This window comes from Phaenicophaeus curvirostris, chromosome 9 (assembly GCF_032191515.1).
Source record: "Phaenicophaeus curvirostris isolate KB17595 chromosome 9, BPBGC_Pcur_1.0, whole genome shotgun sequence".
NCBI classification, from domain to species: domain Eukaryota; kingdom Metazoa; phylum Chordata; class Aves; order Cuculiformes; family Cuculidae; genus Phaenicophaeus; species Phaenicophaeus curvirostris.
Genome location: NC_091400.1, coordinates 1,164,083 through 1,740,798, shown reverse-complemented (window position 1 = coordinate 1,740,798; position 576,716 = coordinate 1,164,083). Strand labels below are relative to the sequence as shown.

The 576,716-nt window shown below is 40.6% G+C and overlaps 1 protein-coding gene across 1 annotated transcript; it reads right to left on the bottom strand.

The window, feature by feature from the left end:
• Positions 1–240,517: 240,517 nt before the first annotated feature.
• Positions 240,518–516,126, bottom strand: SORCS3 (sortilin related VPS10 domain containing receptor 3). The gene is made up of 27 exons (XM_069863574.1): positions 515,968–516,126; positions 432,752–432,819; positions 391,569–391,668; positions 370,493–370,651; positions 345,469–345,542; positions 326,474–326,538; positions 319,468–319,586; positions 307,331–307,420; positions 304,182–304,361; positions 302,245–302,391; positions 300,909–301,011; positions 298,402–298,478; positions 298,204–298,295; positions 294,005–294,112; positions 275,810–275,927; positions 274,195–274,328; positions 269,804–269,917; positions 268,102–268,273; positions 262,846–263,032; positions 259,520–259,653; positions 255,427–255,550; positions 252,743–252,855; positions 250,762–250,893; positions 248,604–248,703; positions 246,433–246,538; positions 242,188–242,348; positions 240,518–241,590 (listed from the first exon to the last, which is right to left on the bottom strand). Exons 1-27 carry the CDS (start codon positions 515,995–515,997, stop codon positions 241,526–241,528), a joined length of 3,072 nt encoding a protein of 1,023 aa, XP_069719675.1. The 5' UTR covers positions 515,998–516,126; the 3' UTR covers positions 240,518–241,525.
• Between the last annotated feature and the right edge of the window lie 60,590 nt (positions 516,127–576,716).

Here is a 576,716-nt window from a genome sequence, read left to right as displayed (position 1 = left end):
GTCCATATAATTAGATTTTCCATTTTCATGACTTCTTTACAGCCAGAATTTCATGTGGGAGGGAAGCATAATGAGTCAAGTGGCTGCAGTCTCTATCACACACATGCCACTTGGCAGTGCCAGATAGCTTATGACCAGGTTATTTGAAGGAACAGGAGGGAAGATTGACAAACACGAACCCACATCCTAATGTAATTGAGATAAGTAACACTATACAGACAGCAGGATAAACTACACTTGTGTGCTTAACAATAGTAGTCTAAGCATCCTCAACAAGCACTCAGTAAGGACAGGAATTCTCCGTACTGTGTAATCCTGAAGGAATATAAAATACTGCACCTGCCTCCCACATGGGTTTTAAGTCTTAATAAATATTTGCAACACAGCTGAAGACTCTGGCAGGAAAGGGCCTTCTACAAATTTGAAGTGCTATTATCAATCTAATATGCTAAAAATATTCATTTCTTTGCTTCTGATAAAGCATCTTGTTAATGAGCTATTTCACAAACATCTAAATTAATTCAGTGTAAAATGATCTATTGCTATACTTTCAATAAAAAAAAATGCACGTATTCCCAAAGAAACAAACTTTTATTAAGGGTGTTAATTTCTACTGTTATTTTAACAATCCTTTTTTTCTTCCACCAAAGAAACTTGTAAAAAAAAAAAAAAGGGTATGCCTGTATATTTTGGAAGTAATTTTTCTATGTATATTGACTGTTTGAGGTAAGGGATCTTCAATTGTCTGGCAGTATCAATGTAATTAAAATTAATATAAACATCAACATACAGGAACTTATCTTGAAAGCCTGGTATGCTGAGTTGACTACAAAAAGTATGGACTATTTTTGCCTTATTTTTTTCTGGGCTTGCATATTCAAACCTGGAACTAAACCCATTTAAATGGAAATGGGCATGTAAAAAAAGAACCTTAAAGGCCACATTGGTATGTCTGGAAAAACATTACAAGCATCCCATAGATCTAGCCTTCAGAAGGCCTTACATGGCTGTTTGATGAGCTAAAGCTCTCCATCTAAGTTATTCATGGTAATAGGAAAGAAACTCTTGAAAATAATTGATGCTGTAGATGGCTGCAGATGCCTTAGTCCAAATCTCAAACAAGTCAGTGCTGAGAGGGGCCTGGAAAACTGGTGCTGGGTTAGTCCATAAAAGATAAAAACATGTAGTTAATATAGATTCAACAAGCTAGTGGTGAAATTGTAGTGCTTTTGTTAATCATAGAATTTTGTCAGCTTATAAGTCACAGAGTCTATTCAGAATAGTAGCTTGTTTCTCCTCATGTGTATAACTTGGAGACTTTACATTTTCCACTACTTTTTTTCCTACAGATACAGAAAGTTACAAAAACAAGGACCCATAAAACTAAGAAAAGGCTGAGTTGGTAAGTAAAGTACAGAGAGTAAAATCTAGTTTCTTTAAATATTTTACATGAAGTTATTTAGAATAAATTTTGGCTCTCAAAGTATCAGAAAAATCATTAGATACAGCTTTTGAATGCTTTGAAAGGACTTTCATAGTAACAAAATTCTGTGTAATTGAGGATCCTAAGCATGTTTAAAAAACTTTAGCAGGATATTTTTCGTTTGTAACAAAGCAAGGGACCTGTAACACTCAAACTCCAATCACCTAGATTTGCAGCAGAATTCTAGCACACATGCAAATAGTTTCTTAGCGTTGCCTGCCACAGAGGTGCAAGGTTAATACTGAAGTATGGAATCTCTACAGAGCTTATAAGGAGGAAAAAGATGAAGATATAGTAATTGTAAAAAGTCCACAGCTCTACTCTGATAATCTAACATGAATGAGAAGTTCACCAATTTACAACATTAACTGGCTGGTATTTTTTACTAGTGTGATATGAGAGTAAATGTTGGCTCCCACATTCAGTATAGCTTCCAACAGTTTTCTTCAATATTAGTGTAAATTTCATTGTACATTTACCCTGAAAAATACATTGGAAGTATTTGCAGTGGTCTGAGTCTCAGCTGGTAAAAATGGGAGCAATTCCACATATGTTAATACAGACATGATGAGCAAAACTAGCTAGAGATGAAGTTTCTTAATGCTACATCCCACTGCACTCCTGCAGTTTGCCAAACCATGTTTAATGTCTTGCCACAACCTATTGCAATAACTGTGAACGTTAGCCAGTTTCAGAATACTGCAAATGTATTATTTATATCATCAAATGTCTTTTATAAAATACGAAGCAAATTTTACAGACAACTTCCATTATTTCCTTGTGGCTGGAAGGCAAATCTCTTGCTTTCTTTTAACAGAATATAACTTTCATTGATTTATAGCTTTGCAGATCATTCCTTGTATGGTTGTTGAATTCACCGTACAACAGGGACTAGAGAAGCTGTGTGTTTTGGCAAGTGCTATTCATCTTCCATGCTTCAGTCCCCCCGTTACGTTATTCTGATCTCTATGTACTACAGTAGCAATGATCACTGTAGCTGAACAGAAGGCTGAGATTAGCAGTCCTTTCTCACACATGGCAAAACACTGGGTTTCAGAGCCTCTGGGTATCTGTAAACTCCATGAACAAAATGCTCAACACTCCTGAATGAGATGTGAGATAACATCATTTCTACTAGGCTTTGGAGATGGACTTTCAGCTTAACTTTCCTGGCATTTCTACAACCAGATAGCAGCTTTTTCTTCTTGGAGGGATTCATCTCTGAACTAAGCTAGAGATATAAAATCTGACAACAGCAGTGGTGGACACCCAGCTTTTCAAGGCTATTTCAGTGAGCCTGAAGTACAATGAGTTGCACTCAGGCTTTCATATTTTGCAGATGGGAAACACCAGAGAAGCAGTTGACCCCTGTGGAGGTGGTAGCAGAAAGGGAAATGTGAAGATATGCCATCAGTAAACAAATACATGAGCATTAGGGGATGATATTCTCCTTGAATGCACACTGAAATAAGGTTTGATAAGTTTGGTGTAAATATTCAGGGGCATGTTCAAAGACCCTACAGACCTTGATGTATACTTCTAAAAATTCTTCTTGCATCTTTTTTACATCTGAAAAAATGCTGACAGCAACCCTTGGGGTGGGTAATCATTGCTTACAACACATGGCATAAATAAATATGAATGCAAATCAGGAGCTTGGGGGGGAAGCACAGCACAGAGGAAAATACCAAAATATTTTTAAATACATTTTTATCTTAGCTGGTTGTTCACTAAATGCTTTGGATGCTACATACGCTTTGACTGATAAAGTGATTCTTCAGAAAATACTTGCTCCAAATGGTTGCTTTTCTAACATAACCAAAGACAATATTGGAGTAGTTTAGATGCCAAAACATTTGAACTGAAACATGACTTGGAAAGTAAGGAAAGCAGGTTCTGAGACCCTGTATAAGAATGCAAGGAATAAAACAGTTTATTTTCACGCTGGCATAACTTTGCCACAAATAGGTGGTTGTTACTAATGTTTGAATAGCTTGTAAGTGTATGGTTCCCTGAAATTAAATAATAGCTTGTAAATATGCTTAATTCTGCATAGTTAGACAACCACCAATTCAGAAAAGAAATCTTTGTTAGTTGTATGGCAGAAAAATACTTGTATTTCACACTGGGAAAATCAGATGCTAATATCTTCCAAGGACTAGAATTATTTTAGAGAAAATGGTGGGAATAATGCTAGAATAGTAATATTTTAAAATTGAAATCCCGTTGTTTTACATTATGGTGTTATCATGAAATATGATGAGAACAGTTTAACTCATTTGTGAGGGTTGATGCATTTACTTGTACTTCTCAGCTGTGCCACATTCAACCAAGGACTTTGAACTTTGTAACTGGAAAAGAGTGGCACTAGAACTCATAGTTGGCTACCCATGTATGAAGAATTGCTTCTTTAATACAGTATGTTCGTTACCAGGTTTTCTGTTTTCAGTGGGAGACTGTCACTCCTGTTCCCTTCTTGTTTAATAAAAAGTTCATTTTAGATATTTTCAACAGTAAGGTTTGTGAACCTAAGCTGGCTTGCCTGGACATCATCACAGTACCTCCATTTGGCAAGTGAAATGTCAGTAAATCTGTTCAACATGCTTATTTTAGTTTGGGAAGAGATGATGCTTCTGTTTTGCTCAGGAACATCTTTATGAATGGTAAAAAGAAAGTGGATAAAGTACCCACTTGAAAGAGCTTTCCATCATGCCAGGGGGAGAATACACATTCCTGTAGGCATCACTTCATAGGAGACAAAAAGCTGTTCTTTTCTACATGCTGGATTACTAGGGACCTTGCAAACAAATGGAGGTTAGTCCAGAGGGGAACAGCAGAAAAATGATAAAAAGACTTGGAAAATGGAAATTGCAAGGGTAATAAAAAGGATTGACCATCCAGCACTTAAAGGAGAGGAGAAATAACCGTCTATACATACATAAAGGGATATCACAGAGAGAAGAGGGACCAATTATTCTCTCCAGTTATCAAGGGCAAAAAAAGACTAATGAGTTTAGGATGTTGCAGGAAAAATGACAGTTTGACATCAGGAAATACTTCATCTAGAAGAACAATCAGGACAATGTATGATGCTCTCAGGGGAAATTGGGTAGGATTTCCATCACTGAACTTGTTCTAGTGTAAGGCTAGACATCATTCTGAGGATCTTATTCAGCCTACTACAACTACAAGGTTGTGGGGTTTTTTATTCAAATATAGTGTATATGGCTTTTAAGCCAACCTCCAAAAATGCCTATCACAAGACTGTTTCCACAACAATAATTATGGGAAGAATTTCAGTAAGTAAGTAGAAAATTGTTTGTATGAAGTGCCATTGTAAAATCCATGCAATTGGTTGTTCTCTGCATTAGTATTTCAGGAGAATTTTTGGTCAAGGACAGCCATTCTGCTCTTATTGGTAATTGATCAGGCTCAACAGAAACTCCAAAAATACTAATGAGTTTAATGAATCAAAACTTTCATTGCCTGCCTGCCTGCTGCTGTTGTGTCAAACTCCAGGGAAATTAAGGTTCTGACAGTGTTTGATGAACAGGGTAAAATCACAATCCTCTCATGAAACTGAACTTAGATCTGCAAATGGATAGAATGACATAGTCTTCCTTGCTTAGGGGAAGAGTAGTGGCTAGTCAACATGTTGAAAATGCAGCATAAAAATTGCCAAAAAGAATCATCTTCAATGTACTATACAGTTCTACGAAATACATAGGGTTGTTACTCATAATTCTAACACAATTATGGCAGACCTGGAAATTTTCCATTCTCTTAATTGGCATTCTGATTTACCTTCTGAACTGTTTATGTTTTTTCTTAGGAAAAAGGAAAGCTCTCTATGTCTTTGAGCATACTTATGCTTCAGAATAATAACGTCGTTATTTTGAAATCAGATATTTATTCCTGGAAATTGTATAATTTCCTAAAGTGACATGGTCAGTTGGCTTTCTAGGTTTATTAGTTTGTGTTTTAATTTATATCTCATCCTTCTTGCTGCTTGGATCCAGGGTGCATTGCTAACCTTAAGTTAGGTATCTATGATCATGTTTACTACAACAACAACAAGAACATGCTTATGTGTTCTTCTCTGTGTTGTAGCAGAAGACAACTTCAAGCAGCAGTTTTACTAAAAATTCTCCTCTTCTTAGAACTCTAAGTAGCTTATTTGCTCTTCTGATCTAAACAGAGTAGCAGAGAATGCATGCTTCTGTGATAATGATGAAAGGGCTAATGAGATACCAGGGAAATCTTCTGATGATGTTATAAATAGATCAAAACATGCAAGTGTGAATATCCAAAGTCAGATCTTATTTCATGTATGGGCAGGTTGCCACTTTAAGGATATTTGCTTGGATTTCTAGCTGTGATGTGAGAGTCAGTATTGTTAATTTTCTTAAGAAAGTGCACTACAGTCTCTAGAGCTTCAAATATCAATGTCTACATTTCAACAAGGTATGTAAACATGAGTTTGTCTTTTCTTTTCAAGTTCTCTCTTTGTCAGACAGTAAAAGAATTTGCTGTCTTTGTTCCATTGTTTATTCTGCCAGTCTCTGATGTTTGTAAGCTACCTGCAGTACGTATATTCTCTTTTAACATGAATGCAACAACATGTAGAACAAAAGGGCAAAAAGTAATACCTACCTTCCTACCATGAGACAATAGGTTCAAATGTATTTTTTTTAGTTTATTTAACTTTCAGATGCAGTATTTTCTGGCATTCAGCCATGACATCTCATTTTGATGAAGAGTACATGAACAAAACCTACCTACAAAATCTACCATCCAAGCATTGCAGAGGACTGGGACCGTGAAATAATTTAGGAGACAAATGAGGCACATTAGTTTAGAATTGCCATAAAGCTTTCACAACAATACCAATACTAAATATGAAAAAATTACTTCTTTTCTCATGCTAATCACCTTACTGCTGTTTCTTAGGAAGTCCTCTAGTCAAACTTTCCCTCTACAACTAGGAAGACATTGCCACCCAGGGAATTTTCAATGGCTCTCAATCTATTTATTTCTGTATGTTGTTCCTGGATAATCATACTAGACATGGTTGTTCTCACGCTGTCATTTGCCATGGAAATAAATGAAGTGCAGGACGGCAAGTTTATAACTCAGACATGTAAATATTAATCTAAACAGCCTAGAGTCATGCTTTACCTACTTTCTTTGGCCAGACAGTTCAACTGAGCTTGTCTAACCTATGAAAAGAAGACACAAGGAACATTTTCAATGTAAGTGGAATTATTGTCAGGAGCAGCAATAGTCAGTCCCTACACCATGGTGGCCATACATCCTTCCAAAACAAGGCAATGAGAGTCAAGCTTAGGAACTTTAAGCTTAGGTGAAAGTAGTCCATGAGAGATATCTGCAACAAGAATTCAGAGGTATATGAGCAACTTCGGTATTATTTGAGTTTCTAAAAAATCCACTAGCCACCTTCAGGCATGTTTTCACACAAATATTTATTCTTTCTAGCTCTAAGAAGAAATTAAATGTGCTCATGGGTGTCTCAGAAAGTGTCCTGCTTCTGTCTGAAAAATCATTAGAAAGTTGAAAAATAACAGTTCCTATAAACATTATATTCTTCTTTTTTATCATCCATTCTTCAAAATAATTGTAGAATGAAGGCAAAGTTTGTCCTGATCTATATTTCTTTGGAGGTCACTAGGATATGGCATAGCATTATGGGCAAAGAGTGGAAGAAGGAACTTGTAATTCACCCAAGAGTTATACTGAAAGACATAGCATTCTGGGAACAATTTTGCTTCTGAAATAATTCTACCTGCCCTTATTAACAATTTTGAGAAAATTTAATAAAAACTAAGATGTCAGAAATAACGCAAAGATAGAGTTAAAGCTGTCCCAAGAGAAAAAAAAGAAATAAAATAATCATATCTAACCCTAGTTTGAAAGCAAAGCAGGGTGGTGAAGATTTGTGAGTGTAAATCACCAGAAAGCAAAGAATGTTTTCAAAGGTATTCCTAAGGAAAACCACAAAACCAGCTTTTCCTAAAAGCTTTATATCCAGTTACTTCAGAAGACGGTTTAAGCTTTGGGGCATAGATAAGAAACAGAACAATGCTCCGAAGACTTCTTACTGGTAAGTAAAACTGCAAGGGTAAACACAGTTATTTGCTGATTCCCTAAAATTCTTCTGCTTAACTTTGATGGAGGACTAATCATTTGCTGTGGATTAAGCATTGCTTTTTGAGGGTTTTTTTTGTTTATTACCTGTAGGATTTGGAAACGAGCTTGCTGACTTGTTCTAACTCTTAATTTGGATCTCAGATAGAAAAACAAATGAGAGCAACGTCTGAGACTCTCTTGGAAATGCATACAAAAAATACATATGTGGGTAAAGCTTTTTCTTAGCCTATCAAAACTTACACCACTGTGACTGAAGTAGCCCTTGAAAACTGAGTTCACTAGTATGTCTGAAATACGAACATTTTGGAATGCCAGCTCCTTGGTCTGACCTTTAAAGAGAGCTGTGGATTATTCAACCAGAAAACAAGTATTTTGAGAGGAACCTTGATTTTAAAAATAGGATGAAGGAAATATGTTCAAAGCAAAAAGAGGCAAACTGCTGCTCCCTTCACCTGCCATTCTCGCACAGGAAGAAATGTGTTGGTAACATTGCCAGATGTCCTTTCAGTCACTGAGTTTGTTCTACATAGACAGGAGCAGGAAACACTTGACTAACACTCAATACAAACCTGATTAATTAATTCCATGAATATTTTCTCTCTACAAAAAGACAGCACAATCTAATTCTTTTTCTGGCAGTTATTAATGACTATGTACATATACATGGATAAAGTATTGATGAGATATGCTAGTATCAATAGAGATAAGAAAGAATTTTCAGGCTGGACTCATTTATAAGTCTATCACCAGGACTCATTTGTCATTGATACATACCTAATAAATTATGTATGGAAGACAACTTGATAACTCACTTCCAATAAAGTTTTTGCTGTGCTGGCATAATGCTTTAACTCATTCTCATTGCACCTTTCATAATTTACAGCTGAGTGGATCTAACCTGGGAAAATCTCAGTATTCAAGTTAAGTAATAAATGGAAGCTGGCTTTTTCTTTGGTATAAATACAACAGTGTAGACGTCATAGCTATATTCTGCATAGACAGCAAGTTTACAAATCAATGTGTGCTGAGTATATACAAGTCTTGTACTATGTTGTATCCTGTACTACAATTTAAATAAAGCAATACCTAGAAAGCATGCTTCCCATAGGAGAGAAAACACAAGCATGGTTAAAGATCTGATAAAAATCTGAGCTAGTCATGTCGCCAATGTACTATCAAAATGTCAGCTCTTCAGACTGCAGGGTCCAGAGGAGGCATTTTCTACCTGTTCAAGAAATATTTCCCCAACTTCTAAAGTGAACTGTGTATGTGCCATTTTTGTTAAAATCCCATTATAGGATCCAGCTCCTGATAGTTGATTGTGTCTGACTAAGTCTGTACTTCTGCTTACCTTGTCTGAAGACACATGGATCATGACTCACTCATGGATTTAAGCTACTTTTGTCACAAGCTTTAGTTTATAATGATGAATTCTTGATCAGAAAAGCCAGGTCATGTTTAGAAAACAAGAAAATCTAATTTTTTTCACCTTAACAGGTTTTCTTATTTATTTTTGCAACCAATATTTTGTGGTTCACCAAAGGCCTGTCTTCTTCAAAACTGGCTACCCACAGACAAAACGGATGCATCAGTTTTCCTGTACACATGATTGGGAATGAAGATTATTTCAACTATAAAATAATCCACCACTCCTAATTTAACCTCCCAAAATGCCCAAGTTAACTCTGAATTAATCTAGACAGGCTCCCATGAACTTTATAGGTAGACTATCATGTCTAAGATGTGCTTAGAATAACTTCCAAACAACTTATCTGTTGTCTTCTATAGAAGACAATAGAGAAACTCCTCCTGGTACTATGAAACTTTGATCAGGTCCTTAGTCTTTAGATCTGACAAATAGTAATTTTTTCTTGCAAAGAGCCCCCGGAATAATTATTGAATGACCACCAGTCACTTTGAAAATGTATATGTAGTCCTTATTAGAAAATATATTTGGAAAAAAAAAGGTATTTCAAAGGGCACAGGAGTGTTTTTAGTCTGACAAACTAACAGAAGGACAAGTATTTCCCTTTCTCATTATTCTTAGCTTGTATGTGGCAAAAAAGTGGGAAAGGTTGAGTGTTTGGATGATCTTATACTCGTGCTTCTTCTCAAAGTGTTTTAGTGTACCACTTCCATCTCTGATCAAGGTGGATTACCAGGATTTCTTTCAGTTCTAAAACAATACTCACAAGTATGTGAACACAGTAGAAAATTCACCTTCAAAGCCCTAAATAAGATGCAAGGAAAGGTGCATTTATATTTTAAATCTTTCTTCTAAATCCTACTCAGGGTACCTGTAGGAACGAAGGCTATTTTAAAATTCATATGAAGTTTTGGATCTTGAAGCCAGGAATATTTCCTGTTGAGAGAGTGCATACATCACAAAATGCCATCATCACTTGCCACATTTATTATGCAGATTGTTCTCTTGAAATATGGCAATAGATGATTTCTGCCTCTTGGGATGTTCAGGACTTAGACCACATTGAATGATAATGGTTTGTGCAAAACCTTACAGTGCTACTCTTCATACAGCATTGATTTGTGGATAATGACAGGGATATTTTTTCCTTTAAAAGCTGACAATCAACACTTCCAGAGTACTTAATACAGAAAGAAAAAAAATGTTAGATGAGTTTACAGCACAGTTATACATCAAAGTTCTATCAATGCATTATGCATCTCTCTTCTCTTTTGAATCTTCCTTACTTGCTTTCCTGATACTCCTAAACAGAAATAGCTCATTTCAACATGCTATTGGCATAAATAGCAGCAGGACCAATTTGATGAAACTATTATATTAATTTCTGTATAAAGGCCATTTTACTTTGTGAAAAAGAAAAAGATCACTGCAAGAAGACTACTTTGAATTCTGGGTTCTTTACTGTAGGCCATTAATTTGTGGATCATATTTAATATAAGCATGAATCTACAGTATCATTAGCACTCTATGCGTAGCACATACTTCACCTTTCTCAGCAGTTGATTCACTTTTTTGAACAACTGATTTCATATCAGGTTTGTGCTGAGATTGCGAAACATTTCCAACAATAACTTACAACCAGATTTAATTATTAAATGTTAACCTGGAAGTAATGATTTAGATCTAAAAAATAATTAACAAATCATTGACTTTGCTTAGCTGTTATGCAGGGAAAGTTTTTAAACTAGTGTTTAAATTCTAGATAGGCATCTGGAGCATGCAATGACACACTGTGCTTTGAACTCTACTCTACTTGAAAGAGTCAGCATTTGATCCATTACTGTACTGTGTCCATACCTTCATTCCCAGAGTGTGAATAGTTGAGTAAATACCCAGAGGCATCTGAGTATCTGAGTATAAAAAACTTTCAGACAGACTCCACAGTCCTGCCCTTGACCTTCAGCAGCCCTCTAGCCTAGAAGTTCTTTGTAATATTTAAGCTGAACATCTCCCATTACATCAGCTGATAGCAAAAATTCCTGTAACTTGTCACCTTCTGACTCATAAGCAGGAAAACGTGAAGTGTGTTTTCATGTCTTCAGACAGGTACAGAGTATGTTTAAAGAGATTTAAGAAGTTGTATGATTGTTAGTTATGGTGTAAGAACAACATCTAAAAGAAACACCCAACAGTAAAATTCTGAATGTGGATTCCTCAGATGGGCTGTGGATTTCCTATGTTGCTTTGGGCAAGACTCATCACTTTTAAAGCAACTGACTTCCTATCAACAACAAAACAAAGGCTTTTCTGTTGCAGGCTCTGTTTTTGGTGAGGAAAGATCACAAAATATCCAAGCAAGTGGTGATACATACTTCTTCAAATCTCAGCATATCAGTTTCAGTAGCTCACCACTGCTAAGGGCTCAGCAGCTGTCCTTGAATCTTTCTTTGCCTTTCCCTTCCCACACTTTTTTTTTTTCCTCCTCCCACTATATGTATTTACATTGTAAATCAACAAGGGGATTGAAAGTAACAATCAGTTGAAGATGAAATCCCTGGCTGCAAGTACCTTGTTTTCAGAAGTTCTATATTAGCCTGAAATGTTACTTGAGGTTCAGTGTCTTTCAGATTAAATTGACATTTTAAAAAAGGAGAAATATTCATTCTCCTTAACCTTTGGAAATAACATTGGGTTAAGACAGTACTATCTGCCTCCATGCTACGTATTTCTTACCATAGCCCAGGCTATTATTTTCTTTAACCTCTCACGTGCTGATGAGCTGGTCTAGATGCCAAACACCAGAAGCACTTTGGTAAAAGAGCAGTAGCAACCCACAATGCATTTGATCTTGTTTCTTGGCATTTCTGTCATCATTATTTGACTGCATGAAAATGGTAAAATAACAAAGAACTCTCTGCTCCTGTGAGCATGAATCCTTTCAAACAGAAATAGCCTGTACAGTACTAGGAGAGAGCCTACAAAGGACATTCCTCCCAGGGTCCTGCATAAATGCCAACCAGTTAATTGCATGTTCCCTGCCTGGCTTCCCCGCAGTTTGGATTTTTTTTCCTCTTCAGGTTGTGGGGGGGTGAAGTTTTATTCTTTTTTCAGCTGTTCTTTTAGTTTGATTTTGATTCATTCAATTTCTTATCAGAAAAGCCTTTTACCAGTTCATAAAGGCTATTCACTATTGAGATTTTGTGCTGCTCCAGGAGCCTTGCTCTTCACTGAGGAGCAGCTTGACCCTCAATCTAAGCAAGATGAGTGTTTGAGGGAAATGTTCCACTCTTCACTGAGGATGTATAACACACTCTGTGCTGAAGATAGGGGGAAAGCTTCAAAACACGGCAGATCCTCTATTTATGGGTACCCTAAGTACCTTTGCTTCCCCACTACCTGGGAACTGTCTTGATACTTATCATCGAAGAGCTGAATTCAATTTCCTTCATAGTGAATGTCTTTCTCTGGAGTGAGTAATAAAGTGATCCATTGCATCTGAAAACGGCTATAAAGACAACGATGAGTTAAAAAATTAGATTCCTGATATCATTACAAACTTTTCTTATATCAGTGGAACTACAGAAAGATACCAAGTGCCATATGCAATCTCTTCCTCCCATTTTTTGATATCTAAGAGTGAGTGATCAATCTTCAAAGATTTTTATTTTTTTTTTATGAACAATTACAACCACTGCTATCTTGGAGACAAGGCAGTTTGGAAGTCCAATGATAAAGCTCACTAGGGATGTGGTCTTTCATGCAATTCAGAGGTCTCTTATTGCCAGCCCTGTACTAATACAGGTTGTATTTCTAAAGTATCCTATCTTAGTTCAAGTATTGGCCCTGTAAATGGAGAGGAGCTAAACTACCTTAAAAATACATTAGGACTCTACAATTGTCTTATAATCTCATTCTCTTCAAAACAATATCAGTGACAGGCTTAGTTTTAAAAGCATAGAAATGATTATAAGTACCTTAGAACAGTGAGTCCAAAAGCAGTAAGAGTTTCAACGGGTCAGATCCTCTGTTTACTTAAGGGTTACAATGCTATTGGCTAAACACCTGAGCTCTTGATAGCTGTTCCACCAAGCTGCTACTGTAAATTGTGAACTTAGTATGTTCTAGAAAATTATTTAGAAAGGGTATGATTTCTCCAATACCTGCATTTTGACCAGGTATTAGTATGCCTTTCAGCGTTAAACATAATTTTATTTGATGTTAGAGTTGCCACTGCCCTGTAGAACTACACAAATGTCAAACTGGAATGTGAGAACCAAAGGATAAAAAGAACGTGCCTGAGAAACATCTATCACAAGCAAAAACCTACCACGTTCCTGCTTAATGAAGCAGTAGGGAAGATATTCTCTGCACAAGGATGATAGTAGCCTAAGAAACTTTCATCATCTATCTTTCCATAATCTTGACACCTGGAAAGCATTTTGAAAATGAAGACATCCACCATTTGATACATTCTCACAGAAATCAGAAAATAAGTCCAGGTTACCACGTGGCTGAGGATGAAAGCACATTTTTCTTCTCCCTGGCATAAAATTTGTTGTCTTGTTGCTATGCAGTTGGAATAAAACATACAAATATGAGGGATAATTCCACTGATAGATAGATAGTCAGACAGACAGACAGGTGGATATGTGTGTTAGAGTGGTTGCCTTATAGTCTTGGCTGACTGCTAGAAGTGTTGAACCTGAGCTAGTGGGCCCTGTGAACATTGACAAATCTAGGAGATTGGTCAGTATAAAAAGGGAGAGGTTTTCACCAGCACTGTAATTGGATCTAAGAATATTTTATCACTTTTTTGGTGTTTAAGATCTTGACTTCCCCCAGGAAACTTTATGAGGCTAAATATTTACTTCCACAGACTCTTTTCTAATGAGCCATTTTCATTCTTTATGCCATTTTCTATGGAAATGATTAAATTCATTAATCAATGTTTGAATGCTTTTTTCAACACTCTTGCATTGCTAATAGAGACATAGATGTATCTAGTTAATGTCCTATTATTTTTAAAAATGATTGATCTATATGCAAAGAACTGTTTAATTCACCGAGAAGTTCTTCCTAAGAGAGGCTGAGGAGTTTCAGGAAAGAGCAAATTCAAACTAAAGCACCCCATTATGGAACATAAAGAAACCAAAATACTAATAATGTAGGAGCAAAGCAAAAGATGGTCAAGGGATGAAAAGCAATGTTACATCATCTAATGTCAGTTACTGAACTTCACATTGACTTTTACTCATTTATATTTATCTTCATCTTAGCTTGCATGGATACTCATGGAATGACACATGGCCTCAATTAGAGAGAATTTTAAGGGTCACCATCCATCACAATATCTCCATTTATGTCTTCTAAATGGTCCAAGTACACTAAGGCATGACTAATGCTGTAGACTAACCTGGAGGAGGACCTGCTGGTTATCTTTGGATATTATCACTAGAGCTTGAACACTCCACTCCAAATATTACTGTGTAACACGCAGGCAAATCACGAGGCCTCATAGTAGTTGCATGTATTTCTGGTGTTGCCTACACCAGGACCCCAGGCATTGTCAGTATATTTTACAAATATATCTATTTTAAATACAACCCAACCCTTGGGGGAGAAGGTTCTTCACATATTCAATATATTTAGAATCATAGAATCATAGAATAACCAGGTTGGAAGAGACCCACCGGATCATCAAGTCCAACCATTCCTATCAAACACTAAACCACTCCCCTTAGCACCTCATCCACTCGTGCCTTAAACACCTCCAGGGAAGGTGAATCAACCACCTCCCTGGGTAGCCTGTTCCAGTGCCCAATGACCCTTTCTGTGAAGAATTTTTTCCTAATTTATCCCAGTCTAAGCTCTTTTTCATGGCTTATGGTCGTTGCTGGGGCAGAGAGTTGAGGCTTCCTACTCCAGCCTCCACATCACCACAATGTTCTGCAAGACCTTCGCTCCTATGCCCTAATAATGTGGAAACATAGCAAGGCAGGCAGGTGTGCATTTCTCCATCCTATACAGAGCTTATAGAAAAGCACACTTTTCTTTCCACCAGTGCTCCAGTGCTCCCAGGGATGGTATTAATATGGTGGCAATCAAACCAACACTGAGTTGCTGTAGACCCTGCCTTAACATTTCAGCTGCTAGGTGGGCTTGTTGACTGCCTCAGAATGAGTCTACTCTAAGAACATGACAAAGTATCCAACTCTCAATGATGCCTCCCCCTCCTGATCATCCCCTGTCTATGCCATCTCTGCCACAATGTCATTTATACACCATCAAAAGCAAGGAGGAGATATAGAAAACACCAGCCTGGTTTTGACAAAGCAGCCTCTTGTGTCCATTTCTCTATTAAAATAAGGCCTTCAGACATCAGTGAAGAGTTTTCCCTGAAAGACATAATGCCATTAAGAACTGCAGGTGTTTGCTCAATATCCCACTTGTTCCAACAATTCTGAACTACTTTTGACAGATGGAAGAACAGCTATTACTTTTCTTGAGTTTTGTCCCATTGTAACGGGGGAACTTTTCCATGAACATTTCTTTATAATAACTCTTTTTTTCCTAAGTTTCTCCTCTTTGAAGTGTGAATAAATACTAAGATTCACTGCAGCGAGGCGAGGTGGGTTGTTTATGCCTTTGTTTAACACACAAGCAATATTGCAGAAGGAATTTTTCTCAGAAAGTGCAGGCTTTGCTCAGAGCATAAAAGATCTATGACCTTTGACATGAGGCTTGGAAGAGGCTTTGTTGTGGTATAGGTAACTACTGCTTCTACTGCAAAGAGAAGCCAAGAAAAAAAAAACCAGAGAAATAGGCAGCTAATGTTGACCAGGATAGATGGTAACACAACACATCATTCTATTTCCCTAAGGAACCTCATGTAACTTAAATGGAGCATCTTGCTCTAAAACAGAAATACATTTCAGTAGAAGTTTGAAAATCAAACTTTCTAAATACTGTCAAAAACTTTGTTAATCTATTAATTGGGCCCTGAATATAATCCCAAGAGGAAAAGTAGTTGGTGATTATTTTAATAGACGGCTATCTACTCCAGCTCCAAGCAGAGCACACAGAAGTGAATGGTATAAGATATTCTCAGTCTCACATTGTTCCCATAGTCATAATAAAATCACATTTCAGAGTGTATTAGGATGTGTTGCATTGCTTATGAATTAATAATTTCTTAGCAATAATTCTAACCATGTCCATGATTATCCAGAGGTGTTCTGACAACAATAAAATACTCATTTTATAAAGCAAACCAAGTCAGGAGCACTACCAACATTTTAAGGAACATATTCGCCTACTGCCGCTGAGTGAAGCAGTCATGCAGAAGGAAGGTAGCCAAGCAAATTAAGATATCCCTGCCTTTGGAATTTGCTAGGAGGGTGGTGAGATACAGTAATTACTATGGCAATATTATATTGTGCAAGAGATAGGAAAATGAGGGAAGTGTTAGAGGTGGTGTTTGTTTTTTGATCCTGTCATAAAACTAATTGACTTTAATTATCATAATAAATGTTCTGGCTGCTTCAGATAATTACATGTAGCACCTTCCATATAGTCTAAATCTATGAGGGTGTTGGGGTCATCACATCAGCATAGCTTGCAGCTATACATAAAAAGTGGATTCTGCTGAGAGTGCTCTCTTAGAGGTGTTGCTTTCTGAAAATATTCTCCCTTTTTAAGTGAAACATGCCTTGAATTTCTTGGTATTGCACCACAGGAAACCATGTTTCCCCTATATGTATATCATATGCATGGGTATGTGTTTTGCAGATCTAACTTAACTAGGCTCAGAGAACTCAATGAATGAGAACTTAGTGTTTTTCCTAGTTGCTCAAAAGGCTGGTATGAATTACACCAAAGCTTTTCTTTCACGTGCTTTATGGACAAGTAGCCAGATAAAAAAAAATCAAGTATTACAAAGATTCCTTTCTTTTAGGTTCAGCTTCAGGATGGGTATAAAAACAATTGTTTCCATGAAAAGGGGATGCAAACTCACACAGAGCTGTTTTCTTCTGCTGTGGAGGCACAGAATTTTTATTTGGGAAAGTTGGAGCTGGAAAAACATTGGAAGCATTTTAATACTAACCTCTGCAACTATTTGGTCTTGCATTTAACTTCACACAGTCCAATACTTTTTCTTCCATTGTACAGTCAATCTAGCAGTTCGATGGTAGCTTCTCTGGTATTCCCCACATCTCCCCAGCAGAGATTGCCCAGGACAGTTTGATTTCCTGCTGAATTCTTTCTCTGTCCCATACTCATGTGCAGCTGTCTGCTAGTTACACCTTCCAAGGGATCAGCTTTAATCCACCCAGATAAATAATTCCTTAAGCAAGCATGTTCTTTTATTTTTTTTTTCCCCCTTTTGCTAGAGGTGGGAATTATAACCTTTTAATTTTGCTCTGTTATGACAAAAAGCCCTGTTACCTGCAAAGTATGACAAATATTTAAAAAGATAGCTGAAGACATAGCAGAAAGATTGCTATAGGAAATGACAATCTCTCATATCTTTCCTTTTTATTTCAGCCAAACTTCCTATCATGAATTTCATAGAATCATTAAAGCTAGAGTAATATCACAGTAGGGTGCAAATGACTTAGGTTTTAACAAAAAATGTTATTTGCTTATGTGTAATAAACTCCAGTAACCACTTTCTTTTTTTCCATACAGTCCTCAATATGTTAGAAAAAAAAATGACTTTTGCAAATGGAGATTTTATTTAAGTACTCTGAGCCAGAAAGGAGAGAGAAATTGGATGTTCATTAAGCTGTCTCGTGATACAAGTAAGGTGTCTCATATTGCAATAATAGCAATTGATCTACTCTAAAAAAAATCCCAAACTAGCTAGGAATAAGTAGGAGATTTACATATTTCGTAAAACATTATAGAGGTGTCTCTAGCTCTCAGGATGTTAGATTACCTTCTAATCAGAAATATATGGCCAGACTTATTGAAGTACTGAACAATTTCATGAAATCATTGTGCATTTTCAGTACTGTAGATCAAATAACCTGATATCAGCCTTCAGGTCGTTACATCAGCATTAGCAGTCAGGAAAAAGTCCTGCCTAGGACCCTTTTTTGCTGTTTTCTAGCCTGGCGCATCCTACGTAACAGGGTAGGATGATCTTATTTGGCTGTGTCAAGTGGTTCAAACTCAGCAATTTAATATCAACTCACTTGAAAAGAGTTAAAAAATTTCATAATCCATTGAAAATAAGATCAAGTATGGGTTTATGGTTTACATCTTCTCCACAGACCCATACAATAGTGCACATCTTAAAATAACATATTTAGTTAATCTCTGAACCTAGGTTGCAGAAAATGTTCATCCATCATTATTTGTTTATTTTCAGAGCCATTTCAAGACAATCAAAACTACTTATTAATTTGTGCAGAATTTAGAACGATTTTAACCCATGTGAATGTATTTCTCATTCATATATTTTCATTTTTTTAAATAAAAATATAAATTACTTTGAAATAGTAGGAACAGCCTGATCATATGTCAAATCAGATTCTCATTCCCCCTTCAATATGAGGTGTGAAAGGCAGTACTTAACCCCTCCATGCTCACAGGTATTTCCCTCATTCCTTACCTGACAATAGACATGAGATACATGACCCTGCAGAAAAATCCACCTCCGTTATTAATAATAATCTTGGTTTGTGGTTTGAGTAAAAGCACCATACCTCAGGTGGCTCAGGCTGCATATTCATTCCATGGTCTGAATTACATTATTGCCTGAAAAATCACAAAAGAGGGAAAAATTTAATAAGACAGCTAGAAAATGACAAAAAAAAAAAAAAAGGAGGAGAAAGGGATTTCACAGCCTTTTTAAAGTTTAACAGAAGTTTGTCTCTGGCTGTCCTCTCCTCCATGAGATTTTTGCATAACAAGCTTTAGGAGCAGTCTCATTATCTCATGTGGCAGTCGGTACAAGCCATTTCTGCTGATACCTACCTGACCACTTGAATGAATCTGAATTAGTTAAGGTTTATCTCTGAGCAAGGTGATACCTTTATAATGACACCATGTGATTAGTGGCCTTCGCAAATGTAAGAAAACCAGGAATTTTCTTGGCACATCACTGACTGTATCTTTAGGATTACAGTCTCTCTTCCATTAAGACTGATAGGATGATTAGCATAATTAAGTCAGCTGGCCCTGGAGCTTTCCTTTGCAAAACACCTATTACTGATGTTTTTTTCGTCCTTTCTTATGTCTTCTCAGAGACATCTATTTTGTGTCAAGAAGAAAGGCGATATTTTACCCCAGAGCAATTTAGCTTTAGATCAAGCTTTGTCTCAGGACTCTGTATAGCACCACAGTAACTAGAAATATAAAAGAACAAACACATAACCTGCTCCCAAGGCACACCTAGAAACAATGCAGAAATGTTTTAGACAACAGACTTATTTATAGGTCTTATGAAGGTTAATTTTAATTGACCTTTTATTTAAAGAATCATACCACAGTCTTCTGACATGCTGAAAACTGATCTTGTACATTCTTTCTCTTTTTTTTATTGCTATATTTCTGTATTTCTTAAAAAAGGTAAAAAAAATATAATGCTGGTTTCAATATGGCATGCTGATTCTTACTGAAATAAGAGCAGTACAATTGTTCCCCAAAATGAATTTTTTTTTTTCTTTTTCCTGCTGTGCTCGCTTATAATCATTGTGCTGCATACAAGCATGATCCTTGCTTTGGCCTCACTTCAAAATCTTGGTGCAGGTTCACTTTGGAGAAATGATATCTTTGATATTACAGAACTATTGGACCACCCTTTGCCCCTTAGAGTATAACAACTGGAAAAGCAAAGTGTCTCAAAGTGCAAATAAGCCAGCAAAGTCTTTAGAGTACAGGACAAAGGAATTTCTTCAGCCTTCCTCTTACCTTGCTGTGTATTCCTGATAGAAAAAAAAAAACCCAGTAACATCATTGAAGCTAATGGAAAAGTGAAGCAGCAACGTGTAGTTTTCTATGTGTTATTTAATGCTGAATCCTTTTAATTCTACCCCATTTATAATACATACCGTTATGAGCACGTCAGAGATTCAATTAGTATTTGTTATTAATGTTTCCATGTCACGATTGCTTCATCTTATTACTGAAGTACAATCACTTACTAAAACTTTGCTCAGTCATTTGTCAGCTCTCAATGAACAATTTATAAATGGAACCTAACTGTAAACTGACTGGCTCTCACATCCAATAATGCTGCTTCTCTGATTTCTAGATGGAGATCGCTGTCTCACAGACTAACAGCCTATGGTTTGCTTACTAAAAGTAGCCCCACTCCCATATTTTCTTTCTGCAGGGGTAGCCCTATATAATCACGTTTCAGCAGTGGGCAGGGAAGAGAAGCCTACAGCTGTTCTGCAGGGCAAACAAGGCACAGCTGGGCTCTTTAAGCTTTCCTTATCAAAGCTTGTTCTGGAATTAATGGGGACCATGTTCACATGTTTACAGGTGCACGACTTGAAACTAATCCTGTCTGCATTTCTGTCTTCATTGCCATGAAATAAACATAAGATCATACTTTTTTAGGTCTTGGTGTATGTTTTCTGCCTTCTTAAAACTGTCTTCTTTACATTTGAGCCAAAAGGATCTGGGAATTGATGTACTCTTTCTATTTGAGATCTGAGAGACTGCCTGTGTCTGACTTTCCCCTCCTATGCATCCATTTTCAGCACAGTTCCCAACAGATAAAAACTCCATGTCTCTTTCTTACCTGAGCAGAGCTCATAGATTATTTTCCCCTCAGCCTGGGCAAGACCAGGGCTCCATCAACAGTCATGATAATAGGTATTGATAAAGGTTTTAAAGACTGAGAGCAAATATTGCTCTTCCTTTAGGATGTGGAAATGAAGGTCGTGATGAAGAGACAGATCCTGTGAATACTCATGCAACCATCACACAAGGCTATTACCTGCAGATCTTAGTTCTTACCACCCTTATATTGGTGCTGAGTGTAGACTGCAAGTGTTAACATACAAGGATAAAAACAGAATAAAATAAATTATAGGAACAGAAACAGTGTAACAAGAGGAAAGATTAAACTTGTCCATGAAGGGCATTGCTAAAACAATATGGAATGAATAAAAAGTAGAACTAAATTAAAGCAGAGAGTAAGGAAGATTGAAGACATAGAGCTGGGATGTCACAGAATCAGAGAGTGAAAAGTCTGTAGGGAGCTGGCAGTTATGGGACATACTCACTGGTGTTCTCAGGCGTTTATAAACCTCGTGTCCAGAAAGCCCAGGAAAGTGCAACCAACACAACAGAAGGTTCTTGTGTGTAAGGGATTTGCAGTGTGTGGGCCACAATGTTTGGGGCATACTCCTGTAGGTGCAGAACACATTTGGATCCGTGTTTCTCTCTAGTTTTATTCTCAGGGAAATTAGTTTGCATGCACAAGGCCAGCGTAAAGATGTGAGTCAACACAAAGTGCAGACCTTTGGATTTGTCTCGTATATGTAGGGATATATATCTCTCTCTCTACATATACAGTGTATATAGATAAACACAAACACAAATTTAAATCTAAATTTAAATCTAAATCCAAATATAAATCCAAATATGAATGTGAATATATAGATAAAAATATGTACAAAAATGTTTATTTTCCTAGCCAAATTTCTAATAAAAACATAGCTTCTGTGTTAAAGGTCTGGAATAATCTCCTTAATTATTTTGGATGTCAAGTACATTTAATTAAGCTCCTGTTTGGAGCCAGAAATGCACACGGACCAGAAAGGAGAGGGAGGGAATGGGAGAAGCTGTAAAATTACTTGGCTTCTCCAAGAAGCCATTACTCGGCTTAAGAGACCTGAGAGATGATAGGATTTAATCAAGTCCTAATTGTCTTGAATTTCAGGGTTATAAAGGGTGGTGAAGGCCTCTGTATAGATTGGAAAAGTGAAGTCAAATGGTTTATCCATCTGTCATTAAGAGAGAAAAGACTAGAGTTGATTGCTAGAAATTACAGAAGTGCTGGCAGTCAGTATTACTTTCATTCCAAACTTATATCGATGACTTGACTTCTGGGTTGTTGGGGTCATTGTAATTGGGTTTTTTGGCTACACGAAAGCAAAATCATATAACGATCAGAATATGAATGAAAAACAGAGCGAAAGATGACCACCGTGAGAAGGTAAAAAGGGAAAGAGAGTATGGGAGATGAAATCCAGTGAGATGGTGATACGAAATAATAGGAAGATGAAATGCATGCCCAGCGAGCTAAACTTCTTCTGAAATGCCAGCATCTTTGAGATTTCAGTGTACAAAAAACGAAGCTGAGTTCAGTCAGGGAGCTATCAGCACAGGTTCTTCTTAAGACATAAGACTTTTAATGTTAGAGTAAGAATCAGATTAACATTCTGCTTGTTTCTACATAGGAAATGTCAGCAGTTTCTATGGCAGAATATAGGACACAGGGGTGCTCCAAGATTTTTTACTATATTGAATGTATTTCTGACTGAGAAAAGCAGGTGTTCTGGGTTGCTCTAACCCTTCTTTATTTTGATAAATGTTTACTCATAAAATGTCTTCATCTAATATATAACATACTATCCATAATTCTCTCTTTCCAGCCCTCCTCTTTAAATAAAAATCAACATTAAAAGGAAGCATGATGTTCCCTGCCTTAACTGCACTCTGCACCTCCATGCACCCTCCTGGGAAGCAGAGGTCATGGCAAATCCTTGGAAGTGTCCACTGGACCAGTCCTTGAGTGGCTGGGGCTCTCAGACAGAGTCTGCCTGATTCTTCTCCTTAATTCTTATACTATCTGTAAGTGTGCTCTTCTACCTGGTTTAAAAAAAACCTCAGACATGTCTACCTAGTTTGTTAATACAAACTGTTTTACTTAAGAAGCAGTTTTCAAAATGAATTTTGCCCTCAATCCATGGGTTCTGCCAGGTCATTGACAGGAATGAAGGAGGATGAGCTTATTCCATCTCAATGTTTAGATTATGAAAGAGCTGAAACTGTCTCCAGCTGCCTTTTGTGGCATACTTCACTTGGAAATTCTCCATGATAACAGTTTGCATTGTATATAGGGCCTAGAACCAAGGATTCCTCTTGTTTTTTTAATAAGAATCCTCTGAAGGCTGATGTGATAAGAAATAAAGGGGAACAATGTTTTCTGCATCCCAAAAGTCAGCTGTGGTGGTTGCAAATGCCCAGACAATGTGGCCTTGTTAGCTGATAAAAATTGTTGAGGAAGATTTTATTCTTTTCTCCTCTTTAGATTAAAGCTGGCCATTTTTTAGAATTGCAGGAAATAAATTTAAATATGAAGATGTGGAGCCAGGTTGAGTATCTCAGCCAGACTTATCAGCCTGGGAGTCCTGAGCATCTGGACATGCAAAAGATGGAGCATCTGGAAAGGCAAAGTTAAAGCCTTTTAAAAATGAACCGTGATAACCCATTAAGAAATACAGGGAAAATTCTCTAGCCAACCTGGACTCCTACTTCATATAGCTGTATCCATACTGTTCCTGTGTAGGATAAATCTAATATTTGTCTAATAGTGCCTTGACACCTTTAAGTAAACATTTGAGATGATGAGACCTCAGAAAGATGAGAGGAGAGTTAGCTGAAGAATTAGACTTGGAACCTTTCATAGGAGAGTTTCAAATGTTTTTCACGTAGCACAGTGAAGTCCCCATAGAGGTCAACAGACTTTCTTAGGATATTTGTGCTAGGTTCAGCAATTAGAATACAGAGGGAGGTGCAGGGCGAGGGGAGACTTTTTCTTAATGAGTGTTAAATGACTGCCTTCCCCATCTTCCTCTCCAGAACACAGCCATTTGCCTTAATGCTTATTTAACTGATGCCATTACAGAATAGCAATCGCAGTCTCACCGAAGACCAACAAATCTCTAACCCATCTGTTTGCACAGAATAAATCCTATGCTCCAACCAACAGGACTGAGAGAGCAGTGCAGTGATGTCTGCAGCAGCATCACAAATGTGAAGCAGTAAATGAAGTCTCTAGCCCATAGCTGACCTAGAGCAGAGAGAACTGGAAATGCTACGATGGATCAGCAGATGGCTAGTTAGCAATTTTAAAGCAATTTATTTTTACATTTTCCCCTTTCCTAGTGAATATCCCCTTTCAGAAGTAGTTCTAACTCCTTTCTTTTTTAAGCTATGAGCTTGTGATTTTAGCCAAAGTGATAGGACTTGCTTTCTCTGTATTTAAACTATTAGAAGCAAAGGCAACTCTAGCTCAGTATCCTATTTCTGTCAGTGGTCAAAGTGGAATCTGAGGGAAGGTTTACTGTGATCAAGTTTAGTTTTTGTGACATAACATCTTAGTTTCATATTATCCTCAGCTGAGCACCACCAAATACTTGCACTTATATATAGTAAAGTTAAATTCATAAAAGTATAAGGAATGTCCATGAAACTACTGCATTTTATGAGACCCTAGAGATAAATTAAGGTATCTGCAGTCAGCTGATGGGTGGTAACTTGCTGTGCTGTCATAAAAGGAACATCAGGGCTGCAGCTAGATACCAACACTCAACATTGGAGCTGGAATACAATATTATGGAATAAAAATCATCCCCAATCTATTCACTTTTTATTACAGCAGCTGCAATAGCACAGGTGGGACCAGAATAGCATCCAGATGAAGATGAGAAATGTTTTACTGGAAGAGTCCCATTCCCTGCAGTTATAAGGAAGGGGTGACTGCACACATGGATCCTCTTCTACTAAAGAAAGTCTTTCTTAATCAACCACCCTAAGAAGTGACAAGCCATCTGAAATTCACATCCTATTTTAGGGGAGACTGTGAGTTCAGGATGGTTCAGATCCCAAATTTTGCTTTAATGCAAGGCAGATATACATTATTCAGAAGTAATTTTCATTTCAGGACCTGATCATGATGAAGTTTTGAAATTATTAGATATTTTGGCTTTGTTTTCTAGCCCCAGTTTTATTTATACTGCTAGTTACTGCATTGCTAGCTGTCCTTTTTAACTTCTGTGCAGAACAAAATCCTCACAGGCCAACAGAAACCCCCTTGCTCATGCCAAATATTCTTCTGCATGGTAGACTTTGGACAGAGATTTCAGTCGGGATGAAAACTTGTAAGGAGCTGATTGGAGATTTGTGTGCCAACATGTTTCTAGACTGGGGAGTCAAATACAGACCTCCCACTGCCTTTATTTCCACCCAGAGCCTTTCAGAATATGCTGCAGCGTCTTTAAATATGTTTGCCAACACACATTCATCTAGAAAACTTGGCTTGTTGAAGCAACTTGTAGAAATTCATAACAATTAAATGGCCGTAGGGTGAATGAGAAAGATCAAGCTGCCTTTAAACTACATTGACAGAGACGAGAAATTACATTATCAAGCAGGGATGTCCTTTCTTGTGTTCAGGAATTGTCTGCTACAGGGTTTGTTGCTGCAAACTGTTGGGTCAGATTCTGATTTGCCTTTGAACGTTGGTGTGAGAGAGATCAGAAGTTAGCAACGTGCACATTTTCTTTGGCAGTATTTATTCCTTTATTTCCTCCACTGTAGGTATCCTGCAACTTTTTTAACACGCTTGAGAAAACTGGACATTGAAACCCAATTGAACATCAAAGGACCTGGATTTCTAAATGCCTTGTAGTCTGTCTGGGCCAAAGATAGGAGAGTGGCTGCTTTGGATTAAGCAAGAGCAGCACACTAGTTGAGGTAGAAAAGAGTTCTACATAGGCCATCTCAGTGTTCAAATATGTAGGTTAAGGGCTGTCTAGGTATCCCGTGTGCTGAATCAGGGCCTGCAGTAAGATTCTTAAACATTTGTGTATTTTAAAGCAATACAGAACTAATATAACTAACTATGTAGAACAGCCATTTCAATTTTGTTTGGGAAACACTTTGCTGATTCTACTCCTTATGATTATACCATTTCTAGGCACTTAGTTTTAAAAGCACTGGAAAAGATGCTGTATTTCCTCTATCAATTGTTCTATTGATTAATCACCCTCACTGTAAAACTCAGTAATCTAGTCCCAGTCTAAAGTTCTGTTAGCTGGATGTACCAGCTGGATCTCATCGTACTTTTCTGCAATAGGTGATTCTGATCTAGCCCCTTCAGGTACTAGAAATTCTTCTCCACATGTGTGAATAAGTATATGGGGCATTCCACTCATTGTTGAGTTTTAACAGTTACACAAGGTATTCTGCTCCAACTTTGCAAAAAAAAAAAAAATTAAAAAAACGATACAGACTCTTCCCAGTTTCTGAAATTTTATTCAAGCAAATGTTTTCCATGTTTGGCTCAGACACCTCCTAGCTTTCACAAGAGCTTCACAGCTCCAGACAGGAGGCTGCTGTGTTGGCCTTTCCATGAATTTTCTGGCTAAATGCGTGGAGATGTGAGAGTCTCATTGGAATTGCCAGACAAGGCTTCAACCTAGAGAAGTTTTAAAGCATATTCTTAAACGTGAACCCAAGCTGATTTCAGTGAAATAATTGAGGCTTATTCAAATTAAGGATGAACATGTAAAACTGCAGTTTAGTGTTTAGGAAAGCAAAATTCACAGCTGTTACAGTTTTGAAGTTTTCATATACCTACATTTATTCTGAGCTTGAAATAAAGCTGGCCCTACACTGATGAATGGATCCATATGCCTAAAGAGCTCTGTAACAGTTCAGGTACTGACTCAAATTTTACGCATTTCCTCTACATTTAAAAGAAGATGCCAAAATTCAGATTCATCCTCCAAGTGAAATTCCTCCCTGAGCTGGTGAACTCAATGTGTAGATCTACACATGTACTTTGTGACCCCATCATCTGTATCTATTTCCTAATTTAAATCAAGAACTTTACCATGTGACAGTCTACATTGATAAAAAATGATGAGTTGGTTTGTAGTTAATTGCCTGTCAATTCTGTTAAAAGGGAAACAGAGGATGTTTAAAATGGGTTAAATGATTCATTCACGCCTGTTAATTGGGTGTCTCAACTAGAAAATCTTTCACCTTATGGTGCAGATTCCTTTTTAAGCCAAGCCACCTGCACCATTCGTTTTTTTGACAAGAGGAAAGGGCACATCTCTCATGATGACTCGCTGCTGTGGTAGCCAGTTTCAGGAGGACACTCCCATTTTTCTTGAGACACTTCTCTTCTATCGTTAGAAGCACAGCCAAGGTCCAGGACCATTTGCCTTGTGGAACTGCTTGCTTCCTTGGTAGGAGAACATCAATAATCCACTAATGCTGGGACTATTTATCTCCAAACTTGCTGAGCCCTTGGTTACTAAATGAAGAGTTATGAAAAATATCTACCTATTGACACCTTGTAATTCACCACGCTGTTCATGTCACTTTCCATAAAACAGAGGGAGAGGCCGCTTCTAGAATATGTACCAAAGCAATTAGGAAACGCTAGGATGTTGTGCAACATGTTGTAGTTACCAGAGCTGCTATAGCTATTCCTATTAGAATGTATTCTCTGCTGCAGAATGACACGAGTCTAAATAGGCAAAAACCCCATTGTATTGTAACAGTGGCAAAAGATAAATTATCACCGCTCCAACAGGGCACAGTGGTTCCTTGGAAAAAAGTGGTCCATCTGGCAGCAGCTCCTCTAGCAGCAATTCTTCGGGTCCAGCAGTTCTTCTTCAGGACAGTCAAGCAGCAGCACTTCTTTTGGGTGGACGAGGTGCTAAGGGACATGGTTTAGTGTTTGATAGGAATGGTTGGACTCGATGATCCGGTGGGTCTCTTCCAACCTGGTGATTCTATGATTCTTCAGGACAGTTCCATGAAGTAAATGGTGAGCCTTCCATGTTTTCTTGGCATGCGCTATTTGAAAAACAAGTCCATGCCCTTTTAGCATGTGAGAGGTGGTCTTGCTGTGAAAATTCTTGAACTGGGGCATGCACAAAAGCTCCTTCAGGAAGGTTAAAGAATTGAGGCCAGAGGCTCCAGGTTTACTGGCAGTTCAACAGACCCTTTGCCAGGATAACCTCTACAGGTGAGGTGGGGGAGCACTGCCTGTTCGTACGCTTCTCATTGCTAACCAGCAGCCACAGAGAAACCTCTCAGGCACAAGCAGCCCTGCACTCAGTTAATGTTTAAGACAACAAATACAAGTAAAAAAGATGGTCTTTATGATTAGCTTAGCCTAGGGCAGGTTCAGAGTATTAGTCTACCTGATGTCTGTGGGAATACTTTAATATTGCTCTGCCAAGGGAAGAATATTTAACTGTTGAAACAGATACTTAACTAGATGGGTAAACAAAATGCTGTGGGATCTGCATTGCAAAATGAGTTATCAAGACTTTTAGACAGACAAAGCTGATTGAGGAAATAAGGAAAACAGGAGGGAAGTGGTTTGAAAGGTCAGGGTAGATCTCTGCAAAAGATGGGGGAACAATGTTAGAAGCCTAGTCTCCCATCCAGCAGACTTTCTTACTGTTTCACTTCCCTAAATTCCTTCTATCACATGGATGTGTTCCATGCAGTGTCTATCTGACCTGGATAAGACAGTCAGGAAACCAGCAGCGTTGTTGCAAAGCAGATATTTCATTCCAGCCTTACTGCTGTGGCTACAGGCAATCAGCATTCAGAGGAGCCGTGTCCACTTCTGCCAGACCCAACACTGTTTAGTGCACACAGCTGTGAAGATCTGATGAGACATTTCAGAGAGTCAGTAATACTATGGGGTATTCATGTTGTCACAAGGCATTTTGGTTTGCTAACACGATATAGGAGTGCAGATTAACATCCTGCGCATCCAATTAACATCTGAATGGGATAAGAAAGCCAAGTTCAGGTGGCCACTAGGGTCCTCCTGTCCTGGCCCTGACTCTGCTGTCCTAGTTAATCACTACAGACAAGCTTGAAACCCAAGAGCACGTTTAAAATGCTCTAATAAACTGCTTTGTGTTTGGACCAATGGTTAAAAAGAAATCCAAGTTAAAAAAAAAAACAAAACCAAAAACCATAAAAAACAACAGCAAAGCAAAAAAACCCAAAACCAGACGCATTGGATAAATGTTGAATTCCAGACTGTAATGGTTTCTTTTCTCTATTAAGGACTTCCTGTCCATTGTTCTTCTGCTTTTTCCATTCACAGCTATTTTTCAACACATGTCCCATCCCATCCTATATCCCCTTATGCCAACTTTCTGAAACCAAGACTTCACATTTTCTTTTTTGAAAATGTCCATTACCTCTCTAACTAGCAGGACCCTTACTTTACCATTCTTCTGAGCAAGCAGTAAGACCTGTGGGGAACCACAGATTTTAGCACACATGAAGGATGCACACTGGTATTCTTTTTATCCTAGTGCTTCCTCTGCTCTGCCATGTCAAGATATTTCCTTGTCCAATGTCTGATGAGATAATTTAAATGGGAAAGTGAAAAGTTATAACCAAATTTCCTGTCATCTTAGTCATGCTCTGAACTTATTGTCACACTGCTGGCTTCTTCGAAGGGAGAGTGGTTTCGAAGTTAAGATTTAAGGAGATGCATTGTGCAATTTCTAGCTTAATTAGGCCATTAAGGTTTTTGGAGGGGTTTAAACACAAGTAATTTGAATGCATAATTCAGCATGTACACTGGCTCTCCTTGTGTTTCTCTTGTTCTGAGGTGAAACAGATTGTGAAGGGGGAGACAGCTGTGAGAACATCCTGTAGAGTCAAACGAAGCCAGTCTTTAATTTACATTGTGGTCTCACAGATGAATTAATTAGACTTGCCTAGCCCGAGGTTGGCAATAAGCTCCTAGATACACGCTGGGCATAAACACGCCCTGTTTAGCATGAAGCTGGCACTGTGGAGCAGGCGGTATGGATTTGACAGCTCAGAGAGATTATCTGTTGTCTCCTGAAAATGAAGGGATGTGGGGAAGTATTGGCTGTTATTAACTGCTCTGTTGGGATGTGATGAAGCGACGTTTGTGCCTTTGGAATTGTAGTATACCAGCTGCTTTCATAGCATTGGTAAAATAAGTGATGAAGTTGTGACTTTCTCCATCCTTGAAGTACAGGTCACAGTGGATAAAGTGCAAAACTGTGTGAGAGACAGAAGTTATATCCTTTTACTTGACTAAGGACAAAACAGGAAAAACCTTTGCATGTACCTGTGTGTGTTTATGGAAAGAAAGAACAGTACATAAGTGGGTGTAAATACCTGCTATGTTTTCTTTCCTACCAAAGCATAAAAGCTCACAATTATGCTTCATTTGGTATAAAGGTTTTTGATTTTCATGTTAATCAAAATTTCACTTCTGACAATGTGAAGATGAGCAAAATCTAGCTTTGCTTTAAGAAACTGTATGTGTTGTATAGAAGCTTAAGGAGTTTGTTTAACTGTTTGGTCTGGAAAGGTAACAAAAGATAAACAAAAACACTCACTTCACTTCATCAGTAGTAAGGAAAGCAAATCTATTATCTTCTGTTCAGAACTTAACACTTAGTCCTTATGAATTTTAGAAATTCCTTCCCTATTTTTTTCTCACCTTCTTTATGTGCCAGTCCAAAACCTAAATGGCACCTGCTGAAATATGATATAGATCCTGTGTTGAGTAGAATACAAAGAATGGAAAGTATATCTGTTAGGGTAAGGAAGACTATAGATGATACATTGGTGACATCTTAAATCATTAATGACTTCCACAAATATAGGTTATGCTATCTTCTGATTTTACTTTTTCTTTGCCCTCCTGATTTCTCTGTGGTGTTCTAGCCAAACAAGGGAACCAATACTTCAGTTCTGAACTAAAAAAATATGAGCTAAATACATTATTTGTTCGTTTTCAATTAATTTACATTTTTGGGTTTCAAATGAGTAGAAGCACTTAGGTTTCCAGTCCTCTTCCCACTACTAGGATCAGACAAGCTTGCAATGAAAATGCAGACTAGGCAGCAATTTATTTCAGCTAATGGTCACCATGCTAATGAACAATCTCTGATTTTATCCTGCCTATTCAAATTAAATCAACACTTCTCCTAGTAACCTTGGAAATGGAATTTTCTCCATGTTTCTCTTCTAAGGATAAATGCAGTCTGACAAAACTCGTGCTATGGCATATGCATGGTGCAACTGCATGACATCTCTGCAATCTTGGGAATTTCTGCTACATATGTATGGTTCCGTTCAAGTTTCCTTTTATTTTTAAACACAGTATAAGACTATTCGGCTTTCTTCAATGTATTTGTTCCCTGGCAACTGCTGAATTTTCATCAGCATTTTTAATGCAGAAGATTAGCTAAAACCAATGAGCTCAGTGATGGATAACAGAAGCAACTGGTTGTTCTTGGCAAGTCCAATCAAGCAGCTTTATTAGCAACTGTTGAGACTGCCAAATCCAATTTTTCTACAACAAAAAAATCTTTTGAATAGAGCTGGGTAGGTGGGTGGTGTTGTGACAGGAGAAGTATTAAAGGAGAAGGGATACTGGTATCAGGAGCACTGAGTGCTGGCTGCTGGACCTCCAAGACCTTTATGAATGCCAGCAACCAGTATAGGAGGATCACAGACAGTTGTGGCTAGCTCATGGGATTTTCTAGGTCTTTGGGGGATGACTGAGCTTTTCAAGCACTACATTATTGCTTGTCAGAGAGCAGCCAGTAAAGCAACATGAGATGAATATTTACTCCTGACACTTTTTTTGAAAAATTGTCAGTATTTATATACAATCAGTAGTCACAAGAGCTGACTTCTTGTTAGACTGATGGTTTGAGACATCTGAAACTTGGAAATAAGTGAATGAGTGATCCTTTTTGTTAAATTCTTTAAAGAGTTATGTTTAAATGTTAAACAATTTAGCTCTAATCACAGTTCTGTGAAGCTTTTGAGTCTAATTCTGCATCCGATATAACAATTTCCATCAAAATACATCACTTAAGTAGTATATGCAATAGGAAGAGAATGTTCTGCTTTTATAAACACAGAATGGTTTAGGTTGGAAAAGACCTTTAGGATCATTAAGTCCAACTGTAAACCTAACATTGCCACATTCACAGCTGAAACACATCCCTATGCACCACATCTACATGTATTTTATATACCACTAGGGATGGTGACTCAACCACTTCCCTGGGCAGCTTGTTCCAATACCTGAAAACCCTTTTGGTGAAGTCATATTTCCTAAAATCTGGTTTAAACCTCCCCTGGGCAGCTTGAGGCCATTTCCTCTTGTCCTAGCATTTGTTACTTGGGAGAAGAGGTCAGCACTTCCCTCACTCCAACCTCTTTTCAGGTAGCTGTAGAGGGCAATGAGGTCTCCCCTCAGCCTTCTTTTCTTCAGACTAAACAGCTCTAATTCACTCAGCCCTCTGTGCTCCAGACCTTTCACCAGATTTGTTGCCCTTCTTTTGACATGCTCCAGCAAGAGTGACAAGACAAGATGAGCATTCAGCAGACCTGGCTTCGTTTTCCACTATTTCTTGCACCAGCAAAATACATAAAATGTTTGTGCTCATCCCTTTTTTCCTGCATATTCAGACAGTAAACTTTTTGGGGAAGAGACTGACTAATTTTCTGCATGTTTCTAAACAAATATTTCTACGTTTTACTTTGGATGTAAGGATGATGCTACAGTACAAATTACTTTAAAAATTGTTCTGTGTTTCTTCTAATTCCAGCCAGTTAAAAGACAGTGTTCTTGGATGAAGATTTTGCCATCTGCATCACTAGATTAGACTGCTGCTGAACACCTACCTGGGAAGATAAGAGACTGCACACTCTGGAGTTTTCCTTTATGCAGTCCACGACAGCCTTTCTCATACACCAGACAAGGAAATGTGTATTGCATTGATAGTGCCAGGTTTTCACCCCTGCTGCTTAGCCTACTAAGCCAGTTACGCATAGAAGTCGCAATTACTTTTTAAGATAATATCTTTTTTCTTTAACAAGAAAGTTTTCCCATTGATGAAGTCTGAGTATGAAATACCACCTGTTAAACAGAACAGATTAGGCATGGAAAACCATTCATTATCGCCAAGGCTGCCAATGTTTGTTTATGCATAAAGAAACTCTAGCCTTTGTGGCTTTTATGTTTCTATGCCCATTAAATTTTATTTTTTTTAATAATCGAGTTACAGCTGTTCCAAACAACTTTCCCTTGTGGGTAGTCTGAGGCTGTTTGCCTGTATTCCCACTTACTGTACATAAAGACTTGCTCTGAATAATTTGTCATGAAAACATGATTCTTATTTTGAGCTACATGAATTGATGGGTTCCGTTATACACAAATGCGGCACTTTAATGATGCAGGGTTTTAAGGGAGAAGAGTGATGGAATCATGGACAGGACAAAGTGGACAACAGGCTGATTCAGGCTGCTGCAGTTAACTCACACTAATTTTTAAAAAAAAAAAGCTTTACAAAGCAAAGATATACACTCTGGGATATTGTACATTTGCCTTATTACATGCTTGCTTGGGCATATGCAAGGTGATGGTTTTACAAAACCAGAATAATATTAAAGACTAACGGTAGAATGTATTTAATTATGCAAAAGAGGAGGCGTTTTGCCTAACACTTGAAAAGGACGTTAGTCTCATTCTTTACTATGAACAAAAAACATTTTTATGAGTGTAAGGCACAAAGCTGTTGGTTTCACCATGTTGCTACACCACACATCTATCAACCTTCAGTTTCATTCAGTGTCCAATGAGAATTTTGGTACAAACGTGATACAAACTCTATGGAAGGTGTTGCTGGTAGACCTAGATCAGCATTATAGGTAATCCATCACCACCCAAATTCTAATTTTCAGCTTTACTAAATGGCTTTGAAACCATTTGGATTGAGGTTTACATCTGGAAAGTGAAAATTTCAAAGTTATCAAGGTTGTTTCCTGCTCAGATGTTCAACAAGGCTTCCAGAAGCATAAAGCTGACCAGCAGATTTTGGGCTAAGTGGTTAGGGATGATCTATTAGCTGAGTCAATCTTATGATCATGTAGAAGACTGTAGAATTTCCAGTTAAGCGAATACAGCAAATATTCTCTTCTTTGACTTGGACAGGCTTCTGCAATACACTGAAGTACATTTTTAATAACAGGATTGGACGAAGTTTGCCAAAATCTCGTAGCCTAATTATGCTGAAATTCAAATGAAAGAAGTCCAGCTGCTAAAAGGAAAACTGCAAAGCTGAAGAGCTAGTAACAATCACAGGTAAGTTAGAGATCCCTATACATACTGCTGAAAGCAAACCTGGCTGGCTGGCAAACTTTAAAGAGAATTGCTCAGTGGTTGCTTATCCCACTGGAAGATTTTACCCCAGGCTGTAGTGATGCAGCAACACAAGTGTCTGACTCATAAATAGAGAGGCCTGGGGCAAGTATGTCAAGCACTTGATAGGACAGAAAGTTTGAAGTTTACCCCAGACTTTTATTCTCTTTTGGCCAGCTTAATTTCATTTTTTTGCACATTTGCAAGTCTTCTTTCCATCTTGTGTTCTTCATTCTTACCCTACAAATAGATTGGGTGTTTATGCTCTAGCAAACTTGATCTGATTTAGAGCCACAGGAAAAAGTCTTCCCATTAGACATGAAATCTGCCTGCCTATTATCTATCTACTGTGTTTTATCTAGCTTCTCCAAATTTAATCTCCATATATACATACATATGTCTGTGTACATAAAACTATATACATACATATAAAGTTCACGTAATAAATAGCAACTACAATTTTTCTATTTTTACTAGTTAAAATTCACAACATTTTAATATACTCAAACATTTCACTTTCATATCTTGAGAAAGATGTGTAGCAAGATGCTGTTTACCTTGCATTAAGCCATTAATTGTTGGACATCTGTACTTCTTACTTTTTTTGCTAATCCTGGCATGCTCTCATATGGAGATTATTTATACTGACATTTACTTTAATCATCCACCTTTGGAGGAGTTAATATTGCCAAGACCAGCTTTCAACAGTTATGCTGTAGGTCCCTAAAATATAAATATCTAAAAAAGTTTTAGATAGATTTTGTGTTTCTTCATCTGACTATAGATTCTCAAAAGGTATTGTTATAGAAGGGGAATAATTGCAGGAACTCTAACCTGACTGTCAAAGTGTTTCTCTTCTGGTTAGGAGAAACTTTGCTGGAGACTTTCAACAGACACTATTGTACCCCTGTAAAGAAGTGATTTACTAGGCATGAGCCTCTTAGAAATAAAAGTAACCTCTTTCATGATGATTTAGGAGAAAAATATTGAGATTGGGAAAACTGTGAGAAAGTTTAGAAAGAGCACAAAGCAAGTAAATCTTTGGCAAAGTCTTCTATGTGTCCATTAATTTAGCAGTTTTATTATGTGGCTGATGGAAACCTTTCACTTCGTTAAATAGTAGTAGATAATGAACAGATTATTTAATTTTTGGTGTGGCTTCAACAAATCTTGTAGCCAAGGCCTGCAGAAATGCATCACAGATTTACCATTTCTGCCTAGAACTGCTTGCTAAAGAATTCTGTTCTTTGGGGTGGAGGGAGTTTTTTATTGCTTGGGTTTATTTCACCAGGAAATACTGTTAAAACCTGTCTTGCAGTTATGAATCCAGCAGGTTGATTCTCATCTTAGGAATTACAGGCATTGTGTCCTCAGGCAGTTGTGCCCCAGACCAAGCTGCACTGTCTGATTCTTCCCATCTTCACTCTCCTTGCCCTGAGAAATTCATAAGTTGGTTCATTAAAAAAAAAAAAAAAAGTATATGAGAGATGTAAATGTGAAGAGAATCAGGACTTGGTTTGTACCTGTGCAGATGAAGAGAAATGATTGATTGCTGGTAACAGAAACATCTTTCATGAACTGATTCATGTTACTGCTATAACTTGACTAAAACCAGAAGACTTGTCTATTGCTTTTACTATGAGCATCAGAAGGAAATTTTAGCTTTTCCATGTAACAGGCACCCTCCACAACTCCTATTATCATATCTTAGCTTTGACTTCTCAGTTCTTGACACAACTCAATGACAGTCAGATTAGCTTTCAAAGAGCACCCTTGTCTTCCCTTAGGAGCATTGGTGGCCACCACCTTTCTTAAAACTCTCTTTTCTGGCTTGCATTTTTATTGACTGGTTGTTCATTTCCTCCCTTTCCATCTTGCTTCTGGTCACAAAATATTGATTATGAAATTGGGGATTTTCAAGTGTATGTGAAATACATAAAGCTTTTTTTTTCTTTTGCCACTTACACCTTTTAAAACTTATTCCAGTGTGCAGTAAGCACCTGTTGTTTCTTTTTTTTTTTTCTTTCTGGAGGTAGAACTTTCACTGCTCTTGAAGTACTCTATCTCTCTGCTCTTGAGAGAGTATTTCTCTTGGGCTAGTGACCTCTCATCATGTTGGGTTGAGTTCTTGTCTGCGTGGGTAAGGAATTCTTTTTTGATTAGACTAAATCTACAAGCTGGCAAAAAGTGCCACTTCTCTCCCTAACTCACTCAGAATTGCTTCAGAATTTCATTTGCATCACTTGAACCTATTGGCAGGAGAAATACAGATCCCAGGCTAAGAATAACTCTGACTTTTGGTGAAAGCTTGATGTGGGATTCAAACTCTGCTTGCTGGGTAAAGGGCTTTGCTAAGTTTCTAAATTTATTAGGAAATACGATTTTTAGTAGTAAAACCCTTTTGGTAAGCAAAGAATAAATGACCTGTCCAGCCAGTGACTGCAAATGGAATGGAAGGATACACAATGCAAAGGGAACAGGAGAGAAAGATTCCCATTTAAAAAGTCTAAACACTAAATGCATTTGTTGGTACTGATGATCACAAGCATCTATATAGATTAGCTCTTTTAGCCTTTTGGCAGGACAGAATCCATTCACTTGTATTCCTAGTTTCACTCCTGAATTTCTCAGGAGTGAGAAACACTGCACTTTGTCGCATCATCATGCTACAAAATCATGAATGAATCAACCCTTTCATCAAGAAGCATGACACTGCTGCTATTGTATTCATCATACAGATAAAACAATGCTCTAAAGAGAATATTTCCCTAAAATTAAAATATCAAGTATTTTATTTTTTTCCGTTATAAAGTTTATCTGGCAACTATGTATAAATAACACCTGTTTCTGTGATGTTGGCACAGCATGGATTTTTGTAAAAGCTGATAGTGGTAAAGCAGGGATGTGGGTCATCATCCTATCTAACTTTCTGGTGTGAAGCTGATTGTGAAGTTGGAAAATCAATATACAATAAAGGTGGTGCATGTTGAAACTAAATTGAAATGATTGATTTTTTCCCAGGTTCATTAGATTCTCTCCCAAAATCTTTGTTTCTGGTAGTGGAGAAATATTTATTTTTCACTTTAAGTTCGTGGTGTAGTTCATTTGTTTGTGTGGAGTTTTTTAGAGAGAAAGGTATTACTTGTGCAGGAAACAAATGCTGGAAATCACTGTATTTTAGAAGCATTCCCAGAAGCCCCTGTAAACATAGAGTACTTAAAAGAATGAATATCTTCTTAATCCATGAACATCTTTAGGTGTTGTAAATCCCTCTTCCACCACCCAGAAGGTGAATAATGCAGTACGTTAGTGCAGTATCATTTGCCATCAGAAGACTTTGGGTATCATTCTGCCTTGAGGCAGCGTTGGCCTGAGGCTTATTATGAGCTTAATTGCAGGATGAAAAAAAGAACCATGTTCATATTATAGCACCGTGCCTCACTCTCATATTCCTCACCTGCTATGTGTATGCATGCTAAGAATAAGTTTCTGAATAAATCATGTTCTGTGTTCATACCCCAGGTTAGACTGCAGGAAAACCACCAGCTCTGCTACAGGAAAATTCAAAGAAGACTCTTGCTGATCTCCAGGAGACTAACAGAAGTTATCTCCCCGTGTTTCAGGAATCTAATGAGTGACAGTTGAAAACATCCTGCTATATGTACAAAGTAATAAAGTCATTCCTGTTGTCTTTGTTTTTAACCTATGTTTATGTATCAGCTGTACTGAATAAATGATTTTAATTGCCTACATGTTGCTGCTTAAAGATGAGAGGGCCTTCTATCTGTTGGTAGAAAGACTATTGATATCAACTCTGTTAGACTTTTACCTCCCAAAGAAAACTGGTTCTTCAGGAGTAACAGGATAAACCGTGGCTGGACAGGAACAATCCCTCAGCAAATATCTGCCACGCTTGGTTCAGTCCTATGTTCAGTGACCTTTGCTATAAGGCTCCTATTAATTCCCCATGTTCATGTTTCACTTTCTAATTAATTTCACCATCTGGAATCCTTTCCTTCTGCTTATTACATGTTGTCCTCTCTTAATGCTTTCCCATTTGTGATAATCGCATTTCTGAGGCTAACCAGCTCCAGCTTCCATTTTCTGAGAACCTCTGGAGTGTGATCACCAAGCAAAGCTATGACTGCACTCAGGAACTGAAGAGCATGCATCGTTTGATCTGTCTTCATACTGACTTCCCTTATGTTTTTCCCACTAGATTTCATAAACTCTTTTTTCTTTTTCATCTACTTAGTTTCTCATTCTTCCTCTCTTTATACAATTCCAGGCTGAAATATTCTTTCTTTCCCATTGACCTCACAGTGATTGTTTTCTTAATTTAATAACCTACAAACTGTCTTAACTCTGACCTCCACCTTCACTAAGACAGTAATAACCTTTTTACAGTTAAAATTTGGTAATAAATCTCTCTGCCTAATTATTCATGTGTAGATCACAGTACTATTATTACCTAAAAATCAAATAATTACCATTTCAATAGTCTTTCGCACTTCTAATTACAGCTATATATGACCTTTTTGTCTTACTAGTTTAAGATTTATGATTGACAAGAGTTTCCAATACATTATCTATTGAGTGTTTACCCTACAGCAATAGACATAAAAGTCTGAAATGTCAAGTTATGTAACACTCATTTAAAATTTTTAGTTTGGTCTTTCTCCCCACTCCAGAAACAGCCCTTTTGCCTAGACTGAAAACTTCCAAGGAACACTTCTTTCTCCCCCACCTCAAGGCTGTCTCTGAATATTCTCTTTCTCTTTTTCTCTGTTTTCAGTAGCAAGATGAAAGGAGACAGAAGTGGAAGAATCGTGGGAGAAAAATGCATGCCATATCTCTCTTCCTTCTCCTTACCACTATTAAATACATAAAAATTATACTTTTATAGAGAAGTCAAGAGAATATCTGAATGGATTAATGGCTATGACATTTCCCAGTTTCCATACTTGACATATTTTATCGAGAAAAGGTACTGTTTATTCAATCTACTCTGTTAGTAGTGCTTTGAGAAAACATAAATGCTTATGGATGAAAATATGGAGGTAACTAGAGTGACAAAGTTGTAACTTCTCACATCTTGCTGGCCATAGCAAAGATTTAAATGTTAAGATCTTTTCTACTTTCTTTTTTTATGGGTTTCCCTAACATCAAACAAGATGTCTTCATCTATTTTATCACAGAACGAATGGAAATGTGGTCAGGGGGAAATAATTGTAACAGCAGTGCTGTATTTCAGGTCAGTCCCCATTCAGCTCTCATGAATGGATGTGTTTGCAGCACAGGGCAGGTTCACCCCATGGGCTGCTCCAGCCCTAACAATCTCCTTGCAGTTCAAGGCTGTCAAGAGGAGTGTGAGAGCAGATGATTTTAAATCAAAAGTCAAATATTTCCCACTTCTAAACCAGGAAAAAAATAATTGTACCAACACCTGTAAGAGGAATATCCCATTACAAACACTTAAGAGTGCCTTGAGACTCAACTGGAGACAACTCATCACTAGGAAAACAGTGGTAGCTGTTACCCATGTGATCTAATGATAACTTTAGAGCTACCACTGTCAATCCTTACTTTCCTCTGCTGTGTACTTGCAAACAGTACATGCCTTTCCTTAGAGCTCTGCTGTGGCAAATAAAACGTTCCAGTCCTAGCTCTGCTGCCAGCTGTCTGTGTCACTGCAGGTAAAGGTGATAATTGTCCATTTGCCCCATGGCACAAAATCTATCTCTTTGGATTCAAAATGTATGTTTACAATAGTACAGCTTTCTGAATTATCAGATACCCACCAGAGGCTGTTAGCAGATTGAGGGTCCTTTTTCTTCCTGTCACAGATGCAGACTACATGGAATTGCCTCAGAGCTTTGTGCTGCTGTGCTTGTGGCACCTGGTTGAGCCGTGCTTCTCCGGTAATGCATCTAAGTCACATTGTGCAAATAGGGACTTGTTTTCTTGGTTAGTTCCTAACAGTTCTTACAGTGTATGCACTTCACTTTGAGATCAAACATCTCTAGAGACACCAGTTTATAGCTGAGCAGTCATCTTCTCAAGTTGTAGCATCCTGCAGTGGGGGCCATCTCTGCTTCTGCTCTCTTTATGACTAGTATTAAGTTTACAGGGGCACATGGTTCCTTTTACTGGGAGCTCAGAGTAAGGATGTTAATATCTGGCTGCTCCTTAGGAGAAGTGTGATCTGCAGCTAATTATAATTTGTAAAGCACTTTCCAGTTTCCAGAAGAAAAGGTCTTGGTGTTCTCCAGCAGAGATCTACACACCCATGCTGGGACAGAACTGGTGGGATGCCCTGCTCCATAGAGATTTCATCATGGTTATTTTAAAATAATTAGCTGATCCAATACCTAGTGTGCTTCGTAAATCTTATCTAACATGACCCGTCTACAAATGCACATACTTGTGTGCATGTTATCATAGAATCAGAGAAAAGTTTGGGTTAGAAGGGACCTTAAAGATCATCTAATTCCAACACCCCTGCCATGGTGAGGGACACCACCCACCAGATCAGGCTGCTGAAAGCCCCATCCAACCTGGCCTTGACCACCTCCAGGTATGGGGCATCCACAACTACCCTGGGCAACCTCACACCCTCATTATGAAGAATTTCTTCCTAATGTCTAATCTAAATCTTCTCCCTTCCAGTTTAAAGCCATTAAATCACAACCCAGAGAAGCTGCTACTCAATATTTTTCTCTAAAATATCATCTTGGATAGAGAAATGTATGTGAAGGTAACAGCCAAACTGCACAGAGAAGGCAGCCACATCTTCAGGACTGGCAACTCAGTGCTGTAGAGATGAAACACAATTCAGATCAAAATTAGAAGCAGCTGTTGCATCGGTGCTTGTTTAAAGCTATTTTCCTCCAGGAAGTCATTATTTGAAATAAATACTGTCCATTAAAGAGAACTCTTGAGCACTTATGCAATGCAGCATAGCATTTGTTAAACTAGGCAAGTATAGGATATTCAAAAGCCTAATCTGGATAGAAAAATAAATACGTGATTTAAGACAGAGCATCTATGTGTGTGAAAAATATCTCTTTTTCTAAATCCAGGGTCTGCTTTTTAACATGTTTTTTAATTTGCATTTTCAGAACCATCTGCCCTCTGCATGGGGATATGTATTTGAAAGTAGAGTTGCTTAAATTCAGAGACAATGCATGAACCAAAACCACTCTGAAAATAAAAGCCAGAAATCTATGGCATGTATTTGAGTAAAAGAGAAATGTCTAAATATTAACAGCATCTCCATACATAAAATAAAATAAAAACTTGAAAAACCCTAGTCTGAAGTACTACTACAAGTCCTTAGATGGAACAAACCCTCAGTAGTAGCAGACAATTGAAAAAAAGTGTGGTTTTTTAGCTTAGGTATTGGTATAGTCAAACATATCCATGACAAACTGATTGAGAGGCTAAAAGCAAATGAAACTAAGAAATTGTATTTATTAATATTGCTTTGGTTTTTAAGCTGTTATGGTTCACATCTTCTTGACACAAGGATTGAAACACTTATTTTTAATTAAAAACCGAGCCTCGTATTTGTGTACTTTCAGCAACACAGACTTTGTGATGCAAATACTTAGAGCAGTGGCATTTGATCCAGCCAGATACTGGGATTTGGATCACAAAGGCTGTTTTGCCTCCTTTGCACTGAAGCTGTTCTGCAGTTACTATTCCTGTTATATTAGGGTGAATTGGAGCATCTTACACCTTTTTCTTCTTACCACACTGGATGGTCAGGGCTACATCTTTACGTGGAATACAGCAAATATAAGTGACATGCCCAAGATCACAGCAGAAATCTGTTGCAGTGGAGAAATTCAATGCAGAAGGGCCAAATTCCCTTCTAAGTCTCCTCTTGGTTGGATTCCCCCCCCTGCCCTGAAATTACCTTCCATTAGTTGCCACAATATATTACATCTCATGCAATACACTGGTGATTGTGTACTCCAGCGAAGTGTGAACATTATCTGGCAGATAGCTTATGATCAGTGCACATAAGCAAAGCCCAGAAGGCTTGCTTCTATTTTCAGCGATACTACCTCTAATCCATGACAAGGTCACTTGAGTCAATGAAATCCCTGGCTGCTTGTCTCCAGTAATTAAGGAGTAAAGCTTTTAAATGTGCACCCCAAATTGAGAGGTCACTGTGTTGATTGTCTGTTTAAATACCTTCATAGGGAGAAAATACCAAGTCCTAAAGGGCTCTTTAATCTATCCAAAAAATATCTAATGAGAACTGAGTGATGACAGTTTAAAACTGGACATTTCTGAATGGGAAGCAAGAAAAAGATTTTGAGCATCAAAACTGAGTAGCTTTTTGTAAGAAATTATGAAAGTAAGTGATTGATTCTGCAGTCTGGAAGTCCTTTTTCTGAAGACCAAGGTACCTTTTCAGGTGAGATAACCTCAGCTGAGAGCTGGTTAGTGAGTTCAGTTCAGGAGCAACTGCACTAAATTGTCATGCTTAAGATATATCTGCAGTGGTCTAATTGCCCCTTCTACTTTAGCCACTTGAACTGCCAGTTGCATCATCTAGAAGAGTATAAAAGATATAATTTAATGAGTTTGTGAAATCTACTGAGTTAAAATAACATATTCTAATCATATATTGCTTTTTTTTAAAAAAAAACTTTACATATTAAAAATCTTACTCCTATGACAATTTTTTTTTTGGTTTCAGTACAATTGGTGATGACAGCTGATACAAGAAAGGAATAACAGTTTAAATCAAAGCTGTCCAATAATGGCAGTTTGTAAGCAAGGTTTTTCTGGAAGAGTAATTCTGGATGGTTTTCCAGGAACAAGTCTGTTGCCTGTAGACATATGGAGTAGAAAGCAGCCTCTTCCGAAAGAATTCCAGAGGGATGGAATTGGAAAAGTGCTCAGGTGATATTAGCCATGAAGTAGAGGCTAAGCCTCGGAAAATTACGAGGCGTATTCTTGAAGAAAGGCCTAAACTGGCCTTCTTTCAGGACTCATGAAAGGAGAATTTTAAAATGTTTCAAATCACGAAAGTGAATGTCTTGTAAAGGTTTGATCAGAGGCCTGCCTTATTTTTATAAAGAAACAGCACAAAATGACTCAGAAGAACTGGACTTCATTTGCAAAGTGCTAAATGGGTGAGAATCACTTAGAGAAAAAAATAGGCATGGACAAATAGTGTCTTCAAAAGCAGATTGAATTAAGAAAGATGGAATGTGTTCAGTGGAAAGTTTGGCAAACAATTATTTCTGTGACTACTTGATCTTTTCATTTAATAGTTTGGGGCCATTATCCCTCACTCTTAATGGTTTTTGTAATTCTTAGCTGTTTGCCGCTCAGAAATATGACACCTTTTATAAATATTCTGACATCCCATGAAATATTAGCTAAAGGAAAAATACGCATCTTTTAAGGGTTATGTGGGAATTCAACAGCTCCTGGAGAAGAACTAGCATAATTTATCACCTTTTAAGACAGCTGAAGAACTCAATCAGCCACCTGTTATTTTGGAAATCATCATTAAGCATTAACAAGGGCAATCTGCAGCTTTTAAAGTTCATTTTCAAGCTTTTACTCACAGTTAATATTAATTCACTCTCAGTAACTCATGAATATCAAGAAACTCTGGAAGGATCAGATCATAGGTCTCTTCAGTTTCTTCTTCCAAAGCTCAGAGGACACCCCCTTTGAGAATTGCTTAGTTGAATTAAAGATGGGGAAAGTTGCTTTAGCCAGCCTTTCATCCCATCTGTAAAAATATTTGACAAGGCAGCCTTCAGCTTCATTTGAACTTTGCAGACAAACCCATTACTTCACATAGAGTAGGAGAAGCAATATAGCTGAAGTGCAGCGTCTTCCCAGAACCCTCCAAATATTGGAGCTTAGTTAGGAAATGCTTAGTTTTCATGAAACCTAAGGAAAGACTGAGGGATTTCTTTATAACGTGGAAGCACTGTATTGGGACTCCTGTGGTTCAAGTCTTCTTTCACTCAAGACATCTTCTTGAGCCCAGCACAAGTTTAGGAAGATCAAGACTCATTTAGGAATCCAAGAAGTTACTAAATTATTACTAGGAGTATAACAACAGGAAAGAAATCACTACTGGACACCAGGAACAGATTCTAGCTTTGAAGGTGTTTGGTATAATTTACTGTGTATGTTTATATTTTTTAATGAGCAATGTGGCTTTATTTTATTTGATGAGTGAGAGAAGGAAGAGGTGAAGCATTCAGATCATATTTGAATTGCATATAAAATTCCAAGCACATACAAAATCTGTGTCTATTATTAAGGCTTCTTTGTAACTGGTCAGGCATGTAAATAAAAGTTCTGCTATAATTTCTTTCTGATGGTTCTTCCTGGGGGACAAAAGTGTAATAGGACAAAAAGCCACAGACACACACACACAAATACTTAAAAAAAAGAAGATGCACTATTTTCTTATGAAATAAGCGTCTGATTAAAAAAAACCAAACTAGCTAAACATTAGATTCCATGTTCCAAATTGTTTCTTTAATAGAAAATAAAATCTATATTAAGTAATTTTAAAATCAAAATGTTCCAATCCAGAAATATCTGAATGGAATTGTGTGAAATTATCTTGACTTTCAATTAGAGTTTATATCGATCAGATTGTGTTTGGATTGGCAAGTCTTTGTATGACGGTTTTAAAGGAATAACTTTTGTTTAAGGGCAATTAGAGGACTGAAAAATGGGGATTTTTAAAGGGGAATAGTCATTGCAGGAAATTCCTGGGCTGATATAATTAATAATCAGTCAGCACAGAAAGCAAATGAGAGAGAAGCAATAGTGGGGCAAGAATAAACATTGTAATACAAAGTGGATGGATTGAAGATGATATGTATTCTGTCATGAGTTATTCTACAGAAGTTAACAGAGCTATACAAGTAAGGGTTAAAGAATCCAGGTCTGGAGGATACAGGATGTATTTAAAAAAAAAACCCACAAAAAAACCCCCCCACAACATAAGAAATAATAGGTTTAATGGAAGAAAACAATGTAAACTCAGACTGGTTTTGTATAATGCAGCAAAATCACCATGACCTGACTTTTACTACACATGTAAATAAAACAATTTGGATCTCTTTGCAAAGAAGGAGTTCCCGGGGACAAGAAGAGGAGGGTCATACTATGTCATTTTGGAAGTATAAGAGTCTTGTTAATACAGAACACCACAGGCATTGAGACATTCTGTTAATTGGTAACACCAGAGGGACTGCTCCAGAGACAGCTATAGGCTCAACCAAAATAAGAAGTGGCCTGGAGTAACAGACATCTGAGACACCAAAATATCCATTCATCCAGCTGCTTACATTAAAATCCTAATGCCCAGATTAGAGGTGCCGAGGGAAGAATTGGGTTGTGCTGATAGCCTCCCCTCCTGAGAAAGAAGGGAAGTAAAAGGCAGGCAATCCTCCTTTGAAATCATAGAATAACCAGGTTGGAAGAGACCCACCGGATCATCGAGTCCAACCGTTCAAATATAACTGGGCATCCTCATCCCTGGGTGTAGCTGCAAGTCTCTCCGTTTCCTCACTCCCACCCTGTGGCAGAAGCGCTCCAGCCCTGATTCTTCATTCCCAGTAGTTCAGATTTTGCCTGTGTTACTGAGAAACACTGGGAGAGGTTCTCCTGTGTGTTTAATTTTCATAGCTACCTTTCTAGACATCTCTGCAGTTGTGGATATGTCACTAGAGAAAGATGCAATCTTGAATAAAGGCTTTGACTCAGACAATCCATCACAGCCTTTATTGTTTCATGTTCCACAATGCTGTAAAGTAGATTATTTGATTTAAACCCTGGCACAGGCATGGAAATCAAAAGTAGTCGGTGCACATGCTTGTGGCTACTTGTCATAATCCCACATCCCATTCCATGTTACAGACATCTTCTTCATGATACAGTATTGACAAAAAAAACCCTGGAAATGGAAGTGCTGATACTGCTAATGAAGTGTCACTGAGGTGAAAGCAGATAGTCTTTTTATTGCAACTTCAGTAGAGGCATCTGAAGTGACAGGCAATACCAATTGATGTTAGACAATACCAATTTACACCAAGTGTCAAATTGGCTTTTTCCTTTTTTCTGTTTGGCCACAGACTTCACCAGTCCCAGGAGGTACATGCCATGGCAAGCAGAAAATAGGACAAGAAAGGAATGATGACCTGGATAACTTGCTGCCTACCTTTCATACTCTTACAGATATGGAGCAAAAAAAAAAGTTAATTTTTTTCCTTTCGTTTCTCATATGTACCACTTACCTCTCAAAGCAAACCTCTCCTTCCTGACCTTTTTTACAAGTATTTCAGAGTCCTGTACTCTACCAGGTTTTCAAACCCTATTGCTTTTAATGGTTTATTGGGGAGGAGAGGAAGAAATGAAGAGGGTGAGCAAACTGCAGGTGAAATTTTGTAGACAGGAATATAGACATAAAATGTGAGCGTGTAGATTTTATCTTTCTTTATATTCTAGAAAATACTAAGTCAGGAATGGATATTGCTTTTACAAAAGAGAAATGTCAGTTTTCCCTTAATATTTATGTGGGCCTATTAGTATTTCCTTTTACATTACCTTTTATATCTGGAAGGCTCGTAAGGTGCTTTATGTTCTTAGTAAATGGCTGTATGAGGAATATTTCACTCATCACTGAGATGTAACTGCTTCTGGTGTGAGAGACATGGCTATTGTTTCACAGTTCACAGTGAAGAAATGATAAAGCTCAAGACAAGAGATGAAAGGGAGCAGTCCCAAGGTTACACCAGTATGTATTACTGTAGGGCTATTGATGATTTATGTTTGTTTATCCTGACCCGGTAGATATGGAAAGGTAATGTAAGTAGGCTGAAGTCAGAGGACAAACAATTTGATATGTTGGTTAGAAGGAGGAGGAGAATTGAGCCATGCGCTTACATTACAACTTAGAATCATAGAATAACCAGGTTGGAAGAGACCCACCGGATCATCGAGTCCAACCATTCCTATCAAACACTAACCCATGTCCCTCAGCACCTCGTCCACCTGTCCCTTAAACCCCTCCAGGGAAGGTGACTCAACCCCTCCCTGGGCAGCCTCCGCCAGTGCCCAATGACCCTTTCTGCAAAAAATTTTTTCCTAATGTTCAGCCTAAACCTCCCCTGGTGCAGCTTGAGGCCATTCCCTCTCATCCTGTCCCCTATCCCTTGGGAGAAGAGCCCAGCTCCCTCCTCTCCACAACCTCCTCTCAGGGAGTTGTAGAGAGCAATGAGGTCTCCCCTCAGCCTCCTCTTCTCCAGGCTAATCCACAGTTTCCATTACAGCCCTGTTTGGTCAGGAGAACTGTGGCACCCCTCTAGCACCAAGAAAGGTGATGGGATTTAATAGTAGTGCTGAGACAGACATTGTTGCTGTTCCCACAGCAAAGCACTTCTCTCACTTCCAGCCCACATGACTACTCCATACTTGTGTTGCAGAATTTCAGATAATCACAGAACTGGGGGGGTTTCTGAGCATCATCTTGCTAAAAGGAGGATCAACTCCAAAACTATTCCTGGAGGGTGTTAAACTAATCTTTTCCTAAAGATTCCTAAGCACTGGGGATTTCTCCCCTGCTTTATTTGGCATCAGTTCAATCATTACATAATATGGGGATCTGCAGGCAAATTAAATGGTCGGAATCAGCAAGGAAGAGGTTGTTTGACATCATCCTTCCAGTGCAGGAAAAAAGATTGACTTGTAAACAACAAAATTCATACACCCTTTTCTTCTGCTTTAACAATCCTGGCTTCCTCTTGTACTGACTTCCTCAGGTCACCAATACACTAAATCCTCCCCATCAAAATTCTAAGCATTCTCAGAAGCATGTGGTAACTTTTTATAATTCATAATGTGGATTTATTGCTACTCCCGTGTTTAATTTAACCTTTTGAAATAAACATAAAGGAAAACAATGATGTACCAGAAAGAGGACATTATTAAGAGATACTGTGTGTAATTGACTCAGCAGGATCTTTCAAGCACTTTGAAAGGCAAAAAAAAAAAAAAAGACATAGTGGGCACTAAATCTTTCAGGGATATTGTCTTCATGAGATAGCAATCCAGCCAAGCGCCTAAGATTAACACTAATAAGAGAGATTTTTAAATATATATGTGTGTTTTTCAGGATATTAATTGAATTTGAAACTTGCAACTGTTATGTGAGCATTGCTCATCTTCAGTTCTGAAGATGCAGTAGTCTCACCTGTGGCAATGTAAATCTGGAGCAACTCTGGAGGGGGTGCATAGTGGCAGAATAAGACTAAAAACAAGCCCTTCAGGGTTTCATTTTTTTAGCCCAATGACAAAATCCCCAGGTGGCATTAATGAAAGTATTTTCCTGTAATTTGAAGGCTATGATGGTCTGAGTTACATCAAACCCAATTCAACTAAGGGGACTCCTGCTTCACCAGGGTTCAGAAAAGCTGTGTCAATTTTAGACTTTCGGAAGGCAAAATTTTTCTCTGTTTACATTGAAGAAACTGCAAATAAATAGTGCCTGACAAAATAAATGAGCAATTATTTTAGTGGGGGATCAGAAGTTGCCCTTCGATGTAGGGGCAGAGTAAGCCTTAACCCCTTTAGACAGCTTCAAATAATAAATGAAGCAACCTTTCATCTAAAGCTGCACAGCAAATCCCCTTCTTTCATTTTTCATGCTCATCTTATATAGAGAAAAAGCAGGAGCATTAAGGAGCTATTCAAATATTCAAACCTTGCCAAGGAAGAAAGGATCCTTCAGTCATCATGAGCTCAACCTGATAAATCCTTTTTAATTAGTGTATATGCAAACATTTTATAATGCAGCCATGAACTGGAGACCCCACAATGCAAATGTAAGGAGGAAATACAGTATGAGCAAGAAGAACTGGAGCCTAAGATATGCCTACACTGGCTTTCAGAGAGCACAGAAAACATGCTTATTAATTGGTTAAATCTGTCATTAATAAGCTCTTGGATATGTTCAGTCTGTACTCCAGCACTTTACATGATGTCTGAGTAGTAATATGCTGATAGAAAGGGCATTTAGTGGTAGGTCATGATGGGGCAGCAAAATGAGAAAGCTGAAAGCAAGGAATGCAATAAATGCACTTACCTTCTTATTCTGGGTGGTGATTCTCAGCTACTCATTTAAGGATCTGGCTTTACCAGGGAGGTTTCTCTGCAGAGACCTTGTCTGCTCCCCTGTAAGGACACCTTAATAACTTTTGGACCAGCAAGCGCTGTGGCTGCCCTCAGAGTGGCTCATTGATGTCTCTGGATGAACCCAGGTTTTTTATGCCATCACTGAGTGTAGTGACACCTGAAATCTTTTGACTAATTGCCCTGTCTTTAATTCTGTTTCTCAACCAGCCCAGGAGAACTCATTGGAAATAGCAACACCAATCTGTGATTGAAAATCAAAAGGGTTCACAAATGAGCTTTAAATTGCTATTTCTTTATCTAAACTGTAAGAACTCTATGCTTTTAGGTGAAATTGACTGCTAATTTGAGGGGGGGGGTTCAATTAAACTTTACCTTGCATGGACAGTGTTAAGGTGAATCACTTGATAAAAAGGAACGTCTCATAAAATAAAGGAATTCAAACAATTAAATTCTGTTCAGAAGATAGTCACAAAACCAAGGTTCATAATAAAATGGAGCTGGCAATACTGTAAATCCTGTTTTACATTATTGTGAGGGACAACTTCGCAAAAGGGATAGAGTTTTGGTTGTTGTAAATCTACGTAGATCTGGTTTTTAGGGAAATACACAACTTAAACTATGCCTTTGGCTGATGTGTGAAACTCTGTGAGGATCATAAGGAGTGATGAGGACAGACCATGGTGACCAATAAGGTGGATTTCTTTAAAATAAAATCCCCTCTCAACCAGTGAGACTCAGTTGATCCAGTTTATATCTCACGGAAGTTGAAAATCATCATTACATCTGTTCTCTAACAATTAATATGCTTGGCAGCTCTTGCTTCTCTTTTTAAGAAATCCATTAGTATTGTGAAGTCTTATTATTTTAAATATAAACAGTACCTTCTATCACAGGTGAGCAAAACAGTTTGCAACACTGAATTTTCTGAGCCTAGGTAATGTTCTTGCTGAGCTCTCACAGGGTTATTTTGCTGTTAGGCATAGATGAATATATGAAATTAGATTTGTCATATTTGATATAGCGTCCTTAGGATATAATCAAATTCATTTGATGTCTTCCCCCCCCGCCATCTGTTACATCATCATACTACCATAACATGTTTAACAACCCCGAGTGTGAAAAGCCTGACTGACAAGGTCTGTGATCTTAAAGGCTGAAGCTGAGGAAAAAGGTCTTTATAATTCTTCACCACACATGTGTTAGGAGAGCCAGATAAGACTGATTATGTTTTTGTAGCTTTCTCTCATTTATTCATCACTCTTTTTCACCAGGGCTGTGACAAACTCAGTGCATGACAGATGCTAAACACACTTGGATTTTTCTGTATAAGATGAAACATTGTTTGAACACAGTAGAAAGCTGATATTTCCTAAACTTTAGAAGACAGCACACAGAAAATCAGTAGTATGGACTCTCCCGGAGTTAAAACCACACACATGCATCTGCATCCATCTTCTGGGGTCGTTTAGCCTGGAGGAGGCTGAGGGGAGACCTCATTGCTCTCTACATCTACCTGAAAGGAGGTTGTGGAGAGGAGGGTGCTGGGCTCTTCTCCCACATTTAAAAAGATAGAGCAAAGGAGGTAGAGATGTTTTTTTTCCTGGTATCTAAATTTTCTGGGATAATCTATGTTAGAAGGGTGTAGGATGGCTCATAAAGGGAAAGTATAATATATCTGGCTCAGTTACAGAACTACACAGTGCTCCCAGGTCATTGCTTGCAATATACAATATTCATAAAGAGGGTGATTAGGGGCATTGGACAGAAAACAGAGGACATAGTAGTCATTCAGCAACTACAGCAATGCGACATACCGCTTTGTATAGATGGATTTGCCATCCTTTATTTGGAGATTCTGGTAAACTCCAAACACCTTGAGAAAAATCAAATTGGTCCATGTTTGGAAAACTGGCTAAGAACTGTAGATCTGCTCTCATTTAGCAGCTCTTTTCCATGGTGGCCTTATAGTGGGCTATAAAGTGAGCATAAATGCAATTTATGTCCATTCCATGTAAAGCGGGATGAGTTCAAATGGTAATCCAGCCATGTATCATCACATTGCAGACTGGTAAATGGAATCCATTACGGGACCATGACTCTGTCCAAGATACTAAAGCATTACCATGTCTGAGAAATTGCTGGGAAGATTGTTTAATGTTTTTATTATTATTATTATTTCATACCTTCCCATTAGCTAAGACATCTTTTTTTTCTTTCTTTTTTTTTTTTTCCTCATTTGGTTGTGTTCTATTATATTCCTGCAGTAGCACTTTAGATTAACAGCCCTGTTAATTAATATGGAATCTAAGTGGAAAAGCTATAGAAGCACTTGTGACATTCACATTAATAATGGAGAGGTTCATCAAAATTAACGTTATTACAGTAAATACCAAGAAAATTAACTGTGATTAGCTCATTATTCTAAACTGTCCTCCTCTCTGCATTTGGCTCTTCTAGACAGTTGCATAGGATAGGTAAGCTGATGATTCAGGACTTGGAATCAAAAAGCAAACAGAAAGCATGATGAGCTGTGCTCAGTATTAGAGAAAGAATTCCACCATGGCTCAGGCTCATTTTACTACAATTATAAGGCTGTTGCATAAGACCTGGAAGCCTCCTTTCCTCATGTCTTTATCCAGTATATGTAGAAACTTTTGGTAATACCATAATAGAATTTTTGATGTATTAGTAAATGAGAAGAGACTCCAATGTAGGTAAAGTCTCTCTGTGTGTGGTGCCACAGTTGTATTAGGAAACTTCCTACATCAGTCAGCTTTGAGGCTAAATTCATCTGATGATGGTAGAAAATCATTTCAACATTTTTTACAGCTGGCCCTGGGCTCAAAACGCTTGTTTTAGGGAGGGGAACAGGGCAGTCAGCTCCTGTCTTGCTATTCCAGCTAAGAGCATGATCCATAACTGATGGAGGCCCCACCTGTGAAAATAGTGAAAGCACAATCTATGTACCTGGGATAACTGTGCCTCTATAAAAATATCCAAAGAGGTCAGAATGAGAATCCATGTTCTTTTCCTCCAGATGTACTATCACGTTTCATTTGAAGGAGAATTTACCTTTTCACAAATAAAGTCTCTATCACCCCTGCAATCCCAAACATCAGTAGCACAGCCATTTATGGTTTTCCTGAGCAGGATCACTTGTAATGGAAGCAAAATAATTACCTTTTTTTTTTTTTCCTCTTTTTTTCTCACTTCCAAAGAAATACATTAAGAAGAAAATCTTTCTTCCATCCTCTCCAGATCCAAAGATGACAGGGGTGAAGTATCAATTCATCAAAATACCTGAACTATTGTGTAATTAACTTGAACCAAACAAGAAAGAGATTTTTTCCTGTGGTTTTGTATTACAGTCAACGTAAGTATGAAAGGAAACAGTGTAAAGAGAATATGTGGTATGATGAAAGTTATTATTCTAGGAGATAATGAGATGTAAATTGCTACTTGGAACAATACATACAGGCCCAATTCCTTGATTTTTTTTTCCAAAGATAGAGGTATTTTTATGTATTAATGATAATTTTCAATTCTTGAACTCTTCGTGAATGAGATAAGTAAGAAAATGCCTTTTCTTTTCAGAGGAAGAAACTGAAGCAAAAAAAAAAAAATATCACATACAGAGCACCTTAGCAGACCAGATACTCATCACAATGTCACAGATTTCCTGATTTTCCATTGAAGTTCTGAAGTATGATGGCTTTTACATACTGTACCATTTGTCAGGCATTAAATACAGATATATAGTTGGGGCAATAGTCTGAATTCATTAATCAGCTTTCAGATCAAACTAAATAGTCAAGGAATTATCACTTTTGTCCTGTACATTAGCCTAGTGCTTAGGAAACCAGGCTGTAAATACCCAGATTCCTATTTGAAATGAGGAAGCGTGGCAAGAGATGTAGTTTAAGCAATTTCTGCATTTCAAAAGGGAGTTATACATCTGAGCTAGACATAGCCCTTCTTCTGACCTACAAGCACGATCTAGGGACTAAAACAATGGATTTTAACTCAGAAGACTTGCATACTTTTCCTGGCTCAGCCATGTGACAGCTGGAGACCTTGGACTTTATGGTGCTTTCCTAGGACAACTTTACCTCCTCCTCTTGCTTATCTCAAGCAGCTAATTCCACAGTCCTATGTTCCTCCTAGGTCTAGGTCTATCCCTATCCACATACCTCTGTCTTCTCTAACTGTCTGAAAGACCACATTTCTGTCAGAGACCTGAGATGCAGTCATTTTTATTTCAAACAGTTTTCAAGACTGACTGTTTATGCACAGCAAGACAGCTGCCTCTTCCTGAACACCCTTGATCCTGTGCAGGAAGAATTAAAATAGTGCAGCCAGGCATCCTGCAACAGCCATAAGCAAACGCGTTGCTTCTGCTTGGCCTTGGTGCAATTTGATGCCAATGTCACGGTTGGACTCAATGATCCAGTGGGTCTCTTCCAACCTGGTTATTCTATGATTCTATGATTCTATGATCGTTGGTCCTCTCTTCTTAATGGCTAAAAAAGATCTTCCCCAGTTATTCTGCTGGTGTCCTCTTATTCAGAAGCAGCAAGGCTAACTTCACTGGGAATTGCTCTAATGAGCTGTAGCACATAAGTTACCTGGGCTTGCTGGCTCCCTAATTTGTGCAGTAAGAAAGCTGGGATAAAATACTCCCCGCACTTGCATGTTTTGTGATGTAGTGTTTGCAAAGTGCTTTATGATCTGTGGTGCTGCACTGCCACTGTTCTTGGAAAGTGCTGCCACAAACAGAAAATGGCACTTTTCTCTTCCAGTCACTTGGGCACAAGATAATAGCTGCAACTGTGTCTTTGAGTGTGCAGAGCATAATTCCACAACCCTCCCATTTAGGTTAATAAGTGCCAGTTGTTGCTTGAAAAGAGCTTTGCCTTCACGTTTCTTTGGCTTCTCTTACCTGTCTGAAAATATTTCCTAGCTGCCAGTCTAAAATCCGGATCTCAGCAAAGTATATATAATAATCATTGATATCATGATGATCCAAACAGGACTTTCAGCTCAATATTGAACTGAAATTCCTTTTTCTGGCATCCATGCCGTGGATGAAAGGGTTCATTTCTGGAGGACTGAGAAATTTTCTAATCTTGCAAAGGAAGAGATGAACTTCTTACTTTAAAATAAATGCTCTACAGCATTGTCCTCTGGACATTTGCCATTCTCTCTGCTACATACCGATGGTTAACTACATGAAAGAATATACTCGTTTTCCTTGCTACTCCAGACACAGGGCTGGTAGGAAAACAAACATAGAATCATAGAATCATAGAATCATAGAATCAGCAGGTTGGAAGAGACCCACCGGATGGGTCATGATTATGCAGAAAATAAATAAAAAACCAAAACAAAAACCTAAAAGGTTACTCTGTCCTGAAGTCTGATTAAAACAGGAAGGAGAAAATCTGTCCCTGTAGCAGTTACACATTTCAGGTTCAAGCTCTGGTGAAATAAATAAGGTTTTTTTTTAAAAAAAAATCAATTCCGAGTGGATCTTAAATGTCTGAGTTTCCAAAACCAAATTGTAGAAAACGTCTTGGCACTTAAATCATGGCAGAGAATTCCAGAGGTAGGAGGCATTCCTTTTTGACATGGGTCAGTCTTTTCATTCAGACTCGGTTGAGGGTTTTTTTATAAATAAAAAAAAAAAAAATAAGAGAAACCAAAAGGAATGAAAGATCGAAACATTCTGCTTTAAATGCTTCAAATAGAATATTTTTACACCATTTTCACATTTCATTTCAATTTTTTTCAATCATTTATTTCAATCATTTATTGTCAAAATTTATTTCAATCAAATCTCTCTGGGTTCTGAAGTTAAAGGCAGCATGTTTCAGTGAAGTGGTTTGCATATAACAACATTCTCCAATGGAATAAAGTCCTTATCACTTATCTTTGAAGACAAATCATTACCATAAGATAACTGATGGCCAACACTGGGGACATGGGCAGATTTCTCCAGTTGAAGTCTTAAGTCCCTACAGTAAGAACCACAGTGTTGGGTGTTGTGAGCTCTGGCTGTGATCGCTCTCCTATATAACATTTTGGTTACATCAAGAACTGACCAGTGATTTAGCCACCCTGGAACAATGCAGTGGTGTTATTTCAAGCTGGTGAACAGAATGGGATTTTTTGATCATAAGAGTTGTTTGAGGGATCTTTATGGCTGAAATAAGGTTTGCTTCATCTCAGAGTAATTCAGGAAAAAACACCTTACCAGGATGCATAACAGTTCTCTTGCTCACTGACAAAGAGAAACACATCAAGATTTTTCCCCTTATTTCAGAGGATAAGAAATAGCAATGCCTTTACCAATAAAACAGAAACCACTAATTACTCAACTTGTGACAGCCAGTTGTTGATAGTAACTTCTAACCTTCTAACAATAGGTTAGGAGTAAAATTTGGTAGTCATGGTGATGATGTCCACGTAGATAAATGAATACCACGCTCTTGTTACTAATATAAATCCTTTAAAACAGTCTTTGCTTTGAACAAGGTGGAAGAAATAAACAGATCTGGCTGACAAAATCAGAAAATAAATCAATCAGCCACAATGGCTCTTCAGTGTCCTTTGCCAATGGTGCATAAAACAAAGTGTTGTCCTGAAGTTGTCCTGAAGGGAGCTGATCAAGGTTTTCTTGGCATCAGTTTGTCTTGCAGAACATTATTGTCCCACTGTAGATGAATGTTACTCCAGCAGTACAAACTATAACTTCAACCGCAAGCATGGACTGAGCTTTTAATTATCTTCCTGTAATTTTTCCTATTCATTTCCCTTTGCACGCATCATTTCATTAGGATTTATCCAGGAGATCAGAAGATTATGACAGAAGAAGAAACAGCTTTAGGATTGCTACCTCGAGATGTTCTACACCTGTGGCTCTGTGCTGCTCTGCCAGCTCTGCTAAAGGGGTAGTCAAAAAATTCTGGCAATGGAGAGAAGCAAAGATTAATCTGCAACTAAGTCTGGAGTTAGGATATGGGTCAGTTTATGGATTATATGTGGTTTTGTTTGCTAATGTGATCTGGTAAAGAATTTACAATCTTTTGCTCAAAGGATGAGTCTCTAGTGAGGAAAGTTTCTTGTGTTTTGTTCCTGGCCATGCCTTTCCATTTGGTAATATTCACAGTTTGTCCCCAGAATGGCCATCGGACTATCAGATGGCTTTGGAAGAGCTCATTTTTGCTGCTATATGAATTTTCTACTCCCAGTTATGCCCCATGATTCCTCCACTGCCTGTAACAGCCCAAGAGAATGCATGTTTATAAGATGGTTTCAGGACAGAGATACCAGAGCCGGCTCTGGTACGGTTTATTACATGCTTACCTCGTACAGCTCTGTAACTGTGTTGCTGTATGATATATACTATGCAACAGATAGAATGTAGTCTGGGAGAAAACATCATATTTCATAAATAACCTGCTCTGGATTTTACTGGCACCTCTTATATGTTTATACATACATATATATGTGTGTGTTTATTTAACAAACAAACTAATAGTTCTTCCTTCTGATTTAAGCACAGCTTTATTATTACACATGAATGACTAGAGTTGCCAGTAATTTTATGGAAGAAGATTCATCATCTTGACAGCTGTGGTACGAAGGGTTTTCCCACAGAAGTATGGAACAGGATAAAAAGTCCATGTTTTGTAACCTGTCCTGAAATTTTCTTTTTAACACCCAAATAGCAGCCACAAGCCACACAGCTGGAAAGGATTCATCACACATTCATCAGTCATCAGCTGCCAACAATGGGATTCCAACCTCCCAGGTGCTGTTACTCACAGGTGATGGGAACAACACCCTGAGGCAGCAGAGTTGCTGGCTCAGTGCTAGCAAGTGTTCATGGGTCAGCCCTAGGTTTAGACTTCCGAGCACTGGCTTGCCCTCTCAGCATTGCTGACATTTTGCATGTTATTGCCTTCACTCCCTGGCTGGAAGATGTTAATGATGATATTTCCTCCTGTCTGTTTTGACAGAGAGATGATGCAGAGGAGCTGCTACAGGGACTACCTGAGATTTTAAGGGCATGAAGTCAAGCTGAGCTGTGGCCTTGAGATGTAGTTGATCCCTTTTTCTTCTCCTCTGTCCTCTGTCAGCCTCTTGGGAGGGTAGGACATGGGGATGCTGACTAGAGAAACCGCAGGTCATCTCTAGGCAAAGCTTCTTATCTTTCAACTTTTTTTTTTTACTGAAAGTGTCTTCCAGGTATGTCTTTTGTGATTTTTTTTTGATGTATCTTTTGATAACACTTGTTTTCCTGTTGGTGTGAACAGTACTTTGACCTTAGCTGTGGTCTGCTGGCATCAGTCAGAAGCTGAGCCAGAGAGCAGACCCTTGCTCCCGTCAGTGCCTTATTCCTCTTGCTGTGCCTCTGTCTACATCGATTCACAATCTGCCCATCTCTGCTTCAGAACAGGCAGAGCTGCAGCAAATCTCTGGTTTTGCCTGTGGCTGTATTCCTGCAGGCTGTGATCATCTCAGATCACACACACGCAAAGGTCGGGCGGTGGGGCACCAAACCCTCCCAAAGCCCAGGGATGCTGCAAGTGTCCGCAGTGACAGATCAGCAGGACAGTCCCGTTGCCACAGCAGGACACACAGGGGACCTGTACTGCTGGATATTTTTCTGATGAGAGATAAAAGCCAACTCCTTGCTGCTACTGAACGTTGCAAATCCCACACGGTTTCTTTCATCAAAGAAGAGCTGTAGAAGAAATTCATACGTCCCAGTTGTATTTACCAGCTTTTCTTTGCTAGACGAGTTTATGAAAAGGCAAAGCCTTTATGTGGTGTGATTACAGTGCAGAGAGGGAGGCTGGAGTCCTCTCTTCTACCCTACATCTCAGCTTAGGCAATTAACTGCCCTGTTTAAAGCGTTAGCACATATAAATCCACTTTTTTTGCAGATTATTTCCAAAGTTGCAATGCCAAAACTCTGGATAGAAACGTTTTGGCAGCTGATTCAGAGGCTAAAAAGAGGCTCTTTGGAAGGTTTGCCCAAGGTGAAAATGGAGCTAGTGAAGTTACTCCCGGCGGTAAGCTCTGATATCAATTAATTAGCCATTGGAGGGAGACAAAGAGCTGCGTTTCTTGCATGTCATAGAATCATAGAATAACCAGATTGGAAGAGACCCACCGGATCATCGAGTCCAACCATTCCTATCAAACACTAAACCATCTCAGGATGGCTCTGAAGAGGCAGTTATACAATATTACCCAGTTGCTCAATCCAGGTGTCTTTTTATTTAGCAGGGGGCAAAGTGACTTCTGAGCGACTCCTGCCACCAGGGGGATGAGACACCTGCAGGGCTGCTCCCTGTTTTAGGGGATGCAGAAGAAACACCAACTAATACACACACCCTGCCCACAGAAATGTGAAATAAGGCCAGCTCTAGATGCACAGGGCTTGCTTTTGCTCTCTACATTGGTTTGGTTAACCATGGAACAAAACATTCCTAAAAGAGGAGGCAGGAGTTCCATAATCCATAGAGAAATTGAAACCTTATCTTACATCATTGGAAATCTTTGATTTTCTCAGACTATTAACAGTCAAGGGCACTCAGATATTAGCCTGTGCTGCTTAGCTGAGGTTGCCATCACATGAAGTTTGCCAAGGCAGGCAATATATTAAAAGGCAGGTGTATCAGGCACAAACAGAGCTAATGTGGTTATAAATCTCTTGAACAAAAGCGCATGCATTTAGCCCACAACATCAGTAGTGAGATTCACGTCTGTCTGCACACATACACAGGCATGTCTTTTAACCACTATTATCTCATCATTTTCTAAACTTATTTTCCCAAGGATTCATTTGACTACTGACGTGCGGTACAAGGCAAGGGACTCATATAGACTCATAATGTTTCTTTCTATCAAATCTGTGAAACCATCTGAGGAAGAAGTGTGGGGCAGGGGAGGATAAACAAATCTTGCCAAAATTTGAGACCAGATATGTAAGCATTAAACTCCAAATCTTTCTGCCATTGTATTTTAGTGATTTAATTCACCACAAGAAAGAAAAATGTTAAGAAGGAGGAGATATACGAAGCTGAGCACATTGGAAAGTAATATAGAAGGGATGGGGGCAATATAACTTTTCATATTCTTGACAAGGTAACTTGTAGAGTTTGCAAAATGCCCCTCTATTCCTGTCTGTGCCCTCCCTTTAATACTGAGAAAAGGGGCAGAGCACTCAAGCAGGTTCCACCTGAGGATTCATGGAAGTAGTCTCATTGCTGGAAGAGTAGCAAGCATTGCATTTAAAATTGCTCTCAGTAGCAAACCCCTGTATTAAAATAATCACACAGGACTTGAGCTAAATGAGCAAAATGAAGAGGAAAAGCAATAAATCTTCTTTATACAAAGACTTTACATAATGTTCAAACGATATTGTATGCAAAATTTTAATGAGAAAAATAATATTTCTGTTGTAAAACAGCAGCACAAATATTCGAGCAAGTAAGAAAAGGACTTTTCCAGGTCTAGGATTGGTTTCTGCTGAACAAATGTGTCTGAAAATATTTCAAGCACCTTTTTCCACTTGTGAAACACAGGCAAGGCATCTTGAAGCCAGGCTCTGAACTGGCAGAGGCCAGGACAGCTTTCTTGACTTTGGGGGAGAATTTGATTTCCACCACTTGAAACTGTTATTGGCAAAAAAATAGTTTGAACAGTGAATGCCAACAGGCAGCAAATAGTTGGGTGTACAGCTGTGAGGACGAGAATGACCAAAACTGAACTTTTGGAATGACTATGTACTGTAGTCACCATTCTGCATGCAGAGTATTTAGGCTGGGAAGACGGTGAAGTTGCAGGGATTGGAAAAAGAGGAGGCTGTTTAAAAAAAGGGTTCCCAAAAAGAAGTTGGTTTTCCCCAGAAGGGGGAAGTAGAGCCTGAAAGAAGAGGGGGAATATTCCGCTGAAGGAAATATGTGGAACGTGAAAAATATCATGGAGATCAGGAAGATGAATGCTGGGGGTCAGTCAGTGACCTTGGCTGGTAATGTCACCTCATTGTAGGGAAGATGAGACCTGGTGAATGCTGTATTGGGGTTGAGCAAGCATAGTAGTGTATGTGTGAGATAATCAAGTAAGGTAAAGCTGTTATCTCACTTGTTCTTAAGTAAATGCCAGTATCCAGGTTCACTGTGGATGTGGTTTACTCTGTCTCACCCATGTCAAAGACCCTATTCCAATCAGGCATCATGATTTCATTGTCCTTTTTATATCTTAGCAAAGTTGCTTTCCCTCCAGAAAAGGGATGAGCCTACATGATAAGCAATTCACAGCACAATTTTGAACTACACAGTCAATCAGAAACACACCAGTGAAGTCTTTTCCTTTCTTTATGTGTCCTCTTTGGGCAGTTTCACTCTGATGCAATTCAGTGAAAATCAAAGTAAGTACAACCCCACGCAGGGAAAATTGCATTTGAAGGTTTCCCAGAGACTCAGTGGTGACCAGCACTGAGAGATTACTTTATCAGCCTTGAAAGAAATATTCATCACCGGTTTGGCAGCGTTGTCATTCAAGTGGCAGGAAGAATTCTGTTTTCTATTCAGCAGGTGCTAATACAGTTATATCAAATCCTAAGCATGGGAGAAAATAACACACACGTACATATACATGCACAGTGCTCCTGTCCTTTCCCCACCACCTCTTCAAAGCTGAGTAGCTGAAGGCATCTGACCTGAAAAGTGACAGCCAAGCTGTTATTTCATGCCCTGTAAATATGTGCCAGATGATTGCATCTTCCCCTCAGGCAGAAGGATGGAGAATACCAGGTCCTTACTTGCTAACAAACCTTGGGACTCAGAGTGCTTCTCCTTTTAAACACCAAATATGCTGCTTTGTAACTGGGAGACTTTTTACGGCTTCTCTTTAGTCCTTCTAGTAATGTGACTTTAGACTCTGCACAGTGTCACTACTGGAAAGAGCTCGAGATGGATGCACAAAAGGAAATGCCACTTAAAGGGACATCTGCTCTTTTCAGATACCTAGCCCTTGATTTGTCAACAAAATGGGAGCTTGTTGGAGAAGAAAAAGTTTTTCTTGCAGACAAAGGGACGTTTTTGTGAATGAGATACCAACACAGTGGATATTGGGAGCCCAAGCTGTTTGGGGTTTTGACTCATGAATAGGATGATGGATGGAAAGTAACACTCAAGCTTAAACCCCACTGTTTCTCATGTCAAGTTTTGATGGACTGTACACAACTCCCCCATTACATTTTCTTGTTGCTGACTTATTTCTGAAGGAACTACTCCACACTCTGTGTATTCATACTGCTTTTCCTGTTGAAAATATCAGCATCATTGATATCTTGAGCAGGAAACCGAGTCCCATGAAAATTTTGAAAGCCTCTACCCCTGTGGGTGAAAAAGACTTAAGCAAGGCCAGAAATTAATATAATAGAGTTGAAGAAATTGCAAGTGGAGGATTCATACAGGACAAGCAGGAATGGCCTCAAGCTCCACCAGGGGAGATTTAGGCTGGACATTAGGAAAAAATTCTTCACAGAAAGGGTCATTGGGCACTGGCAGAGGCTGCCCAGGGAGGGGGTTGAGTCACCTTCACTGGAGGGGTTTAAGGGACGGATGGACGAGGTGCTAAGGGACATGGTTTAGTGTTTGATAGGAATGGTTGGACTCAATGATCCGGTGGGTCTCTTCCAACCTGGTTATTCTATGATTCTATGATTCTATGATATAATGGTTTTCTACTGGTGTATATCTCTGTCAGATGACCCCAATCCACTTATCTCCATATCTTCTTGGTAACGTTATCCAGAGTCAGGGAAAGCAGGTTAGTTTTCCTACCCTCTTTGTATTGTACTCATAGTTGATACTTTTGTCATTTGTGTCTGCTTGCAAAATTGTCCACGAATCTAATTTATAATGATTGACTTTATTTCATCAAAAATCAGAGTGTAAATTTATTCTATCAAAACTACCTGTCCTAGAGCAGAATGCTTGTGCATTTGACTGCAACATTCAAAGTTTTCATTCAATTGGTTATCTGTAGCAATCATTTGCTATTATTGCACATTGTTAAAATATAGAAATCTAAGATGAAGATTAAAGGAATAAATCTGAAAACACACACATTTTCTATATCAGTGTAATTTCACAAGAACTGGTTCTTAGAGTTTTTAATAAAATATTTTTAATAATTTTTACTATTAAAATGTTGAGGAGAGAGGGAAGCAAAAATCAAGAAAATGTCAGTTATATCTAAAATATACAAAGATGTATCACTTTTTTTGAAATTGCATTCCATCAAAGCATGCGTTTTAGGAACGATGACATCTTCTAGATGCATTAGTATGTCTCTGTTCTTCTGTATTGCTCTTTCACCTTTCTGAAAGAGAGATACTTTCTGCATTTCTGATTGCATTTTACCACTTCAGATGGGCATAATATGATTTGACAAGTTGTCCCTGAGCTGACTTCCATGCACGCTAAATGATCTTCGCAGGAGATGACATTCAACAACATAGATAACCTTAGCACAAATCAAGAGACGTGGCCAGATTCTCCAAAAATACAAATCAGTGTAGATGCATTGAAGAAAAAATATCTAAATCAATTTATAACAGCAATGAAGCTGCTTGGTACAGTGTCAAGTATGTTAAATTATAATTTCCTTGAATTATTTGCTGTAGCTTAAGAAAATTAATTTATTTGTGTTCACAGTGAGTATCTTTTCAGGAATGACTCTGTGCCTTAAATAAAATATTTATAAAATGTCTAGGAGAGTCTCATCATATTCTAGGTGTATAAAGTAGAGAGCGTTTAGACATTGTGAGCTAGCCAGTAATACTCCAACACAATCTGTGTTTGCCTCCTGAAGTGACTAATATCACTAGCTAAGCTTAAGTGTAGCGATGGAATTAGCTTTTTTTAAGCTGTGAACTGTGATGGGGCAGTAGAATGACCCTATTCTGTCACTTCTTCCATATTCTGTTTAGAATTGCACCTACCTAGGGACTCTGGGACATGAAGAGCATTATGGAGTTTACATGAAAATCAGTTTTCTTCAATGAAGAAAAGGAAAAATGTTCAAAAAAAATCTCTAAACTATCTGAGAAAAACAACTGCTGTAAAACTTTAGGGCAGGATCTAAGCTGTGGGCAGATGAATGATAAGATAGATAAGAAGTACGTGAAAAAAACAATTCCAGCCAGGGAATTCCCTTTAACTTGATATTGATAGTATTATTGTCAGGAAAATAACAAAAAGAAAAGTCATAAACACAGAGCTAAGAAGCATATCCCCCAGAGCTAGAAGGCTGCTTCCTTTCAGACTTCTCTAAATAGCCTCTGAGATCAGAATATGATTTGAATTCTAAACAACTTTTAGGTAGGTAGAGAAATTCAAACCACCTCTTGCTTCAAATGAGCAGAATGCTGTCAGAAGTGGAACGCCAGTTGGGGTCAGAAAGCAGATAAAATCATTAGGTTTAGCCCATAGAAGTCAAATCTCATGGTCAATTAAGTCCACTGGCTTTGCCTCTGCAAAGCATTTTCAGCTGATTACATCAGGCCAAGAAATGCCTAGTGGTGCAACTCGAGGTGCTCAGGGATACAATTTAGTAGTGGACAGGTAGAGTTGGACTTGTTGATCTCAAAGGTCTTTTCCAAACTAACAATTCTATGATTATATGACTCTATGATTATCTAGGTTTTCAAGCTGCAGATACCTTGAGAATAAAGGGATAAAATTTTAACTCTGTTTTCAGAAACAGGAACTGTGAAGAAAGGTAAATAATATGAAAAATAAAGTATTTGCAAGCCAGATGATTATACAAGAGGAAAAGTAGAGAGTGGAAAGCTGCTATTGTATTTTAACTGGAGCTGCACATACTGGCTTCATTCCAGGTGTAAAGAATACCTGAAAAATTGGAAATTTCCCAAGAAGAAGAGCTCTACCTAGTGACCAAGAATCTTAGAATCATTTAGTGTGGAAAAAGATCATGGAGTCCAACCTTAAAGCTGACACTGTCAACTTCACTGCTAAACCATGTCTCTAGGCACCACATCTGCAGGTCTTTCAAGCACCTCTAGGGATTGCAACTCAGCCACTTTCCTGGGCAGCCTGACCCCTACCTCACTACAACCTCCTTTCAGGTAGCTCTTAAGAGCAATAACATCTCCCTGGAGAAATGAAGAAGAAGGCTGGATTGTTTGGGGTCTTCAGAAATGTTTTACTCCAACAAAACAGAACTTTTTTTTCTGTTTCTGTTTGAGATATTATTTCTCTATAGGAAAAAAACCCAAACAGTAAGGTGAGGAAGTGATGACTTCAAAGTTAATAAATAAAGATTCACAAATTTTAAAAACAGACTGTGTCACATTCTTAGAAGCTAACTCTTTCTTCTTTAACTAGAAAACTGAACTGAGTCAAAGTACCTTAATTTCAGTAGAATCAAAAATATTCACATGGAATGACTGTGGTTCCATCACATTTTCTATGACTAGCTTTACTAGTAATACACATTAGATCCAGAAGTTGTCATATATATTGACAGCTTTCAGAAGTGTTGTCTTTAAAGGAGATAAAGGATATTTAGCTATTTTTGAAAGGTACTGGATACAGCTGTTTTTCTGTAGCTAAGTTAATACCCTTTGCATCGCGTGTCACTGATGCGTGTACTTGGGTATCAGTGTTACATGCATAATGAGACATATGCAAAAATATTGCAAAATATTAATAAAGCCTCTGAATTTTGCATTGTGAGTGGAATATTCCAGCATTCGTGGTATAAACCCAGCATACAGCAGTGACTTATTCCCAGGCAGAACTACTTTGGCAGTCTTATCCTTTATGTTTTTATCTTTCATTGAGATTGCGTATTGCATTCTCATTCTGCACTGACTATTTTTTAACTTGTAATTCAAACTGAAATAAAGAGTCTTTAATTCAGTGGCATGGCCAAATTTTGTAAGTGCCACACGTATTTGAGAGGAAGACTCACTGAAAAAGCCACTAGTTCAGAATGAAAAAGAATTTTCCACTTTTTAAAGTGCTCCTTGCTATCCTTCAGGCCCAGTTCAAGTCTTTACTTCATACTAGCTCTTAGAAGTCATTAAAAACAGCTTTATGAAACAATTTGGTCACATTCATTTCAGCGAGTCATAAAACCCAGACATTTCATTCTAGTGGAATTTAGAAGTCCATTGCTTTTCTGGAAAACTACCTTCTGCATAGATATTTGGAGGCCAACTGAGTTTTATTTCATCCTTATGTACTACATAGCAAAAGAAGCCAAATGTAGACCATGAGCTAAAACAATAAGAAAAAACTGTATTTTGAGACCAGCAGAATGAAATTCCTAGGAAAATGCAGTTTATATGGTGTTACAATTTGGGAGAACAGCCTAAAGTAAGGGCAGAAATAAGATGAATTTACATTCCCTTTAGGTCAAATCCATGTCAACGTGCACTGAGCAGCAAAAAGGCCCTGAGCTATAAATTAGAGCAACAGCTGGTTTTAGCCTGTAACACCTCATGTTAAGCCACCTGCAGACTTTCACAAAACGCAAGATGTCTGAACAACTATTTCAGAAGAGTTTACATTCATATTTTGCCAGGGAATACGCACCCAGATCCCCAAAAATTCTCTTTCAGGTACAAATTTGGCCCCACTGAGCCATTACTAGTTATGCATTTCTCCCCCCACTGAAATTAAGGAGCACAATTGCCTCACCTAATACGTATTGTTTGCTTCTGATCAGCCACACAAAGATTATTAGAGAAAGTCACAGGCTTGCTTAAGCAGAAATCAAGAAGCAGGGTTAAAATTTCTGCATATCAAAGCAGTTCTGCTTCTTGTTTATCCGAACACAACCTGCTCTGACACCTGGAAATATTGACCCATGGAAAACTCCATACAGCTGCTCCCTCAGACTTACTTTCCATACTTTATTGCAGCTTTTTTACATATTCATTTCCTAAGCATCTCTTAACCACACTCCCTACCACGTTAGGATATAACTCTTATTAGCTACCCAGAACGCTTTTGTTATGCTTACCTCAGCACTTATGCTTCTTGGCCTTGTGGTTCCTACAACCTGACTTCACATCTGTAAATAATGGTAAAAAACAACCTACACTTTCTAACTGAGCAAAAATATTGTGTCTTTGTTTTCCTTTTCTAAACAGATACTCACTGTAGGCTGTGAAGCTAGTAGGATAGCACCTATGTATCCGACCCACAATACAATTTTTTTTCTGTGAAGCAAACAACATGCATCTACATTTTGCCTGCTTGTGTTTCATTAAGCAAAAACATCTTGGGGAGATCAATAAAACCTCAGCTCATGTCCCATGGTGTAGTCCACATGTCAATGAGTGATTTGAAAGATATGTGTAAGAGAAAATATCTTTGCATCTTCCCTGGGATGATACAGACAGTTTGGGGCAATCCATCATATTGCCAAGGTCAGTAGTAGTCCTGTCAACAGCAGCCCCTTCAAGAATTGTTTCACATCAAGGTAGACTATGTGGGTTTTTTTCCCTGCTGCAATATCTCACAGATTCTCAGTCTACATCTTAAGACAGAGAAAGGAAATTTTCCCCGTTTGAAACCTGCTGAAATGCTGACACTCTGACTAGTCTGAAGTCATGTGGCCTGGCCAGACTGAGAATACGTAGCTAAACATGACTTAGCTCAGAGCTGCAACATCAAGGAGATGTTAATTTTGGGCTGTGGTGTTTTTTAGGATCTGATAGTGTTGATGCAGTGGGTACTTAGATGCTACATCGATACCACAAGCAGAGGGGAGCGATTGAGCAGATCTGGAATGACAGCACATGATGCATCTAGGAATCAACAGTAATTCAGTGAAAGCCATTTGTATATATCACCCCAGAATTGAGATTATGGTATTGAGCTGCCCTGAAGTTCAAAACTGGGACCAAAAGGGTGCATTGCAGCTCTAATTACACTACAAAGGTTTCCTTTCAGGGTACTCATAGGTATAGTAAAATCAAGGAATATTTAGGGAGTGGAAGAGTTTTAATACTAGGTCATAGAGCTTTCACAGGCTCTAATTTTATTCTGAATAGTAGACATTGTTTCCAGGAGACACTTGCTTAACACCTGAGAAGCATAATATTAATCACTTCTCCCCAGTTCTAGTTTTCAGTGTACTCTTGAGTAAAGCAAGTGACCAGGAACAGTATTTTATAGTGTCAAAAAATTAAGCATCCCTGATTCAGTTTCTGGTAGCTTTCCAAATCACAACCACTAGCAGAAGGTATTACTATCTGTCCTGATCGTCCCTTCTCCCAGCTTTGTTCTTCCTAAAGTCTGAGGTTTTATTGATATATTGAATAAAATGACACGCACAGAATCCAGACTCCTCAATCTCATGCATGTGTATATATTCATACATGCACAAAGCATGACTGACCAGCCCTAAAAGTCACTGAGAAAAGAAAAGAGTAGCAAAGATAATGTAATCAGTCTCTGACATCCTGAAGTTATTGGCAAAAATCAAGGGGAAAATTAAACAAGCCACTTAATAAGTAGGCTCCATCATGTCTTGCGGACTTGAAAGTCTTACAGTGATTTAGATATGAAATTTGTGTCTGCTTTAGTCCTTCCTTTCTGCATCTATCTTGACAGGTCTTCGTAGCTGAAAATCTCATTAATGTGAGTGACAGGACAGGGAGGGCTCATGGCTGGCTTATTGGGCTCTGCTCTTTGAAAGTCCCTCTTCACCAAACATTGTCTTTGTGCCCTCTGACAGTAAAACTGAGACGAGGAATATCCTTTCCTGCTTCATCCATCCTCCTAGCTCCTCTGAGGCCATTCAGCTGAGCACTTCTCCCTGTCTGGCTTCTAGGAGGCTCCCCACAATGTCATTTAGGATATGTCAAAAACTCTTTTCATCACAGCTCTGGTGTGTTGCTCCTCTGGCACCTTTTTGAGGTAAATCGGTGCTAATCATGACCAATGAACCAAGGGGCAGTGGAAATACCTGGACTAGAGCTGTTAATTTAAACTACCTGTCCTGCACTCACTTTCCTACTTCTCAGCTATTTTCTGTCCTGACATTGCCCTTCTCTAGCTGATTAACTCTGCTTGATCCCCGTACTTAACTTGTTTCGGTTGCTCATTCAAAGTTGTGGATGTCCCCGAGTCCTGAGGGATACAGGGAAGATGCCAGGGAGCTGAGTGGAGCGCACTAATGCTTTAGCACATTATCTTCCCTGCACTGAACAGCAGACATTGATCTCTTCTCCATTTGCAGCATCTTTGCGAAAAGTCTTGTTCCCAAGCCCATGGACACCAAAAACCAACACTTTGATTAGGTGTCCAGGCTCAGATTCTTAAGAAGGTGGACAGAACATTTTCCTACTGATTTTCATTTGTAACTGGGTGCCCGTGCACCTGCAAAGCTCTGAGTTTATATAGCATAGTGGAGTCTCACAGAAAACAAAACAAATCTCACCTCTTCATCACAAATAAGTCAGCACTAATCTTCCCATCAACTGTGTATCAACTTACAAAGTCAGACATGAAATATTCTTAGGTTTTTTTTCTGCCTGAAGAGGGACAGGTTTTATACATCTATTTTTTATTTATTTCATAGGAATTTTGCTTTTTTTAAGTATACAAATTAATACATATGCATGTATAAATATATGTATATGCAGATCCTCAAGCTCTTAGTATTTGTGCACACATTTTTTTTTAAATTGCAGTCATGCTAAACAAAATCCCTCCAGGGCTTTTCTTGCCACTCTTTTTTACATGTTTGACAGTTTCTCAGGGAATTAGTTTTAGTGCATTATTGGATATGTGTTTTAAATAATTAAATTTGACAATTATGTGAGAGAAATCTCAGGCAAAAAGAACTGAAATCACTGAATGCTAAAAAAACAGTGGGAAGCTTCTTTTTCTTTCTTGCTAAGATACTTCATCCCTCCTTTTGTCTCTGTATTCTATCTCATTAAATGCCATTGCTCATCATGATGATATGTAGAATCTCATCTCAGCAGGTACATTTCATTTATTGAAACATTTGAGAACAACTTTATTAAAGATTCAAGATGCTAATCCAAGATGACACAGTGCATAGCAGCTTGTAACATGGAAAGCTTTACAGAATTAAACAACATTCAATAGCAGGCAGCATCCAGTGTGAATTACAGGAAGGAGCGGTGCTAAGCTGATCCATGGTGAATAAATTAAAAATGTTCAGTCACATGGTCAGCAGCGAGACAGGCAGAAGCAGGAATGTGCAGACAAAAAGCAAGAAAATTTGTTTGGGAAAAGGTGGGGAGGGAAAGAGAAATAAAGAAAAAAAATTTGTAGGTTACAGAACATACAGATAAAGCTGTGGGGTTCAGGAAGAAATTTTATCTGGGAAGGCAAGGGAGTTCTACTGCTTTACATTTTTCTGTCTGACTGAAGGTCATTATGAAAGGTGCAAATTACCCCATTTAGATGTAAGTGTTGGCACCTACTAGCAATGATTCTCTGACATTCTCCTCCAGTGAAGGACCTGGCCCCCTCAAATTGCAAGACCTCTGCTCATCTAAAGCTCTTAAGTAAGTTCATTGCTTAATGCAACAAAATGTGAACACCAACAAATGAGTATCAGCAAAGAAAACATGCAAAATAGCTGGGGACAAATATAATGAATAATATTATTTGTAAAGAATATCATTTAGCTGGAGCCAGAACTGAGTAGTGAGTAAACAGATTTGCAAATAACACAAGTGAAATACACTAAGAACACACATAGACAAAACATTAGTAAGCCAGCTGAAACTTTATTCCCATATCAGGTTTGTGGGGTTTTTTATAAATGCTCTTAAAAAAAACCCAAAAAACCAACCAAAACCAGGGAAGTCCACAAGAACTATTTAATTGCCAATTAGGGATTTCTCAAGTTTTTGTTTACTGTAGGAAAACTACCTTCAAAGGATGCTCAGCAAAACAAACCGCACTAATACTGCTTTCTGACCTTTTGAAAATAATCCTTGTGAAGTATTTTTAAGAAGCCTGTTAACTGAAAATAGAAAATTTTGAAAAATACTGAATAAAAATATTTCCACATTCCTGCAGAAACAGGGAAACTTCCACATCCCGTTCATGTTATTGGCGTTTGTGCTTTGCGTTTCCAATAGTGAAGACTCCATTTCATCCCTCAAATTTCCTAGGATAGGCAATCACACTTCTCCAGTATGAAAGAAAAAGTGTCAGCACACTTTGTGTAGTAAATAAGGTTCTGGCATTCTCAAACTTCACCTCCCTTCACCCCAGCAAGCCACTCCATAAATCCAAAGATTCCCCAGCACCATATGATCTTCCAGAGTATAACCTTCCAGTGTTTCTACCAAGATTTTCCAGCATAAATTACAACTTTTTCCTTTTGATTTTATTTCTTTTCCAGCCATTTCTTTTACAGAGCCACCACCTTTTGCAGATAGGGAAAGAACACTAAATAAGGAAGAAAAAGCATAGGTTAAAGGGGAGGGAAGCAAGTGAGTGTGGCCCAATGTGACTTTGTAAGTTTAAACATCTGGATGCTTTTCACAGTTTTGCTTGTGGGCTTCCTCTGCTTGTTTTCACTTGTTCTTGTGTTTAGCCTGAAGATCTTTAAGCCAAACACTTTCCTTCAAGCCTTGCTCATGTCCTGCATAGTACAGCAGATTCTGACATCCTTTAGATGCATTCAGTAAGGAAAACTGTTATTAATAGTGTTGGTACTTACTCAACAGATGTGTGTAGAACGTGATGGCTGCTATCTTCACCACAGAAAATTTCTGCTTAAAATATTTTCTTAGGAATACAAGTCCTAATGTAGGACATGGTCCTACAATGACAGGTACTTATCCTGTTTTCTAGTTCACTAATAAGCTGACATCGAACTTTATGATGCAAATACCCACCCTTACGGTTCTGAACTGAGAACATGAAGAAGCCTCGTGGTTGCTAACCAGTGAACCATGGCCATAGCCACACTGAGCATAGGTGTTCATGGGAGGTGAAGAATTCCAGTGAGCCCTATACTGCACCCTCAGCTCACAGCAAAGCAGAAGTGAGCCACCTCAGATTCATATTTGAGCTGGAGAATATAAATGGTCAGTCTTCAAGGAGGTTGTTTTTGAGGACACCCAGATGAACTCAAGTAGTCTACAAGTTTTGGCCCAAGTTCATAATGAAATACCCCACTTGACAGAAGATTTTAATAAACTTAGGAGTATGCAAAAACTTCACTTTTTCTGTACTCATTTAACATCATTGTTAGATGCAAAGGTAACAAAATGACATGAGAGAACGTGTTCTTCATATATAAATGCTCATTAACAGAGGCAAGAAAGGAAGAGAAGGCTCAAGAGAGAGCTTTGTAATGATTTCCAATCTTTTTTAGAAACCTAAAGCAGACTCTTCCACAAGTAGGCTGTACTCAGACAAATCCATCTTTGTGTCTGGAAAGTCTCCAACTAGGAAAAAAAAAAAAAAAAGAGAGAGAGAGATTTCTACATTGTACTCCTATAGCTCTGGGACTGTGAAGATCCCAAAATAGCAAATCCTGGTCACTGAATGACAGTTTTCTGTCTGCCCACAGCTAGCTGACTGGGGTAACTCTTCTGGAATATGAAAGTACCTGGAGAGACATCTACTTTGTGGGTGCAAGGGAGAGATAGAAAAATTACCTTTAGCAAGAGAGCAGGCAGCTCTCAGCATGAAACCCTCACAGCATACTCCCAGACTGAACAAACCAACACTGAAAAAGCTCAGTGTCCCTTCAGTTCCTTTCTAGACTTGGACCCACCCCTGTGTTCCCAGCATAAAGAGTTTCTTTCCTGAGAGAAAGGGAAAAGTTAATTACACAATTCCTCCTGTTCTCTTCTGGATAAGGCTAGTGCAGTCTAGACTTGCAATTTAGAAAGCTGTTCATAGGCAGCTGCTTGGCAAAGAGTAGACATCTTTCTTGTAGTCCAATACATTTAAATATTTAAAGGCCGGCTGCACAAAGCAATGTCCCAGAACACTGACACTGGGACACGGTGGCTCAAGCACAGCCAGACAAACATGAACTGGACTTTCTGCCACAAGATAGGGCTCTGCCTGCCCTGTTTCCCCATATACCCTATCTATACTTTGCTTCCTCTCCTGCATGAAAAGTCATTGTTTCCTTGGTTATGATGCATCCTTTTTTTTTTTTTTTATTTCCATCTTGTTTTGCTCTACTGAAGCACATTTATTTTCCATGGCAAGAAAACAACTTTTCTGTCTTGCCCCCAAAACAGACACACAAAACTGATAAAGCCTCTAGGATCCCCTTGGCTGAGACAGATGAGCTGTACTTACAGAATTAAAGCAAAACCTTTATTGCAGAGGAAAATGACGCTATAACCAAGCCATCTGCCTCATAGCCTTCTGAAAGGGAAAACATTCACGCGGGTTTCCTACTTCTTGTTATTTGAATGTTTTGCTCCTAACAAGCAGAGGACCAATGCCCACATTTGCTGCTCACTGGAGGAACAGGAACAAGTGGAATTTGGCAGAACTGTGATGGATTTTTAACCGGTAATAAATAGCAACGTCGTTTTATAGCACAGAAATAACTGGTACTGTGATTGTGCCCAGGGGCTTTTACTGGATCTTCACAATGACTGGTAGTTAACACACACATAGAAAGGTAATTTGTTCATGGAGGTCAGTTGGCTGAGTATAAAGCACCATTTCTTCCATATGGGAGGGGATAGTTTTGCATAGGATTTCTGATTTCTCCCCATCACGTGCCAAATGCTTTAAGTAAATTCCATCTCTTGTACTTACTGGTGTGTGAAGATGCTCATACTAGAGCTGCCTGTCAACCTCTTTCCACATACTGTTGCAAACCAAGTCACTATGATCACTTTAGGAGGTGATCTCCAAGACTCAGCACAAAGGGAGGGGACCTTCCCTCTCACTGCAGTATAGGATGTTCCTAGGTGATTGGATCTCTGGACAAGCACATCTGAGGAGGATCACATGCAGCTCTGGCACTGCAGGGTGATCACCTCTTGGGCCAGGGAACCACCATGCATGAAAATTCCTGTCCAAATGCCCTGAAATGTATGCTGAACATCTGAACTTCTACAGCAAGTAGACTTGGTTCCTTCTAAGAGAGTGACTTTTTTTCATTCTTTTTTTCACTTTCGTGTCACTCCTCTCTTTTTGCTGCTGGTAATCTCAGGACTTCTCTTCCTGCACTACTTCTTGCATCTTCCACCCTTCCCTTTCCATCCCACTCACATATGTCACCATAGCTGCTCCCAAGCAATAACAGGGAAAAAAAAAAAAGATAAACATCAGCAAGACCATTGGAGGATACCCAGTCAAGCCAGTGCTCTGAAATTCTGGAAGCCACATCTGTCATACCTTCCTACACATTACCAAATACTGCAGTGTGGATGAGCTGCTTCTTTTCTTGACTTTGCTGCTTCATTCCTTTGTGTCCTTTATGTATTCCTTTGCTCATCCTAATGGTAAAGTAGAAATGATCATATTCATGAAGCCAGTTTAACTGAGTTACAAGCCTTTGGAATCCCCTGACAAGCCTCTAAATTTCTCATACTTACGAACAGTTACTGCTAAATTTCAGCTATAGAAAGGTGACACAGTTTCTTTGACCAGTTGTGAGTCATTTCGAATGCTTTTGCAGACCACCAGTAGTCTGTGAATCCTTGGTTAATTCAAGTTACCCTTAATATAGAAAATAGAAGCCTCTGAATGAACCCAAATCTAATATATTTTCTTCCTCATTATTTTTATTTCTGCTTTTTCTACTGTTATGTACTTGCACTTTTTCTCATTAAGTATAGGATACTGCTCATTTTTCAAGAACACCAAAACACTGAAAGAAAAAGTATTTGTGTGTTCCTAAATTTCACTAAACCAGCCTTCATCACATTTAAAAGTTGGAACTAAAACAAACCTTTTGTATCAAGTCCAGTCTTCTGTAACCTGAGGTTGCTGCCACATATGAACTCATTATAAACTTGTCAAGGCTGTTTTAAGTGAAGTAGACCTCTCACCTCATTAGTGCAGTTCAAAGATGGTCTAAAACCTTGCTGTGCTTTGCTGATACAGGGATCTTCTCATTTTTAAGTTAAAACTTCTTCATAGACCTGAGAAGAGGGAATTCATCTGCCATTCTTGTCAGAGCAGGGGAAAGGAGAATGTCAGAGACTTTCCTTCATTTTGATAAACGTTGGTTTTACAAAAGGGCTACGAAGCAGCGTAAAGCTATTAGGTAAGCAATGGGCCCAAGGGGTGAATGTGGATTTTTAGTGCTGGGACTAAATGCTGATTAGAAATTATGAAAAATCTTCTCTGTACAGACTGGACAAAACTAATCAGCAATTTCCATCAACATTTTTTTAAATTACTATTCAATTCTCAAGTCTTTATGAGAATTAGCATAATACAAGAGTAAATGGAAAACATTTTCACTCCTATCTTAAAACACAGCTTTTACAAATCATCATCTTTCTACGGCCACTCAGGTTTTTAGGGCTGTAAAAGAGGCCTGTGATGACAAGGAGAGCAGGTTACCAGGCTTCCTTCTACTCTGCTCCTTGAGTGCCCTGAATTTTTAAAGTGTTTTTTAAGGACTGTTGTTACTTTCTCGTCCATCTTAGATGGAAGTTGTTAATACTTTCTCACTGAAGTTTTCTTTATGGAAGTCTTGTGGCAACCATTTCTTGACTGTGCCTTGTCTGCTTCCTTCCCAGAGTCTAAATAACAAGGTACCTGGGAAGCAGTGCCCTGCTTTAGAGGAATAGGGAATATTTAGTTCTAATAGCTCAAGAATGTCAGCAGCATCAGTACAGCAAGGCTGGGATGAAATTTAGGATTTCACAGAAATACTCAGAGGAAAAGACATAATCCCTGTCTACTTCTCACATGAAGAGCCACCTCCCATTCTTCTTGTAGATTATAAATCCTGGTCATGGCTCTGCTACCTATTGACAATGACAAGGGACAGGATGAGAGAAATTGGTGCAATCCATACCTGGAGTGCCATGAAAGTTGCCAAGCTTGCCCTCTGCCAGCTGTGTCCACCTGCGCATGTTCAGACAGCTTCATACATCTAATGGTCTTGTTTCCTTCAATCAAGAAATATCCGTGGTTCAGTCTGCACTGAAATGCCCATGCAGGTTCCAAAATGCTTTCAAAGAAGATATTTTCATGTCTCTTTTCTTCCAACTTGCACTTCTCAGAATTTGTTTAGTCTTCTAGTATTTCCTTTTCTGCACAGCCATTTCCAGACTATTTGTCATTAATTATTGATTTGAGAAATTGTGGCTTAATGGAGATGAATGATCCTGTGGTCTCTGAAATATAAAGCCATTCGCACAGCAGCAAATGGTGGGTCAGGCTAGTGAATCTGCATCCAGTTCAAAACATCCAGCCAGATGTGTCTATGACAAGGACTGTTGACAGAGTTGACATTAATCAACATCCTCATTAGTAACTTCTCTAAACCGAGGCCAAGGACAAATGGGCCGCAGAAGGCAAATTTTCCTTGGAGATTATTTTGCTAACATAGTTTAAACATTAATTTAGCAAGGGACAGGGTAATAAGTAGTTGCTTGTACTGTTCAGTGGGTGAAAAGATGGTATTTCTCTGGAGCAGTCAGTGTGGCACTTCTCACTAGCAGCAGCCAGTGCTCGAGAACATATCAATGGTTGTACTTTCAGAAAGAAGTTGCTTATGCATGTCAGCATAGCAGGAAGGAGGTTGGGGAAAAGATCTTCTTTCTTCCATGTGACTGTGATGGCCCAACTAAGGCATGGTCTTTCTGAGCAAGTAGGTGCAGCCTTTGGAAGAAAATATTCTTGATATATCAAGATTGAAAGGAAAAATTAATCAAAAAACAAACAAACCATAACCCCTTAGGAAATTCACAGAGCAACGATGGTAGGATTTTTTTTTTAAATGTACATTTTTCAGATAGTTGAAAAAACTATGACAAAATGCACCACAAACATTTTATTTTCCTCTCTTATCTAAGCCTCATAAATAGTGTAACCAATTTTGATGTAATCTTAAGGACTAAAAAAAATAATATCCTCTGCCAGAAGCGTCAGTCAACACAACAATTTCATCACAAGGTGTTACAGAAACAATTGCAAATAAGTTCATAAAGCTGAAGTTTCAACGAATCTTATCTCCAGGCAGTCTTGCCAACTTGGTTTGTACATCCTCTTCTTCTCACATATTCCCGCTATTCTTTTTTTCTTTACCAACCTCTTTTTTCTCTATTTGAACAGTACTGAAATGAGATCTTTTCTTTTTTTCTCTTCCTATCTCTTCTAAATAGAAGCAAACTTATAATCAATGAAGTGCAAATCTAGTTTTCCAGTCAATGATGTCTGAGTGGATTTGATACTCAAAATATAACCATTTGTTGCATTCTGGCTACAGGGGCTGACAAGAAAGGGACTTGTGCCTTCCGTGGGACAGCTGATCTCTTGTATGAAAGGTACAAATGTTAACTGGTAAACCTAAAGGTAGTATATGGGCTGCTGTATGTCTCTGCATGACTTCCTGCGCTTTCTCACATGTCGAAACACTAGTAGAATGGAGGGTTAGAGATGTGCATTGTTGTTCAAGGTAATTAAGAAAAGTACACAAGCAAACATCATTAGTGGTTCATAACATGACAATGAAAACATGATTGCAGCTTAGCCCTAACTGTTAGCTGTTAGAGCAAGGCCACTACAGCAGGACTGTGGGAAAATGCTGTATGACAAGAGGTTTGTAATGATTTACAGGGTTTTCTCTAATTGCACAATCAGTTGTTTGTTCCAGTTAATTGAGTTCCCCTTCCAGTAATTACTCTTTGCAGTTCTTTATGCCAATGTATCACAAGCTTAACTTTTCATACAGCTGCCTTAGCTCCTGTAACCCCCAGGACTTTTCTGCCTCATTCAGCTGAATTAGCATCACCTCTGGAGTTGATTCAAGAGGAATGACGGGTTTACTTCCTATATAATTTCCTATATATCATGCATGCCTCTTTGAAACGTGTGGAGGGCTGCAAAGGGGGATATAGCTGTTTTCTTCTAGGTGGACCACATGTGGAGTCTTGATCTTTACTCCAGAAGTCACTGCGATGCTGATGGCCAGAATACAGTTCAAACCATCATCCACCACATCCTTGACATCTCAATACCTGTTTCTGTCACAGAGGAAAAAACCTCCCATATATAATAGAATCAGAAACTACTAAAACATGTCTCTATTTATACATGGGACTATAAAACTAGTCAAGTAATATTTCATGAGAGTATGAAAATGAATACACAAGATTGAAAAGGCTGTGATACCAGGATGAATCGCAGGGATAACAGCTCTGGAGTTTGTCTTGCCAGCTAACAAAATTTGCAGACAATCTTGTATTTCTTCCATTACTTGTGAAATGTTAACTGTTCCTGGTTGTCTGCTCCTACTGCTTGATTTTTGGGGTTTTTTTAGCTGTTTCATTGTTCTTTTATGTTAACCAATGTTATATATATGTAAGTAACTGTTTTAACTTACATGTTTATTAAAGTCTTCTCTGTACTATGGGAAGTTGTGAACACTTCTTCGGTGTTCATTTGCACATAAACCAAGAGGTACCTGCTTAAAGTTTCCATGATCTTTTAACATTGAAAAAAAACCCCTATCTCTAGAACTGGTTGATCAAGTACTTTTCCTCCACACCCTGGCTTCTTTGAAGGGTGGGTGTTTGGTTGTAGTTGAAAAGAGAAATTTGAATTTGAACAAATCAAACTAAAAATTGACTCTGCACCAGAATCCCTTCCAGTAAGTTTAATTTCCTAATTATTTGTAGGGTCGTTCCCAAGAGCTGCCAAGGTGTGACTCATTTTTATTAAGCACTGTTCCATCCAACACTGTTCATCAATATCTTTCAGCCGTTCATTCCTCTCAGCTAGTGTCCCTTTTAAGCAGAACTCAGAGCACTGGATTCAATTGCTTTACCTCTAGTGAAAAGCAAACTCACATCAAATATGCTGAAAAGTATGTAACCTTTCTCACAGATGTAGTTAACGGACTAAGATGGAGTTCCTTGCTATAGAAGTAAGTGGTCCTGTTGAGCCTTGGAGGATAGTTTAACCTACAGATCCATACAGGGGGACACCTCTTTGGAGCCCATTACCTTTTAGAGAAGCCTTTTAAAAAGGAATTTTTGATTCATGTCATTAAAAAGCTCGTGTCAATTTTTTTTTCAAGAATAAAGATTTATATTAAATGTCTAGCCAAATTCTGTTCTGTGGTAACCCAGAATATTTTAAATATTAGTCTATTCTGCTGTAGTAAGTGCTGCTCCAGAAGTTGGTCCTATTCCTATTATGGCTAACAATTTCTGTGCTGAGGGCTTGAGAACTGGAGAGAGGGCTGTTAATCCTTTTTGTTAATTCTGAATAAAAAGGAGTTTTCTAAATATAAAATGATTTATTTTTATTCTTTCCACAAAGGCAATGGAAAGAGAAAGGGGAACTGAGCAATGGGTGGTTCAAGAATACTAAGACCGATTTGGCACTGCTCATTAAGGCTGTTGCGTTACAAATGATCAAGAAACGCACTATTTAGAATTCTAACTACCCCAGTAAAGGCGGCACATTTATTTTTAGAGAATTGTTAGGAACAATTGCTTAGTTCTCCCTATAAACAGCAGAAGCCACAAGTAGAAATTAGCTCCAGAGTAAACACAGTTGGGAGGTATACGTGTCTGTGTTAGAGCGAATGAGCTTTATTGCATAACAGATAAATATCAGCCAACAAACTATTTTATTCCACTGCTGCAACAAATTCTACAGGAAAAGCTCTGCTAGCTAGTGGAATCTGAGGATGGCCCTCAAGGACACGCTGCAGAAACCCTGAATGCTGAATCCGGCTCGTGGCTACCTTGAGGTTAGATTTTCACAGGTCATCAAAACCACAGTAACCACTAGAACCATTCTGCCTAGCAGCAACACTTGTTGAAAAAGTCTTCAGATAATAAAGCCTAAGTCTCGAGGCTTCATTTTGGTAGAGAATATCAGCCAGGACATCTTTGAGAACACCTGCTGCTGCTGATGTGGTGGGGAAATTCAAACGCTTACATTGGAAAAACTGCTCACTGAGTATCAAAAAGTAGTGAGTAAATTACATGCCTAAATTATGCAGACTTGAATTCGTTTTGAAATATAATCACTTAATCATTTATAAATTTAGCTTGGACTCATTTCCACTGTCTTCCTTAAATCCTCCCTATTGTTTGAGTTGGGAAATAGCACATGCTTTACTTCAGAACAGATACGTTCTCCATCACCACACATTTTCATAGCAGTTTTTCCCAGCAACAAGGAGGCTTTCTTTCACGTCTTACTGCTTGTACATGGTATTTCTAGAGTCTTCTTATCCTTAAGGAAAACGACGCGTTTCCTATGCATTTTTCTGAATCCATGCTGCTTTTGATGAATTTACATAAACCCAAAGTCAGTGGATACATGCCTTACTTGATAAAAAATGGTCTTCTAAGATTATTTGCATATTTTGAGATTTGGACTCAGTGGTACACAAAGCAGTTTACCATTAAGACTATTGCTTTTTCCTCTAAGTTTTACGAAGTATATTCTACCTTGAAAGAGCAACTGTTTTAACCGGGATTTAAATGCATATCTGAATATGTAAAATATTTTAAACATTCCACCTTAAACCTGAAGAATACAAACCTCAAAACTCCCTCCAAACTGGTCATGCTGAAATGTGCTCTGCCAGAGCCCACTGAGAAGCTTCATAATGGAAACCATAAAATATTCATCTGGATGTTGACTTTAAAAAAAAAAAAAAAGACGACTAAAATTAGCTTAATGTTACAAAGGCATTTCAAATTGAAGCAGGTTTTTTTCTTCCTTTTATGAGTGTCAAATCAAGCTTTTGGACGACATTGCCCCAATTTTAGCTTAAAAATTCATCCAAAGTAACTCTTTACAGTTTCAATAAAGCTGTACTTGAAAATGAAAAAATCTTTCGAGAAAAAATTCTTAGCCATGTCATGTCACCTCTTAGTAGTTTAGCAATTTGGACAAAGACATTTTGTTGACCAAAGCCATGGAAAGTGTACCCAGGATGGGAAAGTGACTCATGACTTTCAGAAATAGCTAGTCTGAAATATGGCCTGAAGTATCATTTTGCCTTATAGGAATGTTTTAAGTATAAACAACGTGGGGACATGTTCAGATGGCCTTTTAAGTTTGAAATGAACAGAACAGCCAGATGCAGGTGTAGTGTTCTGTGGTCTATGAACTCCTTGTGAGGTACGACTATGTCTGAGACACCCTTGTTAAGCACCTAAAGAAATGCTAGTTCATAAACAGTCATAGAATCATAGAATTGCTTGGTTGGAAAGCCCTCCAGGGCTTCTTGAACCTCCTTCGATTGCTGACATGTGGACTGCTCTTTTCTTTTGTAAACAGAAATACCCTGTTCCACAGTGCTGCCAGTTAAGGTATCCCCCATGTGTTTTATTTTTCCAGTAGCTGGCGATAAATTTTAATTACCTCGGAAACTTCACTACATTTTCCCTGCTGGAAGCATCTGAAGTGAACATCTCCTCCTCTCAATCCCTGGCCCCTTAGTGGGCAGAGATCCACACATATCACCAGCCAGGAGGAATGAAACTGCCTCCCTCACCGTGTGTTGTTTTTAGATTATTTGCCTGGTAGAATCCTTCTCTTCTGTGCCCCACTTTTTCAAGGAGGTAACCCTAACTGAAAAAGTGTAGCTTGTGACCTCTTGGATACCTGGAAGATAAGTGTTTCCTAAATCTCTCAAAGTGATCACAAGTCTGTGTTTCAATTTTAGAGCCATGCAGCTAGGGAGGGCTTCACTTTGACAAATGCCATTTGCTCATCCTGCAGCACAACACACAATTCCTGTGATTAATAAAAAGCAGCATAAAACTGTAGCTTGCTGCCTGCCCAAATCTATTAACCCTGTATGAAGGTCTGCTACAGAGTCAAGGGCTCTCCATGAAAATTTCTGTTCTCCTGGCAGCTATATCCCTTCCCTCATTAAGATTATCCACATCTGCTTTTAATCAAGCCCTCTAGAGCTTCATAGGGAAGTTTAATTGCTGATTAGAGAGTGATGCTTGCCCAGATTTCTCTGCTTAGTTTTCCTTAAAGGCTCACTTGGAGGCTGAATGCCTTTTTGCACAGTTTGCTGTTGCAAAGGGAGTTAGAAATTGTGAATTTGAGTGTGTTCTTAGTTATGAAATTCCAACCAGTCTGCCATGGATCAACAAACATGTACTGTTTTAGTCATGTGGATCGAAGGTGGCTACCATCCAGCTCATGGCTCAGAGGGAAGCCCTTTTCTATCTCCAAGGTCAGTAATTCTTCCTACAACTCAGGGGATATAGGGTCCACTGAAGGGCACACTGTGTTTCTGCCAGAGGAAGGGAGTATCCAGCTTTTGGGAAGATGGTTTATGGAAGGTTTTGCCAGAAGGCCAGAGCTTAACATGTAAGACAGAGCTGGAGGCTCTGAGCGTGGTTGTTCATAATTTGCTTCTTCTCCTCTGTCCTTTCTCTGTGCGTGGTCAAAGAGAGCTTTTCTGACTTTTCTCTAAAGAACTGCTGCTTTATGCTTGGAGAAACTTGATGTTCCTGGTCCAACAAAGGAATATGAGCTGCTCTTTAACTATCAAGGAAACTGTTGGTGAAGCATTGTCTGACTCCATTCGTCTAAGAGGCATCAGCTGCAACTATATTGAGAAAAACATCTACTGAAAGTTAAGAAAGTAAAAAAGCAAGACAGTGAGTTTGTACAGAGGAAAAATGTCTTTCTGGTTTAAGTTTCTTGCACGCTGAGTAGTAAAAGATATATTTATAAACCACAGATTTTTCCCTACTTTGAAGAATTAATTTCTGCCTACCAGGAAATTGCCAGCAGCTTCAAGCAGAAGCTGGCGAGGCTGGCTGTGTATGCAACAACTTAGCAGCAGCCCATGCAATAACGCACAAATCATAACAGAAAAGCTGAGCAGCTGCCAAAGAAAACAGCCTGAGGGAAGGGGAGACACGCTGATGATCAGAACACCTGAATCGTGGGCTTGGAGAGCAAAACTGCTTTGAAGCTCTTTGTTTTCTGGTTTCAGGCACAGAATAATGAAGGAAGCTGAAGTAGTTTTTAGCTGTACTGGTGCTGCCATGTAAAGCGTATTTCTTCCTGTGTTACAGCTACATAGCAACAAGGTCTTAAATTCAGATCAAGACTTACTGATTTTCACCATAGCCTTCTCCTTCTTCCTTCTTCAGTCTTAGTCACCCACTAGCATCTTTCTTCTAGGTTTTCCTTCTCCACTGCTAGTGGGTTTTTTTTTTGGTGGTGTGGGGACTTCGGGGGTTTTTGTTTGTCTGGGTTTTTTTGGGGCAGACCGTATTTCCATTTCATTACAGTAATTCTCTTCCAATTGCCTTAACATCTCTTGCAATGTTTTTGTAAGACCTAGTCATATATTGATGAGGAGCCTATATGTCTGTCAATGCAATGTCTTGAATACAAAACTGGGTCATTAGCAAAACAGTATTTAGGAAGAGCTCCTGCTTCTGCTTCTGAATTTTTTTTTTTGTTAAGAAAGTAAAGCATCTTCAGACAAACTCAGATGTCTTTCAGGTGTGATGCACTGCTATAGAAACTCCTGGAAATTGATGTTTGGTTGGTTCCTGGGCCAATTTTGCCTGTCTTGCTTCATCCTCTAGAGGAGTCTCACTTGAAAAAAAGAATGAATATGGTTGAGGCAATGTTGTGCTCTTATGTTATAGTTCATTAGGAAACTGATATTTCCAATAATGTAATTCAAAGGAGTCACTGGAATACAGTATTGACATTTGTCATAATCTGTTAAAAATGGATTTTTAATAATTATTATAACTTCAGGAAAACTTCTTTTGCCTCTCATTTTACCTCTATACTTCTCCTTAGTTTCATGTTTGCCATTTAATTTTTAAGTCTTTCTTTTAAGTGTGTCTGTGTATTTCTTATCCTTTTTTACCAACCAACAGGGAGAAAGTTTTCACAACAAAGTATGTCCAGGAGGGCCCTGATACAAGTTGAGCTTTGATAGATGAACAGTCTTAAAATAAGCGGCCAAGTTCATAATCCATTGTCATTCTAACACAGCTAAAACTCAGGCTTTATCAGCACATAGACAAGCTTCTGATAAGGAATGAAATATTTAACCATGCTTCTTGCTCTGGAGAATACTAATTTTACTCTTTACCACTAGTGCAAAAGACGACTGAGAAGGTTGATTTGGGGCAATCCATAATAATAACTAGTTGGAAAGAAATGGAATGACTCCAGGAGTCTGAAGGTCTCTGTAGCTTCCAGGCATTGCGCAGATCCCTTTCAGCCCACCGAGGGAATTCACCAAACACCACATGGACAAGAAATTTAATCCACTAGCATTTAGATGTGTCTAAAGAATCCAGTTAATTCCCTGTGTTAGTGCTTAGCACAAGTCTGGCCAAAGAAAATTTGGATACCTTCCAATCATGGTGATTGAGGATTGAGAAGGACATAAAAAGGCTAATAGATGAGCTGACAAATCTGCTACCATCAGAGTATCAGTGATATGCTGAATGTACGATACAGCTTTGGGAATCTCCTGTCAGGAGACCTTCACTGGGTGTACTCCTGGGCAGAGCTACACAGTGGAGGTGCTAAAAAAAGTGTAATTTCCCTTCTTTTCTGTTGTGCCTCCTGGTCCAAAACATAAACCTTTTTGTATAACATGGTTGTGAGTAAAGTTGTGTTTCAGTCCTGCTTGAGGATGCATCTCTGGAGTAAATTATTCTATCCTCAGATCCTCCATTCTGTCTAAGAATTTGTATCATATCTATGTATGATGCTTGACAGATTTCAATTTAAAAATACAGCTGCACTCTTTTGCAGTCTGTGGTTTTATTCATAAGGCTTCTTATTGTCATCGTTTGGACCAAGCAGCCCTTTATTTTTGACCTTTTCCCACAAATCACTGATTCAGCAAGACTTCTGTATTGGTGTTACAAGCAAGTAAACAAAACATCAGGTCTTTCCTTCACCAGTACTACAGCTCAAAGATCTAGGGGACAGGTGCAGGTGGTGTTATAAATGTCTGCAAATACACAAAGGAATATTCCTTACCTTTGCTGTTATTATTGAAACGATTGCCTCCTGTGTTAGAACAGTTAACAAGTCTACTGGAAGGTGTTAGTTTTGATTAGAGTGTAATGTGACTGCTCTATAGTGACAGCAGCTAAAACTAAATGCCCAATTAACCTTAAAAGTCAGCCTGTGGCTCAACAGTATTTACTTTTTTTTTCCTATGCAGAGCTTTTCAACCTCTCTCTCGCATTGTAATGTGCTACAGTGGCTTCAGCTTTGTAAAAGCTAATCCAGAATAACCTGGCTGATATCAACAAAGTTACTTGTTACCTGTACTAAGGCTGAGACCTCCTTATCCATTCTTGCTCAAGCAGGGAGTACTGGTGTGTTCATGAACTTGAGGATTGTCCTGGTTTTCATTGGCATTTTTGTTGACTACAACAAACCATCAGACTTTAATCTGACTTGGTGAGGTCCACAGTATTTGTCACCAGAAAAAGAGTCTAAGTGGTTCAGTGAGTGTTTCAAAGAGTGCTGTGTCTGCAGATTGTGTGGGAATAGTCCCATAAAAAAACCCCATGGTACTAGACTTCTTAGATTCAAACTTCTGCTAGTATAAAAATCCAAGATGGACATTTTGACCCTGAAAATCAATCCTGGTTAAGATCCTGTATGGCAACTATCTGCAGTGTTTCCATCCCAAGTTAATTACAAGTGCTCTCAGGTGAAATCCTGACTCCCAAATTATATCCTCTTAGTCAACAGAACCCTTGTCAAAGATTCATATCAAAAAGGGTATTCCTCTGTTAAGGGCAGAGGTTTTTAGAGGGGAAAGTGAGATTTTTTTTGGAATAGAGAGGGTTCTTTGTCCACCACAAGTTTTATTTAATGAATTACTACAGAGAATTGAGGGGTATATCATATAACAGCTGTGGATACACCTTCTTTTCCACCTGGAGTCATCAGTAGATTAATATGTTATACAATCATTCTTTATATTTTCATATAAAGTGAGGAAAAGGCTTTGCCAAGAGACAACCAGAGCAACAAGCCTTTCATTTAGTCACTGTATGCTGGACATCACATTTTCAGAAATGACTGGAAGCAAGGGAGCAATCGAGGTTGTCCAGATCCAAATTGACAGGAGGTTTTGGCATCAGGTACATCATAAGGGAAATTCAAGTGCTCCAGTGGTCTTTGTACACCAAAGGAGTATCTTAGCATTGCAACATAGTTGGAGTTTTCACTTAGCGTAGAGGGACATAGGTAAGTGTCTTGGGAAAACACATAATGTTATGGTCTACAGTAGTGATTTACCTACCAGCATTGCAAAATATTGACATGGCCATTTTTGAAAGTTGGGGCAGAAAACTGTAGAATCAAGCATCATTACCAGTAGAGCATCCTCATCTCTATCTGCTTTTATATTTTCTTTGATTTTAGTCTATTTTGTCAACAACAAGCACAGAAAATCAAAGCCTATCAACACCTTGCTAAATCACTTCTATCATTCAGTCTATTTTAATTCTTTCACAGGCACTGCACCCCCAGACTTACAGTTTGAAGAATCTGTTCTCATATTCTGGATGACAGAAAGATACTCCAGAGGTTGCAAAAAGGAAAGAGTTCAGGGATCTCATTTCTCCTGTGGCTAAAGTACCAAGATTTTATCATCAGATTTAGATTCTCTTTTTGTTAATGTTCTAAATTGTGTAGCACCACATATTATAGATTATTTTTAATCTGTGCCACCCAAGAAAAATATGATTTTTTTATTATGATCCTTGCTGTCAACACCACCCTGCATAAGCAATTGCATCTATATTTGTTAAAGATCTTGATGCCTCACTACTGCCTCTTTCAAAGTACCACGGTTTCCTCTCACTGTCAATGGTAGTTCTGGCATTCAGAATGATTTCTTGTGCTTTCTGCCTTTAATAGCCTGCTTCAAACCTTGTTCACATCGTTTTCGTCTCTACAGACACTTGTAACAGACAATGAGATCAGATGACCACAAGTGGAAAGGGCAAATGTGTCCTCCCATAGAAAGAGCCTAGATGGTTCCATCTACTTCTGAAACATTATTCTTTTTGAATTTTGACATTCTGAAGAGTTCAAGTCTTTATACTCACAGCCAGCAATGGGAATGTTCACCTTATGCATAAACATTTCTTCATATATTTAACATCAGTGATGGGAGAAGACATGGCAGTTCAGAACCAGACTTTCTTGAATTTCACGGCAATATTTTTGGTGTAAGAGTCATGATGCCATCATGTAAATCTTGTTGAAATCAATGTAAATTATTCCATCTAGTGCCATAAGGATCGTCTCTGTTCCCTAGTGTGACAGTATGGACTTTCAGTACTGCAAGGACTAGATCTTATCAGACAGTCTAAGACATCAAGAATGATCTTAGATATGAAGTTTCAAACACAAAAAAACTCTGAATCTGTAAGCCTATGGGTTAGACCTTAAAAGACCTACACATGAAGCAGAATCATTATTTTCTGTAAGTATTAGTGCTGCTAATGTTCTTTCAGTCATCCAGATCCTACCCTATAATTTTTTATTGACTCACATAATTTAGTCCTCCCAAGGTACACCTGCTGTATGATTACATGAAGTTCTTACATGTTTAGCTTGAAAATTGTATAAACTCCTACAAAGATAAGAATTGAAAAAGATAAGGAGGGTTGTTTTTGAGGAGGAATTTTTCTAATGATTGTTCCTCGCTGTAAGAAATACATGTTCTGTACTCAAAAAAGTTAACACCACCACACACACAAATATATATATATATACACACACATACTATAAAACCTCCATAACACTCCAGGTCCAGATAAACTCCAGAAGTCTGGCAAGAGTTAGAGAATTAGTCACTAGTTTGAATGAAGAGGTTATGGGTGGTTGTCTTCTCCTGAGACCCACTGTTCAAACAGGCAAACTTAGACCTGAATGTACAGCTCAGAATCATCTTGTATGAGAGTTCAACTCTGAATTCCTTGTATATATGTGTATGAATGTGTGTGTGTATATATAGCACATGTAGAGGTGAGCCTTCACAAAGCTAAATGACTTCAGATGTCAATACCATCTTGCTCCTGCTGTGGAGTTATTTCTGCCACCTTAAAAGGCTGGTTCAAGAGAACCATAGTTGGAACAGGCTAGACATGTCCATCATTATGAGCAATATATTGTAGCTGTATGGTAAATCAATGTCTTGTTTTATTTTAAAATATATATAATTCCCCTGCCTTTGGCAAATACAACCAACTGTGCATAACTGGCTTAAAATTCCTGTAGTTTGTCAGATGCGAAATTCAACAGCATGGGAGATCCTGCTGGTACCCTCACTTCCAAACCAGCTGCAAATGTGAAAAATAGAGCTGGCTTCAAGCTTTATTTCATTTCATGTATTCGGGTGCAACCCTTTCCTGGGTCCTGTGAAATTAAGCAGAAATGATGGAATGGGGAGAGGAGAGGGAGATCAGGCTTCATTGTGGTGTTAAACTAGCAATTAATTCTTGATTATAATTTCTTAGTTGCATAGGAAGCATTGCTACTTTAAGACAAAAAATTAATAAATTTGACAGCTCTTGTTCACTCTGCTGTGCCGGAGGTTGCTTAGCAACCCTGGGATGTGGGAGAGGGGAGGTTGCTGAAGTCAGGTGCAGGAAGGGTCTGTCACTTCTCTGGAAAGCCGAGCCACTGCTGAGGACAGGAACCCGACTACATTATGCATCTCATTGCTCATGGGGGATCCACACTACTTTATATGGTCAGCATGAGACATACCTGTGATGTATACAGCTCCTTCAAAGATCCAGTAGGACAATTTGTCCTTCTTGCTAATGTAATTATGTACCTCTAGTGGGAAAGTGCCTTAAGTGGTAGAAGCAATGAGGTTTAATTCCCAGCTTAAAAGTTTAAAAGACTTCTTTCTGGAGAGGGAAAAAGAGAAGCAAAGGCAGCTGCTTCACTGAGGATGAGGGAAGTGCATTGAAGGAGGGTGATGATACATTTTGCTTCTTGTTCATAGGGTAAAAAGAACCTATTTGTAAGTTTTAAGTCTGAGATGCTGTGTAAGGAAGCAAAAAAAAAAATCCTCTATTATCTATTACAGATCAAATTAACCCCCAAAGGTAGGGATAAAATGCTGTGGTTCAGGTCAATCAGACCTTAAATTGGAGCAGAGCTTGACCAACTGGATGGAATCTCTTACTCCTTTGCATTCATTGACCCTTCTCCAGAAACCCCTGCAGTGCATGCCAAAGTCTCCTGTTCCCTCCCCACTAGTAATATATTAGGATTAATTGCTTTTATTTGCCACAACCAACCACTTATCAGTGCCAAACCCAGTACTTTCTCCCAGAGAAAGAAGAAGGTCTTGCTCTTAGCAAGCCAAAGTGAATCTAGGGCCCAGCCAAAAGAAATGTTTTCTCAATAGGCTTTGCTACTGGATTTCGTGATCTTCTAAATCTGCCACTTGGGTCCACCTAGTGCTACAGATTTGTAAGAACGATTTTCCTCAAATGTCAGATCTGGTGCTCTCTGGCATGAGTTTCTCTGAGATCTTGTCCAGGCCAGTTAACATCCTTGTGCCTCATTATCAAAGTAGGGTGCAAGTTCTTTCCCTGCAGGTTTAGATTAGTCCTTTGTCTGCCAGGAACATCCTTTTATGAACTGAACAGAAATCTGCCTTTTCCCACGCCTGAAGGTGGCCCTGATGCAATTGAGCATCACTGCAATCTGAAGCCCTTAGACACAACTGTCACAAAACCCATAGAGTTATTCTGAAACTCGCTGTAATGAGGGAGAAGCTAAGAGAAGCTGAGGAAAAAGCAGATAATCTTTATTGAGGTATAAGAAAGCTTGTACAGCCCTCCCACATAAGGCCTGACTGCTGTTCTGGCTGCCAGCAGAGTTTTTCAAAAGAAGCAGATTTAAGGGTACTCCTTACATTTTACCCTGTATATCATCAGATTGCATTGGCATTTTCTGTACTGATGACATTCATGGTCATTGCAGAAACTATTAACCCTGTAAGAACCTTCCACCGATACTCTATTATCTGTGGTATAGATTTAGACTTAATGAGAAACTTCTCCATCTGGGACACTGGCGTTTCTCTTACCCTGAGAAATATCTTTTGCTCTCTCCTGCTGTCTGGGACTGAAGTATTCCCCACTACTTCACTTCAGAACAAATTATGATCTCACAGGATTTTATTTAAATAAACTCTGAACCCCATTCTAATTAACATCAGTATCCATTTCTGTTTTTCTTGAGCAATGTGCTAGCAGGATAGCAGGAGATGCTGCTGATGCGTTTATGTATGGTCCTACAGGAAGAAATTAGAGGAGAGTTTGCCCTTGCTTTCTGACAGCCCAAGTTCAAGTTCTGTATACAGAGAGCAAGATCATGGAAACATGTGGCATGTTAACATAGCAATTTCAAAATTAATGCTTTTTGTGGAGAGAAATCAGAAGCTGCCAGACAGCATGTAGTTTAGCCTGCAGTAGCCTGGAGTAAAACAGCTGCTGTAATCCATCCTGGATTACTTTGCAGTTTGAGAAGCTGGGCATGCACACATGATCAGTTACTCTGCGTAAAGTGAAAGGGGAATCCAGCTGCTAGCTGCAGACCAGTGGCTTTCTAAAACACACTGAGATGACCATGTCCCACATTTGAGATGCACAGTAAGTCTCTCAGGTTTATCATTTCTCCTTTCCCCCTTAAAAAAAAAAACAACCTGCTTTTCAGGCTGATTCCTGTTTCCCCTCACCAAATCTTGGCTTTCTACTTGCAGTAATAAACCATTGAAATGATTCTCAGGTACTGCACTGCACTGCATGAAGGATGGGTCCCTCAATGCTGCTTCTCCAAGAACAATGCATCACCTGTCTTAGCTGAGATAAACTAGATTATAACTTAGATATCCCTCTCCTCAGCACATATCTCTAATGCTGCTGACAGCACTGCTTCACACAGACCAGATAATGTCTACCCACCTGTAGCAATATTCTTTTGTCCTTGACCTTTTGTAATCATATATCTTACCCTTTGCATGCCAAAACATCAGGCAAATGGGGTAAGTCTTGTGTTCTGAAGTCCTTCCATCCACGAGAGCCATGGGGAGAGCAGAAACTGATGGGCATCTCAGCCAGGACAATGTGAGGTACTAAACCACATCTAGTGTCAAAGTATCAATCAGCCCGTGCATGAGGTTGATTCTTGCCTGATTTTAACAAGACAAATGCTTTGCCAAATGCTTCAACAGAACTGAGGAACTGACAATTAACCATAGTGCCTTAGAGAAGAAAGCCAAAGAGAACAGCATAATGGCCAAAAGCATAAGTAGTTGCCATCGTCTGCAGGACAGTATCAGAATTGCCCAGCTTTTTGGTATATACATTACCAGGTTTCTGGATTTGCTCCATCGTGTTCAGAGTGGGCTACCCAAAAGATAATGCATGTGAGTAATAATTGCCACAATATTAATGATAATTATGATTACCTTTGGTGAACAGCTTGAAGAGTACCATCTTGTTACTGTGTTTGGTATAAGAACGCTTATCTTGGAAAAGTAAGTAGTCACCTATCTAGTCTGTCTGGGAACAGCAAAATTAATTCCTCCTGGCCGAAGCTCTGGAAAGCTCTGCTGGATGCTGCTTGTGTTGGGAAGTACAGAGGCCTTCGGTGTGGCAACTTCTGCTGAAAAACACAGACATGACCCATTCCAGCAGCAGAAGTTGAATCCCCAGATTGCCTCTATCTTGCTGGCAGGAGCAGCAAACATTAATTAATTCAATTAAGCATGATTTTCTATGACTCTCTTGTTAGCTAGCTATCCTAGTTCTGTCTCTCGCATTTTATTTCCCTTTTCTGTAATAGTCTGGGGCCAGCCTTTTAAGTGTCTTGGCAGCATAATTTAATGTTGTCTCCACTACTTTGAAGCTTTTAACTGGCTCCATCTCTTACACAGTTCTGCATCTTCTGCATTCTAGTTGATCTAGGTTAGATGTTTATCCTCTGTGGAGCAGAGTATGAAGTCAGAGGGAGACTGTGCGACTTGCCCTTGAAGATTTGATCAGTAAGATCGTAAACAGCATGGATTCTCTTCCTTCTGGCCTTCTTTATAAAGTTTTCCTGCATTTCTGAATCTGAAGACTGACAAGCAGTCATCAAAGTCCTTTGTTTTGTCTCCAGCTGAGCTCCACATAACAAAATTATTCAAAATCAACTTTTCTTTTTTTTAAAAAAATAAATTTTTTCCCAAACATTTAACATCAAAGAGTTTAATCTCTTATGTAGCCTAACTAGTCTATCCTATTAACAGACAGCTTTGGCTCCTCTAGAAAACACTGGTGTGTGGTGTCAGATAATGCGACTTGCAATTCCTGTCTTGGTTCTAATGGATTTCTCATACCTGAAGATTTACAAAGCCACTGTAGATATTACTCTTGCTTTCCATGTGCCTCTTAAAGCCTATTTCCAACATCTCACTACAGAAACTTCTTTATAAAACAGCATAGGACTATTCTCAATGTCCTTCCTATCCCAGATCACTCACTTTGATCAGCCATTGCAGGAGTTCCTTTCCACCTTCTCCAAATCCATCTTCTTTCCACATGCTTTTACCATTCAATATTCTCAGCTGGTTCACATACATGAAAAACCCATTTGTAGTAATTAGATAAAATTACTTACAGCTGCTCAGCAACGCGCTGCATTTTTGTCTGCAATAAATGACATTTTCCCAAAAGACTGCATTTTAAATGAAAAAGGAATCTGAGATATTTTCCTCTCCTTGTCCTCTTCCCATTCCCTCTTAATTCCATTAATTCCACTTACTGTTTGTAGCCTTTTAACAGTTACCCAGTAATTTTTTTAGTATTAAATCCAGGAGAGCTTAAGGCTGACTGGTCACCAGCTATTGTGTGAGCACAAGGATGTTAAGCTGAGTTGAATGGTAAGTGTGGGTGGCACCCACTATGGCATCAGGCATGGCACAAGTTCAGCTTTGCAGCTGTACCCTATGCGTAGCTGTGTTGTTTAGTACTAACAGCGTGTAGAATAATTCATGCTCAAACTTGGCAAACAGGATTACTCTACTGCATGGATAGGACACACTTCCTCAGCTCTAGAATTTTTTTGCTTGACTGTTAGAGTCCTAGAAGTTGAAGTGTGATTAAGTAATATAATATCTGAAGCTGCAAGTAGCAAAAAGTTAAAAATCAAACAGTAATAAATTGAATTTCCCAGATAAGGCAGCTCAAATCAAACGATACTAGCCCATTAAGTATTTACATCAATTTAACAACCACTAAATCTTCCACTGCAAGTCATCAGTTTCCATTACATCCAGTAGCAGCTTCCAGAAGAATGAGGCTCGCGGGGACCTTTTTAAAACAGTAGCCGAACATATCATAATCTTTAACGTGTTTTTTCCCCACAACAACCACTACTAAGTAAGGAAGTACTTTTATCCCCATTTACTGAATGAAAAACTTTACAGAGCAATTTCTTCATTTTGCATAAGGTCATGTAAGTACCTGGATGCTAAAGCAGAAGCTAAACGTGGTTTTCTTATTTTTCAGCCTCCTAACATAACCATTGGATTAGACAGTGGTTGATTTCAATCTTTTTTCAGCCACTCATTTTTAAACAAGGAAGACAGAATCTTTGAGGTATGCTTCTGCTGGACTATATACCAAAAAACCCTCCAGCATTTTGTGGAATAAATGTCCATACCAGTGCTTTCTGTCTCCTCCTTTACTTTCCCTGTAATCTGTTACACCTCTTCCTACTCTGAACCAGGAGAACAGGCAGAGAAAAACTGCATATCTTCAGTGCTGGGCAGAAAACAAGATGTTTTTCTGTCCCCAACTTGGCATTTCACACTGTATCTGTATCATAACTGACTGCATCTTACATCAGATATGGCATGACTTTGTACCCAGGCTGTCAAAGACAACACAAAAAAAAATCCCTTGAGGGATTTTCCCTCTAGCCTCTCTCCAGTTTCATAGCTTTTCAATGTGCCACAATCATACATATTCACATTACATCTTTCTTATCAGTTTAAAAGACTTTAAACTTGCAATCTTCCATTCTAGAGTAACAAGGAGATTTTTTTGTGTAGGGTGGGCATCAAGTCCTTTCTGAGATACAGGTACCTTGCAGCTAAAATGTGTCTCATATCAATTTTAAAACAAACAAACAAAACCCCAAGACAGTTTTCTTATTAAAATAATAGAAAGATTTCAAGTTTATGTGGTTTCAGATTACTCTTGAAAAACACAAATTTCATTTTGTCCCCATTTCCACTAGTGTAAATGTTTCTATTTCTTCTTTTAAGGTCTGATCCACCTGTCTCCTATGCTGTTATATGCAAATTAGCACACATCTACTGGCTAAGCTACTCCAGAACATGATAACCCAGACATCTGAGCAGCAAAGCAAATGCTCCTTTTGGAGCAGACATAAGGCTATTTCAGGCTACAGTGGAAGGCCACTTTTTTCATAAAGCTGGTGATGATTTTCTTTCAAAACCAGGCCAGCAAGACCTACAGAAATACTATTTCTTTCAGAGTATTTAAAGGTACGGATCTAAAATATTAATTATAATAATTTTGGGACCTTTCGTAGGGCCTGTTTCATGTGTGTGGTAGAATGTGGGAAGTTGTTGTTGACTTCAGTGGAAATAATGAGCCTTTTTTAGGCCATCTGAGAAATCTACTCATAAATACCTTTTCCTCTCTTTTTTTTTTGTGTTTCTTAAATACATTTGGTGTTCCCCCACAGAGCTGATAGGTACTACAGAGACAAAGTACCTGCCAGAAACATTCAGTACAAAAAACCAATGCAGCATAATCCACAATAAGGGCCTTAATTACTGCTATAGAGCCTCGCAGCCATAATAGATTTTCTTTTATTTTCTGCATTCCCTTCAATAATTTCAGCGTCTTCCTTTGATATTTCTTTTTGTGTTATACCTAACAACAAATAAATATGAAAATCTTCTTCTGGCTTAAAAAAAAAAATAAAAAAAATCCTGAGATGTGATACCCAGAAACAGAGAAATGTAAGGAGCCCACAAATTCATTTTCAAATGTTCCCTAGGCACAACCCTGACTTAGTAGGAGAAGTCAAGTTACTGAGGGGTGTTTGTGACTGTTGAATTTGGTTTTATTTGTGCTTGAATTTGTTTATGTTGCTTTGGGGCTCTTTCACTTAATGCCTCTTGGAGCTGAACTCACATACTGTATATTTAAAAGAAATGCAATGAAAACAATTTAGCACCTTTCCCCTGTGTCTGCATTTGTTATTTCCCACTCATAGAAAAGAATAAATTGTTAACATATATATTTATCTATTTACATTCATATATACATACATATATTTATTTTTTTTTACGAATAGAATCAGGATTTGGTAAGCTAGAAGCAAAAAATTGTCTCTAAGAGGAGGAATTATTTTCTCAGAAACAGGATTCACTAAAATAAGTTTGAGATGCTACTATATTCATAAGACAGCAACTACCGCTGCTGTAATTTCTCTGAATTATCACAGGCTGGAATCTGTAAAATTGTACATTTATGTAAAAGAAAGTTGAGAGCTGTTGTGGGGAAAGGGGTCACCAATATCAGAAGTAGGAAAACAGACTCTGTGTTAAAAAATCATACCTTACCTTATCTGTACCTGGTATTGATTCGTATCTTTAGTAGTCAAACAACAATAGAAGGTCCTCTCCTTCTTTCAGGTAAAAGCAGAGCAATCGTATAACACAGTGTTTCACTGGACTTCCCCTGTTTCCATAATTGTAGTACAAAACATGATCAAAACAAGCTGTACAATATGCAGCGGTGGATCCTTAGCACAGATTTTTAAAATGAGCTGCATAATGTGCAAGAGTACTAAGAAAGGTGGCTCTTCTAGTGAATTTGGTTTGTGGTTATGCCCTCAGCTACCTAGGAGTGAATTCCTGGTGAAGCCTTCTCCGTGGTTGGAACTCTCACAGCTCTCTCCTGCGTGTATTTTCCAGTTTCTAATAAAATTCAAAATCTTATGGGAACACTTCCTGAGCTGACTATACTTTCTGATCGATCAGAATTTTGTTTCATAATACTTGTAGTAATTTAATCTTCATGACCTCTACCATTTGACCTTTTCTCTCATTTCATTGTAGTTGATGAATTAATAAAAAAATTTATTAGGGAGGATGGTTAGATAGCTGAACAATTCATCCCCGAAGAGTGAATATATAAACTCTATTTCATTAGGCAACCAATATAAAAATCAATTTTGGTTCACTGAAAGAAAATTCATAGATTTATTCTTTTTACTACAAGACCTTAATTCACAGCCCTGCTGTTGTTATCTGTTGAGCACTGCAGCTGAGAGCAGTTTATCATAGGTAGGTATTGCATAGACCTGATTTGGAAAAGCAAGCAGACATTTAGTCCAGCAGTGTGATGCATTGAACAACTTTAAGTCGATATATCATGTGGCAAATAATATATGAGTATTTTCACAGTATGTGTATAAACAGAGAAAGTTATGTTGGTCCTCTGTTTGGGATCTGAAAGGATGGAACTGTTAGTGTGAATAGAGAAAGAAAGAGAAAATATTATAGCATGAATCACAGAATACTTTAGGCTGGAAGAGATTTCTGGAGGTCTGTAACCCAGTCCCTTATTCAAAGAGGTAACTGCAAAGTTAGATGTAGATGCCTTTATTCAGTCCAGTTTTTGCAGCTACAGACAGAGAATCCAGTGTCTCTGGGCAGTTTGATAGACTGGGCAAAACTGACAGCTCAAAGAGGGAATACCAGTAAATAATAAATCCCATTGTCTGCAACTGACCTCTCCTTTGGTTGGATGAGGGGCTAGATCAAATGTGATCAAATGTGCACTCTCGGTGTATGGGGCAATTTATCATATAGGACTTTTTAAAAATTATGTACTATGCTTCCTCAGGACTGTTCATAGGTCTCAATGAACAAACTAAAAGTACTTTTTATTATATCAAGTAACTTAGCCAGGTACAAGACATTTAGATACAATTTCTGGCCTTTATATTAGCTCATGGTATGAATCCAGTGAATCACTGCATCACCGTGTCTCAGGAAATAGGGATGTGGGGACTTGCTGTCTCAAACTGAGACAGAAGATATATTTATGCTTTAGTAAAACATCCAGTGAACTAGGAAATGTTCATGCCTGTTTATATTGGTAATGATTGCACACAATACAATTAACATTTTATGTTTTTCTATCTCTAGTAATGGCTGCAGCACCGTATTGATTGTTTCTGTTTCAAACAACAGAAACAGATAGCTGTGGCCAACCCATGTGAACACAAATTAAACCAGCTGTTTATCTCCACTGATCTGAACACACAGCACTGACAGTCAAACTTATTCAGACTCTGTCAGCTGAGATCATCATAGTGTGGTAATTACTGTAGAACCTGTTACTCAGTAAGAGTGTATTATAAAGAATTGCACTCCTGAAGTTAATAAATATCTTTTAGATTATATGAATTTCAGTGCACAGGACTGGTCAAGACAACAGAAAAAATGGTAAATATATTTATACAGCAAAGCCAGAGGCTGAAAAAACCAAACCAATCTACATAAAACCTTATTAACAGGCTAATGCTATACATCTGGGTATTTGAGGGTGTGTTTTTTTTCTTCTGGGAGGATCTTTTTATTAAATAACTGTTATCTATTTCATTTTATTTACTGAAAATGGAAGTGCCTGTTTCTTCATGGCAGAAGATCTAAGTGGAGAACTAAGAAGCTGTGAAGAAGCTTTAATTAAGCATTCAGTGGTTTAGCTTTGCTCATTAATTTATTCCATGATGAAAACTTCTTTAATATACAAAGATTACTATATCTATGGATTTTTGAGAATGTGCAGCATTGAAGTGGGTTAGGAAAGCAGCTCATCAAAATTTTCTTAAGAGTTTGTAGTTATCCTGCCTGCTGTGTGTTGTTTAATGTACCTTTTTTGGTACTTTGTTATGTTATTTTGGCACTGCATTCCCAGCATATTTTTGTTCACTCACAGAATCACCAGGTTGGAAAAGACCCACAGGATCATCAAGTCCAGTGATTCCTATCAATAAATAATACCCAAGTAGCACGTTGTGATATTTGTCTCATGAGAATAATGTACAAAACCAAGATAAGTACCTTTGGTATTACCTCCCTCCACATGATGTGAGAACACTGAGAACGTAACAGTAGTAGGAAAGAAATTATAAAACAATTTACAAGCCTATATGCTATCAAGTATACAATAATATACAATAATAATAATATTGCTGTAAGTGAACTCCACAAATTTCCAGTAATTATATGAAAACTAGTGGGGGGTGTGGAGTATAGTGTTGGGGGAAAGTGATGATAACATGAAGTTAGACAGGGAAATTACTCAGGGCTACTTTCATAGAAAATGAAAATGTGACCTCTGCTGGAAGATGCAATAAAAGGTTCAAAAATCAGAATGCCAAACCAAACACCTTTGAGCAAGAACCAGCAAAGGCAAAGTTTCCCTGCTGAGAAGCTTGCTTCCAGGGAAATAACTCCTCTTTTATCATCTATTAGTCACCTCTTAAAACTAAAAGCATTCTCCTTTTGTTAGGGACAACATAGAGGAATGATTATTTTAATGTTCTTGGGAAAAAGTAAAGCCATTTGAAATGCAGGGTGTTATTACCTTTCTTTGTGTTTCAAAAACCCTTACAAGTGAAGATATTTCTTAATAGACTGAATGATTGGTACAGGGGTCACAAAGCAGCTCGCAGTGTGGTAATAAGGCAAATTCAAGATAATTTCTAAATGACATCTCTGTGTGATAGATTCATAAGGATTTGTTTCAATCCTTTACCTAGTAAAACCTTCCAGATATTCTAGCATATCTGGTTTTTTTTTTCAAAAAAGGTAATGATATTATAGAAAGAGTGTAGGAAATTATTTCAGAGATGAATAAGATATCTGGTGGGCAGTCAGTGGGAACAGTCTATTTAGTCAGTGGAACGTACAATGGAGAGGTACCTTGTTTACAGCAAATGAAAAATTTTATGAGAAGAAAATAACAGTTAATAGAAAGCTCTTTGTTCTGGTAGAGAACAAAAAATAGCTGAAAACATATTCGTTGAGAATCAAGATCTAAATATCTTGCACTGATGGTGGTAAAATAGTGGAATAACTGTAAAAGAATCATGAGGTTTTCCATTTCTAGGTGACTTCAGTAGTGTGGTTGCTGCTGCCAAAGACTGGCTTTAACAGCCTGTCACAAGTTCTGGTAGCAAGGGTGGAATGTGTTAAAACTGCTGTGGCCATACTAGATTAGCTAATGGTCCCTTCTGGCTTCAGAGCCTATCAACCTATTAATTAGCAGCTAATTAGCAGCTGGTAGCAATAATAGGCTATTATCTTCTAGCAAATCAACCACTAGAAGAAAAAGAAATACACACATTGACACCTTATATGACTGAGCCATACTCATTTTTAATAGCCTTACTTCTGCTATTTAGAATTAAGGGGTGCAGGTTCTCTGAGAGGTACAGATGAATAAACAGATTGAGCCACATAGCAGAGTTAGTCTAGGGTTATATGACCTCCTCTGCCTGCACTTTGTCCTCAAGTGATAACATAGACATGAAGGAAAAAAAAACTTGTAAAGCCATACGCATTCTTTCCATTAGAAAGTTTTGGGGCTCTTTTTTTTAATGAGAAATATGAATTCCATTTTAGTACTTTAAAATTAATAATTAACAACACAGGATATGGAACATGCAAAATCTACATGTAAGTAAACATTTTAATGTTACATGTTGGGTTTTGTAACCTAAAAATCTAGGTTAAAGTTTTGAGTTTCCAAGTTTTCCTTGGAAACATTAGCAAAAACACTTCTTTCAGTTTTCTCAATTTTTTTTCAGGAAAGAAAACTGTATTGTTCAGTCAAGTCTGATAACACTTTCTGTTTGCTTTCCTTAATTAAAGTTATCTTCTGGATACACCCTGTCAATTGTCATCCTGGAAATCTAGGAATAGAGGGAGGAAAAGTAATCTTATCTTCGATTCCTCCCCAAAACTCTTTCCTTTGTCAAAAGGAAGATAGAATCTCTGAAAAGAGTCACCCTGAAAACCCATGCTAGATTAATATCAGCCTTGTGAGAGTAGCCTTTATGAATGCCTACAATAACAGTCACTTTTCTCATCTATAGAAAGCAGCACAAATAATTTCCTCACTGGCAGAAGTAACTCCTTACTCATCAATAGACTCACAGGCGGATGTCCTCCAGCAACGTGAAAATAAAACCACAGTACTAATGCACGTTCATTAGCCTCTAGATTTTTTTTTCTGATTCTACATTTGTCTAAATATTCCTACCGCAAAAGCTGGGATTTGTGCATGCTTTACCTCTGAATTTTGTGTGTGGAGCAAGAAAGACAGATTGATACAGCTTCTTCGTCTGTTCTTTACACTAACCTTTTTCTTTATGAAAAGGGAAAGAAACTATGATGAGAAAAGAAACACAAGTCATTTGTGCTGGATCCTGGTGCTATTATTTTCTTATAGATATTACAGCTAATATAGGTTTGCAATCATCCTGTTAGTATGGAAAAGAAGGGTAAAAAAAAAATCCTATCCATTACAGAGCTCACGGAGAGATTTATAAGGGTATTAAAATACAATAGGAAAAGTCCTGAGCAAAAGGAAGATTGTTTCAGGTTACAGAAGTTCTCTGACCTAAAGCACTAGTAAAGTGGAGAGAAGCCAGCAAGAAAAACTCTTTGTCGGGAAGTGCTCCTGATCTCTACTATTAGTTATCTAGAATATGTAGTAGAAGTCTCTTGTTTTTCCCTTTTAGTTTTAAATAATTCAGATAAACAAAAGAATCGACAAAAAAATTATTCTTCATTGGGTTAATATTCTACATTATTAATGTGCTGTTCTACAGGATACTTTGTCTCTTCTCTGTCTTCAAACTGTTCTGACTTCAAGATCAAGAAGGCTCCATCATCTCTGTGGTTAGATGGAACAAGTTTATACATCCTGGTAATTTCTTGGCTGCTTGCACATTTTCCTCAACTCCTTCCAGGTTCGTTACACAGCAAAGAGAGTAGGTAGTTGCTTTAGTTACATGATCTGTCTGTCCAGTATTTTACTAGATTTGTCTGATAGACATATCTGCAATGAAGACTTTGATTTATTCTTTGTTGTCTGTAAAGAAAAAACCCAACACAACTCATAATCGTTCATTAATCGACATTCTGCTCAGATGTGGAAGTAAGATTCTGATCAAAGGCTCTGGGCAATTCTGCACGCCTCTGTATTAAGGCTTCTTAAAGTCTGATAGTTTACATTTTATTGTTAGAGAGTAAAAGGTGAGGTGTGGGAGGAAAATAAAAGGGAGTTTAGAATGAGGTGGTTTCTTTCTCTTAGGTAGGAACTGAATAAAGGAAAAAAGAATATTTCAAAGTCAAAGGAGGTGGAAGAAGTGAAGAGAGAAAAGAAAAAGTAAACATGAAGTGACAGGAAATAAATATTATTATTGCACACCCATTTTTAGCATGTGTGGCTATCTACCATTATCATAGAATCATAGAATAACCAGTGTGATTTAAAGAAGATTAAAGTGAGATTTTTGGCTTAGAAAGATAGTCTTACACTATGTTCAGTACCAATAGAGTTCAGTTTCAGTTGTGCTGAAAAATGGTGTAAGGAGAATATAAAGAATGAAATTCTGAAAAAAACACCACGCATTGCAGCCTCACAAAATTAATTGCTGCAGAGTATGAAAGTATTAGGCTAAAATATCATGTAGACAGACTGGAGAGATACCAAATTTGTGAAAACAATTACTCCAGGGTGAAAATGTCAGAGCCTATTGTACTAAAATAAAAGTTCTATTGGTTATGGAAAATAATCACCAATTTAATCAGAAATATTCTGTCTATTATCCTACTGTATAAACATCACATTCATTCCATCATTCAAATGTATAATCACTGCCCTTGTTTACATAGCTTGCATTTGGCAGGATATGATTTTTTTTTTTTTTTTCCAAAATATAAAGCACTACAGTCTTATTAAATCCTAGCTATAAACTCTTTCTTGAAGAATACAAACAAGCTGCTTTGGAAGGCTGAAATGGCTGTTGGCTCACCCAAAGTGATTTGTAGGGAACAAGGGAACATGCACAGAACGTGGTATTGCACTGAGAGCAGCACCTGTTTCCACAGCTGAGCCAAGGCTGGGTGGATGTAAGCTGTAGATCACACCAGAGCGAGGAGCGGGCAGGACCAGGCAGACTCCTACTTCCTCTGAAAATTTCAGAGCCCATTCTCTGGTGAGCTTTCCCTGAGCCATGGTCTTGCTGTTTGTTTGTGAGTCAGTATTTTGTTGAAAGTCTGAATAGCTATTTTTATTTGTGCAAGACCATTCATCCTAGCAAATCCATAATTTTGATTATTTATTGTTACAGCAGTGCCTGGTGGCTGGGAACTGAGGAGGCTGCTATTTCAAACCAGGGGAGCTTATACAGTGAGAGAGAAGGTATGTGCTATTTCTGCCTCTTCCTACAAACCAAGACAGAGCTCAGTTTGGATGGTATGACAGGGATTAGGCCATTTTCTTGCTTTCAATCATATTATGAGTTCATCTGACTCTGAATAACTCCTCTTCTTGTAATAGATAAAGTAGGAAAGGAAACAAAGTAGTCCCACTCCCAAGGTAAAGCTATAAATCTATGGCAGATTTTGGAGTAGCAAGTGGCCTCTGACCTGTTGGTCTGTGCTCACAAAGCAAGACTGAGCAGGACATTTGTATTCTTTCACTGTGAACTTGCTAGAATAGTCACTTTCCTAGCAATGTAGTGCTGTAGATCAAAATGAAATTACCTTCTGTAGTTACTGTCAATTTTGTCGATGCACACGTGGATTACCACGACTGAGTAAACTCTGTCAGGAGTGGGGTGTCTCTTGCATTGAGCTGCAAGCATCATCTTTTCCTCCGACTTCATGTTCTTTCTGTAGATTTTGCAATTAAAAGCTTGGAATATAGAGCGTGGAAAATGAGATAATCTATCCAATTATCTTACATGCTAAAGTCTTGAAGTCTTGTCATTATGTACAACATAAATAGAAATTGTTAATCTAACTTGACATTCAATTGGTTTGGCCTTATGAATAGCACGTATTTCCTTTGATCCTGGAAAGTTATGCACCTTTCACATGGACATTTGTATAAAAATAAATCCTGTAGTCCTGTGTGAAGGCCGTGTAAAACATAAAACACCACGTCAAGGGATTTGGCAAAGCCATGTTTCTTTAAGGTTACTATCAAAGAATGAGAGGTGAGACACCCCCTTTTTAAGTCCTGGTCTGTCATTTATCTACACTGGTTACTTTAAGAATCCTGCTCTTATCTCTAAGAGGGGATAATAATGCAAGTGGATCAGGAAGCTTAATGAATCTAAAAGTCCTTCAGAGCTTCTTGATGAGAGAGACCACAGAAATTCAAGGCATTATTACAAAATCCCCTAGCACCTGCTAGGGAAGATGGTCTAAAAAGCCTTTTTTCCCCTCCTAATCCACTGTAGTGTGAGTGACTGAGGAAGAGCCTTCAAAGGGTGGAGTTAACAGGTGAAAGAACTAGAGAAGGTCTTTGCAGTCAGTGTGAAGAAAAGGAAGTGCCCTACTAGCTCAGCAGTCTTTGCAGCCTCTTCAAAGAAGGGCAGGAGTCACCTCAGGCACACAGATAGGTCTCCCATCAGCCTGACAGGTACAGTATCATGAGAATAATTCAAAAAGAAGAGCCAGGGCCTTTGGAAGAGGCAAATAAGAGCAATGAATCAGGATTAGAGACTTGTGGGGAAGCAAAGGTGTTAAGAAAGGGTTTGTAATGCTGTCAGCCACAGACTCTTTTTCTCCCCTGATGGGTTATCAGAGGAAGCAGATGTGATCCCCTCTCCCAGAAGTCATGGGCACCCTGTCGTGAGCCTTTCAGTCACACTGAGGTTACCCGACTCACAATTTCATTCCACTGGGCTGGTAACATTACAGTTTTTGTGCATTTTTTCCTGAACAAAATACAACATTCACTGCCTGAGGAAACGTTTGCATAGCAGGGCATATACATTTCCCTTTCCCCTCCAGAAACAGTAGGGGCTGAGTCTTCTGCCCTGCGTTCAAGAAGCTACTTGATTCCCATTGAGTGATGAATGTAGTCAGGTCACTGCTCTAGGGAGTCTCTCAATTTTAAAGCTTCAAGAAGCGTTTTAGGCTTAAAAGTTGTTTTATGATGAATTGTGCACTGATCATTTACCATGCTGTGGTACGCTTTTCAAAATCTTTATTAATAGATTCCTTGGGTCAGATATTATTTAAATATGTGTAAAACTCGACTAATTCACTAGAAAGCAATGACAATAAAGCATGCATTTTATAGCAAATTAGCTGCAATTAGAACCAAGGCTTGTCCCTTTGTTTGTTCTCTGAAGGACAGTTAAAGCATTGTGATCAGACATAAACATTTATAATGTACCAATAATGTTCTCCTTTTATTTCCTAGAAGGTTAATACTTTTAACCCCATTGGAGTTTAACAATCTCCAACAGATCACAGTATTGTGGAGTCCAAAATAAACTTTAGCTGAAATTGCAGAGGACCTTTTGGACTGACAAAGGACTTGTACTCATATGTGCCCAGAGCCCTAGGAGAAGCATAGAACCTTTAGTGCTCACTAAGGCAGAGGGACTTGCATTTTGCTCCCCTCACTCCCAGCATCAGAGCTGTTTCTAATGATAGGCTACAGACCCAAGCAAGGCTTTCAGAAGTCTCTTTGGCTCAGATTCACAAAAGAGTTTATATTTCACAATCCTGCACTACTTTTTGTCTCTGTGAATTGTTCTGGGCTGTCCATCATGTAAATAATAGCCTGATTAAACCCTTCAGGTGTGGAGGCTGTCATATATTCAGCAGTAGCCTGCAGGTTTCCCTTTGATAATCTGGAAAACAGATACCAGAGTTGTCCTGTATATGCAAACAATCCTAATGGAAAGTATTCCTCACCCTACTCTCTTCCACACTCAGATGAAGGAAAATGATCTCTGACAAAATGACTGACTGTAGACAAGGTAGGGGCAGTGGGTATAGTTCATCTCAACTTGCTCCCTTGTAACCAGACAAGAATCTGAATTATCCTTCCATGAGGATTTTTAAAACTTACCTAAACAACATCCCAAGCAAGCTTTTATAACTTTGAGCCCTGTTTTGAGCAGGAGTTTAGAACAGAGACTTCTGAAGGTCGTTTCCAAGCTGAATTATTCAGTGATTCTAAAAAAACCCTTGACATCTTTCCATGTTTTTTTATTCTGTTATTTAGCTCAACCAGTTCAAAGTTTGTAAGGCAAAATGTTACTATTAACAGAGACAACTGTAAGAATCAGGTAGCCAGAACACAAGGTCCATTTCTAAATGAAAAGATAATTAAGGACAGTAATTACTCACCTGAGTGACTGCTGGAGAAAGTACATGGAATGGGAAGCCACTTATTCATGCAATAGTACAATCCAGCATGGAGATGTTTTTCTTATGTACAGAACACTGACTATAACGTGTAAATACACAGGCATTACTCATGAGCTTTACACTTACTACTTCACATAACTTGGTATAAAACCCCCACTGGAACAAGGCAGGGCTTCTACAATGTGAGAATGATGTTGCCTTTCCCTGATTTAAGGAACACCAATTTTGAACATAGCAACTCATATTCTACTCCATTATTTCAATAGTTCCATTATTTTAGTATTATTGTACTAGTATGAAAATCTTCTCTTCTCAGAAGGAAAAATAGTTTTAGAATATGGGCTTGCCACAAGACACAAAATCTTACATCATTAAAGGCAGGCATCTATTGTAAAGCAATTGTAAGGTGAAGTACCTCTGTAAGATGATGCATCCTATTCTAAAATAAATGACTAAGTTGAGAGGAACTTACTCCCATTCACTGAAAAGGGAACCTTGACAGCTAGTCTGTATTTTACAGCTGAGATTTAGGTAGCTATGTTAACAAAGAAAAATTTCATTGTCATATTAGTGAAGTAGTTGATGAAAAAATGAGTAAATCTACCAACCTGTTGTTCCTAAACAATGAGAAACTCTGTCTTCTGTATATATTGCTAAGATTAAACATGGGTGAGCTGCATTCTTGTGCATTTACCCTTGATTACACCATTGATTTGATGTTAGTTTAATAATGAACTCAAGTATTTATCAGCAGAATTAGGTGAAATGAGTTTACTAGCTTTGATTCCAAACCTGGTTCATAATACACAGGTTCTCCTTATTGCAACTTACTGTATTTTCATTATTGGCAGTTCTCCCAGCAATACCGTATTAGGCTGAGAATTGCAAGTCAAGCACGTATTTGTTTTAGTATCACTTAGGCAATTATTCATTGCAAGGAAGGATTTGCTTTCTCGGTTTAGATATGACTGTGGTTTAAAGAGCCTTTAAAAAAAAATCTATTTCAAGTTTAACTCCTAAATTCACTACTAGGCAAAAAATCAGAGCCAGAAGATAAGGGGTCGATTCATGAATGCAAGCCAAAAATGGATGGCCTTATATAGAGCCTGTCAAATCTATTGATGCTTGTTAACACCATATAAATCTTAGTTAATAGGTTTTCTCATTCTTTTATTTATTTACTTTTTAAATTCTCCATGATAATCTGAAGCCACCATCAGCATCTTTCTCTGACACTGGTAATGATACAGTAAACAAATGTATATCTAAAGGTTGAGAAATGACCATAAATGAAACTGTTCTTTACATAGCCTCACCATTCAGGATGGGTTTGGATTGATAGTTTTTCATTTGGGGTCAAAAAGCAAGTTCCTAGGTCAAGGCAAGCATCTTCTAGTAAAATTCTAACAAGTCCACTCAGCTTTGCTACAGCAGAGAAAGAAAGTGCACTTGTTTCTCCACTGCTAAAAGTTTTAAAGACCTAATTATTTCCTCTGTTTCAAGATTTGAGGAATGTATTCTGGGGGCTGTGGGGGGACTGAGGTATTCCAGGAAAAGGTGTTACCTTCCCCCATGTTATGCCTAACCACGGCTTTGAGTTATCAGACCTCTAGAATAACTGGTAAGATTTGTATCCCACATCCAGGGCTGGTTTTGGAAAGCTGCCTTAAGATGTGTACTGACAAACAATTAAAGATTATAATTAACCAAATCAGTAATCCTAACATCCCTGTTTGTTTCCCTTTTATTCCCTCCTACACCCTCCCTTCTGTGTAAACACAATATTACTTAATCAGGAACTGGTTTACTTTGGTTTTCTAATAGACCAGCGTTACTGAACAAAGAAGAGGTAACAGATGAGTATACTAATTGGAGATGTCAGAGCATTGGGGATTTCATTAATGACTGAGAAATGGACCTGAGAAACATCAAACACTTCTCTCTGCTCATCGTTCTCCTTATCTCTGGAAAATGAAAAGCTGGTTAAGCCCTTCTTTATTTTAGTAGAGATTAAAAGTTAGTATCAAAAGAGTCATCTTGTCAGATCAAGTAACATGGAGACTGAGTTTATTTTGTCAAACAAAATATTAGAATAGAACAAAAAACAATCTGTGAGAGGGTTTTTTTTCTAAGACTAAATTTTACTTAGCCAAAAATAACATAAATCTCTCCAGAGAAGACGTCAGTAGCTAAGCTATCTGCACAGGAATATATTTTAATGCTTTACAAACCTTTCAAAAGTTTCTTGGCACCCACATAATGGAGGAATGGAGAGAGAAATACAGGATTTCATACAACTCTGCTGTAGCAGTAAACCAGGAGGGAGGACACCTGGGTTGGTCTGTGACCTCCTCTGCTTTCTGACTGTCGGTAAAACACTGTCCTATTCCTGAACAACCATTCATGCCTTTCTGATAACAAAACATTGATTACTCATTCTCCTATTTATGTTTGGATATTTCAAAAGGAAAAGCATTGCATAGACTGGGTTCTGCAAGTCTTCAGTGGATAAATAAAATCTGATTCATTGGAGCCAATTGCTTTTGTTGAACTATGTCAGGTGGACAAAAGTTCCCTCTAGTCAGACGGAATGTCAGATAAGTGAGCACAAAAGAAATCTCATTCATCATTTTTCACTGCCAGGGCTACTCACCTTCACCTGCATAAAAGATTGCAGGTGGCTGACTTGACAATTAGCTGGCTGAGGCGCTCAGGCAGGTGCCCAGAATAAAGTTCCCCTTTGAATAAGGTCAGAAAAGGATTAATTCTTGCATCTCCTCATTACCAGCTGTGCACATGAAGTTCAGTGTCTTGGCATAGTTTGCTCTCAGTGTTCCCTTCTTTGGACAGAAGTTGAGCTCTCACCAATCTTTATCTCAACTGTATAGTAAAGGGTATGGTTGAATGTATTTCTGAGTTGAGTGCTCTTTGAAGAATCTGCTGCTCATCATACCAATTTACTGTTGCTATCCTTATTATCTTTATTTTGTCTACTCTGGTATGTCTAAGAGGATCTAAGAAGAAATATATCCCCTTTTCTAGCAGAAATTCTGAATGAGTGCCTGACAGAGATTTACTGTGACATTTTGCCTGGAATGGAGCTTCTATGAAGTTATTGGAGAGTTTAGTTTAGGCAGCTCTGGATAGTGTTTCATTATTGTTGACATTTCTGTGGCATCAGTGTGAGCCAAGAATATTAATTCATTATAAAATTCATTGGAAAATAAGAATTTTTTCATAAAGGTCCGTCAAGTTCGGAGGACGTTTAGTGATCAGATTTTAATCTTCTGATGCTTTGTTTTGATCATCTCTAGTTAAAATTATTTTTTGGATGCTCTTTTAACAAAGGGTGATGTTCCAAAGAACTCAGATGTAGAGACTCAACCAGCAAACAAATTAGTGTCCAGCTGTAAGGTAAAATTAGATCTGTTTTTGAGAACCATTCAAAATATCCTGGTTCCTGCTAGGGGTAGTATTGTTCACTTTTTAAGTCTCACCTTTCTTTCCAAAGAACTATTGATTTTTTCCTTCTGTTACAAACCCTTTCCTTTCCAAGGCAACATAACAGATTCTACCCTAGAATTCTGCAGAGACCACCCCCACAGCATTTCAGTTTTTTCAAAGGGAAACTGCAGAGATTAACTGATCCATTAATTTCTGCCACAAAATAATGAATACTTTAAAAAGGAAATGCTTTTTGAATGAAAGTAAATTTCTCTGGGGAAAACGCTAATTTCTAACTTGAGATTTCCAGTGAAAAGTAGGAAATTGTAATACTACATTCTTTCCTTCAAAAATTAAAGAAAAAGTACTTCCCCTTTGGAGAAAACTCCACTTTTTTTCATCTATTTTTTTCAAAGCAACAGCTGTTTGCTAGCTGGTTTAATGAGAAAACAGTATATTTCCACTGAGGTTTTGTTACAGAACTAATTAAACAATATCGTTAAAAATAGTTAAAATTTTCTTGAATCTAAACTGGTACTGTCTAATCCTCTCACCAGTGAATAATATCATTGCTTATAGTGAATCTTTTTTGCTAGCCTTTTTTCTTACTTACAGTTCCAAGATTTATAGCAGGTTAATAATGACTCTGTTAAGATTTATTGGAAACATTAACAGGTATTTTGATGAGTCTTCCTCTATGAATATATCTTTTTCTACTAATAATAACTGAAACGTGTAAACTATCCAACTGAGATAAAAAGAGAAGAAAAAAAGGCCACACATTTTCAAGGAGGTTATCACCATGGAAAATATAACAAAATGGACCATAATTATGGAAAATCAAATATAAGTGAGCCCATAAAGCTAGCTTCTTTCTTCTTTCCAACATGCAGTCAGGAGAAGTAGAAAAAAAATACCAACCCAAAACCACATGGACTGAAAAAACATGCTAATGTTGTAATTCAACAAAGGTGAACTTTGTGAGGCACATGATTAAAGCTTTTTGGGGCTCTAACCAAAGCTATTTTTTTCCATACCGAATAAATTTATGTAATAAAAATAACATAAAATGAGAAAAGTCTACTTTTGATACCCTGGTGAGCCCACAAGTGTATCTATACATGTTCTTTTATTAATAATCCAGGCTTCTTTCAGCTGAATAACACATTATGCTTTCAGATGAAAATGATTAGGCAAAGAAAAACATCATTGCAACCTATAAAAATCAGCAATTTCTAACATAGATGACCTGCAACCCTCTACACCTATCTTTTTCAGGACTAATGGTTAGGAGGACCATCTTTTCAGTATGCAAATTCGGTCAGGCCAAATTTAGGATTTTGATACAAAAATGCAGCCCTGGCTAATGTAGGGTTTATCTGCATAGTATCAAGTGTTAAAGCACTGAGTTCAGCTTTGTTTTATGTGATGACTATATAAGCCAAGGAGAGAAAGCTTTCTGCTCCTCACTTCAGAAATAACTTCATTTTACCTGTGAACTTCTTCTGTCCTCCTGTCTAAAGGGCTTTTCTTCAAGGGAGGTTTTCCCAGCTATGTATTCAGAAGAGACATTGTCAGCTGGCAAATGTATTTGAGATTTGTTGCTTTAATTCAGCTGCAAAACCTCCAGACTTCACAAATCTGGCAGCAGATGCAATGTAGCAAATTTGTGTCTGTCAGCTCACTCTTCCCTATGAGATGCCTGTGAGCATGCTGATTATACATATGCAACTAATCAGGACCATGGTTAGGATAAGTTAATGGATTGATTTGCTTCCAGATCCAGTTAAGTGGCAACCTCGTGCACACACAGATGATTTTGTGCTATCTGAGTCTTGCCAGCTGATTTGATGAGTTTGGACTTCCCATCTCCTCGGTCACAGATTGCCTCCTACAAGCTGTGAAAGGAGAAAGATGCTGTAACAGGGACGGAAGGGAAATAGTGCTCATTTAAGACAGGAAGGGATGTTTCTGAATGTAAAACCCATTTTACTCTTTTGTTTCTTTTTCATGAAGTGCTAAAGGCCCCTGGCACTGTTTTAGTGGCCCGTCTAGTTAAACATAAGCAGCAAACCTTTGGTAGAACGTGGAGCCAACTCTTCATTTGTTAAGCCCCTGGTCTCTGTGGTGTCATCTGTCCCTCACACATACTTCTCCTTACTACAGTCTAACGATGAGCCTGGACCCTGCAGCAGGCTATGACCATAGAGGCTTGGTCAAGTCCAAGCACAGCAGACACCTTTTTGTGAGGCAGCAAGGTTAGGATGGAGGAAAAATGATCAGCGAGGACAATGTGTCTAGTGCTTCTGGCATTTCTTGTTAAAGTCTGAAGTGATGCTTGCCAAAATGGGATGAGAGAAGCGTTCCCTGTGTAGGACAGTAGTACAAAGTACTAGTTCAGGCCAAAATACAACAACTTTCCTGGCTGAGATTCAACAGTCTGCAAGTGTGGTCTTCACACATGAGGACTTGTACAGGTTCCCCTCAGTGAGACCCACAGTGATGCTTCAGAGACAAAATTCCTCCCAGACTAAAGGAGATGCCAATGTAGGTCAGATCAGCCATACGCAAAGTGGGTCTATTTATCTCCATTGAATGGATTCTAGAGGTACCTTTATGGGTAACTGCAGCTGCAGACCTCCAGATTTCCTCATCTCTTAGCTCTGTGACACAGAACTGAAATCCCACAAAGGAGGGACCGTCATGGGAGTTAATTCAGGGAAGTAATTTTACTGGACTCTAGATGCCTGGCAGAGAGAGCCCCAAGTGTTCCAAATAAGCTTATCATGAAGCACAGAATGAATATTCATTCTATATGGCTAAGAGTGGAAAGTTCAACTGAGATATCTCCCACGTACACTCAACCTTTCTCTCAACATACAATTCTAGCAAGGAACTGAGGAATCAAATGTATTTTTGTGTGTATTACACAATGTCTATGCACACAGAGGCGCACGTGCAAGCATAAAGGGGTCATATCATGCTAACCTGGATTTTCATCCTCACCTCTAACTTTCTAATACACTGACCAACTCCATTTAAATTTAATAGAAGGAAAGTGATCTCACTGCCAATTCACAAGTGATGAAACAATCTTTGTAGATAAACATCTCTCAGGTCTCTATTTATTCAATAAATTATTAAGTCAAGTGGCACTTATTCATGATGACCCAGTCATTGTTCTGCTCTACATGAAAGTATTTGATTCGAATGACTTGGGATTGCTCACTGCTAGAGAGCAGATTCAGCGACCAGAGAGCCAATGGTTTTACCTAATTTGGTGTCCAATATGGGTTTTTCAAGCGTTGTCTCATGTAATCTCAGTTCCTTGTGCTTTGAGTGGGGAAGAGCAATGTTTGTGAATGATCCACAGGGCTGTGATTTCACAGATCATGTTTGTTCTCTAATGAGCAAAGTCTTTCTGCGAATGAATGAAAGTGTTATCATGCCATACAGGCTGTAGAACTGCATATGCTTTGTGTCCCAGGCACTGGGAGTTTCCAGCCAATGTTTCATCTGACCAGTGTGATGGGAAAGCCCAACAAGGAGCAGCATTCTGGGTCCTTTGAAACAGGGTGCTTCTGAGCAAAGCATTTGTAAAGCTATGGAACAAGAATAAAAACACAATCTCAGAATATGTGGTTTGCATTAAAAGCTTCACTAAATATTTACTGAAAACAATAAACCTACATTTTCCACCTTTATTATAGAAAAGTGCTTATGTATTTACTCAGTGGACGCATTGTCCTGCACCATCCTACATGCTCTATTTATTGTGGATGGAGTTGTAAATGTGCTAAAAATTGTGTCAACGTTTAAGAGTTGCACTGAAATATCATGTATTAGTGACGTATTTTAAAGGTTTTAAGCACTAGAAGCACGGCAGGTTGATTAGTAGACCAGGTGCAGAATGATTTAAAAACATCTTCATCAAGGAATTTCTTAACTGTAAACCTAAGGTGCATCATTAACTGCTTTATTCAACCAGGCCTTCTACAGAAGTACTTGCCTATCTTAAAGTGTATTAGGTGCAACGCAGAGTTAATTAAATTATTTCTAGGCTTCACATTATAGTTGTGATAAAGGACATCGCTGAATCAGGGATGTAATGGGCAAACAGTTAAACAAAGGAATCATGTGCATGGCTTAAGCCAGGAAGCAGGAGGCAAGAATCCAGAGCTTTTCTCACAGCTCTGCCTTTAGGAAAGTGAGATTAATCTTTATACTCTTAATAGATTTTGAGCTTCCCTTAATACTGTTGTACCTCAGGCATCCCATATATAATTAGAAATAGTAATCAAATGTCAGCCTCATGCTCATTGTGCTTAGCAATTGTGAGATTTAGTTAATTAGTAGGTTTCATGTGCTCTGGGTCCTTGGACAATGAAGGTCATGTATCTACTTATAAATGTTTAGAAAAATGTAGGTCGTTATCATTCAAACGTACTTGAAATCTTAAGAATTATAAGTCAGTTCTAGAGATATAAGGAGGATTGAGGATGTGATAACTACTCCAGCTGTTTGTGTAGCCACTAGTTCTTAGAGGGGATGGGTTGAATGTTTCCACTATCAAAATTAAAATAAATTAAAAAAAAACATAAAACAAAAAAACCACCCCAAAAATAAAAAAAAACCCGAAAAAAAAAGCAAGAGGGAAAACAATTACATATTTAAAAGCTCTACTTAAGAGTTAGCACAAGCTGTGCTGTAGAGAGTGTGGGGAAGACAGCCAGGTTACTTGCAGCAGGTCATGGACATTGATTCTTTGGTGCTTTGAGAGGTATGCCAAATCTTTTTCTACCACCTGGGATATACATCATACTTATCTTTTCCATTATCTCTCTGGCCTCTAAAACATGAAGACCAACATTCCCATCTTTAGCGCATTGGGATACTATGGAAGAATCTCTATCTTTGTATGGTTTCTCATTTTGAGATTTCTCCTTAAGATGTCTCAGTCAAATGTCACATCTTTTTTTTATCCATCAGTGTTTCAAAATTCTTTGTCCTGAGTCGTCTTTTAGATTAAAAAAAAAAAAGTCATATTCACTTGATTTAGTTCCAAAATTTAGATTTTATGTTAAAACCAACAACAAAAATTACGAAGATGCTGGGGAGGAACAGAAACATTTTTAACATTTGCTTTCCCAGCTAGGAAGCAACATTGCTTGCAAAGTCAAATAGTGGTAAAGCTCAGCAGAAAAAAATGTAACCAGTCAGCACCCTTTTCTCCTCCATGACTTATACTTATAGTGACAATCAAGTATGCATGGGAATTCATATGAGTCCAATCTTAATTTCAGTGAAAAAGGCAAAGATTGCAAGATGCAAAACAGGTGAAGGAGTCAAACATTGATGGGCAGGCACCAACAGAATCCACTCTTTGAATTTTCTCTAATTCTTGCTGCTTCGAGCCTTGGTCTGGAAAAGGCTTATGCATATTAGCAGTCTACCTAAGCTCATTAGTTTCTAGATTTTAGGATTTGAATGGCCCATTATTATCATCAAGTGTGACCTATAGAGCATATGCCAGAGAATTCCAGCCGATAACTTCTGCAGTTCAATAAGCTGCTTATTGACTTGATCCTTCAAAATGCTGAGCATTCTGGCCTTACTCGAGCAAAGTATTTGAAACTGAACCACTTTAAGAGGGAGACAAGATGACTTTCCACAGCTTAAAATTACCCTCAAATGTGTCTTACTTGAATGGAGTCCAAAGTAGTTTCCTAATAAAGGACTTAATCCTTCATGGCATTAAGAATATTTAGACGTGCAGTTCTGTACCCATAGCCAAGGCAGTTGAGAGTGTACACGTTGACTCAGTTTACACGGAGAGGGTCACTTGCAGGGTTGTTCAGGCCATAAACTCAAAATTTGTGGTTCCTCAAATGTTATTTTGTTGGACTCAAAACAGGTTTTGAAAATATGTCTATCAATGCCACTGTTGACAGAAACATTCCTAAGACAGGGAAAGGACACTTTGGATGATTCCAAAGGCCTTGAAGCTCACCCAAATCTCAAGCTTCTTACTTTGGAAAGGAGTATTTTAACAAAATTCCATTTCATTAAGCTTTTAATTTTATTCTAATGCAGAAATAAAACAATGGTGAACTCTCTCAAGTCACTTTAGAAGGGACTCAACAGACTCCTGAGAAAGAAGATTCCTTGTTTTCTTTCTTTTCTTTTAAATAGGTTGTTATGCTTACTTACTGCTCTCTGGGACTGTGCCTCTTGCTTTCTTTGAGCACTTTTACAAAAACAAGAAAGGAAAAAATACTTGTCGGTTTTTAATACTTGAGTTCAACAGACAATCCAGGATTCCAGTCTGAAATGTCAAACTGCTTAGGTCCACCTGCAGAACAAAGTTAAATTTTCAAATCTTTTATTTACTTATCTATTTGGCTGGGTTAAAATATATCCTAGTACCTGTCATATTCCTTGTTAAAGCCTTTTGGTGAAAGGACTTTGAAGCACGATTCATAAATCTCATTCTTAAATAGCATCCCTTTGAGGTTAAAAAACAAGACAAACAAAGCTCTTTATTTTTCACTGCTCATTAGATTTTCATATCTGGAATGAGCAGGAGACCTTAAAGGGAACAAAAGGAAAACAGCAACTCCAGTTGCCTGCGATATGTCAAGCATTGTCCCTATGTATGCATTCAGTTTCCATCCTAACACTACGCTCATGTGTTCAGTGTAAAAAAAAACTGGGTAATCTCTATGAATCTATGTCAGTTTTGTCTGTGAGAGGTGTCATCATTTACATATGTAATTGCCAAATTCAGCTTCTTCACATATATGGCAGTATAGCCTTGCTGGCCGGGTCAGCAGCTCAATGTGGGCTTTTGTGATCCAAAACCCACCCTCCACCCCAGGGAAAGGGAAATTGTGGACTGGAAACTAAAAATAAAACAGCTTTAATGAAACAACTGTAGTGATAAGGACAACAATATTAATAAGAAAATACTAAAATAATTGCAGATATTTTTAAATGACCCCCTCCAATGACTCTACGTCACCACTGATGCTGAAGAGCAGGTGTGGGGAAAGGTCCCAGATTGGACTCAGTGAAAGATGAGAACTGGACTCAAAACTGAATTCAGGAATGCACAGATCTAGTATCGGGAGCAAAAGAATGTGTGGTTAGAATCCGGCCATCGAAGAAGGGAGCTTGGCCCTCATGATCCCCCAGTTTTATATTGAGTATGATGTTTATGGGATGGAATACTCTGCCAGTCAGTTTTGGACCACCTGTTCAGTCTGCCTCTCCCTGCAGGTGTGACCCTTTTTTGCATCTTTGACTTACAACATTCCACTGACTTGAATGTGACCTTGGTCTCCATAGGGATAATTGTAAGACAATATAACAATGCCCTGTTACTTTGGTGATTGTCATAAGTTTTAAGTGTTATTACTTTTAGAGACAGACACTGTGAAAAAAAACATGCATTCAGAAAATGAAGTTACTTAGAGGAGGCTTAGCTGAAAATTTAGAAAATTAATTCTACTTTAGGTCAAACCAAAACACCTTAATGTCCAAAGACTAGTAGCATTTCCCAGAAAGTCCCTGTGTAACTTATAAAGGGTCAATGAATTACTGAGTGTCTCCAATTTGTTTGGCTTATAAAAAGGGGGAATATTACCCCTTGAAGATCTGATCTGTCTTTTGGACAGAGGAAAGTCAAAGCCACACTCAGGATACAAAAGGTCTGCAGAACTGGACTAGTGAGTTTATTCCTGCTTCCTCCAAAAAACCTTACAATCACAAAAACAAACCAACAAGATCCTGAAAACGAACTGTTCTTTCTCCTTTTTCTCTGCTATTTTTTAAGGACGAATGCTCACTTGATGTGAAACTTAGATCCAGTTTACATTTCTGACTGTGAAACATATTCTATGATAAAATTTGCAGAATTAAAAAGTTATTTCAAAATTCCTATTTTAAATAATTCAAAGAATTTTCATTTTAATATGGTAAAACATCTCCTTTCTGTGGTCACAAGTTGATTTTACTAGAGTATGTAACTATTATTTAATTCTTTAAAAATAATACATTAATACATAACATCGAATTTTGGAAGCTCAACATTTTAAAAATGTTTAGAAAAAAAATGATGAGAAATATCCATGTTTCAGTTTTTAATTTTGAACAGAATAGCAAAAAAGAAATATGATTTTCAGGCCAGACTTTAAATACTATGGGTAGCATTGTTCAGATTTCAAAGACCTGCATAAAAATTGAAGCCTGTCATGTTAACATCTGTGCATTCAGCAATCATCTCTTTATTTAACCTCATAACAAGTCAGAGACAGGCTTATTTCCACAGTGGACGGAGAGTACAGCTACATTAACCGAAACAGTGAGTTACCAGTGTCATAGCATAACAAGTTATGGCTCATTATTGAGTGTCAATAACTACGTGTAGTCTGTTTGTCTGTATGTGTTTGTAGCTCTTTGCAATCGGGATGAAATGCCTGCTTAGCAGATGGAAACGTGTCAGCTCCTTTTTACTAAACTGCTTTCTCATGTCATTGATCCTTCACGGCATTCCTTTTTTTTAAAAATCCAACCACTTAAATAAAATCACAGGGTGAATCTGATAGGAACCATTTTTCAAAGTATTTGTTGACTCCTACTGTAAATGTCAATTGTTCCTGAGAGGATGGCCTCCTGGCCAGAAGTTCAGTGTCTCCTAATATCCTACTTAACTTGAATGCCAGAAACAAAGAGGAAAAAGTAAAAAGTCCAACCCCTGAGACTCCAAACCGCTGGGAGCTTAACATCATTAGTTTTACAGCATATTTATTTTCCTTGTCCTGTAGGCTTGTATAACTGTGCAAGGAAAACAAAAACCCAGAAGTTCCTCAGTTTTCCTCAGTTTTCAGGGTTGGTTCAGGTCTCCTCGGTCAGAGCAGGCTCTATATTTACTAGTGTGCTGCTGAGCCTAGGAAGACAAAGATGGAGATGACAAGAAGCTGGAGGGAACCGGCCAGTAATATTATTTTTAGTGTGTTTTTTGCATTAGCTAAAGTATGAAGTTACCTCCTCTGCATGTCTGCATGGAGAGGAAAGCCATATCCACAATGGTTTTAAGGTAAAACTGGTAGCAAAACCTAGGACTCCTTGAATGCTCCCCAAGTATCCGTGTGAATACTAAGGCAATTACCAAACTCTGTCCTTTTACAGCTGTGCTGCTAACACTGGCTTCAGCTAGACAGGTTAAAATTAGTTGAAATACTTCTGGCTTGAATAGCAATTTCAAATGCAACTGGTTATTTGCAATATATCACAACTGCACTGTACGTGGACACTGTTGTTTCGCTGTCATTCCACTCTCCCTCCTCACTGAAGCTGGTCACCACTTTTTTTTCTATAACTGCTCCCTTCCACCTTAAACCCTTTCATTACCCTTGAGACTAAACTAGGCTATCCAAAGCTGTACAGAAAGCAAAAATCCTTCAACGTCCACAATGCAGACCTTGGCTTAGAGTTCTTTTGGGATGGAGTCCTTGTCCCTTTTCTATGTTTCCATGTTCTTGTAAGGATCACGCATGGAAAAACAGGGATGCATCTAAGAGTCCTCTGTAGAGGCAGAGAAGAAAAAGTGCACAGTGAGACCCTCCCTTCTCTGTTCACATTTTTGGGTGAATGAGAATGGATTCATTCACGTGGCATTCCAACATAGGAGCAAAAATACCAAGTTCTGCTTCAGGAAAGGTACATAGCAACAGGCTATGCTTGAGGCACCACTGAGGAGTTATCTTAATTTCACAGAATCACAGAATCACCAGGTTGGAAAAGACCCACTGGATCATCGAGTCCAACCATTCCTATCAAACACTAAACCATGCCCCTCAGCACCTCATCCACTCATCTTTGAAACACATTTGATATGTTAGGAATAGTAGTAGCAGACGTATCACATTCCAGACAAGGCATTATCTGGAAGAGTTCATTCTGTTTCATCCTTCTTATTATAACAGTAATAACAGCAGTGCTGCTCCAATGGATTCCCGGGTTTAATTTCTCGATGAGACAGAGAAGGCAGCTCTTGTAGAAGCTGGCAACCCTCTGTGTACTTCATATCTGTGGATTATATTTCAAGTTTTTATTTGAATTCATAAAGAAGTATTATGAATTTCTTTTTATCAGCAAGTCCCGCAGTATTTTGCTGAAAACCCCTCAATATTATGGATGTAGAAAGTAAGCTACAAGACACGTCTCATATCACTAAACAGGCAATCAGAAGAAAAAAGCAAAAGTAGAATTCCTGCCCTGCCAAGTACTTGTTCTGTGAAGATGTCTGAGCAAACCTGGGATTTTGTCATGTAATCAATCTTCTGAATACAGGAAATAAATTATAATAATATAATGTCTGTGGCTATATGGAGCTTTTCTAACAAAGTCTGCTTTCTTCTCAGGATAAGTTTCCAGAACCTTTCAAACCCAGCATGGTGCAGGCTGCCATCAGAAGCAGGAGTTTCCCCTCACATTGCACGTTCTCTCCATGCGTTGGCCACATGTGGTAAGTACCTTGCCAGCTTGGGCCGTAGCACAGGTGGGATGTGGAAAAGCTGTTTCTTGGACAGCAGATCTGACAGCAACTGCTTTTTGTCTCAAGATGAACTTCATCCAAACCTACACAAAGTATTGTTAGTGACAATGCCTTACAGGCATCCACTATAACCATGCGTGTCAGTGAATCAGTTACAAAAATAATAATTTTGCATGCACAGTGAGACGTGATAAAACTGACTGACTTTTCCCTGCTGGGAGTGTGCGCGTGCTCATCTTCAGCTGCTAAAAAAAAATAAATAAATCTCATGCCACCAACTTGCATGAGTAATAAATCCTGGGTTCAACAGACTTGTTATCTGGTGGTGAGTCACCACTCACCTTACAATGAGTGGCATTAATTTGGTTCTGAAGGAACAGCATTTGCATGTTCTATCTCACAGGGTTATACACAGAGAATGAATCTGGTATGTGCTGTACAGACAGCTCACGTGGGCAAATAAAGCAGATTTTATTCATGGAGGAAACCCCAGAGGGAGCTGGGAATTTGTGCTAAAGTCAGTTAATCTCAGGGTTCAGAGAATGGAAAAGAACAAGGGGAAATAGTTTAAGAATCTATCCCAGCTGATGGTAGAGTCTGTGCTTTGGGAGGCTACATAAACACACACACATCCAGCCCCTGCCTGCATGCAGACAGACACACAGACACACACCTGCCCCTCAGAGCTTCAGAAATTACAACAGCAGTTCCTATGAATTCAGGGGTAATATCTGCTCACCTGACTTTTTATCAGTCAGACCCATTTTTAGGCATAGCATGTGTACATATGACACTTTCCTCCTCTTCTACCCTCACTGTCTTCTCCATCTGAGAGCCATCTCTCCTTGCTACTTTTCCCAGATTACAGGTTTCATTGACAGAAAATGAATTGTCTCAGTATTCTTCGTGCACAGCAGCAGGGAAAGGGCAAGGAGAACAGCTTTCACTCCCCGTTGTTTTTCCTGCTTGCCTTTGCTAACACAGGAGTATGAAGGTTTAATGCACGTATATATCCATATATGTTACATGACATAGTCAAAAAATGTGTTGCAACACTAATCTCTCATGGGACCCCAACCATCTAGTTCTTCCCCTTTTATGAATGTAGAATCAGGGTGAGAAACTGTATCCATGGTGCTGAGTGTGGAAAAGGACAGGTAGCTGAGGTTCTTCCAAAAAAACCCAAGCTATTTGTGACTCACTGTAAGTTAGTCGTTGGCATTCAGACATATACAGCAGTTAGGCACACATGCATACAGAGAGTGAGCTTTTCTTTTTTATCTTCCTTTTTTTAAAAAAAAAAGATCTTGCACTCTGTCTTTAAGTTAAAAACAAACATAGAAATGAACACAGTCATTTACAAATGATTTTTTTTCATTTACTGCCTCTCCATCACTTCTGTTCCAAGTAGTTGTTGAACATTACCCTGTCAACTCTTCAAGTATTTAACTACAAAATACTCTTCATAAATAATGTAGGCAGATTAACTAAATGGTACATAATTACTGCGAATTTTGAGTCCCGTTGTAGAATATATTTTTTCCATGATTACAGTGCTTATAGACTTTCCAAACACTCTCTTGTATATTTGACAGTAAGCCATCAGAAAATTTCAGCTGTCTATAACTGCTTTTCAGAATCTATAATAACTTAGATTAACATGTTATTAAAGACTTTGATTTAGGAAACACCTAATATATATTTTTTTTATTTTTTTCTTTCCACTGAAAGTTCCAAAAAAACCCCAAACCATGAGATTGGACTTGTAAAGTGGAAGTTTTCAAAGTTGATTGCAGGTTCACATCTCTGTAACAAGGTACTTTCACTCTGGCAGAGACTCAAACGAGGCAATTAACAGGAGCAATGAAGCAATTCAAAGAGAGAGTTGTGGGACTTTTTAATTGGTACTTCAGAAAGCCGAAGTTCCCTCTATACCAAGACAGGAGCCAGGGAGTAACTGCCTAGCCATTTCTGCAAAAAGGGCTTGAAATCTCAGTTAAATAAGATCTTGATCTTAGCACAAGAAGGTCATGATTCTCTGGAATTGTAAAGACATTCCTCCCCTGCAGTGGTCCATGAATGATTTGAAAGATTTTACACTGGTCATTACAAGACACTGAATGAATGTCAAAATAAAAGCTAAAATGTAGACGCACTACAGTTCTTGTCTTATATTAAGGGGAAATCTCTGCTGACTGCAACAGCAGCTGGGTCTGTCTCAGTTGGTAATGAAAAAGCCATCTTATATCTGAACACTTACAGTCTTCACTGTGCTGATGCTCACAGCACAAACATGATTGTGGGTAAGGACAATGTATCTGCTTCTGACAGAATGAATAGAGGTTATGTTACTGGTCCCAGAGCAGTAGGTGCTTTTGAGATTAAGAAGCTGATTTTACGTTTCTGGAGTGCTGGGCAGACAACAAGAGCAGCATGGTGAGACCGCTCCTCGAATACTGTGTTCAGTTCTGGGCCCCTCACCACAAGAAGGATGTTGAGGCTCTGGAGAGAGTCCAGAGAAGAGCAACAAAGCTGGTGAGGGGGCTGGAGAACAGGCCTTATGAGGAGCGGCTGAGAGAGCTGGGGTTGTTTAGCCTGGAGAAGAGGAGGCTGAGGGGTGACCTCATTGCTCTCTACAACTACCTGAAAGGACGTTGTAGAGAGGAGGGTGCTGGCCTCTTCTCCCAAGTGACAGGGGACAGGACAAGAGGGAATGGCCTCAAGCTCCGACAGGGGAGGTTTAGGCTAGACGTTAGGAAAAAATTCTTTACAGAAAGGGTCATTGGGCATTGGAACAGGCTGCCCAGGGAGGTGGTTGAGTCACCTTCCCTGGAGGTGTTTAAGGCACGGGTGGACGAGGTGCTGAGGGATATGGTTTAGTGTTTGGTAGGAACGGTTGGACTCGATGATCCGGTGGGTCTCTTCCAACCTGGTTATTCTGTGATTCTGTGATTCTGTGATTATTTGACCAAGTTCCAACATTGTATTCTATCCTCAATAGTGCACCAATATACAAGTTTCAGAAATGTAAGCACAATTCAATTTTGTTCTCGTTCTCAGGCCAGCTTAATGTGTGTGTTTTCTCCATTCTTCCCATGCATTTTGAGAAAGCAGAGACAGCTCCAGGCAGATAATAATCAGTGAAACCTTGAATGCCAGTGAAGCCTTGGATGCTGTTTGGTGCCTTCAGCATACAAGTTAGGATGGTACCATGCTCCCATCCCAGTTCTGTTGCTCATTAGTAACTAGTTGTTCTGCTTATACCTCAATGTGGCCAACTTTCTATGGAAAGAAAAGCTGGCCTGAGTAAGGTGACTTACAGAGCATTCCCATTCCCTCTTGAATTAAGTGGGAGTTTGGGGTTTAAACTTCCCTTTGAATTGTGTGTTGACCTCACTGTTGTGCTCCACTGCCTTGGGTGTATGAATGATCCTGTGAACTCACGAGATATTCCTTTACCATTGGAGGTTGCAGGAGAGAAGGAGCTCAGTGTCTCGCGATATTAGTCAGCATGTCACTGGGTTCAATGGAGTTGGGATCAATACTAACAAGAACAAAATTTCATCTCTTATTTGCTCTTAACCTTGAGATTCATGTAGCTAGAACAACAGTAATGGAAAGACCAACTTCTGAGTATATTAATAGACATAAGGAAAGAAACTGGACCACCTCTGCCAAAGAGAAATTATTTCTAGGCAGCACACCTTTTAGGAAAATTCAGATTCTCAAAGAGATTAATTTGCATTGTGTTTGGAAAAAAATGCTCACACTGTTCCCAGGGCAACCTCTCTGATGTTTCGCAGGGTAAGGACATCAGAAGTGCCCAGGGAAAAAAAAAAAACAGTCTGAAATTTTGCCTTCAGTCACTGAAACAGATGATAAATTAAGGTCTGTCTTATCCACAGGTACTTGGCCTTGTGACCAAATATGGGGACTTGCGATGTGAAACCCATATCTTGAAATGCTGTGCAAATTACTTCTAGGCAGGGAAGTCTTATTTTACACAGAGAAGGAACATATTGGTATACGGCATTTTGAAAGCTCATTCACTGTTCTTCATACAGTACAGGTAAAGCAAGTTTATTGTTTCAGCTGGTGTTTAGGTAATCTTTCTTCTGTGCACCACTTGATTTGTGCATTCTTGGAAAGTCATTTGTTCTCTCTGAGCTTTGATTTTGATCTGTAAGGTCAAGATACTATGGTTATCTTCATGTAACCCTGTACAGATCACAACTAGATCACAATGAAGAGCAGATCTATTATTCGGTGGCTGACTTGGAAAAAAAATAAAAGATAAAAACAAATGCTGTAGATTAAAGAAAAATAAAGGTACCTTCTTTATCCTTTTTTTTTTTTTCATTAAAGCCATCCATAGATCATAGATTCATAGAATCATGGAATAGTTTGGGTTGGAAGGGACCTTAAAGATCATCTAGTTCCAACCCCCTGTGATAGGAAGGGACGCCTCCCACTAGATCAGGCTGCCCAAGGCCCATCCAACCTGGCCTTGAACCCCTCCAGGGATGGGGCAGCCACAGCTTCCCAAGGCAAACTGTACCAGCACCTCATCACTCTCATAGTGAAGAAATTCTTCCTAATATCTAGTCTAAACCTGCCCCTCTTCACTTTATACCCATTGTCCCTCGTCCTATCACTACAAGCCTTTATAAACAGTCCCTCCCCAGCTTTCTTGTAGCCCTTTCAGGTACGGGAAGGTTGCTATAAGGTCTCCTCAGAGCCTTCTCCTCTCTAGACGTTGTGTTCGTTCCAGATCTTCTCTAGATGTTGTATTCAGTCCTTGGTAAAGTGATTAATTTGATTTTGGCTTTTACCGATTATTTTTCTTTTTAAAAATATCTATTTTAATATATTTCGTGTTACTATATTTTAATTATTTTTTAAACCCACTCAAAGTATTTTCTTTAAAAATTCCCAAAATGTGATAGTTTTAGCATCCACAGTACTATTTTTAATTTTAACAGTAGTGAAATGGTATGGGTTTAATTTTTAAAAATAAACTATCCATAAACCTTCTTTTCAGTGCAGAGGAGAGCTGCTGGCACTATCTGCTAAATTTGAAACAATTTCACTAATAATTGTGGTCCTTTCTGGTTTCATCTTCTATTTTTCGCGTTATTTTTTTTCTTCAACCTAACTCAATATACTCTCTGGAATAATGAATAGATAGTCTCAATGGAATTATATTTAACTTAGCTAATTGCTTATATTTTCTAGGGAAAGAAGGAATGAGAGCAGTGATGTAAAGTGGGCAGATCTGCTTTAAACACTGACAATCCCACATGCAACGGTGAATTTTGTAGTTCTGCCAATTAATCCTCATATTTATTAGCTGAAAAAAAAAATGATTGTGTTAGGTTGGAGGGGATAGTTTATCACTCATCTGAGTCCAGTTTGTCTTTTACAATCTTTGCTTTATGTTCAAGAAAACCCTGGACTTCACTGCAATCTGTCCCATCTCATTCTCTTCCAATCAGTTCCTGTGCCGCAATGCACTGATCCAAGTAGTTGCTACTTCGGACAAAGCCGAACTGAAATTTTGCTTTTGGTTCAGCCAATTATGACAACTCCAAAATCCTGTATCCTCCACAAAGGAATCTTTTCATTTGGAAAACGTCAACTTCAAGTCTTTCCCCACAGTGCAATTTCACTGTTTTTCAGGGGAGGAATTACAGCTACAGATCAGGCTGAAACATGCTGCCCACTAAATAGCACCTGATTCTTTCTGTAAATGCAAAACCTACCAACTCAAGCATTTTCCTCAAATTCTGGTCTGTGTAATTGCATTAGGACTGGCTAATGCTTCCCTTTCCAGTTTGATGAGATATTGCTTGGGAAACTTGCCAGGTATTTTCCCAGGAACTATTTGTGTTGGAAAAAATATTTGTCTCAGGAAAATATTTGTGACAGCTACTGGAATGTATCTGTGAGATGATTTTTCTAAGATCTCAAATACCCACATTTTTCCTGAAAAGCCAAAGTAGTACATTTATGGGCTTGACTTTAAACTCTCATGTTGCTTGCTTCATCCCTGGATGATTGTCTAGATTATCAACCTGCTGCTGTAATTCAACGACTCTAACTCTTACTTTCTAAAACTGTACCAAATCTGTAAGGAAACCAGATCAGTTTCATCACAAAGGGAACTAGTAAAGGAGGTATCTTCCTTCTGGGGCCTGTCCACCCGAAGAATCTTGGCTTTTCTGAGAGAAAAACAACTTGGAAATCAAGAAGACTGGGAGTTTGACAGGGAGAGAGAGAGATAATGAAAGCTCAAATCAGCTACTCCTCTTGAAAAGTGGCTTTCTATCTACCAACAACCACTTGTTGAATAACCTTTTACTCTCAGAGTATAAGCTGAAATGTCTTCTACTTACCAATATAAATCACTATCTACTTCGGTGATATTGATGCAAAAATCAGAGCAACTTGAAGTCCTTTCCCCAAACTAAAAGAGGCTATCAACACTGAAATCAATAGGAGAGCCCTTAGCTTAGCCATTAGAGTTCTCACAGGTAATAATCTAACAATTAAAAATGAAGTATCCTTACTCCTTGTCTATCTCCCTACTGTCATCTTCGAGTTCTTGAAGGCCTAATGAGCATGATTTTATTTCTGGAAGTAAAACGTAATTATACCAGAGAGTTTCGTTCTGCCCAGTACTACAATTACATTGGATGTAGCTCTCATTATGAGTGGATGAACAGCAATGGCTGAGATTATTTTCCCCACTGAACTGCCACTACTGGCATTTATGACTTCAATGGGTAGCACTAACTTTTCTTTCCATGTTGTTAGGTAAGCTAAAACTTCAGCTTTCCTATGACAGCAATAGTTTTTGTCAGAAGAGATGATGTTCTGTCATGTTCCAGTCAAATCCAAGCAGGGTTAAAAGCTGTGTTGAAGGTGGAAGTATTGATGGGTGACAATCAATGAAAAATGTCTGTGAACGTTAGTTTGACTATGTTCTGCTGTGACTAATATTGGATAATTCTGGTTCTATCTAGACAAGCTATTTAAAATCTTGGTGATTGCCTTGGGATGTAGACCTTTGGAAGAGGGAAATCTTTCCTTGTCAGAAGTCAGGATAGCTGGTTGAATTGGTGTTTCTGAAGGACTCGTTTATCTCCCATTAATAGTAGAGCTGAAGATCTCAAAATTTTTCAAGTATTTATCTTCATAATACACGTGAGGTAGTGCTCCTTGTGTTTGAAAAAAGGAGAGGAAGAAAAGATCATGGCTTCTGGTAAAAGTTGTGGATATTTCAGATGTTATATTTCCAGCAGTCCTCCCTTCTCCTGTATGGAGATTTCTGTATCACAATTGCTACAGTTTCCTCTACTCTTTTGATGCAGCTCTCAGGCTGAAGTATACACTAAAATACTGAACAGTCCACAAGAACAAGCATTCATTTATTTCTGTTGATATTATGACAGAGACCATAACTCCTGGCAAGGACCTGTTAATCCTCTGCTTCATTGAAATGGAATAAGAATCCATGGAGATTTAAAGAATGACTGGCCTTAGTAACTCACCTAAAATTATGTGAAAGAGCTCAGGTAAAATAACATATTTTAGTAGGGTCTCTAATATTCCAGGTAAATCCATAAGGTATGTCTGTAGTTAGCGCATGATGGAGACAGCAAAATTGCATGACACAGAAGTGATGGCAGGAGCAACCTTGATCCTTTCAGATCCCCTGAAACTTCATGCTGCTCACCTGTAAGGTGACTTTTCATTGCCTCCAAGAGTATAGATGAATTTAAAATCATGTCTGTGTCTGAATACCAAAACTGTATCTATTTTACCAAACTTCTTTTCCTCTCCATGTTTACAGAAACACCTGTGTGTGAGTGCGCATATATACATATTTTAGCTTCACATTAAATCTAGACTTTCTTTTTTTTCAGTTAGTAGACAAGCAGATTTTTCTTTCTGTCATTGTTCAACATTAAAGCAGGATTTGTTGTATTTTTTAAGCAAGACTTGGTTCTCTGTTTGTGAGTGAGAGAGAATGCCTGTGTCTGGAGAGGTTTAAACAGTTTAGGATTTATACACTTCAAGAAGTAGAGAGAAAAGGGAGCAGAATGGGATTTAACTGGAATCACTGGTGATTTGCATTTTAAAGGGTATCTGACAAGGGTAGCAGTGATTTGAACACAGCTAAATCTCACTAAAGTGTTCCTCCTTTCTTTGGCCAAAAGGACAAAAACCATCACAAAGATAGGTCTTCGGAGACATCACAGCTGAAGCTGTTATCAAAGGTACAAAAACCTTTAGAATGACAAGTATTCTTTCTCTCCTCACCTTTAACACTCAGTATACCAGCCTAGTGTCACAAGCCATATATAAGGTCAGTGCACAGAAGCTTCTGCAAGACAAGAGGCTTGAAGAAACATCTGCCATGAATGTCACTGTTCTTTTTTTTGATTGTGTTGTACCGAATCTTTGTGCAGATTTCTTGTCTGCAGAAAAGGTCCTGTTCTCATCGACACAAATCCACTGGCTGCAGGTTTTCATTCCCCTTTGAAAATCTGCACTATTTCAGTCCTGGACAGTGGGGGCAAGAGTCCATTCTCAATGAAATTTGATCTAACTGAAAAATTTTTATATGACATTTGACCAGAAAAATTCAGGTTTCAATGAAAGGCACAGCAGTCAGGAGGAAATAAATCAAGCGTATCTCCATAAACCAGGGAAAGTTTCCTATGCATAACAGCTGGGAGTTCCAGGAAGGAAGAACTAGAAGGAAGAACTTTACTGTACCTTGAAAGTTCTGCGGTGCTGGTCACAGGCTGAGTTATGCAACATATGTATTTGTTTACATGTGCATGTAGAAGTATGCATGTATGGAGGATAGGATAGGATAGGATAGGATAGGATATTTCCATTGGAAGGGACCCACAACAATCATCTAGTCCAACTGCCTGAACACTTCAGGGCTGAACAAATGTTCAAGTTCATTACTAAGGGCATTGTCCAAATGCTTTTTAAACACTGACAGGCTTGGGGCATCAACCATCTCTCTAGGAAGCCTACTCCAGTTTTTGACCACCCTCTCTGCAAACAAATGATTCCTAGTGTCAAGTCTGAACTTCCCCTGGCACAGCTTTGAACCATTCCCATGTGTCCCATAACTGGGTACCAGGGAGCAGAGCTCAGTGCTTCCTTCTCCACATCCCCTCCTCAGTAACCTGCAGAAAACAATGAGGTCACCCCTCAGCCCCCTTTTCTTCAAAGTAGACCAATACAATGTGCTCAGCATATATATATAGAAGCAACATAACAAAGGATAAAAAAAAAAAAGGGAGGATGCAGCAATATGATTCACTTAATGAAATTCTACTTAATATCCAGGAGACTGTTGAGCATTTTCAACTTACAGCCTTGTAGAGGTAAAAAGATAGGTACCTCCAGAGCATAATTTAGTCCACTGCTCTCTTATAAAGAAATTAGACTTCATCAGATAAGAAGAAATCTTGCCCCTGAAGTTGCCAATAATCTTTAAATGGACACCTGGAGTCCCTCAGCAACTTGAAATGTTCCTTCAGCTCATATCCAAAATGTTTACATGTTGTGCTGCACAGCTTCCTGGGAGAATATTCTTGCCACTGTTTCTGGCAAAAAGAATCAGGCAAAAATAGCCTTCAGACTGTTAAATTGCTTTAGGCTTTTTTATGTTTTCTGGAGGGAAAAAAACCCATGCCAGTTCTTACATTCAGAATTCTTATGAGTTTTGAAATATATTTTATTTTTAAACTTATTTAATCCACCTTAAACTGAAAACACAGCGGGCTTCTCTGCCTAGAAAGATTTCAGTTTGCATTCCTGACTTAAAACTAAAGCAAATATCACTTTAGAATAACCTCAGATTCAATAGATTCAATTCTAACCCATAAAGAAAGCAAAATATAGACATTTAAAGAAAAACAACCAATCTGTCTCCCCCATTTCTATACCGTTTAAATGCCACATGTTCTTTTACCTGTTAAGTTGTTTCTCTTTTTTTTTTCATTTAAATAGAAATCCCCATCTTTCATCTCGAAAGTGCTGCATGGGTAAGCTGTGGTGTTCATAATCTACTCTGCAGCAGAAGGAAATAAGTGTGCTCTGAAACAAGCAGGATACATGTGGGAAGTTGGAAACAGCTTGTCAATAATGTTCAAAGTACAGTATATTTCTATTTTGAAAAGTCCCTCATTCCCACATCTGGAATAGATTTACCTGGAAGATATTGAGTGAAATCCTGGCCCTGCTGCAGCAGTAAGGAGTTAAGGATCTAATCTTCTTAGATGCTTTTGAAAATCTCTAGGCACCTACCTGCATCATTACATAGCTAAATAGCTCTAAAAATCTGGGCTGTGGAAGCTATTGAAGCCACCATGCAAGGTCCAGTGGTATTAGTTGTTCTTTGATCAGTCAAGACTGTAGGATTCAGCCTGCACATAACAATCAATTGCCCATGATGTGCATCATTGCAGAAGAGGATCCCAAAAGCAGAGAAATGCTGCTTCTCTTTTGACTACCATGACCTTCTTTTGCCAATTTGGCTGTGAAATACGTGTTGAAATATTATTTCGCACAAAACATATGTCTTTAGTCGCTATGAAGAATAAATAATCTCTTTTAACTGAAAAGTTGTAAAGGCTAGCACCAGGTGAAGAAACCATGGGACTGTGACATTACAACCATGGTTCCATTAAAAGAGTGTGAAACACATTATATTTTATAGGCTTACAAGTATTTGGACATTCATTGATTAACAAATGAACTGGAGCTGCACTTAGATGCCTATGGAGATAAGTGCAACATAAATGGGAAAGAAAAGAGAGCTCTACACTGTATAAAGTGAGGCTTTTGACTTGCTTCTTACTGCAGGTGCATGTACATGTATTGTCTGACACTGGACATTACTGAGGACTATTAAAGGATCAGAAACAATTTCCTAAATGAGTCTAGGACAGGGACAGCGTGTTGTGTGCTTTTGCAGCTGTAGCTCAAAAAACAAGAGAGAACCCTTTCTAGTTAAAGTGCATGTGACAAACCTTCCTAGGACTAGTGATTTTAAGGCAGTCTCAGTTGCTGCCATTTTTAGAATAATTCTTTTTTTCCTCTGAAAATTCAGGTTGAAGTAAAAATTAGAGTTCAGCAGATTCATTTTCGTTTCAGTGAATTGCTTTACTAAAAAAAGTAAATACACCAAAAGGGGCATTTGAAAAAAATCAAAATATTTAGTGATCATTTAACAAAATATTCTCTTATTTTTTTCTGTTTAGATTGGCATTTTTTGGCATTAAATTTTGATTTTGTTTCCTTTGATTTTAATATCCAGAAGAAAAGGAGCTAAAATGAGGTGCTGAGGGACATGGTTTAGTAATTGATAGGAATGGTTGGACTCGATGATCCGATGGGTCTTTTCCAACCTGGTGATTCTATGATTCTATAAAACACTTACCTCCAGTCTAAGATAGCACTTAGCCAAACTCTGTATGAATGTATGCATATATACAGACTCTTCATTCAAGGTAAATTAAAAAGCCCCACAGAAATAGTGTTTCTAGTCTACCAGAAAAAATTAATCTTTCTTTTCTTGAATTTTATTCATCTTCTTAATATGAGAGACAATTATTTGTACAGATATCATGTTCACTAAGAAGGTGGGAAACTGCTCTCTTGAGCCAATTGTTAGACATTAAGGTTCAGAGATATGTGACTTTATTTAGGTGGAAACTAAATTAAACAATTTTTCTGCAAAAGTAATGGTTATGAAACTTATCCATCATCTGATTTCCCTCTTCAAATGACAATTACCATTGGAATAAAGTCTGTGCTTTATTTAGGAGGACTACATTGAACTAAATGACAATTTTCCTTTACTTCCAAGCAGGCTGGTCATACCCAGTGTAATGTTCTGAGCACCAACTTGCTCTTCTTGTCAGGATAAGATCTCCTGTAATTCAGTAACAGAGCAGTATTTCAGGTATGTGGCAGGCTTATTCCAGCTTTTTATCCATTGAAGTCAATATATTACTCAATACTGAGGTCAGATCTAGGGCTTCCATCCCTGTACTTGTTGTTTTTCTTGCTAGCAAAGGGATTAGATATTACTTTCTATACCCTGCATACACCAGCTCTGATCCTGTAAACAGGAAAACATTTGACTGTATTGCTCTGGTATAAAGCACACGCTATCATTATCCTGTAGCAGGCACAATGAAGCATAATTTGAAAGTAATGGTCAGAAGTAACAAACCAACATCAAAACACAACCACATGCTGCTTCCTAAGCAGCACAATCCTGTAAAATGAACAAAGAAATACTTCTTAATGTACTCTTTTCCTATGCTCACATAATAAAGATCAGCAAAAATGGTTATTAGATTTGAAATTTAAATGATAGTTGAAGGTTTATAGTTTTAATTTATTTATTCAGTTAAAAAAAAAACCAAACACCTCTGTCACCATTCATCAGAACCATAATCTAGATTGTGCTAGTTTTTGCGTGAGAAAGAGCAGGATGAGAAATCATGAACGGACACAATTTTTCTCCCTGTGGATTTCATGTTAATTTGTATCCGAGTCAGTTGATTCAGGAACAGATACTCCTTCTTTCAGGAGTTTTTCTATGGGTATATTAATAAAATAAAGAGTAAGTTCCTTGCTTAGTTGATAAAGAGCAAAAGCAATACCTGGGGCACCTGGGGGGTTTGAAGGGGCTTTCTGGAGGCACGTTCTGAATAAGTCACATAATAGTAACATCGGTCACTTGTCGTATACATAGAATGGTGAAATAATCATGCCTACTGCAAAAAGCAGCAAGCAGATATGCTGTGCTTAAGAAGTCAAAGGAAGAAAATATTTTACAGCATACAGGCAAGTTTCCCTGTTTCCCTAATTAAATTAATTAAATTCATTAGCCTAGATGGAGCCAAAAGTAGGTCAGATTTATAAGTTTTATTTTGTCTGAAAAATTATTCAAGAGGATATAAACACTAATAGAGAACCCTTCCTTCTGAGCATTTTGTATATTGTTTGTATATACACGAGATTGAGAAGAAAGGGAAAAATATCTCACATTTGTGCATTTGGGTTCTCTGTCTTTGCTTTTACTTCATTTCTTTCTTTTGCTTTTTTTCTTGACCATCTAAATATGTTTCACACATGTGTTTTGCTTATTTGCATGCTCAATGGGCATGGAATTCAATGTAAAGTAAAATCTTACCTTTGGTTTTGAGAAAGATGATCAGTGGGTGCTACACTTCAGCATGTAAAAGCACCTGTCACGTTAAATATTTATGATTTTGACACAGGCACACTGTTAATGCAATATAAGCTTAGTATTCCTTCAGGAACACAGGATATGCTATGCATCCTACTTCTATCCTTTTCTTAATCAAAGGAAAGTAACTTATACTTTCATATCCACATTTCTATCTAACTAGCAAATGAACAATGAAAGATTCTTTCTTTTCTGATTTAAGCATTAATCTTCTAATGCTCTGAATTGAGATTTGATTCACCAGATCTGACTGCAGTCAAAGACCTCTCTGCACTGTACAAGTCTCTAAGTAAAACCCTCAACTCTTTCTCCAAGCTCATAACTTCATTGCTGAAGTCCTTTGTCTCTTGTCCACAGTCTGTACGAAACAAAGTATTTAAGAAGACTCAACAAAACTGCTGTATACTCTGAGAAATGTCCATGTAGCCTATCAACGTAAATGTTTTTTACTGTTAAATTGGAAAGTGTGCTGGAAACTTGACACCATGGAAAGTGAATATGGAATAATCCTGACCATGGAAGAGGGCCAGGTTCTTTTTATAAAAATAGTGACTAATACTGGAATTATATAGTTTACATGTGCAACAAAAATTATTACTTCTGTGATCGTGGAGCCTCCACTCTTCTGTTGACATCTTCTGTCTTCAGGATCTTGTGCTGTAATATGGAACACTATCTATTCACATCATAATTGTATCCAGACCTACCCTTACCTTGAAGCTTTTGCAATTAAAGGAAGTGATAAGAAAAAAATGGGGAAAACCATGCCTTTGTCCCCATTTTACAGACAGAGAGTTGAAAGAAGGTACATCTACCTCATCAGCAGTACTCAAGGACAATCTTGCAGTCAATGCACAATTAGGCTTCAGTCGTGAAGTGTATTAAAAGACTTTACTAAGGTCATAGAGAAAGTGCCTGGAAGACCTCAGTCTTCCACATTCTTTCTTAGTGTTCCAGTGAAAGAATATCCTTCCTTTCCCTTGCTAATATTGTTCACGGGGCTAAACCACGTTCAGACAAGTCACTGTGTTCTCTATGCATCACTGAGACTTGTAAGCATGTGCTTACTCAGACCTATCTCACAGCCGTACAACAAGAACATTTAGTAGTTTTATCCACTTCCACATTGTTGATATGTCAGGGCAGTGATACAAATTCATTGCTGCTTGTCAGCTGTCTTGCATCTGCTGGCAAAGTCTGCGGGAAAAGTGAGTGGTTATATTTAAATATCTGTCAGTAAATATGACAAAAGACGTGAATACTTCTCTGGGATTTGCAATGACCTTTTCATTTGCCTTGAAGAGTTCTCTTCATCTGATCAAGAAACTAATTAGATTGCTGAAACTTGCCATACATCTCTATCACCACACTGTGGAAATCCATTTCTCCATTTGACAGTGACTCTGCAGGACATCTCCATTCTTCCTAGCAGCCTGTGGCTACAAATATTTACACTTTCTCCAGAGCTGAGGCCTACTCTTTATATGCCTAAATTTTAACATCACTCTATATTTCTCCTCTTACTTCTGTACTTCCCTTTACTTGGCAGATGGAAGGGAGGGAAGTGAAGAGAGAGGAGAGGTAAAAGTGATCCAAAATATCCCCAGGAAATGAACATATTTATTATTTATTATTGTTTATATATTCTTTGAACCTGCAAGTCCTTCAGAAACATTTTTGGTAATATAATAATATATATATATATCTCACCTGTCAAACCACCTCATCATTTTCAGTAGTTATTGACTATTTTCCAGGACAGCTCTGATTCAGAAATCTCTGGGCCATGAATTCCGTGGGCTGCATGATGTTTTCATGACATTATGTACTGTGGAGTCCTCACATTTTCTGAGTTCATTACATTGTTTTTGTAAATACAAAACATAGTTGCGTTGGCGTGGCCCAATCCTCTCACCAACCATGAACAGAACCAGCTGCTCCCAGTAGCAGAAGTGAAAACTCAGCTTCTGAAACAACCTGCCCAGGATGAATTCTCCTGCCTAGGATGAATTCTCCTGCCTAGCCACCATTAGTTAGTTAATCTACTATAACAATTCTAAAAAGCACATAAAGAAGAATGGGACAAATGACTTTGAGAATGCTGCCTCACTAAAAGGTTCCATTTAGTCAGCTGCAGCTGAGCAATACAGGTGATCAGTGCAAGCATCACAGATGGATGAATTCACAGTAAAATACAACATGGTAGTTAATTTCCTTTCCTGTAAATTCTTGCTGGATCACTTTGACAAGCAAAGTGTGTTAGACCAGAAAATGGCCATGGAATCATTGCCCAGAGTAGGCAGGTCTATTTAGTTATGATCATATTCTAATAATTTTCCAATAGTCATAAAGCTGAGCATAGCGATGTCTGATCGATGGGTTTAATGGACTGACGCTGATCAGAGAGAGCAAGTTAGGTATTAAGAATGTGGGTCTAACTGAGATTCATTAGAGGGTGCAATAGTCTGATGAGTTAGATGCTCCACCAAACAAGTCACTTAAAACCAGGCTGGAGAGAAGCACTGAACCAGTCAAATGTTCTACTGGTGAGTGAATAGATACGCGAGAATAGAGGGAAATATCTAGATTATGCAGTGCTTTCAGCACTTCAGTTTCAGGCAAAAGGAAATCAGTATGGGAATCAACTTCAGATCAACGTATTTAAACAGACATATATACACATTGGTACCTACACTGGGACCAGGCATTTAAATAGCTGCTGCGGTCAGTGAAGGCTCAGGTCAAAGCAGATAGTGACCGGTCAGCTGCATGAACAGCTCTCCAGCCTCCGTGGCAAATTCTCTATTAACTATCCTGGCACATCAGACATCATCTCAGACCTGGATATGCAGAATAAAATTCTTAATCCTAAACTTAATTTCATCTCTTTCCTAAGAGGAACTGTCTGGAAACGTCATTGAACAACCAGTAAAGTGACCAACATAGTTGTATAAAACTGCATTGTGAAAGACTTGTACTTTGCAAGGAGAGTAATGGTTCTATTTAGTCTCAATGTACGCATGTAGAACCATTTGAGATGCCCTGGGCTGTCCAAGGCACTAACATAGATTTGGCAGATATAGAATCATAGAATCACCAGGTTGGAAAAGACCCACCGGATCATCGAGTCCAACCATTCCTATCAAATATGACGCAGGACTCACAGAAGAGCAGTGACATTCTAGAACGAGAGCTGGGGACCAGGCATGATAGCCCAGGATATCTTAAATGCCACCAAATTCCTATGCTTAGACAACAAAATTGAACACATGGTGACCTCCTAAACAAGAACTGAGCTCCAGGTTTCTCTATATGGTGTCTACCACAGCAGTGAACATTGTAACTTCTAACAGTTACCAGCAGAAGTTCCTCTTCTGCTTTCTTTACTGTGGGACCACAGTCCTTACCATGATATGTCATATCCAGACTGGCAAAGATGAGGATTCTTGATTTCCACAAGGGATCTCATCTTAACATCCACAAAGTGTGGATGTGCAATCTCTTCAGTGCTGATTTTTAGTCTTTAAAACATGGTTTAGGTCCACTTATACCAACCCTTCTTCATATGAAAATCAAAAAGGGAATGAGGAAAATCAAAAGGAAAGCAAAAGTACACGTGCCTGGATCACTGATCACCTTGATCTGCTTTCAGCTTTCTCAGTCAAAGATACATTACCAATTATATTCTGTATCTTGTTAGACACATTCAAGTAAAATCCTTACTGATAGACAAAACCCCCACATCCTTTCAAATCCAGAAAAAAAGAGTAGGAGTCTGTTTGTAAAGTCCAGGGAAGCCAGAAGAATATATGGTGCAGAGTTAGACAGACAGATCTTCACCTGATCTTTTAGTTTAATTTCTCAATATGGGATACTGCTGTCTTTTGTCAGTGCTTAATTCATCTGTTGATAAGGAATCATTCTTAATATTTCAAGTAAGGGAAATACAATAAATTTAATCTATTCAGACTTCAGAACTGTGTTTGATATTGTTCAGCATGGGAATATAGTAGTTACATTGCAGATAATCATTATTAGTAGAATAACTGCAAGGCAAATCATGATTAGAGAAGAGATTACAACAGCATTTGCTAAAATGAGAAATATTTGGCTGAAGGGAAGTCATTTGTGGATTTTCCTAGAACTGGCATCAGGATTATATTTCTTCAGAATTTTAACATAAATAGACTGTACTAATGAAATTTGCTATGACACAGAGTGAGAGGCACTAGACAAAATAAAACCTGAATATTGCATGGTAAAAATGAGATGATATTAAGGTCTGGATTAACTTAAATCAGATAACACACTGAATTTCAAGGACATGTTACTGGTAATTATAGTCAATGTTCGTTATAGGAAACAAGTGATATTTATACTCGAATTCTCGTTGGGAAATGACAGAGGAAAAGTAATATTTAGGTAAATGAGTCAAAAATAGGATGACCAAGAGCCACTGGGGTGATACGACCAAGAAAAAGGCAAATATTAAATTGAATATATTAAGTGAGATTCCTCCAGGAGAAACATAGGGAAGTATTTAATGTCTCTGGAAAAGTCATTAGACAAACTGCACAGCCTTATGTCTACTGGATCCCAGAAATGTCATTCTCACTGAACTACAAATAGAGAAGGGAGATGGGAATGAGCAGTGGAAAGTGGAAGAGAAGGTTGTAAAGACAGTGGAGAGACTAAGCTGACTTTGCTTCTTCTGGTGGAACAAAATCCAAGAGGAGACAGAATAATTCTTCTGAGATAAACATCTGGGAACAGTTGTAGACACTTATGTTGGACCAGGGAGACTAGGGATCAAAGGAAGATGACACAGTCAATTTAAGGTGAAGCTTTGAATGGGAACCAATTACCTCTTGATTAAGTTATGGAACAGTCTTGAACGCTCTGATGTCTTTCCAGCTCTCTGTTACGCAGTCATAAGTTTCATCTCTGATTTTCCTCACCTAATAGAACAAAAACTTTTCAAATGTCTGCAGCTTTCCCTTTAGGTGCAACACAAAATTGTTATATTGCAAATTATTGCTAGCAATTATAACATAGTCCAAGTGCTCTCTGCTAGAAGTCCCACCAACCAACTGGATCATGCGTCCGCCAGGGTTACAGAGGAGTATAAAGGCAAATCAGGATCAGGGGGCTGGACTGGATCACTGTTAAAGTAAATAGGTCCTTGGAATTCCTCATGAACTCTGTGTGGAGATATGCACTCGTGAGAATAGATGGAGGAACTTTATTCCTTTTCAAGAATATTTTCACCAAATCCGAATATAAGTAATAAAATGCACACAGAATTCCTCTTACAGACAGGGATATGATTGTTTCTAGGAACGATTGATTTTTTTGTTTTCATGGGTGACCTTGTAAAGTGTTATTCAAGACAAGTTTGTTTCAGCACTGAAATAAGGTTATAAACATGTCTGAGGTTTACATATATATAGGTATCACAAAAAATAGTAATTCTGATGATGGCTTTGAACGGAAAGAAAATCAACTTTGATTACTTGCCAAATGCTGCTGGAGTATTATAAGCTGTGGAAGTTATTTCTTCATAGCAAATTTCCTCATTTTATTGACTCTCGGGAAAGAAATTCATGGTTTTAGGCACGCTGCTTTTTCTGCTTCTCTTTCTTCTCAGTCTCCTCTTTATCTCTGGCACTAAAACATTCCCTTTTCAGAGCCATTATTTTATTAATGCATGATTATGCATTTGTGACACTACTTTTCTCAGCTTCTGTCTGAATGCCTTTATTCAAGTCTCTTCCTCATATTTTAAAATTACAATACAGAGCTGAAATAGAGCAATTCTTGCATTTTTCTCCTTCAATAAATAAATAAATAAATAAATAAATAGGTTAGACAACACAGTGTGCAGGTGTTTCTATAAGAAATAATTGATATTATTATATAAAAGGAAATGGAATGAGATGAGTTTTATTGAATCTCTTAGGGAAATCATTCAATATGCATTCTTATCAAAGTCTAATAATGGCCTGGCTGCTGTTTGTTTGCTTTGATGAAGCTGATAATAACAGAAATCTACATTTATTTGCATTTTTATTCTAGAATTCACTGAGGCACCTCCAAAAGTAATTTTAAAGTATTAATCTAACACATGTAGTTTTTCAGATTGCATGCAGTAGAAAGATATCAGGCACAAACTCATGAGATAAAGTTCTTCTGGGGCTGCACTTGACCATCAAGACTATTAATGTGCGTTCCTTCTGAAAGGCACCAAATATGAGTCTTCCCTAATATTCTAAAGTATCTAGTCAAGGATAATCAATGTGCCAAGGATGCACCAAATGTAGGGATGAGGAATGAAGCTGCTGGGGGTAATGCTTTTGCAGCTTTATTGAGGCAAGCTATGAAGATGTAGTAAGCAGGTACAAAGATCTGCAATTTGACTAGGTACCTATCGTAACTCCCTTCTCCAGTACCAAGCCTCTGTCTAGAGGTACTGTTACTTTGCCAATACCTAAAACTTAGAATCCAAGTACAGCCCCACAACTTGTGTTTCCTAAGGAAAAACGTAGGAGGCTGAGGACTGTATTAGGAACCAATTTCTGGTTCAAGGACCATCATAAATATATAACTGATGTGATCTCCGACTAAATCTGAATGAATCAGAAGCAAATATATATGCCCTAATTTTTTCTACTTTGTATATTCTGGTTCACTGAAAAATATGACTTTCTGGACAACGAAGAAATCTGATTTCATTGTTGCAATGGATGTGACAAAAATTAAGGAAAATTTCTATTTTGGAAAACCCATGATTTCACCAGAATAGCAAGGGATTTGGACACACTGCTTAGATTTTAAGATGTCTTCAAAGACAGAAAAAAACAAGGACTAGGGCTTACCACACTGGAACTGACACAGAAATGTCCTTCTTACCAAGAAATTCATTCAGTATTTTTGATCATTTCCATCATCACTTCTTTCTTCCAATACTTTCCTTTATTTACTACAAATCTTCCCTTGTTACTGGCTGCTGCCAGACAACAGCTACTTATGCTGACTCAATGAGCCTTTTTCCATTACTCCAGGAAGGACTCTATATTGACTCAATTCTCTTCCTCTCAACAGCCCCAGGCAAACTTGGTGGCTTCCAAAAACTTCGCCAATCAATACTTCCTAAGATCCCTGAAGTGCTATAATCTGAATCGAGGTCTGTGAAGCGAAACTAAAAATGAGCTTAGCAGGGTTTAGCTGCAGCCTGTTATCTGTCACAGGAGGGTTTGGTTTTTTCTGCATGTTGTTTTTGTTGGTCTTTGCTTGTTCAGTTTTTAACTTTCGTATCTCGAAATCTGAATTTCTGAATCTGCAAGCCGCATGTACAAGTTGGGCACCACTGAAACTTTGAATTGAATAATGAAAAAGTTCTGATTTCTTCACTTGTCCCAGAAACAAAAGATGAATCCAGGCTCAATGGATCTCATTTTATTTGTTCAACTTGATTCTTCTCCTTCGTTGCAATATGAAATAGTTGTTGGAACAGAGACATAGTTGCTGGTGGAATGAAGCAGCTTTCCAAGTTAAAGGCAAATTTCAAGTGATTTCTTCTGCATCCCTCAAGGAATGATTTATTCATTTTAAGGCCTGATGATGTAGCTTCCCATTAGCATTTTATTATTTGCATCCAATCCAATAGCCATAGCTGACAAAATCTATTAGATATTAGCAAAGGCAATAAATTTTCCAATCAGAAAAGCCACTCTGCTGGTATACATTTTTATGAAAAAAGTACAACTTGAGAATATATTCACAATGTAATGATTTTTTTTTATTTTATTTTTACATGCATAGTTAATAGAGGACCTCTGGGCTCGGGAACATTCACGCTCAATATTACTATTTGGTGAGATAACCGTATCTATATTTTGGCATTAATATGATCCCCGGGAAATGCATTTTGGGTATTGCTGAATTGTCTCTAGAGCACAAAAAGAACCAGTGGGAGACTTTCCTATATTATCTATAAAATTTGCCTTTATTCGTTGGGTACATGTAAGTTATCTTGCACTATCAGTTGGGAGATGGTGGTATTCTGTTTTCTCTCTGTCTGATGCAGAGTGCATAAGTTATATTATGCAGTCCATACATGCAACTGTTCACAGACATGAACCAAGGAGAGATACTTTTTGCCCTGTGTATACAACAGGTAAGCAAGGCAGAATATAAGGAGACACTCAAGTCCTTTGAAATGTGGGTTCTGTGCTTTTAATAGGAAAGGAGTCATGGACATCCATCCAGAGCTCAACAAATAAGTTTCTGTTTCCTTTGATAGCTGGGAAAGAATAAAACAGTCAATATTTCCTTTTCTTCAAAAATCTAAGTTTAGTGAAAAACGATTTTTTTAAAGCAAAAAGCCATTTAACACTAGTCTTTCAAAGAGGTGTATGAAGTTAGAACTTGCAATTTTTACATTTCAGAAACAAGAAATTCTGGGGATTCTTCAGTCAAAAGCTATTTTACTTGTAATTCCTTGCATTTTTGTAATTCAATAAGTTGGAAACAGAATTTCAAACTATGAAAAAATTAGAAATGACCTTTTTATTGTGTTAAATGTGGGGGGTTTAAATGGTTTTAAAAAACATAAATAAATAAAAAGATGAAGACAACACTTCTGTTGTTGTGTCCAGCACTAGGTCAGAATAAAACCATGGTCAAGAGCAACAAGATGAATTATCTCCTGGCTCACATGAATTAGAAAGGTTTTTCTCTCTTCTACCATTGTCCTTTACAAAGATGATGGGAAAAAATAAAGAATCTTGCAAAACTATTGCTTGGTACTAGTTATAACTTGTCATTCATTCATTTGTTTTTTGGTGTGTTTTTTTTTTTCACTTGAACCATTTCTAAAGTGAGATTCTTTTTGGATTTTTTTCATGAATCAGGGTTCAAAAAATAAAAAAAAACCAACTTGACAAGAATTTATGAAAAGCAAGGAGTGTTTATAACAAGTGATACTACTGCAGTCAGCAGGACTGAAACAAAACTGAGCTAAGGTGGTGCTATTTCGGTAGTGGAGTCCTCTCATCTTTCTCTCCTATGAATAGTTTTACAGGGAAAAAATCATGTTAAATTTGTACGTGCTTCTTTGTGTGCGGTGCCTGTATCTTGTACATCTGTAGGTGTCACAGGGAAGAGCTAATTCATGTACTGTCTGCCTGAAACCTACTGCAACAAATGTAAGTGTACTGAAACAAATGTTATGGCTGTAATATAAATCCTGGTCAGCTGGTTTTAGATAGAAACAGAACAGGGAGGGTGCTGCCAGCTGCAAGCCCAGCTTCTGAAAAAAACTTCAGTGGTTGAGTTTATTCATGTCCAAAGCAAAGAGCTCTAAAGGCAAACAGAATTAGCCACATGGAACTCATCTGTAGGTTCAGTCTAGGTGAAATTTTTTGACAGGAATGGTTGGACCCGATGATCCGGTGGGTCTCTTCCAACCTGGTTGTTCTATGATTCTGTGATTCTATGATTCTATGAAATACTAAGATGGACATTGAGTCTAGTTTTAGTGTTAGGGAACAGCAGGAGCTGAGGTATTACCTCAGGTATTACCCCAGGCAGAAGTTCAGGGAATGCAAAGAGTGGTTTTCACCACCAGCTCATCTGCTGGTAGCCCTCCCAGGTGCCCCATCTCCTTTTCCCCCTTTCTTCTTCCCCTTCCCCAAGCAGGTGTCTCAGGAAAGCTTTAACAGGGATTTATACACTTGGTTTGTTAGAGGCACAGTTATGAACCTAATGAGACCATTCCTTCACAACATCAGCCAACACCTCTGCGTGCACTTAACAGGGAAGGTCTGTGAAAGAGAATTTTTTTTGCAAATGCACAGTAAGGGCAACACTTCTTCAGCTTGGAAAGCAGGGAAATGGATGTGGAAGGAACCACAGCAATCAAATAGGCTCTGACTTTTATTCCAGTCTGTAAAAGTCATGATAACAGATAAAAAGTACTGGTACTTTAAAGGCTGGAGCTATTCTTAGCAATAAAGCAGATTGTATTTTGTTGTCTTTGTTATAGATTAAAAATGTCCAGCTGAGGATTCCTGTTCTCACTCCAGACCCTTGAAATTAAAGCTTGCTATTTCTCACTAGAATCAGCCTGTACCAAGAGGCTGGGGAATGTTTTCCTTTACTCGCCTGAGTGCTGAGGTACCAAGCATTAGTCTCAAGTTGAGAATTCTTAAATTCATATCCCAAGTTGCCTTCCCTGACCATAAAGTGGAAGCATGTGCAAGAGGAGTACGGATGGTAGGGTGGGCTACAAAGGATTTTCTGATGGATGAAAACTGTCCCAGCAGCTACTGGGAGAAAGGAGAAGAGCACTGGTCAGCCAACTGCCAGTGCTTATCTTTTGTCTCCCACATTTTAGGGTTGAGTCCTGTAGCTCCCTCACCTTAAATGCTCTGCTTTCCCATGAATATTTGATAGCTATCTCTTGGCTGCAACGAATAATGAAAGTATGGATTGTAGGTATGTGTGTGTATATATATATATATGGAAATTTTTATTCTGGTTTCTACACAGTATGGGTAAGTTTCATCTCATTTAGCTAAAAATTGGATGCTTAAGCTGCAGTTATCCATGGTGAAAAAAAAAGGCATCTCCAGAAGGTCATTTGTTCCATTTGTTCTAAGTATCTGCTGTAGGGTGGAATCATTCTCTTGATGGTGATGCCAGTTGCTCTAGTGACTGTGTATGATGATGCATACAAGAATTCCTTAAGCTGGCTGTTTAACTTTTAGGCTGTTTAACTTTTTAGCTTCAACTCACTGTTGTTATTTTTCTAAATGCTCCAATAGAGCTTGTGAAGCAATTTCTCATATCTACCATTTCCCACCACATTTATAGAAAAGGGCAGTCCTACCTTTTCAAGAGAATTCCTTCCTCTTTTCCAAAGAATGGCAGAAGGTCCCCTTAAGGGAGCCAATAAAAAAAGTACAGATAAAGGAGAGAGAAAGTGTGTGGATTGATTCAGTGAGAAACAGGAACATATTTTATAGTTTTTCTCTAGTGTTTTGAAGCTCCCCATAGGATTTTCTGTTCATACTATCATTGGTGAATGCTTAGAAATCTATTTAGCCACTGTCAGAGACCATGGACTAAAAAAGATACATATTTGTGATTATGATTAATACTTTCCATATAATCAGCCATCTTCTCTTGTTTGCTGAGAGGAATGGACTATAGTATGTTGACTGAAAAAGCACATTCTAAATTTCCTTTGGTTGCTGCTTTGATTTGTGTTGATTTCTGTTCTCTAAGCCTGACATATACATTGTATATGAGTACACATAACTCGACAGCCTTTTTCTGACTTGGAAACAAATGTTTGATTGTTGTTTTAACAGTTTGTGGGACAGAAATTCAAGTGGAATAAATCTGCTGAGCTTCACAGACTGCAAAAAAATTCAGTTCTGTAATACAGAATTAAAATATATAAAGTTATACATCTTAGACCTTGATCTTTTCCCTCTTTTCTTTGTCTTTTTTTAAGCAAAGCAACACAGTTCAGCACAGGCAGAGTTACTTTACTGAATAACTGTTTACAAGGACGCATTTGACAGCAGCAAATGACTTGGTCAAACTGAATCACTGGCTGGAGCAGATAAGACATGCAGAATTTTTAATTGTATTTCATCATGAATACAGCTCTTTTGCATTAACCACTATTGAAGCCCCATTTAACTATTCTCTGCTGGTTTCTGGACAAGAGTAACCTCCAATTTAATTAGAAGTGTGAGATGCAGCCAAGAATTTCATAACTAACAGCAATTCTGATGAAACTGAAAACCCATAAGCAATGAGCAGTGTGCTGTAAGATTGCTTCTAAACAGAGGTAGTACATCCATTTTTGCTTTGGGGACTGAGAGGCAGAAAGGTAAACACAAGCTCCACATACGATTCCCAAGTTTGTCTGCATGGTGGCAACATGATTTCAGTAATCTTAAGGCTCTTTCTCTTCAAACTACTGCCACATCATGAAGTGAACTACAAGTTTCTTTGGATAGCTGATAAAATACTAGGAATCTGACCTCACTTAACATGGTGACTCAGTGAACACGGCACTCAAATCTTAAATTTCTGACACACTACAGAAATATGAACAAGGAAGATTTTTAGCTATTTAGCTGTTGTTAAATTTAGGCAGAACAGAAGGTGAAGAGCTCAATGGAAAGCAAGATTGTAATAACTTGAGGAAGAATTGCCTTGCCGGAAATAAATAAAATTTATAAATAAATAAATACATAAAATCCCGGCAAGCATCATAAAACCTAGTAATAATGGCTAGATGAACTAGTAATCTTAATCTTAGAGATAGTTCTGCCTCACAGACACATGTACTAGAGCCTGCTGTATACCATCTAGCCTGGGAGTTACGGACACCAACTCCCACCACTAGCATACAATGAGACACCTTTCAAACCATTAGAGGCCCCTTGTTGTGGAGTCACGAATCTGGTCCACTGTGCAGCCCATCTTGGCATGGCCACTGGTACCCTGGAAGTTAGGTTACCATTAACTTGGTCTAAACTGCTGTAAAACTAATTTTTTCACAGTCTTCTAACTCTGTGAAACAGACCATCCCTCTTTCTTGGAAATTAACTTTTTTGATGTTATCCAAATCCAAGGGAGTGTTTTGAATCCACTTATCATTGCTTTGAAAAAGGCTTCGTGTTATTGATGAAATGAACAGTACTATCACTGCCACTGGAGTCGGGGGGGGGAACAAAAAGGAAAGATTGCCTGTGATTCAATATGCAGTTTCTAAATAAACACTAACACCACTGGCATTGGAGAACCCATCTGTTTCTTTATTTTTTTACCACCACAAAATCTATAATAAGTGATTGTAACAGATGTTTCATGTCTACAAACGATGATATGCTGCATTATTAAACCATGAGGGTCATTAAACTGAGTTGTATGCATTTTCTAGTCTACAACTGCAACATCATCAGCATATAACCTTAGGGTTATGGAAACCCTTCTCATCTCTCTCATGATTTGTCATGTGACTTACAAAACAAATACTCAGCAAATATCATGAATATCTCCGTTAAAGCTTGGTGGTGCCTGTAGGCACCTGTAAAACTGTCAGACTTAACATGTCTTAATGGCTATTTTGCCAGAAGCACTTCTTACGTTTAGCTGCAACTTGAACAAGTCAAATGCTAGTTGCCTGCCTGGATAAGAATGCCAATTCTCTATTGTTTTAGGTGATAATATTGGATTGGTCTGTTCTACAGCATCTGAGACATAAGCAGAAATACCCGTTTCAGCAAGATATCTTAATTTGATAATAATAATAAATTCTTTTTCTCTTTACCTTAAATAAAAACCCCAGGACAAAGGGTTTTTCACATATAGCTCCCTTCATTGCATTTCTGTTCACACAGTATTCTTTCATACTGGAACTGCATACAAACACACTATAATAACATAGGTTTCCACAAGTGCCTCTATTTTTGGCTCCCTTTGCATTGAAAGATGTCTATTTTCCATTTCCAAATACCAGGAAAGAAGCTGAACATTTTGGTTTGTATCTGAAGAATGACTGACAGAGTAAAAAGAGCCCCAGAGTGAAGCAATTCTTATTGAAGGATAAGATATATTTATTGAAAACTTTAACAAAAAGATAAAAAAGGAAAAAAATGGCTTGAGTATTTCAGAGATCTATTTAAAACCTTTAATTAAAATGTATCTCCCTATTTAGCAGGATCCTTGGGATTCCTACTTACAAAATTTCATTGTAAGTTTTCAGAAATGAAATGATATTATGGGAGTTGTTGGGAAGTCTAAGGAGAATGGAAAATCATACTTAAGGACACTATATTTAGTCCAAGCAAGTGGTGTTAAAGTCATGTGGAAAGCCTGAACACTCTGTGAATTAGAGATGGGTCCCTGTCAAATAATTGAATAAAACATTCAGTTGTGATGTTATGCCTGTGTGCATGTACTGGACACGGCAGTGTGGCTGAAAAGGACAGAGAAGGAATAAATGTCTTTTTGTCTTCAGCTACTCAAAACTATTCCTTCCATATTTAAATTCCTTGCTGGAAAAAAAAAATGGCTTTTGTTCCACTTTGAAATAGCTTTTCAGTTTACTAACATTTCAAGAAAGCCATAAATTTTTGCAAAATTTTCATGGTTTGAAAGTATGTGAGGTTTCTGACTAGCAGATCTCAGAGATGTTTGTTAAAAATGGCCAGTACCCTGAGTGGAAATTAAGACATTGCAAAATAAAGGGATGCTGAGATGGGAAGACCAGGCAGATATCCAAAATCCCAACCTTCTGTATTATCTTCTAGATTCAACTGTCTCCCCAAAGAACTTGGAATCATCAGATCATAGAATGGGTTGTGCTGGAAGGCGCCTTAAAGGTCACCAAGTTCAAATCCCGCTGCCTTGGTCAGGGACACCTTCCACTGGATCAGGTTACTCAGAATCTCTTCCAACCTGGCTTTGAAAACCTGCAGGGATGGGGCATCCACAGTTTCTCTGGACAACATGTTCCAGTGTCTCACTAACCTCTTGGTAAAAAGTTTCTTCCTAATATCTAATTTACGTATCTACTCTTTCATTTTAATACTGTTACCCCTGATACTATCAAACCCTGATAAAGAGCTTCTCCCCATCTTTCCTGTTGGCTCCCTTTAATTACTAGAAGGCTGTTATAAGGTCTCCCTGAAGCCTTCTCTTCTCCAGGCTGAACAACCCCAGATTTCTTGACTTTTCCTCACATGGGAGGTGTTCCAGCCCTCTGATCAACTTTGTGACCCTCCTCTGGACGTGCTCTGACAGATCTGTGTCTGTGGACTCCAGAACTGAATACAGTACTACAGGTAACATCTTGTGAGAGCAGAGTTGAGGGTCAGAATCACCTCACTTGACCTGCTGGTCAATATACAGTGTTGGAGCTCTACCAGAAACATTTTACTTACCAGTAACAAGTATGTTATTCTGGACTAGTACAACTGGATTTTGTGTCTTTTGCACCGAAGAAAAAATGCTACCATGAAAACACAGCCAGGCAGTGCCTATGAGTGCTTTTCAAATAAGCCTGTGAGTTCAAAGTTAAGTGGGTCCAGTGTTCAAAAGACGGTTCTGTGGTGGATGAAGTTGTAAAAGAAAGTTTCTCATAGACATGGAAATTTGGTCAGCATGTGAGCAGTAAGCCTCTAACTTCAAAGACTCAGTTTCATCTTTACCTGATCCTAGCAAAAGGACAGTCAAATCCACCTACTAAGAATTTTCTGGAGCTGTAATCCAAAGTAGATGCATTTTTCTAATATTCCATCTAGTAAATATTCCTATTATGTTATCTACCATGTGTTACTATAGCTGACCACACTGGAGGCATTTCTATTTATCTAGACTTTTAAAAAGATGCTGTTTTGCTGGCAGATGAAAAACTTTGATTCAAAGTGTATTTAGATGCAAAATCGTGGGTACTATTTCTCCCATGTCTGTTGGAAGAATTGAAATAAGAGGTTTCCATTTTCTTTACAATTGTCATGTTGTGATTTGCTTGTGAGTGAGTTTTTTTCTTCTTTTTCTATTGTTATTTTTCTTTTTGAAGTTGCTGTCTGTCTAAGCAGAGACTGTATTTAAGATCAATAGCATTGGACCAAATGAGCTCCTCTGCTTTGATATTGTAGCTAATCGGCTCTTGTTTGGCTTTCGAAACATTTCAGGAGACTTCTCTGAAGCATTGCAGTGACAGACTCCTTCATATGAAACTTCAGATCTGTTAGAAATTGGATTTCCTAGGATTTCTGTAACTAACTGAAAAGTTTGTTTGTTTGTATATTGCCACCAAACTTAGCTTCTATCTATTCCTTCTCTACATATTCTGGCTACAGAAAACAATTAAATTTCAATTTCCAGACATCTGTACAAACACTGCAAACTGACCAGGACAGAGATACCCAGGTGATGTGCCTTCCTTGTTACTCCAAGACCTTTCTTTTGCTGCTCAAGTGCTGTAGCTCCCCTAGTAGTGCCACAATCCCATAACAAAACCTGCCTGTCTTCTTACCCAGAGTGCAGAAAACTAGAGCGCTGCATATCTCTGCATTTTTCAAACAGGTAGGTGGCTATATCCTGGTCACTCCACACTGGACAACATTTTTTTCTGTAAGAATTCTCAGTCTGACTTGTCCAATGTAAAGCTATAAGTCCACAGCAGAGCAAGGTACAGACCCCAAGAAATCATGCCTATGTTCTATCTTAACCTGTCTCCTTGTCTTTCCAGCTAGGCTGCTCTTGAAGACCTCAAAAGATGTTATGTATGCAAAAGGGTGACTGCTTTTCCCTTTTTTCATAAGCTTCCTTTCCCAAGACAGAAGCTTTTACAGGTCCTAGGCTCCCTAGGGTCCTCTCCAAAGCGCTTACGGTTATCAGAAGCTTTCCCTGTGTTACCAGCATAAAGTCCTTCATTTTCCAGTTCTACCTATTGCTTCTCTCTGCAGATGCCTGTGGAATTGCAGGTCAAAAGGAAAAGTTTCCTGTGGGGATTCTCATCCCATGCCCAAAATAGGAGGGAACCTGGGGTCAGTTTTCAGGTGGTGGAGATGTACCAAATCTGATTTATACTCTATAAACATGATTAACAATGCAGGTCTTGTTTTTTCAGTAGATAAAGGAAATAAGACTGGGCTGACTTTTGTTAGGAGAGAGCAATACAGTTATAATGTGTCTTTCTGGGGACTGTTAAGATTGCATCTTCATCAGCTTTACCTTTGCTCTCTACCCTCTATCCTGGTAAAAGTTTTGACTTTGCTAGCTAAGGCAAAAAACAGCACAGAGAAGCAGTTGAAGAGAAATTGATTCTGCAGGCAAGAGTTGAACTATAGTGTCTGGGATTTATTCAAATATCAAGATCATATATTCCTTGGAGTCCCAGTTCTAGACTTGGAAAGGAAATCACTGAGCTGAAGGAAAGTCAGACCTGTGATTTTCATGTCTAGTTTTATTGAGCAAAGTTCTACATTTTGTGGGTGAGAGCACAGTGTGGTGTTTCATTAGAGACCCTGAAATTCCAACCTGTCTCCATGTCACTACCAGCCAGACGTGGATAGAGGAGGTACAGTTGAATTTAAGTCCCCTTTCCAAGAGGATGTTGGTTTTCAATCAGTTAAGAGATTACTTTGCATGTAATTATGTGTTGGGGTTTGTCCAATGCACCTTAAATTTCAAAAAATGAGGGTATTTTGAGGAGAAAGAGAAAAAAAACACAATAGTTTCTAAGATGTCACAGTTTCCTGGCACATGGTATAACCCAGTTGCTAGGAGTTAATCCATGAGAAAAAATTGAGCTGTCTTTGACAAACACCATTTAATTCTTTCAAGGGTCATTCCTGAGGCTCTTTACTGCAGGATTTGTCTTTGCTTCTGAAATGTGAACGCCTGAATTCTTCTGCAATTGAGCTGTCACTCCAAAGTACCACAGCACTAGTGATCTGACACCAGAAAGCTACCGACAGCAATGACCACGTGTCAGGAGGTTCTGCCTGATGTGAAGAGCCGTTGATAGGTCCAGAATGAGAAGCAGATAAACTGCCACAAGCTCCTTTGTTGCCAGGATTGGCAAATGCTGCTTCACTCTTGCTTTTGGTGCCAGGTGGAAGTGGAAGATTGGAGAGCCAGGGATCTCTCTCCTGCTTCACCTTTGAGCACTGTATTATATTTAAAATGTCACACGACTTCCCTGTGCTTTCACTACCAAATCAGTCTCACACTGTCAGGTCTCATGGACAATTTCTCTTTCTACAGTCACACAACCCTTTGACCCAAAGGACACTGAACATTTTGTCAAGTGAATTTACCCCAACAGCAACAGCAAAGATCACTGTAACATCTCTAATAACATTGTCCCTTCTCAATCCTTTCTTCATTTTGGGATGCCAGGGCTGGCTCTTAGCTACAGGTGTGATGCCAGTTCAACAAATACCTTGAAGTTTGTTTTAATTTCTTAGGTAGTTGAACTGCTCTTAGTTCTTGAAGGCCAATACTGCAGAATTAAGTCACTTTTTGAAGCTATTCTGTCATCTTAGGAAGGCTTTTTTAATGCTGGATTTTATTTTACTTAGAGTTATGGGCAAATCCTGCCTTCCTATTGAAATAACTATGGAGGTCCTTGCTCTAGGATTTACTTGCATATGGTTTTATTGTGGTTTGTGCAAAGAATGCATTGTTGTTGCTGGTTTTTGTTTTGGTTTTTTTTTGTTTTTTTTTTCCTGACAGTCTTTTAAATATTTCCAGTAGCATGTATTTCCTGTTTTCCGTTTTATTCTCCCTTAGTAACAAGTGAATAACAACAACTCCACTTAATTTGGTTCCTCCTGATCTGTGCTGATTCTTAAGAACAGGCTCAGGCCAAGGTTTTTTTAAGAACTGCAGCAACTCATCGGACAGAACAAAGTTGCAACACATGCTTGTAACGTCTTAGCAATTGAGATATATCTCTTCCTCTCCAAGTTCTATTTTGTCCTGTTGCTTTTTATTTCAGGTGAATAACAAAATCACTAATGAAAAGGCTGTTAATAGGGTTAGGGATTTCCTTACAGGGTGGCTGAGTAACCTGGACAGTAAATGAAGTGAGTTTGGTCATTGTCACAGAGAATTAGCCTAACCAACAACAGCAGTGACTATTAATATTGAAGCCATAACATTTACAGATACTTTCAAAGGTTCTGGGAAAGGTGTTTATTGCATTTAAAAAGTTCTTTATGTGGGTGATGTTGTTTTAAGCCAGAGACTAATGGAAAAGACTGTTACATTACTCTGGAGAAAAGAAGGCTGAGGGGAGACTTTATTGATCCCTACAATTACCTGAAAGTGTGGCAGCTGTTGGTCTCTTCTCCCAAGTAACAACAGATAATATGAGAGGTAACGGTTTCAGGATGCACGAGGGAAGGTTTTGACTGGATATTAGGAAATGTTGCTTCCCTGAAAGGATTGCCAAGAATTGGAACAGGCTTCCCAGGGAAGTGGTTTGAGTCACCATCCCTAGAGGTGTTTGAAAGTTGTATGGATGTGGTACTTAGGCACACGGTTTAGTGATGCACTTGGCAGTGTTAGGTTTACAGTTGGACTTGATGACCTTAAAGGACAACCTGAATGATTCTGTGATTATTTACCATAACTCCCTGTTGGCTAGGCAAACTTCCTAGATGGACTTTTTTTGCTACAGTCTAGAGACAAATCCTTATTGCAGGGTATTGGATAAGAGCGCACTAAATATCGGAAGAGGGTGCTATGACCCTGATACACTGTATTGTCAGCCAATACATCATAACCTTCAGAAATATTCCCAGACTCACTCTCTACATAGCCAAGGTTTGCAATGCTGAATTTTTCATGCAATCAGAGCTGTTATGCTCACCAAGAATACAAAATATCACTGAATAGAAGGAACAGCAGCTATCTCTTATGCTTCCCTTTAATGTGCTCCTGTCTAGAATGTTCAATACATAAAACTTCTAACAAAAATATCAAGATATTAGGTAATATTATGTCTACAGTCAAATTAACACCAATGCTTTCTCTTTTTGCTAGCTAACTGTCCAAGAGATTGATTTCATTGCTTTCTAAACTTTCAACAAACTCAGATGATCTGTCAAAGAGATATGTGAGCCATTAAAATCCACAATTACATTACTTCAAGCCATAATTAAAAAGTTGGGTCCCTGCTCCAGTCCTCAGCCATTGATTTCTAAGAGAAGAACATTTCAGTGGTGATGTAAACCACAATGAATCACCAGACTTCATGAACTAAAAAAAAAATTAGCTCCTCCAAAGCAATCCCATATAATGAGGGGGGGCAGGAAGAAAGGCTAAATGAATGTAAATTTGGATTGCATTTCTATAAGCATTTAGGACTGAAGTCAAGTCTAATTTGATATTTTATTGATATATCCAGTATTTAAGGTTGGCAAGTACTACATTAAATTTTCCCATGTAAATCTGATATGACAATAAAAACCCTCTTGTACTTTGCTTAGGAACTGTTGCAACATAGTGCAAGTAGAAATGCTATTCAAAAATTTGTCTACTTCTGTTAACTCATTTTCCAAGCTTTCTAAAGCTTTCTTCAATTACCTAAAAAAGTTTTGCTACTTTCTTTTTCCAACTTCCTCTCTATTCCAGGAATTTTGTTAAAAAAATCAGTGATGAAGCCAGCCAACGCTTGCTGGTTTTTTTTGTTTCTCTTTTCAGTAGCTGTTGTATTTGTCCTGATAAAACTGAAATAGTAAGGCTCACCCTCCACTTCATATGCTTTGTGGCTCTTCTCTGAGATAACCACGAGGCTGTCACCCTTGTTTGAGTACTACTTGTATTTTCCCATATCTTTATCACGTCTTGACTCTCCTGAACAAGCGGAACAACGAAGAGTAGTATAGCTGTGATAGTGTGCTTGCTCTCCTTTCTATTATGCTTCAGTGCCATTCCTGCAGGTCTTCGTGGTTTTATCTGAAGAAGAACCTCTCTCCTACTTCTTACTACAGTGAAACGAAGTTACCAACAGGTTGAAAGAACAGATCTATGTTAAAAGAAGAGATTTGTCATCCACTGGATGAAAAATAATTAATGAATAAATAAAAAATGCATATAATTTTGACAGTCTGTAGAGGTCCCTTCCAACTCAAATCATTCTATGATTCTATGATTCTATGATTCTATGAATACAAAACTGAACAGGTTAAAAGACAAAATACATTAAATGAATAAATTTCATTGCTGATTATCACATCAATTGGTATTTCATCCAATGCCTTTGAAAAGAAAGACCTGTTGAAAGATACAGAGAAATAAACCTGACAAAAGCACAGATGTGCCCAGGGAAAGACTGATTTTTGTTATTGTTTATCTAAAAAAGAAGCATTGCATGGATATCTGGTATAAAACTCTAGAACGCAGGGTTCATGGAGATCAGAAGAACAAATGAGGTTTAATAAAGGCCACCTCTGTCTTTAAGGAACTATTTATCTGTATTATAGGGCAATTAAGAAAATGACATTTCCATACACCAGTGCAATCTGTTTAACAGTCTTCTGCTGCATTGGAAAATCTTTTCTGCTGTTCATCACATTTGCTGAAGACCTTCTAAGTAAAGAATACTGCATGAAGGAAAGGCTGTGGATCTAGTCTTCTTGGACTTCAGTAAAGCCTTTCACACAGTTTCTCATAGCATCCTGCTTCAGAAACTCTCAGCCTCTGGAATGGACAGGTGAAAACCTGTTCACACCCAGAAATGCAGCATTTCATGGACAATAAGGATACTGCAGAAGTGACAAGGAGAAAAGTTGCTGTAAGAATTTGATTTTCTGTCAGCCCTGCCTTAAAAGATTTATTACAATGAAAGTTACTATGAAAAATGAATTTTAATTTCTACAGAACGTAGCTACTCCTTTCCACCCAAGTGTGAAAATAACAATGATTCTTTTGTATTTGGTTTGATGTTTTGGGGTTTTGTTTTTTTGGTTTTTTTTTTAAATAAATGCCTGGAGAGAAAATTTATAGCAGCTGAATATATAAATAGAATGCAAATAAACATGCAAGTATCAGTCATGACCATAAAATAATCCACTTAAACGAGCACAGTGATATATATAGTATAAATACAATGTGTACCTATTCCTCATTTTAATCCGCTTTTAACATCAACAGTTTTACCAGAAATAGTGACATATGTGAAGGTATCCAAGTAGGAAAACTAAAGTATATTTGTTGCTGAGATCTATCACCACTGCTTAGTCCTCCTTCTACAGAGAATTACATGCACGTAAAATGTTATTATTTAATTCACCATCAGGCGCTGAAATATTCAAATCATCTTTGATAGGGTGGATTTACCTGGTCACAGGACCTGACAGAACATGGTACACAGACGGAGAAATTGATTTGGAAATGTTTTTCACTGATAATAATAAAGTTATAGAGAAAGTGTAAATTCAGACAGGGCAAATTCAGACAGGGCATGAAGCAACTCTCATCTAGACATTAAAAGGATAGGATTTAGAAGCTGTAACACTTTTCATTACTCAATTGTTGTGTATCTGACTTACATTCAACAAATCAAGTCAGACCCTACTGAGGCATGCATAACGCTCTCAGCAACAGATGCTGACAAGTGCATTAATAAATCATGATAATCATTAGAATTCTTAAGCAATACTTTGCTGCCAGACATGCTGTTTATTGAATTTTTTTATTTTTGTTTAATTTATTCACTTATTTGGATTGTACTAATCTTTGCGTAATTACAAGATAGTCTGTGGCAGGTTAGTTTACAAAGGTCACAACCAACACAGTTAGGATCTGGAACAGACAGTTAATGCCTTGACATGCAAAATGAGACTCAGGACTCTGGAGACAGTAGTAATAAGAGTTAATTGTGAAATGTTATGTGTTGGAAGTTGAGAGTTAAGTTCAGGCAGACCTGGTTTCTCGATTGCAGCAATATTGTGTCTTGTGTGATGGAAATGGAACAAATAAACTTTGGTGTAAATGCATTTGAAAAATAAGACTCTTACAATGTGTTGCACTATTTCTCGATTCCTAATTAGAAATTTGTCCTTTCCTCTACATTAGATGATGGACAGCAGACCTCAGCATAGCTTCCCTCAGATTTTTACTGAAAGCTGCTTACAGTAATTTTGCACTACTCAGCTGTCTAATTAATGTTTTTACTCCTGGTTAGGTCATAGTGGGCCCTCAATTCTCATGCCACCTTCCTAGTGTCCTGAGTTAATACAGGTTTCTTCTCATTCCACCTTTCTACAGATCCTAATTAACCGAGAAACTATACAAGCTGGAATCACCAGCTCATAGATAGCATTATTGCCTGACATTAAGGAACAGCTTTGGCTTTATAAACATGAAAAGAGCTGCAACTGTGCATAGTCCACATTTTATACCCAATATCTATAGAAAAAGAAGAGACAAGATCCTATGTCCACTGTCCTAGACACTCAGCTGGTTTACTTTTTGGAATAGATCACTTCTTGCCACAAACAGTAGTGAAATTAATTTCAGCATCCACTATGAGGCTTCCTTAGAGTTTCCTTAGAGAAGGTCCACAGTCACTTGTACCTCCTATTATGTATCAATGACCTAAGTCATTGGAGGAGCCAGCTATCTCCTCCAATTCTGACGTCCAGCTAAAGGGAAGACATGGATTGCAGAGCTGATATACCTCAGAGCTCACAAGGGAAATGAGTACTAAATTGTGATTTTTGTTCAAGTGTCTAAGCCATACATATTTTGTCTTTGTTTATTTCTGTCCTGCAGAAGCATCCTCAGACAGTCTTATTGACAGATGCAGATCCCAGAGAAAATAGACCAATATCAGAATGTTTTCTCTTTCTTCTCGTAAAACAAGCAGCCCTTAATTCAAGTGGCTTGAATAGTGTCAGCTGCTCTGAAATGACGCTGACAGGATAGATCCTGTGAAAACCTTCCCTGTTCTGCAGAAGTCATGCTTAAAATAAGTGAAGATCAGATACTGATTTCAGTTTACTCAGTTGTGTTTAAGTACCTCTGCTGATTGAGGCTCTGTGGGCTCCAGAAAAAAAAAAAAAAAGACAACGCAGAGACAAGGCTGTTCCTTCCATGTTAGTTTTATATATGAACAACAATGCTCTTTCATTTCTAATAATTATTTAAAAATTTACCTAAATACTGATTTATGCATTAAAGCTGTAAGCATTCCATCGATCCAGTAAATCTACAGCTAAGGATTGCTTAGTACAACAGGCATGATGGCTGTTATGGTCTATTAGACAAATGTGTATTTAGTCTAAAGTTGAAGCATGCATTATTTACTTGGTTGACGTTCGCAGCTTGATGAAGCAGCTCTGGGAGCTGTTACAAGATACCAATGCAATCCAGAGTAGTGGAAATGCTGGCAAATGAAGCCCTGACACAATGCTTCATAGCAGCTGCATAGTGTCAGCTCATGGCTTGGTTCAGAGATGAGCGTGGATGTACGGGCAGAAAGCAGATGTGGGTTTTCCTAGGAGACCTCACAAGCCATTCTGCCATACAGCGTTCTTCCTTCCCTCTTCACAGAATCACAGAATCACAGAATCACAGAATATCCAGGTTGGAAGAGACCCACCGGATCATCGAGTCCAACCGTTCCCATCAATCACTAAACCATATCCCTCAGCACCTCGTCCACCCGTGCCTTAAACACCTCCAGGGAAGGTGACTCAACCACCTCCCTGGGCAGCCTGTTCCAGTGCCCAATGACCCTTTCTGTAAAGAATTTTTTCCTAACGTCTAGCCTAAACCTCCCCTGTCGGAGCTTGAGGCCATTCCCTCTTGTCCTGTCCCCTGTCACTTGGAAGAAGAGGCCAGCACCCTCCTCTCTACTCCTCCTCTCTTGAAGACTATGTGAAGCTGCCACGTGACTGGAAAGCTAAATAGCACCAGTAATGCAAGTTAGAACCAAATGGTGTCTTCAGAGCAAAGAGAAGATCCTGCTAATGAGTATTTATTGTTGATCAAACCCATAGCCCATGGTGTTTCATGGCATAACTTCCAGAGCAAGTCACTCTGTGGGGCTTTCTGACTTTCTTATTACTACTCATAAAGATATTCTTTAAAGAAGTACAGCCATTTGAGGGGCAGGGTTTAGTGTTTGATAGGAATGGTTGGACTTGATGATTCAGTGGGTTTCTTCCAACCTGGTTATTCTATGATTCTATGATTCTATGATTCACTTCTGTGTGGTTCTGGTTGCATTGAAAGCCTGATTATATCCATGTTTTTCCTTCCCTACTGCGGGCAGTGCACGTCCAGCAGCATCCAGCTCTGCAACATCCACACTAGGGCACTTCACCTCCCAGAGTCTGCAAAGCATTGACCAACTCAGCAAGAAACATGAGAAACTAAGTGCTCTGAGGATCTCACGTGTCTGCTATAGCAAGTAGACCAACACGCACACTGCCAAGCTCAAACGAAGATAAATCCCGAGTCAAAGCCTTGCCTGAGATTTTATGGTGTTAGCTAGATAGTCAGAAGACCTGAGAAACCCACATTGTGGTCTTTTCACTTGCTTTCTGTTGTTGCTAATGTGGAGAATAGAGAGGAAGATTAGATCTTTTCAAATGTTTTCCTGAAATGTTGGAAACTAGAGAAAGTTTGAGTGAATTAAAGTCTGAGAGTCACAAAATCAGAAATATCCAGGATCCTGAACTTTCAAGGGAAAAAATGTCAGTACTATTCAATATTCCCTTGTCTATGTAAAAGATGTAGCTAAAAAATAGACTGTAAGCAATGTCCCATTTTTACAGCTTTATGAATGACAGAAGAGATTGAACAGTTATAAATATGTCTAGTCCTTTGAACTTTATGTGGAAGGTTTTTAGGACCCTCGTTGATTACCTGAAAGGGGCCAGTGCAGGTTTATATTTTATTTCAGATCTCCTGCCTCAGATAAACCACCAGCCGTATTCTGAGCAGTATGGTGGGACTTTATACACTAAAATAGACTGTGTCTAATTTCAACTATACATGCTATAGAGAAAAATGAAGGTGTTGTCAAGCGGGTCATGTAGGATTATGCAAGTTCAAGATCATGCTTTTCTTCATCAGCAGTACAGGGAGGCAGGTTCAATATCATATATTGTAAGCATTAAAGACCAAAAGAGGAGGGGTTTGTGACCAAAGGAATAAGAGGACTTTTCAACTTTGCTTTGTTTCTTTCACTCTAAACCCTGCTTTGCCTCTTAAACTTTTTATTTTAGGTAACTAGATAGTCAGTACATGAATTTGATCTCAAGATGGGTGATGCAACTGGTGGAGCTTGGTCTGCCCTGCAACATGGCTGAGAGTGAAGGGGAGCCTTGAGGACTGGTTCAGGAGGCAGAAATTGTATGGTTTATATGTTTTATCAATTTCTGCTCATACTGATGAATATCTGATTCAAGCTATGTTTCCTTGAAAAATGCCTTCTTATGTTACAATATTTACAGCTTTCTAAAAGACTTCTGAAAGGATAGGAGCTATATAGATAAACTTGCATCTCTCCTAAAATGTCTTCATCTAAACACTTCTTTCTTCATTTTACCCTCAGATGAATTATGAACTGATGAACAGTGAAAAGCAGCTGGCTGAAGGGAACTGTGCTAAGGCTTGCACTCTTTTAAACTCATGTCCCGTTTCAGATGGACATGTTCAATGTTAGCTGGCTGAATTCCTGCAGATCCTGCCACAGACCAAGGCCACCCAGACAGGTATGTCCTGAAGATACACCTGAAACACAGAACAGAAGGGCCCCATAGGATGTCTGAATGAAATACATGAGGATAAACAGATACCATTTTTGTGATGGGCATATATGTGCAATAGGTGGACAGTGAACGTCCATCACCAAATGCACTCCAAAGACGGAAGTTTTTTGCACATCAGATGAGCTCCTCCATGGAAATTGCTTGGATTTCAGCGATAAGATAGCACACGTGAGATGGAAGAAGATTAAGTCTCCCTGCATTTTCAGTGCTTAGATTCTTTAATATAAATGAAACCCTAAAGCTGAAAGTAATTATTTGCCTGTGTTGTTTCTTCTCTATTCTGCCCACATACTATGAAATGGTAAAGTATTTCCAGTATCCACAGAAACCTCAAGCATGATAAGAAATGAGATTTCTATAAGGTGATATTTTCCCTCTGATTATGTAGTATATTAGCTCGTGTACCCAGCTGAGAAAAAGTATTAAGCCTAGTACACAGAAAAAACAAATAGGAGGGCGATACTTAGCTTTAGGGCTGGAAGAGTTCTTAATTTCTTTCATTTCCTCAGCTCTTATTTATATCATAGTCAGTTATGTTGCACAGTCATGGTTGGCTTGGGAGACCTGAAAGTGAGGTGAAGGGCAGCTGGAAGAAAAGAACTTTTCAATTGGTGGAAGAAGAAGTGTTTCCATGTACATACCATATTAAAAAAGACTATAATGAAAAAAACAATGGTTCTTTCTCACCTTGTGGTAGCATCTGTCACATTCAGAGGGAATGGGTATTTTTTCCAATGTCTGTTACGAAACGAAGTGGGGTTCGAGGAGGAATTGATTTTCCTGTAAAACAGAAATTTTCATCAAATCAACTATGAGACTTATCAAAATAAGAGAAAGAAAATATCATTGTTCGTTCCAGTGTTGAATCAGTTTGATATTTAGTTGCTGAAAAAAAGAGACAAACTCAGTCAGAGAGGCACAAAGAAAGAAAATTATTTCAGGTGAATTTTTTGATGGAGGCAATTCTACAGGAAAATTACAGTTTTCAGAGGATATGCACGAGGGCAAGCAATTCTCTTTTCCTCCTCCCATGCAGGTGATGAAGCAGAAGGTGGTGAAACCAAGACTCAACTTGAGCAGCACAGCTGCTCTGCTTTCCAGGGAGGGGAATGGTTGATCTTCTCGTTATACTGTGAAGTTTGGCAATAACCCTATGGAATTCCTCAGCCAGGGAGGGGATGGTGGATTGTAGCTAGAAGCCCAATTATTTTTAAACCATAAGGAAAGCGTTCCTTTTTTTTCAGATTTAAATACTCTGTGTTTCATTGTCACTATGACTCCCATCAAGTCCCAGAATCCTCAGACAGTCACGGATTCATATGGCATGGAAAAAAAATTACCTTGAAAGAAACTAATAATTCTTGTGATCAGAGCAATCCTGTAAGACAGCAGTCAACTGTCAGCCCCATTCCTCCAGGAGGACTTGGGCTAGTGTAGAGGCTCTCAGGTTTACCACACATAGAATCAAATTGGCATAAAAGAAACAAGTCCAGATAAACAGGGCTGGCTAGCTTGCTCATAAGATTGGTAATTAAGGCTTACAGAGAGTGCAGCCAGTGCAGAGGCTGCCCCTGGAAGGGTTTGACTCTCATGCTGCTGAGTTGTTGATGGCATGTGTGCTGTGTGGAAGGGATCTTTTTATTTTGTTTTGGTTTAATGTTGATAGGAGAATCATTTCTATTGAAAATAGACTCCTAATCAGTACAGCTGCCTGGGCTACACCTCATTTAGCGGCAATTGTCTCTGTAATGTTTATAACCCTCCCTCTGCCATCCAATATTTAGTCATCATTTATCCTCTCATTTGCCTAACACAGTGTTAAAATGCCCTTCCAGTGCTTTGTTTTGCTTACTTTTCCATTCCCTTGTTGTCCTTATGTCGGAGATGTTAAAACCTCTTTTGAACAACTAACATCTCTGTGTCAAGAATTTTTGACTGAAGGATGCTTTCTCCACTCTTTACCCTGAAGCCTCTCCCTCCTGTTTAATTACAAGCCTGGGAGTGTGAGGCATCATCTATCATTCCTTGTTCATTATATTTAATAGATGCACATTTTGGGCTCTTCGATAAACTGACCAGACATATGGAGCATGTTAATCTACTTGTGAAGTCTCTCTTTTTAAAATCAACAATGCCACTGTCCCTGCAGCTGAAATCTCAGGAGATGGGATGAGGATCTGGGTAGGGAGACATAAAAACAACCACAAAAAAAAGACATTAAAAAAAGTAAACCACCCAAATTACTGTGCACCTAGTATCATTTGGGGGGTCATCTGTGCAGTATTTTGCTACAGTACAAATGAAGTTGCTCTGTTGTAAAAGCCTTTGCACACACTTAACAGAACCTCATGTTTGCAACTTGCAAATTAACCTGTGGTTTTTGATACTACTAGAAGATGGAGTAATTTCCAATACAATTGAGTTGACTCATAGTCATCAAGTTCCTAGGGATGGTCTTACGTGCTGATATATTTTGTCTCTCCATACTGCCTCAGACCCTGCTCCATCATCTACACTATGTACTGCAATGGTCTTCTTAAGGGCCAGGTGTCACCACCCCATTTTTGTGATGAGGTTCAATTATGTCTCTGCTTACTCATTTGAGAAGGCATTGGGTCTATGAACCAAATTTAGTGCACCTTTCAAACCTGGCTTCTGTAGCTCTCATCATAGTATTTCCAGCTGGACCTCATGGCTATATTTTGGGGATTCTCCATCTGGAAAAAAAAGTAAAGGCAATTCTGGTGGTCAGATACACAAACTACAGCATATTTGAGACCTCTCTGATAAGAGTTGTACGGGGACATAGCCAGAAATTCATGCAACGATACATAAACCACTAAACCTCCAAGAGCTAAATCAAGAATACAGGCAGCTTCCCAGCCAAATTTCCACAAATTGATGATATTGATACAGAATATGAGCACTAGCTTGTTTTTTGTTCGAGCCACAGCTGACATGTGGTGTTGATACTTTTCATACAGATAAGACAGAAAGCAACAGATTTTCCTTTTATGCAGGTGGTTCAGGGACCCAAGTGAAAACTGGTCTGAATGAACAGGCCCCCAAGTGTGTTTGATGTCATAGCAGGGAGATCAATTACAATAATGCTTCATCTGACTCTCATATCCACAATGCATCATAGATAATAGATAATCCCAGCCATTAAGGAGAAGAAACAATTCCAGAGAACACTGCTGAAGTTCAGTAAATGCAGCTCATTTTGAATGATGCAGAACTAAATATTTGGTTTCCATTTTTCCTGTTTCTTAACTTTCCCTGGAATAAAACAGTTACAGAGTCAGGTCAGTGATTTTTTTTGTTGGCTGCTGGTCAAGTGTTAATAGTACATAAGAACAGCTGTAGTGAATCAGATCAAAGGACCACCTGACCTGAGAACCAATGAGTAGCAAAGAAAATGTGAGCTAGACAAACAGGTGTAGTGTTCCCTTGATGTAACCACCCTGCCGTGTGCAGCCTAGGGACATCCTGAACCAGAGACTGTATCTCTGTCTCTGCACTGAGTAGCCCTCAAGAGACCTATCATCCTTTCCAAGTGCATCTAATTGCTTTCTCAATCCAGTTATGTTTTGCTCCTTGTCATGTTCAAAAGCTTCATTTGTCACAGGCAAATGAGCTTAATAAACGGAAACTGTGTTTCTATTGAAAGGTTAATGACTGCAAACGTTTAAATAGTTAAATCAACTCCTTAACATCTTAACTGGGACTGGATTTGTATAGGAAGGGAACAAAAATTCCAACTCTTCTAGGAAGTTTTCTGAGGATTTTTGGAGGCAGTATGGGTCTCAGAAAACTTCCTGATTGCTGTGTCTTAATTACCATTGAGATGTTCCAGATCACACTGTTCTTGCTTTAATTGCTTTTGTGCTGAGCTCAGGTCATTTAAAAGACCCAGACTGGAACCATTTGTTTTTTTCACAGGTTTTTTGTGTCTCAAAATACAGTTAGTTTTGCAGTTCTTTAACCTCTGTTGTTTAATATTATATGACCAATTTATCTGCATGAAACTTGAGTTTCTATTGCTATAATTTTGGTCAATCAATCCATCCATCAACAATTCAACAGCTTTTTCTACTTCCTAAAGTGTATTGCATTAACCACTTCTTCTGGCACAGTATTTTCATCACTACAAGTAAAATGGTTGCTTTATAATTGTAAAACACAGTTTTGCGTCATGACACTTGAGAAAAGACTATAAAAAGCTGGAATGAGGGACCTCTTTATGTACTAGATGTGTTTTTCTTCACAGAAACATTGTTTTCATGCAGTGCCCAAGTGAATAGAAGACTAATATGAAGACAAATTGCAGTAAAACTGTTGCAGAGGTGGTTTCATCATATTGAACTCTTGGGTATTCTCACTCTCTGTCTTTCCCTCTTGAACTGGCCAACAAAAGCAGGCAGATGAAGGATTCTACAGTCTGTAAGTTGCAGTACAATTTTGTTAGTCGTGTTGTTTTATTAACATAGACATTTATATCCAGCTGACTAAAGGGATAGCCAGTAAAGGCCCACTTGGAAAGAATACTGAACTCAACAGAGACTCACATTGACTTAAATGGGCTCTAGAACAGGTCTGAAATGAAGCATGTCTCAAACTGCCAGTTGACAGGGTTCCAGGATGGTGGTTTTATTTGAAAGAAGCTGTGAAACAGAGAAGTAAAACGGGCAGGAGCATAGCAATGGCAAAATAAAGATAATAATTTAGGCTGGTAATTGGGAGAAAGCTGCTAGCCAGCAGAAAAGAGCTCTGGAGAAGCCTCTCAGAAGAACTAGCAAAGAGAAGAAACCTACTGTTTTCAGGAAGATTGTTGTTAACAGAATAGGACCATTTCCATAGTTCCATAGGGACGTGGTTTAGTGTTTGATAGGAATGGTTGGACTCGATGATCCGGTGGGTCTCTTCCAACCTGGTTATTCTATGATTCTATGATCCTATGATTCTCCCACTTACAACAGCAGGAACCAGACTTCAGAAATTATATTTTCATTTATTTTCTTCCACGTGGTTTCAAAGGTCTGGGATTTTTTCTTATGCAAACTAGCCAAGAGGAAAGAGGACAGTTGGCTTTTAAAAAAACTGTCTCTTTTTGGTTTTCTAAACACTGAAGGGGGAATCGTGCTTGAATCATTCTATGGGGTTCTGTTATATTCAGCCCTTGTCTCTGATAACATCACTTTCCAATCAGTTTTTGTTGGTTTCAAGATGTGGAGGAAGCTCAAGACACTATACAGCACACATTCTTGAGATCTGATAAGCACAGGCTCAATTCACAGCTCTGCTCTATTTTTTTCACTATGACAGTGAACAAGTCAGAGAAATCTTGCCATATCTTAGCGCCTACAATACAGAAAAAACAGTAGACACATTCCCCCTTCTGAGAATGGGCCATGGGCAGCTCCAGGGACACTCTGAGTGTCTATGATCTATAGAAATTGAAACACTGACTTAAATCATGAGGGTGCATCTGCCTCCCATTTATTACTCGCGTTGAGAGAACAGAAATAACAGCTTCCACAACCATGACTTGTTCACAATACAATGCTCCACCACAAATGCTTCACTGCTAACCAGCCTGCAAGGCTAAGAGGCACATTGCATTTCATTTGTATAACCAGAAGTTGCAGAACCCATGAAATAAGCTCTACATGGAAGGGGAACCTTTTCTTTGGGAAACCTACAGAAGGATTTTGGCAAAGGAGAGGAGCTGGCTCCTAAACCCCAAACTCTTTTAAATAAGGCAGCAAGGTAAGAGTCATTATTTTTAAATCTAGATGAACAGTATCAAAACCTAATCATATTCTAAAGAGAGAATGCTAACTATTGCGTTTAAGGCCACTGAAAATGGGAGGAAGGAAGTGAAGAAAAAAAAGGGGGATGTTAGTCCTTAAAAGGATAAAGGAAAGGCTAAAGGGGTAGCTCTTTTTCCCCTAGCTAAGGAACAGAGAGGAGGCTGTCTAATCCTGCAAAGCAGAAAAGCCTGAAATATCCTGAGAGGAAATGCTGCCTCTGTAATGTACACAGCTAGCTGATAGCCAAAGGCAACAGAAGAGACAGTGAAAGGGAACAGCAGAAGGCTGGGATTCAGTGTGAACAGATACCTAAAAGTTAGGGAGCCTGCGGGTACGAGGTTTAACCAGACCACTAAGGACTTTTCCATGATAGAGCCTCAGATGCCAAATTAAATCAGCACACATAACATCAAGCTGTGGCCATTGTCTTTAGGCATTTATTTTTTGCTGACTGAAAATGCAAATTAAGATGACTAGTCTTAAGCTTTTTCTGCTGATGGCTAAGCTACATTAAAATGCAAATTTCTTTGCGTTTTCTGCCATCACCTGACTACCCATCACTGGAGCATGGCTATGCGAGCCATGAATCTCAGGCGTGTGATAGAGCCATCAGTCACAGAATCCCATAATCCCTTTACCACACACTCTAGTCCTGGAGGAGTGCCTGGTACAACATGGGGCTTAGTGAATGGTCAATGCTCCACCTACTTGGAAGAGATTCATGCTACTGCAGGTCCAATTGGCTGTGCCTAACTACAGAAAAACATTACGAGGCTTCTCCCAGTTTCTCTGTGTGGGAAATTCAGACTTCAGTTGAAAGTCGCCGGTATTACTGGGAGCAAAAAAATTGACATGCACGTGGTTTGGCAAGATTTCCTCATGTTTAAATGAGTCTGGGATTTGTTTTAGCACCTGCTGCTCTTTTTACAGTGCCAATTTATACCTCAGCAGGAATGTTTCCATATAATGCCGTTGTTTAAGGAAATATTTTAATTTTGCAGTGCTTACCTATCTGCCATTTAAATCATGTCAATGTTTTAGATGTTACTCCACACAATCTATATCATCCATTAAATTATTCTAACACACAAGCATTTCATAATGTCACGTTTGTTTCTTTTAAAAAAACACCCCATTTCCACAGCATTATATGAAGAGTTAAAAATCAAAACAAAACATACAAAACCACACAAAAAAATATTTCTTTTACTTCCATTTATGCCCCTGAGAGCTCTTTTAGCTGCAATAATCTTAAAAATTCATTACAATCATCCTCTATTCAAGACTGTCCACAGGTCCAAAGTACAATCCTGGCTATCCAATAACCCCAGTTCTAGGACATTACTGTGACAGAAGGTGAAGAACTCCTTCTACTATGAAAGTATTTTTTTGATGAAGGGCTATTTACAATCTTTGCCAGCCCCCTGCTACTAAAGCTTGCCATACCAAGACTTACAGTGAAAGGACTAAATAAATATGAATGAAGAATCGCAGTAAATCAGGCATTACTTCCAGTCAGAACAACCAGAATAAGGTAGTCCTACTTTGCTCAAGCTAGATTTCTTATCCGTTGCTCTTAGCTCCACCGTTATCATGTCATCACCGAGCAGACCTTGAAAATTGGAGGAAAAGTAGGTCAGAGTAAAAACACAATTTACAGCACTTCTAGGAATATTGCATTTTTCCTTGTTCCCTGACATGACAGACCCCTTCTCACTACAGACACTCAAGGTCTTTCCTATCTATCTATTGCATCTACCAAGGAATTAACTTCAAGCAATGTTCTTTTTCCCTGTGACTGCTTGAGGCACAAGCCATTCTGCACCTCTCTGGTGAAAAGCATTACGCACAAAAAGTCCCTCATATCAGAGAGGCAGGAGCAAAATAAAAGCAACTTTCAGGCCCATAAATACCTTTTCCACAAAGAAATAAGCACGTAAACATCAAGCCAAGAGATCATACAGTCATTATTAATGTTTATTTTAAATTTGTTGGTTTTCTCCAGTTATCTCAGCACAGGAAGGACACGGGTCTGCTAGAGCAAGTCCAGAGGAGGACACAAAGATGATCAGAGGGCTGGAGCACCTCCTTGCAAGGACAGGCTGAGAGAGGTGGGCTTGTATAGCCTGGAGAAAAGAAGGCTCTGGGGAGACCTTATAGCAGCCTTCCAGTACATGAAGAGGGATCATAGGAAAGCTGAGAAGGGTTTTTATCAGGGTGCAGAGGATGAGGGATAACAGTTTAAGCTAAAAGAGGGGAGATTTAGATTAAATACTAGGAAGAAACTTTTTACTGAGAGGGTGGTGAGGCATCGACCCAGGCTGCCTGGAGGAGCTACGGATGCTTCGTCCCTGGAGTTGTTCAAGGCTTTGAGCAACCTGATCCAGTGAGAAGTTCCTTCCAGCCCAAACCATTCTATGATTCTTTTTGCTTTTTTGATTGGTTGGATTTTTTTTCCTGGGAAGTAAGAGGTCTGGCACTGAAAACTCGTAGGCACACTTGCTTCTGCAATAATAAAGAAAAAAGCAACAAGTCACCCTATTGTTCCAGAGGAGTATGGGGAGTATATTTGAGGAATTGTCATTTTTAGACAGTAAGAGCAAGACTACCCCTGCTCATCAGAAACACTTAAGTGAAAATTGCTGGCAAGTAATCTTTCTTTTTGAGTCATCCATAAATTCTTGTTCACAGAAAAAGCCTATATATGCCAGCAATATACTATTCAAAACTTGTTTGTTGATTTTCCTGGATCCTGTAGTTCTGTGTCCTGTAGAACTGAGGCACTTCTCAGGGAAACTGGAACTTATAGAGCTCTCAGATAACTCAACAGAACTTTCTGTTTTGCTGTGCTTTTAAGTAATAAACACTTATCTAACTAGATGTCAGATTCCTGAGCTAACGCACTCCACCAAGTCTCATCACCCACTTCTTTTCCTCATTTTGCTGAGAGAAGTAGAGGACCAGTGCTTGGCCTGCACATTCAGTGCCTCACTGGAGTTGACCCAGCTGTGATTCAGTCCCAGAATGAGCTTAGATAGCTCTGTACATCTGCACACTGCTACCTTCTTTTCTTTTTGCATTTCCTTAAAGAAGCACCAGGGTATACATACCACAAAAATGGCATCAGGCATTCCAGATGGCAGTTCAAAAAAAGCAAGTGTTTATAAACATCTTATGAGAAAAAAGCCTATCAAGGGATATATGTTAATTTTTAATAAGAGTTAACTTGTTCATAATAGCAGAAGTAATTTTTTGGAGGTTTGAGGAGGGGAAAGGTTACATGTAAACATGTAAGTAAGTACTTTTGGGTATTTTTTCTGTTATATGTAATTTGTGGCTTAAATTCTTAACTGTATGCTTTTCTGCTGTCCCCTCTTTGGGCTTTCACATTATTACTTCCCTTATAGGATCTTATATTTAGAATTTCCCATGCTGTGTACTTGGGTCTCATATTTTTGCTACAGTACCCTCAGTTCCCCACTTAATTAAAAAGGGATCAGCTTTCTCATCTTCCAGATTGTTTCTACATAAGCAAAAACACGTTATGTTGAGTCAGTCTCATAAATGAATCATGATCATGACCATCGATGTAACATCCCTTTGGTTTGCAATTGGTAGCAGAGACTATGAGGAAAACATGTGAGAGACAGCTGAATGCTACTGTCTGCAGAAGCAAAATCTAAGTGGATTATGTGCAGGTGAATGGTTGTGCAATCAGCAGTCCCTAAGATGCTTCAGGGAAACTGGAACATCATTGTGCATCTTGCTTGGCTTGTCAGGACTAAGGGCATTTTGTTAGAAATCCGGTGCAAAAGGCAAGCAGACAAACTGAACAATATTTTTTTTTGCATTTATAGAAAACAGAGAGCAAGGAACCATATTGTAACAAATAGCTTTCTGCGTGTCCACAGAATTCCTGTGGTTTGTGTGGTTCCTTGTGGTTTGGCAACAGAGTTCCTCAAAGCTATCCTTTTATCATTGAGATATAATTTAGAAAGTGTTCTTATCTAGCCTGCGATGCACAATGTTTTTCACTTTTCTTCCTACACCCAGAATATGTGGTACGCGTTGGGTTAGCCACACACACAGTTCTTCCCTTATTACCTGCTTCAAATACCACTTGACTCTCCAAATGAATCCTGGCCACAAAAATTACTGAACTCACTATATTTTGCATTCAGTCACTCATTTATTCTAAAATGATTCCATCCAAGTGAAGGTTTTGAAACATGTGATGCTCTCCTCCACCAGATGTTGGGCTAGTTTAAATGCAAATAAACATCCAAAGGGAAAACAAGACAATGGAATATAATACACTGCTGAGATATGGGCTAAATTCATATAGAACCAAACTTTCTTGTGGTTTCAAAGTTTTTTCAATATTCTTTCTAGCACAATTTCATTCTTACCCCCTTGTGGTGGTATGTCCTGCTGAGTGCAATATTCTTTCAACGTCCCTGTTTTCCCCTTCACTTGCTCATATATATCCTCAGAGTAACAAGGATATATATTTGTCTACAAATTTTTACCTTCCCTGCTGGAAATGTTTATGCTCCCTGAGCAGAGCAGAGCAGCAGCTCTTTACTGCCACTGAGCCTGCAGAAGGCAGGACAGAGAGATGAAGGCAGTAGATTTTCTGCTGTCTACCATCATTACTATCATTCAGGGTGAATCTCCAAATTTTTCCCCAATATCTCTTTTCAGATGGCTGTCAAAAGCCCTACCTAAGATTGATCAGTCTTAAAAGACTAAAAATAGAATTGAAAATTGGGTGAATATCTGGAGACCCTTTACATGGCCTTAGCAGACATGAGAGGAGAAGCCAAATGATATTCTTTCACAGAAATTATCGTTTTTCATGCAACAGACAGAGAAGGGCAGGGTAAGAGGAGTTTTCCCTTCATATCTCTTTGTTCCTTCCTCACAAATATTCCCCCCGTCCCCATAATCTTAAAGTTTTATAAATGCCCTTTGCCTCTTCTGACTTTTGTGCACTTTCTGGTCCTTTACCCATTCTCTCTCCCCCTACTCCCAATTATGTGCTCATTTAAAGTCTTGTTCTTCAGCTTTCCCTTCCTCCTCCTCATTTAGTCTTTCCCCAGACTTCCACTTGTCCTATCCTAGGTTCACTTTTCTAGTCTTAGACCCTCCATCTGCAAAATCAATATCCCTTCCATTGACTAAATACCTACCAGTAGTGTTAAAATTGGGTTTGCAGACATTTGTGGCAGATGCCTCGTTGTCAAGACAATTCAGACCAAAGAAAGACATTGATCAGGGAAACTCAGCTGTGATCATTCCACTCGTTTTTAATGATGGAAAGAAGTTTTAGGAGGTACAAAGGAGAGGGTGGTTTCCAACAGAAAGAAATTCTTAACACTGCTTCTAATGCTGGATTTCTGTAGTGAGCTCCAGATAAACCCAACAAGATATAAAAAGAATTACTTGAATGAAAAGAAACTGCAAAGGTTTCTAACCATGCCTAATGAGGACACAGTGCAAAAGCATTTCAGCTTTATGATACTTACTGGCTTTGCACTTGAAAGACTTCTATCACTCAGGCGATTTCTGTCACCCATGGAACATTATTCTAATGGGAAGGGAATTAATGCAGAGGTACAACCCCCATCTCCTGGTCTAAAAGAAAGTCCTAAATTCCTGCTGTGACATTCAGCTGACTTATCTCAGTTACAGAAACAAACAATATTGTGGTGAATGGACAGGCTCCTTCTTAAAGCCTTCTTAAGGAGTACATCGTGAAACAAATAGAAATCAGGAGAAAAATAATGTGATTTGTTTTGTTTTGATAACTAGTATGAAATGCAGTAGAGTATAATGTTTTCCAAAGGTTTTAGATGGCCTTACGCTAAGGATTGTGTTTTTAAAATTCTAAAAGGCTTAAACAAATAAACAGATATGCACAGATTTTTAAAATATATAAGGTATCTTTTAAAGAGCCATGAGTAATTCAGAGCGTGACACCTTGATCTAGTTCCTGAAAAAAAAATTAGAACAAACTTACCTTTTAAACTACTTGTCCCCTAGAACGCATTGTGGTTTTTCCTCTTGAAGAAGGTGGTTATGCTACACAAAATGATGATTTGTGAAAATCATCCTCTTCTGGAGCAGAAAACGCAAAGGACAAAAGGAAAACACAGGTATTGAATCACTTGTGAAGCAAAGCAGAGCAAAATCACAAACTTGAAGCCCAGAGCTCACGTGCTTTTTTGAGGGGAAGATTATTTTGCAGATTATCAAAATAAGCATATGCAAAACCCTTAATTAAATTTTTTTCTAGATATGATTTCATTGTGTGGGAATTCCATGTTATCTCTTTAAAAGTGTAAAGCTTGTTGCTAAAACCACAGAAAATAATGTAAATTAAAGCAATCTTTTCCTGTGGCTTGCAGAGCTACTGGACAGGAAAGGAGCAAATTTGGGTTCTTAATTAATCATGGTCTTAGAGGTAAGAGGGAACAGAGAATCCTAACAAATACACGAGGATACGATAGGAAAGACAATGTAACCACATGAATAACTATTATTTCTGGATTTTAAAAGTATCTCTCCTTGGGCTTCAAAGGGTTTGTGAGGTGGATGTGTCTGATCTTTGGCTCCCAGCTGTGAACTAAAACCCCTTGAAGGAGTGGAGCTGTTATTTTTACCAGATATTTTCACAAAAGAATGTGATTTCTGAAGGGAAAGGAAATGATAGTAATAACACTTTCTGGAATGTTTTGGGTTGTTATGAATTTTGTATAAAAGTAAAAAGAGGTTAATTTTTGAAAGGAAAATAAAAAAGTGCAGAGTTTTTTTTCTGTTGCTGAGTTCTTTCTTCTTGACCAAATGAAAGTTCACCAGAGAATGCAGGTCAACACTGAGAGATTCCAACACTTGCTCCCCTGCAGTCATTACTACAATAAATCATCTCTCTGCATATATTGAAAAGACAAATTTCATTGTTGTTTCATTGCATCTTGCATTATTGCGTCTGGCACAATCCATGTTCATACTGGGAACTGCTCACAGCACAACTGTGCTGTGGCATCTACTGGATGGTGCACGGCACCAGGCACGTGTTCCTAGTGATATATTCTTTGTTTTGTTATGAGAAATCATTGGTACAAAAGGATCGACTGGGATATACTCAGTTTGGGATTCCTAAGCAATCTCTCTGCTCCTTGCTTTTTTTTTTTTCACCAACGAATAAACTCTCCCTAGTGAGTTTTGAAGTCATCTGTGAGAATTAGTCACCTGATGGAAGTGTTTTCTCTTTGGCTTTTAGAGCGAATCACTCCTCTTTGTTCCAGTGTGTAGAAATGGGAACTCCATACTGAGGCAAAGCAATTTTATTTATGCTAATAGAAGCAATGGAGGGTGAGAGTGGGGACAGCACCTTTGAATGTCTTGTTTTGGCTGTTGCTGGGGGAAGTTAACACTCTCTACCTGATCCCTTCCCAACCTCAGGACTTCTCCATATCTCCGTATCCCGTAAGGATCCCCTCAGCAGCCACTGGGTCCCCACTGGCTCCCTGTCCCTGTTTCCAGCCCTTTTCTTGCAAATCATGGCAACCCAATGACGCATATAGTTCAAAAATATTCAGTGTATAAATATGGATCCCTAAGCATGTCATGCTTTAAATGAAGTGTAACAACCTCTGGGAGTAAAATATATTACAATAAATTTCAGTGAAATTTTAAAAATTTGGCAGGTAGGCTCTAGATATTATCATCCTCTCTTTTTCCTTCTTAAGTGAGGAAAATATGCCTTTACTGAATATTGAAATCTGCAAAAAAATCTTACTGTAGAGGAAACTTCTGTTTCTCTCTCCTTACCATTGGTGGTTGATAATTGAGCAGTACCTTAGCAGGTGGCAAAATTGTGTGCCTAGAAAAAAAAAAATAGTAAGAGAAAGACAGAGAATAATTCATAGTCTTGCTAAAGGAAACAGCCTCAGAAACAGCTTGCTAGGGGATGACTGCCATGGACTCCCAGTCTATGTCGTACATATTTCAGATCCATCGATATTTTCCTTTGCCGAGGCACCAGCGTGGGAGTGCCGAAAGAAGGAGGACATAAACAGGCTGTGTTAGTTTGTCTTGCTTCCTGGGAAGTGCTAAATTGCTCAAATGCTGCAGGGGCCTCTGTTGAACACACAGCTCTGGGGAACCAACTCCACCTGCTCACTGATGAGGTCTCTCTTTGGCACCTATGAGCCAGGTAGCCCAGAATCCTTAGGTGGTTTTTACATTACACAGTGTTTCTTTATTTGAAGTTAATTGCGAAGCATTTAATGGGTTTTCTAGTTTTATGTGTTTAAGATACAATGACCAATATTTATTTTCACAGCTTTTTCCCAAAACCATGAGAATTTGTAAATCTATTCTTTGTGAAAGAGGAAATTACACGAAAATCACATGACTCCTGGAGGTGAGTTTTTTAGGAAATCATTGATTTACTCCCAGCTTCTTAAGTATTATGAGCTTTGACTGGACCACTTTCTGTAATCCTCTCAGTAAATTTAAGACCAGGTCTATGGCCAAGCAAACTAAGTAAGTGCCTCAGGCAGGAGCCTGCAGAAAATTATAAATGGTTATTGCATATTCAGACAACGTCAGTGCTGTAGAAAGCTTGGCTGACAGCCGATGGCCAGGCATGTGGCAACCCAGGGAAAAGCTGGCAGTTGCCTGTCAATGAGTCTCCTCCTAGCTGTGTTAAATGAGAAAAAGGCTTAGCCAGAGAGTCCTCACCTGAACCCCCTTGACAAGCTCTGAGAGAGCTGGGATTGTTTAGCCTGGAGAAGAGGAGGCTGAGGGGAGACCTCATTGCTCTCTACAACTACCTGAAAGGAGGTTGTGGAGAGGAGGGAGCTGGGCTCTTCTCCCAAGGGACAGGGCACAGGACAAGAGGGAATGGCCTCAAACTCCGCCAGGGGTGGTTTAGGCTGGACATTCTTCACAGAAAGGGTCATTGGGCACTGGCAGAGGCTGCCCAGGGAGGTGGTTGATTCACCTTCCCTGGAGGTGTTTAAGGCACGGGTGGACGAGGTGCTGAGGGACATGGTTTAGTGTTTGATGAGAACGGTTGGACGCGATGATCCGGTGGGTCTCTTCCAACCTGGTTATTCTATGATTCTATGACAAGAGCAAGAGCATCTTCCAATAAAGGTCTTCCCTTAGCTCTGCTTCTGGTTCTCAATGAAAACAGACATCTCTTCCTTTCTTCCTTGTTTCCCCCTAGTTTAAATTTCATTTTTGTGTATGTAGAGGAAAGCCTTATCCTGCAAAAACAGGTGGATTAGGGTGTAAAACATGTAAATGTTTTTTGTCCTGTTCATCCGGGAAGGGTAATATATCTGTAAAGGAGAGAAGTGGTACTAGTGGGTGTATTTCTGCCAGAATTAAGTTGCGTGGAGACTAAAACTGTTTCTGTGAGAAATCTCTCTGTGCTTTCCTCTTGGGTAGCAAACAAGCCAAGTGACAGGCTGTGAAACACAAGGTACTGTTTGCTTTCATTAAGGTTTATTTCCCATTACACCTTATTTGAGAACAACTTGCTAATTCAAAATGGCATGAGCAGAGCTGTAGAGTGTTTCCTCATACATCTAAAACAAGATTTGAGGTTTTCTTTTGCCTTACACTTCCTCACAGATTTTGTACCTGTTAAACAGAGATTCACAAGGCGTCGTTACTGCTTTGCTTTTCAGGCATCTATGAATCCTGCAGCTACTCCACTAGCTGTACCTTATCTTTCTTCCAGTTAATCTAAGCTGCACCAACAAGCCATATCAATCAAACCATGCTCTTATGCTGAGTTGCTTCCAGACACATGGTAAAGGGGAAGTATCACCGTCTTCCTACAGTGATCAAGCCTCCCTGCTAAGGCACAGAGGATAAAACCAAAGCCTTTCTGTCTCTTTTCTTGCAAATCAATATTTTCTTTTTTAGTTTGACCACAGCCCAGGCCCTGCTGTCAACTGAACTGACCATGGATCTTGACCATTTACTCTATCTGGCACGTGGCCCCAGATTTTCACACAGGATAACAGGGCATTGCAGCAGTGAAGAGAGCAGACACCTAGGGCAGCATATTTCAGTCACTGCTCCCACCAGACATCCCTGCATGGATGAGAAGCCTTGAGATGGCTCTGCCTGGAAGAGGTGAAGGCATGCTTAAATCATAACCTGTGGAAGCTTTGATAGACGGTCTTTCTGCCTGTCATTCAAAATGGTTCGGAAGTAATTACCACTAATATTTTCTGAGGGTTTCCTTCAGACCCTATCACTGCGATGGATGCTGTTGCAACACAAACACAGGTGGTGGCAACTGCAACAGCTGCAATATGCAATAGTGTTCCTATTAGTATGTGTCCTAGTGATGTTGTAAGTAGGCAAGTATTCATAAAGAGTTTTAGAGTTGGCAGTGGCCAGCCCCGTATTTTGTTTAAAACTATAAAAACATCTGGTTGCAAACTTGATTTTACTGATGAGAAGAATCCATGATCAACAGAAATCAAAACTGTTTTGATGAAAAAAATGCTGAGTTTATGTTAGAAAATTAAATGCTTGCTTTTCTGGATTTCCATCCAATTTAAAATGGAAGTGTCTATTTAATCATGAAAATGTTTGGAGAAAAAATTCTCAGCCACATGTATTTAAGTCTCCTTGATGACAGGTTCTTTTTTTTCCTGAAGACCTCATCTCAACATCAGCTTGTGCTGCAATAAGCTATTCAGCCACTTGTTTCTGCATAGCACCATGCATGAATATTCTTAGTGAGAGCACTAGACATTTCTGCACGGATTTTGTGATAACTCCACAATTCATGCAGCAGACACAGGAATAAAGGGGCCATTGCTGTGGTTTTCTCAAGGGTTTCCTCCATGATCAGTAGGACAGCAGGCTGTAAAATTAATTCTCTTTAATGATGAAATGATGAGGGATTAAAACAAGATTGGACAAGAAGTCTCCAGAAAGTATAGGGGAAACATTTCCTTTTCTTTGACCTGAGAAAACAAAGTTACCTTCTGCTCCTTTCCTACATGCCCATGAGACAGATTTAGAGAACATTTGAAGCACTTTACTGTGTGGGGTCCTGTAGAAGGGCTCCCTCCTAGGTCTCTCTTCTGTGTTAGAAATGGAGATGCACTGCTCTACACTATCCTTTCTCTTTTCTACACCATTCCCCACAGCTTCATCCGTTTGTAAAAGCAGTTGCAGTGTAAGCAAGGACATCCTGAGGTGACTCCTGCTGTGACAGCAAAGGTGACAGTGTTCCCAGCCATATCTCTAGCACCCAAATGGGTCTATCTGATAAGATCTACATTTCTATATGCCCAGGGAGAAGGATGGGGCTTGAAGCCTGATTCTGTCATCTGCTCCATGATATGTCAGCAGGGTGGTGTCCAAGCTCCCTAATGGTTGATCTCTACCTGCTGCTGCCTCCCCAGCAGCCATGCAGATTCTCATTAAGCATGTGCTCTACTAAGACACCTCAGTGCTGAGACCAGGGGTCCCAGCGGCTTCAAGGGTGTTCTCCAGACATGTCCAGGACTGTTCTTCCAGCAATACCCAGACATGCTTGAAAATGGGTTTTAGGGCACATTCTCACATACTTCAGAAATGCAGAGGGAACTGTCTCTCTGCATCTAATCCCTTGCATCACCATTTGAATCTTCCGCAGAATCACTTGGTTAGAGAAGTCAGGATCTGAAAGAGAAACATCTTACATTGGATTCGATGATCCGGTGGGTCTCTTCCAACCTGGTTATTCTATGATTCTATGATTTATTTTATTGTCGTTAGATGTTAACAGAGCATCCCACTATTTTAACATGCAAACCTATCACCTGTGCTTTAAACTTATCCCTCTCCCTCCCCCAAAATAACATTGTGCACACAGTGAAGGTCCTAAAAACCAAAGTCTTTCCAATGAGGTCAGTAAATACGCTGTGTAATTAAGATGTGTAAAACAAAGATCTACACGTCTGGCCATCTGTTTTGACTTGTCTAGCTAGGAAAAGTGCCCCACAACAAGGCTATGTTTAATGCTTGGATGTTGTCTCTGGTTTGTTGATGCTCATGTCAGTCTGTTTGGAGGGCACGGTGCCCGTTACACGTTGCTGGGGCACTTGGCACGGCTTTGGGCACAGAGAGGCTTGTGCAGGCAGTTCACACAGGCTTGCTGAGTTGCATCTGTTCTTCTGCATCTCCCACTGATGTGTTTTCTGGCTATGCCAGCACAGCTGCCACATGTCTAGTGTTTGCCTCATGCCTGCTGAAGTGCCCGTGCCAAGGAAAACCAACAAGGAGGAGGGAGAGACTTGGAAAACAAGCTTCTGGCAACTGGTTTTCTTGGATCGGGCTACAGTGAGCTCAGCTGAGCAAGTTAAATTCAGAAGCACCCTATCCAAATGCACTGGTGCTGTATAAGCCTTGATAGAGGGGCTGGGAGTTGGGAGAGAAGACAGCAGAGTCCTCACAGCTGTCACCCCATAGGGAACCTTGTCACTGTAGCAAAGATCCACATAGTCCCATTGGTTTTATGCCTAGGAAGTACGTGACAAGGGCTTTTCCACATATCCAACCTCTGCTTTAAGGAAATTTACTATGGGATCAATTTTGTACTCCTAGATACCACCCGAGCTAGTGCTGGTGTAATTGAAAATGTAAAAATGACCATAAGAGAAGAGAAAAGAGGGCCATCAAGCCTGATATCTTTTCTTTATCCCCATGCCTGGGTGTTGATAAGAATAGCAAGATCAGGATATTGTTGACCAGAAAGTGACCAGCAACACAGGCACTCCCTGAGCCAGAAGCATTATTTTCATATTTCATAGCTCTCAATGGATTTCTACACATGAATTCATATATTTGCTTTTGAACTCAAGTCAGTCTAAACAACAAGTTTTCCTTGACAGGGTCCCATTGATGAAGCATGCGGTGCCTGAAGAATGACTGCAGTCTTCCTATATTCAAGAAATAATATCTATTTATTTGCTTTGCACCTCAGCATTCTTGCTGTCTAAACTCATCATTCATGTCCCACAGTACTGGGACCTTGGCAGATACCACAAACTCAGTATGCCTCTAGTCTACAGAGGACATTGCACTTCATTGACCTGCACCTCGCATACCCTTGGCTACATGGGGAAGCAGCTTCAGAGGGAAGAAGAGCAAAGCTACTTCCTTCATTCCTTCCTCCACATCTATTAAACCAACAATCAATCTCGGGTTAGGAATAATACGAGTTCAAGTCCTGGCAGGCTGAAGAAGGTTCAAAACTTGCAACTCTTGAGCAGGTCCCTAAGCTGTTTGTTGGGAAAATATGGACTTTTCTTACTTCTTTCTCCAGAAAGAGAAAAAGAAAAAAGTTGCTTTCCTTCTACAGTTAACGTGAGAGTCTGAAGCATAACATTATCGGCAACCCAGTTAGCTGAAGAAATCTCTCCCTGTGCCATAATTAAAATAATAATTTCAGTGATTGATTATTTGTATGTCAGTGCTGCTTTGCAGCCCCAGCTGTGCACCCAGTGAGACAAGAACTTACAAGCACAGAATAAGAAGGCAAAGAACACTTTTCAAAGTCTATAATCACTTCTGGTTTTGTTCCAGAAGCGCTTCAAGTTTCCATTCGATGCTACGAGCTGTTCTCCTGAAGGTTGTATATGCCTTTCCTTGTGCTTGCACCCCCCCTACATAAGAATTGAAGTATTTGCAGAGGGTAATTTTATTTGCATAAAGGCTTATGCCAGACTCAGAGATTCACCCCAGGCTCAGGTGTGAATACTGGTATTACTGTGTCTACTTGTGCACTGAATACTTCTGTATTCAGTAGAAAAAAATACTTTAGGTATGGGGTTTGTCATTGTTGATAAAGAAAATTAAGAGATAGCAAGAAAGAAGTCTATTTAGATATGAGATGATATTAGGCACCTTGTGCACTGTTCACAACTGATCTAGGCCAGAGAGGATGTAATACATGCATAAAAAAGGGAGAATTTTATCACAGAATCATGAAATGATAGGGCTTGAAAGGGACCTCTGGGGATCATCTAGTCCAGCCTCCCTACTAAAGAAACACAAACTAGAGCAGGTTGCACAAGAGGGTGTCCAAGTCAGTCAGTTATGACAGCTCAGTTATGACATTTCTCCAAGCAACAACATTGACTTGATTGAAGGTCTCTATGATTCAAACATCTGGCACAGCTGTAGCACACACTTCAGGCTTGGCCTCAAAACTGGGGTAACACCAGAAAACTAAACTTTGATAAAGATGGTAGGATTTGAAGAAGAGGTACTGTGGCCACAAGAATGAGAAAGAAGGGTGAATTTACTGAAGAGCTGTCACATTTGACTAGTTTTTAATGGTCTTCTTTAAAAGGCTGCTGAGCTGGGATGCAGTCTCAATGCTGTTTGCCGTCTCAAGACTTTGCAGTAAGGGCAGTCAGCCCCCAGGGGTCATGTCCCATCTGTCAAATCAGGTCCTTGCGACCTCGCTTCTGCATGGTTTGTTTTTCCCATCATAAAGTGTTAGAAAAAGATTTGATTTCTTGAGTGATGCATTTCCTCAGCAAATACACTGGGTCTTCCATCCACTGCTTCATTTGCTGCTTACATCAAATTCTGAATGAAGAGGTGAGATAAAATGGGTTTACACAGGAATCTAAGGGAAAAAAATAACCTCACCATTGATCCTGTTCAGTGTCCTTGCTCTGGGCTGTGGAAACAGGTAAGGATGGAACTGTCATGTTGCTCACAGCCATTCCTTCTGTTTCTTTAGCTTGACAGCAGCAGTATGATATCTGGCCCTTAGATAGTCTTATGCAAGCAGTGTTGGAGTGAGTGCAGCAGAAAGACAGGGAGGAGGGATTTCAAAGGTGGTACTGTACGATTCTCATGAAACATCTGATCTCCACATTTCCTCTTTTATTATCAGTATTATTTCTCCTGAATGGTCTAATGACAGGATAAATTAAAAAGAATGAGGTGCTTTGAGAGCAGAGTCATTATCAAAATCAAATTCTGCTTGTTTAAAATATTGTGTAACAACTGTGAAGGTTTCCCCCACCCTTGTTTACATCCAGGATAGATTTATTGGCAGTTCTCTTTTCCTTGTTGAAGCTATATTCAATTTCACCAACAAAAATATATTGTGATTGGAGTGAATTGAATTTTCTTTTCCATTCAAAAATGATTAGATGTGCAATGTAGAACTGAATAATAAGCACCCATCCATAAATGTTTCGCCTATGGTTATATAGCATCATGTGCCTTCATCACTGGTATATGCAGCAGATATCATGCCAAATCGTCACTTCTGCTTAGTTATGTCAGATACTATACTAACATCATAATCTTGGAGTAGAATTCCTATTCAGATCCCAAAAATGGACTCTCCTAAGAGTAAGAAAAATCTCAGTCTTCCAATTAGTAAAATGAATGAAAATGAATTTGATTCCATTTTCATATTGTACAGCTCTATAAATAAATTATCACCCCACTGTTAAGCGAAAGCCTGCAAGTTGGGTGGTTGGAGGTAGGGAACAGGGGTGTTCTGAACCTTGGCAAAATCACTGAGACTTTTTGCATCTAACTTCAAAATATTTTTTCACTGTTTCCTGCAGAAGTTTCCAGAATGGAATTGTATATCTCAGGGTGAAGGCAATATATCCAGTATTGCAGTCTTCAGCATCATGTTACTTCCCATTCCAGTCTTTCAAAATGCATATCTAAACAGATGAGTTGTATCAGAGCTGGGAAAAGTAAGCAAGAGAATAACAATAAGACCCAGAGTCCTGAGGTCCCAGAATTTTCACACACACGCACCACATCACAGCATTACTTCACCTGTTGTTTCCTACTGCTGTCAAACTTCTGAGAGATAAAACAACATTAATATCAGAGAAGTCTGGAAAGGAAATGAAGATGCTCACTTTATTACTCTTGATTAGCAACCAATTATTCTCCTAACACTTACTTTCCCTTCATTTATTTAACAGTGATCACAAGCAAATAGCAGTTAAAAACAACAGGTTTTTAATAATAGCTTTATTTACCATTGTAATTGATTTGTAGCATCTCTGAAGCCTGAAACACACCCCTTCTGACACAAAATCAAATTAGCAGCCTTTCATCTTTCTTTCTTTCAAGTGCACTCTCTAAAACAGCATAAACAAAGATGAAGGAGTTTCTTATTTACTCATTTAGTATAGTCCAAGCTCAAAAGCTGTACCTGTATTCCCATATGGTGAAGCCTAAAATTCCATTTTATTTTCCTTTTCCCTCAGGTGATTCTCAACCAAACCAGTTAACTAACCTGTTGATCCACTGTTCCCTGTACTTTGCTCACCTCAGCCACACTTGAAGTCTTGAAACTCTGGCTGGTAGGACTGTCTTGGGATTCTGAGTGGGGAGGGAATTGAAGTGCAGGAGCTTTTGCTCAATCATGGCTTTAGCCTCCCAAAGTACAGCTCCTATGAAGCAACAGCAGAAGTAGCATGGTAAAGTTATCACTTTCTGTTCATCATTAAATATTCTGTGAACCTCTTTATTTCCAATTTACCTCTAATGTGAATATTACCAAACAATCCCACACCGAACCCCATAGAGCTCTATTTTCAGTTCCAGGTGGTTGTTTCTGTCCTCCTGTAAAATCTGTGTCTGCGAGTCTGTTTCAAAAGGGCAGATGGAGCATCTGTTCTCAGAACACATTCTTTGCACTTGGTATTATTGTGTCCTTGTCTTTTTTACTTCTCTTTCATAATTGCCATTTACGTCGATTTCTTCTACATCTGAGGGCTAATTCAGACCAAATTATTCAGACTAGATGTACTTTTCCAGAACTTCTGTATATGCAGGAAGAGTTCCCAGGGTATCTACCAGAATAAATTCACTCTCTTTATTTTCAGTAAAATCTAGCATTGGTGGGAGCTCCAATAGCATCATCTCAAAGTGAACACGACCTTCTGGTGAAAGAACTCGAGCAACCTTTATCCTCTGGGACTAGAGCATGGTTTATGCCTCATTACTGTGAATAAATTTTCTATGTGGGTTTCTGCATGCATGCATATTTGGGCAATTTAACAATATATGTAGATATAAATAAACAATCGCTTCCTTTAAGTAGAAACACAATGTTGGGGAGCGGGAGGGAGGAAAGTATCGGGCTTGCTGCATTCTTAGTAAGGGATGTTCAAAAATAGGCCTTTCTCAGCAAACCTGTAGGTCTCTGAGGAGTTACAAGAATTAGATTTGTTAAAATCAGAATTGCCAATTTTGCACAGTTGCTTTTGGAGTACCACCACATTTTTAAACAAACTTTATTAGAATTCATATCCAGTTATGGAGCTGTGCAAGGCTCCCTTAACAAGCATAGTCTAGCTGGAGGCAATAAATCTGTCTTTGTCACTAATGATGTTTGTATTATTTTAACACTGTTGATACTGTGGATTTGCGTGGGGCGGGCTGCAAACAATCATCTTTCAACCACAGCTCACCTGCCCTGCATCCTGAATAGAAAAACACTTCTCCCTGCCTATGTCAGGAAAGCAGTGAGGCACATCAGGGAAGTGTCCAAGGGCTTCAGCCGTATAGTCAGGTAGTTTTAAAGCCCCATTCCAATTCCAGTGGCTTTTACTTACTTGATGCAGAGGGTAAAAGACTTACAGTCCTTATATTCTATTTTGATGATTCTATTTTGATAGGAATGGTTGGACTCGATGATCTGGTGGGTCTCTTCCAACCTGGTGATTCTATGATTCTATGATTCTATACTCTGAATATGAGTGCTGAAAAGAGCTGTTTTCCACCAAATGGCTTTGCTGATAAACTGTGTTGCAGAAGACCCATCTTCAAGATGAGCAAGTCCATCTGCCCTCTGTGGAGGACATCAGGTTTAGGGCAGAACAGGGCATGTTCTGGGAAATCCTAGCTGGGTATCAGGACACTGGTGCCCTAGTCATCCTATGTGGAATAAAGCAAAGATAATTGCATTTTATCATCTTGATTTTCCCATGTGGAGGCCTTCCTCACAGAAAAGCTTGAAAAACATATATAACACCTGATATACTTTATATATATGTGTATATATAAAATATATATATGTATAAAAGTGCACATGTTATAATAGTGTATAGCTATATTTATATGTAAGAGTATATTATACCTTTAAGTAGTTTGGGAATGCTCAGGAACTGGGTTGGACCCATTTATGTTGCTCAGAAACCTGACTAATTTGCTGATTGAGGACAGGTGTGATGTGTTTGCAGCAGCCCCTGTAGCCAAGCAGGTGCAGTGCAGAGCTCTGCCTTTAAAGGTGGCTGAGTTGGCTGCCTGGAACATGAAGTGAGCTGAGGGTCTGCACGGTAAATGTTTTTGGTTTTGTTTTGTTTTTTTTTTTTTGTTTTTTTTTTTTTTTGCATTCCTTTGTTTCACTGCTTTCTGTGATAAAACATTTAACCTAATGGGATGCCAGGCTAGGAAAACCAGTGTGGTGTTTTTTACAGAAGGGGTAAGTCTGATTTTCCTGTTCTCTCTTCTAATGCTTTTTTTACACCAATTTTTGATGTTGTTTGTCTCTATTCCTAGTCTGCGAGATTTTTTTTTTTCCACTAGCCTAATCCTAGGTAAAATGTTTCCTTTAGAAAAAATGGTATTTTTTAACAGCTGTTGTGCAAACAAATATGGTAGGCACCTGCAATATTAGTAAACCTGGTAGGGATTCTGAGTTAATATCCTGTAAGGATGGGTTATAAATTGATAGTGCCTCCAGGCCCCATGCTCCCTAATAGCACTGTGGCCCTCGTCCCTCGTAGGAGTAGAGGGCTGGGTGACAGTGCATGCAGGAAGATAACAGGACTTCCCAGCTCAACCCTTCCCTGTCACTGAAGAGTAGGGCAAGACACAACAGATGAGCAAGAGAGATGAGTAATACTCTAGGATGAAGAAAGGAAGCCTTTTACTGTCTGTATTTAGAGGAGATTTGATGATAACTAGTGCTGTATGCTTATCTTTTCTTTCTGTCTTTTGATGCTGCTATGTCTATGTGTTTGATGTGCTCCACTAAACAGAGACTAGCGACATCCTTTTGCTTGTAGGTATGAAAAGGAGACAACCATGCCTGTGCCCCCCTTTTGGTAGATTTGTCTCTTGCACAGTTTTCTTTTGTTTTGCCTCATTTGCTCTGAAGCCGTGGTATTAAATACAGGGCAAGGATAGGATTGTGGTTTGGAAAAGGGCTGTCCAAGGAGGGGGTTGAGTCACCTTCCCTGGAGGTATTTAAGACATGTGTTGACGAGGTGCTAAGGGGCATGGTTTAGTGTTTGATAGGAATGGTTGGACTCGATGATCCAGTGGGTCTCTTCCAACCTGGTTATTGTATGATTCTATGATACTTGCCTTTGTTTGTGGGGGTGGGAAATTGAGGAAGGGCTGGGTGAGCAGGGAGAGCGATTCAAGAGTCCATGCTATGAGATAGAGGAGGAGGAAATGGGGAGAGTTTCTGCATCTGTTTCTTCTCTGTGATGCTTTTCCTGAACTTGGGAAAGAAATTAATTTGTGACTCTGAAGCCAGTATCCCTTTGAACAGACCTGGCCGGTCAACTCTCAATAAGTCATTGCCAGATAGAAAACATGGTGGAGGGACTACCTAGGTGTTATTGACCTGACCTCAAACCCCTGAATCTTATGTGACTGAGAATAACTTTCTCTCTAAACCCTAAAGCACACCCCCAGCTGAATAATTCCACAAACTCTTGTCATGAAGAGCTGACTGTTGAATCCTCTTCTCAAGCAGCTCACGATACCTCAGTTCTTGTGGGGCCTGCAATATAGAGTCAGTAGCTGGGAGAAGCAAAGACATTATTTTTTCAGGCAGGAAGTTATTTCATTCACTTTAGTAGCGATATTTTGACTTTAGGATGATCTCAAAAACTAATCGCTAAGTTTCTGTATTAAAGTTTTGGAAATGCTAGTATTTAAAAATAGTGAGAGAGAGGTAAAACTAGTTTATAATAGGTGGGAGGGTAAGGGATTATTTGGGTCTTATATTTTATTAACATGCTTAACCTTTTGAGCAATAATTTTTATGTGCGATTATGGTTTGCCCTTTTTGTGTGAAGAATGTGATTATCTAAGATTGTTTTTAAGAATTACCTGACAGATATATTGATGATCTAAGTATGACATTTAAAAATTATGTGGACATGTGAAATATCTTATTTTATGATTTTGGCATCAAATCTGAGATTTCTTTAAGGGTCCTAGTGATCCAAAGTTCCTGATGAACTTGGCTTTACTGCTTTGTGGAATTTCAAGCTAGGCACACAGTATTGGGGGAAAATCACCCATGAAACCTTAAGCCACGGTAGATGAGCCTTCTAAAATTTCTAACTTGACAACAACCTGTATGCCTGTGTAACTCCGCTTATGTTGAGAGTTTTGCTGCTGATTTCATAAGGGTTAGTCACTGAAATAAACTTATGAACTATCTATATTCATGACATGTTTCCTGATAAATCAAGATTTCTGTTGTACCTTCAAAGGCAAGTTGAAGAACTGGAGTACATCCATCCCTCTCACATGTAAAAATATTATCTTTGCTACTATTTCATGTGACTTAAATGCTAGGGTGTCTTGTACAGTTACCTGTAAGATGTCTAAAATGGGAAGCACTTCTTCAGTGAATGGACGTTTCCCCAGACAGTTGCAGTGACTTCAGTGATAGTGTTTAGATGAAGTGAAGTGTATCAGCTGTGTGTCATCTCAGCCCAGTGATGACTGACCCAACAGACCTGTGTGGCTCAATCATCAAGATGAGTCATGAAACAGGGGCAGTGTCCTTTTTATTAGTTACCTTATTGCTGGCTTCCTCCAACCCAGTAGCAGGGAAGTATCTTAGAGCTAAGAGACACGATGAGACAGAAGCACTATCCAATATTGTAGTTACATCTGAAAAGCAAATGAACAACACTTTGCATCCAGTGCTTGGTTTCTCAGCCAGATCCTCTGCTTTGTTTTCCCATACTCTCAAAAAAGGACTCTTTAGTTATGCCAACCTCTAAAGCTGAAGCCTGAGGGCAGCTCTCTCACTAGTTTTTCCCAATGAATTAAGCTTGCTTCATTGCTGTTTTCCTTAAGCAAAGATAATTTTTAAAGTAATAAACATCAGTTGGTATGTGAGCTTCAAGAGTGCGCGCGAGTATTGTTCTCATACTTTTCTCCTGCAGGGCAGAAAAAACTCCCTCTATGTTTTAAGCTAGAAACTGAGATTTATTTATTTTTGAAGCAAGCAGATAGCACTTGTACTGAAACCTCAGAGAGGACGGGACTGACTGCAGTCAACCATGGGTTGTACATCTGTTCTTTCTGCCTATGGGATCTGGTGGTTCCAGTTCTCCCTTTTTTGCAGATCATTAGGAACTGTTACCTTTTTCCATCTCCCAAGCTTTTTCCTTAACAAAGCTGAATTGGAAAGTATAGGCAGACACAGAGTTCTTGCAAAAGATGCTCACCTGAATTGAACCCAAGTCTCCTGTTTCTAGCAGGGAAGCCCCTGCTGAGCTCTTCTGTAATAAGAGGAGCATACTTGAGGAGTGGAGTGAGTGAGAAAAGAAAATGGTTGATTTTCTTTGGCAGCTACTACTTAACTTTCTCTCCTTGTTTTTAACTGTGTAAATTTAACAGTATTGCCCAGGAATGGATCAAGTATTTGAGAGAAAACTCCACAATTTTGGAATACGTGAGAAAGGAGAACCCAAAACTCCTGGAAGTAACTGTCTACTTATTTGTGTCTGTAGAAATTACTTAAATTGATCTTAATTAATTTTTTCCATGGCTCATCTGTGAGCCCTTTATCATCATCGCCTCTCCATGGAACAAATATTCAGATAACCATTTAAGGATATGAATCCCAAGCTGATGTGGTCAGTTCAGCCAAGGGAATGAGAGAGAATTTTTGATTGATGGGGACCCAAACTGTTGTCCTGTGCACTGGTTGTGTGCCAGCTAACAGAAGGGTAGCATCCACTATTGTGCTGAGAACATGTCCTTGCCAAATGACTCTCTTGGATGGAGTAAAGACAGGTTAATTGAAATGTTATCCTTTGCAGTGAATATAACAGTAACTTTTTTTTTTGTAAGTAGCAGAGAAGCTTCAGCAAGATCAGACCTGACTTAAGTACAAAGAAAATCCCTTAAAAAAAGTCTTAGAGAGCAAATCCTTTCTTGCTGATTTCTTTGAACAGTACAAGCTATATTTTTCCTTCTCCTATCAAGCCAGAGAGAATCAAAGACTTGAGGATCTGATTTGTCTCTCTCTCTCTGCTATAATGACTAAATTTGTCCCAAATAGAACTACAAGGCCCTGCATGACTCATATGAGCCAATATACTTCCTAATGAAATCATCCACAGACCAGATGGCAAATCCAGCTTCCAAGAGACCCATGGACTGAAATTCACTTATCCTTAATGTTATTTTGAATAATATCAAAGAATTTTTCAAAGTGCTACCACACTGCGTGCTCTCCAGATGTGTCAAATGAAAAAGTGGTCATTCACTTTAGAACTTCAAAGAAAGAATCGCTACTTTTATGTAAATACAGAGGAGGGCAATGTAGATGACTTTTGTGTTACTTACATGCTTTGCAAACTTCAAGATGAAACCTATTTCTATGGTTCCTCATGGGGCTTCAGTTAACAGTATTAATTAAGGGACTTGTGATGGTAAATCTGCTTGAAATGGCTTCTCATACCAACTGGCATGGTGTGACAACATAGCAGAATTTGTATAGATGATAGTTAATTTTTTTTCTGGTTTGAAATATTTTTATTCTATGTTTTTTAAAATGCATGTACAGCTCCCCCCACCTCTTAATAGTTGTAACTCACAACAGAATACTTTATTTGAAATGAGAATAAAAATATGTGGGTGATTATTTATCTTTTAACAGACACAAATTTAAAAACTGTGTATACACTTCCAGTTATTTGTCTCTCTAAAAAAGTTAAAATTGCTCTAGGGAGTTTAGTCTTTAATTACTTTACTAATTTTTTAATGAGGCTTTCAGCTGATAGTTTCTTAGTATAACCAGCAGGGAGGCTGCAACAATTGTCTCATCCAAAGGGCAACCACCAAACAGCAGGAAAAGGTACTTCTGAGAATTAAACTTGCCTCTCCAACCCAAGTTTACTGGAAAGACTCAGACCATAGTTTTTAAGTAGTGCCTTCCAAGATTCACTTTCCTAGCCTGTGCCTACACCACTGCCTAGAATTTTCTTCTGCTGATACATCAGGCACAGAGCCTGGCTGAGCATCTTGTGGTCAGCACGTGGTATGAAGGATATTATGAAGCTTCCTAGCTCATCTCTTGAACCTCTGTCCCCTTCTCAGTGGGATCAAATCAGCTGTGTAAGCAAGAGTGTAGAGAAGCTTCCACTACAGCCTCTTCAAGTCCCTCTGCCTAGAAGACACAGCAGTGTTGTTGCAGGTGGTCTTACTGGGCGTAGGTGGTTTTGACATCAGGATTGTAAATGATTAAAAGAGACACAAGAGCATTACTTATAGGAAAAAAAAAAAACAAAAACAACTCCTGATGATTTCAGTGGAGCTATGACTGATCCAGCAAAAGATGGTCTTGCAGATGTGCAGCCCCTGTGAAAGGTCTCCCTGCACTGGGCTCTGCCAGGAAAAGCAGACTGCAGCCTATCCTGCTCCCGTAGGCTAGAAGTTCAGATTTGCCTCTCGTAAAAGTTTTGTGGCTATCTGAATTCATCTTTCCTTGCTCAGCTCTTGCTCTCAGGAAGAATCCCTGGCACCAGGGGTCATGAGGCTTCTCTAGGTCACAAGGACAGCCCATTAAATAGGTGGGAACTGTCATGCTTCCCAGTATGAGGAGTTTCTTTTTATCCCACATTCTAGTATACATACTAAAATACTGAATTAGTATCTTTGATACTACCTGCTGCATTCTTAGTGGGAAATTTCACTGTATTCCAGCAAAGGGAATTCAACTGGTGTATATTTACTTATCCTATCTGAGACCTGAATGTGCTGCAGTAACCACAGTGTATCAAAATGTTAAATTTACATTCAAGCTTTCTGGAAGTCTCAGTTTCCAAAACAATAAGGCAATAGATTTAAAAGAAAAAAAATTTATATCTTACAGTCCATTGCTACAGTGCAGCTGGAACTCCTAGGTATAAAATGCTTCCTTCTCCAAGACATAGGACTATTATAGACAATTAATTACATTATGATTAGCTAAGACATCTTAACTGTGAATCATTGTTGCTTAAATGCAGACTAAGAAGAACAAATTGGCAGCCTGCCTGTTTAGGGAAATGAAATCTAGCACTAGAAACAATATCAGACCTAAGATATCTGTGAAAAAGTCTGAGAGCAGTCTGAAGAAGTACACTGTGTTTTTGCATTGGATACCTACAGATTCAGCTCCTCACAACTCTCATGGTCCTTTGTGACATATGGCATTGAGGAAAAAGTCTGTCTGATTTTTCCGTGCTGGTTCTTGCCCTCATAACATCGTTGCAGGTTTCATGTCAAAGGATAGTCACAGTTGCCAAGAAAGTTCTTTGTCTTATATAAAAAGGTACATTTAGGATTATACTAAGCTTTAAGGAAGGATCAGGGTCCTGCTGCATCTTTTCTCCAGCCTAGCCTATGTCTGCATCCAAACTGGATTTCAATGACTTCAGAGAAATAAAGACTTACAACCAGTGATAAGGCCACAGTCTCTAGCTTCAGCTAGAGAATTAAGAAAAGGTTCTTCAAGACAGGTAATTACACACAGACAGGATTGATATTAACAAATCAATGCCATGTGACATATATTTAACAAATTGTCTTTAGAACGTATAATCAGGATCTCAAGACTGTATGTGAGATGTCCAAAACTCTAATGTTTCAGATAGGAGAAAAATAGAGACTGATGCAAACCTGATATCTAAAATGAAATACATTTAGCAGTCTTGCAGCTTATCAAATGTGGAAATGTATCCACACTGCAGGAAACTCATTGCTGTAGTACAAATAGAGCCAGCATCTGACAATAATCCTGTTAAAGTAACAATCTCAGCTCATCCTGCTATCATTCATATCACATCTAAACTGCATTCAGAAAGATTAAAAATTAAATAACTATCATTTACCAGTTCATTTTTTCCCACCTCTCTTCAATTTGTTAAGGAAAGACATTGCTTTTCTCTTTTAAGGTCATGAAAGTTGTCTGGGAGCTTTTTTTCTAGTAGCTCTGATTTTTTTTTTTTATGCTCTCTGATTAGATGTTGTTGTCCTGAGCATCTTTAGTATGTCCATATCTATTCCAGAAAAATTCCTTCTGACATCTTAAAAGATTAGGATGGACTGCGTTGCTAGGATCCAGGGCTTTGGCTCGCTTCCTTGATTTCACCACACAACAGAATGTGGCAGAAGTTTTGCAGGAAATTACCTTCTTAATTACCTTGTAGGAACTGGGTAGTTATGACATTATCCTTCCTAGGATCCCTAAGCACAGAATTTCTTTAGTATAACTTCACTGTCTCTGCTACCATTTCACAAGAGACACAAAGGGTGAGATTTGTATAGCAAACATCTCTAAGCCACCCTCAGCTTTCTTGATGGTCAGTGGAGATAAACAGGCGCTTCTAAGATGCGATTCATCCAATCCTTGTGTCTTGTGCCCTATTTTTCCTTCTGTAATTCACTTGGAAGCCTAAGGTAGCTACATCAAATACAGGCATCCAGAGTTGTATGTAATGAATTCCAAACAAACACAGTTAATGAGCTCCTCAAGAGTAATTTATACTACAAAGTATTCTGTGCTTCCTTGGGGTGCAGGAAGTTTTCATCTGACGTGAGCACACTGCCAAAATGGATAGTCTTATTCTTGGCTGTGCAGTCTCTCCCACTCCCTTCTGCTAAAGAGAAGTGGTGATGTGGCCATGTGGTAAATTGCACAAACTGCTGTGGCTGAAAACAATGAACGTGTAAGCTTTGTATGCTGATAAATCTACCGTATCCTTAGTAAACTTGTTTGGTTATTTGCTTCACTGTTGCAAGACAGGCCATGCTTTATTTGTTGAAATCCATGTCACTGATTCCTCATCAGCCTTTTCTTACTAGATTATAACAATATCTATTGTAAGCTATTTCTTTTTATATATTGTGAAAAGACAAAGCCAACACCATAATGGTGAGGCACTATCTTTTAACAGACTGAAAGAGCATAGTCAGTGCTGCTTTAACATCTGATGCTCGGTAGTGATTCTTCTTTGATTTCTGATTAACCAAAATTTTGCTTAGCTTAGGTTTGGAGATCTAAGGATCAGTCCATAAAATACCACATTACACATTATGTGACAAGTAGCTGTCACTCCATAAATTCCTTTCAAACTGGCCCTGGAGAACATTCAAACACACTTGAAGGCAGATGGGTTTTGTAGGGTTTTTTTTAAAGAAAAATGTCATTAAATGGACAGTAATTGCAATTACTCACCATGTGTTGTGACTTGCAAATGAGGCTTGCAAAGTCCATTCAGAAATAAGTTGCCCATAAATACACAGATTAAGAAAGCTAATGAAGTGTGCCTTGCTTTAGAAAATTTTGCCCTGTTTTTTTAGCAAGAATTTTGTAGCAGTATGAATCTTGATAAATTATCCCTGTCTCTGCCATATGGGGACAAAAGTAGCACTGTTCCATATACAGTGGCTGTACAGGGGCTGCAGAAGACCTGGACTTATGCCAGGGGCTGCATCTTGCCCAGACCACAAAGCCAGTATCTGCTGCTGCTCTTCTGGCACTTCAGAGCCTTGGAGTCCAGTCACTTGACACTGATATTTGGGTGAGGCTACAAATTATTGGAGGATGCAGTATGGGTAGGTAGAGGCTTGTTCTAGAAATGAGTTTCCCTTGATTGAAAATAGACAGAGAACTACGTCAAGAACTAGGTGGCAAAGAGCTGCAAGGGTGTCAATGCTCCTTCCACAGCCTTGAGGTTGAATGAATCCTGAGCTCTCCTGTCAGTTCGTGTGATATCCTCGACCTTACTACCACCCTCTAGTCACAGCAGAGTCACCTTACACTTGTTATTGACATTGAGGTGCTTAGAGACAAACCTCAGCACTGAATGGCCATGTTCCAGGAGGTGAGAGGTGCAGTTGTGTGTGTAGCAGATTGATATGTTATCACCCAAGTCTGAGAAGGAAAGCAGATCTTGGAGCCTTAACTTGAGCCAGTTGCTCGAGGAGCGTGGACCTCACAGGGTAAAACAGAGACTTGGCTATCAGGTGTCCATGGGAGCTGACACCAAATTCCTACTAGACCTTTTATAAATTTGCCTCTTCTTTTTTTTGCAACCACTTTCCTCTTCTAATAAAAGTTACATTTCTATTCCTTAGCACACTGCCTGGAGGGTTACTCAGTGGCTCTTCTGGGAAGTGCTTGGAGACCCACCAACACAAGGAGTCAGGAAGTGGAAAAAAGTACAGTTCAAAACTGAAATGGTTAAAAATGCTCTTCAAATGTCAGGCTGCCTCCGGGAAGCAAGAGTTCACCATAGCTCCATTTAGAGTGATGTTGGATAGAGGGAATTTCATTCTTTCAAATGTATGTGCATTTATAATGCATAAAAATGTAGTTAAATGCAGGCTGCTGTGTGACTGAAGAGCGAATATTAAACATAAACGGGTTGCTTCACATCTGGAAGGAAAGAAAATCAGCATTACTTCACCGCAGGGTGAAACTGAAATGTGAGCTTTGCAATGCTGTTAGTGGGCCAGGGAGAAATATAATACAGAGTTGAGAAGCAGTATGAGGTAAAATATGCCATTAAAATATCACATGAAATGGGGACAGAAGATGAGAAATGTGGGTACAAAAGGAGAAAGAAGAACAATTGTTGTCTTTTGGATGGAATTGAGGGATTCTGTGTGACGACCTAATGCGTACTTTTAGGAGCTGGTATGTCTCAGTGAATAAAACACTAATTTAGGAGGAGGTTTGTATGACCTTCAACAATTTGTACTTCTTCCTTCATCTGTTTTTACTGATAGGTTGTATTTGTGTGCTTTGTTACTTTAGATGAGGAATTTTCAGAGGTAAGCAAAGGGTTTTCCACAAGCTGGTATGGTAGGACCCTAATCCAACCCAGGATATCAAGTTAGTTGGGGAAATGTAGCTTCCTCCCATGAAGAATGTTAAGGCTTCCAAACCAAGTAGGAAATGTCTGTGTATAAGTGCATTTCTTGTAACCACAGTTTGCCCTTATCCTTTTCCCCAAAAACCTTGCTTGGAACACTGTCTTATCTAGAAGCATATATTCAGGCATAGAATACCATCCATAGTTACCAGTACATTATGGTTTTGGTCACTGTACACTTCTGGTGAAAAGTTCCCTCTCCTATAATCAGATTTTTAAATGCATCTAGTGCTTCAGTCACCTTTTCTTTTTGCATTTGAACAATCTGCATTTCCTCTTCGTGCTTGCAGTGGGCAATTTCTTAGGTGCTACTCATCATTTCTAGATCAGCTAATAACACTCTTTTTTATTCCCTACCTAAATGCTCTGCATTAGAGAACTGTTGAGTTGGAAAATGTTAGCTTAATTTAGTTATTGTGAAGTTTCGCTGAGAAAGGAGGTGACTAGTTCATATACTGGGTCCATTTTCAGCAGCAAAATGTATTTAATTGGGCTATTTTTGCTGCAAGTTCACACTGTTTCTCCAGCACAGTCACCAATTAAGCAACTGAATTTGATGTGAAGTAATTGAGACTGACCCAGCTGTCTTGTACTGCTGCAATGAGTTGCTGGGGATAGTGAAAGAGATCAAAGTTCCCCCTGAAGCTTATTCACACCACAGAAAACAGAAGATGTATATGCTGGGATCTGTCTAGAAGTTCCTTGAGAGTTTGAATGAGAGAATATAGTTAACTGATTCAAGCAAAATAATGTGAATGCCTTCCACTACTAATAGCAATGCTTGTGAGATGAAGAATACTTTGAGTGGTTTTTTAAGCCAACAGTTCCAGGGTATATCTCCATTTTTGGTTTGAACCCACCTGTTTCTCTCCAGAGTTCCCAGAAGCACCTACCCTCTACAGCTAATATCAGTGGAATATACAAACTGATGCCTCACAGGATCACACCCAGGGCTGTGCTAGCAAGGAATACACGTCTGGAACATAATTCATCTAATTTCTTCTAAATGTCTATTTTATGTTGAGATAAACTGCACACAGTTTCTGTTCTCTCACTTTGCTTACTTGATCTCAGACTTGCAAATACATTCTCCCAGCAGTCACTTACTAAGTGAAACAAGGAGAACCAAGGAAATAAAAGCCAAGTAGCCATGAGTTCCTGCTTAAGAATAGACCATTTCAGGCTTAAATTCAATACATCCTTTACTCTTTTGGAAAGCAATAGTGCTCACTCCTGTGTTTCCAACATTGGTTGGTTGAGTAAGATTTGGAACATCAATGATGCATTGTAGCATCTTGCTGCAAATGGCCCGTCTAAGCTCCAGAAGGTAAATGTTAGAACAGTTGGTATTAATGCAGACTGGAACTGGTTTATCATGGCTCTAGATTTTGGCTATGGAGCATCTTTTTTTAACAGCCAAAAAAGTGTTTCACTTTTTCCTTGATTTAACTACCTGTTTCAATTATTAGAGCTTTCCAGCAGCTGAGGTTGGCCAGAAGATATATTGCTGGGACCCTCTCCTGCCCCTGCATCTTTCTTTTTCTCCTGGGCAGGGGGAATTCCCACTCTAGTTTTATTCTCTTTTCACCACCAGTTATGAGGCCTGCAGATTTGTTTGGAACTGCAAGTTCCTGAGACTATTTTATAACAATATAAAAGCTTGTCCCATGCTTAGAGCTGATAAAGGAACCTCTATAATTTTCCTGGTGCAGCAGCCTCTGCAGCATCCTTAAGAATTGCCAGCTGTGATCACATCACCTGTATATCTTACCCAGCACTTTATAGGGGGTCTTTTTTCCTCAGTAAAACCAGCAATACACAAGCTGCAGAAAGGTATAAATCTCAGGTAATACATGGTTTCATTGCCCATTGCTGAATTCCTGTTATATCTCCTGAACTCAGCTTTACTTAGCACATCCAGCTGTCTCTCTGAATATCATTCTTAGCACTGCAGTATCTCCTTCCATACCTCTAAAAACACTTGTGGTCTTCATGAAATGGGATATTTCAGCAGGAAACAGTTTGCTTTGTAAGACATCACCAATACCTCAACAAGCTGGACATCATTGCTAGGCTGTCCCTTGAATATCCTGCTGCACCAAGAGCTTGATGAGTGATTATTGGAGATTCCTAGAAGAGCCAGTGCAGGACATCTTTTACCAGTATTATGCAGTAAGCTGTGAACAGAGCTTTGAACTGCAGTTCTGTAAAACATGTACTCATCCAAGGATGCTCTGCATTGTGCATCACACAGGCCACAGCACAGGTACAGCTGTGGAGAGAGGGCATGAGGATCTTGGATTTTGTTGGTGAATGTGGAAAGATCTAAGGACACACACAGGGACAAGAAAATATTTATTCCACAAAAAGCCTTTCCAATTCCTCAAAACATAAAAATCCCACTGGTAAAGAAAGGAAAATATAAATGTATGTCAGAGGTGCCAAGAGAAAGGTACAAAGAGAGAGTACTGTCATTAACTTCTGTCCATCTTTGAGATGAGATCTTTGCCATCCTGAATGTCCACTAGTCACACTTTCAGTTTTGATTAGTTCCTTGAAGAAAGATCACTTTGCTTTTGTATTTTCCACTGCAGAAATACTATTTTGATCATGAAAGGGACTTTTAAAAAATCTTTTCTAGATTTTTGCAGGAGTGGAAAGAGATTTTACAATTGGCTATGCATAGTAGAAAGGTAGAATAAACTAGTTCATAGATCCCCATGTAAAAGTCACTTTCCTGGAGAACAGCTTAATGTAAGGTGTCCTTTCTCTCTTTATTCCAGCCCCTCCTCCAGTTGTGTTAAATATTACATCAGGAAAACTGAAAGCTTGCTGTTGAGGGCTGAAGAGATTTAAGAGCCATTAGATCATTATGGTACTGGGTGCGGTGAGTGTGTTCTAGGGGAAACAAATATAGTACAAGAGGCAGAAAAACAGAAAGATGATTGGGTGTAGTCAATTTAAAGTGAGATATGTACCTTCAAGCCAGGAGAAACAGAAGATGCTGGAAATAACAAGCAGCCAGGGAATGTGTGGCTCCAGGAAATAAAGAGGTTTTTCTCCCTAGAGGTCTGACTTTGCTCTCACTTACAAAATTGCATACGTAAGTGTGCTGATGCCAACAGAGAGGCTAGATTAATTGTGAACAGAATTGGGAACTACTGTGTAAATAAGGATGGCTGATCTGGAGTCATGAACTCAAGCAAGAACCTGTTGTTCAAGAACTGATTTAGTTTCAATGCTCATTACCCTGCTATGGGACAGAGTCCTCTGCAGGAGGATTAGATTAAGTCATGCAGGCTCCTAGTGGACATCTATCTACATCTGAAATCTTACCACCTCCCCTATTTGTCATTTCTTCAGCTAATCCATTAAAGGCATCAGGGGAATCAAACTGCAGGAATCAAGCCTCCCTTTGATGGCTCTAAACTGTTACAAACAGCCTATACCCAGATGCGGACTGTAGTTTTCACCTAGTGCTGGTCAACCTGAAAAAAATATTTCAGTCTCCAGAGTTGTTCTCCTAGCAGCAGTAACTGGCAGAATATTTCTTCTGAATTTTAAATCATTTTCCTCCCATCTAGTCAACTTTTCTTTCTAGCTTAATCCTATAATGATTATAATTTCATAATCTTATAATGCAGACATAAAATATTCATGCTATGTGGCAATAGACAAGAATGATCACAGCCTTCTCAAGAGCTAGCACAGAGCATTTAACCTCTAGGCAAAAGCTCAGCCTATGACAGCTCTTCTCACTGAAGTTTGCTACCTTCAGGAGCAACTGCATCTACACCCATCAACAACTTATTCCCTCAGTAGTCCTGTTTGCCAATGGTGCCTTATTCTCTGTTCTTCAGGGTGCAATAAGGCAAGAGAATTAATCTTGATGACACCAAGATATTACAGAGCTGCTCTATAGTCTCTCTGCTTATATGCACAGGCTTTGATGCTTGTCTTACCTTTGGTGGGTTGATCCTGCTCAACAGGCAATCAGAAAAGCCACAAGCAGCCAAAAGTAAGGTGCTTTCTGCCTGCCTTGACAGCTCAATCAGTTCAGCAGGGCTCGTATGAGTTGACACAGAGAAAGAGAACGAATCAGGAGGAGTAGGAAGATTGCCCCCTTCCACAGTAGTAAATGCATTGTTTAAAGCAGCTCATCACACCTTTAGTTTAGCAGTTCTTACAAAAAAAAAAGGGAGCTCCAAGTATTCCTAGTGACTTCAGAGGCAGAGGGGTTCATACATCAGAGAATGTGAAGATCTATTTCTACTCTTCTGTCCTAACAAGTGCCTTTTCCATTTTTCCTCCAACACTTCTTGTTTCTGAGCAGTGCAGATCCTCCAGAATCATATCTACAATGCAAAAAATGGGCTAGATACCAACACAACTAAACAACTTTTCCCATTTCCTTAGTGGCTCATCTCAACTAAACCACTCACTGGTGCCCTAGCCTTTCTCTTTGCCAGGTAGCTGTATAGTCTTCTTCTGCACAGACCCAGCTGAAATGTCCCAGATCTCTCCAGCAAAGATAGAGAGCGACACAACAGTATACAAACACAGGCACACACACTTCTGTTATTCATTCCAGTCTGGCATCTGGACCTGCACAATGACAGCTCTAGCATGGTGATAATCCAGTTAGTATTTTACAAGACGTTTAAATGTTGATAAGAGAAATATTCCTGCTTCCTTTAGCTACTTATGTAGCAGATACTGAGCACCTTGTTAAACATGTGATTACCAGTAAGAAACGTGTAATTCCACTGCTTTTAAAAATCCCCACAAAGTACATTATGCAACAAGGATGATTTTTTTATTTCTTTTTTTCTTTCTAATTCCCTTTCCCTACTTTCCCGTTTCTCCCTGCTTTGCAAATGCTGAGGCAATTTTATTGCACACAAAAACTCCATCTCCTTTCATTTGTAGTGATTTCTTAAGTTCTAATACATCTTCCCACACATACACATTCAATCAAAGAAAAAGAAGTCTTCTGCTCTCTAGCAGGAGGAAGAGAACAGGTGAGTCTTGCTCTTTAGGAACTTCTGTTATCTAAACAGCCACTACAGACACCATTCCAGGCATAGATTTTTAAGACTCATTAAAGAAAATGTCTTGAAACATGTGGAGCAGAACCCTTAATACTGAAAGCTGTCTCTGACTCTGCTACTACAATCCAGCAATGTGCATCCGCATCATATAGGTCACTTTCAAAATGAGTGGCCTTAGAACCTTGTATTTCAATTGTTTCCTGAGCCTAAGATTTGGTGATTTCATGAGACTGTTAATCCACCTCAGCCAAGAGACACCTACGTTTCTGCTTCAAAAATATGAGGAAAGAAAGAATGAGACAGCTCTGTCTGCAGTAGCAACATGTAATGTAATGGAGAGGGAAACAGTGCATAACTGATGTGAAAAAGGTGAGATGTTCCCCTGTACCATATGAGGAGTAACAGCTGAGCTCTGAATTAAAAGCAGCCTCTTCCTCAGTCAATTGCTTATCCAAATGAGTATAGCAACCTGTAAAGAAAATTCATTACTTGTTGGCTCGGTTGATCAGTCTTATAAGTAGCTAAACCTAATATCCATGTAATAATCGGCAACTTGCATTGCTGGGTACATGAGAAAATTCTGCACATGTCAAATAAAGTTTATGTATAACCATGCTAAGCTGTAACTGAAGGCAATCAACAGATGCACAGTCCAAGGCAACATATTGATGGGCAATGATGATAACACTTCAGTTTCATGAACAGTGTACCCTGAAGAAAGGCCAAGAACTAGTTTATTCCCCTTGAGAGGGTACACTGAGTGCTCTCCAGTGCCTGTGAGCTCTGAGGTTGAGGTGTAGAATCATAGAATCACTAGGTTGGAAAGGACCCACTGGATCATCGACTCCAACCATTCCCATCATAATTTCAGAACAACTCCCCACACGTGGCAGTGACATGCTGCAGGCATCACTGTTTGTATTTATAAAATAACAGAATATTTCAATAAAGAGAGAATGCACCAGACCAGTGCAAGTTGAAAGAATCTATAAGAGATCTCTCTGAAGTCCTTCACCAGACCCTAAGGAGGGTTCCTCTAGGCATCTGGGCTCTGCAGTCTGGCTAGTAATAAACAGCACAAAAAAATGAAGGCCAAAAAAATTTTGTATGTGTAACACTATCTTTTCCCTCTTTTATTCTGCAAAAGCAGCTAGCATAGCCCTCAGATACAAGCAAAAATGAGTGAAGTTAAAGCATAAAAAGTTAAACAGTTTGCAAATTAAAATGCAAGCCTCCTTTCTACTCACCTCCTTGCCCATCCACACTTCCCAGCTGAAAACAAGTAGAACTGACTAAAACCAATTTTTTTACTTATTTAGGGAATATTGCAATGCATGCTCTGAGGAAAAGGAAAAGCTGTGCTCATGCATACATCTCTGCTTGCTCCAGTCATTCTGAATATGCATCACACCTGCTACTTATGACAGTGTTCCAGCTTTTCTCTCCACTCTTTGCCTTGTTTTAGGGGTTCAGCTGGGGTGAGCATAGGCCTCTCTGAATTGTCCCTCTCTTGATTTCCCTTTTCTGCCCATTCTCCAAGAAAAACGTGTCCACGTCCCACCCTGGCAGGATCGAGCACTACTTTCTACCTGTGAGCAGAAGGAGCTCCCAGGGAAGGGCAAAAGCACATGAACAGGACAACAGAGTCCAGGAACCAGACTTGGGAATAAAGCATTAGATTAACTGTGTCACAATCCGTTGCTGAGCTTTGTCCCTAACAGGGAACATGGTCCTTGAGATTAAATGAGCCCTTGGGTTTTGAAAAGGCCAAGCAGCTACACAGGCAGCATCAGGCGATCATGCAGTCAGGTGTAACCAGCTGTCCTGCTGTCTGAAGCAAAAGCTCTTGGAGACTTGTATGCACACGAAGAGGCAAAAGGAAGTGTTAAAAAGCCAGAAGCATGTCTGCTCAATTTGGAAACAGAAGGAATTTTTAATAGGCATATGGCTGCAGGTTAGAGTTCATGTTGCAATCCACCTTCTATATCTTTATGTAGCACCTTTCAGAGAATCACACAAGAGATGTTTTCTCACATGGACAGATCAAGGTTGCTTTTTATGATGAAAATGTTTAGGTATTCCACTGTAGATCTGCACACTTAGGTGCTACACAAATGCATGGAAAAGCAGAAATCAAAAAATCTGAATAAAAACACAGATGGAAAGAGCAGGATCTTGTAAAGCGACTTTTGTAGCTTGGCACATCACAGTCGTTGACAGATCAGAAAAAGGGGATCCAATTCCTGAATTTGAAATTGGCATCTTGTCTAGTGGCATGAGCTCCTACTATCTGTCTTTCATCATTCTGTTGTCATTGTAAATACTCACTCCAAATGTGATCCATAAAATGTTAAACTTTTCCTTTTTTCTGTCTGTTTTTGTCTTGGGGTTGTTTTTTTTGTTTTTTGTTTTCTGAGTAAGCATGACCACCTTGTCTTTTGTGTAGGGCCATGTCTTTACTGGTGTACTACTAAGTTTACACTCCCAGGGCTGGTCCATCAGAAGTTTGTGGCTAATGTCAAACGATCATCAAGACCAGCTCTGACATTGCCTAATGCTGGCACGTCCTAGGTTGTACCACAATATAACTGAGGAAAGAGTCAAGGGACCTTGCAATTACCTTGTAAAATCACAATCTTGCTGACTACATAAGTCAGCATGGAAGAACTCCAACTTTCATGCCAGGCTGGTGAAATGACTGATTTTAGGTTGAAGCTTGATGCTATCCTCTCAGGGGCTGTCTCCATGCACACAAATGCATGCAATGCATGGACTTTCTGACTGAATCAGCTCTTCAGGAGGTACAAGCCAGAGCTGCTGCCCTGGCAGCCCCGCAGCAGCACTACTTTCCTCATTTATCCTTTGTGGCCTTTCTGAGGTCTCTCCGCTCTTCCAGAGCGGTTCTAATGTCAACTCCAACGGGGGCCCAACCTTCTTTTGCTGGGAATGACTGGCCCACGCAATGAAGTTAACATGTTCTGTGGCTGAGCAACCCTGTATTCAGGGCCATGCATAAACACTTCACTGCTGGCCATTAAATTTTATTGCTCTCTCTAATATGCCTTGAGATAACTAAACTCATGCCTTAAAGAGGTATTTAAACTGTTTTAACAGTATCTGCTTCTCATAATCTCCTTTATGGTAGCGTCTTATGGTTTTACCCATTTAAAACGTGTTTTGTTGTTGTTTTTTGATCAAGGGATTTGTACTCTGACCTTTGAGCAGCAGCAGCTCCTGCTAGAAGACAGCTGGCAATGCAGTGTGCGATGCGATCTATAGAGATTAAATTCATTTTATTCCCTCTTAAGTCAGATGACTGGGAGGCTGGTGGATCCACTGGGATTTTGATAGATTGAATTCATTTCTATTTCAAAGGGAAAGCTAAAACTAAGAAATAATAGACATATTTTTGCTCAGTGGATGAAACCCTGCCCTGAAACACTTGGCTGGCCTGGAAAAGAGAAGACACACTGGTATTCTTGCACTTTGCCATGGGAAAGGGGGTGGAAAGAGGTGTGGATATGTGTGTACTTTTGTTCCGATGAGCTGCCCTTCTGACAGGTGTCATGAGATTCAACATAAACCTCCCTCACAGACAAGTGAGTTTCTCTAAAAAATTAATAACTACCAAGATGACTTGAGGTTCTTCTGTACTACCTGCCTCTGAGGCTCAAAACTTCTTGATGAAAACAGAGCTAGAAACACACAAGACCCACAGTTTTTCAGGTCACAGACAGTGAGTCCAGCTCTTTGCTGGAGAGAGAGGAGAAAGGGAGTTTGCCTGGGTGCCTTGTGGTAGCTAATCTTTGGTGCGCGTGTCCCTAGCTCTCATAGAGTGAAACATTCTTCTGGGATGCTTTCTTTCTGACTTAATGATTTTCTTTTATAGAACACAGCAGCTGGTGCAAATGGCCCAGGCTGCTCTAGGAAGGTGAGCAGGGTGTTTGCCAGGGAGACAGCAAAGCAACAGGTTTATCTTTCTCACAGGCAAAGACAAGAATCGAATGTACCTTTCACCATGGAGAGAAGCAGGGAGGAAGGAAGGAGGATCCTCATAGACATTGGCGCCACACCAACTTTTAAAAAACAGGAGTAACAAACTCTGGCTCCAGTAAATAACCTGTTTAGGTCAAAGAGGCCCTATGTAGGTGAAAATTTTTTTCAGGTTTATGTGTAGGACCAGCAACAAGTTTTCAGCCCTGCCAACGCTGAGATACATCTAGACGTTTGTGTGCGGGTAACTTGAAAGCTAAAATGAGAGGTTTGGCTCTTCCTTGATTAGCACGGAGCTAATTTCAATTTTTGGCTTTGGTACCTAAGATAAGACTTAGTCTTTAGTTATAAAATAGATGCTTGATACTTGTTTTAACAGCAGGCAGAAAGTCTCATCATTTGACTGTGTGAAGGTCAACCGTGAGGCTACCCAAGAGCCAGACTTATCTGGGGAGACCTACTGTTCATGGACATCTTGGTGGGTCATTTTACTTGTATGAGAACACAACATCGTCTCATATTGCTGTTGAATTGCATGACAAATACAACGCCATCATTACTATGCTCTTCATAGCAGCTGCAGAGTGAAGGCACACAAGACATGTTCTATCACTCAACTGACTCAACAGTTCATTGAGCCCAGTGGACTAATGTGTGCTGGAGACATCTGCTGTAGAGGGGTTTGAGCAAACAGATCAAATAGATAATTTGAGTACCTAAAACCCCATCCCTGTACACACCTTCCAGTTAATTAAGCTAACCTTGTTGAAACATCACTGGGCTGTCTTTAAAGGAAATTAGGCAATGCCATCATCAGCAAAGGCATATCCACAGGTTGCATTAAAGAGTCTTTGTAACTGATGAGCTTCAGGAACATTTCTCCAGCTTACACTCATGCCTGAAGGTTCCTTGCATGCTCCACATGACAGGAACGTTGTATGGCCATTCTGAAAGCATTTGTCAAATACCCCTTTCCTTCCTTTATTAGTTTGCCAAAGCCGTATAAATTAATGAACACAAACAGAAAAGTGCCCACACACAGAAAAAAAGGTTTTCCTACTTGCCAAGATGAGAAACACGATAAGGATGACTGCAAGTTGGAGAGTGGGGTGGCTACACTATGGGGTTTTTAATCGTAATTATAATTGGCCTTTCCATTTAGGGGGTCAGTATGCTAAATTAAAAACCTACAAGAAAGCGTTTAATTTTAGTTAATGGAATGTTTGAACATGAAATGGGTTAAGGTAATTTTTTTTTTTCTTTCAAAGAGGAATTAGCCCCTTCACTTTTTCACTAGATGAAGGAATCCATGGCATCGTATTTTTCATTTACAAGTCTATGAATCGTGTGCTTCGTGTTCTGACTTTATTTTTTACCTATTTTGAGGTTTAAAACTGAAATGGTATAATTCCTTTCTTTCTCTGTTCATTTCTAGCCCATTAACTTTACCCTTCAGCTTTGCAGGTTCTACAAGTTGAACAGAAAACCTGCTTTATTCATAGGGGATTTCAGAATGATAACCTGACCTCTGAGGGCAGAGGATGCTGGGAGAGTATTATTTGGAATCACAACATTCACTGCTATACTTTTATACAAAATGAGGAGGAAAATGTCTTTCAGCAGAGCTGTTTTAGAATTCACATTTGAAATGTTTGGTGGATGGTTAGTTTCCACAGCATGAAAAATATGCAATGGGAAAGTGTTCCTACTGCTTAAAATCAGAATCATATCTTTTTCATAAAGGAAATACTTTGTTCCATCTCAGAAAGCAAAAAGCACTACCCTCATCCTCTGAGGAACCACGTTTTAAATTTTAAATTTTGGGGAAGTGTAAGTCTTCACTGCAATAAAACAGAAAAAAAATGTTTAAAATTATATTTAAGTCACTGCCCCTTCACAGCACATCACCATGCAGGCTTGTTAGCTTGACATTGCGGAATTTCAAAAGGATAGTATCTCACATCTCAGACACAGGAATGTGGTAACTCTTGTCTTGCTTTAAGCTGAATAATTTCTATTAAAAGAATTCGATATCTTTGGGATCATTTTTCTGAAGATATTTCCATATCACAAAAATCACCACCACACACAGACATTAAGTGATTCTCATCATGGTTAGCCTTGATAGAGGGACAAGGACTGAAAGGGCCAAAATAACTGAACATGCCTGGAATTAAAATGTAGTAGAAACCCTTACTTGTAATGAAGCTCCTTTCAGGTGAATATTGTGATATAAGATTGAGGTGAGTTTAGCTTGCTGTTCTTTAAATTCTTTGTGATGTGTCCCTCAAAGCCAAACTCACTGGGCACTTTGACAATTCTGTAGACTTCTCACAAAAAACCAAACCAAAACAAAAAAGTGCCTTTTAATGAGCCATTCTACTTGGTTCATGTTATTAATGATCATTTGAAGGTCTTCCTGTCCATCTACACTTGGCTGCCCATGACCAGGCTACAGAATAAGATTTCTTGCTCAAATGTCAGATCAATTTTGTATTTTAATGTAAAGAGCAGAAAAGGAATCCTTTTCTTTCCCAGTTTTATTTAATTGGTCACCATTTGCATTTACAAGACAAAGGGTTTCCAGTATCAAAGCCGATTTTTCTCTCAGTACCACATCTAAATAGTTGAAAAGCAGTGAGAAAACTTCATTGTCTTCTATGCTGTTTTCTCACTATTAGATTTCTCACTACTAAGTACACTCCTTCTCCACCCTTCCCCTCCTCCACCTTTCTGTATAACAGCTGAATTTTACATTTCACCAATACTCAAACTAACCTGAAAAACGAATCTTGGTTTTAGGATCTTGTCTGCTAAATAAATTTTAAGAGATGCCTTTGAACATGAATCTCTTGCCTAACTCTAAATCTGTTATGAAAATGTCCTCTATTCAGAGCTTACCATGAGATAAGTTTGAAATGTGTGTCAGCAATCAGACTGAGAATCATTCAGTCTTTATTACTAATTACCATCCTGCAGAGAGGAAAAAAATGATCTAGGCCTGGCTGTCTTAGAATATCCAAAGTCCCTGCTGCAAGGAATGACGTTAATTCATACTAAACCCAGCTGAACATACAGCTTACCTTTTTTTTCCATTTTTATTATTTAAAAAAACTAATCTAAAATGAAAAAAATAAAGCCAGCTTTAAAACCTGGAATGATTCTCCTGAAAATACACAACAGAAGGTATCTTCTTACTGAATTGGCATGAAATGAAAGCCACAGAGCAGATGATGTTATCCAACAGGTCTTAAGTTTTGATTTGCTTTTGATTTGACAGCATGGACCATCCTACTTGACAGAGTAACAGAACATTGCTAAGCAAGGATTTTATTCAAGAGCTGGAACATTTTCCTCGTTATTCATTAGTGATTTTTGTCTATGTTTTTATTATATATAGAAATCTAATATACCGAAGAAAGGCTGTGGGGTTTTTTAGAAGTAAAATACACAGTTCTACAAAGTTTTGGAAAGAGGAGAATTTTTGCCTGCAGTGCTATCAACTAATAAGACTAATCTCCACTGTATTAATTTAATCCAGCTGAAGGTACAGTCCACTGCCATAAAAAAAAAAAATAGAATTTTCTTATTACAGATTTTCCTCTCCAGGATGTTTCTTCTTCATTATTCCATTTTTTTTGTATGCATGCTAGGCAAATGAAACCAGGTTCAGGACATCTCCTGTTATGAAATAGTCTGGTAGGGAGAGTATTTGGAGGAAATAAAAAAATCACTTGTCTCATTCTTACTCTTTCCTAGGCACCTGCTGATGGCTACTGCTGGAAACAAAACTCTGAGAGCCTTTGATCTGAGCAGGTACAGACATTCCCGTGTTTTTATCATGCTATTAATATGAAAGATTGGCAAGAAGACATTAACAGTCCCTTCCAGGGTTCTGGAAAGGATGAATGCAGTCACGTGTGCCAAATATTTTGCTGTCGATGTGTCTACTGATGTTGCATTCACTTTAATACAGAAAGGAAAGAAATTTTGGGGTAAGATTTCTAACTCTTGCTGCTTGTGGTAGGAAGGGTATTTTTTCCCTTGAGATTGTTTCTAGTGTGACAGTTTTTGTTTCTGGTGAAAAGCTGAAGCCTTTCTTAATTTCATTGTTTGGAACCTCAGGATTACTTGAGTACAAATATCCACTTAGTGAAGTCGTATCAGATTCAGAGCTAGGCTGATAATTGCCTTGTACAGTGCAGCAAAACCAGGGGTGGAAGCTGAAAGGGACACAGGGCATTTTCACATGGAGGGAACTTGTCTGGTAAACCATATCTATATGGGATAATTTTGCATCTTTTCTTCTGAAAGTAGGTCCTCTAGATCATTGCTAGGAAATTAGCTTCTAGCTTTTAATATATTCTTTATGTCTCATTACCTTTTACGTTGAAATCTAAAGCACACAGCTCAAGAGTAGAGAAGCCTGGTATCCTTAAAATTAATCTATTAGAATTAACTTTTTTCCTGGTGTCACTTGGCCTCTCTTGTTAGCATCTACTATATTCTCCCCACCTTGTCTTGCTTCTAGCCTCCAGACCTACAGAAGATAACAGGGAATGGAAAGACTGCAGCTATTTATAATAATAACCTACTCCGGGCTCCACTGTGGTAGTTTTAATCATCAACTATTGTCAGGCATCAAGATCAAAAAGATCTGAGATTTGATTTGTTTGTGTTATAAAGAAGCCCTGAATGCCAAAGTGCTGTCACTTAAATTGCAAAGCACAGCCCCTGCGTGAAGTAGAATGAACTAGTATTGCCCTCTCTGATCTGATTTGTAGCCATCACAGCTCTTTAAAGTTATTTGATTTGACATCAATTAGCTAGTTTTCACAAGGGAAAAGTCTCATTTTGCATTTAGTACAATATCGATGTCATTTTCCTCCTAAAATGTGACAAGGAGCAGACTGCTTCAGCATACTTTGTGACTGACTTGAAGGATGGGAGAAGAAAGGCTTCACGAAACAATAAAAACAAAAAAAAAACCAAGAGGGATGAGAGGACCAAGAAAATATTTTAACTCTGTTTTTTCCATCTGCTGCTGTCACTGTAAGGTTACAGAATATTTCAGACCTGTATGTTCTTGGAAGACAACAAATCTGGTAGCAAGAGAAAAGCATTTGTGGAGTTCAATCGCAGCTTTTTTTCACCTTTCTATATTCTGCCTAGGACTTTGCAAAAGGTCTGAGATATATGGAGTTACTGTAACAAACTGCTGGTAAATGTTTCAGATCTCATCTATACAATGAGATTCATAAATTCATTGTAAAGCACTGTAACATTTGTCTGTTGGGAGAAGGCAATGCTCCAGTCCTGAATGGTGCAAAAGTTTTTGGACAAGTGTCCCTCTCAAAATTGTTAATCGCAGCTCTGTCCCTAAATGACTCACGGAGCCACAAGAGCTTTCACAGGCTTGAAGGATACGATCTGGCCATTTCACACAAATGGCCTCTTCCAATCCTAAAAGCATGAGATCCAACTTCAATTAATGCACAGACCATTTACTAACACTCAGTAGATACATTAGATTGCATTCATTAGTGATGGAAGTGCAGATACGCCATACAAAACTTGCTGGTATCACATATTTGTAACCCTAAAAGGAAATAGCCCCCATTTTGTTAATCATAAATGAGCTGCAACACAGACTAAATGCCTACAATGAGATTGACATAATTATGACTCTACAAAGCACAGAAATATCCATTCACTTGCCTGTGTAGGCAGGTTCCCAGCCATGCTGATCAGGACTACAGCAACAAAGCTGCTTTTTTGTGGTAAAATAAAAAAGCAGGCATGTAGAAAGATATTTTCTGGCCATTGATCCACCTCAGATACATCCCAGACTTCTCTGTCAATCAATTAACATACATTACATTGTATGCAGGGCAACTTGTCAGGAGGCCACATTTCAAGACTGTCAAGTAAAAGACAGCTAAGGTATTTCCAAAATCACTTCCTTAGTGTGACAGACAAGTAGGACCTTGAGATGGCAACTGAAGGCTGCAGGGAGAGAGGGCAAACTCTGGGTTGATTTTCCACTTGCCTATAACTTACTCTCACAAGAACTCTTCAGACACATCCTACTTTCCTTGCTTTATTGCAGAAATTTTCCCCCTTGCTCTGTCTCTGGGCTCTTGCTGATGGCTGTAGACTTGGCCGAGCACACATGTGCCTTAGACACTGGAATTTCATGGCTCTTTTGCCAGAGCTACCACTTCTGTGTCATACGCCTGGGACAAGGACATTTTCCATTTTCCATTTTTTTTTTCGCTCCTACTTATTTAGTTATCAGATCCAATTACAAACTCAAATTACCAACCCTAATTTTTACTATCGGTTATTCAGACATGAATAACAATTAAACTGAAGCAGCAGAAGGGTCAGGGAAGGCTGGATAACCCAGCAGGAGCTGAATCAATACTTGATAAATGCTTCATCTAATAGGCCATACTAAGCCTTATCTTGCATTGACAAACCCACACAATAAGCAGTACATTGAAGTCAGTGGAGTCTGAAGGGAGCTGCAATCACAGCTCTGACTGCAGGCCATCGTTACAGAGCATTTAATTCAGTGACAACTCCAACTCCGTTTTTCCAGCGCCACCTCTCCACTTACCTCTGAAATCCCATTTAAGTAAAACACCAGTTCAGCTGTGTCGATGTAACCGCCTGGTGAATCATGTTGTTCTCTGATCAGTCACTCGGGGAACGGATCCAGATTAGAAATAAACCTTAAAAAGGAGGTAAGGGAAAGAATGGTTATTTTTAACCAGCTCAACTTCGTGATCTAGATGATAGCCCCTTAAAGGATGATGTGCGAGCAGAAATGCATGGCCAAGGGTAGGAATGACATGATAAGCTTAGGGGAGAAATAGGGGACTGATTGCTTAGCAGAGGGCTAGCTAAAATCAGAATGGCCACCAAGAGAAAGACTTTTGTACCCACAACCTCTGGAGTGGGCTAGTCCCACAGATGAGGTGTTACAGCCCTTACTTCGAAGAACACAGGCATTGCAGAAAAAAAACTGATTTTTCTTTTAAACCCTTACACCACTGACTGAGTGATCAAAAGAAAAAAATCAGTCAATTTAGGGGGATAAAAGGGTTTCAGTGTTTCTAACTGGTATCCCTTTACTAAAGAGTAACTCATAGTTTATTTAAAAAAAAAATGTTTTCTAGGATTACTGTAAGGATTAATTAGCAAAAGATGTCCAGTTACTATTTCCAAAAAAAGAAATGGAACCTCTGCAAAGCTTTGAATCAGAACAGCAGGGCTCTTGTCAAGTCTTTTTCACTTTTTGCTTTTTTGATGGAAATGATTCACCCAAAACACCCTGAATTTCTGAATTGATTCAGTCTCTAGCTGCTCATCTGAAAATGTTTCTCCCAGCTCAAGACATAACATACTGATGGACTGTGAATAAGTGTCACTTAAAGTGAGAAATGGAACATAGGGTATAAAACCCAATGAATCATCACATCACAACTACGTACAAAGGAAGAAAATGTGAATGAAAAGGCAGATATCCTAGAAGATGAAATTCTTATCCTTGATTAATCCCAGGGTAATTTTTTCATTCCAGGCGAGAACTAAACCAGTTAAAGCCTGTATCTTGTGTTTGCAGGCTTTAGATTTTTGGTTTTTAATGAATATATCTTGTCTTGCACTGAGTTAATCCACTTGCATATCCACAACCTAAGCCACTGCTCAAGCCTATGTAGGAGACCAGTGGGACTATCAGTAGTCAAATCCAGATCTCGAGTCTCATTTCCACATGTAGATACTGCAAGACTATCCTTCTTTGCAAGTAACCTGGTTATTTTAATAAGCCTTTAATATGGGAAACAACAACAAGGAGATTCAGGAGGAAATTGTAAACCTTGCTGGTATGACAGCAATAACATTAGCATGATACAGCTTTATAAGGCAAAAAATACCATCCTATCATCAGGATGAATAACTGAGTCTTGAGCTTCATTTTTCTCAGTCAGAAACAACTTTAGTAGTATCCTGCCATAAAAAGAAGCCACAGACCCATTCTAACATTTATTTTCCTTTTTTGTTTTATTTATTTTGGACTAATATAGTCAAACCTCTCAATAAATTCTCGTTTATTGCATTGTTAATTGGTAATATTCCTTGCTGCTTGATAATGTACATGGTTAGCCACACCCATCAAAAGGCAGAGCTGCTAAGTAAAGTAAATCCAGGCTTGACTTCTTCACAACTTCATGAAACTCTATCTTTATGTCACTCTTTGCCAAGAGGTGTTATGAGAGAATGGGAATCAATGGTGCTGTCTTGGTTTTTTGGCTGTGATATCAGAATGTATCCTTTTCATTGAGTGTCTGTTTCATAACTTTAACATACATCAACTCATTTGAGTCTTGGTCTGGATCTGTAGTCTACAAGGGTTTTTCCTCTGATTCAAACCCAGGCTTTGCAAGGGAGAGAAAGGCAGAGTTCACCAGTTTTCACTGGGAAACAAACTGAGGCATAGGAGGGCTCTGTGTGGCTTTTTCCGGAGTACGCTGGGAAGAAGGGACTGGATGCCAGAAGACCTCATTCCCTCCAGCCCAACTTGAGCTCTTCAAGCCTTTCTCACTTCATTGAAGTGAGAACAGCTTCCCCAGGATGCAGATGGGAGAAGGGCTGTGACCTTAGCAGCCAGTTCAGGGTACAATTAGGAGGTTTCTGGGCTGTGTCTGGGGTGACTGCTGTTCCTTGGATTTTGGCTCATGAAAAAATAGCATACGCTTCAGCCTTATCCCTGCCCTACCCCATCTTATTTGAACAGCAATCGGAGGCTAATGAGGAAAAGTCTTATTAGACATTGATTCTTACATGTAACCCGTGTCCAGGAAATAATATTGGAGATTGTGAGATACCGAGGTGTTCTCTCAATATTTGCATTTTATAATTGTTTCTCCAAAGAACTGGGCAGGTGGAATTTCTCTGATGGGGCTGTGGTCACCTACTCTATGACTTGGGAGAAATGACAGAATATTAATCAGGTTCATCCCCGCTCCCTCAGCATATCATTTACTCTCTCACTGTTCATTGCTCATTTACAAACAAACACTCAGAATGAGTGACTGAAGGGAGCTGGCAGCCAAGGAGAAAGGTAGGGAACTTTACACACCAGCACAGCAGGCTCTCTGAAAACAAGTGTCTGTTTGCAAATGTATTAGGCTTGTCCCTCAAAGCCAGAGGACCCCGGCTTTATATCACTGCAATGAAAAATAGGTGCCAGCCATAATCCTCTAAAATTCAGTCTGAGATGTGCAGTCTTCAGGAGCTGAGGAACAGGAGGAAAAGAGCTGATAGACACCTTATTTTTTTACCCCAGGTTCACTCCTGGAAGGTGAACTGGAGAGGTACTATCTGATTTCATTAATGGGAGAAGTATAGCTCTGTCCTACTTCATAGAACAAAGATGAAAAACACAGAGAAGCACCGGAGGGCGCAGAGAATTTTCTGGGAATTCTACTGTGTAGAAGTTGGAGACAGTTGCTGCTTGTATCTGCATACAACAGAGATAATGTCATTTCTCTCAGGAGCTCTGCTGGTCCCTATTAAGCAAGAGTGAGGTTTAGTCCATGTAGCAGAGACATAGTGCACAGGTGAGAAATGGCAAGAGCTCACTGCTTAACCAGAGCATCCTCTACATCTGTGAGTGAGCTTTCAAAGAGATGGTACATGCCTTGGTTGTATCAATGTAAAGCCCTGCTTTTTGCAGCAGTGCAAAGCATCCCAGGTAACAGTAATGTGGGAGGACAACCATAACTCAAATGAAATATATTCCCCATAGAAAGTGATTTCAGACACAGGCTTTTGTAGCTGGGAAGAAAAGCTTAAGCTATTTTATCTATATAGCATAGCTGAGGAGACTGAGGCACAAAGAGATGAGATAGGTTGCTTCATCCATCCAAAAATATGTTAAGTCTTTCAAGGTGCTAGAACAGCAAGGAATTCACTAACACTCACCTCATGATCCTCCCAAAACTATCAAAATTGGGGTCACAGATAATCAACACCCTAAAAAATCCAACAGCAGGTAGTACAGTAAAAGATGGCCAAGACTGATAATGAAAAGAGAGGCAAGCCCTCCCCACCCCAGACATGGAGTATTCCAACTTCAGAGTCCTTTGAGCCTCAAGCAGTGAAAAAAGCTTTAACTTTTCTTCTGCTCAGCTGTCAACACCACTTTATTAGCACTGAGCAAATATCTTATGCTAGTTTGACAAACTTCATCTCGTTTTGTTTCTTTTTTCTCACAAGCTTGTTAAGATTTCCTCAGCCTTATGTATTATTTGGACAAGAGATTCCCCAGAGGGTTTTAAATCCAAGAGCTTTCTGTGTCTGAACTGAGTTGAGGAGCAGATACCACGTTTGGGTACCATGGAGCACAGGACAATGGGTTTATCTCCCTGACTGGCTGAATGGCTCAAATGCAAGGGCACTTGCAGATTACTGAGTCTTTCCTAGGATATTCCCATCAGAAAAACTAAAGAGGAAAAAAGAACTGTGCTCATTTCAGGTGCAGGTTTGTTGAAGTTTGCTTATGCTATGCTCTCAAGTCTTTACCTAAACCTGTTTTCCTGGGTCCTGTGTCAAGCCTCAGACCTATGCCTCTTATCTATCTCTCTGTCTTTCCATCTTTCCACTGCTACTTGCTTATAAAATTACTTTAAAATATAGGTATTTTAAAAAAATAATAATTTATTAAACAGGTCCTCCTAAAGGCACTATAATTGAGAGAAGCAGCTGTGAATGTCAGTCACACCAAAGCAGCATTGATTTGATCCTACGGGGACTTCTTTGGTGTATGTAAGAGTGATGTCTACTGGAGGGAAGAGGCCCAAGGAGCCCTGAGTTCAAGGATTCACGTTACTCGGTAGGAATAATTCCCACAACTGAAGCTGACCCAGATGGTGGATTATGAAATGCTGCAAAGAGCAGGTTTGAGGATGATGCAGGTTAAATACACCACCTGGATGCATGCATGAATGAAAGGGCATCAGGGATTTGCTTGTAGAGACCATGCTATACGCACACTGAAAAAGGGCCAGGAGTAATTCAGCAGCTTATGGCATTGTTTGCCTTTGGGATGTGGATTTAAATCGATTCTTTGGATCTGCTCTGAGACCTCAGGCACAGCTGGAAGTCGCAAACACTTCAATATGTTTGCACGGATTTTTAATTCTGGGAAGCTGAGCACTGTAACCACTAGAGAAGCCAAGTCTGTCTGCCTCCTGAAGCTGCTCCACGAAAGCCACACACACCGACTGTGTTTGCTCTCTCCAACAACATGGGGTAAAATGATTCAGCATTAATAGATCATTGAAGCTCTGCTCTGCTCTCTGATTCATTATGCTGTGACCTGTTTGCTCCTGTACAGCATTAAGCACATGAGCCTGTTTGCAAGAAGTAAAGACCACCAGTTTTTCTGCACGATTGTGTAATCCTGCACTCATCAATAGGTTCTCCTACTGTGCACATACCTATGGCACAGAATCATTCTGATGCCACACCTCACTTTGCTAGCAAAGCACAGAAATTACAGTCCCTAAAGTTCTCCTTCCAAAAGTTGTCAACCTGTCCAATTTACACAGGCACAGTGATTTCATGGTGAGTGAGATAGGTATGAATAGATGTCACATTTTGCAATTGCTTAGCTGTTAAAACATACCCCTCCATTTTAAAGTGTACTAGATGAGTGGTAGAAGACAGCAAAACTCTTGAATTGCTTACATGAACACAAAGGAAAAGTCAAGGTCAAAGTACTTAGAAAGGCTGACCTCTTTTTGGAGCAAGACTGATAATTTCATAGAATCATAGAATAACCAGGTTGGAAGAGACCCACTGGATCATTGAGTCCAACCATTCCTATCAAACACTAGACCATGTCCCTCAGCACCTCATCCACCTGTGCCTTAAACCCCTCCACGGAAGGTGACTCAACCCCCTCCCTGGGCAGCCTGTTTATTAATGTTATTATCATTGTTCTTGATATTATTATATCTTAGCTACTGAATGCAACTTCTTCAGCCTTCTTGAATAACTTTCTTTGTTTCTTTGTTTGTTGCAAATCACTCCTGAAGGAGAATTATGGGCGACACTGAAAAGATTTTAATAAGGGACAACATCAAATCTCCACCCCAAGGTTTCATCCCATCAGCTCATCACCTTCATCATTACAGTGTAAAAGATCCCTTAAGAAAATATCAAAGCAGGGCAAGCAAACAGCAATACTTCCTTGATCCACTTTCTCAGGCCACACCAAGCCAGTGCTTCTTAAGGTAAAAGTGGCCCTTTTGTATTATATTTCATGGTTCTGATAGTTTTTTTCCATGATGCTGTTTGATACTATGAGAATCGCTAACATTCATACTACATTCCACTATTGCTCTGACAGAAAGATTGTGCACTTGCACCTCTTCAGTCACACAGTCTTCAGGGCCCAAACAGCTTTTTCGTTGTACATGTAGAAAGAAGCTAGCAATTTTCAGCAAGAATTAATAAAAAAGTTTACTTTCCTCTGCCCAGATCAGCCTTCTAATACTATCCAGGCAGCCTCAGGGCACATGAAACATTCTCATCAGCACAGTAGGAAAACAACAGTTTGGCAGGCTGTAGCATAGCCCTCTCATAATATCAGGCATTTTGAGCTGAAATCTGGGGCTCAGAGAAGGCTCAGAGCTGTGTATGTGGCCACTTTAGTCTAGCTGGTGCCCTCTCCAAACCACGTAGCCAGAAGGCAATCTGCATTGATTGCTGGACATGGCCATGCTCCTTCCCTCCTGAGAGAATTTTGCCTTTGGGAACTGAAAGAGCATTGCAGTAAAGCCTCCTGTAGTCAGAGAATGTTCAGCATGTTGCAGTATTATGTGAGTATAGAGACCCTGCTCAGATCTTCAAGCTAACTGGGTGTTTGCCTTGGAGAGTAAGACCTAAGCTGCTTCCAGATGCACCGTAACTGCAGTTTATCTAGCAGTGCAGCTGAACTCCTGGATCCAATTGGTTTTTAACAGAGATGGCACAGGCATTTGATTCACAGGCTGTGGAAGCTGCTGGTGGAGAAAGAAGACTTGTCTGGGCTGATGGGAGGCCCAGTGGTAGATGAGAGCAATATGGGAATGGGTTTTATTGCTGGGACCAGCATACCAGAGGGAGACATTTTCAGACCAGTGCGTTCTCTTCATAAAGTCAGGTTGATGGCTGATCATGTTAGTTACACAACATACCCCAAAAAAGGAGGTAACAAGATCCTTTGATCAAACGCTGTGAGATGTACACCTAAAAAACATGTTTTGTAGCTGTTTATTGCATGTTTTCCAATCTATAGTTTCCTCCGTCCTAACCATCTAATGTGAGAGTTATATTGAGACACAACATTATTTTTGTGCGTGTCGTGCCTCCATAATTATTCTTTCTAGCACCTTGTCCCAAAAGACTGAATAAGTTGAATGCAGGAGAGCACCCAAATAATTTCTCCAGATTAGTTTAGCTGATATTAAACACAAACCTGAGATGGTGCTCATCTCCCTGTTGAGCAGTAAACAACTTCATGGTGACAAAACAGTTGTCTAATGTCCCCAGTCTTTGAATTGTTAGCTCTGAGATGGGGATGTATTCATCTGGCTCATCAATTTATACAGAATGCTGTTTGAGAGAGAGATTTCCTTTTACTATGTATACACATAGACACTGTATAGTGTCCTTAAACATAAATATTATAGCAAGGATTACCAGCTAATACTATTGCATACAATTACATATTACTTCCTAAGAAGAAAAATCATACAGAGAGTCTCAAGAAATACAGTACAGCTAAATATGAGGATTTGCTTATTTCTCAAGAAGATATCACAAAGAATAGGGGTTTATTTCAGACTGAGATAATATTTTTCTGTCACAAACTCTTCTTGGGAACTGATGATGCTTTGAATCATAAACCAGACAAATATGGATCTGTCCAGCATCTGTTTGTGATCATCACTGGCCAAAGGTGAGAGGCAAACAAAAGATATGTGGCCAAGACTTACTCGAAGAGAAGATTCTTATATCTTACTCTCCCTCATGAGTTTCAGAAAGAAAAACCCAGGAAAAAAATACAGGAGAGGACTAAGCAGTAGACAAATGTTTAGAAAGCAAAAAACTGGAAAGAAAGACAAGGCAGGCCTGAAAAATGGCTACTTTGCACTGTTGTGTTACACTTGAAAAAGAAGAAAACACACAGTAAAGTGGAAATGTGTTTATAATTGTGTCCAGGAATTTGAGCTAATTAGCTCTGTCTGGGCATACCATTAATTTCATACAGTTCTTTCCAGCAATGTGGTTCAAAGGCTAGAGATGAGATGTGGATAAACAGGAGATTTTGCTGCTTTATGAACAAAAAGATCTACTTCCCAATTTCCTGTGAGCTGAGCTGTGACTTGTGCGTTATTCTCTGTTCTCTCCCAGGAACTGAAGTATCAAACTCTGGCAGCAAAACGCAGAGCCAACTACAGAATGTAGTGAGTCTAGAAATGGAGTGAAGCACAGCTAAGACTGATAGAGACTGGTGAAGCAAGGAGAAGCCAGTAAAGAATAAACCAGGCAACAGATCACATCAGCGGAAATCAGGTCTTGCTACCCAGAAAAACTTAAAATCATAAACTGTGGTTCAAGGTTACTTTAATAGGGTAGAAGAAGCAGCCTAGCTGTCGTCTGCACAAAGGAAAAGACAGTTAATTGTTGTTGATATAGTTAAAATCTAGGAGTTGGTTACAACTAATCCATCTTCTTAGCTAAATATTTTTTTGCTTTTGCTTTCTTTTAGAGTCACAGTTTGTTTAGTCATTCATACCACATATTTCTGAGTAAGTAAATTACCTAACGGTGTATCGAAAGGCTTAGCATAACTTTCATAGGATTCTCAGGGTAGTCTAGTTCAAACCCCCTTATCAAAGTAGGGTCACCTAGAGAAAGTAGCCCAGGACCGTGTCCAGTCAGGTTCTGAACATTTCCAGAGATAGAGCTACTAGAACTTGTTTCAGCATTTGATCACTCTCACAGTCTTCATGCCAATGTTACATATATAAATATATTGTAGTCGAAGAATTTAAGAGTACCCATCACTTGATTTCTCTGGTCATCAATTATTTTCATTATTACCAAGGCCAAGGCATGATATTGTCTGCCCACCCACAAATGCTCCCTCTACCCTGTGGCACAGTTCACATAAATGAAATTCTTGCTACTTAGAATATCTCATCATCCATCTTTTCTTTTTCCTTTCCACTTAATTGATTTCATAAAAATTCCTTGGTTCCTTTCTTTTGGTTGGAGTAATTATCAACAGTACATAATCATCTTTATGTCAAATTACTTCACTTTTTATCACTTACTTCCTTGTTAAAAATGTTGTTATAGTTACTGTATAAAAAAAAAAATATCTCTGTATTTACAGGCTGCACTATATGTTTGAGGGGGTAATAGTCACTCATTAAGAAGCCAAGAGCCAAGAGCTTGGCTAGAAAATAACTTTGAGATCATCAAGGATTTTACTTACATTCCTGAAATAATATTGGAAAGATAGTTTGGCTCCAGCTTTTTGCAGAACAAAACATTTCCTTTGTATCTCACTTAAGTCCCATTCCTGGAATTGTGTCATGACAGCAAAAGACTGAGACTGTGACCTAGAACCTATGTTGAAGAAAATGGTTTATTGCAAGGTCATTTCATTTATCACATGGCCCAGAGAGTACCCTCCCTCTTTTCATTTTCTTTTGTAAAACTGGTCACCCTGGAAGTGTGACTGTGTTCTTCAACGAAGCAAAAGGCAACAGCTCCTCAGTGGTTTTATCTACAGATCCCATAGCAAGGGCAATGCTAACTTCAAGTTTTGCAAGTGCACTGCGAGTGTTCAGGGAGACTATAAGATGAAAAGTTCCTCTCTTTATGTGATAGACCTGGAGTCGGGACATGCAAGAAAATCATGCCCAAAAATGTGTTTCTTGGGATGTTAAAATTCATCACTAACTTCTATGCCTGTGTCATCCCTGAAAGATACCTCGATCAGAAGAAATAAACTAGCTTTAGTTCTTAGAATCTCACATCCAAACTGCTGATAACACACCACTTGTAAGATGCAAATGGTCCCTTCTGAAACGTGGATCAGATTCCAAGTTACCATCTACAGGAGAATATTATTGTAAAGTAGCAGTAAAGCAATACACCTAAGGCTGTAATATACAGGACATAATGGAATCAAGAACTTCAAAAGAAAAGAAAAATAACAACTTTAACACACTTCTACTGACTGCCTGTAAAGATCTTCAGGTGACTGCAAAGCCAAAAGGACTTTAAGTTAGCTCCTCCAATTGGGGTGCTTTCCTAGTTCAGCAGAGTCCCAAATAGGGAAAGTTATTTTAGGATCCAGGGTGGTTCTTGGCCTGTACCTGTAAATGATGAATGCACTCAGTCCCACACTAATGCAGCCACTTTGCTTCCTTTTCACAGTTGACTAAAACACCTGCACGCAGCACAACCCTGTGCAGAGAAGCAAATGCCCTTGGAATTGGTTTACACTCAAATAGAAAGTTGAAACACTCAAACATACCTAAAGCTTCCTGGTCCTGAACAGGAAAGATCCTTTAGACCATCTCAGCATCATTACTGAGACTAGGTCCAGCTCTTCCCAGTCGACTCGAGTTCAGACTAGGCAGAAGAGGTAGTTGTGTCTGCTGCAAAAACTGCCTCAGTAGCAGGTATTTTTGTAGAATAAACAAATCCTTCCTTCACTTCAACAGCAGGACCACTAACCTTTCTGTACCGTCTGTTTGCTCCTTCCACAAAGCAGGCACTGCCTCCTTCTGCATCCCTGACCTTTCCTACACGTCTCTCTATTTGTTGCTTCTGTCCTTTTTAAAAAGCCTCTTATTGATGTTTTTAAACTGATGGGGGAACATAAACAAGTAATAAAGAAAGGTTAACAATACTGAATCGATTCTGTGGAGAGAGGCGTCAGGGAGATGGAATTGAGGAGGTTGACTGTGAAGGAAAGCGAAAGGCCAAATTTAATCACAGTGCTATTGGTAATTAAATTTCATTCTGGGTTGTTGTGTTTTGTTGTGTTTTGTTTTGTTGTCTTTTGTTGTCTTTTGTTGTGTTGTGTTTGTGGGGTATTTTGTCTTTGTTTTGGTTTGGTTTGGTTTTTTTTTTTTTAAAAAAAAGGATAACTAATGAATGCACAGACTGGCATTATTATTGCAGAAAAAGCAAAATATCTAGATAGAAATTCTGACCAATGGCTTTTTCATATCCCTGTTATGAGTGGGATGAGCGATTCCAGAGTACTGTAGTCTTCTGCTGCTGCAAAGGAAAGGAAAATGTATTTGATGTTAAACCAAAGGATTTTGAATATATGGGCTAGATCTGTTGCCAATCTCAGGAATGTGTACGATGTGTATGCTCCCAGGATAGCTGCTGGTAATCCTCATCTATTTCCACATCTTTAAAACACTGGATGAAGAAAGGGTAGATTCCACTTCTGGACCAGATAGTTCCCTTTTAAATGTCCCAGCATATCATCAGAAATTGCCTAATGCCACCACCCAGTGCCTAATTTTGGGTCCCAATGCTCTGTGTGTTGCAAAGACACACATTTCTTTAACTAGTTTCCACTATCAGTAGAACATTTGCATCTTATTATTGCCTTTGCCACCAAAATATGATCATGTTCAGCAGCTATTTGTTTGTGCAAATGGACACAACATATTCAGAATAGGAATGAGTCAACAGTGGGATATTTCCTCCAGTAAAGCTTCAAACCTTCTTTTATCTTCATGTGTCCTACCCTAGATTTATTAATCTTCAAGGAACAGGACAGTGACTATTTTCTTCTTTCTTTCTCAGGCTTTCAGCAGAATGATGGTTTTTGAGGAGAGATTTCTGAGCTGCAAGAAGCCAAAGTACACATCTATAGAAGTGTTCTTTGGTAGCTTTATGTTGCAATTGAAATTTATAAGCCGTGTGCTCTGATGATAGGCTAGGTGGCTATGGCCATTTATATGAACCTGGAGGAAAAATAATATATATATTCGGTAAAGTCTCTCAATCAGCCCTCACAAATCAAGTCAAATTGACGTCATCTTTTGGAACTGTTATTTCCTCCCCTTCCTCCCTATTATCCTAACAAGGTGTGAAATTCATATCCAACTTATTCTTTCAGACAAGTGTGCTTCTTGCCTTGAGTTTCAGGGCTAGAGAGTTGACACAATGCATACAACTAAGCCGGTAGTGGTGAGACTGCTACATCTGTTCATCCAGAGCATCTCCGTGTACAAGATACAAAATGGAAAAAAGAAACTCATGGTTTCCTCAGGCGTGGGGCTGATTTTTTTTTTTTTTGCAGGGCTTCATATTTTCTGTTTCCTTCTTGCTAATGATCTCCTCAGAAAAGCGTTCAAAGGCTCAGATGCTAATGAGAAGGTCTCTCTTACTATGACAGGCAAAGCTGCATAATGGGAGGAAAAAGAGAAGTAGTCAGCATTAAACAAGGGAAGTATACTGGGAATTGGAGGGTGAAGACTGATTGTTTTTGTCAAAACTGACGTTGTGGCAATCCTCAAGAGTCTCTGAATGAGAGGTTGCCCAGTTTAATTTGTGTGCTCCTTGTGGTTTCCACATTTCAGATTTGAAAATATAAGAGATCCATAAACCAATGCCTGTTAGGCTCTGTTGTAGGAAAATGCTTCTTGCTTACCTTTTACTAGCTACGATTCGTCTAATTGGTATATGTTTTTTCTTTCTCTCTATAATCCAACAAAATGCACCTGACATACAAGTAATGTCTTGTATTTGACATAAGTGCTCTACGGAAGCCTCGCGGGGATCCCTAAAGCTGCTTCTTTTATTAAAACAAAAGGCAGTGGCAACAGATTACAGCTTGGGCAGTTCATATGGGACAGCATGCAAAAATTATTCACAAGAAGGTTGCTGTAGCACAGGAACGGGTCACAAGAGTGTTGGATCTCTGTCTTAGGCAACTTTCTAGACTTGTCTGCACAAAGTCACATCTGGCCTGCTCTAGCCTTAGGGAAAGTCCTTCTTTGAGTGAAATGTTGAACTAGAGACCTCCACAGCATTTCTGTGATTATTTTGATGGAAAATGATGTCCCAGGAAGCACTGAAAATCCCTCCAACTTGATTTTTTTTCTGACCACTGCTGCAAAGAGAATCTAATAAAATGTGCAAGCTGAGAAGCTCTTAAAACAAGTGACAAATTTGTGGTGTCCACAACTTGGCACAGACAGACACGGCGTGTTCCTAGAGTAGATACTACAATCTTGTAAGTCAAGAGGGGTACAGGGAGAGTTAGGCTTGATACATGTGGGGTTTTATCTTCTTTGATCTGTGATTAGCACAAGCACTAGCCCAAGGACTGGTACAGACTCACAGCTGGTGACAAACCTCCCAGCTCTCCCTCTATCCCTTTTTGACTTAGCAGTAAAAAAAATTGGCATTCATTATTAAAAATATAAATAAAACATAGATATCGGTTTCCTTCACTAGATTTAAAACATAGAGGCTCTTAAGCCTCCAATTTTGACACCTGAGAAAGTAAAAGATTAAAGCCATGACTCCCATCCAGCTGTAAAATTGACATGCAGGATGGGTAACTACAGCTCTGTCTATAATAACTGCAAGGGATTAGGACTTGAGAGAGATAAAGGACAGCATGTGTTTGCACCACTAAGATGCTCAGGGATCAACCAGCCCCTATTGCTCTAGGGGCATCCTAAGTCAGAATTTCCTAATAGCACCACGAGCTGTGTGTGACATCAGTCTTCAAAAAACAACCCTGTGGCCAACTTCCCATCTAGGTGAAATACCCGAAGGTTGATTGGATACATGCTGGCAGGCTCAGACTGATCATGCTCCTGTAACTGTTCGTCTCAGCTAGAACCAACAGAGAAAAGCTGTTGCTTCTCCAACTTTTACACAATATCCTCCTGTGTTCTCCATTGGAGAGAGAGCTTGTTCTGATTTCTACCACAGAAAAATCAATGCATCAGGCATGCACAGATCACCAAGAAAATTACACTGCTGTGTTTGATGCTGCTTTATGGCAGAGATGCTCAACTATTCCACTGAATGTGGACAGAAGTACCGTCTGTTTTGCAGAATTTGTGCTGTGGAAAGGTAGAGGGGGACAGACTGACGTTTGATCTGCCTCAAAAAGAAAAAAGTTACTTTTCCAAATCTGACAGCATCCTTCCTGAACTCTTGCTTCTGATACAGGGCAGATTTATGCAATTCCTTTAAATATTTACCACCATAACCCAAGCCACAAAGATGCATTATTACTTTTTAACAAACATTAAAGTTTAAAACAAGAATAAAAGCCTTGCCGCATACCAGAAAATATTGTCCTTCAGAAAAACAGGATGTAGACTGCATCATATGTCTACAAACATAAAGAAACTCTTAGAAATCCATTCCTTTTTCAAAAAAAAAAAGTAAATTAAAAATATAAATGCGCTTCCTGTGGCATTAGCTTTAATTTCATCAGTGCCAGGAGTTTTTTTTGGGGGAAATGTTTTTCTTCTTAGTATTACATATGGGCAAAGATGTTAAATCAGAGTAAAGCCCAGAATAATTGACAGTGCAAAGATGATCTCTGATTCCCTCCCTATACACACATACTCTGCTTGCTGAGATTGCTCAGTTCTTGCAATAGCAAGGAATATATAATATTATTTCTTGCTAACTACCCACCTATTTTTTTGCCTCTACCCTGACTTTAGCAACCAGTGTCATTAAGGCATCATGGCAAAGTGGGAATTTAACTTAATACTGTGGGTACTTCAGGGATCTTGCTAAAGACTGAATCAACTATTTTAGGTCAACCATGCGACTGGAATTGAGAGCAGCAGCTCACTTAACATTGGGCAAAGTAATATTAGATATTATAGTGATTTATTAGTTGTTCCCTCAGGCAACACAAACGTGATTTATACATCACAGACAATGGGCAGTTGTTGCTTCATAGAAATGCCATTGTCATTTGGGGTCAGAAGATACCTATGTATCTGAAAGCAGTGCCTGAAACCAATTAGGAGAAAACAGAAATATTAGCTTCTTCTCCTCAAGACTATTGGTTCTCAGGCTGAGCAAAGCACTATAAGGAGAAGCATTCTTTGCTGAAGGATGCTGTGAGCTCAGATAGAGGTCAAGGGGAGAAGTGAACTGCTTGGAAAAAAGATCTTCTCAGGGTTACAAACCCAATCAGACTGAGAAAGTCTCAAGCTACTAATAGTTGGAGGCAGGCAGAGCACTGTGAAGGAAGTGTCTCACAGACCTGCCTCATTTTTTCTCTTCTGTAAGCCTCTTCTTATAGCCTCTGCTGAAAAGGAGGTCTCTGAGCTACGTGGTTCTTTATTTGGGCTCCTGATGACCATCCCTGCCTTCCAAAGACACACACACACTTCCCAGGATGAGAATCAGTGGACAGTACTATATGCCTTCTTCCCGAATAAACTCTATCACAAGCACTTTCCCCAGCTACCACATCCCTTCCAGTCTTGAAAGGTTTGTCAGCTTTGTGAGATATTCTCTGCACCCTGTGACAGAGAGGAAAGGAACAAAAAAGAACTCAAAAAATCACTGAAGACACCACTTCTCATCAAATACTTGTTCTCCTCTTTTCAAAAGCAACTTTTAAGAAAATTGAGCCAACATTTCTAAACTTGGGGAGTGTGTTATACATTTGTCTTGGGGCCAATAATGTTTGCAAATTTTAGAATAAATTGTTCTGCAGAGTTTCTCTGCATCTGAAATTGTGCTTTTTCTTCCATTACTGAATTCCTAGGAGAAATGTCACCCAGCTATAGTAGAGATCATAACTCCCAGGAGAGACCTATACAGTAATTTCCATTGGGATCAATGCTGCCCTGAACAGTTGCCTGCTGTTGATGTAACATTGTCAAATGTCTCTTGGGTACTTTATAAATGGCAAGACATGTAGCTACTTATCAAAGCAAGAAAAGTGATTCAGCAGTGGATTCTCCTCATGGAGAATCAGAAAGAAAAATTCAGGTGACTCTTCCTTTGGCAATATGGATTAAGCAGTCTATGTCTTCACAATATCACTGACTGGAGCAAAGGCAGCAGCTGAAAACTAGGATGTTTACTTTCTACATGTCACTGGCCTAAGGCCAGCTTGATTGCTGCCTTCAGTTCACACCACCAAAGTGTTTTGCTCTTCACATTAAAATTTGAAGCCTACATTTTCCTTAGCATTAAAAAAATAAAATCCAAGGAGGTGCACTTGGGTCTCCAGAGACAGCGTAACTCTACTCTAGTTTAGGATTTGCTAATGCATTGAGGTCATTAATGTTTCATGGTGGTTCCATTTCTGCATGCACACAAAGGCTCTAACACCACCCTGGCTTTAATGAACTCCTCCTATTTCTCAGGAGGCTTTTGGAAGCAGAGATGGTTTCCCCTAATGAGATGGCCCAGGGTGTTTGTTTTGAAGTTGTTTACATAGCTAATAGCCCCTTAAGGGGAAAAAGCAAAATAGAAGCCAGTAGGTAGAGAGCAGCTCCACAGATAGCCTATACAATTCACTTGGAAAAATCATTGAGTTCACAAGAATCTGGGTATGGGTTTGGGGGTTTGACTTTTTTTTTCCCCAACTAAATGTTCATCTCTGCAAAGATAAACAAAAATCTGCCCAGAGGGATTGGGAAGGTGAGAGAAGAGACTAAGAGATATACTGTCCATCCTTCAGACCATGTGTTCCTTTCCATGAGAGAAACTTCTAAAAACAGACCATTTCTCTTTGCTCCAAGTTCTTGACTGACCATAATTTAGGATAATAATCCTGGTTTAGATATTCCAAGGGAGCACTGATTCCAGTGTTTATGGTCAGAAGACCCCTCCTCATCACTTCTCTTTGTGGGAGAAAACTTCAGCATCTCAGCTACCATATTGTCATTAAATCCTGTTAAACTTCAGCATCTCAGCTACCATATTGTCATTAAATCCTGTTACTTCAAAAGCAGGTGTCAGTAAATTAAATTGAAAGGGAACTTTCTGGCTACCACAGGCAGTGGTGGCCCTGGCCTTTATCCTCTCTATCCCCTTTTTATCTGCATCTAACTCACGAAGCCAACTTCCGTGTCAAATTCAGAACTTCAAATAGCGAAGGAAGGTGGCTAACATCATGCAACTGCAGTTTCTGATAGCTACCATGGTGTTTGTTAAACTTAGAAAATAAATGAACAACCTATTATTTCAGACACTAAAGCTCAACAAAAGAAACCCAAAACAATACCACATGCAGACAAAAACCTCGAAGAGGCATTCTACGTGTCATGTGTATAACTCACATGATATAATCTTGATATTATAATTGCACAATGAAACACGCTTAGAGCAAAATGATCCGAATTGCCAGTGTCACAAGGCTGATAGTAAAATGTCTAGAAAAAAGCAGGCTTCTGGCGAACAGCTGGATATTTGCATTTTTAAAAGAGAAGTAGCAGAGAGGAAGAGGAGTGGGACCAAGCTGCATACACAGAGAACGGTGTCTTGTCAGAGCAAAAGAGGAAATGGGAGGGTGGGAATGAAGACAGTGAGACTTAGAATTAGTGAGGAGGTGGGTTGCTTATCAAGATATCTAAGATATCTCTCACTTACCAGGCTGGTATATTTTAATCAGTCCTGTGTAGTCTATCCCTGGTGTTTCATGGGTTCATTTGAAAGTCTCAGAGGATGTGGCGGAGATTTCCTGAATATCTCAGACAGCTGGAGGCCAAAAGACCAAGATGCCTTTTACAAGGGACCTCGAGATCCCCTGCAGAGAACTGCAAATAGATTTCAAAAGTAAGAAATTCTCATCTTTATTCAAACTATGACTTTTTTTGGCAAGCAGAGTGGGAAAAAAGTAGAGCAAGTGTAACAGTAAATAGATGAGATGCTTTTTGCTTCAGCCCATTTGGTCACAGAAGGCTAGGGGTTCCTCACAAGCACTGCATGTGCTCTAGCATATCAATCATTAGAAATGAAGCTCTCATTTCTGAGTTGGAGTTTTCTTTTCTGCTTGTTGTGTGATCTGCCTGTTGAGACAGTTTTAAATGTTGCATACAACTTGTTTGTCTTAACTGGGAATGAACTGGAACAACTGCAAAGCTCTTGGATTTGGCTAGTGCTTCCCAGATGGTTTTCTGGGCAGGTGGATGAGGCATGCGATGCTGAGCCATGCCATTTTAAATCCTTTTATTTGTTAGTTTTGACCCAAACTAGCAGGAAGGGGTAGTTCTACCTGACACAGAGAGGTATGGATGGCATTTTCTAAACTTTGGCATCACTTTCTGCCTGACTGGCAATAAATCATACCAAAAGAATGGAGAAGGGCTTCTCTTTCACGATTCTCAGCTCAAGCTGCCACTTCTTGACATAAGTTTGCCCCACCCCCTCTTAAGAAAAATACTGATTGCTTTGATTGTAGGTTAAGAAATATGATGCCGTCTTGTCTTCTCTAGAGGCATCAATGTATTTAGGTAAATCAAGGCTCAACACTAGTTTTACAGCCAGTGCCATTGCTGTACTAGGCTTATTCACAGTAGAATCCTGCAACTCAAAGCACATGTGGACACCCCCCACTGCTCTACCTATTTTCCTTGCCGTGTGGTTTGTGAAACTGCTCGCGTTTCTTGAGTATGAGTCTGTCCTAAACAAACGTTGTAGAGAGGAGGGTGCTGGCCTCTTCTCCCAAGTGACAGGGGACAGGACAAGAGGGAATGGCCTCAAGCTCCGCCAGGGGAGGTTTAGGCTAGACGTTAGGAAAAAATTCTTTACAGAAAGGGTCATTGGGCACTGGAACAGGCTGCCCAGGGAGGTGGTTGAGTCACCTTCCCTGGAGGTGTTTAAGGCACGGGTGGACGAGGTGCTGAGGGATATGGTTTAGTGTTTGGTAGGAACGGTTGGACTCGGTGATCCGGTGGGTCTCTTCCAACCTGGTTATTCTGTGATTCTGTGATTATTCTGTGAAATCAGGGATACAAGCTCCCCATTTAAGGCATTCCTGAGCACACTGAGAAGGTGAACCCCCACCTTGCTCATGTCAATACTGTGGGTCACTGCTATCTGACCACGTCAGGGCCAGGATGGCATAAATCAGCGTAAGTTTACTGGGAGTCACCATGATTGACTGGTGACAGAGCAGCCGTGTTTATGTGCAGCATCTTGCACCAAAACTTTGCACATCCACTCTTTCTGAAGGGCTTACGCATTTCTCATTGGATCTTTGTAGAGCTCTTTCTGCTAGCAGGGAGTTCAGCTGCAGCTGGCTTAGACCAAAAGCTATTGGAGTGCATGAACAGAACTTTATGGAGCCTTTGAATTCATCAACAGCACTAGATGCTTGCAAAGCCAGCTATTAGCCCATGCAGAGGTCATCTTTCTGTAGCGCCTTCATTGTAAACAAGAAGAGGAGAGGGAAGGGAAAGAGAAAATATGAATGCAAATAATATTTTTAATAATGCCTACTTAGCTCTCCATTTTTTTAAATTTTCCACAGTTCTGAACAGAATGCAAGCACATGAACTCAGTATTTTTTTTGTCAGGGTGTTATGTAAGATTTGTATTGCTCACAAAAAAAAAGAAATATCCTAGATTGTGGTTGTTGAATTGCAAAGAGTATTGTGCACAGGTACTATCTAATTAGCACTAATTGAACAATAGGAAGGATTGCCACATTTTAATTAGAAACCAAGACTTAACAGCAGAAAGCTTTTAATTATGGGGAAAGCTCTTAAGTCATGGTTTGCAGGTTACACCCACGCACATTAAGTAAGCAAAGAGCACAGCCTACTCTGTCAAGCAATGATCCATATTTTTTTTCCGCCTGGGGAAGGAAAAATAAAAGATCAACTTCTAAAGTATGCAATGAGCATCTACTGAACGAAAAAGAAGGAATAAGTCTTCCATTCACACACCAGATGTTCCCATTAAATAATCGTTTTCAAGAAAGCTCAGCTCATGTGGAAAGAAAGAGCTCCAGAGTTCAGAAAGGGGAAACAAAGAAAAAAGTCAAGTTATAAAATAAGGGCAGCTGCTGAAGAGATCGTTCCTAGTTTTGGCCTAGTACATGTCAATCCAGCACTGCAAGGGGTCAGAGCCTGGGCTGGCATAAATCCGTGTAGCTCTCTGAAAGTCAGCATGAGTGATTTACACCACTCTCCCAGTCCCACAGCTTCAGTAGCTGATGGACTGTGACCTTCTTCTTTAAAACCTCAGGGACCTGCTACCACCAGCACATTTTCTGGCAGCAGAAGTAACACAAGTGAGATCTTTTGGTATTTTCTTGCATGTATTTCAGAAACCTCCTGAGGCTGTTGCACAGGTTTTGGAAATTAAGAGATTTAAGAGCTCAAAACAAAGCAGGCATAACTCTAAATTCCTCATGGTCTTTGTCCTGTTGTTAAAAATAACACTCACTAGCACAGGCAGAGCAGATACAGATATCAATACCGAGGGCATAGGTAGGACAGCTGGATTAACTTCAGCCTCATTTAATTTTTGGCACAGGCTGAATAACCCTTCATTTCATTTGCAACAGCAGCCAGGATCAAAAGAGTTTGCTCCTGTGTTATTTTCCTTCACTAATTGATCACCTGCCTGGTTCAGCCCTGCTGCTCAACCAGCTACAGAGTAAACCACGCATCCTTGGCTACCTTTTGCCCAGCATCTCTTCATAATTTAGAGAGAATGAAGGGTATCCAAATCATAGAAAATGTGATTTCCCATTGGGTTTCTCACAGTCTGTTTCTTGCAATAGTTAAGTAAAGAGACTCATGAACTAAGCTTAAAACTCAAGCCTTCTTTTCAGGATTTTACAGTAGCAAGATGGGGCAAATTTGTAAGTAGGATGGGTTGTGGAAGGAAGACGGGTGAGGAGCAAATAAAAAAACCAGCACTTGTTAAATTGCCACAGACAAGAAAGAGATATATTAAGGTCCTTTATGTTCTCTAAAAATACATTTGTTGCCTTCAGGAGGCTAAACTGGATTCATTTAATCTGAAATGACAATGTCCATGTCTCTATTTTATTCTTGGGCCAGTTTGTCATTATGCTATCTGGCTTTCCCAAACATCAGTGGGGGTTTTAATTACAGTTCTCCCTTCCCAAGCTCCCTTCAGTTCAAGTTATCGCCACATGCCCTTGGCAACTCAGAGCTCAGCCCAGCTCAAATTGCAGCAGTCCATTTTCCCATCAAAGGCATGTTGCTGCAGAATGATGTACAGCTCAGCGTGGATCATTTAACACTGTCCTTGTTATGGAGCAAAATAAGTATTGGTGGGGGCTCAACCACCTGCACAAGCAGAAAAATGCACTTGCTCACTACAAGAGAAGTTGGCTGAGGAGGGCTCTGTGTGTTTGTGTAAAATGCACCAATTCTGCAGCAAAATGGCTGATGAAAGCCTTAGGTCTGAACTGCTATGAAAACAAAGAGTTGATGTCATTAGACAATATTATTGCATTGCTGTTGTCATTGCTGTTATTTGATACTGCATAGAATCATAGAATCACCAGGTTGGAAAAGACCCATTGGATCATCAAGCCCAACCATTCCCATCAATCACTAACCCATGTCCCTCAGCACCTCGTCCACCCGTCCCTTAAACCCCTCCAGGGAAGGTGACTCAACCACCTCCCTGGGCAGCCTCTGCCAGTGCCCAATGACCCTTTCCATGATTTATTTTTTTTCCTGATGTCCAGCCTGACCCTCCCCTGATGGAGCTTGAGGCCATTCCCTCTCATCCTGTCCCCTGTCACTTGGGAGAAGAGCCCAGCTCCCTCCTCTCCACAACCTCCTTTTAGGTAGTTGATCCTGTGACTGATCCAGACCCTTGTGCAGGACCTAAAACCAGCTCCCTCTATTTTCTGTCACACAGATGGGAGGGGAGTGAAGCCTCCAGACATCTCTGCCTCAAGCCAGTGCATGGTGCATCCTGCAAAGGAACTGGCTCAGCTGTGCACAGTAGATGCACCAAACTCACTTTAAGTGACGCTTCTTTGTGTTCAAAATGCTACTGTGGCAGAAAAGATCTCCTCAGCACCTGCAGAATCAAATCAGGCAGGGTGGGCAGGCATCCTGCACTGAGCGCTGCAGCAAACTCATTTTAAGGCTGGGCACCCAAGGATGAGCCAACACGTTGGGAAGTCATGAGCCAGTGCAGCATTGTGGCATGAAACAAGAGTGACCATCCCTCTGAACAAGCTCTAAGAACCAGAGCAAGAAAATGTTACCCTGGTACTCATGGGGCCACACAATACTCAGGGAAGATTTTACGGATCACATCTCAGCTCCCTCTTTTCTCTTATTCAAGTTACTCGACAATGGCAGCAGAGAAGATACTGCTTTAAAAAAATATATATCTGCTAGGGCTTTTGCTGTCAAGTAGGTCTCTTAAGCCCCATGGGTAATGTTCTCAAATGACAAAGCTGCTCTGCTTTTTGGCAAAGGTCTTTTATCAAGCGATACAGCAGCACATTTTCAATCATCTCCGTATCACAATGAAGAGACAAACCCTGTTAGCGTTGTTCTCCGAAAATCATAAAATGCACTGGCTCGGTACACCTAGGGACTAGGCTGGGCTTTGAGTTTCCATGAATCTTAGCAGCAGCGGGAGAAGTGTAATTCAATCTTTTTAACTTGGTGATATATATTCATGTCAGTGGCTTTAAGATAAGGAGAAGACTTTAGTTGAAGAATGAAACTTTTGATGAATAACCGAGAGTACGATGAATAATGTACAAATATTTCTTTCCTCTCAGTCAAAATGATTCCAGACCCTTTTTCATTTTAATCCCTGTCATTTTCATCATTTAAAAAAAAAAAAAAAACCACACCAAAACTTAAAGAAATGAAAAGGAAAGAAAAAAACCTATATTTTTAAAGGGCATTTGAGTTCTAAAAGAAGAGCTTCTAAAAGAAACCTTACTGATCGCACTCAAAGATATTTTTATGGTTTCTTTCTAACTGCTAGAAAACAGAAGATTGTTTGGTCACTGTCACTAATAACAGAATTAATGATGGGTTACCACAGAAAACCTCAGCCTACCTGTTAGTGTTCTGCAGAAAACGTGGAATTTATCCAAAAAGAATATCTCATTTCACCTGGAAGGTCTTTCTCATCAAATGAAAAAATGGAGCTGTTACATTTTCCTCCCTTGCAATTTCATTCTTAATTCTGTCTCTGCTTAAAAAATGATGAGAAAAACATACATAATGGTAGCATATTTTCTAAAGAAAGCTAACGAAATCAACAAGAGTAAATATCATTTTTTTTGTTTTCCTATAGTATAGGAGGAGGAAACAAGGTAAATGGAATATTAGCTGAGAGTCCTGTCCTTTTTCATAGAATCATAGAATAACCAGGTTAGAAGAGACCCACTGGATCATCGAGTCCAACCATTCCTATCAAAATTTTGTTACAGTTTGCATCAAAGCCTGGTTTGAGAAAGACACTTTCAGCACAAGGTTGTCACTGAGCTGTAGGCAGATGCAGCAGGTTTTGGTTTATAACCCCCAGTAGGAGCGAACTCAAATATTACTTGGACCTTTTTTAATTCAAATTTTGTGATAGTCATGAAAACATGCAAAAGAGGGTAATTATGTACGCCCAGGTGTCTTCTCTTCTATACCTTTGAATTAACAAGGGGGAATTTCACCTCCTCACCAAACTGGCTGTCTAGGTGGGAATTTCTAAGCAGGGATACATCATTTGAGAAGGAAAGAAGGCAGAGAAATGGGTGGTGATGCTGGAGATGAAAGGAAGCAGTTAACAAAAAAAAATCTCAAAGCACAATAGAGTCATTGGAAAGTATCTGATTATAAAAAAATCGGGAAACTCAATAAGTGACGTTAATTCCTACCATGGCACTAACAGCAGGAGCAGTAGACCTATTTACTGCAGTGGGTATAAAGAAGTCAGAGCACTAACTCGTGCATGCTGTGTAGCAAATATTACCAAGTCCACGCAGAGAAAAAACATTTAATTGCAGTTCTCAAGGGGATGACCATATTGTCCATGCCTGACCTAAATTCCGCTGCACAAAGCTCAGAGCGAAGAGAAGACTGACCTTCAGAAGTTTCTGGAGCAAGTTCATTCCCATCATGTTCAGGTTTTTCTCCCTTCTGATTTATCTGGTTTATGGAGGGGCAGAGATACTGTGAGATACAGTATATGATATTGATGGAAGGAAAAACTAAAACCAAAAAAATTGTTTGCTGGAGCAAATGAGAATACAAAAAAAGCCCTTACTGAATGAAGCTTTTCCTCTATAAACAATCTCTCGTTTGAAGTCTGTCTCTGGAGGGGCAAAAGGCTGTCAACAAAGTATTTTTATGAAATGAAGATGAGGGCAACACATTTTCGAATACCACACATGGGACTAAAGCCCTCTTCTTCCAGTCATGCTGAGGATGAACTGGGTCACTGTATGCTTTGATTCACTGACTCATGTATCCTCTAATCACTTAAATTATGAGCACAGTAAATGCAGAGAAACCAGTCCAGCTGCTGGTGATGGTTGTCCCAGGATGCTGGCTATGGGTAGTTCTTGCCACACATTAGAAAGACAGAAAGATTTGCACATTGAATTTCTTGAAATCTGATAGGGGATGACTACTTTTCAAGCTCAGACCCATAACCATTGAATACTGAGCTTATTGTTTGCAACAGCAAACAATAGACAGAGATATTCAGTTCGCTCCCCAAACTTTTCAATGGTACTTTGTTTTAAACTTTATAAACTGTATTAAGAAGGTCTAGGGTATTGATTTATTATCATTAATTCATTTTATTTTTCCTTGTCACAGCTTTCACAGATTTATGAGGTTAAGGAACATGAAGCTAATTAAATAATCTGACTGGTTGAACATCTGTTGAAACATAATAATAACTTCTGAAGTCAACATTCCTGACTAGCTATTAATTCTGATTTAAAAAAAGTATAGGCAGGGGTTTACCACAAAAAAAAAAAAAACACAAAACAAACAAAAAAACCACAATAAAACAAAACTTAAAAGCTCAACAAAAAGCCTAGCACAATTCTGGGCTCAGAGTGAATCTTCACCTTCCCCCTGAAGTCTTTTCCACCCACTTCCACCTTCAGTGCTTTCCAGACCACTGATTCAAATGTCGCTTTTAGGCTTCATCACAGGTAGAGGTCTTAATGGAAGCCAAGTGATTATTACGGGAGATTCAGTCCAGTTTATAGATTGTTAGCATGCAGAAACTACAATCAGAAATTCAAACTCAAACATAATGGAACTTAACTGCGTGTAGAGATCAACCTCAGCCCAAACCAGAATGTAATGCATGACCCTACATTAGTGATTAAGTCCAAATAGCCATGTAAGTGAGAAACTAAGTATTTTCTTCAGTTCCACCTTGTGCTCCAGCCCCATGGACCATATAAAGGGCACTTAAGAAACAGCCTTGGACTGACTCAGGCATTCCTAAGCCCAGAAGCTTCCACTGGAATGATACACAAGAACTTGGTTCTCAGCCTGGCATAGTCTATGTTAATTTACTAATGCATTGCATTATCTTCACAACTTGTTTTCAAAATCTCAAATTATTCACAATTGTTCACATTGCACATTGTTCATAGTCTCAAAGTACAACGGGTGAGTGTGGGGTGAAGTTTATGCTGAGACTTTGCCACATAACCTACAAAGGGAAGAGGAGCTTTATTCAGAAACCAAAGAGGAAAGTCCCTCAGCATCTCACAACTGCTTTCAGATCTCTAGCAGCCTGTAGAGTGGAACTGACAGGAACATTTCAAGGTTAAAAGAAAAGATTAAAAACATGATCTCATGGGTATTCCTAACAAAATCTCAGATTATTCCAAGTATAGGTGATATTATTAGACAGAAAGATCCCAAGCTGAAAATGGATTTAGACTCCCAGACTTGCCTACACTAAGCTTTAGACACTTAGGGGCATATATGCATGCTGTGGAGCAGAGCTCCTGAAGTAATAGAAACATTTCTCTTTCTGCTGGCACCAGGGTTTTTCCCTGGGCACCTCAGTGACATGGTATGGAGCTCAGACCTTCACCTTGCTGTGGACTGCCAGGAGACCCAGAATCTCTCAGAAATAAGAGGGAGAAGGAGAAAGAGTTTGCATGCATGTGTACACGTGTGATTTCATGCTTGCATAGTAAGTCTGGGAAACTGTAAGCACAGCCAAACATTTCCAAGTCTGGCCACAAGAGATGCTACCCTGTTTGACTTTGCCTTCTCCTGACTGTCGTATTGTCTCACTTTTATTTTCATCACCTCTGCTCCTGCCCAAAATCTTCTGATTTCCCTGGTTTCTCCAAGACTCTCTTCAGCAACTGTTCATTGCAGGTAGCTACATATATTGTCTTATCCTGGACAATTGCCTTAGACAGTTCTTGATGGTCCATTGAAATATCTCCTTGAAAAATCTTATCCTTGCCTCCTATGCCAGGAATTTACTTTAACACATACTCTCACTGAGCACGCAGTCCAATTAATCTCAAAGAGAGAGGAGAGAGTCATGTGAACTGACAAATATTGCACAACATTTCATATTCTGATCTTCCTGCCCTTTCCCCACTAACCTCTTTGGGCCTCTTTTTCCTACATCCCACATCAGGAAACACCTCTGTATCACAGCATCCATCCATCCCTCCCTCCCTCCCTCCCTTCAAATACAATTAAATGCAACCCTGATTTGAGCTCTGAAAATGGCCTTCAAATCTCACCTGATCAATTACACGCCCACCACTGCTCTAGAAGGAACCTCAGTGCTTACCACCAGGCCTTCAGTAGGAAAACAGCTGCTTTAAACTTAAATTTCAAGGTTGAGCCCCAGGGCATGGGAGTAGGGATGATCCCATCTTGTAAGTACCAGATGGGCTGCTTCTCCTGTTGATTCAGTTGATTGAGTCTGAGACTTTAGAAGTTTCCCGTGCTAAAACTATTAAATGATTAAACAGCCACGTCCTTCTCACTGTATATGCTGGTCAGCCACAGGCTCTCAGCCAACCTGACTTACCTCTGTTCCATCTTGCTCTCTTTCACATCTGTTTTCCAGTTTTTCTTCCCATTTTGCCTTCCAGGTTCACATAACCAACACAAGATTTTTTAAAAGCACGTATCATCACAACATTTCTGTTTCATTTAAAAAACATTCTCCTTCTTCCTCCCCACTATGTCCCTGTATGTGTTTTTTTATTAGTAGTAGTAGTACAACCTCCCCTAAATTTTGGCCTGAAAACTATTTGACATTCACAACAAGGCATTAAAAAAGATTTATTCTGTCCTTGAAGAAGGCATGTAACTCCTCGTAATGTGAGAGCTCACACTGGTGTAAATCAAGATTAAATTTACTCACGTCAGTGGGTCTGCATAGGTAGAACCAGCATAAAGCAATGGCAAAGCAAATCCTCTCACATTGATCATGGGTAAAATCCCAACAACAAACATCACCATTACCTTCTGTCCTGTCTCTACATGCACAACTGCATTAAAAATATAGCTGATACCTACTAATAACAAATTATTGGAAATCCAGGAATAAACCTTTTGTTGTATAAATCTTTCTCTTCTGCTCACACATGCTAGTCTCAGGAAACAGTTCAGAGTTAGGTGATCATTACTTTCTTCATGACTCAAAATAACCTCATCTCTATTGGCTCATATGGAAACATCAGCAGCCTTGTTTAATTAATGTTTCAGGGTCACAGAAAAACATATAGATAAACGTATTTAAAGGCTTTGAAAGCTTTGTGGCAGCAGTCCAGCACTGCTTTTGTTGCCTTAGCCTGCTATCTTAGAGAAAAAAAACAAACATAAAGCTTGGAAGAGTGATCTGTCTCTGGGTCTGGGGTTCCTGTCACCTGTCAGTCCTCTGATGTAGCACCATGACATACGACAGCAGATCAGCACTTAGGTGATGTATTACAATAATATGTCAGTAATGCAATGGCGCTTTGATAGTGCTTAATAACTAGAGTACTTCACTGGGGAGAGGGCCAAGGAAAAATGAAGACCTAGGCAGAAGGCAAATCCAGCCAAGCACTGCTAAACACCTGTTTAAGTGCATGGCTGGGCACACTCCTGGCAAGCAGGAGGAGAAAGTATAAGCCTCTTCAGGCTCATGGTTTTAGGATACTCATCTCCAAAACAGAGCAAAAAGTCCATCAGGTGCCTTTCAGATTCTGCCTTACAGCAAAAGAGTCCAGCCCAATAGTCCAAAAGAGTATAAAGACAAAGCCTCAGGTGGTTCAGGCATGCACCTTCCTCCACCTCTGTTTTATGCTGCAGCATGTGGGTGAGGATGCAGTAAGCCTTGGTCAAGCCTCATTGCACTTGTGCTCCCCATCACTGCAACATCGTTTATTAAGCTGCAGGCACAAGGGGGATGTGTTCACAGCCAGGCCCTCTAGGTGCTCCCATTATAAAAGTAATGAAAGGCTCTCCCTGCCCAAGGAACACAAAAGCATTAGTCAGCAAGCCCAAACCAAGCCAAACTTTTCAAGCCAAACCTGGGGAAAATGGCCTTGGCAGTAGTTTTGTCTCCTATACTACAGGATTCCACACACATCATTGCAGCCTTGGGTCATAAGTGTGCTCTTGAGCACCATGAGGAGGAGCAAAACAAGATAGCCAAGAGCTGACTCCAGGAGTAGTAATGATTCACCTTTCCTAGGCAGCATCATATTTAACAGGCTGCCCAGGGAGGGGGTTGATTCACCTTCCCTGGACGTGTTCAAGGGATGGGTGGACGAGGTGCTAAGGGACATGGTTTAGTGATTAATGGGAATGGTTGGACTCGATGATCCGGTGGGTCTTGTCCAACCTGGTGATTCTATGATATCCCCTGATAGAGAGGTATTTGGTACAACCATGAGAGTATCATACTGTAGCAAACAGTGCTTATGATGCCTTTAATAAAGGGAAAAATAAGTCCATCTATCACAGAAAAGCAGCTGGATTCAGGCACAGATGGAGCTATTTCCCATGTTTCCAGACTGTGGTGAAGGCTAAGTGCCTGTATTTGCTTCACAAATGCATTTAGTTGGATTTCTGCACTTGGTCGATTACTGAGTCTCAGTGTCAGCTCATTAAGCCACAGCAATTTCACCACTTGTACTTTTCTGCTCATAACTTCTATTCCAGGATACCATGAACAGAAGCATGATGCTGGCATTGCTGTAAAGATGACAGGACCCAAAAATTTCAAATGCTGACAGGTCTTCTGTGATGCTGGAGTTCTCTCATACATCACTTTCGGAGATGGCCAACCTAGTCCTTGGTTGCCTGACCTTTTCAGCTTACTGACATAAAGGAAAAATAGAAACCACTGATCACTGATATTAAAAGGGAGAGAACAGTTGCATTCTTAAGTAATATGCACATAAAAGATTAGCTGCATCAGGTCAGAGAAAATATTTGACCCATTAGTCACACCTCCACAAGCCTGTTAGATGGGAGCATGAGATTCACAGGACCTTGACTGCATGAACAGGTAGATCTCCCCTCCTATTTACATCAGGGACTTCAAAGAGAATCAGCCTGTGGAATGGAAAGGCAAGGAGACAATTATTTTTGGGGTAAGAAGGAAGGAGAGGTAGTTATTTTCTTTGATCTTAAACATTCTGCCTTATAACTTTTCTCTGCTCACCCTCATTGTGCTTTGCATGACCCTGAATGACAGGTAGGGTTCAAGGACTAGATAGGGCAAGGGAAATTCAGTGAAGACAGCAGACTTCACCAAGAGGAAATCTGAGAAGAACAAGGACTGAAAGAGAAGCCAGGGTAACTCTGATGTACAAAAATACATTTATTTTCAACAATTTCAAAACCACTGCCTTTTTTACAGTAGAAATATTCAAATGGAACAATAAAACCAAGAACAGTATATATATGTATATATACGACTCATGCATTTGTATTACTGTGTTCAATACAGGTTTTGCAATTGTCTGCCTCATTCAATCCTTTAAATCCGTGATGGTTGTTAGGGTTTAATGCACTGCCCAACACCATCAGAAGGGATGTGAGGGTTCTGGTTTTGTTTGTCAGAGCTGGAACATGTATGGGAACAGAAAGGGAGAAGAATAGGACATCTTCACATATCCCTGAAACCAAAGCTTAGTCCAGAAGAAAATTCACATTCTCCTGCACGTGCTCTTATTGATGGCAACTGTAATTGAAAGACTCTGTGGTTTTCAGTCATTCTAGCCTCATCTCCGATCTTTCAAGGCTTAGTGTGGGGGTTCTCAAGCACAGGTTAAACTAAGTGGAGGATCCACTGGGTATTTACATAAGATTTACAGCCATACAGAGCCAAAAGCTGCATCTAGTCTCCAGGTCTCATGCACTATTCCTAAATTATAGCTAATACAACAAAAAACAGCTGATAGAGGGCACTGACCCAGTTTCTTGCTCACTCTCTCCTTCTCTTTTTCTTTTCCTCTTTATACACAACTACAGTGTGGGAGTTATTTGCATTCTACTCATTGCAGTGGCTCTATCCCTCCTTACTCAGGTAAATAATCATCTAAAGCTTCAAGGATTTCCATTACATTTTCCTCAGGGGTAAAAGTTGGAGGGGAAAAGACCCTAATGACATGCCCAACTTGTTATTTCCCAGCATAAGATACACAAATAAAAGTGCCCAATGCCCCTGTCTATGCCAACGCTGCAGCTCAATACCTTCCCAACATTACAGCCCTGGGTGTCCCACTGAGACACAAGCTTTCTTCAGCTGCCATCAACCATGGTTGTGCCCCAATGCAGCATGTACAATCTGGCAAATGTGGTCCTGTGTACATCCTAGTAAGATCATTCTAGATGTGCCTGGAGCACTCTCTAGTCCAGACAAGAGCATGACAAACTACCCCGATAGGTAGCGATACCCACCAAGTCTCACAGAAGATCAAGTGTGAGCCAACTCAAGAGTCATGCAGGTTTTCTGACATTTAATTTTTGGCTCCATTAATTTTGTTTGTTTGCTTTCTAGTGCCTTTAGGATATCCTGGATTGCAAATGGCTTTCTGGACAGATATTTCTCCAAAAATGTTTTAATGTTCAGAAACTGTAATGTCTCTGTGATATTCACAAACTCCTCAGCATTCATTGACATGAAATTCTTTTTTGAGAAATGAAAATATTTCCATTTTTTTAGCAACTTCCTCCCAAATTTTCCTCCTTGTTTCCTTCCATCTGTTATGAGATACTTAACAAACAACTACCTTTAGGAGTGTAAAGGGAAAACCATAAAAAATTGTAAAAAGCTGTGAAAAGACATCGTGAAAGTAGTAATCCCCTGCCTTTCTTTTTAAATCAACACCAGATCAATCTGCAACAGAAAATTCTAAACAACAATGAATGTTTCACCTTGTCTTCTGGTTTATAAAAGTTAATATGGAAAATAATGAGTATTTATAAACCAGGTCTCTGCAGCAGCTCACAAAATCAGCCAGTCCCTCAAATCCTAATGATCAGAAAAGACTGAGATCAGCCCACAGTTTTGCTCAAGGCCCACGAGATCATTGTTTATGTACTTCCCTCCCATTTATACTTAAATGGGAATCTATGGCCTTGTGCTAATAGTGTTATCGCCAGACTGGGCCATTACTGTAAAGTACTTTGCTCTTTCGGTAGGACAGAGGTAGTAACGCAACAGTTTATGCAAGTGTGATGGATGGAAACTCAATGATAGAAAGAAAAACACAGCCACCACCCTCCAGCTTATATTACAAACTAGAGCAGAAAAGTGAGGCAGAAACAGAAAAGAATTATTTTTAAATCAACAGAAAATTCTGGCCCATAAGTCTGACTGAAATGGAGAAGCAGAAGAATTGAGAATATTTAACTTTAGTACTTCATAAAAACCAGTACTAGATAAAAATAACTCACCACTAAGTCAACCTCCTGCCCCAAAACTCCACCACTCCCAGAGGCTATCCTCAACTCAGTATGCTAGAAGATTCCCAAAGAGCTTTTTCACTACCTTTTCTCCATTAACTTCCCCGGTCTAATCAGAAAGTACTAAGCCACCATGTAAAAATTGCTCTGATGGCACTTCCATCCAAAATTGGAAGCAGCCATTCCACAGCACTCATAAGAAAGGCTTCCTAGCTCAGTTATCCCTAATTGCAGGCATCACGTCCAGCTAAAACTTACTACTCTTATACATCCTGAACAGCAGTAAACTCCAGCAGGTTAAGTGCTAAAATCATGGCTTCTCACTGGGAACAGAACTACCTGGCCCACTGTTGAGTTGAGTTTGTACTGAGTAGTGCAAGAACACTGATATTTGCCAGCACAGAGATGGTGAGAATTCAGTGTTTGTTTTCCTCCTTTTCCCTAATGGCTGTCACCAAGATCCTTCTCAGAAGTGGACAACACTGACAGAGGTGAACAGATGATGAACATAATTAGAATATTAATAAGTAACTCATAATCTGTCCTGTTTATAACTTTTCCTTCTCCATCACAGGAAATGGTAATATACATATTGAAAAAAAAAAAAGTCTTGTAGTTATATAGAGATAAATAAACTATGCTTTTTATGTGCAGCAATGTCAGATTGAAATATGACAGACAACTGGAACACGCTTGGAACCAAAGCGTGATACGAGTGCTCACCACAGCCCCTGGGTGGCTAGCGTGTACGAGTGTGTGCACGTGTGTGAGTGCACGTGTGTTTGTGTGCGTGCATGTGTGCATGTGGTTCAGGTTTTGTTTTAAACATATCTTCTTTTACTAAACATTAAATTATTTCCCAAGAAATAAAAAGCTATGTACATTGTAATTATCTACAATAGGCCTTCGGCATCCTCGCTATTCACATGCACGGGGTTGGGGCTGCATTCATAAACTCGGGCACGCTCCTTCTTTGCTTGTGGTTTTGTCCCCTCCAGCCAATCCACAGCCCAAGGAACGCTGATGTGTGTGTTTGTTTTGATTTTCTTTTCCTTTCTCAGCAGTCAACACTGCCAGAGGGTGACTGAAATTAAAAGCAATTAAAAGAGGCAAGATCCTGCAAAAAGCTGAGACATGCTTGTCATCGGAAAGCAAGGGCTGTTGGCATGTTGCAGAGCCTGGTCCAACAACCCAGCCTGAGCCCTCTGGCAGGATGAAGCAGCTGATTCATGATTTATTTTGAAAATGGCTAAAAAGGGACAATTTACCTACAACATATTGCCTAAGGTACTATACCTGCCTCTTAGATTCGAATACTTAATTCTCATTCTGTATTTAACAGGAGGCTGGCATTCAAATCCCATTGCACATTTTACTCACCCTTTGCTTCTTCTGTCTAATCCGATGAGCATCCCTAATATGAAGAACCCTTGCTATTTATGAATGCAGCCCTAGTAAACAGAAAAACCCCACCCCATCCCCTCCCAAATTATAATAATGACATATAGCTCTTTCTTTTTTTTCATAATAATAACAATAATAATTACAAATAAAAAGTCAGAAATGTTGTAGACCAAGTGGATTCTCAGTATTAAACACTAGTGCAGTTGGGGATTTCCTTTGTGCTTTCACTGTTGGCAATTGTTGAGATGCTTCCTGTGGGGAGAAAATGGAGAAGAAAGTCAGCAAAGTAGCTTTATCAGTTCAGTCTATACTGATTCTCACTCCTTTAGGATGTGCTTGTGTAAGTGTAAAGACAGAAAAGTTGCTTAAAAGTAACATATCCTTTTCTGCATTTGCAATAATCCTGGAGCACGCAGAAAACCTGCTACTACTACAGCTCAGTTGAGCTGCAGCAAACTCATTAAGTTATTAGGGACATATTCAGTTGTAATGATAGCATGCCAACTGGGTAAGCTTGGCTCAGCTGATTCTTCTGAGGCTTCAGGGAATTTGGGATGCCCCCATTTGAATGACAGACTCATGAACAGTTACAGATAGGAGCAACATCCATTACTAACTCCTGTATACTTGTTGCTCTTTCCAGTTCCTACTCTAGTCATATAACACAACGAGAAAAGCTCAGAAACTGTAAAAATCCTCCCTGCCGTTGCAGAGATGAATTGCTCCCTATCTCAGTGTTTCAGCCTTTGCTTGTACCTAGTGTCAGAGTCACTACCTCTCCTAATGCCCCAATGAACAATATCTTCACCCAGACTGTGAAACAAGCCCCAGCTGAGGATTGTCTCTCACCCATCACTCTTGTGTCCAGCTCTTTGTCCATCAGCTCCTCAGGGTCTGTGAACTCACTCAGAGTGATTTTTGGGGCATTTTCACTTTGGCTGACAGAGCCAATCATTTCCTGCTCCTTGTCGTGCTGAACTTGGGCGTAGATATTAATCCAAGGGATTTTCCTGCATAGGAAAGGAAAATGAGAAGTTTTATTTTATAACACAGGGACCATGTAATTGATTAATCAGACCAACTAAACTGAGAACAAACCCAGAAATGCTGCATTGGCAGTGATGCAAAGCATCAGCTCTCAGAATGGTGAAAGGACCACAGTGCTAACTCAAATCTCAAGCCACTGCCTTCCAATCCTGTGTCCAAAGGCTCCTCCGGCCCTAAACCTAAATGTTCTGATCCTGCCCTTTTCAATGAGGAGCTGTGCACTCAGGGCACACTGCACCCAGCAGAGAGAGCAGCAATCAATTAAGAACAATCAGCTGCAACTGTCAACTCTCTCGGTACTTATTATACAATCAGTGCTGCATTGGAAACCAAAAGTAAAAAATAAATCTGAGCACTACTACCAACTCAGGAAAAAATTGCTAGGTTTGTTTCAACTGATAGTCTCACTCTGACTCAGTAGGAATTGCCACACCAGGAAGAGCTATAAAGAATTGGTCCTGCCTCAGAGGACAGAAAGGATTTGGACCTCATAACATTGATCCAAAGTCTATTTGTTACTGTTTCACTGCAAAATCAGTTTGCCAAGCTACAGATCATGCAAGTTTGCAGGGACTTCTTTTCCCTTGCTTCTCGGGAAGTCATGAAAGGAAAGGGATTATTTCTTCTTCCTTCTTCCAAGAGAAGTTAACTTGGACTGCTAGGACAATATCCTGGAAAGTCAGTTAGTTAGATAATTAAATCAGCCTAGATGGATAGTTACATACTAAACCCAGTACAAATGCAAGTTTAAAATGAGAGAATTGAAAAGCAATGTGTTAAGCATCATAGGAGTTGCCAAGTATATCTGTGTCTAGTTGCCTGTTGGAAGCTGATTGACTGTTTTTTTCTAATATCCTTAAAGGACTCTGTGCCATGCACAGTGCTAAAATAAAGAAAATTCAAGAGAACTTTTTCAATTCCTTAAAGTATACAGGAGAGAGAAAGAAGATGTGTTCAAAAGAAGTTACATAAAATGCCATCTCTTTATGCTAGTCTGTCTGTTGTTGGATATGTCAGAGATTGAAAGCAATGAAAATTGTGTCAGCTCTCACAAATCAATAGTTCTATGTTGATTTTACTCCAGTGAAGTTCTGGCCTCAAACAAATTACACCACTGGATTGATTTGGCATCCTGTCCTCAACCAGAAGCAAGTCAGGACGTATTTGTGTCGTTTAGCAGTGGTCAACAAATCTCATGTTCTTCTACCTTTCTCCTACCTTCTCTTTCTAATCTTCAGACAGCCTTACAGATCCAGAGAAGACATAAGAACTACACAGTGAATGCACACACTGGATGACAAACACATTCCCATAGGAGATGAGTGCCCAGAATACATCTGGAGGTGTGTAGATGCATGGACACAAGAACATGCCTGGAGATACTGTAAAACTTCATTTTGCTTCCAAACAATGCAACAACAGAGAAGGGATAGTACTTTGAGCTTTGAGAGGAAAGGTGAGAAAAGCTCCTTAGAGTTGTGAGGCAGAGAGCCTCCAAGTATTTCAGAAAGTTAGGGAAAAGAGAAACTGAGATGGCTGTACATCCATGCATCCATACACACATAGCTAATCCTGCTGTGCCTCCCAGCACAGACACAGATGGTCACAAAGTCCCCCTGCACAGCTCTGAGCACAGTTACTCCTGTACTCCTGTCCCAGGACACATACACATGGACTGCCCCATTGCCCCACTATTACTCTCCACCCATACAAATATAATACTAAACTGCTATATGCTCAGTTTCCTAGAAAAGAAACAACTTTTTTTTTACAGATTATTTCCCTACTTTTCCTCATTCCTTCCTTTTTCACTCCAACCTTCTCAACAAGCATCTCTCTGGCAGCAGCGTTTAACATGCCTGCTGAATCTATAAAATGATAGATTCGTAATGAATCTGTGTGCAAACCAGCAAAGCACCTATTCTATTAATATAAAGTTGCAAAATTAAAAATTCATGCAGCCCTGTGCTCTCCCCACAACCTTTTTCTGTAAGCAAAAGTTCTGTATTCAGGCCGGGATCACCATTAATCAGAAAAGTACATACAGCTAATGGACCTCTGCATCAATGAGAGCTAAAAGAAAGCTTTTGGTTTTACCTCCTTTTTCCATTAAGAAATGTTGCATGCTCTCACTTCTAATCTTTGAGCCAGAGGTTTCAGACAGAGCCAAAAAGTTGCTTTCTGTTCTGAAAAATCAAGCTAAGGACACTCAGGTATCTGACTCCATCTGAAACTTTGTCAGTTTGACATGGGTTTGTCTCTCTTGGGACAGAGCAGATAAGAGGGAACAGCAAGTTGATGAGCTTTGGGCTAAGCAAAACCAATACTTTAACCACCTTCCCCTTCACTCCCAATTTGTAATACATTTAATTTTCAGACATTTCAACAAGGCAGGGTCTTCCTAGCCCTAGAGCACAGCACAAGGATCAGGATGCTTAAGTAGTACAAGAGTCAGTTTTATGAGCTGTAGTAGCATAAAATGACCTGGAGACAACCAAAGCAAAGCAGATTACCAAGCTCCTCACTCCTCTCTAGCAGCCAGAATATAGAGATCCTTCTTCCTGATAACTGATCGCTGACCACAGAGCCAAAGACATTAAGGTCAAACCTAAGGAACCATCTCAAGAAGACATAAGGGAAAGCTCCTACATGTTGACACATCTCACAGAGAGACCTTTTGGCTCTCCTCATTCTGCATCCGGGAGGTGAGAGAAATCATCAGCTGCCTACCCACTACATTTATAAATCAACGCCTTAAACAAGTCCCAAATCCCATTCACCTCAGAAGTATTCCACCTCATACAAAGCAGAGAGAGGATTTCAGACAACAAAAAGCAAGTCAAGCTGAAGGTCTGAAAATCTGCACTTGAGCAGAGGGTTCTCTGGAAATTGTCCTGGGCCACAGAAGTCAGTGGGAGCTTGGTAACAGATCTTGATGTGCACAGGATCAAGCATCAGAAGAAGTGGCCCCCCATTGATTTTGACAATAGTTAGTGCAAAAGGTTAGAAATGAGGGGATCTTCAAACCTGGACAGTACGATACATGCCAGTCTAATCATTCCATTTTTAGAATTGTTTGTACCCCACTAACATCATTAGAGAGTACTAGTCTTATCCTGGGCTGCAGAAAAGCTGCAGAGAGAAACATATACCTGGAATCTGGACAGGAAAAGCTCCAGCTTCCCAATTTGGAGAAACTACTCATGTCCAGATTTATTTATTTATTTTTTTTAAAGTCAGACTAAGACTTATGCTTCTAATACAATATTTCGCTACTGGGCATCATCTGGGTACACAGGCCATTTAGCACGGAAAGCACTGTACTGAATGCAAAGTTTCTCCTAAGGAGCTCCATCTGCCTAAAATATATTCTTATAAGACAACCCTCCAGCAAACAGGCCATCCTTATCCCATATTTTGCTTCACAGCTTGCAGCAGCAAAGTGCCATGGGCCAACACAGGTCCTGCCTGGTGCCTGGAAGCAAGAAGTTTATATTAACAGCTGGCAAAGAAAATCTCAGCATGGATTCCCAAAGGCATTTTGATGCTTAACACAAAATTTTTTGGCTTTGAGTCTCCCACCCTTAACATAATCACATCTGTTCCTCTGGAATAATAAACCATTCACTTATTCACTTTGCAAGACACAAATGAGATACTGCTGCACCAAGGCAGTTGGCCAGGTGGATATAGACTGTATGAAGACATCCAGCGTGTGGTGTGCTTTTTTGACTAAGTCTGCATTGCATAGCTCAGTACTCAGTGAGCACACAGGGTTCCCATTTCTAGTCTGTGGTTCAAACACATCTGCTGAAGCCGGTCACAGCTTGATTTATGACCTCTTGGTGAGCTTTCTGAGCACCAAGTTTGTGGTGAAAGAGCAGTAGATGGTCTTCTGTCCATATATGGCAGAGAACTATAATGGTCTAAGCCTCAGGTCAGCATAACTTGCTCTACATCTTCTGAAATCCAGGCACTGCTCTGCCCGAATTTTCGGTAAACCACACGATGTCTCCTCCTCCCATCCTCCAAAGTTTCTCAACCTACCTTTTGAATTTGTAGATTAAAAAAACAGCCAAGCCTACGAAGACCACGGACAATAACATCAGCATCGCCGAACTACTATGGCCCGTGCTGGAATCAACAAGAGGTGCTGCAAGAGAAAAGGCAGGGAGAGCATTACATTTGCAAGACATTATTAGGGAACACATAACTACCAGACAAGCTGAGCTCAACTGTGTCTTTGCCACATCTGCTTTGTCCCCACTGCATGTTGCATGCTGATTTTGGCAAGACTGATCACTGTGAAGCAAATTGATGCTCTTGCCCTTTGAAGCCAAGCTCTTGTTTCAAGACAGTGCAGTCTAACATCTTCTGTGAAAAAGCACAGCAAGCAATGCTCAGCTGAATGGCCAACTCCTGTGCTAACACACTGGGCTATTTCTATTCAGGCTTTTCCAGGGCACGAAGTGGAAATTAGATTTATGAACCATGGCTTAATGCATGTCTATTCCCCTTTGGAGAAGCTACATCAGAGCATCCATGAACAGCATGTTTTCCATCTTCCAAGGACATGTTTGTCTCACATGTGACAGGGATCCAGGCTTGTAAGAAGCCTCAAGGTGCATCCTTGTATGACTCTACAGATGTCTTAATTGAGCCAGTTTTCATAACGTAGAGGAGCCCAAAGTAATAATCCTGGACCCAAACACATACTACATTATAATATTTTGGAGATTTGATCCATCTATTCTTGACATTTTGGGTGGGCTAAATTAAGTGTGTTACTATGCCTTGTTTATGCAGCTGTTCCCACAGTTCATCTGAGCAGACCATCTTAATGGCCTGAGCACTGTACTGAGAAACATGAGTCTGATGAGAAGTCTCTAATGATGCACAAATGATTATAAGTAGCAGCTGAGTGTTTCTCACTCTGCATAAACATTTGGTTTTGTTTTTTCACTCTTCTCTATTCTTCTGTCACCCAGAAGATGGGGACAAAGTCTATGCAAATATAATCACCTCCAGTTCCACTGCCAAACTTTCACACCTAGGAGTCTGATCCTGCCAGTATTCTGCTTCTACTACTTGTATGGACTCTTTCATGGAAAAAAACTGACTGTCATTTCACCTGAGTCAAAATACTACAGGAACAGTCATGAAACAAATGCAGCACCCCCACTGGAGGGGGTGGGTGAGAACTATTGAGCTCTGCAAGCTAAATCTACACTTTGCAGTATCTTACTAGAACAAACCCAGATTCTGCCTCTGGAGAGAGCAGATGTTTGGATCTCATTCCCAGTTTTGCAAATTAATGACTTGCAGCCAACTCCTGTAACATCTGACTCTCATCCTCAGAAAACAGTCAGAGAGTGAAGGCAAAAAGGGATTACCTGTAGGACAGGTCACAAGACTTGGTTTAGCCCAGTCTCATGAAAAAGAAGCTGAAGTTTACTCCCATGGAACCTGAATCCCAATCTTTCATAGAGGCTATCAGCAATGTCACATGTGCAAGATCCCATATTTCAGATAATTGCAAGGCCAGTCATAAAAAGCAAGAACATAAATAAATCCATCATCTCCTCTGTAGTCATCTCTGTTTCAGCAACAGCTGAGAGCATCACACTAGGGTGGTTTAAAGCAAAGGGGGTGATGAAGTTTAAAGTGGCTATTCATTACTCTGTGAGAAAATGGAGAGAGGTAGCAAGGAAATTTAAATAAATTCTAATTTGTGGAAGTCAATATTGAAGCATGTATTCCCTGTAAGAGGTCCAGATCTTGTTTTCATGAGTACTTTTCCCCTATAAAACTTTTTGGGTAGTCATAATATTAACAAGCCCTTTGCAATAAGGATTTGATCCAATAACCATGAAAGTCAGTAATACTCCCACTGAATTCCACAGGTGCCCAATGACGGCTTAATAGAACACCATTTGCCTGATTTTCTAAACCACTTGAAGAACAGAAATGCAGTAGTTAATTAAGCCACAGGGAACTCTTAAAAGGTGCTTTTAGTACTTGTACAAATTGGTGCATGAAGAAGCCATTGCTGGACCCTGTTTTTAACACTTCCTGCTTCTACCGCAGTCTCAGTACGATCAGTTCCATGTATCCCCATAACACATACCAAACTGCGAGTGCTCTGATGTAGACTGCTTCTCCCAGAGCTGTCTTAAGTCTCAAGAGAGTCATGAATGTGCATTTGACTCCACACTCACCTAACGTTAACTGAGTAACATACACGATGACTTCAACACCAGGCTTCAGTTCAAACTGGACCAGGTTCTGGTTGAGAGCATTAAAAAGGATTTCTACTACCTGATGAAACAGTAAGAGATAGAGTAGTTACAATCTAGAAGACAGCAAGCTCTGGAGAATATTCAGGAATCTGTGAGAGACTGAGGAAGAGGATGGCCTCAAGCTCCACCAGGGGAGGTTCAGGCTGGACATTAAGAAAAAATTTTTCATAGGAAGGGTCATTGGGCACTGGAACAGGGAGGGGGTTGAGTCACCTTCCCTGGAGGTGTTTTAGGGACGGGTGGATGAGGTGCTGAGGGACATGGCTTAGTGATTGATAGGAATAGTTGGACTCGATGATCCATTGGGTCTTTTCAAACCTAGTGATTCTATGATTCTATGAAACATGTACATGTGCCTTAGATGGAACTGAGTGTTATTGCATGCAAGTCTCCTGGTAGGACTTTTGAGACTCACTGAGTATGTTAATATACCTCACTAGGGAAGCAAACCAAGAAAGTTGGCATTGTTTTTTCTTTTTTGCGGGGTATAGGGGAGAAGGGAAAAGAACTAAGGATCTTTTCACTCTCCACAATGTCCTATGAGTTTGATCTATTGCGCATGGAAATCACTGTAACATGTTGGCCTTTCACTGGTTGATGACAAAACTAAGTCAGGTAGTGCAGACGAGTAACACTAGCATTCGCTCCATTCAGGACAATCCTAGTAATGTAGTTTCTGTTTAAATATGCTGCTGGGGATGAGACAATCCAGCTTTGAAGACTAAAGGCAAGCTTGCCATTTTTCTCTTTCATTTTGAAGAGGGACTTTGGGTGGGATTTTACTCATAACTCATCAACCCAGCTACAATGTGTTATTTGGTTGCCTCAGAGAACATATTTGGCACGTCGCACTGGAGCCTGAGTTTGTTAGTGTCTGGTCTCCCTAAAGCAGTTCTGAAGGTCAGTGCACAGCTACTGCAGCTGATGCTCTGCTCTTTAGGGAAAAGCTCCTCAAACAGAAGCCACAATAGTTGCCAAAGTACAAATGAGTAGACCATCAAATAAAAGAGTACTAGAGCTCCAAGCCTCATGGTCACCTAGTCAGAAACCTCATCTGAGATGTCTAAAACCTAACACTGATGTATGAAGTATTGACACAAAAGCTTGTCCAGAGGGATTTCTACTATGGGTAGATCCTACTGAAGAGGATGGAAATTACTCCAAGAAACCCCCTTCAAAAAACCTTCCACAGCTTCCCACTACCATGGACACTCACCACCATAAATGTAAGCAGACAGCTTTGCTAGTTTCCTAGAACAAATTTACTACTCTGAGGGGACTGTCTGCTCAGTGAGTAACAAGAGCTTCCAGAGAATTCAGCAGTTCTCTCAATTATTTAAACTTTGATCCCAGAAGAGTAACTCCTCCAAGAATTACCTGAAGATGGGCTCAAACATACCTTGCACACAGTAAAAATATTGCATACAAGAACATTAACTAGAGCTAAGTCTTTCCAGTAGTACTTCACTCCTTTGCCTTTATAGAGCCAATTTAATCACTCGGTAATTCTTGCATGAAAGCTTCAGCAGACTAGTGCTGTTGTTCCTAGCTCTTCACTTGCCTGCATATCACTGTTGCTATTCATCACTGTAATTACCTATTTATCTAAATGGATGGATATTGTAACTTCCAAATATAGTTTGCACATGCCATTCACTGCTGCAGAAAAAAAAGAGGACTTGTTCCACTGACATATGAGCTGAAAATCCTGATTTATTTTTAGTAAAACTCTATATTATCTTGCTGCTTTGGCCTCTGTCTATTAGCATTCCTCCAGAGAGCAGAGAGAGTAGATATTCAAGGTTCCTTTGGCCATAACTACTGTAATAAGGACACACCACTGCTCTAGGAAGAACCACTGCTGACAGACTGTGAGATAGCTCAGTGAGCTATGAGAAAAGCCTGTTTTTTCCTCTGAAAATAATTTTCTTTAATGCCATAAAACTATACTGCCACAGTCCCAGATGCACCCAATTCCATCATAGTTATTATAAGTAATTTCCAATGCTGCACAAGTTAAGAGGCTCATCTGCAAATGGTACAATAGGAATGAATGTTCCATGAATCCTTTCCTTACTTGCTCCAGATCAGCCTCACTGCTTTTCCTCCTGTCCGTTGTGTTTTTGCGGGGCAGTATGAAGAGTTCAGCAGAAGTAGGCAGCCCAGGAAATACAGCTACCAAGATTTGTTCATCAGGGATACCAGTCACCTAAAAGAAAAATAGAGAGTCTCTAGCTGCTATTCCATTACTGATGTTTCCATTCACTAACGGAAATTGTTCTCCCATCAAACTGTTATTTGCCAGTTCCACTATAGTGGTCCTAATGAACTGTTCTGCCAATTTGGGGGGTCAGAAATAGAGGTCCTGCTAATGATTCACTCCATTTCTAGAAGTAAATGTAGGCTAGACAACACCCTTGGACCCAAAGATCTCAATCGAAAGTCCAAACCTACCACGTCTCCAGATCTGAATTTTCCATATAGTCCTTCTCACTAAAAAAGAATGACCCAAAGTCAGATCCAAAGAGTCTGGCTTAGAGTGTCCACTGCTAAATGTGCAACTAAGAGGGACATATGGAGAAAATTGCCTGTGATCCCCTTCTAATATCAGGTTATGGGGATCCACATTTGCCAGAGATGAATAACTTAATGTCTCCAGTGGGAGACTTTTTACTACTAGGGCTTATCAGGAGGGTTGTGCTAGGTACTGCTCAGTTTGCTGAACCAGCTCTACACCCAACTCTCACAACTGTGTTTAGCATGACCAGTCCACTGAGGCTACTGCCCTCCCTCCCCAAATCCAAGCTGTACATCCTCATTAGGGCAGGAAGCCTCTCCTCCCTCAGAAACTCTCTGCTGTGTGAGGCTAACCCCATTAGGTCTCTGGTCCTACCCCATCTCAAGCTCCTTGGACTCATTCCCGAACTGAAATGTATCAATGGGACAGCCCATTCCCAGTGATCCACCCTATAAGCACAGACCACAGGCTGCAACCAGTCACAAAAGGATACGCAGTCAAGCACTTCTACGTGATTTCTATTGTTGTCTGTAACCATTGATAGTTAGAACCTAATTAATTTCTTTTTTTCTGCAAACTTGACTCTGAATACAGTAAAAGTGAACAACAGTTTAAACAAATGAACTTAGTGTTTTCTCAGGATGGGGAAACTATCAAGGAAACTTTTATAAACTGTGAATTTTGAGTGGGTTGAAGATGAGAAAAGCTAAGCAGGAATGTACTTTCCCAGTAAAAATAATCAGCCACCGTTTCAAAGAACAGCTGTAGCTGAAGCAAAAAAAAAGCAAGATATATTTCTGGCAGAATGTAAAAACCACAAAAGCTTGCCTACATCTATCTCCTGATTTCACACAAAACCAAAGTCCCTGGCTATTTGATATTTTAAATTACTCTGTCCCCTTTCCTGTAAGAATATGAGTGCTAATTTACATACTCTAATTAATCCCAGAGGAAGATTCGGTATCTTCCATCCACAGAGGTCTCTCTTTGTCCTGTATTTTAAAGGTAAGTTTATTTTCCCTCTGAATCCTCAATTTTTGCCCCGGTTGGAAAAGGAGTGGAGCTTTGTAACATTCACTAGTGTCTACGCTTGGCTGCATGAGGAACTGCTGACTGAGAGGTAAAAATATCTTCCTCATGCATCCAACATACTACAATGTCTGTATTCTGGGATGAAGAGGATCAGCTCTTTAACAACACACTAACACTACCAAAATGTTTGGAGTAGAAAGCATTAGATACTATAATATCAATTTAGCAAAATAACAATAATGATACCAGTACAGACAGAATTTGTAAAGTTCTGAGAGATATTAAAAGCTGAAGAGCACAGCAGAAACATTAATAAAAGTAATTATAGTATTTCCACAAAACTCCTAATATAACTTTACTCTATAAGCATATTAAGAAGCTTTTTATTGATTTAAAATGATAGGTTCATTACTGCCGTTCTTTCCCATTCTTTGAAGCTAGTAGGCTAAAAAGTGCATGTTTTAATAGCCTAGACAATATTAGTACAGACAAGAAAACAAATGCTTACCTGTGCTAGAGCTCTCTTGATGACTTTACCAATGTCTTGTCTCCATTCAGGGATGTCAGGGTTATGGTAGTCCAAGTTGGGAGAAAATGATAGCAGCTGAGATTGGAAATATTCTGGAAAAGAAAAATAGTACATACGAGAAGATTAAATGGGCAGTGTTCAGGATACAGCCAAGGGTGCAGAAGACAACAGGAAGACTTTATCCAAATTATCTTAAAGCTAGAGGGAGAGAGGAAAGGCTGAAGGAAGAAAAAGCACTAGCTAACACCAAGAAGGACAGAAAGCTTGCAAGGAAAGAATTCTTATAACAGTTCTTACAGAGGGCATTTTTCCCTTATGCCAACCTGTGACTTTTCCCAGAAGAAATAGAAGCAAAAATGAGAGAGGTGAGAGGATGCCTTCCCTGGTTTTGCCTCTGGGCTTTGTAAATTTGCCATTCAACTTCACCGCATTCTGCTTCCAAGGAATTTGACCAGTAAATAAGGCAGCATCTAGCTGGAATTTGGAAGGTCTGTGCAATTGCATGCATTGTGCTCTGCAGAACACTCACTGTAAGTAATGCTTTCAAAAGCAGGTATTATCTGTTTGCTCTCCTGGAGGGAAGCCATGAGGGTTTAATACCTCAACAAATCAGAACCCAGTGGTGCTAATGACTGGCTAATCAAGCAATGGCTATTCATGAAACATTTTAAAATTACTTCCTAATTGACAGATTGCTGGGAAGAAGATAAACTTCCTAGACTTCAAACACAGAATAATTTAATTTTTTCTCCAATTCCAACTCTCCCCTCTGATGTGACCATAGACCAAGCCTGGAATCCTAATAACAACTGTGCACAACGTGTTTGGCCAGGGAAAACATACACCCAGAATGGGAATCAGACTCGGATACAATTTCTCAGGGTAGAAGACTCTCCTTTCTGTTTTGCGGATGTGCTGCGCCTTTCCTTGAAGCACCTCATCTCCAGACACTTCAAATAAGTACCATTAATCATTTGTAAGAAGGTACCAGTTTTAGATCAAGATAAAGAAGAGCATAAATGAGAGAATCCATAGAACAGCAGGAATGTGCTAGCACAGCATTCATGTGGCATCTTTTGCAAGATCTGTTCTTTCTGTTTAGATGATGCAGTATCTTTTTAAGTACAACAAGCATCAAAGAAAGCAGGGCAACTCTCTCAAGTTCTGAAGGCTTAACCCAGAGCCTGATACATAAGGCCTTTGATTTTTGAACTTGCAGCACCACGTCCAATTTATTTTCTGAGTAAATTCTCGACTGTTAATCACAATTTGAGAAAACCCTAAAATAAATCTTCATTGCTAACACCAGAAAGCCATGCTTTCCTACCTAGAGTCATAATAACTTAATACAGGACATAAATCAGGATTCAAATTTAGCAGAACGCATATATAGCAAAGGTGTCACTCATTTATGTAACTCAGACTTGAACTGATGACCACACTAGGGGTCTGGAAGGACTCCTCCCTTGGATAGCTCAGACTGCAGCATGATGCTGCACAGGACTATTTGGACATTGCAACTAGATCATTTTCTCTTTGCAATAAAGTCCAAAGCTTTGGATCTTTTGAATAGAAAAATGTCTTATAAGGTGTTTAAAAACAGAGACTGAGGGGCACATTTGGGTCCTACAGGGGCCAAATATTGAGATCACCTGTGGGGACCCCTCTCAGATAGGCTTGATTCAGGTTTATTCCAGATACTAGGAGAAAGATGCACATTTCCTTCTGCATTTTACAATGCTCAAAATGATCAAGCAGAGGGTTAATTACATTCTCTAATAGCAAGTTTGGGTATTACTAAATCATATTAACAAATTATTAAAAGTCATTTCACAGCCAGACAATCAATAAATATCTATTTAGCCAGTTGTTAAATCTGAGCGTAGAGCTTTCCAGTCACCAGCAGGATATTTATTTATATTTAATTACTGAAACAAGACACACATAGTTCAACTACACAGTGCTTCAGATAACTACTTAAGCTATCTGAAGCCCAAGTCTCTCAATAAAACTTGCTGTCCAAAGTAAAGCTTGCCCTCAAATGCTGGATGACACTAAATGGATAAGGAAAATGAAGATTAGCCCAGGATACAAATTATTCCCTAAAATCTGAAAGTCCTAGACAAGACTGCAGAGAGAGCCCTTCTATATCCAGTGGATACACTCAGACCTCCAGCTCTGGCATGGAAAATGAGCAGAGATACAGATGACAGAGTTATTTCTGCCCCCCGTTTTCCAGATCCCTGCCATTTATACAGTTGTTGTATAAAGAGAAACACCAGCTGTAGTCAGGCCACCTTAATGATGTGCTATGACTACTTGTTTCCACAGCGAGGAAGCAGAGGGGAGGCAGCTGGGAGGCAGCTTCAGTGATTTTTTTAAGATTTGGGAGTTCCCAGTCAGGGTGTGCACACAGACCAATAGGCAAGGAGACACCAGCCATTTTACTACAGGTCTTATTTCACAAATTTGGCTAGTTGCTCCATCCAATTCATTTCTGTATTTTGTGATCATGACACATCAGATGCACTTGGATTACAGTTTGTCTTCAGAGGTTTCTCCAGGCACTAGGGAGTTCCGAGTTCATTTTGGTTCAGCAGCAGCTGCCTGCTCTTCACCTCTAGGTACCTCCCTAAGACTTGATTGTAAAAGGCTGAGTGTACCGTGCACTGCGATCTCCTTGGTGTCTTGGATGAGGGTGTTGCCCGCAGCAACTTGCACAGTGACAGTGTTCATCCCCTCCACAGTGAAGACGTATGAGATGCTGCTCTCCAAGGTGATGAGGGGCTGCAGGAGTAAATAGAAATGGCAATTTCAAAATCAAGATGAGATTAACTCCTGATCAAAACATGCACTTGACTAACCCACCAGGCCATGAAACCCTTCCTCCCTGATCCAGGCACGATGCTCCAACCTTGCATGTCCCGCTAAGACCTAAGTGTGCCCCCAAACATGACCAAGTGAGAACTCTCCCATAGGTAAAAGTTTCTCTCACTTCAGTCAATGTTTCCTGAAATATTTTTCCACTGAATTGCAACCCATTCTGCTAGGAATAGCTCAGTAAAGCAGAGTCAGCAAGAGCAGAATTAGTGCTGCAGAATGCAGTGTTGTATACACACACGCACTCAGCACAGTTACTATATCAGCTGTATAAAACACACAGTCCAGCTAAAACCAGCACTGAACATAAACCAAATATGCAGATGCATCTTCAAACAATCCTTATCAGTCAGATTCAGAGCCAGCCCTGGCTTGTTACAAGCACAGATCCATCTATCTATCTCAAAGCAGCTCTGCTCATGTCAGAGTGAGGGCATCCTGCTTTGAGCCTATAAACTAACTCCAACCATAAGCTAGCAAACCATCCAAACAAGGCTGACAGCATCACAAAATACCTGCTGACAATGCTGTCTGAAAGTGGCTGAATGGTTTCCAGAGTAAAGCTGACCTGAATTTAGCCAGCTCGGAGCCCTGCCAGAGAAGGCTGCTTTATCTGTACTTTCTCAAACAAAAATGTCTTTGATAGCACTACAGCTCTCCTCTTTGCACGCAAAACTCTCACACAGATACACATCTAGATGAGAGTAGTGCACCCTCTTTGGGAAAAGAGATTTGTATACTGACAATCAAAAGTGTAGTCCTCACAATGCCATCGATCTGACAGCTGGTCTATAGGCAAATCTCTTTGTTTCTACTAAGCCATTAAAATAGATATAGTGGTAACAGCCTCCACTGCAAAAGCACAGAGAAGTCCAGGAGCACAGATAAAGTCATTGTACCATTGCTGTTGTCCCTTCACTACACTGTTGGGTTTTTTTTTCAGAAGAAAACACCTAAACATTCATATTGCAGCTCTCATGCTTCATCCCGTCATACTAACAACCTGCCTGTATTTCACACCAGTGACAATTTCCACCGGCATAAGCCAGATTGGCAAACACATTTCCCTCCCTGCAGAACCCACCTTCCTTGGACCCCCTCATCCATGAGCTGAAAAAGCAGTTGAAAAAAAAATCTGTTTGATCACATGGGACTCACAGACCAAGTCAGCAAGGGTGCCAGTTTCTGCTAGCCCGGGAAGCCTAGTTAACATATACTTAGATTTACACACATTTTGGACAAGCAGAATGGGTCTCCATCAAACCACAATATTAGCTATCTTCCTAGAGGTTACAGGTTGTGATTTTGTGCAAAGGCAGATAAGAGGAACCGATCTGGCATTTAAAATTACTTTTATTTTTTGGTTTTGTATGTGTGTATGCTGGACATTCCATTATCACGGATGATTTCACCTCCATCATGGAATTTTAACATTCAGCCAACTCCTTAATTTTAATTCAAGCACCAAGACCTGGAAACTAACTCTAAATTAAATCAATTAGTTTAAGGTTCATTTGCTCAAACCTATTAGACAGCTGGACACATTTATTAAACTGGACCTGTGTTAATCCAAGCAAATTGGCCTTTGGGTATACTGCAAAAAATAGCACAGTAGAAATTCAGTACAATGGTTCCAGCAGGGTGGGTAGGGCAGCAGAAATGCCTCAGCCAGGTCATTTGAGTCCACGACAACATCCGCCTGGGCAACAGCACAGAGAGTGGGATGAGACTGCACAGTGACACGACACACATTTGGTTCTGCCTGGGATGCCCACGGACTGAACAGGAAAACCAGCTGCAATCCCTCGTTGTGGAAATAGAATTTATCACTCAACAATATCACCCGCAATGCACAATATTACACACCTTAACCTTCAATTCACACACAGTGTCTCCGTCTTTCACTTAGAGACCACAGTTTGCCCATGAGTGAGCACAGAGAAGGATCTGATATGTACATTAAACATCCCAGAAGGAATTTTGATGTAATGCAGACCTGCTGAAAAAAAAAAGGTGGCCGTTGCTGTTGTTTCTAAATCCTTTGCCATATTTCTGCTAGAGATGGAGCTGAAGTATATTCATGAGGTAGCTGGAGATAATGCTTTGCAAAGAATGAAAGGTGCTCTGGACCCCTGAGTTGGCGACGGGTAAGTGGCACTATCTTTACTAATCCTCACCTCAACAAATTTCAGTAACATGTACAGTCATCCCAAGGGATCATAAGGATTGGGTACCCCATGTGCATCTATGTTCAAAGCATCCATCCCAAACACAGCCGTAGCTGCTTGTACTCTGTTGACTATGACTCTGGAAGTTCAGCTAGAAGATAAAACTTATTTAGACAACCTGGATGCAAACACAATGAGTGCTGCATGGAAAACTTCAGCAAACAGCACTGCTTTGCTCTGCCTTTTCTAGATTATTTTTATATTTCAAAAAATCTTTTTAAAGCCCTATTCACAACCAGCTTCTATATTAAGGACAAAAACAATGTCAGGAAAACTCTGATTCCTGGGTAATCTGGAGGATTTAAGCAGATGATCAAGTTACCAGTACCTAAATTGTTTCAGATGTATTTTAATGGCTGTCCAGTTGCAAGCCCTGAGCCAAAAATATCCAAACTGTAATGTGATTTTGCATCCCTCTCTTTCAGAGCAGTATAAACTAGGTGGAATTACCCAGTACTTGTCATGGACTAGACGTGTGTTTGTGGGAGGCTACCATAGCTCAGCTAGGGCACAGCAGCTTGCCAAGTTATAGTAAGTGTTTTTTCTTCCAGAGCTCTTCCAGTGCCTCAATTATGCTTCCACAAAAATAAGCGAGTTCTTAACAAGCTTCTTAAATTGAGGTAAAATCACAGTAGATGCAGCATTTGTTAATTTTTTCCTTTTGCTACTGTTGGTAAGCAAACAGCTTTGTCAAAGAGAAAATAAAATATTTGTGTGCCTGCTATTTTTTATCTCAAGTTCTGTATTTCATGTAAAATTCACATTTTTTTCTACTTTGATCTCAATTTAGCATGCACTTTCACTTGCACGCTAATAATAATGTAGGCAATTATGTGACTTAAACTGCTTTTGTAAATAACAGCAGATACTACATTGCAAAATTATCAGCTGTACATTTCACAACTGTAATAATGGAGAATAGTATCTGTGTGTCAGCTGTCTCACTGACAGTTTTAATACAATAAAAACTGTAGCTAAGAAGCAATCCTGCTTTCTCCATTTGAAAGCATGACCACAACTTGAAGTTTCACTTGTTTTAATTATGGATAAAAAAGCTCTTTATCCTAAATTTTTGCCAGTCCTCTGAAAATTCACTACAAAGAAGTCTCATTTCCCCCTCTAATATATCCAAGAGTGGCAACAACAGTCACAGACGGACACAAACAATTCAGTGAGAGACTAGCTTGCAACTCTAGATACAACTGGTTATTTGAACACCAACAGCTTTAAAGTATTGTGTTGGAATCCAGCATTATATACTGCATATTGGTACATAATGGAAATCCCCACAGATATTGAACACCAGCAGTTTTTAAACACTATGTTGAAAGCCAGTATTATACCATATATAGTGGTATATAATTCAGTTAAGCTGCAAGTGAACACTGGTAATAATAGTGGTCTCCAAAGCTCAGTAGGGCTGATAACAACCAGATGTAAAAAAAAGTAATGACTACGAAGAACAACACAAAACAGGAGGAAATAAACTCACAAAGGTTGAAGTTCAGATAATAACAACTCTTTTTAGATAAGGAAAAAAATAAACCACAAAACAAGCAAAGGAGAGAAGGTTTTATTAGGGCTGACTGAGTCCCTTGTCTGGTGCAATGTGATTAGGAAGTAAAAATGAACCAAGGGGCAGCTGTACCTTGGTGCTGTTCCCAAACCACCAGAAGAAGGTAAGAGTGCCTGCCTGGCTGGGCCAAACTACTGCAGTAATGTTGACGTCCTTATTTCTGATGGCGACAAAGGGGACACTCAGATGGACGTGCTCCACTGGACCTGGGGGACGAAAGAATTCATTATTAAAGGCTTTGAGTTGAACCCTCCCTGCACAGTCGTGAACAGTGAGGATCTTTTCTTTAAATAAATCAGATGCCTTATGTCAGCATTGAGACTCTGTTATAACAATACAAAAGAATTCCAGCAAAATAAAACCATATCAGATTGATAAATATAAAATCAAGCATCTTTTTTTTCTTGTTCTTAATTCTAGGGGAGCAAGAAATGCAGTTTCCACAGTGCTAATCTCAGACAGTGTCAACACTGCGCACTTAGAAGAATTTTTTAAATGCACTTTGAAGGAGGACAATGAACTGGTTTTGCACTGGATAGGGCAAGCTGCTATTGAGAGCTTGAGGGATAGGACACAGGAGAGAAAGAAGGTGCTTTCTTGGAAATATATCCACTGAGCTACTAAGATTTGTAGGAAAATCAATTTCGCCAAGGTGGCTAAAATCTGATTAAACATGAGGCATTTATGACTTGATTAAATACACCCTGACAGTTTTTTAGGTCTGCAAAAGAAAGTTTCATGATTTTAGAAATCTTTGGTATCTTTTTGGCTTTAGCCTGACCTTGAGAAGTCTTTGGGAAGTCAGTTACCACTAGCAAAAAGTCAAGAACTACTTGAAAGATGCGTGTGTCGGCATATCAAAGCATTTAGCTGTCAGAATAACTTGTTTCTGGAAGACTTAAAAAATAATGAAATATCAATGTAAAGTTTCATCTAATAAATGCAAATGTCCATAATGAGTCCAGTGCACTATGTTCAAAATTAAGAAGTCAGTTCCTCTTCAGAAAAAAAAATCACGTGTAAAAAAAAAAAAAAGAGGTATTGTTTGCTAGATTTTTTAAAGCTTTTACCATTACTATTGGTTTCCTTCTCATTTAATTTCTTGTTTTCACTGGTACCGAATTTCAGCTGATAAATGCTGCACATCAGACAGTGTTACTGACTCTTTCTGGACGGCACCTCTTGAAACACAGCAAACTGATAGACTATCACTGTGAGAAGGAAAGGATGAAATAAGAAAGAAGCAAGACTTTTTGTTTTTTATAGGATATTAATTCTGGGAAGCAGGAAACTTGCTGATTTTAACTGAGACAATCTTCTTGTGTTACTTCTCAGCTCTTTAGGCATGAAACAGGGACAGTAATCACTTCACCAGCTCCTTAGATTACAAGGATTTTGGAGAGCAAGAGCTTTTCTTTCACCACTGGAATATATAGCTCTCAGCACAATGGGACACTATTCTTGCTTTCTTGCTTTTGGCTCCTCAAAACTTATTCTTGTTTTTATCCCCTTTCCCAACGAGTCTCTACCAGCAAGTCACTCCTGAACTCTGCCCATAGCAAGTACTTTGGGTTCCCAAGAACAGCAGGTTCCCCCAGTATTTCGTGACAGTGCATGTAAGAGGAAAACCAAAAATATCTTCGTTTGCTTTAAATGAAGAGATGACCAGCTTGACAGCATATTCCAGAAAGGTGAAAAGTTGACTGAACACTGATAAAGCTGCAGGGTAGAAAACTACTGTTGCTTGAGGCCAAATAGCTTCTTTCTCCTCTTCTTTCAGTACCTGATTCCAGCACTAAGCAGACCATATAATAAAGGTGATTTATATAGCAGGCTTTTTTTTTTTTTCCTGTACGTTTTAGCTTCAAGGTCAAACCTCCTATATTGACAAGTACATTCAAATATATTAAAAGTCTAATACTGAGGTATCATCTTATTTCAGTGTTAGCGCGAATGTAAATGCTTGTAAAATATTTCCCCAGAGATAAGGATAATAAGTTGGCCACCTAAGAACACTATAAAAGCCAAAAGAGAGATCTGAGAGGCTGAGGAAAAAAAAAAAGGGTAGAGTAGGACAACCAGGACAAGCAACGGCCCCTTGTTGCATTCTGCTCTAAAATCCTCACCATGAAAAAGCAATTCCTATGAGAAAAATCAGATAATCCATATAAAGCTGGTTGTTATTACCAGGTAACCATCACTTTTGTCAGCTAATGGCCCAAGGTGAAGGAAAAAACAGTTAATGCTCTAATAACAGGTTGTTAAATTCAGCCATGATTGACTTTGAGGAAATTATGAGCATAATAAAAGCTTCAAGGAACATTTATTCCTTCACACAGGGAGCCTGAAATTAAAAAGAAGAAAAAAAGAGTTCTTGAGGTTTGGAAATTTCTGACTTGCTTCCTTCCAGCAGAAAACCTCAAGTAAAGACAGACAGGCTAGAAGACATTCTGACAGGCTAAAGGGCAAGACAGACACGGCTATGAACACAATTAGGGCAAAAACAATGAGGCACATCATGGGAGCTCTCTGCCCAGGAGATCTCATTCTCAGAGAGCCAGACAAGGAAATGGGATCTTCCTAGTCTCATTCTGCATTCCACCCCCTTTTCTCTCTCCTGTGACTTTGACAAAGCCAGCTGGGGATTCCATATTTGACTCTGCTCATGTGGCAAGTAGAAAGAAATTGCATTGATCTACCAAACAGGAGAGAAAGTCAGGGATGCATGTCAAACACACGAACTATGAAGAGTAGCACATTAGCCCTCAGCATGTTCATATCACAGGAAATAAGCTTAGCATAATGCTTTTCTTTTATTTAATAAGCACCATAAACTCCCAGATCCTGAGTAACTGACTCAAAATTTAGTAGGTTAATCTAAACCTCTTGGTATAAGAAGCAAATTAAAAACATACATCTGGGCTTTGTTTCATATACTGTTTAATCTCAGACCCTTTCAGAAAGCCTGAGAAACATTTTCAAACTTTTCTGTGTACCTGTGAGGACTGCAAATATACTCGTGTTAAAAGAAACTTCCCTTCCTCTGCATTCAATGAGAAGTCCAAGCACTCGGAAGAGTGACTTAGAATCATAGAATCATAGAATAACCAGGTTGGAAGAGACCCACCGGATCACCGAGTCCAACCACTCCCATCAAACACTAAACCATGTCCTTCAGCACCTCGTCCACGCATCTTTTAAACCCCTCCAGGGAAGGTGACTCAACCCCCTTCCTGGGCAGCCTGTTCCAGTGCCCAATGACCCTTTCTGTGATAAATGTTTTCCTAACTTGCATGTGTAGGTGGGTTTGCACGTGTTCTTAGGCCCTACTGACCTTGCAGGCATTTTTAGTGAGGTCAGGTTTTCACCCTAGGAAGTTAACAGCTGGAAGTACTTACAGACCACATGCAGGAAAAGGACAGCAGTGTCAGAGCCCAGGCTGTTCTCTGCGTACGCCGTCACCTGAAAGATCCCAGCACTCCTATAGACGTGCCGGATGCCATCCTCAACAGGGCTGAAATTAGCGTAGGATACTGCAATTCCGTCTCCAAAATCAAGCTGAATGTTTGTCCTTTGGAGATCACCCTGCAACAGAGAAGGCTGGATTACGAAACCGGGCTGATAAAAATAATATCTATTGCCCTCCATCCCACTTCTCAGTTCCAGTCCATTTTGCATGGTCACAAACTTGTAACTTTTCCAAAATAGCCTAGTTTTGTTCTCTCAGCCCCCAAAGTGTCCAGGCTCAAATCAACACCAGGTAATTATACACAAGAAATGCTTGGTATATTTACACCTGTAAAGAGAATTTATTTCCCCATCTTGGGTTTAGAGATTTTGGGAGGGCAGAGTTCAAAATATGCATATTAGAATAATTGAATGCAATGCATGTTTGAAGATTACATGTTACTGAAATGGCCAGGGCTTTGCACAGCCTTGTGTTGAAAAAGTGGTGCCCAACAACTACCTCTGTCAGAGGCAGTGAGATGGGACAGTAGGGTAGATGCTAACTGGGGAGCAATTCCCGTGTGCCTGTGGAAGCACCAGTAACACCCTGGAGATGGAGCAGTGGTTAAAGTCACTCTTCAATATGTGAAAGAGAGAGAAAGATAAAGACAGACCAACACATCCCATATTAATATAACTGTGACAGGTGATATGAATCACCTGGAAATATCCATCCCTGTATTCTGATAACAGAGAGTCTAGACAGCTAGTTTCAGCTAGACATGTAACTTCAGGATAGCTGAATTTATATAGGTTGAGTCCCACACTAAGGACTGACAGTTTTTGTCTAATGTCAGTCAACACAGAGATAGGGCCTGGATACACAGGAGAATGAAGTAGGTGATGAGAAAATCCCTTCTAGGATTACTGTCAACGACAGCTATTAAATGAAGGATGGAACAACAGTGCAACATTGCAGGTGTTGGGTTGAGGCAGCAGCTGCACTGTTTTAATTTAAATCATACTTTAAACCACTGTAGCTGAACTGTAAAAGAGTCTGTTATTTCAGTTTCTTGGAGCCTTACTTTATACTTTTCCCCAGCTGACTAAAAGTAACACAAAACAAGGTTAATTCAAATGGAGCTAAAGCCCACAAGAGTGATTTCACTAAACTGAAATAAAACAACACCTCAGACTAAATCTCTGTAGCTTTCTGCAGTTATCTAAAATGTGGTGGCCTGAGTCCTTTCCTGTCATGAAAGGTCTTCACTGTATTCACTATGGGTGAAAGAGATACCACTACATTTTGGAGAAGCTCCTAGCCCAAAGCTGAAACCAATCCGTAAGCAATTTTCCATATGGTCCAAACACATTCATACACAGCCCAGGTCCATTTTGGATCATGACTTCTTATCCCCAGGATATTTAGGATAAAAGCAGAACATTGACTGGATCATGGAAAAAGAAATTCTTAAATTATGATTAAATAGCTCCCAGACCATTCTAACCCAAAGGATCAGCCACTGATACCAAAGGTGCACAATAAAGGGGAGCTGTGTCTATTGACTTGATCAGGTCACCATTTTCACTTCTGTCCTACTAGGGTATTGAAAATACAGTATAAACACCAAAGAAAACATAGAGGCCTAGAACGGTAGTGACAATAAAACCTATCTATAACATTGAGTAGCCAATAACATCTTTTGAAAGAGGGTTTTTTAAGTCAATCTAAAAAAATTCTCTAGCAGGGACAAAATTACACTCTTAGGATATTCAGTTATTTGATAGAAAAGCTCCCACAGCTTGTTAAACCTTTCAAAACCACTTCTCAGGGGAATATAGTAAGACCACAAGTTCATCTCATATGGAAGACACTGAAGAGAGGATAAAAATTTGATCTGGGCTGGCTTCATCACCGGTGACCTCAGGCTGCAATCTCTTGTATCCATCACGGCAGCTCCTTTCTCATGCCTTACAATTCTCTTTCCTATTTCCTCCTTGCTTCTCCAATATGATTCAATCTGGAATGAGAGAGTTTGAAGTGGAGAAGCCGGAACAGATTTTTTGTGACTGAACAGCAGCAGATGATATTTCCACCCATTTATAACAGTGGGGTTTTCAATGCAAAGCCTGCCCATCATACTAATTGTGTTTTCTTTCTCCTTTCCACATCTCTGTATCCAGTATATAAAATACCAAACCAAGTGTGTTAGCACCCCCCACAACGTCAGATAGTCTGGAATTTATGAATATAAACTAAAATAGAAATGAAATGGAGGCATTTTAAATGGGAAAAATTGTTCTCTCCTTATATTCAAAAGGCATATTTTATTGCTTTAAACCCTGTAAATTATTATACCAAAAGGGAGTGAGCTAAGGGCTGGGTGAGCTCACTTGCAAATACAACCATATTACAAAACTTGCCATCAACTTGTAACTACTGAAAGAGGGAAGCTGAGAAATGGCATAAACAGAAGACAAGGGAACAAAACACTTCAGTAACTGGAGCTGCCACATAAACGACCATTTAGACCTAAGGGGAGTTTATGTACCCTGCAGAGGAGAGCTGAGGATGCACAGAAAATATCAGGTGCAAAACCAGATTCATTGATCTGGTCTAGCACACAACTCCATACAGCAGCAATTTGGCATTCTACCATTTCTTTGCATTTAAACTCAAACTTGGATTAAAAAAATAAAAAAGGTAAAAAAAAGGTTTTTATCTCTCATCTTCTCTTGCATGTATAAACAGTCCAAAGGACAGTCCACCCCCATCTTCCTAAAAACACAGCAAAGTCATCAGCCATTCTGCATTCCTTTCTTCGTTGTCATTGCTACACATGTATTACGAATTACCACTGTGGGCATACTACTAAAGCTAAATCCTAAGAAATCTAATTTTCAATTAACTCTGATAAAGCTTTCATTCACCACTGGACAGCACAAAGGTCAGTCGCATCAATATATTGAGGGTGTGTACTAAAAAGTAGAAAGGAACCTATGGCTAATCACAAGGTTGCTGATCAGGGTTAGTTTGAAACAGTAGGATGGCTGAATGGAGACCACACAGATGTGTCTCTGTATGTGTGTGTCTTGTTAGACTGCTGTTTGTTTGTCTCAGAAAGTGGTTTTAGACATAGGTGCAAAACAACCTACCAGGGAACAGACTGACCTGCAAAGGTGGAGGAAGACAGGAATGAATCTGTACGACAGGAAGGAACATAAGAAGACTTCTACAGAAATTATTTCTTCCAACTAACCAGGAAGACTTTGATGACAACTCATTTGCCTCAGGTTCACAATGAAAGACTGGAATGCTTTTGCCCAAAATATCAGCTGTTTTTTCTCCTAAAATGTCTATTGTTTTAAGACACAAACTCAACACACAACTTTCCGTGGAATAAGCCGTTTACCCACAAAGATATATTCTTGAAAATCCTTTCCCCTTTGAAAAAAATTGTTTCAATGATATGTTTTTCTAATTATTGTTGTTTTTCAACAAAGGACACAGAGTGAATGCCCTCATATATTTATTGAGCTGGCTCTTCAATCTGTAAAGCCTTGCAAAGATTCCACTCTTCAGCTACCTTGACTGCTGCCTTATTCCCCATCTGCTTATCATTCCTTATATGCAGCAGTTCTGCTTGAGTTCCTTAATAAATTACTACTAGATTCCTAATTTTTAGATTATGTCTGTTCTTTTCTGAACTCTCACTCACAGAGTCTATACAAATAGTCTTACCATGTCAAGTCTGCAGAATATAAAAGAATCAGCCAGGTAGACAAGAAATCCCCTTTGTATAAAAGCAGAGCATGCATGAACCTCCGAGAAAGCATGTAAAGAGGCCCTGTCAGATTACTGTGGTCCCAATGAAACATTTAGTTACTGTATAAGAATTTAAATTATTAGAAGCCTGTGCGTTTAAAAAAAAAACCAAGGTATCATGACAAAAAACTTCTTCATGGCAGTATGCTTAGATCACAACAGCTTCTTGTATTCTCAAAGGTCTAAGTTGCCAAGAGAGGCTATTCCTAATAGCTTTTTGTCATAGCAGGATACTTGGAAACGGGCATCTAGTCTGTCCTGGTTTCCTTCTTCTGATGTTCATGATCATGATGTGTCTGGCTCCCAGCTGTTTCCAGGTACTGTCTCAAAATGAAGTACACAGAACAAAACACGTGACAATGTGCACTTGTGGTTCTCCAACACCACCTCACTCCCTGGCTGCCCCTCCTGAGACGCCCAAAGATGTCAGAAGTGAGGTTGTGAGCTGACCATTCTGTTTAACCAGAAAACAGATGTAACACAAGCCATTGTGGGAAAATCACTGTTGGACCTTCAACGATCCCTTCCACGTGCAGTCATAAGCCAGCAGGAGAATGCAGCAAGCACAGCAGGGTTTTTTGTGGTGCAGTCACATATATCCTTCAACACCTATCAGAGACCTGAAGAGGCATAAGATCATTTGAGAAATACTCCCATCAGCCTGGATACACACCAAGTACTTTCTTCAGCTACCCAGCACTCTACTGAGCCACAAATGTTGGTGAAATAGGCTGCACCATACATGTTTCCCAAACAAGAGAGAACACCAGGAGCGCCTCAATTTTCTGATGCACCAACTCGTCCTGGTATCAGCTACACTACTGTTGGCTACAGGGGGAATCACACCAATAAATAAATAAAACAGATATGGGCTGAGGAGCTCATAGGTGGCTTGAGGAGGCTCAATTCCTACTGCAAAACAATAATATCCCTCACTGCTTCTCAAGAGTCTGAAAATAATCCCCACTGTTCTTAACCTTTCCCAGCAAAGCTCCATCTAAATCTCTTCATCCCAGAAACAGAATTATTAAGCATATATACACCATTTCTGCTTCATAAAATCCATTAACTGCAGTTCATTGGAGTCATCAAGAAACTCGTGTTGAAATATGCTTTTTGCCAGATCTCTCTTTCTTCAGTGTTGGCTTCATCATGACTCATAGACAAGCTAACCAGCTAAATACTCCTTTGGCTGACCCAGTGTGATTTGTTTTAATGTCTCATGTACAGACCTTTTTCATTAATTCTCCTAAATCTCAGGAGTGTTCATCATTTCATGATTCCACTCGATTGCTATTTTCCTCTCAGCAGCCTAACAGGTGAAGAAAAAGAATAGCAGTCCTGCCACACAGTGAAAAGTTTATTGAGACCACTACCACACCTCTTCCATAAGGATAATGAAGGTGGCGTTGTGTCCCTGCTCTGTGACCAACTTTCCATCAGAAGTTAGGATGTGCAGTCCCCGAGGTGCTTTTCCAGGGCACTTCTCCACTTTGGCCATGTACTTCTCTCGCAAGCCATCTGTGCAGTTGTTAGACACAATCCTTCGGTACCTGGGGAGCAGTAACAAAAGGAGGTTGGGCTCGGGCAGTGGGCAGAAAAGTTTTTGTGTTTTGTTTCATTTCTCCATATTAATACTTGTATTTTTCCAAAGGCTAACTGCCTGCATGCTTCCCTCACTAAAAGGAAAAATCAAAGAAACCGAACACTTTATTAAGTTGGAGAAAGCCATCAAATCACCATCATGCTTCTCCAGAGATTCTCAGCAGCATCACTGAGAACAGGCACACATTGTGGAGGTGAATTACTACTCTGTGATGGTAAAAGGCGGAGAATCCCTCCAATTCCCTGTGCCTGCAGGATTGCACCCTGCACCCCAGCTTTCTAATTATGCTTTTTATTACATTTTTCTGCCTCTACAGGGTTTACTTTTGGAAATGACTGCAAGGGTTAGCAGGAGTCAACCACAATCTTGACTCATGAGGATTTGTTGAACTAGTGCCCTCTGCTCCGCTAGAAGGCACTTGGAGTCATCTGCCAGAGCTCTGCCCAGTCCAATTTAAAAATTATTCAAGGAATGAGTTTTCTCTTGGCTCTAACTAGCAAGAGGTTAGCTAACTAGCAAGACACTTGGCCATTCCCATTGTTGCTGAGGAAGATTAACCCTTTCTAATTATTTCACAGTAAAAACATGGGATTGGTTATAAGACACAGACCCCCAAATATTTCCTTCTTGCTCCCAGTCAAGAAGGCTACAAGCAGTCATACTGGTCAGGGCTCCTGTAATTACATTCCATCTTTATAGCAACCTTTCAGCTGAAGGCGGGGGTCTCATAAGTTAAGTGATTCCTCACTTTGTTCAGCAACCCACATCAACCACCCAGGAACAACCCCGTCATAACAACTGAGCATGCAGGACCCACGACTCAGAAACAAGCCTGCAAAGTCTTCGGTGCCTCCACTGCCTGAGAAGAAACATTGCAATTTTGCACCAGCCAGGACAACCAGAAAAACTTTAATCATTTGCAGAGCAACGTTACCATAATAAACCAACACTTGCCATCTGTTCTGGGTAAAACCAGGAGAAACTAGCGCACGTATCTTGTCTTAAAACTCAAGGCAGCGTGTACAAAAAGTGAAAATGGTAAAGGAAAAAAGGGGCTTAAAACTGCTCGTTAGAGCCTTGCCAGAAGCTGTTGTACACAGGAGCTTTAACATAGGAAGAGGTTCAATGAAAAATGATATGAAATATCTCAAACTTGTTCTTTTAAATGTTTGGCTGTCTCTCAGATAGACCTCCTTGATTCGTGTTTTAATTTCGCAGCAAAAGGGAGCTCCAAGTCTAGGCTCCAGGGATCATACATCATTTGATAGCAATACAATATCTACGTGTCACTTATGTTAATGTGCTTCTCTCTGTTCTCTGAGGAATGAGGCAATGTTCCATACAGATGCTGCGGCAAACATTACCTCACAAATAAGACTGGAAAAATTCAGATGGGATGCAGAGAAAAAAGGACGATCCAGGTTCTCTCGTCTCCTGCAGGGCCACCAAACCCAGAGAGACTGCAAGATTGACTTACCCAGTGCTGTTCAAGTAGCTCTGACCAATGCTGCAATCCTTGGACAGGGAGGATGGGCTGAACCAGAAGGCTGGGACACACTGGTTGTTGCTGTACCTCTCATACCCGTAGTCACTACGGAGATAAGTCATGAGTGCATCACTGTACTCATTCACTACATTTAGCTTGGTTTTACATGATATTTTTGTTCCCCAAAGCATGTGAGTTGTCTCTCTGCTGGACGGCACAACGTCACGGATTGGGCTTATCCAGAGGCAAAGTGCTTGATTAGTTTGAGAAGCAGGAACAGAGTTCACCTGACAACACCAGAACTACCAGCCTCACAGAGCACTGGAGGACTTGTGTCTCATTTGGTAAAAAAAAAACATGGACAGAGATTCAGAAATAAAATTGTATTACTTATTTCTTTTCCTGTTCTCTAATAATTTATCTTGTTGAATTCTTTTCTTTGCTTTCAGAAAAGACCAGACCAATTTCAGGCTCTAATGCCACCTTTTTTCCCAATGAAGCAGTTAGGAAGATAAGACACTAGGAGCAATTCCTGAACAGCTAGCCAAAGTACGTGTATTTACATGTGTTAATCTCCTCCCTGCACTTTGGCTGAGCTATGACTAGCCTGAAAGCAAACTATAGCTTATGTTTTTTCAACACTGAACTAAAACAACACAGCCAACTTGGTAGTCTGAAGATTACATGATACTGTGTTGCATAGGGAAGGTAAACAGGGTTTGATGTTTCCTTGGACCACCAAAGAGTGGAATTGTAAACAAACCCATACAAGACTTGTTTTTAAGCTACCTTTGCATCCCAATACAAAGGTGAAGCAATAGGATTAATCCAAAGCCTTCCATAAGTTTTAATAGGCTCTGAATCAGGTTTCTATGTAAAGCCTTTATTGGCATGCTGGATTCAAGGGACAAATGAAAAGAGATTCTGGATTTTTGCCTGAAGCAGGCTAACAAATGCCAACAACCTAAACCTCCATAAAGACACAGACACTCCAGAAGCCACTGCCTTGAAAGCTCTCTGTGCCCTTTAGGACACTTGAGTTTTATCCTTCCTGTATTCAGAGTCTGAATTGCCAAAAGAAAGTCACTAGGAAGAACTCTGGTGAGACAAAATTGTGCTATATCCCCAGTGACCCAGGCTGCTACTGTTCCTTTTTTGGAGGGCAAAAATTCTGCAAGCTACTTTAAAAGGTTTGGAGATTCCCTAATGTTCCTTCTTTCAACATTCAATTTAATCATTCTCAGTGGGTCCGACCTGCACAGTCAAAAATGCCTGGCAGTGACTTGGTAATTAAAAATATTCAGGAGGAGCTGTACTTTGCCCCAAAGAAGAAAAGAGCTGCATAAATATTTAATAAAATTAAAGACAACATTGCTGTATGCCCTCAAGGTTCTGTGCTTGTTCATTAACTTCTGGTAAATGTATATTAAAACCTTGCATGCCGCCCACCTTCCTTCGTATAAGCCCCAGGGTTTGCATAAGTTAAGGAAATAATCAAGTCCAGCTGCTACACTGTCTTTCTCAGGAAAGCTGTCTTGACAGGGTAAATAAAGAAGCAGGAGGAGGGAAAAGAAAGATCAGTGAGATTTTTAATAACACTTCTGAGCTCCTTTCGCCATTCTTTCTGTCAGAAAAAGGCCAGGGTTTACTTTTGGAAATGACTGCAAGGGTTAGCAGGAGTCAACCACGATCTTGACTCATGAGGATTTGTCGAACTAGCGCCCTCGATCACGATTTATGCCCCTGAAATTCACATCAGCCCTATATCTAACAGCAGGAAACAGAAAGTACTGCGACGTGAGGCAGATAGGGGCAAGGGCACAGTGACCAAACTGGATGGAGCACAGACATCACAGCCCATGCTGTCAGGCTCCTGCAGTCATTTGTCCTGCCTGCCCAGCTCTCGAAGGCAGGTGATGTTCTGTGACCAGAACCAGCCTCCAAACCTATTTACGGGGGAAGCAGAGGGCTTGTCTGTGGGATCTGCTGGTTATTTTGCTCACACAACCCCACCTGCTGACCCTCCTCCTTTTCCTGACATTCTACCAGACCTGCCGAGTTCACACAGAAGAGACAGGTTAGTCAGTGCTCCAAAGAACAACAGGCAGCTGTGAACTCAGACAGAAAAGGCTGAGTGGACACCTTTCCTTTAAAAAAGCATCAAGTCAAGAGTAGAAGTTGTCCTTCCAACTGTAGATACCTACAGCAGGGGTGTATCTCCATGAGCTCCTTGCCTAGAGCTGCCTTCTAATCAGCAGAGAGAAAAGGCACTTCTCAGCACCTCTCCTTCTCTTATTGACATCCAAAAGAAGGCAGATGAATCATATTTTAGAACAACATGTATCTTGCCACTGACTAAATAACTGAAGTTACATGTCAGAGCAGCTGAGTCCACCTTTCCTCACTGAAGACCACTTTTCAGATAATGAGGGCTTGATGCCCTATTTCCAGCACTGCTAGTATTTTCTTCACAGAGTACCCCACACCTCCCATTCAGCCCTGCAGCCTAGCATCGAAAGTGACCCTTAAACTGAAGCTTAGAATCATAGAATCATAGAATAACCAGGTTGGAAGAGACCCACCGGATCATCGAGTCCAACCATTCCTATCAAACACTAAGCTTGTTCTTTTGATTCCCCATCACCAGCTGTAACAATTTTGCAACTGGAATCCAGTTAACAATTCTGTTGGCAGCACAGAGTCTGAAACAAAAGCCAACTTTCAGTCGCCTGACTGTATTCCCTCTCCAGGACTGACAAGGTTAACAGCAATACTCCCTCATGTTAGTGGGAAAGTTAAGCAGAAATGATACTGAATGTATGCAAGGATCGTGTCAATTGATAGAAAAGGTGTATTCTGATGCAGACCCTTTTCAAGGCAGAACAGCACTTAAGGCCAATTTAGCTACCACAGTTTTCCACTTACAGCTTAGAAAAGACAAGCTTCACTGTGAAAATAGAAAAGAAAACTGGTGAAGCACAAAGCCTCAAAAAAAAAAAAAGAAAAGAGCAAATCCTCTCCAGAGATTGGTGCTTGGTTTAGCTCAGAGGCATATGCCAACACCAAGGACAGATAATGCAGGGCAAGATAGTTTGTTCATCCTGCAAGTTCCCCTGATGAGAACAAAAGGGAAAGATCTCCAGAGTAAAGCTAAGGAGTCTCAGATGTAATTTTGGCATTAGGAACAAATTAAACATCCATCCAGATAAGATGAATATCTCTGTTCTATATCCCTGATCCTCTCTTAGAGCCAAACTACTCCAATATTCAAGGAAACACTTTGGTCTACATTTTTTATTTATTTTTGCTGCATTTCAATGTGTCCACGTTTTAAAAAGAACTGTGAGTCTCAGCTGGCCTTGTCCAAATAACTGTGCAGATCTTATGCCTCACACCTCTTCCTGATGAATTCAAAGGTACATGAAGATTTTGGTAATCACACCAACACCAAGTCAGACATTGATCCTGCTAACCTACTATTAAAATCAAAATGTTTTCTCACCTGATCTGCTTTCAGGATGTTTTGAACTCCATTTAAATGACATTTTGATGATTTAAGCTCAAACATCACAGCTATTGGCAGTCTTAAATCACAGAATCATAGAATAACCAGGTTGGAAGAGACCCACCGGATCATCTTTCAAATATTGCCTATTACAAGTTCTCTTGTAGGAATTCCTCATGCAGAAATCCTGACTTGTGGACTCTCCCCATCTCCTATTCCCGATTGTCATGCAATATCAAGCAGTGGTTAAATTCTTTCCTGTTTTATTTTTAAGCTCCTATCAAAATGACCTTAAAGCAGTTTGGAAATTATGACCCCATTAAGTTAGAAACACTAACATTTATGCAAAACAAGTAGCTACATCTCACAAGGGTGGGCTACACAGTCATGTCACATAAGTCCTTTAGGAAATTTCTTAATAAAACATTGCTAAAAAGCAAGAAATATTTCCATTAATTCATAAGAATAATGATAAAAATGTGCCAGTTTCACTAGCTTCCTCCCTGTGTAGTCAACTACTTTGGAAGTGAGGACAGAGAAATTCCTTCTTCTTCCTGTGAGGGACATTCTTTGGACCAGAGAAGAGTCCTAGCTGTCTCTCTTCTAGCACAATGAACAAAAAAATGTTAATCAGTACTAGCAATTTTCTGCTTTTTAATTCCAGGCTTGGATTTCTCATGGAGATTAAGAAATCTCGCCTGTAGATGAAAGGGACAACAAGTATAGGGGGTCACATCGATGCTATATGGTATGATCACTGCCACAAAGCCATACGAGACCCAGTTTCTCTGCAAGGTTTCCTGTCTGGGCAGTAGCTTGGCCACTGCCAATGCTACAAGAACAGTTCCTGCAGAAGTCCCCAGAGTCACACACTCACCACTCAAAGTCGCCTTGACCACAGACACATGGTTCAGACACCACAGTTCGGGAATAGTCTCGACCTAGGTAACACTGGGCTCCAGGCTTGCGTTTTTTATAGATCTTCCTCTCTCCCATGACGCAAGGCTCCCCCTTCAACAGCCGAGGAACAAGAGGGGAAAGAAAAACAGATTGTTGATGGGGCCGCTGTGCCCAAATGGAGCATTTCGTCAGTAAACTCAGAAGGTAATGAAAGCAAACAATTGCCACTGGGAGAGTTTAGAACCAAGAGTCTAGTTCCACTTTTTTTTGGCTTTACAAACTCTAAAGCCACCTTGGGAGGACCCATGAGTACAGTGAGTTCAGCATTGAGTTGGGATGCTAATGATGTGCCCAAAATGCCTCGGTGCCCAAGCGATCAGATCCACTTTTGCCATATTTCAGAAGGCATCCACCAATTTATCCAGTTCTACGAATTATCCTGAAAAGACTATGTAGATGTACTCCAAGGTTTCTTCCATATGTCAGATGAAATCTACTACATGAGGAAGTGCCCAAGGCTGAAATCCAGGGCAGGAGTGGAACCCAGGACTCCTGGCTCCCCATCTCTGGCTTGATAGACGTGGCTTTGTTATAATTTTGGCAGTGTGTTATACTGGAGTTTTTGAACACAAAGCAATACTAGGAGTAGCTAACCTAAGAGAAACATTTGACATTTAGGTGAGTTGCTGTAGACAGATCTTTCTCTGACAGAGAAATAATTCCTCTGCATAGAAATAAGAGAAAAACCTGATTGAAATTTCTTTTTCCCATTAACAGTGATTCCCAAGAATGTATTACAGATGTATTCTCTATTCTTTAGTATAAATTATTTTCATTTATTTAATTCTGTGGCTTCAGTTATTTGTTACATCCTTACCAAATTAATGTTCATTTCTAATTCATGGATTTCATTCACGAATATCACAGTGCCAGTAGTTCTGGCTCTAGTTATGTTGTCCTGCAGGGACTGAGACATCATACTGGTGTCCAGTTAACCCATTAAGCAATCTTCAGAGGGTATTGAGAAATCTCAGTTCTAGTGGCTTCAGGACCTAAATATATCCACCATGAAACAAAGCCAGATTGTATGAAAAGCAGAGCGCATATCCTTGAATAAAATGAAATAATTTGGTCTTCTCTGGTGTATTTTATTCAAGGGCTCCCTAGAGTTCCAGAGACACCTGCAGGACCTACAGGATGAATAAATTTGCAGGTTTTTTCTTTTTTGACTGGGAAAAATAGAAGCAAAAAAGAAAATTATATTCATGAGTCACTGACAGAGCTATAAAGAGTTCAAAATCTCCTACAATTCAATCACAAGGCAAGGTTTTACATTGCCCTGAGCACTGAGGGTAAAAAAAATCCAGCTGGTGCAATGGAATATTGTCATACAAAGAGAAGTTAACTCCCTAGCTTGCCTGGAGAAGACTGGCCCTGTGTTTATTCATGCATATGATTCAGGGGAAGTAAAGTATGAACAGGTTAGAATTGTGACTCAATGGATGCAAAAAATATCCAAATGCTTTGCTGAAAAGGACACAGAGAATGGGAAGAGGAACCCTCATCATCCCCTCCCTACAGAGCTGGATTACCTGATTGTGCAGGTGCCAGGTTTGGTAGTCATCTTTGTTGCATCTTCGGCTGAAGATAGACTTGTAATCCACCTTCACCAGCTGCCACTCAGAGCGGAGACTGAAGTGCCCAAAAACTCTAAGCACGGGAGAGAAAAAAGAAGAAAGAACGAGAGTCAGGCAGAGATATGGTTCCATTAAGCAAATAATTTCTCATGTATCTCAGCTGCAGAAACCAATACACTGTCTTGGAACTTTATGCCAGAAAATGTTATTCAGTTATGAATAACAACATATTATTTCTAGAACATCCCAGGATAGTTTAGCCTTTTTCTGGCCCATTGTATAGCTTGTGTTGAAATGTTTTCCATGCCTCTAAAACTTACCATAATAGGCCTCAGGTCTGATACAGACAGCAAGGTATCATTCAAGAACAATAAACAACCACCTAGAAAGTCATCTGTCTAATGCCAAGAGTTATTCTGATGAAAATATGCATTTGGCTGTCTCAAAATCAAGCTTTTCTTAGCTGACTCAGTTTCTTTACTGCTGAACGTCTGTGTTCCGTGAGCTTTTTACTTAATGAACTGTTAAAGAAACACCTGAAATATTCTGGATATGGATGTAGGCAAGTAACCTGCAAAGATAGCAGGTCCCTTCCACCTGGAGAATGCTGACTGCAGCTAGTAGGAGTGGAATTATATATTATCATCACTGCAAGGACATTAGTAGCTTTTTCTTAATCCTTTTGAGCAGGTCACCCATCAGCAGCAGTCACTGATCACACTTTGTGGCTCATCTAGCTAAGTAATAATAAGTGATTTTCAGGATGAAAATGACATTTTCCAACAACTCCAGGGCAACACAAGGCTCGTTCTGAGTAAGGCAGCATGCAGGAGTAGTTGAAGCTGAAGGGTCAGCACTCAAAAAACAGTGGAAGTAGCCAGACTTTAAAACAAAGACACAGTTCTGTTACACATGGGATACTGAAAGAGATCATATAAAACTGAATAGCACCAGAGGCTTCTGCGCAAGCTTGCACCAGAATGACAGTAGCAGAGCTGCCTGTTGAACACAGGACTCTCTAAATTCCATTCCAACTATATGGCACTCCTTCACATGCAGAAAAAAAACTGTGCTTGCTTAATTGCCTGGAAAGGAGGAACCAAAGCAACAATAAGAACTGACATTATACATCCTCATAGTACCACCACCACAAATACATATGGAGTCTACATGTTTGAAGCTCACATCTTCATCAAAGAAAGCAAAATCTTAGTGGAAACATGGTTTAAGTAATGTTATAATAAGTAACAAATCACCAGACTTTAAAAGCCATGAACAAAACTTTAGCTTCTCGTTGACAGGGGGGAACAGAATCACAGAATCACAGAAAAACCAGGTTGGAAGAGACCCACCGGATCATTGAGTCCAACCACTCCTATCAAACACTAAACCATGTCCCTTAGCACCTCGTCCACCCGTCCCTTAAACCCCTCCAGGGAAAGTGACTCAACCCCCTCCCTGGGCAGCCTCTGCCAGTGCCCAATGACCCTTTCTGTGAAAAAGTTTTTCCTAATGTCCAGCCTAAACCTCCCCTGGCAGAGCTTGAGGCCATTCCCTCTTGTCCTGTCCCCTGTCACTTGGGAGAAGAACATCTCAGTACTGAACATCTCAGTACACATAAAAAAATCCCCCCAAAATGACAATGATCATTGGTCATTATGACAAATTCTTGGCTACCTTAAATACATAAAAGAACCTAAAAAAACTTCATCTAAAATAAAAGTTCCAGTTTTTAAAAATTCTGTACGTACTGAAACCAAGAACTTTTCTGATATTCATGAAATGTCAATTGTATCACCCTTATTGTGAGATTTAGAGAACAGAGAAAGAATGGGGTTTTTCATTATACCAAATCTTTCACTAACCTACATTTTTATCCAAGCCACTTATGAGATTAAAGATGTCACTGTTTTAATTATTCCAGACTAAAAAAAATAAAGTGGGAGAGAGACAGATGATTTACAAATTTCCCTATGAAAACAAAAGAGAAACAGAAGAGAAAAATTCTATTGAGTTTCTAAGCGCTGACTGCAATCCAGATCCTGCTGTGTCCCCAGTGTGCTGCATTTCTTTACTCTAGTTCATCTTAATTTACAGCGTAGCCACACTAGGTTGACTTAACTCTCTCCTCACTGCCCAAATTACTCATCCTGTAGAGCGTAGCCTGTATCAAAATTCCTCTGCATTGTGCTGGTTTGGATGAAATAGAGACCACCCAGGAATCATCATGTTCACTCATTTAGATCTGTCTCAGCGTGTGGGTATCAGGGAGAGAAAGTAGGAATGGGGAGACCTGAGAACCTGAAGTTGTGGGTTTGTTGTGGACAATTTTCTGTATCCAAGTTCTGCCTCACAGAGACGAGCTCCAAGAAGTTGACAAGAAGCGAGGAGGACATAACACAAGAAGAGCCTGTGACAAATGCGTACACAGGTTGGAAATAAGTAGGAGAGGAATGACTTGTGTGGTAGAATGGATTTGTTAAGTAAATTGTTGTTGGCTCTTCAATAACATTTCTTAGGGTAGTCCAAATTGTGTGGTATTAGCGATAGGAAACATCATCGCATTCGGAGAGAGCAACAAAGGAAACTGCAATTCCTGTTCTCAATAGAGAAGGCACATCCTGGACCAAGATTAACCCATGGAAACTACAGCAATATGAGGTGTTGGGAGGAGAAGGAGGAGGAGGAGGAGGGAGAAGGGAGGAATGGGAAATTGCACAGAGGGGTGATGCAGAAGGCCTCCAAAACTGTACTCAAGTAGGAGTTCTAACTGCATCTCCCCTCCTACCTTCCCTTGGCAGTGGGTAAATCCCACCAGCTCTTATGCCACAACTGCTTTCAGCACATACACTTATAGAGGGCACGTCTGATGCTGCTGCACAGCTGGGCTGCTCTCCCATGAATCTTGTTTGCCCTGGATGTGATGCATGACTGAAATGTCATTCCTGCAAAACAGCAACTCAGCAGGCAGAAATCATTTAGTACAGCAGATTTATACCAGTTCAGGACTGACCTGAGTGTCTATTACACAGAAAACATAGCAAGAGTAGGGGAGAACATAATCAAACACAAATACTTCCCCAACCACAGAAGATAACAGGTCTGGAGAAATTCAACACTTCAGCAGCCAATGCACCTCAAGGAAAACATTGTTCCTCAGACTGATCCCTAGCTAACTGTCCATCAAGACAGCAAAAGGCTTCTTTGTGCTTTACAAAAATTGTCAGAACCACTTCTTTTTAAATGTATTCAAACAAGCTAAAAAACCCTTCTGCCATTGAAATTCTTCTTATGATAATTAATGGAAAAAAACAAAGTTTCCTAAGCGAAAGGCAATATATTAGCATTCCAAAAGCACAGAGCACTAGCTACTCTTTAATTAAATGATTTCAAAGAAGATCTTTGTATATAATTGCTATAATTTAGATGGAAACAATACTACACTAAATGTAATTAGAGGAGCAAGAACAGAGAGGGATGTTTTCTTCTGGGTCATCTAATTCCTGAAGTAGTAACTTGCCTCCACCCCTTGCTAATAAAAACCTTCTCAAGCCTGGTCAACCACTGCAGTGCAGCCTTCAGAGATAAGACTTGCTCATATGCAGATCAGCTAACAAGTAACTGCACCCTGTGAGTTCTGCTCACCAATAATAAATGCAACCCAGACACCTACAGGACTTTCTCATTGACCAGCCAACATGATGAAGGTTATAATACATTTTAAGTTGACTTTGTTCTGCATCTGAAACTTTTATGAGAGTAAGCAGAAATAAAGAATGGAAAAGAATGTTATCTGTGGGGTTCCACTGGACTCTCAAACAGCTTTCCTTGGGAAGTGAAGAAATCCCTCAACTTTTGTGGTATTAAAAATGGGCTAAACAAACCATCACAGGGAACAAACCCAGCTCAGCAAAATCAGGTGATGCAGCTGAAGCCTGATTTCATCAGTTTATGAACTACATGGCTAGATATATTCCTACAGTGACTAAAGTGCATGCATATGACCTCTGCCAACAGAGACAGTTGGGTAGAGAGCAAAGAGCTGCAATGTCTTAAAAGTGCTAGTACTCAGCTATCAAACAGAACTTAGCATTAAGTGCTCAAATACGCACATCTGGATTTCTGCATCCAGTATGGCTGGATGAAACAAGTCCCAAGGAAAGAGATGGAAAAAGAGACTGCTGGGAGTTTATTTTTCCCTTCTCAGCTGGTGAATTCTCACATTGCTTTGAAGATATTGTCACTTTATCTTCTCCAATTCACATGTACCTTTGTTTCTCATTTACTTTGTCTGCTCACTAAATTAGGAAGATAGACTTTTTAATAAATATAGCTAAATTATCAAGAAGATACAGGGGGGTATTGGATATAAAGTACTATGAATTTTGCCTCAGTAACTTTGTCTACCATGGTCCAACTGAAAGCTCTTAATTGCTTCTTGCAAGGATAGAAGACAAAAGAAGAGAGCTGGGTTTTCAAAGTCCATCTCTGGGAAGCCAATGCAAAAAGTATGTTTTCATGTTTTCCATTTAAGTAGTCTGATCTAGACGTCCTTGAGAGGCAATAAATACAAGAGCCCAGACAGCATTTAGACACAATCAGTTTTTTGACTAAGCTCAATTTAACAAATGTTCTCCAACCTAAGCCATGGAATGGTAATTTACAGGCTTTAGATGGGATAGATTTTGTTCTGCCCCTCAGAGTAAGCAGTTAAAACTCAACATAAAATATTGGCTAATAGGACAGCATGTTCTCAACTGGGTCTATGCACAACTCACAGTGAAAATATAGCTAGGAAATCAGAAAATGCTTCCCAATCTCTTCTTTGGAGAAACAAGGCAAGGCTTTTATTGTCAGGGCTGGATGCTACTAACTTGCAGGAAAATATTAGGAACCCAGAAAACAATTCTGAAACGTTTACAGATCTATTATGGAGTCCTTTTTGGAAAAGGTCACTGCTAATCCTCCTATAATTATATATTTCATTAATTTTTAAAATATACAGTAACTAAAAAAGTGGGATATACTGACTGGGTAACCTTGTACAGAAACTATTTAAAAAGCTTTTTACATTTATACAACATTCTCTTGTCAGATTGCATTGCTTTTGCCTTAACCCCTGCATTGTTGATGGTTGTGCCTTTCATGGAATTCAGTATTGCTCATTCCTGACAGGTCAACAGAATGAATTAAGGATCATGAGATAACAACTCATCCACCTCTGCTCCATGGATTCAATCCCTGTCCCTGCCTAGGGTATAAGAAATAGATCTTCTCAAGTGATAGCTCCTACGTTGCTCACAGGAGAGGCACCAGCTGTATCCATCTGGATCTATCCCTGATGGCAGGGATTCAGACAAGCTGCCCAAGCATGGAATTGCCTTCTCACTCCTAAGTCAAGACCTTTTCTATAATTTCTGAAGTATACTGCCAGAACATTATACGGAGTAAATATACATTGAAGCTGTCTGTACTTGGCTGGTCTGGTCTGGATATAGACAGAGGACTTCTATCTTCACTAGTCAGCCTAGATCCTTTGCACATAATGGGAGATAATAGTCAAAGTCTCTGGTAAACCTCCTATTCTCAGCTGTGTCCACCAGTGAGATAGATGACTGAAGACACAAAGGAAGGAAGCAACTGATAAAGTCATCTTAACTACACAAAAGGTCAAATGTACCCTCCTTTCTGAAGCATTTTTTCCTTCACTGGACATCAACAAGGTGAGAAAGAATAACAGGTACCTCATTTTGCTTCACACAAAGTACCCTGAGCACCTCTGAAGTCACGCCCTACAGAATAGACTGTTTAAGTTTTAAGCATTTTGGATATCTAAAAATAAAATAAAAGCAGAAAATATAATACATTTAATAGACAGCACCTTTTGAGATTAACTACACAAGCAGATAGATGGATGAATCAACAGAAAACTAGACAGAAAGAGAGCCAAATATATACTTTAACTGATAATACTGAAAGAAAAGCTAATTGCAGTGTCATCAGAAAGAGACTGTTTAATTTAGGAAAGTCTGAATCCAACCTTGCTCCCCCCCTTACTGTGAATAAAAAATGGTCTCAAAGGAATTGTCTCAGCAGGCAGTAAAATCCCCAATAGTAAAATCACCCAAATCAGTAAATGCTTAGCTGACCTGGATCTGGACTTTCATTGTGGGAATATAGAAAAGGATTTCTATCTGATGTCAGTTAAAATCCCTCTTTATTTACATCTGTGCCTCTAACAGGTAGTGCCAGAACTAGTTATTTATACGGTGAACCCAAGATGCGCTAGGAAGCACAATCTGGAAGAACCATCTTCTGGCACGAAAACAAGTGTGCGTTGTTTTTTCTTTTTTCTAGTCTCCTGGAGGGGATGAAGTTTTCTCAGCAAAACCAGGGGGAGCCTCAGGTCTGAGCAATCACAGCTACAGCAGCACTGAGTGGTTAATCCACCACAACTGAGGGTGCTCATTCTCTCTCCGATGTCCAACAAATATAAGCACATATTCGTAATGCTGCAATTTTAACTGCTGACCAGGTATCCAAGATGAACCTCCCTTGCCAGCAAATACCCACAATGAGGTTTCATGAGCTGAACATTATCAACGACACCCTCAATACAGCAGCATAGCACAGACCAGAGGGTTCCTGTCTACAAATAGTTTGGATAGGTACCAGATGAGCTAACTCATAGTCACCAGGGTAGGTCCATGCAGCAACAGCTTGGACCTAGCAGTACAAAAGTCAACGACCAGAGCTATTAAAAATTTGGCTGGTCTGCTCTTGTGAACAATAAAACCACTCGACTTTTGGGCATGCTGCATAGCTGTGGACCTGAGCAGTTGCCAGGTAAAGCTTCCATATGTCTAAGCTCTGCATTTTGACTCCTGTGGCTCTTGGCAAACTTGAAGAATAAAGCTCTTCTGCAAGACCTATTCAGGCAACCAGCCAGCAGCGAGATGGATCTAAGAAACCTACCCAGATCTGAGTTGAGGTTTGATGTTGGCTGTTGTACTTTATACCCCAGGGCTCCACACTGCAGAATGGACCAGTTCAGCATCAGCATGGCATGAACACATGGAGGCAATACAAACTGGTCACTGCTGTCTCCTCAGATCCAGAGTGCTGGGTAACATAGACCAGACATGAGGGAATGACCTAGCACGAAGAGTCAAGATCCAGTCAACTATATTAGCTCTAGCTGAGAATTGACTGTGTCCCTGTACAAGGTTCTCTCACTTCCATAATTGCCTTGATTTCATTTTGATTTTTCTCTCTGCTAGCCAGGGTACACTGATCCTACATTAACCTGGGAAAATGGTGAGTCTATCCTAGAGATCCTGGCTCAGTCCATCGCTTAACAGAAGGACGAGGTATATATATATGGACCTTCATCACTTATTGACATTTATAGCTTTTGAGACAATAAAAGAAAATGCTGACAATTTTACACACAAAAAAAAGAGCCTGTTATGAAATCTGGATCTGAAGGTATGTAAGAAAGTAGCATTAAAGCAAGATTAGCTCCTATGTGCTCAGCTGTCACAGCCAAAACACACAAGCAAGAATGGAACTGTGGCAAGCTGTGCTGGCAGGGTTAAGCTTTGCGAATGGAGAGTAAGACATGAGTTATTTCCTCATGAATTAAATGTAAATTATGACTTCAGAGAAAACCAAATGGGCTGTGTAAACACCCGATTGTTTTTTATTAGGGTTTAGATGGAATTAGCATTAAAGGAGGTCACTAGTTACATGGAAATTAGATGGTAAGGGATTGAGACAAGGAAGTAGAACCTAATTGTGAGAGACACAGATCATCAATTAGGGAGAGTGGAGGAAGGAGAGTGAGAATTATGCTGTCTCATGAGTAGCAAGACAATGCAGGGAGCAAGAGACTAGAAACAAAGGAAACATAAAAGATGAAATATGAAACTGGAAAAGCAGGCAATTGCCAACAAAAGCGCACTGTTTAATTTTTTTCCCAAACAATAAATATGGTCATTAAGAGCTGCTTTGTAGGTTTTAATTTAGTTGCTTTTGGCTGACCTGTTACCTAAGAGCGGTAGCCTGAGGGCAACAGTGTGATGATTCAGAGCTGCTGTATTTCTGTCTATGAATAGGAAGAGAGCAAGAAAAACAGAAGTATTTTTCTAGAAACAAGAGGTACATTTTCTTCCAAATAAAATATACTATCCATTTAGATCAATATTTTCGGCTGGTGTAGATTAGTATAATTCCCACAGACCATTTCAGATGTAAGGCTTCATTCTACTGCTGCTGTTCAGAGGGAGAGAAACAACAGCAGTGAAACTACCAAGAAACTGCCAACAGCAGCCTGCATGGTGACAAATTTGTTCCAGAAAATCTTGGTCTGTGTTCCAATTCCCAAGGGGAAGGGTCAAACAAGAATTCCACAGAATTTCTCAGGCAGATGAAATGTGAAGGAAGCAGTTTATTCCCACTTCCAAGGGAATCTGAATGTCATGACATAGAGATTTTCCACAGAAAAGAAATTCAGAGTATTGGACAGATTCACTGACTAGCAATCCACGTGGAACTAGCCAAGGGAAGCTGCATCATTGCCAGATTCCAGGTCAGGTGGGAGAGTGGAGACGAGGCAGGGGGAGAATTTCTGTGAATATAGGGGAAAAAGCAAAATCTTGAAATAAAAATCCTGCAGAACAATCATGACAGAACCTTTTCCCTCAGCTTTGGAAATGAGACTTGGGATTATTCAGCAGCTCAATGGGCACCTCCTTTAAAGTGCCAGCAGAAGAGAAAAGCCACTGCAAATGAAATGGTACAGCATGATCCTTCAGTTAGCAAGTAATGCCAAGTGCTATTAGTAAGTAATCTGCAGAACATATAATTTAGAAGCAGCCCTGTAGTTTGGGCTTGAGTTCTCCATTAGCTGCACAAATACTGCATAAGGCAAGGGGGGAAATCAGGAGGTTTTTTCTTTTTTAAAAAATATAACAATACGAAGTGCTACCAAAATAAGAACGTACTCAATGACAAACCAAACCTTTTGAGATCTGGCCTCTAAAAAATTTATTGCCAATGTTCCCAAACCGCTTTACATGACAATTGCTTCAAAAGAAATCCCAGCAACATGAAAGGGAGCATGAGACACCTGGGAAGGGGGATGGGAAAGCACATTAATTTTTAATATTGTTTTTCAGAAGCGTTCTCTGTCTTCTTCGAAGTAATCATGAAAGACAACCAGTTTATGACAGCTTTGAAACCTAAAGAAGTTGCCTCCCTTTTCTAGAGAACTTGCCAGCAGGTATCAGCAATCTGAGTGTTTCCTCCAATATGAGGTCTGACAATGGAGACAGGTGCTGCCCCTTTGCCAGAAGCTGGTTAATGCCTCATGTTCAGTCACTTCAATCTTTCACTCTATGAATCAATGGATTTCCAGCAAGGAATGTCCAACACAAATGTGGAAGCTGCTCCTCAGAATATGCAAGCTCCAGTTCGTGGTAGAACAGAGTGATGAGCTTTGCCAGGCACAGGGTATCAGAAAGTAGAAGGCTAAGAAGAGGGGATGGGATCTGTGCCCGGCTGAGCAATGATGTGACAAGCTGTCTATCCAGTTACAGTATGGATGCTCTAGATATCTGTTCTCTAGCATTCACTGCACTCCAACGATGAACAATCTGTTAGTGTGAACTCTGCACCCAACCCAGCGCTGAGCATTGCAGCTCCCAGAAAGGCTGCTGTGCTGTACCAGCCTCTGCCCTGTGCAGGATCAGGCCCAGGCAGAGCTGAAAAGGTGCTGAGGCCCTATGGTATCTCAGAGGGCTGGTGGGATCAGAGCACCAGGATATTGCATGTCTTGTTCTAATGCAAAGCTGAAAGACTCTAAGGAACGTATGTGTGCATAGCACCCCACTCCAGGCTTTGTACATCCTAGCCCACCTGCTAGCAGGAGGACAACATAGTACCTATAATTCATCCATCCTGACCTTAAAGCACAAGACACAAAGCACATTATCCTCTAGATGAGAATATCTGGACTGGACTGTCATCAGGCAAACCCTATACATTTATGTAGGGAAAAGAAATTGTGCATCAGTCTATTGCTCATTCTGTAAGGCCCTGTTAGTGAATGAAAACCTCCAGCCAGCACACCTTTTTCTAGTCCTCCTCCCTGCACACGTTTGCCACTTCATCCACCTCGTCTAAGCATTACAGACGTGACTCAGCATCTTCTTCCCCCTAAGGAATGGGAAAAGCCTGCATAGTGGGGTACTCATCTGCCAAGCTCTGTCCATGACAGTCAGCCTGAGTAACTGGTTGTGGGAAAACACCTTATTCTGCCTCAATCTCACCTGCAGAACACAATTAATGATTTTCTTTACCCAAGTGATAGGTGATAGGATGAGAGGGAATGGCCTCCAGCTGCACCAGGGGAAGTTCAGGCTGGACATTAGGAAAAATTTCTTCACTGAAACAGTTATCAAGCACTGGAACAGGCTGCCCAGGAAGGTGGTTGAGTCACCATCCCTGGAGGTATTTAAAAGATGGGTAGATGAAATGCTTAGAGATATGATTTATTAGTGGACAGATACAGTTGGGCTTGATGATCTCAAAGGTCTTTTCCAACCTAGTGATTCTATGATTCTTTAGCATAATATTTGATCTTATGTCCATAAATAGCACCTGGCTCCACTAAGAGTAAGTTTTGTCCCAGAAAGACAATGCATGCTACACAGCCCAGTGCTTTCTCCATGTGCCATGGCTTCTACCAGGAATCTTCTGAGTACGTGGCACAACTGCTGGGAAATAATCTCAGGTCACAGACATCTTCTTCCTAAGTCCCAGTAAATCACACTATGCTCTTTGAGAAAGGTTACTCTAAGCAGATGCACTCATTACCTGATTTGTCTGTTCAGGTGCCACAGAAATACCTCAGCTCATACTGCAAGTATCAGCAGCACAATCAATATCGTGCCTCTGAGGACTGTTTAGGTGAATTCATGCAGCAATCCAAAAGCTAACGAATAGACTGCTCCTCTGGCAGGAAGGGAGATGGGAGGATGAAGTGACACTGATTAATCTATGACAGTTAATAATGTTTTTAACTCTTCCAAATGAAAATAATGATATGGGTAATCAACTGTCTTACTCCAGGGTATAAACTGATCATCTACTGGGATAAAATGGGAATTCCTATAACACACATTTTCTTGTCCATTGTAAAATCACTTGATGGCATTAGCAGATTGATTGTTTTTTCACAAAGTCCCAGCTATTCATTACTTCCAGAAGGTTTTTAAATTAGATCAGATGACAGAGGAATGCAGCTCACTATAGCAAATGTCAATATCTTCTCAATCATTTTGGTTTCCTAACTTAATAATTATACTTGTGATTTTTGTTCTCCGATCACGTTCTAAATTTTATTTTTCTTTCTGTGTGCAGCCATTGTGTTCACAGATTTTAATTTCATGGATCCTATTTTGAAGAGTCCTTATATAGGTTTACGCACTGCAGTTTGCACGGCCCCAGGAGTGAGAACAGTGCAATGAACTCACAAGGACACATCAGAGCCCTGCAGTAAAATGCATAACCAATAATAAAGCCCATCACACTGCAAGCAGACATAGCAATAAACATAAAAAAAAAAAGGAAAACTGAAATGCAAGATAAAACCACAATGGGGACAACAATTAAAGCCTACCAGTCCTTTCTATGTATCTAATAGTACCTATGCAACTTGGATAAATCAACTTTTAAAAGGTGCCTTCCAATTTCCGAAAAAAAAGCCAGTTTTGCTAGGCCTGAGAGTAGGTATAGGCTGGCTCGTCAGCACTGGTTCCCAAGAGAATCGAAGGTAAATAACAACAAAGTTCAGAATCCTTCACCACAACCACCTACATGCATGACCCCTTCTGTTGTTTTCTGCATTGGAAGCTGCAAGCTGGGTTTAGCTCTCTATGGAACTCTGGTGAAATCTTTCCTTCACGTTCCTTTTTTAACAAATCCCCTGTTGAGCTCAGCAGAAGCAATTGCAGAAGAAAAAAATGTATTTTTTTTTTTTTCCAGACAGCTTCTTTCTCTTTTTCTCAGGCAGAACAAAGTGAAAACAGACCAGATTTACGGCAGGAGAGTTTGAAGGCTTCTGCTGGGCCACAGGAATTGAAGAACACTGTGTCTGTATTTTTTCTTTATGCGTGTTGGACAAGAGCCTCAACTACTTCTAGGAAAAACAATCTCTTCAGCTCCTGCCATCCACTCACCTCTTCTCTCATTTGCTGAGATTGCTAGCAGGGGTACCAGCTATGGAGCAAAAGCTGCCCCAGCAGCATGAAGGTCATCTCCCCAACCACAGCCCAGCAAAGGCATCATTTGCTATCACCTCTCTGTTTTCACTTTTCTCAGTACAACCACCCAGGTGGCAGATCTGTAGCTCCCTACCCCTAAGCAAAGGGACAGAATCTTTCAAGGACGTTGTGTCAGCTTGTGATTTTCTTTCCTTTTTCAGCTTTTAAATGCGACAGCAAGACTTGAGCAGAAGTCAGTGAATGTTGCCTTGCTTAAAGAGGAGAGATGATAATCACCTTATCAGAAAGTGACAGGAAAATTACTGTTGGGTCCCACATAATTTTGAACTCAGTGGGAGCTTGGACGTGGGAGCTGTTGCCCCTCTTTCAAACTCAATCTGTTGAATCTACGCTGAGTGCTAATCAGAATTTGTCCACGTTGCCTTCATACCTGTACATACTTTGCTGATGTCTTCCACAAGTCAATTGGTTCTTCAGAATAAGAATTAACTCATGGAACTCCTGGCCACACAATAATGTGGCTGCTAAATTTGTAAAGGGATTTAGGGGGAAAAAATGTAAAAAAGAGAAAAAATCATTAATGTCTTGGAAATACAGAAAATATTATATTTGGCCAAGGAAGTCCTTTATTTGCAAATATCTGTAAATAAAAAAAAAGTGTAACTGGGTATCAGATTTTTATATAAATATATATATTTAGCATCCTCTATTTGTCACTGTTTAATCAATGAACTGAGCTAGAGGGACCTCTGTTCTGACTCAGTATGGCCCATGCTCCTAATGCTCTCCTTCTCACTTCAAATCTCTCCTGGCATCCATCTCACCTTTTCCAACATTCCTCAATTACTTATTCATTCTGCCCCACTCTTCTGCCACTCAGTGACAGATTGCTGGTAATTCTACTGGTCTCTCAGAAAAAAAAATGCCCCAATTCATCTCTGGTAAAGCTGCATGGCCCTGTAAACAAGAAGGTGTTAGAAAGGGCCAGGACTCATAATCTATTAATTTACAACCAGGAACATCTTCTAACATACACACAGCCAAGGGTAGCAGTCACAGCAATGTTAGCAGACTAGCCTGTATTAAATCCTCTCAACGAAAACATTAATGCTCAATGATGCATTCACAGATGTATATGGATCATTAAGTATACACTCATAGAAACACATATATATTTATATACACACACGTGGCTGTGTCTACATAAATATGTATTTATCAGCATAGACAAACTTAATGATCCCATCTATAAATGAGTGTCTGCACACACACATGTATGAGTCTACTAAAATTATAGCAAAGCTTTGCAGGGCTGTGAAGCAAAAAGGTTATTTCTCTTTATGTAGGTTTGGAGAGGTGCTTAGCACAGGAGATGAAGTGACAGGGGTAATAATTATGAATCAGAGCTGGAACAATGTAAAGGCCTTCTCTGGACCCACAAAAACATCGTCTCTGATTTGAATGGTACAGACTAGCAACTCTCTAGAGCAAACGCTGCTTCTGTTTGGAAACACCATAATAAACTAGAAGGGGAATACAGTCTGATTCCTTTCCCCCAGTGGACAAACTCAGGCAGGAAACACGCTGTGCCTATGGCTTGTCAACACAGAAATGTTAGATTTGACCCATTAGAACGTGAAATCTCTACAAGATACGCTAATCACCAGTGAGGGCTACAGTACAGAAGTTAAAAAATTGTAGATGTAAAAAAGACTAGTGCTTTCTTGGCGCTCATTAAGCCACCGAAGAACATGCCTAATCCATCATCCTTATGCATTTGAATTATTTTCCTAAATGACGCTTTTTTTTCTATAACTGCTTTCCTCACACCTACACCAAACACTGCAAGGTGCTGTGGTTCTAAGGAACTGAACGTCTTTTCTGATGAGTGTCAAAACACCATCTAAAAGGACTGCAGAAGGAGATGATCAGCCAGAAATGGAGAAAGGGAGAGTGAATCCACCTTGGTCAGGCAGTAGCTCCAAGTCTGACCAGCTCTCACAGTCTTGTGGTACTTCCCTGTGTGTCACGTGTCACAAAACTCCTTAGCAGAGCCTGCTCAGCTATGCTTGTAAGGAAATAATTCATTCTTACAGTCTTATAGCCATACTAAATAATAAAATCGTAGAATAATTTAGGTTGTAACAGACCTCTGCAAGACATCTTGTCCAATTCTCCACTAAAGCAGCTCTCAATTCAAAATACACTAAGATATTTAGAATCATGTAATGCCCCTACATGCAAGTCTAGAGATTTCACCACACTGCCAAGTTCTTCAGAACTGCCTTAGGAAATGTAGACATAGCATAAAGCACAGAAGATCCAAAAAGCCTAGTAGGCTCATAAAATACTGACAGACAGTGCAACTGCTCACATAGCAGCCATGAAGCAGTATGTGCTAAAACTGTTCCTGCTTCCTACAGCCCAGAGAGCCTCTTACAGGATGTGCCACAAAATGAAGTTTGGTAATAATAGTCTTCTACTGATTTTAATAAGATAATATTATAAAAATACTGTCAATAATGCAATATGTTAATAACAGTTGGAGTATAATGACTATTTAGTACAAATTCCCTTCACAATATTATTTTTTAGAAGTAGTTGAACACTAACCAATTTGATGCAAATCAATGGAAGACATTTTCCCTAACGGTCATCAGCTGAGACCACTAGACAAAATATTTTGCATTTTCCAGGATGAAAGACAAATCTCTGAGAGTCACTAATCTATCCCAGTTGGTGGTACAGAAATATGAACTCAGTCTTGATGTCCCTGCCTCAGCCCTGCTTCTACTCTAAGTGCTCCCATTGGTCCCATCGTCAGCTGGGGGATACTAATCCATAACTGCTGCCCTTTTTCTCATCAGCTTCTTGAAATCATTGGTATTTCTACCTGCAAACACAGATTCTAGGTACTTCCAACCACCACGTGTGATCTCAGATCAGAGGCTGGCCAGTAGCAATAGAAAGGCATTGTTCTCTTCTCAGCCAAAGCCTCCACAAGCTCAGCATGGTCCTGCACTGCCTTTACAGATTAGTCCACCAAAATTGTCATTGTGAGAAATATCTAAGTGATCTGCATAGAAATGGTTTGCATATCAGCTTATAAATGGGCTCTTTCCTTCTCAGTTCCTTAAACACTGTGGATAGGAATTTCTCTAAACATTCATGGCAAATATTATGTGACATCTCTTTATACGGCTTTTACAGACTATTAAGAATAGTTTTAAAAATTGGTAATGATGACAGTAATAATAAAAACAATACCAATAACAACAGCGATAATAATAATATGCCTGCAAAGATTTTAAAAGAAAAAGGCAGCTCTCAACAAAGCTGATACAGAATATTCAGCAAGATAACTCACTTCCTACATTCTCTATCAGAAGACTACACAGATATAACTAACAATAACCTTAGATTTAAAATGCATCTTTCATCTCAAAAGAAAACTGCATTGATTTATAAAGTAAATGGGCCAAATCCACAGCTAGTTGAAACTGATTAGCTCCATTGATTTCAATGAAGGTGCTGAAGTGCGGATTTATTTGAGCCCAGATCTGTCTCTCTGCCTGTGTGTGTGTGTGGTTGGAAAGCAACACGCATTGCGCATTGCACAAAGAACTTCACAGAAAAACACCATATTAACCAACACAGAAAGTGACACATTATCGCTGCATTTGGAGAAAAATGCAGAGCATGAACAGAATGCAGGCTCTAATCTTTTGCTGGGGATTGGTATATCCCCACCAGGATGCTCACAGCATTCTTGTGAAAAGCTCACAGGTATAGCATATGCTGTTACGTTTTGCTCTTTTCAAAATTAAAGGCAATATTTGCAGACAGCAAGGTAGCAGATGCACAAATATATTCTTCTACACAGACATATACTCCACTTTTATGAAGAAAAGCCTAAGTGTGGTTACAGAGTAAAGGAAAAACTAGCAACCTAATCAGCACTTCTTCTCTAATAAAATCTCAACAGCTGCCTGCGACAGACATGGAAGTTGCCTCATTCTGCCCCAGCACTGTTTGGGAAAAAAAACTAAGTTTACTGCCCCTATGCTTTACGGCACAAGGATAATTATAATTACTTAGCCCAGCCTTCCTAAGGCACTTTAGCACAGGAGATAAAGATGGGTCAAACAGGATTTGGCTACATCTTCCTGATGCTCCTAAAGACTACAACACCAACACACTTAAGTCATGGCATGGACGACAAAGAAGCCAGCTCAAATGACCCTTTGACAGAAAATAATTGACCCCCCCAGCCCTTTTCTGGCAGCTAAGGTGAGCTCAGCTCCAATACAGACCACTCCTCACCACGTAGTCACTTCTGTTTCTGTGTGGCTGACGTAGGTCTGGTTTTTGAAAGGCATAAGAACACAAGCCAGCTAGAAAAAATTCAAATGACTAGCAGAAATGCCCAAGACACAGAACTATTATCTGATCCAAGCTTCTTCAGAAAGTGACAACAAGCATGCCCAGCAGTTGACTCTCAGTCTGTCACTCTCTGTGACACCTGCAATGACATCCACCTACGCATTTCTGCCACATAAGGTGGCACAAAACTGAAGCCTAGAAGAAAACGGCTTGATTCTCTCTTCTCTTGCAAGTAGTGAAGTTCTGCAGGAACTTCTGGTACAGAAAGCAGGAAAAGCAGACTTACTGCAAAGTGAAATTTAGTGTACATCTCCTGCCCCTGAGTTGGAATTCTGCAACAGCATCTGATCAGATTAAACAAAGGCACTCCTTCATGTCACTTCTGATCCTTTTCAGAAAGCTGTTCCAGCCATCTCAGAGAAGACACGGGTAAGAAGGCATCTCTGCAAGCACCAAAGGCAGTGCATCTAGCCCCTGCTTTGTTCAGAATCCCCAAGCTTTGCACAACCAGTTGGATGACTCTTTGAGGATGCATTTGATCTTAAAAAGTTCCCTCACTCCCCTGGTTGTTAAACTCAGATCCTGGTCTGTTCTTAGGCCAATTCCACCAGTGTTACCCAATGCTTCAGCACTCTTGGGAGGAGGAAGGTCTGAGCACCCTCAGCGTCAGCCCAGGCTCTTCCTTCCACGGTACGAGTGGATTACAGGACACGGTAGCCCAGACCAGGAACGCTATTCTGAACTCAGCTCAGCTCAGCATATGCACACTGATAACACCTTTAGCTTGAGCTAAAAGCAGATGTACAGCCCATAATGAAGACAGCAAGCAATGAGGTTTGGGGATACTCATACCCAGCAGCAATCTCAAAACACAGTCAAGCTGCACAACTGGAGCAAGCACTGAATTGACATTAAATGCAACCATACAGATCTCTGGCCTCTGAAGAGCTCTTCAGTCCCTGGGCCATAAGATCCAAGGAATACAATCTCTGCAGTATTTATAAGGGACCTCTGGATGTCACTACTCCAAGCTCTTACTTCAAAACAGACTGTCACCAACTACGGATCAGAGAACATGTGGCTTCATCTAGAAAAGGCTTGAAAACTTGCAGGGATGGTGATACCACCACTTCTCTGTAACATGACCAGGGCTACTCCACTCCCCAGAGAAGCAGATTTACCTACTGTCCTATGTGAAATTCCAAATTACACCTTGCGACCATCTCTCCTTGTTATACCTCCTACCACTACTGTGATCAGTTTATCTCCATTATGTGTTTGCCACATGATGCGCGGCCACTCCACCTGGGTTTGTGACCATCAGCAAAATCCACAAAAGGGCACTATGCCTTCATGCAACACTTCATGTGTAGCTACACAATGCTGCACTGCACGCCACAAGGCTCACCACACACTTGGGGATCTCCATGCACCCCTTCTGCCATCACATTTTAAAAAAGTTAAGAGCTGCTATACTTACGTCATTATCTGGGTCTCTATGCCAGGGTCTACAAGGGATCCATCCACAAAAAGTGGTGTTGATGTGAAACTGTATTTACTCCAGGATCTTCCCTCATCAAAACTCACCCTGGGATAGAAGCAGACAAGATTTATACACATAAGAAGACTTACTCTAGAGCAACTGCAGCAATTAAAGGTTTGCTAAGGTCTGCAAGCTCCAGCAGCTTAGATTGATAGACAAGCACCAAGCTTTGCCATATCCCAGCCCACTAATTCATGCTCTTGGTGTACTTCAAAGGATCAAAGCCTTAGAAAGTATAATCTCTGCAAATAAGGACATGGATATACTTGACCCAGTTGTACATCAGTCCTCAAGGGATCAAGTGGCATTGTCAAGTCCTGTTTCTGGATCTGCAATAGCACCGCATATAAGCCATCCTGGCCTAATAAATGAAAATTGCTGTCAAGACCGTGGGACGTTTTGACTCATTCATGTTATCAATGCCATAATAGCATTAGTTACAGTCTCTCCAGCCCTACTAATATTTCTTTGCATGCCATCTCAGAGGTGGTCAACATTTTACAGAGAGGTGGAGGAAGGAGGCCAAACTGAGCCACAGACAGGGGTTAGTTTGGGTGCTCTTTGACTGTTACAGTTGTAAAGCAGAGTTGTATGCTGGTTAAAATTAAAGCATTGCACTTCCTAGAGGCTGAAAGTGTTCACGCTGTCAGTGACAAGCCAGGGTAATTCAGTGGCTTTTGATCAATTGTCCCTACCCACAACCACTGTGAGCCTTACTTTCTCTTTTTATCAAAGAGCTTGTGCATCCTAACCCAGATGACAGAGTCTTGGTTGAAGCAGAGCTAGTACAACAGGCTTTTATTTTAGCAGGAGAGGGTTAGCAAACCCTGCTCTCAGCTACACCCCAGCAGCCTCTCTCTCTCTCTCTCTCTCTGACAACTACAAAGAAGTAAATGAATGGACAGTCTGATCACACTCCTGGGTCAGGACTCTGGTGGCCTCTGTCTTAGTGTTCCCCTTCCCAGCCTCCCTCGTGGTCTTTCCCCACCCCATCCGTGTCTCAGGAGCCCCACAGAAACCATGTGAGCACCAGCTCTGCCACAGCCCTGCCTGGCCATGCTCCTGTGTGACTTTCAGATTTTCAGCTCCATGCTATACCAGGAAAGGAAGAAGAAAGAAGCTCACAGGTTTATTGGTTGTAAATTATCCGATCCTCTCCCAACAGAGTCATTGGAGAGTTCTCTGTGATTCTGTGAGGTGCTTGGGCTGTGAAAGCTGACACATTACTCTCAATGGATATTAGCAAAGAGACAATCATGGCACAAACTCCTTTAAATAGCAGAAACACTCCTCATTTTAAAGCAAGCATAAAAAAGAAGTTTGTCTTAATGTACAGTTGAGGACAGTTTGAGGGAGATGATTGCATGTGTGTCTGCACGTGCATCTGAGCACCTGGATTTGTGTGAGAGGGTCTTGGTGGGAACTGAATCCTCCTCACTCCAACCAGGTAGCATCCAGAACACTGAGATGCCACCAAAGGACCAGGGGGCCAGTGTAATACGTATTACAAACAATGCGTCACACCAGCCTCTGATCTCCAGTGTGGAAAGCCAAGGCTTGCAATCACCATTCCCTCAGTATCTGCCTCTCACACTACCTAGTAAAACAATTTCACGCAACTCACAATGTACATCTGCTAGAACAGGAAGATGACTATAGGCCAAAGACAGAAAGCTGGCAGTACAACAGCTTACATAAAGCTTATCTGCCCCAAATCTATTTATTTAAATGTATGTATCTTCCCATACACCTGTGCATTTGTATGCTGTTCTGCTTGCATGCTTATCTATCTAAATAGTATTTCAATTTCTGAGGAACAGCATGCTTCATTAACTTAGCTAAAGTTCTCTTGGTTTTTCAATTACCTGCCCCTCTTTTCCCTAGGATGCAACTTATTGTACTATATCTTAGCCTGAGAACTAATAGATATATATGTACTCTTAAAACTATTCCATGCCTGCCCATAAAACAGGTGCCTACTGAGGCAATATGAAACAAATTCCAAAGTCCCTAAGGGTACAATTTTGGAGGAAACCTCATAGAGTTTATTAATAACAGCTTTAAATCACTACTCGTTTAACCGAGTGGGTAGAGCACTTACAGTACTGCACGTGTCATTTCATGAGACTTCATGGAGAGGGAGAACATCTGAAAGGAATCTTTGCAAAGCAGATAAAGATGAACTAGGCTCTCAGCTCCTATGTAAAGTCAATCTGTGACAAAACTTTCCCAACATCTAAGTCCAGGCACTTGTATATAATGTGGCTTTTATGTCTGAAGAGCCTTCACAAGGTGAGACACAAAACACTTGCACCTGGGTTGAAGACTACAATTATAAACGGTTAATACATGACACCTGGCTCCTTCAGTAAGTGACTCACCTTTCATTCTTCCAGAGCTCAATTTGCCAGAGCCCGATGTACCTACTGCTGGTGACACCTACCCCTTGGTTAAACATGCTTCTCTTGCCTTGGCTTATACTTCATAGAATCATAGAATGTCCTGAGTTGGAAAGGACCAGCAAAGTTCATCAAGTCCAGCTCCTGTCCCTGCATAGGACAAACCCAATATACACACCATGTGTCTGAGGGCATTGTCCAAATGCTGGCCCTGACTCAGTACAAATATAGATATCGTGTTATGAATGCAACAAGTTTGTTTATGATAAAACAAACCCTGTTTTCTGAATATGGGAGAGCAAGAGAAAAATCGTAACCCTCATTTAGGATATAATTAGTTGCTGTAATCCCACATGGAGGCACGGACCTCCTAGAAAACAATTCTTCTCCCTGTCTCAAGAAGATCCTAGAAAAATTAAAAAGCCTTGGAATTTTGATAGGAACGGTTGGACTCGATGATCCGGTGGGTCTCTTCCAACCTGGTTATTCTGTGATTCTGTGATTCTGTGATGAGCCAATACATTATACGGCTAACAATCCACTATCACACCTAAACGAAAGCAGTCATTTCCTTAGATTAGGCAGTAAAGAAATCTGCTCAAATGCAACATATTTCAACTTTAATAGAAATCTATGTTGCACTCATCCCAGAGTTATCTATGAGCTTTGGAATATAAAGTCCAGAAGCTATTCATATTGAAAAAGTCTTCGGGTCTCCAGATTCTGAATGACAGTAATTTAACTGAAGGATTTTGTACAATAATGACTGAGGTAAAGGAGACATTAACACCTCATAACTGCTGCCAAACACTATTGCTTTCTTCTTCTGTTTGACTGAAGGACATATTTCCTGCTCTGCATAAAGAGCATGAGATAGATACCTGCTTAGCACCATCAAGCTGAGAGATGATTCAAGTTTGCACATGGGAAGATAAAACTTGTCTCTGAAGATTATTTCTAATTCACTTCTAAATAACATTACCATTTGGGTGGTCAGTCCATTAGCCATGCCCCTGTTCAACTCAAGGCTAAAGACTATAGGTGATGTCAATACATGCATTTTCTGTAAATAAGGTAAATTCTGTACTTCAAAATGCCTCTCCACTGCTTAGCTGGTGCACGAGTGATAGCGACAAAGGCTAAGGAGAGGATAGTTTTGATCATTAACTTTAGCATTAGATAGTTATAACACATTTATAGCAAAATAGTATCTTCAACTGAGAAATAATTTTTGCTCTATTCCATCACCAACTTTTCAGTTACCACCACTGCATATCTGGAAATTGATAGCGGAATCCTATAGGAGACAGTGACATTAACATATCCCTATGGTCCTTCTCAAGACCTACTGCCCTCTCCATTCTCTCCCTTTATCTGTCTTACCAGACAAATTCTACAAAAAAAAAAAGCAGAGTCAAGGAACACACAACCTCAGAAATACCTGAGAGTTCTTACTCAGTATATATTTGCCTGTGGGAACGAAACCCCACACGAAGCCACAAAGTACATGACTAGTGAAAAGAGTAATTCATATATGTGTGTTGTTATGTACAGCCACTCTATAAAATGGTACGATAATCATTATATTAATCAACAAATCAAAGTGATAGTAAAATGCAGATAAGAATTATCTTGTTTTGTAGATGCTAGCAGATGTTGACCAGGAGACCCAAGAGATGTTAGCACCATTTTCAGCTTATACCTATCAGGAAACCTCAAAGTAACAAGTTTCCTTACCACATGTGCCTGATGGGCACTGACGTGTGTTTCATGGCCACTAGTGCCCCTCCCCAGTCCAGAAACCACACGTTGTACTCCTCCTCGAAGATCTGCAAATAAATCAGGTATCGCATGAGTGCTCCACAGGGAATGGAAGGCTCGGAACAACCATAATAGCAAAGGGCTCCATGCTTTCCATTGCTCTGCAAAACATACCTGTCTCCAGGAATTTCCACCATCAGAAGAGATGAACACACCAACATCATTGTAGGAAAGCTCAGAGCCAATATTGCCTGCAAGACAAGCATCAGATAATCTGCCTTCATCAAGCATTAGGGAATGGATGTGTCACACATTAAAGTAACGCAAAGAAAAGCTTTAACATGAACTGCAACCATATATAGTTGTAGTTTCCATGGAAGGAAGGGACAACAAATATTTTTGCGGAGAGGTTTCACTCTTACATATCTACAGCATCAGCAAGAGTATAATAAAAACACAATAATGAAAATGTTAATTGACTTTCTGACATTTAATACTGAAAAATGACAAATTAAAATCCAGATGTGAGTTCACGCATTCCTATCGCCATCATGGAATCCAACTAGCCACATTGTTGTGACAACGTTCTTTCAAAAAATAAAAATTCTGGCTCAAGGAGGCAGGACAATTCAAGAAATTTTTTTTCCATCAGTGCTCAGGATGTAGGAAATGTCACACTGTCCATCTACCTCATCTCCTTCCCTGACACCAGTGAGAGTGACCAACTACTTTAGATTAAGGTATCAGAAAAACCTGATGTGGGCAACCGTGTAGAAGGACAGTCTGTAGGGGCATCCAGGTTCACGAGGATAAATGTACTGTGTCAGTCCAAAGGTCTGCTTGGGCCAGTGAGCAATCATGAGCTGAAGTCTTCAAGAATTAGAAACTAACATAAAAGCAGAAGTGTAAGTTTCATATCATCATATTTTAAATAACAAAACTGGAAATCCAGCTTTCCAAACATGGATTTCCAGCTTGTGGCAAGGCAAGAGAGTACAAAGATAAGACTCTGTTGCTATCACTTCTATCTGTCTGTTTTTCTGTGTAAAACTGTTTCGTTCTTTTCTTTATTCTTCCTATCTAGTTTCTTTCAGCTGGATCCAAATCCCACCAAATGTAATGAACTCACAAACAAGCAAAGAGGATTTGGCATCTGTAAAGTTAGATACTAAAACATTATTTCTCCCTTTGCAAAAACCTTATCTCTGCCCACACATCAAGAATTCAGGTTTCCCATCTCTGCCAGAAATGTAACACTGTAAATCAAAGAATAAGACACACAGTTTGAGCAGATAATGCCGATGACAATAAGTTGCAATGCTTATCCTGGAACACAATCACCAACATGGTGAGACATTCCTGTTGTTGTAAAATCAGTTAGTGGAAACAGATGTGCATATTCCCAAAAGGTTACGCTTTTTATTGTACAAAGCAGTAAGGCAGAAATTGTATTCCGCCTTTTAAAGGTTAATTGTTAGGCTGGGAAAGCATTCATCCCATGCATTGGCAGCTTGAAAGAACCTCATTTACAAACAATTTAGATCAATGCTGAGAACCTCACTGTCCTGCTGCCTCTGTTTGCTTTCTAAAAGGTTAAAGAATAAAGGCTCTGCAACCACAGCATCACGACTAGGGCTTGTTCCTAAGCATCCATCTAGTAAGAATGATCTGCCAGGAGCAATGACTTCACTTGGATACGCAGAGGAAGATCTGGAGCTTTAAACCAAATTATCTCACCCCCTTTGGCCTGGATCAGTGAGCTCGGAATCACATGGTGTTTCCCTTGTTGAGATATAAATGTCATGAAGGGAACCTGTCTTTCAGGCTCTGGCTTAGTCTGAGAGACACATGGAAGCACAGAAGGATATGATAATGGAAATAGCTGGAAGAAACAGTGTAAATTCATACAGGCAATATGCTACCATGACACTTACAAGCCACTGCTAGGCTGAACAAGATAAAGGAGATAACAGAGCTGTGGGAGTTCTGGGTGTGGTTGGTAGATCCATCCATCCTGATCAGGTTGTATGCTGTGAGCACACAGAGCCTGTAAGGGTTGTGAGATTAATTACACTGGGTCAGCCATTGCCAACAAGAAGCATTGTATTAGGTCACCATAAAAACAACACAACCTGCCAAAACACTATTTTTCAGAACAGCAATAACAATAGCCTGTACAGTGTTGATGAAGTGCTGCTAGTCTTGGAGCAATGTAGTGTTGAAAGTAGGTGTCACGCACAAGAAAGACATTCATGGAGTCCAGGCTTCACCCAACAGGCTTTGGGACTACTCTGTGCTTGCTACTCAAAAGGTGAAATGTATTGATATCTCTCAGGAGCATAACTCCATTCTGATTCATGGTAACTCCAGCAAATGGGTGGACACCTACCTTAGTTGATGTAATGATGTCAAGTGAGAAGAGCTGGCAATGATTCCTTGCAGGTGTGGGCTTAGACCTGTGTATGGATTATTTCAGAGCAACAGATATTTGACAGGCATTATCTTTTTTGAAGTCAGGGGCCACATGCCTTCTCCTAGCCCACAGCAAATGGGAGTTAATGTGAACTAGCGCAGCACTTGCTGAAACAGAGCAAAAGCTTTTACACCAACAGGAAGCATCTCATATACTTCAGGACCCCAATGAGGCATGAGTGAAAGGTGAGAAGCACTTTTGTTCTTACCTGTTGCCACCAGCAGCCCAGGAGCTGTCTCTTTGCTGGAAATGCTTCCTGAAGTATACGGATTCTCTGAGAGTTGCAGATGTAAGTGTAATGAGCAAAAGGGCTGTTGACAGGTAACAAACAAAAGGCAGAAGTTTTAATATGCAACAAGTTAAATATCATAGGAACCCTTTGCAACTGCACACAGACCATAGAATCATAGAATGGTTTGGGTTAGAAGGGTTCTTAAAGATCATTTTAAATGGCCTCTCTGTTCTTAGCACTGTGACAAATAGCAGTGTATGTTCATTTTGTGAATAAGCACCATAAGAGTAGCTGAGAGCAAGAAATTTAGGAACACTGCATTATAAGCAAGCACATCTGCATTTCTTTTTATCAACAATCTGATCTACATTTCCTAGAAGGTTTCTTATTTTGACTTAAGTTCCACGAAAAACATAAAGAAAGACAGTGTTGTGGCTTGAGCTAAATTAGTCAGTTTTGTAACTAACTCAGTTGGTGTAAGTAACTTCATTCTCTGAATATAAACTGCATGTTTTTTGACACAGTTTTCTTCTCTAAAAGTGGTAACACGGGGCATTGATATGCAAAAATGCTTATACTTAACCATGTATTCCTGAATCCAGTTCTTGAGTCCAGTCCCTTCCTAGCCATGGATCCATTCCCTCGTGTCTCCTCTGCACCGTTTGTGGTGGCATACAGATATCAAGGGGTGGAGTGGGGGCGTGATCTCATATATTGGTATATATTTTATTACTTTCTAATTATTTCCAATATTACTATTGCTGTTCTCATTTAATTAAGCTGTAGTTTTAGTTTCCAACATGCAAGGCTTTTCCCTCTCCTCTCCCCTCTTCCTGCAGGGTGTGTGGCGGGGAAGGGATTTTGGAGGTTCAACTGCACAGTTTGAGCTGCTGAAATTTAGCTGGGTGGGGCTAAACTGTGATAGATGGTCAGAATTTTCCCTTAAACTCTATGAACCTACACAAAAAGAAATCTTAACTTGCTTAGCACCCAGCATGTCAAGAAGAAAAAGACAGGGAGAGATATTAACCAGTGAAACTCCAGAGAAATACGATTCCTTTGAAACACAAGGGCTACAGCCTATTATATAAATGGTTGTTCACTGACTGTTGTTGAATCATGGCAGAAATCCAACCCTGAAGTTCTTGTCTGTAAACTGTGCCCTGTTTTGGAGCAGCTGGACCCTGCAGTTCTCTGCTGGCAAGAATCCCTCTGACCCAGCTGCACTGGAAGTTCTGTTAACCTGGTGACTTAAATAAGCAGCTCTGAATAACAACTGTCAGTTGTGCTTTGGAAAAGGTCAACCACTCACCAGCTGGCAAACTACAGGATCCCCTCTTAAATTGGTGTCTGGTGCCTCCAGTAAACGCCAGTCTCTGCCCTTGTTGAAGGTAATGAAAGTCTTGATTTGGTCATCTATCTTCTTGTTTGCCAGGAATATGCCTTTGATCCCTGCTACCTAGGAAAAATGGAGAGAGATGAAAAATATATTGGAAGAACAGGCCAAGAGCAAGGCCCATTTGAGCAGAAGGTCTCTGAAAAAGCAATATCGTCATCTCAATACAGCCTTCAAAGAATGTGAATGCATTACAAGTACAACTTGATGATGCCTGCACAGATTGTGCCTTCTGCCTTCTTTTCTCTGAAATTAAAAACCAAAGGTGTTCCCAGAGCAAATCCCTGGGAAACTGCGCACTTCTGGATTTCCTTGAGTGTTTGCAGATAGGCTTGAAGATGGGCTTGAAGATACAGCACGCAAAAAGTCACACAAGACATCTGTAAGCCTCAGGGTATGGTCCTCCCAACTCCCTCCCCAAACTGCCATAACATGGAAGAGAGCAGGTCACATCAGAAGCAGCATGGGATCTTTTCCTTTCGGTCTTCTTTTCAGTTTTACAAAAAATAAAAAGATCCAAATCCTGAATGTGCTGAAACACGATGTTTTGCAAACTTGATTTCTTCACTTTCCTTCCACTCCCAGGCTCTGTCAAAATCAACCCAGTTGTTCCAACTGTTTTGATTTTTGACAGCAGAAGCCAGTCCAGCAGAATATGGTTCTGTCAAAAAGTCCACAGGAAGATTTTGTGTTGAGTCTCGTCTCTGTTGCACGGCTGTGAAAGTGAGACTGGAAGAAGGAACTTGCTGCAAATCCAAAACTTCCTGGCAAAAGCCAAGATGCGAATCCTACTCCGAAGGCCCCTGAGCAACACTGCCCTTTGAAGGACTCTGAAAATCTCTATCAACATTTATCAGTAAAGGGTCTGATACACGGTTGGGGAATACAGAGTTTGCCAAGGAATGGGAGATGACACCTGTTTATTTTAGTTGATTCATCACAATAAAGAAATAAATCTTTTTTCAGAGACAGAAAAGTATATTTAAATTGGTGAAAATAAAATGTAAAACCCATCCTTTATACTGATCCATGCATTATTTTTGAGTTTTCTCTCTTTGCCTTAAGCCACCTGGATTTTTATAACGAAATTGTTAAATGGGCATTATTCTTGCTGAAATAAATAAATGTACAATCCTAGTTTCTACATGTAACTGCAAACACATTTCTCCACATAACAATAGAACTTTCTCAAATCAGTCTGCAATTACTTAATATTGATAAATTACTAATTATTATTAATTTATTAGTATAAGTATTACCAATTAGTTGTTTGTTGCTGGCAAAGCACTGAGCTCTGATCCTCAGCAGATACTCCATCCAAGGAGTTAAGACACACCCAAACTAGAATGCTCTGAAAAAAACAGGAATTGAAACAACTGCTCTGAATAGTCTGTTGTTGGCCAAGGCTGAAAGGCCTGACAGAAGAATGAAAATTCAGGATAAAAGTTATCCAGCTGTTACCTAAAAACTTTTGCTTGTAATTCATAAGCTGTTCAGTGCTCACAAAGGTGGAATCCACAACTGCCTGTGAGCAGTTGTCTCTAGGTGTTCAAGGGGAAAAATGGTATTTTGAGTCCTTCTCTAGACACCTGCATTAGGATAAGTATAATGCCTTTCCCTTTTAGAAATGCCACACGGCGAATCAGTCACTGACTTGAAAGTAATCACTCGTCTCACCTATAGCAGAATGCAGTGCACCTATTCCCAGAAGAGTTTTCTCAGAACCAAATCCAATAAATGCCTCTGGGTTGACTCCAAAACAAATGAAGATACTGGAAGGGTGGTAAGAGATTCACACTTGCTTGAACTAGCAAGCAGTTGCTGTTCTTTGTAGGGTAACCTTTACTACATACCTCATAAAGGTCAATGATGACATTCCCCTCCAGTCCTCGGCTGCTTTTCACATTTTCCAAGGCCAGGGTGAAGTACACCCCGCGGGTGTCCGAGATATACAGGTTATACGTATCGTTCTGGTTCCACTCTTGAACAGCTGCAAACACCTGATTCTCATCTGTGCTGATAATATGCATGTCCTGTTTAAAGAAGACAAAAGGCCTATTACTGAGGATCTCTGTATTTCATTGCTCTTTGGGACATGTAGTAATTACCATGACTTATGAAAGAATGGGAAAGGAGCATGAATTATAGGTATGTTAAACAATTTTCTGTTAGAGCAAGCCAATAAATTACCACCATTGTGACTTTTGTGCATTTCATTTTTTTTAATGATCACCAGCTGGGCAAAGGGGTTTTGCTTTCTTCACTTTTGGTAGCTTCAAGGAATTTCATCCAGATTCATTTTTTATTTATAAATTTGAAAGTCAGTTTCATCACTCATGGAAGATTCACAACCTTAGAGCTTGGAGTCCTCACAGTCACTGAGCATGGTATAGCACCACTCTAAAAGCAGTGGCAATTTCCATCCACATGCTGAACTATTGGGTTCATGCTTCCAACTGGTAAAGAACCAGTTTAAAAAAAAAAATGAGAGTTTGCATTTATTTGAAGCTGAGGTACAGAGATCAGTTTGAGCTAATGCTGTCAGTGATTCCTAATAACATACTTTTCTATTGAGAGTTTGTCTGAGATCTGTTATCCCACTATATACAGTTTATCAAGTAACCCACCCATTAACTTTTGTTGGATTCCTGCTGCTGACCAAGTTATGAAAGTCCAGCAAGGGTTTCCCCTTTCAGTTTTAATATCAAAGAGATTTGACAGTGTGTTTTCTCCGTACTCTTTTAAAGTAGATTCGTGGAAATGATTTCCAGGGTGGTGATGAATACTTCATCCTTGCCACCACTGTTGAACAAACTAGCACTGGTCCAACTAGAAGCAAAATCACTGTGGTTACGTGGGACTATTAATCTATTTGTATCTATTTAAAATTTCCCCAGGGCACCAAGAAGCCTTGATTAATTCCTTGCAGCGTTTCTGCATTAAGAAATCATAATTCTGGGAGTCTCCCAAAGGATGGAGTGACCTGATTTTGTGGAAGAAAATCTGGGGGAAGATCAGCTCAATATCCCCGTGCTGCCTAGGAGGTAACTTAATCTTCTGTGTGAGGTATCTAGATGAAAAGTTGGGATTGATTAGATGGGGCTATTTCTAATAGACCGAGCATCACTATCAGCATGGGATGAGGAGATTAACGTCTCCTAATTCTGTCCCAGGGAGTGCAATCAGTGGGAGATGTGCTATTTCGCACAATGAGGGAAGACTACATCAGTAAGTTTGTTCTTGCTCAACAGCTCAAAAATCACATACATACCAAATCTATTCCAGTAGTCCCAAAATAAAGCAAAACACCCAATGACTTCAATCTGTTTTGACCAGTTGCAGTGGCAATATTGCATTATCCTATTGCCAGCCTCACATATGTACAACTCTGGCAGAGTTAATTAATCTACAGCCAACAGAATAGCTATTATTGTAAAGCAAAACTGTTCTAGTGAGTAAGGGCAGCATAATCAAGCCTCCTTTACATGGCTAAAAGACTTTGCTAGGACACTTAGCTTAAAATTAATTTCAATTTTTAAATGAAAAAAGTATCCCTGGTATTATGCTATGCACCAATTTTCTTAACCGGGGCCTCTGACAAATCTGTCTTATAATAGACCAGCAACCTGTGACAGCATTAGTCAATAAAGCAGTACAATCATAGAGCAGTCATTCTCTCTATCCACTTGTCTTTTTAACAAGGGGCAGCTTTCAAGGCCAATCCATAAGGTTGGAGCACAGATAATATTTTTCTCCTGAAAAAATGATAGCAGGGTTCCCAAAGGTTGGTGTGTGGTCAGACATTCTGAATCTCATGCCACCACCATAGAATAAAAACCCAAAGTAACTATATCTGTGTTATGCAGGTGTCAATACATTGTGAACTGTGATCAACCCAAATGGGAGAAATAGAGGTGCAACACCAGAAGTTTGAGATTCAAATTTCTCACCACTAATAAGCTTTCACGTACAAGTTAAAGGAAATATGCCATATCTGCTAGACTGCAGGTATCCCATAGGCAAGCAGAAGGGTATATCCAGCCCAGAAGGCCAACCTAGCCACTCTTAGAATTATTACACCACAATTTTCACTTGTGGAAGGAAGAGGAAGGTGATTACTGTTGATTATCAGTGCTCTGTGCGGTAGCCTCAACAGCCATTCTGAGGTCCCGAAGAGCAACAGTGTCTCAGCTGACCATTAAGCTACCCAGAAACTTCTATCTAGCCATGCCACTGGAAAGGTGGGTCCTTTCCTTTCTACACAACCCCAAACGATGAGTATGGAATTTAAGTGTAATTCCAGGTAGATATTCTCCCTGCTAAGGTCTGCACTGTTTAATCTGGTAGAAAACCAAGGCCTAAGAAAGCAAAACCAGGCACAGTTGTACAAATAGTCCTAACTTTCCTTTCTTCCAGCTTTATCAGTCGGTATTAAACTTCTGCCATCTCAGCCATCTCCTGAGTAGCATCACATGGTTGTTCTGCATGTCCAAAGCACCAATAAGGCACAACGTTTAGGAGTCAATTCTACCTCCATCACTTCTCGGCAGTGTCCATCCAGTATGGGTTCAATGGAGTTGCTATACTCTGTGCTTCTCTCACTGTATGGAGTCTGTAGCAGTACTCAAAATTCTAACCAGTCTCTAGCACCTTCAGCATCACAGCCAAGCTGACAGAGAAGTCATTAATAGACACCAGAGTAGGACTGGGGAAAGATGTTCATAGAAGGCTGATCAAGAAGTTGGTTTGAGCTCCGTTTTGTCAGGTACCTGTTCATTCCCTGTTCTTTATGGAGGGGAGAAAAAAAAACTGTTTTTCATTGAATACTCACTAATCAAAGGAAGGGAGGGGCAAAGATCCCAAATCTGTATTTAAGAAAGATCATTCAAGTAGCAGAACAAATGGAGCTCCCCAGAGAGGAACTCCACTGAAGTGCTTCAGCACTGAGCAGGCTGTGCTATTCAAGATATGACATGTCTGTGTTCATAAATGGTGCACTCACCTTAGGAAGAGAGTATTTGGGCAATTTAATCTGTGCAAAAGGCTCCCGTCTGTATGACACGTAGTAATTTGCTCTTCCACCAGCTGTCACCTGTGGAAACACCAAAGAAAGCGAATGATGACCCCTCCGAGAAACCCCATGCTGACAACTCTAAGAAGGTTTGACAACCTTTCTTTCACATATCTTTTCTATGACCTGCATACCTGCCCCTAAAAGCCTCTGTATAACTCTAAAGGAATTCCAGACTTGTGAGGGCTGGAGCATTATTTATTTAAGCCATGCTCTTGAACTTTTCATTTTGTCTCTCATGCTTCAAATCCAGCACGATTACAACATCTCAGGAAAACGGGAAAAGCGAGTATAAATTTTAAGGTCTTGAGTGGAACAAAGATGATGATCTGGTTTCATCACATGAATCCAGCATAACTACCATGGGCAAGTCATTTAAAGTCTTTGTGTTTATGCTCCTCTGCTTTAAGAAGGAGATAATACCTCTTTTCTCTGCTGCTTCTCGGGCTTGGCTGATAGCACCGTAAGTGCCTTGAGGCCTGGGTTGTCTTTCAACAACCTTTTACAGTAACTAACAGCAGAGATACACATTTGCACCTTTTAATGCAAACAGTAAATGCAATGACTGTGCTTTTGGAAAGCTGGAGCTAAGCTCTTAGATGTTCTTTGTCACTAAAAAAAAAATGGTTTCTCTGAAATCATGCTGTTCCTGAAATCATTCTATCTCTGATCATGAATGTGATGGAAACTGACAGAATCCCAATCTGTGGTTTTATGGACTTGAATGAGCTTTAAAGGCTACACATATATTCTATGCATCAGTGAGATTTATTTGCAAAATATGGTCCAGTCACTAGTCACTTACTCTTGCTGTGGGTGTCCTTTCTGGCACTATTTCAGGTCTGGTTACAAGGCTTACATCAGTGAATTTCCTATATTCTACTGTTTTGGCAGTCTTGCAGGTTTTAAAATAAAACAATACACGAAGCACTTCTCTGTTATATGGAATGTCATTTGCTGGCTTTTTAAATTTCCAATGAAGCTAAAAGAAAGGTCCTCGATTCCCTCCTAGATATACTTCCTTTTATCCAACAGTGATATTTCAGAATAAGCTTACATGGAATATTGCTATAGCATCAATTATATTCTCAGTAATGACATCACCTCTAGATAGTGGCTTTCTTCCCTAGAGAAGCTGTCATTTGAAGGACACAATATTACTGGTCATGAAATGTGATATCTAATCAACTCAAGATAAGGCTTTTCTATTGACAGTTTGAAGAACTGGAAAGAAAGGAAGGTTTAGAAATAAAACACGCTTCTACACTAAGATTCCCCCTTGCTTGTTCGTCATTTTTACTTGCAAAGTTATCACAGCTGCATTTAGTCCTCCCAGAAGGAAAAGAACAATTTTTCATTACACCACACACCACACAAGAAGGCAGAAAAATCACACATATAACAGCAAACTCTATACAGACAACATATAGCTAAAGTCAAGAGGAAACATAGACAGGAAAATCTAAAGCTCTTTGCCTATGATCTCCAAACAAGGCAGTAGCAGAGACAGAACATAAGCGACTTGCATCTCACATCATGTAAAGTGCACTTCGGACTGACACAGTAGCATTTTGGGGATCCTGCTCTCCAGCTGTGAGGTGGTGAAAGGGCTGTTAGTTTTATTTCCAAAGGGTATATTTCTCATTCATATAAAAATCAAGTTTTCACATGAAAGAACCAACTATGCAGTTGACTCATGCTCCCTCCAATTCAAACACAAAAATTCATGTTTGCAGTATTATAGAAACATAGAATAGTTTAGGTTGGGAGGGACCTTTAAAGGCCATCCAGTCCAACCCCACCTGAAGTTAGCAGGGGCATCTTCAACTAGATCAGGTTGCTCAGAGCTCCATCCAGCCTGATCTTGAATGTTTCCAGGGATGGTGCATCAACCAGTTCTCTGAGCAGCGCTTCATCAACAGTACTTGTATCTCTTTTTCAGCTGATTAAATACCACCCAAAGAATTCCACACTTCTAGGTCATATTATCTAAACAGCACAGGGAATATGTAAATATTCCCTCATCTTTTGGTGATATTTCTAATCTCCAGTGAAAAATTCAAATTCTCAAATGAAGTCATTTTACACCACTCATGATGTCAGCACCAGCTGATTGTAGGAGGGTCCGGACAGGAGTAAATATGTCACCTGATTACTTACAAAGGACCCTGGATTCAATACCCAGATCTTCAGATGGGACTGAGACATGGTCATCAACTTGTCTTTAAGATGTAGACATGAATATTTTCATACTTTGTAAATGTTGTGATGACTAATTAACACTGGGAACAGTTCACAATCTTCAAGTTAATCACAGGTACATAGAGTGGTAGAAATATCAAGCAGTGATCAAATTCCTGCTCGGAGCCAAGACAGGATCTATTCCAATTCTGCCACATTCAAAAGATTTTACACAGTTTTTTGGCTTTATGTCACTGCAGACTAGTACACGGGTCTTCTTTTAATTTGATTTTTTGTTTTTTAAAGGCAGAAAGGAAGGATTCAAACACTGTTCAAGTTCACTGTGTATTAGCTAAATTCCCTTTCAGTCCTCTACCTGGACTAGATCACCCTGACAAAGGTTTAGAAATAGAAATCATTGTGGTCTGTGGTCTTTCTGAGGCAGTTAATATGAAACCACCCACAATCCTGCTGGCAGGATTTCTGTAAAGCTTTTCCCAGCCAGGACCTCATCTTTGCATGATTTACTTTCATGGTTATAACAGTTCCAAAAACTGATCAAGCCTTCAATAAAGCTTTGGCAAGCACTGTGGTAGAGAATGAATTTTAGAAGGCCCAACTTAATTTATTTTGATGAACTTTTCTTTTTCCTATGAGCCAACTCTCCAACACTGTAAATCCCAGAGATTATGATAGTGTTTTGCCCTCTAACGCCTCCTTTTAGTTCACATTTGATGAATGCCACCCAATTATTTGCTGTGAGCTCATCTTTCATGCTTAGTACAGAATTAGCTGGGTTTGACTTTTTCTTCCTCCTTTGCTAATGACCGGTTCATTAATCTGTTTTTCTGGATTTCTATTTTATGTGTTTAATTGGGCTTCTGGCCAGTGGAAATTATTCCTTTGAACAAATGTGTTTGTCATTAAACGCATCTATCTTTCCTAACCTGTGTTCTTTCTTCCTTCCTCCATTCATGATCTACTACTTTTCTTTAATACTTCCACATTTTGTTTCAAGACAGAAGTCTGGTCTCACTTCCATCAGTTAATATTTAAGAACAAAAACTCTTTAAAACCCTTCAAAGTTTCAGTATGATGGCTCATTCCCCTCCTGACCTGCAATGGGACAGAGCATACAAAACACAGCAGACAACAAATATGTTCACAAGGCTGCAGAGTTTTAGAAAACCTGTCATGGAATTCATTCATCTCCATAATTTTGTGGCATATCTAGAAACACACTGAACAGTTCACATGTCAATGATTGAATATGATACTTGAAGGGTAGGGGGGTTTTCCACATTTTTTTTTTCTTAGAGAGATGCTCTGCTTAACTACAAAAAAGGTGTCATCTAAAAGAATTTGGAAAGTAAGTAGAATGAGTTGTGAGGTCCTAGAATGTAAAGACATCCTATGATGTCAGGAACTGTAGACCACAGTGTGCCAGGCTTCATTCTCTTCTTCCTGGCTAGCCGATGCTGAGACCTGTAATTTCCAATGTAAGGCAGGTATTGATGTAATAAACATGGAACTACTAAATCTCTGAAATTACCCTGGGCTAAGCAAGACCCCACCTGCCCCCTGCTGTTCACAGACCTTGCAAAAAGCCTAAAGGAACATGCATTGATGCTGACAATGAAACATCATATATCAGAGGCACAGCCTTGGTGGAGAAACAGTGACAGTGTGCAGATAAAAGATGCTTCCCAAGCTAAAGGCTAAAAGAGAACAGAGGGCTCTTTTCTACATAGTTCATCAGCCATGGTTGTTTACAATGATAACAATCATTTTCCTTGCACGGTTAATGGAATTGGTCATCTACTTCTCACACTGTTGATAATGTTCAAAGCAAAAGGGAATTGATAATAACACAGATCAAAACACAATGACCAGACACGTTCAGACATTTGTGATTCCTGTAATTTACCTGCCACTTCAAGCATAGTAAATGGTGACTCATTCAATTACAGAACCAAACTTTAAAATTCCTTATTGATAGTAAGTCTTTTGATACTATCTTCAATAAACCCCTCACTTTTTTCCTGGGATGACTTCCTTGGTTCGTAGAGTTCCCTACTTCCCAGTGATATAAAATGACTTGGTAGAAGTCAAGAGTTTAGAAATAGTGTATAAGCATAGTAAAGGCATCCTGGATCTGTTTTCTCCACCACCATAGGGTTCCTTGGCATCCCTCCTTCCTGCTTTAACCTTACTTAACCTTTGTCCTTCTTGCAGTCATAAAACAGCCTGAATCAGATGTTGGATTAAAGCATGTGGAAGTGATGGCAAGTAAAGCAGGCAGGTTGCTATGCTCGCATCTTCAGTGAGGGAATTCAATGTTCTTCAGAACCAGCTACTGTCTAGGCCTTGCATAGGTCTGCCAGCATGAGGACTGAAAATTTGTTTCTCCTCTCCCAAACCTAATAACAATGCCAGTCACAAGAGACTCAGGAGATGAGGAAGAGCACATCTGCATGAGCCTAGTGTAATGTTTTTCTTTCTTTATTATCCATCATGGCCAGGACAAACCATCTTCCAGATATTTTGTGGTACTGAGGTTCTCCACTGCCTCAGCATCATAGAAACATAGAAGTGTTTAAGTTCAAAAAGACCTTTAAGATCATGGAGTCCAGCCCTTAACCTAACACTGCCAACTCTGCCCTTAACTATGTCCCTAAGCACCACATCTACACTTTCTTAAACACCTCCGGAGATGGTGACTCAACCACCTCCCAGGGCAGCCTGTTCTGATGCTTGACAATCGTTTCCTTGAAAGAGTATTTCCTACTCTCCAGTCTAAATCTCCCCTGGTGCAACTTGGGGACATTTCTTCTCATCCTATTGTTTGTTACTTGGGAGAAGAGACCAACCCCACCTTGCTATAACCTCTTTTCAGGTAGCTGTAGAGGGTGATGAGGTCCCCCCTCAACACCCTTTTCTCCAGACTAAACACCTCCAGTTCCTTCAGTATCTCCTCATCAGACTTGTGCTCCAGACCCTTTGCCAGCTTTGTTGCCCTTCTCTGAACATGCTCCACCAGCTTGATGTCTTTCTTACACTGAGGGCCCCAAAACTGAACACAATATTTAAGGTGCAGCCTCACCAGTGCCAAGTACCAGGGGACAATTTCTATCCTAGTCCTCCTGGCCACACTATATCTGATCCAAGCCAGGATGCTATTGGCTATCTTGGCTACCTGGGCAAGCTGCTGGCTCATATTCAGCTGGTAGCAGCTAGTCTGAATTATCTCCCTGCGGTTTTCATTAATATCATACCTTCTGCACAGCTATTAAAGCAATATACAATTCCCTGAGCGCCAGGAGATACATCTCTCTGCTCTGCAGAGACATATGGATTAATGTTGCTGTGTGCAAAGCACCCTCAACCTGCTTGGTAAATTCAGCAGCACTGAAAATTTGTTAAGATAAAGGACTTTTTATTATATTGGTCCAGTCCCCGTTCAATTCCCTCTCCCCTCAGAGCTAGAATGACAGAGCTACAGGACAGAGTAATCTTGAGAGAAAATACTGGATTTGTTTTGAAAGCAGCTCTTGCAGAACATGTGCATGGTTACACCAACACACGAGCAACATTAGAGCTGCAAATGCACGTTGCCCACACAGAAACCAGCTTAAGAGAGGAACATAATTGAAAACATCATATCTCCTTGTGAAGGATTTCAGAGAAAACACGTGAGTCTGCCAAAGTAATCTTTTACAACTTCAGCTGCAGATACTGCTGATAAATCAGACAATATGAGGGGAGGGGAGAGAGTGATAAAAGGAAGTACAGCATACAAAGTCCTAGAAAACAAAATAAATGTAAATAAATAAAGGAAATTGTCAATAATTTTTTATCAGCAGATACATCGGTTCAAGTCCCAAAAATGATATTTGGCACAGAAAAAATGAAACAGTGCTAGAAAGGGATGAGAAGCACCCAGCAGTGAATAGGAAAGTAGCTAACTACTTACTACCTGTCTTGCTTTAACTAAAACTTTTAACTAGCACCTGGGATGCACTTTATTTCATCTGTATGGATTCATTTCTCCCATTGAAGTGCTATCCAGCATTTTAAATAGGGGCAAGGAAGATCAGCTGTAGCAGGCATTATTCACCAGTGAAACAGGTGTAATCGTGTTCATCATTTAAACGTCTTCATCCTATTAGTTTCATAATAAGCTTTTAATGATTTCTTCAATAAAAGACTCAAAGACCAAACTCTACAAGTTGGAGAGCGCTCCATTGTCCCGCCAAGCCGTTTTCTCTACCATCGATCGTAAAGATAAAAATCAATTTTAGCTAAGCAGGGTGAAGTTAAAAATAAATTGCATGGATTGATTTCTGTTAAGACCTTTGGCTCCTAGTTAAAAAATAGAGGAAAGAAATTTATATTTGAACATTTAGCTTCTATGAAAATAAAGAGAAGGCTCTGGATCAGGAAATCAAAATTTAATTTCTCCCCACCTATCTTGTTTCACTGCTGAGAAGTTTCACATCTGAAGAAAAAAAAAAAGTTTTATTTTTCTTTTCTTTATTCCTGGGGAAATTTACTACTTATTTAAGTCATTAAATTGTCATCTTGAGATCTAAGATCTGGAATCTATGTGATGCTGACTGAAGTCTACTCACCTGATACCTGACTTCAATTCAGCAAATATGCTCATTTAGCCTCACCTTAAACACCCAATAAACTTGAAACATGCACTGATGTCCTACTAAATTTAAGCACTTACAAGTTTTCCTAAACAACTGCAGTTACAGCCAGTAACAGCAATAAACTACTTCTTTGAGCTAAGTTTAAACATATTTAACCTATGTATTATGAACCCCTCTGTCTAAAGCCTCAAAGAGAAATGTCCCTGCCTCCAGTTCTAAGGCTATAAATAATAAATATTTTTTTTCTTAATGAGTCTGAAAAAAGTTCTCCAATAACATATGTACTTTGATAAAAACAGAACTTGATTCGGATAAAAAAAAAAAAAGGCGTTATCTAACAAGTATATTTTCCATCAAATTGCTACAGCTGAATTTTTTAGATACTCTGATGAGACTCCAGGCACCCAAAAAAGGCAATATTTTCCATAGGTTCTGTAAGAAGCTATTAGTTATTGTGGGTGAATAGTGACATCTGTGTAAGTTTTAAGACTGAATTAGTTCAACAGCTTTTGGCAGAATTGTTTGCATCTCTGAGACAGAGAAATTATTCAGATGTGTATTGCAAGGCTCCCACTTAGCTGCAGCACACGACATCTGGAGAACTTCTGGGTTCGCTCGTTCTCACCTATGCTAGTGAGCAGACTGAGATGCCACCCTGCTCCCTGAATTAAGCAAAAGTCTTGTAAGTGCAAGATTACTTCAGAGGGTGAAAGACAGCAGGCAGATGATCAGTATCAAAGAAGAGCATTTTGACTTTTCGCTTTCCACACAGAATTCCTACCATCTATAAGAACCGGAGCTGCGCCCACACTGCTGCAAGTGCAAGCTGTGAGTAATCACCATCCCCAGCTCCTAAAGGACAACCACCAGAGCAGCTTTTTGTACATGGGACCATCATATGCTCCAACACAACCTGACCTGAAAAAAACTGGAGTCAAGAGTGAGCTGTGCAGTTCCCAGGAGACAGAATCACATATAAAATTGCATACAAAGCTGCCAAGAAAGCTTCCCAAGAGGAGAAATGGCAGGAGGGGCCAGATGAGAGACAAGACCGTTATGAATTTCAGGCTACAGTTAAACACCTTGATAAGTTAAACACCATGGGAGTGGAAAAGAGGTGGAGCACCTACTCTTCAAGGACCCCTGAAAGTGATAATGTAGCACTTCTCAATATTAACAATGGCACAAAGAATTTCCCATTTAGAGTGGAAATGGAGCAGGGTCTGAAAAAAACAGCTGTGGCAGAGCAGAGATGGTTTCCAGCAGATGCACTGCTGTGTTCACACCTCAGTTAGGAGTCTCAGACCACCACAAATGAGCAATACTGTACTGAGACTTTTCTGGCTCAGATTCTCTTCACTCCCTGCAGCAGATGAAAACATTTCCTCACACTTTCTTGCATTCTCAGTGGAACTTCTTTATCTTTTGGCAGGGAAGCATGCACAGATCATTCCTGCTCCCCTCTGTAGTATTAAGGAACTAAGAAACACTGATAGTATTATTTTACTTAGAAAAAAGTTTTTCTCCAAACAATGCCTTCTCACCAGAATTTCCTAAAAATAATCCCCATTTTCATTAAAATGTATTGCATTTTAGATTCTTCTCAGTGACCTGAGCAATTACATTAGAAATCTTAATCAGAGACTAGCTTGAAAAACATTTTCCCCTGAATTGCCCTGTGGTTGATTTTTACCATAGAAATTCTCCAAAATATCAATACGCTAGCATCATATATAAAACAAATGACTGTCCCTGACCACTAGGTTTTATAATGTAAGCTCTGCATGTGAGAATACTATAGCAGTTCAGATAACTGTCAGGAAGTCAAATCTTATAGGTAGTCACAGGTTATCTCTGCATCTAAGCCTAGAAAGTGACACTATCTCAGTTGAACACAACTGACACTGAGCTTAATGGTCAAAGTTGCTCATCAAATTAGCTCATTTTTGGTACAGTAAATAAATTCAGATATATTCCAAGGTTTTCTCACAAAGAAATTACCTGCAAGCTGTATGAATTTTAAATATTAACTGTGAAAAATGATGATGATGCTGGCTCCTGGCTACATCAGAGGAATCCTGTGAACTGAATAAAAACTTATACATATAACAGCATTTTCTCTTAATGTATGCACTTTTTGCAGAATTATCCAATCTTAGTGATATGCTCGGCATCCCTAAATAACTATTGATCACTCAAATAGTGAATCAATAAATTCAGAGAGATCATCTGCTGTTTTATTCATAAGAATTCTTCCTTAGTAGCTATTTCTCCCTTCCTTCTTCATTACCTTTTACATTTTTCATCATGCGCTATGTTTTTTATCTTCCTTGCCTGGTAAGAAGTCCCAGTCTTTTTAAGCTTTCTTCATGAGCAAGTTTTGTTCAAACACAGGGTCATTCTCATTTTCTTTATTTGCACTGCAGTTCTGCAAGATCCTTTCAGAAGTGCTGCGAACCACCATTCCACATGATAAGGAATCATTGATTTATAATGGCACTATAACATTTCTCACATTCTTCTTTCCCTTATGCATTATACACTGTAGTATCATGTTTGCTTTGAGTGCACTCTTACACAGGTTAATGCTTCCCAAGAATTTTAGACTACAGGCCTGTTCATCAACTTGATTAGAATGGATATGCACTAGTAAATAACCGTATGCAGTTAATCTAAAACATTGATATCAATAAGTGGGATTCATCTCCTCTAATTTTAGCTGTCAAAAAGTTAGAGACTCTCTCTAAGCTGTACTTAGGTTCCCTCTACTATTAAAGAGAAAAGCATATTGTGAGAGAGACCTTTCTCATCCTGCAGTAAGTGCAACAGAAGATAAATTTCCCCTGAAGGTTTTGATCTCTCCACTCACTTCAGAGGAACACAGACTATTGGTTTAGACTAAAAATCTACGGTCTTCATGATGAACATTAAAAGAAATAAGTTCCTCTCTTTACTCGACAACATTACCTCTGATTTGTTCCAGCACAGAGAGATCAGAACTCATGCACCTGTCCTTTATGCATCTATTAAACCTCACCAGCTTCTTAATGTTTAATTTGATATTTATTTATTCATCTCTGTCTAATATTTGAAATTCAAAAGAGCTGGCTCCAGTATTTCTGTCCGGGATTATCCAGACATAATGATATGCATGTGAATTTGCGCACACAGTAAATCTGACACATCCCATAATACGCAGCTACATCACATGGCTTGTGAGACTAATACATCCAGGACGTATCAGCACTTGTACATATGTACCAAGCAAACACTCTGCACAGTCCATAGAACATCTGCTGGACACGGTGGATTTAACACACCTTCAGCTTAGAGAGGTGTGTGCTGTGAATCTGAAGTGTCTGAGTGTTACTTGACTACTAACTTCAAACACCCATTAAGCTGTAATGAAACATTGCTAAGGATAGTCAAGGCACTTAAGTATTACATATACATGCACGCACTTATATACACACAAACACACACTCTTTTTTTAACTTGAAGCAATTAGCAGCTATTAGCTTGAGCTGCTCGCTGCTAATTTGAGGCAGAGGAATGCACACACCAGACAGCTGTCCTCTCTGCAAGCACAAGTTTCTAAATAGAGCAGCCTTGTTTTAACACAGGTAGGAGCTGTGGAATGAGAAATGTCTGGAAGGCCTCATGCTAGCCATAAAGAACAGGGTGTTCCACAATACCCTCAGCCACAGACATAAACCAACAGATTAAGAGAGTCTCTCTAAAATACTCCTTAGAGAGTAAAACATTTACCGATTGGAAAGCCATTGCCTCTAGTCAAATCATGACTCACTAAGTTGCAAAAGCTACGTACTCAGTGTTTTCTAGCAGCGGGTCTCCCCATGATGCTAAGGGAAGAGGCACTAGGCTGTGTTTCACAGGGAAATGAGAGGAGACCTGGCTCCCATAGCAATTGGACATCTCCAGAGCAGCAGAGACTCCCCTGCTCACAGAAGTAGTCTGCCTATATTACCCAAGTACATGCAGTTTCCACATTGCAGTCCTCCCAGGTCAAACAGATCCAGCCTTCCACCTAATCCAGCAACGAATTAGCAGCCTTCCCACCTGAAGTCCCATTTCTACAAAAAATTCCACAATAAACAGAACAGAACTTTCTTATAATTTGGATACATTAGGATGCAGAAAAATGTTCCACCAAGAGAGTAAAATAGGAGCTTAATGTAATCTAGTCTTGCTCAAAAAGGGAAGCATATGTCTCTTCTGTATCACCTGGATCCAAGCTCCCCCTCTTCAGCTTCAGTGACAAGCAGTTAACATCATCATGTGTGTAATCTCCGTGTCTCTCGAGTTTTCTACAACCTGGAAGCACTGCAGCCTCACTCCCAGTTTTCACCTAAATGTCACATCTTTAGGAAGTCTCTTTTTCATACTGTACCAGACACTCTCAGGAACAGGTTGCCCAGGGAAGTGTGGATGCCCAGGCCCTCAAGATGTCCAAGGCCAGGTTGGATGGGGCCTTGGGCTGTCTGATCTAGTGGGACATGTCCCTGCCCATGGAAAGGGCATTGGAACTAGGTGATTTTAAGGTCCCTTCCAACCCAAACTACTCTATGATTCTACGATTCTTAGTTTGACAGGTATGGGGACAGATGGCTTTGTTCCATCCAGCCCACATATTCTCAGAAAATCACAAAAACAAGTAGTTTCTCATTCAGTTTCTGTCACTTTCTTCTCATCTCCAAAACCATCATCAACTAGCTGACAAATTTATAGCCATCTTCCACTCTGAAGTTGCCTTATAACGTCTTTTTCCAATCTCTCTGCTATTTTACCTCCCACTGCAAATTTTTGGTAGCTCCATTAGCATTACCAGGTTGCCAAATCAGTATATGCCTTTCCATTTGTTAAAATGATCACTCACATCTTTCCTTCCTCCTTACTCTCCAATTCATATTTGGCTTCTTCGTGTTTTCCAAGTAGCCACAACAACAAGTTAGAGCTTCTGTGAAACTCATGGCCCTTTATGAATAAACTTTAAAGGTGTATCAGAATTATCATGGACAAGCGATGAGCAAAGAGAGCAACTATTTCATCCCAGACTGCACAGTCAGTCTATAGCACGCAGGTATAGACTCCCAGCTCTTCTGACTCGTGGTCCCATGCACTTATCCTAAGTATATGCCTCCTCTCTTGCACAGAACAAATACCTCAGACAAGCAGAATGCACATCACATTCATATCAAGACAACATACCTGGATGAAGATATATTCATCTTGAACAACAAGGGAGCTGACATCAATGGAGCGTGAAAATGGTCCAGTCCTTTTGGTCTCCGAGCACTCCTGAATCCGACAGGTCAAATAGTGAGTGTCTGTAATGGGAGAATATATACACATAAGAAATGCCCACGCAGGAGCCTGTTACCTGAAAACAGCCACAGCAGCTTAAAAGAAGGTCTCTGAAAGGAATTCTTAACTTCATTTCCCACTACATAGATGTTATTGCATGATATACCTCTGGCCTTTAAAACTGTAACTGCTCTCTGGAGTCAGGAATTCATCACTCCCACACTCACCTTTCCCTTCTGCATTGTGTAGACACCTCCCAAGAGAGAGGAGTTCAAGCCATAAATGGAGGGTACAAATTCTAGATGCATCAGAAAACTGATGATGGGACCATATGGAGCAGAAGACTTCAAAAGATACACATGAGGAATTTATCGACTCCACTATCCTGCTGGGAATTATATCCCCATCCTCCCCTTGAAATATCCTGGTCTTGATGACTGGTTTTAATTGTGGCAGTAACACGTGAGAGGGGGAAAAAAAGCACGCAAAACAGCACTATTAAGTTTAACTTGTTTAGCTGTGAAAATGACAAGCAACTCCCAAAATTATGCCTAGGCATGAAAGGGTCTGACATTAAAAGGCACAACTAGCTGAAGAGTCCCAGCAGTAGTTACACGCACTGCAAGAGTCATCGAATGCTTCTGTCTAGAGAGAAGATGAGAAGATCATCACACTAATAGAAAGCCTTGTCAGTCTTTGGCATTGCTTGAGAGAAGGAATACGACTGCGAGAAGAACATGAAGAAAACAGAAAGCAAAGGCAGGCAGAAAGAAGTTGCTCCAAATAGCAAGAAGAGACACGCTCACCCCCAGCAAGTCGGCAAGGGTTATAGGGGATTAAGCACTATTTCACTCAGGCTAAGAAAGGCTTTCATGAAACAGAGCAACCAAAGCACTACGTCTCTGGATGCATGCAATCTAAATATGCCATCTCTGCCTTTCAACTGCTCTTCTGAAAACTGCAAATTAGGGAGAAAATGAACATACAACTAAGATGACAACTGCAACGATAAAAGGGTCATATCTTTTACACTGCAGCACTTCCACAGGCTTCTTGGATTCACACACTTGTTCATGTTTCTACAAAGGGTGAGGATTGACCATCAAGGAAGAAAAGAGTGAGTTCATAAGGGCTGTGGTGAGCCTACAGCAGTGATTTTTAGTTCACAACTGTACCTTTTAACAAGGATCTTGTCAAATTGAGCCCAAAGGAATAAAAGGAAAGATTAAAAGGACAGTAAGTAGCCTAGCAAAGCTGCTTACAGGATTCCCCATCCCATAAAACCTACTGTTGTCCTTTGTGTCTTTCCCATAGTAGTAAAATGTGGCTTAGTGGAAAGCACTGGAGGGAATGTTTGAAATCCTCTGACACTCACCTAACTGCCTTCCCTGATTCAAAGACAAAAATCACAGACTGGCAGTTTCCTCTTCCATACCTTTGTCTCACCAACAGACTCTTAAGAATGCAAAAAGAATGCAAGTTACAGGCAACAATAACAAGAATAACATTTTTTTTAAAAAGTACGCTGTCTAAAAAAAAGAAAAGTCACAAACTACAAGCAAGCTTTAATCTAATAAATGTTCATGCCTGTCATATGATTGAAGGTCCATGCTTAGAGGCTGCAAATGTGGTTCTGGGTTGAGCACTGGAAATTCCAGGGTAAACAAGGGCTACACAGCTGATTCAGAGCAGTTGGATACATCTGGCGCAGCAATGAAAATGCAGTCTCACTGATGATGCTAAAGCACCAGAAACTTGTTGTTGCCCGCTCAGAGTACCTGGCGGTAATTAAACAGTATGGTGATAAAATATCCGACCCAGACATAGACCCAAGTAACTGAAGTATTGGAGTTCTGCTTTCTCCCAGCATAAAATACCACCAGCAGCAGAGAGGACAGAATCTCAGCTGGGATAAGGTAAGGTTCTTCATCAAGTGACACATACACACTTGGTCCAGAGCTCTTATTTACTTCCTCAATGTGGCATCTAAGACACCTTGGCTGTATATTAAAGCAAATTCTCAGAAAACAAGAGGGTCTTATAAACTGCCACGCTACCCAATTTGCTCAGCAGCCTTAACTTGTTCTCTGAGGTTGCACTAAAATTAGGCAGAACAAGGAAGAGAGGTCAGGAGCCATATTTTTAGAAGCTCATTCCCTCCAGGATGTTCACCCACACAGTCGCCTGGATGTTCTTATCCCTCCAAAAAGGGGATGATTTGCTGCTGCTGAGTGACAGAATGGGAAAAAGAATAAAAACCTGTCACAAATAACTGCAAATAAATTACAAGTGTTGACATGACAACTAGCTTCCTGCCTATTGGGAAAGGTGTCATTTTTAGCATGTTACACCAGCAATCAAATATACTCAAAGAATGGCACCTCATTAATATTCACAGGAAGTTTGTGGTAGAAAAATGGGATAGCTTACTACACATTTTCTCTTTAATCTCTTGATTATTTATTTTCACATACTTTACAACACAAATCCCATGAAAGAAAACACAGACAAAAAAATATCATCTTCAAACCTGTCTGCCTATGGACACAAAAATAAATTCAAGTCTTGCCTTGCTTCCTGCTGTCCCACAAAAGAATGAAAAATAATTCCCTTTAAAGGTTAGTATATGGCCCCTGGGAGTGGGCTGTGCAGAAACAAGTTGGTAGAAGGCAGGTACCTACATGCCAGATGTCACTGAGAGGTCCATGCCTTAAGGGAAGGTGGCTTCTGGGAATATTTTCAATTCATATTAGAACACAAGAATTGGGGTTAGGGGCTCTTTTTATGGTCCACTGCAAAAGTTGAGAAGAGTTCCCTATTTCTTAGATAGCTTCAAAAACTTCTCATGCTTATAACTCAACACTTACCTACTTTCTCAGCCCATCTGTGAATGAGGCAATATGGACATCAAGCAGCTTGGATAGTTTGCTGCAGCTGAAATCCCAGCATCCATACTCTCCTCACCAACTTATCTTATTCAACTTATGTCACTTTGGATTAGGAAATGGGTTTCTCAGATGTACAGTCATTTTCCAGTTGAGGAGTCTGAAACACCTCCCAATTAACACAGTCTCCCATCTTGAGGATTTGGAGTGTATTTTAATCCTTCTTAGAAGTGATAAAACTGAAGCAATTTCTTGAAATTTCTAGTGATACGCTGGTGAAATAAGCTAAGCTACTAAGTCTCTTCTTTGTCTTCCAGTCATGACAGCTTTGGAAGGAAGCAGGAGCACAAAAGGCTCTCTCTGCTGGGTAACACCCAAAAAATGCAGATCCCTGAAGGGAGACACTGAAGACCAAACCTGTCACATGCTGAAGGCTACAAAGGGCAGTGACTGTGACTTACAGAGACACAGGACAGCAAGGTCTGCACTGCTAACAGGCAGCTGATGGAAACAAGATGCATTGGCAGATTGGCTTAGCTTAAGCCAGATCTCCATGCTTGGCAAGACTTAAAATCATAAACTGCCAGTGAAGGTTACCATAGGAGGGGTAAAAAACTAGCTGGCCTAGACAATTTTTTCCCTCAAAGGAAAAGAGCATCTAGGAACATCGACAGGACCATAAATTGTCCCCCTGGAAATAGCCTGTTTTATCTTTCCCCTCTTTTCTCTTTAATTAAAATACTATTTATTGTATCGCATCTGTGAGTGGGGAGAAGATGATCTCACTGAGCACCAGAAATCCGAATATATCTTCCCCAGGAGTGCTGGTGGGTGCTTGTGTCAGTGGATTTGTAATAGTACCCTTGCATCTAACACTGTCCGTGCTGCTATTACACCCAGGCAGAAGGCACATTGCCCAAGGCTCCTACATTTTTTTTTTTATAATCTAAAAATCCAAGCCTAGATTATTATCCTGCTACAGCAGCTCTGCCAAGATGTCAAAAAATGCGAAAAACTTCATCTGCTACCAAAGACAAGAACAGCGTGAGATCAGTTAGGCACTGGAATTAGCAGCATCTTGCAAATATTAAAGGAGACTAGACACTAAGGAAGATATATTTTTTTTTTTTTTCAGAGACCTTACCATTCATAATGACCAGAGAGACAGAACCCGTAGGGTAACACATTTTAGAGGACAGACAGAGCAGTGAACAGGACTTCTGCCTCCAGCTCCATGAGCTTATTGATAATCATGAGTCATTTATGGATGAATGAGACTCTAGCATGCCCCACCACCTGTTCCCAGCCACAGAACATATCTTATGCTCTAGTGTCTGAATGGGCATTAGACAGGTTCTCGAGTCCCATTACTGAAAAAAAAAAAAAAGATAAAAATCATCATGTTCAGGAGTTTAATCTTAAACACCATTTCTCACACGCAATTTTTAATTTTTTTTTTTAATAAAAAGCATGGAGGTAAACAGAAGAGGAAAGAAAAATAATCCTTCTTGAAGAACCATGTACTTTTAATGTGGCCAGGGATATTGAAGGCAGAGATTCTTGTCCCTGGGTTGAACTGAGCAATGGGAATACTCAATCTATGCCTTTTAATGCATCAGATAAACGACTGAGCTACCAGGCTGACCTAGAGGCATTAAAAACATCACCTTTTCCTTCTCCCCACTACCGAGGAAAATGTTCATCAAAAACTTTCTGGTCAAGAGGAAATAACTGCAGGGACCCATTTTTCCAAGATCTGTAAGTGTCCAAGTCACTTCACTGAGAACATGAAGGCCCAGTTTGGTTATGAAATCAAATAGGAGAAAAGTTCAACCTCTGATTCCTAAGCACACCGAGCTGCACCATTTCATACCAGGTGAGGCTATAGCTTGGAGGCAGTCGATATTTTGTAATACAAATTAAATCAGTTTAAGCCTTACAAATTCTAATTGGAGTGACAGGGTTCTTCTGTGCTGAGCTTGGGTAGGAGAGGCTGCTTTGCTGACATTCCTCGTTTGAGCCTGATTTTCAGTGAAACCCTCAATATCATCAACTGCCACTTTCAAAATGCTGAATTTATACATTAAAACAAGAACAAGCAGCAAAATGCCCGAGCAAACAAGACCTGAAGGAAGAGAGTTGTCTGCAAACTGGGGAGACATCTTTCAAACAAAGCATCCACATCCTTAACACATCCAATATTCAAATAGCTGGGTAAGCATGTTTAAACTTAGTTTGAAAATAAATTCCATCAGCAGTAAGTTTGTTTGCTTGCTTGGTTTTGGGTTTTGGTGGTTTTTTACTTGCTTTTGGCCATTTCTCCCAGCATCCCTGCAGCAGCACACGCAGGAGCAAAGGCACTAAAGAAGCCTCCCTACCTTGCCCACCCACCTGCTGTCCTGTTTTGCTCTTTCCACAGATTCAACGAACAGCTGTCACCCTTGAGCTTTTATTTCCTGGTTATTTATTCAGCTGCCATCGCTAAATAGCAGTGGGAGGCCAATCAGTGATTTTAGAAGATCCGCAGCCTCAGAGAAGCCACCCTGATAGACAGGAGCTTATTCACACAGCATCTGGCCTACGCAACACTTGACTAAAACAGAGAAAAGTTGGCAACCAGCAGAAATGAGGCCTTTTCCTCCCAGAAATCCGCTACAAACTCAGTCACATGCTGTTTTCCATACTGTCCCTGTAGTGCAAAAGGGATACGTGTCCCATCACTGTGTAGCATGGAGATGGAGTAAAACTGGCTCCACCCCAGGAGCAGACACACTATCATGCTTGAATCCTGGGTTCAGTTCTGGGCCCCTCCCACAAGAAGGATGTTGAGGCTCTGGAGCGAGTCCAGAGAAGAGCAACAAAGCTGGGGAAGGGGCTGGAGAACAAGAGGAGCGGCTGAGAGAGCTGGGGGTGTTTAGCCTGGAGAAGAGGAGGCTGAGGGGAGACCTCATTGCTCTCTCCAACTACCTGAAAGGAGGTTGTGGAGAGGAGGGAGCTGGGCTCTTCTCCCAAGGGACAGGGGACAGGACGAGAGGGAATGGCCTCAAGCTCCACCAGGGGAGGGTCAGGCTGGACATTAGGAAAAATATTTTCACAGAAAGGGTCACTGGGCAGTGGCAGAGGCTGCCCAGGGAGGGGGTTGAGTCACCTTCCCTGGAGGGGTTTAAGGGACGGGTGGACGAGGTGCTGAGAGACATGGGTTAGTGATTGATGGGAACGGTTGGACTCGATGATCCGACGGGTCTTTTCCAACCTGGTGATTCTATGATTCTATGCTGTGGCTCCTGTGAGAAATACCCGAAACACTTTGGAGAGAGTGGTAAAAAAAATCAACCTACTTCTAATGCTTACTGTCTTCTTTGATGGTGGTGAATTATATAGGAATCCATTCTACTACAAATGTGGCTAGATTCTTTTCAGTATGGGGTTAAGAATTTTTTTTTTCTATTTGTTACTTCAGATCCAGGCATCTTTTCAAGGTTTGCAAAGTTTTGGTGCGAAGCTGCTATTCATACATCATAAGCAAAACTGAAAAATCCTTTCAATATGAGACAAAGGGTACCTAGGGCACAGGGATGTTCAGGCCAGAGAAAAAGTCTGACTGTAGGTGATTTCTCAAACTCCCAGGTATAAACTAGCTGTTCTGAACACCTCTGGAAATACTCAGGGTCTGTACTGCACAGTGCTGGTAGCCCAGCTTTTTGTGATTCTTAGAGTCATAGAATCATAGGATTCATGTAAAATACATGATACTGAAACAGCTAAATAATAACCAGGATAGACAGCTCCTTAGCCCAATATATTGTGCTTCTCCCCTGCCTCTTCACAGACACAAGCCCTACAAGCCTCCAAGTTTTCCCCCAGGGGCTAAGGATAAGAGTATGCCTCACATCAAACCCTATGACCCACATAATTCCTATCAATTAAAATGTAAATGGGGAGACAAAATGAGTAAAGTGAGTTTCTATTCCCACTCCATTCTCGACTCAAAGCCCACTTTTTCAGCATTGGCTGCAGGCACTCACATCCATCAGCTGTCCGGGCTTCCATGTGCACAAGGTCAGGTTCTTTATCCAAACCGGTCACCGACCTGTAGGAGGAGAGGAAGACAGAGAAGGGAGCTGGTTAGGTAAAAGGCTGCAACCAGACAGAGAGAGGGTGAAGGAAAGCAAAACCAGTTCAAGCCTACCATGTGACACCTGGCATATAGATCATTACCTTCTACCAACTTGTCTCCCTTGGGTTTCTGCACAGCTCACTCCACGGGTCACATACTAACCTCTAAGACGGATACTTTCCCAGGTGCTAGTGAGTGAATCTGCTTATCTACAAGAAATATGATCTTTGTACAAGACTACAATGATCATTTGTGATGGCAAAGCAAGCTGTCTGTAAGCTGCATGCTTATAGACAGTAAATTAAAAAAAGGTTTTACTTGGCTCAATAGTGATATGACACACTGAGTTTCCTGATCTGCTCCCGGTTTGCTGGACAATCTTACTATTGTTTACATCAGTTTCCCATCTTTAAAAGAAAATCAATGATGCATATATGTCTGGTGACATATATTTTCTAATAAAAAAAATAATGCAAGGAAGAATTCATTATTCATCCCATGATCCCATGTTCCTTGCTAACCATGAAACAAGGTATAATTAGTTTCTTTAACCTCACTGGTTAAAATCCAAACATCTCAAGACAAATTTTCATGTGCATTGTTATTTTACTGCCTAAAAATATTTTGCACAGCACATTACAGTGATAGTTTTCCTCCTGGCAGAGGGAAAGTCAAGCCCAGAGCATAAATGTTATTGTTAGTGTCCTGGCTGATAAGAATCACTGGGAAATGAACATTTAGTCTTAGCAATGGCTGGCAGGGGACAAAAAAAATCCATAGATGTCCACGTTATTTATGAAGCTGCTTCTCCTGAGTTAACCAGGGGTTAGATTAAAAAGGGACAATGACAAAAATCAGTTTCTAATTTGGTGGAAGCGGAATTTGATACAGTACATTGTAAATAATAGATTCCCTCTGAGCCAGCCAACATTCACAATTCCCTAATGTTCTGAAACACTTTTATCACAATCTTTTGCTGCTTTCATCCTTGGGGCATCAACAACTAAAACAGAAAAAAAAAAAAAGGGAAGAAGAAAAACAAAAAGAACAAACAAACTATAGACGCTCTGACATATTTTTGTGGATCTCAAAAAAACCATAGCAATTGAAGCAATGACAAACATACGTATGTGCTGGAGTTCAGCTAAGATCAGCCACTGCTGCAAATGCCAAAACAACTACATCATGACCCACTGCGTAGGTAACTGCAACTGGCACTGCTTGTTAACCAGAGCACAGCATCAATAGCAAGTCCATTCACAACACACTGTGAATTGTGGCCAAAAAAACCCAACACAACAAAACAAAGCTGCGCAGGCAGAGCTTTCATCATTCTACTCCCAGTGAGAAATAGCCTGCTCCTTAATCACTACCATCAGTTTCAGGGCGATCCCACAAGAAAGAAAGCGCTGTTTGTTATCGATAAGGATGCCAGAATGGGCCTGCATCCCTGTGACTGTGCAATTATCCAGGTCAAATTTTCCAAATATCTGGACACAGTTAAAAGTGACAGTAGGACAAACACAAATTCCTTAAAACGTCGGTGAAAAACATAATGGTATGTAGCAACACTATTCCCCGATATATATATATATATATATATATATATATATGAATGGCATACATCTTTCTAGTCCACAGCATAATTTTTCTGTGTTTCTCCTGTAAGTAGCCCTAATTGCTGTAATTTCAGCTGTTCAGTAGTCATAACCCTTGCCTGGAACATGCCAACAGGGTAGAGATACGTGTTTACCGACATATCTACCACAACATTAACAAAGGGAGTAATAATTTCATCACTTTTACATACAGGCTAGGAGCAGCTGAGAGACTTATCCCCCAATCGTTTCCAACAGGCTTCCTACTTAAATCCAGCCCTCATCCGACAGTTTTCAAGCTTTTCTGGAAGCCAGCCACCCCTTCTACCCAGAGATGTTTGCTGTATCCTGACACCACAATTCCAAGCTGCCCCACCTGCTCTCCACAATCCCTCCTGGGTCCCTCCCTTCCGGATGGAGGGGGGACTCTACCTCCCACCTTGCAATGGAGCAAACCTAATCCTGGACCAGGTACTAAGAAACATCAGTCTGCCACAACATTATTCATTTTAAAAGCAACTGTAATTAGTAGAAGCTAAGTATTTCCAAGCAAAACCCAAAATACTCATTATCATTGTGCGTTTGCATACACAAGCTCTGTGGATCTACTCAAGATGCCTATTAAGTGAGCATCAGGGGATGACAGGAGTCTCCTGAAACATGTCATTTTAGCTTCACATTCCTTCCCAGTGCCATCTACTTGTTTATTTAACTAGGTTTGACAATGATGATGAAAAAGGGACCAGCATGAAGCACCCCTCTAGTACTTCTCTGCTTACCGAATGCCATAGTTCAAGTGGAAAAGCTCACAAAACAACCTCCTGTAACCCTAAAGCAAGACAAGCTCTTGTTATCTGCAGGCAGATGAAGCTGTAAAACAAAGCATCGGTCATCCTTCCTTCTCCCAAACCTACTTGCTCATATATATCAAAGACCCTGATTGCAAAACAATCCCCAGTAAATGCTGTTTCTTCATGTTTCACTTCACATCTTTTCCCAGTGGCAAAGACCACAGCTTTGCTTTGCAGTGCTCTGACTTCTGAATACAGATATTTTCAATAAATGGTCTCTCATGATTGGTATAGAGAAGTTTTACATGAAGAATGCAAAAAAGTCAGGCAGCAGAAAGAGCAAAACGTGAGTGCAGGTTCTGGAGCAAAGGGGCAAAAATGCAAACAACAATTGTAAACCTATTTTTCTATCCCATGTAGTAATTTCTTCGGTCTTGAGAGCTCACTACAGCAACCTCTCAGGCCTGGCAATATAAGAACAGCAGCAAAACAAGAAGAGTTACTTTCACAGTCTTTTATTTTCTCACACATAATCTCTCTGAAGAACATCAGGAGGATGCGCTGCTCAAAACTATTTGAGTAACGCAAGTACGATGAGAGATGTTGGCATAACCTGGACTCACCCTTTTCCTTGCATGTTCTCTACAATCAACTGGAGCACACAGGATGGGCTGGCTGGCTGGCTGGCTGGGAAGGCGCTTCATGGCTCTCTGGGTGACAAACAGCTCTATTTCAGAGGTTTACAAAGACGAGAGCATTTAAAAACACCCAGAAGCATAAGCTGAGCTTGAGAACATTTTTCGTGCCACATAGTCACATTTCAGGCTGCACACACAGCTCAGCTCTGTATGTGCACAAGCTCCTGAGAGAAAAAACAAAACTGAGGTCCATGAAATGCACCGGGTGTACTGCTGCCCCAGATGGCCACAGGGAGGGCTACATCAACCTCCTCCACCATCTCTGTTCATTTACCACTACTAGGATGAGAAAATGCTGAGAGGATGCAGACAGAAGCGACAGGAAAGGTCATTTTTTTCCTGCTGACATGTTCCTTGACTGCTGCAAAGGCACTTTTTGAAATGTGGAGCCTGCAGCCAGTATTGCAGCTGGCACAGGATCATTGGCCAATTAAGAATTCAAGCTATCTCTGAAACCCATTAGGAAGGAAGCAATGGTTACTTTTTCTCTACCTTCTGCTGCTGATTTTCCTTTCTTGTCCTCCTGGTAGCTCTTGGTTTTCAAAAGATCTTTCCTCCCTTCTTTTCCAAAGAGGATTGTGTGTTCTTGAATGCTGAAGGGTAGATAGGACCTGGCAAGTTCCTTATCTCTATCTTGAGGGAAGAGTGTTGTGCATAGATGCACATTTACTAGGCTGCTCTGCTAATATTTCATTCCTGACCAAGAGGGATAGCAAGCAAGAAAGGCAAGGGAAACAGTATTCTGCACTGCAAGTAGCTATTCATGACATGTTTCTATATAAGATACTGTACAGTTCAAAATTAAAAAAGCTAACAAATGCAAAGGAAGGAAGGAAAGAAGGAAATACATGGACTCTCTGGGTTACCTGCTTAATGCACACTTCAGCTCACTGTTTCTCCCAACTCCACTGACTTTCCATGGAGTAAACGATTTTTTAATTTTTTTTCTACCCATTTTCCAGACATCAGGCATTTAACAATGAAAGACAGCACTGAGATTCAGCTGCTCTAGCATCTTAGATCAAGAACACTGAGTAATTCAGACTGCCTGCTGTAGATCCTTGCTCCTTAAACCATCAATAGAGAATAAGAGATGCTCTATTCCTCCATCTCCTAGACTCATTATCTTAAGGGGTGAAGGTGGGTACCGCTGGACATCAGAAAAATTTGTGTGAAGGATTTACAACAGGGTAAAAAAATGAGGTCACAAAGATAAGCCTTTCAAACTGGGTCTCGAACGTGCAGGACTGAGCTTTTTTTCGAAGGATGTGCTTGGTTTCTGCCCAGTCAAGGCAGCATTCACCAGCTCTGGCTTTGAAAACAAAATCAACACTTTTACAACGGATTAAGACTTTCCCAGGATGCCAACTTGGAAACTCATTATTGAAGGTTGGGATGTCAGACTGAAGGCAATTGTCACTGCTCATGTAAAAGACGGAGGAAACAGATGGAGACTACTTAGCAGGATGCTGTGCAGTAGATAAGGGTTAGAAATGGGAAGAAGCAAGACACATTTATTGTGCCTTGATATGTAAAAGGGGAAAAAGACATCCTCTTGCTGCAGGCAACTACAGTCAAATTAGTGGATGTTGCCAATTAATCTGCTGCAATTTCAATTGTATCCTGCCCCAGAAGTGAATAAACACTCCTGTGTGGTACCCAGCAAGCAGTGCACAGGACTAAGTCATCCAAGCAAGAAGACCATGTCTTTATGGGCAGACAGGAGCAGAAAAGGATCTATACAATTCTTGCTTAACCAAAGAGGATCTCTTCACACAGTGCTAAATTAAACGTACCTTTTCGACATGGGCTATCAGCCAATACGCTACCTTCTCCATCTGATACGGCATCATATTTGCCTGTATATTGATAACTGAGGTTACCTTCGGATGGTCTGAGGGATTCTGTGTGTTAACCTGCAATTTACTGCAGTCAAGTCAAAAACTAGATCCACCAGGCATTAACTCCGTGTACCTAATAGCGTGCACACAAGCTGCATGTACCCCAGCTTGACAACATGTCATAAACTATCCTAGTTAAGAACAGATACAAATGTTGAACTGTTGGGGGAAGGAATGTCTTTATTAAACACATAAATACAGTACCATTCTCTGTGGCTGAACAGGGGGAGAAGGCTGCTGGATGGGGTAGGATATGATGAGGTCTCTAAAGAGTTATGGACAAAATTTCCTTGCACAGCATATTTCAAAGGAAACCTGGAACAAAAGCTGGGCAGGAAGATACTGTAAGAAAGTATCTTAGACAGGTCCTTGGAGCTTTGTACGTCTTTCCCAGGGCTAATTTCCGTGATGCTACAATTCTGGACATCAGCAGAAGTAATTGTTGTGTGACTTAGCTTGCAAGATAAGGCAAAAAAATTGCCAAGTGTTTATTCTCAGCTAGTTTCTTTTAAAAACCTTTTAAAAAGGCCTCAATGGATTTTAAGGAAGTGTTTGGCTAGGTATCCCAAAGAAAACAAAATTTAAGGTGTTCACAGCCTCTGCATATGTTTTGACATGAGGATACCTGTGTTTGCCTACCTGCATCTCATCCCCACTACCTGCTGAATGTCTAAACTATTTACCTGCAAATTCAGAGGATTACAGGTCCCAGAACTTCAGAGTTGCTACATACAGTAGTTTCATGGATATTGCAGGCCAGGAAGAGGAGGGAGGACTAAATCAATCCTTTTCTTGAAGGAAATGCTCACATTTAGGCCCAGCTATGTCACCAGCCACTAGAGAATCAACGTCAGATAACAGGTTCTGCTACTCACACCAACATTTCTTCTTCCCAGTGCATAAAAGAATATGACTCTATATCACTGAAATTAACAGCAATGGGAAAGAAATGTCACTGAACCTGAGAACACCTTTAAAGGATATTTATCAACAGAAGACAGCTGCTGTTGATTCATGCTTACTCTTTTCCCTGTATGCTAATACCAAAAACTAAGTACAAATAATTATGTGTCTAGTTCTCATGCAGTGAAGAGGTCTTAGTCATTTAAAGCCCCCTGGCACTCCTTCTTCAACCTATACTATAAATTCCAATAAAGATAACCATATTTTTGTGAAATAAACTCAAAAAAAGTGTGTGGGTAGAATGGTGACGCTCCTTACTCATAGCACTGTCAAGGTTTGAAAGGACCAGCAGCACAGGCAGGGTATGTGATGGAGGTGGCATCTTAATTTCTCAGCCTGAAATAACTTCTCAGAGTGACTGAGACTCATGCAGAGAGCAGACCTGTCAGCTACATCAAGCCAGCACGCCCAGTGGATGAGCTCTCAGGTGCAGTCACAGTCCTGCTGCTTACTTACAAACTACATAAACTATATGCAGCCTGCTGCTCCTGACTCATCAGGGTACAGCTGATACAGACTATTTAAAAGTAGTCCTGGGGGCTTATCTTAATGGAATAAGAAGCCTTTCTTTTTTTGCCAGGTCCTAGCAGCACCAGCACTGGTATACGGCGAAAGTAATGAAGCATCAACTCATCAAGTTATGTTATTGTCTTGAAGGCATCTCAAACCTTCAGCGCGTGATATACCATCAGCTCTCCATCCCTCATGCACCCAACATAGACTGATGCTTTGAGGAAACCTTTTCTAGAGAGGAGAGAGGGGATTAACCTGCGATTAGAGGTCTGAAAAATTTATGGTGGACAAGTTTAAAACGTTCCAACAGAAGGGTTTGATTCTGTTCCACCTTCTGAAGAAAGGGAGACTTTTTTGCAAGAATTTTTTTCTTTTTTGTTTTTTCTTTTTTAATTTTATTTAATATTCCAAATTTCAAGTCCTTTGAGGAAACAAGAATGAAAGATTTTTTGAGGGAACACTAAAAAATGACACATTTTTAGCTTTGTCTTCTTTCTTGTCCATTTCTTCCCCATCACTCCTCTTTTTTTAGAATAGAAAAAGAAAAAAAACCTAGAAAAATAGGAGAAGTAGTGGAAAACGTAAATGCAGAAATTATTGCTTACCAAGGTCATCTTGGTGATCAAAATCTAGGCCAAATTATGGGGGGTTGGATGGAAGGGAGATCCATTCCAGAGGAATAGTTAATTCTATTTAACCAAAACACTTTGTTTCTCAGTAGAAGATTCAAGAGTAGAACAGTTTGTAGGATGTGGGTGGGAGTGGCTCGGTGTGTGGGTTTTTTAGCTGTTTGGAAAACATAAATAAAAATGACATTTTTAGCCAGCTGTGCCTTGCACAGATCTCTGAAACTCAAGCATAGAGTTTCTGTTTCTCTTCCAAGACTGATCACTGACATATCGAGTGACTCTCAACCCTTTCCCAGCACTTAGTTTAAAATTAGTTTATTGCCTTCTGTATTATGAAGCCCAGTTAATTATTATTTGCCCAGTACTAGTCTATCCTCCTTTGAAAGTCATGAAGATGGGGAATTTCTGCAGATTATTGCTTTTTCTTTTTTTCCAGAAACATGAATCAGTCCTGTTTCTGACCATTTTAGAAAAGCAAATAGATGCTCAAAGAAGCCTTTTAGCTTAGCCTGTTAGTCCTGCAGCCAAGGACTTCACCAGAGTTAATTTCCCTCCCTGGAAAGGAATGTTTGCAAGAGTCATAACATTCCTCTGAGTTTACCTCCTAGCAAAAGTATCTTAAACGTGACCCGTTCAAGCCATGCTTTACACCAAAATAACGATTCTCAGATCACTGTGTGTTTAATTGCTCTCATTTATATGAACATTATCTGACTACAAATATGACGTGCCTTAAACACTAAAGCTCAAGTAATTCTGCTATTAACAGAGTCCTAGGCAGAATATAGTGCCTTTGAATGCTTTAGAGTGAGAACATCATTTAATAAATGAATGCAGCAGTAGATGAATAAAAATAAAACTTGTATTGTCCAAGGAGGAGATGCCAGTATGAAACTTGGCATAGGCACAATGTTTAGGATATGCTGATGAGCCCTATATGCCTATGGGCATTGTTCATTGTATTAATTAAGGAAGGATGAGTCTCCACATTCTCTTTACAAAATATTGTGAAAAATCACCCTGGGATATCTTCTAACATTCTGGAAATAAATTTGTACTTCAGTTTTTGCGTTTCAGAGAAAGGCAACGTGAAGAACAAGATTTCCATCACAAACCTTTTGTGATAGTTGTTTCTTTGCATTTAAAATGCTAACCTGAAGAGAACAAATGGATAATTTCTTTCTGTGACTTTTAAACATCAGCCAGGAAAGAAAGAGATGGAGAGGAAATAAGAAGAGGAAGAAGGAGGAGAAGAAAGACAGAGGAAAATAAACTACTCTGTTCTGGACCGGCAAGCATGAGTGCACTGATACGCCTCCTTGCCCCCCACCCAAAAAAATCACATTCAATTACACGCTGAGAGCAAGACACTCATTTGTCCCAACATCCAAAAGAGGAAAAGACAAGCAGGAAACAAAAAGTATTCTGGCAGCAGGTAGATATACAAAAATAGGTTCTGTCTGTGGAAACAGCCAGCTTGTGTGGCTATGTTGGGTAAAAGCAATGGTGACAGAAGATCTTCGTATCATCTTGTGTCTCATGACAAGACAAGTTTACACTCAAAACAGAAGCATCCTCACAGACAGAGTGGAGAGATGAATCAAATGGCCACAGCCTCTTGCAGGTCTCTCCAGCACTGGGAGAATAAGACTGTTGCAGAGAGAAACCACGGAGCTTTTGTGGGTTCCTTCGCTTCAAGTTAGATGGATGAACCAACAATAAGAAGATGAGGCTGCCCAGGGGCTGAGCAAGCACTAGACACACTCCTAATTATTCATGATGGCAAAGTCCCAAAGCACTCCCATCCCCAAAGCTTTACCCTTTTCAAATAAGATTGCTTAGAGAAGAATGCTGCAACAGGAGTTTGTGCTACCCAAACATCAAGAAGTAAAGATGCATGAAGAGCTGTAGGTAAACCAAGAGCTTCTCTTTGTTGGGTTCTTAATCTGTTGTTATAGAACTAGAAGGGAAGGAAAGAAAAGTACAAGGCCAAATGAAAAGCAACACTCTGCTGTTTTCTAGCCTCTAGGCAAATTCCAAAATGTCAACGTATATTTCAAATCTAATGATTTGTAGAAAGAAAAAAAAAGAAAAAGAAGGAAAGTTTCTGCAGATCCAGAAACAGCTCTAGGGAGTCACCATTACAGATTGCCCTTAAAGTCGATATTGTAATAGAACATGTCTCATTCCCTCAAAGATTTTCAATCAAAATTTGAAAACCAAAAATATTGGTAGCAGAACCTAAGAATCTTTCTGTACTCCTTGGCCAAAAATCTGGCAGCACTTTCAGTTTGTTTTTCTTTATCTAGTGAAATCAGCTCTGAAGTCTACAATTATTATTTATATTTTCTCAGTCCTTGCTGAGGAAAGTCACTGGTCAGTATGTTTCTCTCTTAAACTAAGCAGTGGAACTTCTGATATTTCACTAAATGTCTCTATATCCTATTTTCATTGCCTTCTGCCCAAAGGAGGACAATTATCTGTGAGATAATTACAGAGCTATGATAACCATTGCTATCTCCTATTCCAATTAGCTCACTACAAATATGGAAGTGAAATAGCATCACTCACCAGCTTCTCGTCCTTGTTCTGTATATGACCAGCAAGAGACAAGTTAGCAAATCAACATTATTTGAAAGAACCTGTAGTGCAGCTAATAGGATCCTCCTTCCCACTCTTATATTCTGATGTAGCCTTGTGTTCACAATGCTTAACAATAGCAGAATAAAACTCATCTCGTTCTACGCAGGAGGCTCAGGGGAATGCCAGGAAATGAAGGGATGGGAGTTCCAATTTCTTGTCTTGCCGAGAATGAATTCTGCCTCATCTAACTGCTGATGAATTGTCGTTTTAAGAGAGTTTGTTAATTTCCAACAGGCAAAAGGCATAAAGAGGGACCTCTTTATCTTTAATGGCTGTTATTGAGCAACACAAATGGCTCACGTTTAAATAAATGAAGAAACATCTTGTCTGTTTTGCCATGATAAGACGGTTCTTTCTGCACAGCTCCTTCTGTTAAAGAAAACAACTGGGCTTGTTCGACTTAATGGCAGGCAAACTTCCAAAGGTTCAAGGTCTGAAGTCAGTTCAGAGAAATTAATTGGATTTTACCTGGATCCTTCCTGATTCTTCTCAAGAAAATCTACCTGAAGTGCTTTGAGGAATGACTGAAAATCTAGTTTCAAGGAAAACTGATCTCTAATAGTATTGATGGACTTACTGAGGATAAATTCTCCATTAGACTGCAATTTTCTCAATGCAAGAATGCTTCCATCCCCAGCTGCTGTAAAGAAACAAGAGCTGTAAGAATCCATACAAAGGTGTATCTCTGGAAATCTAAGTGGGCCATGTGGGAAGAGGCCCAGGGCAGAGGGGAGGCTGGGTCCAAAAAAGCTGCTCAGCTCCCTGATGTCAGCAGGTGTTTTGCCATTGAATGAAATGGCTGGGAAATTATGTCTGCAATTCAGAGTATACAAGAAGGTCATTCCTCAGCTTCTCAGAACAGGGGTGATTTTTAAAACAACTCCCAAAGATCTGTCTGTGGGTCACCTAAAAGCAAGAGGGGTTCTCTCCCACAATGAACATTTGGCCAGAAAAAGAGATTAGTGCAGTATAGAAAAAAGGCCAAAACCTAAGCCAAACCCCCCCAAATAACAAACAAAAAAAAAAGTGGGAGAACTGTCCTTGTTAGCCAGAGAACATAAAATATCATACTACCATCAGCCTGGCAGCCTAGCTTTTGATTAGCTTTGCCAAGTTATGACAGTATGGGCGATCCCCATATGCCTGAGGGAGATGCATTATTCAATATATTAATTAAAGGGCTGGCTTTCATCACTGCTTCCTACAAAGTATCGCAAAGAATTACTCTGGGACTGTTACTGACAGGCTGAAATTAATTTGTGTTTGAGTTCACATGCATCAGGGAGAGACAGAATGAAGTCAGCCCAGGCAGGCTGCATGAGTCTGCATTACAGCATTTAAGCTTCCAGCACTGGCCTGTGAAACACAGCAATGAGGTTTGGACATCTTATCCCAGTGGGATGAGAACAAAATAGATCCTTCCACCATGGACCATCCGGATAGACATGGCATTGCAATCCAGTCCAGGGATCGATCTCAAACTGGGAGAAATATTCAAAAAATTTCTCCTTAGATCTTTCTTACTACCAGTTTATCTGCTTTGGTCCAGTCCCAGACACTTAGTCACAGGAGAGAGAGAGGATTACAAAGCAATCCAAGACAGATCACCAGTGGGGGAAATAATAGACAAGACTGGCCCCTGGAACAGAAATAAACCTGACAGATGCGAGACCAAAGCAAAAGACTTTTTGAGGGCTGAAAGCCCTAACTGCAGCACAATAGGTGACATTTAGTGGTAATCATTACATTTCAACCCAATGAACAAAAATATTTCAGCCATTACTTTTCTGGTCTTTCCAAAAAAAAAAAGATCAAAACCCAAAAATCACTGCCAGCCACGGCACATTAAAGTCATAAATATTCCTAACATCACAAATTGTACTAAAATCAAAACAAATCACAAATTCTAAAAGCCAGATAGTATTTATGTAAGGACACCCACAGTTACATTAGCGGAGAAGGAATAATTTCTCCTTCTGCAAGATACGCTGTGTTTCTTAAGCAAAAGTAGGTTAGAAAGAAAAGTTCCTCAAAGGCAACTTGAGGAGCCACCTGTTGGAAGAACTCATTCTGGCTGTGATAGCAGCCAGAATTTCAGAGGCGATATATGAATCGTGAGTTTGCTATCATGTGGTTCTTCTCTTGTGGTTCATTTCTTATGTAGTTCGTGGGTTTTAGAGGAGAGTTTAAAGTATTTTAAATCATTTCCCTACATGATCACACACAATCCTTATAGCCAGTATGCCTGTCTTTTTCTTGATAAAAGAGCTTTGAGCCCAGGGTGCCTGAGATCATGGCATCCACAGGACTCTACAAAAACATCAAACCCTTATTTTCCTGGGAAAGCAGGAAATGAGGAGAAGAGCACAATCACAAAGTCAAACAATCTACAATCTTTATGAGTTTTCCCAACACATCAGCCGGTTGCATCAAATTGCCTTTGTAATACAAAGACATTAGTCAACCTAAAGTGTAAATATAAACTAGAATCCAAAATATGTTTGCTTTCAGTCCCAGGTAAACTAGGAAATATCCATGAAAAGTATCACAACATGCCTAAAAGAACACTTGGAAATCTACAGTTGAAAAGAAGGATAGGATTACCTCTAGGAAAATAATGTGCTCGTGAACAAAAGCAAAACATAAATTTACAAAGATTTCTCAAACCTTGTTGATCACTCTCGTAAGCTACCAATGACACTTATGAAGAATTACCTTATAAACATACTGGAATGTTTAACTTTGGTATTAGGGACCAATATCTGCTCTGCATAACAAAAGATCAAGGTAGGAATAGGAGTCAGGATCCCTCTGTTCTGGCTTTATTCAGGCACTTTGTTTCAAACTGCACTCTTTCTCTACTTCAATTTTAAAAGTTCATGTATTGCAAAATGAGATTTATTCACATCTAATAATCACTTTAAAAAAAACATCAAAAAATGTAAAACATTTCAGGGTGCTCCTTTGTTTATTTTTTTTTCAGTCAATAAAAAGCATCCAATGTTATACCCAGGTTCCTTTTCTGTATCTGCCACTGTGTTATTACATAATCACAAGCTAGTCAGCTACAACCTCATATTGGGAAATATTAAATATCTATAGTGCCAACTGCATTAATTTTAGGCACACAAAATTAAAAGAAAATCCCTAAACTCACAGTTCCCCACTTGTTCATCTTTTATGTTGGAAGTAAAATAAAATCGGTCTTATTATCACCATGGCATTGTGATCTTTAATTAACTAATGTGACCTTGCAAGGAAATCCTTCAATATATGCCAAGACCTTTTAAGAAGTTCTCATCTTGTCTGAACTCTTATTACAGAGCTTGAGGCTAGAGCTGAAGAATTTATCCTCAGCCTAGTACAGTTCACAGCCACGGGAGCTTGAATAACACATTGCAGATGCGTGTTAGCATTACCCTCTAGGAGAAAAACCTTTCCCAGGTGTTCTCACCAACAAGGTATGGGAAGCAAATCCCTTAATAAAGGCAAATGAGTCAGCCCATACGAGCCTTCAGTAATAGATCTCTGTTCAGGGTCTATGTGAACAGCCACTGCGTTTATACCTTAATGACACTACAGGTGGTGTTATCCATAGCTGCCAAGCTGGAATTATTCCTTTTATCCATAGTTCCACGCACAGTATGGTTTTAATTCTGGAAAAAACTCTAATGCAGGATTACTTAATAGTCAATTTGTCATTTACAAGACTGTGTTTTCTTAACACTAAACTTGGCTGTAAAAAATCAGGCGGTGTTTCCCCAGCACTATGCGATGACACCATCTGGTAGATAATGATTAGTGGGATTTACAGGACAGACAGGCACATATCAGCCTATCCATTTCATTGCTGGCAAACTAGTCAGGAAAGGTAATCTCAGCTGTATTCAAAGGTCACTTCTGGAACTGCTGCTGAAAGTATGTGTGGACACCATTTGGCACTGGAATTTGGAAATATCAGTGCTACCACAGAGATGAGGGAATAAAAACAAACACAAACCTCTGCCCAACTGCAGATCCAAACCCAGATCATGACCTTTTGAAATTCTGAGGTAAATCCCTTATCTTCTGCTACATTACTCCAAACCAGCCCCTGCTATAGTCTTCATGAAATTCAAGCTGCAAATAAATAGAAGTACACTGGATAAACTTTATCACTATTCCTATCCAAAATCATGACAAAAAGGATTGAAAATCTTGCCCTCAAGAGACAAAATTTTCTGGCTCATGCCTCAAACAACTGTGATAGAAAAGCTGTAAATTCAAAGGCATAGCCTAAGTGGATGCCCAGCCTCTTCCCTTCTCTGGATTTTTAATCTCTGGAGTGCAAAATGATTGTAGCTAGCATTCATGGACACCAAAATAATCAAAAATCTGGTTGGTTACCACAGAAACAGAAAGAATAAAATTCTGGGGAGACTTAGTGAAGGAATCAACAGTGTATTTGGGAACTGCTTGTTATATCGCATTTTTCTATTTGCTGATACTAACGCTGCTTCTTGAAGCCAGACTATTACATGTCCTATTTTCCTCCTCCTCATGTCCCTCCCCTCCTGTTTTGTTGGTGTTTTCTGTCCAGCTTTTATCACTAGTGTGTATTTCAGTACCTTTCACTGACTAGGCTCACCCTGGGCACTGACTTCAGTGTTCCAAGTATTCCCACAGCCATAAGAAATGCTGCACAGGTTTCTCATTCTTGCACACAAATGGGTCTTCCCCCCTTTTCCTGCTCCTGGGCTTTGACAGAATCATGTGTTTGAAAAAAAAAAATGATAAAAGGATAAAATGTCTGGATGTAACAGGCAAAAAATGGAAAACAGTCCCACATCCACTGCTTCACATTCCCCAGTGGTGATAGGAGGCAGGAAACATGAATAGGTTCTCCAGCAAAGACCAGCCTGGGAAGACCCTAAGAGAGGGTATGGGTGTCTCAAGGAGTACAGTTCTATCCTCTGCACAGGATGGCAATCTCTGTGTCTGCTCAGCAAACATAAACAGGGTCTCCAAAGACAGATGGACAGGGGATGATATTCACAGCCATTTAGCGGATTACCAGAAAACATAAGGCAGCTTATGAAACTCCATATTTTAAAGAGTCATTCCGTAAGATTACAAAAGCACTTCATATGTCACTAAAGCATCGCTTAAGTCTCTAGAGCCCTTCAATGCTCTTACTCCACTGCTGTAGCACCCATTACCACAATATTTGAGTACTTTACCCACTACATTCAACAAGCAAAAGAACTACCTCAGTCTTACCTCGAGTGGTAACAAGGTAGAGTCAGCTTGAGTCACTCAACATGACATAGAAAAGCTGTGGTCCAGCAAAGTGACAAATAAGGCTTGGCGTTTGCTTCATTAATCAAACTGTCTTGCCCACATGCCTACTGCCATTGTCTCACCATAGGAAAAGGTAGAGGTAGTAAAGCAATTTAAGGACAATTCAAGTTTTTGAGTTCTTATATGCACAGAGGCAGTAGTTAGTCAGCACAGAACAAATGTGTTTTACAGACAAGGAAGCTTCCCTAATGTTTCCACAGTGCAAAATATGGACTATATTTTTATATGCCTCCACATGACAGCACAGGTGTCTAAGTTATAGTGACAGAAAATGAACAGGGCCCAAAGGGAGCTGCAGAAATGTGTTTTGAAAGAAAAGAACATTGAATAAGTCTTTAACATACTTTGCACCCATCCTGGTTTCAGTAATCTTGAGTAATTTAAGTGATGTGTGATCTGGGAATTTCTGTATCACATTAGCATAAGCTGCTATTTCCAGTCTTACAGGATCCTAAGTTATTAAAATCTCTGAGGCCAAGACACGTAGGAGCCAAATTTGGATGCCTGCACTCACATCAAGTAACACATTCTCTTCGAGCTCTGCCACCACCATCAGTGGGTGTAACTAACAAATGAATCACTACTACAGACGTAGAGATCTCAAATCCTAGTTTTTATAACTCTGAGCGTCCCAAAGATGAATCTCAGCTCATGCACAAACTTTGAGCCTATCGCAGGAACTGATGACAGATGCCCCATAAACTGTGGGACATGTGACATCCATATGGGACAAGAACACAGAACTACAACCCAGTGATAAGCACCAACATGCAGGAATAAGGAAAGAAGTTGAAGTTAAAAGCCAGGATACAAAGCCACAGATAGGGACTGGAGCTTAGGACTTTATTTTTGACCAGTGAGGAGCCATCACAGATGCTGCCTGTCAGAGCTACAGCAAAATGCAGAGTGACCTGACCTGCACGTCCATGGCTACTAGGCAGGTGAGCAAAAATTCACACCCCAACCTCACGACTTCTGATGCAATCATAATTTTCTCCTGGTCTTAAAGTCTCCGTATCTGAGCTCTCTCAGGAAGGTGTAATTATTTTGAAAGGTCTCAGAGATAAAAATAAGACCTCTCCCTGTCAGGATGACTGATCCCATGAACTAGGTGAAGATTTTAGTCTTCACAAGCCTATTTTTCTCATGGCAGCCTGAGAGATGAAAGCCATCATTTGAAGGCAAAAACACTAGACAAAGGTTGCTCCAGATAAGGCCAGCTGCATTCAGATCAGATGAAGACTGTCCCGTTTGATGAAGGATGCTTACCCGAGTCCCTACTAATAAAAAACACAGAGCAGCACAAATAAACATCTCCCTTTCTTTATTATTTCACCTTTCCTGGAAGTTTTAATTAAGAACTTAAATAATGTAGGATTTGATAAGCTGATCAACTCTACAGAGTGGTGGCTCACATCCCTCTGAAACTTACAGCTATACACATTTTCTCACTCTTTCATAGCCTAATAAAAAGAAATTGTCAAATTCCCAAAGCTAAAATGTTGTCCTTGCATTTCTTTCTGTGCACATCGTACAAGCCAGAACTTGTAAGCCATCACAGTCTGCAGCTTTAAAAAGAAAGAAAGAAAAAAAAAAAAGAAGAAAGAATTCAGACAGCTAAGGGGAGTTATTATGTTCCAAAATTCCAACATCTCTGACCCCTGCACTACAAATTGGTTCAAATCTCCCTCACTCTGGGAAAAACCTAATTTAGTCTTTTGGAAAGTTTATTGTCAGCGGGATTCTAGTATTTCCAAGTGGAATAAAGATTTTTAGGTCTATGCCATATGAGTTTTAACTAGAGAAGACCTCTACATTTTCTAAATGAAAGAGACAGTTAAAACAGAGGCTTTTTTATATAATGCACTGTTAAAAAGCAGCATTCAAACTGTGCAGCCAGAAAGCTGAATGAAAAATGAGGTATGTTGTGGAAAACAACCTACAGGCTTGGGTGTCAAAGGAAAAGAGACAAACAGGCAATTTCCACTAACCTTTATTACATAAAAGTAGAAAATAAACCACAACAACACAACCTCTGCTTCAGACATTTTGCTTTGTTCCCAAGTCAGCTCAGCCCTTGCATTTCATTCTCCAGGGAAGTTTCTCCCCTAAGCTCAAATGTGCTATTTGGAGAGTAGGGCACAATTATACCATAGAACCCAGTATTTGACTCCACAGAAGGATGCACCTGGAGAGGATTGACACCTAGCATGAATAGTGAAATCAGAGGATTTTGGATAGTTAGCTCAATCAGCCACCCATCACCCTAACCAGAACATAACCACCTTTCCTTCATTATGGAAATGTGAAACAGTGACACAGTCAGACAAGGTTCTAGAACTTTGATATATTTTGCAGGTCTATGTGAATTAGGAGCCTTACAAGCTTCCTTTTCCTAGACGTTCAAAAACCTTCTTACACTGCCCAAAATCCACAGGCTTACTCAGGGAAATATCCAGACTTGTTGCCAAAGAGCCACATTTTAAATGTGGGGTCTAAAGCTGTTTAGAAGAGACTTGCGGAAGGACCTAAGCAACCTGAAAATCCTATGACGCATCTAGACATAAGGAAGAATTCTACACATAAGGAAGAATTTTTCACCGTGAGAGTGGTGAGGCACTGGAACAGGTTGCCCAGGGTAGCTGTGGCTGCCCCATCCTTGGGCAGCCTGATCTAGTGGGGGTTGGAACTGGATGATCTTTAAAGTCCCTTCCAACCCAAACTATTCTATGATTCTATGTACCGTCTCCACTTCAAGGTCCAGAAATATAGCAAATCTAATCTATAGATATTTTTGGCCTGGATTCCAGATATTTTTAATGACACACAAGAATTTCTATGAGAATTTGACTCTTAAGACATATACATCATGATTTGCAATTGGGAGTCAATTCTTAAGTCATCCAAGTCCTTTTTATTTTTCACTCAGCAAAATAAGAGTCTCTGGTTTCTTAATACTACAATCTCTTTTTGGCTCTAGTGACCAGGCACTTCTTCAACTATTCATAGGTTGAATATCATCCCTTCTGCATGTTCTTATACATGTCATCATCTGGCATGTAGTATAGTGTTCAGAATCCGATTCAAGCCCCAAATCCTAGATTCAACTGCACAAGACTGCTGCTGGGTTTTCTCTTTCTCTCTGAATTCAATTCTTGGGCTTTGAACATAGACAGAAGTTTGGAAAAATGGCATCTGAAATGGAAGACCTCGGAGACAGGAACTAAATTTGTTTGATCATCTGCTTTTAAGATACGCTCCAAGTTTTAGAGGCTGATGCTTGGGAAATGGAAAGGAAGATAGTCACAAAGCAGATTCTTAGCAAACTGTTTGCATATCCTGGGCTCTCACCAGTCTGTAGAAAGAAACTGGCTCCTCAAAGTGATTCAAAGCAGAGTCTGAATCATCCTTCCTCGCTGTAGTTGCATAAGGAGACTGGTCAGAGTGGCTGGCTTTGCGCAAAGACTGTGTTGTAGGCTAAAGCAGGTCTCAAAAGAGTTGAAAAACAGGAGTTCTAATGATGATAGTTTTGCCATCTAAGCTGCAAGTAAGTATATAACAAAGAAGCAGGAGTTTTGCAGTTACCAAAATTCTGTACAATACACTGCTGACACCACTGTTATCAAACAAGAATGAAATACAAACATGGAGACATTCAGCTACAGCACTGCAAGGTACATATTATGGATTGAGTATATAACATAGGTGAGCACCAAAACCAAGCACATATTTAGTGTTCAGGTAAAGAAACCAATCCCTTGAAGCTAGATGCCCTTTCTCCCTTCCTAACCTGTCCAAAACAAGTAAAGCCCGAGGGCATAACTCACCAGTAAAACCTGTTTGGAGTGACCCGCTCATGCATGAGATGCCATTTTCTTCCAAAGTCCATGGAGCAGTAAAGCTGAAACAGAGAGAGAGAGAAGTATAAGCTTTGAGGAAGAGAAGAAGGACTAGTGCTACGTAAAGGATTAAAATCAGCTCAGATTAAAGAAGAGGAATGGCTTGTCCTGCACAGTTATTGAGCAGCCTCACTGCCAGGGAAGGGCAATAAGGCACTCATCTCTTCACATTTAATTCAGACTGAACTGCTGAGACTCCAAATCAGGTTGGCTCTTCCAAAACTTTTTCAAACGTTTTTGTGCTTCCTGATTTCAGTTGTCAACACATTCACTTTGACAATACTGCCATATGACAAAGCTGGCAGTCCCCCTGGCTTTTTTAGCCCAACAGGTGATTGATGACATGTAAACCCCTAACATTAAATAGAATGAAAGACAAAGAAGGATTAGTTAACATGACTATGATGCGGTAGGTACTGACTCTATATCAAAGGTCACGCTGCAATTCATTTTTATGCTGTGGATTAAATCTCTCTCCTGTGTGGGAAAGGAAATGGAAATTGCCCTAATTTACCACTTCTATGTTCAGAACAAGGTCTAAATTCTGAAGTAAGTTAGAAAGCAATCTGCTCATTAGTTGAACATTAAAGACTGTGAAGTGGTTCTTCTTGAAAGCCAAGTTTTCAATCTAATGATCATTTAATGTCTTTCTGGCTAACAAATGGTACAGCTGTAATGTAACCAAATTTCCATGCAACTCCACAATAAGTCTCAGGCATAGGTTTGCTTCATCCATACTTGGCTTAATACCACAAATACCATTCTCCATATAATTAATTACCCACAATCCACTCACTCATAATCAAAGCATACATAAGCTCCTTTTCTCCAATTTTGAGCAAGTTTGGTTCTTCAGAAAAAAATCCACTTTGAGAAATAACTACTTTGCTTTAAAACTAGATCACAGAGAAATACATAGCAGGCAGCGTTTTGAACAAGATTTCAAATAAATTTCAGCTGAAGTAAATTCTGGCTTAATAAAATAGGGGTTGATTGCAGTCTAAGGAGGTAGATAACAGAGCTGAGAAACTTAAATGCTTGTAATATCCAAATTTAGGTCTTTAATGGGAAAACAATATAACCTGAGTAAAGGTTCTGCATTTGATTTGATTTTGAGCAACTAGATTTACAAATCAGAGACAGGCCCGTGTTCAGATTAGAAGGGTTCACAACCTCGTGATGTGTACTATGGCACAGCTATGATGGATGGCTAAGTGTGACTGGGAAGATAAACTCTATATGCTCACATTGAATATTAAAGTTCCTGGAACAGGCAGTATCATTGACCACAGAGATCCAGCAGCCACATCAGCACTGAACCACAGAACAATTTACAAAGGTGATTAGAAAGGGTTGTTTGAGCAGCATCCAAAGCCTGAGGCAGCTGATTAATTCATACTATGTCTGTACTCAACTACACAACCAAACTGCTGTATAGCTAGCTAAAAGAAGCTCAAAAACTGAAATTCGGACCCCATCATGTCTAACACAATTGGTATAGGTAAAGACAAAAGAATCAGTCCTTTGCATTTATATCAATGGGAAGTCCAATTTCTGCCAACGACAGCTCAAGCTGCCAGTGAATAAAGAGCATGAGGGGAAAAGAGATGGAAGAAGGCATCCTCCAGTCTTCAAAACTGGGTTCCATTACGTAGACTTCACTGCAACTAACATCACTGAGCTTGTGGTGAGAAATACTAGGAAAGATTTCCTGCCCTGTGTTCCTCAGGAGGTCAGTCATGGTCTGAATATTCTGATTTGGCCAAATTTCTTTGGCACTGTCACAATGTAAGGTAAGATACTGCACTAAAAGCCCCCATTATCTGGGCTTCCTCTGTTTTTCTGGTCAACCAAACACAGTGAGAGTCCAAAAAAAAACCAGCAGAAAATCCTCTACCCCAAAAGGAATTCTCTGCCAACACAAAAAATAAAGCATTGCTTATCTTCTCTAATTAAAGACAACAGAAAAATAAAACTCCAAATCCAAGGACAGGCTTATGAAGTCAATATCAAGGCTATGCATCAAGAAGGTAAACAGCAAATATTTATGCAAACAGCATCACGTCCTTTCTTCTAAAGGAACATCTGGATTCTTAGAAACGATAACTGGCAATCCACACTCCATGAGTCAAATCTCAGTAGTGCTACAACTCTGCCTTGATGGTGGTTGCCAGCAATATTCCTTAAGTCATTTCATGTGTTTTTACACGTACAAGGACCTCCATGCACAGACTGAATTGCAACAAACAACTTGGCTTTCCTTTCCTCTTCCTGACTGCGGGCACAACATACAGATGGAGCCACAGAGCTGCACAAATCATGGGCTTCAGGCAGCTCAGCCTAAGTTAACTCCCGCTCACAACCAACTGCAAGTGGGACTAGCATCCGTATTGTATTCTGCAACAGATTAACCATTCTTATCATAGGAGGAAAGGATTAGCAAAATACATCAATTTCCTTAGACTCTCCTTTATCTTTTGCCCCTAGCATTCCCTTTTCTTTTGCGGCTGCATAACAGCAGTAGCTACAGAGAATTCAATGGCATGAAGCACAATCTCTTTTGCACTACTCATCTCTCCCACAGTGTCTTATTCAGGAAGCACCTTTCTGTGTAAAGTTAAAAATGAGAGACCAGCCACTGAGTACATTTTTCCTGCTTTCTTTCTATTAAGCCTCTGACTGACAGATAGTAAGAGGACTAAATTGAACTTGTAGCCTTTAGGTGATTTCAGATAAAGAGATAAGGAGGATATTATTCAGTTAAAGAAGTTTTATTTATTTATTCACCTATATATTCTAGGCATTCACTTCAATTTTTAACTGGACAATTGAGTCTTAAAGCTGTATGACAGAACAAATTCCTGAAAGGTCTCACTGTCCCAGTTAAATCTATAGTATTATTTAGAAATGCGAATGTAAAGGTTCATGTTAAATTACTGAATAAAACATACATAATAAAGAGTTTTCTAGTATACATTAAAATCAAATATGTATATATACGTATAACCTTCCTGCTCATATCCCTTCATGGCTTTTAGAAGAGACAACAAATTTAGTGGCAGGTACAGCAGATTTCAATAATTTGACCTAAGACTAAATAGTAAGTGATGGAAAGAAAAAAAAAGTTTGTTTCCTGCCAACATTTTCCCTTTTCGAAGCACTTATTATTCATACCTTAGAAGCCTCTACTTCTCTCTGTAGACACTAAAACAAGTCCACTGTAACTAGCGTAGAAACAGATTATCCCACCACAGAGAGATGATTTAGTTGAGATGGATTTCACGTTAGGTTCCCTCTTCCCAGATTGACCTGCTCAGTCTTCCTGGGGGAAGCATGCAGAAGACTGAAGTTTCAGCACAAGCTGAAGAAAGGCCAAGTATAAAATAGCCTGGGTACACTTGACCACATCAAGAGGCACATTGAAGATGTCATGTATAGATTTAGAAGCAATAGACAACAGACTAAAGAAATTCTGAGAGCTTTAATTATATTTATAGACTTTTTGCCCAAGCATAGAAGAATTAGGGCATCAGGAACATACACAAAAAGCTCATATACAAATAAAATCAAATGCTCTTTGAAATAGGGCCTGTTGGCTTGAGCAAACAACTTGATAGAATCTCAACAGATTCCTGTTTGCCAGCCAGCCCTGGAGGAACTTTGGAGTTTGCAAATAATTGTGCCAGAAAAAGTGAGGAAAAACAGCTGCACTATATGTACTTAAAGGAATAATTAATTTATTACATACAAAATCAAACCTCTCTCAGACAATACATCCAGCTGATGATGGAAAGATGCATTCATATTAATCCAGCAGGCTGAGAGTTGCCCTAGTGGTGATTAGTGGGCAGCAGCTGACACATGGGAACATGATGGAAGAGGAGGAGCAGATCAGCCCAGCCTGCCATGTCCTCAGAAGAGCATGATCCCAAGCAATAGCTTGGATTGCTTATATAAAAAGATGGCTCTGATCCTAGAAAAGCACAAAAGCAAACTAACACCTTCTCAGTCAGTGCTGGTGAAAAAAGTCTATGAGATGTGTGGAGGGTTCCTGCCAAAAAATCAAACTGGGACAGAAGAAAAATAAAATTAGGTCAACATTTCTGTAGGAAATCGGATTGCATGCAAGCAGTCTGCAAAAAGTAACTCAGAAAAGCAAGACTGTTGCAGGGTCTTAAATTTTGTCTACAGAGGAAAAATGAACCCAATCACTGGAAAAATATTAGAGGCTCAGAAACTGAAGAAAAAGTTGTAAAACACTCAGAAAATTGCAAAGTGTGTCTTTTCTCTAGGTTTCTGTGTTACAGATTAAATTACAAAAGGAGGAGGTGATGCCATCATTAGTATGCCAGAAGTTCATTCATAGAAGGGAAATAAACTGGAGAAAAACTCACAATACTTTTCAGCCTTAAGTGTACAGAACAGAGAAGCCATGCCTGACAACTGCCAGAGATGACCCATCACATGGAACAAGAGAGCCACACGCAACAAATTCAAAACTGAAGCAAAAATGTTTCATAAGATGATAACATCAACATTTTTTCTAAAGATACATTGAGCAACTGAGTACTGCAGGAGAAATGTTTTGCAAGGTCTTGGAATAATATTCTGCATAGAATACATGGTTGGTCGTCACTTCACCTACTACAAAGATCTTTTTCCATATGTGAAATTCAACATGGGAAGGATTTAATAAGGTTGCCCCTACTTAGCAAAGCCAAAATAAATAAATAAATAAATAGAACAAAGGAATCTACACCATAGAAGATAACTGCTCCAGCAAGTGAAAAGATATGAGTGATCATTGCGTTTCACCCTGTTATATTACATTTCTTTCATTAAACTCTGAAAAAACACCTACTCAAACACTGAAGGACTACTTCTGATAGTCAAATCCACCAGGAGACACAGGGGTTAATGCCACCTTCAAGCTGATGACCAACGCAAGAAGGATGCTATCATTTAGTGTTTGATGGGAACGGTTGGACTCGATGATCCGGTGGGTCTCTTCCAACCTGGTTATTCTGTGATTCTGTGATCTCTGCTTGTTCCTTCCACCTTCTCTCAGGGAAATACCTGTCCTTGTGACCTTGCTTTGCTGTGGCTCCAGAGGAACCAATATCTGAAGCCTGGAAATGCGTCTGGACCTTTAGAGAATGAAAAGAGCATCATCTTGCTCTCTCTTCTTACCACAAGCTGCTGGAAGTTACAATTCATATAAGGTATCCTTGACAGCTCTACACTAAAGAAACTAAAAATAAATCCTGCTTCTTTAGCCAAAAAATTTGTGTAGCAGCTGGTGAAGCTAAGCTTAGGAGAAGGAAGTCTACCAGCACCATATTTATGGGCTTTGTTTACACAGAGTTGTAAAAACTAGTAATTGTAATGAAAACAAATGGACCAGTTTATATCTCTGCTTTGATTTCCTTTCCAGGTGATTAAAGGCTGCATCAAGAGACCTCATTACATCCGAAGGTTCTTCTCCAGCATGGTACAGCCAGATTGTCTCAGACACGGGAAGAGAATGTGTCCACAGACTGCTGCGCATCAGAGACCCACCAGAGCTGTTTGTTTCCCTACAGATGTTCAAGGGGCACTTGAAACAGATTGTTTTGATGGGAAACTGGTCTAGATAGAATTCAAATACTAATCTGTTCCATACAGAGTGTGGGGAAGTATCAGAAGGTTGGAAGTTCTCTTTGCACATTAAAATCTGATGCTGAAGTATTTCACGAGCTGCCTGGCAAAAGTAGACCTTCACATGAAAGAAATAGAGACTCAACTAAACTATTATAAGAAACTGCTCAGAAATCTTCTGCACAAAGCCCAAACACTTTGGGAATGTTTGACTTCAAGTTATAATTGTATAGCTTGACCTAGAGCAGGCATAACAACAAACTTGGGTAGGTTAAGAGAATGCACTGATGTCATGTTTTATGCTTTTACAGTTGAAAAAATGCTTTCACCTCTCATAGTATCATGGTCTGCTTAAAACTAGTGCTCATAGTAAGACTTGCCTCTCTCTGCCTTTACAGTTTACCTCCAAGAAAAAGAGGAAAGTGGATTAAATTGGTGAAAAAGTCCACTCAACAACCTACATATTTCAATTTCTCTTAAGCCTAACTGGTACTGAGCATACCCAGCCAAAAAATTGCCACTTCTGCTGAGAGCACAGCTTATCTTTTGCTTTTTTACTGTGAGACTAGTTTGTAGTGGAACAAGAAGTTCAGATACAGCTGCAATAGAAGCAGCAGCATAAATGGGTGTCTCTAAAGAAGTTAAGGCGTGCTTCAGTTCTGGGTGAAAAATATTTTCTCTTTACTACTTTGCCTCCACCTCCAGAAACACTAGAGTTGCTCAGAATCGAGATGAAAAGTATAACTTCCAGATTTTTTTCTTAAACTGAAAATCTAGGGGAAAAGCATGTTCACTTTGGTTAGCCAGAACCCATTTTAATCATTTCTAAATAATTTAGCTTTAGCAACTTGCAAAAAGTATTATAAATGGAAATGCAGTTTTGAGGGAATGCGAACTTTCTTTCATTACTTGTTTATTCCTTTCTTCTTGACATTTTAGCTACTTCAAAATCACTCTAGAGTATGAGGATGGGCTAAAGTTGAGCAATACGTTGTCACTGACTCTCTTCTGAAGGATGTTTTGTTAACAAGCCTTATTGAAAACTAAAGACACAAAAGGGGCAAAAAACACAAACCAAAAAATTCTCCTTTTAGAGCCTGAGAACAGATTGAGATATAACAGACAGGGCATGCAATGTGCCATGCAGGGGAACAGTTTCCCACATCAGTGATGCAGAGCAGAGAGTGAGACCAGACACAGAAAGAGGAAAGGATACAGAACAGGGAAGGGAGGGACAATACTGGGACTGTGAAGAGATCTGAACAGGATGGAGGTGGCAGAGCTGCCTCCCCCTACCAGGGTCTACCAAGTACACCAGGTAATATCTTTACTAGTATTTCTTCCCCTCAGGCAGAGGCAGAGGAGGGTTGCGAGCTGCTCCTGTTGTCCTCAGCTGCTGCTTCAATCCTTTTTCCCTAGGATCAGCTCTTTAACAGTTAAAAAAGACTGAATCAGCTCTAAGGGCTGCTGACTTTTCTCCCTCCATGCCAGGCTGATTCCTTTGCCCAGCTTCTTCTCAGCTTAAAAATGATTAGACAGTTTTTGTTCTGAGGCCTGGGCTAACTGGATCCATGAGCTGTGTGGATACAGCCCCTGGGGCTGTGCAGGGTCAGCCTACACCACAGAGCCCTGTGCCCCTCCTGCTCAAGAGGAAAATCTTGTTTGCTCCAGGGAACTCCAAACTAGAGCCCTTTAGAAGCCCCTCCTTATGCTCCATTAATGCCTATAATCTAAAAGTTTAACAATAAGGGAAAATAAATGCATACCACATGTCTAATGGGAAGATTTTTCATTCAAATGTGCTTTATTGCGTGATATATGCTTTTAATTACGCTACAAGCATATGGGAGCATTCGTTGCTATTACAGACCTATCTTTCATGTTTATTGAGCATAAGACTACAATGGGAAAAGCAGGAGAGGCTCAGACATTAGCCAGAGTGGGAAATAAAGCTACAATCACATCCTTGGCTCTTCCTCCCCTCCTTCCTCTATAAACCCAGTGGCATTATCTGTAGGGTAACCTCAATATTACACAGAACAGGATTTAATAGAAACTATTTTTTTTTCAGACTAAGGAAAGAAAAAGATTCCACACCATCAAAACACCTTCCAAACTCATAGAAGATTTTGCTGAGTTATTTCTTTATGTGGAAAATCAACATTTCTGGAAGTGGATATGTGGGCATTAATAGAAAGGGGTTGAAACGGGATTCAGAACAGAATTTTATTCTGAGATGTAATTGTTGCTCATGCAAAAAATTTCACATGTCTTGGAAGAAATATGTTAGTTTGGGTTCAAGCAGAACATGTCATTTGGGCAAAATTAAAGCAATGTATTTTGCTACAGATTCAATAACATACGTTATTTAACATAGAGACACCCCAGCCACCCAATTCACCTTCAGTTTTCCATTCATCAGCATTTTCACAGGTAAGGGAGGTTACTTAAGACAGTCCCCAAGTTCTGTGACCCATCACCCTGCAGACACAGAGCGGACACACACTGGAACCTGATCCAGCTCCCATGAAAGTGTTGTACAGCAGAGATGCTCCTACTTGGGGCTAACCCTGGCAGAGGGTACACGTCCACCCTCATACAGTTCTCAACTCATCAGCTGAAGAGCAGAAAACTTAAAACCTGCACCCTGCTCTCCATAGCATTGTGAAACTCTATTTCTTGACAAAGTCAGAGCAATCTCACAAAAAAATGTGCACATTCTCCTGTTCCACTCACCCTATGAGGCCACTGTGCCCCCTCAGCCTGAAGCCACGGGTTCTATCAGGGATTTACGATGCAAAGAAGGGATCACTGCGAAATGTTTAGGTGTTTAAATCACCTCTTTCCTAAGAAAGGAACTCTGCTGCTTCTTACCAGATTTCAAAATTGACAAGTAACTCTTGTCACCTTCAGGAAAAGTGAGAAGAAAACAGCATTGCACTGGCCAAGCACATTCCCTGTAAGCACCCAAACTCAGAGTGAGCAAAGGTTGAGCTATACAAATGATAGACTTTCTGATGATTGAGGAAGCTTGTGGCTGTGCACTGAATAAATACAAGCTGCTGCAATTAATCCTGCTCTAATCCCACCCCTCTCTGCTGCCAAAGACCACTGCAGCCTCTCTGCATGCATACACAATAACAAAGCTGTGAAGCTGGAGGGGTTTGCTCTGCTCAGTGACATTAACACATCAGCCCAGCAGGCTCATGAGCCAGCGCTGTGCATTCAGAGCAGCTAAACACTTTGCTCTCCACAGCAGAGATCCCAGTGCATCTGAGGCAAAGATGCCTACACCAAGAAATGTATCACAGGCACAGGTACTAGATAACTTGGAGGAAAAGTCAGGAACAAGTAATAAAAAAAGTGACCCAAGGAGAGAGATTTCAAAAATTGAACATGCAGAATTCCTCCACAGATTGTAAAAAGGAAGGGCAGAACTATCTACCTGTATGTAAATGGCATAATACCAAGGAAACGGGAAGCTTTGAAGGTTGGTGTGGGTGAGACAGGAGATAGACACTTCTAATCCTTAAAGACTCTTCCTAAGTACGCTTCCCAAGGCAGTTCAATACAAGCTTTGCAAATAGTAATTTTTAATAATTTCTTTTCCATGTCACTGGTGTATGCTAATTCCTGTGGCAATGTAATCTGCAGAGGGGCTGAAGAGCTGTATTCTCAACTCTGCCTGTTAAGAGACTTGTAAGTTAGGAACCATGGCACAGCTAGAATTTTACTGGATTTACTCAACACACCATGCTTCCCCCAAATCTTTTGGTCATGGATACACCTTCAACACCATCCCAGAAAGCTTCTAGGAAGTTGCAGTGGACAATGGGCACTGCTTAGGAAGTGTACAGATCCTGCACTGGGTGGAATCCCTCTCTGGACATTTCTGGTCCCAATACTTATGCTGTAGACTGTTTGGGATCAAGGTCAGATACCAGATCAAACCAACCCATAGAATTGCCCATCATAGTTAATGGGAGTCTTACGTGCCCCAAAAGAGAAAACAGTTGCTGCCTGTAGGACAACTCTGACTGCGAAATAAATCCTGTGAGAAAAAAAAAGATTATAAGAAAAGGGTAGAAGATTTCATCTGATATTACTGAAGATGCAGCTTTAGCAAAAATTATCTCCCACTCGGACACTCTAGACCCTGTACCTTCTTCTACAATTCATTGTTTTAGGCCGTTTTCATTATTGCATGCCTGTCATATCTTGTCCTATAATAAATCAAAAGAATTAGAAATTAAGATTAAATGACCCGTACGTCCTGATTCATTGGATGCCTCAAGTACCAAAGCAAACTTATTTCCATGAGCTTGAACATGTAATATAATAAAGAAACTCACAGCTCCCTTCAGCCTTATTCTCTTGCTCCCCAGCCAGCTCTGGTCTCTGCTAGCAGCTCCACTAGCTTGAAGATGTTCTCCAGTACTGCTCTTCTAACACCTTTAAAATTCTGTGGGGTAATTCATTCCAGCCCCAGCTAACCAGGTTTCCCCTTAGTCCGATTCCCTAGCAAACCTTGCATTGACAACACACAGTTGCTGAAGGGAAAAGCAGAGCAGGCTTACACATGCACCTCGCTCTACACACACACACAGACAAGCAGATGTTGCATGTAGGAAGGGGGTTTTAAATCTGGGAAGATCCAGGGGAACATCCTTTCCTTCACCCTGAACAGAAAGTGGTCTCATGGAGGATGAGAGATGATGTCTTCCCTGCTCTTCATTGTGGTTCAGTTCATCCTGATCCAAATGTAGAGGGGAGATAGACAATACCACCCATGCCCCAGCGCGAAGAGCAGCATACAGATGTTTACAGGAGGAACCCAAATGAACAGCATCATTGTGAATGCCAGTCACCATCAGAAACAATTTAGCTTGACAGTTGTAGCAGAAACTGTCACTGCATTGAGGCATCACTGCCAAAAAAAATCACCAAATGAGAAACTCGCATGTTTGAGGGATCCCCTAAGGCTGCTGGGCATACACCATTTACACTGTCATCTCTGATTCATCCACCGCCCAGTTCCTGCAATCAAACTGTGGAAAATTGTACCTTTGGAATAAATGAATGTGCAATTGCAGAAGGAAGCTCTCATCTGACCCTTTTCAGCAACTTTCTAGATTTATATATATTCTGTGGTGTCTATATACAAATTATTTATCCCATTTAATTCAAACTCTAGGTATCAGCAATCCACTCCATGGAGTGGGGTGAATTAAAAAAAAGCCCCCAGAAAAACACAACAATAAGAAAAACAGATCCAAGGCAACAACTAGAGTCAACAACAAGTCATCAAACTCGATATAATGTAAATTTAATTCCTGAAGTTAACCAACCTCTACAGCGAGGGTACAGCATAACTCAGAAGTTAAGGGAGGGTTGTGAAGGAAAAATAAAGCAGCCCTTTCCATGATGTTGCTAGAGAAAAAAACACAACCCATCTAGCTAGGGAGCATCACACTAAATTTTGCAGCAGAACGTTCAGGTGTGTCACATTCATGCCGTTGGGTATGTGTGCATAACTCTTGTGAACTTGCACCGACATCCAAGGAAATCAACTGGCCTGAAGCAACTGCTGTGTTAGTCAGAGGACAGACCCAGAGTCCTGTTTTGGCAGCAAAACTTTTGATGACTTTATTGTTCTTTTACTATTTGGCAGGAAAGCCCCCACGGGTACAGTATATTCTGCTAGCATGTTATTTGTGCTTGCTGTTATCTATTGAACACTGCAAGTATAAAATGCTACCGAATCTACATTCAGATGGTTTATGATCACTGAGCCTCTGGTAGAAATTAGATGCTCAAGGTAGGAAGGATCAGATTTTCCTCCTTTTGTACTACAGAATCCCAAGGGTTTTCTATAAAGCTTTAAGTTTTGTTTGTATGTTTTATCAGTTGTCCTTCTCTCAAAACTATTACTCTCCATTTTGGTGACTCAGCCCCTCCTTTTCTTTTATCATGACCATAATACTCTGAATGTACCAAAATTTTACTGCATCATACCCTAACTTTCATTTTACAGCCACCCATGGTCCTGTAAAAATCAATTGAACACAAATCTGAAGAATTGTATCACACTGGAAGAACTTCTTGTAACTGCCACAAAACTGTTGTGGGGCTTCTACTGCAAAAATTCAAACACTCACACAAGTGTGTGGCATGCACAAGCCCCCACCCTCTCCCAGGCAACCTATATAGAAGACTGATTTCAAATAAGCACCAAAACACAACTGAAAACATGCTGCATTTGAAAATCTTGGGTTGTTTGCTTTTTCGTTTGTTGTTGCTTAAAGAAAATGCTTCTAGTTTTTATTAACTGTGAGGAAACAGTTGAAAAACATGATTCCCAACCTTTCCTCTGTCACAGAAGCATCAAGAGAAATACAAGACAGGACAATTCAATTAAATTTGAAATTATTCAAGCACCTTCCCCTTCTTGGTTTTTCCTCTGCCAAATTCATGACTTTCAGAGGACTGATTCATGGCTTCTAAAAGCTTGGGATGCTAGTTCTGAGGCGCTAAACCAGAAAACCCAGGCACTGGCCTCCTCTTTCCCTTTCACCACTGAAGCAAGGAGCATGAAAAGCTGAAACGTGCACTGGATTACCACTGAGTGTGTGGAGAATTTGAATAATTCGTGCCTGCTGCGGGGACAAAGGATGTACAGCTGTTCCTCTGGCATCTTTATTCCCCAGAATCATGTTGATTACATGAAGCTTCCACCAGAAGGAAGAAAAGGAGTGGAAAAAATAGAAAAAAAAGGGAGGAAAAACAACAAAAAAAAGTGAATTTTCACGTGTCAAGATTGAGCAATGGAAACAAACAGTTGCCTTAATATAAGCCATAGCTTGCACACAGGCAAATGATCCTAGGGACTTTGCATCTCTCAGCAGGAAGATTTTAGGGAAAATAGCCCTGTATACTGGAAGAAGTAAACTACATCTATCTTGTTTTCTGCAGGAACAGAATACTGCACGTTTCCAGGCTTGATCCTCCAGTGATGTAAACCAGCATTTCCCTGCTAAAATCTGTAGGCTTATACTGAATTTCAGCTGTTACATGTGTGACTGCACACATCTTTTGTAAACCAGCTAAGGTGTGCTATTAGATAAGAACATGGTCCATTTCCCCACTAAAACCAAGCACTGGAGGCAGGAATGGTTTGTAGTGGGTCAAAAAGGGATAAAAGAGAGACAGAGAGATCTGTCAGCAATCTGAAACAAAACTAGGGCCACATACCTGCTTACAGTATTACAGAAATCTGTTCCACGCAGTAGCCACTGAACTATTCCGAATTAAATGTATGAGCTTTTTAGCATACTGCTGTGCTACAACGGGCTCTCTCTGCCCTGTGGCACATTTGCAACTACAGCACCTGCTGACATCAAATTCCTACGTGGGGTCCCAGCCCCAACTATGCTGAAAGCTCATTTAGGAGCTCTGGGTAACATTGCAGCTCTGTCAATCAAGCTGTGATCTCTGAGCCATTTAAATACCCCTTGATTCCTCCTGGTTGTGGCACGAAGGGACCTACTAAGAATTGCACAGTGCAAAAATCAACAGGGCAACACAAGATTTACAAACTGTAAAAAAAAGGTCAGCTCCTGTCTGCTCCTTTTCTCTTTCTTTGGTTCTCAGATATGTGTCTCTCAGCTGTATAAAAAGATTTTGACAATATATTGGTCGAGATAAGATATAATAACGGTGTCCTGTTAAATGGATGTGACGTGTTCAGCAGGAAAGCAGCACTATGCAGATATTACCATTGTAGCAATAATCACCCACTGAAATCAAGACACACAGCTGCTCTGTGTGGTCTAGGGCCAGCCTGTAGGGTCTAACAACCTGCACACCTTCAACTGCAATGGAAAGCAAAGCTACAAGAGCAGCCAAAAGCAAAGTAGAGGCAAAGACTTTGGTCCTTGGCACTGCCAACTATAGCCAAAACTCTGTGTCAGGATCAGATTGTACCCTTCCTGAAGGTTCCCATCCCTGGATGGTTCACAAAGTCCTCTTCCAAAACACTAGTGGGTATATATATCTCAGGGGCAGAACTAAGCAAGGGAATAGCCTCCTATTTCTCCTCCTAACTGCGAGCTCACAGTCTGGCACACAGAAATGCACCCCTTAGGAAGCAACCTCACAGACTATCTCAGTTCTGGGTTGCTGATGACATAGCAAATAGGCAAATGCAGGTGTGCGAATGGCAAAGGAAGACTGTACCTTCATCCCTCAGCATCATCCATCCAGCTGGCTCCCTCAAGGACATTGGTCTATCCCATTCCAGTTATCCATAGGACATTGGTCTATCCCATTCCAGTTATCCATCTTTGAGGATATCAAAGATGAAAGTATTGTCTTAAACAGCCTACTGCGATCCTAATGTTCAATACTTCCAAACAGTGAGGTCTCACATTGTCCAGGCAATGTGCAAATACTAATTAATGCCACCACTATCCAGACAGAAAGAATAGACCATGTCAGGCAGCCTTCCAACAGTGCTCAGCTGCCTGAATTACTGACAGTAGTGGGAGCTGCTGGGTCCCAAAACCTTCTGGATACAGCATGACCCTTCTTGGTTAACAAAACATAACAGCTTCTTAATCATCACCTTCCGGAAAGCACTCTTGGTCCAAGGGAATTAAATAGTGCCCCTCAGTATTGAATTCTACATACTCATAATTTCAGGTGCTGGCAGACCCATCTTCCCTGAGCTATGGTTTTAACATCCTAAAACATTAAAGAAGATGAGAGAACAGCAAAATCCAAAAGAGTGAAAGAAAACTACCTCAAATCCCAACAATAAAAGCCCATACGTGACTTGTATATCTTTGCAGGCCTTTTCAATAGTGAAAGCCTGTCTATATAAATACTTCACACCCTAATGCATGAAGGCTTACATACTTATAGGACTTAATCCACAAAAGCATTCATGCATAACCTTAAAATTAGGCCCAGGATAAACCATTTGGCTGCTCTGAGTTCAGAGTTGCCTTTTTTTCTATCGAGTTCTGTATTTTATATATAGTGCTATTCAAAATGGGTTTTTTTATGACAATTCACACAAGTTGATGTTCATTGTCATATGCTCCTCTCTGTTACTCTAGCTGCGATATTTTTGGGTAAAATTAATCCTCTTGTTCTTCAGCCTGGAATAGTTGCATTTCTAAACTCAAGCACCACACAGAGCCAGTTCAGTGATAGGGAAAATGACACCAAACTGAAGTTTTCTGTGGTCAGCATCAACAGAAATCTAAGTGGAGTCAACAGCTGAATTGTGCTCTTCCTTCAGTTAAAAGTGGTATAACCTATAAGTACGCTCAACAGATTTTAGGGAAGATTTAATGGTGCCCATCAGATCAGGCAAATACTGAGAAAGAGCTTTGAAAAGCAGTATGAAAGGCAAACAAAAAGGGATAGAAGGAAAAAAGAGACAAAGATAGAGAGAAAGAAAGAAAACAAAAGGAGGGGAAGGACAAGGGAACTCCTATGGGTTCACCTCATTTCACTGAAGTAGCCTGGTAGGTAACCCACATCTAAGCAAATGAATCCTGATAAAGAAAACCAAAAGACTGGGAATTCCATCTTTGCTTGCACATCGTGTTTGCTCGCTCCTCTAAAGCACTGGCTCATTAGAACCTGTACACACCATAGCAGAAAATTGAAAATGTAATGCTTTTCATTGCTTCGTTCATATTAGAATAATGTCCCATGTAATCCATTTTTCATACATCCAGACAGGAGGATTGGTTTCAAGTCTCCTAATCTTAGGTAATATAGCAAATACTTAGATCTCAATAAAGTAAACTACATTTTTGCAGTCAATGGAGACCTGGTCAATACAAATGACTCTAAGGTATAATTTACTTCATCCAAAAAAAGTCATCTACATTTGCTTCCAGAAATCAATCAACACTGTTCAGTAGATCACCACCAACTACTATGTGCAGCCTTGGCACCTGATATAGGTATATATCGCTACATTTCAGATCTTCCCAGTCAGGCAAAATAAATCATGCCCTTGATATTCTTATTCTTCAATTTTCTTCATTGCTTCATGTTTATTACCATCAGCTATATTTATAACCACCCCTCACCCCACTTAGGCTCCAGATAAAATCAATATACAACCATGATTTAGTGCAGCCCAGGAATAAACCGTAGAATCCTTGCAATAAACTAGGTTTCTTCAGCAGCAGAGCACATTTAAGCATTGAATGTGTCTCATTCCATTTATCTCTACATTTTCCTTCTCAATGCAAAATCTATTCAAGAAGTATCTATAACATAAATAAAAAAACAATAGGAATGTCTGTTCTAGCTAAGCAAAGTTTCACAAGCAGTTACTTTGGTTTTGCCACCACAAATCATCAAAAGCCCAAAGTTCACTATTTTGCTAAGACAGAATTCATTGGGCGTTTCTTAAGTAGAGACAGGGCTGCATAATTTAATTTCTGATCTCCTATTAAAACTTCCAGGCTCGCCATAACTAGAATGATAAATGCACACTCATAAGTCTTCTTTCTGACAGTAATGACCATCAATACTTTAAACACAAACAATCGCGACATTTGGCTTTATAAAAATTACCTTGTGCACCAATACCACTTAATTAAATCATTTAAAACCTGCTTTTGTTACATTTAATGAATGGTATATTATACTGCAATGAAACATGCAGCAATACAAATACTTCACAATGCTAACAATTAAGGCTCACTTCACTTACGGCAATTGACAACACAAGTGCTCCTCACTTCATTCAGTTTGTGCATTCCAAATGAACCGGTTAGCGAAAAGGGTGCTTCTTTGCTAATGAGTTTTGTAATCAAGGCATCTATTTTAATTTCAAATTGGCTAGATTGGGGGAAATTGCTGAACTAAATGACTGGTTCTAATTAGGATTATAAAAATATACATCATGCAGCAGAATTAGCGCAAGGTCTTGATTTCCCTGCATTTGCATATAGCTTTGGTTTAAAAGTGGAAAAAAAACCTCCTGATAAATTGTTTTCCTTTTAATGAATTGAACAAACACTATATCTGTTTTAGTCGTCCTTTCATTTAAAGGCACTGATACATATTCATGATTTGTAAATGAAGTTAAGTGATTTCAATTCGTCGGTTCATTACCATATTGAAGAACAGACTTCTGTAAATTGCCTTTAAATATTCCCAATCTCAAGGGTTTGGTAGGATTTTTTTGTTTGGTTTGGGTTTTTTTTAACTTTACTAACGTTTCAGTTTATCTGTTTGATGGAGCCCTGCCTGCCTGGGAGAACCACCGGCAGGTGGCTTGTCCAGCAAAGGACACACGATACGTTTGTAGAACCTGATGTTCTCAGAAGAGCATTCAAAAGGCAAAGAGATGAAAGGCTTAATTGTGGTTAATTCATGGGAATAGGACTCTATCTGGGTTCAGTTTCTGACTTTGTTATAGCCCTCAGTGGTAGTTAGGCAATGAAACACTTTAATGACCTGGGCCTGAATACACTATGGGTACTTCGGGGACAACGCTTTTTCTGTCAGCTTCACATTTAATTGCGAGCTCTCTGGGGCACCGATTGCTCCTTAATATGAATGTGTAATACAATGGACCAGTCAGCATGGCATGGATTTCTAAGAACAGTTACTGTAATACAGCTTGTATTAAACATTAAACAGTAAGTCTTCCTTTAGAACTGGGCAAAATACTCACTATATTTCCCGACTCAGTATGATAGACCTGTAGAAGTAATTGTTATTATGGCAGCTCTCTCAATTTCTTTCCCCCTTGGGTGAAGAAAAGAATGCAGAAAGCTGTACCTCCAGCTTCACTCTGCAGGGTGGTCAAACGCCGAGTGACTTGTACAAGATAAATTTGAAAGTAGATTATTGTATCCGTAGGACTGGAACCACAGTCATCTTGTTCTTCAGGTATCAATGAGCCATGATGAGAAATTAGCCCCAGTGCATTCTCTCACATCGTACAACGAAATGGTGATTCTACCATGAGGATGCACATGGGAGCAGAAAGAACTTATTTTCCTTGTTAAATATAATGTTCACATCTTGCTAAGAAAAGCTGAGTTTTACCCGAGAGGTACAGTCTTGAGATGTTACTGATAAAAGGAGAAGTTGCTCACACTTCTAACAACTACAGTTACATCTAAATTCCAGGACCACGAGTGCTGCTGAGGACCAGGCGACCGCACTGGGAGCCTGCTGATTTGTACCAGAATGAAATGTGAGGCAGCTACCAATGCAACTCTCCTCATCAGCCCCCTACCACGGTTCCTAAGGAAAGGAAACTTAAAGGCCTGGGCTGAAAAAAACTCAGATCAAGGACTGAAACACTTGCTGGGAATGAAGACTACGACTCCCTAGTCTCTGTGCTAGCGAAACTGAGCAGAGTAGATAGAGTGGGAGCTAAGCCTGACACTCCATAGCACCAGCACTCCCTGAGACTCAGGAACCAAGGGTCCTTCAGGGCACTGAGGGCTCTTTCAATGTCCCCGTTCAGTGGCCTACTTCAACAGGAAAAGAGGAGATGAGTTGTCTTCTCCTGTGTGTGTGTGCATATCTATAAAGATCTGACTTTATTTCTTCATGTGACTCCTCTTCACAAGGAAACACACGGAGAGGACAAGAAGCAAGGGGTATAAGTTTCATCAGGAGAGGTTTCAACTTGATATAAGACATTTTTTTACAGTGATAACTATCAATCAGTCACTGGAACCTCCCCACTCTAGGGATGCAGTGAAGTTCCCATCACTGGAGGCTTTCAAGACAGGATGATAGGTAACCACATCTAGACTCCCTTTCCCACAAAAGGTTGGACCAGATGATCTATTCAGATCCCTTCCAACCTGGGCTCTTCTAAAAATCTATAACGTCTCATTACAGAGAAACCCAGACAAAGAGGGATGACTGCCTGGATAAGGTGCGTACGTTTTGAATCCAGTCTTACCCTCCTCTCAGCAAGTCCACTGGATCTCCTTTGCAGCAACCTACCCAATCACGCACTGTCTGGAAAAAAAAAAAAAATCACACCCTTCACCATCTACCTGCCCCATGCAATCCTGGGAACCTCAGACCAAATTCCAGGGGAGAAATTTGCCTGGCAGCAGACAGACGTTGCGTTTGTGGCCCTGGCTCTGTGTGCCTAGACTATTAAAAGAAAGCTTTCCCACGTGGTCCCAGTGTTATCTGTGATTCTTTTTGATAAATTCAGCAGCGTCTAGTCAAGATAATCAGGGCTCTTACATGCGCTGCATTCAATTTTCAGATCATAACTTGCCACATCTCCAGCGCTGAAGGAATCTCCTCAGTCAGACCTGATACTGTCTGCCAGGTGCAACTCGGTGATACAGCAGAATGTTATCTTGTACATTTTATTTATCACCTCATTCAAACAGATATTAAGACACCCACTTTCTTTTGTTCATTTCCTGCTGAAGATTAAGCCCTGTGGAGGGAGAAGCCACTGATTGCCAAACTTCTTGTTTTTCTAGTGTTCTCTAATTCATAATGGTGTAGCTGGGGAATTTAAATTGTTCTGTTACTGAATTATTCAATCTCTCACCTATTCCTGGTGGGTTCCCTGTAAGGAACAGGTGGAACTGTATCGCTTCATATAGGTTTTTTCTTAACAATGGTGATTTCAAATATTTTAAATATCTCCCTTTTTATTTCCCTAACATTTTTCTCTCTTTTTCTTTAAATTACCTATTAAAAATATATTCATGCAAGAAGTTTGTGCATGTTGCTCTGAAAGAAGTTTCAGTGTCATTCGGAGAGCAATTCCATGAAACTGGAAACCCCTCCTCTGCTTCTACCCCCAGACTGATCCATCCCTCAGAGTGGTATTGGGGTGTGGAAAGTTGAGCTTATTGAGAACTGGATGGTTCCTTGGATAAATGAGATGAATAATGAGGCACCTGAAATACTGGTATCAGAAATTCAAGACTAATTAAAGATCTTCATGCCCAGCTTCTATGAATGGCAGCAATGAAAACCATACCTCATGTATATGCTGGTAGACCGAGCTTTCACAGCACTCCATAAAGCAGTTTCCAATACTTTCCAACAGCGAATATCAACCCTTTTTATACCCTTCCCATCACGCTTTGATACAAGGGTCACTTAAAAAGGTTTCCTATGTATTTTCTGCAAAAAACTGTGAAAAGTGGAGGATGAAGCCCCTTTTTGCCTTTGTATTGGCTCATATATCAAGTGCCAATACGGATTTCACTAGGGAGACCCGCGCAGACTTGCAGCAAAATTACCTTTAACGTTTACATCGTGTCCACATTCTGTCAAAGGCTGCAGGGGGCCATTAACAGAACCAACATGTGCACACATCAGATTGCACAATTTTATCAATAAAGCAGACATACACAGAGCTACTGGGAAGAGATCCAAGATTTTCAGCTCACAAGATGCAACCAATCTCCCAGAGCCTGATAATTGCACAATGCCACATGGCTGCTCAGGGGGGAGTAGTACACCCACCCATGCTTGCTTAAAGCCCTGCAAAAATTCCTCCTGTTTATGTTTTATATGTTGTGAGAAGACATTAGGGTCTACGAACTTGCTACACATTCGTGCCCACACAAACAGATTTTTTGGCTCTCTCATATTGCATTTATTTTATAATACAAGAGAGTTAGCAAGACAGAGGAGGGTCATAATTGGCTAAAAAAATAAGAACAAGAACAATATGCTGTGCCTACTCATCCTGGGGAATTATACTAAATAACTCTTTGGAAATTCTGAAGTTAAAATAAACAGTGGTGGCTGTGATTTGTCTTTAAATGAAAAAAGTAACCAGCAGCCACAGAGCAAATCATCACAGGGAATGCCTGCTGAGCTCCACCCCTCTCAGTGAATCTTCTCCCTTGCTCCTAGAAATAGCCACAAGCAGGAAAAAGAGAGACAATACCCATCTGGAAGTGATGATAAAAGATTCTGGGATTTAACTGATGTTGTATTCAATTATTTCAGTTTATGGGAGAGGTAACATTGTCAGAAAGTCTGACTTTCTTAGGTATCAAATCATATTTCAAGGAGAAGTTCTGTTAAGAAGAGATTGTTTCATCCTCTTAAAGAAGAGGAAGGTCATTTTTGGACATAAGACTGCTGTGAAGCTTGGGCTTTATACTAGAACCATCTGAGACTAGTTGCAAAAATCCACAGACAGGCATAAAAACTGATCCATGTGAGGTATAAGCTAGGGTAGTGGGGCTATTTAACAAGGGTACAGGAGGAGCAATGAGAAGTACAGTAAGTTGTATCTGTCAAGCATCCTGCAATGCCTGAACATCAAAACTGAGAGTAAGGAAGAGCCAGTTGGAGAAGGTGGAAGTATAAATTTATGATCGAAATTACATATTAACAGAGGCGTAACAGTGACTGGTTGACAAAATTCACAATTAGAACATTGCTGCAGGAAAGCATCACTTGCTCAGGAAAGAGAGGACAACCCTTGCATATGACAGGTACAGACAGTAAGTCTGAGATCTCACACCATTCTTCTAAGCAAGCTAAAAGACTGCAGAAAATTACTATTAGCTGGGTAGAAAACTTACTTGGATACCATATTCTGAAAACCGTTATCACTTGGCCACTGTCAACTTGCAGGGGACACATGAAGACTGTGTTCAATAAAGATGTCAGAGTTCTACATTATTCCATTTATTCACTCCTTTCTTAGAATAGTGAATACACCTTCTTCTGAGTTTGAGATAGTGTACAGACCTTCTAAAACACCAGCTTGGAAGGGACAATAATTCTGTTAGAGGAAAGAATTCAAAACATGTTGCATTTATTTAGTTGGTTCGTGGGTTTTTTTTAATCAACTAGATGCTTAGAATAAAAGAATGGTTTAAAAAAGAGTCTTGAATCACAACATTGGAACAGTAGGTCAGAAGACCTCAGAGGAAAACTTTCAAACAGGAAGATCCAAAACACTGAGTATTTTTATTCCACATTAAAAACTGTAATATTGTTTTCTAATTTTATACACAAAATATTTTAAAAATCTTTGATCTAGGTAGTGGCCAAATCAGTTATTTGTAGGGCACTAGATGCTCATATTTGACTTCACTGTGTGGAAAAACGTACTAGGCAAAATGGATTTTCAGATTTGTCATTCTCAATTTCCAAGTTGACCACAGCTTGCTTACACCACCCTGTTATTATTTTTAATGGAAAGAAAATTAATAAAATAAGTATTAATCTGAAAATTATTTTTAATATAAGAAATTAAATTGAATTTGCAAACACATTCACACTTATTAGAGAATGGAATAGACCTTCCCTTAACACTTCCTACTGCAGGATTTGTTTTCAGAGTTATTTGCACTACTCTAAAGTAGTCATTACAAGTAAGACTTTAAAGGTCAGACACACTTGGAAATTTTAGAGAGATGGAAGATTATGGTCTCCCACTGTAAGAGTGGCTGCACCACTGACAATACTGAACATCAGTGTCTTGCTTTGGCACCTTCCTTGTAACGGCATCTGAGGATAACACCTGCAGATAACACCACAGACTAATGCTAAATGTTTTATTTTAATGCCCTTTCTTGCATTTCCAAGAAATAGTATCCCAAAAATGTGGATACATGAACTGAGAAAGCAAGCACTATTTGATCCAGCACCACCTATTTTGTGCCAGGTGAGTTCAGGCTGCCTGACAGTAGAATAAGAACAAAAAGGACAGAGTAGTACCAGCAGAATCAGGCTGCAGCTGGAGAATTAGCCCCTGACAACAGCACAGCACCCCTTTGGATAGCCTTCTTGCAACTGCAGAGCCTGCAGCCTCTCTAGCCACTTATTTTAGGAGCTCTTGATATCTCTCTTCTGATCAGAAGCAGATAGACGAAGTCATCATTGCCACTGATATGACCACATGGTCACAGCTAGTGGAGAGGCTGGGGCATAGCAGTGTGGGAGGGTGTAAGATCCAAATCTGACTTCTAGAGAACAAGACAGAAGATCAAACACAGCAGTCTTAGAGATGCACAAGACCTGATGAAGCTACTTAAGGATTTAGGATTTTTACCATCAAGGATGCTTTCTACTTGTCATTGGCCTAAACTGCATCCAACAGAAGGTCATGGCTGACCTCTGGTTCCCCTTCAGTTGTGGCAGGACTCCTGCTTCCAGACAGACAGGAATAATTTACACTGGCCTCTCAGAAGACTGCATCTGGGAACTCCATATAGCATCGCTGTCACAGTCTGTAGCACCGCCTTTGCACTCCAAAAGCACTGTCCATTATCTCAGTATCAACTGCAACTGCAGTGAAGCTGCATGATCCTGAGCCAGAGTGACAATACTTTTACAGCTCTTACTAAGCCAAGACATGGCTGAGAACAATCGATATCTACGCTATACAGCGCCAATGCTTCAGCTGGAAAAAGCGTTGCCTCCACGGTTCCGCTCAAAAGCCAGCATTCAACCAGTTCTTGAGATCATCTTTCCGAACACTGAAGAAAAAGCATGATGAGTGGCCTTGAATGCTAAGGCAGACATAGAGGCAAAGCCTGAACTTTGTGTTGTTCCATTTCCTTGGCCAACAAGATGCTGAGCACCTCATCTCTGCTCTTAGACTGTGGACAAACTTATTCAGTTCCTGGGAAAAAATGCAAGCAGCCTCAGGGTGTTTCTAACTGTCAGTTCATTTTCTCAGCAGAACAGCAGAGGTGGGCACTCAGATACATTAGTTTGAAGGGACAGAAGCAAACATTGCACTGGAACAGGGGAACATAATTACAGCCTCACAGTCAAGTGCATGTACATACTTTGTATTTTTATTTCTCCTTCCAGTGGCTAACATGTCATTAAAAGGATACAAAGCATGGAAAATAGAAGTATGATACTTCAACCCAAGATCAGACGGATCGCTTTGCAAATGCATACTCAGCATGTCATATCTGGCTTTTCACATCCATGAGCATCTCATCACACATTTATTTCTTGCAGGGCTATCTGCACAAACACCAGTGCCATTTAAAATTCTTAAATCCAGAAGTATCATCAAACCATTCCATGATATTGAATAAATAGATTGGTCTTTCTAGCCTACTTCAAAATCCCTGTTATGCTGAACATATGAGTGCAAAAAAAAGTATTTGACATTTGACTAACTCCTTCATACAGGAAGGACTTGATACGATGAAAGACGTGTATTTACAATAGCTTTGTGCCAGCAAATGTCACTCAAGTAGCAGCAGCAGCACAGCAGCAAACCACCTGGTGCCTGCCATAGCATTCTGTTAACAAATGGATGGAAAGCTTACATTGGGAAGTATGGTAGTAGTGGATTATTTGATTAAACTCTTAGTAACTACTTCAGTAAAGTTTCACACTAGCCTTTCAAAGGAAATTCTGTTAAATACAAAAGGCACAATTTACTGGGTGTATCATCCCTATAGCTGGGATGGGAGAATAACTAGTTTAGAACATTTAAAAAATAACTGCAGGAGTTTAAAATCCCTCCTAGAACACACAGATACACTTCACAGATTAATGTCAAAACCTTGAAGTGGCTATTCAATGTCTTCACTTTCCAGAGTGTGCATATGACAGAAACGGAACAGAGGAAAGATAAAAGCTTGGCAAGTTTTAAGCTTCTTAAAATTTGTAACTTGCTCATGTGGTCTATGTCTCAGCTTTGGGCTGTAGTGGGAACTGCTCTTCCAGAACTGAAGCACACACTCTATAGCCACAACACTTCTCAAGTCACATTGCACGTGTGTTGCTCAGCATCATTCAAGACAGATGACTGCTGTGTAAGAACAGGCTTGCTAAGGACAAAGTAACAGACTTAAGAGTTGTCCCACCAATAGAAGTCAATGCAAAATGACTTAAAATGTGGCACAGAGGAGTTTACTGTCTATCTCACTGATTTCCAGATAACTGAGTGCAGTTTGCAAATGGAAAGAGCATCCCATCATGAACAACAGACCAACTCAGCCCGAGCGCTCGATCCTCAGACAGCTCAACAATCACCAAAGCCTATAAACCAACAGATTCGTAGAACAGCTCCATGTTTCACACCAAATCTCAGATCCTTTTCAACTACTACTAACCATCGCCACTACTAAAATTTCCATACCCATCATGATCACTGTGTAACTCCACTCCCTTTTGCAAGCTTTGGAGTCACTGGAGGGTGGGGGGTAGGGTGGGTGAGCACACTTAAACCAGCAAAGTTAGAGCAGCAAAGCACACCATAATTTCTTCACCATCTTTGGAAGCTGTCCCCTTTAACACCTGGCTCAAGCATCAGTGAAATATTAAATCAATTGCTCACCTTTTGATCCAGACTGTAGGCCAAGATCCACTCCTCCTGCTTGGGGTGGAAGAGCAAGCTCTGAATATAGAAGTTCAGACGGTACTTCTGGTAGGTAGCTCCTTCATCAGAGCTGATGAGGATGCTGCTTTCAATCTCCGGATCACTAAGAAGCATGATCTAAATAGCAAAATGGAGGGGAAAGACTGTTATTGGAAAAGTGAAACTGAACATCATTTAAAAGCACGGCCATGCAGTACCAATTCCTATTAGATATATTCAGAACACTGCTCAGCAGTGTAAACAGCCCATGGGATTTCCCAAATAGTTTTGGTTGTTTGTTTGGGGTTTTTTAGCATGTCATTTCCATTTTATTTTCTGTTTCACTCATAGATTTATCCAGTGATTCCTTTCTTCATTTTATTTTTATCCAGATACATTCAGAAAGCCTCGCAAGACTGAAAAATGCTATGCTGATATTGAAGTTGATTTGGGTTGGGTATAAGCAACTTCAGGCACCCACAACAGGCTTTCCTGTTTACCACCTCTCTTCCCAAATGCAGAATACTGTCTCCAAAAGTACACAACAGGGCACTCCTGAGATTTAGGGTTCATTATTTGGCAGCTTGCAGAGCTACAAATGAGCTCACCTCGCTGGAAACCCAGAATGCCTACCAGGATCAGCTGCTGACATCTGAAAATAGTCTATGTGCGTTTGCACAAATATCAGTACACGATCTCATCTATCATACTTGCAATTTATACAGTAGGAGATATTCATTCACTCAGTGAACAGGTAATTTTCCCTGAGCATGGGAAAGTGTATGACCTCAATTTGTACGGGGAGGAAAATACTTCAGAGAGTCTAATTTTAATTAGAAAATTATTACCAATATTTTAAAATGGGTTGATTCCACATTATCAGATGGCATGCTCTACATAAATGTTATCAAGAAAAATGTTGTGGAAACATTAACACCATCTTATTAACATCTGGAGAAAACGACATCACATTAAAGCAAATGCCAGTGCCATAAAATAAAGGGAAACAGTAGGAAATAAATTAGAGCTGTGCTAAACACAGCAGGTTATTGATACAGTAGCTGAAACAAATATAGAAACTGCCTTTCAGCAAGAAAACAGATCAAGGAACTTCCTTTTTTAGATAGCTGCAGAATGATCAGCTAGCTGAGATATATCACAGTTTTGTTAGAGTCTCATGCCCACATTCATTTTTCTCATCCACCTTCACAGAGCTTTAACTTCGAGACTGCAACAGGGAAACACATTCATTTTCACAATAAAAATCAGTTGGAAGGAGTGGAATGGTAAGATCCTTGGTATGTTAGACCTTGATCAAGCAAAACAATTCAACCTGTTTACGCTTAAGTACCTCATTAACTCCATGAAGTCACCAAGGAAAAGTGAACATAATGTAAATTGTTTCAGATCCTTTCCATTAAGAAATGAAAAGGATCTTTAAAGCTCGAACTGAACAGTTTCCCAGGGTGAAGCCACCTGTATGAATCCAGCTTGAGCTCAGAGCTCCTTCAACACCCCCCTCACATACTGCTTACCAGCCTCATAAAACAATCTCCACACATTCCCACAGAAAGCCCCTCCACAAGTCCTGAAAAACTGCAGTTGCAGTGTGATCTGGTGCACAGAATGGGAAATGCCCCCACAGGCAACTGACTCCTGGGGAATCAGTCTTGAGAATAGGTCCCTATGGCCTTCACCTAGAAAGAATTTTTGGTACATCTCTTCTTTCTAAAAAGGTAAAAAAAAATCTATTTCATTTTGCTTCAAACAAGAAAGGTTCCCCCACTATTTCAAAGTATTTTTTCTGTCACTGGTAACTTAGACTTCCAAGACATTTTGTCCCCCAAGTAACACCTGTTGACCTAACGCATCGCCCATGCCAGACAGAGAACTGTAACATAGCTTAATAAAAATCACTTGCATCTGGAGAATGGAAGAAGGATGTAAGACTGCCAAAATAAAAAGATATTCCAGAAAGATCTTATATTTAAAAGGAAGGATACTTCAAGAATGAAAAGGTTTTCAATCCGATGTCACAGAAGGTTACAAAGCCAATAATGCTGTACATTAAAAGGTCGTTGTTGGAGTTCTGCTGGAGACAAGGAGCAAAAGACAGCACTAACAGTTACCTAGATGTGTTGTGGTACACACACAAAGCATCCACCCTGCCCTTTCACACACGATCTGCAATGCTTCAGTGGCTAGTTCGAGAAATGGGTCAGATGAGATAGAAAAGGTGATATTTCCACCAGATGGTTCACAAACTCAGGTAATTTGTCCCTCTGGAAGTGTAACAGTGGTTGCAAGATAAAATAATAAAACCAACAAGCTAGAAAAATTAACAGCTAGAGAGAAAGCTGGAAGGGTCTAACAACAGTCATATCTTGTTGTACATGTAATCACATTAGTAGCCCACACCCCTTCACCCAGATCCACTATCAATTCTCCATTCTTCAAGAAGAGAAGAGAACACAGCCAACATCTCTGTTGCCATCCATCCTACTAGGTAAGGCTGAACCTACACAAAGCAGGGTGGAAAAAACAGAAGGAACAGAAGTCTCAGAGCGAAAAACAAACAGCCACCACCAGTCATGCACCTAGGACTGCTCCACAGTTTTGTTACATGGTAAGCTGAAGAGAACAGTGTGAGACTCCAGGCTGTTTTTTTAATTATTTGTCTTTTTTTCTGCTGGAAGCCAGAGGGGAGTGGGCAACATTTGGCAGGGGAAATAGCAGGACATTTGTCAAAGGCCTGAAACAGCCACTTCTCATTATGAGGCCAGGGAGAAGGATCCACCCAAGCAGTGATTTAAATTAATCACTTTTCATTAGGAGCCAATAAACAAACTCCAGTCAGAATGAGCATTTCTGCCAGCACCCTATGTTGTCATTTGCAATTGCCATAAGGAATAGCAAAGAAACACCAGGGAGTTGTCAAATTTAATTTATAGTTTTTTAAGATCTAATCATTTTCTATAATATTAAATTAAATGGCAGCCTTTATTAAAAAGGAAATTACATTTCACCTTGCTATATTCTAGAATATATATATACACATGCATATATAAAGTATTATTTTCAGTTGGTGACTTCTCTGGTTAAGGTGGCAAGGGGAAGGGCAGGCAAAATTGATTACTGTTAAGGTTAAGTCCTTGAAAACATAGTTCAGATGAGGTGAAAAGCTTTAGAGGCTATAGCCTGACCTCCAGAACTCAGTGGACAATGAATGGCAAGCAGTAGACAAAACAAGACAGGCTGAAAATGAGACTGAACTTTAGGTGTCTCCTTTGAAGTTGAATGCAGAGGAAGAGCACTGACCAGTACATCGTGTATTGCCTTTAAAGCAGGAGATTTGGGGGACAGTGATGACACATACAGAGCTGGTCTGAATAAACTCCAGTTCAGCAGAACACCAGACACCTGCAGGGGAAGCTCAGAAAAGGGAGATGATGTGGAGAGACCATCTTGCAAGAACAACTGATACAACAAGGTACAGACTGAGATCTTTGGCACATGATTATGAAACACATCCACCTCCGAATACTTCATGGGAACTCACCACAGAAAATAAGAAACACAGGCTCCAGGCAGAAAAAGCAATGAGGGGAGGTGCCATACCCATACCTGCCATGATGTATTTGGTAAACACAACACAGAAGTATATAAGAGTCACTTATAGTGGTTGGAGAGTATGTAGAATCCTTGAAGGATCTCTGGACAAATGCAGAAGTGGAGAGAAAGAAAAATTGCACCGTATCACAGCACAAATACACTAAACCAGCATGTCCTCTGATGGAGCTAATATAAAAATGACTGCGAACCTTCCTCTTGTGCACCCAAGGCACAAGCACACACACACACAACCCTCCGTCATATTACTTGCATCCCTAGTATCAGATTCAGAAGTTTTATCACTACTCTTGCTCTATGATTCTGTTTTCCCAGCACAACAGAGATCTGTTTTGTGCACAGATGAATCTTTTGCTAAACTACCTCTGGGAAAAAAAAGAAAAAGAAAAAAAAAAGAGTGTGCCACATAAGACACATTTTTATTAATATTAGTCTTCATTGAGTCCTTTTACTTCTCTCAATCAACAAAAATGTTCACTGTAAGTTACCAAAGTGCATCTCTAAATCAGCATGGAGAAATTTTTTTAAGTACAATATCTGTAGCAGTAGCACCACTGAGATACATTAGCAGTAAGCATCCCAGTAAATGAATAAAGATGACAGGTTCAAAATAAATGTCTTTTGTTCCTAGAAATAAGGAGATGGCATTAAACTATTGTGTACTGCCATCTGATTTTCCTCTTCATTTTGATGCGCTTTTCATAAGCAGTCCTCTCCAGAGGTCTCAGTCACATTCTCATTTGCCTATTTAAAGTGCTATTCTAAAAAGAAATAAACAAAAGAGTTTAAAAAAAAAAAACTAAAACAAAAAAAAAATCCTACAAACCACCCAGGCCTCAATAGTTATAAAGGAAACCCAGCTCCACAGTAAAGTATCAATAATTTGCTCTGTAGCACTGCATTGCTCTCTTCTACAATTGAAAATGTAGCTCTACCACAAACACTGATGCAAAACCAAAAACTTAGGTTTTCGTGTTTACAGCTTCATAGTGATTTCCATATCGAATGTGGTGTTGGCCTCCTCCCACTACTCCTTCAACTCAGAAGCACTTTAGACCCTTCCTAAAAAAACAATTAGGTAATTCCTAAAATCAGGCTATATCTACATCAACAGAAAAACAGAAGTCTGCTTTACAGAAAGAAAAAAAAAAAAAGCTGTTGGTTTGGGTTTTGGTTGTTCTTTTCTTTGCTTCCATTTTGATTCAAAACATTTAAAGGATTCTGCGGTCCCACAAGATCTCTGGAGCTAAGTCATAGTTCCACACTAGCTTTGAGTTTAAAAAGCCAAAAAGATTCAACAGTTTGTGCTGAAATGTCAATGCAAATGGAGGATTTTTTGCTTTGTTTGGACTTAAGATGTCCTTTCCTTCTTTTGAAACTGAAAAAACAAAATCAAATGACATTTAAAGGCTTAAAGATACAAAAATCATTTTCTTCCTTCAAAACATCAGTTCATCAACAATGTGTTCAGTATGCATAATTGGGAAATCTCTTATGGGAAAAGTAAGTTCTTCCTGCTGAAATATTTTAGATTACATTTCACCATCTGAAAATTCTCACTAGCAAATACTTGGTTATTCATTCCACTTCAATTCTTCTCTCCTACATCGTTACTTCAATTTACTTGCCCTGCAGGCTAAAGGACACCCTTGGAGGTACAGACACAGCCTTAACCTCTAAGAACACAACTACACAGTGTGCCTGAAGTCCTTCTATGCCAATTCCCTGAAGGATCGATGCAGCTCATTGCAAAGCAAGTCTCATATTTTTTTGTTTTCCCCTCACCGTGTGTCAGTTCAATTTAAAAACTTTATTTTAATTAAATCAGCCCAACCACTGCCTCCACCCCCTGCCCTGAGACAAAACTAAATTGGTGTCACAAGAAAATGCCTACTTACCAGCAGAAAAAATACCCAGGTAAATAAGTATTAAGCCAAAAATATCTTTTCACAATTTGCACTATAGCACACCCTATGTTTACACAAACTTTTACAGAAGGTGTTTTGAGATGTCTCGGTACCTGCTCACTGCCCTGTAGAGATACTGACTCCCTCAATAATCAGGAGAAAAGGAAGCCAATCTCCACTTTCCAGTCACCAAGACCAGTGTATCAATCAGACGTGAAGAAATGGGAGATGGCAGTTATAAACATCTGCTGTAGAGAGAAATCCTATTTATTTACATACAAGTAAAGCAATCCACCCCATTAATTAGTGAACAGCAGCTGTGACGAGAGGGACATCTGCTCCCTGGGAAGCCAAACAAGACAGCCATGAAGAAGGCAACAGCTTCCATGTAATTGCTAACTTTGCATCCCAAAAGATAAACAGTCATTGCAACTCCTTGTGTAACAAAGCAGCCCAGATTTGGGGCTCCTTATTGCTTCACATGGTGCAAAAACTTCCCTAGTGGCCATCAGTCAAGCAGTAAAGGGGCACTGAGCTTTCCTAAGAGAGAAATTGTCTGGACCTACCCCATTTCAACTTCTTGTAACTTCACTTCTTACTGCTCAAAATTTAACATTAATAACAGATTGAATTAATGAATATAGCACCAGATCATATCTCTCAGAACCATAACACTGTAATCTTAAAGGATGAAGTGCACCGCAATCACTTTATAAGGGTTTATGAAGCATGCGTTATAAAAGTACCTCAGCCATAAGGCTTTTATACCTTGGCTCTCACTTCACTACAATCCCATAAAATCCAAGCAATCTTTAAGTGTTAAAGGTGACTTTCACTAATGTATTTATTATTGGATAATGAAAAATGAGTCAGACACCTGTAGAAACTGAGCAATGAAATAGAGTTTGTGGAGACTTTTGCATTGGGTCTGCATTATATGTACCATGACCAAAGAAACAAATAGCTCTCTCAAGACTTTGCAGGCACTTCATGTAAACTTTTCTCCAGTACTTCCTTAGTAATAGGACTCTAATTACAAACCAACGTCTATTCTGCAGAATCCCAGTGCTTGTCACTGAACTTTCCAGATGTCAACAACTGTTTTGGTAAGCATCCAACTCCTGTGAAGGATCACAGACTCCTCTACCTCTGCTGGACCCTGCAGCTCTCTACTCCAGTAAGTTGGTTTGAAAATGCAGCATAAATCTCTGACACTAACACCAAGGGACCCAATCTGTGGGTTTGCCATCTTTCCAGCCTTGAGAATGATCAGAGCACATCTTGCTGTTCAGGTCCTACATCTTTATAGAATGTTTTGTCTTTGTAGAAGGTCCATGAAAGAAGAGGGCCATTACATGGTAGAAAGTAAAAAGTGGGTTTTTTTAGCCTAAAACAGCATGGTCTTCTGGTGATACTGCAACACGAAAGAGAACATCACTTGGGGGCTTATTAATTTTTATGAATATAAAATCCTCTTCTGAAATGTAATATGTAATTATTGTGCTATCCTTTTTATATGTATTTAGACAGCCCATCTTCAAAATTGAGAGCAAGCTTCATCATATGTTTTGTAAACTGTATCGCAACAACATTCTGTGTAGATATAAAGACCATTTTATCAATCAGAAATGATGCAATCATAAACCTGCTCTCCAAACAGCACATCTTCCACACAAGGATCAAGCATCCCAGGTTCACTGTTAACTTGAAAAGCCCCAAAGCAGAACCCTGGTACAGTCAGAAATAAAACTAACAGTTATAGCTACAGCCAACCTATCATGTGCCTTATATCAACTCAACTCGGAAACAGAAGCTCAAGGGAGCATAAATCTGGCTTACGAAGATTAATAATCTACATGCATGAGACACTACTATTACACTTAGACGCTAATATGCAGTCCCAGCATGTGCTACATACAGCTGGCTCAGTCATGGAAGAGTACTCACTTAACATTACAGCATCTCAGTAATTCTTTCATTTGCTTCTCTTAAAGATTAAAAAGGATGGAGTTGCCAGAAAGACTTTGGGGAGATTCTGAGACAGAGCAGTTTGGTGGCAAAAGAATGATAATCTATTGTCCTCCTGTCTGAAATCCATAGGAGAGATATTTTACATGATTAACTCTGAGAAAAGAAATTAGTAAAATCACTCAAATAAGGACCAGTCACTACCTTGCCTTCTCTACAGAGATGCACATCAGCCCAACATGCTTGTTTACAGTGATTAACCCTGGTTAATCTTTCTGACCTCTATTGTTTCTCATACCCAATTCTATCCAGATTATAATTACAACTACAATTAATTGTTCAGTCTTGTACAAACTTAAAACAGGCTCTTGGCGTTACAACCATATCTGCCATAAATTGCAATACCAAAACAAAACACTTCACAGAGTTCCAAGCTCACACACCCCATCCTTGATGGAGAGTGTGCTACATTTAATTACCACCTCCAGCAGCTGCTCAAGAGCACAGATGCACCTTGCAAGATGCCCTGAGGATCAGGAGCAAATCAAGGCTAAATTGGATACAGAGCAAGAACCCCTCAAGGAAAACCACTCTGCCATCCTCCTTGGCAGGTGGGAATGAAAATATATCATGTCTGTAAGGCTCAGGCAAAATCAGAGCTGGGAAAATAACTCCGATACTCCACGGCTGCGTCCCAACCTGCTCACAATGCCAGATCCCAGCCTGGTTCCAATTTGCACGCACAGGAGTGGAATAAGCCATCGTACTAAACCCAACAAAGCAGAACGTCTCATCTTTGGTTTACTGCTAAGCAGGTCAGAACAACATGTCTCCCCGCTTTCTCTTGTCTTTTTGGCACTGGACACATGTACTTTTCACTTTTAATTACAAGGCACAGCAAGCATTTACTTGTTAAATTTCAGGTGCCAGTAGGGATGGAAGCCATCCAAAAAGCATGTGTTTGACCTGGCAAAAAGTGACTGATTGGCAACAGCCGCATGCTTCGTTATAAAACCTTTTCATTGTCACAGCCAGGCAGAGTTTACTGAAGGTTACTCCCTGCCATTATAGTTTTGTTACAGCTGCACTTTCTCCAGCTTCCCACATATCATCACGGCAAAGTCCTCTGCCACGCTAATTCCACCTTCCTGAGGCTGGTTTAGCTATTTTGCCACAGGCTTTTCCATATCACAGCATGTCCATGCACAGCTCCCCTCTACCAACTGCTAAACGTGTTACGAGTAACACCATTTATGGCTGGTTTTCTATATATCCAGTTTGACCAGCACTTCTATGATTGTGCCTGGTAGAATAGAAGGAACACCAGCTGGTGACCGTAGGGAGTAACCAGCGCTTCCACAGGAAAAAGAGACAGCAAATCAGTAGAAGACAATTTTAAAACTTCTAGTCTATATTATGCTTTGCACTGAAATCTTCTCTTTCTGCGTAGCATAGTTCTGCATGATGCCTCTTTACTCTTCTCAACTCTACCCAGGAAATCCCTAACTGATGCAACATCTAACAGATTTTTTGCTGATCCCAAACTGCGTGCACAGAAAGCAAAAAGCAGCATTTGCTGTAATAATTATATGTTATTTCAGTAAATGCACCATTGTGCTATTCTCCATAGAACTACAAAGCAATTTTCACCATTATAGTAACTTACCGTGTAAGCAGAAATAGTTACAGAAAAAAATGTTATCTGCAAGGAGAGGGTGTGTGCACCACAGCTGCTGGAACTGAGAACACCATTTATATAAAACACTCCTCTGATTATAGGTTTCACTTGGGAGAACACTTTACATGTGGGAATAAGTTTACTCTCAGCAGTTGTCCCATTACAGAAAAAAAAAACCAAAAAAGATGTGCATGGATAGTTACTCATGGGGGTAAACTTTTGCAGCCCGTATACAGCAGTCTATTTCATCTGAGGACAGTAGAGTGTTTCATGACTCTTTCGAAAAATAAAAATTGTATTATGTATCTCCCCAGAGGCCATTAGACCTGAATACAATTTTGAATGCATCATTGCTTCTCCTCTGCTTACCCACTTGATTTTTCTGCTTTTTAGTCACTTCACAGAAAGAACATAGGCAACAGTCAGCTTTATCAGTGTTCACATCCAGATGCTAATGATCTATCTCAATTTACTTACCTGGCATCTATTATTTGTGTCCCTCACTATCCCTAGTGTACTTCGCTTCCTAACATCCCCTTGCTGGAAGAAGCCAAGGAGGTAGAAGAGGGTCTATCCATTTTCTGGATGGAAGGCTCAGGCCCCCAAAGGTTAAAGTTACAAAACACGATTGCATTGCAGTGCTCTGCACAGTAGCACTCATCTCTAACCTATCCACCGTGGTTGCAAGCTCTGCATGCTAACTCAGGTGCCAGACTCTGCTAATCTATGCTATTAAAAATGAGAATTCACTTAATGAGTAATGCTGAAATTCTCTATTCTTTACTTTGGAAAAGAATAAAATAAATAGGCATTTTGCCACAAATTAGTGGGTCTGGTGGTTGGGGTTGGTGAGGGCTTGGAGGAAAATTTCCCTCAAAGAGAAATAACTGTGCCCTGGTGAATAAGCTTTTATGACTAAAGATCAAGGTCAGAGCATTGAGCAGTCTCCAAAAGGATCCACCTGTCCCTTTTCCAAGAGCTGCTCTCCACCCATTCTATTATTTTTCCTCCATTTTAATAACAGGACATGCTGACTCGTTCTTATTGATTGATTATCTTGCTGTCTGTGAAGCACCATTCCCCTCCCCGTTAATTCAAAACTACCTCATTTTTCATACTTCATAAATTAATATATTATTGGAGCTGCAGCAGTAAAGGAGATGCTGTGTTTCACAGAGAGGTAGAGAAGGTGGAGAAAGAAAGGAAGCCTCATAAATGGGCACTACATCAGGACTTGCAGACGTATCCACCCTGCTGACAGGCTGGGTGTTAAGTACACGCAGCCTCTTACAAGGTCTTGCATCCTGAAAGCCCTTCTTTACCCCTGTAAACACATTAGGACACTGAAAGCTCACACAAGTCCACTCTGCCCTCTTCATAAAAAGCAACAGCCACGCTTAGTGACAAAATTGCAGCTTTATTTTATGGGATATTATAACTTCTGTCTTTTAACACTTGGTGGCTAAATTAGAGCAAACTACCTCTTTTAATAAATACTGACAGCCAGCTCTGGGAAGTCCATACCTAAATGTGAATGTGACCTTCCCAGTTTCACCCAATCTCTTCTCTTTACGACCTCACACCATCCCTAACGCTCTGTAGGGCCCTGACTCTAGCAGTACAAGGTGAAGAGAGCACAACAGGAGAGGTGAACTGACTTCTAGGAAGCCAGAGGAGACAGCTCTGGCACAGATGTGCACTAGTATCCTGCCAAGCTGAATCCTACTTGGTAACTGGCCATTTTCCTGCAAACATTATCTGAAAGTCCTATAAAAACAAAGCTGGCATATTGGCTTGGGTTTCTCCCTTCTTTCCTCTTGCAATCTGACTCTCCAACCACTCCAATAAGTGATGAAGTGCAGTGATAATCTCCTCAACCAATCTCAGGTGTTTTAGGATGATGGGTCTGGGCATCGTGAGTTTAAAGTAGTAGCTACCTACATTCACCGTCACGAACGGTGCCAAACAATCACTGTTCACCCACTCACTTCTTGCACACAAAGCAACCTCGGGGAAGTGTGCACGGTAGATAAGAATTCAAACCCTTTGGACTTGATACCTCCACTAAGATCTGTGCCTGTTCTCATTCAAGTGGCCAATTTTTTTTTTTCCTAAAGCCCCAGGCAACACCTAAGCAGGGATTTCAGGATCACAGTTCCAGTCTTTGTTGGATAAATGACACAGCAGGTGTCTGGCTGCTTTTTTTTTTTTAATTTTATTTTACTCATACATCTTCTGTCGACATGACTGCTTTTATCAACCTGACTTGCAATATCTGTGAAGACTAAAACGACATTTATTTAACAAAACATTTTTCATAAAGCCAACTTAGACAGCCCTCATTTTATTCCCCATCTTTATTAATTAAATCCTGCATTAGGTTTCCATTCACTATCAATACTTACCTCAGCACTAACCAAACACGTATTAAATGAGTTCAGAAACCTATGAAAAATGCAAGCGAAAGCTCTGGGAGTGCTTAAGTACAAAGATATAAAAGGCAGATGCATAAAGCACACCCAGGTAGCCCTAATTCTGGAATTTTTTAATATATAATATTTTTTCCTTCATGAACACTGAAATGATGGCTTTCAATGTAGTATTTTTAAGAAAGGTATAAGCAGAAACAGATACTCATCTCTATTCTAACCCTCTCCCCTCCACCCCTATTAAGTAAGGCCATATGTGAACATTTAGTTAATTATTTTGATTGTGTTTATTTTTAGCAACAGCTTATGAGCAATGGGTGAGGTTCACTGCAGTTTGGGGGTTTTTTTGTTCGAGGTTTTTGGGTTTTTTTAAATTCAAATGCTTTTTCAAAGAATTAACTGAGAAAGCCACAAGAATCTCCGGTTTCAATGTACATGTATATTGAGAGACAGCCTTTCCCGGAGTACAATGACCAGATACGATGTTTAAGAAAGGGAAAAATTTAGGGATCCCATTGGGGACCTCTCAGAAGCTTGGGCTCCAATTCTGTGCTGTCTGTGACAACAGGTCTGGTGCTACACGACTTTCATTTATCTTTATCATTTATGTCAAGTACAAAGTAGCCAACCTTAAGTCTGCAAAGGAACAGATAGTAGATTGACCTCTAGGCACAGGAACCCACAGATCAGGTCAGGTCAGATCCCAGGGACCATCTGACACGCCAGGCTCCACGATTCCAGAGTGTAGCAGGGCAGAGCACTCTCACACAGGAGCCCCTGGATTGCAAAGATCCACAGGGAGGGACAATCCCTGAATCCAGGAATAATAACAGTTCAAAAAATCCCCAGCCAAACCAATTTGGACATGCTGGAAGACTTTATATTTTATATAAAGAGTATTTTAATAACACTCATATTTTGCTTTTATATCTGAACATCTTCCATTCATTGATCTCAAGCCATGTTTAAAACTAATAAACTAAGTCATCCAGCATTGGGAAATTATTTTTCTTACACAGGAAAGGTCAGAGAAATCTACAGAGAAAACGTGACTTTTCTGAATTCAAAAGAGACAATAAAAATCCCTTCAAAAGGAGAAATACCTGAAGTTCTCTTCTCCATGTATTACGACACATCTGTAACTCAAGAGATCTCTCTCACAGTTTCAGGTCATGGTTCTGCAAATATTTACATAAATTCTCTCTTTTCTCAGGCGACATATTCAAGCTGAATTAATCGGACAAGTAGAAAGAATCACACGCACAACAGCTCACAAGACTGCACCTGGTAGATAAAATACATCACGCCAATATCCTCTGATTCTACCATGGATGTTTTGGGTGACCTTGAGGAAATCAACTTTGCTTCATCAGCAAGTGAAGAAAAATATAACTACTTCATTCCCATCTGCATTATCCTATTTAAATTGTCAGTTCTGGAGAATGACAGTGGCTGTCCCTGAAGTGTGTTTACGAGGCAGAATAAACAGTCATGTTATCCAAATTGCAGTCACTTTTCTGCAGCCCACAGGTATAACCCAAGAAGACAAATCTGAGCTCAGCTAATTCAGACGATGTGCTTTAGAACTACAGCCTTTCCTGTACAGCAGGAGGCAGGTTTTGCACACACAGGCTCTGGACATGTGCTGTGAAGCACAGGAACATCACATGCAGCTCAAAAGGTCCAAAGAAAGGGTGCACAAGGAGATAGTTACAACTGCTCTTACAGCTCAGGTAATCTAGGACCTGCTAATGGCAGCTGCGAACCCAAGAGCTATTTAGTAAGTGGTTTTCATTGGGCTGAGGGAAAAGATTAGGGATAAAAGACAGTGGAATCATAGAATCACCAGGTTGGAAAAGACCCACCAGATCATTGAGTCCAACCATTCCCATCAATCACTAAACCGTGTCCCTCAGCACCTCATCCATTCATCCCTTAAACCCCTCCAGGGAAGGTGACTCAACACCCTCCCTGGGCAGCCTCTGCCAGGGACCAATGACCCTTTCCATGAAAATTTTTTCGTAATGTTCAGCCTAAACCTCTCCTGGCAGAGCTTGAGGCCATTCCCTCTCGTCCTGTCCCCTGTCCCTTGGGAGAAGAGCCCAGCTCCCTCCTCTCCACAACCTCCTTTCAGGGAGTTGGAGAGAGCCTCCTCTTCTCCAGGCTAAACACCCCCAGCTCTCTCAGCCGCTCGTCTTGTTCTCCAGCCCCCTCACCAGCTTCATTGCTCTTCTCTGGACACACTTTAGGCTCTAGAATACTCCAGACCTCTGGTCCTCAGTGATAGCTTGGGATGCAATCTTAAGAAAAAGCAGCAGATAACTAATAAGAGCTGTGGCAAAGGCTGGCAGCTCAGTTCAGGCCCTCTTAGCAAGCATCAGGTGCATGCTGGAACTTCTGCCTCATCAGCCTATCACATATTCGATGAGTAAGAGAAAAACAAAATGCCGTAGAATCCTCTTTGGAATCAAATGAACCAAGAAATAAAGGCAAAGCCAAAATCAGTTTGGACTGCAGCTCTTCCCTGAGGCTTCAAGTACAGCTGAGGAATTCCCTTTGGAGGTACCCGAGCCCAGGACCACATTTGCTATCAGTTACTCTCCAAGTGAGCATGAAGAAATAAAACTGAGATCAAAGCGACTTGTGCCCATTTAGGACCTACAGCTCCTGTAGGAGGAGGTGTCACTCCCAATGTGCTAGCTAGTTTCCAGTCGGTTAGGTGCATTTCTCTGCGATTTCAATATTACAGTCACAATTAACTTCTTCCTTCATTAACCTGAACTGCAACGCAGCATTGCTCTCTGCCAACTCATAAACTGTGGCCACGCTTCATCCCCAAGAAGCTGCACAGAAACAAACAAATGTAATTAGATTTAGCTTTTACAGCTTCTGACACTCCAAATATCTCTAAGCATTTCTCATTCTGATGCGGCAAGTTCAGAGGCATGACTAGGGATGAGAGATGGTGCATGCTTCTGGCTTTTATAGCTTTAGTGATTTGGACTTCCCCTTCATTTTGGCTCTAAGACAACTGGGAAAGTTGTCTGCAAAACCATTTTCTCAAAGCTCTTTAACTGAGCGCTGTAACTTTACTTCTGCTTTATGCTGTTTGCAACTACTGTTCAAATCCCTTAGCTAGAAGGTCTAAATAAATAGAAGCTAAATAAAATCTCTAATGCTTCAGTGCTGGTATAAGAGAAAAATGGGAGGAATCCTCAAGTCAATCACCTGGGTGATATTTCTGTGCAGAAAATAAGCATAAAAGGCCACAGAACTTTTAATTCTTCAAGTTATCACCTACAGCAACGATGGTAACGGTGCGAGAGAAAAGCTAAAGACGACTGCATCCAATTGAATTGCAAAGCAAATTCATGAAGAAAAATACATCAGAACTGGCACCTCAGATCTTAAACGCAATCAGGACCTCCCGTTTATCCACATCTCATCTGAGCAATACTATTATATATACAGGCAAGTGCTTTAGGTTTGATTTTGTCAGAGTTGTCATTCTCTTCCTTTTTCCTCTCTTCTATTTCTCTCGAATGCTTTTTTAACTCCATCCCCACAAACTGCAAAGAAATTCCAAGGGTAGAGATAAAAGTTTCTCAGTAAAAACTGAGTTTTCAACCAAGCAACAACTTCAACAAGAGTATTCCCTCTTCACAGAATATTTAACGTAAAAAGTAATATATTAAACCTATGGCTCAACAACATTTCCTTCAGCTTTCAAATGGCATCTTAGTGCCTGAGCAAAGCAATTCTTCAGATATATGGGACTTCCATTCTCACCTTCTTTCTACACCCTTTGGAAGGACTTCACATCCCTCTTTGAGGCATCAATTCTAAAATTAATCCTGCTACTGACAACCAAGAAGAAAGCAAATGTTCTTGGGACAGAGGATCTTGCACATCAGCTCCAAACAGTGCCATGTTGAAGTGTAAGCAGTCACCAAAGAATCACAGGCTTAATTTTTTTTTTGTGGCAATTATCCAATTTTCAACAACCAAACAGAAAAAGAAAAAATGGGAGAGAAAGCAAATGGGGATTTAAAAAGTCAAGAGAAATGTTCTTATTAAAATAGAAGAGACTTTTTCCCTTAGTGCTTTGGAAGAAATAAACAATTTAATTCCCAGACTGCTGTGAAAATCTGCCTCTAGTAAAATGTAACTAACACCCCAAATATAGCATTAAATTAAAGGTCAGCAGGGAACTGAGATCTCTGCCCAGCAGAGAGTAAGCAGCCTTTTATCATATCCCTAAAGACAGACAAGAGGCTATAGGGTAGAAAAGCCAAAGCTACACATTTTACAAATCTCAGCTTTTCAGAGCACTCAACCATCTGCCCTTAAATCCCATTCCTCTGTAAAAAAGGGGCACTGCTGAACAAACATGAAAGTTTCTCATTTCTAAAGTTAACCACAGAATTATCAGGCTCCTTACTACCTATGAGTTGACCAGGACAAGCAGATGATTTTCACGTGGTCCCTCTGGCAAACAAATGGATGGGCAGATGCACTGAAGGGGAAATCATGTCCTGGAATGCATTTTGCCTATTAGAGCATCTTCATGGTGGTGGAAGTGTCAAAACTGCAGGCACTTTTCTTCTCACTAGGACTCAAATGAGTAACTCTTAAAAGAAAGCTATTGCTCCCAGGACTTCAGAGTTGTCTGACTGCTAGGGCTAATGATGACCTGAAATTTCATAGTATTAATGAGAATTCAATGCAGATTTTCCTGATCCGAATACAAGTCCCTAGTGTGCAAGTGAAAGAAGAAACAGCCTAAGCATCTGCAGGAGAGCAGATCTAAGTCTGGCGGCTTCAGCTCTCAGCAGCAGAGGCTCTGTGCACAGTTGCAAAGTGTTGTGGAGCCCTGAGCTGTTAGTTCATAGGGGAAGGGAATCAGCTGTTTCACTGCTCCACGGGAAGGTGGAAGTAGTCCTGGCTCACTGCAGGAAGCATTTCAGCTCCAGAAGCTATGGATTCACAACAGCTCCAGAGGCTATGGATTCACAACGGGCTGCTGCCTGCTTGACTGCTTCCTTATATCGACACTCCAGAGCGGTCTCATTTCACATAATGGGTGCTTTCAGGTAGCCAAGCTGGCCCTGGTCACTGAGAACGATACTTGGAGAGGCAAGAAGAATCATAGCTGGGAAGAAGTATTCTCAGCAACTTCCTTTATTATCTGTGTGGTTTTATACTGATTTAATTACAACTGCAAACCTCAAATGGAAAAGTGTGTTTTCCAAACACCTTCTTGTGATTTCTCAGACATGGACAGTCCCCATCTCAGCTCCAAAACCAGCTGTCAGCAGGTTGGCCAACACATAGAAGCTGGTATTCTGGGACCCAGCTCTGCCTTTGCCTAGCACCACGTGGCCACCTCAGCTCCGTCTTGGCTATGCAGCTCTGTGCCTTGGTTAACTCTGTGCACACAGAGGGTTGATATCTCCCAGTGACAACACATAAAACCAAGGAACATTCATAGCCTAAATCTGGCTTCTAAGAGCCAAGCATCATCACAGCCAAGAGGTGCCCAGGGAGAATGGAGGCTGCCCTGGATTTATCATCATGATATCCATGCAAATTGTGTTTCTTCACCTCTTCCCACCTCAGCTGCCTCTTTCCTCTTCAGACACAGAGACATAGAATCATAGAATCACCAGGTTGGAAAAGACCCACTGGATCATCAAGTCCAACCATTCCCATCAATCACTAAACCATGTCCCTCAGCACCTCGTCCTCCCGTCCCTTAAACCCCTCCAGGGAAGGGGACTCAACCCCCTCCCTGGGCAGCCTCTGCCAGTGCCCAATGACCCTTTCTGTTCAGCCTAAACCTCCCCTGGCGGAGCTTGAGGCCATTCCCTCTCGTCCTGTCCCCTGGCACTTGGGAGAAGAGGCCACCCTCCTCTCCACATCTTCCTTTCAGATAGTTGTAGAGATCAATGATCCCCCCCATGGTGATTTTGCCCATTGATAAACACTAGTGACTGATGTGTTTCACTGACAAGCAAAAGCTATGACTGAAGGACGAGCTGCTTCCAGGCTGCTCCAGCATTTGCAGTCCTGCTGTGTCAGGAAAGACATTTCAATACTCAGCTGGACACCAAATACAGACGGGGTAATATTCAACATCCTGCTGGGGCTTTCCAGTTAGGGACGGGGGACACACTAGGGGACAGTTTAGAAGGAAGTCTAAAGAGAACATGAAATGAACAAAATCGACTAACCGAAACAAGAGTTTATAGCTTAAAAGATGAAGGCTGATGATGCGTGAAGCTAACCGGGGAGTTGCTTTTGCCATCAGTTATACAGCAGATGCTCAAACATTAGTTTTGCTGGGTGTCAGAATAAAATCCTAAGAGAATTAGATATTCTAAGGCCTTAAAGAGCCATTAGGTTATCAAGTGTGACCTCCACTTGTAGCACACATTCCAGAATTTCACCAAATCATTCCTACATTTAGCTCAATATCTCTTCCAGAAAGGAATCCTCTTTCTAAGGAAAGGATGTTGAAGTGTCATAATTCAGGAGGGTAAGTTGTATATCAGGTGTGACTTTCTTGGTACCAAGAGATGAGAATCACACAAGATTCCAGACCATGAGTTGTAGACATGCCTCACCCAGCCACTCAGCCTCTGCATTTTACCTCTATCCTCAACCGATCCCCCATACTGAAATAAGCAGAGATTTTGGTAAAGTGAAATCAGTGTCCCACTGTGACCTGGCACAGCACTAAGAGAAATACAGCAGAAGATGCCAAAAACCTTACAGTACTCCCACAAAAAAAATTTTAAAAAAAAATATACATAGAAACAAAAAGCTTTTCTTTTAAAGGAAGGAAGGAAAAAAGCCAGCATTTAAGCCCTCTTGCTTCATAATTGAGCCTAGGATTATGCCACAATTCAGGTAAATGATGTTTATATAACTGGCATTTGGCTGAATGCATAATTCCTATTTAACAGCTGAAGAAAGCCATTTTGGGTCTTCAAAGAAATCTGACAGGTAATTCCCACTGTAGTTCTGCAGGGTAGCTGAGAGGTAATTATCCTTCTCACTAGTAAATCAATTAGGAATGAATGTATGGAAAGCTTTTCCCCTCCTCCAAGTAACTGCTAATCCTCTAAGCACTAATGAGAAGACGGGGCTAGCAACAGTGTGTAAACCCATCAAAAATCGACAGGAGCTGTGGAGCATGCAGGGTCCAATCGCTACCTAGGAGCTAATGCCTCAGGAGAAAATCACTTGCCTGGAAAGGGTCTGCATGATTCCCCGTGTGTGCACGCGCCCTGTGCATGTGTTGCATGTGGTATCTCCCTCCCTGTTTATTACCTCAAACTAAGACCACTTTTTGAGGCTCCCAAGAGATCCCTGTGTTGTGATGAACTCACCAGCACTCGTGCTGTTAAAGGTGAAACATGAGATCTGGACTTTTTCTGCGGGGGTGCAATTGATTCACCTCACCTACTGCTTTGCGATTCATCATTGGTGGTTCTCCTTAGGAGCTCAGCAAAAGCAAGATGCTTACTCTGCAGGCCACTGGAAAAATATTCACCCAGAGAGACCTGCAGAAATTACAACCCAAGTGCATTTTTTTGCAGCGCGCAACCTTAAAAATCTGGAAGGAATGGGTGGACAATAAACCTGATATTGAATTTGACAAATCCCAGATGCTCTCATCCAGTGACATTTTCTCCAGGCATTTTTCAAATGCCGCATGCATGTTTGGAGCTGCTCTGGTGGTCAAAAAGCACATTCAGCTCAGAGTTCGGACAAACCAGCTGTTAAAATTGTGCACAGTAACAGTGCCCATATATTTAACAGAGGTAGAAAGAATGAAAACAAGTCGTTCCCACAGCAGCCAACATTGAAGCTGGTTTCATACGGGTTTTCCTTACAGCTCGTCTCTCCATTTTAGAAGATTTTTTAGGAAGGGGAAGAAGAGGGAAGGCAGATAGACAGGTCCAGAGATAAGTTCCTTAAGATGCAAGACCAAAAAAATGTTATAAAAAATTGTCATCTCAAATAAGAAAACCGCAAGTAAAATCTGCATGCCACTATATGATGAAATTTAGGTGTTCTTAGTAAAAGAGGAAAAAAAAAAAAAGGACTGCTTATTCGTAAATCTTGATAGCTTGAGAAATTGCTAGAAGATAATCATATATCCTAGTACTCCGATTTGTGAGGGAGACTTTACACTCGTGAAGTAAGATTTGTAACTGAACATATTGCCTCTGATTTTGGGTGAGCAGAGTTGCTTTGGAAACAAAACGAAGAAGTATTAACTCTTCAGTGACCACCCCATTGGACACGAGAGTGGTGTGAAGGCCAGAAGAGCTCATTACAAAACATCTTCCTTCTAGTTTGCTCAGAAAAAAGAAGTGAAGGTCGTTGTCACGATAATTCAGCTTCTGCATTTGAAAAAAATATAAACTGTCCCCTGCCCACTCTATTCTGCCTTTTCTCTATACATCCAAACACATACATATTGTTGCCAATAGTAATCAGAGCTATGACTGCCTTAAAGTTTCATACTTTTAAATAAATATCAATCCCAAAAGCTCTGCAGTCAGACCAGAGATGGAAAACACAACATTAGTAATAAGAACAGCACAAGCAGCAAAATACCAGTTTGGAAACCTATTGATGGAGATGATGGGCAGTTTGGAAGTGATCAAGCCGAATAGGCTGCATCCCATCCAATCACAACTCCACTGCCAGCAATTAGCTGCGTGCTGCAGTCCTCCCACGTGGATCCCTGTGGGTAGCTGAAAGTGTCTTTGTCTCCCCTGAATCAACACAGACACTAACTTTAAACCAAACAGGCGCTGAGTAGTAGCTCCTGGGCTGCGCTCTGCGAGCCAGCTGCAGCCCTCACTGCATCACGTAGGAAGGGGCTTTGAAAGCTATGACCTCATCTTCTCTCCTATACGTTCAGATAAAATCTTAAGCCTCCCGCCCACGTTCCCAGGCATATTTTGCTTTCAGCCCCCTTACGTGATGTAACCAACGAAAATGTCATTTACCTCCAGGTTTTAAAAGCACAAAGGGGAAAAGAGTCAAATGCAGAAATAAATGCCTTTTACACACTATTTCTAATAATAAGGATACAGAGAATTCAGGGAGAGGTGTATTAACCAAAGCCAGTGTAAGCAAGAACCTCAGAAACATTTGTGCGAGTTCAGCTTCTTTAAAGGTGTAAGAGTCAGAAGCAAATAAAAGCAATCCTTTTATTTCTCTAACACATTCAGCAGGAGATTAAGCACTCCATCCCCATCACAAGTAAAATAGGCATAGTTCTACTGGATTCCACTTAGACAGCAAAAGAAAGCTCTTGTGAACTACCAACAGATTTCTCTTTAGGATCATAATTCTTCTGAGAATGAATAGAATGCTGTAATTTTGTTTCTGTAGCTATCAGCTTGATAGCTCTCCCTTACCTTCCTCTTGTTAGTGGGACTGACATAAAGGTAGCTCAGCACAGTCTTCAGGCCTACTTTGTCATTTAGCTTTTCATAGGTAGTGCCATAGTCTGTTGACCTGGAGGAAAGAGGAGACAAGAAGAGTTCATGTGGTTATTAGAGCTCAGGGGAACGAAATGAGTGAATAGATGCTCAAAGTTAAGCTTGAGCATTATTACTCTTAAAACTCGAGCTTTTGTGTTTCATTCAGTGTGGCCAGCAGAAAAGAAAAGAAAACTGGAGTCCTTTGGGGCAGGGTCTGTCTCTGCATCAATTGATTCTATGCACCTGGAAAGCTATGGAGTGCCCATGAAGATGGACTTTGGGGGTAGGTTCTGTTCTCATGGGACAGTGTGGGACTGCAGGCGTTATTTACATGAGAGGACTCTGATCTCACCCTTAGCACAAATTCTCTTTTCAGCTAAATCCAACAGAAGAATCCAAATTAAACCCATCAACAACAGTTTCATTTAAGTAGGCTGATTTTTGACTTGGATATGGGGATCCAAATGTGGCTCAGAATTGTAACAGCTGAAATCACGTCGAGATAAAAATGTGCCTTAGCTGGCATTTTGAGTCTTCAGTCACCCCCATCCTACTTTGTGCCAAGAATTTAATTTTTCTGAGTTACAAAGACAGATTCAGGCCCCTACACTAGCAAATCCTACCCAGAGAAGCAGATGATCTGGGGGTGGCATTACCCATTCGTGACTGGGGAAAGGGCCGCTTCGTCACAGAGGGTTTTCTGAAGCTTCCTCCCCCTCATCTGTGGGCATGTTTGAAACCTCACCTCGCCCTTCGTTTTTCTCCGCTGTTTTTATACTCTGCTTTTCCTGACAAAGGAGGCTTTTCTTGCTAGAACAAATCAACAGCTACCTAGTACAGGACCCCACACCTGATCAGTGGTGTCACAACCTGCATGAAAAGCCCACCCATCCCATCCAAACTGTGGGAAGAGCTCAGCTCCTGACACTACACAGCTTCAGTCATGTTAACAGAGCAAACACAGTCCTTATCAGGTGGGCAAGGAAAGACCCTCACCAAAAGCCTACCTGGACATACCTATGATTTTATTAAGATGAGTATTCATGGCCCCACCCTCCCCCCAGTCACGCTTTTTACTAAACAGGTGATCAAAGAACACGTAGCAATTCAGCGCCTTTGCTAGTATCTTGCTCCAGCAGTTTTCTGATTTTCTAAGCTCAGCAAGCCTCCAGCATCTGCAGCTTTGTGATTCTGCCTGAAACCAATCCCCTGTTCCTTGTCTGTCTGGCAGAGGAATGGTCCAAGTCACCCTTATGGCATCACAGTGAACGGTCCCACTCAAGCAGCATCGGAAGCAGAGCGATGCCAGAATCTGCACCCAGCTCTGCCGGCTCCCTTGCTCCTAGTGGAGTCCAGAATGACACCAAAAGGGCTATGCCACAAAACCAGATGGCTAGTTCCAGACTTTCAAGTACTAGGACCCGTGAAGTCAAAAGCATATTTTATTGTTGATGTGGCTTCAACATATTTACTTCTTGACACCTTCCAAGCACAATTCCTAAATGTTTTGCAAACCGGTTCTTTCCTTGAATGGGTTGAACCAACCTTCCTCCTTTGAACACTCAGCAGTCAGGAGTGCTTCAAGTCTTAAACAACTTCCTTGGGCTCTGGTCTTTAATATTAAAATAGAGATAATACTAGTTCTGTTTAGATTTAATATCCTTTTGTACTGATGCATGGTATTGATACTCCCCAGACTTCAGAGAGACATCCTCCAGATGATATAACAATAATTTACTGTATTTCTATTGCTCTTTCCCATCCAAGGTGTCTAAAGTTCTTGTCTCCCTAGGTATCAACATCACAGAGAAAACCTAGCAGTTTTCCCCTTCCATCCAAGCTTGGAACTGAAGCAGCTCGCTTGATAAAACTGAATAATCCAGATCAATTAATTCAACGGGTCAGGAATCTCCAGTAACACTAAGCTTTAAGCAGAAGGTAACGCACACAGGGCAACCACTCAGGTGCTTCCTTGATCTCACCCTTCCAACAGCACTGAAGCTCCAAACAAGATATATTGGTGACTACACGTGTACCAGCCAGCAGCTAGGCAAAGAGATCACTGGTTTCAATCAGCATTCAAAGAGAATACAAACAGCAGATTAATATTCCGACAAAGCTACTTTGGTTTTGTTCTCAGAGTCATTTTCAGATCTCCCAAAATGCTTTGCACTTCTAAAGATGCAGTCTGGATGCCCTAATGACTCTTTCTCATTAAACTATTATCACTCATTGCATTTGCCCTTTCAAAGAATAGCTGGAAAGGAAGTAGGATCATTATTTCATTAGCTTCTCTCAGGCTTTCTTTATTGTCATGACAGTCACCACTGGCTTCACAGAAAGTCTCAAAGGATATCACAATAATATACTGTATTTCCATAGCACTTTCCCATCCAAAGTATCTGAAGCTTTTGTCTCGTGTTAATCCATTCAAACTAACAAAGTCCCAAGAGCCATACTGAGAAATATTATCTCTATTCTAGCGATGAAGGAACTGAAAGCTTGTTCAGGTAATGGATTTTTTTTTTCAAAAGCAGACACCTACAATTAGCTGTTTTAGCTTCTATAATCACGTAGTGTACGGCTCAATATTCAAACCTGCTAAACTCCTACCACCAAACTGCCCGATTTGAAGACAAGTATTTAAAAAAAAAAAGTTGGCTGCCTAGTATTAACAACTCAAACCTGAACATTTGGAGAGAGATGACCCACAGGTGGAATAGAACAGGTCTGGTTCAGCTTTTAATCTTAACTTGATCCTTTCTCCTTCACTAATTACTCATCTTTCAGTCGAAAGATTCTAACTGCTAATTAACTAGCTCACATGTCCTTAAAGTTGCTCAACATTACCAGAAGACTGGATAACTTGTTTTCTCCCATTCCTCTAGTCAGAATAGAATCCGCTTCAAAACACATAATTAAATAATTGTAGGGGAAGAAAGGTTGTAGTTATATCAAAATGACAAAAGACTAAATGATACCAAAGATCCTTTCCTTGAGTCAAATTCCTGCTTTAACTTTGGTTGGGCCTTTTATGACCAAATGATTGTGCCTAGGTGGTCCTCCTCTAAGTTGCTCCATCGAAGCCACCACTGGAGTCTCATCATCTTGGAAGGCTGTTATCGCCTTCAACCTCAAGCCAATATTTGCAGATTGTTTCTAATCACACACACAAACACACACGTGTGTATACATAAAAGCATTGTTAAACAATGCATCCGTAAAACCAGTTGTTGCACCTCATTACACCTCTGCTAGCACAGAAACTATTACAATGTGGAATGGATTCTGGCTAGATATACAAAGCTTGTAAAAGCTCAGACCTCGTATTTTGTCTCACATGTCCTTATATATTGATCTTACAGAATTTCATCATCCCCTCTATCCTGCTTTCCATCCTTCAAACCAAGCTGCTGGCAATAGCCCTAGAAAGGCTGTACAGTGAAAAGTAACAAACCTCAAGGGATAGTCCAGTCTTGAATGGGCCTTTGTTTACTCTACTTCATCTTTTTAGCTTTTAGAACTAGCAGTTCCTATCAGCCATGAGGAAGCATCTCTTTGCTAGTCTTGGTTAACACGAAGGAAGACTTGTTCCAGTCCAACACAAGTGCCACAGTCATATAACTGAATAACTGTAGTACAAGATTCTATATATTCTCCTTAGAAAATAGAACTGCAAATTGACCCATAGTGATGTTGAATTCTAAACAGTTGGGAAAGAAAACCACCTGCCAGTTTCCACTGCCCTCCCCTAAGGGGCTGTGATGTGTTTCAATCATTGCTGCAAGATCTGTCTCGCAGTCTGTCAAGGCAGGGCTCAAGGGGTACAGCCAGGCAGAGAAGCTTCTCTCTGCCAAACCTGCCCACAACTCTGTGCACTGAGAGGTAACAAAATCCATCTTGTTTCCATACGTTTGAGCCTGAGCATCCCCGGGAATCAAACAAAAAGGCCTGAGCCAGCAGACTTCAATATTGTGATAAGGTTTGCTCATCCCAGGGATGGGAAGTAGAAGTGTGGAGAGGCAGAGAGAACAGCTTTTAGAGGAGTTCTCCGTTCAGATGGTTTCCATCTCAGGGCTCTGTCAAGCAGGCAAAGGAAGTTTTCTGGGTGACTGCAATCTCAGCCACCCAGCTATGGAGATAGGCTATAAAATATGTTATCAGTCTCTCAGGAGTAAAAGAGCTGCAAATGCTGGCACTGGATGGCTGGGAGATACAAACCAGCTGGAGAGTACCTGTGCCACCTACTCTCCTGTCAAGGGGTTTCTCCCCTGTGCCTGTGACACTTCCCAGCTGTATGTGGAGAAGGAGGAGGTACAGTTTTGATTTTAGATTGTCAGTCTTTTTCCTCAGATACTAAATCTTAGGCATTCATCACCAGATCTGAGTCCTGCTATACACACACCTGCAGCCCCATACCAAGAACTGCATGGGGGCACAGCTCTGCTTAAATGAATAGAAGAACGACCCGATTCTCTGTGCGCTTCAGAGAGCAACAGAAACCCACAAAGCTCAGACAAACATTTGCTTCTCTTTTCTTGTGCCTGCAAACTGTCTGCCCGTCCCTCCATACACTCCAAACAACTTCTTGTTTTTACCAATTGGCCAATTCTCTCTCAGTCTGACAGAGAAACAAAAACCCAAGAGGAACAAAGTTTCTACAAGTTTCATGAAAAGCAGCAGTCAACAAAAGGAGAGCAAACTTATTAGCACGCAGAGAAAAGCTGCAACATGAAACCAAATCCCATGAGAAATGAGAGTAGGCACATCTCTCTGAAGATCCAGCTGCAGGAAAACATTCAAACCCAGCACACATATTAATACACTACAAAGAATCCAACTGCACTACACAAGAATTCAAACTGCTAAACTTCCATTGCTTGTGAAACAATTAGTTTCCATATCTCCCCTCCCATTCCTCCCTATCAAATCATCCTCCTTGAGATAAAGGCCTTTCTGAAGCTACGACATGCTGAGAAGAGACTCCTCCTGAGTCACAGTCCCATCTGACCACTGTCTGTGGTGGTGACAGCTGTAAACCCCTTTGGGCAGCTACTCTGGTGACTCAAGTGGTTCAGGGCTCGGCCAGAAGCTGGTTCAGCACTGACCCCACCATGCTGCCTGGCACTAAAGTGGCTGAATGTGTTCTTACTGGAGTGTAAATTCCTAAACTCTCCCAAGTGATGGGACAGGACAAGAGGGAATGGCCTCAAGCTCTACCAGGGGAGGTTTAGGCTGGACATTAGGAAATAAATTTTCATGGAAAGGGTCACTGGGCACTGGAACAGGCTGCCCAGGGAGGGGGTTGAGTCACCTTCCCTGGAGGGGTTTAAGGGACGGGTGGACGAGGTGCTGAGGGACATGGGTTAGTGTTTGATAGGAATGGTTGGACTCGATGATCCAGTAGGTCTTTTCCAACCTGGTGATTCTATGATTCTATGAAATTGGGAACTGAGCCAACCACAGAATGATTACCACTCCAGGTGGGACACTGGTCCCACTAACTTACAGCCAGGGCAGAGGGCTGCTCCTCTTCAAAAGGACACCAGTCATTTAGCATGCCCTGGCCCTGCCTCTCCAAAACTTTGAGGTTATTCCTTTTCTTCCTTGACCATTTTACACTAGTTCCCAGCTTTTGGCAACTATGGCTACTAGTGGCTAAATATCCTCCCCTCCCAAAGCCTTTTTCAGATTTATTTGCAACAGAGAGAAGCAACCTCTCCTCTTTTAGGGCTGCTTTTGAGCCCAAAGCCACAGTCTGCCTTGGCCAGCCAAATGCAGGGACAAAAACACAGAGTTGGTCCTGCAGCTAATCCAGCCCCAGCTGTAGCTCAGGGTGACAGCTACTACTGTCACTATCAAGACAGGCAATGGGTGCAAGTCTAGCAATGCTCCCACAGAAGAAGTGGACGTGGTGCCACTCATCACCGCTAGCCGAGCTCCCCAGGCTCTCCTCCTCTGCCTCCGTGTCACTGACCTGGTCACACACAAGGACGCTTTTTCTGGGGAAGTGGGGGAGGAAACAAAAGCCAAACACAAAAAACTCAGGTAAACAATAAAACCAACCTATGCTGGACTGTGACTGCTTGCTACCCAAGGAAATCCACATATCTGTGCTCAAGGATGCTCCCACCCAACAGAGCACAGCATTTGCCATCTTGAGAGTTTGCTTTTACCCCACCATTATTTTAGGGTGACTGGAATAAATATAAAGTCAGAATATTTTACAATTGCAAACAGAAGCAACTGTCTCCCTCAGTTTTCTTTAGTGAGATGGGGACAAAGGACAATAAAGAACATCTGGGAAAGTGAACAAAAACTGAGAAAGCATATGATACTGATTCCTGGTACAGCGCTTCTAAACCTACAATATCACAGACTTTCTAAATTGAAGATGATGCCTTCGTGTGCAAGTGCCATCAGTGAGCTTTTTAGTTTCATAAATCTGTCAAATCCCACAGGCAAACTTTGCAACTTCATTATGAAGTTAATAAACACCACAACTCTGTGCTGTATGAAGAGATGCTCCCTTTTGTTTCAGCTTGATAATATAATTCAGAGCCCACTGCTATCACTTCAAGAGAATGAAAACATGGAGATCCATGCTGCCATTTGTGATTTCACTGATTCTATTCACATTCCCCACAGATATTTTTTTCCCAGTTTGAAGAGTTCCCATTTATTTAGCCACTCCTTGTACAATCTAGTCATATCTCTGATCATTCTATGTCTACTCTTTCTTGTCCAATTATGTCTTTTGTCATGGATGCCTCAGAGACTCATCTTTAACAGATCTTTCTTGCAAAATAAAAACAATCCAAATAAACTAGCAAAAACCCAGAGCATTTGAAAAAAACTAAATAAAAGCATTTTCTTCCATCATACACAAGGTCTTATATCCTCAATATTTCTGGAATTGTAAGTCACTAGTTCAAAAGTACCTAATACTGGAGATCATATTGCAGAAAAGGAAGTTAACGTATATCATAGTTCTGGTAATTTCTCTTGGAAAATATATTTTCCTTTTAGTTTGCATATCACCTAAACAGCAGAATATCCACCACTATTTATATTATGATACCAGCATCCTCCCTCAATTCCCTTTTATTTTTTTTTTTATTAATGACAATTACCACCACCAAACCTGCAAAAGACTTCAAGATGAACTTTATTGATAAATTTCAATTTATAATGCACAACAGAGACTGGCAAGGCAAAATGAGCAGCGATGATGTGTTAGTCACCGCAATCTGCACTTCAAAATTAAGGAAATGGGAACTAACTAGGAACTGGCTTCCTCTTTTTTTTTCCTTGCAAATTCTTGTCTTCTTTTTTTATATCTGACAGGAAAGTTATCCTGCCTTGTTTGTTCAATGAGTCTTTGGGAGGATTCTGGATGTCTCACAGGCTGGACAAAAGGTTACACAATACTCCATCTCTTGATTTATGGGCAATAAAGCACAAGAGATGTGAATATCAGTCACATTTCTAGTGGCAGATTGATCATTAGCATTTCATTTGATTGTCATCCTACAAAGCAGGGGGACTGTTCACACTAGTCATTCCTCAGTAGAGATGGGCATGAACAGCCTCTAGAGACTTGGGGTTTGCATATTTAGCCTACAGGGATGGTGGGGACTAACTAGAAAGCCATATGTTTGCATCACTCTCATTATACTTGTCCTGTAGGAACACAATGGTCCTTTGGATATCCCCAGCAATCATTGGCTTTTCAGAACAATGAGCCACTGGGTGCCTAAATAGCATTCACAATCAGCAAATAGGCTCTCCTTTCCAGCCAGAGAAAGTGAGGGATTCCTGGCAAAGCACAAGTAGGAGTTGCCAGATGAAACCAAAGAACCACTATGAGCACCACAGTCTGATGAAGTTGTGGAGAGGAGGGAGCTGGGCTCTTCTCCCAAGGGACAGGGGACAGGACGAGAGGGAATGGCCTCAAGCTCCACCAGGGGAGGTTCAACCCCCTCCCTGGGCAGCCTCTGCCAGTGCCCAATGACCCTTTCCGTGAAAAATTTTGTCCTAATGTCCAGCCTAAACCTCCCCTGGTCGATGACCACTGGAAGAAAACATACCTCCTAGAAGCACAAACATGAAAGCTGCAGAGGGATCATGCAACATATCAGCAGTCTCAGCAAAGATATCGGAGTCTGAATCATCATCTTAACTGCTTCTGATCTCAGGCTATGCCACCACATCCCTATAGACACTATTCAAGCCACAGTTCAGTTGTCATGAAAAGGGCAATCTGGAGCTAAGACAGTCTGCTTTCACAGAGACCTCTTCTTTTTTTCTGCTATGATCATTTCAGTACCGTGAAATCTATGTAAAAGCATTACATTGAATAGCTTTGAAGATCTACACTTCATCATTGCTCACTTCCCATTTATACTGTCTAAAGACCTGACATATTTATCCTGCTCTTGATTCTGATGCATTCTGATTTTCCAAAGAACTCTTTTATGCATCTCAGCCTACTTATTTGATTCTAAGAACTTGACCGACTCAGCAAGACATATTCAAGAAATTTTGTCTAGAGGACACTTTAATAGCCTCAAAGATAAAAAGCAGCTTTGATGACAAAGCCTCATTAATTAATTGTTATTAATTAGATTATTAATTAGAAACAAGGCCCTTCTAAGCCCTTTTCTACTTTTATTACTATAGCTAAAAATGCTTCTATTAACAGTTCTCAAGTAGCTAATCATTTTAATTTGCATTATTTCATAGCATAAAGAAAACACTTTGAATGTAGCATTTGCTGAAGCAATTGTAGAGGGTCAATTTAACATCTATGCTATCAGGCACATTTAAACTGGAACTCCTCTTAAATGGTAATTGAACAAAATGTTGAAAGAAGACTATGGAACTGCCCCATCACTAAACGCTATTTCTGTGCTAGATGTGAAGGACAAAGAAATCCTCCTAACCACTCAGAGAATTTTAGGCAATACAAACCATCCTGACTCACCCTTCTAAGAGAGGGAGAGAGATGATTCAAGTCTCAGTTTTCCAGCTGGGTGTACAAACATCAGTGTCCACTCATATCCCCTGGGATCATGGCTGTGGCCAGGGGTTACCGGAATCATAGAATCATAGAATCACCAGGTTGGAAGAGACCCACCGGATCATCGAGTCCAACCATTCCTATCAATTCCTATCAGAAACTTGTCTTTGACACACCATCAGCCTGTTTGAAGATCAGTGGTAGGAATTGCTCTGGGGACATTAGACAAACTCAAGCCATCTCTAATGAAACACAAGGTAGGCTGAATTTTTCAAACTATCAGCAACTCTTTGCAAAACTGATGTAAATTTAAAAAAGAGAGCAGTGATAAAGATAGTTTAGTCCGGTTCCTTAGGCACAAGTATTAAAAATCACAGACAGTTCCCAAACCAACTTTTACAGTCAGCCTGCCACACATTCCACTCCCTACCTCAGCCGACCCCTCTCCCACAAGCCTTACACCAACCTGCATCTATCCTCCTTGTGCTTCCAGCAGCACACCCACACAGCCTGCACATATACACCACAGAAATCCTGCCTGACCCCAGGGAAGATTTTCAGCACTCCAGTTTCCCATTTCGTTAACTAAGGTTCATGGAAAAAGATTGGCTTTTGCTATTTCCAAGAAAAAGTAAAAAGCTCATGAGACAGCCACCTGAGACGGTTGAGGACTACCAATGCAGGGAGTCTCCTCTAGACTTAGGAATACATCTTCACCTCCAGTCATAATCTAATTAGTTTAAGCCAAAGTAACCCCACACTGAGGTGAATGAATAATACTAGTAGATCTACCCTAATTTACACAATAAAGGTCAGGACACACTATACCTGCATGTATCTATTAACATACAGGCTCATACCAACATTAACCAGAGCATGAGGGGAGACCTCATTGTTCTCTCCAACTCCCTGAAAGGAGGTTGTGGAGAGGAGGGAGCTGGGCTCTTCTCCCAAGGGACAGGGGACAGGACGAGAGGGAATGGCCTCAAGCTCCACCAGGGGAGGTTCAAGCTGAACATTAGGAAAAAATTTTTCACAGAAAGGGTCATTGGGCACTGGCAGAGGCTGCCCAGGGAGGGGGTTGAGTCCCCTTCCCTAGAGGGGTTTAAGGGACGGGTGGACGAGGTGCTGAGGGGCATGGGTTAGTGATTGATAAGAATGGTTGGACTTGATGATCTGGTGGGTCTTTTCCAACCTGGTGATTCTATGATTCTATGCTAGCATTTTGCAAGCATTTCAGAATTTTACATTTGTGAGAATTCTGCACCGCTAAGAAACTTCACAAGTTTAAACCTGTATGGGCAAGACAAAGCAACAGTGCAAGATTGGTTTTCTTAAGAAGCAAAGAGAATTTGAAGCACTAAAAGAACATAAATAAGTCTCAGGCTAATATTGCTCGGAACAGTATTTTTTGCAATGGAGTTTTCTCACCAGAACAGTAGTCTTCAGCACAAGTTCTCTTTCAATATAATAAGCAAACAAACAAACAAATAAGTAAATAGAAGTAGACTATCCTTGAATCATTTCAAGTTCATCCATTCCAGTCACTACTGAAATATCCATGACAGGGGCCTTCAAACCCTCCCAGCCTTCTGAACCAAACACTAATTTTTTTTTTGTATTTCATAACACAGATACCATAATTCACACTAGAAAAGGAGCTCTCAGGCTGGATAACACAGCTGACAATGCCCTTATGTAGGCTGCAGGGTGGCCTGGTTATGTAGCTGGATCCACGGGCAATAAGCTAAGGTTGTTCTGAATGGTCCCAAATTACTATCTCCCTTTTTCATTCAGTCAGGTTATGCCACTATGTCCTTCCCTTGTTCCACAGAGTAGAGAATTTTGGTTGAGAAATATAAGGACAGAGGTGCAAATGTAAAAAATAGAAGAAACCAGTCATCTGATACCCCGTTTCTTGGCTTAGGCAATTCAGATCAGCAGCTGCATTAAGCCTCTCATAAAACGGTTAAATTCGGTGCTAAACTGCATGTTAATATTTGATACTAGCACTGGTTTAGGGACAGTCTTAGTTATTCTCTAAGCGTGAGGATTAACAGCCTTGATTCTAGGTAGCATGTTTCTAAAATGCAGAGGCTGAAGTCTAAGCTTGTGTCTTAACAGACTTTGCAAAGACGTAAGCTTGCTGTTTATTATCAAGGTTAATAAATTATTGTGATCCATGCAGTGGATGCTCAACATGGGGATGTCCTTCTTCTCCACCAAGTGCCTGTGAGTTGTGTGCAGCTCAGAAAGCACTCGACTGATCACTTCTGCACTAAAGTGCCCTAAGCCCTTGCTGCCTGGTGTCATTGAAACCACAGTTCACTCAAGCTTAATTTTACCCCAGAAAAGCCTCCTTTTCCTGTCATCTTTTGCACTCAGCACTCAGAAGCCCTTCTAACACAACACACTTTGCCTTGGGAGAATAAACCTGTTGGAATTTTTTCAGACAGAAGATCAATAAAGTGGGAACAGCTTGAAAAGTCAATCAGCTTCAGCAAGTCCCCCAGGAGATGGCTGGATGATTGTCATTTTAATGAAGGAAGAGTAAACAAAGCACAAGGAAATGCACAGCCCCTTCAAACTCATAACACAGGGATATCTTGGGCTGAGAAGCAGAGAAAGAAATGAAAGTCTTGCAAGAGACCAGTCATCTCTCTAGCTTGATAGGCTGTCTCAAGAAATAGTCAGAAAGAGCTAACAAACTTCTTCAAACTGAGAATTAGCTCCGGTACTGCACTGCAGAGTGATATTTTCCCCAGGTATTAGATGAGGAACATTACTGTTTAGGCCCTGAAACACAAGGATAAATATTCCTTTATGCCTTTGTTCCTATGCAGGGTGCTGAAACTGTGGTTCTCATTCATGTTGAAGTCATGACTCTTGCCAAAACAAAGCTTACAAAGCACCCTGACTATTATCAAGGCAAATGGAAGCAGAAAGTTTTCTGACATCCAAGATGCTAAAGTCCTTTCCCTAGATACTCCATGGATTTTTTTCATGTCTTTGTATCTAACCACAATTTAACTACCTATGAAAAAGATCAAACACAAGCATCCGAGATGCAGAGTGCAAGGTTCACTGAAGAAAGGATCCTGTTGTGCTAAAGGCATTGGACAGTGTCTTCGGAAACCTCTCAGGTTCCTGTTTTGCCACAGACTTCTTATGTGGCTGTGATCCTTTTGGCATGGTGACACATTTTGCTGTTGTTCCAACCACCTAGGATGGAGCATGGCATCTCCCACAAAGGTTCACACAGATGCAGACATTTCAAATTGTAAACTGAGATCCATACTTTCTTAGCCGTGACAGATGGATTGGCTTTACTAGGTGAGGTCCCATGACCTGTGCTATGCCAAGGCTCGGAGTACATCAATGTAATTGTCTAGCTCAAGCATTCAAGTCTATGACTCAGTATGTTCTGAGCCTTTGGCCTAAGTAGAACTTGAACTTGGGCTCCAGTCCCACTCAGGATATTTTCCTGTTGACAAGCCAACTGTTACTTGTGTTTCTGACAGCACTCTCTATGGACCCAGGCTTCAAAAAGTATTAGAGCAGAACTCACTAAATTCTGCAGTGTACCTTTAATTGTATTCTAACGGTTCACTTACAGCCCCTGTACAGTTTTAAAGCAGTGGCACTTAACTTCTTTCAATGATATTATTTAAAGCAGTAGAAAAACAGCTTTCTTATTTCCCCTTGCTCTTATCAACCTGCTGCTTCAAAAGCCAATGAGAAAATGAAGCATGAGACTACATTCCTGGAGGGCACCATTAACACCTCCAGGAATAATGTCAGCATAAAGCGCTGCCCATCTTTTAGCAGGTAGATTGCAGTAGCCTATGATTAATTAGGAAATAGTGGCAGCTCATCATTGGCCATTTCCTTATCCTTTTTAGCTCCCTTACCAGAAGGCACGTGGTCTGTTTTAACATCAGCTTTAATATTCTGGGAAGGAATCTTCCCGAAGGCTGAATAATAACGCTTTGAAAAGAAGCCCCCTGCTGTCAAAAAGGATCCGATCAACCACTCCCTCTGAGCAGGGGCAGTTCTGCAGACTTATCTGTGCACACCTCTACAGGTTTTACTCTGTGGACAGAGATAAAATATAAAATACAGGTGCAAAGAGGAGGCTTCAGACAGTGCCATGATTTCTAGCAAAAGAATTTAGTCATGACTGAGATGTTAGCGAGCAGTGCATGGAAACGCTGAACGTAAGAACACGCAGGGCAAACAGTATCTCTGTAGGTTATTGCAAAGAATAAGGGCAGTGATGAGTGGCCAGTGGCTCAGACCACAAGAATTTTCCTCCCTGACCTCTGTCCCTTCAGAAGATCCCTGGGAGGATCTGGACAGGAGACCTGCTGGCTTTGCATCACTGCCTGGAGTACACGGCTTGATTGCTCACATTTTAAATCAGATAGTATACAGCTGAAAGAACAATAAATCACATCCAAAACTGGAAGCCTCAACACAGTACAGCATGTTCCTCAGAACACTAGCTCCACACAGCCCCATCAGCCATTTTTCAATAAGTACCACAGTGGACATGCATCACTTAGCCCACTGAAAATACAAACAGGTGAGAAGATCTCCAGCTACAGGAAAACAGCCAAGCTTTATCCAAGCTTCCTCCAATTAAATCCTCCCTTCTCTCCCCTCCCTCAATACCTCTTTAACCCCTCTGGTGTGTGCCTCTATTAATCACACTTCATGCAGTTAAAAATACCTTTCCACAATCTCCACTTTAGACACACACATTTATTTGTGCTTGACACAGATGTGAGGGAATAATTCTATGTTAATGAGTTACAATCATGGATCCATGAAGTTCTTATTGAGACTTAAGTGCTGTGATTATTGAGAGAGAGAACACTGAAAAAGGTATTACGTCACGTACATATGCATCGACTACACAGCTGATAAGCTTTAAAACAATGCATTTGGAGTAATCAGTGCTGCGGTGAAATAACAGCTGTCTTTTCAAGCCAATAGCAAATGAATGTTGGGAGTGTTTTCTGAAAGGGTTATTTCTTTTTCCATACTTTCTACTACATAACCGACACCGAAAATGGAGAAAATAAATCATGATGAGTTTCTGCTACAAGTCATTATTTTGCAAAGATTATGCTTTAATAACTCCAGCACACAAAATAGTTTCATGAATTAATTTCCCTTCCTCATAGATGAGGGCAAATGACTAACACGGGCTTCTTTAATACCCACCTTCTCTCTTTCTTTTCTTAAATCTCATTCTGCCACCACTTATCAGTGTCCCCGCAGCATAAAAAGGGGAAAAATATTGAATGCATTGCTGGGAATGGGATTTCATCCTTAATGACACCATCAATAATTGCTGTCAAAAGCTAATATCAGAGTTGCAACTTTACAAGGAAGATAAAGAGGCAGAGTTTTTCAGATTGTGGCTTCTAGACAGGCCCTAAATGGGATTTTGCCACATGCTTTCAAATGTTGCCTGGATAGCTTATAGGGCAGTGGAAACTAAAAGGAGGTTGAAACCAGACAGGGAAGTACTAAATCAAGGGCTGTCTTTTGAACCTCCCAGAATGGTGCTGGATCCAGAAAGCAGGATGCCAGCAAACATAGGTCAGACCTTCCCTCCTGAACAGTCTAGCTACACAGACCTTTTTCCCAGTTTGGATGGAAACTTCACCCTGCGTTCACCTGCTTTATGCTACCTGCCAGAAGGACCATTCAATAAGAAGAACCCAGAGATGAGTCATTAGTCATAGACTGTAATGCTCAAGTATCATAAACACACTCTCAGACAGAAGTCATCTCCAAATTTGGCAGAGGGAAAACGGGGTTGAAATCGTATCTTTCCATAAAATGCAATCTTTTAAAAAGGGTCATGTAGATGAAAGAAAAGGGTAGAGTAAGGTGATGATGAAGACTAAACTATGGTTCCCCTCAGCTCCATATACTGAACACAAAAGAACGGTTTTACTAGTGTCAGATTTTACTATTCTGGAGCTGACAAAACTCCTGGAGCTATATGGATCTGGACCTGGATCTGTCCAGAGGAGGGCCCCGAAGATGATCAACGGGTTGGAGCATCTCCCGTACAAGGACAGGCTGAGAGAGTTGGGCTTGTTTAGCCTAGATTTAGATTAGATCTTAGGAAGAAATTTTTTCCTGTGAGGGTGGTGAAGCACAGGAAGAGGTTGCCCAGATAAGTCCTGGATGTCCCATCCCTGGAAATGTTCAAGGTCAGGTTGGATGTGACTTTGAGCAACCTGATTTACTTCAAGGTGTTCTTGCCCATAGCAGGGGGGTTGAATCTAGACTTTCAGATGCCTTCCAACCCAAACCATTCTACGATTCTAGGATTTAGATCCCACCACATGGCAGTCCAGTCCGTGTTCATGTCAGGCCAGTCAATTCCAAGACCTAAAGACTGTAAGCAAGAGCATCATCTCAGAAACAAGGAGTGATTTGCTACAGGCATATAACAGAGATATGAGACCTGTGCCCAGCTCCACCTCAGCAACACCAGATAAACGTGGTGAACCATGGAATGAGAAAAAAAATTTCCTTGCTACAAACAGTGGCTGTCAGGAGCCACTTGCTTGGTGAATAAAGACAATATTTGATGAGCCAGGCGGGTCTCCATTGCTGGTTACCAGAAGATCACACAACTGTACAACAATCTTTACAATGTCAGTGTCTCACTGAGCAGGACAGGCAGAGCAGATCCTATCATTCCAACCAGAAAAGAAGTGGAAAAGCACAAAAGAATAGCTCTATTTAGAATAATATGACTGCTTTACTAGTATCTACGCAAGCTAAACTTTTCTGCACTGCCTCCATCAGACCAGTGCATATGTGATGCAAATTAACCGTTGAGCAGTATTTGTACTACAATAATAACTTGGAAGAACTTGTTTAATATGAGAAGACTTAGTGAAGCAGATGAATGGCTTTGACATGATATCCACAGGATAGAAATTCAATTAAAAATTGCAAGTGGCACAGGAGTGCTAGTTATTGTTCAACATGTACCATGGGGCCTTTGCTGAAATACAGCTATTAGCTGTACGGGTTGAGAAATTCTGTTTTCCTTTATGGCAATCTGTTAGCTTGTAGGAAGTTCAATTAATAAAAATACGGAATCACTCTCACATTATGAGAACACAGCAAAGCCAAGGGCTAGTTGTGTATTTTATAATTATGAATTAAGTGCATTATGCCAAGGAAATTAAAGAGATGCCATAATTATAATAAAAATGAAAGACGCTCTGGCTCTAAAGGCTGACGGTGTGACTATCGCATGCAGACCATGTTGGCTTTCCCATCTTTATCTCCCTCCATCACAACTTTCCAGGATATTAACAATTATTCCTCATGCTAGCAGCCTCATCCCCATGTGTTCAGCCCTTGGTGGAGATGTACTTGCATGAAAAAGTCACCACAAACAAACAAAACCCAAACAAACCAAACACATGCAAACAAGCACACTTAAAATCTGACTTTGAGATGTTACATGGTAATGTGACTTTTTCATGTCTCTACCCACAGGGCTTCCTGACCTCATTTCTAACAGTGGACAGCTAAATCTATGTTCTTAAATATGTATCCATCTTATCTCTCCTGTGCAGAAAACGTTAATTCTTAATCTCCCTGTTCACTCCTTTCATAGGAACATTGCTGTTGCCCCTGTTGATGGCAAAGTTCACTGGCCCAATGCTGTTTTTTCTCTGCCAAGAGCTAGATGCATCATGCCACTCAAAATTAAAACCACCTTAACACTCACACGTAATAACATGTGACAGCTGCCATGTTTTTAAGAGTACAAATGGAACTGGGGATTTCAAACTTGTCACTTGGATCCATCTAGTTTGACAAAACTAGTTCAGGGTACGCCTGCCTTGGACTGAACACATCCTGGGAACTACCAGCAGATATGAGCATGGTGCATGAAAAAGTGGTAAGTGGTGTGGGTACCTTGCAAGCAGCTCTTATCTCTCCAGAGAATTAAGGAGTTATCTCAGTATGTGAGATTGGTTTTGTTGCTGAGTTGAAGATTTTAGCAATCAGCCCTTGAACAGAGACTTCAACTGCTCCCAAGAGCTGTGTTTATTGCCTATACTATGCAAACACATACTTTGCTATAGGAAATGACCCAGCAGAGGACACCATGTTTCCCTAGTGCAGGACTCTTCAAGTCTAGTACCTTCATAAGTGCTGCACAGGTCAGAGGGTAGGGAGTTAGGAAGAATGAAGAGTTCCCTGCTCCTTGTCGTTCCACACAGCTTTGCAGATGGACTGTGCTGAGTGGGGAAGGATAAGCAGGTGACCAGACAGACTTTCGAAGGACACATGTCTGGAGATACCCAGACATATTGAAGACAAGGCATGGCAAAGAGCTGTATCATGCTGAGTTTGAGGGGATCTATTAAACCAACAGGGCAATACAAAGAGCTTCCACAAGTGGTTCGGCCAGTAGCAATAAACCAGGCCACAAGCACCTACTCTTCCCCTCCTTTGGCACCCTGTAAGAGTTCTTACCTCCGGTGTTCACCAGGATCATGAAAACATTTTGTTGTCAACTCCTCTGCTGCATTTTCCCCACTGAACAGAGCAGAGAAGATGAGATATCTAATTAATCTTCACAGAAAGCATCATCTGAGCTTATTTGCATAAATGAAATAGCTAGTGTGACCAAGAGGACCAAATAAGCATAGAAAAGGAAAATAAAGCCATAACTCAATCAATTCGCTTGGTTACACTCAGATCTGCCCAACACAGGCACTTAGCTGAAGAATCATAACTTCCATTTGAAAAGCATGAAGAGCTATTTGACCACCTGCTGTCCAGGACTGCCAGGCCATTGCTCCATACATAAGCCACAAAGAGAAATCATTACACTTCCATTGCAGAGGAGTAACAGCGGTATCATCAGTGTAGCCTCACATCATCAGAGGGAGAGCATCCTACTGTCACTGCAAATCCACATCCAGCAATGGCACGAGGGGCTGCAAAGCTGCCTGCTGACAGTGTCGCCTGGGCTGTCTGCGTATCAGCACACAGAACAAACAAGCCAGCAGCCTCATTTGTCATCATCTGTGCTTGCCAGCAGCCGCCCTCCACTTCTACCATGTCAGCTTGGCAGCATCCTAACAAAGAAAAAGAGAAATCCTTCCCTCTCTTCTGCCACATGCTCACCTCACCTTCAATCCCCAAACATTGATAGAAAGGATTAAAGCGAGTGCTGCTTAAAATAAAATGGATATAGGATTCAAACCCAATTACCAAAGCATAATCTTGCTCAGACGGGCATGCTAAGAATAATTACTATCCACAAGATGAATGCTTGTTGGAAACACATTACAGAAGACTGCATAATTAAATAGAGCAACCGATCCTCATTTATCTACCAAGCAATTCACATTTAAAAGCTCACCTGCACGTGTTTTGGCAAAAGCCACTTGGGAGTTTTCATAGCAGTTGAAAGTTTGGGGAATAGCAAAAATAGGAAAATCAAAAATAATCAGCTTTCATCAGTAAAGAGGAGGGGACAGCAAAATTCTGCTCTGGGAATTATTCACCCTTTAAAATAACGTCCTTTGAAATAAATGGAAGCATTTTTATGTCAGTTTACACTTCATCCAAACAAAAATTGTTTCTGGAAAGGAAGAAACTAATGCAGAAGCAAGAGGGGGCACTGTGCCAGGTACAGCTTTCTCAAGATGCTGGCTGCAGCGTCTGCGGACTGGAGGAAAACATCAAATGCCACCACTGCCACCACACCCCAACATCTCCCTCACTTTGCACCAGTCTTCCACCACCCAGCTAAGAGAAAACTGATACCAAGCACAGATGTGCCAGAACAGCGATCAAACCAAAGGCACATTTAGTCTTCTGCACTCATTCTGCTCCATCCCCAAGATGAAGCTGCTTGTAGAAATAAAAGACCTTTTTTTTTGTTGTTTTCTTGGCTGCTCTGCAGTCTGGAGGGAAACATAAAGCTCATCACGGCATGTGACCTCACAGGCGGCTCACAACAACGCGCCAAGTACCACCAGCCCTGCCAGCCCAGCTCCTGAAGCGCAGCACCAAGCTCTTCCTTGCCATGTGTCACCCCCAACACTGGTCATGCCCCAGCTCTCCTGCTTCATCGATGCTTTTTCAAACCTTTCTTTTTCAAACCTTTGCCAAATGGGATTTTCACAGAAGCGTTTCGCCCAGATCCATGATAGCTGCTGTGTCGCATAAAAGGTGAAGCAGAACCCAAAGAAAGATCTCCAGCAGCAAAACAAGATGCAGAAACCTACTTTCTTATCAACTGTGGTCCCAGGCAATGACAGATCATCCTTCTAGAGAAACTGTTAGTCTCCAAAGATAAGAACAACAAGTGCTCTCTCTAAGTCTTATTACTGTTTTGCATTCCATCTCCAGCAGTCATTTTTCAGGTGTTTAAAATGAGTATTAATGCTTGATTGGGAGATATTGGCATTAATCAAATATTGCCATGCAAAAAACATACTTAGTCTCAATGAGAATGTCAGAACAGCAATGTTCATTTTATTAACTGATTTATATAAATATAATTAGGAGCTGAGCAGGACAAATACCTACTCCATCCCATAAATAAAGCATTATATGCCTTCTCCCACAGTGAAAAAAATTTGGAGGCCAGGTGTATTTTTGTGGATAATATTCTCTGTGCACAAAACCAGGAATGGATATATATTTGAAGGGAAAGATTTTCAAAGCCACCTACCTAATACAGCTGTCCAATTAAACTTAACGAGAGTTGGTCTTCGGCTGAAATGTGCTGCTTTGACCAATTCAATCAAAATGACCTAAGTTTTCCTACATCTATCTCCTGAAACACCTTTCTTAAAATCCATTTTACCTTGTCCCCAAGGGATTCATTTTCTCAGTAGCACCTTCCCTCCAGCCATCCAATCTTGCTACAGAAACTGTCACGTGTAACCCCCCCAACAACCAACCACACACCTTGAGCAATAAACATTCAACAAACATGAAAAAAGCTTTTACTGCTGACAATCTCGGAAAGAATCCCTGGCTGTCCTTTAAAAACTGTCACTCTCAGGAGTAACACAGCATTAAATCCTTGCAGGCATTAACCAAAAGAATAAAGTTTTAATGCACTCACTTGAGGTTTGGAAGCAAAAGTGAGGCTTTCGAAGACTTTCTAAAACAAATACTTTTGACGAGTCCATGTTTAACTTTGTAGTGAGAAAAATACAGAGAAGTTTTGTCCTTAAGATACCTGTCATGCTTATATTAATAATCCAACACTTTCCATTTTTGCAATTGTCCAAATTCAATGTCTTAAACATTCCATAAGTGAGTGTACATTACTGTTTCTGTATTGCCAATGAGAAAAGCACAGAAACCATGGATTTGTTTCCGAGTTCTGCCCCTTTACTGAGAAAACTCCTCAGTCTACACCAGCTACAAGAGTCCAGGGATGAGGCATTTAGACCCTCTTTCCAACAAATCTGCTTCTTAACCTAATTGCTGATGGATTCAGCCAGAAAAAAAACTAAAAAAAAAAATAAATAAATCCTACTTGCCTTTTCAAAACAGATGCAAAAACTGGAACTAGAAAAAAAGAAACTTTAAGCCAAATGTCATAAAATCCTGTAACTTGCAGTGTCACCAGTAGTGCTGGGTAGAAATTCTTCATCCAGATGTCTAGATGGACAAAGAAATTGAAACATTACTTCCTTTTTAGATAGAAAATTCAAGTTTGGGCCAGCTCTGGCACTTAGGCCATGGAAGTGGCTTCCAAGGAAAGTGACAGAAAACTTATTGCTCATATGCAACAAAACCTAACCAGTCACATTAGACATATGGAGCAAAAAGAGAACACAAGCATGCAGGGAAGAAGCTATTATCTGCAGAGTAATTTGTCAAACTGGTCTCTCATTTGGGCCCTCCCTTAGCACAGAATACGAGACATTGGCCCTAGAACTTGTTTACATGTCCCAGCAATCAGCTACAGACACCGCAGCATCATTTCCCTTATTTCAGCAAAGCAAAGAGAAGTGGGGGGCATCTCACAATTTGTTTCATAAAAAAAACTCTGATGGAATAAACTCATGTTTTCTGAATGTAAACAGAGATTTTGCAGCACAAAGTCTTCATTTTTTTTTTTTTCATATCAGATAGCTCTTTCTTTTTAAATGGAACTCTGAGGAAGGATAACTAAAGGTTGTTAAGACTTGCTGCAGCTTCGGATTTATGATGGCAAACCATATTTTTTACCTAAGCTACTTGGAACAAACCTTGCTAGGCAGAAAACACTAGTATAAACACATGTAAATGCTCTACTGAGAGACAGAAAGTTAGAGGGCAACTGGTGCCGAAATGCGTAGATGAGGTTTTGATTTTAAAACCCTATAAAAATCATAACAAGTATTTAATGGCAGGGAATCAAAGACAGCTTCTTCTCCTTAATGCATGGGGATCTGCAATCCAATACAAATAAAAATTGTGCCTTATTTTGTGCAGAGTGCATCCTACCACTGTACCTGAAAATATATTAAAGGAGTAAATAATATGGTTGCAAAGCTAAAATAAAATATCCTAGTCCAGGAAAAGAAATTAAAACATCTGAACAAAGGACAGAAAGCTATTTTCAGGTACCTAGTAACATGAGGAAACACATCCAGTTGCTCTAAAATGCAGAGCCAGTTTTTGTGCCAGAATGGTCAGAAGAGCCAAGACCATGCCCTTGCAAAACAGCATTTCAATACCTGCTGGAGAAAAGCTGCAGGTTTTTTCTATACCCCCTGATATTATACCCACACCAAATAAAATCCTCAAACATAAATCTATTGTTCATCTTCTCCTATTTCAGTCCATAACTGAGGAACAAAGCCATGGGATGTGCACGTTTTGGTTCCCTTGAGCCAAGAGGAAATTTTGCAGAAGAAACAATCAAAGAAGGACCTAGGCACCTCACCCAATTTTCCTGAGCAGTACAGTGCCTTTAACCCTACAGCTGCCCTTATCCCTGCCAGGAGAGACAGAACCTTCATCTGCAGGGACCTTCTTGTTGTGACGCTGATGCAGTGTCCTGAGCACCTGTCATTCAATGCACCAGGCGTCTTCATTCTTAACTGGTCATGAGGAGTTGGGGCTACTCAGTGCTATGCAGTTTAATAACAGGTTCCAGGTGATGTGAAGCCTGATAAAGGCTGCACCCAGACTGCAGACGCACCCATGTAGTAAGTTTATAAGCACCCATCCAGGGAGACAGTCATCAGCCTTTGGCAGAGTTGGAAAGGAAACAAAACCTTCTCAATCCTCAGCCTTGAGGAGGAAAACTCTCCGCTTTTGAGGGTCTTTTAAAGACCAAAAAAAAAAAATCAGCTTTCTCAGAAAAAGAGATATTCGTGTGAATGAGCCCGTGCTCTATTTCATCCTCCTGAATTTCACGCTCTCAGCTCTTTTTGCAAATAATTATAATGCCATGAAAGGGAAAGTGAGGAATAAAGGAGCTTCAAGGCTTGGTTTTCGTCACCAAGGAATCATGGCTGCAATTTAATATATCACAGGTGCTGAGGCTCTCAGACACGTAGCAAACCAGCCTGTCTTTCAGCATCAGTGAATTTGGCCAACTCAGCCCAGACTCCATTTGCTGCAGCATGGAAAATGAAATACAGTTCTAGCAGCAATGCAAATCAGATCACATAATTGAAAGACTGTAAGTATTAGTAAAGACTGAATATGTTTCCAGCCAAAAAGCAATACTTCAAACTACATTGTAGACTCAATGCAGAAATTATTGAGTAAGATTCTCTGGCTCGTACTACACGACTGGATTATTATCATTACTTCTCCTCTGCTCTTTAACTCTATTAAGCTAAGGACATACAGAGCTGCCCTTCTATGAAGATCACCCTCTTGAGACCTCCCTTCTCACGTTATAAACATGAGCATAAGAATTTTGAGGGCACTGGATTTGGTGCTATGTGACAAGAAAATAATCACCCAAACAAGAATTGTTAGAGAGTGGAAAAATCTCCTGCCCCATGAAAAATGTCCAGTGTTTAATGCAGGTGTAAGAACCTGCCCAGGGAATCAGAGGGTCTCTCCATCCAGTCAACATAATTACAAGAGCCAAAACTTGATAAACTGAGGTTAGACAAGTTTGGGTACTAGCTCTATTGTCAGCGTTGATTTTTTTTAAAACAGGAAAGGTAACTGTTCTAGGAAGGCTGCATTAACAGCTGAGGTAAATTCTTCATCAGTGCTAATATTTCTTAAGATGGGATGTTTTCCCAAGAGATTTTCTCTTGATCAAGCAGTTATTAGTCTAGGGATTTAATCTTTGTTTGGTATCTGTGACAAGTGATTTCCTTCTCCATCATCTTGCATGGTGTCTGAGCACCAATGCTCCTTCTGCCTTTATAACCTAGGAATTGTCTTAATAGTAACACATCATTGAGTCACCAGTGACACAGCTATTGCTTCACAGTTTATACACACAGCTGCTTCTAGATAAACAGTTTTTATTTAGGACTACACCAAGAGCATAACCCAGTATTTTCAAAAGTATCTGCTCTGAGGATGATTCTAGTGTCAATAGAATTCTTCTCTAAAGTTTATGTTACCATGATGCTATCCCTCTCTGTATGTAATTAATCCATCCTTCAATATTTTCATTCCATGAAGCAGGTTGACTGCGGGATAGCAAAGCAACAGTCTGTTCCAGTCAACCAGGCCATACGAGGACCCTCTTTTTCATAGAATAATAGAATCACCAGGTTGGAAGAGACCCACCGGATCATCGAGTCCAACCATTCCCACCAATCTCTAAACCATGCCCCTCAGTGTCTCATCCACCCAATGAGCATGTTTCCTCCTACCCTAGCACCATAAGCTAAAGAAATCACTATCAAGATATACTTGCCTGCATTGATTATTTTCCCTAGTATTATGTCTAAAAATCTTCCATTACCAAGCTTTACAAACACAGCAGCACTTGGGTTTAAACATCAATTTTGCTATAGTTTCATGTGTCTAAGGAAGAAAAGCTAGATTCAGAACTGCTCAAGATGATTCCATTTCAAACATATTTTTTTATTCTTCTACCAGCCATTTGACCAGCGCTCTGTCAGTTTGAACACAGCTGCACTGATAGCCCTCGTGTGTTTCTAGCATTGCTCAAAGAAAAGCAAGCTGATTTTTGCCCTCTATGGTCTCCATTGTGTAATTGGTTGAGGAGGAGGTCAAACAGGTGAGATCACAATTTTTCATGCTCTTAAGTCATCAGACGCATGCAGCTATCAAACTGAACACCTGCAGTGCAATATTTTGCTTGTTGATGGGATCTAAATTGGAACTTATGCACTACTGAGAGCATGGCCTCAGCCTCAAGTTAACACTTGTTATTGCACATTGTCCAACTTCAACACTGGCTCCTCTATTCCATTTACATACTAGTTAATAGGGACATTTCAAGACAAGGTAGGATGGGTCACAAGATGCAAAAATGTGCTGAATACATACAAGTAAAAATTACCCAACTTCTTGGCTCCTTCTGCACTCAGCTTTTAGTATGAAGCCTTGTTGTAGTGCTCTTCCCAACCAATATGGTTGGGAGACTCTCCTATACCTGGATCACAGAAATATGGTTAAGAAAAACCTTTCAATGTTCTTGCCAAAGGCGAGACTAACTAGAATGAAACATCTAGACATCAGAAGGCTGTCTAGCACGTACCTAAAGTCTATTAAAATTTAGACTTCCTGCCTTTCCAAGCAATCCATGCTCAGCTTTAAGGAGATTTTTCCTAAAAATCTGCCTCTGCACTGCTGCAAATTACCCAGTAACTGCACAACATATATTAGGGGTCTGGACATGCTGTATGTACTTTTATACTTGCAGAACGGTTGTAAGAAAATGTTCAGCTGTTTTCTCCTTAGGTGATCTGCTGTGGCTTGGCAGCTCTTTACTAAAATTAGCTCCACTTACAGATGTTACCATAGTATTTGTTGCCATACCAAGGCACACTTCATAGCTGATGTCATTTACCACCAGAGAAAGCATCATCAGTCATACAGCAGAATGTCACAACTCTCTACCAGTTCCGAGACCTGTGTCTTGCACATTTCAAGAGAATCTATCAATTCCAGAAGACCCCACACAGGTTATGCATTATTGGAGGCTTTGGGAGGAAATCCCTGCCTGAGATCTGTAGCACAGCATCTGCACCCACAAGCTGGAGCTCTGCCTTGGCACCCAGCCCAAGTAGCAGCTCTTACCAGCTTCTCCTGAGACATCGATTTCCACAGGGCTGCCCCAGGGTTTACTACAGGGAGTTCCTTGGTTAAGTACCTGACACATGAAGACATGTTTCCCTTCATTGCTTTTACAAGGCATGAACCAATGCTTCAAAAAAGTGTGTGGAAAGGCTTCCTTAGAATTTGGATCTTATATTATTGATCTATATCTAAATAGGTTCCTCCGCGTGTTTCCTCTCTCCAAGTTGAGCAATCATCGTACAATCATTAACCATGCACAAACTAATCAAATCTCTTCTACCAAGATACCTTTACCCTTCTGAGAAGCATTTTCAGCTCAAGGGAACCTTAGTCTTCCGCTCTGTTTCATCAACAATAATGAATCATTGAGCACTAATCCTTAAAATATGTATACTAGCAATAATTTGTGAACCTTTTCCTGATATGTGCACACAGGTTTACAGATCAATTTAATAAGAAAGAAAATTTTAGGGGTCTAGACGGCTTGTGCATGCACTCACTTTCTGCTGCTTCTGGAATCACATGCATGGAAAATTTTCGTTTTTTAAACAAAGCCCTTTGCACTGAGCTAATTTTTTCACAAAAGCTGAAGTCAGAGTTGACCTTCTGACATGTTTTTTTCTTGTGCCTCCTCCAAAGACCCCTTGCAGACTTTGCCAGGAGCAAAGGTGAAAGGTCAGACATACAGAAAGAAATCAACGTACTTCTGATTTCAGTCAACGCTGAAGTACATTCTCAGATTTCTGTTGCACCGAAAGAAAAAGGGTGTTGGGAAGCATATAAGAGTCTAACCAGATTTTTTTCTGGATCATTTGCCCACAATGAAAAGTTCTGGAAAATAAGCAGCAGGAGAGAGAGGGAGGTAAAAACGTACTCAAAAATAATCACAACAATACATTTTTCTTTGTCCTCAACAGACAGAGGCCCTGGGAAAAATGCCAAAGGAGAACCAAGCACAACTTATGTTTTTCCTGGCCCTTTCATCTACACAAGTTTCTTATTCTCCCAGTATCCAGAACTCCCCTTACATTCCAATGTGTCGCTGACACTGCTGTTCTATCCAAGCGTGTGCGATTCCCATGTGTACATGCATCGCAGATCTTAACTTAAACAGAATTATCAAATTGAAGCAACTAAAAGCAGAGACCAATGCATCAGCCCTGATCATCTCTGCTCCACACATTCATTTTCCAAATAGACATCTAGAAAATCTCCTTCACACACTGGACTGTAGCCACTATCCTTGCTTGCATGGGACACACATCACTGCAGACCTTCCTGACCAGGCACAAACAACAGATGGTTTTAGAAGACATGCACGTGCTGCCCACGCTCAATCTGGGAAAAGTAAAAGACTGGCTAAAACATCATAGCCATTCCACATAGGTCAGGCTTGCTCCCTCTGCACTCTAAGCCAGCAAGACAGCAAAGGCTCTGAGTTTCTTGGAGAGCCTAAAGCAACCATAATGTTTAGATTCACAAGATTAATACCACTTTACACAATTTTTTTAAAGGGAAATCCTGTGCCTCCTCATCTTGTTTGCAACTTACTTACCTCAAAAACTATTAATGATGTCAAGAAAAATAAAAACAAGGCAATAAAAACCTTATACTTTAGATGTTATCACGTTAACTGAAATTCATTGAAACCATTAAATCCATTTTTCCCTGAAGTCAGTGCTTTCCCTGAATGCCCCCACTGTTTTAAGTGGCAAGGAAAGAGAGTGCAGCAGGATCTATTTACACCTCTGTTTGAAGGTGATTCTATACTATCTGATTTCTAATTCAGAGCCATCCGTCACGATCAGGGACACAACACCGGTCTTCAAACCACACGTTTCCAGCAACCTGACCACTGTGGTGTTGTCAAATTCCCTCTTTCCACTCACAAAGGCACCTTATGCTAACTTCAGAGCAGCACTTTCCGAGATCAATGATAATTGACTGATTAAGTATGCCTAATGCTGCCAGAATGTGAGCTGATTGTGTAATGGTGCTAATTAGTAACTGCCAGAACTCATTCCAATTATTAACCTTTATGAATGTCATTTTTCAAGATAAAGGTTTGCAACATGGCCTCCTGCAGCATTTCTAACGGGTTTTGTCATGCAGGATGAGAGGGAACGTGGAGACCAGTGAAGCTGAGATAAAGGTGGCATAGGAAAGAAGCCCTAGGAACAAAGGATTTTACCACTGCTTCCTGCAAGTGATAGAGACTCCAACCACAGAAAGGTGGGATGTCTGCACTGAAGAATTCAAGAACCCACTTTGCCACAAGATCTGAGCTACTGAGTAATGCTACCCAGTAGTGCCACTAGCAAGCATCCCTCAAAAGCTCCCTAGCAGTACAAGCACCAAATCAATTGCCTGATATACCTGAGGGGCATGCTCGCAAAGTGCCATGTCCAGGGACACTCTGGAAGCAGAGAGAGACAGGAAGAACAAGTTTGCTGTTGCATACCAAGGAGAAGCATAATTCCCATGTCTGCACAGCCACAACTCACTCTTCTGATAGTAATAGAGGACGCACCGTGATGAAACACAGTCACCAGGGTGCATCAAATAGTGCTAAATGATTGAGCTAGACCACATCCTATTCACCTTCAATCACATCTGTTCCCCAGACAAACCCCATGCACTGTCACGATATAAAAGGAGCACTTCCAAAGACAAAATATGGGTAGCTTATATGTATCTCCCAGCACACAATAGGGCCATGTCCTGTTACACAGACTGACTTGTGCTCATCACCACTGAAATGCCACAGGAACTTATCAAGTGGTGTGATTAACACCCCTCTGCCCCTATGATGAGGTGGTATTGGTACAGACAACCCTCTGAATCCTCAAGAGGTAGACAGACCACCACAGTCTTTCCTGCCACATACTCTTCCAGGAAAAAAAAGAAAAAAAATATCCCCAAAACACCCAGAACATCCCAAAGCTTGTCTTGTTTTGTTTCCCATGCCTTGCACAAAACAGAAAATGCACACTTGGGGGTACAAAGCTAGATGTGCTGTGTTAACTCTGTATTCCTCATAGACATCCCTTTTGCCTTTATTGGTTACAGATAATAGAACCAATGGGATTTTAATCTTCTATGGGACATTTATTCTCTACTCTGCTAGAGGCACGCTGAATGATGTACCATGGTCCACTGCTTACTCTGTAGCTTTAACTACTCCATAGCAATAAAACATTATATCTGAAACTTTACATTTTAACAGATGATCGTAGTGGCTTGGCGTTCCTCAGCCACACTTACAGCTGCAAATAACCCAAGGAAAGGACAAGCCCTCCCACACACTGGCTTTACAGAGACCTGTGTCTAGGGGACCTCAAGGTCAACGGCTTGTCTGTGATCCCCAAAGTCATTATGCAAGACCCATGGATGGACCAGAGTCTGCTGAAGCCCCCAGGGAAATCACACATCCCTTGGTGCTGATAGACGTTGTATGATACTCGTGTTCCCACACCAGGATCTGTGTGCTGACTACTCTTCCCCGCGTTGTTCCTGACTTCTGCTCTGAACCTGCTGCCTGCTCCTCCTCCTCCAGGACTAATAATCAACAACAAAGCTTCCTTCTTAAAGCAAATCAGTATTACAGTTTCTAACATTCCAGGGAAAGGGATGCAAGAGGACAGACGCTAACTACGTTTCTTTCTGTGAAGCCAATTACTTCTTGTGATCTTCAGACTCCCACAAGACCTGAACCCACATCCCAGCAACAGATTGCTCTTCCTTTCTGTGTAGCTCTCCCCAGGTGGATTTTGAACCTCCCAGAGCTTGTACAATCTATTAACTATAGGTGGTAGTAGTCCTAGCTTAATGCTTGCCTGCTGCACTCCCCTGCTCAGCATTGTGCATCAACTCAGACCCCCAGGTATGCAAGTCCCTGCCAGAACCCTGGGCTGGGAAGGTGCACAGTGAGCTGCACACACCCATTCAGCCCAGCTAACTCTGCTGTGAAGCCCCACCATCCTGGCAGTAGTTACAGACAGCTAGAGATGGTTGCATCCTAAATACACTAGGGCTCACTCAGAAAAGCTCACAGTGACCCTCTCTCACCCTGGGGCAAAACCACTGCCGGGCTTTGGGGGTAAAGATTGGCAGTAATAGTTACAGTAACAGCCCAGCCACCCTCTTGTCATCAGCCTCCTGTTACATTCCTCAATGCTTCTGTGAGCTAGACTACAAGATCCATAAAAGAAAATTTAACAGCTCAGTTACAAATGCCATATAATAGTCTTAGATTTATCATGGGGTAATACCCCAGCTATTCCGATACAGCATCACATTTGCATCCCTAACCAGACCTGCAGAATGCTGGATGCCCGGCTCCAGCACAAAGCCTGTTGTCAGATTCAGGCACCTGAAGAACTTCAGCTTCAGCAATAACTGGATATGAGTGACTACTAATACTTACAGAGCTAATTCCCTAAAGTGACTGCCCATCAAAGACCCAGAATCAAGCCCTAATAATCTAGCTAAAGAATGGACCCACTAACCTGCTAGAGTTCTCATTCAAAGGCAGAAATCCTACATGTAAAAATGCACTAGCTCCCCATGATCTAGTAGTTTACAGGAGATTTTATTTTCACTTGGTCAGGAATATAGTGTAGAAGAACGGGCTGATAGATTTTACAGATGAAGAATATGTGGCAAGTAAATAAATCAAAGCCTACCTTCCAGGCTAGGGGAATGCATTCCTTGTAAATATTATTTGGAAAAGTGACTCCTTGATACTTGGCACTTCATTAGAAGTTTAATGAATGTACCACAGAGAGAAAGAAAGAGACAGACCAGGCTAAAAGAAAGACAGGAGGATTTCTTCCACTTTTTTTAAACAATGTTTCTCCATCCTTCAGCTTATTTATAGCCATTATAAAATGGCAATGCATTTGAGGAAAAAAAAGCACACAACATAATAAAACACCAATATAAACAGACACAACCCATGTTAAAGTACTAAATTCTACCAGCCACTGCACAAAGCATCAAAGATTTATATTACTTGGTCCCAAGCCCAATTGGAAAGAAAAGTCGAGGCAGGAGGGAGAGGGGAAGAGAAAGGAAAAGAACAGCTCACTCAAAGAGATACAAATCATGTAAGCTGATGGAAAGCCCAGGTTCAGTGTGGATAGTGGAACAACATCCCAAAGCAAGCCGTGAGGTGGCAGCAACACAGAAACTGCACAGCGTGAGAACTTGATGGATACTGATCCAACCCTGACTGCCTGGAGAATAAGTGGCAGCGCCTGTCTCCATCTAACTGATCAGAGGCCAGGCAACGTCTTGAGCCACAGATGAAGTCTTTGATTGTAATATAATCCTTGACAGACTTTTTTAGCTTCTAGGAACTCATCTAGAATCCACTTAAGCCCCATGTGTACTCTACCTACCAGAATATGCTCCAGTAAGGAGATACATAGACAACTACACATTGTTCTAAGAACAAAACTCTTCTACTTGTTCTGAGCTTTTGTCCAATGCTCCTTCCATCTCCTCAGAATGGTTGAGATTAGAAGGGACCTCTGGAGCTCATCTGGTCCAATGTCCTGCTCGAGCAGGGCCACCTAGAGCCAGTTGCCCAGGACTAGTCCAGATGGTTTTTTAATATCTCCAAGAATAGAGTCTCTGTGATCCCCCTGGGCAACCTGTCCCAGTGCTCAGTCACCTGCACAGTAAAAAAGATTTTCTGGTATTTCAGTTTGTGCCCATTCATTGTCTCTTGTCCTGTCACTGGGCATCACTGAAAAGAGTCAGGCTCCATCTTCTTTGCACACTCCCTTGAAAACATTGAAGCACTTTATCTTCTAAACAATCCCAGCTCTCTCACCACTTCCTCATGTGAATGATGCTCCATTCACTTCACAAACTGGTTTATTGGAAAAGACCTTTGAGATCGTCAAGTCCAACCATACCTGTCCACTACTAAATCATATCCTTAAGCATTTGCTTTAGCAAACACCCTATCCACACCACATAATTTTGTAAGATTTTTATCAGATTCTTTTCTCAGCACCTCTTTTCCAGCTTTACAAATTCTACTAGATTGGATCTAGTATGAAGGTTCTTATTTAATTCATTATGAAAGTTGTTATATTGTTGCACTTTTATAAGTTAATTTAATGTGCGGTTTTCATTAATATTGGCACATACCCATGTTGAACACATTCACTACTAGTCTGTGCCAACGAAACTCCTCTGCACAGTAAAGAGTGATCACAAAAAGACATTAATAAGACCAAAACAAATTCATTTTTAAGCATGGCTTCCTGCAAAAAGTTTTGTGGTCGGCATCCAAATCTAATTAGAATGTAAGATGAGATAACTCAACAAAAGGAGCAGCTCTCTAATGAGAGCAATGGAATTGCTGCTCCAAATGATAAAGAAGAGATGGAATAGCCAATTCCTCCTAACAGATGCAGCCCTGCTGATGCAGCAACAGTCACAACACCCACAGGATCTGCAACAGCAGGTTCTTGGCTACAAAATCCCTCCTGAATGCTGCCTTGCTACTTTTCTAAACAAGTAGGCAAAGCACTACAAACTCATTTTACCTGCCTTCCCTGACAAGATGACTTCATAGGACTGTGATGCTTCAAAAACACACTTGCTTTTGGCAAAGCTTCCTCTGACCTTCTCCATCAAAGCCCCAGGACTAAATGCCTGGGAACATGACCTGAGCCCAAAATTCACTTCTGATGAGATAAGATTTCGCCCTTCTTGAGAAGCTCATAATCAAATAAATTAATTAATGACGACAGAAAAACTGTATTACATTTGGCATATATAACCTGCAAAAGCAGTGACAAGCATGTTCTTCCACCAAAAAAAAAATATTCATTATTCACACCAAGATCCTCATGATTCCATCAAAAGCAAGAACATCTTTCCGCATTAAATTCCTTAAGTTTCCCATTGCATCATCTAGTTTTCTGAAAAACTAGAGATCTGGACTTAAGTTTCCTTGTCAGGCTGATCAAACCCAGTTGTGTGACTGAAAGGCTTGGAAATTAAATCACATGCAAGGGAGTTGGGGGGTGGGGAGACGGGGATGTTGTTTTTTTCGTGTCGTTTGAGGTTTTTCTAACTACAGTTTCAAAGCAATAAGATAACTTTACCAACAAAATGTGATAGCACCCAAGACAGACACCAGCTGAGCAATCGATGGAGAACCTGCCTGTGGGGCAGAAGACTCGGATCCGTTGACTGAATAGGACAGTCACAGTAGGTCAGACCAAAACTTTTTATTGCCTGCTAATCTGCCAAATAATATTCTGGGAAAAGTATAAGGAAGAAATAAAGGGCAGCATGATTCTTCCCATGGTCTTTTCCTTAGCTCTACTGATTTAGAGACATCTGAATCCCAAAACAACTAAAATACTGTGGTGTACCGTGTCTCCAGCACAATCCCAGCTATTGCATTAGAACACCTAAAGCTTGACTAGCTCATGAAAACAAAAAAATGGATGACATTACTGCAACACTGATGTAAAAGCTATAGACCTGTCTGTTTCTTGAATGTCATATCATAAAATAATTACTGTAATCCAGAGGCTACAGTCACACTATCACATGTAACAGCCACCAGCAGAAATATCCTCCATTAATTCATTGAATCTCCTTTTGAAATCCATTTATACTTTTATTATTTCTGCCTCACAACATCCTGTAGCAATGAGTTACACAATTTAATTACTTGTGGAATAAAATAGCACTTCCCTTTACACTTATTCAGAGTAAGGGCTTGAACTTTGATCTTCCACATATAACATTATTATCAGTCTCTCCCTGGAGGGATTCTCAGTCTCTCCTGTTGAGCTCTTTCGCAGAGTATAAATAATTCAACAGTTATGAGGCAGAAAGGAAAAGAGAGATGGCTGGTTGGGGCTTATACCTGAAACACAGAAAATGAAAACAAAACAGAGCTCATTTTTGCCCTCTCTACATTCTGTCTGGAATTCCACCTTTGTCTGAATAACATTCCCTCAAAAAGTTTGGGATTTGATAAATATCCTTTTCCTTTTGCCTCCTTATCTCCAGCCATAAAACAAGACGTATCTAAAACATCCCAGGCTGACTTATTAACAGGAGCATCCCAATAACTCAGTTACCTATGAGAACAAAACTGATATAGGTCCACACAACCTTCCCTGATCTATTTAATGAACACATTCCTCACTCAAACATCATCAGTATCCATCAGCAGTGAGCAGTCTAGTCCTCCCACAGCCACGTGCTTGGAGATTGTCAACTTCAGCAGAGCAGCTCCACTTTCAAGCTGCAAAAGACCCGTGTATGAAGCACAGAGCAGGGATGTGTAGCACACGTTAAACAGTGAGATCCATGCACACATAAATGTGAACCTCTCTGCTGCCACCACGAACTGGCATGCAACAGTTTACCAAATAAATATCTGGGGCAGAACACAGTCAAAGCCAAGACTCAGCTCTGCCTTCAGAGAATCATAAATATGAATAAAGCACTCTGAATATGGGTAAAAGTTTTTAATTAACAACCTATCTAAAACACCATTACAATCTGCTGTTCTGTTTTTATTAATTCTGTCCAATTCAGTGGGAATTCCACCAAGGAATAGGGATGCGCAGATGCAGGGGGAAGCACATTAATAAATCATAGTGTCATAAAAATTTGTAAACTAATATCTTCTGGGAAGTCTTGGCAATTAGTCTCAGAGCTTTCTTGGCAAACAAAAAATTAATAAATCCAAAAGGTCCCCTGTCTGATGATATTCCCACAGAAAGGTCATTGATAGAGCAATTAAGAGACACAACAAATGGACCAGCCAGAAGGCTGGTTCACAAAAGACAAATGAGCTTCATGAAACAAGATGACTAAGGCATCTTAATAAGATCTTTGATCTACACGGTACACATAACAAAAGCTTGTAGATTCATATTTGCTGAGCTACTACTTTTCACATGATTTTGCATCGCTCCCCTTGGTCCCCTCCACCTCCGAGGCAAAATATTGCTTGTAAAAACAAGGAACCACCAGAAAGCAGAGGTGTGAATCTGACTCTTCCCATATGGAAAAGCCCAAAGGAAGCAACAAGAAGGAGACAAACGAAACTTCTCTTCAGAACATAGTCATATACTTCAAGAATGAAATAAAAAAAATTAAAGAATGAGGTCTTATTTTTCTTACAATTACTGAGCTTACCTAACCCTAAAACATGGCCTTGAATTTAAGATAAGCCTATTAACCTTCATTATTGGTTATCCATTTATTGCAGTGGCAGCATCTTCTCCTCTTCTGAACTGCAAAGAATGTTTGCTCTGGACACCACCTGGGATAGTCTGGGACATTAAAGGAGAGTTATACCCATGCTTCATTCTGTTCCAATCCTTGAATTCTCCTTCTCTTTTTTTTTCTTTTCCCTTTAATTCTCATGGATGTTGACATCAAACAGCAGAGTCAAAGCGAATCAAAATAATTCCTTATGCACATTTCCTGAAGTCTGTAATAAAAGATTTGTTTATGTCTGTGGAAAGCTATGACTGGAAGTATAATGAATCACTTCAAATCAGAAAATCATTTTGAATCAGGTCATAATTATTACTTCAAATGGCTTCACTTATACCATGGGATAGGGAGGTCAATGGTTGTCACCATCTGACAAACATCAGCTTCTAACACTGTTGTCAAAGATACCCCCTCTAAACCAGTAAACTCAAGGAAGCTAAGCCTTTTGTGAACTTTTAGCATCCCCACCATGTAACTTAATGCAATGCCCGCTACCCATTAATTTCTCTCCTGGCTGATACCTAACCACCCTTTTCACCTGTCAAACTTTCTCTCTTGCTCCTCTTTATTAACTAGGACCCCGTTTCTGACACTTGTGGCTGCATTTGCGCAGCTGGACAAATACAGACATCAGGAGCCTCTGCCAAACCCGGTATCTCAGCCTTAGGAGGAGAACGAGACCTATCTCTCCAAAATAAGCAGGTATTTAGCCATGAAAGCAGAGAAGAAATTTTCACTTGGATCAAGAATGCAGAGCTTTCCATTCTTCACAGCTAGTGACTACCTAAGCTCTTTGGGCCAAGGAACTTCTCTTTATTACATGGCCTTAATTTTAATTAGGCAGCAGCTAGCTCAGGAACTGGGCAGCATGCAGCTATGGTGCATCTCCCAAAGAATTCAAGTGTGGCTCTCATGCCAAGGTGGCATTTATGACTGACAGCCAGGCTGCGCTGAACCAGGGTAAACCGAATCATCTACTGTAGGAAAAGATAAATCAGCAAGAATATTGGAGACATTATTCTCAGATGCTGCTAGAGGGCCACAATAATCACAAGTCAAGGTGTGCTGGGAGCCCTAAGGAACAACTCCTCTCACACTGCAGGCATCTCCTGCAGGTCCCCATCTCTTAGTTCTTCAGCAATTATAGTCTGCACCTAGCAGCTCTCAACCCCAAAGCTTCTGACAAGTGGCTCCCATAGCCTGAAAAAATAGCCATCACCAAGCAAGGCTATTTAGGCACTCTAAAAAACAACAACAATGGAGTTACCAAGCTTCTGGGCACCCCAGTTTTCAAATCTAAGAAAGGTCACAGATGTGCTTGCACACCAAGCTGGCTCCTTCCCTCCATGCCCTGATGGTTGACTGCAGATTTGAGAAACCCTTCTCCTCATCAGCACAGGATTTCTTCACTTTGTATTGTTGTTAAAATATGCCAAATAAGATGTGATAATGGGAAGCATTACTACTTTGAAAATTAGCTTTGTTAATTTTATATCTGAATACAGTCCTCCATAAAATAGCATGTATCTAAGATGCAGGTTGTCAGTATAAAAGTGAAAAACAAGAAATATAATCAAATTTGACAATACAGCAAGGAGACGTCAGCTGGTCTTAGGGGATCCATGGATACTGCATTTCAATACAGCATATTCCAGAAAAACTACAATGTCTCTTTGCAAAACGTGTGGCCTGACCACTACTGATCAAGAGGTGGTGGCATAAACCAGGAGCAGTCGTTCTCAGCACCACAGTCTAAATAATGCATTGGCACTGGGATAGAAACACTCTTTTCAGGAAGCCCTGGCTGTGCCACGACCTATTTCAGGTTCAGCTTGTTTTGCAGAGGATGAGAGGGAAATTTGAGTCAGACTTACTAAATCTCCTGATCCTTGCCTGCTTACATATCTTAGAGGAAGCACCATTTGAAGCCAAGTGACTGAGCCCCAGTTCCCAAAGGGGAGACGTGGCATTTCACACAATATTCACTATTTCATGCTTACAGAGCAGCTCCCTGTGTAAGGCATGAACCAAGGACACAAACTGGCATGAGCTGTGAAACTTTGCAAAGGACACACGTGCTAGAGGTACACTAAAACATCCTGATTCTCTCTGGTTTTACTCTTCTCAGCTCCAAGACAGGAGTTGCAGCTGCTGTATTTTGCTGCTGTCTCTGTTAAAAAGATAAAAGTAGTGTTGTTTCTTTTTTCAACTCAACACAGAGGCTACGACAACAAAGCAACTTCCTCATGCGCAGCACCCGCAAGAGCAAAAAAAATGCTTGGGGATTTTTAACTGCTGCCATGGAAACAATTTCTTGGATACAAACAAGAAAACAAGAAGGAATATATGTAAAAATTCCTTCATCAGCATTTTAGCTTCATAAGCAGGAGTCACTCATGGTTCTGAATATAGGTTAATGCATGGACCAGCTTTATGTATTTTCCAATAATTCAGCTGGTCCACAGCCAGAGCAGAGGAACTCCAGGGGACCCATCAAAAGTGGGTAAAATGGTAGCAGGGACTCAGAGATGACACATGCAAGTGCCTGCACTTTGGAAGATCTGAACTACTCCCCGCTGCCTAATTAGTTGATGTGTTGCAGTCATAGCTATTGCATCAATCATAAATACTGGCCTGCTAACTTGTGCTTCTCCTGTCTGCTGGATCACCCAGCTGTCTCTTTGTCTTCATTTGAGATTGAAAGCTGCCTTGGGATGGAGGCTTTCTTCTTAGCTACTGCTATCCAAATAAATATAACTGTTCCTGGATACTAAAAAAGGCAACAGTGGAAAAACCCTTATTCCAGTTATCCTAGCAGAAATAACTGTTCAATCCACACTGGTTGAAACAGTTGAAAACATTTTACATCTTACAATAGCGCCATTAAATACTTATTCAGAATGTCATATTCACATAATCCTATCTCAAAACTTTACAGCATGAACAGGAGACAGGATTAGCAACAAGTGAGGAAACATTCAAAGGCTCTTCCTTTGCTTATAGAACCAGTGAAATCTAAAAGGCCCATAGAATAAGAAAAGGGGAAACAAGTGGACAACAACAAGATTAATTAATAAAAGAGTGTGCTGCCTACCATACAGCTATGGAACTCCCCACATAATATACCTGAACACAACATACACTTGAAACCAAAGCTCATTAACATAATCACAATTTCTATGATCAGATCTGGAGGAGCTATGAACTCACATATTTGAAGAAATAAGCCACTGAACAGACTTCCCCCCTTCTCTCCTCCTCCTAATAAAACTTTTCTGAGATCTTCAACAGAAAAATAGGCCAAAAACACCCTCTATTCCTCCTTCAAGTCTTGGTTGTGAATAGTAGTTTTTCAACACCATATTTTGCACATCTAAGCCCCTCATTCTTCTCTGTTCAACAGATGCCTTCTTGGACTACAACAGCTGTGAAGCAGCCTGGTCCCTGCTCTTTACAGAGAGGGAGTTCACATTTTATCACAGATCACACTGGTGAGCTTACAGTTCATCACAAGCAATGAAGCTTGATGCCTACTGAGAGTGCGAGAATTAAAGGTGCTCCAAGAGCACTTCAAATGAAAACCACATAAATTTACAGATTAAGGTAGAGAACAGTTTTCCTCTTGTTGATGTAAGTACCAGGTGTAAAGCTGGAGGGGCATTCTGCAAAAAGTATATGTCCAATCCTTAACCAAATATGTACTTATATTGAGCAGGATGTAGCTGGATTCTCAGCTCTCCAGTTAGATATTCTGCTAGGCAATGAGAGCTGATGAAGGGTTTGCATGCATGAAAAGCCTAAATAATTTTAAGATCCATTTGCTGACCTATGAAAAGACCTCAGAAATTCTGATGTCTCAGAAGTACAACTGCAATAAAGTAGCTTCCTCATAGGAGGAAACAGTCATCTCCACTCAACTCTGTAGGAAAAATAAAAATCCAAACCACAACTGACAGGTATCCCTTGCGACAAAGAAGAAATGTGGCATTCACAAGGAGGAGGGATGTGACTGCTTCCATAGCAATGGAGGCCTTTTCTGTGATGTTTTGGGCCCTAGAAGCATGGATTTGCTTATTAAAGCAACGTCTGTGTTCCTGCATTCAAATGCTGACTAACATTCCCTCTGTCTAACTTTATATCAGCTTGATCTAGAAGCAGCTACAAATGTAAATTTTAATTCTTCTCTCTCCCTCTCTCGCTCTATCTCTCTTTTTTAATTACATTCAGGATGTTTTCTTATTGATTTAGTTATCCTTATATTTAGATGCACGGATTAGAAATTTCTCTTACATGGCAATTCAGTTTTCCATTAGAAGCAGCCTCTCACGCTATAACCCAGGGGGAACTGAGAAGAAGCTTTTGATGCATGAAGCAGGCAGAGGCAAGATGATATTTGGAGATTGCATTGCACTCTGCTCTATTTTCGCATCCTTTGAAGCACTGTTGTGCAATTCATTGCTCTCTGCCACCAAAGCCACTCCTCTCTTGTGGAAGCAACTGCACTTGCCAAGCATCCAGAATAGATATCACGCAGCATCACTGCTCAGATGGGCAAGACTCCTGGTCAGCAGGAAGGATGCGTCATATTACCAGAAAACAGGAAGAGGGAAAAAAAACCCCACAGCCCTCCTTCTGATAATTACTTGATACTTCCATTCAGTTTGTGACCCACCAGTTCTGGGAGCTCAGAGATGGCTTTGAAAGACCCTTCAGAAAGTAGCTAAAGAAAGCAAACCTTAAAGGTTTAAATTCACTCTGCAGAGACACAAAGATTCCGATGTCTTAACGTGCAAACAGAACAGAAAATCCCGAGAAACAGAGTCTTTCTTTGGCTTAGTATCTATTTGCATTTCTGCAACACCCTTTCCAAAGAAACTCATAGCTGTTCTCTAAGACTCCACACTCCCTCCTGAAGTACCGTATGGCTTAATCCTGAATTTCCCAGGTAGGCAACTAAAGTTTAGAGCCCAGTACTAGCTCTCTCTCACCCTGAGCTTCCCACTAGACCTTGGAAGAGAAGTCGGGAGATTCTGACTTCTCAGCTTCTCTGAGTCTCTAGGCCCCACACTGGCCCCTATTTCGCTGCAGAAAAGATGCAAAAGTGTCCCAGAACACAGTGGAACCCACTCACAGATCACTGTGCTTCCCCAGCTGACCAAGTACTGGATGCATTCAGTGGTACTGGTGATGATCTACACCTCCATCATGTTGGGAAAACTCCAAAAGGGATGCTGCTCTTACCTTTCTGCAGAGCTCAGGTGATGTAGTAAGTTCAGTATTTTTTCAGATTTGCCTGCTTGTTACATTATTTATGCAGAGCAGATTGCTTGGCAATTACATTTAAAGTACAATCACAGTGCCATTTGTACTTGTTAGGTAGAGGCAAAAGTTTTTTTAAGGCTTTAATACATTGAAAAGTACCTGGCTAAGTGGAAATGACTACGTTCTCTCTCTTATTAGCTGCACAGTTATTTATACTTTTGCAGATTACCGGTACAGAACAATTAGGCTTTGGAAGTGCTATGCAAATTGAGACGTTTCAAGAGCTCTACTGAACAATTATCCCTTAAATACATTAATGGGAATAAACCTGCAGCACATGCCCAAGGTCTTCTCCAAACAGGGGCTTTTAAATTAGCTGGGAAGAAACGAGCACGAGAGACCGTCTGCCAAGAAGTTGCTCACATCTGGAGCGACAGCTACAACACAGTGACAGTTCCACTAACTACACTTTCAGCAGGCTGAGCAAGAGCTGCAATACACCAGGAAAATCTAACACAAGGCACTTGGTTTCACCCAACCTCTGGCTGCCTTTTTTTTTTTTTCTTTTTTTTTGGTACTTTAGGTAACAAACAATTCTCTTAAAGGCATATCCATACCCTTTCCATACCACAGGATGTTAGCAGGAAGAGAAATCCTCATCAGGCAGAAATTATAGGTGATTTTGATGTGCTTCCCCAGGCCAGGGCACCCCCTTTCCCACACCACACTACAAGCATGGCAGATACATGACACCATCTGAGTCTGTCTGTCTGTCTGTAGCAGAGAAGGCACTAGCATGTCACTGTGGTATCTCTAGCCTTGTCCTTACAGCCCAAGACAACATAGAATCACCGCCAAGATGACTATTGGCTCACAGGGCTGAAGAACACGGCTAAGATCACGCACTGTGTTGTTGTACGCCCTCTTAGACACTGTTTCAGCAGGCATGTACTGGTTATGGAGACCATTCTTATTGGCAGCAGAGGCTCTGAGGAATGAAGACACTTGTCTAAGGACACTCAAAGGCAAGAATGAAACCAAGCTCCTCTGTGTGCCAGCGACATGCCCTTAAATCAAGAAACTCTCTTGCCTGAAGAACCCCACTACATTAAAACAATGTGTTCTTAATCATGTGTCCCTTTTCCAAAAAACATCTCCAGCAATCTTAAGATTTCCTCCCACCTCTTCCCCTGATCAACTCAGACACCCACCTTGCTGAGCCTCCAGTTTTACAAGAGGCACAGAGCAAACCCCCCCATGTCAGTTCCTCTAGTTTCTACAATCTGCTTACCTCCACAGCGAGCTCTCCGTAACACTCCCCAAGTTGAAGTCGTAGAGTTTTGTCAGAATGAGAATCACCTAGGGAAGGTGAAGGGAGGGAGGAAGAGAAAGGGAAGAGAAAAAAAAAAAAAAACAAATAGGTTTTCTTTAGTCCGTGTAACGATACACAAAGCACCTGAAAAAACCCAAAGGAGAGCTTAGCATTTATCCCTTAAAGTTGCAGTATTATAGGATCAAGTTTTAAAAAAAAAGAAAATCATTAACTTAATGCATCATGTAACCAGCAACATTTATTTTAATCTCAGAATGTTTTGCATTTGAAATAAAACATGCAAACAGGAATTAAATTGAACATGGTGATTTGCCCTCTCTAAAGATACCATCATTCAAAGTCAGGGGTGGAATAGATGCACCCTTGTTAACTCAAAAGCCCAATCTGGAATTGCAGTCAACTTCTCCTCTGTGTTTCTCAAGATGCTACCACAAACTTGTGAGTCTCCATGGAAAGAATTGGCAAGATTTTTTTTTATGAAGATCCCCACCCAGCAAAACAGCCCATTTTGCCCAGAATGAGCTTTGTTGATCCCTGTCTGCTGTAACCTATGCCAGGACCATAGGAATATGACTCCCACATGCTATCACCTTTCTGCAGTAGTGAAATAAAGGGACACAGAGCATGGCATTCAGCTGAGATGCTGAGCAAGATAAACTTCAACTGTATCTTTAGTGCTCAAGGAGAGCCAGAGGCTTCAGAAACCACTAAATTTCCAGTGAGCCTTGAATATTCCTGAGTCATGCCCTTGCAAAACTGAGATAGGACGAGAGGGCAGTTAAGCAGTACATGAGGGACCATAGGGGAACATAACTTTTCTCCAATATTGTTGATACTCTGACCTCAGATTTCACAGGTACAAGTAAGCCTGATGACCAGCTACACTGCCCAATGCCCTTCTGTCCCAGGAAGACAACTATCCACTCCAGCATCCTGTGAGCCTCTGTGCAAGCTCACAGGCTCAGACAGGATAGGAACTCAGGGAAGGAACAGACGTTCCTCAGTGAAAGCTAAGAGCATTTGAGCATCTGCTCCTTGTTTTTTTAGCATAACTAACGTCACACACTTCATTCCCTTGGATTCTACAGGGCCAGCCTCAGGAAGAGTTTTGAAGCATCTCTTCATTTTTGTTTTGCATCATTTCAGCATTGTTTCCTCCTTAAAGAATTCAACAACAAGCAACTTCCCTTGCACGTGTTTGGGCTGTGAAAGTATCTAGGGAAATTTTTAGCAAATACTTGGGGAGATTGGTTTGGTTTTGTTAACAAAAGGTACTTTACAGTTTGGCTGAAAGGAGGTTGTGGAGAGGAGGGAGCTGGGCTCTTCTCCCAAGTGACATGGGACAGGACGAGAGGGAATGGCCTCAAGCTCCACCAGGGGAGGTTCAGGCTGGACATTAGGAAAAAATTCTTCACAGAAAGGGTCATTGGGCACTGGCAGAGGCTGCCCAGGGAAGGGGTTGAGTCACCTTCCCTGGAGGTGTTTAAAGCACGGGTGGACGAGGTGCTAAGGGACATGGTTTAGTGTTTGATAGGAATGGTTGGACTCGATGATCCGGTGGGTCTCTTTCAACCTGGTGATTCTATGATTCTATGTGACCCAAAGGGATAAATTCATTTAATGTTTTCCTATGCAACAAGGATCTTTTCTACTACAAGAGCCACAAGGCTTCCTCCCCCTTCCTCCTCACACAGCAGTGGGATGGGTCACACCTTTCATTTGGGTTACCCAGCTGAAAGGCTGCTGGGTGAGGAGTTGAAAACTCTGCAGAAAGGATTAATCAGTATCGCAAGGGCTGCAGCAGTTGGTTATTGTCAGCATAATACTAGGAAGAGACCTATTCAAATTGCAAGGGACCTTGCTACGTGACTATGCAGTCAGTGCCCAGCTTAATAGCTTTAGAATAGATGCTCTGGGCATCGCTCTCGCTACTGGATTCACTTTCCATGTCCCTGATTGCATTTTGCCCCTTTATTTCCCCACACCGAGACCTTTAGGAGGAAGATAAAAGCCAAGCTGCTTCCAGCAGCATGTGAAAAGAAAGCTGCCAGGCAGCTATGAGTCAGCATATGAGCCCATGTCAGCCTAAACCAATGCTCTGCAGTGGGGAAATAAGGACAATATCACTTTTATCACAATTTAAACCCTGCACACATCTCCCCGCACAAAAGAGGAAGAACCAGCTGCAAGTTGGAGCAACCAAGGTGTGTGTACCTCCTCCCCTTACACCAACAGCGCGTAGCAGTTGATGACAGTGACATTTTTAGGCTATTCCCTATATTCCCACAGGGGCTCAGAGGCTTGAAAGTCTCTAGGAAGTTATGCACCACAGCACCAGCCCTAACCTGCAAGAATCACAGAATCACAGAATAACCAGGTTGGAAGAGACCCACTGGATCATCGAGTCCAACCATTCCCATCAAACACTAAATGAAACCCTTCTTATTGCTCACAACCATGGCAAGGTATCACAAGGTTAGTTTTCCAGTTTCAGAGCCGAATCGCATGGTAGACAGCTGGATGACTTCTGCCGAATTTAGTGGATCAAGCCTAAACATATTAAATAAAATCTCCATGTCCTGGTCAAATTTCAACAGAGTAATTCTACCTTAACCTGCAGTTACAAGTACAGGCAGCATCCCTACTTTCCCAGCTGTTTGTGTGCCTCTCCCCAGATCTCCTATGCCCTATATTTTTTCAAGATGTCACTTATCTATTGCAAACCACAGGATAACACCAGCTTTACAGGAGTGGGCTGAATCCTACTCAGCTCCTGGGTATAAACCCAAAGTAAGAGCATGTTGTTTAATACGGCTTTTCTGGATTTTTCACCCAGGATGACTAACAAAAATCCAGCTCTGCCTGCTGTTAATGCATGGAAAGCAAAAGCATGAGCATCCCTTTGCAGTTAAATCTCACAAAGGGTCCTAGCATTTGCCTGAGGCAGTGATAATACACAATGCAGTCGCCAACAGCAACCTGCCCATAAAATCATTCCTACATACACCCAGGCCAGGCAACAGGCTTGCACCCTTCATTTTAAAAGCTGAATTAAATGTGAAATCTTCAATTTTCAATTTAAAAACAAAATTACTATTTAGAAACAAAAATACATTTTTTTTTCCCCTGAACAGAGAAACATCTATGATTGTCAGCCCATATTCAGCCTAAATTAAGATGATAATATTTTGCTCTGGTGAAACGAAATAAGAACAAAAAAAAAAAAACCCAAACAAACATTTCTAGAGATATTGATTAAGAAACAGCAAAAAGATACACTTTAGACATTTTTTAATCAAAGTAAAGAAGACACTCTTATAGTGCCAAATTAAACTGTTTCTGTCCACCAAAACAATCTCCCCAAAATTAATTTTAAGTCATCTCAATGCTGAACTGCATTTTTCTCCAGTCATACATCATACAACCAGGATGACAACCCCAATGTGAAATTTCCTCCCTGTCTCTGAGGGACCAAGGCTCCCCACAGCCACACTGGGCTTCTCGGGACACCCACCCCAGGGCACGTGGCCCCAGGGCACCAAGCAGCTTGGCTGGTTGGGAATGAAAAAAAGGCAGAAGCAACCTGCAGGATGGAGCAGGGAAATAGACCAGGCTGAATTACAGCTCTCCTAAGGCAATACAAACCCTCTGGAAAATGCAATTTCAAGCTGAGCTTACACAAAACTAAATGACCTGAAAAATTCAATAAACTGTTTTGGTTTTCTAGACAGAGTGGGGATGGAGAAAGGATAATCAGAAAAATTATTTTTTTCTTTGGAAACAAGCGATGTTCCAGTCTTGCAAGAATTTCCTTATGCATTTTACTTTACACATGTGCCTCGTCACAGTCCATATGGTTTTGTTTTGCAGAAACTACACTGTCTGCTGAATATCCTGCTGTAAGGCTTGCATGACAAACATGCCAACCCCGTCAATCGCTTATCTTCAATGCGCTTATACTACAATACAAATTAAGCGCCTCTGGCATTGAAAAATCCCACTATCCCACTCTATAGCAAACTGAAAAACTAAATTCAGATTTAATGGGATGGACTGCTTCTCTAAAATAAAGGCAGCAGGTCTCCAAAACTGCCCAGTCCAGCAGGCCTGAGTCTTGACACAACTTGGCTGACATGAAAGCAGAGGAAATATAACCAGAAATGGTAGCCCAAGTTTGCAAACATATCCCTGAAGGGTTCCCTATTGTTCAGACAATTATTAGAAATCTCCGAGCCCATAAATCACAAAAATGCTCAGAAGCTCTTCAGAGTATATGGTGGCATAACAATCTTTCATGCCTATAAAATTTTACTATGAAGGAAAATTACTTTAGTTCATTAAACCCTCCTCCAGATCTTGCCAATTCTAAACTGGCAAAGTGCTTTGCATGTACCCTACAGTGGAATATATAACTCAGTTTCCCACAAATTAAAGTGTAAAGACATTGCAGTTCCTTCAGCCAGCTGACAATGAATTTCAGGACAATCAAAAAGTGTCATATCAAATGCAGTCGTGTTCCTGTATCAGGTGATGCTCTTATCAGAGACAGGAGAGAACAGAGCGCAGCAACCAGGGAGAAGAGCTGATCATTTCAAGTACACATCTGAAAGGCCAGCACTGATCCACTTCATAAGATTCCTCACTTTCTAAGTGATCCTGCTCACAGCTGAAAGTAAATTTGAGTGGAAATTATTTGGGATCTAAAAAGTCAGCAGTATTGCACTATTGAGATCCTCAGCTCTTGTTTTCTTTTGGTTTTGGTGGGTTTTTTTTGGTGGTGGTGGTTATTTTTTAAAGCACAAAACAAATAATGATGAACTGATCAACAAACTCACGGGGTTCTTCAGGGTGACAGATTTGCTAAATAAGGTGGTCTTTCATATAATCTCTGCATTCAAAGTTAACTCAGGCAAACGCCACCAACATCAGCATATTTTTTCCCACATAATTGCTTAGAAGGTGGCAAGAGGATCATTTACATGCTCAACATACTTTTGAGCTTAAGTTTCTGGTGGGTTGACCCCAGCCAACAACTAAGCACCCATCCAGACACTCGCTCTCTCCCTGCCCTGGAGGGAACAGAGGGGAGAATCAGAAAACTAATAGTGAGAAAAACTTGTAATTCCAGATGAAGACAGCTTAATAAAGTGAAAGAAAGAAATTATTTTAAAAAAAAAAGAAAACAGCAATACACAAGCAATGCAAAGGCTGTTGATGAAAGATGGCTACACTCTGGAAAGACAAAAGACAAAATCATTTCACACAAATACATCTTAAAAAATGAACTCATGTGTGCGTGTGATGACACAACATCACCATTCTCATTGACCCTGGAGGTCCAAGTGCAGTTGTCAATACCCAAGAGTCCCATCTCCAGTTGTGAGAAGTATATAGCATTATTACAAGACTCCCAGGTGATGAATTTAAATTCCACATGTGTTAACAGATTCTGCAAGCATTACCACTGTGAAACAAGGCAAGTAATGTCATCTTTGTTTTACTGATGAGGAGCGAGAGGCAGAGAGAGAAAAAATGTTTCTCTACATGGGAACACTCAGGGAAAAGAATCCAAATCAAGTTCTAATAGTTTGGTTCAAATCACATCAGTAAAAAAATCAAATTAGAGACCATTTTATTCTGGAAAAAAAGTCTCCATCCAGGAATTTAACATAGGCAAAAGATTCCACCTCAACACATTTAGTTAATTTGAGTTAAAAAGCATCACCTGCAAGATAAAGCACCAATCCAAGTTCACCCACAGTAACGAAACAATTAGCAAAGAAGGGAATGGTACGCCATAAATACCAATCTACCTTCTTTTCCCCTGTCTGGTGAGGCTAGCTGAAGAAAATCAGATTTCCAGATTCTAGCAGTTAAGGAACAGTACCCTAAGACATGAGAAGAAAACAACAGAGGTACTAACAAGCACAGGCTAAATCCTGCCCGCTGGGAATCAGGGCGACACTTTTAGCAAGAGTAAAGTGATGCCAACTTAAGCAGCAGTAAAGGACTTTTTTTTTTTTTTTTTTTTTTTCCAATCTCCAGAGAGATAAAAATGATCTGTGGGTCGCTTCAGGCAGTGCAGGCAAAGAACCCTCTGAAATTGAAAGAGACAAGTCCCAAGATCACACACAAAAGCAAAACATGTTCCAGTGAACTTGTGATCTCTGAACAGCTGAGGCTGTCAAATTTGTCCTCAAAACAAGAACCAGCAACTAAAGGAGAGATATTCTTTTAATCTTCCTTTGTCTGCGTTTCTTTGCACTTTCCAGTATGAAAATTGCCACGGCATGCTCTTTCTGTCCCTTGTCCTCCCTGCTTTCAATGTAAATCAAGCAGCAGAATACACAGAAGCCAGAGCTTGAGAAGTTTTCCCATGGGTTCCCCTGAGACGCTGGAGACAGATGACATTATCTTCATAAAAAGACCCTGGGGATGTAAGCAGCAGTTTGAAATTCCCATTTAAGGGGCCTGCAGTGACTGAACCAAATCTGACGGGAGCTAAAACCAAAGCCACCAAGGTGCTTTGGAGAAAGAGCCATCTCTGGGAAGTCCAGCTCCCTCCTGTGCAATTAGCAGCAAGAACAAGGCAGGATTCTTCTGTGCGCGCTCCCTGCTTTAGCAATTCAAGGGTAAGTGCAGTCTATCAGATAAAAAGCACCCCTTGGCATCAACACTGAGACAGACACCTCTTCTCGTGTCACGGGTTCCTTTCTGGGCTCACATAAATCTAGAGTGGATTTTGAATTGAACCTGATGGGGTCACTCATGTTTTCAGCTTTAAACCTTTCGGTGCAGGGACTGTCACTGAGAATATGATCAGAGGTGCCTCACATATAGAAGTCGATGCCATGGCTGGGAATGCACCTGCTTAATACCACCACCAAAGCAATGATTAAAGCCTCTAAGTCTCAGGGGTGGAATCCTACTATAATGTTTTACAATAACAAGGGAAAAGAAGTCAGATTCTACTCTTCTTAAACCGCAGATCCCAATTATCACTCACGTGAGGGGTATTTATAGCTGCTAGGTGTATAGTGTCTGCAAGTCAGCCACGTTGCTCTTCTGTCTCTACTGCACCTTAAAAATTGGACCATATTTCTCACACAACAATTTTTCCAAGGAAATAAAAAAAAAAACCGCATTGGTAAATCCTGTCTAAGTTTCAGCAAATGTACCTCCTACATGCTTCCCTTTAGAGCACACACACACCAAAAAAAAAGAAAATACAACCACATTCTTAACATGTCCTTCCTAAAATCATAGAAGGCCTGCAGTATGGTCATCAGAACTTAGAAAGCAGCTGGATTCCATTCCCAAGGATACAGCAGAAGATAGTTAAGCAGAATTCCAGATTATGAAAATAAATACACCGGCAGGGAGGGCGGATGTGCCAACACTACAGGGAACTTGCAAGAAGCACTAACCAGTGTAGTCAGACAGAAAAAACTCCCCCACCCCAAGTTATCTGACCAACCTCCCTGCCAAGGTACAGTTGTGCTCCATAAAATCTTTCCCAGCTCTTCAGCATGGCCTTGCTGCACATAAACACGCAGAAAAGACATCTAGATTGCTTGGAATAACAGAAACCTCAGCTTTATCTCTGTGTAACACAGTTAAGCATAAATACAATCCCTCCTGGCAGGTAGTGATATGATTTAAGGGTCCCCTATCATACATTACAAGAGATGATAGGAAAGAACTCATAATTTATTTTTATTGATTCAGCAACCCATGCTGGATCATATCTCCCAAATATTCCCCTTCACTAGGTAGCCTCCACCAAAGCTTCAGGAAATTTAATTTTATCTTTTTTTCTTTTCTCCATCTTCTTTTTAAAGCTGCTGTACACGCATCTGTACCGAAGTTCAAGAAGACAATGAAAAAAAGGCCACTGTTACTTTGCTGGCTCTGTTCTCATTCCAATTATCTTCTGATACCATCTGCGAATCAGCAGATTTTGTGCAGCAAAATGTGGAGTCACATACATGCTGAAGGACTATTTAAAACCTCTGACACGAGGACCTGAACAGAAGGAAAGACTTGAACTCCAAGCGTGGATACATTACCTTCATAAGATAGTTCTCAATTAAAAATAAATAAAAATAAATAAACAATTAGATAAATAAATAAATTGAAAATAGATGGATAAATAAATTGAAAATAGTTGGATAAATAAATAAGGTTGGCAGAAGGTAACTGCTAGGACAGGTGAGGGTTTTCCTTAAGGATTGAAGGCAAGACTGACTAGTTCACTAAAGGAACTTAAACTATGTGAAAGGACAAAAGACTGGATCCTTATTATCAACATATCCAACTACCTTAGACTTTGGTTTATTCCCTGCGTCATCTCAGCTCCAGGTAATAAGGATTTCTGCAGTTTGCCAGGTGACAAGAGTAGTCACAGAGCAAAATGCACAAACGGTTCTGTAACAGTCACTGTAGGTATGAAAACCTAATATTGAGATGCTCCCCCACACTTACTATCCAACCTTGAATGACTGTAACATCGTTAGTATAAAGCCACGATGTTATCATAATTAAATATGCCTAGGTAGAGTATTTATAAATGTAATTAAATACAAGGGAAAAGTGAAATACAAGCGTCATTACAGAAAGAATAGAACAAAAATGTAAGTGATAATTTAAAATATACGAGTAACTATCACAGGCAACTCGGGTCGATCAGGTTGAACAGGACACGTAGGATCAGAAAGTGCTGGAGGGAAAAGACAAGCACGAGTCAGGCCACACACACAAAAGGTCAGAAGCAGTAGTTTGAGTACTAACTAGCCAATTAACATATTTTTACATTATTATAGTTTCAGCAAAGATTAGATGATCTGATTATCTTATATATTAAGGTAATAAAAACGTGGTCTATCTAATTAACTTCACTCTTCTGACCTTGAACCTGTGTTCATGCAGCAGTTCCTATCAGCAGGTGCCCAAACCTAGTTTGAAACTTAGCGGCTCAGCTGTGGTAAGGTCAAACTCTGCCATAGCAGCTCCTTTTCCTACTGGTATTGCTTTGAACTAATCTTTACTCTTGTTTTTAATAATGTTGATTACATTTATTTTATTTTTACTCTGTATTCATCGTCACCACGCATTCCCTCATCACTAAAAGGGCCTGAACTCCTTGCACTATAGCTGTATTGCTTGGGGGTTTTTTTATTATCGTTCTTTGTGTTGTATCAGTAAGTAGTTAAGCAAAATTATTTTCATCTCTTGCTGGGAAAACACTCTCTCTCTGGGAAATTTTCTTTCTTTGTTCCTGTGCAGAGCAGCTCAGCACTCATGGCAAATGCCCCTGGCACCCTGACGTTATCTCCTTTTGAACGGCTCAACCAAGCAGACTTTTCATGAAATCTGGCTCACTAGCTATTTCCAAAAACTGGGCTGGGAATGATTCCTCTGTGGACACATACCACATTGTGTCAGCCAGAGGTAACATCCTCCTTCATTTAAGGGAACTAAACCAACTTATATTCTTCCTATGGAGTCCAGAGGAATTGGTGTGCAAAGAGCAAACTGGCAACACTAGCAACAGCCTCTATGATACGCAACAGAACAGGGGACTGAGAATTCTGAAGTACAAGAGTCAGCTTCTCCCTTCTTTATGAGCCATCTAAACTTAAGCTTGCACACTGTCCCCTCCAGAGTCCCCAGTGCGAGAGCTGTTTAGATTCTGCCTCACAAACCGAAGAACTATATTAGCCAGTTGGTGGACATTCACAGTAGGCTGATGGCATGGAGTTCAGCTCCATCTCCAACTGACATTGAACTATTTCAGACTGCAGCTACATCAGCAAGGGAGAGTGAACACCCTTCATGTTTAGCCACATAAAGACTTTGAAACTGCAAATCCAAGGGACTGATGGGCTGCCTTCCTCCACGTCAGCTGAAAGAGCAAGCCCCTAAGATGCCCTACTACAGGAACCTAACTTAGAGCTAAAGATTCCTCCAGGCAGCAAGAGGCTACAGCAGCTACATTGCATGGACTCAGCCCTGGGATGTACCCAGGACCTGAGAGGGAAAGGCAGAAGAGGGACCTGAACTCTTCGTTCAGAGCCCTGGTTTATCACTCAAGCCAGATTATTCACCTGCCAAAGCAACCAGTTACCAATTCTGTGCCTGCCAAGGAAATAAGGCTTTGGAAGAAAGATACAAATAATATAGGGTGAACATTTTCCCCCATCTGAGTATTTCCATAAGACAGGTAAAATATATTTGCTTAAAATCTGACCCACACTTCTTCTTCTCCTCAAAAACACCTCTGTCCTCTGAAGCTTTGGGGCAGGAGGAGAGCATGAAGGAACGTGTCAGGAACCACAATAAAACCATAACTTTTGACGTCAGCCCAATAATTTCACTTTTGGCAGGCAAATTAAGAAAAAAATCCATTTACCTGTTTTTGAGTTCTGTAAGAATGAAAATATATTTTTGCCACTTTAGAAATACCTTGTGCTAATGTCTACATGGGGACATGTGGAACAGCGCAGTTAAAGCTGTCAAGGGCAATTTTTCTTACAGACTTAAGTGTTCCATTACTTAAAATAAAAGAAGGAGAGAAAAATAGAGGAACTTGAATTCAAATCTCCTTTAATGCAACATTATGGCTGAGACTTTCAAGCTGTAAAAGCAGGAAACTCAGAAGCACAGACTCTACATTACGCACACGGGTTGTATAAAAGAAGAGAAAAATCAGCACTGCAGAAATCAAAAGCATTATTGACCTTCATAACTCTTTTAGGGTTGGTTGGGGCCCAGGGCCAGTTGTTTAGATGGAAATACCTACTCACTCCATACTGAAACCCTCACTGCATTAGAAAACTTTCTGAAGGCTTGACCTTGTGAGGTGCCTCTCCTCTTACCTAGGCATCTAAAAAATTCTTAGTTTGGACCTGAAAAATTCTTGCCCTGTACCTGACAGAAAAATTGAAGCACAGTCTTTATTTCAAGCCACTGTCCATCTCCTTCCTCGTAAGAATCATGGTTATGACAACTGGGATTGCTTTTAACATAAGGATTTATAATGTTATAACCCAGGAGATGGACTCCTTTCGCTCTTGCATGACAAAAATTAGATTTAAATAGTAGGCTCATTGCTTTGTCCTGCCAGTACCTGCAGTACCTAGACTAGAAAGGAACAACTATCTCTAGCTGTTGTCTCAGGATAGGAGTAAGGACAGAGAAAGGTGACAAGGCTTATCTGAAAGTGAAATTCAATCCCATTTTCACATGATGTATGACCATAAAATCTTAAATAGGTCATTAGGGAATGATTTTGTCTATTCCACTTCAGGTGAAGCCAGGTCATCTTCACAAGTTCCAGTGTGAGTTCTCTGTGTGCTGTAATCCTTCAGTGATCAAACCCACCCCACGCTCCAATTTCCATGATATGACGGCTCTAAACCCATCATTAAGAATGAGTCTAATAATCATAACAGCTTCCAAAACAAAGACCTAGATCCAAAAATCTCCTGTTTTGCCTCTGTGACCATGCAGAAGTGCATCATGAAAAGTACCTGCTCCAAAGGGAGAATAAAGTTCAAAGACAAACAGCAACTTGCTTTTTATGAGTAAATGTTGAGCTGGCAAAGAACTAGAACTCCAAATGTTACCAAAGGCTGAAGCGTGGTGCGACCAGAGAACAGATTCAAGCAGCAAGTGCTCCAAAGCTCTTCAGCGAACTTAGTTATTGCACCAGTGTAACCTGTTGTAAATTCAGATATACAACAAGGCAGTAAGAAGTTACTCTCCACTCCAGCCTTTCAGAAGGCAATTGATACAGGTCTCTCCAGTAAGGAAACCAGCACAAGACTGATTCCAACAGCTCCACGGACCCACTACGAGTCTACTGGAGCCACAAAGCAGTTCTCACAAGAAAATTGATGCTACAATGAACAGGCATCAGGGGCTCAGGCCTTGAACCAAGCTGTCAGAGCAGCACAGAGTCCTCCACTGCATCAAAGAGCTCAAGTCATCTCTCATGGATTGCTGTGTTTCACTTTTCTCAAAGCCCTGCCTCTTGGAGGCCAATGATGACTCAAAACAAAACAAATCCAATCTCATTTTCTACTTTTCTAAATTCAGAGAGTGACTTAAAATACACTCAGGCCTCCATTCAAAGTCTTTGACTCCTACTTTCCAAGACAATGCACGCATCTCGCATAACCTTTTTTTCCCCTTTCTACACACATGCAGAGACAACTATCTAGCTACCTACTTCTTACTATACATGCATCTACATAATGGTTTTAACCGTCTGAGTTATTTTTTTCTCCTCACAACAAAGACATAAAATTGACTCAGAATGTTTTAGATCCCTCAGATTAGCATTGCTACTGTCAGAATAGCACAGAGAACTCCCGAACAGCTATTTCTAGCACTTGCAGGTGCTGCGAACCCTTCACATTCAAGAATACTGGATTTACATTCAAATATAAATGAAAAATAAACCCAACTTGAATCATGAGCTCTTACATCAATAGAACAAGGGATATTTTTAGAGCAACTGCTTAGCATTCGTAGCACGCGTGGCATTCTTGATTAAACAAGAGATCTGCACGAACATAATAAACCTGTAATTTTATTGGCCAAGCACTACGGAAACAATTTAGAATACACAGATTGCAATGTTAAGTAAACTGCAGCCCGTGTATAACACCCATGAATTATAGTAGTTTGGCAATGAGCTGACCAGTTGCTTCTCACAGCCTTTGATAACAATCATCCACATCTTCACAGCACAATAGAAACTAGAGATGCAAGAAGCCTATTAGCTCATCCAGAAAAGACAGGATTGTTCCCTATGGGATAATTACTAATACTCTGTCCAAAGTAGATTTAAAGCTGTAAAGCAAAGTATCTTCCTTAGCAAGATTGCTCAGGGTGGCTGATAACCCAGTTCCATTGTTGTGGTTTAACTCAACAGGCGGATAGAACAACCACCCAGCCCATCACTCAACATACCCCAACCCCCTTCCCTGATGACTGGAAAAATAAAATAAAATTTCTGGGTTGAGATAAAAACATGTCCCCTCCTAGCTTCTTGTGCAGCTTCTCCTAGCTTCTTGTTCCTGATCTTCTCGTTGGCAGGCCAGCATGAGAAGCTGAAAGGTCCTTCACCATCTAGCAACAACTAAAACATCAGAGTGTTATCAACACTAATTCCATTCCAAATCAAAACTGCAACAGCATACCTGCTAATAGGAAGAAAATAAACTCTATCCTAGCTGAAACCAGGACACTCAAAGCTTTTTCTAGACATTACATTTAAAGAGTTTCTTTATAAAGATGATACATAGTCCAAGGAGCTTGGTCTCCTCTGGGTTCCCTTCTAGTCAGTCAAGAGAGGGGGGAGTTGGTTCCTTCTTGCAACAAAGCAGCAGCATATAAAGATTGACCTTCTTTGGCTAACATCCTTCACAAACAGTTCCCCCCTCCCCTCAGCTAGTCCACACCAGCTCTTCTCCATAGCAGTACCCTCAGCACCACCTCCTTCTCTTTCCTCCCTACGCTGGTATGTATTCAGGTATGAATTCGTGTCCCCCCTTTCCACTTCAGAATTCCTCTGGCCACGTGTATATATATGGATTTCACTCTAAATGTTCATTCAGTAAATCAGATCTTCCAATGCACTGAACTCTCCCATCACATGTCTGCACCCTACGTCCACAGGGGACAGGATGAGAAGGAATGGCCTCAAGCTCCACTAGGGGAGGTTTAGGCTGAACATCAGGAAAAAAATTTTCATGGAAAGGGTCATTGGGCACTGGAACAGACTGCCCAGGGAGGGGGTTGAGTCACCTTCCCTGGAGGGGCTTAAGGGACGGGTGGACGAGGTGTTGAAGGACATGGTTTAGTGATTGATGGGAATGGTTGGACTCAATGATCCAGGGGGTCTTTTCCAACATGGTGATTCTATGATTCACTTCAGCCGTATCTCAGCAGAGACAAGTCAATATCCCTAGCCCAAGGACTGGCAGCTCTAGTGCAAGACACAGTACCTTGCTGTGTCCTCTACTAGAACAGGGGTTCTGGCACAAGGCTGTGTCTAGTTAAATGTCCTCGCTGCAAACAGTGTCGGTGATGGCTCCAAATACCAAGCTGTATTTCCTCCACTCAGTAAATCTCCATACACTGTATCAGTCCCTTGGAGAGTCCGGTATTAACAGAGAATTAATACGTGTACAAAATAACTCTGATGTGCCTGGGAGGGAGGAAGGGGATTAGGAAGTTTACAGACATAGGAATCATAACAAGTATACCACAATCCAGGCTAAATCAAAAGTCTTACAAGTGTCAAAATCCAGCACCTGACACAATGACATCCTGCTTTTTGCCCAGGAGAGTCTGTAATGACAACACGAGAAATTTGTGCTTAAGGATGGAAACAGCAATAATAGTGATAATTAGAACTTCAAAAGATCCAAAGTGATGAAACCAGAAGTCTTCAACTTGTACATGTTATGTCAGTAAATATTATCATCCACTTTTTTAAAAACAAGAGATGAGAAGGCAAAACGATTTTTTCACATGGCAAGACTGAGCTGGAACTCAGAAGAAGAGGCCCCTTAATTCCAATCATTTCACGATTTAAACTTTTACAACAGTTACCAGCACGCGGGTAAGGATCCCAGTGATAACTTTGAGACGTTTTCCAAGCCAGGAACAACTCAGGTTTCTCAGGTTTTGCATCTTTAACTCAATTTCCCTGTGGAAAGGTTCTTCTGAACTAGCTTCTACCACCTTTCTAAAACTTCTAGTAAAAACTAACATGTCCATTACTGAGAAACCCTCAGGGATTTCCAGTCATTTAATCCCCACTCTTATCCACACTACAAATCTCTGTGCTATTAACTAAATTGCTGCTAACGTTAATCATATTCTTATGCTTGTACTAAACAAGGAGTGCCCTAATCACTCTTCTAAAACAAGTCTTGCTCTCTACTATCTTTGATACTGAGAGACATTTGCAAGTAAGATTTCAACCAGTCACCTGCATACACTCAAAATTTTGTCAGAGCAATCCACAGAACCTCATGAGTCTCCATCCTGTCCCAAGACACTTCTCAGCACCTCTGAATAAACTTCAGACCTTCACTGAAAAGCCAAAACTAAAAAACAAAATCCCACAAAAAAAGTAAAATCTTAGAATGTACAACAGTAAGACAAAAAAAGAAAAAAGTCAAGGGCACTGCCACTGTCCTCCATCCTTGCAATAATGAGGAATCTGAAAAAAAGCCAAGATGATTGTTTGAAGTGGACCACAGAGAGCAGTAAACCATGTCAGATACGGGGCATCTCTCTGCTCCCTAGCTGAATGAGGAGATAGTTGTTAAACATCCTACTACTTAAACACGCTTTCAAAAATGCATTTTCACAATAAGAATTGTCAAGTGTTTGGCTTGTGTTAGTATTTTCGGGTAGAGATCAGAGCACTGAAAGAAATAAGACGTATAAAGAACATGAGGAGAACTAACCGTTCTCTGTTATAGACCTCCACTGTTCCACTCAGAAAGTGACCACGTTATAGTGAAAAGTGATACTTATATATCTAACAACATACGATAAAATCCTTCAGGATTAAAATCACAAATAAGCAGCAATTAATTATTTGTGCCGTAAGAAAAAAATACAGTTTGGGGATGTAAGAGAAAGTTCTTTTTAACCTGAAGAACTACCTTCCTCCAGGGAAAGAGAAACCACCCATAACGACAGAGGAAAATCTTTGGAAGCAGTAGCAGGAAAAGGCATTAGAAGTGGCAATCACCATGTCAGACACACTACACTGCAGAGAAAGGGAAGAATGGCCACATAATGAAATTACACAGCATTGAAAATGTCAAAGAGCGACAGTGCTCTACCATCATTCACAGGCTATATGAGGCATTAACATGCTGATATCCCATTCCAATGACAAAGATGGCAACGAGAACAGTAAATAGTCCAAAATGAATCTGTTGCAGAGACCAGGAATTTAATGAAACAAGGAGATGGGCAAAAAATTAATCTTAGTTTCATGGTGCAGCCTTCAAACTGGAAACTTCTGGTCCTATTCAGAAACAGTAATAGCTCAGAGATTATTTTCCTCCCCTTATCAATGATTCCCTGTACTTATATGTTATCATCACATAAAGGGTTATCAAGTTTCACTAACAAGCACCACCCTTGTTGGCAGGCAATGACACACCAGCTGCCCTAAGGGAATTTCCAGTGAGGTTGGTCACCTTAATTGCGAAGAACTTATTTCTTCCTCTTCAGAAAGGCAGCTTCTTTAGAAGAGGAAAAAAGTTCTTCACAATTAAGCTGGCCAGCTGCTACATCAGGGGCCCAGGGAAGCTGTGAGATCTCTGTTCTTGGAGGTATTCATAAAAGGACAAGCCTCTGAGCAACTTAGTCTAACATCATATTTTGATCCAGCTTTGAAGGTGATTTGAGCAGGAGCTGACTAGAAGATCTGCAGAGCCCTCCTCCCCAACTCCAATCTAAATCACTCCATGATTTAACGAGTTCTGCTCCATTCAAATAGAAACACCATTGATCAATACGAGTTGAACAAGCAATCATGCAGCAGTAAAAAGGACCCTGTGTCTATCATGCAATGCACTTTTCTACCTTGCTTAAGATAGTTGATAGCAAGCGAGTCAAAATATACAGTCTGTTTATGGAAACCCATTTCTGGAGACAACCTAGCAGGCTGTAAAACAGTTTGGGACAAATACAAATGAACTGTCAGATCCCACACAGCTCCATGTGGAGCCAACGTGTAGAGCTCTACACATCCTCTCCACATGTGGCAAACCAGTAGGGCAGGGTAACTCCATCCCAGCAATACCTCACAAAGCAGCCAAGGTTGCACTAGGACCATTTCCTCTGCAGTTACACTGCAGCAGAAATCCTGCACTGTACCCCAAAATTCCAATTTCTGAGGTTTTTCCTAGGTCTGCTACAGAAACGGTCCTATTTTCAGCTCAATCTAATAGAAACTCCAACTGGAGGGCTGTAAGAAAGATGGCTTCAAAAAGTCTGAGAAAGTCAGAGCTAAAGAGCAGTTGATAAGACTATCTGCCCTCTACAACGGTTTCTTACAGAGCTTAGATTTTCTGTTCAAAATTTTGTTTCAGATCCAAGTTCACCTACATTTAATGAGGAACATGACTTTGAAATATAAAAAGAAAAAGGAACAAAAAAAAATCCATTCACTGAATTTAATCTGGAAAGTAGAAATAAGGTAGTTTCCTCATTTTATCAAGCAGATACAAATTTAATTTCAGATCATTCACATTTCTTTCTGTAAACAAACAAAAAAATAAGCATAGGATAAGAAACTCTTGGAAACACTGCCTCTTATCACATATAGCATGTGCCTCTCTCTCCTTGCTGGCCCATATCACATTTAACACTACAGTTTTCAAAGGCTGCTGGAATAGAATCTGCTAAAGGTGTGCAATAAATGAGGCTTTGCAAAGTGTATATGTTCAGTAAGCATGAGGATCTAGACACCTGTGCGCAGGGGTGATTCACTGGGAGATGCACGTTATACAAAAGCTCCATCCCTGCTGATTTCAGGAAGGGCAAGTTTGCAGCACAGTTTATTGGCACCCAACCTGCCAGATTACAAACTTAACCAGCCTGGGAATTAAAAATCTTTCCACTCACAAGACCATCATTCCTTCCCTGCTACACAACTGGGTTTTGTACCATGCCCAGAAAGTAAATTTCACCCATTGCCCAATTAAGGTGTGGATAAGATCTATCATCTGAGGTATAACATCATCATATGTTCTTAAATACAACTGCCTTGTTCATTACAAGGACGCAATGTTCTTCTCTCTCCACTAAGCATTGGCCATGGATCATAGAATCACCAGGTTGCAAGAGACCCACCGGATCATCAAATCATGTGGCAAGAAGCAGCCTTGGAGGCAAGTACATGGATATCCAACCACTATAAGCTTCATGGTCATATAACCAATGCCTTATAGAGAACTACAGACAGTAGAGACCTTGGCAATGTCTTTGTTACTGACAATCCATCTGCCACAGCAGCAGAATAAATGAAAAACAGTCAACTTTGAACTTCAGCCTACATTCCCAATTATACCTGAAGTATCTCCAGCAACATCTAGAAACTGACTGAGATAGCACTTACTTGTCAAACACTTCAGAAAGAGCGAACTGCATCTTTCAAACCTAGAAGCAGTTTCACATTTCACCTATCATGACTCGCCACCCCCTCTTCAGGAATCACTCACAAGATTTGGACAAATCACAAATTTTGTATTTGTGCACCTTGCATTTATAGAGCCCATGAAGTGACTGCCCAACGCATGATGCATTGGAAGAGGAATCTATGTTGAGATTGAATAAAGTTAAGCGAGTTTGCTTTCAGGTCAGATCACACCTGCTCTTCCACTGCATACTCAAAGTCATCAAGATGCTGCACAACTCAAGATTACTCTGGGGCTACCCTATGAAGAATGTAGCACCTAGAGATGCAGAGTCTGGACACCTCAAACATATACATAAAGACAGCACAGTGCATTGACAATTTCAAGTTGTTTCTTAAAGTTGTCATTAGAAGGGGAATATGAAGCTCCCTGTGTGTTGCCCATATCTGATGTCCTATGTGGATGTTCTCAATAATCTTCCAAATGAACACGTGACATGCAGCATCAATCTCTTGCTAGTTAGTAGTGTTGCTACCCTTCATAAAGCTGCTGGATGCCCAGCAAACTGGGACTGTAGTGGTTGGCTGGCTTCACAGGTACATCAGAGAGCAGTAACACAACCTAGACAGTGTGCTGCTATAGCCTTAGATGGGGGGACATGGCAGGGAATTCCAGAAATAAAAACAATTTACAAATAAGGGGAGTGTGTGTGGTGTGTGTGGATTTCACAGTGCACTGCCCATCTTTCAGCTTCATTACATTCGAGTGGTTGGACTCGATGATCCGGTGGGTCTCTTCCAACCTGGTTATTCTATGATTCTATGAATGTCATGAATGACCTTTGGCAACATGCAGCTGAGCAAAACTGAGTCTTAGCAATTTAGAGAGTTGCCTTCAACAGCTATGAACTCCTAGAGTTCAGGCACCTTAAGTGCCTTTTGCTTGCCTCAGCTGCAAGGTAGTAAAATAAGTTAACCTTCTTCACCAAACCAGGAGTTGGATACTACTCTCCCAACATCAGAACCACACCAGAGCAGTTTCTCCTCCTGTCACACGTAGCTTAATCCGGTCGCAGCTTTTCCTGCACAGCCTACTTAAGCTTGCTTTTCTTATCATTCCTCTTGCAGTCTGAAGTAAAGATGTAATCACCACAGCTATGGTGTTATCCTCTAGAAATTACTTTGTCACAGGGAAAAGTGCAAAAATACAATTACCTGCTTTAGCTACAGTGGCTTAGAGGGACCCCGTTTTGAAGTGCTTCCTATTTTGCAGGAAAAGACTGAAGGCTTGTACCTGTATGTATAGCAATCAGAAAATACTTGTACATTTCCTTAAAGAAAATCCATGAAAATGATACCAGGTCTTATCTGTCAGAACGATGTAGTGTTTCTGTCTCAAAAGCCTACATGTAATTCCATCAGAAAAAAAATCTGAAAAACCACCCCAAAGATTATTTTTATTTAACAAGCCTGAAGGAAAGGCCAAGCTACATACATACAAGCTACAATTATTGCAAATGACTGATAGCGAGATGCAACTGGAACCAAACCTGCCACTATCACAACAAGTGAAAAACCTGGAGCATCACCCAGTTTTGGAAGCAGAGAACAACTGAAGTAGTGAGATCTGGAGAGGCTGTCTAACCAAGCTCCATTCTCCCGGCAGGATCTGCTTTTTCTGAATCACTCCTAAGAGATATTTGCCTAGTCTGCTATTAAAGATCTCTGATGCCAGAAACTCTACAATCTAGAAAGGATCTATACCAGGCTTTACTCACTTTACCATTAATAAACCTTTTCATATGAACCAGCCTTCTCTTTCTCACTGTATTGTAAGCATATTTCTCATCCAATTCTTTACAAATACAGGAAAAAGATTACTACCTCCAGCAACTTTCACATTCACTTTATCAGCTCTCCAGTTTCCTCATCTGTAGCTAAACAGCTAAGCCAGGTCACCTTGTGTTTGAACATCTTTGTTCTTCTCTTTTGGGTTCTCTCAAAATGATTTTTATCTTTTTTTAAGTGAATTTGACTGGCCACAGAGCTAATGCCGAGGCCTTACCTGCCCTGAGTGCACTTCAAGGATTACTTTATGTATCTTGAACACTAAATAAAATCCTGTTCGTTGAAGCAGCAGAGGATTTGTTTTCTGGAAACGGTCTCTTCCCACAAGACCTCTCTTCAGTGCACCGTGGAGTTTGGTTGCTAAAGGAGAGATTAACAAGAGTGAAAGCAAGTGAGGGGAAGGGAAAAGTTGGAATATTTGTGCATTTGCTGGCAGGGCAGCAAGGGTAACATCGTCTGCAATGTTGTGCAAAGGGAGAGAGAATTTCAGGAGTTAAGCATTTTGCATAGAACAAAAGATGAACACACCTCTGAGATGGGACAAGGAAAAAAAAATTCACTTAAGAGGTAGGAGGGTGAAGCAAGGCAACAGTGGTCATCTTTGAGTATGGTCAAATCCAGTCTGGCCTTGTGCACTAAGTATGTAGGAGGAACAAGTCCTACACACCACTAGACAGTGTAATAAGGAAAGAAGAATCCAGTACACTGCACACAAAATGCAAAAAGGCCTAATCCACAAACTTCAAAGCAAGAAGCCCACTCCCTAGGACTCAGGATATTAAACAGCGTTCCATTACTGACCCCTTTCTAATCTACTGAAGCTGGATTAGTAGTGCCTGACCTGCTTTACTTCAGAAGTAAATGATGACACAGTGAAATCTGCTGCTTGAAGTGACCAAAAAGAAAACTCAAAAGATGCAACAGAGAAGCTTACAGGTTCACATGCGAGTAACTGAGAGCCCAGTCTAGATTTATCTTCCTCTTGTCCCTCCTCTAGCCAACTCCCTTTCAGTCATCCTCAATGAATAGTTCAGTGAACAAATTTCTACATTACTACACAGATATTTCGGCAACAGGACTGAAAAAACCCTGTCAAATATATCAGGTATCAAGAATCACCGTCACTCTGTCCTCACACTGAAAGAAGGCAGGAAGAAACAGGAAAACACAGCCACTGGGTGAACAAAACAATCAAAGTTGCGAGTGTTGGAGAAAGAGCACAGGAATAGCTGGATTATGCTCCAATATGCCAAGCTCTGGAAAAGCTAAAGCAACTTTGTCATTAGCAGAGAAGATAGTGCTTCCTGATATACAGCCCTAACAAATCTGCGTGGTATAAATGCAATTTATGTGGACTATAATGTAGTTAATTTATCCCCATAAAGGAAGACAACATCGTAACTCACCAGGCAGGTTCTGGTTCTTACCCTCACTTGTGGTGATAAATTTAGTACAAGTTTCTGTACCTGACTTTTCATTTCTGGGTAGCTTAAGCTATGCAGACACTAACCTTAATGTGACAGTCTCTGTGGCAATCCAGAAATGACACATATCCAGCCACATTTTTTAGTCTGACAAGGCTAAAGAACAAGCCGCGTATTTGCCGTCACAACAAATATGCAGCAACAGGACAAGCTGCATATGTATCATACTGCCAGTATGCATCAGCCTTGGCTCAGCAGGACCCATCTCCAAGAATAAGAGCACAAATGAATTTTTCATGACCGTTCAGAGTTGGCCTCTCTGTTGACATAAACCATTTCTACCAACTCCTCTGGAAGGTTCTGTCACATGGATGTCTATCCACTAGGAAATGGTCTCACACTACTCATATAAGCTGATCTGAGACACTTGCTTATTTCCATTTCCACAAAAACCTTGCTTTCATCAGCAAAGCATCAGAAGTTGGTATTTTTTATTTTCCACATGGATGTTCTGTCCACTCTTTGTTCCCCAAGCTGCAACTACCCAAGGCACACAAGACAGGCAGTTAGTGAGAAGACAAAAATCTTTCAACACTAGGAGGTAGACAAGAACTCTTAAATTATGCTTTAATTTCCATCCACACATCAGGGCCCTTTTAATTATTTGATTATAATGAAAATATTTCTATTATAGCTTCACAAATACATCCATCTAGTGGACGAACCTGGGGTACGTACAACTGCATAACAGTATTTTTTGTTATTTTAAACACGGATTTACTTATGTATCCGCCAAATAAGGCTCTTCAGAAGACAAAAAAAAGCCATGTTAGTAGACATAGCATAGAAGAGAAAGAAAAGTAAAGTAAGAAAATACTTCATAGTAACCTTTCATCAGGCTTTATGAAGTATTAAAGTTCCAATGCAGGTATTTCTTTTTCTTGACAAAGAATAATGAAAATGGAAAACGGCATCACATAAATCCATAACAGTAACAAGACTGAAAAATAGTATCATTGTAACTGATTTTCATTGCATATTTAAGAGTGCAATTCCATAGGATACTTCTTGTGCTCTCCTTTTCTCCTTGTGCTGCCACTTTCCCAGAGGCATATAATAGCATAGTTGATAGTTTAGCAAAAGCCCCAGCTTTACCAGCTAGCTGAATTTTAACCTGAACAGAGAGCAATCACATCTAAAATCACGGGGGATAAACTTCAATTTTCACTACGTGAATGTATGTAGCTTCAAGCAAAAGGAAATTGCTATCTCTGAGCAGCAAAGGGCCACTGTAAATAGAGGACCTGTAATAGTTACTAAAGGTCTCATTTTTAACATATGACTTTGTGTAGAGGAACGCGCAGAACAAATTTACTAATAGATCAAGCTGCTCAAAACCCTGAAGTTGGCAACTCCACATGTATGCACTGAATTGTGTATGCGTGGCGTTTATTTGCTGTCCTGGCTGATAAGAAACGGCTTATAATAGAGTGAGTTTACCTTGCTGCTTCTTTATACCCTTCTTTGCTCCACATTATGGGAAAAGATAAATCATACCAAGTTTAGCAGCCCGAGTTCCCCTGAATTCTCTTTCTGAGGAGAGCAAGAGCGTGTTGTCATAACAACAGCAGGCTGGTGGGCAACAGGCAGCAATACAACAGGTAATTTGCAACAGCAGTAGCAGGGAGAAGGAAGTTTTGCAGACTTTGTGGGCATTCTGAACTGTTTTGCCCTGCATTTCTGTTACCAGCCCTCCTCTACTTTGCCAATAGCACCTGTTTTCCCTTATTCTCAACATCTGCTTTCACTCATGTGCTCCCATCACTTCTGGGAGAAAGTACTGGGGGATTTGATCTGCAGTCTCTCTCCCCTCTCTCTTTTCAACTGTCTAAACTAAACGTCTCTACTCTTCATCCTAATAGCTTCTTACTCTGAACATGTGCCTTTTCACAACTCCTGTCTAGTTACTCATTTCCTTCATTTTTTCCCTATTTCTTCCTAAATTACTTCACCAACCCATAACACCTCCTTCTTTCTTTCCTTCTCCCTGACCTTTCTGTTACTTATCCTTGTTCACCTGCCAGCCTCCTCTGCCACACATTAGATGCAGGAGGCCTTCCGCCCCACTACCCTTCCCTTGCACTTTGAAAGAACTCCCTGTGAGCTTCTGCACAATCTATTCCTTTACGTTTTCTCTCTTTTACCACGATGTCCCCAAAATACCTTACAAGAGAAAGGGTTACAAGTACTAGTAAATCCCTGCATCTGTCCTGCTAAGCATTAAATATGCCACTCTTTTCTCTATATTTTCTTAGCTGATGCCATTTCCATTACACACAGGTTACAAGCCCCTTGATACAACTACCCCCTTCTCAGACTTTCTTTGTACCATCTCAAGCAATTGTTCAGGCAAAAATTTATGTCCCATATGTGGCTTCCAAAGTAAATAAGAAGATGTAAAGAGAAAAGCTAAAAGGAACACTGCATTGCCATAAATCCAGGTAGTAACATATCAGACAAAAATACACGAATACCTGCAGTCAAACAATCCTATGCAATCCATTAAGACAACAGATAAAGGCAGCTTTGCAATATAGTTAGAACTTCGCCAACACTCAATTCATCCAATCATGACACTGATGAAGGCAAATTGTTCATTAAGTTACAGATCTCACTCATTTCCCAGCCTCCAGACTGAGAATCTACAGGGACAGTGACAATTTTTTTCACCCTCAAATGACCAGATAGATAACCAAGGCAAGCCTACCCACAGATGGACAATTCAGAGCAGAGGTTTCCATGCAATATGTTATTTCACATCCTAGACCAACACTCCGTAACAAAAGCTCTGGACTTCCTCACACATTACCCAGTTAACTTACATCCCCTCTAACTAGGTAAATTAAGACCACAAATTATCATTACTATTTGTATTCACAGTGTGTTCTGCATCGGCTTTATTTTTCCCTAAATGTTCTGTTTTCACTGTATCAAAGAAACACATAAAAAGGTGAGAAAGAAGTAGCTAAAGACCTCTGTGTTGTGCTACACAGGATTTCCAACAGGATGAGTTCATGACTAGACAAATTAGCTGGGTGTTTTTGCTAAAACCATCACTTATGAATCATTATGGGTGCTTAATTGGTCATCTGCAAATTCCATGGTTAACACCTCACTTAATGAACGAGCTTGTTCAAAACATTGAATATTATTCATTCTGGCTGCCTGAGCTCCTGGGGAGACAGCTAATGCTTCAGTTCACGTTCTGACATTTTCTGCATAACCATAAAGGCTAGGAAGATGTATATTTGTGTATGTGGGCAAGTGAATAAAAAAGCATATAAAATGAGAGAGCTGAAGCACACACTGAGATTCAGGAACACAAGCTTTGTGGCAAATGATAGATGCATAGGACCTTGGCTGTTAAGTGAATGCTGTATCTAAGGTAATGCATTTCTTGTCAGGCTTTCACCCTCTCAAAAGTATCACTCAGGCATGACCTTTTAGAAGCATCTGCCATGGGCATAATTACCTAAATTCCAGCCAGTGTGACATCAGGCTCCTCAGATTAATAGCAAAAGTACCTCTGTTGCCAGTGTGGCTAATGTATCTTACTATTTGCCTTGTGTAAGCACGATACAGGCTGGTTTCTCATTTAATCCAGACTTGTAGCACTGCCTCCTGACTTCTCCCACTGCCATGCTCAAAAATGGATTTCTGCCTTCTGCTCCCCATCCTTTTTTTTATTTTTTTGTTCTCTCTTCATCCTTTCTTAGAGTATATTACTTACTTCTTGGGAAAGCCAGCTATCTTCCTACACTCTTCTTTTAGAAAAGGTCATCATGTGGAGAACAAAAAGCTTTAAATTATGAATAAGTAGCTGACATGTAGCTCTAAAATCAAGGAATGAATAGAACAGGAACTGGAAATAGCATCAAACACAAAGCTCATCAGCAAATTCCTGACTTGCTTTAATCATAACAGTGCAATCCCCCTAAGCAGAGAGAGGATTTCTCCAGCTATTTTCACAATAAGGGCCATGAGAGGTGGTAAAAAAAAAAAATTAAATTCTAAACTGTTCAACCATGTTGCCAAGAATAATTTAAAGATGCATCTCAGATCCCGCTGGATATCCCAAAGGAACCTGGATGTACCTGCAGCTGCATTAGCTGCTTTCCTCCCTTCCTGTTGCTAGTAAGTCAGTCTGTGTAAAGTACCTAGGGGTCAAGTTCTACCCCATGTGTCAAGGAACACGTGACACCAGGATATTGTGACCAGAAAACAAAACTAACCACAGTGAGTTGCTTGTGTTCATGACACCACAAGCAACACGTAACCACTATGGAGAGACTGCTGGTTCCTAACCCACCTACACAATAGCAGGGAGGGATGCCACCCTGAACTGGAGTGCATGAAGGAACTTCATGCACAAAACAGTGCTACTGTGGACATTATTCACCTTGAAAACCAGATCTTTCAGCATACATTTGACTGTCACTCAAAGTCATAGATATATACAAAGTAATAGGCACATACAAAGCAATACAGGCAAATCGCACCACAAACCTACCTGGTTCTATAACGATTTGGCACTAGAAGAGAAATATAACCTCAGAAAAAGTTGTTCATAGATAATACCCTTTCCTTTCTTCTTCTAGATCTCAGAGTGACCTTTGCAATTCAAGCCATGCCATGGTCATTAAATTAATAAAAGTACATTTTATTACTTCTAATCCTACTTGTAAGAAAGTCAGCCTGAACTCCACCTTAATGTTCACTTCTCCTTGATGTTTCATACCTTACTGAATTTCTGAGGCATTTCAACCTGTTATAAGCAGCTGCTAAACCCACATCCATTCTCCTATAAGCAAACAGCAACTTGAATTAGGTTAATGTACCTGTCAAACTCTGCTGTGACGAATGATATGTTAATGATGTGCATGGAGTTAAATAAATCACTATCCTAACAATAAGGTGACTCAGTTCTTGCACCATTTAATTTTGCTTTACATAGAAAGAACTTGCTGTTCCTGAAAGATACTTAAAGCCAGCTACCAGAGATCTGTGCCAACCAGTCTTCTAAAGTCTGCTGGCCTGAAAGAATGAGCAATTGTTAATCTTGCATTGCTAACAGAATTGCAAATCCCAGCTGATTGTGACTGTGGGAGTGATGCTTCAATCTGTATCCCAGAAAGAGGGCCTGGGGCAGTGGACTTCCCAATTTGCCTTGACTACAAGATGCTCTCTCCTGATGTCACAGCTCTCACTGCTGGCAACCAGGATAGGGGCTAATATTATCCAAAACAGGAGTTTCTTTTCCTTAAAAGTTTCAGTGAACAAAACCTCAACCCAAAAAAAGGCCATAAGCAGGGATTGCTTCCTCTCAGAGCATGCCATGCCATGCCACACCACACCTCAACATCCTAAATTAGGTGATATTACCCACAGCCAGATCACTTTTTCCACAATATTCAGGGAGAATGTGGCTTGTTGGCTGCTTGCTGCAGGCATTTGTTCCACCCACATATTTCTAGTAAAACAGACCTGTGCACCCAGCTCCAGAGAAAAGATTGCTGTGGAAGGTCAATATCATAGGAGCGACTTAGAATCATAGAATCATAGAATAACCAGGTTGGAAGAGACTCACCGGATCATCGAGTCCAGCCATTCCTATCAAAACTTGTCCAACACTGACTTCTAAAATTCAACAACAGTTTCCATATGGATCCTGGTTGGTATCTTCAGTTAGAAGCCAGGAATCATAGAATCATAGAATAACCAGGTTGGAAGAGACCCACCGGATCATCGAGTCCAATACTGCTTTCCTGCTCCCCAAAGAACAAGGCAGCATCTATCACACCTAAACACAATTAAGGTATGTGTTCACATCCCATTCCCACTTGGGAAAAAACAAATGGAGCTTATTAATATCCAGAAAGCCAGCCCAAGAAGTTGTCCAACGCTGCATTATTCTCTAGCATCAGGAGACATGAAAAATTTACATCCTTTGAAACTGGGTCACACATTCCTCTGCCACAACGAAAATTAGCTCATCTGTCCAAAAGGCATATAATGCTCAGGAGGTCTGAGGTTGTTTACTTCTGCTCCAAAGGAGAATTAGGGCCTTGATTCTGCTGTGATGAAGGCTATAAAGTGGTCTCCAGCATGGTTTTAATACATGGACTATTACAGCACAGGGCTTATGATTGTTTACATTTTTGCCTTCCAGTAACCACAGTAAAGCAAAGTGTCTGGTGCCCAGGGAACAGCACTACTGATTCAATGTGGCAGTGGGTCAGCAGGGGTGAGACAGAAAAGCTCTGAAAACTACTCTCTTTGCATGTCTCCTTGCAAAAAATATCTCAGACATCCACAGCCGACATGCTTTCGGTGGTCCACAAGGTCAGCTTTATTCCATCTACTGGAACAATAAATCCCGTCAGAAAAGGATGCCAGCTACCCTCAGAGAGAGCTTCACTGTAATCTTTGGATGCATTTGGCCTTCTACCTCAAGGAGGATAACTGAATTCCAAAGTCTCTAGAGGAAAGTCTGTGGTCAAAGATAGCAAATGAGGCTGGCTGTCTCCATGGCTAGCATCCCATCCTTAAAACAAAAATGTGAACGGCTAATCTTCACAGTATTCCTGTGCTCTCCAGACCCCGTGGAGAGCTGTTCGGTGGTGGTGCTGCAGACCAGTTACTGCTTTCAAACCCAAAAACACTGTTTCCTGAGCTGGATAGAATAGGTTGCTATTCCTCACAATACAGAAGGAACACAAACTCGGCCACCTTGGAGAGATGGGCTCCAAAAAGGTCAAAGTAAACTACTCCATAATAATAATTACTTCTTTGGTAATTAAAAGGGATAACAATCTCATTTGGGATGAGCTAAAACAATATTTTAAACAGCATCAGTGCATCAGGCACAAGTGGAGGGAATTATACAAAGCAGACAAAATGCAGACCTAAATTTGTTATCTCAGCCTAAATTCCTCTTCAGGCTCAGAGGAAAGACAACAGAAAAAACGATGCATGCCCTTTTGCTGTTCTTGAAATGGAGCTCTTCTCTAAGTTACCAACTCCCCAAATGAAACTCTGATCTCTGAAATCTTCAAGGATAACAGACCTTTAGGACACCGGTTCTGTAGCGCCAATGTGAACAACATCTTTCTCAAATGTGGACCTACCAGACAAATAATATAGGTCATATTACACAAAAAAGAAAACAGATGAGTATGGGCTGGTGGGTTTTATTCCCTTTTTTTTTTTTGTTTTAGAAGGTTCTAGTAAGTCACTTTAAGGGCTGATCTAAAAAACTTCTCCAGCCTGGGGTCATCAGCACATGGAGCTCACCACTCAGCATCAAGTACCTCATGACCTGTCTAAATCCAGGTGATTCTGTGCAGGTTTGTCAATGGAGGGGTACCAGTGGGGTGCTGGCAGGCAAAATGTGAGACTGTGTGAGGCTGAAAAGAGGAAAACATTTTCAAGACCTTTTATTATTATTGTCAAGGGATTGCAGACCATTAAAATGAAAGAAATGACAATGAGAAAAGCACTAAAGCCTAATATAATATCCCATATCTCCAACTGATACGGGAAATATTCAAAGCCCAGAAAACAGATAACCAAGTACTGCCTTTCATGGCATAATGAGTTTATTTATTACTAAACTAGAAGCACCTGTGCATATAGATTAACTGTTCATGCTAGGCCTGTTTACATGTGTATGCAGTTTCATATCTGCCTTCTGGGAAGATGCTATCTGATGTTTGAAGCACTGTAGTTATTTCTACTCTTACTGAAGGAGGAATGACTGATGTGTCCGATAACACCGAACTGGGCACTTCATGGCCTTTCATCATCATCATATCTGGATTCTTCTTATACATTAATACACTTGTTCTCAACTGTTCCATGTGTTCTGAAAAGTATATTTGTTCCTGTTCTACCAATGAGAAGATGAAATATTCAAAGACCCACAGAACAGAGCCTGATGACTGAAATTGCTGCCTGCTGCTCTGTTCTGTAAATGTCAAGTCCCTTTTAAACACCTGCCCTGAAGCCACATGGGAAGTCTGCAGCCAAGCCAGGACCTCAACTCACATCTCCTGAATTCCACAGGATAAGATGACTTCTGAACTCTGCTCGAGTACAGTTGCCAGGTTTTGGAGTAACTGGGTTTCATCCGACATCCCTCACTACCTGTCGAAGACACATCTCAAAATCATCAACAGAATCACAGAATCACAGGATCCCTTGGTTGGAAAAGACCCACAGGATCATCGAGTCCAACCATTCCTATCAAGTCCTTCATCTTCCCAGATGCACCAGCCATGGCTAATACTACAGAATTTTGTTGGTGCCAGCCATCAGCAAAGATTGTGCTGGGCCTCCTAAGGTGAAAGGAATAGTTCTGTGCCATGACTTGTCAAATCATCTTTTTTCTTTATTAACAAGGCAATGGTTTCCTGGGCAGAGAATCCTCTGAATCCAGGATCCAGCCCTGCAAGCTGCCAAGTAGGTGCTCGGTGTTTCCCACTTCTCTGCAGAAGTGAGAGCAGCAAAAGGCATTTATGTGTCCCTTTCCTCAAGAACTTTGCCCATTAATAATGTGCAGCTTGCAGGTTTTTGGAGCAATGCCACAAATTTGGCCTCAAGCACTCTGCTAGCAGAGCAAGCATCTACTAACAGCCAATATATCAGCTGCAGCTCTGAAGTGTCCAGCAGCATTACATCTTCACTTTGCATTTTAATGCTCTACAGCTCAAAAAATAACGCTACCTCTGAAGACAAAGGACAGTTCAGATTCCAAGACTTGCAGACCTCAGCTGCTCTTCAGTCTCCAGTGCCAGCTTTAATAAAGTCCAGTAAGCCATCTCCCCAAAAGAACCTAATGCATGGAAAAATACTTGCTGGTATTGAAAGTTCAATCTGCACCATTTTGTCTAAGGAGTAGAAAATCTAGAAAGCTAGCTACAAGATGTTTTCAGAAACTGTCTTTCAATGCCCTTTCAGATATTAAGTTTAAAGACATTTTCAGTATCTAGATAATTTAATTTATTTCTCCTAAGTGCTGGATTTGGCTAAACTAAGTATACAGACTGATGCCTCAGAACACAGGAACAGTGGCTGGAGGAAAGTGTTTTGGAACAGTTGTTTCCTCATGTGTGATCATAGCTAAGGAGCTCAGCACAAGAGGAACCATTCTGGGCTGTATCTTTGTGAATAACTGCTCGCACAGAAATGGCACTTCAAAGTCCAAACAAGGATCAAACCTATGGATTTTCGGGTCTTTTGCAAAAATATAACCAACTCTGCCCTCAGATGACCTAACAACTTGAGAAAAATCATGGGCAATATTATCTCAATTTTACAGGTGGTGAATTAAGTTGCAGAGAGACCACAGACTGTCTGCAAAGGGAAACTGATTAGAGCAACATATGAATTCACAACTAAGTGTAGCAACATCCCACAGGAAGTTTATTCCAGAATTGTTGTGTCCAGTGAAAGCATTTTCCCAAATAACTGCAGCTTCTTTGCAGACCACTCCTGCTTTATACTGAGCAACCTTCCTGGGGCCTCAGGTACCAAGTCCACATGGCTCCAATTCCTATCCAAGCACTTGGCAGCCATTGAAATTATGCTGGAAACAGACACCTAAATCCCCTTGAGGCTTTGAGCCTAGTGTCTTGCTCTGTGGCACAAAGGAATTCTTGGCAAAACCAGGATTTAGAGGAAAGTCTTTTTTATCTCCCCTTAATGAAATTGGTCCTACAACTCAATAAAAACTTGATCCCTCCTCTTTATCACTTGTATTGCACTTTCTTTCCAAATAGTAGCACTCCGACTGAGCAACTCGTACCATTTACAGCAATTTTAAGCAGACAAGCAGGTACTTCTAATACTCAGTACTTGTATTGTAGTCCTTAAGCTCCCCAACAACCCAGACTTCACAACCCTCAGCACCTCACACTCTTCAGCAAACTGAAACCGACCCACTCTAAGCGATTTGAAGCTATATTCAAATTCATCCACCAACTTCTAAGGTCAGGAATCTCTTAGTCTACTGTTCCACCTTCTTTTGAAACGGAAAAAAAAAGCAGTTTTACAATGCTTTGGCACTCTAAAAGCTTGATAGAACAAAAGTGACTGCCACTGTACCAACAATTGTACACGGAAAGTCTGACTAGTAGAGTCTGCTGCTAAAAACTACGGCACATTTCTGCTAGCGCGATATTAAGACCAGACACACAACAACAGAGACCTCTGTTAGTCTTCTGGAGTTTAAAAGTATACCTAATGGTATATAAGTGTCACAAAACACAAACAGTAAGCACAAGGTTTGCTACAATACGCAGGATTTCAGCTAGATCTATTTGTGTGTTAAGATTATGTCAAAGACACACCAGCTAAACCACATCAAATCCAAAAGAAGAGATCTTTCAGCACCAAAACTCACTGCTGACTTCAAAATCTCCCAATCCTAATTGCCACCACTTTCTCCAGCTTTAATCTAGAACTTCCTCACCACCCTCTTAGAAAATAATTAACCTGAGCACAGCCTAACACACAGAATCAGAGCAGGGACTTCCCAACTTTGATATCAGTACTTCCATGGTAAATTGGAGGAGTCTGATTTTAGAAAGCAGCATTGCCATCTGTGGGCATGTTATTATCACAGCCACACAGAGCAAACGAAGTGCACAAGCCAATGCTCACTAGGTGTCTGATGGTTTTCTCTGTCATATGCAATCAGCAAGCATGCACACAAATTCAATGGCCAATTACTCTGGGTGCTTGGGAAATCAGGTCTGAGTGAAGATCGCAGCAGAAATCCAACTCTGTACCCACATACCACTACCTCATGCATCAGCGAAAGGTGACCCCATTAAAAGGCCAGTCTATTCAGAACAAGGCTAGGTTTTAAAAAGAGCTGCTTAATTTTACTGTCAATAACTGCAGCAGCTAAGATAACAGTAATCAAATCTCATGCTTCAGAATGTGAATTAACTGCCTTCAGGGTCAGAAAGATACCTACTTTGCCTGTGGATATCACCGAAGAACTAGAATAGAGGATTATATGACTCAAACATAACACCCATTTATTGCTCAGTGCCATAAGCAGTATACTGCTTTTAACAGGTAAAATGATCCAGTACAGCCAAATCTCTGCCACAACTTATTAACATCAACTTTTCGTTTCTACTCTCCCACTGTCTCCGTCCTCCTCTGTAACATGATTTTCTTTCGCAGAAGGTCAAATTTTGTTTTCCTAGCTGTTCTGCAACAAATGCATGCATAATTACCTAAGGGCACTTCAAACACGCTTTGATAATTTTTTTGTTTTAATTGGGCCAGCTATCTATTATCAACATTAACACTGAGCGAATATTGAAAACTACAGCTAAAACACTGATTAGCTGCTGTTCGGGTTTTTAATTCCCTAGAAATAGCCGATAGAGCAGCCATTTCCTCTACACACAACCTCCCTGCTGTGCCCCAATGCAACAGAAGATCCAGGCAAAGAGAAATTAAGCAATTAATTGGTTCTTTAAAAAAAAAAAAAAGGAGTCGAGTAAATTATTTAGTACATTGGAAAATTAATAGCAGTAGCCAAAAGACAGGCACAAGGGAAGAAGCATCCACTCCTTTCTAAAGATGCCTGTTGCCCTCTGCTGTTCTCTGGGTTGGCTCCCTACACAGCTCAGTCAATACTCCTCACTCAAGATCTTCTGTCCTCACTCACCACCAGCCTAGAGCTCCACAGCAGTTCAGCCAGGACTGGGCACTTCTCTCTCCCATGCATCTGGAGAAGAGATACAGTCTGGAAAAGTTTTCCTAGTTTTAGTGGCCAAGCCACTGGTAAACTATGAAAGACAAAGAGAACGAGCCCAATGATGCTTTCCTGTTGTCTCTTCAAGCTTACAGCAGTAACCAAGGTAAAACAGTCAATGTCAAACTGCTTAAGTCGCATACAAAGCTGTAATCATGTACACAGCTAGTGAAGTATTGACACAATTTACTCTGGAGCTAAACACACTCAGAAGAAACTAAGAGAATGCTGGAGATGCTCATCTGGTAGACTTTGGAAGAAATCAAGCATACCTCAGCAGATCAGCTCCCCAGATGCTCTTTTCTATAGTTTTCAGATCAGGAAATCTGGCAGTTTGCCCCATTTCTGATTTTTCACTGATCTGCGCATATACCAGTTACACACTTAATCTTCCTCTCACAGAGCCTCCTCATCTGTAAGATAGTGATCATGACACACACCAGCTGGTTTTGGATACCTGTAGAGACACAGAAAGCACAAGGCAGGAGCCAGGCTGCAGCACTTTTCCTGCTGCTGGGGTAACAGTGACATTGCCAGTTATGTTCAGGCAAGCTTAGGCATGGAAATGAGGGCAATAATGAATCTCTTGAATCCTCTTTGGGAGAGATCTGTTTTCAGTTGCATCTCAAACTTTCAGTCTGACCCCAAACAAGTTTCTAAATGTGACCTGGTTCCTAGCAAAATGGAGATTTCCATTCCTGACCCCACTGGTGTATTGGAAGGGTAAGACACCCAAAGGGCTGTGTAACCACGAAGAAAGAAAAACACTCAGAGCAGCAGATTTCAGCTAGGATATAAGCAACAGCATCCCTCATTCTAGACCAGCCTTAGCACATGGTCAGGTCCTAATCAACAAGCTTCTAGATTTGTATAATAGTCACTCAGGGGATAAACTGCTTACATTGTTCCCCTTTCACCATGACCACGCTGCTGGGGGACATGGGTCCCATGCAGCTCATTTCCCAGCTAACAATGTAAGAAACGCAAAGTCTGTCAAGGTAGAGAGGAGAACGATGCAGTCAAACCAGCTGTCACGACCGACTACAAAGAAGTGGCAGCGTGAGATTGCTCTCACCTTAATAAATCTCCCCTGATCCTTTATGCTCAGTGTAATTTATACAACCACACTCCCACGCTGCATAACCTCCTCCTGTCTCCCATTTTCACCACACACAGCCTGCTCGCATCCACAAAGAAATCGCCGTGCATTCATAGGTCAGACGCTGCTGCAAGCCAGTAATACTGCAGAACAGTTCCAATTATGCAAAGAAAATGGACACTGAAATTTCTCTTAGAAGACATCAGAGCATGAGTCTGAATTAAGATTATTTCCATTGCTTAATAACAGTGACAAATCCATCCTGTCACCGGAAACATATTTAGATGCATACAAAAAGGCCTGGAAGGAGGAGATGACGAGTCTTCAGAATTACCTCAACAGCCCCAGAATGGGTTCACTGGGCTTTCTTGAAGCACCTACCTTCAGCGATAAGAAACATAGATGGAAATCAGCAAATGAAAAAACTCTCAGTACTACCAGCAGTGCTACTCGGCCTTTTATACACGGAATGAACCAGGAGGATTAGATTAAAAAGAAGTTTCTTTTACTGGAAGGATCAGCTTCTTGTACAAGAAGCACGTGCAAATAGCATCTCTTCTCAGGAAAGGTCAGGCTGTCCTAAGCGTAGGGTCACACTCCTACCACCTTCCTGTGATAACAGCTCTGAAGAGTAAGGCACTAAAGTGTACCTGCATCAATAAATTCCCAGCTTACAAAAGCCCTAAAACTCAGCAGTTCCCACTGAAAGCATTCTTTGTGCTGCTTGACACACAGACACCTTTCAGGGGCTGGACAAGTTTCCCCATCCACAAGTCTGCCAGCAGCCTACCTTGGTTTGTACGCAAAGATATTAGATGTTGTAGAGCAGGAGTGATGACGCAAGCAGGTCATCCCTCTCTATCCACCACCCAGCAGCGCAGCGAGAGGAAAGCAAGCTTGTCCTTCCATGATTTTCCACAAGAACGCTAAAGGAGGTGTCAGGACAGCAAGACGCAACAGAACAAACCAGCTCATCTGCCATCCACCACTTCCAAGTCTGGGATAAGCCTGGTCCTTCCATGATCTGTTCAAGTAGAGCTTTGAGGGCTTCCTCCTACAGCTCCTTATCTCTTGTTCCACCTTGAAATAAGTCTCATCAGATCATTCAAAGTAAAAAAAAAAGTGGAAGCAAAGTCCAGCAGCTTTGGCTAGGATGAGTTCAGCACCTCATTCTCACACTTCACAGTGATAGCTACCACCATCCTGACCCAGTTTATTGCTGTGCTGCCTCTTGTACAGTGCACAGAGGCTTATTAGCTTTCACTCGGCATAAATTCCTCCTGCTGCTTTCGCTAAGAACAGCCACTGGGATGTGGCACAACACTTTAGAACACCCAAGTATCCTGATGAACTGAGCCAAATATTGTTCACATCAAATACTTCTGAGGTGAAATTTTTCTTCTCTTATCTTCGGTGTTGCTATCAAAATTTATAAGCAGAGAAATTTTGCTTTTTAGATGGCAAATTAGAGAACAATATAGGTAGGTGAAATGATTGCCATACTGTCAGAGGGTTATCCGCACATCTGGACAATCACATGTTGTAAGAATAAAGTGCTGGTGATACAACTGCAGTTTCTACCAAGCTCTGGTGCCAGTAGACATGATATTCTATTTTTTTTCCATTGTTGCTAGAATGAAACCACCCAGGAAATTAGGGAAACCAATCAGAACTCAAAGCTGGGATGCATTCATCTCAGCTAAAGTACAACATCTCTTCCACTCCTCCAAACTACACAAAACTGCAGGCTCCAGAAGAAATCCCAACTGCATGAACAACTCACAGAAGAGCTAGTCTGCATAAAGATCAACAACAGAAATAGCAAGCTTCATTGAAGTGTGTTCAAAAGCTTTAGGGAGCAAAGTCCCCTGGGATGTAGGATACAGATGAAAAAAAATAATAATAATGTCCATTTAGAAACTGTCTTCTGTTGACCCACATTATTCATAAAATAGTTGGGTTCTCTTTGCTTTAGCTCCCATCTGTTACAAACACCCTACAGATTCATTCTTCTCTTTGGGCTTATCCTTTATCAGTGTTCAAGAAACCTTGTTGAGGCCAGGCTTCCTGGACAAGCTGCAACAGCCGCGTTTAGGTGCTGAGGTCACTCCCAGCAGCACAGACTGGCCTTTACAAGCTGCTGGATTGCTGACACTTTGCAAATGTCATCTCCAGGCTTGTGCAGAACTGGATGGTGGGGCAGGCGTGATGGAGCATTACTAGAGAGCACGCACACAAGGAAAAAGAAAAACAATCAATCACTTGCAGCAGAGATTAATAAGAGAGTAGGATTATAAAATACCAGAATTGCTGACAGCTGAAGTGCTTAGGAATATCCGCAAACTTCTGCAGCTCCTGGCAATGACAATTTCTGTGGTGAATCCACCAGTAGCAGCTCAGCTATTGATGCCAGTCACCACGGCTGCTTTGTTCTCCAGCACAGGAAAAACACAAGCCACATGAGCATAGACCGGAAAATTTCACAGACATAGAATCACCAGGTTGGAAAAGACCCACCGGATCATCGATTCCAATCATTCCTATCGAACACTAAACCATGTCCCTCAGCACCTCATCCACCCGTCCTTTAAACCCCTCCAGGGAAAGTGACTCAACCCCCTCCCTGGGCAGCCTCTGCCAGTGCCCAATGACCCTTTCTGTGAAAAGTTTTGTCCTAATGTCCAGCCTGAACCTCCCCTGATGGAGCTTGAGGCCATTCCCTCTTGTCCTGCCCCCTGTCACTTGAGAGAAGAGCCCAGCTCCCTTCTCTCCACATCTTCCTTTCAGGGAGTTGTAGAGAGCAATGAGGTCTCCCCTCAGCCTCCTCTTCTCCAGGCTGAACACCCCCAGCTCTCTCAGCCGTTCCTCATAAGGCCTGTTCTCCAGCCCCCTCACCAGCTTTGTTGCTCTTCTCTGGACTCGCTCCAGAGCCTCAACATCCTTCTTGTGGTGAGGGGCCCAGAACTGAACACAGGATTCAAGGAGCGGTCTCACCAGTGCCAAGTGCAATGTTCCCAGTGCCGAGTTCCCATGTAAAGTCCTAACTACTCTTCTAGTCACATGGAGAGAAAGTAGCGTCATGGACCTGCATGTTTCTATGACTTTCTTGCATTGAAGATATCACCAGCAGCGACAAGAATCTTACAAAGTGCTCCTTGGCATAACTCACCACTGATGATGCTCTGGCCACAGTGCCAAGACCCCAGCTGTGTATTGAACCACCACATCCTGCCCACCTCCTGGAACTCTTACACACGGGGAAATCTGCAAGACTTAAATACTCAAACGAGGGAAACAAACCTCCCTCCATCCATGGCAGAGACAGCAGGACAGCAGTGAGGAGCAGCAGGACACAGAGTGCTTTGAGAGGCAAACATCCACATGATCTCACAAGCCTGCTCTTCACATTTTGCCAGTCAATTACAGTTGACTGAGAACAGCAGGACGTTGAATTAATGTCAATCAAGGGCTGGAACAAAGCAAGGCTTGAAGGGATAACCAGCACAAAGGTATATAGACACTTTTGTTGGCTTTCAAGTTACCAGAAATCCTTCTAAGAGATAAGTACAGCCCTCAGAGGAAATGGGAGCATAACACCTGTGGCACAAGCTGTGCATTTCTCCTGCTTACACTGAAAGGTAGAGTTTCCTCTTGGGAATAACCAGTTGTAAAAGTTTTCTTCTGTTCATTTACAACAGCAAAACAGACATTGCAGAGAAACTCTTCTAGCTGTAGTCCTATAAACTGGAGGCAAAGGACACACAAGGGAAAAAAATTTCCTTCAAAACCATATCTGGCCTTCAAACAAGATGTGGGGTGGCTGTGGAGAAGAGAGCTTAGAGATCTAGGGGTAAGTCTACTCCACAAAAAGAGACTGAATCCCTGGGTCAGGTGGCGAGGAAAAAAGAGGAAACTCTTTTTTCAATTGAGATTAAAGAGGGGGAAAAAAAACAAACAAACTTATTTATAACTCAAAAAAAGGTCAGCGTTAGCCCTTCAGGCAAAGCTGCAGGTGCTATTTCCATATGCTTCATGTACCTTGAACTCCAACTCCGGAAGCTTTCAACCTTTTCTATGAGAGCAAAGACAAACCATGAATATTTCATGTGTTGCCTTCACTTACTTTTAAGTTCCTTGGAAACTATTAAAGTGTAAGCGTAATAGTGTCATCATTTACTTGTCATCTTCCACCTGCTCTTTGCAAAAAAAAGACAAGACTATCTGGGCTCCCATTCAAAGTCAGTGCAAACACTTTGCCCTATTCCTTAAAAACCAAATTTAAGGTTCTTCTGACTAGAGGTGGGCTAATAATGCAAATGCTCCAGATCACCTTCTAGATGTCCAAGGAAATTTTTCCAATTATCACTCTGTTCTGAAGCGAAGAAAATTTTATGTTGTCAACAAGTAGAGCTATTTTGATCTTCATCATCATCTCCTGAAAAAAGCACCTTCTCCCTATGTTTCCAGCAACACTGTTCACCCCAGAACGCCTTGAAAGTCGTCAAGATTGACACACAGAATTATCCAAAAGCACAACATGCATCTTCCAGAAGTTAGAACACACAAGTTGCACGTGCACACAGCAAGAGTATGACCAGACGTGAACTGTTGAAGGACTGAGCCATTGTTATTTAAATTGATCTTAGAAAAATATGGAGACCAGAAATCTGCAACAGTGCCCCACAGGTTTTTTTTAGGAACATAAAAATGGAAGGGTCCTCCTGTGTGCCAAAGTCTTGTAGAAGTGTTATCACCAACTACCTCCCATTAAAAAAATGCTCCATTTCCTTTATGGTACCTCCAAGAATGTCATTACACAGCTTCACTGCCCTGCAGAGAAGCCTTTTTCCCATTTTACCTTTGGCTCATTTGCTAACAGTTAACAGCTGATTGTTCCCGAGCTAACACTGCCCTCTATTTTCAACAGCTTTTTTCCCTCCCCAGCATTTGTGACCTTAATGCATTTAGAGAGAACACGCACTTCTCATCTCTGTCATCCTTTCCATCAATTTTACAAGCTTTTAGTCTCCCCTCATGAGAGGGGATCTCTTTTCCCCAGTCATCTTAGTAGCCCATCTCTGCCCGTCTTGTTTCATTTTCAGTTTTTCTTTCTTGAACGTGGCTGACAAGAATTATACATCATTTTCTAGATGAGATCTTCCTAGTTTATAAATTATAAATTATTGACAGGGGTTAGTTTTGCAAAAGGCACAAATGGGAACAGACTCGCTCAAGCATTCAACACCAGCAAAGATACCCCGTACTCGTGCTGAGGATGACATATAGCTACAGGGATGCTTGAATGGGGCTGGTAGGCAGACACTGACAGCAATACAGGACTGGCCAAGGCATTAAAGTGCTTACGTTAGTCTGGCTACGGACCACTAAAGAGGAAAACAAATCATCAAAACCAATGATGGCAAGACAAGTATTTCCTTCCCCGTGCACATACACACATGCTAAACGTTACAAACCACTTTCAGTCCCCAGGCAGGATTTTTGAAATACAAACACACCTGCCAAGAGGAAGGGGCTGGACCAGATCTCAAGCGAAGTGACATTCCTACATCCCTGGGTTTCATCTGGAACCAAGTGTTGCCAAGCTGACTGCACCAGTTTCCCACAGTGGCTCAACCACATCTGCACACGGACTCACTTGGAACGATCACCAATCTCTAGGAGAGGCTGAACACCCTGAGCTCCAGGAGAACTGTGGCCCTTTCCCCCAGCATCAGAGCTGACCCTGCTGTCCTCACATCTCTTGCGCACTCTGGTTCCAGCAACCTTTCACTAATGAAAGAAAAAACTGTTTTTCCAAGTGCTGTCATAGCTTTACAACTCAAACTCAGGTGCTTCAGCTGCTACAGGAACAAATGAAATACAGCCCCAGCTAAGAAGATGTAATAAAGTACTAATGTAACTTGTAAGCTCAAATCTTTCTCCGTAACCCAGACAACAGTATCAATATTCAGCAAGGAGAATTCAATAGATGGAAAGCTCAGATGCACTCCAGAGATTTGTCCCAAGAGTCAGACTTTTCTGAGAGCAAATTATAGCAATGACTTTCTACCAACATAGTTTAAGACAGGGGAAATCTCTTTAGAAATCAGTGATTTAAAGCAAAATATGCCTCGCAGCCCTTTACCTCCCACTTACTCTCATTTTCCACACATTCCTTAAAGTAAAAGGATGAGGAAAAAAACTTTATTCCGAAACAGAAAACATCCAATACATATAAAATACACCCTTACATATGCATACACACAAACATGGATAAAAATAAAGGTTCAAATAAAGAAGTCTCAGAAAAAAAAAAAAAAGAAAAAAAAAGAAAGGAAAGAAAAAACAGTCCTAAAACAAGAAGGTGGAAAAAAACTCATTTCTAAAGAAAAATAATTATTTGACAAAGGAACTACAGAATTTGAGGTGCAATAGGCAAACTGCACCAAGCCCACCACAGAGCCGATATTTAGTCTCTGCTGATATTTCAAAGTTCACTCACTGTTCTCTTGAAAATGAGGAGACTATCACATCAACTGCAGTAACTGGCCAGGAATATAGAGACTCAATATTATCGGGGGGTAAGGGGGCTAAGTTCTAAAAATTCTGTATTTCAGTAAAATAAATGAGTATTGGCCTCCCCAGGTGGCTTATGTCTTTACTCCATTTGCCAGTCCTAGTAGCAGTGATCCAGAGTTAGACTGGCCTTTGGTTTGGATCAGTGGGGCTGCTACGTGGCATCGTTAGGCTCTAGCAGTCAGTCTTTCTTTACTCAACACAAGCTTTACAGTGGGCTGCCCACCCTTAGCCTCAAAGGGGAAATCAAGGCACTGTTCTTCCTTGTGTTCTTCTTTGAGTTGCAGGGGAAGAAGAACTCCCACTGCCTCTCTGACTGCTGAGAACAACAAAGCTAACAACACCTCACCCCTACAGGTTCCAAGCTCTTGACCCCCAAGAGCAGAGCACAGCACAACCCCAGAAAGCCACACAAACTTTTCTCCTTACGTTAAAATACCACTGCCAAGTTACAGCATTACATACAGAGCTGAAGCATCATACCCCTGAGCTTGTACCAGACTAGGATAAAGAAGAAACTTCCCTGCAGTGAGTGTTATCACACAGATGCCAAGCATTTTTCTGAAACATCTGCTATTTGTCACAACGTATGGGACTGCACACTTCATTCTTCTGATCCCCCACCTCAGCCCACACCTTGATGCCTCATACTCTCCAAGCCGTGAGTCACTGAAAGGTGACAGGGGATGCTCTTACACGCATTAACAGAGCACGTCTTCACCTCCAGGAGAGGGCTGCGGTGGTATATCCTCCCTAGCCAGAAAACTGCATTCTCCCATCCGTACCTGCAATAAAGGGCTTAGCAACAGAAACATACCCAGGTGACAACACTGCTGATGATAGATGAGGTGAGCAGAATCTATCTTCTTCCTACAGCTATATTAGCTCTGCAGAGCTCGCAGGAGCAAACACTGCATTTTCACAGCAAAGGAAAGAGTCAAGGACACAACTGGAAATGTGTGTCTATTGAATAAGAGGGTGCTGTGTGCACTTAAGCATTCTGCTATAGCCAAGCCATGCTACAGGCAGATTTAAAGCAAAATTTAACACATCACACTGGAAAAGACACCTGGGATCTAGAATACTTAGATTTAACACCCTCCAGTCCCATCATTGCCCCTTCTGTACATTTATTACCCTTTCCTTCCCTAGACTGTGCTCATTTTTACTATATAGGTCATAGGTCTTTTAAATAGGAATGGACTCCAACAAAAAATTAAATACAAGGATGGCCAAAAGCCAACAGAAGAATCCCATTTGCCCACTTCTTTCATTTCTCTCCTACTTATCCACTGCCCCTGGAGCAAGGATGATAAGTTAGGTTGTCTTTAGGTTGGTCCAAATCACCATAGTCAGATTCAGCCCTGGTCACTAATGGCATTATGCAGAACTCCTTGGCTTCAGTCTCCTGCCATGACAAGAAGCAAAACATGGAAGAAACTTTTATAACCAGACTCACTACTCCCTTAAAAACAAATTACCCGGTTCCCTCCCAACAATAGAGAAGAGAAGCATATCCTCTCCAAGTCATTTCCCTCAAGTAGCCTGATGTTCAGGCTAGATTAGTCAATAAAGTATGTCCAGGCAGTGTGTCTAATTGGAACTAGTCCAGCTGACAGCAATGCAGAGAGCTACCTTTGCAAAGTGGTTAATTACTACAGAGAATTTAATGAAGTTTCAAAAGACCTAAACCCTTCTTCCTATCAATAAGGACCTGGGTTCATTACATGCCACCATTATCCAATTAGAAGTAGTGCTTTACAAGGCTGGCTTCAGCCTCATCTTTGCATGCTAAAGAACAGCTATCAATCTGCATCTTTGCCCCTGTAAAAGAGAAAGGAGATACTGTCACCATGACCACATCTCTACTCTGCCCTCCACAATGGAATGCGCTTGCAATCTCAGTGTTATGCTGTGGATTTCTTTCCTCCTTTTCCAAAGAAACCCAATGACTAAAAACTTTAAGTCAAGCTAGTGCTGAGGGAGATAGACAGACAGTCCCAGAGACTAGCAGCCACTGAGTAGCTCCATCCTAACAGATTCACCTTCTCCAGCAATGTCCAGTCTGCATGCCCAACGAAGGTCTAGAGAAGCAGTCCAGAACAGTTAAAGGGCTGCTGAAAACATTTGCAGTTGATTTTGAGTCTCCTTTCCTCCTTTCCATTTTGTATTCTTTTCTCTTTCTTTGGACCAGTGGGATAAAGTATTCAAATCAATGCATCATTCGCTCACCCTGGCAGCTCCCACCATCTAGAATGATAAGGGCACCCAGTAGCACTGTCATAGATAAGGGTCCCTTTCTGCTGTTCCCACTGCAAAGCCCCATCCTTAACCCTGCCCAGGGTTACAGTTTGGTGGAAAAAAATTAGCTTTTGCCAAAACCCAGCATGCAAGCTTTCAGAGAAGCAGTGAAAATGGGTTGTTTGGGGGGTTCTTTTTAAAATGGACTTATTTCCATTCAGCCCTGTTATAGAAGTTGCAGAAGCAGGAAAAGCAAAGATGCAGGTTCTGATCGCTCCATTTACATTTCTATAACTCATACTCAGTTCTCATTAGAAGAAAGAACCCAGCAGCTAGCTCACAGCAAGGACTGATGCTTTGGATAACTGATGAAAAATCACAAAGCACAGACAAGTCTGCAATTTTAAGTTCTCTTCACTGCATAGCACTTGCTTATTTAGATCATGTAAAGCTTTCTTTGCTAAATACACTATTTCAGATCACACTGCAGGGTATTTTTCTTTTACCTGTAGTCCATCTTATTAAAGATAGAGTTGATATGCTGAGTTTTTCTAGGATCGAGGAATTTCTGATACATTTTCATTTTGAAAGGAAAATATTATATTCTCTTACAGTTCCTTTCAGTAAGTCACAATTTATTTTCTGCAGCTACCTCAGAGACAAAACAAAGAAATCAAATGTTTAAATTGTCCACAGAACCTATGCATAGGACCTTATAAAAAGGTGAAGGGGGAGGAGGAGGGAAGAGAGTAAAAATCACCACTGCCTTTTGTGAGATAGAATAGGACAAAAACTGGTGGGGAAAGAGATGTAATTCAAGAGCCTCTGGGGTATATTGCAGAAAGCAAGAAAGAAATTGCAAGCAATAAATAAATCGCTGACAACATCCCTTTTAAGCCACAAAAAAAAAAAATCAGGGTTCATATGTTCAACATGAACATTAAGTACAGCTGTGTTGCCTGGGTGGCTATAAAACCAGCCATACCACTGGTCTTCCCTCCTCCCTGCCCCACAGTTTCTGAATGAGTTACCCACCACGGCAGTAGAAGAATCTGGCTGAAACCGATCACAGGATCATACTTCTAGGTTTCCTACTGGTCAATTATGAATCAATGTGCTGCTATTAGTTCCAAGATCAAAACCAGAAGCCAAATGCTACTCCTTAGCAGGACAGCTAAGTTGTCTTTTAATCATCCTTCAGACAGAAGGACTTGGCAGAAAACAGAACAGGCACATGATTAGTGATATTTTCTTTAGAGATGCAGAGAGATTGACATAGCTTTTGGGGAAGGATGGGAAGGAGCAGAATGAGGACAGGCTAGATCATTACATTTGGGACATGGAAGCATCATCTGAAGGGATAAAGTGGAGAAACCCCACAGATGGGTCCCAGCTGGTGAGTCTGCACACATGCACAGCACTTTGCAGAGACATAAGCTCACATAAGCATTCTGTCTACAGCAGGACAGAGTGGCATTTGTGCCAATAAAAATCCTTTCTGTACCATTCCACTACGACCCCTCTATAACAGCATCAACATAGCTGGGCAGCTACCAGCTTCTTCAAGAGCTAGGTCTCTACACAGGACATGCGTGCCCAGAAAAATGAATTGGTTTTCACAGAAACTAAGAGACATTCGATAGATCAAAGCTCTATCAGTTAAATAGCAGAGACCCACAACTATGCTGTAATCCTACTTTTGCATAGCAGACAAGGCTCTCTAATACCCAGTCTCTTTAATCCCTTTAATTTCTGTTCTTACAGTTGTTCTTTGTCCAGGGAACAAAGTCTGATCTAATTATAGATTTATACTTATATAACAATGCTGAAGAGGTGGTGCAATTTATTAGTGGATTTATTATTAACCAAGTGGACTAAAACAACCTCCACTGTGAAGGTAGTTTACCAGGATGAGGATGCATCAGCAGAATTGAATCTATGTAGGCAGGAGGGGCTGGCAGAGCGGAGGAGGGATGTAGTGAGTCACTCACAGCACTTACAAGAGGCAGGTTTTCTGTTTTCTCTTTACCCAATCACTAGGGTTAACCAAGAGCAGGCAGGCTACAGAGAGGATGAAGAAACCCCATATGGCATTAGCAGAAGACAAAGTTAACATCGCACTCCAAGCAGATTGCAGGTCCAAGCAGGAACAGAAAACAATAGCGGGAGTTCCAGCCCTTCCCTAGACTGCTGGGCTAAGCCATTGCTCTGCCCACAACATCTGCAGCAGCCTGTCCTTTCCATGGTATCTCCTTTCATGGACCAGTGCCCATAAAAGAACATTGGCTGGATGAGAACAAATAAGATTTCTAACAGAAGCAAAACACAAAGTCTGAGTAAGGAATTACTGGGGTATCTTACAGGGTCACTGTCATTCCCAATAGGACACTCCAGCTGATACCTCTGCTGGACAGAGTCTAAACTTCAAACAGAATTTTAAGCCTCCTCTACGTGCCCTGCTACATGAGATCACACCACTGTGGCTGCATAGTGCCAGCAGAGACCCTCACTCTATACATTACTGGGGAGGACCTCATTCCCTATGGCTCTTTTGAACACAAGGTGGTGCCAGGTGGGATGCTCCCAACAGCTTCTTACTCCAGCCCCACACTGACTGAGTAAATTAGAGACAACAGACTGAGCAGATGAGAGAGGCAGAAAGTACCACAGAAGAGTAAAGAAGCTACTAGACTGCAAATTGTTCAGATCAAAGCATAAAGCCTTAATCAGGAAGAAGAGAAGTAGTAGGGAAAGAGTCACCCAAGAAAATCAGAGTGACAAAGGCGCCATATGAACCCTCATCAGGAAAAACCACTCAAACACATCCCACTATGTCTTCTCCTCTTATCAACCAGCAACATTTTGATTGTCTCATTTTAAAGCTGAACCTTTAAAACAAATTATAACAAAGCTTATGCGAGGTTAATCACTCTCCGTTTCTTCTGGTATTCATTGTAATAGTGCTAATTACAGTAAACACATTTAAAATTAATGTGCATGTCATACGAGTGTATCAATTGCATTCTAATTTACCGTTGATTAAAGTCCACAGGATGAACGTGCTTTCAATAATAAAGAGCTCTGACATAACTTCACCCACCTCTGCCTGTCAGATTGCTTCTGCAGCCAGGTGGAAGGTCGTGATGGATAAGACCAATGGAGAGGGCAACGTGCAAGCCATCAACAGTGAGTTACAGATCCAGACAAACTCTGAGCCTACAACACATGGTGAGGATGAGCCTTCTAGCAGTGCTAAGCCATCTCTAGTGCCTGTCATTTTGGAAACAGCCTCACAATTCGAGAGCACTACACCACAATATTATTTTAGATTTTCTTGCAAGTATGCAAGATTTCATTTTCACTAACACAGCCAGTTTGTGTAAATAGCCATTACTACTCACTTCTACCCCCACGAGGCACAATTCCTTGCAAGCATGTATCAGCACAGATAGGGTCACAATGAGGCATAACCCCAGCAAGAGCATCAGGAACCTTCACCAGGGTCAGAGGCCAAGCTACGTTTTTGCCAATACCAGATGCAAACAGAATGGAGCATATTGACTAAAGAGGGCTTAAGCTGAGCTGCTGTAGCTGCTAAGGTAAAATTCCTGCAGCTCTAAAACGTTCCCTTCCCCAGACCACTTGTTGTGCCCATTTGCTTATTACAGCAAAAATAGAGAGTGCTCCTGAGCCACCCAGACCTAACTTACAGACTCAAATATTTTTTAAGATAATATGTTAAGATAATATGTTAAGATATGAAACATAACCGATGCTAGATTTGCAGCATTCATACCACATCTCTTTCAGAGCACATTGCCAACCTAACTTGAGTGAGGAGCAACTATGAAGATGACACAGCTTCACTTCTGCTCTCTCTGCTACAAGCACAACACCCACTGAAGGAATGATGAGACAGATGCCACTGGCTTCAGTGAACACTGGTACTTATCTCTCCAGAACTCAGCAGACAAAAAGGATGGACACAATTTAGCACTGAAAACTCAGATGAGAGGTAGCAAGTGATTACAACAGTGTAATTCGGTGGTGCCCCATCCCAAGAACATGCCTACAGTCAGATTTGGTCAGGCAGCAAAAGAGGAAAGCTGAACAAGCTATTGCTGAGGAACAGTTTTTACCAATTTTTATGTAATCATCAGGAAACTTAACAAACTGCTAAAAATTTAGTCCAATAGTATTACCCTATCTCCCCAGATAAGCTGAAGATCTGGCCCTGTTCTTGCTCCAGCATCTGTTGATGTAATCTTTCTTAAAATACTTCCAATGCACACATTTCTGTCTACAAGTGCACAAAAATTGCAAATTTATATGAATTTTTGAGTACAGTTGTGGACAGATTGATCTGAACTCTTCTCAGGGACCCTGAATCTAACATTAGGCCTTGACCAATAAGACACCAAACCAATGCCAAATGACCTATGAAGCTAATTCAAATTAAACAGCATATCAAACGTTTGTGTGCAGGATTTCATGAGTGAGCCACGGACAAAGAATGAGTCATAAGGGACACATAAGAGATAGTTTTGAAGAATGAGTAAACCTGAGAAAAATCCCAGATTGCCAATGAACAACGTGCAAGTACAAAAATGCGTTCAATTTACAAAATAAGTTAATTGCTAGGAATTAGTCAGATGGCTCTAGCCACATCGACATATCTATTGTGGGCTCCTGCTGCAGAATATGTGTCACAGTTGAGCAATTTGAATCTCTGTTAAAGGTGTCTCTGACTTTAATGAGAGTTACTGTAATGTATATCAACAACATACTCTGGAGATAATTCCCCAAAAGAAAATCTAATGCCATGAAAATAAAGCTGTTTTATCTTCTCCAATGGAGGACACCTCCCTGGGCACCTCTACCTCTCACACCCACTGCGGGTCTACCAGGGAGACCGCACACCAATCCATATCCTCCTCATAACTCTGCACCAGGAGAAACACAGAAGTGCTGATTCCTATCGACCACTGTCCACAAGCTCATCATTAATTAGAGATGGGTCTTTTCCAACCTGGTAATTCTATGATTCTATGAAATAACAAGGCCTTGGCCAGCTCAAAGAACACAGCCACTCCTTCATTTGCCCCTGCAGCTGCTGAAATACTCTCAGTCCCTTCCTAATAATCATGAGAGGGACCCCACAACTCCTTTCCACTGAAAAAATATGTCAGTTCTTCTCCTGTCCCTTTAAGAAAATCATTTGTTCACACATGTTGCTTAGTCACCAAATCACACAGTCCCATTTACCCCACTACAGGTGGGTTCCCAGATAGTTTCAGTAGCATGAACAAAGGCAGAGGCTTCTGTAGTCCTCTTGCATCCAAACCTGTAACCCCCTGCCTACCTGAAACCAAGATCTCCCCAAAGCACTGGAGCCCCTCACAGCAAGGAGCAATATTTCTGAAGAATGAAACCCAACACTGCTTCAACAAAAACAGGCATCTTCCAACATTTGACACACATTTGCTGTTTCTTTTCCCACTCCTGAGCCACCCAATAAAACCCGGCATTGATAAATACACAATTTCTCTGCAACATTAATTTTTTTGGAATGTATAAGGGCACAATTTTACCTTACAATCATTCTGCCTGCAAATCCCACTTAAGAGGTTCTCACTGTGTTCACTTCCACCCTCTCAACAGTGACTTACCACCCCCACAAACATTCCTGGGACTAAGCTTTGATTTAGGTTCCACTCAGCCTCCCTACTTTTAAGCTTTGCTTTTGATCTGAGTGCCGTCAATTCATGACAAGTACAGTCCCACAAACAGTGGAATTGACACAATTGAGGGGAACAACACCCAGACAGAGGGATTTTGGAAAGGGCAGGAGTCTCCTAAGTCAGCTTTGCCACTCAAAGAATCATATTCCCCCAATTCCATGTTTCTGAGCCCTTTTATATCTAACAGTCCCCAACTGAGCCTTCTTGGAAGAAACCCAAGCCCAATTCATGGAATAGATTATTACAATGGCTTTTGCTTACACATCTGAAGAAAATTCACTTTCATTTCCAAACATGCCTTTACTACCCTTATTTTCTGCATAGTTTTTTCCAACCTGCATGTGGGGGGTATATATGTGTGTCTATGATTGTACAGTTTTTCTTTCTAAGTTGAAATCATATTTAGTGATATACAGCTCATTAACAGTACACTGACCACCAGCCAAGGAACACTGTTCTAATTCATTAATTTCTTAAAGCCACCACTCACTGACCTCAGTTCTTCCAAGCACGTTATCTGTCTCAGGATAAACACAGGTTTTATGACTATCTGCAGTCACATCAGAGACAGATGAACATCCCCTACCTGCAGGATTAAACTAAAGCCTTCCAAGTAATCCCTCTCTGTGTGCCAGCACTGGCACCCTTCTCCCACAAGACTCACCAATCAATTTAATATCAAATTAAATCCCAAATAAGTAATAAACTAGCTAAAGGCTCCCATGACTTAATGGTAGGAAACCTAGTCAACATTCTATATCCTACATTCGCTAACATACCAGTCAGTCTGGAAAGGATTATTAACATATAACAGTTATTAACATACAAGAGGGAAGAGTATTTATACCTTTTTGGACCAGATACTGAAACTGTTCCACCTGACAGCCATACATAGAATCATAGAATAACCAGGTTGGAAGAGACCCACCGGATCATCGAGTCCAACCAACATCTCTAGTAGGACTAGGACACAGTTCTGAAAACAGCTAAAATAATAGCAATCTTATACCCCTCCTGCCCAAGCAAGGTCTGGAAGTAGATCTGGTGGGGTTGAGAAAGCTGAAAAATACCTGAAAAGCCAAATAAAACCAAGACAAACTCACTACCCCCATCACACCTGCTGAAAAAGTAGAAGCAGATCCGCAACCAGAAAGCACTCATGTAATTACAGAGCAACACTTCCTAAAATCAAAAGAATGTATCTGCATTTAACCAGCTCTGAGCCGTACTGCAAGTGAAACATAACAACTGAATTGCTTCTCTGAAACTCTGGAGCTCTCTAGTAGCTTTCCTTGCAGCCTGTGATGGGTCACGACAGGCAGGATGGATAACACAAAAACCACCTGTGGTTGCCAGAACATCGAGTAACAACCTCCAAATAACTTCTAAACAATGTTCAGTAGCACTCAAAGCTTCAAATAAGAACATATCACAATGTAGCAGTGACATTTTGGCTTGAAAGACCACAGGCCTTCCAGTCACTGCTGAGACACAGATGAATGGAAGCAGCAGGAAGTCTCCTTTTTCTTTCTCTCCTCCCCTCCACCCCACATTCCCATCAACTCTTGGCTACCTACCACTAGAAGTGGGCTACCATGAGACAGATCATACTCACACTCGGTAGGGAACACCATAGCAATATCATCCAGAGATGCTTCAGATGAAAAAGCACTAGTGGAAGATCTATAAAGGCAGACAGGAAGGATAGCTTTGAAATATAAGCTGAACATAAGTAAAGAGCCACTAAACAGCCACCAAAAAGAGAAGTCATAGCCCCTTAACCACCCCCAGCTACCCATTCCCACTGCAAATCTTGTGCCAGTGCTGATTAGCTGGGTGATAAATTCGGGGAGAGTAAAAGGTTGCTGAAAACTAGACAGACAAGTCTGGGGGTCTTGAGTTCCCCACCTGATGGATCAGCTCCTTGGCTAACGCTGCAGCAAATGCGCTGCTATAGCCCAGCAGAGGCCATGGGAACAGGCAGCAGCAGAACCAAACACAAGAGTCTCTGCTGGAAGCAGAGAAGAGAGTCAGATGGAAACACAGTGTGGCTAAAATCGTTGACTTTTCCACTTAATAAATGCTCCTGTCATGGAGTCTTCTACTAAATTGTCCATAACATTCCCAAATGCATCATTCTGCAAGGTGGCAAAGGCTATTACTGTCACGTTATCACCATGTAACCAACAGGACTAAAATCCAGTCCATCCTAAAAAACTTCCAGATAGACATTAGATTAAAATAACCTGTGTTTTGCAGAAGTTTAGTAAATATATGGCTTGCAGTCACTGCCAAATATAATGGAGTGGCAATGGGACAGCATTACTCATTCTTCTTTCGAGTCCTTTGCTGTAATGCCTTATGAATACATTTGCCCAAACCCAAGATGTTTTATGTGAGGGATTTCTAAAAGGGATACAACACGTAATAAACTGCTGAACAGGCTGCTGGAAGGGCTAAGGTTAGAGAAAGCTTAAGTGATCAATAAATATGAGGAGTTACAAAGCACAGAAAGCACTCAAACACTTCAGTACCTAAATATTAGAGGCTTTCTATGATTTTCCTTCCAAACATCTTTCTAATAGCATAAGCCTTTAACCAAGAGCAAACATTTCTCTGCCCTTTTGATCTAAACATGTTGTCCTTTTTCCAGCTATGAAAAAAATAAAGTGGTTTCCCCAACTGAATACAAAAGAGCACTTTTGTTAAATATTATTAAAGAAAAAACAAAACAAAACAAAACTACAAAACAGAAAACCAACCTGCACTAAAAATAAACACAGCATTTTTAACATGTTTTCACTTCCTCACACTTTCTTCCCCTACATAACTTAATTAGAACAGGTCAAAGAAATTAAGGAAAAGAATGAAGAAGTCACAAATAACTCAAATGCATACAAATAATGAACAGTTGGTGAAATTAGTGTACATTTACCAATCAGACCTTTTAAAGCTCCTTCTGCCTGTAGAAGGATAGCTTCTTTTTAAGAATAACAAAATGAGAGCAAAGAACTCAAAGGAGTTCCCCTCAACTGCCTTAAAACTAAACTATAGGACAACAAAAACAGTAAAAAAAAAAAAAAACAAAACCAACAAAACCAAAAACCTATCATCTCACTGAGTAAGGACAACTGCAAACCATAAAACTTCCCATCAGGGTCTTTGTGTATCTTGGAATGCTATGTCTTAAAGATCGGAAGTCCCAAGATCATATATGGCTGATGTCTAATCACCAAAACATAGAGCTTCCCAGAGCAGCAAGGTGACAAAATTCATTTGTGTTTCTTCTTTTCCTTTGGAAAAACGGGAAGCTGAGTAAGAGGCAGAAGACCTGCTCCTGACTGCATGACAGGTCGACAGCAATACAAAAGAGAAATGAATGCTCAAAAACCTTCATGAACTAGTTCAGGTCCCTGGCTACTCCCTCTACAAGGTGTCATACAATATTATGTGCCCCGGTGGGAGCATCCGTTCCATCAAAGCTTTGAATACCAGGGGTCCAAGTAGAGAATCAAAGTCTGGAAGAGTTTACAAAATTTCCAGGGAGAAACAACCTCGTCATCCAGCAGGAGACAATTCACTTTCCCTCATGCCTGGCCATCTTCCTAAGGCTTGTGGTGTGCAACGGGGAGTGTGCATGAAGGGCTGTGAAAGAACGAGACAGGGCAGGGAATCACCATCTTCTCCAACAGGCGCTCATCAAGAACACCAAGTAAACTGCACTTGCAGTGATCTCATTTTCTGTCATTACTCCATCAGACAGTAACAATTTAGCCCCACAGCCCTAACTCCACTCTATAGAATATAACTCAAATGAGTAAATGAAGAGCCAAGTAATGAAGGACCATCAGTTCTAGTCTCCAGCCAGCACATGTCCAGGGAACACGCTTCCAAGGAACAGATGCTTCAGGGAGCAGGAATACAACTGTTCTTTTCAATTGCCTCCCTAAACCTCCATCAAAGGAAAGGATCAATAAAGCACAGGGTACAGGATTAGGTTTCACTCGGGCTTTGGTATCTAAATCCATCACTCCAAGCAGAGGGTTATGGGTTCCACACATGCCTGTGTGCATGCACACATAGGTCTGTGTCTCATATCTGGTTAAAAAAAACAAACAAACAACAAAAACAACAACGGTGCAAGAAAAACAATAGCTTCAGTCAGCCTGAATTCATCCATTTCTATTTAAGAAGGATTTTGATATTTCTCTGAAGAACTTTTTGCAGATCTCTTTGCTTGAATCTAGATAAAGAAGCCTAGCTTTCTACAGCTAATTGACTCAACACCTTAAGTCTCTGGAAACCAAGAGTCTCACGCGAGCCTCCAGGATTAAAGCCTTCCTCAAGGATTCACCCTGAAGAGAGGTCATTTCTACTTTTCTCCATGTAGCAAAAGGTGTCTCAGTACATGCTGTCAGTTCTGTGCAGTCAAGATCAACAGCAAGATCACAAGGGAATCGCCAAGAGCCCCCTGAAAACATTTTATTTTCATTTCTGTTTTCCATCTTCTGTTGCTATTAACCATCTTTATGTCAGTGATGCCTCTTGTGACAGCTCATCAAAATCAAGTATCTATAGCTTATTATAGCTGTGATGATTGTGAACTTTAGGGAATAATGACAAGATTGGTAACTTTAAGGAAATAAAAAGGCTATACGGTGATAAATTTAACTTGTAATGCTGTAAGGCACATGTAAAATTCAATGTGTAACCATATGAGAAAAATATTTACTCCTAAGAGCTTTGGTGCAAGCAAAAGGAAACCAGAAGCATAACTGCAATCTGCTGGCTGTAGCAGGAGCCAGTCAGTAGAATCTCTGCAATCTCAAGCAATCTATATGGGTCACACAGAATAACCATCTCATTATCTTTCTACAAATCACTAATTCTACCAAGTGCCAAGGTTAACAAGGTTTCTGTCAATATCACCGGTTTGGCACACAGGAATTCAATACTCAGAGAATCAACCTCCGCACCAGCATTACTGAATCACATGAGAAATAAGTTGTGAACACCTCCTTTCCCCTCCTCCTACTACCAGGTGATCCCCAACCTACATGCATGCTGTAACTACAGTTGTTAGAATTTTATGACAGCTTCCCCCAAGAAAAAAAAAACCCAACAACTGAACATAATTTGCCAAAGCACATGTATTTCAGTGAGCCTTCTGCTGAAACGTAAACCATCCTCCCTGTCCCCGGCCCACTGCCAGGAGAAATCAACTGCATATGGCACAACGCATGACGTAGCAAAGTCTTCAGAGCTTGAACTATTCAGACTTCCAACATGCACAGCTCCCAGGTCATGCACTTTGCAAACCTGAAGCATGTTAGAGCCCTCAGAGAGAGATATCAGCTGGCCCCTAACCCATTGCAACCTGGGGAATGAAGATACTGCAGGTTCTAGCACAATGGCATGGCAAGGCTTCCCCAGAGCTCACCCAGTAATGTAGAGATATTCCTTCTGCAAAATTAGCATCAACAGCACAATAAAGGATTTTTAGAGAAGTCCCTGGAAAGCTTTTTTTTTAATCGTATGGTTATTCCCTCTTAATGAATCATCTTTATTCTCCCAAAGCCTGAAGAATCAAGTCTTTAGGCTCTTTACATCAGAGATTACATTGGCCATAGTTGGAGCAAGTAACAAAAACTTGTAAGCAAGTTATTTCATTCTGATGCAGACATCTTCACAAACAAAAAAAAGAGAAAATATGGAATGCTCCCAATATGGCAACAGAATGATCCCTAAAATGGCAAGTTTTTCTAACTTCCCTCAAAGCATCAGTTAGTTTCACAACAATACAAGTAGACAACAAAATCCAGTTTTCAGGATATCAGTCACCAAACTCTCCAAACCAAACAAATTCCTTCTTTGCTTATTTTAACTGCAAACATGCTATAAGAAGAGCAAGTACAGCTCACTACAGCTGCCACACTCCAGATTGGAAAATAGTCTCATGTTTCGCTAAGTGCAACTTTTTCCCCACACCTACGTGGCCAGTTAACAAACCAGTTTCCAGACTTGGAGTCAAAGAAGGATTCTCAACTCTGCCACCTTCAGTTACCATGAAACAGCCACAGCAAACTGAGAAACTCTCATTTTGTGGATCAGTAGGGTTCCATGAGCAGTTACTGTATCTTGAAGACCACAGCTGTCTGGAAAATCAGTTTGGAAAACACGAAGGGCAAGTGGTTAAACTTAGCACAAATGTTAATTAACTAATACGAGAACCTATTTCCCTTCACATTGAGTTAAGGCAAGGTTGCTCCAGCAAAAATCATTTACTTTGTCTCTGCTGAGGGATGGTAGCATTTTAAATCATTGAAATCTTATTGCAAGACCACATCTTAGAACCCCTAAAGCCTCAATGTTCAATAACCAAATCATTTGCTAAATCAAAGATCAGGGAAATTGTCTTCCTTTGGGGAACTATTACAATGAAATAGCAAGAACATAACTATATGACCATCATTTAGAGTCGAGGAAATCAGAACTATTTGACTTGTTTCCCTGAGACTCTTTTAATGCTAAGTGTCTTCCCTTCTTGCAGCTGCCTGATCCCTGTGGGCACAGTGGAATCCAAATGGTCACAGAGAATTGCAAGATAATGACAATCATAGGCAGTCACCAATTTGTGACAGTATTAATGTCAAAAGCCCTTGTTACTAGCAAAGAGAGAAAAAGCAAGAGATATTCAGCACTTCATAAAAGTTGCTGGGTTTGGGATTTTGTTTTTCTTTTATTTTTTAATTGAATCAGAGTGTTACATTGCTGCAGCCACCACTGTTTAGGACATTAATAGAATGTGGCTCATCAGAAACACCTCAAAGCAATTAAAGAAAATTTTGATAAACCAAAGAAATGAGATTAGTGCCTCCAGAAATCAATCTTCAAACTGCAGCAAGAGAGATATATCAGAATAATGAACCAACATCACAGCACTGTATATCAAAGTAATATAGACACCAAAAACATCACACATGCAGGCATGTCTTAGATCATTCCTATGCATAAAAGCAGCTGGCAAGAGTCTAGGGACTTGTTTCTTCTGCCCCACCCACCTACAAGCGGTCAGAGAAAATGCAAACTACAGGAGAATTCTGGTTTGTGAGGAGAGGAGAGAGGTTCCTCTGACTCACTCTCTAGAGTGGGTCTCAACGCATTGGATGTACCTGAATCAGTGTCCTCATTGCTCTCTGGCATCGTAAAGATAAAGACTGAGGAGTTTGGGGAGGAAAAGAGAAGGAAAGTAGCAGGCTGCAAGATGTCAGTTAGCCCACAGACTCTGAAGCACACAATTCTGTTACCCAGAATACAGATATTTTTTCAGTGTTACTCTCCTGCTCATTATCTCAGAATCTCTTTTTTTTGTGTCTTTTCCCTATAGCTCTTCAGAGGAAACAGTTACTTCTTGAACAAGAGAGACCAAGTCAGTTTTACAGAAGCCTCACTAACTTCTAATGGGAATAAACCTTCTCCAGGTGTAGTTGTGAAATCTTTCCCACAAAGGGACTTATTCCATTCCAGCAGGCTCAAACATTTGAAGAACTAGCCTATGATTCTATGACACATTTGGAGTTTGTCAGTGTTACTTAGCACCAGTTCAGCAAACAACTCAGACTTCAGAAACAAAACAAGTTTTACTCTGAACCGAAGCAAAGAACTTGCTATTTATTTAAAGACATAGCGAAGAACTACAAGAGGGGAAAACAAACAAGCAAATTACTAATTGTTTGTTCTCTAGGTAATTAACCCAGAAGCATACCTGAAACTATGCATTTTTTTTTCAAAAGACACAGGAATTACAAATACCTTTTGGTTTACATCTAAACAGACTCACAGCCTCCCTTGCTTGCAGTAAATTACCTGGGGGGAAAAAAATCACGTTTTTGAGGAAAATGCTCATAAAAAAAAACTTCACAATATTTGGCTATAAATGAGAGGAACCAGATGGGAGCAGAGGGAAACTTCCCCAGAAATACCAGGTTTGCACTATTTTAGGGTCAGCTCTAATCCCAAAAGGGTAAATGGGTCACAGAAATACATGAGAAGAGTTAACTCTACAAAATTCCTCACTTCAATTGGGCTGTGATGAGAGATGGGGAAGTGGCAGAGATGCACATACGATTTCTGTGGAATTAAAGACTTGAAGGAGATACAGGGAATCTGCACAGCCGCCTAGGATACAGTTAACACTCAAATCCCTCTCCCAGAACACCTTCCTGGCCAGCCAAATTCATGAATACCCACAGTAGGCAAATCCTTTTAAATACCCCAAAGTTCCCATCAAGACAGAGTCCAAGGACCAAAATCCACCACGGGAATGTAAATGCTCCACATTAAAAAAACAGCTGAGACTGGCAAACAACAGCCAGCTGCTACAGAAGCCAAGTAAGTGTTGAGGGATTAGAAGAAGTATTATCTCTGCCAACTGCCTTTGTAGCCCAGTCCTCTGCTCTGCCAGGCACAAGGGAGAAAAAGTAAATGCTAGAGATTCATGCAGAAATTGATTTACCCCAAGATGAGAAGAAGGGATATTAACAAAAATTCTAAAACATCTGCAGTTCAGGTGTCAATCTGGAATGTTTGAAGTGCAAGTGAAGTTCTTAAGAAGCCCAGGCACATTCCTTCCCCAAGAATACACATCTTGAAATTGTCTGGACTTTTTCAGCCCCGTGGCATCGTTCAGCATTATATGAAAAAGCCACCACACTTGCACAAGACTCGCATGCAGGCAAGCATTGGGATAAGGCTGGCACAAAACATGCTACTTGCACAGTTTTCTTCAAAGACTAAACAAGGAGGAACTTCTTGGAAGATGGTCGCTTGAAGCAAAGATTTTAGGAGTGGGAAAGGGTTCTAGCAGACCAGGCAGACAAGGAAAAGGAGCATGACAATAGTGCCAGACACGCTGGAACTGATGACTGAAGTCATAAAGCACATCGCATGTATAATCCAACCAGCTGCTTCCAGATTGCAAGAGGCTGCTGCGTTTCCAACTCCCTGCAGAGTTTCCTACTGGTGTGTGTGTATGTATATATATACGTAGATAATGAGCAAAGTTTCTATTTTCTCCTGCCTACTTAAGGCAGTCTTTTAGTGTGCATCCTCCTACACTGCTATTTTTACCTGCTCCTAATCAGTGTGTTCTCAAACAGAGAGACGCAGAGGAGAGCAGTTCAACTCCTCCAGTGCACAGCCCACGACACACTGAGTAATACCTGAACAGCAGCTTTTCTCCCAGCACCCAGGACACCGTGACCTGTAGAGCACCGGGGCGAGCTGGTGCTCAGGGTCTGGGATCTCTTCTGACTCACAGGATGCTCAACTTGAACTGAAGGCTCATTGGGCAGAGACTATTAGCACCACGGAGAGTCAAGCGGAGAGGACTGTATCCAAAGCTGAAACTTTAAACTACTAAAACAGAAAATAACAATACTGACAAGAACCAGAAAAGCTGGCTAAATATTTTTTTTTACTGCGTTGTTTTCTCCTTTTCTTTTTTCCTACGCTCGCCATAAAGCTTTCAGCTTTCACTTTCAATGAATCATGTTTCATTGCCAGTCCCAAACATGCGTGATCTATCAGAAGCTCTCAGCCTCACAGCTGGCATTAACCTGTGGACAAAAGTCCCCAAGGACAGGGTGTCTCAGTCCTTGCAAGGAGCCCCTGAGATTTACAGTAACAAGAAGCCTAAAACCAGCAAGTAAATGGCATCAAATCTTGATGCCAGATGACAGCTCACAGATCACCAGGCTGCTCTCTCAGCTCCTGTAAAGCCTTCACCAGCTAGCCAGTAAAGCTTGGTTCTTTAAGTGGGACCATTTTCAAGTGTGCAACCATGCAGACATGGTGTGTCTGTACAGGCTACAGTGACACCCTCTGTACTAGCACAACCCCTGCTCACACTGAGCCTTGAGGACAGTAGGGTCTGTTCTGCAAAAAGCATTCACGTTCTGTGGGGAAGCCTGAATCCCTGCAGTGGGGAGCTTCACCATGCATCATCCTTGAAGCTGAGATAAGGAAGGACTTCATATACGTATTTTCTATAGCCACTGCCTAACACGCAGCCTTAAAATAAAAAAAAGTCAAGTTAAACAAAAAACTCACTACACGACAGAAAACCACAGTTGTCGAACCAAACTCACTAAGAGTGGACAAGCTAGAGATGTAAGTGAAGACAACTTGTGTCACAACCCAAAGAACTGTGGTTCCTTATCTATTGCTAAGAGTCATATTCCACAACTACCCTCAAAAGCACTCAAACGATCCAATTTTTGAGGAACTATTTGAAAGCAAATAAATGGCCCGGTTTGGACTTCAAGCCCATCTCTAGGAGATCAGAATAAGAAAGCACAGGCTGAGGAGAGGTGTTTTCTCACCTGTATCTTCCTCAAGGTCCAGCTAGCACTGCAAACAGATTTGTGGTGGAGCCTGGAGCAAGGTGTCCCCTAGCCAGACGCTTCTCCCATCGCTATCAGCTGCATCAACCTGAGCCCCAGATATCACAGGCCTTGAGAGAAACTGCCAATGCAGTCTGGGCACATTAAGTGGTGGATACAGAGAAATCAGTTTAGCAGCAAAGAGCTTGCTTTTAAACTCAAGATTAGAGGCTGATTAGATACTGCAAAGTTTGCCATCCACAGGTTTTCACCATTGTTCTCCCAGAGCACGGTTGTGTGGAAAAAAATCTGGATGAATATCTGACCTTCAGTGTAAATGGCATGATAATTTTTTTTTCCAGAAGCCAGCGTGACTGCCAGCATTGTAACTTCTCTGCAAGCAACTGGCTACAACAGAAAGAATGGGGAAAGAAGTGGGATAGGCACATTGCAGTTATCTTACTGGATCACAACTCAGTTTTTTGAAAGCCAGTATTGCAGTGGCTTACTTATATTACATATAATGCACATTTATTTAAATCCATTATTAATATGGCACAGGAATTCCAACTGGGATCAGGTTCTTATTATTCCAGACACTGCTCTTCCAAAGAGCAAGGCATGTTCCCTACTCCAAACCATGACAGCCCCATTCATAGTTGTGTCCCTGCATCTTCATGCCTGTCAAGCATCATACCTGGCTCCCATCAGCTCTCATTAACCCTACTCATTAGAGCCAGGGCTCTCATATCAGCGATCCAAGCTCTAACAGGTGCAGGAAAGGAAGCACCTCCACATATCCAGACACAATGGAAGTGGTAGCATCAGCAAACTGCTAACATTTGAAGTCTAAATATGTGTAAATTTCTCAATTGATCATTAATGTCTTCAGATTTCTTTTCACCTTTCTTCATTTCTCAACCGCCAAACAAAAAGGCAAACCCCCATTTGTCTCTCCTTATCCGTTTTGCAGCCCTGCTCTGACACCACATTTTAAGTTCTTGCCTAATTTTCAAGAACAGACAGATCTTCCCTTGAAATACTCCTTAATTCACTTGTTTTTGCAAGCCATTTCCTCTCCTGTAGCAGCACTGAAAAATAAATAAATAAATAAATAAATAAAGATTTCCACTTAGGCCAAAAGCATCACAGGACAAAGCTCCCAGTGGTGCTAGAAACAGAGAACCAGCTCCAGTGCCCTAAACTCAATTACATTAAAAAAATCTCTAAAGACAGCTCCAATAACAAGAAATGTTGCCAGCAAAAACCAGGTAACTGATCAGCCACAAGTACCACATTTGAGAAACAAGGTATCTTGGTCTGCGTATGAGTCCTCTGAGCAAATCTCAGCTTGCTGTCAACACGTACAACTCAAACCTCTGACATTTTAAAAGTTGACCCTATGGATTGAATGTAGGCAATTCAATATAAACATTCAGCACATGATATTTGATATTTAAACTTCCGAGCTCAGCTTATAAATGTTGACAGATTTATCTACGACAGGAGATGACTGGAAAGTATCTCTGCTCTCACTTAGAGTTTCAACATTTTCTCCATTTTTGTAAACTTCTATCTTTACAATTTTTTAAATTGTTCAAAACACTTAAAACATTTTTCCAGCATTTAACAAACAAAAACCAAAGCAATTTCCTAAAACAAATTCATAGAAAACTCTGTCATCAAGTCCTTTGATTAAAATTGAAATTTTTCAAGACATTTTCAGTTTTTGCAGAGAACTGATTGCATTGAAAAACACATAAATAGTAACTTTGCAAGCACTCTCCTCTCCCATGAGTCTATGGTATTGATTTTATACGATTTATTATTTTATTTAAAACTAGAAATAAATGTGGTTGAAATCTTTAAGTAAAAATTCATACTCAATTTAACATTTGCTATAAAACCAGTAAAAAGCAAAGTGAAATATCACAAATAAATCTCTAGCAGGACTAATACATCAATGAAATGACACCACCTAAACACAAAAAAAAGTATCCTTTTGAAAGCCAAGTCATATTAGATAATATATTAATAAAGTATTTCAATAGCTTTTCATTGTGCTTCCTTCCTTTCTTCTTCCATCTGCAAAAAGAGCACAAGCAATTTTGGGGAAAATACTTCGGCATAAATTTTTAATACATATACATGGTTTCCTCAAAAAATATTCACACTCCTTACTGTAGTTTACTTCTTTATGAACCTCAGCACTGGCAGTCAACAGAACATGCCCAGGCTCAACCCAGACAAGGTCATTCTGCTTTCCTTGGCCCAAAATCCAGTTTGCATTTCTCAGTCAGCTCAGAGATCGACGCTAGACTTCCCTCAAGGAAGCTCAAGCTCTCCCTGTGCTCTCTTGCCTGAACCAAACAAGGAGACCACAGGCTGTATGCTTCAAACTCTCTACAGACTGCACTCAATTAGGATTTATTCAAGCTACAGCAGGATAACACCACTGAAAAGAGGATGCTTAACTTAAAGGGGAATGCCTCAATAGATGAAAAGTTGCATGGGTCACACTACAGTCCTCAGCTGCCTTTTCATACTCTTTGCATTCCAGGCTTGCTGCAGCTCTAATACAGATTAAAAGAATTGCAAAGGGACAGAGCCATCCCCCAGCACCTGATCCAGAACAGACCCAGCTAGCTGGGTTGGTCTTTCTCTTTCTTCCCAAGCAATTCATGCTCGAAAGCAGGCGCTTTTCCCTCTGTTCATACCCTTACAGCCTAAGCAGGGAAAAACAGCAAGGAAGAATCACTTTATTTTCTAACTTTCCCAGTAACATGTATATAAATATACAAAACAAACAGGACATCATCTGGAAGTTCAGGAAAGATGGATGACACTTTTGCTGAGACATTGAACACATAAATCATAGAATCATAGAATAACCAGGTTGGAAGAGACCCACCGGATCATCGAGTCCAACCATTCCTATCAAACACTAAACCATCTCACAGTTTAAGGCTACAATGAAAATAAAGGCTAAAGAAAGATGAGTCAACCCCCATTTATTTTTCAAGGAAGCAAGGCTCCAGACCAAGCTTTAGATGGCCACTATTACATCACAGTCTCTTGCAGTTAAATGCAAAATCTGTCTTCTAGTGGGAGCAGACTGCCCATGTCTGGTGGTAAAATATAAGCAAGAAGCACCAGAAACAAGTGTGCAAATAAGCAAGAGGGAAGTGTTTGTTACCTGGAGCAGTCAGAGGGATCAAGGATAGTGTGTTCACTCAGCAAATCATCTGCTTAGATCCCTCTTTTTATAATACAAATAGCTTATATAAAACTTCTGTGGTTGAAATCCAATTAATGTATTTATTACCATCAGTTTTCTCTGACAAATACCTACACAGAAGTGCAAGTTTGTTTACTACAAAGTTTTGTCTCTTTGAGCTGAAGACGTTTTCTTCCTCACAACAGATTATTACACTCAGCAAAGCCAAATACCTGTGTAGTTCTTCTGTGCAGTCACTCTGGCATATGTTTGTTACCATCAGAGAATCTTCTCCGAGGTTAATCAAGGACACGAGCTTCAAGATTTCTCCCGTGATAATTTGTAGTGAAAGAAGTTCTACACTCCAGGTCTTCAGTGGATTTAGATGCCTCACTGTCAATATAATTAATGGGAGCTTGGCACCACTTTCTGTAGCACTACTGGACTCAGATCCTGGCCTCCCTATTTCCGTCTTCCCACTTTGTTCCCAAGTGTTTTGCCTCTCTGAACCACCCAACCACTACTTAGACCCCAGTTTCCTCTCTCTTCCTTGAAGTGATAGGACTAGGGCTATAAATCGGAGAGGGGAAGATTTAGACTAGGCATAAGGAGGAAATTCTTCGCAATGAGGGTGGTGAGGCACTGGCCCAGGTTGCCCAGCGAAGCTGTAGATGCCCCATCCCTTGAGATATTCAAGGCTGGGTTGGATGGAGCCTTGAGGAGCCTGATCCGGTGGGAGGTTTCCCTGCCCATGGCAGGGGGGTTGGAACTGGATGATCTTTAAGATCCCTTCCAACCCAAACCATTCTATGATTCTATGAAGAAAACAAGGTGAAAAAAAACCCTTGTAGGTCAAGATAAAGACATTTTAATAAAGAAAGCAAAAGCCACATTTGGAAACAAAGGAAAATGAAACAAAAAGATAGTTTCTACACCCCACTAACGGGCAATGTCCACCCACTTCCTAGGATTCAGAGCCTCAACACATTGTAGTTGCTCTGGAAGACAAACACTTTAATTATAGATGCTCACTCGTTCTCTTTTCTCTTGGCTTTTACTGCTGAACACAACATCATATGGTATGGAATATCTCTTTGGTCAGTTTGGATGAGGTCTCCTGGCTATCTCCCCTTCCTAACCTATTGGCCACCCCAGCCTACCAGCTTCTGGGGGAGCAGGGAGAGCTGCCGTGATGCTATGGGAACATTGCTCAGCCACAGCCAAAACGCTAGTGTGTTATCAACACCTTTTTGGCCACAAATACAAAGCACAACACTATGAGAGCAGCTGTGGGGAAAGTCAACTCCACCCCAGACGGATCCAATAGAGCATCTCCAGGAGTAGACTTGTGAATTTGATCTTTCAAAGCGCCTCAGGACACATCCAAGTATCAAAAAAATTTTCCTTTGGATAGACAGCATCAGCTGGAAAAGGAAATAAAACAGGAAAGGTGCTGGAAAGAGGAGGAAAACAGACTGGTTTCCAGTAATTAACAAGCTTCTCCCAGTTGCCTGGCAACCCAGAAAGTCACACCAGAAAGCAAGGGGTAATGGGACAAGTGGCTTAACCAGATGCTTCCAGAACAGTAGTTTTAGGTTAGTAAGGGATATCTTTGGTGTACTCCCACATCTTCACTGTCCTGTACTGGCACTGCAGGCCCCCAATAAAGTACAGAGAGACTACGTGGAATGAAATAGATAAGGAGCATCCCTCCCAAAACAGGCACTAGGGTCCAACAGGCACAATTTGGCATCATCCACAGGGCCACAGCCACAGACTGAACTGAGCAGAGAATCCCTGGCTGGAAAGCAAACCTTTGTCAGGTCAGCGTTTGCCCTACTGGAAGGAAATCCAGTCCACAGAAACAAAAAGTGCTCTGCTCAGCTTTCGTTGACAACAGTCACCAAAGAATGGATGAAGAAGACAAATAAGCCAGTTTGGGGCAGAGGAGGTAGCAGTAAGGAAGAGATGTTTCAGTAAAGCAGCAGCGGTATCAGTTGATTGCAATCTTTCCACTATAAAGAATCTGTCTTTATAAAAACACCTGGCTCTGGCAGAATGTAATAATCTTCAACATGTGCCCTGAGGGTGCTTTGATAATGAGACCCGAGTTAAACTGGCAATAGCCAACTGTCCTTCCTGCTCTCCTTCTGTCCTTCTAAACAACAAAAAAAGAAATTGTTTGAAAAAACTATCAAAAAAGCAAAACAATGCCCACATATCATTCTTCAGATAAAAAACAATTTTGAAATCTGATGCTTATATAGTTCTGTAGGCACAGCGGATATTAATAATTCAGCAAAATATTACAGTCATTACTACATTGTGCAATATCACAACAGTGAGTTTTAGCGGAATTCCTCTCCAAATCTCATTGCAACAGGCATTAATAAATAAAATGCAATTCACTGTATTAAATGTGTTGTTTAAAGGCTAAATATTTCATCAGAACTAATTCATTTTAAAATAATCAGACTAGGACTCTCCTCCTAGCACCAGGACATACGCTTTCCACATTTAGAAATGAAATTAGGTTTCAAAAAGCAAATCATAAATTGAATTAAACTGAAACATCTACACAGCAGCTCTTAGACTACCACCCCCTGCAAACTAATGGAATCACAACCAAACAGGCCACAAGTCTTGCAACTTCACTATGCTGTTTATGCAGCCTAGAAAAATGAATACTGGAAAAACACAACACGGTGGTGCACACATTTACTGCCTGCCTTGAACAGTGGCCAGCGCCTGATTCTGCAGGAAGGAGAGAGGAAAAGCATCTTAGTCTAAACTGCCAATAGCTGTGGTGCTTATCATCAGTCATTTTCAAAGGGATTCAGAGAGGAGGCTGGGTTTCCTTTCACAGGTGGGGAAACTGAGGCACAAAGGGAAACAGTTTGTCAGTGCCTAAGGCAGAGGCTAAAGGATGAGCTCAGATTTATTTCTCCATCGTGCACAAGCACACCATTGCCTCCAAAGGTGCTCATGACTCCACTTCAGATGCAACTTAACTTCAGGGTAAAACAAAAACAACAAAACCCAGCCCTTTAAGCAAAATGAAAGCATTTGCTAAAATATCTTCTCAGATCTCAGAAATAAGACCGAGTGATCTAAACCTGAACTGCAACTTCCACTCCACCTTCAAACTCACCAACTTCCAACTAACCCAGCAACAAATTAGTGAGTTTCTAACCAGGACAAAGATGAAGTTTGGTTTTTTCAACCATTATTATTAGCAAAAAATAAAATGTTAAGAAATCATAGACTCATAGAATAACCAGGTTGAAAGAGATCCACCGGATCATCGAGTCCAACCATTCCTATCAAAATCCATAGGAAAAACAAACAAACAAACATTTGCATACTTTCCAGTTTGAGTTTTGTTAGTTTAAAAACTTCTTCCACTAAAAAGACAAAAAAAAACCAAAACAAACCACTCTTCAACCTAAGTGTTACTTTCTGGCCAGATCCAGAACAAGATGTAAACATCTGCCTTGCTGACTGACAAACTGACATCAGCAAGGTAATTCCTGCAATTAAAACAAAGCAACATAATCTCACTAGCAGGGCCTGCACCAGACACTAGAATATCTGTTTTTATCCATGGAGCTCACTGCTTTCCTTCAACAAGAGCCCAGAAGCACTATGACCTTCTTTTCATCATCTTCACAGCAAGACACAGTATATCCCAGAAAATCAGGAGGCGTAGTATTTTCAAGCATGACTTTTCACAGTAAAATACCAACTTAACAAGGTCATCATACTTTATATCTCTTAAACTGTGCTGAATTTGCTTTTATAATGTAAAATTACAAATGTTTCATTTTAACATTTTAAAATAAAAATCACGGCTTGTCTATACGAAAAGATCCTTTAAACAATTCCTTTAAAATTAGGGAGATGTAGTTTTTGAGTTGGTTGGTTGGTTGGCTGTGTTGGATTTTTTTTTTGGTAGGTTTTATTTTTATCAGAAAGAGAATCTATGCTTGGACCAAGTCAGAACCTGGGGAGACCTGTCAGGGTGGAGATGAAGGCTAGGAATTAAGTTGAAATTATTTCCCTTCAGTCTACCACCCCACAGGTACTTGAAAACACCAAGCTGAGCACTAAGTTATTTGCAGAGCAATCTGTAATCTGTATGCTTGACTCCAGAGAGATGCCAGATATTCCAGATGCAGCTGGGCTGCTGAGCAATGTCAGATATGTGACATTGGGAATAGATGGACTCTTGGTCTCATTCAGCACATCTGATCTTATGTTCCTGGGCATATGTCCAAAACCCATTCAACTCAATAGAAATGCAAATATTTCACTTGCTTTGAGTCAGATCTTGTATGACAACAGACAGGAACAGCTAAAGATATTTAACCTGTCAAGGAGAAGAGTTAATGAGAACTTGCTCCAGTAAACACACCACCTTTACTGTACTATTTGTGCTTCAAGTCATTCACTCTCAAGAACGAAGGAGCCTTACCTCCTGAGCCAAAATCCATAAGATTTCTCTAGACTTTCATGAAGACCCTTATAAAGCACTAGGTTCATTCCTCATATGAGCCAGCAGGACTTGAGCTACTGGGGAACCTAAACCCAGGACCAGTGAAGAGCCAGCAGAGCTAGAGGTGATCACTGCCAACATGGGAACTTGGAAGAGTGACTCAGAGATTTGGTAACAAGGAAAGCAGCAAGGGATCATGCCACACCAACAGTCAGGATGGTCTCCACCAATGCAGTAAAAATTCTCATTTTTGTTTGACATGCTGTTTGGCACTGCTTGGTGGAACTTTGCAATTGAAGCCTTCATCATCATTAAAACTATTTCTACAGTATTCCCAGGTATAAGGGAAGCGTAAGGACTGTATTCCTAGATTGCTCAACCCCTTCCAGAGGCAACCCTACAATTCATCACGCAGCTCCACGGCTTGTGACACTTGGTAATTTATCAGAGCATTAATGCTTTTCTGGTTGCTGTGTGTTATGGAACACAGGTTGAAGCACAGCCATACAGATGGAAGAGGCTTTCAAATTCCATCCTGTCCAAACCTGTCGGCACCCAGAGAAGGGGAAGGCATGTGGGTCTAATTCTTATCTTACTGACACTCCATCAGTGTATCACCACTGACTCTCAAGGTATTATTGTTAACCTACTCCAGCATCAGGCAGATGAAAAATGAAAAATAAGATGAAAAATAAGCCCTTAAACTGAAATACGCTGCTCTGACAGAAGCCATTGCTTCATCAAGCTAGGTTCCTTATCAAGGCAAGTAGTTTTTTACAATGCCAAGGATTTAAACCAAGCATATCAGTTTCACTAAAGAGAAAGCAAAAGAGAGACCAAAGTGTTCCAATGACAAGTTACTCCAAGCAAGAGTCCAAGAACAGGATCCACAAGCAAGGATCCAGAACAGGATACCCAGTCTTGCAAAGTGATCACTCACAGCACCTTGGGCTGCCTGGCCAAGTCTGTGTATGATCTATCTACACAGCCAAAAAAACCAAACTTCCTCACAGCAGCTGTTCCCCAGCAAGCTCAGGAACATCTGCAATCTCATATCAAGACTACATCATAGCACTGAGCAGTGAAGACGCTTAGCAAAGCAGTGAACTGAGCACCCAGCTGCCTGAAAAAACTTTCAGAGACGCCACGTGCACTAGGAGTGGACACTTGTCTTTTTCCAGAACCAGCACACAGCATTTAGAACGTATTATCACACTGAGGTTTTCATGAGAAATATTCCAAAACTGTAGAAACTTGGCAAGTCTGACTTGGCAGTTCTCACCCTGAAGTGCCCGAATCACTGCTAGCCAGTGAACACCGATGCCTGCAGTGGTAACATCAGCAACGCAGGCACGTGCCAGCACACCCCAGCAAGCTTGCACTTACACATCCAAGTTTCCCACAAATGCAAGACAGGGAGAGAGCTGCTTGTCCACACTGTGGCAATAAGTTAAGCTTTCTGCCTTGAATTACAGATTTATCCATGTTCCCCACCATCAGGCAACTCATTTCCACTGTCCCAAGCTCAGGACAATGAAAAAAAAACAAAAAAAACAAAAAAACAAAAAAACCACCAAACAAGAAAAGGAAAAACTCAAGGGCACAAAGTCAAGGAAAATACAAGATTCACACTGACAAAACTAAAGCTGCACATAGAAACATTCACATTAGGGTCAGACTGGATTTTGGACTACGAACCTCAGCTGAACAGCATGCCTTGAAAGGGCAAATGTATTAACTGACATCCTTCCTCTCCCTCCAGTTAATAGCAGGACAGATCACTTAAACAGTGGTCGAAAGCTTTAGCTTGCATGACAGCAATTTATGCACCCTGGCAGGTGAGAATGACCCATTCAACTCTATCGACCTAAGCAAGTAGGAGAAAAGCCTCCTGACAGCATTTCTCTGCCCAGTTCTTGTCTGAGACAACTCCAAACATCACTCAGCCATCGCACGTCTAACTTGAACTGACCGTGTCCAGCCACTTGGCACACTGACTCCATACAATCACTTCCCTCCCTTCTCTCCCAGTAGGGGTTAGACTTTGCCACAAAACAGCACAGCATCAAAATACTGGTTAAGTTCCCAGGAGCTGTACATGCCTTGCTCAGGGGACTTTTTTTTTATTATTATTCTGGTGCTAATTTCTTCTGTTCGGTTTGCTCTCTGTCCCTGCTCTGGGCAGGAGCTGCCACAGCAAAAGGATGCACAAGGAAAATGTATCCGTACAAGTCAAGCACGAGCCTGCCTTTGGAGAGAGAGCATTTAAATAAAGAACAAACCTGAAATAGCTACCAGCTTCCCTATAGCCAGCACTGCCTATCACCACTAATCCACCACTGGGGACCATCACGCAGGAGCAAAATGTTTTCTGGCCCACATGCAAGGAGGAGAAAGTGAGCAAAAACTGACCAGCAAGCCAGAAACAAGAGAAAAGACCAAATCTTCCCCATCTCAATTGAGCATCTGTGGTCTGCAGGACCAGGCAGGGAATGCCCACGCTGCCTCCTCTTCACGTGTTCAAATTCCGTATATGCAGGCAAAAAAATAAACAGTGAGGTTATGCCACCCCTATTATACACAGCATCCTTTAAAGACACAAAGTTTGTGTAAGGTGCTGCACATACACCTGGGTAAAAAAAAATAATAAAAAAATTAAAGCCATTCTTGCTCCCAAACGTTTACCATTAAGCACAATTTTCTGCTTTCTGCTTGTCTCTCAAAACCCTACAACTCCACAGGTATTTTCTGGAAATAAATAAATAAATAAGTGCTTTTAGCTGAGGACAGAAAAGGCTGCAAGGACAGACCTCTTTTCCACCTTTGCTACCATTCCCTCCCATATGCTGATCAGTTAGATCTCCAGGTTAACAGCAGAGTAACGTGCTACTTACATTTTATCCAGTTAAATAGTTATATGCCTAGTTCTATAGTTATCAGGTCACACATCCTTACACACATGCAAACACAGGCATACTAACATTTGATCTTATTCTTAGACCCATCTCTTTCCCCTTTCTGCAAGTTTCCATGAAGACACCTCCCCAGTCCTGTTTATTGCCTGTTTCCAGTAGCATTACAGGCAGCACAAATAAAAAATAATAATTAAAAAAAAGATGACAAAGAGCTAAGAGCCAGCAGATCAAAAACTCAGTACAACAAAGAAAGGCAGACTTTGTTACTTGTAGCACGTGAGGCAGGAACACGTAATGACGAGAATCTTAAATTAATATAAATGAAGGGAGGGTAGAACTAAGCCTGAAACAAAAAGACACAATACAAGCAAACCAAGAATGCTGTACTGCCAGCAGTGTTGTCTTTTGATTAAAGGAACAGTTTCCAGGCAGGCTGGCAAAAAACAATTGTGAGCAACAGTAATTATGCAAATTAAGGTCTCCCCAGTGCTGACATAGTAGCTCTGTTTTAGGTTGCCTTCAAAAAGAAACAGTTTCAGCTTTGAAGCAAAAGCCCTCACTGTCCCTGAATTAGCACAGGAAGGATAACTCTGGAATCTGTTCATCAATTTGAACTCAACAGGGGGAAAAAGGGACACAGGGATACAGAGTTCAGCGGAGTGCAGAAGCAGAGCCCAGAATAATATCTGCCCTGAACCATAAGCCACCCAGTGTCCACTCACAGCTTGCAGGGCTCTGGCTGATCAATAGATTGACCACAGCCCGTCCTCCAGCACACTTGAAATGCTCAGCCAAGTACATCATGTGCCACTACCGACTGCTCCAAATAGACAGCAGAACAAGGAATCACAACAGAGGTGAAAGAAAACACCCAGAGATAGAAGAGTCCTGCAAAGGCAATCAGTGGTGATTAACTCCTGTTGCCTAACAAAACGACCAGGCATTTTTACCCATTCTCTGATCCTCTGGAGAGCAGACAGCTCTCACAGACCAAAAAACTAGAGTGTTCATTGTGGCTACTGGGGAAGAGCATCAAAAACACTCAGCAGAAATCGTAATCCAGTGGGGTGCCCTGGCCAGAGCTTTCTCTGCCATATTCCATAGCCCAGGCTTTTCTGACAGCCCTTCTGTTTAAGGCTCTGCTACCCAGAAAAGCCTGGAAGTGGAACCACCTCTATTATATCTCTGCAACAGCTGATATAGACACTATGACCGCATGGAGCTTTTTCCTGATATTGCTCCAACAGTTGCCGAAGCACACTTAGATAAAGATTCTCCCTCATCTCCAATAACTGTTCTGTCAAGTAGTATGGCTATCATACTGGTTTGCAATCTCACCACCTCATAGGCAAGCCTTTTTTTTTTAGGCCAGATGGCAAATGTGGTTTTCAGAGACCTCCTGGCTGATATGGAGACCTGCCTGCATGCCTCTCCCTTCACAAATTGAGCAAGACCTCCTATGCACCAGGTCGCCCTGCTCCTTCACGTGTAGGCTGACCAGCCTTGTGTCTTCACAGAATCACTAGGTTGGAAAAGACCCACAGGATCATCGAGTCCAACCATTCCCATCAATCACTAAACCTTGCCCCTCAGCACCTCATCCACCCATCTTTTAAACACCTCCAGGGATGGTGACTCAATCACCTCCCTGGGCAGCCTCTGCCAGTGCCCAATGACCCTTTCTGTAAAAAATTTTTTCCTGATGTCAAGCCTGAACATCAGCCTTTTGATACCCAAAGAGAGGCAAAGCCCTGACATGCTGCAAATGCAGAGTTCCTGCCAGTTCAGAGAGCAGGAACTGTTCCTAGATCTGCCTAGGAACGCAGGGCTTCAGTCCCAGGTACACTTTGTGCCCTCATCCACACTCCTGCTACAGAGTCAAGCTACCAAAGTTTTGCTGATGGGGAACAAAGAAAGACAGCGGGGCTGGCAGAACAAGTTCATTATCCTCCACGTACTGCCCCTTGCAGAAGGGAGACACACAGTCCAGGCCCCTTTCAAGAGGGCAGGAGAAAGATTTAAATGCCTTTGTTCACTGAGGAGTCCTTCACCTGCACCTGGTGTAGGGCAGAGATTTTTCCTGTTGGTGGGGAAGCCACTTTAATGATTGCAAAAGCTAACAAGACTTTTGAACTTGGCACCCTACTACATTATCCCATGACAAGACTGCGAAAGCAGGCACACAGAACTAAATGTGTCCTGCTATGATTGACATCCTAAATTATTCCAACCCATTATAGACAAGCCACATAAATCAGAGCCAGGTCCCAAGCCTCTCAGCAGACAGACACAACCCCTCTTGTGTCTCTGTATTTCCAATAGAAGCCCAAGTTCATGGCTCCCACAGTCTCACCATGGCAATTCTCATCCAGCTCAAAAGGAGCTGCCATTTGAAATAACTCAATCTGCTAAAGGGATTAGAACAGCAGACGATGATGCTCTTAAATCACTTTCAGACAGAACTTTGCAGTGTGACTTCATCAATCTGTTAATGATTTTAGCTGAACACATTTCACTTTTCTATTATTAAGGAGAGTTCTGCTCTTCCCCCTCTTAGCTCCTCTTCTTACCTGTTTTTTCCTTTCTCTCATGCAATCTCTTCTTAAAAGAAACAGCACCCAGCATCTGAGCTGTGGCAGATGGAAGTAAAGTAAGTCCTGTGTCATCAAGGAGCCACATCAATAAGAGACAGGAGTCAGAAAGCTTGCCTTCCAGCTTAAGCCTGATCAGCAGCACAGCCCAGAGTAGATGCCTTCTCCTCTCTTACATGCCTCAGTTTCTCATAAAAAAAAAAAAAGTCTAGTAAGAATACTACTACCCTTCCTCTTAAACCTTTGAAATACACAGCTGAACTATGCAGCATAAGACCTTTATACAGTCATGTGTGTCACTCTGTAAGCACAAAATTAGTGGGGTTTGCTAGTAAAGGACAGGAAGTCTAAAACAGAGAGATGTCCAAAAAAAACATGGTCATCCACCCTCCTACCTTGAGCAGAAAGATTTCCCTCTCCAGCCTTCTGAGAGAGGCACATCAGGAGAGCAGCCAGACAGCCCTGTTTGCCTGCACCTGATGGGATTGATCACAGCTGGGGGGGATTTTCCAGTCTGGGCACAAAGCACAGGGAAAGGCTAACAACCAATTACAGCTCCCACTCCTTCCTCCCTGCACCCATGAGGTCCTTAAAGCACTTTCTGCAAGAGCTAAATAATCATGTTTTATATATTCTCTTCCAACCAACAGCTTTTGCAAATATTCATCCATTTGAAACCTCAGCTTATCAGTTAACTCTTCATTGTAGACAGGAAAACCAAGGCATGGGGCAATGCACACCCCCATTAAACACAATGGTAAGTCCAAAAAGTCATTAGAACAACCTGCATCCATCACCTGTGTTCCCCTGGCACCCCAAGGAAGCACACCTGAAACCAACTCATGCTTTCCTCTCTGCCTTGAGAGTCAGCAGGAGCCCTGTGCTCAAGCCTTTCACTCCACTAACCCCTCACTGGCCACCTCTGCCAAATCCTGACAAGGGCTCACCACGTTTCCAGAACGGATCAGCAGCATCACTGTCCACTGAAAATATAGAATCATAGAATCACCAGGTTGGACGAGACCCACCGGATCATTGAGTCCAACCATTCCTATCAAACACTAAACCAGTACCCACACATTATAGACTAACGTAGTGTCTGAAGCAGTGCTAGAGGAGTTGCTGAAGCCTTTAGCCCATCACTGACCTAAGTGATCTCCTATAACCCTGCCCTAGTTATTCCAGGTCCCAAACATCCATTTCAGTCCCAGGGATACCAGCAAGTACAACGATTTTTCCCAGGAAGAAATGTTATTTTGTCCCACTGTGCAGTGGCTACGATGAATTCCAGTCCTTTCTGTCCCACTACGCTCACAAGAAAGAGAAGGTGAGAGGAACAGAAATGCTAAGGCTTGTGCAACACCCTCAAGTGGGCCAAGGTCCCAAGTGGCAGAGACCCGTCAGGACAAACGTATCTTCTGCAGATTAGGCAGCAGAGAGAGAGGTGATAAAGTGCAGCTCCCCTGCCCTCACCTACCGGCTCTAAGTGATGCAGGTGAGGGAGAAGGTGGGCAGTATAATGGGTCTGTCCACAGCTATTCTTGAGCTAGTCCCAGAGACAAAGCAGTTGAGAAGATAGAATCATAGAATCACTAGGTTGGAAAAGACCTCTTAGATCATCGAATTCAACCATTCAGTGGTGGGACTTGATCTGTAAATACAAATGGAGTGTGCCCATCAGCATCCCAAGTGCTACTTCAGTCAGGAGCAGCCAGGATTTGACTTCTGCCACCTGGCACTGTAAAGATTAACATAGAATCATAGAATCACCAGGTTGGAAGAGACCCACTGGATCATGGAGTCCAACCATTCCTATCAAACACTAAACCATATCCCTCAGCGCTTTGTCCACCCGTGCCTTAAACACCTCCAGGGAAGGTGACTCAACCCCCTCCCTGGGCAGCCCTTCTCCCACCCAGCAGCTCCTCAGGGATGCCGGTGGTTCTACAGGCACATGACTCAGCCTGGAAGGGACCTGAAGAGAGGAGAGACCAGGGCACTGGGACTCCCATCTTCACGAAAAAAAAAAAAAGCCTGGCAGCAGTTAGAGACAACACAGAAGGAAGACGGCACCAGCTGCCAGGTGGGATGGGGGTGTGATGTAGCATGAAATGCTTTACCACAGCCGAGCACATCTTCCTCTCTCGCCGAGGGAAGCCCAGACAGCAGCATCTTCACAAAGTCAGTGACTCCAAGTGGGTTCTCACCCCAATTTTCCTTCAGCGCCTGTCGTTCCAGCTCCCCTCCCGCATTTCGCTTTAGCAAATGCCCACGCTCCCTCTAGCGCCCAGCTCACCGCTCACAACCCCGCACCCTTCCCCAAGCCTGCACCCCAGGGTGTCCAAACCACGCTGGAGCTAATTAAAAGCGATGCTATTTTGGGCACAGAGGCCCCGCAGTGCTCTGCAGATCTGCCAGGCTGGCGCTTGTGCCGCACGTCAGAACACGAAAGGGAGAAATCGTGACACTCGTGTCGGTGGGAAAGCAATAAGGTCTCCTTCAGGACTGAGAAAAAAGGAAAAAAAGGAGAGATTTGATTATTCGGGATCAATCCTTTCTGATTTTTATTGTATGCTGAGACTCTGCTGGACGTGAGAGCTGGGAACTGACCTCAAAATTTCCATAGCAGATTATTTATCAAACATGCCTAGAGCACAGCCACACTTCAAATAAGCAGCAAACTTTATTCAGTTCCCTCAGTCCCACAACACCCCGTAAAGGCAGGAAAGGAAATACTGCCATGCCTTTCTTTTTGCAGGGAGGAAATGTTAACAGCGATGCTGAAGCTTTCCCTGAACACTACGGGGAAGTTAGGATTTGGGAATTTGTTTGCCTCGGATTCTTGCAGGGAGTTTAAGCAAACCAAGAAACTTGCATACACAGGTGTGGCGTCAGCAAAGCAGTGTTTTCCAACTAAGGGTTATTTCAGCTTAATGTCCCTTTTGGGCTCTGCCAAGTACATCACCAAATCAGTCTCCAGCATGGATTACGGTGTAGTCAAACTCCCACCTTCCAGAGCCAATCAAGACAGAGGGAAGGCTTGCAGACAATATAGAAAAGGAAGATCACCCACCCACAGCCCTGTGGCTGTGATTTAGAGAATGCAAAGGGCCCGCAGGTCTCTTTGCCTCTGTACTCATTTTTCACTCTTTCCTTGCATTTTTCACTGTCGTAGGATACTGCAGGTTCAATTCTCAACTACAGTAAACTGTCCTAGATCATTACTACATCAATTTACACTAAGGATCCAACCAAATACTTGGCTGCTTTCATTTCATGAAAGTCTTGACTAGCAGCAGGTTGGACTCCCACCTACAAATACAGATTCTCACTAGAAGATAAACTTGACCAGATCCCAACCAAACCCAAGTCTTAGCTCCATAACTGACAAGTTTCTTGCAATTTTTCTGGAATCAATCACAACCATAAGCTCAGACTCCTGAAATAAATCTGGATTTGTAAGACACTACTGGCTCAGGTAAATACATACCACACTGCTCTACTCCAGGGAGCCTAAGGAGCATGACACTATGATATGATTTAAGTAAGTTCTTGACTGTTTGCAAGACTGGCTTCCAGTATCTTTTAGTACAACCAACACTGAAGAACTTTGCACCTTAACCTATGCTTTGCCTATTAGATGGCACGGCTTTTGAGTTTCCTCTAAAGTCTCTTATGAATCTGGCTGTACAGTTGGAAACTCTCAGAAAGTTTCATCTTCCCACAGTCTTGCATTTAAGAAAATATTTGTCTCATCTCACCACCCTTTTGGGAAAATTTTTCCTGCCTAAGATCAATTATCTGCTCAAAGCCATTTTCAAAATACTCTGTCATCTAATTGGATTAATGTTTTCCATTAAAAAAAAATGATTACAGAATCACATAGCTGTTTGTTTGCATTTAAACCACTCTGAAAATTTAGCCACGTATCCTAGGCCTCCCCTCAGAGCACGAAAAAGTCTAAGTACTGAGTCCCAAAGGGAATCTTCTGACAGGCACCTACAACAGGAGTGATTCTGTTACAAGAACATCGACAGCTTGCTGCACTAGGCACGTAATGGTCCAGGGAATCAGCCAGCCTCGTGGGATCCACAAGCAACATCAAGGCCCGTCCACTGGACATCGACTTGACTTTGCAATGGAACTAGTCTGGAGATAAATAATCTGAAAAATATTTCCCAGACACCTTCTTCCTGCTCTACTGACTCGACATAACCCTAAAAGCAACAGCCATGCAAGAGTTTCGTTTTTATTTCCCCATCTTCTATTTGAATATTAATTCAAAGGGATTGGCAAAGTCCTGGAGAAGGACTTCAGTGGCAAACCTTTTTACTAAAGGTAGCGGAGAAGTAGAAATGCAACAAGACATCGTGACACAGACACATATTCAACAGCAATAAGACCACAAGTTAGTCAAAAACCATTTGAGAAACAGTCTAGAACAGCAGTTAATACAATGCAATTAATACGATTGCTCTGTCATCATCTTGCACTCGAGGAGTCAACATTTTAGACTGAAATCCAACTGGATTGTTGAAGCAGTTACCCACGGCTGACAATGAAATGCAGCATTGCCTACCTAAAGATTCATTTCCTTCCTTTTCCTCCCTTCCAAGCATAGCAGTCTATTTGGAATTGCAAATATTGCCCATCCTGTTCTGCCCATCGCACTCTGCATTGCGAGGCATCTTAATGAAAAACTACCTGGCACGCAGCAAGCCCATCAGCCTCCCCAGCTTGTAATTTGCCATGGGAGTGAGTAATGTCTCAGCATCAAACCACCAGTACATTAGCAGATCACACCAGAACACTGCCAACAGCATTCAGAGGAATCGTTCCGGGAAGAGACAGGCTTCACTGAGGGAACTTTTACAACCTGCTTTTCCCTGCCAGCCCTCAGAGCTTGCACAGGGTACAAGGAATAGCATCAGTGGTAGCAGGAGGAAAAGAATCACAGTAGCCCATGCACAGCAGGGCTGCTACTATCTCATAACGTCTATGTGAGTCTTGAAAATCTCCGAAGACAGACATTACCAAAACTTTTCAGTGCTTTGCTGCACCACTTGCACAGTCCAGTCTGGCATATGTTGTGGACGTTGCCACATGTTATATCCTCTTCAAGCAATAAGATAAGCTGCATCTTCTTTTTAACTCTACTCTAAATTGCTGTAGGACACTGTAGTGCTATTGCCCTCCTCTTCAACAGCATCTTATCCCAAAGTCATCTCACGTTCCCAGTCTCGGAGTTAATCTCACAACGTTGTTAACCCTAGAGGCGATAGCCACAGCCTGACTGGACCTCAGGAAAAAACAGTGTAGCACGGCTGACAAGACAAAACAAGGACCCAGTCCAGTCTCTCATCCTGCCTCCCCCAACTTTCAGAGCCTGGATCGTACCATAAACATCAATGCAACTGCACAGTCTGCACGAGCAACAGTAATTTTACTCGGGCACACTATACTTCTCCAGGTTTATCTTCTGCACTGCTACACTGCATCGAGATGAAAATATGCACTGCTGTGATTTTTCCTGTAGCATGAAAAAAACCATCCCTAAGATCATAAAGAAACTTGGTCTGGCTGAAGCAATCTGCTGTGGCATTATAGTGCATTTCCTCATCTTTGTGTCTCAAGTTTGCCTCTGATTACTAGAAAGGCAAAGGCATGTATACACGGGCTAGCTAAAGCACACTATGATCAAAGCTGAGGCATCTCCATGGATAACGGATTGCAAATGTCTTCTAGAGGTTAAAAGAAACCTAACAACGTGCATCTTTGCTTCTTATATTGGAATAAAACCACCCACAAGACCATAGAATTTGTAGTATTTCCATCATGGGAAAAAGCATGGACAGAATGAAGTGCTTCCTATAAACAGCTACATTCATCAGAGCGACAACTCAGAAACCTAATGACAACAGTCCCCATCTACCATTCCACTAGCGATTATATCAGGAGAACAATCTGAGTAAGTGTAGGTTATCCACTGTAACTTGTTGAAATCTCTTGAAAAAAATATTGTCAAGGAACCAGATAGTGACATTTAAAGCTGTAACAGCAATAAAGGTGCTACAATTTATTTGTGTAGGTCCTTATCCTTGAAAATATGGAGAGAGGAAGGAAGAAAAGATAATATGAGGAATCGGATCATCTTCCAGGAAGGCTGGAGAGAGCGTTTGGTGAAGAGACCAAGGAAAAATTTCACACAACAACATAACCAGCTAGAGAGAAGGAAGAGAAGTGTAGAGGATACAACTGCTCACTGAATGGCACATTTATACACAGTGTGTGTTCAGAAAGGAATGGCTTTGAAAAAAAAAATGGTTTGCACATCTCCTGGCGATAACAGTCATTTTCACTAAAAATTCTCCTTCCTTCAGAAAAGCTTTAGCAAGAAAATATTTTATCTGATCTCTACCAGGTCCCTCCAGAGCTTCAGTGACCTCCCTCAATAAATGCTTCTGTTAGGGCAGACTGACACTTGAAGCCCAAACACAGGTTTCCTTTTTCTCATAGCAGACCCATTGCATTAAGCCAAGTGTCCTTCCCAAGAATACAAAGAACATAAACCTCATTTCTACACAGAATGGTATTTTTACATTTTCCTAACAATTTTCACTTGAAGATCTTCAGGTACTGTACAAAGCAGAAACTAATTCTGCTCCACATCACCACTTTGTGGTAGCTAAGCAGTACTGTCCTCATTTAACATGGAAGAGGAGATCCAGAGAGGTTAATTGTCTTTCCTAAGGTCACAGAAAAAGCCTCTGGGCAGGACAAAGCAGAGAACACAAATTCCCCTGATCTCACCAGCATTTTGCCTCTATCCTAATCCTGACCTCACTATCTGCAAATGTAGAAAACAAAAGTTTGTTGCCTGGCAGGGATTATTTTTTAATAAGTTAATTTGAGATTTGAGGGATGAGGGAGAAAAGGGGGATAGAAGATGCAGGGGGGAGTTGCTCTTAAAATAATAATAAAAAACCCACAGGAGGTTTTTAACATTCTAGCTAACAGGACATAGAGCAGCTGCACAGATCTCCCTTTTGTGTAGGTCTATACATCCCAGTAAACCCATGTTGTTTTCATTACTATGTTTTCCTCCTCTTTGCAAATCCATCCAGCTGTCAGGAAATCCCCACCACTAACATCAGATCCGAAGTACACAGCTTCATTGCATGAAATTTGATTGATCACGTTTTTAATAAATCATAAGTGACAAAAGCTTAGATTTTGAAGTCTATTCATGTACTAGGAAAGTGGTAAAAGCAAGCTGTGTGCTTCTTTGCTGCTCTGGCAGCCTGAAAACAATCGCATACAGACATGCCCTACCTGCTCTCCTAGGTCGTCCAGCATAATCATGACATGAGTTGAAATCTTTTGTCCAATTTCAATACACCTTCCTGCTGCTTTACAACTACTATGACCCAAGAAAACATCTGCTTTGAGGTGAGAGATTGGGAACCAATGCGGCTGGCAAAAGAAGCCACACAATTCCCCTAAGTGACCTTGGATAAATTAATTTACGTTCCTCTGCCAAAGGCACCCCAATAGTAGAATGAGATAAAAATGGAACTGCAGCAGAAAAACAGGCATTGGATTCAGCCTCCTCTGCGAACAAATGAAAGGACCCAGGTTCAAACATTTAATTTTACCTCTATGCTGTTTAAAAAAAAAAATTCCAATTAATCACTAAATGCAGGGTGTTTTCTCCAAGAGACAAAAGAAAAAAAAAAGCCTCCTGTTGCTAAACCTCATACCAGAAAAATCAGAAAAAGATAACACTAGTATTTATTAACATGCTTGCTTTTCCTTCCCACAATCACCACGCAGGCAATAAGCAACCAGTGTTTTGCTTTCACTTGGGCTTTTGAGTTGGAAGCTTTCAATGCACGGTATCTTGAGGTAAAAGAGCTTAATGAAAGTCATGAACAATCAAGACATTTTCTTTTATTGCCCTTCTCAGTCACATAGAGTTAAAGAATAAAGGAAATTAGTTATTTAAGTGGTATATTTCTGTAAAAGAAACCAAGGAAGGAGAGAGAATTCTGTGAAAATCATTTTTCTGACCTGGACTTTAGAAAAAAATAACCCTTCTTTCCCCTGCAAATACCTACAGAATGAGTTTTCTCTGCTACTTTAACCAGACATACTCAAAACTATTGGAAATCCATGCTGGGAAAGCACAGGGGGGGATTTTAGCTTCTTTTGCTCAACACCCCTTGATTCAGCACCAAAATGAAACAAAAGAGAGGCCATATAGGTTGTTTGCTTCATTACATGACATGTTATATTAAAAATAAATAATCCTAGAGACAAGTGTATTGACAAAATATACCATGCAGCTGTTCTCTATTGAGTGTTTGCTTTCATCTTTAAAGAGAGTGCAATTCATGTCTGGCAAACACAACTGCCTTTAAAAATTGGTTAAATCAAAGTAACATCTACATTGCTGTCAGAATTATCACCTAAGTGATAATAAACACAGAAAAAAAACCCTTCAGTCAAAAAAATAAAGCGGTTGAATTATGAAGCTGCACCTGATGCACAGATAGATAGACAGATAGATAGACAATTTGCTTTTTAATGATTAATCAGTTCCATGAAGAACCTATCTGAAAATCAAGCCGATCTGGGTTATGCTGTTAATTGCTCTGTGCCCATTTCCAATACAGGCAAAACAATGGAAGAGGAGTTTTCAAGGCAGTGACAAGCTGTAAGAATCAGAATAATCGGAATCTTGTCACTAGGAATCCTTTCAATGACGCCTATTCTCAGACTTCACATCAGAGTGGAACTAGGATCGCTGATACCAAGTTAAAACCTGAAGTTCTGTCCACAGGCACCTGCCAGGGGCTGGAAAGCATCCTGCCAGGATGCCTTCTGGGTACCCCCACATGCACACCCGCTCCCACAGACTTCCAGGGACACCTCAGCTACTCGACTTGAGGAAAAAGGCATGAGATGCCATCGATTTTTTTTTAATTTTTTTTTCCCCACAAACTTTTCACTGTGCTCACACTCCCTGCCTCTTTTCAGAGCCCCTTAAGGAGCGGTGGGGCTTTCTGCTCCTTAATGAATTGAGGGGATCCCTCTCGCTGCCCCTGAGGGTCCCACCCCCCTGCACATCACCCACCCCCTGGTCCACCCGAAGAGGCAGAGAGGGAGGGGACGGGACAGCCTGGAGAAGGCTCCGGCCGCGGGGATCCCAGCTCTGCCTCGGGGCGGGGGGTGGGAAAGGTGCGAAAACTTTTTCTCTCCCCATCTCCCAGCGATCGGAGCGGGGTGCCCCTCTCCTCCCGCATCCTTAAAGATCGGAGCAGGGTGTCCCTCATCCTCCCGCATCCCCACGGTCGGAGTGGGGGGTCCCTCTCCTCCACATCCTTAAAGATCGGAGTGGGGTGCCCCTCTCCTCCCGCATCCCCAATGACCGGAGCGGGGTCCCTCTCTCCTCCCGCATCCTCAGAGATTGGAGCAGGGTGCCCCTCTCCTCCTGTATCCCCACGATTGGAGCGGGGTGTCCCCCTCCTCCCACACCTTCTACCATCGAAGCGGGGTGCTTCTCTACATTCCCAGCGATCGGAGCGGGGTGTCCCCCATCCTCTAGCATCCTTAAAGATCGGAGCGGGGCGTCCCTCTCCTCCCGCATCCCCACGATGGGAGCGGGATGTCCCTCTCCGCCAGCATCCTCAAAGATCGGAGCGGGGTCCCTCTCTCCTCCCCATAATGGGAGCGGGATGCCCCTCTCCCCCCGCACCCTCAGCCACTGGAGCGGGGTCCGTATCTCCTCCCGCACCCTCAGCCATCGGAGCGGGGTGTCCCTCTCCTCCCGCATCCTTAAAGATCGGAGCGGGGTCCCTCTCTCCTCCCGCATCCTCAGAGATTGGAGCGGGGCGCCCCTCTCCTCCCACATCCCCACGATGGGAGCGGGATGTCCCTCTCCTCCCGCATCCTCAGAGATCGGAGCGGGGTCCCTCTCTCCTCCCGCACCCTCAGCCATCGGAGCGGGGTGTCCCTCTCCTCCCACATCCCCACGATGGGAGCGGGATGTCCCTCTCCTCCCACATCCTCAGAGATAGGAGCGGGGTCCCTCTCTCCTCCCCACGATGGGAGCGGGGCGCCCCTCTCCTCCTGCATCCTCAAAGACCGGAGCGGGGTCCCTCTCTCCTCCCGGCCCCTCACCCACTGGAGGGGGTGCCCCTGTCCCCCCGCATCCTAAGAGACCGGAGCGGGGTCCCTCTCTCCCCCCGCACCCTCAGCCACCGGCGGGGGTGTCCCTGTCCCCCAGCATCCTAAGAGACCGGAGCGAGATGCCCCTCTCCCCCCTGCACCCTCACCCACCGGCGGGGGTGCCCGTGCCCCCCAGCATCCTAAGAGATCGGAGCGAGATGCCCCTCTCCTCCCAGCCCCTGAGCCACCGGCGGGGGTGCCCCTGTCCCCCAGCATCCTAAGAGATCGGGGGTGTCCCGGTCCCCCAGCATCCGAAGAGATCGGGGGTGTCCCTGTCCCCGAGCATCCTAAGAGATCGGGGGTGCCCCTGTCCCCGAGCATCCTAAGAGATCGGGGGTGCCCCTGTCCCCGAGCATCCGAAGAGACCGGAGCGAGATGCCTGGCCGGGCGGTACTCACGCTGCTGTTGTGGCCGGACCAGTGCACCATGGCTTGGTTGTGCGCCGCGTCCCCGGTGAGCGCGAAGGCGGTGCTGCTCAGCCCCGGCTCCTCTGCCCCTCGCAGCCTCGCCGCCGCCGCTCTCCCCTCCTCCGGGGGCCGCCGGGGCTGAGCCCGAGCTCCGCGCTGCCCCTCGGCCGCCGCCCCCCGGCGCCCCTCGCTGCTCCGGCGGCTCCGCGGGGCCCCGGGCTCCCCGGCCCAGCCCCGCTGCTCCTGCCCCGGCCGAGACGAGGAGGCTCGGAGGGTGATGTCGGCGCCGGTGCAGCACCACGAGATCAGGAAGAGCCACGTCCAGGCGAGGAAAACGGCGTGGAGGGTCGGGAAGCGGCGGGTCCCCTTCTCCATGGCTTCGCGGAGCGAGTCGGGGGGCTCCGAGAGGGATTGGGGGGGGGGGGGGGGCGCTGCGGTCAGGGCTTGCTTTTTTTTTTTTTAAGGAGAAAAAGGCCAGATTCTAATTATAATAATTATTATTTGCAAAAGGCTCCGCTTTCTCTTGCTCTCCTTCTTTCTCTTCCCGCTTGCTCAGCCTCGGAGACGATGACCAGGAAAAAAAAAATAATTGAAAAAAAAAAAAAAAGAAAAAAAAAGGGAAATAAGGACAAAAAGAGAAAAAAAAAACCCAAAAACTCTCTCCGCTGTAGTTGGATTCTGTTCCTTGCTGTTGGTGGAATTTTTTTTTTTTTTTTGAAAAGTGCTTTTCAGTGAAACTGTTCACGTCCAAGGATTTGATCAAGTGAGAGGGGAGCACCACGCGGGGGGAGGAGCCCCGAGCCTTGCCCAGCAGCCGCCGCCGCCGAAATACACGAGCGAGTCACCGAATCCTCCCGAGCATCCTCCCGAGCATCCCCCGGGCCGGGCTCCTCAGCTGCTCCCCGTGACCCTCCCGAGACCCGCACGCCCGTGTGGGAATCCCGGGGATCTTGCTGCCGTCCAAGACGGGAACCCAGAGGGATTTACTGGGGCGGGGAGGAGGCGAATAACCAAGCAAGGGCGGTATCTGCAGGCAGCAGCTGCTGCAGCACCAGCTCGGGACCGAGGAGGGAGATGCCACGTTTCCCCCAGCCGAGACACCTGCTCGCAGCTGGCAAAGCCCAAGGAGCCTTTGCAGCTTCAGGAGCGACCGCGAGGGGCTGCGGGGCATCCCTCGTCCCCCCCCCGGCCTCGCAGACCCCCCTGTGCCTCTGCCCCGTCCCACCGGAGCGATTCCTTGCAGCAGCACCTCAGCGCTTTCCCTCCTTCAGGTCAACATCCCCACCCCGGTTCTCCTCCTCTCTTTAATTAATTAGCGTTAGATCCACCGTCCTCTGCCCCCCAAGGATGGACCCCACGGTTTCTCCCCCGGTGCCAGTCCCAGAACAGGGGGCTCAAGACTTTCTCCTGCCTAACGTGGGTCTCCCAGCCCGAGAGGGAGCGGAGGGAGCGAGGGGCAGGTAGGGTGGGTGATGGTGGGGGTTCTTCTCAAGCTCGTGTTAGCCACCTCCTGCTCCAAAGCATCTCCCTGGGGTTCTGGAGGTCCCGGGAGAGAAAGAAGGGAAGAGGAGGACTGCAGAGCCCACCGCCTGCCTCAAACGGTGGAAGCAATCCCTGTCCTGCAGGAGTGAGAAGAGGGTGGGCAGAGAAAAGCGTCAGCAGCTCCAAGGAGGGGGGGATGCTACCCACGGGCAAGTCCCTACGCGAAAAGGGAAAGTGGGAGGTGGGGGTAGGGGAAGCGAGTCACCCACCCCCAACCCAGCTGATGTTATTTCTGGCTTGGAAACGGCTCCTTTTCAAACTACGCTGCCAAAATGTTTAGGAGATGACATTTCATTTGTGTGGGAGCAGTGACGTGGTCCTCAGCCACAGCTGATCCATAAAACCGCAGGCGAGGGGATTGCAGGAGTTACACACACCTGTGGCAGGTGCTGCCTGCGTGCCCCCAGCCAGGCCAGCCTGGAGGCTGCATCCTCCTCCTGCTGCTAAATGAACAACACAGGGAACGGGAAGGCCCTCAACTATCTCCCTAGATGGACTGTCCCCCCAGTCCGTGGCATCAGCAGCACAAAGGCCACCCCTGGATTGCTGTGCACTGCAAAGAGATGCGCTGCCCACCATACATCATCCTCCTACAGCGAGGCTGTAGCTGTGACACGCAGAACTTGCTCTTACATCATGGTTAAAGTTCCTCCAGTCCCTCAGGACTCGGCAGCAGCTCCCTGCTGCTCCTGAAGATCTCTGCATGTCCAGAACCCCTGTCACAGAACCGTTTATGTTGGAAAAGACCTTCAAGATCATTGAAGTACAACCCGTAAGCTAACACTGCCAACTCCACCACTAAGCTGTGTCCCTAAGCACCACATCTACACCTTTTCTAAACACTTCCAGGAATGGTGACTCTACTGCTTCCCTGGGCATCCTGTTCCAATGCTTGACAACCCTTTGAGTGAAGCAATATTTCCTAATGCCTACTTTAAACCTCCCCTGGTGCAACTTGAGGCTGTTTCCTCTCATCCTATCACTTGTTATTTGGGAGAAGAGACCCAAACTCACTTCTCTACGACCTCCTTGCAGGCAGTTATAAAGAGCAGTAAGGTCTTCCAATTTCCACTGATTAGCCATTGTGCAGTCCACCCTGTCCTATTTATCTTTCCAGCCTTGGTGGACACTTGAAGATCTTGTCCTTGTTCACACGTGGATCAGCCACTCATCTGTGTGGCATCATCCACGACTTCTTGACCCAAGCCCACCCACACCAAGAAATGGTTTGTGGAAGCATCTGCTTTCCCAGATCCTGCCAGCTTTGTCACCACAAGAGCCCAGCGGTGCTGGACATGGCACAGAACGGGATGGGCTTTGTGCACAAGTGCATTCACCAACACTTTCTTTAGAGCAGTACCAGACTGAAGAGCTGTTCCTTGCAACTACAATCACCCTCTGTATCATCCACACTGGAGGACAATTCCAGATATTCAAATACATTCTGCTTCAGCAAAATCACCCCACATCCTCATTCAACAGGAAGGGCTATTTTTTCTAAAGAAAATCCTAAAACTCCTTCCTCAGTTCATGTTTATTACTGTGAAATAATAGGATGCAAGGGCAAGTCCACTGATGATGAGGGACTGCCTATCACTATCTCCCTGCTCTCAGCAGAAGCCTCAGTGCCAGAGGGACACAGCAGTGCTCTCTGATCCCTTTCCATCTCTAGAAGACAAAGGTAACGTGAGCAACATCCCCATCTCCTGCACGATTCGCGAACTGCGTGCGTGTCACCAACACACAGAAAACACCAAAAACTTTCCAGTTTTTGCCATTCCTCTTGCAGGAACATCAGATTTTTGCTTCAAAACCTTGCCTCTTGCATGGCCCCACAGGACAGCAAGGGTGTCGTTCGACAACCCTACATTTGCACAATCCATATCTAAGAATAGAAATTGAGTAGACCAACACAGTATCCATTACAGGCTGTTTTAATCCACAGTCTAATCCATTACAATCTGCTTTAATCCCTACCCAGCTGCAAACATCCATTCAAAGAGGCAGGGGTTGGTGTTATATTCTGTTGGACCATGTTGGTTTTTAATTGATGTAAGGCAGCCATATGCCATGGCACCAGGCACTGCAGTAGATTTCTAAGTAAGCACGTAAGTAAATGTTCTGGAAGGCAAATTGTGGCGCAAATATAAAATAGAACATGCCTATAATCAAGGGGGAGCTGGGTTCAGTTAAGGAGAGAAAGACAATGGGGGGAGTTAGGTTTGTTTGGGGGGGATGATTTGGATGGAAGAAGTCTACTACTATCTAAAGAAAGAAAGAAACAGAGCCTGACAATCGTTTCATGCCAAAGCTTTCTAAACCAGCACTGATCATTTGGGGGTTTCATTGATTTTTTTTCCTATTCTGCAACTTTCATTTTGAAAAAAAGCCAAACCATGAAACCAAAGAGTTATATTCCTACCGCACCTATCAATAACTTCTCCATCGCTACCTCCACTGCTCCCCAGTACCCCCATCCCTTCTGCTTTGTGTAGCTGTGCCCCCTCTTGCTCCATGCCCCCTCTCCTCCTGCAGGGCTGCACAGACCCAGCTCCCCTGCGAGCACAGAGGGCATTGCCCAGTCACTACTGCCCCAGGAAATTTCTGAGTGAGAGCTGGAACCTTTCTTACTGGAACCTGAAAGAAAGGGAGGGGGGAGTCAGGCAGCAATCACAAGAGGAAAATTTAGAGGAGGGGAAAAAAAGGAGTGCCCTAGCTATACAGCATTCTTTTCACACCCACACACTCCTCCCCTGAAGGTTTCCAGCACTACTCAAGCCCTCCCAAGAGAGGAAATCCCACACGTACTAAGGGAAAAATCAATGGTTGCTTCAGTTAACTTTAACCTATTTATTATGTGTGAGACCAGTCAGTGGAAAACAAAGCAGCTCTGTGATAATGCTGTCTGGTTTACTAAGGGAAGGTCTGAATCTACCTAAACAAAAAATCATTAAAAGCTGAAGTGTCCCTATATCCTCAGACTAAAGATCATGTGCCGGCAGGGCCCCCACCATTTCTGCTGGTGCCATACTACCCCCATTATGGGATAGATTATTCTAGCACAGCTATTTGTGTGCAGAAGACACTTTGCCTCTGAAGCACAGCAGACCCATGACAGGGAGCTTTTAGCATTACCAGGCTTGCTGCAAAGCTCCTCAATAGGGGCTGCAAAAAACCACTCCGCAGATGCTGCAAGAGGGAATCTAGCTCCTGCACTGCACGATGAAGAGGGAGTCCAGCAGCCTGGCAACCTGTGCACCACAAGAAGCATGGAACATGTGTAACCACATCCCAGCACACCAAGGGAAGCGTTTGATACGTCCATGGGACAGTGGTAGGATCACAGCAGACCTTGGAGCAGGATTCTCCTGAAGTAGAGAGTCCCCTCCCTGCAACACAGCACAATCCTCTCTTGGGAGACAGAAGAGCCCCCCTTCTTCAGAAATGCTCAGCTCCACTACCTTCACCCACTGCTAAGGCTGCTCAAAAGATACACAACCTGCACAGCGCAACTGAAGGACTTGGTGTGATACACAGAGAAGTCTTGAATGCTCTGGAGAGATTAAACAGGTTTCAGATCATCCCCCTAGATAATGATGGGTGCTGGTGTTGGTCCTAAAGCCAAGATAAGAAAATCTCCTTCTGCTGATAATCAGCATCACCAGAAATGCCAAAGAGTTTATCAGAATGGATTTGCAGCATATATAAAGATAAGTTGTGCAGCACACAAGTTCACTGTGTTGAATTCACGGTGTACAGCAGGTTGCATATGTCTATCACAGAGATCCCAATCAAAAATATAGGATCCCTGCCTCCCAGATTTCAAATAGTCCAGGACCACAACAAGATCACAGATTTTCAGAAGCATTTGCCAAGTTCTCAAAAGTATGCTCCTCAGTATCACTTAGAAAGCTCTGGGTCAGGATATTCAAACTTGCTGCCCCTCTTTGTCTTCTGAATTCAAAGAGCTTGTCTAAAAAATTGGGTCCAACTGTGCCATGTGCAATGAAGAGAGGCATAATCATGGCTTAAGATGTTATAATATCCCAGAACATGTTATGAGTACTAAGAGATCCCATTTGGAGAGAAACTGATTAAAAACAGAGAATGTGACTAATATTCACATGGTCATTGATTCAGAAAGAGTAAATGCCCTTCATCTCCCAAGGTGTGTCTCAGTCTCACAGGTTCCATGGAGATAAAGGAATCCTCTTTACTGTGAGACATTTTGCACACCTCTCATCAGTTTTTCATCTCTTTTTTTCAGTAAAGCCTCATGTCTGTGACTGTTTAGGAGTGCAAAAACTGTACTCTGCAGAAGCAGAGCACAAATACTGCCTTGCTGTGCAGAGAGAGTCTTTTTGAACATGAAACTTCCCTTCTGCTTGTTCCACTCTTTCCCTAGGGCATAATGGGATCTGGAAAGGTTCAGGTTTCCTCTTCAAAACACTCATAACAGGACAACAGTAGCTAAAGCTACTGTGATTTCAGGGGCATGAAGCTGTTTGAGCAGAGCAAGGCTTAGCGCAAACAGACTTTTTGTAGAAGGAAAACACAGTTCTAAGACTAACCACCTCTTGCTGCTGGGTAAACACCCTTCAAACACCCCTCCTGTTATTCTAGAAGAAGAGGTGCTCATTCACCCTTAGCTACCATGCTGGAAGCAAACAGTCACTACCCAGTTCAGCCCTAGTACCTGAGCTTCTCAGGTAAACCACATTAACAGTTACCAGCCAATTAAAGTATTTCAGCTGTTCCTTATTTTGACTGAAATGGGTTTGGGATAATGGAGGAGCTCAGCTGGCATATTTGAAGGTGTAGTAAAAAGTAATTGTCAGAGCAGGACTTGTCCCCATGACCCAAGCACACTTCATGTTTAAGCACAGCCTTTGAATTAGGGTTTAAGACCCAGCAGATTTCAGTTGTCACTAAGGTGAGACCATTTCAGAGGCGACTAGCATTTATACAGCCCTCAAAAACAGGGATCTTGAGTGGTCACATAATTCATTTACCTCTCTCTAACGCAAATTCAACTGCATTTAAACCAAAGCAGAGTACAACGTACAAGTCAAAGCTAAAATAATACGATGAGACTCGGTTAAAAGGGAGAGATTTTTTGAAGATATGAACTCAGCCAATGAAAGACAAATTTTGCTTATCAGACACAAGCTGTCCCTCCTCACCCTGGATTGCGGTGGAAGTTCTAGTCCCATCTCTCCATCTCCTCAACAATCCCCCTAAAAATATATCAGCAGCTAGTGGCTCTAGGAAAGAGAAAGAAATGGAAAATATCCTATACTTGTCCTGTGTCCTGAGGTACTCAAGAGCCTTTACACTCTACTGCCCTGAACATCTCCATAGACTCCAAATTTCCAAGGCTTCATGTGGCTTGTAGGTTCAAAAAGATTAAATTTCCATGACTCTGCTGACTGGGATCTTGCTCACATACCAGTCATTGAAGAAATACCAAATATTATCAGGTGCAAGTAAAGTTGTGTGGTGTGTGTGATATAAATTGTATTTTCCTGGTCACCACCATAAAGCCACAATTTGTTCAACACAAGCCACAACTAAGGGGACACTTAGGAACGTGTCACTAACTGGAGATGACCATACCTTCTCCAAGCATTCCCGTGCAACACAGTTCTAGCTCACATGGCAACCAAGTAGTGTTGTCCTCAACAATCCCAGCAGACTTACTTCCTCCCGTAGTCTAGGGGAGAAGCCCCCAGGGAAGAAATTCAAAGGACTTAGTAGCTTCAAATAAAGAGGGACACCAAACATCAGCCACATCCACGTCCCCGCAGGCTACTGGCAAAAGAAACAGCAACAACCCACAAATCCACAAGGATGGAAAACTTCATTGACAGCCTCCAGCCAACCAGATACTGCACAGGAGATGTGTTAGAAAGCTGTCCTGTAGAAATCAGAAACAAGATACAAATTGCCTTTTCCCACCCCACACAGTGCATAAGGGAAGAACAAAATTGCTGTGGCCAGTTCTTTGCAATTAAGACTTTGCTCTCATTCCAGGTACTTTTCCCACATTGTATCCTCTTCCAGACAAATCTTTCCCTCTTCCACTCCCTCATCCCCCTAAAGCTTGAGATGGACCTAGGAGGGGAAGGGGCTGGTTTTGTTTCTTCCCTACTCAAACTCTGTGTGTGTATGTGAACACACAAACAAAAGCAGTATTTTCTTAGCAAGGTACAGAGAAGCAAGCCTGGCAGGGACCCCAGCTTTGATGGTGGGACTTCACAGCACGATGTTCAACCTGCCACGGTTTGGTGCTGTTTTCTCTTCTATAACAAACACAACCTTTTAAGATTCTTACCTATGGCTATTTCTTTCTCTTCTTTTACGAACAAGAGAAAAATTGAACTACAGCACTGAGGAAAGACTTTATACCAGTCAACACGAACGGAAGGGTCTATATTTAGTGGGGAAGAACAAAACAAAAAGGAAGTATTAATATAAAGAAAAATAACACAGAACTACAGCAGAAAGCAGGTATTTCTTAGCAAGCCAGTCCTGGTGGACCTCAGATCTCCTGTGCACTGATTCAGCAACAACTTACTCCTAAAAGGAGCCAGGTTGAATCAAATCTCATGTAAACAGAGTTTGAAGCATCCTGAAAGGGGGAGTCTCAGGCAAATTTATGCTCCCAGCACCTCTAAGACACCTTGAAGTAGGACAAAACTAAGTGGCAGCTATTACAGCCACTGCTAGCTGAACTGTCTTGGCTGATAGCTTCAAGTCACAGGGGACTAAGTTAAGTTTCACACAACAAGAGGAAATTAATAAACTTTATACTGGCCCCAAGAAGAGAACAGCACGTAACCCACATACAGTATAATGCATGTTCAGTTGTGTGCAGGCAAAGGCACACACGTTCATGATGCTGATGGCTAAGTTAATAAAAATTTAAACCTTAGCAACGTCTAGAGTTCCTCTCAGACTCCAGAAAAGGTCTGCAAATGCAGCAAAGAGACAATCCCCGCTCTGAAGTCTAGGTTATGACTTGTAGACAACACACAAGTTCACTGCCTTCCGACACAGCGCAAATGAGAACAGCTAAGGAAGATGATCTTCACAAAATGAAAATGCTGGTAGGGCAAATCAAGGAGTTCAACCGGGGTGGGAGGAGAAACAGCCTCCACAGATGCTCTGTGCAATGCAGAAGCACGCAGCAGGCCAATGGCTACACAGGCAGAGGGGCCAAACCCCTTCATTCCCCTTCCCTTAAAAAAGAACTTGACCACAACATCTGTCACCCCAAACACAGAGTATATTTATTCTGTGGTCCCTTTTCTAAATCTGTGAAGCATCTGGCAATGTTAGTGGTACTCTGAAGCTGAAGATCAATCTCAAAAGGGTTAATATATTCAGGGACGCAAATGAAAATACAATTAATAAGTCTGCTACAAAGAAGATTCTCGTGCTCATAATGCAGTCAGAAAGGGCTGAACATTTTTCCTTGGGCTTACTCCACTCCATTACTGCAATAATGCACGGTAATATAGTTAGCATTGATTTGCCGAAAGGTACATGTAATACATCTGCAACCTAACAGGGAAAAAGGAGGGAGTCTCTCTCCTTGAAAGGCTGGAATTACTTAATTATCTAAGGAAAATGACATGCAGATTTAACAGCACAGGGAAGAGCTGGGACTGACTTCCCCCATTCCCAAAGAGTACAGAACAGCACTTCTCTGCTACGTGATCTTCATGCAAAGCAAACACTCCTGGTTTGTTATTATTAATTACCCTGGCTCCTATCACTGCAATTTAGAGGTGTTGATACTCACATCTCCCCCAGCTATCTTGCTATTCATAAATCATACTGAGAGGAGTTGCCAGGAGAGGAGAGGAAATACTAAAGGAAACTTGTAAGCATCTCTAAACAGGCAGCTGCTGTTGGAAGAGGCTGCAGTCCTCTGCACAGTCAGATATAAACCAGTATTAATGTTGCAAAGAGCAGGACATATTCCAAAAATGGGCAGGCAAAACAAGGAAACAATGCATTCAGGCAGAAAAGGTAGAGGAAAGCGGATGACCCAGGGGATTAACGTTTCATCTTCATATCCACAGGTTAGATCAGATGGTCCGATAAAAGCCAAAAAGCACTATGATGATTATTAATCTGTAAGGGGTTACTGTAGTGCAGAGATAGCCATGACAGTTCTAGCGGTCAAAACAGCACTGATTTTTCCTTCAGAGCCCAGAGCTAATAATTTGAAACCTCCTTTCCAGTTTTGCATCAGTAAAATGGAGTTCAAATTACCTCAGTACTTCGAAAGCTAAGTTCTGAACAGGGTTTGGGCCATTACATGTCTCCTATTCCTTCATACAATTACACATTCCACAGAAAGCATTCACTGTCCTGCTCCTCACAACAGTTGTAGTGAAACCATTGCTCCTTTTTAGAGGAGCATCCCAAATAAGGAATCGAAAACCAAGCTTGATTCCTGAGGGGTTTATCTCAGCCCAGTGACCAGATCGATGACCACACCTTGTGACTGACATCGCTCACTTGCCTTCTGGATGGCAACTGAACCCTGAATCAGGTCTTGGTTCAATATGAGGTTGAGGGCATCTGCATCCCACTTTATACCAAGACAGAACACGCTTTCCGTTCACAGCTTTTTTTTTTTACTCTTTTTTTTAAGATCATTTCAAAGTTAGAAACAGTTAAGATTTGAAAGCAATGATTGTTGAAAAGGAATGGTAGCTTCTCATAGATCATTCACGGTGCCTTGTGAAAGAGGAACTTAAACCCATACAAATTCTTCATTTGGCCACACACTGTTGCCAGTTCAGTTTTTTTATTTTGAGGAAAGGATATATTTTCCTCCCTTCTACCATTTTCAGTTTAACCTAAAGAAAATACAGATTTCAGGAGGTTTTGTTCTTTTTCCATTGTGGAGTGTATGTGTTATCCCTTTCCTCACACTGTACCTTTTCAATACTTCTTCACCCCTGGAAGCTTGACAGTATGGCAAAAGAAACAATGAAAGTAACATAGAAACAGAACAAGAAATCAGCTGGAAGTATTCATTCTGGTATTCTATCATATACTGAAGGAAAAAAGGGACAAAACAGGGTTAAAATAAAACTTTCAAACTCTAGTGATCTGAATTTCTGAAATACTGAGATTTCTGGTCTCAGTGAAAATGGGGGGGGTGGGGAGAGAAGAAAAATCACAAAGACCTTAAGAGAGACAGTCTTTTCTTTTATTCTTCTTTAAAGGATTTTTAAACAGATTTTTTTTTTATTAAATTGAACTGATTAAAATTAGTGGATTGCTGTATAAATTTTACAAGGAGCAAGTTCAGATTGACACCATGCTTTCCGCAAGAGGATTTCTCATAAATACCATAATAGCATTTTTATGTTGCAATTAGCTTTCCCCAGTCCAGACTGAACAGAATATTTCTTATTCTTCTAGCTGGACTTTTGCCTATACTGCCACCATCACTGCATTATCAGCAACTAAGGAGTCTTCCCTGCCTGGGTCTCTCATTGAGGTCCACCTTTATCACACAAGTAGACACAGGAGGGAGCTCACACACCCCCATCCACACTGAGGTTACATCTCTCCCTGCAGCAATCAAAGTGATTTAACATCTCTGAGTCTGAATTCAGGGTTCCTTTAGGTCTTGGACTTTGTTTCCCACACCTGCTAGAATAGTGTCCTCCCTTTTTAGGTAGCAGAGCAACTGATACGTGCCCCCTCCGTACCAGAAGTAGAAAATCTGTAGAGCTGAGACCAGAGAGATAAAATCTTTGCTCATCAGATTTTGCAGTTGCAGATGAGGTTGCAAACACACCTGTAACGTAAGAGCAGTTGCTCTTAGCACTCCTGTCTGAATTTTCAGCTTATATTTCTTTCTACAACAGGTTTTATTCCCCTTACTTTGACTCCCTTTCCCATTGACCTTCATAGGTCTATTTCGTAGAACAGTTTGGGTTGGAAGGCACCTTTGAAGATTTTCTAGTTAACCCTCCTGCCATGGGCAGGGACACCTTTCACTAGATCAGGTTGCTCAGACCTGACCTTGAACATTTTCAGCTATACGGAATCCACATCTTCTTGCCCAACAACCTGTCCCTGTGTCTCACCACCCCCATCATAAAATATTTCTTCTTTATGCTCAATATAAACCTACTTTCTTTCACTTTAAAACCATTGCTCTTTGTCCTGTCAGTACAGGAATCAGTAAAAAGTCTCTATTTTTCTTATAAATCCCTCGTAGGAGAAGTGTTCCATATCTCTGATCACTTTTGTGGCCTCTCTTGGACCTGCTCTGACATGTCTTCTCCTTATGCTGTGGCCTCCAGAGTTGGGTGCAGCACTGCAGGAGGCACCTTAGAGAGCAAAGCAGAGGGGAAGAATCACCTCCTTTGACCTCCCAGCTATTTTTCTTTTTAAGCAGGCCAGGATATTGGCTTTCTGGGCTGCAGCTGCACATTGCTGGGTCATATTCAGTTCCTCATCCACCAAAATAAAAATAGTTAAAACTGGTACTTTAACCTAAGTTCACTTTCCTGGTTAAAAATTAAGCAGGACACGAGGATTCAAAATAAATTCTTGTATGTACTGAAAATGAATTCACTAAAGGAAGACTCTACAGACATAACCCTCACTAGCTGTCGTCACCCTTTTTCTATGTCACACGCGTGAGGTCAAGGAGCCCTAGACACTGCTTGCCATACAGTTAAATAAAGCCTTTGCTCAAACCACCTTGAAGTCAAGCATCTGTGAGCAGATACTAAGATTGAGTGTTTGCTCATTTGCCAGACTACAGCTAAGAAATAGAGTCCATCATTTTATTGCAGCAGATATTTCTATAAAGAATGGAGTAGGCACTGACAGGGCAGCCTATTATTCTAGCTTTTCCTTCTTTGATTAACATCAGCAGTGTCAGGTAAATTTTGGGGGAAAAGCTAGTTTTGTTCTAACTTCTTCAGAAGAGGTTTTTCAAGGATGTGATTATTTACTCTATTTCTTTACAGTCTTTACACCGTGATACCCAGCTTAGACATTGCCTTTGAGCTCCAGAGCAATAACAGTCTGTAACAGCCACAGAAGCAAGAATTAATCTGGATGTATTAGAAGATCCCGGCAGAAAGCACATGTCCAAGGGAACATCATTAGATGTAAGTATGCTGACTGTTCAATTCTTCCTTCTTTTCCTAATTTCTGCTGCTCACAATTGACACAGGGATGCAATTATTAGTAATCTTTATGCAAACCAGTGCTGGGATGATGCTGCTAGCTGTCCTCTTTCCAGTTAAACACATACAGAAGCCCCCAGCTGGTGCATTATCTTGCAGACTTCTCATCATTTGCAATGTAAGATCTGTCTTCATTTGAGGAAAAAAAAGCCTGGCTTCATTTAATTTTTCATTTCTCCATTTTCCTTGTATCTACAGTCACAAATTTTCTAAGGGGCCTGTTTTGCTGCATTTTGATGGTGTACTACTTTACACCCCTGGAGAGAACAAGCTTTCTGTATTATCATCAGAGCATTCTCTGCAGGGTATCAGAGTGTGCAAAATTTCTCAGGATTTGCCCCTCTGCCTCATTCATTACTCAACAAATACATCTAGAATGATAGTGGCAGTTAGGAACCCTAACTGCTGTGAATATACCCTGCCACTATATCACTCTTGAAGGGGAACGCAGGTCATACATTGATTTTTTTTGTTGTTGTTGTTGCTATTTAAAGGATATAAAGTTAGAATAGGCTCAACTGGGCAACTAAGGTAGTCTTAATGGCAAAGAGAACTAAAAAGCCCAGAATCCTTAATGGTGCTCTGCCTTCTGACACAGGCATGGTTAGGTTTTCTGCATCTTTAATTCAAGACACGGGTGGACGAGGTGCTAAGGGACATGGTTTAGTGTTTGATAGGAATGGTTGGACTCGATGATCCGGTGGGTCTCTTCCAACCTCGTCATTCTATGATGCTATGATTTCACTCATTGCCCTGAGTAGAGGTCTAAAACTTACTTATTTCTGACAGGGACCGTACTTCATCTCAAAGGGGAGTTTCTCCTTATTTTGATGCTCCCTTTCCCAACTCTGCTGCCTCAGGAGGGAAGTCTTTTTCATCCTTAAGCCTGCAAATTGTCTTTCCACGTATTTGACAACCGTCCTCATCTTACATGGTGCATTGATCTATTCTTGCAGAGACTGAAGGACATAGATGCCTGCAGGACTAGCAGTAATACTGTTTTGCATAGCAACTAATTACAAGGGTGTACTCAGAGAAAGTATGATCAGCAATTCCTTGCCAATATCTCGCAATAGGTGCAATATTAAAGCCTGGATCATTACAATATTCTCACTAACAAAAGGGTCTCATAGTGGAAGTTGTCAAGGATCTTTTTTAAATATCTCAGTGCTACTATTTAATCCTAGATGTGCAAACCCCCAACAAATCCAGCAGAGACTGAAGAAGTCCCTTTCTTTGCAGATGGTTGACTGCTTTTGCTCTGATGCAGTTCAGACTGTCACCACAACAGTTCACAGCTACAACAGTAGGGAAATATCTGCTATCTGACTTCGACTATTTTCCTTCATATAGGGAAGAGATAATGCAAGGAAAACTGAGGATGCTGAAGTGAAGAGATAACACTTTCACTGTGTAGTCTGCCTTGCCATTTTGCATCAGAGATGGTGCAAAGAGGACGTGTGTCTTCAAACATACTGGTGATTAGAACTCTAAAACTGTTTATCTGGTGCTCTTTTCCTCTTCCTTCTCCCCCACAACATTTTCTTTTAAACACAGCAATAGATTTTATCCCCAGATGTCTCCTAATTTTTCCTAGCTAGTTTTTTTTGTCTGTGTTTTGTTTCTCTAGAAAAAGTAATAAAGCTGAATATTTTCAGCTAAACTACATTTCTGTTCAGTGTTTTGCACTGGTTTAGCAGGTAGGCTAAATGTTTGTTAGAAAACATATTTTGACAAAGGAGAAAAGTAATTTCCAGCTAGTTCTGGCTGTAAGAAAGGTGAGAGCTCTACATGGCTCACTGAGTCTGTAAGTGTATCAGAGATTTAAAAGGTGCCAATTTAAGATCTAATCCCAAAGGCCTTGCATGAGTGGTCCCATTAAAGGGAAAACAAATTTACTTTGCCCTCATAGATTTATACTGGTTGTCAATACAATCAAACAGGAATGAAAGAAATTTGGAAGCAAAGCCTGTTCCAAGTTGCAGCACTTCAAAAGAAACTCATCAGGAGTTATAAGATGGACTTTTAATTAATGTTGACAGCACATGGAATTGAGTCAGGCAGACATTGTTTTTATGTAAACAAAGGTGGTATCACTTGTACACTCTAATATCTCTGAGTGATACAATAAATTTCAAAGACAAAATTAAAGATGCCTTCTTCGTAATGCACTTTTAGTAACTGCTAAGTATGGATCCACCCTTCATTAGCTGCTGAGGTTTAATCAAACCACTACTCTAAGCAACTTTACCTGAATGTTGCATTTTGTAATTATCTCTGCACCTTGGTAATGCCTGTGTGTAAGCATCAAGGCAATGATTGATTGATTCTCAATATACCATCACTTATGATATTTCTGAAGTAAAGAAGTTCTTCTCCATTGGGAAATAATATCTAGGCTAAATCAAATCTTGAAGTACTAAAAGAAAGCTACCCTCCTCTAAATTAATCTTAAAGCATTTATGATAGATCAAGGCATTGAGTTTCCAGACCTAACGAGACATGTGCTCTGAAGCAACTCTTCAATTCATAAATGACGAGATGAATGACCTGGCTTGTATCACAGAGCAAAAAAATATGTACAACAACTCGTTTCCAGCATAGTTAGAGTGTGAAGGAATTCTCAGCTCACACTTTGAATGTCCAGAGGTGCATTGCCTCAGTGGGAATCTGGCTCAGAAAATCCTCTGCATATTGTGTATTCGGAAAAATAGAAGCCAAATCATCTGCTTGTCTGGTTCTCCAATATGCTTAAGCTTCCCAAATACACTGTAAATCCTCTTTAACATGGATATAAATTACAGTCATACTATGACACCCTAAACAACACACAGGTAACTGGTCTATGTGAAAAAGACCTGCTGAGTGACTCTATCTTGTGAAAATCTGGCTGTTAGAGACAAGAGAAAGAATAGGATGGAAACCGTCTCTGACTCTTAGAAAATGTACTGGCGTGGGCAAAGCAAGACATTGACAATATTTTATTTAGATGTAATGTAAAACTAGCTTCCACATAATACAATCCTGATCTAAAGGCTGCCACATTAGAGTGTATATTGTATTCATATCTCCAGTCAAGTTTGTTCCTTACTGATAAATAACAACATTGAGGTAAGACTAGTGAGTCCCAGAGGACTGAGCACAGAGTTATGCTTTAAACAGAACAACAAATTCATGAAATAATAAGACCCCACTGCCCATCTTCTCAGCCTATAGGAACAAAAGTGAATTAAGCTCAAGGTTAGTCCATCTGTAGTCCTTGTATTTACAAGGTCCAATACAAAAAGACCCAAGACTAACCCTATAGCTTGGGAACCAAAGGTGGAAGGGGAGAAATGAAGAGATGGTTGTAGAATACATTCTAGCCTGTCACTGTGAGACAAGGCACATCTCAATCACTTTACTCAGTATGAGTGGACACGTGTTCAAATATAGACATTTTCTTATCCTCAGTCAGAAAATATCAGTGTGTACCAGCCCTAAACTCTTTGCCCATGAAGCAGTTTTCAGCTAATAACAATCACTGTGTTTAACCATCCACCCTGTTTTCTAGATCTTGCTCCCTGTGATTTGTGCTTCTTCCCAAAGATCAAGTTGGTGCTCAAAGGGACCCATTTTCTGCTAGTAGAAGATGTGAAAGCAAAAATGTTGGAGAGCCTCAACAGCCTGTCAGAAAATGATCTGTGGAATTGCTTTGAATGTTGGCAGCATTGTATGCAGCTGTGTCAATTCAGAAGAGAAATATTTGTAGTGTGATCATAGTTGATTTTCTTAATTTGTTAAATAAAAAGAGTTACAGGCACAGTCTCGGGGTTTCTGTTGTGTCAGACCTCGTATTCCAGCCAGCACCTTAGTCCTGCAAACCAGCCCAACCCTCTGTTTAGCACCACTCAGTCCAGACTGGAGAGAGAGCATCTTCCCTCCACACTCTCCCAACCTCACTACCCGTTAACTACTCTGAGCATTTCCAGATTTCCTCTTATTTCCTATTTCCTCACTGGATTCGAACAAATTCCAGCTGGAATTCAATTCAAAATGGCAAAGCTCCTTTTGAGTTAATCTCAAAAAAAAAGGATCTTAGCCCATGATGGGGTATTCTACAGTCTTGGCAGGGGCCTAAATGCAATTTCTTCAAGCAACAGTACAAATTTTCACCAAGAGTAAAATAAGGTTCTTCAGATAACGCCACTTCAACTCTCAAACATTTTTCTCTGCAGCGCACTTTGCAGCCCTCTTTGCCCTACAGATGCCACATGTATTAGAAACCATAGACAGACACGAATTCTGTAGCATTTCTTTGAATTCTTTTTCTCCTCTCACCAAAACACAATGACAGCAGAAGAGCACAAAGATGTTTATTCTCCCAGAAAGAGCAGTAGTGCTTTTTTTGACAAACACTGGCTTAGCACATGAAGTCTGATCATCTCCTGGCATGTTAAGTCACAGTGTTTGCAAACTGGCCCCATTTCCCTCTCCTCAGACCCTCCACCAAATAACAGAACTCCCCCCCCTTACATAGTCAAGGGGGGAGAGTATGATCAGAAAAGGAAAATATAAGAGGAGTTTCATTCTTACTTTCTGAAAGGCACATATTTCTTCAGAGGCAGAGATGACAGGGCTTTTGTAATGTTTGCTGGCCTGAATAAAAATTGTATTTCCAGGAGTGTGAAGGAAATCTGTTCTATTAATTCATTTGCATTTTATCCCCCATAACACTAGGAACATAACCCTTTCTGCCTCCCCCATCAGATGACATTCCACAACACAGCTAGGCTGAGGCCACTGTTATGCTCCATTAAGCATTAGTGGACTTTTCTCAGCCAATTCAAGTATTTAAAAACTCCCTAGAAAACACATTAATCAAACAGATCTGCAGTTGTGTAAAATCAAAGTTTTTAAATGCACCATATTTAATAAGAAATGGACCGTCAAGCATTTTCAACTAGCCAAATTGGCATAGTTCATTGAATCTCCTGGCTTACAAGTAACACGCAGAAGCACAGCCCCTTTGATATGCCTACTTTTTCCTTATTTTTCTCCCCTTCAAAAAAAATTCTAATCTAAACTCTAAATATAGAATCAACAGATAAAATTTGTAAAGAACATAACCTGAGCAGAGCCATAAAGCCCATGTCAGATCAGAATACGACTGATTCGCCTCTGTGAGAAAACTGATATTCACACGCCCCATAAAATTTATGACTCCCATTTTAAAACAAAGGTGACAAATTCTTGTGCAATTTAGAAAATGGGCCACTTTTCATGATCTAGCAAAGAAACACAGCATGCTGTGTTCCAATTACAAACTAAACGGCATACATTCACTGGCAAATGGAAAAGGAAATTGTTTGCTTTGAATGCCTTGCATCACGAGAGAGAATTTCAAGTGGCACAGTACAGAAAGCATCTTGAGCATGCATTTAATCCACAGAGATCAATGCTTGAGGCTTCACACATGAATTAGTGACCAGCACAACATCAAATACTCCTGTACCATGTCACTATAATAGCATTACCCAGCCCCACAATAAATCATTCATTCATTTTGCTGTTACTGGAAGCTCCCAGAAAGATCTGTCACTTCCAGACTCCTGCATGTGTAACGTGAAGGGCATGGGCTCACTTCTAACGTGACTAGCTGTGGCCAAATTGAATGTGACTATGGAAACATGGGTAAGAACCTCCAAGTTCAACACTGGAGACAAATGCAGTATTTTGCCAGGATCTTTCTTTACTCTCCTGTGGCTTTGGAACATCCTTGAATAACAGGCAGCAGAAAGTCAAACTCCAATGTCTGCAGTTTGGAGGGGGTAAAAGAGAGCAACTTTAAGCCAATAGCACAGGAAAGGTAATGGGTTCAGCATCCATTCCTGGGAGGTCAAGAGCTAATAGAACACCAATTCATTTCTGTTTACATTGCTCTAACTCCATGAGCGGCAAAAGAGTTGTCCCCAAAAAACAGCGCTACTAAAATCAAAGCAGTTACTCAAAATTTACACCAGGATCTGAATCTATCAAAGTATCTAATGTGTGTGGAGATAAGAACAACATATGTAATTACAGAGAAGCAAACAAGATAAAATAAGGTTTTAACTAGGTGAATAATTAAGAGAGAGCAGCACTCAAGTAGAACATGCTGTTCTACTTCCAAGCAAGTGGAAGAAACCTGAATGCTTGCCTGAACATGGGGTAGGGGTGGGGAATACCTTTCATCACATTTACCCTTCATAGAATCATAGAATCACCAGGTTGGAAGAGACCCACCAGATCATCGAGTCCAACCGTTCCCATCAATCACTAACCCATGACCCTCAGCACCTCATCCACCCGTCCCTTAAACCCCTCCAGGGAAGGTGACTCAACCCCCTCCCTGGGCAGCCTCTGCCAGGGACCAATGACCCTTTCCATGAAAATTTTTTTCCTAATGTCCAGCCTGAACCTCCCCTGCTGGAGCTTGAGGCCAGGATCCAGCACCAGCTTCAGAGCTCATCTTCCTGCAGCACGGTCAACAAAGTTGGTGAAACAAATAGACTATTTATCCTGCAGCTTGTGTTTCAAACACAACAAGGTGAGCCCACCAGCAAGGGAACTGGTTTAGTAAATCCAAACCTCTGCAAACCGGGAAAACATGCACAGAGGCTTCTAGGAGAAAAAGCAAACCAGTATAGCTTTAAAAATCCCTGCAGAGTCAGGATGGCCTGGAGACAAAAAGGAAGGTGCTGGCATACCCGCTGTCCTTTCTTGTCTTCATTTGAACTGGGTACAGGGAGGGCCTGAGGCAGAGCTACCAGCTGGGAGCAGGCACTGCCCAGCATGAATGGAGCAGAGATTCTGCAGAGGAGGAGAGCGTGTGAAGAGATGTGGGGACCTCACCACTGCAGTAGTTCAATGCAGCCCTCAGGTGTGAGGGAAGGAGATTGTTCACTGGACTGAAGAATTACAGAAGATAATTTGCGCTATCTGGTTCCACGTCTCCTTTTATTGACATCACTGGACTTTTATTCACTCTTTTGCCCTAAATAAAGGCCAGTATCAGCTATATCATAAGGAAATGCATTCTCTTCCCCACCAAAGCTCCCCAGTAAGTTGTGTATCACTTGGAAGAACGCAGCATCCTGGAGGGGAGAATCAAACAATACATGATACCAAAGTTGGAAAAATTCAGCTTTGTCTTATTACACATATTAATGGTGAAGGTGTGTATTCCTTCAAAGCCCAATGTCTCCCAGGTTCTGAAAGCAAAGCCCCAGACCTCCCTACCTGCACACACAGAAACAGCAAATCTCAGAAAAACACCTCAAAGATATCAAGGGGGCAACATCACTGCAAACCCAAGAAAGCCTCGTTCTTTTCCCTAGGCTCTGTTTTTCATCCATTTTGCTTTACTGCACAGTACAAATTGCAGAGCTAAAGAATGTCACGATTCCAAACATAAAAGCCCAGAGTAACAAGGCTGTGGTCTGAAGGATCACTGCGTTGCCTTTCTCATACTCAGACAATCCTTCCTCTGTTCTGCACAGAGAAGGAAACCGTCCACCCTGCTCAGACCACATCCTCCCGGATAGATGAGCACCCAACATATCAAAGTGGCTTCCCTCAACACACTCCCTGAATTTTTAGTTATTTCAAAAGAACAACAGCAAACAACAGCTCAATTGTGAGCGCATCCTGAACTCTCAACCGCCTAGAAAAGACCTTCCTTCATTCACTGCTGTAGCTTTTTTTTTTACTGCTGCCAGCTACACCGCAGTGCTCCAGGGTAAGTCACAAAATTCTCCGTTCTTTTGAGACAGAAATAGTTCAGCTTAGAGAAGGAACCATTGTCTATACATCTAGATACATATACCTGATGTCAGCATTGGCTGTGGGAAATAGGAAACCAAGTTAAGAGAGATAAAGAGGGAGAACTCCCTTGTCATAGAAACTCACCCACATCCACAGGATTTGGTTTACTAGCTCTGTCAAGAACACATGAGCAGAGGTACTGCAACAACCACACTTGAAGACCGCAGCCACATCTAGGACTCTGTCATATCAGATGTGGTTCAGAGATTGTCACTGCCAAAAGCTGTTCTCATGCTAAGCACGCAACACGAAGGGTTGGAAGAGAAATGAACAATTTGCATGCAGCCACCAAACCAAGACTGTCTTAATAGAGCTGGAGGACAAATGCAGCTTTATGTTGCATGCACAGCAGGAGCAGCAGGTATCAGACACAGTGCGTGCTACCTGAGGGCCTAGATCCACTCATCCATGCTTAAAGAGCCTCACATTAGCACGGCACAGGAACCAGCACGTCAGACTAGAATAAGCAGCATACATCACAGTTTTCAATTTACCCTGCTTTCCACCTGCCCATATGTCTGATACCAGACCATGTAGAACAAGAGTTAAACTCTTTCATCAGACCAGAAAGAGATGTGAATTCCCAGCCATCCAAACATAAAACCCAACTCCTTAACACTAAGATCCTGTAAATTGGTTTCTAAGCCAACTTCAATAATGCTGGGGATGTTTGTGGTGCAAGAAGCATCCTTTGCAGGTTGATCCCTTTGATTGTGACCCCCCAGAGCACAATCAGAGCAATTAAGTAAACTAAGGAGTGTACGCTGTAACAGCAGGGGATGTGAGAAGCTTTGCACCTCCCTGTTAGTCCTACATCTGCAGTTCCCAGTGCCTGTGGGAGCAGGGGAGGCAGGTTCTAGCAGCAGCATAATAGGGATGCTGGGCAAAGTGGGTTTCCACCATAGCAACTGTTTCTATAACAGCATTTTAAGAAATTGTGTACCTTTGGAGGATGTTATACCTCCTTAGAATCATAGAATCACCAGGTTGAAAAGACCCACCAGAACATCAAGTCCAACCATTCCTATCAAACACTAAACCATGTCCCTCAGCACCTCATCCACCCGTCCCTCAAACACCTCCAGGGAAGGTGACTCAACCCCCTCCCTGGGCAGCCTCTGCTAGTGCCCCATGACCTTTTCCATGAAAAGTTTTTTCCTAATGTTCAGCCTGACCCTCCCCTGGTGGAGCCTGAGGCCATTCCCTCTCGTCCTGTCCCCTGTCACTTGGGAGAAGTAAGTAGGTAAAGGGAATATAACAGGAATCAAATAAGCCTACTTGTATGTTCAAAGGAAGAGAATTACAGCACGAAGCTCTGATAAAAAATGGTAGCTCCGAGCTTCCAGCTGCCTTCCATTCCCAGACATTAACATTCATCAGCTCTAAACATGCACCACTGAAACTTGCTGTCAGACATCAGCAAAGGCTGGAGAGGTGGCTTGTCTATGAAGAAAGCAGAGATGTTAGGACCAGGACTTATGTCACGAGGTGCTAAGGGCATGGTTTAGTGTTTGATAGGAATGGTTGGACTCGATGATCCGGTGGGTCTCTTCCAACCTGGTTATTCTATGATTCTATGATTCATACTTCCCCCCTTTCCTGACGCCAAGAACCAGCATTAAAGTCTACTGGAAAGTCCAAAGGGGGAAAATGAATACTTAACGTATGTAATTAATAACCATTTGAATTAATTTTACTATTAGATTTATTGATAATTGCTTGCCCTACAGTTATGAATCAATCCAAGGCCAAACACATACAACTGCCTCTGTGCCAGCTTGCCTGGTGCAGCCAGAGGGATGCTCCAGTTTTGAAGCTCCACATGCTGCAGGCAAACCCCATTCACAGCTGATACAAACCTGCACCCTGCCAGCCAGAGCTGCAATAGCAATAGGAGGCAGAAGATTCTACAAGGACCCTTTTCCTTGCCCCATCACAGAGACTGTTCCAGTCTAAGACTCCACCATGGTTTTCCATCTTCTAGAGTGGATTCATCTAGCTGCTGGGCGCTCTGTACTTCAGGCCCCTTGGTGACTCATAGTGTGCTACTTGGAGAAGCTAGATTGCCTCATTTTTTCCTTCTTATGTGGAAATTTTGGTAAAAAATAGAGATACTTTGAGAAAAATCTATTTTCAAAATATAAAATAAAATGCATATTTTCACTTCAAATTTGTAACCACAGGCAGTTTGTTCTTTTCCATAAAAAATATTCAAAACTAAGCTGTGCATGTTTAAAAATGGCAATAATTTTATAACAAGCTTTTGTCACTTCCATTTTTTAACGCTTGTTGCATGGAAGTTGCTGACTCCTCCCACCCCCATCAGAACTTTTAAAGAAATATTTTTCAGAGCATAATGAAAACTTGCTTAAAAGCTTCTATGAAAAACAGCATTTTGAGCATTTTGTCAATGTTTTTTAGAAGCAACAACAAATTTCACAAACAAATTTGAAGAAAACAACTATTCAGCAAAAAGTTTTCCATCAGAGAACTTTGACTAGCAGCCACTGAAGTCTGACAGCCAGCGTGCTGGGTGGATGTGAACTTATCTTAATTCCAAAGCACCTTTCTCCCCAAGACACGTCTTGACTTCTGTGCTGCAAAAGGCTTGAAGCTCAGGAAGTTTGGCATTGAGGCAGTTTGACAACACACATGCAATGTAAGGAATAGTGAGGGCTACATATTATTACACTGCGATGTCAATCTTCCTCAACAATTGCCAGGGAAACTTTGTTTTTCTCTTGGTTTTTGCAGTCTGAGAAATGACTCATTGCCTTGTTACTGACTTCTTTGCAATAAAGGCTTTGTCTTTAGGAATAAGTGATACACAGCAAGGTGCTGGCAGACAACCATGAGGAGATTATACTTCATTTAACTGCTTGAGTCCTAAGATGGATGTTTATTTCTGTGTGGAGCAAGATTTATGACTAAGATAACTTGTGATTCGAGATAACACTCAAAAATACAGCCAGATCTCCCAAACAATTTCCAGCAACCAGAGTGGCTATGTGCAAAGGTCATATGCTTTCCAAACCTTGCATCTATGTATTCCACATTCTGCAATGTCTCACGTTAGGCAGTGATGTGTTTTGTTCCACACTGAGGTCAGGCATCTTCATCGTTCCTTCTCAATCTTTACTTTCACCTCCCACATCCAGTAGCCTTCCCTTCTTCAAACAGCCAAGATATACACACATCCCTTGCCTCTTAAGGACTGGGATTTGTATCCTAGGACACATGCATGCAATCCCTTCTTAAACTGATAGTAGTGTGGCACCTGCTTAGACTGACAACTACAGCCTCACTCGATCTTTGAAGTGTTCATTGCTAAGGATACGTTGTTTACCTGGAGTCTGTATGCCTTTTTGTCTCAAAGGACCCATTTAGGTCAGACTAAACACTCTTGTAGCCAGAAAGCCTGCAAAGTCCACTGGAAATCATAGTGGATGGCATGACATCACTTATAGTCCAGTGGTGGCTGTTCTGTACGCAAAGCCATTTGTATTCTGGACTTATCAAGAGTTCTACCACTAGTGTTTGTTGGATGCTTCCGCCTTCCCCATGTGAGTTTTACTATAAGATGATAGTTGTAATTGTGATGGAAAAAAAAAAAGCCCTACTCAATTTTGCCAGCACAAGGGATAGACATAGAAAAAGGACAATTTTTCTGCCACCTATGGCTTCACTGAAAGACTCTGGTGGGCAACATACTAAGCAAACACCCATGGCACATAAAGATGACAGCAATCATCAGTTTTGATCAGTCAGGCTCGAAGCAGGTTTCAAAGAAAAATACTTTTCAGCATTAATAGCTCAATTTTGTAGAGGGGAATAGGGGGTGAGATGCTTTACACAAGGTCACCCATCAGGCTGGCGGAAACCCTAGGTGAAAAAACAGAAATAGCTCAGATCTTTCCAGACTCCATCCGGTGATCAAGGTGCTAGGCTGCAATCTTTCACACACCCAGGAAGACAACGAAGGTAATTTTGATGCACTGTGAAATTCTGCACAGCATATTAGTGTAGGGAAATCCAAGGATCCATCCTGGCCTTTTGTTTTGTTCCCCTTCAATGAGGTGGTGTTCATCAGGAAGTAGAAGGATCATAACAATTGCAAGAAAAGATATGCCAAAGGGCATAACCTAGAGCAAAATAGACTGAACTGAGCTAGGGGAAATCACTGCTTTGGAGGTTCTCCCAGAAAGAGTAGCAGAGCCACGTAATTTTGAGGATCAGAGAATAGGTGCTATGAAACATTTCCTGAACAGCAATCACAGAGGAGAGGCTGAGATAACTCCCATCAGCAGGGGAACAGTGGAGAGACGGGTTGTCCTCAAGAATATCTATGCTAAGTATGGAGTGCAGGAAGATATAGTAGGACTACACCAAAACTTTAGCTCTTCCTTACCAGAAGCAAATAATTTCTTGTCCCACTAATGGGGCTACTGGTCATCAACATTGTTATTGTGCTGGACCATCCTTCATTTTGTGGAACATCATCCTCCCCAGAGGGACCTTGAATTGCTGCTCTGGGGCAGAATACTATGAGTCTCCTCCTGAAAGAAGATGGCACCCTGAGCAGAGCAAGAGAATAGTTGAAAGAAGCTTTCATCCCTGATGAACATCCTTTCTTCCACTGATGCCAAGCCAACAGTATAATTTTCACCTACGTGAGCTGCCAGTAAAGTGTGAAGCCCCGAGCTTCGTGGTCAGTGCCAATTTCCCATCACACATTTATCACATGTTCTGTGATCAATGTATGCTGATGGGAGCTTTTCTGCAGGCAAGCCACTCTTAGTGAGTGACAAACACACAGATAAATTAGGAGGATGAGTGGTCGACAGATTAAAGCAGCCAAATTAATGACATTGCAGCTCCTAACTTTTATTTGCAGGTATCTACAACTGATTCTGTTAAGCTGATGGGCATTTACAAAATTACAGCTATTTAATTTCTGAGTCTACTTGCCAAGGGGAGGGAGAGAGGGAGACAAGAGGCTGATGTAGAGGCTACGGAAGTCAGTTATCATCTGCAGATTTGTTTTACATCAGTTACTCTGTTGCTGCTGCCTCTCTACACACTTTTACCTTGTGGTAAGAATGAGGCAGTTTACCCACAGTGAAAGTGGAGTTGATGTTCTATAAATCCACATCTTATCTAACCTCAATGTGACTTCAGGGAAGGGGAAAGAGGAAGGGAACCACCAGCACTGCAGCCAATGAATGAGGCAGTTTACCCACAGTGAAAGTGGAGTTGATGTTCTATAAATCCACATCTTATCTAACCTCAATGTGACTTCAGGGAAGGGGAAAGAGGAAGGGAACCACCAGCACTGCAGCCAATCAGTTCTAGTCTTTCTCATTTTAAATCAAAATCAAATAATGGCCTGTGCTAGCTGGGGGCCCACAGAAGCATCTTTATCAACCAGGGCAGTACTCAGTGGGATTATGTGCATTGTCATAATTTGCAACTCACCAGCATTTCAGCAGATATGACAAATTTTGAAGTGAAACTGCCCTACCAGAAATATTAAATTATACACATTGTGGCTACAACTCCCCATCTTAGTCACTAGAATTCCCCATATTGATCTACATAATATAATATTTCATATCTGTCCTCCGATGCTTGCTCGAGCAACGAGCCAGTTGTCATTGCATGTGGACTGCGTAAGGCACTGCAAACATCAAGCAATAAGGTACCCTTATAATCTAAAGGCAAAGACAACAAATCACACAGAATAACCAGGTTGGAAGAGACCCACCGGATCACCGAGTCCAACCGTTCCTACCAAACACTAAACCATATCCCTCAGCAACTCGTCCACCCGTGCCTTAAACACCTCCAGGGAAGGTGAATCAACCACCTCCCTGGGCAGCCTGTTCAAGTGCCAGAATGAACACAGACAAGTTATAACGGAAACAGCCTAAACATCACGGTAATGGGGAATAACTGATGACATGACTGTTTCACATCAGCTTTCACCATACAAACCCATACTACTCATAGGTAGTACTGAACAGGGAAACATGAAGATGGAGGGAATTTACTAGTAGATTCCTATAAGGACCAGTCTTTGTCTCTGCTTCCACTTATGAAATTACACTTAAAAAGTAACAGAAATTGGCCACAGGCAGGAATGAAGGAATCCTCATGAGCACACTGAAGGATCACAGTCAAGGCAAGTAGTTAAGGACTTGTAGAATTGTGGCTCTAAGACACTAGCTAACCAAAAGATGAGATGGGGAACGTTGTATTAGTTGCTCAGCAGATGACACCCACAAAATGTAAGAATAGAGAAAAAAACATTATAACACAGGAGGTGCCTTCTTTTCAGTGAGAGAGAAAGCTCTTAGATGTTACAAGAGCTCTCCTCTGGGATAAAGCAAATAGTTCCTATCATGTATAGTCACAAAGATCTACTCTGATCAGAAACGGCATGAAACAGGGCTAACAGTATGATCAGCAAGAGAAAAATCCATCCCACAAGGGGAACCTAGTTTAGAAAAACAAAAGGAAAAAGGGATACAGTTGTTGTCTACAAATCTTAAGTGATTAACACTAATGAAAGAACTAACATGCACTGACACTTAAGATGGGGAATAAAGAAATATTTCTAACCACGAGTGTTTTACTTATGGAAGAACTTTTTGGTAGCAGTAATCCACAGCTTGTTTTAGAGTGGGTTTCATCAACGAAATAGTTAATGACTTTGACAGCACAGACCTACACATCTTGACACGGATGATTCATTCCATGCTCTTGCTTTCATGTTTCTGGACTCCTAAACATTAACTGAATCCATGTTTCCACCTGCTGGCTTGAAACATTTGTTCAATAATGATATTCTCCAAACATTTATCATTGTCATCTGTTCATTAAACACTGAACGTAGGATTACAGCTCTACCAAAGAAAGGACGTATTTAGACATGTCTGATCTAAACAGAATGCTTTCTCATAATTTTAAAGTTTCCTTCTCCCCAAAGAAATCTCAAAACACTTGAAAGCCATGCTCTGCTTTACTTTAAAAAAAGACTTACCAAATATAGCATGCAGCTCCTCCAGGATGAAACGTGTCAGCTGTTTCAACAACACACAATAGACATGCATAACAGACAAGAGCATATTCTACTGAACATGCAAAGGAGATTTTTCTGGCAGACAGGCTGGGACTACAGTACACTTGGACTCTGGCCATGACTTCATGTCTAACACCAACAAATGGTCCCATACTAGCTCTAAACCATTAGGGAACTTTGTTGTAGGCTACATCCAAATGAGGGTCTCTAGTTTCCCTGACGGTAGGATGGCACAGTAGGTCTTTAAGAAAAATAATCTGATAAATGACCACAAGGACCACTGTGAGGCAGGATAAGGATATTTTTCCCAGTTTACAGATAAAACAAGAAATAGCATATCTAAGTGACTTCCCCACAGCAAAAGAAGTCAGTGATGGATTGAACCCCAGATTTTACTCCTTGAGCTATTCACAAAGCTGCCCATTGCTGTGAAGACCAAATACGAGGCTTATCCACAGGAATGAAAACCTCTCATGCTTATAAAGCATCTTTACACAAAACCCCAGACTAACTGTTTGATCTTAAACATCTAGTTTACTATGTCTAGTACCTGAAGTCATCCACAATAGCCTGTCCTTTCAAAACAAGTTGCCTCCATGCACGTTTCCATACAAAGCCTGAAACCCATTTGTCTACGTATCACCTAAACACATTAGATTTACTTCTAGTCCAAACTATGCCACCACAGGTAGTGAATGTATTTTGTCCTTCACAACAGTCAAAATAAAATATTGCGCTTCCATGGCTTCACCCACCAAAAGAGCTGCAAATGCTTCACAAACACTGATGCATCATAAGGGGTCCGTCAATCAGATTTACTCCATGACAACAATGTATACAGACTGTGACTGAAACTTCCCCAGTTTCATGAGGAGAGCACTATTTTCAACCTTGGTTTAGAGCTGGGGTAAGAGATATCCAAGAAATTGGATCCAGGGAGTTCAACTTAGATCACTTGAGTCACATGTAAAACCTCTAACTACTGGATGAGTCTTTCCATCACAATTGCATAGATCACAATGTGCTCAAGTGACAGTGTTATACTTCTCTAAATTGCATATTTCTTTAACTAAAACTTCAGATTCTTGGAAACATTGATATTCCCCACTGTCTTTCATAGCCCAACTCCTCTTCCCTCTACTCTGCTTCCAAATTCCACTCTATTTGAAAATGTCATCTTTCACTTGGTGACACATCCAAGCCATGTGGGGTGGCAGTTGAATCATCTCCCTGCTGTGAACGAGGTGTGATGGTGACAAGCACCTTACAACTGCACAATCCTTTTTTGGGCACATTGTGTTGGAGGCTGCTCACCCCGTTCTATACAAAGGGATGGGTAGGAGGAACAAATCGAGGTGGAAGAACTCCACACATAAAGGGGAATGGAGGGATTGGAGGTGGCCCTACCAATCAAATTACATCTTCAAGCACAGTCAAAAACTAAAGGGCACCTAGAGAACAAGTAACAAAGACTGAAAAAACAGGAATGAGTCAGAGACTCTTTTGGTTGAAGTTCTGAATCAAGGCACTCTACATCTCTTGAAGCGTCTATGTCTCTCTACAGACTCTCTGGAGATACTGAGATGTACCATCACATCTTTGGCATTAATGCTGGCTTAAAATGGTCCCCTCTTCTCCCACCACTCTTCCAGTTCTTGAGGAGGTTGACCTACTTCTAAGGTACGCTAATAAGGCTGTTCATGGCACCCTTATGGATACTGGACAAGTCAATTATCCTAAATAAAAATGTTCCTTTTTTGAAGTGGAAAAAGGACCAGAAATCCCACTAGCCAGCTTCACTGTTCAAAACATGGACCAGAATGTCAGATCCAGTTTTGCAGATTGCCTACAATTCCCAAACAAGTTTCTGTTTGACTATACCCTCATACCTGTACCAGAGAATGTTTTGCAAGGTAGATGAACATAGAGCATCCAGTGTCATTACTATGACCTGAAGTGCAATGGAGAAGCACAGAAGAATTAAACTGTTCAGCCTGAGCTGGATGGGTAAGTGGGGAAAAAACATCTTCCAAACAGGTGACAGCAGGTTATCCCAAGTACTCTGCTTAAACATAATGCACATGACCTTGTCTTGAGTCCTTGAAGCCTGTATCACACCTATAGCTTTGCTGTTAATATGTGCTGTTGGTGAAACATTGAGGTAATAATACTGCATATCGACATGATGTTGTGTATCTCTGAAAACTACTTGTCAGCTGCCCAAAAACTCATCACTGGGTTCAAGGACCTTCCTCTATCCCACAGTTACACCTCTTGATCAGTTATGGTCTTCATTACAAGTAAGAAAATGTGGAGTCACCTGTTCCACCAAAACCCACAAAGCTAACACCCCTAGGTCCTTCCCTCTCAAAGGTAGATTTCCCTGTGATTGTTGGCCTCAGCAGGACAGCAGATAGGTTATACCCATCTACTTCACTCTACAATGCTCAGAAGTCTGGTGGTTGTGTTTCCTAGTCTGAAACTTTGGTTTATGGGAAATAGCATCCAGTGTGATACCTGGTTAACCAAAGAAACAAACCCAGAACCTACCACTGAATAGTAACATTCTTGCAAGTTAATTTGTACCTCCTTTCTCTAAATTAGGAAGGGTGTAAGAAAGATAAGAGTTTGAGATGGCAATGATATCCTGGAAATAATATTTCCTGAAAACCTCTAGAAAAACATCTATTTCCTCTTCACCCTGCAACATGAAACACGTATTTCCTCCCACCAACTGGCCTACCAAGTTTCTGACCTTTTATTAGCCCAATTTATGATTAACTAAAAAGAATCCAGGTAACTACAAGCAGTGCTAAAGCATCTCTGACAAATAAAGACAGGAGGCTTTCTCAGTTCTGTTCATGTTCACCACTTAATTATAGGCCCATTTACCATGTCATGATGACCCAAAGACCCTTCTCGGATAAAAGTAAGTGTCAGTTATTCTCCTCTTCTATGTTTTACTTCAAGTCAGCTCAGAATCAATTTCAAATGCTTTTAAAGTAAATCCCTGTACCGGAATCCTTTATTGCCACTTTCTTGCAACTTGATTTGAGCAATTCTTACTGTGAAGACCATACTAAATATCTGCAATGGGTTTGACCTCACAGGATACATCCTTTATGTAGTCTTTGTCCAGTTCACCCTCTGGGGAGGGGGGAGAGTAGCAAAAAGCATGAGAGCAAAAAGGTGAATTCAGTGCATTGAAGAGCATTCTCCCTGGAGTAATTGTCTTGGCTGCACAAAAGCAGAGGGAACCTATTTCTGAGGCTTCTGTAAGAATCCCAGCTTAACAGCTGACCCCTTCACACAGCCTAGTTAAAAAAATAAGAGCTGCTCCATCATTCACACATCACTTCCTCACCTTTGGCTGAAGTAACTGGAAAGGGATCAATGACAAAGATAAAACCAGAAAAAGCAGACATGTATTCCCAGAAAGCCCAGAAGTTACATTTTACTTGTATTTTAAAAGCCTTGAGAAATGTTAACTACAAGCCAATACAAGCAGTGAAAGAAATACAGCTGGGCTGCTGCTGGCTCCCAGGAGCAGGCAGACGAGGCCAGGGCACAACATTCATGCAGTAAAGAGAGACGCGCAAAGTGGACGCCTCTCTCTAGCTTGTAGCAGACCAACAGTGGAATTGTGAAGCTGGCGTGCTGTGTGAGCTGCCGTAATCTGGCTAAAAGCAGTCATTTAATTCTGCACGCATCAGTGCGTTTGGCACCACTGAAGACAGAGCATGGTAGTAAGCATCAAAGGAGCAACCATACCAGCAATTGGCTTCTTTAAAGCTGGAATCACTGTCCTGGAGAACTGCCCGCTTGCAAGTCTCATGCAAGCAAATCAGTAGACACAGCATCAAGCCTGCAGACTGCATGAGAGATTGCACAGCAAGAAAGGCACACGGTGCATTCCTAGCCTTCCACCATCCCAGCCAAATCAGGCCACCCAGCTCAAGCCTATAAGCTTGATAGTCTTCTGCCCTGGGCCAGAGCAGCAGCAGGTCAAAACACGCTGACATAATGCTTCTCAGACCCTGCTGGCCACTTTGCACACAGAATCCCTGCACATGTTGGAAGAAGACATTAATAACTAGTACCTTCGTATGTCAAACATTACTGAATAATCACCAGATTACCAGCAGCAACTGCTAGAGGACTCAGAGTCACTGTCTCCACCAGGGGAGGTTTAGGCTGGACATTAGGAAAAAAATTTTCACGGGAAGCGTCATTGGGCACTGGCAGAGGCTGCCCAGGGAGGGGGTTGAGTCACCTTCCCTGGAGGGGTTTAAGGGACGGGTGGACGAGGCACTGAGGGACATGGGTTAGTGATTGATAGAGTGGTTGGGACTCGATGATCCTGTGGGTCTTTTCCTACTGGGTGATTCTATGATTCTATTTCACGTCTCAATGTAATGTCATCCCCAGTTCTCAGGAATTAGTCTTTAAGTGTTTACAGCCCTCTTAACAGGCTTATTAATTTTCTACTGTTGGCTCTTTTTCTGTCACACACCCAACCAAACTTAGTTATTTTATTCTACAGTCCCTTCTGCACGCACCCTCCCTCTTCCAGATAATTTTTAAGCCACTTTTTTTCCCAACATCTGCTCCTTCCTGTTTCTATGTTGCAGTTGTAAATGGAATTTTTCTTCCTGACATCAAGAGAAATAAAATAGAGCTTCTTAAGTAGCACAGTAGTCATAAGCAACACATAAGTAGTTTTAGCACATCACAGTTTCACTTCTTTGGGCTGTAGAACAACATAAATATGTCAATACACCTGGCTCCAGGCTGCTCTTTGCCCCGCAGAGCTCTGCAGTGGCCCCTCAACTGCAAATTCATACACACACCTTGCAGGAAAGGGCTCCTACTTTGCTTCCCTGAGACCCATAGCTGTGTGCCTGGGGCTCAGGGAGGTGGTGGATGCAGTAAGCCCCCTCGGGGGCCACCTTCAAGGGTGCTCGTTGCATTCACGTTCATGCTGCAAGTTATATACATCACAAAAGTATACAAACTACACTCCTGGTCTGATGGTAAGGAGTGGAAGAGAGGGCAAAAAGAAGTTTAGTGGAGCTGGAGCCCTTGCCTAGTTTTGGCAAGTTCAATATCTTCTGTAGAATATATCATAGAATTGGTAAGGTTGCGAAAGACCTCTAAGATCATGTAGCTCAACCATGAGCCTAACACCACAATGCCTACTAAACCACATCCCAAAGTGCTTTTTGAACACATAAGGGATGGAGACCCCACCATTTCCCTGGGCAGGTTGTTTAAATGCTTCACCACTCTTTTGGTAAAGAAATTTTGTCTAATAAACAATCTAAACCTCCCCAGTGCAACTTGAGGCCATTTCCACTCATCCTATTTCATGTGATGTTATATGTGTGTGCAGAGGAATAGGCATTTCTTTCCTATGTGACTATTATGGAATTGTCATTTTATTCTGGACAATAATTTCTGGAGAATAATTTACAGTTATGTACATGAGTCATCTACTAAACTGCAGTTCCATCTAGACCTCCATTTCTGTGCTAGCTCATAAGATTTTCATGCAGTAGCACAATTTTGCTTGTATTCCTATGACTGCAGGCAAATGTTTAAATATTTTACAAACAGAAACCCATTTTTAATGAATTTTTTAAGCAAAGATGTAATGTTCCCATTCGCATTTGCTTTGAAGAGTTTCATACATTTAAAAAATGCCCCAGCTAGGGCTTGAACTGGGAAAGCAAAGGCTCTTTCAGCCGTTACACATACAAACAAATTCTGCACTGAACACATGTGATCACTTTTGAGATTCTGGTTGCACTGGAAACATTTAATTGCAAACGTATTTCTGTTTAATATTCCCATACTACCTGTTTTCCAGCTTCACAGAAATCCCAATATGCCCTCACACAAATCTGAGCAATTCAGAGGTGAAGATTGTATCTGTGTGAGAACCAGAAGCTTAAAGAGGTGCCTGAAAGGAAGGAGCTGGTCGGCAGATATTGAGCTATATTCTGTATGGATTTGGCATCCACGTCCTTTACCTAATGAATGGCTACACAAGTCTGAGCTAGAAGTTTCCTCAAAAACACAATCCAAAACTAAGCAACTGACAGGTAGTTTGAGAATTAAATACATACCCTGGAAAACTGATCAAGTTGCACGTTCCTCAAACTGCAGAAGGTAGCAAAACAGGAGAAGCGCTAAGTCAGGCCAAGTCCTGAGCAGCGTTTGAAATAATCCAGGTAGAAATTTCTTAGAATCTGCTGGAGAAAACAGAAGGAAACCTTTGAGCTTTACAGTCTTCAGCTCTTGCATTTTCTGCTCTTTCCTCAGCCCCTTGCTAGAAAGGGCCTTCCCCTAAATAAGGGTTGTCTTCATCGTGCTGTCCTTAAAATACTCTCAATTCCTGGCTTTTGCAGGGACAATAGAATTTCAGCAAAGCCCTTGAGGTCTCCTGTGTTCCACGGTACTTCACCATTCAAAAAACTTGGGCATTTAGTACTATGAGTGTGTGACAAGGAACTGGAGTCTTTATGGAGATGTGGTGGGAAGACAGAGCGGGTCTTCCATAATCCTTGGAGAGCACCTACCTATAACATTTGCCGTGACTAGAAGCAACTGGATTTCATGACCATTCAAGCCAAGTGTTCTTAAATCAGCATTAAGATTCACAGCATGAAAAAAGGATACACAACCCTGCCAGTTTGCTGCAGAATTCCCTTCAAGTGACCAAAACATTTTTACTTTCAAGAACAAACTTGTACTTAATTTATATTCTTTCTGTCTTTGTTATATGCTTCCTCGCAAAAACTGGAATCAATAACATCTAGAAAACATCCGATCTAAAGAGCAGAAGTTTATGCAACAGTGCTTCCAGTTCTGGGATCCCCAGCTCAAGAAATACAAGGAACTACTGGAAAGAGTTCTGTGATGGACCACAGAGATGTTTAGGGGACTGGAGCATCTCTCCCATGAGGACAGGCTGAGACACATGGGTCTATCAAGCCTGGAGAAGAAAAGACTGAGAGAGTATCTTAGAAATACTTACAGATGTTTAAAGAACAGGTGTCAAGAGAATGGGGCCAGAATTATTTCAATGATGCCCATCAACAGGACAGGGACAACAGGCACAAACTGGAACACAGAAAGTTCCACTTCAACACAGAGAGATTTTTTACTGTGAGGGTGGCAGGGCACTGGAACAGGCTCTCCAAGGAGGCTATGGAGTCTCCTCTGGAAATATTTAAAACCCACTTGGACACATTCCTGTGCAACCTGCTGTAGGCAAACCCATTTTATCTTCTAACCCCTACCATTCTGTGATTTTGTTAGTGGAGCACTATTGGCTGACCAAGCCACCTGCTTCACAAGATTACAGTGACTTCTTTAATGTCATATTATTGCAGCTGGCCTGCCTAGCAGATCCATCCATGTTGCAGTGTCTACAGCTGAGGAGGAGATGGTTTTCAGTCACTCTGTGGGGCTGGAATAGCAACAACAAAAATCTGTTGAGTAAACAGTATGTTATTGGGCAAAGAGGGCATTTCTGGGACTCTGCTTTATTCTTTGTACAAGTGCAAAGCTGCTCATACAGCTATACTCACTCTAGGCACTCTAGCAGCACACAGGACTGTTCCTACAGAGGTACAGTCTATAGACTTGTTTCATTGCTAGCTAGGCTGCAGGATGCTTACCAACTTTATTTTTACCTCCCATGACAAGTTTCCATTCTATCTGAGCCACCATTGCCTTCCACGTGTTGTGGCCAACTTCAGTAAACCCCAGTGCTACAGCAGCTCCTGCTTCTTCTAGGGGACACATGCAGCTGCTGAGATGTCTCATAAAATCCTCTATTTTGAAAGCACAAGAAGCAACATGCACTCAGCAAGCAGTAACCCCATCATTCTTAACAGGAAACTGAGGAGTAGCACGTCTCTAGGGTAAGATCATAAAAGTTTGAGCTCTGGCCATCAAGAAGTGGTGCTTATTACCCACTGGGTACGCAGTGGGAAGTAAAATAGGACCAATTTAATAGAGGCAGGATTGTTCACCACTTTGAGTATCCCATTTCTCCATTAAGCCAGGGAGTGATTAAAACCTGTCCTCCTAATCTTTTATGGCATGCTATTTATGAGATGCACTGAAGAAAAACAGCTCAGAAGATGATTATATGAAGGACAATGAGGAGAAATTAACAGGTCTTAGTGGTGAATTGCAAAATACAGGCACACAGCCTGGCAGCAAAGACCATGCCCAGCAAGAGTGGGGAACAGGAACCATTTCACACAGGAGCGTTATGATCCAGACTGAAGAGCCATGTCAGATATTCCAGCAGTATCTTACCAAACAGAGCCACAGAGCCAAATCAGGGTGCAACATGGGAGCAAGATTGTTATTTCTAGGCAGACTACAGGCTGGTGGCAGGCAGAAGGAATCCATGTGCCAAGCAAAACTACTTAGCCAACTGCCTCTTCCCCAAATGTGAACATGTTGCTTTTCTTCTGCTTGGATGATTCCCTCTCCCCCTCAACTAATGCTGTCTTTAAACTAGGGTAAAGCAGCCCAATTCTCAGTGCTGCTAATAAAAGAACTCCCATTAAACACAAAATTTAATAAAATAAATTAAAGAAAAGCAGTCACCTAGGTAAAAACGCAGCAAAAATTGGCTGAGAAAAAAACTGCTGCAGGAAATTTGGAGCAATCAGAAAAACAGGTTGCTTATTCTGCCAACATAAAGATACCGGGAGGAAAATGATGAACTAGTTCCCCTGGTTAAACACCTGATTAACAGTTGTATCACTATAAAGCAATAATGAACAATTGAAATAGAGTCTTCATTAAAATAACACAGATGAGGAGGAAAAGATTTAAAAAAAAAAAAAATCACGACATCAACACAAGCTTATTCCATTCACCAATCCATTGAGTAGGGGGTTTCAAAAGCACTCCGAGAAGAGAGGTTGGAGAAACAGTTCTCTGAAGACAAGGGAGAAGAACTTTTCTGTTCTATATGAGAACCCTAAGAACCAAACACTGAGGTGAGATTATTTTCAATAAGTGTTTTCAAAACCATGAGTGGCACAGCCTGGTTCATCTTGGGTGTCAGTTGTAATGTGAATATATAGAGACAAATAAAATTCTTACAATTACATCTGCTGGTGAAGCACAAGCACCTCTTAAAAGATTAGCAGGGCCAAATCTTTGGAAGAGGTTGAGCCTGACTTTTTATTGCATCCATTGAACATTGGGAATAGGCTATAAATACCACCAAAGACAGTGCACCTGGCATCTACATAGTGCTTAATTGAATTAACTGAGCAATCCTTAGACCATAAACAAAGCCCCATCTTTAAGGGGAAGATGTAGTCATGTGCATAACATATTTCCACAAAGTCCTTCCTGTCTCCTAGCTTCCCACCATTTCCAGTAATACTACCTCCAATAACAAACTCATCTCTGCTTGGTGCATTACACCAGGGGTAGAACAGTCAGTCTAACAATCCAACAGGACCCCTCCAGAGCAAGACAGCCAGAGAAGCACAGTAAGAGACTGCTCTGGCAGAGGAGGGACCTCCCATTCCATCAGTCTTGAGAGCGAGTCCACTTATTATCTCCCAAGTTAAAACCGTACTGCAACATGTTCTGCTTTTAGCAAGGTGAACTGAATTCTGATGGGTAATTCACAGTAAACCAGTAAAAGCACACAGACAAATCTGCTCTCAAACATCTCCCAGGACAACAGCCAGGGTTGACTATCATGTCACCCCAGCAAGCAAAGGCTCTGAGGAATCCAATTTAACATATTGTAACACCTCTGCAGAAAATGCATTGCAGCAACCCGAGCATCAAGCAAAGGCAGCTACAGTTAACCCCAACATCTCCACTCTAAGGGCGCAATCCAATACCAGCATATCCAGGAAAGAAAAATCCCTCATTCTGAAAGTAATCTCTGCATACAAATCTTACTCCATGCAGTACAGGTTAACGGTATTAACTTAGAATCATAGAATCATAGAATAACCAGGTTGGAAGAGACCCACCGGATCATCGAGTCCAACCATTCTACTTGTAAGCAGCCACACAGACACCCGTTCATACTGTCTCCTCTGATGCTGAAGAAAACCTTGGAGGTCTGCTGTGGTTCTAGAACTGAAAGAATGATGAACAAGCAGCTACTGCAGGGCTTCATTTGTGTCTGTCTTTCTGTTGCCTGGTAGTGAGTTTTCCAAGTTAATCCCCCTGACACGCAGCAAGATGCTGGTGACTTGGGTGTATTACTGACTGAAACTAGCAGGAACACAGAAGAGAAACAACTATGAGAAACATAAATGTCATTAAGATTAACCTCTCACAGTATTTGTTAAAGTTCCATATGCAATTCACCATATCAGAATAATCCTTAGTTCTCAACTAATGCTCTCATTATATAGGATTAATAATATGACTCTCTCTGAAAGGTAGAGGAGAAAAAAAGGTAGAGGGGAAAAATATAGCATATATTGGAGGCTAAAGATAGGTTAGGGAACAGAAGTCAGATTTTACCTGCTATCTTTGCTGTGGGCTTTAATCACTAGTAAAACATGGCTGGGCTGTGGACAGCACAACCTTCTTATGAACGCGAGCATTGTGTGTCACAGCTGGCTACACACCCCTCTGGAGAGATCTATTGATCGGCTGGAGAGGAAGATAACATTTTAATAACCATTTAATTACAACAAATTTTTTATGATCTGTTTACAAATGGAAACTTAAAGTGTGACTAAAAATAATTGAAAGAAAATATCTTGCCCATTTCACAGCAGAGACATCTGTAATCAGCACTATCAGCCAGCAAAATATAGAACTAAAAATCCAAAGATATTTCTCTCATCTATAAAAGTTGGGAGGAATTTATGGTATCTTTTTTTCACAAACTTTATTGGTTTAATCTTTGTTAAATTGCCCGGGAGTTTTATGTAAAATAGATGAAACAAAAAAAATCCAGCATATTATTTCTACAGCCTTCTAGGAGTAGCAGAGGGTGTACTCGCTTGCTCAACCACTCTGAAACTGGTCCTCCACGAGCACCTGGTGTCAAAATAATTGGGGTGTTTCTCCTAAGCACAACAGAAGCAGCAAGGGTTAATTAAGGTTGGTAAAAATATTCCAATATTCCCAGAAAGTCAAACCAATTGAACCTACCGGGTCATTCATAAAATCAGCTTTGTGACTTTACTGCACATGCAAAAAGTAGCAAAACTGAGCCCTAGGAAGACAGTTTTTAACTGAAGGCTGTTTTAGCTGGCACTGTGAATAGGACTAAGTTCAAGCATTATCTCAGCTGCCCAAACAAATGAAGGATCAACAACTGAACTGAAGGATCCTGAAGCCTTCAAGTAACGGAGTAATCTTTAACTACTCTGAAGCGATGGAAAGATTTCATCATAGCAATGTTTGAGGACCACTTCCACTGGACCTCACAGCAGGCTCCAGAACAAAGACCTTCATTTCTATAGCACGAGCTACCTGATTCTGTAGGTCAAGCACAGAACAGCACACACTGCACTCAAAGGAAAATCAGAGGGGGGTGTTTGCTACCCAAAATAAAACTCTTTTGATGGAGAGGAGACGCACAGGAACTCTACCAGTACCCTTTATCATTTATTAACCTGTCTCATTACCCATTTCTGTCATTTGAGATGGAACATAAAGCCAGCTGTAGCCTTCCCATCAATCAGTGCCAAGAAAAGTGGGAAAAATATTAGACCTCTGCATCCACCCCCCCTTTTGTTTATAATCATAGATCTATAGAGCTAGAGGAAATACCACACTACAGATACACAGTGTATTCATCAAAATTCCCATTTTTATCACAGTGGTTATTTCATTGCTGTTAAGGAAAAAGAAAATCCTTGTTCAAAAATTTGTACTGGAAGCAGTGGAGCCATGTGAGCTCACAACAACAGAAACCTATTCAGAATGAGAAAATGTCTTGCATTGTACCCTCTTTTCACTCCAGAACTATCCAATTTAACAGCTTCCAAAAGCAGCAGGGAATTTGCTGCTTTGAATTGCTTTCCATATGTCCTGTGGATTACTCCTACACGTGCTCAGCTGAGCAAAGGTGAAACCTGTCCAAAGGGAAGGTAGCTCTAGCCCTGAAATAGGCCAATTATGCTGCAAAGCAAATGAATAGTCACCTTTAGCAGAAGATTGAGTGAAGCTTCCCAAGAGCATCAGGTCTGCCAGTTTAAAAGGGGACTGTTTTGTTTTTAGAACATGACTTGCTCTGGTAAAGCAGTTTGTGGGCTTCTATGCAAGTTCATCATGTTCTGAACAGGCTAGAAATGTCCTCAGAAGACAGAGCAGGCTGGATCCTCATGTCTTAAACCAAGATAGACTCAGAGTTACAGCACTTTAGGATATGACTCTTGCGAAACACCCAAGGCCGCTTTAACCCTGCACTCAGACCAGTACCTGCTGTAAGCACCCCAGCAGTGGCAGGCACAGCATTTCAGCCCTTCTGCTTTAAACCAAAAGCTGCTGGCATTCAAATTCACAAGGAAACCCCCTTGAGAGGTGGAATGTGGAGAAGGAGAGAAACTCAGCCAAGCAGCTCAGGTGCTCTCAGGTGGACAGCTGGGACAAGTACCTTCTTCATACACAGAGCACCATCCTTTCACAGTGTCATCTTTCAGTAGTCATAAGGGGATCACCCTTTCAAAGAACAGAGTGGGGAGGTATGGTTGAAGAGCTTAACATATCTCAATAAACTTATTCCTTTCCTGCACAAGCTGTCAGAAATCAATCAGCAGCCAGCAACAACTCTAACTGTATAATTTAATCTCCTGGCTCCTTCACAGCTAATATGACAACAGAACTCTGCCCTATGTTCTGCTGGGACCATGTATTATTCAGCATATCACCACAAAAGCAAGGGAACAGTAAAAATGGGTGAGAAAGTATATTCCAGCTGGAAAGAAAACTAACATCTTTTTATACGCTGTCTAAACAAAGCTTTAGAAATAAATTTCCTCCATGCCAAGGTCATAATATGGTTATTTTTGAGATCCCCTGTCCCACTGCTATCTTGTTTCGATCTATAGGCACTCACTTCACTTTCCATGGGACTGGGCTGGTAGCTTTCTTCCATTTGGGTGGAAGAAGGGAAGCATGAATCATCCCTCTGCTGAGTGAGAGTGAAGGACAAGGAAGCCATGGCTCGAAACTAGACTTAGTATATATCCACACAAGAGAGGTTCTGCAAGTGAGCTTGCATATAGAGCAAAGGAAAGAGGGAGCTTTGGCATGGATGGATGGCAAAGGCTTGCAGACAGCCACTGTAGATAAATGCAGTTATATTAGGGAAGCGCTTGGTCCAAACAGCATTTTCATCACCCAGTCTAAACAATCTTTAAGACCTCAAGCACTGCCTAAACACTGAGCAAATCAGAAACTAGTAATTCAGGTATAGATCAGCCTGAAATAAGTAAATATCTCATGAGATCTACAGGACTCAAACTGAACAAGCTAAGTTCCCCCAAGACCTGTATTTTTGTGTTGTGTTTAAAAAAGCCACACTAAATTTTAAAATGGAATTTCCCCACTCGCCTGCAAGAAAAATGTTTAAATTACTGACCATGACATCTCTGCCAAGAAACTGGAATTTGTTTCTGATGAGCATTAGCCTAGTTTATTTTTAAAAATTAGATTTGAAGGGCAGGTAAAACAATGTACAATAAATGGAAGATATCCAGCAAGTCACTGAGGCTGAGATTTTCCAAGATTCCCATGAAGAAATACTGAAATTCTACTGGAATTCAGCACTTTAACCTTGAGACAGAATTTGCTTAGTGAGTCACGTAGACTTCTAACCACACAGGGCCAGCCCTATTGAGTTATGCCAAGCTGACGAGTGTCAGCTCGGTTTCCAGCAGTATCACAGACGGTTTATTGCTAAGAGCTGTATTAGGTTTTGCTTTAGTCTAATAGGGAGCCTGCCATTTCAGAGCAGAAACTTCCAGGCTCCATTCCCCCAGCAACACGAGTTTCCAAGTGAGCTACCTATACATCAAGGAAACAAGAAAAAGCAAGCGACCAACATATTTTACAGCTTCTTCAAACATTTTGCCCTTTCCAATTTGAAACCACATTAATGCTATAAAACATCAAGCTCCAGGCAATGAAAATGAAACGGAGGAGCCTAGAAAAACTGGGAAATCGCAGTCCAACATTACAAGGGAAAACGGAGACATGCAGTGAGGGTACGATACAGTCAGCGTGGCAGCGCAATTGGTGTCAGCAAGCAGGTCAGACCTCGGTCCTTGTGCTCTGATCAAGCAGTGGCTCTGGCTCGCTGCTGGCAGAGTGAAAAACACAGCAACACGCAGCACAAATGTTTGATTATCCTTCTTGAACCTGGGAAGATTGAGTCACCCTCCCTGGAGGGGTTTAAGGGACGGGTGGACGAGGTGCTGAGGGGCATGGGTTAGTATTTGATAGGAATGGTTGACTCGATGATCCAATGGGTCTCTTCCAACCTGGTGATTCTATGATTCTAGTTGTTTTCCTTGCAGCTAGTGTCATGAGAAAGGTCTCATCAATTACAGGAAACCAAGTATGTTCTGTTACTATAAATACTTTGCAAAGACGGGAAGGGTGGGATGCTTTGCAGAAGCTGTAAGTATTTGGTAAAGAGACCTAGAAATTTGTATACCAAAGACTGCTTTAAACATCATCTGGGTTTCATGTGCATTATCCAACCCTTTAAATGTCACAAATCCCACACCATTTCGTTAGAGAAACATGCCAGGCACCACTAATTGACTAAATCAATACATAGAGAAAGCCACGAAGGGAATGAAATGTTTTTGACACATACAAGCAGTTGTTGTCAACGTGCATAAGAGAGAAAACCTGCTTGCCCTTTATGCTTTAATTAAGGCAACCTTAGGAACACAGGGTGAGAGACCTTTGCCGTGCACCCTCCTGACCATTCAGCTCTTAACTCCCTACTGTCTGACCATTAGCAGTGGTCAAAAGCCTGCGAGCACAAAATGAGTCACTGCAGTCTCACAAGGGATTCAGCCACCAGAAGGGTTCCCACTAAGCTTCAGAGACAACCTCAGAAAAGTATGTAATGGGTTGTTGTCATAACAGGGGCTTATTATAAAGTGTTTTTATAGGGTTTAATCACAAGCTGTCTGAAGTCTTTGGTAATACTTTTCCTTTGCATATTTCTACATTTTCTTGAAGATTTTTAAAGCGTCCTTTGTCTCCAGAAGAGCTTCCCAAGGAGATTCTTACAAGACTTCTGCAGTCAAAGAACTAACAAAAGCAGCATTTTGGGCAGAAATCTTTCTCCAGAACCTTTCTCTATGCTGATGAGCAGCCATTGAAATAGTGTAAGAAAACTTGCTTTGAAAACCCTGTAAGAAGTTTCACGAAAGCACAGCTTTTGAAGCCACCGAGACTTGCTCTTTCCCAGAGCTTTCCTTGCAATCAAAAACTCACTCCCCTGCAGTGCAAAGATGAGCAATCTCCTCTGGCAGCTGGAGCTTTGGGCCCCTGTTGAGTAGCTCTTGGTGTGATGCTCTTCTGTGCTGTTTGTGCCCCTCTGGAGGGCAGGCAGCACAGGGCTGTCCCTGTGAACGGCTGCGCTAGCAGAGACAGAGTGCATGTCTGATGCATTATGTGGTCTCAACTGGTTTCTCAGTCCCCAGTAGAACCATTTACAGAGATTCATATTCCCTGGCTTAAATTTATCTAATATGTTGGACCTCTTGCTTTCCTCTTGCAGCCTAATTTTTAAAGGCATCCCAGTGTGGATTGACAAGAAGCCATTTCAGTTTTTCAAAGACTTTCATCCTCACCTGCGACCAATATCCAGCAAGGCTCTGCTCTGTCTGTTTGCCCCTGATCCCAGGTACATGCAGTCCTGAATCCAATCCAGCCCCATCTCCATCTGCAGTCAAGTATAGTCATCAGGGATTGGGGTAGCAATGCCATATATTTTTATATATTTTAATATTTCCTTCATTATATTATTATTATTTCATTAAATCAGTTTTAGTTTAGTTTTCCAACCTATAATTCCTTTCCTCTCAGTTCCCTAGGGGTGGAGAGAAAGGAACTAGGAGCCCAGCTGCTCAGTTTTAGCTGCCAAGATTGACCAGGACAGGGCTAAACCATGGCAGAAGGCAAGACCTAACTCTCACTGCAGTGCTGTGCATAGAAAAAGGATGATGCCATTTTGTGCCATCCAAGAATACAATCCTTAATTCACAAAATTCAGCATACTACAGTCTTATTTCTATTCTCCTTATTCTCTGGGAGCTAAATGGCTTCTTCCATACTGAATGCCAGCATAGAGGAAAAATTAAATCTAGCCACTTTTGAGTAATACCAAGTGTTCTCCATCCTAATTGGGGACAGTTTAAAAAAGGTTGCAAAAGGCTTCATAATAAAGCTTTCTCCTTTTATCTCCTCTCTCTTCACAGTGAATTAAATTCTTAGATTTCTCTCCTTCCTTATATTTTGTTTGATAATGGAAATGAGAAGTAGGAGGAGCCCAGGCTAAAAATTTAAGGAGGTGTCTTTTATCAAACACTGATGTTCAGTGTCTCTGAAGGCCTCCAGAATTTCAGAGCCAGCACCCTGAAGATAAGGAATGACTATGAATAATGGCATGTTTTACATACTAAAGTGTTCCAGGAAGCCTACTCAGAAGAAAATGAACTTTATTTCCCTTTCTTTTGTACACTTTAAGGTTTGCCACAGAGTACATTGTGCTTGAAGCCATGTCAGTATGTACTTTTATCAAATCAGGTCTCACAAGCTAAGCAGGGTTAAGACTAGAGCAGGACGGGATTTTTTTGAGTGAAAAGCTTTATTTCACAAGATATTGTCAACTCAAACTTTTTCTTTTCAGAAGGAACTTCTCTTGACAAGGCTAGGATTTTTGGGTTTTTTGTGTATGCATCCCAACACAGCTCATAACCTACCATGGGGGATGTGTGGGAAATCTGTGCTGAGAGGTCTGTTCTGCAACTGTTTCAGAACAAGACCTTTGTCATCTTTGTGGCAGGTAAACACTTCAACTACTGGCTTGTAGAATCAGCACAGGGATTTTCTAATTCTTCGTACAAAGGAAAGGGTCTGAGGAGCAGGCTCTGAGCAACCTGATCTAGTTGAAGATATCCCTGTTCGGTGCACGAGGATCAGAATAGATGACCTTTAAAAGCCCCTTCCAACTCAAATCATTCCATGATTCTAAGCAGAGACATGGAAACTAAGTCCTCACAAGTGGATCGTACACAGGGGAGATTGAAAGCAAAATCCTTGTGGCCGCTGAAGCCTTTGTCCTAAAGCCTCACAGGTTCTGGTTGCACATTCTGCATCGGTTGGCAGGGGAGGATTTTCTCAGCTGCCCATTATGCCCATTATTTTCTCAGCTGCCTCCTTCCACCAGATTACACTAGTTATTCTGTTGTAGAGAAGGGTCACCAAAAGATCCAGAAAGTTCTCAAAGTCTCAAAGCAGAAAACACTCAGATTTTCTAAAAATTTAGCAGGATGAGGATACTGTCTAATCAACTCCAACCAGAAACTAACAACTTCAAGGTGCTTTAGCAACACTGGAGATTCTGAAGGTAATTTAATGGTTTCTGAAGCAACTTTTTGGTAAGAGAAATGAATTGCACTGGAGACATTTCCCTTTGATTCATCACTAAAAGCCAAGTCCATTAATCCCGATAATCAAAATAGCAGTGCACTTATTCAAAGCAACAGGGCACAAGCTTTCCTCTCCCAGATTTTCACCCTCCAAACCACAGGTCTCCGAGGCTTCCCCAATTTTGACTTGTTTTCATTGCCTTGATTCGTAGAGTTAAGTCTGTATGATAGAATTATTCACTGTTCAGCTGCTGCCACTTTCAACACTATCAGATTTACATTAGCTCATGTTAAGTGTATTTCAGAAAAAAAACCAAAACAAAACAAAAACTACTTCATTTTAAAACAATTGCTGGAGCAATACACCAGTTTATGTTCAAAATCCCCAAATTTTCTGGAAATTTGCACTTCTCGTGTTGCTTTTTCATGTTTGATTTTTCATCAGCTCTAGTTAATACATCCATCTGCAAAATGCTGTGGAATTATTTGAGAGCAAATCTTACGCATATAAAATAATTTTAATGTACACGCATATTAAAGAAGGAAATTCTAAAGTCACTTCCAGCACGTCAATGTTGTTTCTTCTAGAGCATAAATTAATCTAATGTTCAAAAACATCTTTGCTATTTTATGATTATGAATCACTTTGTACATTCAAACTTTATAAACCCTTACATACTTTACCTGAAGTGTTATATTTAGACTTAATTGTAAGCTTCAAAACTCAAAAAAAGCTGCTTTAGGAAGAAATGGGTGAACTGATTTGGAAACTACAAGCATCACTACCCACCCTTGTTAGCTGCCATGGTACGTGTAATTAAAGATTTTCTCAAAAAACTTTTAAAGTCACTCATGAAAGGTAACAGAAAGAGGCTTCAGCAAAACTTACACCTTAATTTTTCCTGTTAACCCTGGAGTGCCCTTTCCAAACTGTTGCCAGCAGCAGGAGACATCTAAAGGCCTAGTAACACACTGCAAACAAACACATAATGCCATTCGACAACCCACACCTTGAACACAAAGCAGCAAGGATGCTTCAGCTCAGACAGACGTGCACGACGAAACCTGCTGGGGTTTGGAAGTACTCGGGACAATCAATACCTTGCTACCTACATTCTTTGGTTTGAAAGCTCCTAAACTGGGGAGTTAGTTGGAATAAATATTTGATTTCAGTTCCTTATGTCTGATTCTATTTGTTTCTTTCCCACTTTTCCCAAATCTAGAAATGTTGACGTGTCTAGAGGAGAACTATTTTTAGAGATTCAGTAATTATGAAGATAGGAGAGGCTCATACAGGCACCTAATTGATAATACGTCTGAGGTACTGTAAACATCCATGGAAACACTCTTACATCACAGAAAGGGTGAGATTATCTAGCACAGTTTAGACTGCAATAAAAGGAGATTAAACTTAATTGCATTATTTTTCTTTTGATTCAGACAGCAGGGACAGCTACTGCAGCTCCGTAACTGGAGTGAGGACCTGTACCTCACAGCCACAACACAAGTGGAGTAAATCAGCTCTCAGAGTACTCCTCACATCACCAGCACTGCTCCAGCATGAGGCAGCTGAACTTCCATCCTGCAGATCTGGACCTGATCACCAGTCCTGCAGACAACCCCAGGCTGCTAACCTCCCTGGGCAGAGCAGCTTCTGTTTCAGAGCCCTCAGACTGTCTGCGCGCAAGCACATCCCACATGAAATAATTTAAGTTACAACCACCATCCTTCTCCAAGCTATAGAAATCTCAACAGCAGTTAAAAAAAAAATCAGCAAATCCCAGGGCCAGCTGTGAAATGCCATCTCCCAGTTCAGATAGTCATTGTGCTATTTAACATCAAATAATCAACTTTTCACTAAAATAAACTATTTACATAGCACTCTTCCTGCAAGGAGAGAGAGAGAGAGGGTGAACAGCATCCCTCCACTCCTCCAGCTTTTGCTGCTACATAATTATTCATTTGCAGTTTATCAGCTAATTATACATGTGCCTTGGCATTTGAAGACGTAGGGGTGTACTTTATTTAATGGCCAATAATTACAGAGGCCGCCTCTGATCCCTCTGCTCTAACAGGAAGCCTTTTCTATTTTCACCCCTGTGCTGTCAGCTCTAGAGGTTAAAGATGCCTGGATGGCTGGTTGTTATCTTGTTGGACACAGAGGGCAGGCTTATACTTCATGTGATGATACAAGCCTCCCTAATAATTCCGTTAATGCTACAGAGAATTTCCTTCAGAGCCGAATACTGACCTTGCTTTGTTCTCTGTGTGTGAGAGCCACTTTCCTTTTCATGTCTAGGCTAAAATTTACCAGGTGTGCAACAGGCAATATGAAGGCCAATTTACAGTTAATTTTTCCCCTAGGAACAGGGCAATACATATGCCTTGAGCTTCAGTTCAACATCTATGCAACCTCCAGCTCCGTGTCTCAGCCTAGGTCTGCAGCACAACAGAGGTGTCCCTGTGGGGCACAGCCTGGCTCCAAAATATATCAATGTGGAAGAGACATACCGATATGGAAATACGTAAATAATTCTTAACTTGGCACAGATAGTTGAATAGCACAGTTGGATGGCATGAGACTTTAGGCAGGAATGCTGCCAGCGAGGGGAAATATTGACAATAGTTAAAGTTTCAGAAAAGAGGGTTTGAATTTGTTACCATCACTGCTAGCAAAAGAAACTTAAACCTTAGATTATGCTCAAATAATTGAGTAGGAGACTTAATTATGGCCCACATCATCGTGGAGATACACAGAAACTGAGGTGAATCAGCAAGTGGCATGGAGGCGACACACGTATTAAGGTTCTTTAAAATCCCAAAATCACATCACTGTTCTGGAAGGTTTTCAAGCCACTCATTCCTCTAATCTAAGGTCACTTTATTTTTCAATAAGGGCATTCACGTGAGTTTAGGAGGCTAATTTATTCAATTAGTCTGTACCCTCCACCTTCCTTGAGTTTACTTCTGAAACTAGCTCTGTCCCAACTACTTATTCCTAAAGAACCTTCAAAGTTTCTAGGCTCCAAACACTAGAAAGAGGTATTTACATGTGTCTAACAAGCAGGGACTTCAGAGATGGTGGTATCAAACACTTACATCACTAACCCCTTCAAAGTTAAGCTACCGGACACGTCTTGTTTCAGTAAGAGATAAACTCTAGAGGAGAGTAGAAACCTGAACCTACCACTCTTATCCCAGCTGGTAGTTAAGCTGTTTGCCCTGGTCTGCACTAGCTGAATCAACCTACATGAATTACGATGAAAGCATTTCTCTCTCACTTGAGGAAAACAACCCTTTGGAAACTATCTTAAGTCTGCAAAGTTAATACTTGCAACTTAAGAATAATAAAAAAAAGGGGTTTCAAAAGTAATGGGATCAAAAACAGACAATACACCCTAGCTTCCCCAGAATTCTAACAGATTCAAATGTCAGAATAACTCATTTCAAGCTTCTCTGTGCATCTGTGATTTTTTTTATTATTATTTTTGCCAAATGAAACAAAAGCCAAAACATTTACATAACCAGCTCATTCTGACTGCTCTGCGATTAACAATTAGTTAGCAAGAAACCATGGCACATGACCTATGAAAGGGGATTTTTTTCTAATTTGTCAAAAATGGGAAAAATGCTGACTTACATGGTCTAAAGGGACTGCAATAAACAGCACTAGAATAATGTGTGTTTATGGTTCTACATTGTGGTTAAGAAAGATGATGAAATAAGCAAAAATGTTTAAATATATAGAAAAATAATTTGTACTAACAGGGCAGATCTATAAGTTCTGTTATTTGGAGCAGGGACTGGAAAAACATTTCCCTCCTCACTTTCTGATTTACAAGCCGTAGAAACTCTAGAGAGGAATCAGAAAAAAAGGAAACAGTGAAAGTAAACCTTCCAGACCTGGGTGTGAACGGTGTTGTGAAACCCTTCCAGTCACTAGAAGGATTTTGAAAATATTTGACCCACTGAAAAAAAAAATTAAACTACCAGCTTTCAGCCCTCCTAAGCACACAGCAATAGGAGAATTATAGAATCATCAAGGTTGGAAAAGACCTCAAAAATCAAGTCCAACTGTCAGCCCAACACCACCATGCCCACTAAACCATGTCCCGGACGAGAGGGAATGGCCTCAAGCTCCACCAGGGGAGGTTTAGGCTGAACATTAGGAAGAAATTTTTCACGGAAAGGGTCATTGGTCCCTGGCAGAGGCTGCCCAGGGAGGGGGTTGAGTCACCTTCCCTGGAGGGGTTTAACGGACGGGTGGACGAGGTGCTGAGGGACGTGGGTTAGTGATTGATGGGAATGGTTGGACTCGATGATCCGGTGGGTCTCTTCCAAGCTGGTGATTCTATGATTTTTTACTGTCTCCAGGGATGGAGACTCCACCACTTCCATGCTGTTCAATGCTTCACCAGTCTTTCAGTAAAGAAACGTGTCCTAATATCCAATCTAAACTTCCTCTGTGTCAACTTGAGGCCATTTCCTCTTGTCCTATCACTAGTTACTTAGGAAGAAAGACCAACCAGCACCTCATTGCATTTCATTTTTCCTATTTTAATATATTTGCCCTACATAGCAAGGGGTGCATCATGTATTTTTTCTGTTTGTCCAGAATAAGCACTTCTTGTTGCTACCAAAGAAGGGAACAGGTTTTTACAATGGTAAAATATCCAAATGTTACATGAACACTCTTGGGTCTTCTCCATGCAGATACCTAGGTCTGAGAACCAAGTAGTATCAGAGGCCTCAAATGGCATTGTAAACACATCCTTTGATACAGCACGTTAAGGAGAAGAGAAGACAGCACTCAAAGTAAAGCTGTAATAGGCCACCATTAGTTAACCAGCTTTTATATTGGCTCCCAATAATGATTAGAGATGTTTCACAGTAGCTCAAAGCTCCCTGTGAAGACTGAAGCAGTTTCTGGAATAGATTACAAAGGATCTTATTCTGCTTTCGCTTAGTTGGTCTATAACGTCTCCATACTTTGTTATCAGAAATAACGTCGCAGAGAAAAAAAAAAACAAAAGGAAAGTTATACATACACACAGTCAAGGGGAAAACAAAATAGAAGAAGGGAGGGTGTGCTGTACTTCATGGCAGCAGCAAAGCTCAGAGACAGGAGAAATGTCAGGCTCTATTTCAGATCTCTTGCTCCAGAGGAACTGGGGAGGAGGGGATCACCCAAAAAAGCAGGAAGCGGATGAATCTTTCCCAGGTAAATAGCAAAATATCACCTTTCCTGGAGGATTTTGATTACTTGAAACAGTATAGCAGGACACAGTCTAAGTTTTTTGCGGTAGTGACAAGTCTTCATTTTAAAAGACTAACAGAACTATAGATTGTAGGTGAATTATATTTGATTCCAACGAGGAGAAACTGTTAAAGACTGAAAGATGGAAGGCAATGCAGGTGGAAGTGATATTGAGACAGAAGAAGAAGGAGACCAGGAGAATGAGGACAATGGACTTTAAAAAAAAAAAAAAGAAAAAGTAGTAAAAAAAGCAGACTTCAACACACTCAAAACTCTGAGTCATGGTCTCTTGGGAACATAATCTAAGGTAGAGAAGAAGAATGCAGGAGATCTGGTAGGGCTAGAAGGGACTATATCAAAGGCACAACAGCAGTCTGTCTCGGTACAGAGGAAAGACAGTGAACATAGCTTGAAACCAATATGGTTACATTAGGAACACTTTAAAGCCAGAAGAATCAAAAAGCAACTGTATAGAAAGTGGGAACAAGGACAAGCAACTAAGAAAGAGTACAAAGGCGTAACATAAGCATGCAGGGATAAATCGGAAAGGCTAAGGCATAAGATGAATCACAACTAACAAGGACAAAGGCAAAGAAACCTCTATAAATACATTAAAAGTAAGAGGAACGCAAAGAAAAGCATAAGCTCGTCAGTTAATGGAGAACAAAAACAATGTGATGATGCCAAGAATTCAATATTATCTGTGCCACGCCCTCCAGAAAAAAAGGGTTAGTTGTGACCCAGTACTTAAGACAATTAATTCTAATAAGGAGATGAGAGAGCTGGCCAGAAGAGGCAAGAGGGCAAAGACTGTTTAGGTGAGTTAGGGCTTGCTTGGCCAGCGATATAAAAATACCATAAATTCCAGTGTGATTTTACTCCTGTGAACATGCACCTGCTTTAAAAGTCATGCACGCCTGTATCCACAGAACCAGTGGCCAGGGGTGTTGTATTGTTCCAGAAGTTGATTGGTGTCCGACCTTGACAAGGAAGTGCTGGTGATGGATCTACAATATATTTAGAGATAAGGGAGCGAATACATTCACACAGGCAAATTGCAGCACTCTTAAGAGATAATTGCAAATGGGCAATGGCTGCCCTGCACTAAAAATACGAGCAAGATTTCTTAGTCAGAAACATAACTCCTTGGTGTTACGGGATGTGTTATCTAGTAGCTTTCACTGCTCAGTCAAGGTACAATCTCTTCTGCTTCAAGACTTTATCTGTCCCCTGGCTGACCAGGATGCCTCCCTGCCTCTAGACAATCTTCTGTATGATACAGACCAGATGAAATGTGTGCTCTCAGGACTCCAAGTTTAACTGTCCTCTATTAATAACAGATTCCTCTTTCTGCAATACAAAGTGACTCCCCAGCATTTTCTGGTAAGGGAAATTATAGCTTGGCATCTGTTCCTTTCACTGCCAGAACCAGATTGCTCATCTTATTATATCTTACAAAATTGCTCAGGACCTGCAAGGAGAAAATTGATTTTCAATATGGGCTTTTTTTTTGTTTTAATAGGCACACTTAAGATCATGAAAAACACCATGCCATTTCCAAACACACCACAGCTCTTCCCCCTTGCCCGGGACAGCCATCATAAGGGCATTAGGACATAAAACTGAGGAGATTCAAAACATAGCATCCCAACGCCGATTGACATCAAGAAGATCTGCTTGATTATGAAGCTCTGCACAGTGCTGTCCCATTTCAACTCAGCTAGAAACAGTTAACACCGAATGGCGAGTCAGCACAGCAAAGACAAACCTTACACCACAAATAAATAAATAAATAAATAAATACATTTCACAGCTATTCCATTCCCTGCAATTTCTCCATTTACAGGTAGACTGACTCCCAAAACTAGGACTTCCAGCAGAGCCAACACAGTACCAGAGACGCTGAGGAAGAGCCTTCACGCTTAAACACACACAACAACGGCAAAGGTCTAAAATGGGAAGCACTCTGACAGCTAGAATTGATGTTCCTATTCACCCGTGTTAAGGGGTGGTAGGACCACCTAACCAGGGAGAGCTATACATCTGCATTTGACTGTGCTCTCTGCTAAACAGAAGTTATGATAAATCAATAGAGAATATCACCCTGACTTTTACCCTGCTGCCCCACCTTGCCAGCAAGACAAAGGTGACAACCACCTGCTGGGTTACACCTGGTTTTCCTAAGCCTCACACTAGGAATCAACAACAAAAATAAAATGGAAAGAGGTAAGCATCTGTGGAAAATGACATGCTTTTGCAGGTAACGTGCCTTCTACAAAAAGTTCACAGAGCAGGTGAATGCCTCCATTCCTAGAAGTTATATTAATTTCTTTATGAGGCAGTCCAGTTGTGCTTGCCAAATGGAAGCCAGAGAATAGGTGTTATTAATAAATAGCCATTAGCCATATGGTACTCCTACCATTTACTTGCATCTCAGGTACTACTGCCCCTGCACCACAAACCTAAATAGCTTAAAGGCACAACCTACAGCTATCCATACCCTAGAAGCGCTTCCAAGAGGCAGCACCTGCAGGCACACCCAGGAGCTGAAAAGAAACTCAGAACACAATTCAACTCCAGCGCACAATGATCAGTCTTTGGCTGCTGGTGAGAGCACCAAAACACAAAAGCAGGGAGACCAAAAATGATTTGGTTTCTGAGACAAACTTTCTCACTCCTCTTAGGCTTATGGTTCTGATTTAGTCTCTTTACGTGTCCCCTTTCCCTATTCCCACTTATTCAGGCCTTGGGAGAACTCAGAAAGGAGAACCACAAACCTGCTTCAAGGTTCTAAGAAAAATATTAATCCCAAAATCGATATGTTCATATCATTGAGGAACTGACTGCAATAAACCTGGTTAGAGCCACCCTTTCTGTTACCTCCCCACATCCTCCAGCTCAGCAGGTATATTCAGTTTGGTGACATCCATGATTAATAACGTTACATCCTGGTTGTTGTAACAGCAGCTGAGCACAGAGAGCTTTCCTCCCTGTGCTCAAGCATCCCAGCAGCAGCACAGAGGATGCTTCCACGTCCAAAGGCAGCAGGAAGGAACAGCTAGAACAACTTCAGCAAAGCAGATGGGTCAGGATGAGAAGCACTTTAGCCCATGGAAACGCAATCTCTATTCAACAGGCGCATTGTGAGGCTTAGCTAGTTAATATTACTGTTTTGGTTTGATACATAAATCATGCATTAGCGCTTTTGTTCTCTGTCCGCAGGGCACACAACTAACCAACGTGCTGCAGAATTTGCTTTGGCTCAGCAGCAGAGCTGCTATTCTAAGGGCATTCATTAAGTGGAAGCGGCAAAGGGAAACAGACACAGCAGAGTGGATATTTCCCTTCTAATTGCCAATAAGTATCTGTTGAAAGCCTTCTTGCTTTTTTCCTCAGTTTTAGCAGCTAGAGAAAGAACTGCGTATGGGCATTGAATAACTGGATGCTCAAAACCTTTCCAGATTTATTAAAGCAGTTTTTTTTCATTCCTCTCCAGGACCTCTTTACTCGATTTCCCTTCCAGTTCTTTGGAGATAACAGAGACTGGGATTGCTGCTCACAACCAGGACTATGTACTGTACCATGTACATGCCTCCAAGTGACTCCATGGTGTTATTTTTCTTATCTTCCATCATCTGATATTAGCAGATCACTCATTCACCAGTTTAATCTTCTTCATCACTGGTCTTCACTGGCTAAAACCCACACTACTACTGCTCCCAAAGGACTCCAAGACCTGCATTAGTCTTCACGTGTATAATTACATTCCTTCCCATAGATGCGTGAATCCTGTGCTGCACTGCACAAACTAGGGATGCAGTCTGCAGAAATCTCCTTTCAGCATAAAGTTTGCGTTCTACATGCCAATGAACTTAAGTTTACCCTGAACATCCTGAAGTTTCCTCCAATGCATAGAAAGTATTTTCCAGGCACTAAAAATACCAGAAGACAGCCATCATGCCATTCCTTTTTCCCCAACTATGTGCCCTGTTTCTACATGTAACATTTGAGAAATAAAGCAACACAAGAAACTCAGTAGACTGAAAGCATGTAGGGAAGGGGGGAGGATCACAAAGCTTTCTGTCTCTTTTTGCATCGCTGGGTAGCCCAAAACCACAAGCTCTGACTTAAAAACAACCTGCCTGCCTATTTATACCTCGAAAAAAACAAGAAGCAAACAGAAAGACCAGACTGGCACAACACAGCCAATAGATGTAGGAGAGAGAATTAATTACTATAGCTTTGTAGATCTTGCTTTGGGCTGGGTCTCAAAATAATATCCTGCTGAGAGACAGTAATGACCAGGCACCATAGGGTAAGCAGAAAGCAAATAGTAAATTTCAGTTTGGGACCCTCTGAGACCCTATCTCCTACGACACCAAAGCTTTCTCATGGCCAAGCAGCCTGGAAAACCATCAAATTACTGAATGTAACTACATATTTCTAGTAGCACTACTCTCTTCACCTAGTCTTATTCCTACTGAGTAGGAGCCACTGCTCAGAACAGTAGACATGAGAGATGAGAGGAAATCAAGAGACCAATTAGGTCATTAATCCATCAAGGTGACAGAAGAGTAGTACTTTGAGCATATTTCTTACCATTTCAACCAATTTCCTTTTTAAACAACCTCAGCAATAGAAAGCCTACCACTTCCCTTGACGAAATTACCCACAACTTGTTTAGGATCTCTCACCAGGAGAATTTCAGTTCTGTCCAGCCTACAGCTTCTCCTTTTCTTAATTTTATGTTGTTACTCTTGGCATCCTTTTGTGGTCTGCTTTGTAGGTTATTCTCCAGCATGCATGCTGTTTCTGCATGTGCAGTCTTCCTTACCCTCCAGTGATGTAGATTATATTTAGGATTTTCACCCTTTCCAATGCATCTTCTTCCAGCCCATTTAGATCTGGGGAAAAGCGGTAGCTTCTTTTCAGATATATTTCCCTGAACTTCCCTCCCACTTGTCTCTTGTTCTGCTGTCCTGCTGTACTTGAAAAGCACAGACTGGCACACTGATCTGCTGAAAGAAATGGAAAAAAAGACACAGCAGACTATGAAATAATAGCCATCTGGGGGGATGGAGGTGGGGGACACAGGAAGACTTAACACAGATTTTCCTTCTCTGGTGAGACAATGGGATGGGAGATTGGCAAGCACAAGCACAGAAACCACATTTCCAGGCAAGCACATTCCATATTGGCACAATTACGACATCCAGCTACAGCAGAGGTTTGGACCAAGCACCACTCCCATCTCTGGATCAAGACTCTATCCTCTGCTAAATGCCAAAAAGCACAGCCAGATACAGGCTGCACGCTGGAGGAATCAATAGAGAGAGACCCTTCCAACCTCGGGGCTGGAAATCAGAGAGGAACTGAAGACAAGAGAGGGGTCACTCAACTCAGAGCCCCAAAACAGAATGAACCGTTCTCACAAGATGTTTTTGCTAAAGCAGTATATAAAGAGTAATTTCTTAGCACAGCGTATAACTGGGTTGCCACCTGTAGTTACAGGCAGAGGAATGATGCAGACAGAGCAGCCGCTGGATATCCCCAGGCAGAGATTCCTAAGGGAGCCAGTTCTTCAAGGCAATTGTCTGCTGAATTGCCCAAGTATAAACACTGCAACACATACTACGAATTACTCCAGCCCCACTGAAGGCAGAAGCTTTTTTTTTTTTTTTCCTCTAGCCAGAAACAGATTCCTATCTGATGAAGATCTGACCAGGAGAGCACAGTTGCACGGGCCATTCCCCACAGCCCCACTGACTTTGGAGGGTCTGGCATGCACAAGCTGCTACGTCTGTCCACTGCAGGCCACTTTGCTCAGCTGGAGGGGAAAAGAAGACAGAGACACATTTTATGTGACTAGAGAGCTACAGACTACTGGGAAAGTCCAGAGGTGGTTCAGCCTCAGATAGAATCATAGAATAACCAGGTTGGAAGAAATCCACTGGATCATCAAGTCCAACCATTCCCATCAATCACTAACCCATGTCCCTCAGCACCTCGTCCACCCGTCCCTTAAACCCCTCCAGGGAAGGGGACTCAACCCCCTCCCTGGGCAGCCTCTGCCAGTGCCCAATGACCCTTTCTGTGAAAAAGTTTTTCCTAATGTCCAGCCTGAACCTCCCCTGGTGGAGCTTGAGGCCATTCCCTCTCATCCTGTCCCCTGTCACTTGTAGTGACCAAGCTTCCTACAGAGGGCAAATAAGAGCTGCCTCCCTCTCAGCTCATAGCTGAATGTGAGTATGGGATCATGAACAGTTTCTGGACTACATCAGCACATTCCTGACCATGCCAGCTCTGTCTCTTCCTCCAACAGATGAAAGATCTCATTAATGTATTTTTACACCACGCCATTATAATCTCTCTTGACTTTCAATGGCTTTGAGCTACAGCCACACACCTTGAAGAGCTGAGCTTTCTGCATGCCTGGTAAACCCAACTTTAAACTGATTATTGAAATATCCAAGCTGCTAACGTGATGACTGCCAGCTGAACTTGCACTCTCCTCACTGTTTAATCTTCACTTACAGTGTCAGAATTCATTTGTTCTTTCCCACTACACTCCCTGTTCCCAACTGTGCATTCCCAAGCGCTCACACACACCCCTCTTCCAACCTCCCCCGAGCACGCTGCTTACAAGACTTCTAGAAATGGATCATTCAAGGGAGAGCTTATTTGTTTCAAGCAATAAACCAAAGCAAGCAAAAGGAACAACTCAATTACTGTTTACTTGAGGACAAAACTAGACCATCTTGGATAACTTTGTGTGCAGCAGAAGGCAAATTTCATATTTAATTTTTCTTCGCTTCCTGTTCTGGATTCCTAAGCAATATTAAATAGTAATCCTGTACTCTAGCAGAAGAAATTGCATTTTATAAGTAAGCTGCACCAACAAATTTTAAGTAGAAAGCTTAAATGTTAAGATGCATCCACCATGCCCTGCAAGAGGTATGGAGCTCTTTCACCACCTCACCACTATCCATAGTTTCAAGAAATGTGTGGACTTACCCAAGTTGCATGCCCAGTAGCTGAATGAGCAATCCCCACAACTCTGGTGTGCAGGACAAACCCTTCACCTAAACTGCCTCCAGTTCCTTTCCTCTTCAGCCCAGCCAAGAGGCAAAGGGAAATAAAACTCAAGCTCTCAACCCAGAAGCATCCTCCACATTGCTAGCCCCTTGCTCCTCCTCCACGTTGCAAATTTGAAGGATCCTGTCCTTTGCAGCTGTTTCCACTCTCTCCTGAGGGCCAGGGAAGCAAGGGCAGGCAGCTGTGGCCTTTCTGTAGAAAAGGGCATTTGCTGCTTGCTTGCCAGCTGAGGGACAACGTCCAGCCCCCTGAGGAAGGCAGATATCCTCCTCTCGGCATGACATTTGCACAGTGCTTTGGAACGCAGCTATGTAAATGTAAGACAATCAGGGGATATTGTTCAAATCCTGTAAACCCATCTGAAATCAAGAGGGTAATGCCATTTTACACCATCCAAGTGTCTACATCTGTGTAATTAACAGTTGGAAATCATAGAATCATAGAATAACCAGGTTAGAAGAGACCCACCGGATCATCGAGTCCAACCATTCCTATCAAGCACTAACCCATGTCCCTCAGCACCTCGTCCACCCGTCCCTTAAACACCTCCAGGGAAGGGGACTCAACCACCTCCCTGGGCAGCCTCTGCCAGGGACCAATGATCCTTTCTGTGAAGGATTTTTTCCTAATATCCAGCCTAAATCTCCCCTGGTGGAGCTTGAGGCCATTCCCTCTCGTCCTGTCCCCTGTCCCTTGGGAGAAGAGCCCAGCTCCCTCCTCTCCACAACCTCCTTTCAGGTAGTTGTAGAGAGCAATGAGGTCTCCCCTCAGCCTCCTCTTCTCCAGGCTAAACACCCCCAGCTCTCTCAGCCGCTCCTCTTGTTCTCCAGCCCCCTCACCAGCTTCGTTGCTCTTCTCTGGACTCGCTCCAGAGCCTCAACATCCTTCTTGTGGGGAGGGGCCCAGAACTGATGAAGCACAGCGATTGCGAGCAGCAAGGCCAGGTTTAGTGTTCACGGCTTTACTGAAAAGCAAAATTCCCTCAGAAGAAAACAAAATCCAAACAGGTTGATGGCATCACCTGACATCATGTTTGTCATTGCAAAGGCTAGAAAATTATCTAACCCACTGAGTAGCATATATGATATTTGCAGGTAGGTCAGAAAGAGCCCACGGCACAGAACAGCAGGTACAGCAGAGGTCAAACTGCACTGTGCTGCGGGCACTGGGGCCAGCAGGAGCTGTGAGCACACGTGGCTTTGAGGACACTGCTTGGCAAAGTGGAATTTTCTACATTTCTCCCACTGAAGCCATGGGAACTCTTAACATTGCAATGCTCCCTCCTCTTCTGCCCCAGGTAAGTCCCAATTTAAAGAGCTGGCAGTGGTGATTTACCCAGCCCCTCTGTGCAATACAATCAGATAGTTAGAAATACCCGGAGTCCTAAATTCCAACTGTAGTATCTTATTCTTTTGCCTGACAGATCAAAGAGCTTCTTTCACACATTTCCTCTTATGCAAAACGATCCACTGGCCTAAGACATTTTCCTTTACTAATAAATACTGCAGCAATACCCTGAAAACCACAGGTAAAAAGTGCTGGCGCTCCACAGGGCAATGCATGTGAAACACTCCAGTACTTTTGTCCAGGGCTTTCTATGCAACTCCCTGTTTAATGAGTCCATCACTAGGTTTAATGACCTGCCACAGCGTCAGAAACACTCTGCCCTTCTCATCAATGATTCACACGCAGTCTTAAAACTGCGCACAGATTAAAGAGGCTGCTGCTCCCCCACCTCGCTTCAACCCAAAGCGGTTTTAAATATTTCATCTTGCCACAGAACTCTTCTGTACACATCCCAAAGGCACTCTGAGAAGCTCTCGCTGGGAGCTCGGCTTTACCTGGCAGAGGGCCTGCTGGCACCATGAGAAAGCTGTCACTGCCAGGCCTGCCTACATCCTTTATTTACTTTCTTTAACGAGTCCTGCGTGACCCCAGCTGTCAAGAGTGGGGACAGGGGGTTCTGAGATGGTTAGTGCTTTCTATTTATGGAAAAGCAGACGGAAGCCATGATCGCAGGGACGGAACAAAGAAGTACCTGATCCACAATTACCAGGGTCAGTAGGAGTCTTTCTTCACCTTCAAGGGAAATAGAGTCATGACCCTCTTTTCCTGTCAGCTCCAGTGGGATTTAAAGGGCACCAACAAATGAAATGTAGGCAGGGTCTTGCATTTCCCACATGAGCACATCATGGATGGCCGGTCTTCTAGGATACCCAGAACACTCGATAGCTCATATCATGAAGAGATCTCATGGCCGAGACACCCATAGACACTTCCCTCCCTGCACAAAGCAAGTCTGTGCCCTGCGATATAGTCATTTTTTGTCCCTGAGGAAGGAAAGCAAGTAGCCCAGGGGAAAAGATGCAGTGCCACTCTCCAGCTTTGCCACTAATGGCAGGATGCTGCTGGTACCAGTCTCAGCCTCTACTTTGCCATCTCCCAGATGGGAAACCTACCAGCAGTTCTCACTGTCGAAGGCATTTTGCCATTAACAGATCCCTTGTACAGAACAAGCTATTACTAGGAACAGCAATATCTGTGTGATGCTGTGGCCATACACGACACACGCTTGTAGCAGACAGAGCCTCCTGGATTTTGTTACAGATACAACTTCTCCACAGTTTCTCCAGCCAGGTTACTAAGGCTTAATGTTGTTTTTCTAAGTATTCACTTATATGTATATATATACCTTTGGATTATGTGCTAAATAGGCAAAGAAATCATTCAAAATATCAGGAAACACGATACTGAAAGAATCACTTTTTAAGCACATTGTCATACACCCTCTCTCCTGTTTTTTCACTTTGTTCTTACCTCCCGTGCACCAGCAGCGCACAACAGCTTGCTTGCTGGTGCTTACAGGTAGTGTTCTCCCAGCATTTAGACTCTTGTTAGGTCACTAATTTCATGGGAAATCCATTTTCCAACAATTCATCCAGCTCCACAAACAAACAACACTCTCTAGATAAATAACTTGTAATTTTTGATTGGCAAATCATTTATGCATGGTTGTTTTTGTTTTCTAAAGTTAATCAACC

What these genes read in the sequence shown, in the direction of transcription:
- SORCS3 (XM_069863574.1), bottom strand. Translation starts at nt 515,997, where the DNA reads ATGGTGCACTGGTCCGGCCACAACAGCAGC. An exon ending in ATCCTGTAGTTTGCCAGCTG is followed by an intron (nt 301,012 to 302,244) that starts GTGAGTGGTTGA and finishes ACCTGTCAACAG; the next exon opens with CCCTTTTGCTCATTACACTT. An exon ending in CAAGGAGATCGCAGTGCACG is followed by an intron (nt 252,856 to 255,426) that starts GTACACTCAGCC and finishes TTTCTTTTCCAG; the next exon opens with AATATTTCCAATCTCAGCTG.